Genomic DNA, 487,587 nt, shown 5'->3' on the forward strand with positions numbered 1-487,587 from the left:
TGGTGAGAAGACTGTGTGACATTAGGAAGGCTGAGAAGGAGTTAGATAGCTGGTTCCACAGACCACAACCGAGCAGCCAAAACATCCTGCACTGGCACACAAAGAAGGGAGGAGGGCCAGTGATGCAGAAGAATGGAAGCTTGCAACACCAAGGACCAGCAGGAGGAAGAGACTTCCCCCAGAGTCTCAGATGCCCCTGCAGAACCTCTTCACCACCCTGCAGACTGAAGAGGAAAGACTCGTCACATCAGGAGACACACTGGAGCTGAGTAAGGCAGCCTGATCTGCTCCACATATAACAACCAGCACAACTAAGAAAAGGCAAGGGGTGACAGTAGTAGGTGACTCCTCTGAGAGGCAAATACACATTTGCCAACTTGATGCACTCTCTAGAGAAGTGTGCTGCTTACCAGGAGCTCATATCAGATGTGTCACTGAGAGACAACCAAGCCTCATACAGTCTACTGACTATTTTCTGCTGCTGTTGTTTCACATGGACATCAGTGATACAGCCAGGAGCAGTCTGAGGAGTATCAAGAAGGATTACAGAGTTCTGGGAGCAATGGTAATGGGTTTGAAAGGGCCATTCATATCTGGTGAATCAACATATGGTTACAAGACTGATGTCGCAGCCAGGGGTTCGGCTACTTAGACCATGGGACCTGCTTTGAGAAATCTGGTCTCCTGGGGGTTGATGTGGTCCAAACGTCAGAGATGGGGAATAGCATCTTTGGTCATATTCTTGCAAAACTGGTGAAGAGGACTTTAAACTAAAATTGTCTGGGGAAGGGAATCTCTATCCATCCCACTCCTACCAGTTGGATGCCAGTGCCAGCAATAGATGCCCAGGGCCTGAAGAAGGGTCACAGGTCAGCAGGAGAGCACCTGAAGACCACCACAAAGGAATTCCAGCAACTTCAGCCAGGGAGTCAGCTTCATCAAGGACCCAATTTAAATGTCCCTATGCAAACACATGTAGCACAGGAAATGAACAAGAGGAGTTAGCGTTGTGAGCACTCCTGCAGGGCTATGATCTTATTGGAATCATGGAGACATGGTAGGATGACTCCTATGACTGGAATGTTGGAATGGAGGGATACGGGCTCTTTAGGAAGGACAGGCATGGAGATGAGAAGGGGATGTCACCCTCCATGTCGATGACCAGCTGGAGTGCATGAAACTCTGCCTGGGGCTGGATGAGGAGCTGACCAAGAGCTTATGAGTCAGGGCTAAAGCAAGGGCAGGACAGGTGACATTACAGTGGGGGTCTGCTACAGGCCACTTGACCAGAACAATCAAGTGTTTGAGGCCCTATATAGACAGATAGGAGCAGCCTCACATTCACAAGCCATGGTCCTCAGAGTGGACTTTAATCACCCCAGTATCTGTTGGACGGACAACAGAGCAAGGCATAAGCAATCCAGGACATTCCTGGAGTGAGTCAATGATAACTTCCTTCTCCAAGTAATAGAGGAGCCAACAAGGAGAGGTGCTATGCTGGGCCTTGTTCTCACCAGAAAGAAGGTGATGATGGGGAATGTGAAGCTCAAGGGCAGCTTTGGCTGCAGTGACCATGAAATGATGGAGTTCAAGATCCTTAGGGAAGCAAGGAGAGACCACAGCAAGCTCACTACCCTGGATTTCAGGAGAGCAGACTTTGGCCTCTTCAGGGATCTGCTTGGTAGAGTGCCATGGGATAAAGACATGGAGGGGAAAGGGTCCGATAAAGCTGATTGATATTCAAGGATCACCTCCTCCAAGCTCAAGAGCGATGCATCCCAACAAAGAGGAAGTCAGGCAAAAATGTCAGGAGACCTGAATGGATGAACAAGGAGGTCCTGGGCAAACTCAAAGACAAAAAGGAAGCCTACAGAGAGTGGACACAAGGACAGGTAGCCTGGGAGGCATACAGAGAAATTGTCCAAACAGTCAGGGATCAGCTAGGAAAACAAAGCCCTGATAGAATTAAATCTGGCCAAGGATATCAAGGGCAACAAGAAAATCTTCTATAGGTACATCAATGATAAAAGGAAGACTAGGGAAAATGTGGGCCCTCTCTGGAAGGAAACGGGAGACCTGGTTACCCAGGATATGGAGAATGTTGAGGTACTGAATTACTTTTTTGTGTCAGTCTTCAGCAGCAAATACTCCAACCACACCATCCAAACCACAGAAGGAAAGAATGAAGAATCTCCCATTGTAGAGAAGATCAGGTTTGAGATCATCTGAGGACCCTGAATGTGCACAAGTTCATGGGACCTGACAAGATGCATCCACAGGTCATGAGGGATGGTGGATGAAGTTGTTAAGCCACTAACCATCATACTTGAGAAGTCATGACAGTCTGATGAAGTTCCACTAACTGCGAAAGGAGATACAGCCCCCATTTTAAATAGGGAAAAAAAGAAGACCCGGGGAGCTACAGACGAGTCAGTTTGATTGTTGTGCCTGGAAAGATCATGGATTAGATCCTCCTGGACACTATGTGAAGGCACATGGAAAGTAAGGAGGCGATTGAATAGAGCAAACGTGGCTTCATTAAGGTCAAATCATGCCTGATAAATCTGGTGGCCTTCTTGGACAGGGTTACAGCAGTGGTGGATAAGGGAAGAGCAACTCGTGTCATCTACTTGGACTTGTGCAAAGCATTTGACACTGTCCTGTACAACATGTTTGTCTCTACATGGGGGAGATGGGGATTTGATGGATGGTCCACTTGATGGATAAGGCATTGGCTGGACGGTTGCACCCAAAGAGTTGTGGTCAACAGCTTGATGTCCAAGTGGAGACCAGTGACAAATCACATTTCTTAGGGGTTAGTAGTTGGACCAGCATTGTTTAACATCTCTGTTGGTGACATGGACAGTGGGATTTGAGCAACCTGGTCAAGTGGAAGGTGTCCCTGCCCATGCCAAGGGCTTTAGAACTAGATGATCTTTAAGGTTCCTTCCAACCCAAACCATTCTATGATTCTATGACTTGCTATGGTTTTGGGGCAGGGCGCTGGCATGCTGCAAGTCTGGGGCATAGTCTGCTGTGGCTGGAGTTGTTTTATATCCTCAAAGGTGTAAGGCCAGGCAGAACTATGAACAAAATGCTCTCCTCTTTTTAGACCTGCCTTTAAATGCCATTAACAAATAGTTCATTCTCCCTCTGGTTCATCCCTCAAGGCAATATTACACACAGGGCAGTTGTGATGCCCCTAAAATGGACTAAGCAAAGACGACACTGACAAACTGTCTTTAACACATGTCTTCAGTGATGTGAGAACACCTCATGAAATATGTTTCTCTGTCTGAATTAAACAAGCTTATCCTTTTGCAAACTGCTCTATAAAAAGTTATGTCTCTAAAACTGATATATCATTAAAGCTTCTACAACATTCCAGGCGTTGCCACTAGTAATTTTATGCATTAGGATTGATTGAGTCTCTATTCAAGAATAAAAAACTAATGTTGTGCCAAGAATGTTGATAAGGAGTGATATGAATCCAGTCTTATCTCAGTGTTATTGCTCTTGCCAGTCACTATCTTACTATTAAGATAAAGCAAGTTACCCTGCTGTGTAAGTTACTGATTGAAGGCTGGATAATGATTTCTGGATTTCTCACTATAGCTGTAATATTGGAGAGAGTCTGGAAGAAGATGGATTGGCAAATTGTAAAGTTACATTTTAGGATGTGCACATAAAAAGCAATTTAATGAATTCATATACCTGTTCACATATGTACTTCTCCCTGTCTTTCACTGGCATAAACAAATGACATCTCCTCTTCATAAATAGGGCTACATAAACATGCCATCTCTACTTGTTGGTATGGCATTTTAGGTGTGCAGAGATATTTAAATATAAAAAAGACATTACTTCTACTCCGAATCATCCCATTAGAGTGATATATATTTCAACAGTGTAGTATACATATTGTATATATATAAGCACTGCATACATATATGTGAAATTTATATGTGGACAATCCAATCCCATAAAATGTTTCATGCTTCTAAGTAACTTTTGGATCAGTCCCAGTGTATATTTCTTGTCTAGATGCAACAGAATTTAATACTTTTTTTTTTCTTGTTGACTGTCTGATAAATTATGGTTAAAACAAGCAGCAGCTGTGGGAAAGGAGGTTACAAAATTCCAGAAATTTGTGTTCCAAACAGAAATTGAACTGATGTTGTAAACTTTCAAAGAGATAGAGGCAGACCTCATAGTACAGTAATAGGGCATTACAGTAGGTTGCTAAAAGCAAATTCCTCCTATACATAATTCAGATTAGGAATCTGAACCTCAGTTTCCACATCTCAGGTTCACTCCCTAACTACCAAGTTATTAACAGTTTCGGAGTGACATTGGCTTTTACTTCTTTTGTGAGAGCTTCTTTCCTATCAAAACTGCTATGTGTTTTTAGAATTCTGTGGTTTTTCAGGAAAGCTTCTTTATTGGAAGTTCCTCGATGAACTCTACAAGACAGCTTTCAGTTTCAAAGTTGGATGTCTCTCAAGTTAACTCTGGCTGCATCCTCGAGGCTATTAATATCTGGCGAAGCAAGGAGGTTCTCAGGGTCCTATATGTCTCTGTAAAACATCTAACACAATAGAGCATGGGCTGACTTAGGCTTTCAGGTGTTAATATAACATTTAAAAACTTTCAGAGCTTGTAACTGTTGGGATTCCTTTGTGTTTAATGGACAGCAATAAGTACCTCAACAAAATAACTCATTTAAACTCTTGCATTGGGATGGGGTTAATCTCCTTCTAGAGATACTTTTTGGGGAAGACAGGACCATAGAAGCAATCTAGCCTACAATTCTTGCAGGCTTCTTAACCCATCAGAGCTATTTCTCCTGGGTTTTTTTCTCATTGTTCTAACCATTTTTATTTTGGGATATTTTTTAAACTTTACCAACCATACTACTGCAACATATTCACTTGGAGAAAAAGCCTACATATAAACATCTTAAATGTTAAGCATGTACTGAGTTAAGGAGCTGACAACAAATATGCTCAATTTATATCTTCATCAGATGTTTGCATCACACTCCTCTCTGTACGACTGGCTAAAAAACAGAAACACAGATGTTTTTCCTCCTATTGTACTATTTCAGGTAGAAATTGCTGGTTTTATTTTACAGTAAACAGATTTCTTTCTTCATTTTACTGTTTTCATGAGCTCAAAGCCTCAAATTCCACAAAAAATTAGTTTGGGATTTTTTTGTGTGTCTTTGTGTGTGTCTGTGTGTTAACTCATAGCTGTGAAATCAACACCAAGCTACTTATCAGTCTTGTACTCTGTAGTCAACAAGACTGTCCTTCAAACTTTGTCCAGTCTGCCCACAACAGGCTTTAATGCCAGTGTCCACTTCTTAAAACAGAGACAAAAAAGCAAATATACTGCATGGTATGAAATCAGAAATAGTTAGAAGATTACTGCCAACCTTGATCATTATGACAGCTTTTGGATTTATTTTATTAATTGATTGCATTAAAGGACTGTCCAGTCTAAGTCTTTTCCAGTTTTTAATTAGTGTTTAATGGATTTCAGGAAAAGAATATTTTAATCTGTATTGGCACCAATTATACGGTTTGGAGTGAAATACAGAAAAGGAAATGAAGACACTGTCTACCTACTGTGTGTAGGTCTAAGTGTTTCATAAAATCTTATATAGGCTCTGTTTACATTACATATATCATACTTCTATAAGCTACCATCCTCTACAGACCTCAAAATCCCTTGTAGACTCTAAGCAAGCAGTATTATCTCCATTTTTTACACCTGGAAATTTAAGCGTAGGGGCTAATCTGAAGTTCTGTTTAGCATAAAAGCTTTTCATCCAGGGTTTTATATTAGCTGCTTCTCTCTAGTGTGTTGGTATTTCTAAAGAATAATACATATATTATACAAGTTGAGGAATAAGAAAGAAAAGTGACTTTTCTAAAGCTGGGCAGATGATATGTGGCAGAACACACATCCCGCATGTTTTAAGTCTCCTTCTCACCTAGTGTAGAATCCTGGATTTATTCTTACCCTCCTGTTCTAACCAAGAGCTTCCTATGTACTTGTTAAATGCTGACAGTTGTCTTCAGATCTGAAGATCATTCTTGTTGTGAGGAGCTTTTTGTCTAAGCAGACATTGTGAAATGGAATGCCTAAATCTCTGTTCCACCTAAACTGGGACTAAGGCTTCAAAAACCTAAATCCCGCTCAATGATCCAGTCTGCCTCAGCTCCAGGGGAGTCTACCACTAAAGATACACATATTCATTAAGCATCTCCTTCTCAGTACATAACTTTGATCATCCAAATATGCTCAGAAATGCTTGCTGTGCAGAGCTGGAAAACATCTCTCACTGTAGTTTCTGGTTTAGTCAATCATGCCTACACACTCATGTGCCCAGAGAAGACCCAAAGCTGGAAATGGACAGGACCACAATAGCATGAGTGTTGCATGGATTTGCATAATATTAACATATGAAGTATTTTGGATGAGAATGCCTTCCTTTCCTCCATGTACATTACCATAAAAACAGAAGATGAGAACAAGAAGTCCCAAGGCAAGCTTGAAATCCTTTGGCTACTTACTTTCAGTTGGCTTTCCGAATAGCATAAACTTTTATTTCTGGTCCATGGTTTGCAATCTGGGCAATCTGGGGTTCATCTTCAAGGGATTCTCACTCAGAATGCTCCAAAACCTCAAAGTTGGTCATTGAAAGTTGGGCAGAACTCTGCATTTTGAGACACACTCATCTCTCACCATTAACCATGCATATTGGGTACAAAATAAGGTGGACTGATTTTCACCTCCACTTTCTTTTCTCCCCAGGTTTACGTCTTTAAAAGTTTAGTAAGACAATGCTAATACTCGACATTGAAATCCTCCCAGTTAATGTCCATCATGAGACTCCTAAGTCTCATGTTCCGTCATTTGTTATTTTTTTATTCTTTTGACACTTTTTAATTTAATGATTTGGAATAGCTGTTTTTAAAGATGAGCCTTGGGTAGGAATTTTGAAAGTGAGAATGTGGTTAAACATCCTCAGCCTGAGGGCCTTCAAACCTACACCACAGAACGTCTTAATTATTCATTTTGGAGCATTCTAAGGAATGAAATATCAGAACAAGAAGCGACGAGATAGCAAGGTCTTTTAGGCAGAGCAACAAAATGCTAATAAGAAAGGACAAGAGAGACACAGACAGCTCTGAATTCAAAAGGGAAGAGCCTAAATTTGAACCCAGGAGACACTCTGAAAGAAGGAAACTCCCTATTATCCAATCCAGATCTCATCGATGTTTTCTTATTTTTTGCTGCAGAAGTCAGAAGGAGGATAATATACCAATATCTCACAGCACTGCTAATTTTCTGTTCAAGCTACAACCTTCTCTTTACAGATGTGCCATAACTTAACTTGTAAACTACTGATTATGAAGTTATGCTAAACAACATGTTAATGCAGAATTTTATCTGTGCTTATTTTGATTAATCTGGCATGCACATGTGCCTATGCCAATTTATAAAAGACATCAGTTTTTTCATTGATTTACAGTATGAATTACACACTGCCAGAACTTAAATTACTTCAGGGTGTGCAACAGTGGTTAGACTCACAGTTTCATCATTCAGGATTAGTCATTAAGACAGTGAGATAATATTAAAGTTTCAATCCCCCATATGTGGTGAACAACTTCTATAGGGCAATGTGTCGTGTAAATGAGGTAAAACCAGAGCAAAGGCTGTAAATCTTCAGGAATTTAGTATGCAGTTAGTAGCATGTAGATCCATGAATGTGATTAACAATCTCATGCAAGTAAGACAGCTCCTCTAGCTGTCAAGATTTTCACAAAGCAAAACCCAATTACACATAAACAGATCTTGAATTCTCCCTCTGGGCTTGTGTTTCTCTTAGCTATAGATTTTCATTCTTTTTTTTTTTTTTTTTCCCCAAATGTAATATTAAATACATCTAAAGGTTGCCATTTTATTGAGGAATTTAGACAGTGTAATCCCCTGGGTGGCTTTCTTTGATCAGATGTGGTACATTTAAAATTTAATATATTGACAACCTATTATAACATGCTTTGTCTTGTAAATTAATTTTCAGTTAGTTTTTAATGTATGTCAGATATGGATTGTAATTGGTTCTTCTGTTTGTGTTTTAATAGCATGACCACTTCTTTCACAAAAGGACAAAAATCTTCTGTAAATGGCTTAGGGCTACTTTCTAGTAAAGCTCGTCATTTCATCTCAAAGGGCACGAGCAAAAGTCACTTGGGACAAGGTTCATGTGCCTTAACTTAGGCATCTAAAAATTGCTTCTCTAAATCTGAATGGCAAGTTCCCTGCATAGTCTACAGAAAGAAATAATTGCTTCTTAATAGTTATTCATTTTCTCCAAAATAGTCAATTTTGCTAGGTCAAATAAATTATCTCTGAAGGCACCTATTTCTCTCTAGTAACTCCAGAGACAGCCTATATTGTCTGTCTCAGACCTCAACAACACAATCTCTAGACACGTAGGGTTGCTTAAAATAGACACCCAGGGTCATTTGAGATGCCTTCTGGTATCTGAGACATGCACATGGGGTGGCAGATATGATGCAGGCCCTAGAGCAGGCAAAATAATCCACAACACATAATGAACACTAAATGTCTATTTGAGGCAGCTGAGGTCTAACTCTGATTTCAGGTGACATTTATTCCACCCTGAGCAACTCCAGCAAATGACTGAGGGGGTAGAGGATTGCGTTTGCTCCCTAGAGTGCTGGTTTAAGGCTGGGCAACTCACATTCAGTGTGTTTCAGGTTGAGATGCTGAAATTTAGATGTCAACATAGAGTTGTGTATCTGTGAGCTGGGTAGCTGAGGTCTCGTGACACCAGTTGCCCATAGGTATGGATCTTATGCAACCTGTGCTGCTTAAGTGTATCTTAGGCATTCACGCATATTGGTGGCTATGATACAGGACTTATCAGAGACCCATGCCCATCTGGACTGATAGCTGAAGAGAACACGAGGCATCAGTGGCATCTCCAGTAATGTCGATGCCAACGTGAGGGCAGACGGATCGAGTCCCTCTTGATACAGTCATTGGAGTCTAGAAATCATAGTGTAAATCCTACAAGAAATACTTGCATGTTGTCAGATGAATCACAGCTTAGATAACTGTTTTCATTAATTAGATCTCCATCAACTGTCTTGAAGTTACTAGTGCACATGTAAGTGCTTCATTCTGCAACTGGATCAATCCAGTATGAAAAAATGATTAAACTTCAGTTTGCGTGACAATAGCTGCTTCTCATCTAATCTTCTCTAAACAAGATCCACATTTCACAATGTATTTTCCTCTTTTTCATTATCAGTGTTAGAAGGGGGATAACACTGTACCACTGCTGTTGAAAGCTGTGGGACTAATCTGACTGTCTTTGAAAAGTTTGATAAATGGGGCAGTATCTTGTCCCCTAAAACAGTATTTTGTCTGTAAAATGCCTCAGAAAAATCACTTATCTCAATAGCACCAAAGAAACTGGTTCAATTCTGGCATTAACATTAAAGGAATCCTCTGTTTAGCTGCTCAAATGAACAGATTTAAAAGTAACTTAAGTCATAGTCTCTAGTTGTACAAATACTTATGCTGAGTCTGGAGAGGCCTTTAATCTAGCAGACAGAGGCAGGACAAGGCCTAATAGTTGCATGGTGAAATCAAAAAAGTTTAAACTAGAATTAAAGGGAGACATTTATTTTTTAACTGTATAATGTGTTAACTTACTGGGTCAAATTACTAAGTGTCATTGTGGTCTTTAAATCAAGATCAAATATACTTATAAAACATACATCTTAGTTTAACAACGTATGGCTGGGCTTGAGGCAGAATTCCCTGGATGAAGTATGGCCTGTGTTATACAGGAACTCAGACTAGACAGAGGTCAACCTAGTTCATCATGATGATCCTCTACAGCTTTAAAATCCACTAGTATTTTAATTTCAAGCAATAGGCAAGATATTTTCATGTAAAACTTAATTTGCTTAGGGTCTTTAAGCTCACTTTCTCCTTGGATACTGGTTTCTGCCCCTATCTGGGACTTGAGTCTGCTGCTGCTTTGTGAGAGACTGTAGTACTTCAACAAATAAAAACGAGGGTTTAACTTATCTCTCACTTAAGTGCCAGGATTTACATTTAGCTGAAACAGTAGCTGAGTGGAAGAGAGGACACGGCCACATTTGCTTTCCCTAATATTTCATGGCCCAAATCTGAGTTGTCATTTTTAGTGAAACTTCTTATGTTTTGGCCTAGCTAATGCCAGAGCAACATCATAGAAAGGAATCCTGTTTCAAATCATCAATAGGCTCCTGCTTCTGGAGGCTTAGGTGTTTATTTAGGAAGCTCTGGACATGTATAACTGCCCATCCCTCACTTTACAGACAACTATTATATTTATGGGACAGAAAGAGTACCAAAGACTCAACTAACCGTAGAAGAATTACACATTAAATGAGAATACCCTTTGAAATGCAAGTGGTTAGGCATCTTCTTAGCAGTTCCTGCCTTGCTAGTTGCTTTTCTTTCCAAGAGAGTGAATTAGCCTTTCAACAGGAGCATCCTACTGCCAGTGACCCGGTGGACACCTGTAAAATCCTACTAAAAAGCAACTGGAAAACAATAAGCTTTGCTAGTCCATGGATTCTAAAGAAGTTCACCAGCAACCAGCTTCAGCATTGACTCATGACAGGAGAACAGTGGCTTCTGAACTGCACAATGCAGAAAAATCGCATGAAAAGAACAGTAAACCTGGATAGTAGCCTATATACCTATTTTAATGCTAACTCTACCTTGGGAGACAACTATGCAGAAAATAGAGAGACACTGCTATTACCAACGTAAAAAGCTCTTACCAATGTATCAGCTGGGACAAGTTGTGCTCAGAAAGATCCAAATCATCAAATGTTGCTGCTATCAGGCACCTTACAGTCTGGTCCATTTCTATATGTGTAGTATTTTCTGGTAGAACCAGTAGACTGCATTTTGACGTGCGAATGCACTGGGAAATCACTATGCATTATATTCATGGTTTTGGATACAGAACTTTTGAATTTCATGACTCTTATGCTGCAGAATACTCAAGAATAATGCTCTTCTGTAATGGAAATGGGAAAGCAAAAGGAGGTCTTTTTCACTGCATGCCTTTGATCTTAAAAACACGTATGTGAAGGAGTAGGAGAGTGCATTTGTCACTGTAACCACTTGTTATTTTCTGGTGAGGACTCAGATGAAAAGACAACACTTCATTTCCTGTTAATGTCAGTGGTCATTCTAAGAATGTGGCACTTCACTTTTCACAGCACTAGACTGAGAAGACAGCAATTATAGCAGCTTCATTTTTAATATTTGATTTTTTACAAACCACAAAACCTCCAAAAAAAAACCAATGTTAACCTCAATGCCTTTACTTTCTTTCTGCAATTTCTGCCAGAAATGTTTATTTTTGTGTCTCACTGGACCTGATCCGCAGATTTCCTACTGAGTTCAGGACAATTGGTTACAAGCTTCTACAAGTAGAAATAGGCAGCATATAGGACTTTTGGGGCCAGTAATAAGGTGAACATTTCTTTGCACTTCTCAACTTCCTTCTGCCAAGTAACTCCTAGTTTTGTTTGGCTGGGTGAGAATTTTTATGGATTCTGTTCATCACAGGCACTACACAATCACCACTTTGCCACTTTGCTGATATTCTGAATCCAGTTCTGGCCACCTGCATATCTGCACGGTGGATATTTACACAAAATTGAATTTGTTCATGCACAGTGGGTTTAAAATGAGATGAGTCACATTTATCTGCTACAAACCTGCCTTTTCTGTCTGACCTCTTTATATTTTGTTGTTCTATGGATTTTTTCACATTATAAGTCCATTGTTAATAAACTACAAGGAGACTACAGACAAGTTTCACATCAGTTCCTTTGGGTTTACCGAAATACATATACCATGGAAGAACAAATAGGTACATTTAACCTTTCCTTTTGCAGCTATGTCCACGCATAACTTAGCACTTTATGGCAAGGATTTCAGAGAAGAGCTGGTAACTTAATGCTCAACTTCCTTTAAGGGTCAATGGGAATTAGACTCCAAAATCTCCCAGGCACAGATAAAAATTTCAGTTCTAGCCAACACATTTGTAACCTCAGATCTAGCAAAGTCTTCAAGCTGGAATCCGTACAGGTCTTTGAAGTCATAAGTTCCATGGAAATCAATGGGAACCACCTGTCTAAATGTCTCATGCATTTGGGCTGTATGAAAGTACAGCTTTCAGCTTGTTGGGTTTTCATTGACCATCATAGACCTTTTTTTTGTCCTTATAGCTGGGCAAATGGTTATATTCTTTGCCCTAGACTGGTATCTGTTTTTGTCTATTGCTTTTGAATTGTTCCCTGGTAGTTATCACTATCCTTAATTCAAATACAGGTTGAAAAATATTTATAAAGAACTCCATCCATCATCAGAAAGACAGTTTCTAAAGGTAAGTCCACATGGTTTGCTGTGATACAGACCTAATAACTAGCTTTTTAACGTGCAATAAATATTCTTTTTCCTGTCCTCTTCTGGTTGCTCCATAATTAATATTAGGGAGAAACAGATTTAACTATCTGACAGATATTTATTTAAAATACCTTCTGCTGCATATATTAACATTTCTGTATCTACTTTTTTAAAGCAGCTTTGAGTTCTGCAATAAAATCAGATCCAGAGTTTGGTTATGTTAATAGCCTTGCATGGCCGTGGTATAGATTAATTTTGAAAAAAAAGGGATGAATCAGTCATCTGCAATATAATTGTATGTGTTTACACTGTAGAACTGTTTTTAGCATAAAAACACAATAGAAACATATGACACACATCAATATCACTTAAGCTGGATAAATTCTGAAAGGAAGTTTTGTGGAAAGGATGATTTAATACTATCCACATACATGTACTGATAGCATATATTTACACATTAACTAAGTCTTGAACCTCTGCAAAAAGGCAGAATTGCAAATATCTGCTACCTATTCAACCCCCTGGCTAGTAAATACAGTTGTGCCACTCAAAAGGAAGGCCTTCTATGGGAAGCCATCTATGAGGTCAGTTTTATCACTAGCTCTAGCTATCTAATGCATCTGTCCACTAAAATCCTTCCCTTCCCTTCCCTTCCTTCCCTTCCCTTCCCTTCCTTTCCCTGATTGACAATGCACCTTACACCTGTAACATTAAGACCTGGCAAAGGTACCGAGTGCAAATAGAGCATGACCTTAACCACTGAGATTTTGGAAGCCAATTAGGGGACATCACACAACACTACTATTAATGTCAACAGTTTTGCAATAATATTCCCCAGGCAGCTCTGACCACTTCAGGATGTGGCTGCCTGAAGAATCCAGGGACCAGAAACCCACAGGGACAGTCACTGAGATCGTCACTCTTTATGTACACAGAGCTCAGGAAATAAAGGAAATATGTAAATGTTATCACAGTTAGTACATGCTAAAGGGTTTGATTCTGACAGGTCCAAGGCAGCGTAAACCCAGATGATGTGCAGCTATGTGAGCCATTACAAGATAGCACTACCTAAAAACTTTTGCTTTTGGATAGTGAATGATATCAGTACAATGTCCGTATTCTTTATTTTATGTCTATATTGTGATGAATCTGTTAGCGTGGCTGAACAAGCCAAAATCACTTTGGAACATAGATGAAAAAGAGATAAAACAGGTTGCTGATCTGTCAGGATGCACTAAATCCCATCCTGCTGATCCTGGTCATTTTGCTGCTATCTGTAGTGTAGTTCACTGGAAACTTAGTAATGGGTTTTACCTGTACTTCATGACAAAATCTTCCTGAGCAAACGAACCAGAAAGATGTCATTGGTAAAATACTTCTTTTGCTAGAAAAGTCTTTGTGTATATTCTTTGTGCACATATGCATGAAGATGCATCTAGAATAGAAGAATCTATTACAGATATGTTCTAATTCTATTGTCATCACAACAATATCTGGGTACTTTCATAACAAGCCTTAAGGTCCATAATTAAGATTTCCAATTTATAGCTCAACTTCTTCCAGAGAAGAACAAAGTATGAAATACGATGCATTGTTTTGAGAGGGTTTTATTTTGTTTGGGGTTTGTTTTCAACATATATGCAGAGGTCTGACAAGATGAACACTGTTTTCAAAAATAGCAAAGTTGCAGATGGAGGAAATTATTTGTTTATGGTATTCTCTATCAAAGAGGTGTCACAGATAGATGGGTTTTACTCAAATATTAGAGTTTGCAACCAGTTCTCTGATTTAGCTGGGTAATAAGTATATACTCAGGCCGCAAGACAGCTTGCTGTTGGCTGCATATATCCTACTCAAAAGTATAGAGGAATCTCAACAAAGCCACTTGTAATTTTCACTCACTAAATTGGATACAGATCCACCTTTTTTCTTCCAACAGTAGCCTAGAAATAACAAAGGTTTTGGGAAAAATGCCTGGTTTTGGTTGAACGTTTCTTCTCATTGGCTATCTGCCACCACAAACACAGAGGGGATATAATAACAGTCATTTGGAGTTCTGTAAACCTTGTCATCTGAGGACCTCAGAATGCTTTCCAAGTGTTAATTAAATCCTCACCACATCCATGTACCCATGCATAGCAGATTTCAGGTTGTTAGGCTCTCCCTGTGACCACAGCAGCTCACTAACTCTGTTGCCCTTGGGAGACTTCAGTCCCTTTCACATCAGGGACACGAGTTGCATTTCAGCCGTTGCACTACCAACCCAAACACCAGCACTGTGGTTTCTACCTAACCCTTTCAAAACAAAATTAGGAGTTTTTTTCAGAGAAACTGAAACTCAGGACTTAAATTACAGTGGAGGTTTTAAGCAGGTTAACCTGGTTTGGGGGGATAATGCTTTAGTAGCAGCATTAGAGGCTGCAGCTTAATAAAAATGCTCAGGACAGTACAGGAAGAAATCATTCCTTAGTTCTGAAAAAACACACAATGCCTCCCCATGTTGCTGACTCCAATCAATAAAAAATCATGAGTTCACTCCAAAAAGTTATTTTAATAGTCTTTTTGTCTGCAGGCTTTTTGCTTCCTGCCCAGTTCTTGAGACATTAGAGTTGTAAAGTTCTTTGGAGTGGGAAAAGATTTTCCCCACAACCATAAAGAAATGAAACCAGATATTCTTTTCAAGACACATGTGTCATTAAGCTAGAAAAAAAATCAAATATTGCAAGACCTGATATAGAACTATAGGAGTTAGCAGTGTCATTTGTTTACCTATTTAACATAGCATTATTTTCCTTAATAGTCAGCCCTGAAAAGATACTTAATCTCCAACTCTGTGTAGAAAGAGCTCTTTCTCTCTTATTGCACTCTAATAGGCATCTTGCAATATGTCTCTGAATGTGTCTGTCATGATGATGTCAAGCAAAATTCCATCTGAATGCTGTTTTCATTTTTTTTCCCTCCTATGCATAATTGTTTAATCTACTGAGTGCATGCAAATAAATCCTGCCCTAAGCTCTAGAGAGAGGCAAGAGCAAGGTTGTGGTACAGCACACACAGACTTTTGCTTTGTTACCTCCTGTCGGTGCAGCTTGTGTTCTGAGCTCTGAGCATCTTAGGTTCAAATCCCAATACGTCACCCATGGGGACAAGTATCACATACAGATATCAGTAAATATTCTCTAGGCAGCATTCTAGAAGTGCTTCTTTACCTTGAAATATCAATGTACGGTGCTTTATACCATCAGCTGCACTCTGGAAGGCCATTAACTCCTGCCTGCCTTGTGATCACAGAGGAAACGGCACAATGCTCTTAGTGACTACCTTATATACACAAGAGTTTTACGATGGATCGTTTGGATGCCATTACAGCCCCACTGTGCTAGCCTGGAGCTCATTTGTCCGTCAAGAGGCCTTTTCAGGCCATATTGCACATGCAAATCGTAATGATATTTCTTCTGTCTTCAGCGGAAGTCTGTGCGAACTAAAGGTGGTCTGAAATGTTTAGTTAGTTTACTTTATAACTCGAGGAATAGCAAATAGCAAACTAAATTTCCAGAAATTGCTTCCTCTGACATTGTTATGATGAATATACTTCAACAGTTCTACATACAGCATGCTTCTTGGTATATAATTAGTCATAAACCACTAAAAAATGTATTGTCTAGAGCCAATATTACTTACTTGTATTGTCTCTTGGTGACTGGCATGAAAGTTATGAAAATCTCACTGGGTAACAAAATATAATAACTAAATATCTTGATTTGTTTTTAAATAGCTAATATAATTTTCAATTCATGACATGCTATATTTTTAATTATGGCAAGGAGGAGACCTCCCAAAATGTCTTAGATAAAGTTGCAAAAAATTTTGGTTGTGATTTTTTTCCCAGGGAAGTTTTGTTTGGAAATGAGACATAAATAGTACTCCTGTTCAATACATTTGTTAAACCACATCTAACACTATAGTTAAGAGCCTTCCAGCCCTCTATGCAGTAATATCACTTTTTATGTATTTTTTGTGTTCAGCCCTCCCTCTGAATTAAAGGTATATGCAGCGGAATGTTTTGCAGTGTGCATGTATAGAAGATATGATGTATGTGATGTATTTGTTAGGGGAGGTAAGTTCAAAGAAACATACACTGCACATGGAATGGTCCTTGCTCCTGTGGGATTGTGATTCAAATATCAGATAGTAATCAAACTCTAGCTATGTAGCCACCAGCTCTAGCTTTTCAGACTTAATACATCACTGGTAATCACAATCTTTCTTTTAGCATTTTTTTTTTGGTCATTATCTTTCAAATAATATTCTTCAGAAAAACTAAGCAGCTCCTAATTTCTTCTCCTAAAGCATCCCCAGATGTGGGGGTTCCCTACCCAGTTTATGACAGGCCAGATGATAAATCCTGTTTTTCCCCGTCACCCTGCAGTGAGTGCTCTGACCTCACCCTTCCTATTTCTTTTCTCCTGGAAAGTCTGATAGAGCTCCAAGACCCAGCCGCTGAAGACGCCACCTACAATATTTCACACATCGTTATTCTCTACGAACTGTTTAATGCAAACACACTTACCAAGGTACTTACAAACGTCAGCATAAATTCACCAAGCACAAATTGTGTCAAAACAATCTAGATGCCACCCACTGGAATGGGAAGGTTTGGGGACAGAGGGGAAGCAGTTGAAAGTAGATAATTTGACTTTTTAGTACAGTTTTTTGACATTGCTTTATGTGATGTTCTCACAAGGAAAATCAGGAGAGGGAAGGTGCAAAATCATTTGAGTAATTCATCAAGAGTATCTTGTTATCATGTTACAGGGAGATATCAAGCAGAATTCCCAGGGAGTTCAGCTCTGCTTCAGATTTTATTGAGAGTCTCCATTAAAATCTCAGCTAGGGAGTAAAGACTATGTTCACTAAAACTGCAGATGACACAAATCCCAGAGGATCAGAGACCATTCTGAAGGACAATATAATACCCGTAAAAATCTAAATTGCAGTTCTTTGACCAGTTTTAGATCTTCTGGAAAGATCCCAAAGGATACTAATGGTAATGTCTAAATTTATTAGGGTTTATTTAACCTAAAGCCAAGAATTCCAAAGGGGATAAGTGTTAAAGATATGAAAGGCTATTAGAAGTAGAAGCTGATGCAAAGGACGGAACAGAGTATTGTAGACTTAGACTGTGAGAAAAAGAAAGATTCACATTAGACCTTACAAGCAGTTTCTAACAATGAAGACAGTAAATTTCTGAAATGTATTGACAAGGAAGGGGGTAGAATCACCATCAGATTATAGAAGTGTCTACCAGAAATTACATCAGGTGAATCTGGTCCCAGCTCAGAGGAAAGACATCTCCCACCCACATTTACATTTCTTTGTCTCCAGTACAGTAGAATTTAAGTGCCTACCCAACCACTACTGTATTTGTCCTCAAAGCAAGCTCGTTAGGTAGGGAAATAAATATTATTATTTAATTTTGGAATTAAATGAATGGATGGCACAAAGAAGCTGCTAAGGCCCAGATCCAAAAGGTACTCAGGAATTTCATGCCCATTGATGTGATGGTGATGCCCTGTAAGTCTAGATCAGTACTAGGGACTCACTTGACTCTCTTCTGTTCTTTATAGCATCTGAACTGCATCATTGTCCTTTGTTCTATTTCATGTTCCAAGAGAAAAAAAAAGACAGTTAATCTTTTTCTAACCGGTCACATGAGCATGCAGGCTAGAAACACCATGTATGAAATAATGAATATAGTAAGTGCAGTCTGTAAACCAATATATAGGTCTCTTGGCAACTTCACAGTGCATTTCAACTTTGATCATAATTTAAAAAGTGGCACTTAACTGTACCTTGACTGCTTTCCTTTCAAAGTCTTGTTTATCATGAAAAGTGGGATAAGATGTCTTTGAAGCTAACAGCCATCAGGATACTACATTAATACTATATTGACTCAGCCCTTCATCCTTCCAAGGTGTATAAATTGAGTACCATGCAGGCAGATATGTGATGAGACCTTTCAAAGGAGGCATCTGTGTGCTCATGATCATCACTATTACTCCATGTGTCCCAGAAAGGCATCATTGTGGGGCATAGTAAGTAAAGCACAGAAATATGGGACTTGGGAGATCAGACTGATGTTCCTGTCATGACCTTGGACAGGTAATTTCCCTTTCTGCTGCCTCAGTTTCTGCTTTTATAAATTGAAATAATGGTACTTTGCAGACTATATTAATTCCTGCAGATGAATAGCATTGCCTGAAAGACAGCTATTGCTACTATCTTTATCAGTGTTTTACTTGGGAAAAATACTTTCCACCCCTAACTGCCAAGAGCTTGCAGCTTAAACCAAGTAAGACATCAGAGGTAGGGAACAGAAAATTTTATCCTCACTCTAGAGAAAGAGAGACACACAAATCAAGCACATTTCCTTTGGTCACAGTGGAAATTTGTAGCTAAATCAGGGATCCAATTTGCAAGTCAGTGCCTTAAGTCTAGGCTTTTCCAGGTGTTCTCCCTGGCCATTAAAGATTTAGTGGGAGTTTTCATGAGAGACTGGATTTTTACCAATATCCATGACTGGGATTTTTCCTTTCATCTCAAGTTATGGAGAAAACTGTTTGCTGATAGTTTTCTGGCCTGCCTAACACCCTGGAGGTGACCATATAGCAGTAAAGCTGCACAGATTGTAAATTATACACATCCTCTCATCCTATGAAACAGCCATCAAAATCTTACACAGTTTTTCCTTCAGTTTTTCCAGCCATTTATTTGAACGGAGGGTGCAGCAGAAGGAAATTCAGTAGTTGCTGCAAGGTGCCAGCAGTTTGGAAAAGTTCCAGGGATGAAGCATGCCCATACAGAGGAGAAAGATGAATCAAATATTGAAACTAGATCAATGGACTGGCACATAAATTCTCCATGCGCTGCAAAGCAGCTTCATTTCATTGTCATTCTCTGCACAGAGACTAAGGGACAAATCTGGCATCATGCAATAGTTGTACGTTTAATCACTATTTCCTTGTTGCACACCAGGAGAATCTTTTCCTCTTGAGTGCTCTTTCTGCTCATCATCCCTTTCTTTCTACCTCCCTTGCTTCTGAATTTCTTTTCCTCAACATGTCACTCCGTGGCGTTGCTCTCTCTCTGCAACTTAGTGGGTTTCCTTACTACTGCCAAGCCCCATCACATTTACCAAAATTATCAGTGTCTAAATAGTATCATTGATACCGATGTATCATTATAGCTCCTTCACTTCCACAGATAAGCAACAACTACAGTGCTCAGACTTCTGATTCGCTGTTGATATATATGAAGCGCAACAGACTAAATATCATATACTTGCTTTGGACGGAAGGCTAGCTTTTTCTTTGAATGCTTAGATCTTGGAGTCCCTATAAACATAATATGTCACTGGATCTAGGCTGGGAACTTCAGGTGAGATCACCTGTGCTCACAAAACATTTTATGATTATTCATATTCAAAGAATTAAATTTTTAATGGCATTTTCTGAGTGCCTAGTCCATCAAAGTCTTTCTATCCCAGCTTCCATAGTAGTTGAAGTCCAGGTACCTCATCTGTTTCTACTATCTGATGACCAATGCCAAGGAAATACACCAATGGCTTCCTGGGATGAATTAAGCAGAGCGCTGCCTGGCTTCCTGGTACAAGACAGAGATGGGCACATTGGAATGTATGCAACAGCAGCCCATGAGGATGATTAAGGGACTGGAACATCTCTTGTATGAGGAGAGGCTGAGAGAGCCGAGACTGTTCAGTCTGGAGAAGGGAAGACTCAAGGGGATCTTATCAGTGTGTATAAATACTTGCTGGATGGCAGTAAAGGGAGACAGATTCTTCTCAGTGGTGCCCAGTGACAAGAGGCAATGGGCATGAACAAAAATACAAGAAATTCTATTTAAACATAAGACAAAAACTTTTTTGCTATGAGGGTGACTGAGCACTGGAACTGGATGCCCAGAGAGGTTTTGGTGTCTCCATCCTTGGAGATACTCAAAACCCAACTGGATATGGCCCTGGCTAACCAACCTGCTGTAGGTGATGCTGCCTTGAAGGTTAAACTAGACAATCTCCAGAGGTCCTTTCCAACCTTGGCCATCCTGTGAAACAAAACATGTTTTTGTGGAATAAAATATTTTAGTGTGAGGAAAATCAAATTTAATTTAACTGTCTCCCCCAGGAGCCATAGTACATTACCATGTCACACAGCAGTTGAGGAGGAATAGAGACTTGCAATTTCTGAACACCATAGGAAATTAATACTACAGGAACAGTGGTCTAAAGAGCACATAATGAACATCTGAGTTCAGTCTCCTGCTTTTGCATATCATAACAGATAATTCCTATTCTAAACTTCTTTGTTATAAATTAGGTCCAAGCACACCCAGGAAGACCATACATTTCCAAACTGAAAAAGGGAACCCAATGGAACACTTACAGAGAGACCGGCCACACTCTACCACACTCTAAAATGTCTCTGAAGCAGGATGGCTCACCACGAGGAAGGTGGCTGGAACATGGGCGAGAGGTGAAAGCCATGTTGGAGTTTGAGACTTTGTACTAGCAATATCATGTAAAATAAAGGAAGATGGAGAGCTGAGAAAAGGAGGTTCAGGTGCAATACCCTTCTCAGAGTGGGTGGGATTAGTTTTCAGGTTAGCTGCCTGAAATATGTATTATCATTTTACTGTTAAATGCTGTGTGGACATCCAGTATAAATCCAACCTTTAGGTACATCAAAAAAAGAAAAAAAGAAAAAAAAAAAAAGAGCGAGAATAAAAAAGAAAAAAAAACACAACAAGAAAGAAAAAACAAACAAACAAAAAAATCAGGAAAGAGTATTTATGGGCTGTTAATAACACAATGTTGCAATTTAGGCTTCCTTTACAAAACAGTGCCCAGTATCTACTATCTCATGATAAATAGAAGCTGTACCGCATGACACTTGTGAACAATGGGTGAAATGGATATTAGAAAAATCTCATTTATCTTCTGCTTTGTTTCTTGATAGAGGTCCTTGTCACCATGGCTATTATGTGACTAGCCCTAGAAAGGCCACCTCATTAGTTTTTCTTTATCAAGATAGCAAGGTCTCCTTTAAAGGGACAGTTCTTAGATTTTAGGTTCAAATAGAAAACAGACTGCATTTTGTGAATGTGTTGCTACTTCTGTTTTAACTGCTTAAATACATAGGTCATTTCCATGAATGTCAACGAGATGAAATTAACACTCCTGTGATGAAGAAGGTAGTCCTGGAACAGTAATATAAAAATAGAATTTAATGCATAGATTGCTTGTATTTTCTTCATGCATTTCGTTAATAAACAAACACACACTAAGGGGGGAAAAATTGAGAGCAACTTTCTGTAAATTCTGTATATCTATTCTCCCCTTTGTCTCTTCCACTCACAAATACATCTTCCTCTTGTCTGACAACCACTTTGAAAATTTTCCTGTGTTGTCACCAAAGCAATCATGTGAGTGTCAACAAATCAGTAATGATTTGGAATATGTCAAAGGAAATTCAACATTTTTGTCTCTTTTTAAAAATCTTAATGACAGGTAGATAAAGTTGGACAACACCATCTCTATTTGGCTTTCTCTGAGTTTTGATGGGTATTTTTCATAGAACAGACAAGCAGCAAACAAGGCAGGGGAAGAGTAAGTGTAAAATCTGGTATTGCCAAATATCTGTCTTAGCCATGTCTTGCTTTCCTTATAATTAATACTGTGTTCAGTTTTGGGCCCCTCATGACAAGAAAGCCCTTGAGGTGCTGGAGCGAGTTGGGAGAAGGGAACAGAGCTGGGGAAGGGGCTGGAGCACAAGTGTGATGGGAGCGGCTGAGGGAGCTGGGGGTTCAGCTGGAGAACAGGAGCTGAGGGGAGACCTTCTGATCTCTGAACTGCCTGAAAGGAGCTTGGAGCTGGAGGGGGTTGGTCTCTTCTCCCAAGTAAAAAGTGACTGGATGAGAGGAAGCGGCCCCAAGTTGCACCGGGGGAGGTTTAGATTGGACATAAGGAAAAATGTCTTCACAGAAATGGTTGTCAGGCATTGGAACAGGCTGCCCAGGGCAGTGGTGGAGTCTCCATCCCTGGAGGGGTTTAAAAGGCGTGTAGATGTGGTGCTTTGTGACATGGCGTAGTGGTGGACTTGACAGCATTAGGTTAACAGTTTGATGTGATGATCTTAAAGGTCTTTTCCAACAAAACGATTCCATGATTACAAAATATTTTTCTTGTTTGGTTGGTTTTTTCTCTGTTCTGAATTATGGTAAAATAGTAATTAACACTTAGAATAAACTGCTACCTTTAAATAGGTGATTAAAAGTACCCTCATTTGATAACTCAAGGGAGAAAAGCCTTGGAGGTCAAAGGACACTGAATGGATCTCACAATACTATTAGATTACTGTGTAAATCACTGTGACTTATTTGAATACATTTTAAATAAGGATAAAATATTAAAGTGCAAAAAAAATTGCATTAATACAACATTAAGATTAAGAACTTTAAGGCACAATATCAGAAAAAAAAAAAAGGCTCTTTTAGGAACAACCTATATCAGGTGTGTGTTTTCAATGAGTAACCTGAGTGATTAATGTATCTGAATGCACTGAAAATATCTTTAAAATAATAGGCAATCTACATTTGTTAGGAATAGATTAGGTACATGGAGCTTGAAATTCCTATTTATCTTGCATTCATACTTCTCAATATGAAAGAACAGAAATGACAGTGTGGGCTTTTCCTGCAAGTTGTTGCATGCCCTACTGCAGACCTTCTGGGAGCAGTTTCTCCATGTGTCATGTCCACTAAAGAAATGAAGTAGCCATATTCCAGAAGCTCAATATGAAAGTGCCACCAAGAAAGTACAGGAACAGCCTGCACTTCAAAAAATTTACGAGTTCCGTGTTAGAGTTCACAGATGCAAAAAGAGTTCAGAAAGAAAAGATAAAGTAGATCATCATGGTGGACAGACAATCATTGACACTATGAGTCTGTCTTGCTTGGATAAAAAAGCAGGAATAAACCACCAACGCAGTTTCTTGTTGAGTTGCTTATGTCTGAAGTGAACTTGTGCTAGCACTTCCTTTCTCAGTCTGTTCCTAACTTTCTAGTCATACAGATGTTTTCTCTAGGAGCTCCTTTTATATTAGGGCTCTTGAAAGTCACATTCCTATTCCATTGGAACACAATTGTTCTACTCGTGAATAAGTTTTGTGCCAGAAAATAACTCCGTCACATCACTAATACATATCACATAGGTTACTACATTGTGTAGATCAGCATGTCATTAGTAATGGATGCATATGAGCTGAAGAAATCAAAGAAGCTTCTAAACTTGCAATAATTTTTAGTTTCTAATGTCCTATCAGGACTTCGAACACTAGTGCTCAGGCCAAAGCCACAACAGCGTCTTTTGATGAGAGCTAGTGCTAACCTGTAGGAGCTTAGTCTAAACAGGCAAAGCAAAGTGGAGGAAAAAGCTGAGGAAATGGAATACAGATGTGGGAAGATGAGGTGAATAGCCTCATGAGCACACAGTGCAGCTAGATGATGACAAAGCTGGGAACAGAATCAGCTCCACAGATTCCCATTTCAAGGCACAACCTAGCAGCTTTGGTGGCTGGCCATACTGGGAACCTATTCAATTTGTTGATCTTTCACAAGCCACTCTAAATGGAAAAAAATAAGAAAAAAAATTAAAAAGAGTTTAAAAGCCACTTGTGTGAACTAAAAACGTCTGAGGGTCGGGGCGGGGGGAGAGATATATTTTAAATGTCAGTTGTACCCACCATTGCATATATTGATCATTTCCATGGTCTGGACGACCACCACACAGAGATAGACCAGCCAGTATAAATACCACAGGCATTCGTTACAAAACAAATCTTTATCTATTTACCTTTCAGAACATTAGATCGATCTGCTCTGAACTTTGGTCTCTTCACAATTGTAAGTATTATTGTTTCCTATTCATAGCAACTGCAGAAATAGTGGGGATACCACTGATGGAAAGACCATGACCTTACTTATTACACCACCTGTGTACTCTTGAGAACCCTATAATTGAAACATTACATGTTGACTCACCTTTTTCTTATGATGTATTGTAACTTCTCAAGGCTGGAGTTTTCAATCATGGATTTTCAGAGTTATATCAGTGGAACAGATTTTAAATCTATTCTACTCTGAGAGAAGCCGGTCATCCTCAAGAAACTCTCCATATTTCCCAGTTACTTTATTTCATTAAAAAGAATGTTCTAAACAATTCCTTTTTCTCTTATAGCCCAGTTTATTCTTGAATAACATTTTACTATAAGGTTTTCTATTAACTGGGAGGAATTCAAAGATGTAGTTGGGCCATTCAGGACTCCAGCATATAAGCACTGCACACCCTATTCCCCTCTCAAGGGCCCCTGTACCTTTCTTAGACCACATATAGAAATAAAAATATCCTCCCACTACTACTGCATCTTGAAGATGTTTTCCCCTATGTTTCACTTGCCCCCTGCAAAACCTCTTGTATAGATGCTACCTTCAGCTCGTCTCTGCTACTGTTCCCAAAATCAGGGAACCAGGAAAGTGTCTAAGATGTGCTCCTCTGTTATTGCAACGCCAGCCTGTGCCATTTGTCTCCCCAGGAGATACCTCCTGATGGGAAGCAGTCAGACCATCTGCAGATCCTCCTCCAGGACATTCAACCAATGATTTCATATGAATGGTGCATTGGTCTAATAAAACCTATTAGTCCTGTGAGGCAAAACTGCTATGGAGAGCAAATATGTTTCTAGCTTGACTAACATGCTTGCCTAAATATGTCTTTGAGGTTTGGCCCTTCTTCTGTTAGATGCTTGAAGGATGCCAATAGCCAGAAGACATTTCTCCCACTGAACTCCGTGAATGTTGCTCATCTCTTAGGGCTTGCTGCAGCCTCATGCACACAGCTGAGAGATGAAGGACCACAGATTATGTTTCATCCATCCATGGCAGCTTTCCACTCCCATGGGGGAAACCGGCTCCCTTTGCTAGCAGAAATCTCGGTGATCGATGCATTTTAGTCTGTAGCCAAAAAGGAGGTTCTTATAAGGAACACTGTTTCTACAGCTGTAGGAAATGTATTCCCTCTACACTGATACCTAAAATAATCCTAATGATAACCAAACAATGCTTTGTGGATTCTGATCACCTTGGCTGTTTTTTTTCCATATTTCATCACTTTATGGTAGTTACTAGTTAAAAACATTGCTGAGAAGCATATCACCTCCTGTAGGAATAGCTGAGGAGACTATATTACAAGAAGTTGTACAGAAAGCTACTTGCAGGTGAGAAAAGACAACTGAAATTTTCTCAGATTTTGGACTGCTCGCTCATCAGATAACTGAAGATCTGTTTACAAAAGCCATTTGAATCACTGATAATCAACTGTTTGGAAGCACTGATATTTCTAGGCTGATATTATAAATGCTCTATCCATCCTTAAACACCATCTCCCCATTGCAGGCAGTAGTATCTTCTGGATATTTTATGGTTCCATATTGTGGAAGGTTTCCAGAGATTTTCCAAAGAATGGTCAAGAGGACACTAGCTAATATAAAGTCCTATGGAAGAAACTAACTAAAATCTTGGCTTTGACAATTGCCTGACAGGTAAATGGGCAAAAGTTCTACTTCCACAAGTACAGTTAGGTATTAAGCATCTACCGATTCCACAGTGAGTTAGATGCCTGAATAAATTCTGGGATCCCAGTCTGTATCTCCTTATGACAGCTGGGATTCTGTTAAGGATCTTAAACACTTTGAAATCTACCAAGGTAGTAGTAAGAAATTATTATTGATAACAGGTTTTAGTGAAAATATTTAATTCCCTTAATTGTTTGAAAAATTCTCTTATTTTTGAGAAGGGGCATATCATTCCTCACCTAAAATTCCTGGCACCACTTTCAGCTTCTTTCATTTTAATAGAAAGATGTTCCAGAACACTGCTTCTGTATTTTACATATTTTAAATAAAGAAAGTCTTCTGAAATATTAAAATTATGCTTGGCTTTGGTTACTAGACGAGTTAACATAAGCTACTTAGATTACTATTATAAAAATGTTATTCAAATGTTTTTACTAATTTGAGCCCATATCGAGAACTTGACATGAGTGGCTTTTGTTCTTCAAGTTCTTCTTGACCTGCATAATCCTTTGGTTTAAATTCTTGAGGGAACATAAAAGCACATTAAAGAAACCATGCTCTGTATACAAATATTTTTCATTATTTGCATAACATATTCCTAGTATTCCTATCATGCATTGGTTTCTTCTTTCGCAAAAATATTTCTTCACATCCAAAAAATATATAGCCTCGAATCATGAAGGTCTAAAGTTTGACAATGTGTTAAAATACTTTCACAGCAGTAATTTAAAATAAGCTGTACCAGTTGCTACTTTTTCTGTCAACTGTAAGATTACAAAAGTTTTGCAAAGGGGAAAAAATACACCCTGCCTTTTTTGCTGGCCTATGTGCAATTTCCTAACTGCTTTCTACATAAAATTAAAAAAAAAAAAAAAATGAAAGGAAAATAAAAAAAAAACACCAAACAGAGTAAGAATAAGAGAAGTCTCAGAAGGTATCAGAGAAATCCAGAAATCCACATCTGATTGGAGACAAAGTACAAATTTTGAAGAATATTCTGCTACCAAAGTAGCAAAACCAGACTGAGGAAAGGGAGGAGACAATTAGCATATTCACAGAGCCATGAATATGCAAACAACACGGCTCCTTCCTCAACTAGAGTTTAACCCACATAACACTGTTTGCGAATATGTTGCTGCTATTGATGAAGTTAATGGCTCTGGAATTTTTAGTTAATCGGTAGAGATTCCCATTTTCAGATATCCTAGTATTCATTCTCATAGACAATTATCCTCAGGAGCATTATAATCGTTTGTAGTCATCAGTTGATGGTAATTATGGGTGAAAAATATTTCAGATGAAAGAGAGATGGAGAGTGAGTGGATTGAGCAAGGTCACTGAAGTGATCTAGGGATTACATTACCAGTCCAATTCCCACCTCATTGCAAAATATATTCATTTCTATAGGGTATTCTTCCCTTGAAAACACAAGCCAGAAATACTACTGTGCAACTTTTCCTGTACTGTGGGAGCGTGGTAATGTACTGCCACCCTCTGCTGGAATATACATGGACCAAACCATTACTCCACCTCCCCATGTCTATTTAGAAAGAACAGTATGGACTGCATTATATTTTTCTTGTCAGACACAGGAAAAAATTAAGGAAAGTGGAAGTTTAATTTGAAATCATGTTTAAAAAAAAATTTTTTTTGAAACTTTGTAATAAATTTTATTACAAGACTAATGTACACTAAGTATATAAAATTCAGTTCCTACAACTCTTCCAAAGCAATGGCAAGGAGAGTTTTTGTGGAGTTTGGTCAGGGAGCTTTGGTGTTACTAGTTGCAGAGCTGTTGACCTCTAGGGATTTCTTGGTTGCTTCAAACTTTACAAGCACTATGAAAGACCTTAAACAAGCTCCCAGTTATGACTTTTTGCAACTCTTCTAAACCTCACTAGAGAACAACTAAAAGCAGAAAGAGACACAAGTTCAGCTCCTGGCCTTTCTTTAAATGAACCAAGGTCTACTTGATATTATTCAGGTTATAAGCCAGAATTTTGTGCTTTGTTACAGTGGAACTGGAACAAGTCTTTTTGAGTTATAAAAGCAAATAATGGGTGTGATGAGATGGACAGCAATAAATTATTTAAATAAGACCAAGGGATCAACAACTTTACCTATATGTTTGTTCTAAAGAGGTATGATAAGGTGTATGTTTTTAAATGCAAGTGATGAAACTGGATACTTCCATTTTGTCCAGTTTAGTGGTTTAAAGACAGGTAAACTGTGCTCAGTCCTCTCTGAGTACCAGACTTCTCAAAAATATTTAAACCAAATACCAAGGGTATGAAAAGGACTAGTCCCCTCTGAAAGCTTAGGTTTATTTTTCCATCACCACTAAGGCAGAGGATGAGTTCAGTTTGTAAAAAAAAAAAAAAAAAAAGCTATTGAGATCAAATTCTGACCATATGGGAGTTACAAGAAGGTCTCAGTGCAGGAATATTCCATCATGTTAATTGATTACTGCAATATGTTGCACATGAGGAGAAGGAAGGAAAAAGAATGTTATGAAGATGTTCCAGCAGGTCTCGTCTGAGTAATGTGGATCACTGAGGATTTATTGCCCAAGAATTTACTGCTTTTATTCACAGTTGGCTCTGATTTAAATATCTGATCCAGATTCTTGAAACGAATGGTAGACAAAACCTTGACTGTACTTGAGCTAGGTTCTTTAGAAAATAAAGTTAGCTATTATAAACAATACTTGGCTTATCTAGGACAATCAGATCTTTACACCTAACAGTCCATAGCTGATTTACTATACTGATTTAAATGGTAGTCTGACATGCACTATGACAGTTTCATTATCATAGTTATGTATGACCACCTAAGATTTTTTCACTGGTAATATTTGATAACTTGGATTTATATTAGTTAAGCAAAAATAGAAGACGTTAGTTTGCGTAATCACCTACTCATAAAGTGTTGTTCACATTTATTTCTAACCCAGGTCACATTTGTTATTATTTCTGTCTAAAAATATATTCATTCTCTGTGTTTGAAGCTTAGATATATGCAGGGGAAAAAAAAAAAGAAAAACTGTAGTCTAAGCAAGGGAAAAACATTACGATTTGGGACGAAAAGTGTAGCATAAAGAGAAAGTTGGGTTAACATTAAAGCACAGTATTTCATTGTCTTCACTAATAATTTGGAATTTAAAATCAATTCAAATTACTAACACAAGAAAGCTTTCAATAAAATCAAAGTTGACTGGACTTATGAGTCATCTGTGCCATACACTGAAGCTTAACTGCATTACTGCGGTCAAAGTACTGAATTAAAGGGAGTCAGAAGAGGGACATGGGAGGAGACACAAGAGGTATAACCTCTAAAACCTCTATAAATCTAATGTCCCACCTTCCTACTGCCATCATTAGATTCCTACTCTGCCACAGAATAGCCTCAGATAAGGCTTTAGCATTTGACAGATGAAGGCAATTTGAGGATTTTATACTTGTGGATACATTGTTGGACTTACTGCGTGACTTAAAAGCATTTTTCTTGTAAATCAAATATTACCTTGGAAAATAACAATACTGGCAAATGAAACCAGTGAGGTGCCACACAAGTCTACAGTTCTGCTTTAATCATGTTGCTCTTTGAGAATTTTAAGCTTTTAATCATGCCAGGCTGCCACGTTTTGGGTTAAAATTCATGGGAATTTACAGATATTATTTTGGCCACTGGAGAGCTCACTTACTGATACAACAGGGACTCTATTGAAATCATGGAAACTTTTTGCATTATTATTTTTAAATGCACTACAATAATTGCAAAGCTCAAACCTACCTGAGTTCATATATGAAAAAGTTAATGAAAAATAGGCTTAATTAGCAATGATTTTGCTTCTTTTGCTCTTTTTTTTGGTCTATGCTATGCACCAGCAAGTAATTCAGTGTAAAACCAGCATATTTTTATTTCTTCATATCTTCATAGCAATAGCCTGTGTTGACTTTTGTATTAGTGCTTTAACCTTGAATTAATAAAGACATAAATGAGATTTCACATCTATGCTGTTTTCAGTATCCAGTCTAGGTCAATGTGGTCTTATGACAGGATACAGGGCAACAATTTACTGCTCAGAGTTTCAATCAATAAGGCAATTTTTTATCTTTCAGATGAATTATCAAATAACTACCTATGAGACACCAGTCTGAAATATAAAACCAAAGCCATTAGAAACTAGTCTTGGGGTTTTTTTCCTCCTAGGTTTAAGGAGAAACCTAAAGACTGGCAGCAAATATCAGGGGTTATTTATATTTTTCTCCCCCTACTCTGTATGTTTGCAGTTACATAGCACTGAGAAGCTTCAGAAACCAATAGGGGCAGATAATGTATATAGCACGCCATTACTGATACATAACCAAACAAAATTAGAAAATGGTACTGTTGTAGTTTAACCCCAGCAGGCAACTAAGCACCACACAGCCACACACTCACTCCCCCGCGGTGGGATGGGGGAGAGAATCGGAAGGGTGAGAGTGAGAAAACTCATGAGTTGAGATAAAGACAGTTTAATAAGTAAAGAAGAAGCTGCACACACTAGCAAAGCAAAACAAGGAATTAATTCACTACTTCCCATCAACAAGGAGGTGTTCAGCCATCTCCAGGAAGGCTGGGCTCCATAATCTGTAGCAGTTACTGGAGAAGACAAAACATCATTAACTCCCTTCCTTCTCCTTCGTCCAGATTTATATACTGAGCATGACATCATGTGGTATGGAATTTTCCTTTTGTAAGCTGGGATCAGCTGTCCCAGCTGTGTCCCCTCACAACTTCTTGTGCACCACCAGCCTACTCACTGGTGGGGTGGGGAGAGGAGCCAAAAACGCCTCAACTCTGTGTAAGCACCGCTCAGCAACAATGAAAAAAAAATCCCTATATTATCAGCACTGTTTCCAGCAGAAATCCAAAACATAGCCCCATAATAGCTACTATGAAGAAAATTAGCTCTATTTCAGTCAAAACCAGCACAGGTACCAACTAGCTAATAAACACTGGAAAGATGTGCTTTGGTTTTATGAGCATGTAAGTCTGATTTTACGGAATACACTTCATGAAAGTCTAAGCCTTTTGAATATTCCTTCAGCAGTTACATTCTTCCTATTGACAAATCTTTTAAACACATTATGCAAGCATCACTTCCTGCAAATCAGATTTTCAGAGGTGCCATGTGAGAACACATGCATTAGAACGAAATCCTCCAGAATGATGGGGATAAATGCGTGTTGCCAAATCATAGGAAAATCAGAACAGTTTTTAAAAGGCAGTCTTTCTAGAATGTAGATTCATTTCTTCGTAACACCATTTTCCAGATGGATTTATTTCTGAGTATCAGGTTTTGAGTTCATCTTAGTTTGTATTTCTGAACCCAAGACTGTCAGCCACATATTTGAAAAGCCATCTATTTCTCAGACATTTAAACTAACCAGTTCATGGATATGCATGGCTTGTAAACCTACTTCCATATACCAATCTTAATGAGATTTTGCTCTTCAGCCTTCTAGTTATGGGCAAAACAATCTAGTTTTGTGACTCCAGTGTATGTGCCTTGAATGTGAAATAAACTTGCATGTCTCTGTCCCTCACTTTTGTATTTGGGTGACAATTTATGTTATGCAGAGACACACAGTTTTAACGTGGTAATAAAAGCACTTTAAACCTACTTAATTTTCGGTATTTCATGTATTTTCCGTTGTGTGCAAGCATACAAAATGTACTGAAGTGTCAGTCTGGAAAACAGAGTTCTCAGAAAAATGCTATATAATTGTTAACGGCAGTTGTGTCCAAAATATACCATATTTAATATGGAATAGAGGATGTATAAGCCATTTCCAGTGCAAGTATAACATCAAACAGCACAGCAGATTTTATATTTCTCTCAAGGTGCTAAAATTGTTAATTAACCAAATTCAATTAGTTAAGTATAAAGGACCATATCACCATAATTCTTGTCCTTTAACCTTTAACAGCTATGAATTGTTAGCACTATGAAGTTGCTTATGTATTGCCTGAGAACTCATTTTCATACTCCCTAAGTGCTTCCTATGGACAGGTTTACGTGACTACCAGTGCCTGAGCAACTGCATTCAGCTGAACTATTCAGCGAGCTGACCCATATTCTCTCATCTTCCACATGCTCCACTTCTGAGCCATTTTTAAAACAAGGCAGATAATCTTAAATCACCACTGTGTTAATTCAACACATTTTAATTTGCATTTACAAGACGTGGTAAACGCAGTAGAAGTTTTTCAAAGAACCATCATTTGCAGTGAGCAACAACATTTGAGCACTGGTCTAGATGACTTCCACAGATTCCTTCCACCCTAATTTTTTTATCTGGGATTCTATGAATTACATAATTTAGTGACTAAATCACATAAAAAATTTGCAAACAGTGAACTCTGGTAACCAGAACATCTCAGTTGGAGCAATCATCGCTATGCTGATGTTATGATACATCTATTGTGAAGAAACCCTTACTTGAAAGGAAAGGGATTTCAATCACCAATTGATCAGGTGCCTACACAAAAGGGTTATAACGGAATATCTGTAGCCCAGACCAGCTAACCAGCTATTTCCCTGAACTGCATGTAGCTTTTAGTGCTGCCAAAGGATCTCTTAAAACTTCCCTGAAGCAAGAATAAACTGTTGAGGAAGGAGATGTGGGAATGGGAATATTAGAAAACTCACTGGTGAGGTAGAATCTATAGGGAGGTAGGTTATAACCCCAAGGTTTATAGGTTTAAAGCTCCGGATTTGCTATTGGACAATATATCTTTTATAATAACATTGCTTTTCCTTCATAGACTTGTGGCCTCAACCGGTTCTGAGCAAAAGCCTGACTCTGTCGGAACTATGAAGGCTGACCCAAAACCAGGAATTTTCCCGTCACAGATACACCGGGAAGCCCAAACTAGACAAACTGGGAAGTCAAATGACTCAGAGGACTTAGTCCCAGACCCGTAACACTGCCTTATCTCATGCTCATTGAGAATTAGAAATACACATGCTTTGCAAAGTTAAACTAGGTTAAAATGGGTTTGTTATTGATTTAAAAGATTCAAAAACTTCAGAATCACATGCAGAATGTTCACAGTGTGAGTCATAAATTGAATTCATTCTTTTCAAATAAAAGTCTCCATTCAGGGAAAGAAAATCAATTTTTTGAACATAGTCGGCAGGCAGATCAATCTGTAGTAGAGCTGTTGTTCAAGGAATGTCAGAGGCCCTTATTGCCCAGGTCTAAAAAAAAGTATGTTTGATTTAATTTTAAAAAGTTAAATAATGGAAATTACATTCTCATCTGATTTCTGGTGTGAGTCTGTCAAAGACTTGGACTGCACCAAAGGAATCAGTCCACAGTTGTTTTGTGGGGTGTTTATTTATTAATAGCTTGGTTTAACCTCTATTATGTTGTATTGAAGAACCCATTTGATAGTTTGGTTCTGTGTAGGCAGGCAATGAAGATGATAGATCTTGCATTAGGTGACAGGACATACTGGACAGAGAGGAGGCAAATGGGAAAGGCCAGAAATGGATATACATTGTGAACAACTAGAAGAAGAGGAAAAAGGACTTTTTTGGTCCATGGCTCGCTTAATTAAGAAAGGAGGAAACAACTCCACCACACCAGAAGTAGCTTGCCATCTCACTTCTTAGTAGTTTAGGTGGGATGAGTAAGAATTGTCTTCATAATATATCTTTTACCTAAATATTTACTGTGATAGCTAGGTGTATTGTACATATGTGGTCTCTGGACCAAACCTGAATGGAACTTGAGCCACAGCGGTAGAAGATGGAACACTGGTAGAGAGCTTGACAGAAGTATATTGTTATGAGGTCATAATCCTAGATACAAATCACGCTACTAAAAATCCAAGGGAATAAGCTGCTTGAGAACTTCAGTGTGGACGTATTTTATTTCATTTTGTGAGCCCTTCAAGCCACAAAACTGTGTACCCAGACACATACGCACACACCAAAACCAAACCAAAACAATGCCACACATGCACACACAAAACAAACAAACAAACGAAAAACAGTCTAAGAAATATTATATTGCGTTATATTAAAATTTTGAGGTTAATGTTTACTTATTCAGTATTTTTAGCTCAAGTCTTAGGTTTCAAATCAATGCAAAACTACTTTGAGTGCTTATATGGCCTTTTTCTTTCAGATTCAGGCTGCAAATGGAAGCAGGAGAAATAGCAGTGTTAGGCCAGCCTAACGTTATTTAATCCTCCAAAAAGAAGTATAGACTGCTAGAAATCTCTTGAGAAAATCCTTGGTACTTACACCTCTCTTTTTAGCATTTTCAGGTTGGATAACTTTAAGACAAACAGCAAAACTCCAAATATTTGTGACACGGGTCACAGTTTACCTTGTCTGCTTTTTGGGGCTTTGTATCACCAACATTTAGCTGAAGATTTTCACTGACTCCATATCCAAGTAGGATTATGCTCTCCCAAGTGTCCTGAATCAGAAACCCAGAGTTTATGACTGGGGCAGCCTGAGAGACTACATCATTATTAAACTTCTTTCTAATCTGATCTGAAGCTGGAGGCCAGATGCAATGCTAGTTTGTATTTAAGTTAGCAAAAAAGAAATAATCTGGTTTAAATATTTTGTTTTGACTGGACAACGGTGATTTTCTGTGTTGCTCCTATCCAAATATTATGCATTCCCTACCTTATGGACGTAATAATCTTCCTAAAGAGCCATTGGCTCAGGTTTAGTCGGAACTCCATTTCTCAGGTAGGATAATATCATTTTCAGCAATGAGACACCAACCCAATGACCACAGGATTAGTAACAGTACGTACCACTTGGTACATCAATAATTTTCTTTCCACGCAGCTTGGATGGTCAAAGCCTGCTTAGTACCTGGGTTACAGCTATGGTTCAGTAGCTACATACACACTAGTGATCGAAAGAAATAAAATTCGGTCCGGTCATTTTATAACGCCTTTTTGAGTCTCACGGTATTGACAACATGTTTAACTTCTGCTTCCTAAATTTAGAGTAGACACATCGAGTGACTATTAAGAAACTGCCTATTTTTTTTGTCTTGTTCACATATCCGCCTGATGTGGAGCATGCAAATAAACCTTTTGAAGTTGTAGAGAATTTGCATGTGACACTATACATATGCTTTACCACTGTGCTTTATGGAACTGCTAATGATTTTTGTCCTGACCATTTTAATGCCCATTTTAGCATCTGTCATGCATGAAATTCCTCTTACTGACAGACTTATGTGGATAATCTGTCATTTAACTCCTATCTTTGCTGAGTAAGGTACATTTTGCTTTCATCTCTATTCTAAGCCAATACGTGTTCAGTGATTACCTTTATCAATCTCCCTGCACTAAATCTGAGAATATTCACTGAGTAAACTGCACCATAAACAACCTGTTTGGCACATAGATAAGAGCTGAATCCTTTTAATCCCAACTTGTTATTACTTCAGGCCCCAAATATGTAATTTATGATCAAAGCCTGAATTATTATCATAAATGCAATTCAATAACAAGGAAAACCTGAATGATTTTCAGATAAACAAAATCAAGCTAAATCAATGTAAATCTATAACTATTTGTCTCACATCATTTAGTGTATTTAATTTCATTTTGTGTTTTTCTTTGTTAGGTCTACAAATAGAAAGAATTCAAGGTGTTAATCAGCTGAACAGGTAAGAGTCAAGTTTTCCCTAGGGCTTTAGAATTTTGTTTTAATTATTCTAATTTTCTACTATCTGCAATTTAAGTTTAAACCAAATTTATAATATAATATTATTATTTAGTTATCAGATCTTGCTTCCAGTTTCTGTAATCTTGTTTACATTAGTTTTTCATATTCATTTCTCTGCATTTTATTCTCTTTTAGGCAATTTTCATGCTGTCTTTCAGTTATTTCTTACACATTTAACACTTGGTGTTTTCCTTGTTTCAACTAAAAGAAATACCTCAGGATTATCAATAAAATGTTAGTTAATTGTTAAAAAAAAAAAAGTATGTTGCCCAGAGTTCAGAATACAATTTCTGCATTCTCTCTCCTTCACTTAAATATACACAGGTGTGCTTAAATATGCACAGCTGCATCTTTACTGTAGTCTGCCTGTGTTCATGTAAACTTTATCAACACTATTTGATTGATACCCGAAATAGAATAGTAAACTACCAACCTGTGGTTAAATTTTAATTTTTCTTTCTGTAATAAAAGTTTAATTACTATTTAAAAGGGCTGAAAAGCTAGAAGAAAAATGACATTAAACATAAATATTTACTTGACCATCATTTAGTAAATACATAAATCTTTTCTTCTTTCCTTAGATATTCATCTCTTTTCAACAGAATAACACGGAGTAGGTAAGTTACAATGATAAATTATTCTTTCCAGTTTCATATTCTATTTATAATCTTTTCATCCATTAGAGGTTTTAATTTGTTTTGGGTTTTTGGCTTTCATGCTCTCATGTATTTTTTAAGAAACAATTTATTACAATTCATATTTCTTTCTTTTCAAAATTATAATCCAATTACTTTCTCAGTAAACAAGAATTCCTCCTTTTTATGTGAAATGAACTACCAGCAAAAGTGGTTTCTGATTAGACAAGCTAATATAGAAAGGACAGAAAGAATCAAGCAATGAACTGGATAAAAATAATAATGGAACATACCTTGTTAGATAACAAATGGAATAGACTTTAGAGACAATTAATGCAGGAGGTACTTAATGCTGAGATATGTTAAACAAGCTTTGTCTTATGTATTTGCTGCTATAAATCATAGTTAATTTCCTTAAATAACATACTGTAACCATCTAGCTAAGAACATCGCATTTCTGTAAACACATGCTAGTGTAACTCTCTGTTCTCCCCTGCTTTGCATGGAAACCCTGGCACCCTTTGTAGGAAGGGGTGTGTGTATTTAAATATGTATAAGTAGATATAAAATAGATAGATAGATAGATAGATACATACATACATATGTACATAGGTACACAGATACATAGATATGTAGATAGATGGAAAGATCAACAGTTGTTCAGTTGATACAGTAAGGGAAAGTGGTCTGACAACATTCAGGATGAATACTGCAGGAAAATGTTTGGTAACTCCATCAAACAGATAAACGTGATTTCTTTTACAGTAGGTTTCCGAATGACTAAATTTAAAGACTGCAAGCTGTTACGTGCAGGGCTTGATTCGGTTTCAAGTCTTACGCTAAAGTAGCCATTTTTATTGGCTGTTGGAAAAATTGTATCGGTCACGGGGTTTGAGCGATCTTTTTTCCTACATTGTCTCTTTGCTGGATGTAGCAAACTTATGTTTTTAAGAAGTATAAAAAGGGACTTTTTTCAAGTAAAAACCCGGAGTGGTATACTTTTGAATAAAAATCAAACAAACAAACAAACAAACAAAACCCCCCAAACTATCACTTTTATCCTTTTATGTACTGTGTACGTATTTCTATAGAAAGAATCAAGTTAGTATTAAAAATATCTCTGGCCTATATTAATGACTTGGCCCTTCCAATGGAAGCAATTTTCCAAGTCCAAACTTTGTCAAACGCCAGAGGTCAAGAGTAAACAATTTCTGGTTTTAGGACTCTATGAATCTGCACAATATAATCAAAATAAAATTTCAAGTTTTTTAGTACAGATGGATGATCCTTACTCTGTCTGTTCAGCTTTTCATTCAGCAGTTAAACAGTTGGCAATTTAGTTAGGAAAGATAATTTGTAGGTGTATATCCCTCTGGTGCATGTCTGATGTTTTTTCTTTTCTTTGGAGCTGGAGAAATTTTACATAAGACCTGTTTGTTTCACCCTTAAGAAATAAATTTTCTTTATCTTTCCTTAGAAATAATACCTTTTTGGGCAATTTTCAAGACTGCTTTCAAAGAGTAGAGAAACACTATGTGCAACTATTAAGAAATCAGAGTTTGACATAATTCTCTGACTTTACATTATATGATTGCATTTGTATCAAACAGCAAAATTTACTGCTGTGAAAAATTCAGTTATAATGCTACTTCTTGAACAATTGCCTTCAACGAGAAGGCTGCTGAAACAAGCAGATGATACACAATGGTTTAAAAAGGAACTGGACAAGGTTATAGGAAGTCAAGATGTTCCTCAGCAACACTCAGCTATGAAGGGTTTAGAAAACATCATTTTCACTGGAAACACAAGGACCTCATATGATTTTTGGGACAAATGACACCAAGGAGTCAATGCAGGACTTCAGGAGCAGAAGCAGGCACCATGGATGATTAAGGATACTGTCCTCCAGGATAGCTATGGTCCCAACCCAATGTTTACTGCCAGATTGCTCCATCTTCCTCTTTCTCTGGCTTTATCTCATTAGTAAGAATTGTGTTGCTTCCTGTTTGTCTTGTGATCTGTGAATATCTCAGTGTCACACAGGAAAACAACACTATAAACAACTTTCAACAGTTCCACAGGGAGGTTTCAGTCCTCTCAGCACCTTTATGGGTTCTTTTTCTCTTCTATGAAACAAGTCGAAATGGAAACAGAGTCCTCCTCCATGTAGCCAGTCCTGGTTTTGGGCAGCCAGGTTCTTCCCCACAGTGAGGAACACCTATAGAGGAGTTGTTTTAGACAGAAATGTGTCAGGCGCTATGCCTCAGTGTCCTCCACTTAAATCAATCTTACCATCTCAAGTCTGACGAACAACTCTTTACACTTAAGTTGGAATGGTGTGTGATCACTCATAAATCTATAATAATATATAATAAGTATGTTCAACCACTAGCATAGTATCCAGCCCGTGTTGAAGAAAATATTTTATTTAAAAGGTCTGATGATTTTTAAAGATGTCAGTAGAAACGTAGCAAATACCACCAGTACCATAAACAGCCAACTTCTAGTACTGAAGAAGGGAAGAGAATCATAAGTCTTTGTCTCTTTCTAACAAATATTGTAGGTATGATTTTTTTAAACCAAGGACTGCAATCCCTGTGCAGGCCCACATGCTGTGACGGCATTCAGAATAAACTCTTCACCTGTGTTCTCACAAATTGTGTGAAACTAATCCTTCTACTTTTATTTGTGCGGCAAACTTCAGTTTGATATAATGTTTTAACATTAAAAACTTCAATAGTTTTATTTTCTTTTTCAGGACTCAGGCAACTTGTCATGTGGATGTTAGTTTTTCTTGGTGACTGTTAATCTGTTTCTAGGCATTACCTGTACTAAAACTTTTTTATTTACTTCCACGTACCTCCCCTTATTCACTTGCTTTCAAAGATTATATGATACCAACAAATCCCTCTTATCTCTCATGTCCGTATCTGGAAATAGCCTCTAACCACCTTCTCTCCTTCACTCAGCCAAATTGCACCTTAATACTGATCCACTGAAACAACTTCATAGCTTCAACACCTGAAATGCCTTTCTCTGGTTTGTGTCTTTCTCCAGCCACCAAATCCAGCATTTCCAGGTGTCTGTTATTCATGCTGTACTGCATGTCTAGAGTTACAGCCACTCTCATTTTTCTACTTGTTCCTTCCTCTACGACATCAGGTTGCCTTTTGTCATGGCTTTCTGGATGTGCACTGCCAGAAGAGCACAAGGTGTGCAAGGCTACACTGGGAGGCAGAGCCAAGCCCGGAGCAAAAACCTCTAGTACCTCGGCACAGGGCATGAAATTGGGTTTGCAAGATATGTGATGATAAGATTTTGGGCTATTGTTGAATAGCACTACCATTCTTTGCTTATGAACCCTTGCCTAATTTTGTACCATTTTTCATCTCTTCTGCTCTCATTTTTCCGTTGTGATTTCCCCTTGAGAGCTCCTTGCTTACAAGAAAGTTGTTTCCAGAATTATTTCCTTTCTGGCCTTGTGATTTCTCTTAGAGTATCCACTCCTATCCTGTGACTACCCTACTTATTAATAGAGCTTATTTTTATATGGGTTAGAGTCTTTCTGCATTTCAGAAATCCAAGAAACATCAGAGAACCACTCTGTCTGAGAATCACTGCGCAAATGCAGTTACAATTGAGTGCCGTATGTGCTAATAAATATGACTGAATCTCATCTTCCCTGCCTGATCCTGTTTACTCTCCTTACATATGTATTCAGTAAAGAACAAAAGTGAAAGACTAAATAGTCATATAGGTTTTTGGAAAGATGGGTTTTGGTCAAGATATTCATTGTATAATTCTGCATGTTTTATTTGTAAGTTATATTTTCATTTCTCATGGTAGGTGTTTCCAGGAAAAATACTTTTGCCTTCTCATGTCTGAATCAGACCCGCCAAGCAGCTCAAATGTGAACCAATTTAGTAGTTAATGTAATATTGCCTTTGATTTGATTTTTTTTTTTTTTGGCCTCAGGTTATGTGTAGGCCAGGGTTTCATGCTGCCACATAGCGAAAGATTTAACACATAGGCAGACTGTCCTTTAACTTTCAGCTGTCTTAGGACACGTGCAATGAAGTATTTGGGGAGAAGTGGAGACAAGCCTTGGAGCTCAACTGTATCCCTCCCATGGAAACACAAAGGGTGATGTGTTGCAGTTTTAGCCTGAATGGGTAGGAGAGACAAGGGTGGAAAGATATCTTAGTGCAGAAAACATGGCAATGGGAGAGTAAGAACCATTCTAGGAGGAGAAAAAGTGCTGAAGGCAGGTTGTAACATGAAACAGCTGTGATTTCAGACACTTAATGAATCAAACCCTGTCTAGCATAGCCCTGTGATGGAGCCTGGGGACCAGGATGGTGATGGTGAATGATCTAGCTAGGACACAATGAAGATTTTGAGGCTTGCCTGTATTTCCTTAGAAAGCTGAGCAAAATCAGCACATTTCCTGGGAAATGATTCTGTATTGATGAACCAGCATATCCTGTAAGAAGACAAATATTCTGTTGACAGTTTTGACCAGCTCTATTTTCAGCACCAAGGGATCCTATGTTACTTCTCTCTGTCATATCCACTCTGGTCCTTGATGCAGGAATTGTCATCTTTAGTTATATTTGCATGTTGCCTGCAACACTGGCTGGAAGCTGTAGACCACAGCACAAATAGGCATAGAAACTGAGAGACCTAAGGTGTTTTCCTTTCTGTGCCTATCTAATTGATGGCCCCTGTAATTAATGCTGCCAAAAATTGATATTGCCACCTCACAGATCAACCCCAAACAAGTGAACCATGTGCAACTTTCCAGGTTATCTTTGGTTTTGCTGGCACAGGAATATACTACAGCAAAACCTCAAGTTACCCAATGTGGATAGTTTGTACCCAAGCAAAGTATAATCACAAGTGATGAGACTGTTCTCCTCTCCTTTGTGGCAAAGCTGATTTAAATTTAAGTTTAGTTCACTCTTTTTAATTTATTTCTCCTTTTAATTTCCTCTTTTCATATAGGGGAAATTATGATCTTATGAAGCTGACAGTAAGTGATCAAACAATATTAAACAACCTAATGAAAATCTTAGGCAAAAGTCATTGTGAATTAGGTATTTGCTAAACTGAGAACACAAGCCTTTGTAAACCTGATATTGTTCTTATGTAAACTCATGAATGGAGACTTTCTCAAATAAATTACTTAATAGCATCAGAGAGTCATTGGCTGTGTAAATATATCCCAGGGGCGCATACTAAGATTCCTGAATTTAAATGTTCAATAGAACTTCATATTTGTCACCTTTACTAACGAGTTTTTCCTTATGAAATCATTATTAGCATGAAAAAGTTAAAATTTGTATCTAATTTCTTGAATTAATGCTGTTTGAAGACCCTAAGGGTTTGAAAGTTCTTTCACTAGAATTCATCATTTACATAATTTTCATAGCCCCAGTCCTTTGTTCTCAACTATGAATGCACATTGTGATTTTTTTACACATTAAGGCAGCAACTTCTATTTTTCTCTACACAAAACAATTAACAGAAGAATAACAGGTAATAAACATTTTTAATCTTTAATGTTACATTAACAGTGAAGTGCCATATTTCATACTTTCACAACACTGCCTGCTGAATGAAGCCTTACTGGTTCCTCGCTATGAAGATATTTGATTAGAAAAGGAAAAACAATCGAGTTATTTGAGATCAGTGGAGCTTTCTATCATTTCCTGCTTGAGATGCTTGTGAGTGCACAGCAGCACAGGCAGATTCTTAAGCAGACTAGACAGTATTTTATCAACTCTACATTATCATAGTTCGGTCATGATCTATGAATGAGATGTTAACTTGATATATTTCTTTTTGTTGTTAATATGGCTTATTAGACTGAAATTTTATTATTTTCATAAGCCTAAACTTTGGACACTAATGCGATACAGCTTTCGACCAAAATATCTCTTGACATTAACCCCTCCCTGGCGTATTGTTACTAATAATATTAGTACTGCAGGTCTTTGTGAACTCAGGGTCACAGACTTACAGCAGGCTTCAGACAAAGATGTAGGACAGAGCTAAACCTGGAAAACACTGTCAAAGTAGTGACAAAGATAGACCTAATATCTAGGTGGTTCAGATTTAGCATAATAATCGCAGTGGAATCACAACAATTCAGACAGTATTTGAAATGGAAAAGCTGAACTTAGCTCTGTGTTGAGGCTAAACTTGTTTGACAACAACTAGTTCTATCCAGTGATTTACTACAGACTACAAATCAATTTTACCTTGTAGACATATCCACTGTTCCTCAGTTTAACAATGTGGATAATTTTGCTTTTTTAATTTCTATTATTTTTCCTGTCTATGCATAGTGAAAAGACTGAGGCAAATGATGCAATCTGGTTTGTGACAAACTTTTGATTAGGATTCAATGTGAGATTAAGATTCTGCTTTTAAGTGTACACTTTTAATCCATTTATGGGTATCTAAAATGCTATGGTACCCACATAAGATACACTGACACTTCCCTGGCTGTGATAGGAACTTACACACCTAATGCACTAACTACTTCTGTATTTTTGACCTTTTCAGTCCAAATCTGGAGCTGAATGTGACCCTCTGAGTTTCATTAATTTCCCCATACCGTCATGCCTACTAGCATCTGAGAAACCATAAGTTACCTGAGAAGTCCTCATGGGATCAACATAGATTTTGTAGGGTGTACGGCAGTCCAGTGGCTTTCTGGCCACCAATTCAAAATGGAGAATCAGCTTCATAAGGTTTAAATTGAACACAACTTGCATTGCTAAATGACATGCAATACAGTGAACACTGATGAGTTTTTTAAGCCAAGCTATTTTGCCTCAGACTTCCTCCAATCTTTTTCAAAGTTTCTGTAAACACACACACTTGTTATTCTGTAGAATGAAAAAAAAAAATCCGTTTTTTTTCTCTCTAGACACAAAATATCTAGAAAGAGCTTCTAGGAGCATCATCTATCTTCTTATTTTCCAACAGAAGTTTAAAATGTCATGTTACATGTTAATGTTGCTGCTATTCCCACTCAGGGACAGTACCAAAGAGTCACAGGGATGGAAAAAAAGATAAACAATCTTGAAAATATTGTTAACAATTAAACACAGTGGTGATCAGTGCTTGATGTAGAAAAGGGCTTAAATCAAACGCTGAAAAAGTATTAACCCAATGAAACCCTATGAGTCTATGTTCTGAGCACCAGAAGCTTCCTTGCAAACCTTACCCCACATTTTCTCTCTAGACAAACCGCTCCACTTGCCATGATGGAGGAAGTCCAGTATGTGTGATCAGCTGTGTATGGTTTTAAATTTCCTACAAATCATGTTAGCTGCTTGACAATATGTGAAACTGTGGGAATTAGCCATACTGAAGTTATTCATTTTGGACTCCAAATGAACAACCTCAGAACAGCTTGTTGGAAGGCCTGGCCACTTAGTTACAATCAAATTCGATGTTGACTTGCAATGTGCATGTCAAAATGAGGTCAGCCGTTCGAGGCTGCTTACAACCAACCTTCCCTTTCCACGAGCCAAATCACTGCCCAGACACTCATAGAAGCTTATTATTACCATAATGCAAACATGTTATCCAGGTTAAAATGTGTTTTTGCTATTGATCCAAACATCCACTAAGCCACTGGAAAACTTTATCAAGGGGTGTTATGCCGCTCGTGAATGCCAGAATTCTACTGGCTCAGAATATTGACAGATTTTGAGCCATTTGCTGTGTCCTAACTCACCGTGTTGTAAATTCTGGTTTATAAGATCTGAGATCTTAAATTAACCCAGATGTTTGTGGGGTTTTGTTTTCGTTGTTGTTTTGTTGTTGTTTTGTTGTTTTGGTTTTTGTTTGGTTTTGGTTTTTCCATGCTTTTACACGACCATTTGCAATAGCCAAACCCCAAAAAGAGCACTTACCACAGAATCCCACAGATTTCTCTGTGTTCTGGATGTAGCTGTTGGAAAACCTGCACTTGACATCCATTGCCTTGCTGAGATTCCAGCCAATGTTCTCACCCTGTACTGATGTGGTCTTCAGATATAATTGTTTGTATCTGATTTGCAGTATCTCTTAGTAACCCAGGCACTCTCTGTGATTAATGCCAGTGACAACAGGCATAAATTGGAAAAAAAAGCACTCATAAAACTCAGATTAAAACATGTAACTCAAATCTTCATGTGGCAGCGAGTTTTAACTGGTTGTAAATAAAAACTATCTGGACTGATTTTAAGAAAATATATTGTTGTCCTTTAAACCAAAACTATGAAAAAATATGACTAATGATACCAAGACAACAGGAGATACATATTTCCATCTGTTTATCTCTTCTAGTTTTAATAACTCAGGGATACTTTCAATTTCATTCCTGTTAGAGCACTAATTTTACATTTGTAGACCTAAAATTTGTCTGTCTAAGCATCAGAAGATCTTGAAGGCATTCCGAACTAGTGTTCCACTGGGTCATTCCTCTATTTTCAGCATTTTTTTAAAGTGCATATTAGACACCAGATTGGAAAAAAAAAAAAAAGAAAAACAACTCTTTCATTAAAATTTCTCTCAATTTTGTAATTTTCTTCTTGGACACCAGTATCTTTCAATTTGACTTCTAAGAAATATACACTTTTGAGGAATATTTTACTCCTTGGCATAGGTTTGTGTCCTAAGTTAGAAGAGACTATTCATGAACCAAAACAATTTTGTTTTTTTTTTTTCTGTATTGTCTGCCCGTAACTTTGACTTTTCTTAGTTTGTGTACACAGTAAACTTTCCCATGTTATTTATTATCACCATAGTCATCTCTATTGTATGACATATATTTTCCCTTTCTGCTCTTCAGAAAAGAGAAGATGGACTGTCAGGAAAGATTCCTTTTATTCTTATCCTGCTTTATTTTGATCTATGCAAGTTCATAATGTTGGGATTTTTTGTTGATTTGAATTGCTGTAATTGGTACTTAGTGTATAGAATGAGCTTGTACATCAGTTAAAGAGAGAGAATCTTGAGCTGTTTAGCTTAATAAGGAGAAGTTAACTGACTTGATCAAAGTCTAATACTTGCAGAGGGAAGAATTTCTGATAATCGTTGACTCTTTAATTTAGCAGAAAAAGACATAACAAGATCCAGGCAGTGGTAGATGAAGCTTGACAAATTCAGAGGTAGAAAGAAGATACTCAGAGTGTAATTAAGCATCACAACTTCCCTACTGATTTATTAGATTTTTTGCTGCATGCAGTTTTGGAGTTGAAACTGTCTTCTGACAAAAGTTATATTCAAATAGAATTTACTGCCTGGTTGCCATGCTAGGCTGAAATTCCTAATGTGTACTGTGTAGAAGAGAAAGCAAGTAGTTTTATGACAAGCTTTTTTTGGATTTCACCTACATTTATAGCAGAATGCTTTCAATTTACTCAGTTGTCTCCATCGCATCTTCCAAACGTCAGGATGGCACTCTTCTGCTTTATGTGCAAGGTCTCCACTGAGTTCTGGTTTGCATCCATGCAGGATGCAAATGATACAGGACCTATAATAATTAATTTGTATTTGACTCCTAGATAGAAAGACCTTAGTAATAACAGCCTCTACTCATGGCAAAACCAGCGATATATTTGCACCATAGACTTCAGGAATGTGGTTCAGGTCAGCAAATTAGTCATCTAGTTTTAACCAGTTCTCAGGTTATGCCAAAATATTCTTCATACAGTCAGCAAGAAGGGCTTCCAGAGAGAGGTCTTGCCTATCGAAATTTAGGTTTTATATCGAAGTCCTGGGCCCAAATCAAATTCTGAAACAGCCTGTTTCTCTTCTTTAACTGTGTAATGATGCTAAGAGATTGAGCCCCTAAGATAGGTAACTACTTAGGTTTCAGGAAAACATTTTATAGTAAACCTCTGATGACTTTCAAAAATCACAACTTCCCATTTGCATTTTATTTACCCTATATATTTGTGAGTCCTGTCTAGCCACAACACCTGACAGACCTTCTCTTTTCCTGTTCGAACCCACATTCCTCTTAGATAAGGTGGTTCTTTTAAAAAGTTTTGGAAGGATTTGTCAGACTAAATGTAGGCCTCTTGGGACAATCATCCTCAATTGTCTTTATAGTAAAAAAAAAAAAAAAAAAAGATGATTCCTCTCCTGTATGTACTGTTATGTATAAATTGCATTCTAATGACACATATTTTTCCCTATAACTACAAAGTCAACCTAAGGAAATTAGTTAGGGTTTAGACACTGACACTGTATATGTCTGAAGTTAGGTCAGATGAACCTTCCAAATGTTGTCATGACAAGCTTCTTCAACTGGTCAAATTAACAAGGGTTGAACAGAACCAGATGTAACTCAACAACATTTCAGAAGACAGGTCAGAATACTGTATTGCACGTGTCATACATTTACTATTTCAATACAGGAAAAAAAGCTTGTGTTATACAATAGCAAAAAAAATAAATGGAAATTAATTTTGAACACATTGTACGGAACATTTCTCCTGAATAAACCTTTGTTATGAAAATAACACATCATATGTGAAGTGTTATCAATATTTTTGGTGCTCAGAACCAGACCGTGCTGATTATGCTTTGGAGTGCACACATGGCATTTGGGTACTTAGTTGACATTTTAAGTGATTGAATGTTAGGAACCTACATCCCATCCCTCTTGCTGAAAAGTGCTCCCAGGGTTCATATCCTAGAAAAGTCCTAGGTCATAGGTACAACAACAAATAGATGAGGAGAAAGGGAAATTATATCATCCATAAGGTCATGCAGCTCCTTTTCATTGTGAAAGAATAGGTTTTTAAAGTCAGCAAAGGATTTGGAAGAGAATGTCAAAGCCTCCAAGGCAGAGATTTTTTTTTCAATAGGGAGTTGGAGTTGGGGAAAGTAGAGGTACTGAAGAGTGTTATGTTTAGAGCGACAGGCATTGCGACTATCCTGATACAACCAGGAGAAAGAGAAGGATGCTGGAGGATTAAAAGGAATATAAACAAGTCCAAGGACAAACATGAGGAAACTCATTGTCCTTTACCATGAAAGAGGTTAGAATGAATGATAATCTCAAATGCTTCCAGCCTCTCATCAAAAGAAGAATGGAATTTTATACCTATTCTTATTTTAAACTACAGTTCTGTTCTTTTCCTGGACTGACATCAAACACTTCCCTCTATGTTCTACTTTGTTCCAAAAGTGAGCTTAAAGGGGTACAGGTGAAAGTGGTGTCATGTGTGATGAATATTGGGGTCTATATCTCAACAGCAGCTGTAGAGCATGCTTTTCCATTGTGAACCTATTATGCAAGTAGATAAAATTGCATCAAAGTATGACTGGCTCATCTTATAGCAACTTTAAGATCTTTCACTAGTTATGTCTTCAAAGCAAGAAAATTTAGTTCAAGAAAATGTAAACTCTTTGATTCTGAATGGGTTATCAGGAGTAAGTGGCTTTGAATTTTAGTCTTTATGCAGTTGCAGAGCAAAAATTTCCTAAGGGTTGGCTTTAGTAAGTAAACACAACATGAAATCCAGCTGTGAGTTTCTCCATAGATTTGGCTGTTTGTGGAAAATATCTTTTGAAGTTCTCGAAGTAATACCCTATCACACTAAAAAGCAATACCAGGTCATATCTCCTGGCAATGTTCGTGTGCTTGCTAATAAGGATTCCAATGTATTTGCTAATAAAGACTCCTGGAACCTGTAAAGTTGCTAGATACAATTCTCAAATAGTGGAACTGTATAAAGTAACTATTTGCATTTTATTTCCACCAATGTGAATTAAAATTTCACACTGTTCAGATAAGATTGCATTTGTATCCAATAAGATTGCATTTTTACCCAAAAACACAAAAAGAAAAAAGAACATTTCCTATTGTGAATCTTATCATGACAATTTGCAGTTGGCCCATTTCTACGTTTTATTTTCTTAGAATGCATCAGAGCTACCAGTCTGGGACATATGAAAATGTAATTGAGCTTGAAATGTCATCTTGATAGCAAGTGATACAGTTAATTCTGTTGGTAAATGTTGTGCAGTGCTAATTGCTAAGTCTAAATTTAACAATTCATTTAGAAAATCTGAAGTGTAATTTATAATGGGATTTAAGCTGCAGGCTTTAGCTTGTACTGACTTTTTTATTATTATTACTTGTACCAGTTTAGGAGGATGCAGCTGAAGAATTTTAACCAAGAATCAAGATGCATGCCTAATTTAACTTCAACCAAATTTGACTATACATCTAGTAAATTCGCTATGGCTTCGAAACATGTTCTAACGAATTAAACTTGTATCAAGTCTTTTGCTTTCTACAGTTTGTAATTATACATGAACTGATATTGTCATCCTAAACTTCATTAACTTCTTGAAAATTTTCATTGATGTTGTCTATCAGATAAGTTGTTTGGTACTGATCTCTGTGTTTTCTATCCTTTTAAAGAGGAATGTTGCTATGCATCAGCATCTGGGGTTTTGAAACTGTGTCACAGATTTTACGTTGGACATTCTGCAATACAAAAATCTTTGAGTTAATAAAACACTGGCAAGAAGGAAATAAACTGGAGATTATTAAATTAAAACTTATTTTCCTCACACAAAAATATTTTATATCGCAGAATCACTGGATAGCTGAAGTCGGAAGAGAGCTCTGAAGAACATCTTGTTCAAATACCCTGCTCAAAGCAGGGTCAATTAGTCAATTGGAGTCAATTAGATCATTCTCCAAGGACTGAGACTCCACAGTCTCTCTGGGCAACGTATTCCAGTGTTTGATGACCCTCACAGGGAAAGAGTTTGAATGGAATTTCTTGTACTTCAATGTAGGCTCATGACCTCTTGTTCTGTCACTGGGCACCACCGAGAAGAGTCTGGCTCCTCCCCGTTGGTTATTTATACACACTGATGGCATCCTCCTGAGCTGCCTTCTCTCCTGGCAAAACAAACCCGGCTGTTTTGGCCTCTCCACATTTAACAGGTGCTACAACCCCTTAAACATCTTCATGGCCCTTTGCTGGACTTGCTCCAGTATGTCCATGCCTGTCTTGTACTGGAAAACACAGAGCTGTGCATGGCACTGCAGAAGTGTCTCACCAGTGCTGAGCGGAGAGGAAGGATGGCCTCCCTTGACCTGGTGTACACGCTCTGCCTAATACAGCTGAGGATGCCATTGGCCTTGCTTGCCACAAGGGTGCATCACTGGCTCGTGGTCAACTTGGAGGCCCACAGAACCCCAAGTGTCACTTTCCAAGCTACCTTCCAACCATTTGCAGCCCGGCATGTACTGGTAGGTAGAATTGTTCCACCCCATGCTCAGGATTTTGCATTTCCCTTCTTTATCTTCATGATGTCCACGTTGGTCCATTTCTCCAGCCTGCTGAGGTTGCTTTTCTGTTCGGATCTTTAGCTACAGTAGCGTAAAAATACTTGAGTTTTGTCATTGTCAACAAAGCTGGATTTACTGAGTTACACTACCCTGAAAAGATTCACTTTTAAGAAAGGCAACACCCTCAGCTAATATAAACTGCCATGTTTCATTGAAGTGTGCCATGTCAGACTTGCACTGGCTGAATATTTGGCTCCAAAAGCTCCTTTTGAAGTCAGTCAACCACGTATTGTCATCTTTGTGGAATGTGGAACATGTCACCTGTGCCATAATCTTTCAGGTAGAACAGACAGAAGGATTTTCCTCCACCAAGAGAGTATTACAGAAGAGAAGATAACCGCTTTTTAAGCTGTACGATGTAATTACAGAACAGGCACTGCCTTGGTACGAGGAAAAATAATGACTGAAAGAATAGTCACACAGTAAATAATTTTCAGCCTACTGAAAGAGCATTTTTGCTCTCCCACAACAGTCCAAAGACAATACAAAAGCTTGAGACTGGTAATGATAGCTTGATATTCTTCTGCACTGCCCCAGCTCAGAAAGTGTAATTTTCCTGTCATATAAAAATATCTGAATGACAACAAGGCAATAATGTAGTGCAGCATCCTGCTTAGTATTGACCTTAGGCGTGAATTGACAGCTCACCACTATAAGGAGACAGTTACATGTCTCCTCTTCCGCTTAACCTTTCTTTATATGAAACAATTCAGATTCCCTGTGTCTTCCACCAGTCCTGAGCAGAGAAAGCAAAGCATCACAAAAACTCAAGTGACGTTATTGGCTGTTGCCCTGGGTTCTGGGGGAATAGGGAGGGGGATGATGAACTGAAATGTAGATCACACAACCACAATGGCAATGGCAGAAAAAACGAAGAGATTTCATCTTCTTTTTAGATGTAAGATGTACTTAGTGAAGTGAGCATTTTTTAAATCAACATGTACCGTGACTTGCCTAGGTCTGTGTCATTTAGGGTTTTTTTTTTTTCTCTCTGTAGGAGGTTTGCAGTCCAACATTCTTCTTTATGAATGAAAAGAAAAAACAGGTTAAATGGGGTCAAAATGTTACCCTGCTAAAGATGCAGAGACTTGCCTCTGTTACAGTACCTTTTTCATAGAAGTCTTGTGGGGGATTACTGTGGCATTCACATCACCAAACTGTAAGCAACACGCATCTTTTATGCTTTTGTCATAGAAGTAGTGACACCTTGCCAGACCTCTTTACTGAAAGCCAGGTGAATTAAGTGAGCCTAAAAGCAATAAAGTATATACTTTACCCTATAATCATTGAAACGAATAAGATTATATTTCCAGCAATTTTCAGAGATTAAGGTTAGCTCCAAGCATTAAATATGACTTTTACTGTTCTCTTCATACAGTACCAAAGGCACAATAAATTAAGTAAGTTACTACGGTTCATAAAATCATTGTAAATGTAATACATATTGGTTGATATAAATGAACTCAGTTAGGATTTTATATAACAAAGATGAGTCTTTAAATGATGAGTAATATTTCTGGCTTTTATTAGTTGAGCTAGAGAAGGTTTTTGTCTTGCATTTTTGAAGAGGCAGTTAAGATGTAACTTCCAAGATCTCATAAAATGGATTTAGAAGCTTTCACATTAACAAAGCAAGAAAGGCAGACGATCAACAGAGTTCAGCAGGTGAATTTTGAAGGGTTACGGAGAGGTAGCTTGGGTGTCAGTGAAGCTTTAGCACTGGGTATTAGAAACATAATAATTTTATCCACATTAAGCACACATCAACAATTTTAATGGTAGGCATTTAGAAAAAGGAACACAAAAATGATGATATAGATACAAACTGGGTAGGAGGCAAGGAGTTAAGGTGAATACAGCAGCCAGCTTCTGAGCAGTTCTTATGTAAAAGAACACATGAAAAATATTTTCCACATTTTATCCTTCAAAACCAATGCAATATTAAAAAGATGTGTTCAGTAAAACCAGAGAGAATTCACAACTAATAATGTACAGGTTGTCCAAGCCCTGGTATGAATCCTGTCACTGCTAGTTGCAAAACTCTTGTGCCTCTATGTATTCTCATTGCTTTTTAAAGCAATCTAGAGTTGAAAGCAATCCAAAGCTATATTGTTACATTGTAAATTGATGTACATCAGCCTTAAACCAGTCATTAGTGTGAAGGGAACCAGGAGAAGACCGGGAAGACATAAATTATTCAGTATACAGGGAGACCATTTTTCTATATGCTTCCATTTTTAATATAAAAAATAAATGTGTGCACACGTACACGCACCCACACATACAGACACTTTCTATGAACCCTTCAAGTCTGAGCATCCTTGAAAGCAATGCCATACAGATAGAATCCAAATGCTTAGTACAATTGTCTCCACAATGGCATTACTGTAAATAGACTCTCTTTTGTATTTGGTGACTAGACGACACAAAAGTTTGCTGTCTGGCTGTAATTAACAGGTACCCAGGGAGAGGTTTTCAAACCTCTCGGGTTTTGACCTGTTGATTTTATTAAGAACAAAAATTGTGTAAAATTAAGTACTTTTCACAATTTTAGCCATCCTATATTGTAGTAAGAACAATAGACGCCATTTGTGCTTGTGTCTTTTATGTCTTTAAATAATTATCTTAGATGCTGAGCAAATACTCAGTGACATTACAGACAAATTCATTCTGCAGCTGGTAAATAATCTTGATATAGCCTGGCATAGAACTGGAAAATATCAAAACTATATCTTTTAATAGGGATGTCTTCTAATCTTACACTGTATCAAAGGAAAAAAAAAAAAAGCCTCTTCTGTATTAAAGAAAGATAAATCATAATTTTTTAAAATCCAATTTTCTTTTACAATTTTATCTGCATTTAATGTACAAGCAGCACTTGGTAAAACTTAAGCTGAACCAGGTAATATAATTTCCAATTTATAATCAATAATAGAAAATATTAACATGTATTTCTGGTACCACAGTGGAACATTTATGAAGCTGTATCTGTCCAGTTCCATTTGCATGAAATATTTGTGGTCCTACCATGAGTCACAGACCTCAGAACTTAAATTTGGAACATATGCTTCCTAATAGCCTCTCGTTAATAATGTATCTGTGTTCCTAATCAATGTGAGTGAAATGTTTTCATAATTTAATAATAAAGTGGGTATATTCAGAATTTTGAACAGGTGAGGATAAATCATGTTTGCCTGTGAATAACAGCTTTTATCATTTACTCAGTGGGATCATAATGTATTCTTTCAATCTGCACCAAAGGTAGTAGCAGGAAGCTATTTTATAGATTTCTTGGTAATCTGAGCTGATGTTATACCTGTTACAGGACACTTCCAATAAAATAGAAACACAGCAGGATGAAAAAAGATACAAATGGTGTTTTTATACCAGTCAATAAAAGCATGACTCTGTAGTAATAGAAATTTTGTTCATGAATTGTGAAGTACCAGTGGCTCAGTCAGTAAAGTATTAAAATAATTCATGTCCTGCCACTGTAATTTTTTCTTGCAGTTGTACCTTTAATTTGCTGTCTCATTTTCATTGTCAGACAGAAAACGTAAGCTGAGTACATTTATGGACCATATCATTAAAGCAGTTTATTGGAATGACTTTTTATCTTATAGATCATTCTCTATAAGAAGGAAGTCTAGCACACGTGTACATATGAAGTTATTTCTAATGACTCAAGTTCGTGTCTTAGAAGTTGTACTTTAATGATGCAAAACTTATTTTATTTGAGATTTGTGGTCTGGTCAGCTAACATCACAAAACCACTTCCAAAAACAATAAAAAATCTAGGCTGCTATCTGCAAGCTAATGCATGCCAGCAAACACTTTTCTCTTCTTCACCAAAACTCTGCAGACTTCAGGGGTAGGCCTAAGTAGGCATAAAGGTTGCCAGTTGGGCTCAGTTTGCTGAATAGAGTCGGTAATTTTGGAAATGAGCATTACAGATATGAAAGTTAATTGGGTGCACCAGATTCTGACCCCAGTCACACTGCTTAAACTGGGAGTCATCCCAGAATTAGTAGAAATTTTTCTGCTTTCTGGTTATGGTCCATAAGCTGTGATTAGTGTGGGTCTTGCATTTCTTTTATACCAGGAAATGAAAATTAAATACATTGAAGAGAAATAGGAATAACCATTGTGCACCTGAAATGTAATTTCTCTGACTGGTTGGAGAAGATTTTTATAGCTGTTATTCTCTCAGTTTTGGTAAACAGAAGTTTTGGCACATTTAGGTTACCAGGCTCCATCTTTTTAACTGTGGATTCTGCATGTTGCTTGTTGGGGTTTTTTTAATGTCTGGATGGACATTGCTCTACTGCATTTGTTTCACCGCATGTGCATTTCTTATTTTTTTCCTGAATAGGAAATTCCGATTTTTAAAAACGTTACACTTTTAAAACATATGGTGCTAAGCACATTCAATCTATAAAGGAATGTTCTTTCAGCCTTCCATGGGAGAAAAGAAATCATGAGTGATATAAATTTTGCATCTTAGTTCTCATTTCCTCTTTATAATATAAATCTTGTGCAAAGGAAATGGGGTCTCTATTATCTCTTAAAGATGAAACAGCTTCTAATATGGATAGTCTGCATTCCCTCTGTCATGTTCCTGGGGGATAGGTTAATAAATAATGAACTAAATGTCATATTTTGAAGTCTCTTAGTTCGTGGTGATGCAGCTTTCTTAGAAGTTTATTAAATTTCAGTCTTCATTAGACAGGGTTAGTGGAGAAATTAGGTCCCTCTTGTATTGATTTAGTACTTCAGGGTTATAAAATAAATAAAAAGTAGATAGATTTTTTTTTTTTTTTTTTTACTATTTTTTTTCAATCATCTGTGGGTCTTTCCTTGATCCTGACTGTGCCAGGTACACTGACCATGACTGAATCAGCTGAAGCATTTGTCAAAATTCTTTCAACACCATCCATTGTAAAGGTGAAAAATGGAAAAGAAGATTTGAGACTATTTGTTATATTTGAACAACAGTGACCAGCCTGAGCAACTACTAACTAAATTTGGTAAAACTCTTTAAAAAATAGTAGAAATTTTATAAAAAAGCACAAATTACCCAGGACCTTCAGCTCTGTTCAGGTCCCAGGCATAGGAAAGTGTGCGAACACTGAACTTGTCACCACGTCTCTTCATCTCTACATTCAACTGAGTCATTGGGTTAATCTTTTTTAATTTCTCTTTAGCATCCAGGGACTAACCTAAGTTCAGGTGGAAGAACTCATGCTAACTTGATGTTTGCTTCTTACCTTTCCTGGAAACAGTTTAACAATCTAACATAAGCATAAAAGAAGTTGTTTAGGAATCCAGAAGTGATTTAGGGACTAGAAAATCCCACTCACTGGACATTGTGCAGGCTGGTGAATTTGAGCCAAAAGGCCAAATAGGCTGAGCATAGCTTGGGTTTCTAGGTATCATTTCCAAATGCAATGCCAAAAACTTTGCAGTTCAGCTCTCTGGGCACTGAGACTAATGTCTGTGATGGTCTTCACTTATTCTCTACTCTCCAAGAGTTTAAGCAAAACCTTTCATTTTGCTCCCATCTGTTGGAGCTCCCAATTGTAGTTCATCTCCCCAGGGTTATAAAAGAACTGATGGTCATAAACCACAAGAGCAAAAAAATGTAAATCCTACCTTCCTAGAATAATTCTGGTGGGTAAGGACCTCATAGGGTCTCTAGTCCAACTTCCCACTTAAAATAGGATTAGCCACAAGGTCAGACCAGGTTGCTCAGACCGTTGTACAGTCAGGTCTTTAGCCTGAATACAGGGGCAAAGAAAGGCTCACTAAGGGAAATGAGGATCTGAAAGTTAATAGTTGCAGCCTAAAGAGGTGAGAAATAAATCCCTGCCTGGGGGACCATTTGGTTAAAATTACTAACACACAACTCTTATAGTACCAACACGTACAATCAGGCATGAGAAACTTGCTAAGCCAGGTAAGTACTAAGTAACTAGAAACTAGCTATAATTAATCTTATAATTAAGAAATGGACCTTGGAAAACTACAAATTTGAAAGTATATAATACTTTAAAACTTATTTTGTAGAAAACAATAGTCATCTCTGAAAGAGCAGGAAAAGAAAAAATATACAAATACAGTATTATCAGTGGCAAAATAAATGTCTAGTTAAGAGAGACTTCAAATCTGCTAAAGTATTTCCTCTGCTAACATATTAAAAATCATTACTCCTGTTAGAAAAAGTGGGAATTAACACAGAAACTGTGAGAAAGGTCAGCTAAATGGAAATAAAGTGGATCTATGTGAACCTCATGAGGTTCAACAAGGCCAAGTGCAAGGTCCTGCACCTGGGTCGGGGCAACCCCTGGTATCAACCCAGGCTGGGGATGAAGGGACTGAGAGCAGCCCTGCCGAGAAGGGCTTGGGGGTGCTGGTGGATGAGAGATCGGCCATGAGCCGGCAATGTGCGCTTGCAGCCCCGAAGCCAATGGTATCCTGGGCTGCATCACAAGGAGCGTGGGCAGCAGGTCAGGGAGGTGATTCTGCCCCTCTGCTCCGCTCTGGTGAGACCCCCCTGCAGTGCTGGTCCAGCTCTGGGGTCCTCAGCACAGGACACACATGGACCTGCTGGAGAGGGGCCAGAGGAGCCCCAGAAATGACCCGAGGCTGGAACAGCTCTGCTGGGAGGACAGGCTGAGAGAGCTGGGGTGTTCAGCTGGAGAAGAGAAGCTCCGGGGAGACCTTATTGCGGCCTTTCGGTGCTTAAAAGGGGCCGATAAGAAAGATGGGGACAGACTTTTTAGCAGGGCCTGTTGCGATAGGACAATGGGTGATGGTTTTAAAATAAAAGAGGGAAGATTCAGGCTAGACAAGAGGAAGAAATTTATTACAATGAGGGTGGTGAAACACTGTTCCAGATTTCCCAGAGAGGTGGTGGATGCCCCATCCCTGGAGACATCCCAGGCCAGGCTGGACGGGGCTCTGAGCAACCTGAGCTGGTGCAGATGTCCCTGCTCATGGCAGAGGGGTTGAACCAGGTGATCTTTGAAGGTCCCTTCCAACCCTGACTATTCTATGAATACAGTGAAAAAAACAAGGGGATTGGAAAGAGGTTACAGATGGATCACAGGACTATTGGAGCGGTAGGATGCAACTGTGAAAAAGGATGTGACAAGTATTTCTGTTATTGTTGGCACTCTTGCCATGCTGTTGAGACTTCACTGGGAAAATAGCAGGCATTGCTGATCACTCTTATATAAGAAACATACTTTCAAACATTGACAGACACAAGCAAAGGCTGATAGGATGAGCACAGAGTGTTTCTTTCGCAGAAGGACACAAAGAGAGCTTGGCTTGTTTAGCCTCACAAAACACAGATGAAGACAGTATGAGATTGCTCTCTACAAACTTATCAGGTAGGTAAACACCAGGGAAAAGAACAGCTTAAACTAAAAAAACAATGTTGGTCAAAGAACAAATAGCTATAAATTGTCTATGAATAAATTTAGGCTGGAAATTAGATAAAGTTTTCTAATCCTCTGGTGAGTAAGGTTCTGAAACAGTTTTCCAGTAAGAATAATAGAGGAAATGGGACTCTAGTTGGTCTCGAGAAGGGCTATTAAATAGTTTTTGAAAGGGATTATATGGTGTGGGTACCTGTGATGAGCAGATTGGATTCAGTGGCCCAGTGGACTCTTCCCCATTTTATAAGTGGATATTCTGGTCAGACTGATTCCACAACATTATATCTAACTCTTTACTCATGGGTGTCCTGTTTGAGTGGATAGTGATACAAATGTAGGAGTCATCCCTGATGGCACTAAAACTGAATTAATAATTTACTTTTCTGGTGTGTTTTATGTGAACTTGAAGGTAAAAGGCATCAGAAAATGAAAACAAATAGAACATTCAAAGTAGGCTGCTTACTGTACAAAGGAAATCACAAGGAGAACAAAAAGACACTTGATGCCCCCGAGAAAACGTGCAATTTAAAAATAAGAAAATAGCCAACAGTTAGATAGCGGAATATGAGGAAATAATGAGGTAGTGTTGGCCAGCATGCTGAATAGCTGTGTTAGCACATGACAAGTATTTTGTAAATATGAGGAGAAAAATGAACTACATGTGTTTATGTGAATCTGCATTAAAGTTTGCATAGCAGTGGAAGTGGAAGGGCAGAAGAGGGTGCATACATGTGAGCAATGAAGTTGAAGGTTTACTCATAGCTTAACCAGAGACAAGAGTCCACGGCATGAGAGAAAGAGAGATGATAGACAGGCAAGGCTGCAGGTGGTGAAGAGCCATGAAAGTAAACGGAATGGTTCCCATTTGATCCATGGGAACACAGCAAGCGAGGAGAATAAAGTACTATCAAAATGAAAAAATCAGAAGGTGGTGTTTGTGGTGGCATTCCAAAGGGATACAAGCAAGTTAAAGTTGCATATGTCAAAAAAATAGTGTCACAGAAAGAGACAAATAAGAGATCAGATCTGTTGGTGGGAAATACACCATACATGTTATAAATGTTGAAAATCAACCTATAAAACTTGAGTGAAAGTGAAATTTGAGCCTGAAAATGACACTATAGCATGACAATAATGCACATATGGGGAATTCTGGAAGTCAGAAATTCAGACGGGATCTATAAATTGTCTAAAGATGGACATGACAGATGATTACAGATGCTCAAGTACCTTTGACTCCCAGCAGACAGCAGCTCTTCGACCCTTTGACTGATGTTGGCGTTGTTAAAAATGCTGTCTCTTAAACCCAGGTCTTGAAAAGGTAGGTCATTTCATGGTGTTAGTTTAGTTTTCTTCTACATTTACTATGGAAACAGATTAATGTCAGACCTAGCATTTAATTTTTCACTTTAAATCTTTGTATCCATTTGTAACTTTGCAGAATTATTTCACTTAATAGATATGCTCTGACTCTTGAGTATGGGCTTCATGTAGTCAATCTACCCTTTTTTTCTCCCAAGTGATATTTAGCAATTATTGTTATTTAATTCCTGGATGAAAAATTACAGGGCTCTGCTTTGTAATTATCAATGACCTTTCAGTGTAGAAAAATGCAGCCAATCAGATGAAATGGGACTGCCACAGGCAGCCTAAGTATTTGGACAGATATCTTAGGAAGAATGCTTTCCCTCGTCTGGATCTGTCTTTCATTGAAGGCCAGTGAAGCTGTAGAGTAGAGCTTTGGACAAACTTTTCTTACTGTTATTTGTCATTTTAGAATGAGTTATGTTAAAAAATGAACTAGGAATGAATCTATCTGGAAAATGACACAACACTCATTTATTTTGTTGCTTCAGACAACTCTGGTTTGTTAAGTTAATAAACACAATATTAACACTGGCAGTACCGCAAACTTGGTTGCATATATGATAGCAAGTACTATACTGACACATGGAAATTCATTCCTTCTGTAGAGATTTTATGGCATAGCTAGGAAAAGCGGTGAACAGGAGAACTTAAATTATCCTCATTTTAGAGAGAGAAATACAACGATGACGATCTGATTCAGCAAGCGAGTGACTTGAGACATGCTGGGTAGTCAGCTTCACATCCACAAAGGGCAAACCTCCTCAGTGTCTTCCTTCACCACATCCTAGAGTGGTCTGTCCCAGGTTACAGTAGTAGACTATGGTGATGAGAGAGGAATGGGCCTCTTGTACTTTGGTCTGGAGACAAAAAACACACCAAAAAAATCATTGGCATAAGCACACCTCTACTGGCTGCCCTGCCTGAAGCACAGTCAGGAGGCGACATGCAGTAAGTAGCAGCTATCCTCTATGAAAAAGCCTAGAAAAGAGTATAGCAAGGCCAAAAGCACTTAGGACCCTGATGGGTGCTTCCCTGTCTACTGTCTACTGTTTCTCCAGTGACTCCCCATGGAGTCACCTCTGCTGATTCACATTTGGTGCAATAACTAGACACAGCACAGAAAAAAGTATCTTCTAAGCATCTCATTGACTATTGCAACACAGGGAAGCATCCTTCCCTGGGTCAAGTCCTGCCTTCTGTTCATAGGGTGAGCACTACAGCACTTTTCTCAACTTTGAAACAGGAAAAAAGTGAGTTGGGCCATGTGCTTTTACGAAGTTATTATTCCTCAGTTCAATCATCCAAATTTCTAAATAGGGCACTTTCCACTTATCTCCATGACTGTTCCTGTATTCTAAGTGATACATCTGGTAAGAAGGCCTTAGGTCTCAAGATATTCTTCTTATTACCTTTGCATTTATTCTAATCTGATTGGAACTAAGCTTAAAAAAATGTTCACTTGTCTAGTTTCTATAAGGCTTTGCCCAGACTGTAGTTATACTAATGCACATAAGTCTGGAAATGCCCATCACTGCAATAGTAAATTAAAGCCATTTCTTTGGTGGTACACAATTGCCATGTCTTCATTGGTTACTTGGACCTTAACAGCTTTTCTTTCTGAATCATTTGCTGTCCTAGGTCCTGCACCCAGAAATATCTGTCAGCATTATTAATGGACATTGTGTTGCAGAACCACAGTGCCAAAGCATTAGCTATAACTATCTTCATGCATGTTTATGTGTACATAAATCCAGGGACATACGCAGGTAAGATTTTCATATCCATATGACACTCTGATAACCAATGGTGCTTTAAAACTAGACTGGATCAAGAAACTGTGAGGCATCCTCACAGAGCCATGCATTAGAAAGGGTTATATATTTAAGGAATCTTTTTCATCCACTGACCCAGAGTAAACTGTGGGAGCTGCTCAAACCACACAATTTAGGATGGGAAGTGAAGGCAACTTCTGTCTCAGTAGTAGGAATCTAATTAACATTTTGGAAAACAGCCAAGACCCTGGATCTATTATAGAAATAGTATTCCATACTAAATGGTACAGATTTTTAAGAACTGCACGTGGGCAACTTTCCATTCCACTTCCCTACTACAGACATTTTCAATGGCCTCTTGTCTCCTAATAGCATAGACATTACCTCAGGCTTGACACAGAGAAACAGACTGTCTACTAAATTCAGCCATTCTGGCTTTGTCTTAGAGAGAGGACGGCCATGCCCATATTCACCAAGCTATATACTCCATATATCCCACTAAGCCTGGAAGATCTGAGAAGATAACTCCTGAGGTTGAGTGACTGCACGTGGTAGGATACTGTTGAGTGTAAATTAGAAGATAAATTTGATCATCAGAATCTTAACTGTGAATCACCACCACATCCAACCATTATGATACATTAACTTATAATTAAATGTTGATTGTTTTCCCTAAAGATATTTTGGTTTCTGTACCAGCACAGTTCAATTGTTAGTGACTGTGGCTGATCCAGTTCTTGTCATGCCTTTGATCACTTTCCATCTAAATGAGCAAAGAGTAGATACCAAAACCCTTTGTGCTTCTTCATAACTGCAGGCAGAACATTTGCTTCCTATGGAAGGAAGAGCATTTTCTCAACCTCAGTCATTGCTTCTCATGACAGTCCTCTTATTTTGTTGAAAATGATGAAACTTTCTCAAAATCCATGTTTTGTATCAGGATGTTTCCTTTTCCTGGTGTCATGTACATCAGTGAGACAACCAGTGTTATTTTCATGGGACTGTCTAGTGATCCTTAAAATGAGTAATTCTTGCTAGCAGGGATAAAAAATGGTTTTAAGAAAATCTAGTTAAGTAACATCTATGCTATTGGTTCTCTAGGTCTAAAACTATTACAGACAATAATATATTTTTGCTTAAATGTAATGTACAATATAATTCCTGTTCTGAATCAGCCCTCAAAGGATGATGGTGTTTCTGCCTGTCAGAAAGTAAAGATGTAGAAAACATGAAGTTTATAAAAAGCTTGACTGAATTTAAGTATCTTATTTCCACTACAATTCCCTCTACCTTAGTTACTAATCGATTGAAGTTTCTTAGTCAAACAGTAGGAATTTTTATTCTTTAGAAGATATTTTCCTACTTAATTTTTTATAGATTTTTTTAAAGTCTAGTGAAAAAAAAACAACCAAACAAACAACAACAAAACCAAACAAATACAGAGCTGACAATACTTTTTAGTAACATTGTCAACACTGATGATTTGCAGATGACACCAGCTTGTTAAAATGCACCATCAACTTTAAAAACATCAATTTCTCTCTTATATTTCTCACAGCTTTTGCTATGCATAAAGACTCCAGTAACTGAAGGTTTAATGTATTTTTTAAACCAGCCTCTTTAATCTTTCAGTATTTCTTTGAGCATTTGTCAGAACTTTGTGCTTACACACCTTCATTAACTCCCTTGTATAGTCACTCAGTTAGAATTTGTTTAATGTAACTTCAACCATCTAGAAGTTAGTATGTGGAGTAAACGAGCAATCTGAGCTTTCTGCAGGGATAGCTGATCCCTTGCTAGGATACACGTCTGATATAGATGGAATTATTTTCTTCTGAAGTTGTTTATCTCAATCCACTGACTACAGGGGAAGCCTAAGCAATTACCTCAAACGAAACACCAAATATTTTAACAGCAAAGACGATTACATGAATTTCTTGGCCTTGTCTTTTGTTTATGTGGCTGAGCTATGGCAGAAGAAAACACACTTTTCATTTTTCAACGGGGTATCGTGACTGTGAATCTAGTAGCAGAGAAAAAATTGAAAACTATACTTTGGCTCATATTTTGAAATTAACAGTAGTGGAAATCGTGTCCCTTGTCAGTTCATGCATATCACTGGAAAATGTGTCTTAGCTACAACTGCTGTGTTACAGAGCTGAGAGGCAATCATGATATTTGCTCAGAGCTAACTTGACATGACTTGATATAATAACTAAGCCAGGGTTGTCACCAAAAGGGGGCATTCCTCTTTCGCCATCCCTAATCGTTCACATGCATTCCATCTTTCTTCCTTGACTAAAGCTTGCATGGAGAGGTGATTCAATGCAAAACTCTCTTTTTGACTTCAGTATTGTTTAAAATTCTCCCTCTGGACTTGCCCACTCAATGCCAGGTCAGCAGTGGGAACACACCAGTTGAGTTGGCGATGGCTGGAAGAGACGGACTGTCTCCATTTCTGGTCTTCAGTATTTCTAGATAAATGGTAAATCACACCCTAAATGACGTTGTTCTCATGGTAGGTATGGTTTTGAACTTGTATGCAAGATGTATATAGAAATGTAAGCACAAATATAAGATTTAGATAGACATTCTTTGTCTGACATCTTAAGAGTGATGAAATATTTTGCGTTTATTTATCATTATCCTAAAATATCCAGAGGTGTACACTGACCAAACTCCACACTCCCGAAAATAAATACTCTCTAGTCTGGACTGTGGTAACTGACAGTCGCAAATTGCATAACACACTGCTGTCCTGCCCTGAGTGTTACAACTCCACTAAGTCTAAGGGATAATAATCCCAATTTCTATTTATACAAACTGGAAGGACAGAAGGAGAGTGATGCAGAATCAAATCGTGGTCAGAAAATTTCTCAAAAGTACATCACTCCCGAAAAATCGTAGCCAAAGTTTCAAAACGTTGCCTTTCAAAACAGGTTTGTGTGGTGATTTGAAGTTATCTTTTGCTACTTATACAGGATTTTATATTATTAATGATCTATCTTCTTCTTATATTACTTTTATGGCTTCCATTCATTTCACATTGATTTTTTCCTGATTTATTAAGGGCCCAGTCTCAGACTCTAGACACTCTGCAAATGTAAATTGCTGTACAGAAAATAAAAATGCCAAAATCAGGCTGTACTTGCCAAGTCATAACTCAATATTATCTACCATCTATGAAAATAAAATCCATAAATAGTTCTTAATATCTACATTAGCTTCATAGAGCATAATCTGTAAATGCTGTAACCATTCCCTCCTCTGATGCATGAGGTTGCTTAATCCAGATGCTAAAAGTATTTCTTTTGCGAGCATTAGTATTAAAGTGCTGATCAAAGTGAACCTTCAAAGCTTCCACATGTCTAAGTATTTACAGGATCCCACACCATCTGCATATAGTCTTGCCACCATATTTCAGACTATTTATGTGCTAAACTTCACATTGAATATACAAACAATGCTGGATTGCACCAAGCATGCTGTTCAAACGCTGCAGTGTGGAGGGTGCGTTCCTTCCTGGGCTTCACAATACCAGGAAGATGCTGGGAAGCTCTTCATAAAAGCAGCAGGAATTATTAGAAGACTTACTGGTAGATTTAGGAAGATGGAAGAGAGTAAGAATGAATCTGAATAGTTTGACTAAATAGTGTCTCAGACTTATTAATAAATTGGTCTAGCAAATCACTTTTCAGTCTTTGTCCCTTATCAGCATGCACATAACCAATTTTCATTATGGGTCATAGGGCACCCACAGATAAAATTCATGCCATAGTGTCTTTCTACCTTATAGATATGCAGGTAAATATATCATTTATCATGTATGTCTTCCTATTCATTTGGAAGACAGTAAAGTATTTTGCAGCATATTCCACTGGGATATGTAGAAAATATTGATATCCTGGTGTGCAGTAGCCTTACATTGGTTTGAGAGTTTATGTTGCACAGTAATTATGAAGTATAATGTACATTAATTATAATGCAAAATGACTGTTTAATTCAAGACAGATCCAAGGATTTAGATTACTGCAGATATATACAATATGTATGAGGAATATAAGTATGTCCATATTTTGAGCAGGAGAACATGACATCTCCAGGGATTTCAGTATTACAAAGAATAACACTAGGTTTTCTTAGCATGTTCTACAAGTATAAATCCATCTTGATGTTCAAGACATCTTTTCAATTGACGCTAAAATTAAGGAAGTCAATTAGTTTAATAAATGAGCACTTTTATCTATAGAAAACTATTTAACTGTGTGTCTCAATTGATATTAAACAGGAGGAAAACAAGTTGAAAAAGCATAGGGTAGCATTTAAGCAAAAACTGGTAGGAGCAGGGCACTCATCTCACATCTACCATGTCCTCACCATTTCTTCATCTTTTCCACATGCCTTCAACCACGGAGGGGGCTGGGTGGCTCAGGGAAGGAATGCCCAGCTCAAGAGATGCTCTCTGCACAGCAGGATCCTCTCCCACATTTGACAATAATCTTCACAGGAACTGAAGGCTACATACAGTATTATTAATATTAACTTCCAGGGGGATGGTTTGCAGTTTGACTGGGGAGAACCCATATGCAGTGGGTGCATATTAGAAGCTCATATGTAACACACATGCAGTTTCCCTCACTTCACAGTGGGATCTTCTACATCCTCACAGCCCCCTCTTCCCTGAGGGATATTGCAGCTGGAAAGAGAAAAATGCCAAGAGTTTTCTTCTGTACGCTGTAGGAACAGAGCAACAAAGATGATTAAGGGAGTGGAGCGTCTCCCTTATGAGGAAAGGCTGAGGGAGCTGGGGCTCTTGAGCTTGGAGAAGGGGAGGCTGAGGGGTGACCTCATCGATGTTTATAGATATATAAAGGGTGGGTGTCATGAGGATGGAGCCAGGCTCTTCTGGGTGACAACCAATGATAGGACAAGGGGCAATGGGTGCAAACTAGGACACAAGAGGTTCCGCTTAAATATGAGAAGAAGCTTCTTCACAGTGAGGGTGACAGAGCCTGGACCAGGCTGCCCAGGGAGGTTGTGGAGTCTCCTTCTCTGCAGACATTCAAACCCGCCTGGACACCTTCCTGTGTAACCTCATCTGGGTGTTCCTGCTCCGGCGGGGGGATTGGACTGGATGAGCTTTCGAGGTCCCTTCCAATCCCTGACATTCTGTGATTCTGAGATTCTGTATGGATGCATATTGCGGTTTCTGCTCACATTCTGCTGCATGCATTGTGCTCCATGCTGCCCGTTAGTGAAGTACCTATATACCAAAAGCGGTATGTCATGATGCTGACGCAGTCAACTTTCTTTTCATCTCAGTGTTGATTTCAACAGTTCCTTTGACTGCGGTTGTTCCGCTGACAAAGTTTCCCTCCCATGAAAACCAGCAGACTCATCGCTATTTCTTCACCAGCTGGGAAAATAAAGCTGCCCTTGCTGCAGCGTTGTGCTCCAGCCAGAGCGGGGCTGAAGCTGAAACTGCAGAGAACATCACACTTTAATGCACAAAGCCAAAATTCCTGGGTGAAACAGCCTTTGACTGCATGTGGAAGAGACATGCAAAGGTATTATTTCTGTCCTGGCTGTGTAAGGAATTGAGGCATTTCATCTGAAACGCCTGGTTTTTTCTAGAAACTGGATTTAGGTGCACATAATGTGCTAATTAATGCAAGACAAACAAACGAGGTCTCACCTGGTCTTTATTGAACTTAGCAAGTGTTATTGTTGGAGACAGGATAGTTGAAATACTAGAACATTAATCTGGTCTGGTAAGGACACCCCTGTTGGATCTCGATTTGAAGTGTTTTGTAGTGTCTCAGAGAGCACAAGGGAAAAAGCTGAAAAAATCCCTTACTTGGAAGACTAACACACTTCACTTGGAAATGCTGTAAAATAAAGCTTACATTCAGAAGGACTGAGGCAGGCCTAGGCCAGTCTCAAATGTTCATAACTATTAAAATATTATTTATGTGTTGGCTTGTAGTTAATATGATTTGTTTGTGTTAATTTACATCAAAATAACTTGGAAGTTAAAAGTAGTCTATACACAAGAATCAAATACTCAGTAACTGTTTAGGGGAAAATATATGTGTATATATATAAAATATGCATATATTTATATATATGTACATACAGATGTATCTCAGAGCTGCTACTTGCAGGCTTTGATTGATGGTTTTGTGCCAAATTTTTGAAGTTAAACCAGTAACCCACAATGATTTTTTTTCTTCTTTTAAACACATATATTGGACAACTTCTTGATGCCTTTCAGGACTTTTTGATTGCCAGGAAAGGAATTCTTCCACCTTAGCAGGATAAAATATTACCTGGAAACGGGATGAGCAGGTAAATTAGTGGGATTCTGCTGCTACCATGAGAGTCTCATTGCAGCCAGACACAGGTTAACACAGCAGAGAGACTGTTCCAATTAACACCAGAGTATGAAGAGGCCAAAGGACTTGACAAGTGAAAAGCTATTTTTATATCCTTTGGAGCTAGGCACTGCTGGAAAGCAAGCAGATGCATCAAATGACCCTTATGGATATTTAAATAAAAACTTCTATGTAAGAGCTTGCAGTTTTATACAAGCCCCTAACCGCAGGCAGGACCAGGCACTGAATCTACTCCTCAAGCTGAAATGTCAGATGGATATTGAAACTCCATTTGTAGCTTCAAGTGACCTGTGGAAAAATTCCACATGCAAACGTAAGACTCAATCCTGCAATAGAAGGACTCAGTCAGACTTCCTCAGCTTGTATCATACTTCTTCACACCAGTCAGAAGTAAGGGATAAAATGTAATAATAACAAATACTGAAGCATCTACATATTTTTTCAATTATTTCATTTTTTTCTTAGTAGTCTCTTATCTAAATGTGATCTGGCCTCAAATGAATTCAACTGGAAAGACTTGGTAAATCAAAGTTCAAGTTGATCTGACTGCAGATTTCCAGTTACAAGCATACAGATTAGATGACTGGAACTAACCACTACAGAAGAATTTGGCTAAAATCTCAAGAAGATATGTTCTATTTTTTTAGTTACCCTTTTTAATGAAAACATTCTTTGTCTGAAATATTTTATGGAGGTTGTGTCTCTTCAAAAAATTCCAACCAATACACATTTTGCTGACAGTGCACCTTATTTGCCACAAGACCCATGGTTAAAAGTTATCTACACAGTTATTAATCTTTAGTATTCCCATTATACAACATACAAAAAATTGGCAAAGGTTTTGGAACTGGAAGAAACTTTGAACTACAATTATAATTCTATCACAGAAAAATTTTGAACAGCAGTAGTTTCTGTGGATTTACTGATAGTGCCAATGCTTTTAAAAGACTTTTACGCAAATATGCGCACACGCATACACACAATATCTCATAACTGAGATAGCCCTACGATGCCAATACAAGACTTGTCAGGCAGATTAAATCAATTCACATCAACTACGTCTATTTTGCACGTCAGTAAAACCTGTTGCTTAATTCACTTATGCACTTTGAAAATAAGGTAGGAAGTTAAATCCTTCATAGTGGTGTTGCTATTCTAAAGGCAACAAAAATTTGCTCTTCAGAAGTGTTTTTCAGAACCCCTAGGATAAGTCTTCTCTGGCAAAGAGTTAGCTATAGACAAAGAGGGGGTGGACTCCATCAGAGACAGAAAAAATCACACCTACTCTTGAGGTGGAGGAGGATTTCTTAAACTGGGGCTCCCAAAAGCCCCCTCTAGCACTCCATCATACAAATGTTTTGAAGATCTTTGATGGAGACTTGGAGCCATATTCTTCAAAGGGTAGTGAATAGATATCATTTTTAAGCAACTTCATCAAATAAACAGGAAATCCATTAAATATATTTTCTATGTACTGTGAAAGTTTAAACAAGGGGTTCCACTGACTGGCAATGGGGTTTGTGACTTTGACATCTAGCACTTGAAGAAGATGGATATTATCTCCTGTAGATAAGAGAAACAGTGAGCATAATATTCTGGAAAATTTTGAGTGCTCGGTAATACTTACACCTGATGAAAACCAGATTGTACTACATGAGGCATTCAGCCGTTTTATTTAAATGTGAACATTTATGGATATAGCTGTCCTTACACTTAATAATATATACATCCATGAGAAGACTCAGTATGTTTACAATTGTAAGATCACTATGGAGAGTTCTTAAAGCCAAAGGTGAGCATAAATATATCAGTTGACCAAAACAAAGATTGTCTCCTTCTGCATGCCTTGCCTCATTTATGTCTCCACATCCTCATGGCTGCAAAAACTTACTGATATTTCACAGGCCTGAACTAACAGATCACATCTTTGCATGAAAAACAGCTCAGTGCCTAGATAAGCTCGATTTTCTGCTTAGGTTGCAAATTATGATATTCTTGAAATGGGGAAAGTTGCCTGCTAAAACTCATATTGAGTGCACTCAACTTATTTTACACAGAACTCATTGACAGGTTTCAGGTGGAAATGCAACCTGTTCATTATCAAGCCAAGTTTTTAATCAGTAGTCTCGGGATAAAAGGCTTTGCTACAGCAACTATTGATCTGCCTCCCACTGCAGTGTCCGGTCTGCTGTACAAATCAAGGATATTCCAAGAGTTTCGTGCACCACAGATGGATTACTGTACTTGAAATAATGCCCTCAAAAATGACATGCTTTAACACACTTAGAACAACATGCTTTCGTACTTTTGTTGATATTCTAGCTGAAACAAGGAGAAAGGACTTTTCATTTGTCTTATACAAGCAGTAACATCCAGCTAGAGTTCCAGTTAAACAGAGACCTGCAGAAGAATGCCCACAAATCCCAAAGCTTTGTTAAATGGTACCCTATATCATGCAAAAAGAAGAAATCAAGGCAGTTTGCCCACTGTGACTCCACAGGCTTGGGGTTTTTTTCGTTGTAGAGTGCTATCCATTAAAACACAGTGTCATCAATTATATCCATCATCAGATTTGATAATGAGTAAAAATTCATCTTCTTCATCCTTACCTTTGACCCTTCAGATACATTTGAGTAATTAAACCACCAGTTTTTTCTCAGGTTGAAAGTTATATTTTAGAATCTTATTAATAAAGAATTATTGGTTCTATGTTAATGGGACAGTATGTATGATAATCTAAAGAAGACAATGTGAGTTCAACCTCTTGTATGGCAGGGTTTGAGAAAAATTCCAAACCACTGATAAATAAGAGCAATGCCACAGAAAATTACAAATATTATCAATGTAGACATGTTGCTAATACTGCAGCACACCATGCCTCAGGGAAAGACTTATTGGGGGCTAATATTTAAAACACATAGGAATGCAGATAGAAACAGTTTTCTTTTTCAGATAAGTCATTTTCTTCTTCTTCCTTGAGTTAAGTAAACTGAGAGAAAAATATTCTGCTCTCAAAGGCCTCCCTTTTACTGAGGAAAAATAGCTTCTTTACACAAATCTGCTAATGTGGTAACTGATTTGAGATGAATTTATGAAGAGAAAGGCTGCTCATCCACCTCCATGCAAGTTAGCAGACTGACATTTTCAGTGTGAATATCACTGGCTACCTTGTCTCCTCTGAGGTTTTTGCTTTGTTTTAGTTAACATAAAGTAAAATCACTTTTTTTTCCCCCTTAATGCTAACATAATGAAAGTCACTTATTTTCAGTGTGGAGAAATACTTTATTGTCTTCATTCTGGACTGACAAAACACTTATTTTCAGAAGTGCGAAAAAAAATTGCGATTTATTCTAGTATATGTAGATTTCTCTTCACAAAAACAGGTATAGTGTATATAAAGTTGGGACTCTTCTAGAGGAAAACAAACAAACAAACAAACAAACCACACCAAACTACATTTCTTTAGAAACGTTCTATTTAATTAAAAGAAAGACAAACAGGCAGAAAGACAGTAAAACAGAAAGACAGTGAACGAAATGAATTGAGAAAGACAAAAAAGCTTCAAAGTGCAGTGATCTGATGTATTTGAACATTCATTAGCAAAAATAAAGTTTCAAAAAGTGTATCTGGAGAAATATTTCCAAATATATGTGCTATTAATCCATTCAAATGCAATGTGAAAAGATCTGAAAATCTTAGAGGAAAACTTATGCTGCTACTCCAGATGGTGAATGAAGCATAGCCATGTCTATTCTACTTAATAAGAACTCACTTAAAGTGAGTTATATAGCCACACAGCAAAAGCTTTCATAAATATATAAAGAGATTTTCACCTATAGAGTATATGCCAAAATTGATCCTGACAAAATCGCTTGAAGGGAATTTGTATGTAGAAAATCAACTGATAATTTTTTTGTTGTGGCTATTTTTTTGGTACCTGTGACAGAGTGACTGGGATGGCCAAGAGGGGAATAGGAGTCTTAGCCATCCATTCTTGACCTGGGGATAAAAGTGATTTGCAGAGGACACGCATGTTCACAACATGCAGACAGTATCTGTTGAGGAGTTTCCTGACTGCTTCTCAGACCACTACACTGCAATAATTATTTTCTCAGGCTATTTTAAATGTGAATTCCCGTTTCAAAATCGAAGCAAGTTTAACTTCCTGTTTATTATTATTCCCTTTATATTCTTCAGAAGAGATCTGTGCCTTTTTTAGTAAATTGCATTATAGGCTTCAGTGGGTTATGTAGTGACTTGTAAAGTATTTCTAAAGTCTTTGCAAAAACTGAGCCGAGGTTCCAGTATAAAGTTTCAAACTAATCCTGAAACCACTAAACTCTGTTTTACTAGATGAAAATATAGTCACTTTTTAAACACTTTGGGGAAAGGCCCTGCACCAGTACAGATGGCAAAGTATTCAACTAGCTCTGGAGTCTATAAAAATAATTCCCTTTTATTACTCGGTTCTTTCACAAGTAATATGAAAAGAGGTCTGTTTCTTGATGATTATATTAAGGATAATTGGGAGAAAGTAATAGGGCATCTTCTCATTATTGTATATGGATTGATGTTCCTCAATTATGGTTTTTATGTGAAAGTCCTGTATTGTTTTCTTTTTTTTTTCTTTTTAAGGGAGCGATTTTGCCTTCCAAGTATCTTTTCCAAGGGAAATTAACACATATCATGCTTTTAGACTAAGTACTGCAGCATAATTCATCTCTGCACTGTCCTTTCCTAGCAACCCAAAGTAGGAAATATATGCAGCTAAAGTGTAAAGCTAAACAGCTAGCAGGTTTCTATATTTACAAGAATCAAAGCAGTTAAATGACTCAGCTGCCTCCTAATGTGGGTTATATTTGAATTTGGGGAGGGTGGAGGGAAGAATGGGACATTATTGCTTTAACAAGGTTTACTGCTAAACTGAACATATGTTGCTCATAATGTCACTTTCTAAATCAATGAAATTATCATTATAGAACATGTCGACAAATTAGACATGTAAAGTGCAGGCTGTATGTGGGAGAGATGTAATTTGGCTCTATAAAAAGAAATTAAACAATAAAATATCAATGACAGATGTAGTTAGCTAAAGGTTTTGAGGTTTAAATACCAATTTGTGAAAAAAAATTATGCAGACCCAATCAGGCTGTGAGATAAAAATACCAGCCTTCATACAACAAGATGATTAAGTATTTGGACCAGATGTTCGGAGACCTTAGCTGTGCCCTTTATTTAACTGGCAAGCATGCTGGCAAGTCCTTAAATTTGTAAAATCCAAGTAAGGAAGGGTAGCTCAGATGGAGGTAATAAAACAATCAAATATCAAGAGACGTTCATGTCTGTGCACAATAGATCATGCTACAGCTCTGAACCCCACGTTTTAATATACCAGCATAGGTTTTAAAGGAATAGGCCTTTTGCATTATTTTTTAGAGAAACTTACTGAAGTATTATTTTCTGTTCCAACTTTCAGTTCTCAAAGCAAATGCAGGAACTGGATGCCTTTGATATGTTTTAGATCTGTTTCCACATAGTTTTGCAGATTTTACAGCTCTCAAGTCTCAGCTAAAACTCTGTGTCATAACTCCTGGGTTATAGCTTTGTCTCACAGCTGCTATATCGTTGCGGGCAAGGTGTTTAAGACTAAACAACAAAACATCTGTACCTTCAAAGAAGAATGTCTTGCAGGTTAAGAGATGACTTCTGTTTCAGACTCTTTATCGACTTTGCAAGGTGATCAATCTCTTTGTGCCCTGTCTTTTCCTATTCACAAACAGCAGGGTGACATAATCTAATCTTTTAGCCTCATTCCAAACCACACAGGAGCTGCCGTGCACAGCCGTGCTGTGTCAGACCAAAGTTGTGCTCAGCAATCACGTATCTCGGAGTTCTGGCTGGGCCATGCTACAGCTCCTGTATGACCCATGCACCACATATATTTGTATCTTACCAGAGTGTTTATCCCAAGCTCCGAAATACTGGACCCCTGCCTTTGATGCAGCCGCTCTGCTTGGACAGTGACTAGCAGAGATGGCCCTGATCTTGTTTAAGCCTTCAAGACATTGCCATAATATAATCAGCAGCAATTCCGAGGGCATAAATAAAAGATAACATTCATGAGGTTTTCAGAGGGATGACATAGTGTGCATAAAACATCCGAATGCCACAGACAGAGCAGATGAAAAGGGATTGAGCTGTAAAGAAGAAATCATTCCTTGATGGGCTGATGTAGTTTGGCAGTAGAAGATAGGTTTCATCTGATCAATGTCAGCATCTACAGCTATTCACCCCCACTCTTTACCAACCTTATAGACAATGAAGAAAAAGATTCTTCTCAGGCACAATTTAACTCTTCTGAAAAAAAAAAAAAATAGATTCATTTTAACTACAGCCTAGAAACGCATGTTCCTCGCCATCAACTCTGGAGATAGTCTATGGTGACTAGCTCAGGTGTGGACATCTGCTGGATAAATAAGAAAAGGCAAATGAAATGTGTGCCAATGACAGTGACCATCAATTTGCAGCTTTTCAGCCTGCCTTGATACTGTAACCCCACCTTAAGAATCATTACGGCCAGTTAGAATGTTAAAGAAAATAAATGCATGAAAAATATAACACTATCATGAAAATTGTCCTGTGTCTTAGGAGAAGCTTGATTTGATATTCCCCACAATTTAGGAAAATGATTCCAGCCATATGTGTAGAAGAATATGCTCTTGTGTACTCTGTTGCTCTTGTGTAACATACTTTGAAATACGCATTTCAACTCTTCTGTTACCATGGTGTCACTTGCAAAACATTTGTAAGCCTGCTAAGGACATCACAACTTGATTAATTAATCTCTATAAAATGCTTTGAATTTCACTAGGTGAAAAGATATCCAGGGTTCGCTTCTTTAGCCCTCTCTCATGAGGAGCAGGACTTTCAAAAGATGAGTGAAGGTATGTGAAAATTATTTTTTGCCTGGAGGCAGATAAACTAGCCCTGAAAAATGAGGTTTTGTAAATTCATTTTGACCCTTCTTTTTTCCCTATTGCCCTTTAAAGGGCAAATCCCAGTCCTATTCAAATGCTACCTTTGGTGTACTGCCTACACTAAGTGTAAACTCTTAGTCCGGGCAAGCAAGGAAAAAGCTTTTGTTATTCAAAAGCACTTAAATGAAGTGAAATACCTTATTTTAAGTGATTGTCTGAGCACAGAAGAGAGATGGAACTTGCAGGAAGAAGTAATGTCTTTTCCGAGACAAACTGATAAAAGTGAAAAGAAACAGACAAGCTTTAAGGGGCTTTTGTCCTGGAAAGATTGTTTCTTTCCGACACTGTCAGTTATTGTAATAAAAGATATTACCTCTCCCTATAAACCTTGCCTCTCACCTCTTAATGTTTCTTATACTTCTTTTTATTCCTGTTTCCAAAGCCATATGGATTTAGCAAGAGTCTATATCCATCTTCTGAAGTTTCCAAGTGCTTGAAACACTCTGCCTGTAGAATTTATACTGTATATGGAGTGCTCTCAAAGAGCTGCACTTACATAACAGTGCTTGATTGAATGTCTTGTTTTCCACGTGCAAGTCCAACAGGCTGGAAATCAGGACTGCAGAGAAATACCTGCTCTCTGAAAATCATTAGTCTTTTTCCCCCTCCCTAATTAATTTTTTTGTACCGCTAGAGAGTTGCACTAGGGGCACCAAGTTTGCTGAATCTGGATCATGCTGCAGTGTAACCTGGGCTTGCCTAGGGGTCCACTAAGACCCCCTGCTTACTCCTAGAAGGGCTATTTGTGAGCTTGACATAACTTTATTCCCAGAATTTGTGCTGGAGTTATATTTAGCTGCTTTTGTTCTTCTCTGGACATGATTAGAGGGATGTTCACTTTGTCCCTAAGATGCTTCAAAAAAAAGAAAGCTTCTGGGTATTCATATTGAACTTCCCAATCACTCAATTTATCTTCACAAAATAAAAATTATCTACAGTTCTTCGGATGAAGGCAAAATTACCTTGCCTACTGAACTGATTGAAAATAGTATTCCCTTTGTGTTACCCCGCTTGGACAATTTTTTTCTACCTGTTAACTGAGGTTAGTTCTGTTGTGCCCCTTCTCAAACTGTCAGGTCACTGCTTCAGGAAACTGAGACAAAATTCTTCTGCAAGAGCTATTTTGACCAATATCCTACACAAAGATTATGCCCAGAAGGCAAATACCCCCAAAATTGACGGAGTCTGATAGTTTTAATTTAGAGAAAAAAATAACCAGAGAGATTATCATAGAATCATAGAGCCTTAGAATAGTTTGGGTTGGAAGGGACCTTCCAAGCTCACCCAGTGTCCCCCCTGCCATGAGCAGGGACATCTGCACCAGCTCAGGTTGCTCAGAGCCCTGTCCAGCCTGGCCTGGGATGTCTCCAGGGATGGGGCATCCACCACCTCTCTGGCCAACCTGGGCCAGGGTTTCACCACCCTCATTATAAAAAATTTCTTCCTCATGTCTGGCCTGGATCTCCCCACTATTAGTTTAAAACCATCACCCCTTGTCCTGTCACAACAGGCCCTGCTAAAAAGTCTGTATCCATCTTTCTTATAGGCCCCTTTTAAGTACTGAAAGCCCCAATAAGGTCTCAAAAAGGCCTCCCCTTCACTACTGGAGGGACAACACAGCAAGGCATAAACAATCCAGGAGGTTCCTGGAGTGTGTTCATGGTAACTTCCTCCTCCAAGTAACAGAGGACCCAACAAGGAGAGGTGCTCTGCTGGACCTCGTATGCACCAACAATGAGAGCCTTGTTGGGGTTGTGAAGGTCAAAGGTAGCCATGGATTTAGTGAGCATAAGATGGTGGAGTTCAGAATCCTGGGAGTAGGAAGGAGGGTGGAAAGCAAGCTCAAAATCCTGGACTTCAGGAGAACAGATTTTCACATCTTCAAAGATCTTCTCAGAAGAGTCATGTGAGCTAAGGTGCTGGAGGGAAAGAGGGCCCAAGAAACTTGTTGTATATTCAAAAATCACGTCCTCCAAGCTCAAGAGAGTTCCATTCCAACAAATACGAAGTCAGGTAAAAATGCCAGGAGGCCTGCATGGGTGAACAAGGAGCTCTTGGCCAAACTCAAAGAGAAAAAGAAGGCACATAAAGGGTGGAAGCAACAGATGGCCCTGCTTGAGCAGGAGAGTTGTACCAGATGACCTCCACAGGTCCCTTCCAAACGCATCCACTCTGTGATTCTGTGATATCTGCCATCATGTCTTGAAAGCTATCCAATTAGAGACATAATGTATTTTTCAAGCTATATAAAATACCGGGACATCACATCTGGCTCACTGCAAAACTAAATGCTGGAGCCTGGGTGGTGTTCTGGCATTGTATCATTTTCACCTCTGGACACTGACCACTGGGTGCTGGAGACCTTTACTTGGAGCCAGAATGTTTTTAACATCTGGCCAAACAAACCCAGAAATCAGTACTATCACCTAACTGCATTTCCATGGTATTTTTTTGCTGTCGGGGAATTAATTTTGTAGACATAAATGGCACAAATGACAAAATATAAACTTCGCCTCATTTCACTGAGGGTATATGAGGGTGTTTGAGAAGGACTATAGCATCCAAGTGTTCATTAATGTAGTTTTCTGCAGCTATAAGGCATACTTTTTAGAATAATTCCTAATGGAGTTGAATTAGAGATGTTAAAACTTTTTGTACTTTTTTTGATGGAAAGATATTTTCAGTGAAATGGAATGGAATTTGAAGGTTTGGGCTGGGGGGAAGAAAATCAGACAACAAATTTTTAGGTTTTGAGTCATAATCTGGAAAATATAGAAAACTTTCAAAAAGTACTTATTAATACTTACTAGGTAATAATTTCTGTGATTTTTTACTCAAGGTAAAATGAATTATTTTCTGGCTAGCTGTCTTTACACTATGCATTTTGCATAACAGGCTGTATCAGCCCTTTCTCTCATGAGCAATATAAGCAAATGTAAATCGCTGGCATGAGTCCAGACAGCTGGCCTCAGTGGGACATCTTCCTTGGCCATGCCTTTGAATCTAAAAACTGCAGACAAAAGGCGGCGGTGAATAAGTCACCCTTTTCACACTGGGCTCCAATTACATCTGTTGCTTTTTGAGGGAGGACGTTTGAATTTTGCAGACAGTCCTTGGGCAGCTGTTAAGTTTGCAGCCATATCTGAGTCTGAATTCTCATGAACTGGAAGTACTTAAACTCCACTGTGATTCCCATTTCCCACAACCATGGGAACCATGAGAAAACTTAGGCTGATTGATTAGACTTTCTGAGTCATCTAACTTGTGTCAGGGATGTGAATCTGGAAAGCCAAAATAAGCTTCCTTCAGATAGAGATTCACTGGAGATTTCTCTATGGTGTTTAATAATATTACTGTGCCCAAAAAAACCCTAAGAACTTGCATGTTTCCTCTCATCTGACATTAATAAAATCAATTCACATTCAGAGTAATAATGAAATGTTTCTCAAAGGAAACTTATTTTACATGGATTTTTATTTCTTCTTTTGAATTGGATATCTTCTATATATTCTGTTAATTATATTTATAAATGCTACACTATTTTGAAATATGAAATTAAAAGGTTTTCAAGCAAAAAAATGCAAAATCTGATAATAGCTTCTTGGTCCATTTTGTCTCCTTCAGCCTTAGTCCCATGAAACCAGAATATTAGGAGCTATTAATTCCCTGTTATTTTTTGGTTATCTAAAGACTTCATCCTTCTTGTGATATCTTAATATATTACATGTTTTCTGTGGAAATTATTAAGGTATTACAGGCAGAAGCCTGTAATATTGCTTGAGCGGTTTCAAAGCATGGGATCTCCAAGGAAACAGAGATCCTATTACCAGTCCCTTTCCTACAGAATTTATCAATGGTACAAGATGATGTGAGTCATGCCGTTGACTCCAGTAGGACTATTCGTAATGTGTGAAATTCAGTACGTGAAATCTACCTAATTGGGTTATTTTTAAAATAAATTAAACTGTACACAAATTTACTTCAATGACATGCTTCCCAGGCTTTTGAACTTATTTTGTACTCTTTCAAGAGGACTATCAGTATGAAAAAAAATAAAAACTTTACAGCACAAGTTCAGCTTTTCGTGCAAAAATACTCCATGGACTCTGAATATCATCTGTCCAGGCATCACAGGAGTTGGCCAGCTTTGGTTATCTTCAGAAGTTGGGTCCACCTTCATCCCTTCCAACCCAAACTATTCTACGATTCTGTGATCCCAAAGTAACATCAGAGCCTCTCTAGATCTGTAAGGCAATAAACACATTTCAGCATACACTTTTGCTACAAGGAGAAGGAAAATGCAAAGTAAATGAAGACTTTTACAACTCACTCTATTACCTCATGACCAGCCTTCCTAGTTAAATATGCAAAATTTTGTTCATATTTCTACTGGAGTACATAAAAGCTTCATTGCTGCTGTATCAGGGCCCCTCATCCCTTCACCGAGGAGGTCTGGGACAGCACAAGGATGTGCAGGCAGGTCCCCAAGGGCTAAAGTAGTGTTGTAGCCATAGGACAGCCTTGCAAATTTATTGGAAGCAGGAGGGGACATAATTTTCCAGTGCTTTGCTGAACTGGGATGTGTATAAGCTTGTTTCCAGGCGTTTTTTTCTTAGTTTCTCTCACACACTATTTTATATTGGCTTTACAAAATCCTGGTGTATTAGACGTATTGCAAATGATGTCTTAAATATCACTGATGGCTCCCTGAAGTACATTCTCTGTTAAAATGTTCAGTCTGATTTAAATGACCAAAGCTACAGAGCTCACATCAGTTCCCTGAGGAAGCTCTTGAGACTCTAACAGATCTCACCTTCCAGTCAGCAATACTCTCATATTTAATTTTGCCCATCTTTTACCTGCAGACACTTCTTGCACCCTAAGCATGCCGTTTGCACTTTCACTGTAATGTGTTACGGCTTAGGATACAAATGACTTAACTGTCTGTTGATTACGTCTAGCCTTTTGTTCAGAAAAAATGTGGATAGAAAACCACATAGAGGAAAAACTCTTAGACGCTTTATAGCTAAGCCTGAGAGGTTATTCCCTGGATTTTCTACCTTATACTATTTTTACTATTTCCTGTTTGAATTGTCTTAACATGGATACCTAGAAAAAAGTACTAATGCTATCAATTGCACTCTTTAAATCCCAGTGCTTTTGTTCAGGTCAAACTGGAAGTCTTCTTTAGAGACTGCATTTAAAGACCATCTTTAAAGACCTTTTCATGAACTATATCAAAGAGTAGAAGCTTTTAATTTCTGAAAGTTGAACTGGAAATGGAAAAAAATTCTAAAAGTTGCTGTTTCTGGGGTTTTTTTCAGGGGGGTTGTGGTTTTGTTTGTTTATTTATTGGGTTTGTTTCTGGTTTTGGTGGGGTTTTTGTGGGATTTTTTTTGGTGTTTGGTTTGGGGTTTTTTTGGTTTTGTTTGTTTGCTTGGTTGGTTGATTGGTTGTTTTTTTAAGGTAATGCATCTGGCACTGAAATTTTAAATATAGTGTGGGAGATTTAGCAACTTTATTTTCCATAAGTTTATAAAGGTAGCTTTACATTAAAATGAATTGGTTTGTTCTGGAACAAAAATGCAAGCCCTACGTCTCTTTTATGATATCTTAAGTGAAGCTAGTTTGATACTGTAGGCTTTGGATAGATTGGCATTAAAATGTAAGAAAGAAAATAGGAAAATTAGGTCTGCAGGTCACAAGAAGCCTAGGTGTGGGATTCTAGGCTAACTTAACATTGCAGAGGGCCTTTGCAGGGACAAATATGTGTGTGATAACAGCCTAATTGCCCTGTAAGTGCAACATGTCATCCTTATGTACAGTTTAGTTGTCTAAGATAACATTCAAGTTTGTCTCAAGTCACATTAAGATAAGGAACAAGGGATGGCCTTGTACTGAAGAAGACAATCTCCATCCAAAGATGCGCCATCAGCTCAAAGTGAGATTCACCCAATATTGAATTTATACATATATTTTTCTCCTAGATCTGATCTGTCTTTCCCATGTCAGTTGTAAACATCAATGAAAAGGCTCTATTTCAGTGTGTGTGCCAGGCATGAAGGATTTCTCATCTTGGACAGCACTTTTGGATGCCAACATAATGCAGTAATGACTTGCCTTCAAATGCAGAATGTTCTGCTCCAGAAATCACAGTTGATTATGACTTGTATTATACTGATGCAGGATGAGTCTTGCTTCTCACTAAGTAGGTTTCAGATAAAGATGAAAAATCCCACTGGTAGAGGAAGAAACCACATTTCAGGGAGAACATAAGGCATCTCTTGTACAGTGCCAACAATGACATGAAGCTAATAGAACTTTTTCTTTAATGTTTCTCAGCCCTAATATCTGTTCTTGCAGGAAGTTAATACCTTCTCTAATGTCCTTCAGTCTCATTGATTTTGATGGTGCTCAGTGCCTTAAAAGATGAGGTAAAACATTTGAATAAAATGTAAACACCTCTATAAAAAACAGGGTAATATAATAATCAAAAGTGAAAATCAGTCACGATAGATTTAAATGGAAATGATTTTTTCTTGTTACTTGCAGCTTTCATTCATTCAGTGGACATTTCCACTTTAGGTCTTTGAACCTTTAATTATTTCAGATATGAAATAGCTGCTGTTTCAAGAACATACGCTTCAGCAGAACATAACTTTCATGCAGCAAAGCCAATTTGACCTGCGAGGAACAGAAATGCAAATTGGTAATGGTAGCATTAGTCAGAAGGTTTCTCTGTGCATGACAGTGGCTTTGTAGACCCTGTGACAAAGTGAAAGAGCATGGCATTGTCACCTGCCTGTCTCTTCATCCATCATTAGTTAGGCTAGAATTGGTTAAAGTGTCACATATGCCGACTGATGTAGCAGGATGCTGTTCAACATTGGTTGCTATGGGTCCCGGAGTCACTAAATCCCTTTTATTCCCATTCAGACTCAGAGTCTATAAAAGGTGTCGTATCCCTTTGTTAAAAACTACAAGCTGGCACTGAAACCTACAGAAATGACAGACATCATTTCTCTGAATACCTGTAGGTATCTCAGACATGTTTTCTGCAGTATTAGGAAAAAAAAAATTATATATATATATATATAATGTAAATATTTTCCCTTCTTTTTTATAGAATCTAGAGGGATTAAGAACAGTTTGTCTGTGTGATATAGCTCAGTAGATTTGTTAGTGACTATGAGATTTCCATAATTTTTTCATACCTTCCTAGTACTCTAGAAAAGTTCTCAAAAATTGAAAGACATTTTTTGAGATTTCGGACTCTGGTTAGCCTAAAAAGGATAGTTTGGAAGAAGCATTTAAGTAACATATTGCAGGACCAAGATAAACTATTCCAATATAATAATCTAAATTGTAGGTGATTAGTGTTTATAGGAAAATAAAGCTGTTGGGTTTTGAGGCAGAGACAACAGTTTTTTCTCTAGATTTACATAACATCTACATAACTGTCTTGGGTTTGGGGTTTTTTTTGAACTTTCTCTATTTCCTTTGTTTCTGAAATTTGAGGGTGGAAAGCATATGTACATTTTTAGAAAGTAAAGAGCAATAAGTCTTATTTATTTTGTTTCTATCAGGCCATTCATACTATTTGCGTTGCCTGCTCTGGATTAAGATCAGAATTTTCAAGTATCATTAAAATCAATATGTACTTATACAAAGCATAGCGTGTGAATTAAAAAATCGAAGCAAATATAGTTATGCTAACTACTGTAAAGGCAATATTAACATGAGGAATTGCAAAGGTTTCTTACTAAAGAGCTGCATGATGTTAAAAGCACTTTACCACCTTAATTTCACACTATAATTTGTCCAGTGAAATGATCAAATTTCAATATTCTTCATAATCGCCACACTCGAATTATAAAAGTCATTTGGCTTGCTGTAGAGTGAGATGGAACCAAAGGGACAAGTATAAACCTGCAGACACAAGAAATTATTTGGTATTTTTTCCCTATTGAAAGCAATATTTTCAATATTGTTCCTGTTCTTATTGTTTTCATTACTATCTCAACATGTTCTGTAGGGCATTACAACAAATAATTTCATTCTATGTGTAACACTGGATCTGAAGTATTGCAGGTAAGAGTTATATGACATAAAATGATTCTATCTTACAGGCACCATCTTAAATTTATAGTTCCATTACTTCCAACTGGGTTTGTAGATTGAGTACTGGTTTATGAAGTATTAATTCCTGTTTTACTTTTAAAAATACTGCTTTCTCAGTTTAAAAAAATCAATATATACAATAGCAAACATTTTCCCACTGGGTTACAAGCAATTAGAATCCACCAAGAGAAAAGTCATCTGTCGATTGCAAATATTGTATTTAAAAACAAATCCTCATTGCTGTGTGACTAAGCCAATGCTTAAGCAAACAAATATATTCAAATATTCAAAGATATAGTTTAAGTACCAACACTTTCAGCTGAGCTTAATTCAAAAATCATTGCAGTAAACAGAACACCCCCTAAAACAGAGATTAAAACAAGTGATGATAGAACTGCATATAAATGACAAAATAACCACAGGTATATGAATCTTTATTGCTGAAAGAGACTCATATTTCACAGTAAACAAAAGAGGTAGAGGCGAGGTGATATAAAAAATAATGGTTTAAATAAAAAATAATAGGATGTTGTCAGTCTGTGGCACGGTCACTGTGTTTGGCAATGCTCAGATCATGCACCAGACTAACAATGTCTTGTTCTTATCGACATATATTATAAATATATGTTACATACACACGTAATATTATGCATTTGACTGCATCTTATTGATCATAAGACTTAACACATGAGATTTACTTTTTCACTGTTTTTCCAGTCTATAGGGCACACAGGCCACATTTTCATGCTTTTCTTCAAGGTCTTAAGTACCTGAAAACTCATAGTTTTAATAGTAGATAAGGGGGTTTTTCTGTTTTCATATGACTCACATTAAATCACAGGACTTGGTAATATTGCTATAAATTTATAGGCAGGCATAACAAAGATTAGAAGAAGGTACCTTGAATTTATTGTTTTTGAATACACCTTTGACTTTCAAGGTACATACTTTTATTTAGGGTTCTTTGCATTAAGCTTTGACTGCCTTTCTTATTTTTGTTTTTCTATCAAACTGTAAAACCCAAGGATCCTAGTCTCTGAACTGATGTTAATAGCCTGGCACTAAAGACGGTACAGAAGGGTCAGCAGCAAACCTGGTTCCCATGATTGGTATGCAAAGCTGCAGCTCGTTCAGCAGCAGCAACAAGAGGTTACAATTGCCCACTGCTTGGTTTAATTGGAGTTAAGTAGATCTATTATGTCAGTGTGCCCCCCACACTCCCTGTTTATTTTGATTAATGCATGCATTCCTGTGAGTGAAACGTGTGTGTGAGAGAAAAACTTTCAGAAGAAATACGTGAACAGCAGGAAGATGTTATATAAACTGATTTTACCAAGAGATAGGTGTATTTTTAATGTTTCCCCTGGCTGGGGTATCTGATTTCGGGCTCTTTGATAGATTTGCTGCTCAGGATGAGAAGTACTCAGCAATTGTTATCTTTCACAAGTTAGGACCTTAAGAACTTAGAACCTCAAAATCACCAGTCTTGCTTAGATTTTATTACTTCTGATTTGTGACAAAAATAATAGTGAGTGAACTATGAGAGGGGATCTGGCCAGAAGGAAAGCAGAGACTTCAAATGGTCAGTTTAAAAGAAGGAGATTTAAAATAAGACAGGGAAAAAAAGAAGCTAGGAAGAAATTTCTTAACTTTGCTGATAAGCAAAAAGATATAGAGCCTGCAAGGGTATTGTGGCAGGGGAAAGAACAAAAGTTAAGCTTAAGGAGGAGAAAGCCACTGTCTGTAGGTATCAGACTGGCACACAGTAATGTAGTTTCAGGGTTGTCATCTTCCTGGACTGTAACCAAAAAAAAAAAGTGGTTTTATTGTGATAGGCTCACAGGAGAGATGACTTGCCTGGAGAACATGAGGGATAGATGAACCTAACTGAAAAGAAAACGTGAGAACCAGGATAAAACCTTTCCAGACAAACTCCATCAAGGTCAGGTAAATTCAAATCCCTTCCAGCATCAGCTGAATTTTCCTGGTGGTTACAAAGGGAACCTAAATGACTCGTTTATGCTAAATGCCTAAAACTAAGGCATCGATCCTGTGCCATCTGTGAATGTTACCAGCCATGTGTGCTGCACGAAATAGCTGCAATGTGGCCTCAGACTGAAGGTTATCTAGAGAAAGTCCTTTCGCAATCTGATTTATTGCGCTGGAAAACTCAGGGAAATGTAGAGCCCTCAGCAGCCAGAACCTGCTCAGGACCTCATAGAGCCACACCAGTCACATCTTCTGGTGGGAAACAGGGACAGAGAGATTACCTGGGGGAGATTTTTCAGGAGGTTAGAACCAAAAGAGACAAGCACTTATCAGAAAACAGGAATAACAACCAGAGTTGGGATAATAGCACATAAGCTTTTAAAGTTTCTAGATGCTTATCCTAATGAAAATTGAACCTCTGAACTTTCTGAGGTTAACTTGTCCCCACTTATAACATCATTAGGAGATAATGTCAATGAAATGGAACATTGTCACAGGACAGCAGTTTCCCACTGCTAAATAAATGCTGAGCCAAAGCCAAGATATTTATTTTCGAAGTGGGAGATATTTACCCTGTAAACATGTTCTGTTCCAGTGACTTTATGTCTGTTACACCAAACTGCTAATGAGGTAGATGCTGCCTGGTGCATGTGGTTAAACTAATAAGAGTTGCTCTGTGTCGTCCTATTGAAAATATATCTTTTTATTGGATTAGAGAACAGATTAACTCAGCATTTCAGGTAGTCTGGAAAACAGTTGATTCATTCCAGGGCAGTTTTTGATACTTCGTACCATACTTCAGTGGCTTCTCAATGTAAACAGCTGGAAAGCCCTGTTATCACACCACAGCTGTAGAGCTGTAAATTAATTGTCTTGCTAAGCTAAAAATTTGACATATATGATGTGGCACTAGCACTGTAGACATCACAGGAACCAGAATTTCAGAATCCCATTAATTTCAACATGAATGGTACAAAGGAATAGCAACAGTTTCTGGAGATATGGAGGAGAAGGAGGATGTCTGGGCCAAGAATCTGTTCTTCACACGGACTCAAGAAATTCCAGGTCCAAGCCCAGATGCAGGAATTTGGAGGAAAGCATATTTGCCTAATCAAGCGGGAAAAGGGGATTGATACAGAGGCAGGAAGGATAGACAGCTTTAATAGCCACTTCTATTAAACCAAATCTGTATAAGGCTATAGACTGTTTACTCTCTTGCTTTGAGAAACTCAGTCCTTGATTGTTGACCGTCTAAGGGAAACAGAAAAACTGTTTACAAAAAATACCTTTACTTTTAGTTATTGCTTACATTAAAAGAAATCAAAGCTTAAATTAGAAGTTCTAAAATTTAAGAAATTCTTCCTTTCTCACCACATACATTGAGAAAAAGCCTAAAAGTATGACTTAAAAAATAAATTTCTAGAGAGAAAATAAAACTTTCCCAAGGGTATTAAGTACCTATGTCACACCCATGTTAGTAGGATATTTGTTATTTCAGGGGTTTAAGGCTCCTTTATTCTTCTGTGGATCTGGATCCTCATGCCTTAAATTTATCAAATCACAGTTTCTTCACTAATGAGAGCTGAATATTGCATATCGCATAGGCCTGAACTAGAAGTTGATACAAGTAGTAAAAAGCACTAACTGTTAAGGAATATAAGTATTCCTTGCAATGAAGCATCTCTTATTATTTACACCTATCCTCCTTACTGTTTTTACCATGTGGGCTTTTCCTTAGGCAAGGAATTTGGGTAGAATCACCAAATAAAACCATTAATCCATTGCCCAGTAGTTTGTAAGTAAGGTATTCCCAGTGCTTCCACTGAGTACTTTCTCTGCTCCTCAATGAGGCCAGGACATTGGCGTGCTTCCGAAATAAAGTGGCCTCAGACCATTAACCATAAGGGCACACCTGTATGACTTACTGTATTCCATTTTTTTGCTTTTGTTACAAACTTTCTCAGTCCTTTATTCTGTTCTGAAAAAGATTTTTTTAAAAAGGAATGTATTTTCCAGGAGCAATCCTAGGCAACACAGACTTGAGTTTGAGTTTGCATTTTGAAAAACTTTGCTTTTCATCATGTACTCAAAGCTCCGTAACAGTCCTTCCTTGGACTACATATGTCAGTGACGATAAGCTCTACAGCTTCCTCCATATTCAACCTGCCTCAACATGCTTTTTTCTGTAGGTTTATTTCAATTCATTTTAATATAGCCTCAGAGCAGATGTCATCAGGATCCAATAATCACAGTTTATTGGGTGAACAGAAAGCAGGCAGTGTTGTCTCTATTGGGATCTTCAGCATCAATTTATGAGGTGCATTGCAAAACTAAAATCCATCTGATTGCCATCAGCTTAGCTATAAATGTAGCCATAATGATTCTGTCCACTTATTTTCAAATCAATTTAACAGAACTATCTCCCAGAATTAGGAGACATGGATTGCTGCACAGTTTAGGCACTAATATAGTGGTTTCTACTCACCAATGTCCAATAGCACTGATTAGTTTAGCATCCCACTCCTGATTAGTTTAGCCTTCACTCCACATCATTAACAACTATTAGAAATTGTAGATTTGTCTTGGTTTGGCTTTGCTATGCAATCCATGCAACTTAGAGAGCAGAAAATGCAAAATGTTTTAATATCAACTGTTGCAATTGATAAGTGCTTAGCACATCAGAATGTTTAAAATGGTTTGGTGCTTTGGGAATAAAAACATCAATAACTTGAAATTTGGAAATTTAGACTGACATGTTCATAGAAAACTTGGACTGAATAAAAATGTCCATTTTAGAAGCAAGATTGAACTCTGTTTCATTTATGTTTTCTTCCAGTTTTCAGTTGTCTCATCAGCTTTACTAGAATACAAGTGGTTTACATCAGTGTAGTTATGCTGATGGCTGAAATGGGAGCATATCCCAAAATAGACCATGTATTAGTGGGATTTATATGAGTATGTAAATATGCATAGCCACATTTCAGTGTACACATTATTCCAGAGAAAAATTCAATTCACAACATGTAAAGAAAGAATTGAGACATTAAGATGGATGCATTTTAATGTGGAAGTTTAATTTATATCTTCAATGTTTATTTATAGGGAAGGTTTTATTATGAACAGGATGTTCATCTGATCAAATGCAATGATGCAATTAAATTGCTGCTTGTTGAAACAGGGTTTATGGTGCTTATTAAAAGTAAATATAAATAAATGTTTGAAGATCTGTGTCATCAGAAATGCCTTTTGGTCGTAGATGGAAATACATCAGTGCATGAAATGCCTTAATATTTTAAAAGCGGCAGATGTTTTTAACTTTACCACACCAGCTCACTGTAAACACAACTAACATAACTTATTTGTTAGTTTGGTTTTTTTTTTCAAAAGCTTTTGTTACAGAACTCATGGGGGCTATTAAAAACAAACAAACAAACAAAACCAACAAACCACAAACAAACAAAAAACCCCTACAACAACACAAAAAACCAAAGAAATAATGGGGTATATCAGAAATACCTCGGTCAAAGACAGAATCCAGTATGACAGTATAGTTAGAAAGTCAGTCAATGCAAGAGTAAGTGGAGTGGGAAATCTAGGGGCAGAAACACCTAAACAACCACAGTGTCTACTATTTCTTTTGCTTCTGCCTTCGCTGAAGATGTGATAAAATGGCTAAAGTAATTCAAGGCATGAACAAGAAAAACTGAGACTAAGTAAGATAAGTGCTTATATTAGTTATATATTGTCATGGTCACTGAGCCTCAGGATATCCATCCAAGGTGAACACTATCAGAGAAAAAGAGCTGTCAGGACAATCTCAGAGCTGTCATGGTTATCTTGGGAAGCTTACGGGGGTGTTCCAAAATACTGGAAAAGTGCAATTATTGAGTCTATCTTTTAAAAAAGGGAAAAGGAGGATAGATTTGTCAGCTTAACTTCAATTCCTAGAAAAATCCTGAAGCAAATAACCAAGCAAACGATTTGTAAGCCCCTAGAAGATAACAAAAAGATGAGTGACAGCCAACATGGATTTGTCAGAAACAAATCTTGTCAAACCAACTTCATTTCCTCCTCTGACAGGGTAACAGGCTTTGTAGATAGGGTAGAAGCAGTAGATGCTATATGTCTTGACTTCCGTGAGGTTTCTGACAATGTTGCACCTGACACTGTCATAGTAAGGAAGGGAAACATTGGCTAGATTAAACTACTATAAGATGAGCAGAGAAATGGCTAGAAATTTGTACTCAAAGCATACAGAAGAAAAGAAAGTGTATTTATTAGGACAGAAGATGCCAAGTAACTGAAAAGAGGTCCAACCACTTGGTAGGGTGAGAATTCAGAATAAGTTTGACAATCTGTAGAAAAAGTCTGAAAGATCTAAGATGACTTGAGGGGACAACTGGCTAATCAGCAGCTCTGCAGAAAAAGAACAATGATAGACAATAAGATGAGGATTCCTGAAATCTATATTATCAGCAAAATGACACTTTTGCAGCAAAGCTAAATGCTATGATGAGATGTACAAGTAGGAATAGTCTCCTTAAGATGCATGACATAATCTTTCTGCTCTATTTGGTATGGATGAGGCCATAGTTGAAGCATGGTGCTCCCTCTGCAGTTTGTGCTTCAAGAGATATTTGGGTCAGCTGAAGGCAGAGCAGGGTCATTAGGGGTGTAGAAACTTGACCTATTAGAAATCACAGAGTTCAAATTGCTTCTTCAAGAGAAAAAGACCCAGTAGAGACGGGATTAGTCTTCAAATAAATACATAAAATGTTGCTGAAAAGGGCAAAAGTTTGAATTGTTCCACATACACATTTTGTATGTGACAAGAAATAATGTGGTCTAAGTTGCAGAAAGTGATATTTATGTTAGTCACTGGAAGAACTTTTTAATGATAAGAATGATCAAGCACAGAAATATATTGCCTGAGAAGACTGTGAATTTCCATCACTGGACACCTTAAGAAAAGTCTAGATAAACATATGTTAGGAATAGTTCAGAAAGAACTGAACCTGCCTGGGGTAAAAGAATGACCCTTTGATGTTCCTTCCACCCATTATTTCTTTATTTCTCCAAAACATTCACAGGATGGCACACAAAGGTTCACCATTCAGAGCTGAATGCATTTGTTAGTGATGTGCACATTGGATAAGCAGAACATTGGCAGATGACAGAACATTCTCTCTAGTTAAAGTTTACTCAGAGGAACTTTTGACAGTAATAAATGGGAAAAATGATAGCAAGGATGGCTTGAAATCCTTATTCACAGCACTGGCTAGGCTAGCTTGCAAGCCAGAAGATATCTAGATGACTTTGTATATAAGGCACATGAAGGGCCTGTTCAGCCTCCTCTGATGGTGAAACTGAGCATAAAAGAAACGAGTCCACACTAACATTCACAATGTTGTTATGTAAAGTCAAAGGATTTTATTCGTTTTTAACCTAGATTATTATATGAATTTAGGTCATTCTTTAGCAGAAATGCGCAAGTCCAAATTTGTTTGTTTCCTTATCACAGAGGAACCGAATGACTGGATTGGGTGGAGATGAGTAGGGAATATAAAAACACTAATGAAAATAATGATATACTAAAGTGTATTGCATCTTATAATTCAAGATCATATGAGTGTGAAACATCATTTGTGCCATTCAAAGTGATGAGGGAAATTAAAATCTAGAATATCCCTAAGTGGAAATATTTTAGGTTATCTGTCATTTAGAGCAGCCTGGCTTGGAGAAAGGAGTGTATTCATCAGAAGAGCAATAGAGCAACATTCACAAATAAGTGGCACGTTTTGAACTCCACAAGACCGCTTCATCTCTCTGTACAATAGGGGCTTGTATTCTCGTAAAGGGTTTCCTTCTCCTCAGTTAGTAACTGTACACCGTTATTAGCCATCAGAGTCTACACTGGGCCATTCTTCCCTTGACGACATGTATTTAATTTACATCTTTGCAACTAGCAACCCTTTCTTGAAGCGTGATTATATAGGTAGGTTTCACCTAATGGCAGGATAGTCTACTTCTCAGAAAAATGCATTGCATCTGATATGAGTCTACTATATGTTTTGAATTAACCAAAGTGTTAACTGGAGTCTTTACCATGATGACAAGCCAAAGAAAACCCATGTGCATCAAGATGTCAGTGATTCTTCATAGGAAATGTTGTCTTCCAATCCATCAAAGATCAAATCCATTCTCTAAAATTCATAATACATAACACAACAGTGCTAGGTTTTCCTCGTTTTTTAAGATGAAGAAACAAGATCTTCCTACCTGCCTAGAGTGTCAAGGAGAGTAACCTCATCGTTTTTATTTCCTATCTGAATATATTTGTGTCATATGAATATAAAATTATTATTGTATTTTCCCCAGCTGCAGTTGTCTTTGCAAAGTGGATTACCGTGCCTCAAAGTCTCTAAACTGTGTTGGTGTTCCTCAGGATATAAACTGCTACACATATAACTAAAAAATCATCTACTTTCATGATCTAGGTTTGATCATAACGGAAAGAGAGTTCTTGCGCGACATTTAGAGGAGGAAAAGTTCTTAGCAGAGTTTAAAGGTGTTACTTGTTGGAATACAGCAATGCAGACTTGACAATTTGAAATTACTGTAGGTGTCACTAAATAAAGTAATGGGGTCAAATCTCATGTGTCTCTAAACTGGTACAGGTCCATGGAGTTTAACAACACTGAGCTAATTACAGCAGCAGAGAATTTGCCCTCTAGTTTCTTAAGGCCTGTCACAGACAAAAATGCTTTGCACACAGGCATTTATTCTCAATTTGATACTCTTGGATGTGCTTGCTTGTGTTTATATAGATGCAGAGACTGATGCAGGGATAGATCTGTGCAGTTTTCTGGCTCTGACATGGCTACCAGCAATCTGAGCATTTTCATTTTGAACTCTGGCACCTTGGAATAAGCTGGAGAAGAACTAATAACTCTGCCTGGTGTCTCCAGGTCTAGAGAGAGCTGAAATGCTTTTATTGATAGACGATGAACTCTGTTTGTGACTGAGGAGTATGGGGAGAGTTGGGGGAGTTCTGCTTCTGAAAAAATATAACTATTGAACTACTTTTACTGAGAAAGGGAAAAAAGCAAGCAAACAAAACAACTCTATGTGGTGTGTATTAGGCCTGAATTCACCTTAGGCCCTTTATCTACTTTTTTCATCCTGTTTTCTCTCTACTTTATTCCCTGCTCCAGCCTATAAGGATTTGTCAGCACTGCTGCCCTTTAGCAATGCTCGTTCTACATAGGAGGGCTGGGAAATATTAGCTATTTTAATGACACTCTCTGGGTCCCTAGAAGAGTAGCATTCATCATCATCACTTAAGAAAACACCTTATCTCAAGTAGACAAGCTCAAGCAGGTTATTGCATCCACATCTATTACAAGGTTGCAACATCTACACTGAGGTTAGCAGAGTCAACACAGGTTTTACTTCTGCTTCAGAGAGAATGAATATATTGAACCACAGTGCTAGCTAATTATCTGTATCATTGACCCTGTCACCTCGATGGAAAATATTGTTCGCCCATTGAACAGCAGCTCACACAGAATTAGTGTTGTATTGAACATTTTATAATTAGGGCCTGAAATAACATATATGGGTAGAAAGAGGAAAAGAGGCCACTCTCACTACCTTACTCCCTTGCTCCTGTTCTTCCTTCAAATGCAACTCTAAGTCAAATTTTAGCTCACTTATGTGTGTTGCAAACTTTTGTCACACCATGATGTCCAAGCTGGTTTTGTCTTGGGATCCTAAGATCATAGATTCATAGGTTAATGCAGTCTAGAAAGGACCTCATCTAGTCCAACCTTCTGCTCACAGCAGGGTCAGCAACAAGGTCAGACCAGGCTCCTCGGGGCTTCAATGGCTTTGGTTAACAGAAGCAATGCAGAGGTGTAAGCATAATGCTCCAACTCTTGACTGGATTGCTCCTGCTGATCGCTGAGGCCACCACACTGCTCTGAGTACCACAGGTAACCCTGCGTAGTACTAACTCCACTACGTAGAGCACTTGACTAGCTGTGTCTATTTCCTTTTAATGGTACCCCTGACTAACACCCTATCACTTTGTCAACACCCTTGTAACAGTGAGCTAGTAACGCTCAGAAAGGAATTCTAAATATATAATTTTCTGAGGTTTCCCAATCACTATCTATTTTCTTGTTTCTTTTCTGTTATTAATTTGCTTTCTCTTCTTTTGCTAGTCAATTGCTTAAATATTATTAAGTCTCCATAGTGTCCAATGGAAAGGAATTAGGCATCTGAGTGTGTTTTCAGACTTAATCTTGCAATTATCTATTTCATATTGTTCATCACTCTGTCCAGGCTCTCTCTTCAGGAAGATTATTTGGCCTGAATAAGTACTTTCAAGGTTTGAAGACTCAGTTTCAATAAAGTTTACACGGGCTTTCATCTTTATCAACATTACAAAAATCTGCAGTGTGATTTCTAAATTTAGTGGTATACTGTCTTCCTTTGAGCCATAATAATACTCTTGCCCAAGAGTATGGAACACTTTAGTAACCACCTTTTCAGTATTTTGACTCTTCCTTACTGGACTCAGAAACTGGATAAAGATATGGAAAATGTTAAGAACATGCGAAGAACAATGCATAGACTGAAAAGTGGAGAACCAAGGATTATGTAGCAGGTTTCAGATGACTATAGATCACTCACAAAAGATTTGTTGACCTGATTTTACGTTTTTGGTGTATTAACTGTACTAGCATTTCAGTCTTTACAAAAAGTAATTTCAGGCACCTATCAAACTTTCAGAAGTGTTCAAAATTTTTAAATCCTTAAAAACTGAGTTCCTCTGAAATGAGCAAAAGAACACATGCTCATGTCAAAACTTTTATGAAGCAGAGGCATGAAAATGGCTTCAGAAACTGAGATCCCTAAGGAAACACAAGATAATTTCAAAGTACCAGCGCACGGATTCCCTCAGGATGCAGCTGCCTGCCGAGAGCAAGAGCATTTTCCTAGTTTTGAACCTTTAATGAAATATCAGTGTGAAGATTCAGGCACCAAAACCAAGACATTGTCCATGAAAAAATAAGGCTGACCTTGACTGGGCAGGAGGTTGAACTTGATGACCTCCTTTAGTCCTTTCCAACTTGTGATCCTAGAAATCATGAATAATTATTTTTTAGGATATATTCTTACATATTTAATTGTCAGCTTTATTACTGTTGGTTTAAAACTGTGAATTTTCTGAAAAAATTAAATTTAAAAAGCCCTTCGACAATAGTAAGGAAGCTGTAAAATTAAATTAAACATCATTCTTTAATATCTAGGGCAGAAAATATGTTTGTAAAGCAGATACAGTAAATCTATGTACATATTTTAGTGGATTAGATGTACAATACACGCAGATGGCCGTCCTATGCTGTTTTATTTGCTACACTAAATGCATCATATCTTACAGACCACAGAGAATTGTGCTGCTGTATTAATTACATTTTTAAGTGATTTTCTAATCTTTGGACCATGTTAATATCTGACTGTTGCAGGGAGAGTATATTAGAATTTCACACAGCACTGCTATTTGAAAGAATTTAAATAGTAAGCAAAAGCTCTCAATTTTTTGTGTTCTTTCAGCCATTTATTTCTATTAGTATCAAAGTGGCTGCTTTACATTATGCAAACATTCATTGCAAAAGCAAGTTGGATAGTAGGTTAACTTGTAGAGAAGAAATATATGCTATGATAACATTACCCGATATGGTTGTGTTACACTTAAGACTTTAACTTCAGTATAAATCATTCTTCATTTGAAATAAAAGTGCTATATTGCATTATAGTAAGACCCTAAAACACAGTAGATAGATGTTGTAGGATGTATTCTGGGTGGTGCCCATCAATTGCTGCTCTTTTCAAAGTAAAGGATGGAATTGTAGACAATGATATCCAGAAGAACATAAAAATCTGATGTATACCCACAAAATCAATGACTATTTAGAATGAAGCCTGAAAACTTGGTATAAAGACTATCTTTATCTCATCAAGCTAGGCCTACATCTTGTCCCATTGAGGGGATTTATGGAGGCAGTACTGCAGTATCTTTAAATGAATGTGAATTCCCTTGCTCCTTCAGTTCTAAGACACACAGTGGAACATTATGACCTGTTGAGATTTTTCTGAGCAGCAGCAAAGGTAATAACAGCTTCACTTACAGGGATATGGGAAATCCATCAGTCTTTCCTTTTAAGATTCTCTTTGCTTGTGAATAATATAACCATAGCATAAAAGTATGTTTAGCAAAACAAGGAATTAATTTCTTTTCAGAGCTTGCTGGAAATTTTCCAACCATGTTCTTTCAGTAGAAAAAAAAAATGTTTTGTGAAAATAAAAGGTTCTTCTGGAAATGTCATTTTTCCGAGAAAGACTTTTTTTTTCTGTCTTAAAAACATGTAGTATGCATTTGTACTAAAAAGCATATTTTCTGTTCTTTTTTTTTTTCTCTTTTTTTTTCCACAAGAATTTCCTCTCTGTGTAACTAACTAATCCTTAAGCAGCAGTTTTCATCAGTAGCTTTCAAATCGGTACAAAGGAGAAAAATGTCATTGTTCCTGCCGAACCTAAGGCACAGCGAGGGGGAGGAAAGAGATGCTAAGTGGTTTGCATTAATCACCCAGCAAGCCAGAGTAGCAAACCCCACCTCCCAAACCCTAGGACAATTTACTTTTGCACATTCCCTGTATGCCCACTGAAATCACCCTCAGCCCAAAATACCTTTAAGTGTGGTGGAACATGGATTTAACCTTCATATTTGACCAGTTCATCTGCTGAAAGAGGAACGCAAGGTTCAATTAGAAAAAAAATCTTCCCTTCCTTCTCTTTTCATCAGCTTCTGAGCACTGGGAGCCAAATCACGTGATTTTTTGTGCCTTGAATGTTTATTGCTTTACTTTGTAGCTCAGCAGACAAAGAAGAAGAGAGCAGGTGTGGAAGGCAGGGAAGAACAGTGGGACTCCTTCAAGACAGGCAAAAATACTCTCAGGCTTGCAGAAGAAAATAAAGAATAAGTTGCTTTGTGCTGCCATTGCCTACAGTGGAGGAGCCAAACTACATTCCCAACAGCAGCTCTGCTACTTTCTCCATGCACCTCATTTTTTGCATAATAAGAGAAAATAATACTTTGTCATGCTGTATTCAAATAATTATCTCCTGCAGTCCTCGTGGTTTTCTACAGTTCTATAGTTAACCCAGTTACAGTCCTTGATATTTGCACAGCAACTTGTTGTTGCTGCCTAAAAATGGAAATTCTTTGTTTCCTCCTAAAGAATTCTTATTCAGTCCAGATGTTGACCTTGATTGCTGGTCACTCTGTCAGCAACTGCGTGGCCAAATTCAAGGAGAGTTGCGGTCAACTCTTTGACTAGTTTGCATTCTTGAGAGCTTCTGGAGAAGGTCCACATGGTTGTGACGCATCTGAGACCTATGTCCCTGTTAGAGAAAATGGTAGTGACCCACGTCATGAACCATCAGGGCACAAGAGGGAACAAATATCCACCGAACTTTTACTGATTTTTAATAGCTGTGGGGACAAAGCAAATGTTTGGATCTAGTGGTGCTTGATATACTGATGGTAGCTGCTCTTCTAGCAGAGGGCTTTTGTAGGAAAACCAGTCCCTGAAGGAGACATCCAGAGGACCTACTCTGGAGGTCCTGTAGGTCTGTACATTCATGAAGCCTGGAAATCTGCTCTGTCCTTGAGAATATCATGGTGCTCTTCATGTTCACTGATGCAGCTGAATGGATGGCTTACAGACAGATATAAGTCACATCTGTGAACAGACTCTGAATAGATGAAAACCAGACCAACAAAAGAGATTTCCTGAATGATGGCAGGAGATAGCTGTATATCTGTTACTGAATACAAGGTGCCTACCAGTGAATATCTTCAGAAAGCCTATAGGATGCAGCCAGTGTTGGAATACCGGAGACACACCAATGCATTAAAGGGCTTGCAGACTGGGAAATATAAACCCCCATGCTCCAGTATTCAAGCACACAAAGGCTTGGCTTTGCCTACAAGCCAGCACTGGAGTCCTCCTTGTCCCAGGACTTTCTCTCATGGACTTGCAGAAGGGCAGAATCACACATTGAAGCCACATACTCGGGTTCCTAATATGTATTTTTACCTTATGGTAATGCCTAAGTGCATAAGCTGAAATAACTGCACCGTGATGTACACTGTACCAGAACTATAAAAGACAGTAGGATTCTCAAGCCACCTATCATTTAAGTAGACAAAAAGAATGGGAGAATGTAAATATTATCATTCCCTTTGAGAAAACAGAGAGCTGGTATCACTCAGGGCAGGTCAGGCAGATTAAGGAAGAAAACCCAGATCTCACGACTGCCAGGCCAGCATCTGAACCACACAACCACAGCTCCGCTCTCTACAGAGCCGCTCTCTCTGGGTTTTGATCAGCACATACGGCTTCTGGCAGTTACCCTGTCTGATTTCCATATGCCTATTAAATTTTCTATTGATGATGTAAAAGGTCAGGGGAGAAAAAAAGAAAAAAGCACGTGCAAACGTTTCGAGAAAAATGCCATCCCTTTTCTGAAAGCTTATTGTAAAATAAATAAATAAAGTGGTATTAAAGAATGGAAAAATTACCAAGGGAGTCATAAAAAGTTAGCTTTAGGCCAGAGAAATGTTGCTTTTCATTTCTATATAGTACATGAGAATATTTTATGGACTAACAGTGCATGAATAATGTTTTATTAAAATGTATATCTTTACAGCTTTATTTTATCAGGTCCTTCAAGGCTTGGCATAAAAAAGGTTTAACAAGTCTGACACATGCTGATTTAGCATTTATACCACAAACTGAATCTGATGCTTTGTAAGAGAAAATAGGCCAGCTTTCAAAATACAAACACTGTGAAGTATTCAAAGTGAAACAAAACAAAAGTGAGAAGTGGGAAGAATAACAACAACAACAACAAAAAAAAAAAAAAAAAAAAAAAAAAAAAGAAGGAAAAAAATGCAAACCATGAACATTCCAACCCACTGTGGAAAGGTTTGGACTAATTTAGAAAATAAATTGCATTAAATGTTTCTGCACTGATGGTCTTAACATCCAAGTTTCTTAATATAATATGCAAGTCTGATCTGTGGGATTCAACTAAAAGTATTCAGTGAGCTTTTTTCTTTTTTCTTCTTTCAAATGAGCATTTGATCAGGCCCTTCCTGAGCAATCTTAACACTTTCAGCTACTAAACAAATTAGCCAAAAGAAACATTTCTAATAATGTAAAAGAGTTTGAAAATTTTAGATTAATGTTACATCATCAGTTACAGGAGGAGGTATTTTAGGAATCTCCTTGTTCAGCCTTAGTCTCCAACCCAGAAGAAAGGTGCCCTAATGTTTGTTGGGGCTGTTATTTTCAAGTTAGTTTATAAGGTAATAAATACGCACTGGTGTAAACCCCAACATTTAGGGGGAAAAAGAGCTCTTCCTGCACTATACTAAACTGTGACCCAGATTCCTGCAATACTGAAGTTAGCCAAACCTCAGATAAACTCTAAGCTAACCTGTCTTGTGCAGGAATTTTTTTAATGTTTTTAATCAGAATTTTTCTTTTTATATAAACCCTGCATAGCTGGCACGTTTTGTAACTTTGCATTTCCATTATTAAAAATGCCAGATGGAGACTGGTTAAAATTATTTTTATTTCTGTTACTTTGATATTTTTGTATTCTGCTTTTAAAGTAACCAGATGGGGGTTAGCTAAATCCTCTGAGCTACTTGTTTATACAAATGGGCTATAGAGACAAGTATTTAAATCTATATACTAAGCTTGCTGAAATTGCTACAGCACTGCAATAGGCAGACGATGGGTAACATGCCCTTTTTGTCAACAGGACATCATCTTTATAGAGCTAATCAATAAACTAATTAAGCTTTGGAGTTGTACCATTGCCCAGCTTCATGATGAGGCTTTTATGTTTTGTCTACATCTCTTCCACATTTCCTATATTTCTGCCAAATTAGAGATGACATAAATTTGCCTCTATCATGACGCATACTTGAACTTTTTTTCTTGGTATGTTGAACAGCAGAGACCCACTCTGCATCGTAACTTAACATGAATTTTAGAAGGAAAGCTCATATATGAAGCCCTTAATGTTTTCTCTGACAAACGCATTTTTATGACATTCATTTAATCTGAATATTATTTTCCTGACCTCTGTATTCTCTCTGTTTAAAAACTCCTAAGATTTCCAGTACCTTAAAATCCCTTTAGTAGAGATCATTCCAGAGCTAATTAAAATATTTTTTATTTGTATAGCAATTTTCCTAGCATTAATTTTTGAACTTCAAGAGATTCCAAAGCTACCTATATGGGTTAATTCATTTTTCAGCAGTATAAGGGGACACAGACACTTTCTGCAGCAATACAGAAGAAGGAAACAGTAACAGTTGTTGCATTCCATTGCAATTTCAAAAAAATGTACATATACCTTTTGTAAAACCTGAACGTCAAAAAGTAAAATTAACAGAGCTGGTCTCATTAAGTATACATCACAGTTTTTATGAAACCAGCTGTTCTTTACTTACATGCATCTACTTGAAACAAATGAATATGGGAAGTATATGTCAGAAATTCTCTAACTTATTAAGCTTTCTGGAACTGTCGTTTGTTCTTTTAGAAATAGAGTGCTTTGAGTTTTAGCCAGCAGTTTTCATCTTAACTGTGCCAACTACAATACCTCTTTCCCTAACAATCTTCACAGGCAATACAATACTGGGGGGGAAATATGCTGTTTCTTGTGGTAAGAGGTGTGGTAACATTAACAGGAATTTTAAATTAATTTTTGCCTTTTTAGGGTTTATTTAGTACAAGAAAGGCTTATGCTTTCCTTAATAAATAGTGTCACTCTGTACAACAATTGCCAGTTTCTTTCCATTGCATGTTTTATTGCTGGGTGACTCAAAACTGAAAAAAATGCTGAAATCATCCTAGGAAAAAAATAGATTGGGGAATGGGGCTAATGGGAAGTGATAATTGGGAAAGCTATGAAAGTTGGAGATTTTCTAATAATAAAGTAAAAAACATTAATTTGGACTGTTTTACAGTAATCTGCACAAGAGAAGATTTGTATAGCAATAGGAATATGATCAATGAAGAAATTGTCTTGGGATTCTCGTCCAGGTTTGCAAGCTAAGCAAATCTACATTTTCTGGTGACATATTATCCTGTTTGTTCAGTTGTCTCTCCTATGAATTTCCATTTCAAATTTAAGTTCTAAACCCTTTGTGAATATAGTAAGGTAGTGTGACAACAGTAGATCACTCTGAATCCTTATATTGCTTTCTAATCAGTGCTACATATTCTGTGGCAAACTTCAATGGCAATAGCTCTGAAACACTATCACAGATTTAATTTAATGTCATCCTCCTCATAATAGCTTCTTGTTCATAGTGCCTTCTCCTTCATAATATTTTATTCTTCTTCAGTTTAATCTTCTTTCCCATTTGGAGAGTGGAAATAAGGGTTAATCATTGCAAATGCTCACTGATATAAAATCAGCTGATAACTGTTGATGAGTATGTTTGAGGAAGGTTTACGGAGCAAGTTGTTTTGCTTTGTCTTCTGCTGAGCATTGCGGGTGACCCAATCCTCTCTGCAGGCTTCTGCTTCCACAGAGTTGTCCAGATGGTCTGGCTCTGACCTTCTTTCCTTTCATGTGAGGTGGGGAGATGGTGGGGAAAGTTTGTTTCTGGCTCAAATGACACATCCCCCACATCCCTGCACCTCAGCTGCTATGCAATCCTCAGAAGAGCCCAAACACGTGCTTTACACCGTTGCTTTTTTTTTTTTTTTTTAATAATCTCATCACCACCTCTTGCTCCTTGAGCCCTGGAAGGATACAGGGGAGCAGATGTTACCTCCCCGTTAGCTGTACGTTGGAAGGCAAACTGCAGAGTGAAAGACAGGGCATGTCAGGATGGCTCTGACTGGCTACAGCAAAAGTAGAGTGGAAATTTCTGTGCGTGTTGGAAAAAGACCAGTTTTCCAGGATTGTGGACTCCACAACCTGACAGAAACATATTGGAGATTGGTCTCACCCCATTCCCCACTAGACGACTGGTAATACCAGTGCTCAGGGCTGGGTGAAAACTGTCTGTCTGCTTAGCACAGCCTGACCCCCAGCTGATGAACCATATAGCACAATACTAACATTTCAGCTAAATAATAGCTGGAGCAGCCAAGAGGGCTTTAAATTAGCTTATTTAGTAGGGTACTGTGAAGGCCCAGGCAGTCCAAACTCAAAATTGAACCTATGTGGCTGTGAACATGAAAGAAATATGTTTTCTTGTTGCTTACATGTGAGTGCTAGTCCTACGAATCATACAGCAAGGGAACCAGGATTTTATGTAGAAAAATCTGATGCACTTATCTTGTTGACAGATTGCTGATTGGAATAAATAGATTTAGTATCTCTACCCATAACCAGTCTAAAATGGGTGGAGTGGGGGAAAAAAAAAAGTGATTGGAGAGGATTTGGGGACCATAAGGAGACCGGGGCTGGAAGCAACCTAAAAAGGTTTCCAATCAAACCTCATGCCGAAAGCTGCATCACACCAGGTTGCTTAGAGAGAAGGCTGCAAAAAATGAGTCTATGCAAACCACTAGATACACTTGCTAGAAAGAAAGTACTTGAAATTGAGATCATTGGTGGAATTAATGGATGGATGGAATAAGAAGTGACAAGAGCCTTAGTGTTGTGGAGCTCCATGCAGGTTCATAAGATCGTGGACCATAGAATCATAGAATCATTTCAGTTGGAAGAGACCCTCAAGATCATCAAGTACAACCATAATCTGACTCTAGCACTAAACCATGTCCCTAAGAACCTCGTCTAAACGCCTTTTAAACACCTCCAGGGATGATAACTCCACCACTCCCCTGGGCAGCCTGTTCCAACGCCTGACAACCCTTTCTGTGAAGAATTTTTTACTAATATCCAATCTAAACCTCCCCTGGTGCAACTATACTAAAACCACTACCTGTGTCTGTGTTAGCAGCACTGAGAGTACACATCAATCAGTGATGTAACTAATAGTGCTGTAAAGGTGTCTCCACTCAACTATTTCAAACAAGAGACACAAATCCAACCTCAGAATGTGTTATTCCATAAGCATCAGTCATTAATGCATGGAGGGGAATAGAGGTGTGATGAGAGACTTCAGTTCCTGAGACCTGGCTACGTAGCCATGCAGCTGGTGGCAAAATATCAAGGATGATCTGTTTGTACTTTTTATGTTTCAAACATAAATGATATTGTGCACAATGACAACAAAGTCTGTTCTGGACTTCATTATGTTGGATGAAGATGAATTTGTCTCTAGACAGGAAGTTAGTGATTGCCTAAGGATAAATGATGATGACATGATTACATTCAGTACAGCAAATTGAGTACAGCCCTGCTAGTCATACACATATTGGTGCTTTAAAAGAGATAGTTTTCCAAAGGAGAAAAATTCTGAATGAAACTGATTGGAAAATATTAAGTTCTTTGTTCATGGTTTATTAGATTATCATAATTCCACAGTGAGGAAAGAGAACACCTTTGTCTAAAAGCTTATGCTGTCTCAGTGGTACGGACAGCAATTATAGATAGATAGAGATACAGCAAGAGAAAATGAGGAAAAAAAGTGGAAATAGAGGTAAATCAAAAGTTATGAAATATGTAAGGTTCTACTAGAGAAGACAAAGGCATAATGGGAGGTGGGGGGTGTCTGTCAGTACTGAGACCAAGTGGGAGAAGCTGAAGGTGTACCAGGAGCAAACAGCCGTGCTATCGCTCAGAGGACTGTGAACATTTATTGCCACATACTGGTATTGTTGCTGGTAAGGCAGTAACAGTTTTTGGCTGTGGGACAGACTATTTACTTGAAAATGGCTGTTATATCACTCTTTAATTTGGGAATTCCTGCCTTTAGGAACCCTTTTCCTCTATTATTGAAAATGACATAATTTCTAAAAATCCAATGTATTTTTCATTCACTAGGTTATTTTCTTAATTATATTTGCTGGAGATAGTTTCAATTGCAGCTTTGTTCACCTTCAATTTATGTTCTTATTTCTAAAGCCTTTGGCAGTCTTTCAAAGAGTATCCATACACACTGAATTTTGTCTCTCAGCTTTACATGATAGCTCTCAATAAATCCACAAGCAGTGCTTCCAGAGGGGAGAGCACCTTCGCTTCTTTTCTCCCCCGAGCAGAGCTCCAGAATAAATCATGATCTGTAACACTTCATTGATCTCGGTAAAGCTTTTCTTGCTGCCAAATTCAATGGCTGATGAAGTTGCAGCTACTATTTCTCCAGTCTCATGCCAGGTTTTACAGCAGCTGGAGCAGAAATTAAAGAATCTGTAGTGTATTAATGTATTAAGTGTTGTTTTTCTATTCCAGGTATTAAAAGCTGTCCTTCTACCCAGGTCAAGACAGCTTTCTAGGACAGTTATTTTGCTCAGACATGAGTTTGAACTATGACAGACATATCAGTTCAGGTGGTTTCGCTAAAATGATTGTCACCTCTGACAGGGAGGGAGAGTGGCCAGGTGGGAGCTGGAAAGCAGGAATTTGCCTCAGCAAGAGCTGGCAAACTTTCAGCACATGCAGGTGGAGATAAACGTGGCATTGCTCCTCTATGCTGGCCTGTATACTCCTTTAAAAGATCCTTTAAAACAATTTCTTAACACTTTCTGTACATGAACTCTTGGTATTTAGATCATTACTAGCCAGAGAGTTGTTAATATCACTGTAGGAAAGACAGAGGTGGGCAATAGGTTTCTCTACATGCTGGGTGAAAAATATTTTCGTTATGGATTTGAAAAGTAGCAGGATGATTTATTCACATCACCTGACGATAATGGCATTTTTTTTCATACGTATAGAAAATTTAGATAACTAGAAACATCTCTTGGGAATGGATCATTTTAAATCTATAGGCTGGGTTAATCTGCACTGAAAGGGAAATTTGATTTGCCACACTATGGCCAGGTTACAGTTACACGGGTTCAAAAAGGGCAGGTGGGCTGCCCCACATACCCATAGGCTGTTCAATCTGTCAATAAAGGGAAAATACCAGAAAAGGCATAAAAGAGTTGGCTGAAAAATATTTGACTAATAGGAATGCAACTAACAAAAACCAGGAATTCCTTCAAAAATACCCATTTCATTCCTTTCTGACATTACTGTGGAAAAGTATTAGTACTCCTAGGTTCTTTACTTTGCATCCCTTGGCAGTCTAGGGAAGATTATGACTATTCATTATGAGGTTAACTGGACTGAAGGTTAATTGGATCAAAGACAAGCCATTTAACATCTCAAAGCAGGACTCAGCTGGATGATTGCATTTTGGGAGAAGTACTAGGCCCAGTTCTATCATCAATGTCAACATGAAGCCTGAACTCACTATTGACATCACGAAATGAACGTGAATTTTTGACGCAACATCCATAATTTGAAAATCAGTTTGTGTGAACACAACCTTTTTGTGGAGTACAGGACCTCGAGGGTAGGGAGGAGGGTGGAAAGCAAGCTCAAAACCCTGGGCTTCAGGAGAGCAGATTTTGGCATCTTCAAAGATGGGATAAGGCCCTGGAAGAAAGAATGGCCCAAGAAAGCTGGTTCATATTCAAAGATCACATGCTCCAAGCTCAAGAGAGTTCCATACCAACAAATTAGAAGCCAGGCAAAAACGTTGGGAGCTCCTAGCCAAAGTCAAACACAAAAAGGAAGCATACAGAGGGTGGAAGCATGGACAGGTAGCCTGGAGGAATACAGAAACATTGTCCAGGAATCCAGAGATGAGGTTAGGAAAGCTAGATCTCATATAGAATTGGGCCAGGGATGTCAAAGACAAGAAGGGCTGCTATAATTACACAGCTGATAAAAGGAAGGCTAGGGGAAATGTGGGCCCATTGCTCAGTGAGATGGGGAACCTCATTACACGGGACATAGAAACTGAATATCTTCTTTGCCTAAGCCTTGACTAGCAAGACTATCTCTAAGTAATCTAAGGAGTCAGAGACCAGGTGGAAAGGCTGGATCAAGGAAGCTCTACCATTGGTGGATGTGGATCAGGTCAGAGAATACTTAAGCAAACAGGACAGACATAAAAAACCCCATGAGCTATTGGCAACCAACCCAATCCAGATTTAGGATACTCAGCCCATATTAGGTCCTCCAGCTTCCAGAGAAGAATGGATTTGCTTGGGCTATAGCAATTAGATATCCAAATGAGAAAACAAGGATATTTTCCTTGCTCCTCTATGGGCCAAATTATACAATATGCAACTTTCCAGACATCCAGTGTATAGAGGGCAGTGTAACGTTCTACAAAGCTGATTCTCTTCATCTAACTCTTTTTGCAGTCTTTATTGCTTGGATTTTGTCAGATGAAGCAATGAATGTTTATGCCTGAGGTTTAGAAAGTAATAAAAATGTTTCATTTTCAACATAGGTACCTGTGCTTGTCTTTATTGGAATCACAGCATAGACCTTGTCTGGGAGAAAAAGCGCTAACATGCTTGGGCTTTTGTAAATGAGGTCACAAAGGAAGAAAACTGTGACATGAGATTTTGAATATTTTTGAATGAAAGGAAAATATCTCTTGTAAACAAACTGTATGTGTGAATATGACCCGTGTATATAAATAATGCAATCTGGGCCAGAGTAGCTATTAATGCTTTGAAAGATATAAAACTTTCATGAAGTTATGAAGGAAGTAATGGAACAGACAACATGGGAACGAATGAAAGTTTACGTGATGCTTTTTTTGAAATTGGTAGTCATCAGTAACAAAAAAACCACGGTACTGCTTTTTCACAAATAAAAGAAGCTACTTTAGATGATAAAGGCAAATAATTGTACTCAATAATTAAGCAAAAAAAAAAAAAGTCTTCTCCGATTTCCCCTGAATTAGAAAAAGGACTTTTTTAGTGAACTTTTTATATGGATAAATTGCATTTTAGAGTTCCATTTAATTCCAGACTACTACTGATGAAGTAATACTGTCACAAAACTGTCTCCTGTACTGTTTTCACAGGGGTAACATGGTTTTTCTTTTCTCAGGAGAGAAACAGATTCTTTCAGTATGCTCCATGGTGCTTTTGTTTAGATGTACACACACACTTGTACATGGATTTGTAGATGCTTGTGCCTATGCACGCAGATAAGCACTTCAAAACAAAAGCTTCAGGGGAGTTACATGCCCGGAATCAGGACACTTAATCGCTCTCTGTGCCTACAAAAATCTCCTGCCAGCTGTTAAGGCAAAAAGTAGTCTCCTCATTTTTTTCAGATCTCCCTGCCTTTCTAACAGGAAGGGAAAACGGAACAGTGTTATCTCTAGTGAGTGCAGCAAATCTTGAATCCTGACCAGTGTCAGACATAAACTCAGCCTGAGCTGCTGCAGTTCATACACAGGCTAAAAGGATGCTTCTCCGTGCCTTTATATGAAATATGTATGTGATTGCTCAGCCATCTAAAGATTTTTTCTCTTTCCCTACTTGCATGTCATCATCTTTAGGTCAATAGCAAAGCACACTGTCACGGGGGACCTTGTGTTTCTCTCTCTCTGTGTTTAAAGGACACAAACTCCATTTACAAAGTAGGTGTCTGTGGCTGGTACTTTGAAAATCATGTGCCTGAATGTAGTTTAATAAAGATGAATCTCAGAAATGGAAGACTTATGTCACCATTTTCTTAATTTCATAATTATTCCATCTTGATATTTTCCCCTTATTTTCTTCTAGGACTTCAGAGATTTAAATTATTTTCATTTCAAAGAGTATGGCATAGGTGGCCCTTTTTTAAAGCTTCAGGAGTTCCTTGCTTTGCTACGGCAACTCTTAAATTTTTGAAGCACTGGAAGCCATCTGTCTCAACAGATCATGTTCTTTTACACTGAATCACGAACCAGTATTTCAGTTGATTTAGACTTACAACAATCTTGGAAAGGAGGGAATTTCATAAAGCTGCCAATTTTTATGTCTTCTTCTAAAAGTTCCTAGTGTTCTGCTCCGTATATTGCTAGGGTGGTATCCACCCCTCCCAGATGGGAAAGTAGGGCACAGATAAAAAAATTGTTTTCTCAATATCAAGAAGAAAGACTAAGAGGAATTAACTGAATATCTCCTTTACTAATAATCATCCCATCCTCTGACTTCTGTGACCGATAGAAAACCAGAGGTAAATATATGACAAGTCTATTAAAGACACATATGTGTACAGAGCCACGAATTTTCCTTTGTCTCTTTGGATATAGCTTCCTAAATATTTTACATTATGCGTTCAGCATAATTTACTTACTTCAGATTTATGCTTCGAGCCTGCATGAGGCGGCATTCAGATTGTATAAATGCAGCTGTGGTTCATGTGAAAACAAGGCCTTCATAACAAAGCAGTTATTAAGGTCATTACCGAAGTTTTTGTTTTCTGGACTATGGAGGCAGCCTGAACAATAACCTTTTCATGAGGATTCATAAAGACCTCTTGGTGTTCACTGTATGACCTGACACCAAAAGAATGGAAATTAAAAGACAGTGTCAGCTTTGGCTTTTCAGTCTACTGTGGCGCTGGAACAGTTAATGGCTGCTATTTTCCTCTCTACCAAATTTGACCCATGACTCTCCCGAAAGGAATGAAAGAAGCAGATTGGGGTGTGCAAGAAGCTCTTTTTTAACATGTCTGGCAAATACAAGGAGCTTTTCTATTCTTTCTTTCCTTTGGGTTAGGAAGGGCAAGCCCTGCCTCGGACTACAGAAGTGCTTTCCTTCTGCCGATGTTGCTGAATGAAGAAACCCTCCTTCTATCCGATCAAGAGAAATTTAGCACAGGACATAAATGTTTGGCTCATACGCCGTTTGAAAAAAAAAAAAAAAAAAAAAACAAAAAACCCAAAAAAACCCAAACCCCAAAAAACTAGAAACGCCTCAAAAACTATTAGAACGCCGGGAGTTTGGGGAAGGCTGTCTCTTCAGAGAGGCAGGAAAGCATTTCTCCCATAATAAAATACGTTGTAATAGTCATTTTCTGCTAGGTGAATAGGCACAAAACACATCTTTGTTCATAAGGCTTTTTATTGTAGCAGTTGTCACGAGCAAAACCTGAAAGTACTTCAAAATCCATTAAAATCACAATCTGTATATAAAAAAATACCATCTCTTGAAAGTTTGTCTCTACAGACTTTGTAAAAGTGAAAAGTCGATAAGTATGAGACACATTTATATAATTTCAGACTAATGATTAACTGTTAAAGTGCAGTTTTTGTATAATGAGGCCTGCTGTTTAGCAAAGAAACAAAACTCTTAAATCTCTGCAGCTGCTGGATGAAGCCGGCTTCTAAGTTGTTCTGTGTGACAAGATGTGCCGAATCCCAGACTGGTTTGCCATTGACTGGCTGTGAATCAGCAATTGCTGACTGTCTCCGGGGCGTTTTGGTTACAGTACTCTTTCGCAAAGGGTTATTGTCATTTGGATTTATGCCTGCTTTTATCTGCTTTTTCTCTGCTTGTGCCCAAGCACTGCTGGACGACTTTATGCATTTCTTAAACTTAGGGCTTACAATTTCTTGTCTCCAACATCATGTATTTCACAACAAGAGAATGGACTTGCTTTAAAGATTTGTAATACTTGGATTTACTCGTATCGGTTCTAGAAGTGAGATTTCCATTTTTTTTTTCAACAGAACTATTGAATTTTTTGCCAGATTTTTTTCACACATCCAGGCCATGAACGAGTGCCCAAGTTCCCAAGTTAAAACAGCATCTTGCCAACTTTAAAACATTTGGCTGGTCAGCAGGAAAGGAAAAGCTGCTTGTAAAGCACTGGAATGCATTTTCAATTAGTCACTACACTGCTTACAAGGCGAGGTGTTAGGCACTGGGAGGAGAGGCATGGGGGTGGCAACTCTGGTGAAGAGGGACAGCATGAGACAGTCTGGAGAAGAGCCTTTATCAACCCACAGCAGCAGCCCTGAAGTTGGAGACCACTCTTTCATAGATAAGCTTTTGTTTAACAACAGGCTCCCTAGGGAGAGTGAGGTTTTCCTGGTAAAAGACCAGGATTTCTTTCAAATAACTTAATAACGCTTTGTACGAAAGAGTAATGGAAAATATGTGTTGGGAAGGCGCTAGAAGGTTATTTATTTCTCTACTATTGCCTGATAACCAGGCTGTTGGGCATCCTGACTGTTGTGCTTTGGTAGACCTTCCTTAGCTCCTAAAATATTTTGAATGAGATAACACCCTAGAAAGAAGATTAAATAACCAACCTAAACTGCTTACTTTCCTTGGTTTATTTTTCCTGCCCAACAGTATGAAGTCTTCAGTCCAAGAGGTTTCTTATAAAGAAACAGCTGAGGGAAAAAAAAAAAAAAATCTCATTACGTGAAATCATGTTTCTAGTGCGCAGTAGCCATCATTGCTTATGCTTTTTTAAATGCTTTGTCCTGTACTTGACCTTCAAATGTTTGTAGCTAGCTGATCTGGAACTTTTTTGACTCCACAGCTGTCTAAACTAAGGATGATGACATTGCCTAGAGATCCTTTTGTGTATGTGTGTGTACATATGAATACTGGTTTCAAAAGTATATATATATATTTACTTTAACGGGACTCAAAATCTTGGAAAGCTTGTACTTCTTTATCATATTAACTGAGAACTGCTAAGTTCTCACTAGTGGGACATGTTATGGCTTGAGAGATCCAAGTTATACAATAGGTTGGATTTCAGCAGATAGAGGAAACTTTCAGGGTTGTTGCCTTCTGGCTAACTGTAATAAGTTTGCTTAAGTAATATTTCACAGATGTGCTGGCTGTTTCTTGACAAACAAGCTGAAGATCATAGGAAATTTCTTCACTTAAAGCATAAAAATAAAGGTTTTGAAGACGAAGTCCTTAACCACAATAGAAAAAACATTTAGTTAAAAGACGAGCTGTAGTGCCACTATCCAAGCACAAGAGTTAAAATAATTTTACAGTGGGTTTGTTTCTGTTCTATTTGTTTTCTCCTACTATAGCTACATGCTGTATGAAATACGTAAGGCTGTTTTGGAAAATCCATTGCCTGTTGCAAGTTTCTCTGTGCTAAACTTAATCTTCTAGTTTTATTTTTAGAAAGCCTATAGTTGCTTTCTTCAATGTTGTAGGAAAAGCTGGCAAAATACCAGCCAGGTCCAGCAAAATGGAGACCTGGCCTTCGTTTCAGACATGAAGTTGAAGATGAAAACAATTAAAATAACCATAAAAAATTGCAAATGGGAAAGGAATAAGAATCTCTACTCTTCCAGTATAGTTTTTACGTGGATATGTTAGAGGAAATAATGAAGTGTTTTCTGTGGGAAGGCAGTGGAAAATGTGTCTATGGAAAGGATAAAATATACCTGTTAGAGATAAAATTATTGAAATGGAGATAGTTTGTGGAATTTCTGAATGAACAGAGTAAGAGACGCTCAGCATCTTGGTGCAGTGGAGCTCCGGGCAGGTTTGGCACTGACCTGAACTGGGATACAGGGGCTGAGTTGCTGCTCTTGGCTTTGGTTTCTCCATATACTCCAGGGGAAACTGCGATCCTCCACCTCCTGTGTCTCGTCTTTGAAGTCTAGAGATCCAGGAACATCCAACCTTATTGTAAAGGTTTCTTGCCCTTGTAGATCTCACCTACTCCTGACCAGAACAGAAAATGAAAACAGTTAGATCCTTAAGTGGGGTATAAAGGCAGAGCTTCATTGCTTCTTTCTCACCTTGATGTGCAACAGTGGACAGATAGGATGTGATAAGGACTCAAACTGGGCTTGGTGAGGAGACACAACAGGACAGGTATCTTTAATTTTCTTTTGTTTTCAGGCTAAGCTTGAAGCCTTTCTTAATTTGAGTTTGGTCATCAGTATGAAACATTCAGTGAGAAGTTCACATGGGAAAATACATTAATATGGCTCTAAAACCTGCAAATGTGACAGTAAAGTCGTGAGGAAAGAGAAAAGGCAGTGTGCTCTAACCACTTATGTCCTCCCCAGCCTCAAGTGATGCTTTAACATATAACAGTGGCTTACAAACTTTTGGGAAGAAAGGAAGAGACACTGACCAATCCCTTTTAAATTGCTTCCTGCACTGAAAATGAAAGTTTCCTCTGCTCCACAAAGAAACATACCACATGTGTCGATGGAATTTCATTTTCCACGGCAAGCATCTAACCCATCTCCTGTAGGTAAATAAACATATGACCCCAAAGTTTCCAGAGGTGGATACAACCTTTATCTCTGAAAAAGTGTTCAGAGATATGTGTGTATCAGGTAAAAAACGCTCTGTGCCATACTGGTGTTAAGAGGGAGGTGGGTTATCCATAAACCCCCAGCTGTCCTCCACCCTCCTCCCCCAGATCTGCACTTGCAATCTCACCATCACCAGTCTCTGATGTGTTTATCCTTGTTACATCCCTCGGAGACAAAGCAAAGCTGTTAGAGATGTTGCCCAGAGGAGAATGTAAAATCCAGAGGTCTGAAATTGAGGCCTGACTTGTTGAAATGTTCAACTGATGTGGCCCCACAAGCTGAGCCAGGAGCTCCACCACATTGAGGAGCGGAAAAGGAGGCATGAGAACAGAATCACAGAATCATAGAATTATTTCAGTTGGAAGAGACCCTCAGGATCATCGAGTCCAACCATAACCTAACCTAACTCTAGCGCTAAACCATGTACCTAAGAACCTCGTCTAAACGCCTTTTAAACCCCTCCAGGGATGGTGACTCCACCACTGCCCTGGGCAGCCTGTTCCAATGCCCGACAACCCTTTCTGTGAAGAATTTTTTCCTAATATCCAGTCTGAACCTCCCCTGGCGCAACTTGAGGCCATTTCCTCTTGTCCTATCACTTGCCACTTCGAAAAAGAGACCAACACCCTCGACGCTACAACCTCCTTTCAGGTAGTTGTAGAGAGAGAGAAGGTCTCCCTTCACCCTCCGGTTCTCCAGGCCGAACCCCCCAGCTCCCTCAGCCGCTCCTCATCAGACTTGTGCTCCAGCCCCTTCACCAGCTCCATCGCCTCCCCTGCACTCTCTCTAGTATTTCAATGTCCTTCTTATGATGAGGGGCCCAAAACCGAACACAGGATTCGAGGTGCGGCCTCACCAGCGCCGAGTGGAGAGGACTCAATGGACTTTTCTCCTAAATGACAGGTCGATGACATGCTGCTCTTTGAAAAAAGAAGGCATTTTGTGTCCGGGTAGTTTAAAACCAGTTGTTTCTATCTGACCACTCTCTCCTGGCTGCTGTCTGGCAGGGAAAATGGTCACAAAATCATTTTGGGGCAGTGGGAAACCTCATTGTCGCTTTCTGGCATGGGCAAGACTGTGCTGGCTTTGTTCTACAGGGACACCAGCAAAGGGAGGTTCTGGCTGCCCAAAACCAGCCCACGGCATACAAGGGAGCCCCGAAAACAGTTTAAACAAAGCTGGAGTTTTATCTCACCAAAGAAAGAGGTGATGGAAGACTCAAAGCAGCCTCAAAAGTTTATTGTGCCTTATTATATCCTTCATAATGTTTCCATGAGTGTGCGATGTCACACACTACCAGATGTCACATTACTGCTTCTTTCTAACATAAAAGGGCTGATCTTAACTTTTTTTTTTTTTTTCCCTCCCCCAGAACTGGTGGCAGAGGGAAACTCTGAGCACATGCCTATGGTATAAATAGGAAAGTGGAAGTATCTGCCATTTGGGGTAGTTTGCTTCCAACTGAACACTTCATAAGGTACAGTTTTGCTTTCTCCTCCCCTGAATTTTAATTTGGAAATTTGCAGAAATCCCAATAAATCAGTGGAGCTCAAAGAGAGGTTAGTCACCCACAGGACAAATGGAAAACATTTAGTGGGAAAAAAAAATGCAAAAGAGAAATATTTAAATGCAGGAAAATCAATGTCCAAAAGTGTTACAGAAACACAAAAGAAGCCAATCATCTAGATTTTCCTAAACAAACACACTAACAGTGGTTACACAACTTTTCAGATCACCATAGTAATCTGGAGGATGGCTTATTCATTATTTTTTTTAAGGAGCAAAAAAAAGAATAGATGGATTTAATAGATTTATATAGACACCCCTTTCCCTTTCAAACATGTAAAGGGTTACATCTTTCTTTGCTTTATTAGGCTTTTTATTATTCTACCATAATAGTAGTCCTGCTATAAATCAGCCTGCTTTCAGTCACAGCTTCAGCTTACAAGTCTAATAGCTTTAAAAAAAATAAAGGAGGGGAGAAAGATGATTCTGTATTCAAAAGGTTGTGAACTGTTTTTAAATGTGTGTATCTGTCTATACGAGGTCGAGGGGCAAGGAGAGGAGGGAAGGGTGGGAGAGGAGTTGCATTAGAAAGTCCCTCCTTTAAAAGTGTCAAACTCCAACCTGCACGGAATAGGGAAAGGGAGACCCCAGCAACCTTCAGAAAATAATATCAAAGTAAACCTCAGAGGCAGAAGGAAATGCCCAAAAGGAGAAGACTGCAGCTTGCAGTAATCTGTAAATGATTGCTGGCAAAGACTGGAGGCTTCAAGCTTGAGCTGTGTTTGTTCCAAAAGAAAGCCAAGAAGGACGGTGTTAATAAAGAGAGATTTAACTGAAGGCTGTGCTTGGAATAAAGTAGGCTACAAAAAGGTCAAATTTGATCAGTTGGAGCAGATTACAAGGGCTTTAAAAGGTAGTGGTGAAGAAATGAAACTGGGACTGTGAAGCAATATAGCACAAGATTGATTTTGGGGGTGGAGAGAAGCTGGGACAAGTGCTTATCAGCTTGAGAAGGAGGAAGAGCTGTGCTGGGTTTGTTGTCATTCCCACACTGAGTAGAGTACTTGCTGCTTTTGTGGTTAGGCTTCCCTGTCGTGTTTTGCTTTTTTTTTTTAAAATATATATATTTTATTGTTATTATTACTACAATGGTGTCTATAATCTCTGACTTGGATCCTCTGAAAAGCTGGAAAGTTTTAAGGTAGGCCTATGGGTTTTTTTTCTCTTTGGTACAGGCATTTTTGGTTTAGTCCTAAATTAACTGGAGCTTGAGTTATAATCGAAATGTGAGCCCTGGGCTTAAGTAAGAGAGGAGTTTCTGGTAATTAGAGCCCTTTTAAGATACGGCAAACCTTTAAGCAGATGTTTAGAGAGACCCGAGGGAGATTTTTAAAATATACTTCTCAGTGTTACAGTGCAGTGAGGAATTTTTTGTTTGTTTGTTTTCCTTTTTTTTTTTTTTTTTTAAGTAGAAACTGCTCTGTAAATTGAAGTTAATAGTAAAGGCTCACACCAGTTGAAACTGCAGGATTAACTCTCTGGTTTCCTCGCTGTGCTCTGCAGGGGAATGGGTGGGAAACTTCAGAGGAGAAAAAGAAAAAAAAGCATAAAAGTTGATCAAGAAAGGGAAAATAGTCTTGGGGGCAGGAAGGGGGAGAAATGTCCTTGTTCTGTTTTGTTGTTGAAACTTCCAGTTTGCTGTCCCACTAAGGCATGTGTTTGATACTTTAAAGTTGCTACTGATTTTTATCTTAAACATTGCTATTTGTTTCTTTGAACAGTGAAAAATGGTAACTTGAACTGCTAAAAGGAAGGATAAGGGGAAAAAAAAAATCACTTTTAATGCCTGCTGCAGATATTAAAACTCCACAGTGTTAAATGTCCATGTTTAATGCTGCTATAAGTGCCTAGTTTTGCCTATTGAGAATCCAGATGTGTAAAAAGTTTGCAGATGGTTTGCAGAAACTTCACTAAAACATTGGAACCATCTGGGAATGTAGATGGTGAAATTACACAATTAGTTAAATAGAAAGTTTATTTCCCTCAGCTCTTAAGCAAAACGTGAAGCTGCACCTAATACAGTATAATTTTGGGGAGAGGAGGGGTTGTATTTTTTGTTTGTTTGTGGGTTTGGTTTGTGTTTTGGTTTTGCTTAAGGGAATAAATCACATGGATTTTGAGGGGGTGTGTGAATTGTGATATTACTATGTATAGATATAGATATAATTAATAATAATATTTTTAAGTATTCTTGAACTTGTTGGTACAATATTTTAAAGGACTTAGTGTGTCCTGAGCTGAAAGATGAAAAAAACCCCTTCAAAAGTCAAACTATAAAGTCTACTTACATGACTCGTTTTTGGTTTGGTTTTGGTTTTTTCCTCATACTAGCAGAGTGTCAAACTTTCTTTTTTCAGAAGTTTAACTGTCTTTGGCCATCTTCAGAGCTTGGGTGTAGGAATGTGGACTAAGTTCCTTTATCCTTGTCTGTGGTATGAGACTTGGCAGAGCGGTCCTATTGCATTTTTTTTTTTAAGTCATTTAGGACTGTCAGCACAGGATGATGAGTTTCCACTTGACTTCCAAAACTTTGGTGTGGATGTTAGCTCACATGTAATGTGGTGAAGGATGGTGGAGTGCAGGGCTGTGATTGGCATCTGGGGCGAGCGGTCGCACTACGGACCAGAGCCAGGCTGACTTCTGTGAGTCTTCACTAATGAATGCCAGTAAAGTGCTTTTGCAGGGCTCCATATGTGTTGTCTTACAGTGTGTGTGCTCCAGAAAAGCTATTCTAGGAATTATTGTAAAAGTTTACCTAGCTCTATGAGACTACTTCTGATTCCTTGGCTAGTCAGGTCAGGTGATACCTAGGTTTTGCTGAGTTGAAGGATGGCACAAAGGACTTGAAAGATGGGAAGGTTTGAGAAGGGGAAACTTTTGCCCTCTTGAAGAATCCTGTTTTCTTAGAAAAATAATGTGTTTACATGACTCTGGAAGAAATATCTCCCTGGCACTCTTCCCCTACAGCATGACTGAAGTTTCCCAACTTTGTGTGTGAATCTGGAGGTTACAGCTGTGTGGAGACAGAGCAGGTCAAAGATGTGGTTAAGTCAATTTTACTGGACGTTTCTTTGTAGTTTCTGTGTATGATTACAGCAGCAACCCCATACAGATACGTCATTGTGTAGTTCAACTGCAGGATGCAGAGGGTTAAGAGATGGGAAAAGTCAGTATGTAATATAAGTTAAACGATCACTGACAGTCAAAAAAAAAAAAAAAAGAGCTGGAAGTCAACATGCAGCTCAAATGCCTCATGACTTATTAAATTGCAATGCCGCTTACTACTTTTTCTTAAAAATTTGAGTTCCTTTTCTGCAGGCAAATTTCCAGCCTGTTTGATGCCTCTGAGCTTACCATTTTTAGTATCTACCCTCCATGTACCAAGGGAGCCTACACCTAACAGTAACAAAAACTAGAGGAGTGTTTCTGTGTTTCTCTTAGGTGGCACAAAGCAATTCTTTAAGACCCAAATGAAATGCGGTAGCGAATGCTACGATCAGCTCGAGAGTAGTGTCCTGTGGTGACAAATTCTCAATTTTGTTTGCCTTGTGCACTTCCTGTAATTTATTCTGTGACACACTCACAGTCTGAGACCTGATCAGCTTGGGTAGAGCCTGAAGGATGCAGATCTTGTGGAGGTGGGGGTAGTAATTGCATTGAGGCTTAATAATTCCCAGGGGCTCAGACCAGACATGGGCTGCCTTGGTGCTGGCTACCCTCATCTCAGCTGAGCTCTGGCTCCTCTGCTCCCCAAATCCCCCTGAAGCATATTTGCTGCCCTCTGGGTACAAGTGATAATAGAAGAAAAGGTAAAACATAACAACACACAAGGTTCTGCCTTGTGGTGGAGCCCAAAGGATGGGAGAGGTGATGTTGGAGGCTGGCAGGGGATTCTGCTGGACTCTACCCAGCAGGGCTGGGAGAGGTAGCAGAGGAATTAAAATAAATAAATGGCAATATGGTGTGTGTATATAATATTACATCAGGCCTCCCTCTTTGTCTGTGGCTGTCCAGGGTAGGACAGTGAGAGCTGCAATACTTTCTGGCAAGTCTCAGCACCCGCTGGCTTCATGTTACTGCAAGGGGGGAGAAACTCGTGGGATCTAAACACTGTTTAATGTGCAGAACAAAACCCACTTCAGCAAATATTTTCTTTCTCTGGATTTCTTGATAGTGATCTGATTATTAAAGTTATGGGAAAGTAAATCTTGGAGTGTTCACGGATTTTATTTTTTTTTCCCTCTCCTGTTGTCTCTTTTCAGATAAGCTCCCAGCAGAAGATCTGTGCTTTGACATTAACACACTGCTGCCTGATCTTCCCTTAGAGATGCCTTCTCACTTTTCATAATGTAACTAGAATAAGTACTGTGTCTGTACTCCTTGCAGCCAGGAGGCACTGGCAAATCTTCGGGACATTTTAAAAATCCTTTAGAGCCTTACCAGTAAATGGTGTGTGCTTGAAGTCCCATTTACCTGTCTCCAAAATGATACAGGGAGTTGAGATCTCATGCCCTTAGTGCATAAGAGAGAGTGAGATCTGTTGCTGTGACTCCAGAGACATCTCTAATCTCTGTTCAAAACTTTTCCTGTACTTCTGTGACGTGGTTTTGTTGCTCATATGTGACAGGGACAGCTTTGGTTGCTGTTTCTGAAGCCAGAGCCTGTGTTCTTGGCCCCAAAACCAGTAGAAGTGGAGCAGTAGCCTGGAAAGGAGAGGCACAAAAAGGAGAACAAAAAAATATCTGTGGAGGCCACGTCTTCTCTGTCGGTTTTTTTTTCTCTTAATTTGTCTCCAAAAAGGCTAAATGCAGCTCTATAAATCACATGAGTTACCTATACAGGCAAGACCTTGTACCCCTTTGCATTCCTGTCCGAAGAAGTATGTGAACTTTCTATGGCCTGTTGCTAGGAAAAAAAAAATGGTTTTAACTTGACTTCACAACCTCAAGGTGAAATCCAAGCAAAGAGTAGGAGTTTTTGCTCAGATGAATGGTCAACTTACAGTCTGTGAAGCACCAAATCTTGCTGTTCTGCTCTGCATACAGAAGACCTGAATTTCACAAGTCCTATTGAAGTTGCCCATAAAACTTGGCTAGTAGAGCTGGGAACATCTTGTTTGGAACACGTCATGTGTCAGGCGGATGTACCGATTCAAATGTTCTCTCCAAAATGCCTTTTCCCAGTGTGCACACCATCCAAACAGTCTGTAAATGATTTGGCTTTTCAGGAAAAAAAAAAGTGGGTTTCATGCTTGGCAAGTCAGTCCAGAAGGAACAATTTCAGCTTTGTTGGTGTCTCTGTATTATGAGCTATTTTGGGCAAATAGTGCTACCCCCACACCCCGCTCCTATGACTGCCTGTGAATTAAAATGGGTTAAATAGATTCAAGGTTTTCAAATTGGGGAAGGGGGCCTGGGAGTGAGAGGAGAAGTACACACAACAGCTCAAATTTGATTGCTGGCACAGAATAAACTGAAACAACCATAGTGATAAGAGTCTTGTTCCTGATTCGGCTTTTGCCTTTCCATCTTAGCAAAGCTTAAGATAAGGCATCCTCTGTTGTATTCAGTATCTGAACAGACCAGTTTAGTGCGTGGACCCCCAACACAGAACTAGTGTCCAGAAAAGGGAGTAAAAAAAAGTTGTTTCACACGTGCTTTACTCTGAGGACCTGAACAATGTTGTCTCCGTGTGCTCCTCAAAGACGAAAGAAAACAAGCCCTGAAAGTTTGGCCCAGGGACATAGTACTGGACTCCATCACCACCATGAAATACAGATAATGGAATTTCAGATGTCAGTGGAGAATATAAATTCTCCCATAATTGCCACAGCGTGCTTGCTTAAAAAAAAAAAAACAAAAAAAGTGTGAGAGTGTATATATTTTGTAATAAGCAAAAACGCATTTGTGAAATGGTTTTCTGGTTAACCCCTCCAAAAATACAGATCATGTCAGAGATGACACTGAAAGGGATGTTAGTGAAGGTCATATAAGTCCCAAGTCGTGACACAGACAAGTATCACCAGAGGTATGATGATTGTTACTAAGCTCTGGTATGTGAAATACAAGCAGCAAAATGTAGTCTGAATTCCTCTGCTTTCAGTTTGAACATGTGGCTGTATAACCACTCAAATGAGTAACATGGGCGTGAAAAATTAGGGCCAGCTATGTTGAAGTATGAGGTTTTTAATCACTTTTTCGTCTTTTGTGTCTGTGCTTTCTCTGCACTTTTAGGGGACAATACTCTGAGGGGCTTTTTTGTTTGGCTTCTTTTCTTAAAAAGGCAGGATATATGGGGTGATTGAAATAGTAAAGATAACAAAAAATAGCAGATTACAATGTAAGACACTCCTGCATCTATTGTTGATGGCTGAGAAAGTCCTCTAGTCCTTCTCTAAGCCTGTGCAGATTTATTCTTGCATCTTTATTTTCCCCTGATTAAAATTCAATATCGCTCTTTTCAATAAGAGGTTATTCTCCACCGTTTTACTAAAAACAATCCACTTTTCATATCAAGCCTGTATACAAGCTTATTACATCTTGTTCATTTGGACATGAGTTGTTAAATCTTTCAAGTGCTTTATGGAGGATTTAACCATCCAATTCAAACGAAAGCTCTATCGCAAAGAGGTTTACTTACTGTTGCTGCTGTGTTCCTTTGCCTAATTGTTTAAATTGTCCTAACCCCTAAAACATAATAAAAAATTACTGCACCAGCAACACAGATGCCAAGCAAGAGTCTATGATGGTGTGTAGTAACATCCTCCCAGCCACCAATTATTTGCAGTTTGGGCTCTTCCAGCAGTGATGTGTCTCTTTTTTTTTTTTTTTTTTGACGAATGCTCCCTTCATGGGTTTATCTGACTAGTTTTGCAGATTTAACTTTGAGGCCACAACATCTTGCAGCAAAGAAATTCTGTGGATTGACACAGCGTTTGCATCTATGCTAACAAAACCTTGGACTGGAAGGGCTCTTTTACATGTAAACTTGCATCCATGTTTTGGGATATGTGGTAGCTGTTTGGAGTTGTTGACCTGCCAAGGCCTTGAGATGTTGAGTTCAGGTTCCCTTTATTTTAGAGGGGAGGAGGAGGTTGTGTTGTTTCTGCATGATTAGTGACATCCAGTTAAATGGATGCACACATTGCAGGATGCAGGTAAAAAGCAGATCATCCTTTTCTACACACATTATTTAATCATACTGACCTTCATCTACTATTTCATCATCTTTATTTCTTAAATCAATGTGAGTCCTAATGTACTTCTGCAGCTCTTTCATAACCAACCCATCGCAAATGTTAATCTTTGTCTAGTTGTGCACTCAGTGGAACTGAAATAAGAAGGAAATTGCCTGTAGAAAGGAAACGTAACTGGGCAGTGAGTTACTAAATCTCTGCATGCCTCGGTTCCCACCACTCACATGGAATTGGTAATAGCTGTCTTACCTACTTTGGCTATAAAATTTTCATGGCTATAGAGATGTACAACTCTGTCCGTATAAAGCCCACAGCAGTGAGGGCTAAGCCTGGGGCTGGGCTTTTCACCACTTGCCCTCATAAAAATAATTTATTAAATGAAACCAGAATTTAACTCTTTTCAAGACAAGCAATCCCTTGCTCATTTACTAAAACACTTTCTTTAGCATTTCTGCCTTGGCAAGGCAGCTCCACAGGTCAGCCACTCAAATTCCTCACAGGCACCAGTTTTTTTTTTTCCAAGAAGTTGTTAGGCTGAAGTTGGCTGGAGCCTGGAACACAGAGCTGAATGATCTGGCTGAGCTTTGCCTAATGGTAAATTACTTTGCTAGGGCATTTGGTTTTCTTATTTTTCCCCTTTAAGTTTTCTGTGTGTGTGATGCTTCTGTTTAGTAACCCTTTATAAAAACTTGTAAGCTCAGTTACCGTTCTGCTTTATTAAACTCCCCTCCAAGCTTAGTCTCTCCTTTGGTATGTAGTTCCTTCTCTGCTTAGCTCATCTTTTCATGTCTGATAGCAGCACATGTGAATAATTATTTTCATAGGCTCATTTCTTGCTCTCCTTCATTTTTCTAATCCCTTCCTCACTTGACATGCAACTTTACTTGCCTGCATTTCATCGCCATCCTTCACACATACCTGTACCACATGGGATTTTTGCGGCTATTGGTAGTGTGCCCCACTAGAGGCATTGGTGGTGTGCCCGATTAGAGGAATTAAAGTCATCTTGTAGTTATTATTCCAGCATTCATTATGACAGTATTGCCTATATAACAGGCTTTGTTTTGTTCAAGAGAGATTCATTAAAGATCTCTTGCACCCCTGCTAGTCTTAAGGTGCCATACCAAGGATGGAGCAAAGGAAGGTGAAACTGGAGATATTTGCAGTCTCTCTTCCTTGGGCCTTTACATCAAGATCTAAAGGATTTTCTTCTGCTTGACCTGAGCAGGAGCTAAATTTCTTATCTGTGAAGAAAATGCTCTATCAGCAAGTTGCCGATGACACCAAGCTGGGAGGAGTGGCTGACACACCAGAGGCTGTGCTGCCATCCAGCGAGATCTGGACAGGCTGGAGAGTTGGGCGGGGAAAAATTTAATGAAATATAACAAGGGCAAGTGCAGAGTCTTGCATCTGGGCAGGAACAACCCCAGGTTCCAGTACAGGTTGGGGAATGACCTATTGGAGAGCAGTGTAGGGGAAAGGGACCTGGGGGTCCTGGTGGACAGCAGGATGACCATAAGCCAGCACTGTGCCCTTGTGGCCAAGAAGGCCAATGGCATCCTGGGGTGTATTAGAAGGGGGGTGGTTAGTAGGTCAGAGAGGTTCTCCTTCCCCTCTCCTCTGCCCTGGTGAGACCTCATCTGGAATATTGTGTCCAGTTCTGGGCCCCTCAGTTCCAGAAGGACAGGGAACTGCTGGAGAGAGTCCAGCGCAGCCACGAAGATGCTGAAGGGAGTGGAGCATCTCCCGTGTGAGGAAAGGCTGAGGGAGCTGGGTCTCTTGAGCTTGGAGAAGAGGAGACTGAGGGGTGACCTCATCAATGTTTATAAATATATAAAGGGTGGGTGTCAGGAGGATGGAGCCAGGCTCTTCTCGGTGACAACCAACAGTAAGACAAGGGGTAATGGGTTCAAGCTGGAACACAAGAGGTTCCACTTAAATTTGAGAAGAAACTTCTTCACAGTGAGGGTGACGGACACTGGAACAGGCTGCCCAGGGAGGTTGTGGAGTCTCCTTCTCTGGAGACATTCAAAACCCACCTGGACACCTTCCTGTGTAACCTCATCTGGGTGTTCCTGCTCTGGCAGGGGGATTGGACTGGGTGATCTTTCGAGGTCCCTTCCAACCCCTGACATTCTTTGATTCTGTAATAGTTCCCTATGGGTGTTGTCTGGTGGGTATCCCTGTCTCCCAAGGAACCTGTTCACACTGCAAGAGCTCTAATTCTCCTGAAAAATGTTCTGTGGCACTAAAAAAATTCTTAAAATAACCTAAATGTTACCATCCAATTTCTTTTACGTGAGCAGCTGAACATGCTTCTACTGATTATACTCTAATTTTCCTTAATAAAAAAACCCCACACACCTCATATGAATTACATTTCTATGTAACTTCCTCAGATGCTTTTTATTTGCTTGTGTGTTTCCCCATGTTTCATCACAAGTGGAAGAGATTCCTCAGTTTTTTGTTTCTCACCTGGGAAAGTCCGTGCACCCTTTGCGTACAGAGTTCATTTTGATAATTCATTGTAGGATACTTGTTCTTGAGTTGGTCCCAAGCTGAGATTAGTGGACCACTTTATTACTGCAACTGAACTCCTGTTGATCTGCAGATACTGGCCTTTCGTTGTTGCTCGCTTGTTTTTTTTCCAATTGAATTTTAAAACAGAATATTTTCTAAAGGAAGAACTACTGGGAGACTCCAGTGATCATCACAATAATTGGACTGTCTCTCTCTTTTGTTGAACATGTGGATTTCAGATTACTGGAAAAATCTGCTGTGTTAGTTGTGCTGGATTTATCTCCTTTTCATTTTTTTTTTCTGTTGTTAAGTTAAGTTCTCTGTAGCCAGTTATCTTCAAGAAATACTTTATATAGAAAATTTATATCTGTTAAAAAATAATTTACTTGTTCAAGTAACTTTGCAAGAGTGTCCAGTAGTGGAAGACTGATTCTTAGTTTAACATACCTGAACTACAGACTACTTTTATGTATTAAATTAGTAGATCAATGGAGTCAGAACTTAGTTGGGGTTGGAAATCTTTGTACGAATTTTTAAGTGATTTGATTAAGTATATTCCATCTGAGAACTTGTAGGATAATATGGAAAGCTTTAAAGTAAAAGTGAGATTTTTATGTAGATTTAAGACTCTTAGTTTTAAGTATGTGTCTTGATTTCTAGGTCTCAAAGAAAACAGTGATGTATTATAAAAAGGACTTCAAGTGAGCGTTTGAAGTGGTGGGTGAAGTATGTGGACTTGATAATCTTTCTCTACAAAGAACAGGTTATAAGTATAAGTGAATTAATTTACTTGTGTCAACCCAGCACTACTCTTCCCGTTACACCCATCCTGAACCAGGAGGCACTGGCAGATTTCAACCTGACACTACTTAATTCTGCAAATAGTAACTAAATTCACCTTGAAGCAATTGTAGGATGAATTTCATTTCTTTTAGGCGGTAATTACTCTTTGCTTTAAGCAAGGGGTTACTATATATTAATCAGAGGTGGTTTCTCATCCCTGAGGGGTTTGCATGGATTTACATTTGACTTCCTTCAAGAAGTACTGTGTCCATCATCTATTTTATGTATTTGAGCCTAAATTTTTACGTGCCATGTTAGTAGAGCTGCTGGGCATGTTTGCTAACTTGGCACTTCAACTGGGCATCCTTTCTGCCCTAATGTGGTCTTAGGGAAGAATTTCAGTCCCACCAGTAGCTGGCACTGCTGAGGCTGGTGAGTGTCCCTGTAGCCCTTGGACTTCCCCCTTGTTGGAAAAACTGACCTTGCCAAGAGTTGCAAAATGTTGTTGACTGAGGTCAAGTTTCCGCTGGACATGCCAAAATAAAGGATTTATGTGGCCTGAGAAGAATTACAGGCTTGGGAGAGGAAAATAGGTATTAAAAGTCTCAAATGGGGTGTCGGGGAGAAAAGTATTTAAACACCGATGTAAACTTTCATTGACTCCAACAGGAATTAATTGGTAGGGTCTTTTATATGCCTTTTGGGGTTAGATTTCCAGCTGACACAAACTGACAAAGCTCCACTGAGGAAGATGTACTCTGAGTAATTGGGAGTTGGGCCCCATGTGTTTTGCAGAAAACTTGACATCTTTCTTTCTATAAATATAGATTTCTGTATCTAATAGGAGAAAAAATGTCTTAGTCAGAGCACTTACAATACTAATTAATTCCAGCCTCTTGATGCCCAGATTTACTCTGTCTGGAGTCTGGATTCTAAAAAGTTCTTGGGAATAATTTTACAATAACTTTTAGTTTCGTAGTTATTTTTCCATGTATTTAGAAGAAACAGATGACCTGGCTCTTGGCTCTTTAGTCAGCTTTCAAGTAGACTAATAGATTAACATAATCTATTAAAAAACCTAAACTTATGATATACTAGGTTGCAGACAAGCTGTGTAAACTAACTATAAAAGTTTCATACCAACTTTAAATCATTGGAAAGTGGTGATAGAAGGAACTGAACTTAAACTTGCTGTATTGTAAAGTGGCTTCTTTTTTTTTTTCCCCCTACTTATCTAAGCTGAAAGTTTCCTGATACTTTGAAAAAGGATTTTTTTTTTTTTAATTTGGTTTTTAGCAGAAAACTCGGAACAATGTGATTCCCACATACAGACCTGGGACTGTTCTTAGACTTAGTTTCAGATCTCCCTGCTGTTCACTGTGGGTTGCAGCCACTTCTGTTGCCAGTAAGTTGCTCTGTTTGCCATAAAATTCATTAAAATATACGGTTAATGAGAGCTTACATTGTGCACAGAGGCCTTACAAGTGCAACTGCAGGGTCTTGTTATGTGATTGTTCAAAGCCAGCTAGATCACTATTTTGTGTGGACTTTGAGGTCTTCTCTTACATCTTTATTCTCATTCTTCTCATAAGAATTTAAAAGCAGTATCAGTTCTCCACCCACACACCCCAGAGAAAAAACAAGTTACTCTCTCATTAAGAGGTCTCCTAATTTAAAAGTACCTTCTCTAGTAATATTTTCTGTAATAAGCTATAATCTGAATTTTTCTATTGATATGAGCCTGGGATGCAATCATTGCACTTTATATCCTTTCTTCTCTCTTATCTGCAGATACTGTAAAACCACGCATGGAAGGGCATCCAACAACAAAAATAGGCAATTATTTTACAGTGACAAAGTAGTACAAATACTTTGATCCACTGCAAAGAAAATTCATGTTGTTCACATTGATGTGGTTGAGTAAAGGCAATAAGAAGGAGCATGGATGAAGCTGCAGGTCCAATTCCAGGAGACATAACTTTATCCTATTTACATTCAGATAAGTTACCTTTGCCAGCATTATTTTTGCTACAATTAGAGATGTTTACTGGGCAGGCATCATAGCCGAAAACTCCTAGGAAAAGACTTCAGTTAATTTCCAGGAAAAAAAAATAGTCACTGTTTAAGAAAAATAAAACACCTTGAAAACAAAATGTCCTGTAATGTACAGAAACTTAGCTTGAATGTACCATGTACCTACATTATTCTGACTGTACTAATCATTGCTTTGTTTTCCTGTTAAAGTCTTTGTAAGTTATTAGAGAGTTGATTGTACTTCATGTATTGGGAATTATGAAAATACAGTATATACAACAGGGGGGAAACAAGCTCTATTGATGAAAATAAACCATGCATACAGTGAGCTTGTGATTTGAGCATGAAACACTGTTGGGCTCAAGGTTACAACATCACACAACATGACAGTTTTAGGAAAGAATGAGTTCTGCATTTAATTTTTTTTTTCCTCATTTGTTCTTATAATACCCAAGAGCAGTCAGACCACACAGGAAGTTTGCACAAATCTCCATGGCGAAAGTGGGATGGGAAAGCAGAACCAGTTCAGCAGCAAAGGGTTGGGCACTTTTATTTTTTTAGCAGCTGGAAGCTTCATGTGGCACTACTGAATGAAATTAGCTTTGCAGGGAAGAAGCCATGTAATCAGTATGTATGACCATTTCTTAAGATGTGATGATCTGGAACAGAGCAGTTACCTATATATGGTATCTTTGTATCTCCTCAGTAGTAGCAGCCAATTTTGAATTCCTTCAGGAAGATGATAAAAAAACATGTGCTTTAACTGAGGGGTTCCAGCAATAGTTATGTCAGACCTAGAAGGACTTCCTTATGAGGAGTGTTTACTTCGGAGGAAAAGAGTTGTATAAAATAACAAGCACTTCTCAGAAGTTGTGATTTAGCCTTTTGCTGTTTGAATTTTCTCATAATACAAATTAGGGGGGGAGGAACTTGTGAGAGATTTTTAAACCAATAACCCACATGACAATTACTTTGTGGGATATTGTGTAAGTAGGTACCATGGAGACTAAATTCTTAAAACTGGAAAAAAATATTTTCATGGATGATGAGAACATCTGCAACTAGGATTAAAATGGACGGGTAAGGCTATAAGTCCTCACGTTTTGGCCAACTACTGTCAAAGGTTGAGAAGGATCTTTCCTTATTTGGGAACATACCCCTATCCATGTAGGATTTCTGTACCTCTTAGGAATGGAAGTTCATATAAAACAAACTACTGTCTGATCCCATGAGACCATTCCTGTGTTATACAAGAGTGTTAAAATCCTACTAATTTAATTTTATTTCTTAATACTGACTTCCAACACCATTTACTTTATTGATGCAATGCATGAGTCAGAAGACAGAATAAGTCTTTCAAGCCTTGTCTTACTAAAGCATATACTTTTATTTAACAGTGTTATATATGGTATCTTAACCACTTTCTGGACCAATGAGTTCCACAGGGTAATTTTGCATTGCATTAAAATAATTATCCATCACCCTTTGAACTTCACATTCTCTCCAATAGGTAAATTGTATACTTTAGCAAGCCAGCATGCATTCTGAAATTGTTATGGGAAGGAATTGCATTAGAAAAATGTAGACTTCCTCCTCCTACTCTCCATGATAAAAATCTCCATTCACAATAGCTGTACTGCCACATGTCATGGGGACATTGTGTAAATTACAGAGTTACAAATTTGTCAGCCTAACCAAATGTCTGAAGGAATAATGTCATCTTAGTTATATTTCAGCTGTAAGCCTGGCCTGTTTTAACCTTGGTTTGTGTGGCAGCTAGCCATACCAACAGCTTGTGCATGGTTGATTATAAACAACTTTGGTTTAATGTCACAAGATTCTCATTTAATTCCTGTGAGCTTGATGCAATGGTGATCAAAGATAAATTCAGACACTTCCCTGAGGTAAAGGATTAGATTAGACTGACCAGAGAAGACAGAGTCTTGAAGATTTCAAGATCGTAAGATCTTTTGTATGTTGTAATTCAAACTTTCTGAAGTTGGATAGTGCACCTGAAAATATATAGATGGATAATTGCATTAGGTGCATAGCAAGCCTTGATATAACTTGGAATGGTTTTGATTTTAATTTAATTCTACTTTTGTGTAGAATGACCTATATGTTCAACCAAGTTTGTTTATTTATTTATAGAAAATCTTCATTAATTTACAGTTTTAAGTTATTTTTCCTCTGTATCATCTTTCCACATGGAGTATGAAAACATAATTCTGGAAGAGGCGGAACCCTTGAAATCTGTTTTCTTTGTTTGGGATTTGTGTGTATGTCTTCATTGTATCCTCTTGTGCTGAATCAGATGCAGATTCAGACTTGGGGAGAGGGTGATCATGCTTGGATTTTTTTTGATATTTCTGATGGTTTCAGTGTTGTTGGGTTTTTTGGTGGTGTTTTGGGGGGCAGCTTTGGTGACTTTTTAACGTTCTTTTTTGTGGGCTTTTTTTTTTCCTCTTATTATATAATTTGTTTTGGGCTGGGTTTCATATTGGTATTGTTTAAATTTGTTTTTTTTCATTTTGGTGAGGACTAATAATGTCCTCGTCTGAAGCAGTGTAGCTGAGAGGCTGTCTTTACTTGACTGCCTATTTTCAGGAGGCTTAAGGCAATATAATTTTTTTGAGATTACCACCGCTTTGCCAAGCACCTTAGAAGCCGGGCAAGAAGTTCAGAAAAGGTGGGAGGGATTAAGCTAACATTTGTATGTTCCTATACTTACAGATCTGCTTCCTAAAGAGGGAGGGAAGGAACTATAATGTTCACTCTATTTCAAAATCAGCAATAGTCAACTTAGGTCTGTAAATGTCAAATTTGAGGGGTTTGGTTACATGAGCATCAAAATCTGAGTTGAGTGGTTCTTAAGCCTGTGGTGAAATGAATCAAATTACAGGAATGATCCTTAACTTAATTACCCTGATAAACTCCTGCTACTTTTCAGCTTTACATTCTGTGTGAATAGCTGGTTTTGAATATGCCCTCTTTCCCTCCTGTAGAAAAAGTACAAGTCTTAACCTTCAAATAGAATCAAACCTTTACAGAAAGATGGTTGGGAAAAATTTAGCTGCTTCCTCTCAAGTCTTCAATTCCTGATTTTTATTTTATTTTGTTGTTGTTGTTGTTCGAGAGAGCACTAATTTAAATCATGAATTTTCATTTTCTGTGAGGTGTTGCCAATGACGGGGGGAAGAGAAGTAATAATCCAATGTCATTTGTTATGAGTTTGATATTTGTATCATAGGGCAATATGGCATTGCCCATCACCCGGTGTTGGGGAATCTTTAGGAGTAATCATAATTAATCCAGTGCTGCCAGTTTTCATAGTAACAAATTTTCTTGGCTCTGGGAAAGATGATTATATGAACAGGGATTTTAGTCTATAAACATAGAAGGATGCTCATGTATACAAAGACTTTTAAGGTCAATAACCTCCTGGTCAGTCAGAAGATAATGCGCAAATCTTCTGTGTATTAGTTTTGGGTTTGTTTTTTGTTGTTTTTGTTGGTTTGGTTTATATATATATATATATATGTAAAATTACTAAGGGGGTTTTTCTTTACATCTGTGCTAAGATTATTGCACAGTCTTAGGACTTGCTTTGAGACCTACCTTTCTGTTGTGGTGGCCAGTCCCAGAGTTTTTGAAACAGGAACCACACAAAGATTTCTGACCTCATAAGGTAACAGAAATTACTCTTCTAAATTCAACATGAACTTCCTACCAAATGTTCGCTTCTGCTTCAACTGTGGTATTTCTCACTCAGTCTGAACTACTTAGGATATAAATGTTGCTTGACTCCAAATGAAAGCATCAGTCCTCTTTCTGCACTAAATTTTCATAGTCCTTTCAAATGCATGTTGTAGAAACTAAGTAAAACTCCTGCCCAACATCCACGGAAGACATCAGCTTGCAAAGGTTTCTGACAGTGTGCTTGAGGGAAAGATTTCAAGTAATTTAAAATATTTTAACTCCATTTCCTTTATATGCTCATTTTTATGGCTTGCTGTTTTAAAGACCTGTTGTTTTTAAGACTTCATACTGGTACTAATGAAACTTAGCTACATGACCTCACCAGGTTATGCATGAAGACAATGTATATATGTTTTTATTTTTTAAAGAAGACTGTATACCAAACTAAAGGCTTAATAATCAGTCATTACTGGGTGGAGATCTTTTTTTGTTTAGTTGTGTTTGTCCTGGAGACTGTCAGGCTGAACTATTTAAGTCTATAGCCAAGTTTTCAAACCATCATCTTGTTCACTGGCACTCTCTGAGACAGGAGAAGTGATGGCTAGTGCTTCAAAAATCTTTTGTGCTCTCATTTTTTGGAATTTGATCTCCTAAGAGAGCCTGGCCTCTTGCCTACATCCTGAGATAAGCCTGAGCGCTGCGTTTTTTTCTGATCTACACAGTTCAAAATTAAGACAATTGTTGGGAAGTTAAGACCGTTCTTGTTAAGGTATCTCGTTTGAGGTACTAGCCACCTTTAACCATTATCAACTTCAACTGCTGTTGGTGATGGATTTCCATACTGGCTTATCACAACAGAAAAAAAACCCTAGTTTGAAGAGCCGTGCTTTCATTAGATTTTGAACCTCTCTTGCCATTTCTTCTCTGTGAATCTCAATTGTTTCTAATACTGTGTTTAACTTTGCTGTGAACTTTTGTTTGGCAAAGTAAGGCATTTGCTTGTTTGGGGCAGGCTGAGTTTTCTGCTTTGCTTGAATATCCTGGTGTTCTCCAAAGTCACAGTGGTTTACTTGGGAATCTTGCCAGTGTGTTAGACTTCAAATAGTGATAGTAAGATTTGTGGGCTCATTTGAGGCTTACATAAGGCTAAAGCTAATATTTGTGGGCATGATTAAATGTGTTTGGTATTTTGAGGGGGGAGCTTTTAAGTTATGCTTGCTGTCTTGTGAGGATTCTTATGAAATGCAGCAGCAGCTCAACAAGTTATCTAGCAGAGAGAGAGTGAATGCATAGTGCTGGTACTCATAAATCAGTAGGTTAGTGCCTGCCTTACACTTCTTAATAAAAATAGCAGAGAACAAACATCTTATCAACATAACATGTAATCTGTAAACAAGTATTCATACAACAAAATAGATTTTTATCATTCTTCTGCTTCAAAGGATGTGACTTTCCAGTGAAGCACTTGCAGGAGATGAGTTAATACATGTTTCGTGACAGCTGCAGCCAAAAAAAAAAAATCATGAATGCTAACATGAGGGAGATAATTGGAATAGGAGGGGGTGAATGTCCAGATTTGAACTTTTGAACTGTCGAGAATAAAAGCCTGCCGCTTTCTCTCAGCAACTGGTACAGGCTGGTTGTAGATTTTGTGAACACCTGGACTAAACAAAAGTGGCACATGCTAAATCTTCCAGTTAATGAAGAGAGATTGCACTGATACATCAATTAACAGGCTGATCACTTGTTGTCCTTCTGCACATAGACTGTTTTGATTATTGGTAAATGGGAAGCTTGGGGGAGGCTGAAAAGGGTTGTTCCTAGAATGAAGTGGTCCTGAAGAAGAGGAGGAGGAGATGAAGGGTTAGCAAGAAGATGAAGATCACAACTAGAGGAAAGATCTGGGAAATGAAGCAAGTCCTGGAGATGAGGAAGACAGGCAGAGGTGAATGTTGGGGGGTGCCTGGAGACCTTGGCCAGTGATGCCCAATATAGATAATTGCAAGTGGCAACACAGCACGGACCAACACAACATCCTGCCTGGCCTTCCCAGACCCAGGGAGGTTGAGACCTTCTGCATGTAGCATGGATGTAGTATGTGAGTTGATCAAGTAAGGTAAAACTGAAAGTCCTTGATTCCTAAATGATTCCTTGCACTGCCATGAATGGTCTGCTGAAGCATTAATGGATATTCAAGTTCGCATATATAAGGGAACTCCTTAGGTGGTGGTATATGGTACTTTTCAAAGCACAAAACAAATTCTGGCTCCCAGATTTAAACACATCGTGCGTACATATGCATGCACATGATACACAGGCTCAAAGATTACGTAGAATTCCAGTAATTCAATAAATAGTATTTATAGCAGGTTGTAGGACCATAAGCAGCAATATAACCTTAGGAGTTTTCCAGAGGAGATTGTGGTTGCTGTTTCAGTGCCAGTCCACTGCCAAAAAACACAGAGAAGCTGGAAACATTTGGAATTCAATGTTACTCTGTGAAGCCTACATAAGATTCATTACACACATTCCTAATTAGGTCTTTGAATATAAATTATTTTATATGGTATTAAATAACATATTTTGCTTTGACCTCTCAAACGTCACTCTAATTACCTTCTAGCTTTCTTTGGTACCCTTGGGAACAAACTAACCCTTCTTTTTTCCCACAAATAATCTATCAAGGGCTGTTAGCTGTGGGAAGAGTGTCCTTGGAGAAGGGAGTAAGTCAGTGACATAATTTGTTTCCCCTCAAAAATGTGTATGAATGAAGATAGTTGCATCTGTTAGTATAGAGATAAAATTCCTATGCTTCAATTAAGAGTCTTTTGATGAAAATTATTTGTGTATACATGGTTCAGCTAACCCATTTTAAGGAAAGATTTGAATAAACAGGGTATCTGTACTTCCTAAAAAACGAGCTCTTATTAAAAGTGAAGGAAATTATAACCTGGTTTAAATGGCTTAACTTCGCACAGGAAAGACAGAGAAAAGTAGGTGTAAAATCATGTTCTAGATCTTGAAGCTAGAATAAAGGATGACAGGCATAGTTACTATTTAAATATCTTCCTACATAAAAGTAATAAACCATTTACCACCTGTTTTTTCTCAGGGCTTCGAAACTCCTAGCACAGGTGCCTCTCCTGCCGCAGGTCCTCCGTATAGCCTGGTTTGGAAAATTAGAGGGGAAACCCCTATTCTCCTGCCCCCATCTCTTCACTATTCTTAGTTTATAATATTTTTCCAGACATTAATTGCAATTAATGTTAAGCCATGAATCTGAGCAGGTGTCAGGTCTCTAAATCTCATCCTTCAGGGCATCTTGAATATATAGTAGCTGTATTAGCTTAAGCAGAGGAGAGACACCAATCTTGTAGAGACTACTTAGGCACTAAGCAGTAACATTTGGTTTGTAGTCAAGCACAGGGAACTCTCAAACTACCATTTAAAGATAGTCACAAATTATTATAGCTTCAGGTAATTCTAGCTGGAGTTGAAAAGGTTTGGATCATCTGTAGTTAAATTCTAGTGGTGACTGAGACACCTAACTCCTAAACCTATTAAAAGCAGACCAACATTGGCTCTGAGCACAATCCTAGGTTAGATTTTTAAAGCACGTAGATATGTCTATCAACAAAGATGTTTTAAATTATGTTAAGTGAAGCTACTCCTTAGCTACAAGCATGGCTCTACTGCAATATTAGTTGGGTTTTGTTTTGTGGATTTTTCTTTACGCAAGTGTCTGTCTTAGAGATTCGTACTCATGTAATTGCTGGTCAAACACTGGCAATTTATTTCTGTGAAATGAAGACAAAAATACAAGAACAATTTAATTTTTTTTTCTTTGATTTACAGTGATTTTAGAGAGGTACCCAGCAGACAGTGGCCCCACAGTGTGGCTCTCAAAATCTGCCAGAAACCCTGGCAAATACTTGAGTAGTTTGTCAAGGCTCAGTTCTTCACTGCTTAAAAAATTACATAAATATATATTATCCGTTTTAAAGTAGGTTGGGTACATTCAGGTCTAAATGAGTTAGACTCAGCTCACAAAGGACTAAAGGATAGAGTGTATCTTTAGTATCTGTGCTGCAGCTATTTACATATAAGAAGAGTTTGACAGGGATGATATCCAGATAGATGCATTAATAAACTGGGGGGCCACAAGCATTTTCACCAAGGTAGACCACGCAGAGATGCATGTGTGAGAAACAATGTGCTGCCCACAAGGTTTTTTTCTACTAGTGTATGAAATTGGTGCAGACATGAAGTGTTTGAATCTTCTTATAATCATGTGGTGGTTGTACCACAACTCCTTTCCACTGATTGTTGGCTGGAAAAAAAAAATGTATATATTTGCTGTCTCAGCTGCTGGGTTCACAATATGCTTCACATGGTGAGTCACACCAAATGCATAGAATAGTTATTATCTGCTGGTGTTAATTGACAGAGGGATCTTCAGAAACAGAAATGGACTCTTAACTCTTCTGGATACTGTTTCTCCTTTGTACAGAGGTGACACAAAGGGAAGAAAACCTTTATGAAGAATCTTATTGAATTGGTAAGGTTATACAGGACAGTAACAGAGACAATGTATGGGTTAATGTGCTTAAAATGTGTTGTAAAACCCAGCAATTTACACATGCATGTTTGGGATACCCAACATATGTTCCAGAGGATACTTGTAAGAAAACCCCTATGCGCTTTCTCCCTAAACCCTTCCTCCCCTGGGCTACACCCTGCGGTTGAGTTGAAGCCTTTTTTCGTCACATCTTGATTAATACTAGGTGCTAAAAGCAAATTGGTGGTAAGTGCTGGTCGTGACAGCTATTGTGCAAGTTCTTGCTGATGGCAGTGCTAGTTTTTCCCTGTTCTTACCTGCAGCAGCCTTCGTATTTTAATCATGGGCCCCGAGCAGAAATTGTCAATTAGATTGAGCCTTGTGGTTGTCTTTGAATAAATGTTCTTTAGCAGATAGATTTAGTGCCTTGCTACTCTATTCCCCTGGTTTCTATGTGCAATATACCTTCCATATACACTAAAATGAAGTATCTTCCTGGGGAAAAAAATCTATCCAATCGCACACCAGATAAAGTGGCTACTCTGAGCTCAAGAAAGAAATGAGAGGGTGTGATGAATGCCTTGAGGCCAAAACAATGATTCTCTTGCTGCTTTCTCTTGGAAAAAAAAAAATGTAAGATGGAAAATCTGAGTTATTTCAATTTAAACAGTACAGAGGATTGTGATAAAAGAGGCAAAGTTGCTTCTTTTATCGCATCTACATTTGATCAGTGTTTCTTGAACTGTTTTGTCCCGAATGGGATAAGGGAAACCAGGATCTTCTGTGTAACTGGATACAAATTATTGATAAATAGGGTAGGATCTGTGAGGATGCAGGGTGGGTTTTTCTGCGGACTCATGAGAGTTCTGGGTGGTGCTGGATGCAAACGCAGCTCCGTTGTGCTTCAAAGGATGATTGCGTAGTCAGAGATTTGCCCATCTTAAAAGTCACAGACAATTTGCCTGTAATCTGTTGGATTTAAATGGGCTGTGAAAAGGAAAGAAGATAAGAGTCTGGAGTTTGGTTAAGTCTAAGAAAAGTCTAGCCCAAGACAGGGAGGGACAAGATGTCATCTTGCATCAAACTTACAATTTTTTGAGTTTCTGATTCTTTTTTTTTCAAAGAAGTTTCATAGTTATCTTTTATAGTGGAATTGACCATATGTGTAAGATGATCATACACTGCGGCAAGTGAATGAGGGAAAACATCCCACTTGAAGGGAGTTTGGTGAGTACAAGCAGGGCATTGAGATGAGTCCAGGATCACAGCACTCCATGATGCTGGGCTGGGATATGGTCTAATCAGCCATAGCAGATATAGAGAGGACTGAGGTTATATATATATATATGTGTGTATACATACATACATACATATATATATATATATATGTATATAGTAGAGTCCAGACCTGAGACTGGTGACTGGACACTGTGGCCGGAATTTTCAGAAGAATGGTTTGTTCCTTTTGGTTTTGTCTTTTTTTGTGGTTGCTTGGGTGGTGGTGGTGTTGTTGATTTTGTTTTAATTTGGTTTTATTTCTTCATTCCAACAAACTAGTTAAAAAAAAAAAAAGAAAAAAATAACACAGAATAAACCAAAAAAAAAAAAAAAAACCACAGGAAGGAGTTTATCTAGCACGTATTTCAGCAGTTGTCCTGACTAGCCCTGAGTGCACACACAGATGTGAGGTGCTGACCAAAAACATGACGTTGGAGTTGGGCAGCGGGATTTGTTGTGCTTGGTGCAGCTTACACACGTGCTCTAACATGTGCTTTTCTGTGAAAGCATTTGGCTGGAGGAGGCAAACGAGAAAGGGAATAGTTGTTGCCATTATATGGATGAGTGTAATTAGGTGCCTTGCCCAAGGTGACCTGGAAATCTTCTGTCAAAAATGAAAATGGTAATCCAGATCTGGTGGAGAAAAACCTGTTGCAATAAACACAAAGTTATCCTTCCTCTTCTATCTGCTGCTTTGCAGCTCAGCCCTCTCCTCTAGGGCTGTGGGCTTTGGTTTTACCTCTAGTAACATAACGATTGGAGAAAAAAAAAAAAAAAAAAAAAAAAAAAAGGAGGTGCTTGGGCAAAAAAGATTAGTAACTCTGAGCTTCCAACCATGGGCAGTGTGTAGAACTGGTGCCCCTTACTGGCATTTAGTTCAAAGGTCTATCTTAGGTTGCGAGATTTTTTTGGTGTTTTTACTGTAATTATTTTTTTTAATTATTATTTTAACTTGTTTAGAATGGAAAAGTCTCCTGCACAATGAAACTCCAGCAATTTTGCACTGAATAAAATGGAGGCAGCACTTGCCTGTGTTTCCCCTGCAATTACAAAGCAACTCTCTTGTTTTGTTTGAATTTCCTTTGTTGTTATGAAACGCAACAGGCTGACGGCTTGATATTAAAAGCAATTGTGTTTCCATTCATGCAGATGCCAGCCTGTTTAGGTGAATTTACTAAGTCCCTAGACGTACATTTTTATATTATTGCTGTCTCTGGGCCATGCTGAGCATTTTAATTCTCTGAAAATAACCTCTGTTTTCCTTTCATCTCTTCATTAGCTCTTTCATCATGAGGACATGAATTTGAAAAAATATACGTATCTCAAAATTGTATGTAATAAAGATGTTTTTATCATTCCAATTTGTTGAGCTGTGCTTTTAAAGTTGCATGGCTTTCACAACCATAAAATGGCACAATTATTTTTGTGTTGTATTGCTTTGTACCCTGAGGTTCCATTTAAAGCAAAGCAGAGAGACATGTTTATAGGCAGTATTGAAAGCAACGTATATGGATCTTGATGTCAAGCATATTTTATTGAAGTAAGATTAGAAGGGGATCTGATGACGAATTCTGCACTACTGAAGTGAAATCAGAATGAGGTTTTGTGCCAAGCCGCACATTGTTAAATCAAAATTAAAGTAATACCAAGCCATGTTGTTATTTTTGTGGCTTATTGGTGACATCTTTTAAAGATGAACTTTAGAGCCAATTATGAGTATTTTAAAGTAAACACTCTGGGCTTCTGGGACATGTTGATACATTGCAGCACTCACTCATGCTATCCCAACCATGCCTTTTGATTGGGGGGAATTTCTGTAGGTGTCTCGTATATCAGAAGATTGCGGTTTCTGGCTATATATTGTGCATATATGCTTGGATTAAATCCTTGTGGGTAAATCTAATTTCCTTTCTCTATAAAATTGCCCTGTTAAGTACATTTTAGGGGAAAAGCCCTTTTTTATTTGGTCTCTTCATCTATTTTGATAATGTTTTAAAAACAAGCTGAAAAGGTTTGGGTTTTTGTTTTGTTTTTCAAGAGGGATAGGCTTAAATTCATTCTGGATTTAAGTCAAGTGCCTGGGATTGGCTCTAGTTAATATCTGCAGTACAGTAAGGAAAACAGTACTAGAAAATTAGCTAAATTGTGGATTTTCTTTCTGTGTACAATTCTGTGTTGCGCTGGGAAGAGATCCCATAGGAAACGTAAGTTTACTTTCAAATTTGCATTTTAGATACTTAGAGAGGATACATTTCTGTTTAGTAGTGGGGTCACCAGAACTACAGGTTTTATTAGGTTCTGTTTCAGGATGTGGAGGATTAACCTCTTTAATGATGGTCAAATTAAATATCTTATTTCAATGTTCTATGACAAGTTACTCTGCAGGAACACCTTGTAGTTTGCACATACACTAAATTTTTTGTGATGCTACAGTAATAGTGTCTGGAAAATACAGTTACATGAGGCTTTTGAAGCTACGAAGTAGTATGACTCAAACTTCTTACTGTGCTATTGCAAGAATTTGAGGGTGTAAGGGAATGCCAGGTTCCTATTTTAACTGCCAGCTCTGCATGTTCAGCTTGGGCTCCGAATGTCAAGCTGGATTTTTTTTTTTAATCATCACTGGCATTACTGTGTCTCTCACCTCTTCTTCCCATGAGAAAGTAATCTTAGCAATATACGATCTAATAAATATAGACGATTTAAAATCCCAGCTGCTTTTACTCCATCTAGTCAGGGTTTAGCAACTGCCCGGTATGTGTCATGCAGTAACTGTCTTCACTTTTTTTTTTTTTTTTTTTGACCGTCCACGTTTTTGCTTCTTTTCCATTGAAATCACAAAGGATGGAAACACAACTGCGGTGTGTTTTATGCAGCATTCAACACAATCAGATCCCATTCCCATTTTAGACCTGTAGGTGTTGGCATCCCAAACATATTCCTGCTTGATGTTATTTCTCCAACACGTGGAATTTTATAGCTCTGTTCACCCTCAAGGGTGAATAACATGGAGCTACTGTGCAAAATATACTTCTTTGGTTAGGTTGGCTTTCTAGTTCCAAAACTCCTGTTTTAATAATTGAGTGATGATTCTATATAGCAACATATTATGCGATTTTATACACAGAATCACATATAATATAATCGTATATAATAACAAGATCTGTGGTACAGAAGTATGATTTTTTTGCCTATGCACTGAAAGACTCTGAATTTGGTTTTAGTTTTTCAATGTTAGCAAAATCTATCTACAGATTAAATCCTATCTGTAGGACTGCCAGTAGGTGAGGACTAGTAATCTTTAAAAGCTAGTTTTCTGAAAATGTGTTTATCCAGGGGAAGGAAGGAAGAAAAGTTGCTTTAACTCAGTTTTACATTTCCAGTAATTTGGGTGGCAGAATAAAAAGGTCTTTTGTCAAGCTCAAGGGAAAAAGATAGTAAATGATTTATTGTTGGTTCAAATTTTTGGCTGGTATAACTTGAGTATGCTAGGCCCATGGATTTTTAGTTAATTTTTGGAATTCTTCCTTCTGTTTCGTTTTTTATGGAGAAATTTGGAAAAATTGAAGAATTTACCACCCAGCAAAAAACCAAGCTGAATGTATTAGTTAACGCCAACCTGACAGTTGGCTTGTCCGTTTTTAAAGGGGTACATACTGTTTGGGCTTGAAGAATGAATCAAAATAAAAGACCACTATGATATATTTTGGGGTAAACTTTGCAAACAGTCATGTTTCTGCAAGTCTGCCCAAATGGGCAAAACTGGGTAATCCATAGCAATGACCTTCTCTGTCTAAAGGCAATGTTCTTGTCTTGTTCACTGTTAATAAATGCATAAGAGCCGGGTATTTGGGAAGCTACTGTCCTACAAACAATGAATGTTAGTAAATGACAGGGAAAATGCACGGGACACTCTCTGAGAACAACTTATTAGCCTTGGCAGAGTTGTCTGTCACCCACTGCAGGCAGTGCACAGAGAGGGATACCTCGAGGGAAATGATGTTATCCATTTTTGGTTGCTTTTCTTCTGACATTGCTATGAAAGCAAATTGGCTTCATAAGATCTGGCGGCTTTTGGCTTCTCATTTGTTCTTTTGGTGCCAGGTGACCTCTACATTTGACGGTGCCGTTCTCAGCCAGGCATGCGAGTGTGATACGTGTCAGCGGTTGCACTGCAGCTATATATTTTTTTTTATTTATCCTTGGGACACTCATGGTGAAAGACTTCTCGAGCCCCTGCTGTAATGCAGCATGTCAGTTTGGCAGACTCATTTATACAGGCCCTCGGCCTCTTCCTTTTCTCAGCTGTTTAAATGCTCTGGTTTGGCACGCATGTCAACAAGTGTGATCAGGTGTAAAGAGCCAAGTGGTGCAGAAGTGACGTGGCTGTCACACAGGATGGACTTCCCGCAGTTGAAACGGCACCTTCTGTGGTACAGCTCAGGATGTCTGTATGTAGCCCATTGGCACCCGTGCCACCGTGAGACCTGGCTCACCAGCAAGGAGGTAGTGTTCATGTCTCTTGGTAAATATTTGTGGTTTGACCCCAATGTTGCAGTGCCACTGCTGTGTTGGCTAAGTGATTCTCTTGCTTTACCCTCTTCTCGGCATGAGAATGCGCTGTCATTCATCCCACTCGTATTTTGGAACGACCTGGAAGCCAGCCAGCTGAAGGTGACTTGATTCCAGTTGTCAGCATCAGAATCCGCAGACAGCGAGACATTGCTGCTTTATTGGTTGCTGCCAGGAGATCATCCTGGTAGAACAGACCCTGAAAGTAATTTAATGGGACTGCTACGTTTCAGATTGCGCAGAGGGCTCCACAACAGGCAGGCTCTAGTTAATGAGAAACTTCACAAAACACTGTGCAAAGTTAAATGCAGTAAGTATTCTATGTTGAGTTGTCCTCCTCAGCATATGAGGAAACCGTACAAGTGCTAAATACTGGTGGAAGAAATTACCAGAGATGGATGAAAACAGAATTTGGTCAGTAGGAGCTATGAAACATTTGGTTTCAAACCGTTAACAGTCCAATAGTAACATTTTGAAAAATAGTGTAGAGTTGTATTTTGATGTTTGGGGAGAGTGATAGCAAAGGGTGTTTTAATTCAGCCTTCCTTTGCATCCAGCACAAGCCACACCAGGTGGAGAGATTTAACCATCAGAGGTTTCACAAGCTGACGGATCTGAGATAAACAAGGGAACAGGTTGCTCAGAGAGCTGGTAGATGCCTCATCCCTGGAAACATTCAAGGCCAGGCTTGATGGGGCTCTGAGCAACCTGATCTGGGTGAAGATGTCCCTGCTCACGGCAGGGGAATTGGACTAGATGAGCGTTAACGGCCTCATCCAGCCCAAACTACTCTATGATTTCCCATAGGCTGGGTGGTGACAGCTCAGGCTGGATGTAATGCCCTCGTGAAATATGTCACATCTCAGCCCTGTCCTGGGGTTTGATAATCACAAAAAAAGTTTCTCTGTCTCAGAAGAGAGACCAAAGATGAGTTACTCTGAAAGTCAGGGCTTTTAGCTGCTTGTCAAGAACGGGCATTTCTCTGCTGCTTGCCTGTGATGGACTCCATCAGGAACTTCCAGCTGTAGAGCTGTCAGTCTGACGATAGTTCAAATTCAGGTTTAAAATAAAGCCAGGCTTCTCCATAGCTATGTAGGCTATTTTTGATGGCTTCTACCACAGCTGAGAAGTGGGCAGATGTCTGTGCTGTTTTTCAGCGGTTGGGACAAAGCTTTGTGAGGGATGTGGAAGAAGGAAATGAAGAAGGGTCACAAACAGGGTCCCATTTTGCTGGGCTTGCCTGTCTGCTTTCAGAAGTTACCCTCCCTCTGCCAGACACAATTCTTTCTGACTTCCATGAAGTTATAAGTGATTAAGGGTAGGAATCCAGAAATCCCAGAGCATGAGTACTCAAAGCGTTCAGATCAAACAGGGCATGGTGACAAAAATGTAGGCAAAGGACATGGAGCAAAATTCCAACTGTAATTGCAGTTCTGCTGTATCAAGCAGTTATTCAGAAAATGAACAATTGAAAACCTATTCACATCACTTCACATTTGCTTAGCCTTGTGGCTAACATGTCATTTTGGCTATTGTCAGATGGCAAACAAAAGCAGTGAATAGTCTCTACCACTTAGGAAAGAATTTAAAAATATAAGTAAATGAACAGCTCTTTCTTGGATGCCTCTTATTGCCCTAAGTTAGACATGGAAGTGTTAGGTGAACTTGACCCATATTTTGCCAAGTGCCTTGGTCTGTCCATAGCATATATGGAGAGCCAGAGAAAATTGATGTATCTAGGATGTATCTAATTTTTGCAAGGTAAAAGCCAAGCAAAGCAAATTCAAGCATGATAAAAATAAGGTACAAGGAGACGTCTTGTGACGGTAGCCTGTGTCTACTTGCTTCGGAGATTTTCTCACAACATGAATAGAGTTCTTTTACTTCTGACTTTGGATGAAACTGAAAGAAAATGGAAAGGATGCCTTTGCAGTACCTATCTGGAGCCTGAATAAGAACTACATCAAACTTATTTAATCTAAAGAAAGAATCTGGTTCAAATATTAGCTTTCAAGTTGGCTGCTACTTCTTCTGTAGAAGCTATTAGTCTTTCCTCGGGTCTGACCTGGGGCTTCCAAAATCTGAGGGTTTTTCTTTTTCTTTGGATTGCTGGCAACAATTGCTCTTAACTGTTATATTTAGAATACAAATAAACAAAAAACCCTGCAATAACTAAAGCACAGCGATGTCTAATCTCTGTGCTGATTAGAGATGATGTATTATAGCTTTGTGAAGCAGTATAGGGGAAACCAGCTACACAGGAAAGACATTTGTTAGCCACTGAGATTTGCAAGGGTATCAGAATAAAACTGAAATTAATATTAATCAGGGTCAATGCTATTGTTTTGTTTTAGCATTTCACTCGATGCAAAACAAGCTCGGACAAATAAAAGAAACCTGTTCCTGACAGAGAAAACTCTCCCAAATGCTCTAGTCAAGAAGAATCAAGCCTGTTTGTAGAAATTCTTTTGATGCAGCATATTTGTTTGGGTTTTTTTTTTTAATTGATTTTTATGTTTCTACTGAGTGAAAATCAGTCAATGCCACACAATTTCTTCTTGTGTGGTCGCTAAGGGTTCCTTCTGTATGTGTTGATGTGCGGCCTGGCACAACATTTAACGTGAGAGAGAAGGGTTGTCCCAAAGCTTGCTTTTACAGTTTCCAGCTTTCATCAGTCCTCCAGAACAAGCATCAAAAGCAATAACCAAATAGGTTTGGCTGGTTTGATTGAGTTTGAACTGTATTCAGCTCCTTGCATTGTAAGGACCACAGCTTAATTGCTTATCTGCTTAATAAAAAGGCAAAGGTACATGGTTAACAAATAAATCAAAGAAAGTCAAGATGTAGGACTTGGAGTCCATAGAAATTGGGGATCCCATCCCAGGTTGACAGTAAATGTCTTACATGACCCTGGAGAAATTGTTTAAAATCTAGGCAACCTCTATTCAGTATTAGAAGTCCAGTTCTGTGTGCTTGAAGGATAAGAACAGATTAGGTGTGAGGGATTTGTTTGTTTATTTGTTTGTTTTCTACAGTTAAGACAGTTCTGTTGACAAGGTAGGAGCAAAAGGCTTTTGGAAATGAGAGATGCTGTACTTGGATTGAATGAAACAGTGTATCATGCGAGCTAAATTACTTTATACAAATAACTAACACGATTATGTTTCTATATTAAAAACAGTAATTCACAGTCACAAAAATCCGTTCCCTGAAGATAACTTAATACAAAGAGGCTGATTTGGCTGTTGTGTGTTCTGCCAAATGTTTTTTAAAATTATATATTTATTTTGTTGGTTGTTTTGTTGTGTGTGGTGTTTTTTGGTTTTGGGGTTTTTTTTTGCTTAAGGGTACTTCAGGAAAATGGTAGAGAGAAATATACATAGAGTGTCTCTTCTATAAATTTTTGTGTAAACTTCCTAGACTCAGAAAAGCCAGACAGACCTATCTGCCACTATGCTAGGCTCTGTGCAAAAGCAGCTAAATTCAGCCCATCTTACAATTTAATTAAAATAAACTACAGTGAGTATAAGGAAATAATTGAAAAGCAAAAGGCGAGAGTCTTTGGAGACTAATCATATTTGTAACTTAGAAGCACTTTCAGCACAAGTAGGGGGTTTCAGGTCTTTAAAATAAGTAAATATAAGTAGGTTAGGAAGCTGCTAACATCTTGCAAAGAAGAAGTGATAGTTCCCATATCAAAAGTGGTGTTTCAGGAGGGATTTTTTTAGCTGGAAGGAGTTTCCTAAGAATGTGAGCTGGGTATAAAAAGAGTCCAGTTAACCTGTTACAGGTAGTTACATCCCTTCCTGGAGGACTAATTTGAGGCAGATACTCAATTTTGAAGAAGCAAGATACTATAGTACCTATATGTAAAGTAAATGAGTGATGAACACCGCTTCTGACAGAGACTGTATATGATGCTTTAACATGAAAGCGAGGACTAGAGTTGGGCTTTAGTCATTAAGCAGCACAGGTGTTTTAATATTAAATATTATTTGCTCTCATTTCCTGAACTGAAGTATTCACACCTCACTTGTAAAAATCCACTAATTCATAATATTTTGTTCTTTATATACTTCAGGAAAAAGGGTTTTTTAGTACAAAACCTTATTCTTGGTGGGGAGAGAGGCTGCTAAAAGGGAGAGTACTTTCATGTAGCATTCATTAATAGCAAATCGTTTTTTACTTTTTACAGGCAGTTTGTTTTCTGTTCAGAAGGGGATTCATAGTTATGTATGTTTAAGGGAGGAAAACTAAATTCCTTATTAGATCATTTTTTTTTTTTTTCTTTTTGGTTTTAGGTCTACTTTAGTCAGTGTTGATATGTTGGAAAAGCAAAGTTAGAGCTATTTAAGTTGCTTGCAGAGACAGATATCAGCAGGCTTGCAGCCTCTGTTTATCAGGGCTGCCTTGTGCAGCTGCATTTATAACATCAAGCGTCTATGAACAGGCCACAGGGCAAATAGTTTAAAATGTGTTGCAGCTCGTGAAGCTGCTTCTTTTTTGTCCGCTCTCTAAAATGGAATTGTACTGGCGGGTCCCAAACAATCTGAAGACAAATGTTGTTTTATTCTTTTTCTCTAAACTCTTCTTTCCTGGACTCAATGTAAAGGTTCACTTTCAGTTCTGTGATGAATCTTAGAAACTCAAAGTAGCAAGTTCATCCTAGAAAAGAACATTATCACTGTTCTCTGTGCAAAAGAGAAGCTGAAGTGGAATCTAAGTCATCCAGACAATCTCAAGCCCTGAAACCTAATTTTAGTATTTCAGGGAGTGGAGAGGGATGCACAGATCTACTTACTCCAACATTAGACCAGCCAAAAAAGGCACATGTCATTTGAGACTTGAGCCCATGGAAACAATTTGGAATGAAAATGTAGGAGGAAAGCGCTTGCTTAATCATATCTTTCCACATCTTCACTGAAAAAGAAAAATAAAGTCAGATATATCCAATTTGCATGAGATTTTTTCATGAATGCATCTCCTGCTGTGAAGTCATAAAATATTTCCGCTGCATTTGGAGAAGGCGTGATAGCCTGCCAGTGGCTAGTTTAACACCTGTAAGCCAACCTGTCTCTTAACCAAGTCCTGTGAATCCAGGCAGATAAAGCTATCTTATTTCAAAAATAGTAAATTCTAATCTAGTGGCTGTGCATTGTCTTTTACCTTCCATGCCCAACCTATTACTGTGCTTTCAGCACTTATTTATCATATATTAATATCTTAGCCAAATAGTCTAGATTGAGATAATGTCTCACTGTAGAGGATCTTGCCTGAGTAGCAGGAACATCTTATTAAATAAAAGACATTATTTTTATCAGTGTAGAGGGTTGCTTAAATACCTTCAATTATGTTATGCCAAACGAAAAGGTATGATGATACCTGGTTTTAATTAATAATTTCACTAACCGTTGCATGATTTTTATAGTTTTTCCAAATAAAGCCCTTCAAGGGCTTTAGATGTTTTGACTTAACATTACAGTTTTGGAGAGGCAAAAGCGCAGAAGTGTGTGGTTTATGTTGAAGCCTTCACCATATCTTTTAGCTTTGCTTCCCTTTGTGATTAAGGTACATAAAATATCAGATAAAACTTTGGCTTTCTTTTTCTAGAGCTACAAAGTTTGAATTTATAACTCTATGGGTTGATTCAAAAAGAGTTGATTTAACCAAGGAGTGTTACTATAAACTCGAACAGCTGGAGTTGGGCAAAATTGCAATCAATTGGTCACGATGGGAGCTGCTAAATGAGTCTCAATTGCAGTTAGTTTTGAGCTACTGCACCAGGACAGTCATTAAAATATGTGTTCAGTTGTCAAAGCAAACACTGATCAGAAAGATTTTTCTGCTGAGGGGGGAGAGAGGTTTATATGATCTAAGGGGATGGTGCTTTTTTCCAAAGGGAAGGAAAATGTGTACTATTTAAAGTCCTTGAAATACTGCTTCAAATTCTGAAAAACAGCCTGGATGTCACTAATACATATAGAAAAGCCAAGCACATGAGTATTTAGGTGTGTAAAGCTGTGGTGCTGCAATAAGGGTGATGTTTCCTGTGTGGTCAGCAAGAGTAGAGAACCTATCCCACCCTGGAAACTCCTGTAACATTTTCCCAAAGAGAAAACGAACAGTTTCTTGCTAATGATAATTTTCTCTGAATGGCAAATTAACCTTCTCCAAGAAATGTAATATGGAAAAGCACAAGCCCTCCACACGACTTCATCTATCAATAAGAAAATGTTATTATCTGGAAGTGAAAAAATTGAACTTTGGGAACTTTGTTTAACAATCATTTCTCTTCCTGATTGAAATAAATGAGCCCAAAGATTTAGCCCCGTGTTCACTCTTCAGAGAAAGGGCTTTTACATTGATTTCTTTCAATGAGCATAATTTTTTATTTTGATGTGCAATTAGGGCAAATTCAACTTATTTTTTTCCAGCTTTTACTTTCACACAATGCTCCTTAATTAAACGCACTATGGAGCGATGGCAGGTGACTTGACGTGCAGGACTGAGACTCTGCTGTGATCAGAATTAGAGACACAGTTCACACCAGCCAGTGGCACTTTTAGGAATATAAAGCTACAAAATTGGAGGTAAGAAAGCCAAAGCCCATAATGGCTTACTACAGAGCTAGCTGGTGAAAGCCAAGCACAGGCTAACTCTCAGCTATATGCACAAGCTGGTCTGTATAGCATCGTGTTGACAAGCTAGTGGTCACATATAGCAAAGGGTACATCTAATTAGCAAAGTCCAAAGCCATGTCTGAACCCCTAATTTGTTTTCAACTTGCTGTTCAACAACAACTCCTAACAAGTAAAAGGAGCCCCTGCTTGTCAGTGAGGGCTGCACTAATTGTGTTTAATGTGATTCAGTCCCGTGCTTTGAATCCCGGGCTGAAAGCCAGCAGGGACCTTCGGCTCCTCCTCTGGCTTTGGGCTTTCTCAGTTTCCATTGCCCTAATATGTGAGTAATTCTTGCATCCCGTACCAGCGTGTCAATTCTTCAAAGCACTTTGCAGATCCCTGCATGACCACTTCCAGGTGGCCGCTGTAGAGACACCATGATTCAGATGTGTGCTTATGGACACCTCTCTGCCTCAGCAATGCTTGAATTTTTTCTGCAAACTGTATTGTGAAGTATCTTCCAATGATAAATACTATTTCAGAGCAAAGCAGGTGTGGGAGAGTATGGAAGGTACAAGGAAACAGTTGATTTATCGACTGTGGTCTAAGGAAGGTGGAGAATTGAGAAAGCAAGAGTATCCAAGGAGACTTCTCCAGGTGGCTAAAGGACAATCTGAAGTGACTTTCCTGCCAAATTCTTTCAGACTCTTAAATTCCTGACCTGGTCAGGATTTCAGTTTCTTTCTACTGTATACACCAATGCTTCTTGACACTTAAAACTAAGAATATATTCAATAGCTTAAAAAGGAAACTAGTGTTAGGTGGAGACAGGGTGGTAACCTGAGCTCTTGAAAATGGTCTTTGAGGAAGAAAACTGAGCAAACTTCAAATTCTGAGGTCAGTTGGTGTTCTGGCAATAACTTGTTTTCAGAAGCTACATATTTTGCTGAATATATGACAAGGATAGCTATAACACAGGGACTTGAGGAGCCCTGGAGAAATACATAGTTAGAAATACTTCTGGTTTGCAGGACTCTTATTTTTTTTTTCTCTTATTTTTAATATATCCTGGGTACCAGAGTCTATATTTTCTTTGTTCAAAACTGTACAGTAGCTGTCTACAAACTGCTGTAAAGTGCAGTTACCTGTTATTGCCCCGTAAATAATTGAATAACCTCTTCCAGGCAACATGGCCAAGATGCAGATTTAATTTACTTACAGGCCAGAAGTAAAGATGGTTGAATCCGTTCAGTTCACTGTCTGTGTCTGGAGGTGTTATGTGTGGGTACATAAATAGTTTACTGAACTTGTCAAATTCTCTGCCAGGAATGAGCATGCCCTCTGGTCTGCTACATGTGCTTATATGAAACAGTTCCCCTTCAGTTCTCGAGCAGTAGGGAGTAATATATTTTCCAATACTTTTGTGGAAGTAGGTAAAAGATGTAATGAATCATACATATAGCAGCAGAAATGGACCCAGGGTTTGAGTTTGAGTTTTTTGGTGGTGTTTCGGGGGTTTTTTTGTTTTGGTTTGGGGTTTTGTTTGTTTGTTTTCAGGGGGAAGCATGGTATGAGAAATTTTTTTTTGTCTCTGTGCTTTTGTGAAACAATATACCCTAATTGGAAAGGTGATGTGTGATTGCCTCTGCCAAAATTCTGAAGGTAGTAGACAATAGAGCTGAAATGCTCCCTAATGTAATGTTCAGGTTGTGAAATGAAGCGCAGGAAAATCAAAACTCAAAATAGTCACCATAAACATGCAATCAGATGTGTGTGGCGTGCAGCTTGCTGTGGCAGTGGCCTTTTGAGCTGAGATGCTGAGGACCAGCCGGTTGCTTCGTACCAAAGTTGGGCTTCCAGAAGTGCTCAAGGGGTTGCTCCCCATCGCCAAGGCATAGGTTTGTCACATCTTGAATGAGGATGTCACATAAAACCTTCTTTTTGGAGAATTAGTACTGTGATAAGGAGTGCGATTAAAACAAGAGACTAGCTCATATTTTACTTAAAGCCCAGATCCAAAGTCAGTCATATCCCTTGACTGGTTTCCCGAGCCTTTCAAAATCATTCATGTCTGATTTTCAAAGCTTTTATATTGCTTTCCGTTTAAAGAAAAACAAAATCTTTTGACTCTGATCTGCACTCATTAGATAAAACTTTAACTGATACTATTTCCTCCTCAGATTGGCATGTTTTGAATTCTTTAGTCTGTACCAAAAAAAAAAAAAAAAGACAAAAAGAATTTTTAGGGATGGGAGATATTAGAGGGGAGAGAAGAGAGAAACTTTCCTTTAGCAAAGAAAGTCTTACATGAGGTATCATCATCTGCAGATGTCCCATCTAAATTTCTTTTCCAGAATAATTAATAAAATCTGGACACCACTATTTCTCCATTAACACTACTCCTTTGGAACAGTAGATGCTAAAAATCATGTTGACAGCACAACTTTTCCAATAGATGACATTTAAAAAAGCTAAAATAATATAAGCAAGAACACTCCATTCAGCTGTAAATCTCCAAGATGTGAATGCTTTAAGGCCTGATCACATGTAATCAGTAAATTTTCTCTTTATTTTGGTAAGATGATGGATGTCTAACACACTGACACACAGGCACACACATGTGCTTGCAATGTCCTGGCAGTGTTCCAGAATGGATAATGATTTTTCTGTCTCAGTTCCCTTACAGTTTGGATTAGATACAGTGTTTTTCTACTCTTGCTGTTCTAAACTCTTATATCATGTGGTTGTGCACTGTTAAACAGCTGTCGCTGTCATCTCTAGAAGCAGATGCACTAAGCTGTGCTACTGGTTGCAAAAATACTTTGGGTGCTTTTTAATGAAAAATCTAGAGGTAGGAGCCACGCCACATTTTGTTGGAAATCGTCTCTCTTCAAAGGTCACTGAAGATACTCTACTGTTTTGAATGGGTGGTCTTGAGTCTTTCAGTGGTCCACGAGTCCGTTTGTGGTTGCCCTCCACCCAAGGACAGTGCAGTGCCTTCCTGCAAAGCGAGCAAAAGGCGACTGTCCCCAGGGTGTAACCAGATGTGTAGCCATCACACAAAATGGTTTTCCATAACCCTGACCAATAAAGACATAATCGTACCACACAAAACAAGCCAGAGATGTTATCCCAGAGGTGACGTACCTGGTGACAGTATCAGTGCCCAATGACTCCCTTATTTCATGACCTGAGAGTTTCAGGAGTTTCTATCACTACTGTTGCAAGGCAGCAATTCTTGACTTGGAGTCTGTTAGTTTTGAAAATAACCTTCTGGTACGGATAGATATAAGTAAAGGCATTATATCTGTATGTAATAATGTGTAGCTAATATTTATAGAAGTGCTCCATACTGCTTTATAGTTTGTCACTTTTGTTGCAAGCTTACATAAAATCTATGGCTGCTGTAGGGCAAAAGTATAAAACTTTCATGAGTAATATAAAATATACAAAATGTTGTTGTTAATATTTAATACAATTTGCAGCAGTCAATGAGCACAATCAATGTTTATTAATTAAGTAGTTCTGTTGCAATAGCATTTTCTTCTTTTTGGTGTATGTGTGTCTTCAGGGAGAATTTAGCAAGCTTTTTTGACCCTTTAAAAAAAAATTGGCGTGTTTAACAATAGTGTTGGCAACATCTTGCATTACTTGTTTGCCTTTTCTTCAGCAAGTAAACACAACTCTTTCAGTGACATCTTCTATTTAAACACTATATGATAAGAGAACTGGGATTTGGCCAGGGTGCTTAATAAGATGTGTTGCAATTCAGGCTGTTTGTAGCAGCCATACTGACGCACTGCAGATAATCTAACATTTGCAAGGGTGTTGGGGGTTTTTTTGTTGTTGTTTTAACCTGGTTTCCTACATGTTCATAGGGGTTGCAGACAACATGTGCAGGGCAAGAGCCGAATTTATTCAGCTGATACCTGTAAGACCGTAAGAACTTCAGTTAAATTGGCATGTTTCTCGGTGTACCTGTTGAATCAGGCCACGTACTGAATTGCCCCAAAGGGGCAGCGCTTTGGCCCCAGGCACAGATGCCCATGTTGGCGATGCTCTCCCTGAGGCCTACGGCACCATGTGGTGCTTCCTCTGAAATCACAGGAGGGAGGTAGTTCCCAGCCCCAAATGTTATTCGCAGGATTGAACTAGCTAGCAACAGGATTTTGAGTAAAACCTCTACAGCTCAGCTTGATCTCGAGTGTCAAGATTGAGTGAAAACCATTAGCTCGGAGGTCTTCGTAATACCCAAGGGGCTGGTTGTGGTGAAGACCTGCCAAGGGCCAGAGCCCGTTTCAGCAGCAGATGCAGTGTTTGATTCCAATGGATCCATGAGATTACTTCTATCACCTGAATTAGGTGGTTAATCTCTCACTGTGGTTTCAATCTGTGTTCTCCTTTTTTTTTTTTTTTTTCCATGTTCCTTCTCTCTTAAATAAAACTAAGTGGTTTTAAGATGACTCCTTCACACCATAAAAGAAAATACATCTGACTATCAAAAAAAGTTTTTGTAATAGCACTTAATGCCATATCCAATACAGTGTGTAGTCTGTAAACCCCATCCTTTCATTTTCATCCATGTGCTGTACCAGTTGAGAATTGCTCAAGGGTATTTTATTTCTGTTTTTCCCCCTAGACCATATTGAACTCTCCAACTGCATTAAAACTGGAGCACTTCATGGTTTAGTTGTTTGTGGGTTTTTTGGCTTCTTCAGAAATAAAACTATTTTACAAGACAGACCACAGCAAGAAGTGGTTCTGCTGCAGCTACGAAGTGGTTAAGTCATTAATTTATTTGTCTAAAATCATCCCTAAAGTAAACATAAGAGCCATGATACTTTATTTAATTTGTGCTCTGGGCTAAAAATGTCTTGAGATTACCAGTGATCTTAGTTGTAATAACTTTTATTACATATATATGTATATATAACTGTGCCACATTATTTTGAACTATAATGCTAGGGGTTTATTGAAATATATCAACCTTATTGCTAATATTTCACAGACGGTTCTTCATTTCAGCAATATAGAATTCAATTTAGCAGAAATGTGATATTCCTTCTGAAATTTTAAATTCCCAGCAGATGTATAATTCAATTAAGTCCAGAAGATTAAAAAAACTGAAGTCATTCTCTATACATACACTCTTTCTGCTCAGTTCCAAAATAATGAAAAACTACAGCTGTTCAGTTTTGGTTCATCTATCGCTTTGTACAATTTTTATGGGTTTTATGTGTAATCACATTTGCAGAGAGAATTTTTATACAGTCTGCTCCATTTTGCACAGTTATTATCTTTCAACATTAAAAACAGATTGTAAAAACTGATACACAAGCCTTGGGCCCACTCCTTAAGGAAAGGAAAGTAAAGCACTGTCATTAATCATGGCGGGGTGCAGGGGAAAAAAGAGCTTGTAAAACTTAATTGTTCTGTTTCCTTGTGCTACAGGATGACCTTTGTCTCTTCTTCCTTCCATCAACACATTTGTTTTTTTAATTTTAAACTCTTTGCAGTCTGTGTGTGGAACTAAAGGGGTCATTTATTTGTGCGTAACCGACTCCAGAAGAAATTGGACACACACATTACCGAAAACTGTAATTCTCCTCTGAAGGCGAAAAGGTCCTTTCATGTAAGAGCCTGCGTGCTAAGAACTTCACCAATCCCTTCTTACACTCTTGGCTTGTGTTCCCAGGCCAGCACTGGAGGTCAGGTTTCCATGTCAGGTGTCACAACAGTGCCAGCGACCTGTGCAGAATAATTTAATTTCCTTTGCCTCAATTTGTGCATTTTTGAATGCAGCTGCAACACAGACCTGTTTCAGAGGGTGCTACTTACACCTAAACATTTGCTTGGTTTATTAATCTGAGATGCCTACAACCTTGCTACTCTACAGGGATATAAGTGAGGTAAACCTTGACTATGTTCATATAACTTATGCCTCAGAGTTTGCCCATTTCTTTTTCTTCCAATCACATTGTTCTATTAAAATATTACATCTCTCTGTCTCTCTGAATTCCTGGTCCAGAGGCAAATTAAAATCTGTTTCATCTTGGCATTTCAAGCATAAAATATATAAAATATTTTTATTCAAATTTCAAGTGTAGGGCGTCAGAAGGATATTTTTAAAAAAATTTATGCTAGGATTCCTTCCAACAGGAAAGCACTTGCAAATCTCCCTAACCAGTCACTCAAAGGTAAATAGCTTAAGCATTAGTGATCACCACTGCATTTAATCAACTACCTGATTGCCTACACAAATCCTACACTGCTTGGTATTGACCTCCATGAAGAAAAAATTGATTCACTGACCTATCACTAGATTGTTTTCCAGAAAGTATAAGGGTCTTACCTATGCTTGTTGAAGGTGTTTCTTATCTGTAAGGTGTCTTGCCTTTAGCAGATAATGGCAGGTTTTTTTTCTCTCCTCCTTCCTAGGCAAAACTGCAATGTACAACTGTTGAAATAGAAGAAGCAGATTATTTCACTTTGATTCTGTTTTAGCTAAAGGATCTGACTTTGGGGTGAATAAACCAGCTGAGGAAAAATAACTAGCAAAAAATTAATGTTGGCAGGAGGGCAGTATTGAATGGAACTGTGAACAATCACGCTAGGTGAAATATGATGTATGTACTTGCCATAGCGTGTGCAATAACACAGCTGTCCTGTCCACGGTTACTACTTTAGCAGCCATGGAAAGCTTTTCAGATCAGACCCTGCATTTGTCTGAGGTACAAATTGATAATCAGAGCACCTTAATAATAAAGGAAGAAGAAAAACTTATTTATTGTTGACCTGTAATTTTAATGCCTTGTGTATCTGGCAGCATGTTAGGATCTCAGTCATCATTTGGGTACTATGCATTCCTCTTAGTACTACTTTTAATTTATATTGTGATCTTCGACGTTTGTAGACTGTTTGCAGCTTTGTAGAGATCCAGGTCCCAGGTTTGTTAGTTTTCTAATGGGAAAAAAGTCCATGCCCACATAAACCAAAAGGTATTAGTACCTACTGTCTCTTTTCACCTCCTTCTGAATCATGTCCTATAAAATATGAAAATCTTCGAGCTGCAGTTGAGTGATTACTTCTTCCCTTCCCCATGGAGTCTGCCTGTATCATAGATGTCTTCCTACATCTATGAAGCCATAAAATCCAGACACTACCTTCTTCCGATGGTGCTGTTCCTCTTTTATAGTACAGCAGCCTTTCCTTGGACTGTAGGATTTGACTTCACACTTCTACATATGAAGTAGAGCTACAGGAGACACTCTAAGTAAAGGACCATAAGGAAAGTCGGTGTTTACTGTGATCTGCCCTCTACGCTTACCTGTGACACTTGTAAAATGCAAGTCAGACATCTGCCATTAAATATGTCTGGTTATGTGAATTCTCCATTCCTCTCACTCCGGACATAGAGAACATATTGTTCTCCTCTTTTTGCAGCAACCTTTTCTGTATTTGAAGATGTTGAAGCTTCCCTCAGCCATCTACTCTCCAGATCACCCCAGCAACTCCAGTTCTTCTCCATTTTGCTACTTGTAGGTCATAGCATCTGGAACTTTGGCCACTCTTGCTACTCTCCTCTGGGCTCTTTCTGGTTGTCTCATATCTTTGTGGTAATACAGTGCCTGAAACCCCAGCAACACTGAGTGTGTTCTGCTAAAAGGTACTTTTGTGGAACAAAAATTCCTATTTCTCACTAGACTGTGTAAACGTGGTGACACTGACTTTGTGCTTATCTTTCCTGTAATCCAGGTGATTTCCCCATCCCTCCCTTCAAAACTTTGTGTATTCCTTTGAAGACAAAACATCAGAAAGAACTCCTTCAGCCTGGTCAGTCTAAGTTGTATCAAAACAAATAAATATTGTGCAGTTGGATGATAAATTATCTTTGTTTTCTTGTTGAATTTGCTGTATTGCAAAACTTCGAATCATGTGCCTGTAGCCTATGTTTTGGAAGCTGACCCTGTTGATGCAGGAAAGGCTCAAAATGAGTATCCAGAACAGGAAATGTTGGGAGATCTTGTACATCTGGCTGATTGATGAGACAATAAAAGAAGAGCGGTTTGAGTTTTTGAGTTCTTTTGCTGTTACCCAATCTGCACTCAGACATTATCTGCATATCCAGATGCACTGCCTTTTTCCCAAGAAATGTCCATGTGAGATTTTTCTCATAGTTCTGCCATTGCACTGAAAATTTATTGTCCGGTAAATGGGAGGGCAGTCTTGAGATACTGTATCTATATAAGATAAGCTGCTTGAACAAATAAATAATAAATAAATATTTCTGGGGTTTTGTGCAAAATCTGTATTTTTTTCATAAATGGGTTTCCTTCTCTCAGATTATGACATGAAACAGCCATTTAAATTTGCCGTTTAATTTGACTGGGCAATAGGTTATGTGACTGGTGCCAAGAAGGAAATGGAGCTGGGTTGCTCACCTTACCGTCTTGCTCTTTTTATTGCGAGGAGCATGCTTCATTGTCAGCTTATACAGGTTTTCATGGCTAATGCCCCACAACAGTCCCTGTAAAACTGAGAATTTATTAGGGCCTTAATGTAGTTTCCTTTGTAAAAATTTGATAAAAGTTTTGAAAAGCTTGTGTTCTTACCTTTTATCAGGTGCAGGCATGAGTCTCCTTAACCTGCCTGAGCTGCAAGTGAGCAAGAGTCTGAGTTGAGCGTTGAAGTATTTTTTTTGCAACTTGCCTACAGTTAAACATGTCTCTTGGTCTGAGAATGATGAATTTATTCAGAGAGATCCAAGAACATAATGCCAAATTGGTAACTGAGATCACCTCAATTTGTAAGAAAATTTCTCCTTTGTTTCAAAATGTTAAATCCTTTATCTCTAGTAACTGGAAAGTATAAGACTGGTTAAAGTGTGCTGCTACAGGGCTGGTCTTTTTTTTTTTAATGTTGGGTGCGCATTAGGTTTTCAATTACTTTCTTGTTTACATCAAGAGAGGAAAACAATGCTGATTGTACCCACAGGTGGTCAGCCTTTCGGTAATCAAATGAAAGCAATTAATTCCTTCCATGCACAGCAATTCACTTCCTCCTAATGGAAAATAAACACTGTCACTTCCCATAACGCAGCTGAACATGGGAGGAAGGACCCATGGACACTGACCTTTTTCAGCTGCCATACTGCTCCCCAGGGAGAGGTGAGGGGTTGGAGTGGGGCAAGAAGGATATTTTATTTCCCAGCTGCTGCCTTTTGGGGGAAATAGATCAAAACAAGCAAATCCCTGATGTGGAAAACATTGGAGCAATCCATATCCAGTAAACTCATAGGAATGAGTGTTTTAAGGGGCAGACTTGTGGTTTACTGCATTCCCAAACTCTTAAGCAAGCAGCAAACAGATGCTGGTAAAGAGATTGAATTCCTACAAGCAGTGCCTGTTATGCAGCAAGCCAGGACTCAGGTACCTCATGGCTCAGACCCAGGGTTGGTGGTTTGACAGCCATGGGTGGACCCAGGACACTGACACATTGGAAACCAGCTGCTGTCTTTCCTTCAATGTCCAAGAAAAGCATCTGTTTTTACAAAAGTGATGGCACAGCAAAAATGGAGATGAGTAAAACAGGCATTATCTGGATAAGGACAGGAATCAACTCATCCCAGCACTGCTAACAAGGTATTTCAGAGATGTTCATCAAAACATTATGGCATGGGCCCTCAGAAGAAACTAGGAAGATGGTGTTTCAAATGTTCAAAGGTATACAAAGCTCTGCAGTTGTTAGTTCATTGTGTTTTGTTTTCTCTCTATTAATGTGAGACCTAGAAACTTATTGTAAAACAACCAAACTACAAAAGCATCCTGCTAAGAAAAGTGCTACCGTGGGACTAGCAATAAAAGTGAAGGAGCTGATAATACTGTATCACATCTTTCCAAAACATACATTTGAGAATTTTATGACTTTGACTTGGGTAATCATGAAAACTTACTCAACCCTAGCTTGAAATTCTTACAGGTTTCGTCTTTTAAATTGCAGTATGGATGAGTTGACAGTTCAACTTTAGGTACATTTAATGTTTTGTTGTGTGGGGGTTATTCTACCATCTTGAAATGAGACTGTCTTCTTATATTTACCAAGATCATAAGAGTGTTTCCTTATAAACTGGGGAAAAAAAAAAAAAAAAAAAAAGTTCTGTGTATTGCATTCTTATTTTGGTCTATTTATGTGAATAAGTGGTCAGAGTGATACTTGTAAGAGACTTCAGCCTAAGTGTATCCTAACTCAAAATGAATTTGGAGAAAGTTCAGCAATGGACAGGGTAGGGTCTTGTTTTATTTGGAGCTTCTTTTTTCTTTTTCTTTTTTCTCTTTTTTTTTTTTTTTTTGTGTGATTGGTTTACGTTGGTTTAAGGCAGGACCAGTGATAGAAGGAAGACACTGCAAGGGACATGAATTTAATGTTATCCCCAGTTTAGCAGACAACAATGACTTAATGCATTTTTTTTTCTTTTAACTTTTTCCTTTTAACTTTTTTCTTTTTTTTTTTTTTTAATCTATTAACTCCTAAATAGTTGAGAGCAGTGACAAAAGACAAAAGAAAAGGCAGCAAGCACAGTCCTCTGAATCTATTCAGACCCACCTTTCCTGTGCTGTGGCAAGATCATTCCTATACAACTTCTTGTGCAACAAATAAGCTTGAGTAACATGAGCTTGATAATGCAAAAATATTAGTGCTAACAACTTGGAAAATGACATAGCTCTCTGTCGTGTTTGTCTTTGTCACAGATGTCAAAATGAAGTTTGTCTGTCTTTCCTTAATCTCTCAACGTTTAATCTCTGTGGTTGGACAACTCAGTCTCTGCTTCCACTGCCCCGCTGAGCTGTTGCACAATAACTAACATCTGCATTCAACAGCGTCCTCCTCCTATGGCGATCCACAACAACCTCAACAAAATATGCTTTATTTTCGTACAACTGTTAAGCCTCCAAACATCACCTTTTTTGTGTTCAGTTTTGCATGAAGGTGTAATTGTTCTTGTCTCTTAAGTGCCCATAGGAGTGACCCAAGCCTTGAAGTCCATTTTTCTCCTTAGCGGGAAGACCGCTGTGGTTTGTGCACGTCAGCTTGGCTACTGCTATCAAACATGTAAGTTGTAAATGTGAAGCGTCATGAATCCTTCGAGTGGCTCGAGTGCTGGGAAACTGCCTTGAAAGCTGTCAAACCAGCAAAAACGTTGCTTCTCAGACACGATCTGTCACTAAAATATCCTTTCAGCTAGAAGCTGCAAATAGCAAACCCGCTACCTGGGCTATCTGACCAATTTCTATTCATAGGGTGGGAGAAAAGGAATGTACAACACTGGGGAAAATTACTTGCTGGTAATTTTTTGTTGTTATCCTCTTCTTTTCCCAGACGACCTTCCTTCTTTCTCGCCTGTCTAGGATGTTGCTTGACAGATGTTTCCTTCTTATCTCACTCTTTCTTTATTGCTCTGCCAGTAGTATCTGATTGATAGAAAGTGGGCAGGCTGGTACTTACAATACCATCATTGGCTGATAACTCTTTTGCCACCTTTTTTAAGAGAGCTGGAGTCTGTTTTGACTGATTTCTGCTAATAGAGTGGGAAAAAGAAAGTAGGATAAATTGTCCTGTGGTAATTACTATTCTTATCGTGCATGGAATTTTAATAAAGTCTGAATAAATTTGAGCAAATGCTTGAGTTTTAAGGATCTGGGTGATCTATTTTACTTTAAACATTTAGCTGGGCTGGGACTTGGATTAAGCTCAGAGAACGATGTAAAAAGATTTTGAGCAAAAGTTTAAGACCTTTCATCATCTTTGTGTAAGCAAGCCCTACTGACCAAATTGCTGATCACATCTGAAGTGTCACCCTTTTGCCTGGCTTCTTGTTTCCACTCATGTGAGTGCTTATCCTGTTGCTGAATATCTTTGGTCCTAGTCTTAGTTCAGTAAAACATCATGCAAGTCGACAGCACAGTTTGCTTGAACGAGGAACATTATTGGGGGTGCAGAGGAGACCTAATGGTCCTTCTGGGTATAGGGGAAGCATATTTATTGTTTTCATTGTAATTTAGTAGATATTTTTTATCTTGATGACTCTTTAAACTACCTAGAACCTCTAAAACCACTTACGTGGGGAAATTTTGCCAAGTACGAAGTGGAGACTGGTCCAAATTGCCATAGTGCCTAATGCATCAGGAGTGATCTCTGTGAGGATTTTTGTCACTGTGTTTCTCTTTTATCACTTTATTTACTATATGTCATTGCCAGTAAACCCTGTTCATCTGTGATTAATAGGATAATTTCATTCTTGACTTAACTGGGACTCTGCATAGTAAGAAACATGTGGTGATTGTATCGCTTTATGCAGTGAGAGTTGTGTCATATAAACAATTGGGGAAACGTTCTGTTAGCATGTGTTTATTACAGTGTAGTACTTTGTAAAGTCCATTTGAATTGAACAAGGCTTTTGAACTATTGATTTAACTGGCATTTTGCACATTGAGAATAATAAGGAATTGTAATATGTAGGCAGAAGTCTATAAAGACATAGGAGTCTGTCTACTGGCACATGTAATGTGACAACCAATGTCAGCTGCATTGATGGGATGCAATAACGAATATGGTAAAGCATAAATTTAAAAAATTTTTTAAAAAAAGAGAGCTTAACTTCAAGTGTCTAAGCAGGGACACACAAGGCATTTTGTCCCGAGGCTGGATTTAGGTATACAGCAAATCCCGTAATACGTTTTGCAACAATGTATACCTTGGTGAAATATTTTAAACTGTTCAAACAGACTTAGAAATCACTCTAATCAGAGAATAGCATGTGTATTTATATTGGGTAGATATATGTTTGTATGGGCTAACCTTCTCCTTCTGAGAGATTTACCTGGAAATAAAGAAGAAAGAAATACATTGTCTGGAAGTTTTCTAGTGAGCTTAAGTATTTGTAAATTATTTATAAAGTATGCAGCAGGATGATAGAGCCACACATCTTAAATCTTTTGGTTTACAAATGTGTCTAAATTGACTTTTCCCCTTTATCAGTGAATGGAAGAGGGGGTTGCACCCACTAAGATGAACCAGACGTAAGAGCTCATGTCAAAATTGCTGCGCGGTAATGAGGATAATCTTTTTGTCTTTGGGAACTCTGGTGACTAATGAACACAGATCAAACCCTCAGCACCACATTCACTTAGTGTGTTTTCGTGGGGTTTTTTGGTGTGTTTTTTTTTTTTTTTTTCTTTTTACCTCAAATGCCTGCCTGAAATGACATCCATTAAAAGCGTAGGCACTAGCTTTGTAGAGGACGATGTGCCACATCACGCTGCCACTTTGGAGACAGAACTCCCACGGACTTCAGCAAACGCTGCTGGGGACCAGACGGCAAGTCTCGGCCCAGCCGAGGCGTGTGAAGCCGAGCCGAGGCACGACCAGCCTGTTTGGCAAATCTCTTTGAAACCGGGGTAAATTCTTGCAGCTTTCCGTGATCTAGCCTGTATTTCAAATAGTGGGATTTTTTTTGTGGTTGTTTTTGTCTTTTCTTGGGGTTTTTTTTTGTTGTATAACATCGGCAAAGGACTTTCACAGTCCTGCTGGTCCGCTGTGATCAAAAAATGGTGCTCAAGTCTTGCTGCTGGTGGGAAGTTTCATGTGTTACCTCTGTGCTCAGAGTGGATCCTCTGCTTAAATCTGTGGCAAGTGGAGGGAATAAAGCAATGTGCTCGCCTGCTGTATGTTTTACATATTTAACATAAGGTTTTATGACCAAATTCAAAGTAACCAGCTTTTATATTTGTACAGAAGCTCAGAATTAAAACTGGTGGGTTTTTTTCCCCTCAATTTTTTTTTCCCCTTCACAAAGGCCCAGAGGCAGCAGCAAGATTAACACATCATGAGGTTTTTAAGTGCATGAGCATTTTATTTTTCCCCCTTCATTTGCGTTCACCATGTGCTTAAACACATGCTTAAGAGCTTTGCTCAATCAGAGGTGAAATCCAGCAAGTCTGACTGTCATTTCCAGCACAAATGATCAGAAATTAAGGACTGTCAGCAAAGTTTCAGCAGCTGTAATTGTTTGGGGCTCTGGAGTCCCGGGGTAAAATTACTGGACCATATTGGGTGTGCAAAGTTCACAGCTGACCTGCAGTAGCTGCTTTAAATTTTTTTTATTTGATTATATACTCTGAATAGTCTTCCTGAAGCATTGATCATAGGCTGACTGGTGGCCATCTTGATCCAAAGCATGTTGGCTGTCAGCCACTGAAGAGTTTTGGGTTTTCCTGTGGCATTTGAAGTCCAGTTTCGGTTTATTTCGGCCCTACAGAATCACAGAATGTCAGGGATTGGAAGGGACCTCAAAAGATCATCCAGTCCAATCCCCCCGCCAGAGCAGGAACACCCAGATGAGGTTACACAGGAATGTGTCCAGGTGGGTTTGAATGTCTGCAGAGAAGGAGACTCCACAACCCCCCTGGGCAGCCTGTTCCAGTGTTCCGTCACCCTGACTGAGAAGAAGTTTCTTCTCAAATTTAAGTGGAACCTCTTGTGTTCCAGCTTGAACCCATTACCCCTTGTCTTACTGTTGGTTGTCACCGAGAAGAGCCTGGCTCCATCCTCGTGACACTTACCCTTTACATATTTATAAACATTAACGAGGTCACCCCTCAGTCTCCTCTTCTCCAAGCTCAAGAGCCCCAGCTCCCTCAGCCTTTCCTCACACGGGAGATGCTCCACTCCCTTCAGCATCTTCGTGGCTGCGCTGGACTCTCTCCAGCAGTTCCCTGTCCTTCTGGAACTGAGGGGCCCAGAACTGGACACAATATTCCAGATGAGGTCTCACCAGGGCAGAGTAGAGGGGAAGGAGAACCTCTCTCGACCTACTAACCACCTCCCTTCTAATACACCCCAGGATGCCATTGGCCTTCTTGGCCACAAGGGCCCAGTGCTGGCTCATGGTCACCCTGCTGTCCACCAGGACCCCCAGGTCCCTTTCCCCTACGCTGCTCTCTAATAGGTCATTCCCCAACCTGGGGAACCTTGCTGCTGTTGCTCCCTGTAAGATGTTCTGCATCCTTTGAGACTTGCAATGAAGTGTTTGCATGTAAATGACAAACCATGGGGAAAAATGTGGTGTGTGGTTATTCCTGCCATATTATGGGGGCTAAGTATGCGGCTCCTTTTTTTTTTTTCCTTTTTAACCTTTTTTCTTCCTCTCTGTTTCACTGACGAAGCAAGGATTATATAGTTGAATTGTCTGTCAGTCCCTATTTTTACTCCTCTTGTCGCTGTGGCATTTTACACCAGTGAATACATTTTAACCAAATTTGACAGGCGCAGAGGTCTCAGATATATTTAATTTCTTCCAGTTTTCATGAAAATAGCAGGCATTACAGAGGAGAAAAAGTAGTCTCTACAAGGTAAAGTCAGGAGATCAGCCTTCATTAGGTATTCAAAAATTCACGTGGGAGGGCAACTTTGAGACATAAATCAATAGACAACGAGGCCCCTTCAGTTCTGCCGCTCACCAAACCCCTTGTCCTCCTCCCACCTCTCCGTTTAGCCGAACCATTAGGAGCAGATACAGCATAATTCTCTGTCCAAGAACAGTGTGGGGTGACATAAGATGAATATGAGCTGTAATAGTGTTACATTGAATGCAAAAGGCAGTTGGGGAAACCAAATTCAGATTGACTTACTATTTCTGGATGGACTTCTGAACTGGGGAGGGCAAGGAAATAGCCCCACTTAAGTGATCTGTGCACTTAAGTGGTAGAGCACAAGAGTGGTTCAGGCAGGCTGGTGCTGCCTGTGTGTGTCTCTGTGCATTTGTGGTGCTGATTAATTACATTTTTTTGTAGTTTGGTAGCAATTTCATCCAGAGGAAATAAAAGGATGTGCAGTTAAATAACGCTCTGTGTGTATACGTAACTTCTGGAGCTGCCTGTAAATGTTAATGTTGTCATTTGATAAGTTATTTTTTTGGCTTTTGCAGCCTCCTGGCAAAGTGCAAGTGGAAGTTTTTGAACTTCTAGGGGATTTTGCCCAGTGAAAACACAGCAGGTTGCTGATGGTATGATCTGCTTTTGTGTCTCTTTTCAGTTCCTAATCTCTGGGTAAAAATCTCCATTTATTTTCAGGGAAATAATAGGCGGAAGAATGATCTACAGCTTGTTTTTAAAAAAAGGTCTCAGTTCTTTGAAGGTATAAATTCTTCATGTACATGAATTCAACCCAAAAAATGAACTTAAGCTAAGGAAATTTTTCAGTCTGAAATCTGTGGATTTGCTTTTTTGTTGTTCTCTACTTCTGGCTGCCATTCTGTGAGATGGTGCCTGCTCGGAGGTGTTAATCTATACATAATGAAAGTTCAGAGAACACATGTTCTATATCGGTAGTGCTCCAACTGTTCTTTGAGATCCCTGCGAATGCATCTCACATAATAACCAAAGAAAATAGCGGAAAGCCTACAATTAGAAACCTAACAAGTAGAGCTTATATAGCGATAGCTAAAAAAGCTACTATTCACGTGAGCTGGTTTTCTTTATACAGCTCGACAAGACAGATCTATGTCTTTGCTGGCATAGAAAACACTTTAAAGCAGAGCACAGGAATTTATTATTTCCATGGCTCACTTTGAAAATCAGTCTTTTTCCAACGTTTTTTCTTTTTTTTTCTACTGAAAGCTCTTTTGGAAGGTGCAAGACCCGTTTCATTAGCCAGCTTAACCTTTTTTCCCCACCCAATATAAGTCAGTATAGTGAGAACTTTTCAGGTAAACATCACTGAAAGGTTAGTACAATTAAAGGCATAGCTAACACCTGTATTAAGTCAATAACAAAGGCTATTACATAAAATTACCAACCAATCCTTATGTACCAACTTCATGCTTAGTCCTATTTTCTGGGACATTGTGTGTTTATCACTTGCTAAATAGGAGAGAAGGTGCTGTATAGATCAAAATAACTTATATCTAGGCAGTTTGTGGCACATAAACACAAACATGAATGTGGAAAGAAGTGACTGAAGAGGTAATTTGCTTTACCTGAATATTGCAATCTATAGGTAACTTATGCACTGAGTTGTTTTGTATATTCCAGGTTCACTATTCTACATGGTTTGGGGGGAAATTTGGCTTTATGAACAGGCCTGATGTACTAAAATTTTTTTGTGTAATAGATAAAATACTTGGTTTTGAATTTTATTGATTGATGGTAGCGGGGGTGAAATCAGAGGCTGTATTTCTGGTGGCAAGGCTATACAGACAGATCAGAATTTCTAGAATAAAGCAAGCTAAGGTAGAAGATGACGACGTAAAAGGGGAGTGAAAAGCAAGAGAAGGTGACTGTGAACTTAATACTGGGAGTAAACCAGTCTAGAAGAGTTCTAAAACCAGAAGAAGTTAAAAAGACACATTACTGGCAGTGAAATAAAGAAGAACCACTGAAACTTTTGCCAGGAACACACATGGAAGTATGGGCATAAACCTCAGCAGTGGAAGGGAAAAAGCAAGAACATCAATCATTTTGCTGGCTTTCGTCTTTTTTTTTTAAAAAAAAGATGGGTAAAATCTTGTGCATGTTAAAAGTATTGGAGTATGAGGGGAGAACTTCGGCAGCTGACAGATGATGTCACATGGGGGGAAATGTCCCCAGAGTTTTTAAAAGTCTTTCTAGTCCTGCCTATTTAAAACACAAAGCTTTTAGGAGCCCAATAGCACTAGCGCCACTGTGGGGCATGGATTTGGTGTTAACTCAAGGAGGGTTACCTGTGAGAGTCTCCACCAAGAACTTTCTGAAGCACCTGGGGTTCCCTGGGAGGTGTCTCCCACAGTCCCAGCCAGACCTGGCCCCGTTTCACTTATGAGATCTGACGAGATCATAGCCCGGGGTGGGAATGGCTTTTGCAAAGAGCTCCATGGGTTTGGGGAATAGGACGGATTGGGGTCAGGCTGACAAGATTTAAGTTGACACACACTCTGTGAAGTGAAAAGGTCGTATTTCAAAGAAAAAGAAGTGGGGTTTTTGTCTGTGGGATTTGTCTTCTGCCTTGAATTTCACTGTGGCAATCTGGTGTACAAACGTAAATGAATGTGGCCAACCCTTGAATATCGGGGCTTTTGTAAGGATTTCAGGTGGTTACAACTCATTCATCTGATATGTCCCAGTTGTATGAATATGCGAGTTCACTCCACACCTCCCACGCCCTTGGTATTTCAAAACCCTTGCCCATGGCTTCATAAACTAATAATATCCAAGAAAGCTTTGCACCTCTCAACAGGACAACAGAGCTGCTCCAATACCCCTCCTCGTCAAGGGATTCAGCTGGGGGAAAATGCTGAGATTCTGCCTGGTTGAGAAAACTCTTCTTTTGTCCCTGCTATAAAGTTTTAAACCTAAACGAGCAAGGATTTTAAATGGGCTAAAACGTCAATAAGGAAATTCTTTCTTGTACTGAAACATTCTTGTTTGGTTTTGGTTTTGGGGGTTTTTTTTGGTGTGTTTTATTTTTCGTTTGTTTGTTTGTTGGGGTTTTTTCCTATTTAAACACTTATGGCATCACCTCAGAGCCGTAGCTGTGCTCTGTGCTGTCTGGAAATGCAACAAAACAGTTGCTTCTGGCTCAAAGAGAATATACTATATATATTACAATGCAACTAGAGGGAGTTCTCACTAATACGGGCTCCCCAGCTAGAAATAAACTGTTGTAGGACAAGAGGATTCTCGGTGTTTTTTTCTACATTCGAGACTGCTTTTAAAGGACTTCTACTGATAGCTATTTTTATTCTTCTTCGTATTTTTCTCTTTGACATTGATTTGTTTACAGCTATTGTAGTTGCACTCAATTTCCATCTCTCGTGGAGGTGCGACGACTAAAGTTGGATCTCACACATAAGGAGCCTCTAACAGCAGTTTGAAATATAGTACCCCCTAAGGTGTATGTATTAAGACCCTTAACACTTTCATTCACTGGCCATACTTTTTCCCTTGTGCAGTGATACGGTTGCTCTGAGCAGTTGCTACAGAAAGATAAGTCTTCAATTTTCCTAAACGCACCTGCATTATGATGCTATTGGAAGCTGTTTGCCCAAACGGTATTATCGACTAGCATGACAATATGTTCTTCCACCTATACTGCAGCATTCCTTCCTAGAGGGGCAAACAGACACCTCCATTTTTGCCTTCTTTGATCGGAGCAATGAGCACACCCATAGCATCTGAAGATGAGTATTTCCCTACTCAAGCGAATGTGGTAGCAGCAAATTCCCACTCTCTGGGCAAATGAGTTGTGCCAGGCATTTTAATGATGAGGTAGGTCAGCCAGGTTATAATTGTCTTTAATTTGCACTTGCAGAAGCTGTAACATTTACCTGAATATGATTGGCACTGGGAGAAGTGGAAAATTCTGTCGCACTTCTGAAAAAAATCAAAGAAACTACTTCAGATCTCATATTTGAAAGAGAATATCCTGCTGATTGACCATGCACATTGGTATCAGTAGGATTTTTTGATCCATAGAGCTGAATGATCACTGCAAGTAGCGAACACAAAAAATCACTTCCATGGTGGAAAGCATGTAGTTTTGCTTTTATTTTATCTTTTTTTTTTTCTTTTCCAAGAGCATTTTGGAACACTCAGCCCTCTTCCCTGCTGAATGGCACGTTGAATTCTTGCTCTTCTCTCTGCTGTTCTCAGAGACTGAGAACATTTTTAAACCGAGGTTATCTAGGGTTTTGTCTAGTTTAGTTATTTTTAATAATGGAAAGAAGAGGCTGTCCTTCCCATCCCGCCCACTATGGCACCTCTTTACTGTAAAATATAATTTCCTTCATGAGTGAGAACTGAGTGATGAGCATAATAACTACTGCAGTCCTGTGCACCCATCCTGACACTTCTCATTAACTTGTAAACCAAGGCTGTGTATACTCATTCTGTTGTGTCCGGCAAACTTCGCCTCTTAAGTTGCAGAACTTCTTGCAGGAAATACCCATAGGTTTTAATTTCATACTTACTGCTGCATTTTCTCTTATTTTTCAACTTCTGAAGTGAATGGTTTTTGCTTTCTGTTCTGTGGGAGGGAACTGTGGGTGGTTACAGCTGTAACGTGTGCTCCATAATCTCTAAGCATTTGTTCAAAAATTTCCTGTTTGCTCTGTTTCAATTTTTAACCAGTTGAGTGGTGTATGCTGGTGCCCTGGGGGAGTCTTGCTGCTCCAGCCATTGCAAGCTGAATTGCATCCCACCAATACTTGGAGCGCTTGACAATTGCGAAAGGTCCTTAAAGGACTCACAGCTGCCAAAAAGAGGATAAGATGAGATGAGGAATGAAGGTTGCAGTGTAAGCCTAGAAATCACTGCAGGTAGGAATTGAGGGGAGCAGCTTCTGAAGATTTTATTTTGCATTTGGTTTAATTTTTTTCCCAGAAGCTTCTGGCCAGCCAATCCACAACCTGCATTTCTGCTGAAGCCCCTTTGGGAAGGCATGAAGGAGCATTAGGGAACAGTGGGGGTTCTCTTGCTGGTAGCCAACAGCAGAAGGGCCAAAGTATTGATTGGGAAAGGTGTGAGAAAAGGATCCTGCTTCCAAAGAGGAAGCAGAAGGCATGAACAGCAGGTGGTTTGGATGGGAAGAAGGATTTTGGCTTATGGACAAGGAGAGAAGAGACCATGGCTTGTCTTGGTTTTCATCCATCCTGACTATTTGGGAGCATGTGGATGTTATATCTCCATGCTAATACTCTCCACAAATCTTCTTCTTGTTTTTTTTTTTTTGTTTTGTTTTGTTTTTTTTTTTGTTCCTATTCCTTGTTCTGATGACGTGATATTTGCAACGCAAGTTTTCTTGATACTGCTATAAAGACATCTCTTCCCATGCCAACTATTAAGAGCCATCACGTGCAATAACATTTGCGCTTATTCTTCTCCTGGCATTAGCAGAGAGAGTTATTCTCTTTGTAAATGTTGAAATGTTTTACAGCTTAGTTAAAAATATAGCAAAATCATGTCACTTTAGTTCCAGCATCTGGTAGGATCAGTTTAAAATATAATTGAGTAAAAATTATAATTTAAACAGCAATTTTGTCCCTATTTTGCTACTTTAAAACAAAAAAAATCCAACTTTTTTGTCATGATATCTATAAACAAATATCTTCTTCCTTTCACGAAACTAAAAATAACTATAGATGCATGCTCTTTCCCAAATTGCTTGCAATTTACATTAGCAGTGGCTTCAAGATTCAAACTATGGATCTGCCTGTTGAACAATCCCTGAACTGATGGATATAAGATTGTGGGCTTTGTCAGGGACACAGCCAGACGTGAGCTCCTGGTTGCCTCCTGTTTACTATTACGAATGTTCATTTTTTTTAGATTTTGTAAAGAAATGAAAGCCAGATGAAATATCCATGAATCTCATTGCTGTGCACACAGGTTCCTGCAATGCAGGGTGTACGCCAGGGATACAGTTGTCTGCTCCCTGTGTTGCTAAAATGGGGTATTAAACCCCTCTCTTGGGGAAATACATGGCAAGTTCATAGTAGGGTCTAAAACTGAAATAAAGGATCTATTATATTTATTCTCTCCATACTTCTTTTTTCTTGTATTTTTTCCTATTGTGTGCTTTGGTTTGGTTTGGTTTGATTTTTGTCTCCTTTTTTCCTCCGTCTTGTTTTTTGGGATAGCCTTTGGACCAAAGGTGTTTGACATTCTGTCCCAGGTTTTGCCTTTTCGAGTCTGGTCTCAGTTTCAGTGCAGAAGTTTTGCTTCACCTTAATGGTAGGAACAAACTTGTTCTGGAGGGGAGGCTGCTTGGAAGCATGTTGTGAGCCTCAGATTTTTCAGAGCGCTTTTCTGAACTAATTGCGAGTTTAGTATCTTGGTCTAAACTTCTGAACAAATAGTGGCAAGTCATCTTCCCTTTTACAAGGTAATTCAAGCCTCTAAATTCCTCCTTTAGTTTAAATCAGTTGATGAAACTTCTGTGATTCTCTGCAAGGAAGAGTTTATACATACAGAGATCCCGCTGTTTCTCTACAGAGCTGGAAAAGAGAAATGCCTCTCTTTCTGTCTCAAAGCTCCTCATTCATTATGTTCATCTTTGCAAGAGTGAAATACCCTCATTAGCCGCGATTTGTACTTTATGTGTAAAAGTAGTAAGCCTATTGCTTGGCAAAATAGCTGAGCCTTGAGTAATTTCACTATTTTTTCTTCTGATGACTTGAAGAAGACTGAAGGCATACCTGGGAGATTCGTGACCATGTCTCGAAATGTTTCTCTAGTCCCTCTTGCTGGTTCAGCTGCTTTGGGGGAGGCTTTTGGTGTTCAGTGTCTGTGCTATAGAGATTTGTGGCTGTAGTTAAAAACCTGTTGCGTCTGTTTAAAACATGTAAAAGATGGGTCTTGCCACAAAAGCTTCTTCTAAACTTAATCAAAGGAGATAACGTGAGCAAAGGATGGATCAGGAAACAGTTCAGCTATGATGCTACTCCAAGTTTCCAAATTCTCATTATTTACATTATGCTGTTGTTAATCCATACAACAGCCTCACCCCTTGGAACACGTGACCGGTAGAAAAAGAAAATTTAATATGACTTTGTGGTTGCAGCTTCCTATCTTTTTACATCACAACACTTATTTTGCAGTGTTTGGAAAAGATGCATTACAGAGTGAGGGAATTTTACATACCATATCTTCATTTAAAAGCTGTGGCATGCATTAAATTTAATTACTCTCCTTCTATGGCTTAAATTGAGGGCAGCTTCAAAAATGAGGGTGGCTTCTATTAAGCTTAATTACTTTTCCCTTCAGTTTGTATGGTTAGTAATCACGGGCAGATTCTAAACAAAGATACAGTAGAGAGATTATTTGATGAGACTAAGGCTGGAAAACAGGCTATAAAATATAGAGAGATGCCAAATACCTTTAATATGCAGCTTTAATTTATTATTGTTATAGTTAGTATAATAATAATTTTTCAGTGTAATTAAGAAGGTATTGCTGGGGAAGGGGTGTTAGTTGAATTTGACCTTTATATGTTTAAGCAATGAATTCTTCAATTTCTTCAAGTTCTTTTGCAGATTTATGGAGTGAAAAAAGGTTAATGATTTTTATTTTTTTTTTCTACAGTGTGTTCTATTGACTATAGATGGCAGATCTGACAGTTAAAATGAAAATTGTACCAGAAGAAATTTGAGTCAAACTAATTACTGGAGATGTTATAAGGATGTATAATTATATCCACCTAAAAAAAAAAAAAAAAGGAAAGAGAGAGAGAGAGAGAAAGAGGGAGGGGAAAAAAGTTTTATTACAACTGTGCTTTTTAAAGAACAAGTGGAGAAATAAAAGCTGTAATTGTTCTTAATTATAGCTAACTGTAATTGCACACGACCACAATATGCAGCACATCAGCAGCAGATTAAGAGATCCTGGCAAATGTGTAATGTGCAGAGCAACTTTGAGAGGTGTAGTTTTATGAATATACTTATGTATAATTTAGGTCTCCTACTTTGGATTCCATCCGTGTTGATTTTATTTTATTTTTTATGGCTATTGTGGCAAGATAATTGTCAGTTGGAAAGTGCTGCTGCAGTGATTTATCTGCTCCAAACGAGTCAAAAACCTTCAAAAGGAAAACTTGTTTTCTTTTACACCGGGGATGTGATGTGATCAGGAGATTTTTTTCTCAAATGCCCTTGTGTATCTACTGATGCAGATAGATGGCTAGCAAGATTTTTTTAAGCGTCTCAATATGATCAATACTGAACTCCCAAGGATTTTACAGTGTGGTTGAAAATATTTGTTAACAATCTATCCACAAGTTGGTTTTTTAGATTGAAACTCCTCAGAAATGTAACCCATGAGTCTTTAGCCCATGTGAAAATGCTGCTTTGAACAAAATCTAGGGATGCGAATACCTAGAGGAAGACTCTGATTTCTTCTCTTTGCACCTGATTTCCAGTCTTTTTTTTTTTCAGCTGCGTGCACACAGCTCCTGTCTTCAAGTGCAATTTTACCTGTAAAACATGAAGCAGTTGTTACATAGTGAGCCAAAGAGGGAATGCAGATGCTTAAAGGAGGCTTTTGAGCTTCAGAACCACTGCTTGTATTTTCTACTGCAAAACAGACCTTTGCTGAAAGAGTTAGGGTCAGTGGGCACCATATTACTGATGAATATGTGCATCTTGTGATGGTAATTTCCGCATGTCTTGAGTACTTCAGATGCATTCAGACTTTGTCTTGATGCGCCAGGATCCTCCCCTGTGTTCCCAACCTGTTTTAAGCTGTTTCTTTTACCCAAAAATAAATAAAATCCATCTGTCGCTGAATGCCTTCCTTCCAAATCATAGTTTTACAAAATGTTTCAGTCTTGGGCCAGCAGCAGAGTTGATTCAGCCTAAGCTTTGCGGACCAGAAGCAATCGTTTAGACTTCTGGTATAGGGTTCGGTTTTTGCCCTGATTGCTGGCACAAACTGCAGTCTCAGTTGTAAGGAGATGTACTTCCAAGTTTGTTCGGCTTTGTAGTTTCGGAGAAGTGTGTATGCCTACTCCAAAACAGTAGAGAAGGCTTTACAAAAGAACCGTGTGGTTTAAAAAAGCGGGTTCACCAAGAAGGGCAGTGATGCACAAGAAGTGAGTGACAGATTTCTGAGAGTAAGAAGCAGCAGGAAGAAATTGTGAGAAATCACTTGCAGCAAAAAGAAGAGCTAAAATGGATGGCTAGTTACACAAGCAAGCATGCAAAGATGTAGATATAATAGAAGTTAAAGCTCATTCTTGCAGGTAGCCACGAGAAATCAAAACTTGTTGTTTCAAAAGATTTACTGCGTGGAGAATCTCCTGATAACTGGCATGTTCTAAACAAAGCATTTGCCTCAAATGGCAGCACCGTAGCAAAAAATCTATCTATTATAGAGCTGCTAATAAGCAAATGTGAGCAATATTTTTGACAGCAGGCTGTGGGTGTTTTTTAATAAATCCGTGTTAAGTGGAAAAAGAATAAAAGCTGAAACCCTAATAGCAATCTATTTTGGCTACCGTTTTCTTGCTCCGAGTATAGATGGAGACACTGACCCTGATCAGAAATTCGCGAAGGATGTTCTGGTTAGTAGAAGTTAATGGGGAATTAAATGTATATACATTTGTGTATCTTTTCCCAGAAAAGCTAATGATATGATTCCAAATGCTGAACATGTTCCCCGCTCCTCTTTGTTAATACAGTGTTGCTTATGCTTGGCAATAAACTATTATTTCTCTGCTACTTCTGTAATTACATTTAATAATCAGCTCTCACAGTCCAATAGTATTAAGCGTAGGAGTCTTTTCAACAAACTATGATAAATAGCTCCTTGCAGAACTGTTGTACTTGAGGAAGCTTTATGGCTCTCTTTGTTAGATTTGTCATTTTCTTAATGCAGCTTCAAAAAGCTTCTGAGCTTCGTTATGGACTGTCACTGTATTTCTTCCCTTCCCCCTCTGCCTATGAGTGTAGCTGGGTAAATGAAGCTTAATGTGCCATTTCCAAGCACTGTGACACTCCTCCAGGGCTGGTTACATTTACCATTGCTAAAGTCTAAATAAGTGAGTTTTAATGAGGAGGAATGCTTGCTAATAGCTGATTCAGGTACTTAGTAGTCCATGTTATTTAACTGTGGTAGAATTACAGAACATAAATGGTCTGATGATTAATAAATGTACCTGCTATCTACTGCAGCCTAATAGTTTTTGCTATTAAAGAACTATCTTAACATCTTCTGGTTTGAATGTGATTGGGGAGAAAAGGACTTGCTTGTAGATTTATATCACTGGTAATTTACACCTTAAAACGCTTTTTATAATAATTTCACAATGTCATCAATAAATTGTTTAGTAACACTAATGAACTTGTTAGACAATGGTGGTACTTGTGTATTTTGGCTTCCCGAGGTGGCTAGCTCAGCAGATTTAGTCTCTTTGCTTAGCGTTGTCAAAAACAAATTCAACCTATCCTTTTAAGGTCAGAAATAAGACAGTGAATTAGATCTTTATCTCCTTTCTTCTCTTGTCCTGTTAATTTTGGGCAGCAGTAGAGGGAGAAGTAAGAAAAGAGGTTGACCATAGCTTTTCTTTAAACACTTATGATTTGTAGACAAGCAGGTGGTAAGAGGAGAGAGGAAAAAAAAAAAAGGCAAAAAAAATAACAGATGAACAACATATGAACAAGAATGAAGAAATAAAAACATCTAACATCTGTTGTGGTTTGTGTTGAGATGCTCCAGAAGATACCAGAGTATTTATGGAAATATTCTAAGGGCTGTTTTGCTGTTTTGAGCCATGGCTAATGGCACACAGGCTGCTGGCTGGCAGGCTTGTTCACAGAGGCCTTTCTGCATTTTTCCTATTCCATCCCATGTTTTAACCTGACACTGTTGCTTTTTGGATCACAAGGAGGAGCTGTCAGGACAGAAAGGAGCTAAGCAGTGACTTTATCCTTGACTAAACAGTAGAGAAAGGCAGTAACTATTTCAGCAAGTAGATTAAAAGACAATAGGGGCAGATGCCTGAAGGAGCTGTTGGCAAAACTGGTGTTCCAGGGAGAGATGAGCTGTTTTCAGTTGTTCTTGTGTCCACCCAATTAATCCTCTGGTAAAGAAAAGCTTCCAAAATGTAGGCAGGCTTCTCCGAAGTCATCAGATGCTTCCTCAGCACTGGGTTAAGTAAGGTAGGTGCAGCATTTATTGAAGCTGGTTCATGTTTCCATAACTGGGAGTGTAAACAGAGGAGATTTCTGAGATTTCTCGTGTTTGCTGCCTTCTTCTGCGTGAAAAAAATACCGCGAGAGTTCACTCCTCTCAAAACTGGAAGTAGGAAGACCCCAAAGGGGTTTTCAAGGTTTGTTTGTTTTGGTGTTTTGGTTTGGTTTTGGTTTGTTTTCACCTGGTAGCCACCAGTACAGTTCCTGTAGAAAACCAGTTGTTTGCATATTGAACTGAGCAAGGAAGGCCATCTCCTTCCTAACTAATGTTAGTTCTTCTAAGGTGCCTATATTTTAGAATCTCACTTTGTTCCAGAAGTTCCTGAGCACCACAAAACTTCAGAGATTCCCAAATGCATGTCTCTGCCCAGTCTGCCTTGAGTAAGAAAATAATAAGTATTTGAATACATAATAGCTGGAGTACCCAAGTTCTGATTCAGCAAAGTATTTTGACAACAGGATGAGATGCCATTTTCAAGCTTAGCATTTCTTGGTGGAGAATAAAGAGTTACTCTGAAATAAGTTTAAATAAAGCCTCCAAATTCTCTGAGAAGCTTCAAGTCTGTCTATATTAGTGAAAACATCCAACACCAGGGAATACCAAAGTTTTCAACTGTTATGTGAAATCTGGGAGTAGGCTGGGAAGAGAGAGGTGTGGAGATTCAATGGAAAACAGTTGTTAGAGTGTTTTTTTTTTTTTTTTCTTTTTTGACATTCATTATTGAACTGAAGACATGAACTTTTGACCCAATCAACAACTGCTACATCATAAAAGATGCTTGTGTAGATGGTACATGTAACTGCTCCCCACACACCACATAAATATGAGAAAGTCTTAAATATCAGAAGATATTTACTGTAGCCCTGTACAACATCCTAGAAACTAAGCAAAGAATCTAGGCCATCACCATCTATAGTACTTGAACAATTTCTATGTTTTCATATATCTTATGCATCCATGTGATTATATGGCTGCTTCTGTGGAATTAACACATGACCCAGAGTTTTCCTTCAGTTCTACATTTGTACAAGTAAGTTTGACCTCAAATTTTTGCTGAGATGTCAGGCGTGATTCCCCTCCTTTCCTATGTAGAGAAGAGATGGTGAGCAGTTATAACACTGCAATCAATAGAAATGGTAGCACGAGCTACAGGTCAGTCAAACGCCATGTGCACCAAATTTTCTACCCAGGGCAGTTACAGTAGGTTTAATGAGCATATGGGGAGGAACATCTGCTCAGTTTTGGATTATCTTCTCATTTTGGAGAGAGACAGAGGGTATTTTCCTCCCACTGAGCTCATACAGCTCCTGGGGAAGGAGACTGTGCATCACTTCTTTCTCTCTCTATACTAATAGGTTGAGGATGTAGGAGTTGGTATCACAGTGGATTCTTCTACATGTTCTACCTGCTACTTGCTGTGCTCCAGAGAGTCAAATCCTCTACCCATAGCGCATCCTTCCTTCATTTCTGAGTCATTAGTTTTCAAAATACAGCACTTCCCTGAGAAAACACACAGCAAGAGCAGTCCCTGTGCTGCAACAGCCGTATTTGCACATCCACAATGGCAGGGAATGACCTTGGAGCAAAGCACCAAAGCAGGATGTTTCTTCATTTCTTTTCTATGCCCTGGCTTTTCCCCCTGATTAACCTGGCTAAATTGCATCCTATCTGTGCCCCCGTTACCAGTCTATAAAATGGACACATCGCTGTGTTTCTTCTACCTATTAATTTTTATCTTGCTCTTTAATACCAGAGCAAGAGGATGTAAGAGAGGAGCTGTCACCTGATGTCCTTGACAGTCACTTAGATAAGAGGCCAAGATCTTAGCTGGGATTTATAAGTAAATTGGAAGGTGTAAGGATTTGGCCTGAATTATGCTTTAACTTGTAATTTATAATATTACTGTCTTCAAAGATGTTGCGCAGGGGGTTAAAGCAAAACTTAAATTTTAGTGAAATATATAAAATAGTCACAATGAAGAGGGTATGTTTTATTTGGGATACTATTTGTATATTGGATGTGCACTGGACTTACACTGTTTCTGTGGCAAGCACTTATCACTGAATACACAGAGATTTATTTCCTCCTTACCTAAGGAGGAATAGAAAATTCAGAAGTAGCAAATTTAGAACAGTGAAAAATGCAGCTTTTAAAAATAATTATGGGAGAAAACAACAAGCATGTTTCCTCATGTCCTTTATCTCAGGCAGCTAATTTTGCAGAATGTCAGCTTGTATAGAAATAGATTTTTACATATGAACTTGTTACATCACTTCCTAAAAAAAGAGTATTTAGCTTGTACGTAAATAGCACATTCAGAGCCTGTTTATCCAGTTTCTCTGCTGCAAATGTATGATCCTTGTTAGGTAGCTAAGCTCTGTGTGAAGTTTTTAAACTGCAATGTATTTATTTGCATCTTACTGTGTGAAAGATAAAATACTTACAGAAGAATCAGTTTGAAATCTTTATTATTATTTTTTTTAATATCTTAATTTTCTTAAAAGGTTAAATTGGTTTTTTTACCATTTTGATCTTTAGTGGTGATAGGGCACAGTTCTTAAAAAACTATATGCTAAAAGCATGTGATATAGAGAAAACAAAAGCTTCTGTGGAATGTATCACATTAGCTTTAGCAAAACTGAATTCAAAATTTAAACTCCATATTTTACCCCAATGTAGCTTGTTTATTTTGTTGCACTCCAACGAATGAAGAAACTATCCAATTTAAGACCAGTGAAATATTTTGCATCTCACAATGGTATCTCAATACACACTATTAATCCTTCTAAGTCAACTCAGACATAATCCCCTATGTGATTTTAGGAAGAGCAGGAACAACAATGTATCTCTGGAGGTGCCATTTTTCAGCTGAAAAGTGAAATCAATGTCCTGACCATTTGTGGTCATTAAAAATCCCATGGCTCTTTTCTGCAAGAGTAGAGGCATTGACTCCCAAGTCTTGGTGAAATTCCAAGTAAGTAATTATATTCCTCCTGATACAACCTTCCTTTTAGAACTAATTCAATGTTCCTCTTCAGCTGTTCTCCCCTGCTTTAAGTGGAAAATCCTTCATTTCCCTTTGTAAACTTTTGTTTAGTTCTGCTTTATAGTGACAATTAGTAGCCGCCTTGTCTGTTGCCACATCACTGATGCATGTCTATGCAGCAAGCACATGTGCAAGCATGGACCTGAACAATTTAGAAAGCTGTTTATTGATGGTCTGGTTAAAAGCCACTGAAATTAATGGGACACATCCCTTTGAGTTGGTTGTCACAGGAGCCATTAACGCTGTAGCTGAGAGATGTTGCCCAGCTGGATGCTTTGAACCCTTCTCTACCCTGATTTTCTTGTGTTGCTGAAGTGCAGTGTGGAGACATTGGTGGTGGTTGGGTTTCTGCTCACCGTCAGGAAAGAGTGGTCGAAAGCATCAGGTGCACTGTTTGTTCTGGCAAGCCAGATTTGCCCATCGCGCAAAACAAAGAATAATGTCACAGTTATGCAGTATTTGGAAATATTTCAAAGTAGATCTTCCTAGTTATCAACATCACTGCAATTTGTTACACACACCTTATCAAAGCACACTTGACATATCCAGTTATGCCCACAGTGGATATTCCTGGAAAAATAGTTTTCAAGTGATTCTCTCAAACACCTCATTTCTCTTCGAATTGTAGTTATTCCTGTTCACAAATATATCCCTTCTGGTATGATTAATGCTTCTGCCAGGTGTAGAACCCTGCTTATTCAAGGATTGAACATTTCACCCAAACCAGAAATACCAGCTTAATCTTTGGGGGTTTTTTGTGGTTCATGGAAAATAAGCATAAATGATAGAACTGCTGCTACATGTCCCAGGGAATCAAATGGGTTGTGGTCACTTCTCCTGGAGAAGAGAGGACCTTCTAACCCTCCTGGTTGAAACAACAACTGCTGATCCTGATGCCTACAACCATGACCCCAGGGTTTGGATGCTTCTCTTCACCAGCTGGAAGACTCCCATATTCTGAATCTTGGGTATTTTTTGCTTGCATCTGTGCTGCTTTCTTAATAGCACACCATACAGACCCCTTCTTCAGCTTCACCCTTATCCTCATGTCCTTCTCCTCACGTGCCTTATCTACCATATGTGGGCTTTATCCTCTCCCCGAAGTGTGAGATAGAAAAAGGAAGAATGGTGACACAACAGCAGGAATGCGTTGCTGCCTTTCTTTTTGCATCTTCCCCAGCACCCCTATAGATTGCTTAGTGTGCATCCATATGCTTTTCTTTTCAGAACAAAAACTATTCTCGTTGGAGACCTGAGGTTTGTCAGATCACTGAAGGCCACGATCCTGCAGAAGTAAAAATTGTTTCTAAGCATAGTCCTGACTGTTCTGGCTAAGTTTTCTCTCATGCATCTAGCAGAGCATACACGAGTCTATCTCAGTCACCCTTTGAAACCCTGTCCTGCCTCTTGTACCTCAGTTTACGTCTCTGCAGCAGAGCATTAAACTGGATAAAAATATTGCACAGTTAAAACTCAGAGCTGTGTTGTGCCAAACCCTGCACGTAGGTGGGTACCAACAGCTGCCAGTCAGCCTCTGAGAGAAGAGCACCATCTGATTTCTGAGTGAACAAAACATTTAATACAAACACAACACTTTCCAAATATTCCGAAGAGTTTTCCTGAACAACTTTCTTTAAACAAAACTAATAGACAGTAAAGTCTGTTTGCTGATCTTTATGCAGATCTTCCCACTTCCACTTCACTATAAGGCTTTGACTAAAATATTTATACTTTTCTGCTTTGGTACACATCCTACTCTGATCCTACAGGGAGGATTCCTCAGCCTGTAGAGAGAAATGGCAAAATGTGTGTGTGATGCTTGGTTTGTCCACGCTAGCTGTCTGGGTTCTGAGAATAGTTATGTAGCCCTCTCTGGAGGGTGCAGAGCCTCTTCAGTAGGTCAAAGCTCCTCACAGGTCTAGCGAATGATTTGTAAACCCACATTTTGATCTTTTTGGAAGATGGGGCAGCATTTTGGGGTGCAGACCACCCACCCAGCACCCTCTTGTCTTCAAGAACACCTTCACTTTCCATATGTACAGATCTGCCCCAGATCCCTCCTGTGTGGCTGAACATAAAAAGCTTGGAAATTGTAAATGACCTTCCTGGAAATGCTGTGACTACGCTTCGTAATGTCACCATCCACCTAAAAGCTTTTTTTCAGGGTCTTTAGCCTTGTCCTCTTCTGTCCTTAGCACTGCTGTGCTGTAGCTTCTCCAATTTGCATTGGCACAGATTTTAGTGGAATTTGGGACAGCCCTGACAAAGCATTTAGGTTTCCATTCTCACTCTTTTTCAAGGTCATCCTTTCATATCATAGATGGGATGTGAAGACACATCGTCTTATATTCATTTTCCCTATAAGTATTATCCTTCTCTTGTTTTTTACCCAAGAAAAAAAATAATTTTTTTTTCTGTAGATACAGTAAATCATGAGTTATGTTTATTGTATGTCTCATTTGGGAGTACTAGGGATTGGAAAATTGGTTGTATAAGTCTAGCTTCAGTTTCTTGAAATACTGCAGAATGAGTATCCATTATCTTTAAATAAACTTTAAGGGTTTTCTTCATGAGTAATTTGCTCCATAAGATTTTCTTTTTTTAAACTCCCATGAAATGTATTTATAGAGCAGTGTTTCAATTCCTGATATTTATAGGACACTTACAGTGGACGTAAACCATCTTCGGCAGTCCTTGTACCATTTATTTCCAGTGACATTGCAGGGAGAATTGTGTTTGTTTTCTAGGAAAATAATATTTTTAGTTTAATAATCCAAAGGGGGGGTTAATTTTTTTTTTTATGGTTTAAATGTTTATTCAGTTCATGAGAAACCGTGATATTTTTGGATAGCTGGGAAGTAATCTGACTTCTCTTTTACTTGTGAGTCTGAGTTTTATTTGAGTTTGATCTGTATTTCAAAAATCATTACCTTACATATTTTTGTTTAAAATTGGCATTTCATCTGATCAAGCTTGAAAATGGCAACAGAATTAATTACATTAAATATGTATATGCTATAGGCCCACAGCATCTTTGTTTAAGATTCTGATCACATTCAGATTGTTTACCATTATATCAACTATTTAATAATTGTGTTCGTAAGGCCAGCATGTCTTGTAGAGAGGCTTATTTAATAAAAATTAAAATCTTTAGAAATTTAGATGCACCAATCCCTCACTGCTCTGCTCAGAAGCTGTGTTTCCAGCTTATCATCCTTTTTTAAACATAGCTTCTTATGCTTCTTCAGGCTTCCTGCAATATCCACCTGTGATTTGCCTTGTTGTCTCTTTAAGCTGGATGAGCAACTGCTATTTTATAAAGTGTGCTCCTATACCCCAAAGCAATAAGATTTGTGCTATTCTGTTATTAGAGTGATAATAGATAGCTAAAGGCTAGGGAGTGCCTGTAGAAGAAGAAACAAAGAAATGCCCAGTCTCACTTTGTCATCCAGGTTCGTTCCCAAAAAAAGCATTTAAATGAAAGTAGATGATGCCTGTGATTAGTGGTGGGAGGGAGACCATTGGAACCATTTAGTGTTCCAGTCCTTTGACAGGTTACGGGAAATATCACGTTAATTCTTTGAACTGTATAAGTTATGAGTAAGGCTTGGAAAATAAGGTGATATGATACCAATGTGAAGGAGTTTAATGAAAATAAAATATCTAAAATGTACAGCTGTATCAAATTACCTCATAGAAACCAAATCTGTATTGCTCCACTCTCATGTCATTTTCTTCTCTTTTTCCATTCTCTTCCTCTTGCTCCTGGCTCTCACCTTTGATGTCATTTATATTATGGACTTTGTTCATCGCAGGCACTTGTTAAATGCATACGCGTCTGCCTTTGCTGGAGCGGGAACTGCCTTTTCTGAGAAGGATTATATATCTGTTGGTCTGTCGTTGAATGGAGGGTGCAAGAAAAGAGTGTGAGCCATCTTTTTATTTTTTGCTTATTCCTCTTTGTGACCGCCAAACACACTTTTGCGCTGTGCCTTTTGAAGCAAAACACTGGGAGGTTTAAGGCAACCTTTTGTGACCGGCAAACTGCATAGTTTGAAGATAGAGACTCAGTGAAAATGCAAAGCCGTGCATGTTTAGCAGGACCATTTTATCTTCTCTGACACTGTAATGGAGTCTACAATTGCCAGTGTAACCATTAAGGAAAAAGCCTGGGTGGCACCATGGGGTGGTCGAAAAACCAACCAACCAAAACAACAATAACAAAAAACAAAACAAAACAAAAAGTTCCTTGTACCTGTTCATATTTCATATAGTGCCAAAAAGCATGGGGGATCTAAAATGATAAAGGAGCTCTGAATTATCGTGGTTTTAGTATAATAATTCTGTAGGTAGCCCATCAAAAAAAGTGGTTTCAGAACATGGTAAAGCTCTACAAGAACCTTCAAAAAGATCTATCTCTTTTTTTTTTTTTTTTTTTTTTTGTTAAATTCAGGAATAAATTAGGCTTCAAGGTTCAATATGTATTTGTAAGGTTTATACCCTCACAATAAAAAATGTGTAAGCTTGGTTCCATACTTAGACATCACTAGATTAATGGTTTTGAGAACTGTTAAGACAAGGAGGATTTCGAGACCTATCTTAATTACTACCACCCCCCAAAAAAATCAGATTTTTTTTTTCCCCTCCTTATGTAGAAGTGGAAGGAAGGTTTTTCTGTTCCTCGGCTGTAAAAAAGGAGAAGAGAATATTATGTTGAGAATTGTCCCATAGCACATGTTCAAAGCTACAGGTGTGAAATTTTGCAATTTGGATCTCAGCTGAAGCAAATAGGGTATGAATTAACCAGCTGTCTTTCGTGCAGTCAACTTAAACATAGGACAGAGTTTTCATAACTGGACAAGCAAAGTGTGGAATAAGATGGACCTCTGGTCAAGTCTAGGACAACAAGACCCCTTATGCCTCCTTGCTGTATTTTTAAGGTCTTATACATGAGAGAGAAAGGAGATATGGAGCTATCTAGATGTTTTCCTGATGTTTGGATAAGGTATAAGCAAATATGCTGGGGAGGGGAGCAAGGACATACAGTGGTGGTAGATCTGGGATGCGTTTCAAGGATTGTGTACCTAGCTAATGATAATATATTTAATCGTGCTTTAATGTGACATGCTGGTCACAGTAGCCCACTTCCACTGTCTCACACTCAGTTTCCCTCAAACAAATTGCTAACCCGCAGAACAGATTCAAACAAGTAAATTTGATCAAAAATTACATATCTGGAAAATAACTATTGCCTAAAACTCAATATAAGAAGATTTAACATTCACATGGTACCTTTTTTTTCAGTGTATGACATGGTTATAAATCTGTCTAATGTCTTGCTTTCGCTGCAGTACTGAAAAAAGGAACTTTTTCCACTGGAAAATTGGCCCAGTACTACGTTTTGGCTATGTAGGATCATGTAGTGCTGGCATTTGAAACAGTGATAATTTTATGCCTAAAAAATGAGTAATTGAACCATTGAGAACTTCATTCTGCTGAAATCCTTAGATCACATTCCATCATCTGTTCTTCACATTTTTGTGTATATGATCATGTGGACGTTGCATCCGCAAAGGACACATTTGCATATAAAGTTGTGTATGTGTGTCTGCACTCCTAAAAAATACAAGCAGGATAAAGGCATCTTCCAACTTTTACAGCTTCTTTAAACACAAGCTAATATTTCCTCGCTTTTGTGTCTTTCAGAGAGACTGCCACAGAGTTACCTGGAACATTACCAAGGTAAGCAAGTTGCTCTAAACTGCGTCTGTGTATCAGTGTCTCGAAGATGCTGAAAGAAGCACAACCTTTTGAGCCAGAACATGAGCTTTTTTCCTAAGGAAAACTGCTAGGATATTGAGAACTGAAGGCGTAGAGAGGAGAACACACACTGCATACCTCAGACAGACAAATAACTGTGAAATACTGGCACAATCAAAACTAAACAGCTCAAAGCGACACATTGAAGTTGCTTTGAGGCTTAGCACAGTTGTGCACCTGATGAGAAAAATCCCAGATGTGGCTTTCATCCAGCTGTGCAATTATACCCATTGCAGGTGGCTTGGCTTTTGCTTTAAATTTCACCTGAGGGGTGAGGGGAGGGAAACTTGGAGGTAGGAGGAAAAAAACACTGTGATCTTCAGGCATTTTCATTTGGAAAGCAGGAAAGCAGCTTAGACCAAATTCTTCTATGCTGAGAAAGCTTTTCATAAAATAATAGAACTAGACAAGACTCCCAAGGTGCAGTAGAGGTTTTTGAAGAAAGAGCTGCCTACATATTGTCAGAGAATAGAATAAAATTCTGTAATCATGCAGATAAAGTGTTGAGAGAAGGGAAACAAAAAAATCTGATATGGTAACCTGTTACTTAGCAGAGATGTCTGGTGAGCAAAGAAAAAGGTGCTCTCAGTCCTCTTGCATCTTCTGCCGCCAGTTTTGTTCTTCAAGGTGCAGAGGTTTTCACTGAGATTGTGGTTTGGGGGTTTGTTGTCCTCTGATTAATACCAGTGTTGTAGTTCATACAATATATAATGTTGAAAGGATATTTCAACAAAAAAAAAAAATCTGTTTTCTTTAGCCATGGTAATACATACAAGTTATTTCTGCTTCTGAGGCAGAGAAAAAATGTCTATCATTCTTTATGGTGCATGTGGTGCGTATCGGTTGGCTTGGCTGTGTTATAAAGTGGTAAAAATGTAGATTTTTCACTGTGTGGGATGTTTTTGTTTTTGTTTTTCCCTTTGCAGTGTATCACCTTGTTTTGTAGGTACAAACTTGTGTAATTTACATTAGATGTTCACTTAATAGATACCTTTCTTCCTACGACTTGCCGTCACTTGATATCCCCAGTTGTGGAAGCAAACATGCTGGTGAAATTTACCCAAGTGCTTCAAGTGCTGACCAGCGATCAGGCCTGCCTGACACATAAAAGATTTTAGTCATCTTCATTGCAAAGGAATTACAATTCTTTATACGTACAAAAACTCCATGATTAGGAATAACACTGCTTAGCTGTATCTTTCACTGGTTTTAGTGCTAAAATATTTCCAATTTTATTGCATTCCCCTAATTGGTTGGGTATTATATGACTAATATACTGGAAACATGAAGTCCTTGTACTGCAGAAATGAATTCCACTTTAATTTAAAGTTAAAATGAGAGATACAGGTGCTTGAATAAACATCCAGTTTCATACTTGCCATTAATGATTGCCTAAATGTGTTTTCTGAATTATTACCACAAGGCTTTAACTTCAACTGTGGCAAGATGTCACAAGTAAAAATCAGATTATACAATGTGCACAAGGCATTGTAATTGTGTTATAAATATTAAAACCAATGATCTTGTCTGGATTTAAAACAAACATATACAGCTGTGTGCAGGCTCTCTAGTCCTCCAGCCTTCTTGGGGATTCACCTGTTCCTGCATTTCTCTAAACAAGCAGTTCCTCGGGGTTCTTAATCTTAAGTGGTGATGTATTCATCTAATATTTTTGTTCCACTTTCAAACTTCAGGTGAACCCTTTTGCTATTATTAATTCATAACTGTGAAACAGTCTAATTTCCCCACCAACACCACATCTTCTTCCACCTTCACCCTGTAACTACTTTATAGCAAATAAAATTTTAGGTGTAGCACCTTGAAATGATGAAACTAATAACCACTTTCCCATAGTCACTGTGCCCTCTATAATGCTAGAAGTCTAATCCTCATTTGTGCAGGCAAACACAATGCCTTTTCTCATGGATATATTTGTAGCCAGGACTGATCAAATTCTTTTCAAGCATTTGTAAACCTGGTGAAAGGGTTTTCTTTGCAAGCGATGTGTGAGCAGATGTGTCTGTACTTGGAACATTTTGTCTGACTGTCAGAAGGTTTCAGGCACTGGTAGCACTAATTTTTTGTTGTCATTTAAAAAAAAAAAAAAATGAATAGGTAAAAAAGTTTCCCAAAAAACCCTTCTGAATTTTACATAGTTGAATTAAAGAAGAGAAATTAGGGGTTTATTCCCAGAAAGCCCTGTAAATAGTAAGAAGTTATGGAAAATAATATTATATTTTTCATATCTTCTCTGCTTCTATAGTAACCAAGAGAGGTTACTTGCATGCATTTTTAAAAAAGCAAACATAAAAAAGTGTCTTGATAAACGGTGACTTTTTAATGTAGTCATTTTCCAACAAATACTGCTGACTGATCTCTAATGATTATATTTAAGAGGAAGAAGAAATTACCCTACATTGTGCCACTGAAGAATATGTATGACTGATAGGTTAAAGTAGAAAAATCTGAATTGGTGCACGTCATTTAGAAGGAAACCTAATAGATTAACTTTGCCTGTAGAAAGATATAAAAATATTCAGCACTACTATATTGTGCCAGTTCTAATTTACCAGTTATTTCTGATGATTTTGGAAAGCTCAGGCTAGAGAAGGAATTGAAAATTTAAACTTAAAATATGATAAAGAAGCTTTACAATTTTTATATTAAATGACATTCTTATATCTATAAATGTATATTGTTTTTTTGAAGAAAGGCTTTCTGTGTGCAACAGCACATCAAAGAACAGATCTTCACAAGGAAAACTTTATAATAATATTAAGTTGTTCATTGCATGACCTATTTAGAGTACTCAGATACTTCTTGTTGTAGACTACATAATTAAATTTTAAATGGAACATGATAAAGAAATTATACTGGTGATCTCTAGAGATTTGAATACCCTATTTGGATCTTTCCAAGAGTGTAGCAAAGGCATACTTTAAAGTTTAATGACGGTCTGGCCTATTTTTTTTTTCCTTTTAGATGCTCTATAGCTGCTATGGCAGTCCTATTTCAAACCGTATTTGCTCTCAACATTACATAGACGGTACCTGTGATAACCAACCAAACTAAAAGTACTAGAAGAAATGTAGCTTAACCTGAGAAATCCACCATTTTAAGCATGATACAAAACAATTAATGAATGAAGATAAGCTCCTAAAATCTCGTGGTACCTAAGCCTGTAACCACCCCTTTCATAGACCAACATCTAAGCGGTCGAGAGGATGGTAAATTAGCGAGGTGGAGTGCTCAGAACAGTGCGAAGCCCCGTGGGCAAAACAGATGATATTTGGAGCTTAAATGAGAAAATACTCAGCTTCAATATCAAAGGAATGGTTTCAGTCTCTAGCCACTTCTGTTTGTTTCTGTGAAAGTTACTTTAAAGAAGAACAAATATTTTAAATATAGATTAACCACATGGATTATTTATTTGCTTAATACTAGGTTAGTAATGATAACAGAAGGAAAATTTAGGTTACTTTTTGACTTTTGTGTAGTGGCTCAATTTTACATTTCACTTGGTGGGGTACTAAAGTTTAAATGGTCACTTCCTCCTCGAAGCCATTCTTATTTACTGTCAAATAAATTCAAGGGAATAATTTGCATAGTTATTTTTCATAGAAAAAATTGTAGAAAGATCTGTGTAGCCCCTCCATAAATCTTCAACATAGTTCAGGAAAACTTGTGTTTTGAGGTAAAGGCCATCATTTAGAAGGTTTTTTAGATGTCTAGGAAGAAATATGCAATAAAACATAACAGCATGGATATATTGATGTGAAAACAATCAAGTATCTTCAGAATGGAAATTTAAATCTGTAGCTTTTCTTAGAATTGTAATAATTTGCAAATTTTATATATTTTAAACTAGTGGTCTGGAGTAGGTTACAAATTTTAAGCCCTTCTGACTGAGTTGGGGTTTTATTCTCCACCTTTCCATAAATTTCTGTAATAATGTCTCAGTTCCATTTACTGTAGAGACTTATGTTCTGGAATGTCTACAGCATTTTGAAAATAGAATTTAAGTACTGAAGTCACTTTGGTACTTTCGAAAAATGTTAACCTGCAACTTCACCATTATTTAAATCTAATGCAATGAAGCTTTTATCCAAAGGGAAAAGAAGAATTGACAACCCACCATATGACAAGCAAAATGAAATCTCTTGATCACTAACTGTCAGCAGTCTTTCTGATACCATTGTGTTAGGGAATGATATGTCTTCCAAGAAGCTAAGTACACAACGTTTTGAATCATTTCTGTCTTGACAGCCTAACCCAAGTAACTACTTGTAAGTGTGTGGATGAATTATAAAATCCATGTGGCTCTGTAGAGAGTTAATAAAACATCTATGAGCATTTTAATTACTATAAAATGAAAAGGATTTTTTCCTGACAGTAATAGGGGCATGGACTAAAGACCTACTTGACATCTCCATTGCTGTCTTCACTGGTTTTGCTGGGGCAGTGGGAGCTGGGATTAGCTCCTGTGTTTGTTCTTCTGGTTCACTTCCAGTTGAGGTCTTCTACCAAACAATTTCTCTCTCTGAGAAAACAGTTATACCTTTCCGCCCGCATATTTCGTATACCGTGGATGTCCTCTCACATCACTGATGCTGCTTTGCCAGTCATGTCTGGCTTGAACACCCATCCACCTACATCATACGTGTGTCTCTGACAATCTACTCCACAATTTTCCTTTCCTTGGTAAAATATTTACTGAAGTTTTATTTTCCCTTAAATAAAGCAGGGATTGGGCATATTCCATTTGTGACCCTCTCTTCTAACTGAGAAGTTCTCCTTGCCACCTCCAAATCCCTTCTCAAAACTCACTTTCATTTAGAGGCATATAAATAATAGGTCAAGAAAATGTTGTTCATCCCAGGTGGCAGGCAATGGTAGCTGATAACATCAAAATCTCTTGAATGTCAAACTATACGCAGCTAACCAGAGTCTCTGGAAATGATATCATCTTGTAATTTTTCTGAAACCACATCATTAAAAGGAAAATAAAAAGATTCCAGACCTCGATATTTAAATGTTCTCAAGTCAGCTGTCGTAAAGAGCAGGTTTTCCATAATTTGGATGCCTGCCATTTTCTGAAGAAAATCATTATTTTAAATTGAGACTTTAATTTAACTAATCGCTTAAAAAAATAATCTTGTTTGACCTTTTCTGTGTCTCAGATGCTTATTTCTAAATAATATTTTCTTTCATCTAACCTTTGAGCTGTTTTTCTGTACTGTAAGCAGGACTGCCTATTACCCATTGTATGTGCTGTATAGGAATGCCCTGATGTTGTTTGGTCTTTCTGAGGTTCCGTAGTGTAAATTACAGTAATTATTGGGATAGTAATGGGTTTGATGTTATTGTAAGTGAATCTGGGTTTCTGAGGAAATAATACATAAGTTGTCTCTTCACTATCCTGATTTTTTTTTTTTTTTTTTTCTAAGTAAAGCTTCAATATAATTAAAATGTGAGATGGACTTATTCCTTCTAGTAGCTGTCAGCATTTTGGGGGGATTTTTTACATCCATTTTGAAATATGTTTTTTACAGCTACTGTTAATCTTAAAACACACTTATGTGCAATCTGATCCCTTTCTGAAGAGATGTTTTTAAAATCTTAAGAGGAACCTAAGGAGCACAGAGGTGATTACCCATATGTGCTTACTGATGAATTGCATTCAAAAATTACCAAGATACCAATGGCAGGATTCACATTGCCTACATTTAGCCATCACAGAAGTCCTCAACCTAATGAACCAGGGGAGAAATGATGAGAAATTCCTTGGGGAATTGTTTTTCTTTCTTCACTGCCTGACAGTAAAGCCTGGGGGAATAGCATAGACTAGACGTTTCACCTGATGATTTCTATAATTTAAGGTGAGTTCTAGCAGCCTGTGTTTTATAAGTGTTAAAAGTGCCAAGTGACATCAGCCGATGCCTACTGGAGTTTTGAGGACATTAGCATCCTTAACCTCAAAAAAACCTTTCAATATTTGGTACTTAAGTCCTAAATATAGACCCTGGGAAGGAGGGGGGAAAGTCAGACAAAAATGACAGTTGGACTTGATATGGCTCTGACCCAGAAGGCAGTAACTCTTCTCAGAGTGAGAAGTTCGCCAAAATCACAGCTCGCAGTGTTGAAACAGCTCCTAATTACACATAGCATTTGAATCTTAAAATTATTGTCTGTGATTTTACGCAGTGGCCTGGGTTTTGAACCCACAACCATTTTTTCACCAGCAATTGTTAACACCTCTCACAAACGCTAATGAATTTGACAGCAGACATTTATCTTAAAAGTCTGGTAGGGCTTTTATTTTTATTTCCTATTGTAAACTCTAGAACTATAGACATATTCTCCTCTTTTTTTTTTTTCTCCTATTATTCACCTTTAACAGACTTCCAAGCATCTTTTTAACTTCTCTTACAAAGCATTGCCATCCAAAGGTGCCCAATGAGGATAACGTGCAGCAGAAATGAAAGGACTCAGATAATTTCCATTCCTGAAGGTGAATTCCAGGATCGTGATTATTTTTATTTATACAGTGCCTAAAGAGTGCTAAATACTTTATGGAACAAATAAAAGACCTCTTGTAAAATGCACGCATTCCTATAATCTAATTTTAGTCTTAAATCAGGCAGTCTGAATGCTAAGCAGCAGGGCTTGAAGAAAAACGGAAAGTATATGAGGGCTACACTAATAAGATTGAGCAGTTATTTAGGTTCATTATCTGTTCCACTTAATAGTGCTGCAATATTTTACTGATTTAAGTTAAATTTACAGTGGTCTGAGGATAACTTTTGACTGACACAGGAATGGCATTTCGTGGTTTTGTTCAAAAAATGAGTATTTGAACAGCAGTTTGAATGAAGATAAAGGGACCATTAGAGGTGGATTTTGAGAGGCCATTCTAGTTTATGAAACAGCAAAGGAAACCACCTTTAAATACAAAGCCTTTTTTACCCTACACACTTTGTTTCCCAGCTCAGTTGAAATACCTGTGCTCCAAGGTAGTAATTTGTGTGTGTCCTTTGTTTCAGTGTTGTTTTAGCACTTAAGATCATCAAAGCAATGTTCCTTAGAAAGTCAGTGCAAAGAATGAAACTTGTGGGAATAACTTCCGATGTAAAATATGCATTTGAGGAGGGAGGAAAAAGACATGTATGCACACGTGCTTCTAGAGAAAGAGACCAGCAACTGAGGTCAAGGAGAGCTTTGTTAACATGGCAGAGTTGAGAAGCTTTCTCTTTGTATCTTTGCTACAGCATAGGCAAGACGTATTGTGTGTTATGATATGTATATTGTAATATAATACAGAGTATTCTAGCATAAGCTTTATAAATATTAATAGTTAGAAATGAACTTCTGATATACAGGGGGTTTTTTTTGTGTGTCATGCTTACCATTGGTCCCAGAAAAACTGCGGTAAGATACATCGATGGGACAGTGTCAGGAAACCCACACTAGAACTCCTAGGACAGCAGAGACTCAGGTTTAGTGCTCGCTTCAATGTTGTCTGCCTTCTGACCATCACTCTTAATTATGAAATAATAGCTATTCTAACACTTACAAAAATTGCAACTATTTTAATGATTCCAAAAGATTTGCTACGAAATACAAGCAAGTCTTCAACAGCTCTTAGTAAATTATTTAAAGAGGTTAAAAAACCCCCAAGAACCTAACACATTCCCTGGTGTTCAAGGTTAACAGTTTATACTTCATCTACATTATATTAAAAACATTTTTACTGGAGTTCATAAATGTTACACATTTTTAAAAGGCAATGATCACAGTGGGACTAAATAACATTACATAAAGCCAGACACGAGACCTGCAAGCAGTAATTGGTGGCTGTTTTTTATTTTATGAGGGTGCTGACTTGAGATTCCTCCTGTGAGACGATGCAAGTTTTCTCGTCTACGCGTTGCCATTAGAAGCAGGGAGCCCTGAAAGTTTTTCTGTGGTCAGCAGAAGACAACTGTGAGGCCCAAAGTCAGATCAGTGTTCAGATCAGTGCCTTATAGCAGTGCTGTAACTCTCTGATTAGCGATGATGATTTGCCTGTTTGGAGCCACTGAGGACCTACCCCACTTTCTGTGTACGTTTTCCCAATGTATTTTGCAAGTTGTGCCCTACGCAGCACTTCTACAACAGCAAAGTGCCGGCGTGGCACTTCTCTTAGCTGGGCTATAATGGAAAATATTATTCATTCAGACCCTTGGAATTTTTAGAGCTTTCAAACCATTTTCTGCAGGGAACATTTAAGCCTCAGCAAAGTCATGATGTTGTACAGTGGATGGAAATCATGTCTTTTGCCATAATCTAACCTTAATGAATATCCATGGAGAAAGGAGGAGGGAAAACAAGATACCAGGCTTCACCTAACACATGCAAAACCAAAAAAATAGAGAACTGACTTTCAGCCCTTTCTGATTCTTTTGCTTCTGAACTTTTAGATACTCATCTCACAATGGTTCACGTGCTTAATTGTGGAGAATAGTCCTGCTGATATCAAAGTGATTGCATAAAGTGCAATTTTAGCATGAGTATTGCTGCTTACTCGTTGCTGTAAAATGAATATCATCTGATTTGATCCCGTCTTTGTCACTAAGTCTATAGACAGCTCTACTTGGTTAAGAAAGGAGAATATACACATAGAAACTTGGTTTTGGTGTTGACCTCTTGAAACATGAACGGAGAATCATGAAGTGGAAGCCTAAAATAAGGGCCTAAATGACATCTAATACCATTTAGATATATGGTTTAGTTTAATCAAAAGTATTGGCCAACCGCAGGTGCCATTGACTTTAGTTCAAAAGGCAAGTTCACTTTTCTGAATCAGGCTATTAATTCAAGTTCCTAAAAGGTGGCATGACATTTAGGAAATCTGCTGGGACTTGGAGCCCAACTTTGAACTAGACGTTCAAAAATTATTTTCTTTATTAAGGTTTTCCGTTGGGGGCACAGATGCACCTGCACCAGTATGCTCATGGGTGCCAAAGAGACTGTGGCTTGCCATGTCTCAGTCGCCGGAAGCTTTCATTGCAGGATCATATGGTGAAGTAAGCAGAAGTTCCTGCAACTGAAAAGTTTTATTTAACAGAAACGAAATATTATTATTCATGTCATGAGTAATTGAATCCCCAGATGTTCTCATTCTATATCAATGGCTGGGGACAATATGACTCTAGATAGGCTGTGACAACATGAATCGATTTATTCTTTCTCTTTATTCTTTTTTTCTTTTTTTAAACCTGCAAAGTGACTATAGTTTGGTTTTTGGTTTTTTATTTTTTTTTTTTAGCTCATTGCTTGGAGCTGACATTACAGGCTGTGCAGCTGTAAAAAAGACCTTCTCATTTTCATCGAAAGTAAATAAAATAAAATATTGCAGAAATAGTATTGCTTTTCCCTAGTCCTGCCCCTGAAGAAACAGACATACAAAATTTGGATAAAGCAATTCAATCTGGAAAGGCATTCACAAAAAGAGATGGTTGCTGCTAACACTGAATATTCAGAATGTAATAATAAAAGTAACCATGTTACTAAAAAAACACCTGTTACTTTCTTCAGGTTTTATCTAAAGCATGGGGTTCACTTTTTTGTTTCTGAATTTATAGCAGAGATGGAAAGTCCAGTCCTTTAGAAATCTTATTACATGCAAGGTAGTAATTCCTTAGTAAAGTTAAGTAGAAAAAGAAACCATGCTGCTAGCATTTCTAAAGATGTTAAAGACGGATGTTTCCATGAAGGAACAGAAGCAGAAAAACTTTAAGTGCTTGTTAAGGCATGCGCACACAGTGCATACAAGCAATAAGTCTGTTTTGCTGAACTGTGAAATTGCACTGGGTAATTTCTCTAATAACAGAATAGATATTGCGCCTCTGACCCCAGAGGAGCTCCGGGCTCGGTGCAGCCACCAGCCCTGGCATCAGCAGAAACTTGTGCAACCAAAGCATGGGCTGTGTGCTGAATGGTGGAAGGACGAGGAAAAAGGTGGCGACAAAAGAAACTTGACATACAACTTGTAAATGTTCCGGCTGATCTAAAAATTCAGAAAAAAGGTACTTTGATTCCCCCCGTGTGACCTGTACTTTAGACAAGCTGCACAACTGTGTCCAAAGCTGTGTTTGACAGCTGCCTCCTGCTTGCAGTGCAAGTATTCAATCCGCTATGAGTGTGCAGTAGCAGAAACTTTTAACCGGCATTTCATGTTAGCTTTCTCTTACAGAAGTGATGCAGTGGTGATGTTTTTCCTTTCTGTTATGGAGAATGCCTGTGGAAATAACAGTTCAGTAGCTGGAGCAAGAAAAAAAATGCAGTATCCCTCAAGATAACACTGCATATGCAGAAATGGGCAAAAAAATCATATAAGAAAAACCTTCAGTTAAAGCAGCAACTTATATCTCTATTTCAAAAGCTGTAAGGTGAAAAAGAGTGATGTGGTTTAAAGGATTGATTTGGCTGAGCTATGCATGAACTCATGCCACAACCCCAGTACTTCTCCAGTCTCTGAACCTCTTGGACTTAATGCAAAGAGTTTGGATTGATTGCTTGAAGTTTTGCCATAAAAACAGTGAGTCTGATGAATGGCAAGTACGTGAGGTGATTAAAAAATAAATAAATAAAAAGTTACTTTAAGGACTGAGCAAAATTTTGTCAGCTATACTTTCTTGTAGTGCTATATAGTCAGAGCAAGGCAGTGAGAGACTCTACCTCATTTCTTCTGCCTTCCATTTTGCCATGTGAGTGATTGACTTTCTTCAGCAGCTCCATCAGATAATGTAACATAAATGGGAAATAAACTCCCATCGTGAATTTGTCTTACAGTGCCAGAGACATAAGACATTTTTAGATATTCACCCATTTGAAAAAATTCAGAGCTCAGGCAGATGTTGAAAATCTGGCAGCCAAGTTTGGCTTGTTATTCTAATGCAGGTTTTCAAATTTTGATCTTAAGTAGGTGATATTTCATTAACTTGTGGAGTGCTGTGGGGCCTTGGTAGTGGGTGCTGGATAATAGAAAATGTGTCGCAGGAGCTGTCTATCTTTACAGCAGCATAAGAGTTGCTGTTCAGCAGAAGTCAGTGGTTCATCGGATTATTACCTAGTGCTGAAAGGCAGACTGGCAAAGTCAAGAAGAGGCAGCTATGGAAAGAAATATCTACAGGAAAACCTTCCCAGTCCCTAGCCAAACCTCTTTTCACAGCAATAAGAAGATGCTTATACCTTGCTTTCTATGGATTTTAGGACTTCTGTAACTTCTGATATTCTGCCTTTTCAAGACATACAGATATCTGGGGTTTTTTTTTTAATTTTCAGCTGTGATGCTTTCTTTGAATGAGCCAATAACATGTTTCCTTTTGTAAATTCAACTTTGGATTAGCTTCATTCTGTGAGACAAGGCACAGCTTTAAAGAATTATGGCTAGATTTTGCAAAAACAATAAATAAGGAAATAAGGATTACCAATAAATAAGGAAAAGCCCCACATCCTTTTTTTCCTTCACCCTCACCCCTTGTGTTCTTCTGACCTTCTGGAGGCTTATAAGATTTAGGTTCTCTGTAAATCTTATGGTGAAGCATCAAGTCTAATATAAGAAAAATCAAACTGTCCAAAGCAAAAAGACACACAAACAAAATTAAAACCCCAAAACCTCCACCAAGCACATATTTGCTATTAGTCTTCCTGTGTGATAACTTGTCAGAGTAACTAGAGGCAGTTGCGTGTGATTTTTCTGCACCCAGTACTGCCTTTGCAAGGTTCACCAGTGGGCTGCTGCGCTCAGGCGTGTGATGCATCAGTCATCTTCTGCTTCTCTCACCATGTTTTTTAGTCTTCCTTACTTTCAAAAATTCTCAAAATGTGCTTTCATAAAAAAAAAAAATCTTCTCCAACCACCAGACTCTCTTACTGGTATTTCCTGATTGAAAAAAAAAAAAAAAAGAGGGGGGGGGGGGGTTGGGAGGCGCTCTTATCACATATCCCATATGTGGTATATGGTGCTGAGACTTGATAACTGAGATGTGATTTTATAATGAAAAATCCCCCAGGGAAGCATGTAGACGTGCTGTGGAAAGATACTGGCACTCTGTGCTTTATTTGTTGGAAGGGTATAAGCCATTTCTCCCCTTCTTTCAAACAGAAAAGAATATTAAATAATAGTCTTGTGTCTCTTGTAAAACTCCTGAAGATATATCCAAGTGGTAGCTGAATGATGTACACACATTGATATGGTAGTCTGCAACGCATCAGGCTAAAATTTGGAAAAGATACCTGATCACCGATGATACCACTGTCTCCTTTCTTTCAACTAAATCTGTAGCCTTTTGAATTTGAAGTGAGTGCTGTAGCTAGGGAAATTCAGCAAGATGCTAATAGTAAAGGGGGCTGTTGATGGCATGCTCCATACTGGAAAGCTGTCTTGTTATTGAATGCAAATGTGACTTAGATATGGAAATTATATTCAAGATTTCATCAGTAAGTCTTTAACATATCTAGAAACTATCCTAAAGCATTTAAATAAAATGTTAATTGAAAGTATGGAATAGTGTTAGCAAGCTTTTTCAAAGAAAGCTTCAATTCCAGGCACGTAACAAGGAAGCAAGTGCTCTGATCTAGTCAAACAGAACCTCCCATGGTAAAAACCTATAATTGTTTTAAAGTTCTCTAAAAACCTACATCTCTGTTCTCATCTCAGCCCACACACTGTGATATTCCTTATGTTCCTCACTCCCCTCTCTCAGAGCTGACTTTCTTTGTAGCCTTCTCCCACTCCCAGCGTGCTGCCTTCTCTCACCTCCTACACACGAAGCTGCCTCCTGCTGCCCATACAACAAGCACTTTTCTACGCATCCCAGCCCTTTCCTTTCCTTGAGCTCGTCTGTGCCAAATTCCCCATGAAACCATCAGGATGTCTTGCCCTGCATCAAAACCCAGAGGGTGAACTCTGTTTCCAAACTCAGGAAAGCTCAGTAGTAAGCCAAGCAGTGAATTCAGATCTTCTGAGAGCTATGATCAGATGGAGCAGATGACTGATCTTTAGACTTAAAAATAAAACCAAACGTATTTTAAAGAATAAAGAGAGAGTAGTTGAGCTATACTACATCCCTCTAGTGCTTATGGAAATGCTTTTTCAAGTGGCAGGGCAGTTCTCAACAACGTTGACTTTAGTGGTTCAGTTTCAGCCAACCCAGGTCCAATTCATCAACAAAAACTTGAAACTAGTCCTAAGAGGTAGAAGTGTGGGAACATAGAAGCAACAACATCCCTTCCTGCAGGTCTGGTTTGGATTGTCACTCCTTACTCATTAAGCATAGGGATTTTGGAGATGTTTGCTAACCTACCTTCCTATCTGCAGATGGTCTGCAACAGTGACAGCAGCTGTTCCAAAAGTAAGCATGAAGGGAGGTATTATTGCTTCTTAGCTATGTTTACAAATTTACAACGAGACTACTATTTAAAGTATGTTCTTCTGTGACTGCATGCAGTACGTTATCATCTAAATGTTGCTGGATTGCTGGAGGTCATCAAAGGGATGTGGCACAGAGATTTTTCTCTGCTTTGAAGTGGTTTCTTTCTTCCAGAGCTTGTGTGGATGTCGTAGATTTGGGCAGAGGTTGCGTGGATTAATACTATAACCTGTGACTTGCATTCCCGTGATCAGGGTGAAACGAGAAGCAGGCATGTGATAGTGTTCAGCTGGCAGGAGTTTACTAAGGCTGGGGAAGTGCTTGAGTTCAGGAAAGGCATAGTTTTATGCTGAAAAGCAAAAAATAAGTAGAAATAAATTTTTGCATGTTGAATGCACTTTTGATGGCAGAGGAAAAGTGCCAGCTAGGAACGCAGGAATTATTTTTATGGTCTTTTTTCACAAATCACTGTATCCATAGGTTGAAGGAACCTAGCTGTGTGCTATGCCTCCGGGAGGCTGTTGGAGGGCCAGGATGCTCTTGTGTGGCTCCCAACCATCCCTTCAACCAGCAACAACTCAGGCAGGCTGTGCTGCTTTAGCTACAATGCCTCTTGGGTATGACCAAAGTGCACCCATGCAGGTGGGACCCAGATCTTGAAGCTGTCCAGATCAAATCAGCCCAAACTGTACAGGAGAGGTGAAATGGTCCTGTCCATGCTCTTCTAGTAGAAGTTTCTCTGTTTCAGTGTATACTTTTAGTTATGCCTTACAAAAAATAGTTGCCATTGAAGATGTTTTGTTTTTTTTCTTTGCAGAGCATCCATGAATGGAGGTTTCTGACTATGTATGTCTATGGGAGGTGTAACAGGAAAAAAAAAAAAAAAAAAGGTTGGGAAATGCATCTAACAAAAAATTTAAATAGAAATCTAAACTTTTTAGTAGGAAAGTGAAAATCCAAACTGCCTCTGCCTCATTTCCATTGGAGACATGTTGAGTTTCCATGTGGTTCCCCACTTGCATGACTCATTGCTGGTGTTTGTGTTATTCCCATTTGGCTTTGAAAAGGTTCCCCACCCTCTCAGGTGAAGGGATTCATCCCACAGTCCTTTACAGATCCATATTGGAGTGAGATGAATCATTTCTGCCTATTTTCACTGCTGACTTGAAGGACACCTACGCAACAGGTTCCCATGGAAAAGTCCATGTTGGAGACAGGTAAAGTTACAGGGGAAAAGCTTCACTGTGGTCTTTGCCATCATTTCAATGAGACTGGGGTTACAATTCTCATTTTGTTGAAATAACACATGGCGGGGGCGGGAACAGAAGTGATGTACATGTCCCACTGTGTGATACCATTTGGCAAACCACACCAGTTAGGCTGATGGATTAAAGACTATAGTAAATTGAGAATGTGTTTTGTGGTTTTGAGCATTAGATGTTAATTAATACATTTGAGCTAGAAAAATATACTTCATTATCTTTCCAGGAGTGACTGTCATTTCTTGATATTCCTTGCATGTTGGGAAGCAGAACTAGAAAAATGCCTTTAAAAATTGCACCTTGCTGAACCGATTTAATTAAAGTTCAGTAAAATCTCAATGGGAGAAAAAGAGCTGATGCAGATGTTTTGAGTTCATTTAAACTGGGTATGAATACAGAAAGTTCTATAATGTCTGGCTGAAGGTTATACTTGGTTTCACTCAAACGGAAAGGTGAGTGTACTGTGGTTGTTACCTGTTAGGGGAAGTAGAAGAAAATATCATCATTCTCTGAAAAGCCAAAAAAGCCAGTATTTGCAAGGCTGTTCATGCATGTATTGTAGCTTACAACAGCTCAGCGTAAGATTTCCTGTGTTCCAGTCTGCTGTCATCCCCCAACCTTTGAATACACCTGTGTAATCAAATCAGAAAGTAAAGACCTATCATTTACTTCTCTTAATACCCTTGGACAGATTGCCGTCTCATTAGAAAGACTCAGCAAAGTAATTCAAGAACTGTAAGGCGCTAATAAGGCATCGTCTTTAAAAATGGATTGGCTGAGTGGAAAGTCTGGCAGATCCCCAGAAAAAATATCTGGCCACAGGCTGGAATTATTTCTGTGCTAATCTGCTTGGTGTGTTCAGAGGATCTACTTGCATCCTGTGGAGCGGGAGGTTTGGAGGCTGCAGACCCATGAAGAGCTTCCATCTGTGGATCCACCTTGCTGCAATGGTGTCGGGTGGGTGACTGATGATTTTGCCATTTTCTGCAGCTAAAGTCCATGGGCCAGGGAATAGTCTATGAAAAGAGGCATGTTCTGAATATGCCCAGCCCTAAACTGTATTTGCCTTTCACTAGGGTGATGTATAGGCTTTATGTAGTTCTGTTTGCTGTGCTGAAGTGAGCTGTCGGATCTTATCACTGTAAATTTAGTTTTACTGTGCATCCTTGGGAGAGGAAGCTTTGGATTTTAGAAAAGAACTGGCAAAGAGAGAGCTGACAAAATCAGAAACTGCACACTTCACTGAAAAGTGACTGGGCACAGCTCTTTAAAATATGGAGTTTGCAGAATTGATCTGGAAGAGATGCAAATTCCATCCAGACTAAATTAGACTGAGATTTAAAATGCAAGCCGCATGGACACCATCTAATATACCAGCCAAATGCACTTCATTATTAAGTTAAGAGACTATCAGCTGACCCCCATGAAATATAATAGCATAATGTCAATAACGAGTCTTTTTATAGGAAGGTGCTGAGGAAATGCAAGCAGAGTTTGTGATATGGTACCACACTTCCAGCCTGGCTCGTTTCTCATTTCACAAAGCATTATGTGATGGATCCATCTGTTCCCGGGAGATGAGAGTGTGTTGATGCCATTTTCATGGGACACTCTGTTTCTAGTTTGAAGCTTTGTGAGTTCGCTGGAAGTAGCCTGAGACTCGATATTCGTTGCCTGTGGCTAATTACTGCCAAGACACTCAGCATAGCTAGCAGAGATTGTCTTCACACGCTGGGTGGGGCCTTTACTTAACTCGATCAAGGCTCATTAAAGCTTCAAATCTCTGAATGCACATTCAAAATTGAGTGACAGGAACTTCTGGAAAAGTTTTCTTGAAAAGCCTGGCATAACTGAGTAATTATAATACAGAAGTACTTCATATGCAACTTGATTGTCACAGCCTGTGTCAAGAGAACTCATAATTTTGGAAGGGTAAGACCATATGTTCCAATGAGATCTTTCAGAATGTGGGATACTTGTTTTGCAAGTTATTTTTTTCCTCTTCATAAAACACAAAGTGTTATGAAATGAGATTAAAAAATCCCCCACACTTAATTAAACTGATTCTCCAAGAAGAGGGCTTAAACCCATTGGATAAGCATGTTCTCATAGCTGTGGTTTCTAACTTACTTCTGTATGTAGCTGAAATAAAATTTTGCAAGGATAGTTGGAAGGACACGGTTTTTCCTAAATCTAAATATAAGAATATATAAGAATTTTTTTAAAAAAAAATGTTCTTCCATTTATACAGTCTAATGCACTAGCTGTGGACCTCTTTGTGTAAGATGAAAATCACCTTGCTGGTTGTAATTGGCCCCTGAAAGAAAGTATGGCCAAGAGAGTCCACCAAATGTCCGGACAGATTTGTATGTAGTATCTGGAAATGTTATATACTGTGGTTTACATCAGTATTGAATATAAATGTAGGTGACATAATTGTCTTCCATTTTAAGCTGTATCTAAATCACCTGTACTGTCCTGAAAACTTTTTGCATCTTGAATGTAATGTGAAAAGGTAACTTAGGCAACACCAGTGTTTAAAAGTCAGAACTGAACCTGAGCTGACATTTCTAGGGACATTAAGAATTATTCAGAATTCTGCTCCAACAGGAAGGAATAATATCGACTAACAAGATCTCAGTCTGCTTTTGGACAACTTGAATGTACACTGTGGTTTTATTTTTAGAATTTAGATTTTATTTTCATTAGCAATAATATTCCAGCAATAGGGTGGTGAAAATCAACTAGAGTCAGGCTGGCGGGTTGGAATATTTTTATTCCCAGTAAGGGACAAGCACACAGGGAGATGTCATTATTGCCCCAAGAGATTATAATATCCATAGTCACAAGCACAACTTTATCAACTAATTAAGGATATCCCTCTAAGATTTCCTAATAGATTTTTTTTTCTGCATTTCATATTGAAGAAAAGTGCCATACAACAACCAGTCTTTGCTTGCCTTGCTTATGTTGTTGTGAGAAAATGGGATAAAATTACCTAAATATTTTCTTGACCTAGCTGGGAAACAGACACGTCATCTCAGCTCTGCATGCTTGAGCTCTCCACTTTTATTGTTAGCTTCCTTTAAATGAGGATAGCTTCACATAGAGTCTTCCTGTAAATTTACCCACTTCAAATTATCAGAACTTTCTAAATGTTTGATGTGTGCTTAATTTTACCTGCTTTCTTAACATTTCTAATTTTGGATAACCTGTCATCACAAGATTCTTAGTGGATACTTACTGATGAAGAGATAGATACCTCCACTGGAAAGGATCTTTGCAGATTTGGCATTTGTTAGGCTTGTAACATTTGCTGATTTTTGTTCCCCATGGAGCATTGATTGAAATATTAGATGAATCCTAAACAAAACGTTTTTGGTATCTGCACACTCTGCAGGTGTCCTCATCTGGGCTGGCCATTCAATGCTTTCTTTATGGCCACTAGAGAAAAGCAGGTACTTTTCCAAACAACTTTTCCCAAGGTAGCTATTTAAAATAGGTTGTATGGATTTCTTCTTACTCAATGGGGAAAAACAGGCATTACTACACAGGGAATCTGAGTTAGTGGTTCAGGTGTGGACACCCTCTCTGAAGAGATCTAAAGTCGCGTGAAATGGTTTGTATCAACTTCTCCTCTGACTCTTTATGGGGAAGAAAAAAAAAATCCTTCCATAAATCCTTTCCATTATGCCGTCTCACCGAATAACTTCTAATGGACTGCCAGATGCAAAAAAAAAAATCAACCTTTTTCTATGATCTGTCAAGTTAATTATTTTTATGTTCCAAATCCCAGTGATTTGGTTGCCTGAGTTTTGGCTGGACAACTTGCAACGTCTGCAGCAAACCGTCTTGTCTGCAAAGGCTTCACTGACTGGTGTTAAGAATAAACTAATTCTGTGGAGTATAGCCTCCATCAGGCAGTTCTCTGGTAAATGCTAATGAGTAAGTAGCAAGAGGTGTTCCAGAAGTGATGTGAGCTGCCTCCGCTTAACGAAATACTCACCATTTTCCTAGTTTTAGCTTGTCCCAGTCCTTGGCTCCTAATCTAGGCAAACCACAAGAGAACTGTTTAGCTAATGAATGATTGAAAAGTATGAACACCAAATTCAATAAGTCAAGAAGAAAACAAACATAAAACCCCACAGAGATAACAAAATGTATGCTTAAATGCATCATTCAATTACTCTGCTCACTCTTCGCTTCCCATTACACTCTCCTTTGTCAGTACACAGTATATCTAAATGGCAATCTCTTTGTGACAAGAAACTTTTCTTCATGCCTTTACCTGCTGGTGCAGAACACTGTTGGTACTTTGCAAATATCAAACAATAAAAAGAAGTGATTTCAAGCAACATACGAATTGCATGATGGTTAGTGAAGCTTCTCAGAATTTTCCTTACCCAGTACGAAGTTAGCCACCAAAGTTTCCAGATTTGAACTGCACTTGTAGGGCAGTTTCAAGTCAACTACCATTAGATGATTTGATTTCCTTAAGTCACCAAGTGTCATACAAGCCACAGAAGGATTGCGATCGATACAACATTATTCTTTGGTTTTTCTTTCAAGAAAAGTCAGCCAGGAATCAAATTACCATTTCCTGCTTAAAACTTTTTGTCCCTGAGGATGAGAGTTGTATCAGGTGCCCTACTCAGGCTTTTCTTCCTTGAATGTTCCTAGAAAGTTGGCTGCTCAGAGGCCACACATACTGTAGAACAAAGAAGTTCCCTTGCCTCAAAGAACGGAGCCAACTGCTTTGTCTTGCACCATTCTTAGCAGGTCTTTTTAACTGATTGTAATGTGAATAAGTCAAAGGCAGAGCTAGTGTTTATATGATTCAGCTGCATTGCATTAATGCTTCTTGCGATCTCAAAATCCTCATTTTCAGTGTACTAGCATCTGAAAATGATTGTATGGTTCTCCAGAGACTTGCTTGGATATTGCAAGCAGATGTTAGAAAAAACCTGAAAATGGATAGAGGTATCGATGAGTCCCATCATAAAATGATAAAATAAAAATGTCATTACCTTTGCATTGCTGTGTAGCTTAAGATGATGAAATGCAGCAGTTATTGTGGAAGAAATGGTCTTTTTGCATCCTCCAGCTATAATCTACTGAACGTGATTAACACTGAGAGTTTTTACTAATTAGCTTTTATGGTCAAATGCTTTCATGAAGTTGATTTCAGAGAAATCAAAATTAAACTCCTTATAGTTCTGAAAGGTAGAATTATGGAATATGAAAGCATAGGTAATCTTTACAAGCTAGAGGAAAATGATCATTGAGCAACAAAAGCTACATAAAAAGACCAAATAACATCTCAGATATTGCAATATAGTGTGTATGGGTAAGTCATGATGCTGGGATTTTATAAATACAGTCTAAGTAGATTGGGGAATATATAAGGCTATCTTTTGTCTGATAGTGTGTATTAATGAAACTTTATGTATTGATGCTGTGAATGCAAGTGGTATAGAATTGATCTGAGCAGGATGCAAAACTTCACTCTTTACTCATCCCTGTAAAATTAAAAAATACAAGAATAGGATGTGGTCTACTGAATTTATCCCATCAGAAGTACTGCTGCAAATCAAAATGAACAATATCCCCCTCTGCTATTTTGGTCCTCAGTTTCTCTTTGCGTTACTTTGCCGTACCTTCAAAATAAAACACTATCTTGATGGAATTGATCCTGCAGTGCTGCACTGCATCTTCTATTTGTAAGTGTAATGACAAAAGAGCTTTTAAAAGATACTTACACTGAAATGCAGTGTTTCTTTTCCAGGTCAAACTGCCTTCATTTACCTATGTGTTTTGTGCAGATAAGCTTTACTAAACCGTGGCCCAGTAAATATCATCTCTTCAGTGAGCCTGTAGCAATTACATTTCACAGAAGGAAGAGAAAGCACTGGATTTAGTACAGTTTTCAAAACAACTTAGTTTTATAGCAGAAAAACGTTTCGGTGTTTAGGGGCTCATATCCCAGTCACTACCAATAAATTTCTAGGTCCCAGAAGATTTAGCAACCCAAGTGCTTTTGAAAAATCTATCTCTTGCTCACTGAATCTCATAGATGAATCACAAGCATTTAATTCTTTTACAGAATAAAGGCGAGATCTTACATTTCTTGGGGGCTACATTCTGGAATCGAGATCTCTGTAGCAGACAGTAGAGACAAAAACATAGAACTCCAAAAGATCTCATAATTAGTTTCATAAAATTTGCCCCATTTGTCTGTCATTGATCCCTTTGACAGGTGATAACTTTAGGTCAAAGAGATCCTTAAACACTTTTTAAACATTAGAGACATACACAAAAGAAGTCCTCACAGATAAGCTTTTATTCATGGTAGTTTCATAGGAAGGCTTTATTCTTCTAGTTGTATTGTGGAGCCCTGCAACAGACATTTTTGCAGTTGTGATATGGTTTACATATTTGAGATTCCCCAGGCACTGCTTTCTTTGGTCCCTTTGTTAATGTTTGCTTAATTAAATAACTGAGTGAAGTTGAGGATGATTCTGCCCTAGGCTAGATTACTCCAGCTCTGAGAGCCTGCAAAAATTCAGTGTTCTTCTGAAGTAGCACGAGATGACCACGAGATCCTTTCCTTTGAATTTTGTTCCCTTGTGTCAGGGCTTTTGGGGTTTTTCTTGGTTTTTTTTAATAAGGTTTGGGGTTTTGGGGGTGCCAGATGGGGAGGAGTTGTACCTAATCATACAAATTCCCAGTATCATTGTTAAAAAATAAACACGTATATAATGGTAGCATCTTACCCATTCAGAGAAACATCAGCGTGGAGGCATTGGAGGCAATTAGGTGTATATAGACAGTTCATGTTTTCACAGTGTCTTACAAACTCAATTTCAAAACAGGTGGATTGTCTCTCAGGACAAGGCAATCTCCACAGCCTGCTGAGATCTTGGCTTGTTTTTTGACATTGCCAATGTAGGCCAAGTAAACGCAAAACTCGATTTTGAGATACACCCTCTATCCTAAAGATACACTGATGACTGTATTTTCTATTCAAAACAGCACTATCCAGTAATAAACACATCTTCTACTGCACCAGATTAAAGGATGTGAAATCTTAGAAATGCAACAAGGGTTTAAATTATAAAGTGGCCCAGATGCTCTCCATTAATAAAAGGAAAAAATCCACCATTTCAGATGTTGGGAAAAGTTTCTTTAGTGGTTGTAAAACAGATTCCGTTGCTCAAGAGACTTAACACAAGACAAGCATCTGACCCCATTATATCATTAAGAGAATCCACTTCTTATTTACAAGTTAGGATTAATTTTTACTGAGGCTTAAATTCTGTAAACCCCTGTTGTGTGGCAGAGACTGTGACATTCTGTTACAGGTTAATTTCTTTCCTTGCAAATTAGAAAATAGTGTGACTTGCAAAACAGGGGAAGAGAAAGGGGAAATATGCCAGCAGCTGTGCTTAGACTTTTTTGCCTTTTGGCTTCTTCTTTCATTTTCTAGTCTGCTGCACTTCTTCTTTCAGTGATTTGGATGCTGGATGCCAATTTAAATTTCCAGTGCATTTAGCGTCCTACAACACCAGGGGTTTGAAAAGAGAATTAAGAATGTACACATCATCAAAAAAAAAAAAAAAAAATTTCTCCACAGTCCTTTTTCTCTTTTTAGCTCTTGTGATGGCAGTGATAACAGAATCCAGTAAACTAGAGCCACAAAAAGCCAGTAGCGTGTTTATTTTGCAAAGGTGTGTTTGTAAGGGGAACTAGACAGGGCTCGCTCATCGTTCACAATCTGTAGAGGGCTCTTTCACAGATCAACAGACTATAAGATTACTTTCCTGGCTATGAGCCACTGGTGGACCCATACAGGCTAGTAAGAGTCATGTAAGAGTCTTTTATCCTGTCTCAGCAGGGAGATCTTCCTCATGGGCTTCACAAGAGAGTGTTTTCCTAGCAGTGGATTTAACGGGGGGAGAGAGGGGATGGAAAGAAGATTAATGTTTCTGCCAGTTCCCCACAAGTTCACAGAAATATTGGCTAGAGCAGGAGTGGCCTGACTCAGTCATGCTCCAGCCTTTTCTGTGTACGTAGACTGGCATGTTTTTAATCAAATGTGAAATATAGCTTTAGCAGGTTGAATGGATTAGCTTTCCTTCTAAGTAACTCTGTCTGCTTCACTCAAGAGTGCAATCTTTTTTTTCTTTTTCTTTTTCTTTTTTTTTTTTTTTAATGTTTCACACTAAAGGTTGTCGTCTTTAACTTCATCTGTGTAATGGGTCTTTGGAGTTTTGACTGTTAAAGGTGTGAACTATTTAATAACCATATCTACGTGAGCTTCGAAGTATGTACAGTGAAGAGAGCAAGGTAAGAAACTTCTCAGCTGGTCTGTCATAACAGCTTGGAAATACTTTAGAAAAACAGGGAGTGATCTGTTCCTTTTTTTTAATACTATGGTATTAAAGATTACAGCACTTGTAAATATTTAAGTTTTCCTTGCTTGGGGCTTTCAAATCTGCGTACATTTAGCAAGTTAATATTCTTGTATTGAAAAGCTGGAAAATCTGTTCATGACAACGTACATAGCTGATTTCCTTCCTCTAACGCTGGTTGTTATTTATATCAGCATCTCATCAGTCTCCTCTTCTTATACAGCGTTGAAGTTATCAAAGAACTGGGGGGATTTTCAGCTGCCTTATTTCTGGGCCTCTGAATCAGCTAAGCCTCTAATAAAGTTAGGCTGTTCATATCAAACTATCCCTTATCAGTAATGCACTTTGAAAGCTGTTCTATCTGGTTAAATCCAAGTGAAATAATAGACCTCGTACCTGTCACATCCTCGGGCTGCTGTAAAGTGTTGCTGCTCCACTAAAATAAATAGTTTCAGTGATTTCTGTGTGCCAAGAAATTGATGTAAAAAATAGAAATAGTTTTTAATATAATTTGATTTTCAGAATAACTAAAAAGTTATTTTTATATATTAATTGCTGCCATATTTCAGTGCCAGACATGCTGTGAAATTGCTCTCAATTTTTGTTGTAACACAGACTTCGAAATTTTTAATTTTTCTTTTAGGCATTATTTATAATTACCTTTTACATTTCTGACCCGTGTTTTAATGTGTTGTTTAGACGAGTTTCTAGGGGCTTGTTCATTTTACTAAGTACAGTTATAAAAAAGCAAGATTTAAATAAAAACCAAACAAAACCAAACCTCAAAACTTGTAAAGCTGTCTTTGTAGGAATTAATGGAATTAGAAGACCAAGGAGAGACAGCAAAATAAAAATATATCCAAAGATTCATGGGCTGAACCAAGTCTCTGCAATAGTCTTAAGACAAGTTTAATTATGTTTGCATTGAAGTAGACAGGAAATGTTAACATTTTGTTTAGTAGAAACCAACACTGACTTCTCTGAAGACCCTGTCTTAGATGACTACCTTGTCATCATTGCTGTGATGTTGAAATTCCTCCTGCTATTCTGCAAGGGTCAGCAATGTAAGTGCAGACAGCAAGAAGTTCAGCAGTCAAGATATTCTGCAAAATTTCAGGCAATGGATAACATGATGGCTTGACCATATACAATTGGATTTAAACTGTAAGACATAGCCCTTTGATTTCTGTGAGGAGTCACTGCAGTGTGACAAAATTCATTACTTAACATAATAGATTTATATATTTTCTTTAAAAAAGTAGTGCAGTCCAGTAGCATTGCAAAAGTAGTTGGAACCAGATCTTCTTGTTCATATTCCCAATAATTTGCATGTTCCGATCTCTTCTATTCCTCTGCCTGTCTGTCCATTAAGTAGGAACAAAACTCAAAGGGTGCCTGGTGTCTTCTGCACTCTTTTTTTTCTTTTTTTAATTTGAATGTTGGTTCAAGGCCATGTTTCAGCAAAGCATGTCAGCGTTTAAGTCTCACTGACTTTAGAGATGAGCGCAGTGTTTTGAGAAACCGAGCCCTCTGAAGTGATGTGAAAACAGTACATCCTCAGTATAAATAATATATCTTGTTTTATCTGATTAGTGGTGGGGTATGTTGTTTTTTTTTTTTTTTCTTTTTAAAACAAGTGCTTTCATTTATCACCATCCAGGGACCTATTTGGATAGTCAGTGGACAGAAAACAAGGCATGAATCTGCTGGAAAAATCATTTGGCTCATGTAGTCCTTTCTAAATATAACTCCCTGATCAAAGCGCAGAGTGTCTTTTGTAAGTCCTATCCAAAACAGATATTAGATGAAGAATATACTGAAGCCTTCAGATTTTTGACGGTGCCTTTTCAAAGGCATGCCATCCTGAACGTAGCATCATGTGATGCTGTTTGAACTAAGCAAACATTTTGCCTTCAACTTCTTTTTCTTGCATTCATGCCACTCGACAGAGATAATTGTATATACAGCTTTAAAAAAACAGACAAAAAAGCATCTTCAATTAAAATGCTGGGGATTTTTGAAGGCTTCTGGAGAAAAGCAGTTGCAGTGTTATGTCTTAGAAGTAATTTTTTTATTCATAGCAACTTGTGGACATAAATAAGCATAAATTGTTTCAGGGTTTTGTAGTACATTCATAAACATAAGGGTCCTTGCAGCTGAAATGGTATCCTTCTGAAATGACAGTTAATAAAAGCTATTTTTGATTTAGCATCTAACCAGTTTACATTCTAACAGTGTCTTTCAGGTAACTCTTACTGTTTTGGGGATAGATGCAGGTGTAGGCATAAGAATAATGTGACTAAACCCTGGTGAATCTTTACCAATTATTAACGGAGCACTGAATTTCATTGTATTGCTTTTCCAATGCTGTGGTTTTCTAAAACAAAATTGTTAGCTGTTCTGAGGGTGCAATCACAGGACAGAGGGATGTGCAGAGACATGAGGTTTTCCTACTAGTACTTGTTATAAGAGAGGCCAGGGAGAAAAAGTTGTTGTTCCTGTAAAACTGCCACAAACATTGGTAATTAATACACTGTTTTTCCAAGCGATGTAGGGGAAGTTATAAAGACAGAATTAATTATTGAAATCTCTTTCTTCAAAACACTGTTTCTAAGGTGCTTTGCATGATTATAATATGAACCTGCCCTACAAACAAGTCACAGATCTAAGATCAGATTCAGACAACAGTCATGTACTTTATCAAGAGTTTGAAGACAAATGTATGCACAGATCTGGTAAAATTAGGGAGCCTGGTTCTGAGAAATGCTGTCAGGATCAAAGCCTGGGGAGTACAACATAGTAAGTGAAGTCAACACACATCAGGGGAAAGTAAGACTTTTCTAAGTCAGTCACAATACATGGGACTGCTCCCTCGCTTGCGACTTTTTAATGTATTAAGTTTTTTGATTTTGCAACTTTTAGGAACTTCTTTGTGTCATTTTCATCAGAATCCAAGGAGAGATGTAGTAAACAAATCCAGCTGTGATTATGCTGGAATTGCACTCTCTTGGTGCTGGATTTACTCCTAAACTACCTGCAATAATCTGCAGTAGCTGCAAAAAAAAAAAACCCAGCTCACTACAGAATAGCTATTTAATTGGGGTTCATGCTTCAGGGAACTATTTTGAGAGTTACAGCAAAAATCAGACCTTGCAGTAGAGAAGGGTTTGTAACAGACCAAAGACCAAATTGTTATTTCTAATGCTGGTTTTATTCTTAGCCCTGCATAGTGATGCTCCTCATGTCTGGAGCACAGATAAAAATGAGATATTGATGACTTTCAGACTCCAAAACCCTTTTGCTTGTCTAGAATGCAATTATATAAGTGGCAGTAAGTGATGCCTGAATGAGATTAATACAAGCTGCCTTGCTTCTCATTGCTACAGGTAAGAAGGAGAAGATCTAGGGAATGACTATTGAATGTATTAAGCAATTAAGACTGGTAGTGAAAAAGGGAGACTGACTGTTGTTTTTTTGGTGTGTTTCTTTTTTTTCTTTAACTGCATGAAAATCTGAAGTAATGAGTAACAGCATTATATAAACCATCAGGTGCGATGATGCATTACATATATTATTCTTATTTCATTTAAGAATAGCTTCAAAAGCTCTAATGCACCTTCTCAATCTGATTTTAAGCAATCAGAGAATATTTGATGATACATATCTTTTTTTACAGCCTAAATGTTTATATCAATCTAAATTAGCAAGATTAAAAATGAGTTTTGCAATTCGAAAGCAATTTAGTCTACCAAATACTAACAGTGTAAAGAAAGAGGCTCAGCCTTCACTGATAGTCAGGTTTTGTCCTAAATTTTGGGACAGAATCTGTTCTCAGTTTTGCACCTCTATAAGCTGACAGTGATTTCATTAGTGCCTTTATACTTAATCTGTGTAATTCAAGTAAGAATTGAGACCCTTGAGGTTGAAAAGCACAATGTCAAATTGCAATAACTGTGAAGTCAATCACTCTATAATTTCCCTTAGGTTTCATGGATAGTGAAGTCTCTGGATACCTGGGTAAAGTTTGAATAACTGGGGAAACCTAAATTCAGGGGTTTGTGTTGAGGAACTGAGCCTTCAGGAAGGCAGATGTTTACTTGGTTGCTTTTGGTTTGTTTTTTGTCTTTTTTTTTTTTTTTCCAGAGAAGGTGAAAAGATTACATTGGTTACATTGGTGTAACTGATGTGTGGCAGCCCATTTACTACAAAATAAAACACATCAGAAGAAAAAGACTAGCTCCTTTCCTTGAAAGTATAATATTAAAATCTATTGAACTTAAATAAATCCATTGAATTGCATTGCAGAAGAATCACTTGCTTGAAAAGTTACCTGAACTGACACTAACTGTGTGCTGGGAGATGAAGCAACAGAACTAAATTCTGATCTTATTTATACTGATATAATTAGGGAAGATTGTAGACCCTTTGGTCTTTGAGGTGATCTTTGTGCATGAGTAGGGCCAATGGAGGCTACAATAATAAATCTAATATATCTAAGAAAATCACTGATACTGGTGTGAAGCTGCTTTATGGGTAAGAGTAAAGCTGATCAACATCCACAACACATTTTTCTCAGGAGGTTGTTCACATAATAGGCATGCAAGTGTGGGAATGAGAAGGATGATTATCTTTTATATTAAAGCCTTTTTTATGTCTCTCTGGAATATAAAGCAGCTGTAGGAAAGAATTTACACCAATATTCAGTTCCCTGCATACACCTGGAACGTAGAGGGGATATGTGTGTAAGCGGGAACAAGGCTCATGTGTAACATTAATATATCTCAGTGCTGAAACACCCATAGGAAAGCTTACGCCCAGGATTTTGCCCATGCAACCCCCAAATTGCACTGCCGTCGTTGCTAGGAGCGAGTTTATTCAAGGCAACCTTGTCCCTACTGCAGACAGAGGAGGGAAGGTGGCCCCTCTTTCTTCTTGCAAGCTATTCAGCTCCGCAAAGAGAAATCTGGGGTGTTGAGCTACCAGCTGCTCCTGCCGCAGGTGCATCTGAGGATGCTGCGGGGGGCAGGACTCGGATCGGGACAAGGCAAAATATCTGCTGGGACCACTTGTGTGTGCCATGTAGGGCAGCTGGTGTCACTGGTCCCTCTTTTCTTTTATGCCTATGGGGGCTCTGTGGAAAATCCCATCTCTTTTGTTACCGAAAAATAGATCAGTATGTGTCTGCAGCTCTTATACCCAGGGCAGCGTTCTGATAGCCATTTCATCCCTCACTTCTCTAGTGTGGATAAAGCTGCTGTTTCTCCTTTAATAAAAGTAAAGAGCAAAAAAATATTTTTAATTTTTAGGTGTGGCAACTGTGCAGCACATGCTTCCTGTGAAACTCTTTTGAAATGCCCGATATTTCAGAAGTATCCACTAATCAGGGCTGCCCAATTGGGCCTGATTTTTCAGATCTTCTGAGTGATTGTTGCCTTCATTAATCTTTAACAGGAGTGGATGGTCAGGGCATCTGAAAATCTGTGAGGCAGGCGGATGAATGTTGATGAACCAGAGGGAGACTGTGGAAAGAAAATGCTTTGTTTGATATTGCTAATTGTTTTGTTTTGGCAATTAAGTATTTTTTGAATCAAGTGATTGATTTTGTGAGAGATGAAAAGGGATTAAGTGTGACCCACTGAAACTCATTTCTAGCCCTAGCTGCTTATTATGAAATTACGTTTTGTTTCAGAATAAAACACACAGACAGACTTGGTGGTATGGAAACTATCAATTAGCTGAATATACAGAGAAGTCCCTTTCTGCAAGATGTCATCTTCTTATGTGACAATCTTCTAAACATATTCTTTTGAGAGTTTTAATTATTTGTTGATGTTTTTAAAAGTAGCGGTGGTAAGGAAAATAAATACATTGTGATAGGAAACAACCGAAAATACTTGTTTACTTTTTTATTTCCCCAAACATGTCCAGAACAAATTATTTTGGCAGTTTTAAAATAATACTGCTGTTTTGGTCAAGGAGAGTATGGCCCTCTGTCAAGAATTATTTGAAACTGTTATCATGAAATATTGGTGTTAGTGCCTTTGAGTTAAAATGGTAATAATAATAATACCATGTTTGCTTCAGTTTTTCCTCAGCTGTGGAGCAATTGCTATGAAGTTAGGCGGTAGATGTAGATTCAGGCAGGAAAATGTTTGTCTTACTGTGATTGTCAGACACACAGATACTACACAGAATGAACTTGAGAAGACTCTAGTATTTTGATCATCTTCTTTCCAGATATTTTCTGCAGTAACTGCAGTAACTGTCTAGTTGAAATGCAATCTGCTGGACCTTCAAAGATTTGGGATTTAATTTTCCACACGAAACCAAAACTCAATGAAAAAAATCAATCTGATCTCAGAATCGCAGAATCATTTAGGTTGGAAAAGACATTTAAGATCATCAAGTTCAACTGTTAAGCCAATACTGGCAAGTCCACCACTAACTCTTCCAAAGTATTTATTTTAATCACAGAATCATAGAATGTCCTGAGTTGGAAGGGACCCACAAGGATCATCAAGTCCAACTCCTGTTCCTGCATATGACAACCCCACAGTTCACACCATACATCTGAGGGCCTTGTCTAGTGTTTTCTTGAATAATTAAAGGAATGATGGGGCTTTCCAAATACTTAAATCACTTTATAAAACATAGAAGAAAAAAAACCAAAAACAAACAAACAAAACACACACAAAAAACGAAAAATAAAAACAAACAAACAGAAAAACCAAAACCAAACAGCCAACCAATAACAAAAAAAAAAAAACCCAAACAAAACCCTCCACAAAAGAAAAACAAAGAAACCCACGCTAGGGTCCTAAACACTTTGGATCTGGTTTTAGGAACATGCATGAATTTCACAGAGGGTCCAGCATGCCTGGTGTAGCCCCTTCCACAAGGATGATCCTTGGGCATCCTTGTGTCCCCAGCCAGGCAGCCACCAACTCCATCTCGGTGGCTTTGTAGATGATCTGTCTTTGTAGCTGCAGCTGTCAATGCAGAGACAAGCAGCAGAAGAGCACATACAGAAGTAAGCAAAGAAAAAAGAATAGAGAAGAGAACGGGGCTCTTAACGACGCAGCTTGATTTGATGTTTTACCTGAATCTTCTCAAGTGTAAATATTTGACTGCAGTTTTGGTGGGGTTTTTATTTCCCTTCAGGTAGAGTATTTGTTTACATAGCATAAAATTTCTTTCTTCCTCTCTTCTGTTCTTTCACTCCACGAGTGAAAATCTACAGCTTTTTTTTTGGCAAGGGCTTAAAGGTAATAACACCAGTGATTTGAAATCCTGCTTTCTCTTCAGATTGTATAAATCACTCTTCTTTTACTAAAGGCTCCCACGGGAAGGGGGATTTGAGTTTTGACCCATTTTTTGCAGCCTCACCCCACTGAGAGTCCAAATGGACCTGGAAAGATTGGTTAACAAAATCATCAGATTTTTAACACAAACATCCAAGTTTCAAATTCCTGCTCAAGTGAGACCTTCTCTACAAAGCAGAGGGCAATCTAGGCGCTAATGTTGGAAGACTTGTGCTTGACTACTGTCTACTCCATTCATCTGAATGAATACTGGGCCTATATGTACTGGGAATATTGTCATATTTTACATGACAAGAATAGTCAGCACAAGAGTCTTATCCCGCCCCCTCAAAAAAGAAAAAAAACCAAACATGGATATGTCCCTACTTCTAAGAATCACATTCATTATTTACTGTTTTATTGCAGGCATCAATGCCTCCAGGATATGCATGTGGTAGGATTGTTCATGTTCAGGAGAGTTTAACTTCTTTTTGGAAGTTTTTTTGGAAAAATAATATGTTGTTTGTTTAGAGGGCAGAAACAAACAACTAAACATATGTTCTTTCAGATGTGTAGATGTAGAGACATTTGGTTATAAAGTTTATCTGGTGCTATATGAAGGTTGCTTTTAAACGCCATAAAAGAAAAAAAAAATTAGCCTTAAAAATCCATAAACAAGAACACGTGCTGACATTTGGCAGGTTCACACCCCATTTCTGGGATCCTGCGCAACAAAATAGTCACAAAGGAAATTTAACACTGTAGCATCTCTGGCATTAAAAAAAATCTCTCCCTTTCGAGTGACTTTGCTGAAGTACATAGTTGTAAGATTTAGAAGTAGCTTAATTTAAGTGTATTGAAACCTGATGATTGAGTGAAACAGCTTTTCCTAACGAGTACCTTGCTCCCAAGGCAGAGAAGATGACTTGCAATTTTTTTTCTTAATGAAAGTGGAATAGGAAAGAATTAGGTTTCATAGGCCTGTTTCAGAAGTGCTAATGCAAGAAGCAAATCAGTAATGAAAGTACAGATTTTTTTTTCTCGTGTAAAGGAAAGTTACTGAACCTGCAATGACAGACAAAGGCCGATTTTTCACATTACTATCAATTTTCTCTGTGCACTTTATTATAAAATTATTTGACACTTAAATACCTTAATGAAATTATCAGGTTTAAAAGACCAGCATGGGAGAGTGTGGAAGATATCACGCTGTCATCTGTGCTGTTTCCCATAAGAGTTTCAATCCTATTTATTTTGATTTATGAGTTAGGAATGGTCTTTTCTAGAATGACCTGCAAAAACACCTTGCAATTAGTAGTTCATATTCATGGCATCTCCAGGACAGGAGGTACCAATAGGTTAATGATTTTTCTATCTTAAATTAGTCACACTGCTTGATTTATGGGACAATAGATGAATCAAGGCTATAATATTCTTTTAAATCACAGAAGACTGGCAAAATCCACTCATTTGAATGGAGAGGGAACAGATATGTGTTGAAGAGTGTAGAAGAGCAATTGAAATAAATGAAAATTATTTGAGGATAAAATTTCTGTCACTCAAAAATATTTTCTTGAGATTAACTGTAGATGTTTTGAATGTTGTTAGAAATTTTTAACCTCTGTTTGGATTTGCGTCCATAGGATCGATGATCTACGAAACATTGTTCTCCACCTATGGAGACAGGAGCCTTTGAAAACCAGGTTTCATGTCTCCTTGATTTTTCATGTCATTTCCCTTCAGTTCAGCCATCTCAGTCTTTGGGAATTATTTAATACCATTTGAAAAACTGAATCCAACTTCTCTAACACTGACGTACTTGATACTGTGTGATCTTATATAAGTGCTGTCTGGAAAGTATAATAATATGTAGCTAGACTGAAATATGGACAGTGTGGGTTCCCATTAGCTGAAGTACCTAAAGAATTCGTTATATTTAGAATTTTGTTCACTTATGCTTAATGGAGCTCCACTTTAAGTTAGGGAAAATTGGTTTCATTTTCTCTTCCTACCATTAATAGCTATTAGAGTTGAAAATAAGGCTTTAAACATATCATTAAAGTACACTTAAGTAACTTACAATTGACAATTAACTCAGCATGGTAATACATTATCATAACATTTTCCTTTGATACATTTGTCTCTTAAAAGATACAAGGAAAGACAAAGGATGCCTTTGGAAGACTTATATTGAAGTTATTTCTGTTTCAGTTGTTCACATTTTGTGTATTTTATCAGTGAAATGTGTTTCATCGTATATGTTAACAAAATTTATTTGGTGTTTGGTAAGCAGTTTTAACAGACTGTGTTGAGGGGGTGTCTGGGTTTTGTTGATCTGTTTCTGTGGGTACAGTGGTCAGGTGGGATGGGTACAAAAGAAAACCTGCTACGCGCTTCATGGGTCTCCAAGTTTGGGAGATTACTTTAGCAGCTAAAGGAAGATACAGGCAGAATTCGGATCCACACCCAAGCATGTTTGGCTTTCAGGTTTTATTAAAATCCTCTTCAGCAGAAGGCGTGGTAAGGTCTAGGAACAAACACTCTGATTACCAACATCTCAGCATAACCTACCATGTGTTTTCCTTTTCGGGACAATAGTGAAATATAGTACTGCACTTAAACTGAGAGCACTGTTCGTCCTGTCTGTTAAGACACAGAGTTAACGGTCAGTGTGTGAGCTGCAGCTCCTCAGCGTGGTGACCAAGGACTGCCACCTCTCGAAGCTGAGTTTTGACGTTACTATGACAATGGCAACACCGATGACATTCTCCGTTCCTTGCACAGCCAATGGGCATTGACCTTGTCCTGTCAAAGCGTGTAAAAAGCGATGTGGGGAACACGGGCTTTGTGAAAATTGGACACATTTACCTAGGACGTTTCACCGCATTACCATATATTGAGTTTTAGAAGTGTAGCTAAAATAGCTGCTGTATTGTAAGGCTTTTTTTGTGGTGAAGCTAGAAATGCAACAAAGGCAACTGTAATCTGAGGTTTTTTCTAATGTTTTTTTCTAATGGTTTAAAAGCAAATCCACCAATGCCAGGCATGCAAAATTCTGTCATCTCTATGCCCCAGATTTTCTCCTCTCCTCTCCTGTTTTTTTTGCAAATCAGCTCTCAAACATATTGGTTTGGAAATTGTACATCTTAGGGCTCTGTAGTCTGGCAGTGTGAGTAGTTTGTTTTATTTTGAACCGTTTCACCACGCTTAAGTCTGCGGAACTTTAAGAAATCAAACTGTTTTCATACATCCTGCTGAAGTCAATAGCAGCACAGCATTCAAGCATAGTATTTCCTAGCTCACTCTCCTCCCTTTCCTCCTCAATCATTTCTTGAAAATGCCTTCATAATAACCTTATCCAAGCCATAAATATGAAAGTCAAATAAGCCCAAAGGAGATTTATCATCCTCTGACTCGGCACTCCTTTTATGATTAATAATGACATTGATTCCTTTAGAAATGAAACAAAAATTAATTTAAAGGTTCTGATTGGTTTTAGTATTAGGTAAACTTAACATATTGAATGAGCGTAAAACAATTATCAGTCTTATTAACAAAATTAGCTACAGCAAATTTACCAGAAGGAAACCGTTGCTATTTAGCTCCCTAATTATGTCGCTATTCTTTGTGACCAAATGATATAATGAAAATAATTTGATCTACTGGTGCTGCATGGAGAATTTTGTAGGAGCAGCTGAATATCATAATCTGTTTTGAACTTCTGTTTTCCTACTCTTCTTCTGTTTCAGAAAGTAGAGATCAAGGGCTTCAAAGAACTTTGCAGTGAAGTGAAGTTGAACTGTGCTGGGCAGAATATGGAATAGATTCTTTACTATTATAAAATGTTAGATAACCCTTTCCTTAAAGCCAGGACCCTAGACTTCTCCAACTGATTCATGGTGTATGAATTTCAGGCTCTGGAAAAGCATAGGATGTCTTTTATTCTGCCTGGCACGGAAGCCAAGAACTGGACTTTCTGTGCTGTGCTTTTGTCTACATATTTCCTTGCACGGTGCCTCAGTCCTGGCACTTGGCGAGATTTTCTTTTCAGCCCTGGGAGCTGATAGAGCAGGGAGCAGTTGGATACCCTCTAGCTGTAGACATTTCAACCCAGAAGTGTCACCTGGCCAAGTTTGAAGGCTACCCAAGCATTGGTGATAGGCAGAATTTGGTTTGAGGTGTCAGCTTTCATCTATTTTGTGTGAGTATCATGTGCTCATGGGTTAGCAGTGCAGTGGGGCAGAAGCAATGAGAGCTGAAGAAGCTAATGAGAGAAATCATCTAGGGTCTTGGAAAACTTCTTGCAAAATGTCTCTACTGGTACTGCTGTACTTTCACCCCAGTAAGCATCTAAGTGTTGGGGTCTCAGAGCGTTTCCTTCCTACCAGATCTGTCTGCTTTCCTTGGCTGCAACCTGGCTTTGTCAGAATATGACCAACATCGTATTTGTTCTCATTATTTTCTTCCATTTACAATCTGTCTTACGTGGATTGCCATCAGTGGGCAACTTGGGTTTAGGCACATTTCTGAGTGCAATACCTGTAACAGCTGCTTTAGGGAAATTTGTAAGCAGGATCTTTCCCATTCTCCCTCCCGGTGTAGCTTTTCGAAGTGGAAATAAGGAGATGGAGACACTTTGGTACAGTAAGAACTCTGCAGCTCATGAGTGATCTGCATATCGTAACACTGCCCTATATTGTAACGATGAGCTTCAACATGATCAGATGTAATATCAAACTACACTGAGGAAGTGAATGGGAAACTCTGTGGAATAGAAACCCCTTGAGTACATCCTCTGGCTTCTTGCTCAATGCTTATGAAGATGCTCTGAAGTACACAACTTGTTTTCTTGCCCATACTATGACTTTACATCTTTATGGTTTATGCCCTCTGGGAAACACTTTCATTTGTGTTTCATTATTTAAAGCAAACCTAATATTAATGATGGGGCTGCTGTGCATTAAAGCACTGTGCTACCAATGCACATCAGCGCCTAACTTTTGCTCAGGCTTTCTGCATAATTTATTTCCAAAGGAGAGGATGCTGACACAAAATTGAGGATTTAACCATGTTTACTGCTGCTTGCAATAATTAGATCATTTCATACCGGAACTCCTAAGCAAGTATAGCAAAGTGGGCTTCTGAGTAACTGTTAAATTTACAATCTTCTTTGAAACTGGTCAAACATAAAGAAATGTTTTGTAGCCTGCTCTTTATCTAGCACTATCAGAAAACCCAGGTGCTTTAAATAAGACACTTGGGTGCCATCAAATGGACCACTGTAAGAACTGGCAAGCAGAAATCATGTCCAAATCACAGGATTTGCCCCATCTTCCTTAAATTGCTTGGGTTTATGGTATTTCTTGAAATAATTGGGTAAGAGCTGTGTTATGTTCCAAATATCACAATTTGCTGATGGTTTCAACATTTCTAAACATGACTGGAACAGAAAAGGCTTTAAATGAGAAATCAAACCCACACGTGTGCTTCTGTTAACCTCTAGTCTGGCACACTTTAAATCCATATGCTCTCCATTCAGCCACGCTCTAGCATTTGGTTAAGATTGTGTACCAAGTCTAAGAAATAAATATATGATGTGTGCGGTGTCAATGTGAGAAACATCTAGAAGATGCAGTATAGAAAGATGATTTGAGGAAAAAAACCCCACAATTCACAATGTGTATTATTTTAAGTGGAAAACAAACATTTTTTTTTCCTACTGTGGATTATGATAGAATTGTAAGAAACATAAATTCAGTAAGAAACATAAATTCAGACTCATGCAGCCATCTAAAGAGAGTTATATGCAGCAGCACAAGAATCTTCACCATCTTGCATAGGGACATTATAGAAATACTTTGCTTTGAAATGCACTTTCCATTAACCACTCACTCCCGTGGCTCCTTCTCACCTTCATGTTCTGCCATCTGATGTTTGACATCTTGGTTGAAGGGAATGACTCATGTTCAGAGTGCTCCCCTCCATCCTTCGACAACACTGGAGGATTTAGGTAGCATAATATGACCCCTCATTTATTTTATATGCTGTTTTCTGTCTAATTGCTTCTGTAGCTGGAGCGTGTGGAGAAGGACAATCCAGCAAAGCAAAAACCTGTCTTCACGTGTTTAGAAGAGTCAGGCTGTATCAAACTGCTACATGTAATTGAGTCAGGCTGTTTTGAGAGGACAGGTGGTTGCTAAACTCTGCTTCATGGATGAGACTTTAAATTGTTAGACCCTACAGATCAGAGGGGAGAAGGAGGTTCTCATATATTTGAAGCATTAAGTTTGGGTGCTCCTTGCCACGTTCAAGAGAGCTCTTTTGATTTCAGGATGGTCACTTGTTTCTTTCCTGAGTCGGACAACGCCCATTCTTATTTTTTGCAGCTTTTATAGCAGCTCTTCTTGTTTCCCTTTGGATACCCTGAAGTGACATATGAGGGAGATGGACTCTTACCAGGGTGCCCTGTTACATGGGAATGTGTGTTGGGTTGTCCCTGAGATGACAAGAGGTGTAACCTTCCCTTAGACACCAACATGGTTAGTTTTGGATGCCTTTTTTGAAAGATATTTACTACCAATTTCAGAAAAGTTAACCAAACCCAATCTGCGGTATATATATATTAATGAATTTCCATCTCTCACTCACATCAGCATAAGGAGACTGCAACAGAAGTCATGACTTGTTTTTTCTGTGGGTTTAATACAAGCTCCCCCATTTGCATCCTTTTCTTGGAAACCAGAAACTGTTCTTCTCCAGCTCCAGATTCAGTTGGGCTGAGCTACATCTTTTTCAGTGGGTCGAAGTGTGCTGTGCTTCAATCTTAACACAGAAATTCCAGTCCCTGCTGCAAAGCGATTAAATAAAACAAAATTCCCCGCATATGTTACTCCTGCACTTTGTTTCTTCAGTCATATCTACGAGTGAAATGCATTCAAATGCCAAAAATACATAGCGCTTCTGAAGCTGATCGTTATTAATATTGTCCTATTTGGGGTTTTTTAGCTGTAAACCTTTTTGAAGTGCCTAGTGAACAGTGAGAGGAGCAGCTTTGGAGGGGGGAGACAACTTTGAAATCCACAGAGCAGAAGCTTTAATCTCCAGTTGTGACTGACATCAAACAAAAGTGCAAAAACTCCCTTTGTTCTTGAGCACAAAGGGTGTGTTTGTTGTTTGTTCAGGGTAAGTGAAAGGCCCCCATGAAGTCCCACTGAAGATGTTTAATGAATCTGGCAGCCTGCAAGCTGTCTCTTCTACAGAGTAATCCTAACGACAGACCCATCACACATAATTTAACAGAGTGTGACATGACAATCTCCACTCAGGAGATACTTCGGAGGGGAAATACTTTTATTACTCAACAGCACAGGCCCCTTAGGGTTGGTTTTGTGGAGCAGAACTCATGCTGGTGGTGGTCACACTTTCGTCTCTGAATTGAGGAGATTTATTCATTCAGCTATCAGTTATTAGGTTTCCTAACACCGACTTTGAACTCGTGTTTAAAACTGAGTGAATTGTACTATCTATAGTGTGGGAGGGGCTGGGATTTTGGCAGCTTCAACTTGCAGTAGAAGTCAAAGTCAAGAATATCTAAGAAAGAAGGTCTTCTGCCAAAATCAGGACAAACGAGGACATGCATATTAGGGAAGGGAGAAATTGCATCAATTAAGATTGGAGCAATAATGGAAAAGACTATTTAAAAAGCAAAACAAACCACAATGAACATTTCTCAGGCATTGAGTCAGATAAGGGCTACCATATACAATTCATCTTTTTATCAGTTCACCCTGCTTGATCAGTCTTTGGATGACTAGAATAGGAATGACCATGGCATGTGAATTCAACCTCCCTTGTCCTTGCTATGGTCTAATGTTTATAGCCTTTTGTATTGTGGAAGTTGGGCTGTTTGCTGTCAGGTCTTATGTTTTCTTGTTGGGATAAAGATGTTTTATGTGGTTGGGAGCATGTGGAGTAGCTGGTTCGTGCCTTTGGGTTTGGTCATCTATTGTCCACGACTGGGGCAGAAGGGACTCAGATCCTCTCTAGACTTGAGTGCTCAGGTGGGAGTAATATTTGAGCGTGCTGCTTTTCTCTCAGCAAAATCCGTTTTCAGCTCTACCTCATGCTGCATGTGTAAATTTGGTCAATTCACTTAACTTTTCTGTGCTGCTACATCTTCTATGAGATGGACATAATGTTGTTTACGTCCTTTGGAATAAAGTATGGAGTAGACTGTAACTACTTACTGCAGCAGAGCCTGTGAAGAAGAAACCACTGTTCTCTTGGAAAATACTGGGTTTGGGGTTCTTTTTTTTCCCTAGCTTTCTCATGACATAAATCAAATTTCATCCCCACTGCCGACCATAAATGCAAAATGCATTTGTACTGTAAATGTCAGCCACTCCAGGGACTGTTGAAGAGCTAAGCAGTACTTGCTGTTGCATTTGATCCTCATGCCAATCACCAACCAGAGCCCCAGCAAACCATCATATATCAGATCTAATGACTGGGATTCAGATTCAATGCCAAAACAATGCTGATATCCTGGAACACAATACACAGCCCCTAAGAGCTTCTCTGCTCAGTGTCACTGTTTGAATTAATTCCTTGTTCTCTCTTGAATTGCAAGAATTTTGTAGGATCTCTCTAAAAGAGCAGTCCCTGTTTCCCTCCCTTCTTCCCCCACCCCCTTATCAAATCAGACATGTGAAATCAAGTGCCTGTGTACTCTGCTGAGAAGCACAGGGGGATTAGGGAGTGACGGGTTTAACAAAACTGGCTCAAGGTTTTGTAAAATGCATCTTGGAGCTTGAGCTCTGAACGAGCCATAAAATTCCTCCCATGAGGTAGAAGTGAGGTTTCTGCAAGACTGGATCAGAACTTAATAGTGCTTTTTTAGTTTTTTTTTTTCTTGTTTTCTAAAAGGTGCTACAAAAACGCCTGATTTTTGAAGATGCTGCGAGACTAACAATATAACTTAATGTAACCATTGTGTAAAAAAATCACAAATGTGTTTTACACCAGCAAAAAGAACTGATTTCTGGGCTGCATGCAAACAATTTGGGGCAATTAGCATGTAATTTAATTTGCATTAATCAGCACAAGGTCAGCAAGAAATTAACTTCTCATGTAGATTTTGCACATAACAGTATCTGAGAAGAAAGGAGGAATTGTTTTTACAAGGTGTTAATTTGGAGTTAAGTGCATTCAGCAAGTTTCGCAGGGTTTGGCCTTGCAGAAGAAAGATGAATGATGTGGATTTGGGAACACAGAAAGCACAAAATGATGTGGCGATTTACCAAGCATTTAATGTTGCAATATGTAAATGCTTTAACAGACTTCTTGGCACTTGTAAAGAACGGGGCGCGGGTTTTACTGGAGCATCTAACACACGACTAGCACTGAAGGGCTGTGTCTGGATGAACATGGATGGGGTCCCACAAGGCTGTTGTGCACTGACCACATGTTGCGCCAAATGATTCAAGAGCACAGACAGATATCTCAAAAGCAGAGATCTCTGTGCAGCTCCATAGTATCACCTTACTGAGCTCTGAAGTTGGAAGAATTTAGGCAAATTTTACTCATTTTCTTGTGCACCCCTTTGTCCCTCCAGCCTTTTCCTCCCCTGCTATTTCATTTCAGAAAGTCTCCTGGGGCTCCACAAGCCTTTGGTGCTAGCAACATGGTAATTGTTGTGAGAAATCCACTGCTGAAAACAGAGAAATTGTTTTTGACAAGTGATGTCTGAACATCTGGTTATGGGAAATGAGATCTTGAGGAGTTCAGTGGTGTTTGACTATGGTAAGGAGGTAGAAGGTGATAGGGCAAGAGGAAATGGTCTCCAGTTGCGCCAGGGGAGGTTTAGATGGGATATTAGGAAAAAATTCTTCACAGAAAGGGTTGTCAGGCATTGGAACAGGCTGCCCAGGACAGTGGTGGAGTCACCATCCCTGGAGGGGTTTAAAAGGCATATAGATGAAGTTCTTACGGACATGGTTTAGTGCTAGCTTTAGGTTATGGTTGGACTTGATGGTCCTGAGGGTGTCTTCCAACCGAAATGATTCTATGATTCTATGGTTTTTATGACGTTTTCTTTAAACGAAAAGTGTTTATCTGTTGTGTGGTATGGAAGGTGTCTGAATATGTGTCTCTTACCTCTTTTTTTCCAAAAGATAATCTCAAGGCACTTTGGAGTTTCCATGGATACATTTGCAGTACACATACATCCTTGTTAACCAGGGTTAGAAAGAGCTGTGAGCACCATTGAACAGCCCATTTCAAGAGAGGATGTACTTGCCAGGTCTGCACACATTGCCTAAATATTCTTCCGCAAACAGCATTTGTGGACAAAGTAAACATGGAGACCTCTCATCCAGTTATCTATGCTTAACTGAGATGCTAAGGTTGACCCTAGTTCACCAATGCTTCTTGCCTAGTCAAAAGGAGATCCATGGTGTGTTGAACTAGAACTGAATTTGAAGCCAAAGGTGGTTAAAGGTGGTTCTGCTTTTGGACTTCTTTGTTAAGCACCCAAAGTTAAGTGACATTAATCAGGCCAAAGCATGTCTGAAGTAAATGGCAATACAAAGAGGTCAGTCATGCAAAGTGCAGTCACACTGGGACTCAGAATTAGGATCCAGTTTGTTCACAAACTTGGATCGTATCACATAGCTTATTTTTGCTTAAGCCTTCCTCTCTCTGTGGCTTAGAATATGCTGACATCATCCACGAAAACATGCAAGCTGGTAGAAGTAGTCTACCTGCCATGGCAAAAAAGCTATTTGCAAATGGACTTTACCTATTTCTTATGCTGCTTCCATTGCTTCAGTACAATTTCGGTATCTTGACACTCTGCCTTGTCAAGATATCCTTTTAAGATCATCAAGAGCAACCATTAACCTAACACTGCCAAGTCCATGATTAAACCCAGTCCTTAAGTGCTACATCTACATGTCTTTTAAACGCTTCCAGAGATGGTGACTCCACCACTTCCCTGAGCAGCCTGTTCCAATGCCTGACAACCCTTTCCAGGAAGAAATTTTTCCTAATATCCAATCTAAACTTCCCCTAGTGCAACTGGAGACCATTTCCTCTTGTCCTATCACTTCCCACTTGGGAGAAGAGACAGACCTCCACCTTGCTACAACCTGCTTTCAGGTAGTTATAGAGAGTGAGAAGGTCTTCCCTCAGCCTCCTTTTCTCCAGGCCAAACAGTCCCAGTTGTTTCAGCTGCTCCCCATCAGACTTGTGCTCCAGACCCCTCACCAGCTTCGTTGCCCTTCTCTGAACTTCCTCCAGCACCTCAGTGTCGTTCTTGTTTTGAGGGGCCCAAAACAGAACACAGTCTTCAAGGTGCAGCCACATCAGTGCTGAGTACAGAGGGACAAGCTCTGCCCTGGTCCTGCTGGCCACACTATTAATTATGCACGCCAGGATACTGTTGGCCTTCTTGGCCACCTGGGCACATGCTGGCTCATGTTCAGCCACTCTCGACCAACAGCCCCAGATCCTTTTCCACCAGGCAGCTTTCCAGTCACTCTTCCCCAAGCCTGTAACACTGCCTGAGGTTGTTGTGACCCAAGTGCAGGACCCAGCACTTGGCCCTCTTGAACCCCATGCAATTGGCCTCAGCCCAATGATCCAGCTCGTCGAGATCCATCTGTAGAACCTTCCTACCTTTGAGCAGATCAACACTACCACTCAACGTGGTGCTATCTGCAAACTTACTGAGGGTGCACTTGATCCCCTTGTCCAGATCGTTGCTAAAGACACCTTTCTCTTCAAAAATTGTGCTTTGACATTTTAAGGAATCCCATAGCCTAGAACCTCAGTTAAGCCAGATTTTTCATCAAGGATTTTCGAATGCATCCATCTTCTGGGTGATTTTACAGGGTCCAATTTATTTCTTCCTCCCCACAAATTAACATCCTAACTTGAACTACAGGCCCTATGAAACTCTTTGAGTTTTAGCACTAGAACTACCAAAAATCACTAGTCATTTTTTAACATCTTGCACAAAATTGTCCAGTGTCGAATGACATGAGAAAGGTCAAAGAATGATATATTGTGTAGTAAATCTAACTGAAGATTTATATCCGAGCTCTTTCTTTTTAATCAATGCTAATAGATTTTTAAAGACAAAAAAAGGGAAGAGAGAAAGAAAGAGCGTCCTTTGGAAAAGAAATGTTAAGTAGAGATTTTAAAGTACTAAACGAGTGACATGATTTTTTTTTTTTCTATGATGTAATGAAGTTGATTAGGGTGAGTAAATGCTGCTGAAACAAGTGTTTGTACTAATTCATTTATAAAATCATAAAAATTATTTTGTAGTTATTAGTTTTATTTTTATGGCAACTATATAGAAATTGACCAATTTCCTTCCCTCCAGAGCATATGTAAAAGGAAATATATATTCCGTAAAGAGTCCTTTCTTCAAAGTCTGACTTATTATCAGATCAAGAGTTCTCAACCAGCATTTGCAAATGAAGATCACTTCATCTAATTAGAATTATACGACTTTCGGTGTGTTTCCCTTGCATATAGGACAATGCTGTATTATCTACCTTTTCAGGCAACTTGATGGATGATGAGTTGTTCCAATAAGCCTATATCTCATGTCAGATAGTGTAGGAGTAAGGTCCACTTATCACGTCACATTCATTACTAAAGGTTCTCTTGGTAGATGCGTCCACTCATTTAGATCACAGATCAAAGAAAATAAACTTCTTCCTCATTTTCCCTTGTACATGAGTTTCTGTTGAACATCACTCTCTCTGGTGATATCTTGTTTTTAAATATCAACGTTCATCCCTAGTGCTGGACACGCTTCATGGACGTGTAAAATGAACCTTCTGCATAGAGCACCATAAGATCATTTTAAAATAGGCTCGATAGAACTGTTAAATGTGGTTCTATTTCTAATTTTAATTTAAGAGGATGAGTAGCTTTTAAATTCTCATCTGTAAGTAGTAACATTTTTCCCATTCATTCATATGTGTTAATATACGCAGTTTGTACATTTGTGTATGTTGTGCGTGTTCACTTTAGGCTGTGTTCACAAGAACATAAAGCCTTTGATATTCCACATGGCACATCAAAAGTTATGATCTTGGCATTACTCCAAGTCCAAAATAAAGATTTTCCTGTTTTAGAGCAGGTTCTACTTATACCTTAAAAAGACTTTAAATTAAAGCAGAACATAAATGATTCTATAACCAGCTGTTTGTTGTCTCTCTCCCTTCTTTTCTCTCTCTCTCTCTCAGATCTGGTGCTCTGTTGCCTCCTCTGTTTCTCTTTGCTCTTTTGATCAGCTTTCTCCTCCTTTTCTTTAGTCACAGGCCAGATGTTCTTATGACATGTAGATCTTTCCGAATAAATTATTTGCTTTGTAGAGTAGCCATGTCTGCAATCACAACCTGGCCAGTTGTAAGCAGTTTCAAGTGATGTATTGTCTTTAAAGAACACATTGATATGTGTTTACATGTCAGAATTTGTGATTTGCACAAGATGCAATTTTTACCCTTTCCCTATCAAGGGTGGAGGAAGCACCAGAGCACGTGTTTAAGTAAATAGGGGGGGGTTATTCCTTCTGGTGCCTCTGTCTTCCAGATGCTGAGATGCAGAGTCAGCGCTGTTGAATGCTAGAGGGAGGCAGTGCTTTCTAACAGAGAGAAGCAGCCGATACCAGTCGTGCTGTATGCTTTAAATATGAAACTTTTTATTCTCCTGCTGCCAAATATTAATCTTCAGCATTTATGTAAAGTTTTGTACTTCTTGTGTTTTCTGCCTGTGCTGTTAAGTTTTTATGGTGCTCCTTGGATGCCCCAGGTGGAAAAGCAAGGCTACAAAAGATGCCTTGCAACATCCAGACCTACCTGTAGGTCTGCAAGTGTTAATAATTCCTAGCCCCATGACTCAGATAGGAAAGCTAGGCATATAACCTGAAAGATATACCAAAACAGATGTGGGCAAATGTTAGACTGTTTTTGTTCTCTCTCAGACTGAAAACTATGATTTGTTGCCTCTCTACTGCAGGAGTTTGAAAATAATTTGCCTTTTCCTGCACAGAGAGATGAGACCCACAGATACTGTGGGTATGATTAACATACAACACATACAGAGTTAGTATCTGTCCTGAAGACAGCATGGTCTGCAAATGTGCACCTGCTTCTGCAGCTGATCAATATTACTTTCCCATGAAATTGTATTAAGATACTTAATGGTGAGGAGCTATGTCTCTGTATCTTGTGTTTTCATAGCCTGTAACAGTCAAGAAAATTCTCCACTTGTATGTACATGCATAATACAAATAGAAAACGCAGCACTGTCTGATACCATGTAGTTACTGCTTTTCTGATAAAAGTAGTATCTTAGATGTTAGAGTGCTGGAGTTGGGTATCAAATTTGATTTCCCATTTACAGTTATCTTAAAGGCTGCGTAAACAAAAAATAAATCAACAGGAGAAACAGAGATAAATATGTAATAACTTGTTTTAGATAAAAACAAACAAAAATCTCAATAAGAGCAGAGGTTAAACCTAATGAGGTACAGCCTTTTGAGTTATAGCCCATTTCTTGCTACTCACATTCACCAGTGAAGTGGTCCAGAGTACTCAGGTTCTAGCAACACTTGGTCTCATGTTCCACAGTTTCTAATAACATAAGAGCTCCAGGCAATAAGTTGCTCATTTTTTCTAGGAGAGGTTAGGAGGAGATACCTAAATGAACTGCCAGCTTTCTCAAAGCACGCCGGAAAGCCTTCACTTGCTCCGTTTCTGAAGCTGATTTCCTCTCTACTTCAAGCTTTGCATAGGTTGTATTGTATAGAACCATAGAATCATTTTGGTTGGAAAAGACTCTTGAGATCATCGAGTCCAAGCATTAACCTAACACTAGTACTAAACCATGTCCCTAGGAACTTCATCTATGTACCTTTTAAATACCTCCAGGGATGGTGACTCAACCACATTCCTGGGCAGCCTGTTTCAATGTCTGCCAACCCTTTCCATGAAGAAGTTTTTCCTAATATCCAATCTAAACCTCCCCTGGTGCAACTTGAGGCCATTTCCTCTTGTTCTATCTCTTGTTACTTGGAAGAAGAGACTGACCCCCACCTTGCTACAAGCTCCTTTCAGGTAGTTGTACAGAATGAGAAGGTCTCCCCTCAGCCTCTTTTTTTCCAGACTACACAACCCCAGCTCCCTCAGCTGCTCCTCATAAGACTTGTGCTCCAGCCCCTTCCCCAGCTCCGTTCCCTTCTCTGAACTTGCTCCAGCACCTCAAGGGCTTTCTTGGTGTGAGAGGCCCAAAAGTGGACACGGGATTTGAGGTGCAGTAGTCTGCTTCGGACCTGGAATTCTTGCCTAGCTACAACTTGATTGCTGTAGACATCCTGCAGGCAGGTTACAGCTACATCTGGAAGCGTCAGACGTGCCCAAGGTATCTGAGCTGCACTTGCACAGCGGTCCCAGCAGGCCAGCACGCTCAAAGTGCCGTGGAGCGCAGGGACGTGCACGGGCGATGAAGAAACAGAAACATGGGATTTCTCACCTTCGCTTTAGGCACGTAGGTGCGATACATCTTGCCTAATATACATATCTAAAAGTTAGGAATCTAATCCGTTTGTTGTCAATGGAGAGAGGTGGTAATGCTCTTTAGTATAACTAATGTCTCCACGCTGACAACAGAGAAACCCTAGATGACTAGCTTAGACTAATTGCTCGACTTCAAAGGTGGGATTTAGCCATCTAAAACAGTAAAACGTTATCAGATTAAAGAGTAGCTTTTCACACTTATATAAAACAAATGTGATTTCAGCTTAAATAACTACGCAGAACAGCAGATAACCAAGACTTCCACTGCAAGCCCCTCTTGCGAGAAGACGTATTTTAAATGTTTGTGTGATGCACAATAGTACTCTGTTTTATATAGCTTTTGGTGTTCTGTGTTATTGTCACACTGCTCTGGAGTTTATTGGGTTTTTCCATTTCATAGATGTAGATGTGAGCAAGAGGTTAATTGGCTTGCATAAGATCTGACATGGGGACATGTGGTAAAACAGGAAAATGAATCAAGACTTTCTGTTCCTCTCATGATTGCACTCATGATTTTTGGGCTGTTGTCCTGGCCACTCGTCCAACATTTCTCTGTCTTTAAATGTAGTTCATTCCTTGGCTGGTGGTATTGCTTCCTTAGTGTAGCAAAATGCCATTATGTTTTGGGCTTCTGAATATTCTGAATATACGGTAAGTAAATGCAATGCTCAAAGAATAACCTGAGGTAGAAGTAGAGAGCTGAAGGCATACTTTTAATTGCTGTAAATTACTCATTGTTGCAGTTTGCCACAGAAGCTTTGATCATTTTGCCTCTGTAAATGATTGGTAGTCCTGTGGTCTTTCAAGGATTTGCAACATCACCTAATCAGTTTAGCAAGCTCATAGACCATATGTAGAAGGTTTGGTTTACATTAAATACGGGGCAATTAAACTATTAGATTTCCACTGTATGTAATTTGTGCTGAACATTTTGCAATATATACATATCAGTTATGAATCTACAATCAATTTTCATGTTAAATGTTAAATTTAAACTCCAGAGCTGGACTTTCATCTTGAAAGAAGCCAGATAGCCCTGTGCATCTGGTTTAATCTTCCCTTTAGCCATATTCTTTTAAAAGCACTCCTGCTTAGTACATCTTACAATTGAAAAATAATACTCATATTCCCTCTCATCCTCAGCAGCTGTGATCCCTCTGCAGATGTTGTTCTGTCAGACATTTCATTATGTGTGATAGAAAGCGTAGGGTCTTTTTGTCTGTCTGCATTACCACTTTGTGGATTTTATTTTCTTTTTCTTTATTTATTCCTTTGGCTGTAGATGAGCCCTTCCATAATACTTCGCTTTATTTCCTGTTGCTGCTGCTTCGCCTTCTTTCTAAGTGCAGAAAATGATCAAGAACTTGCAACTGCGTGGAGCCGCCCAACAGAAGCCCATTGATTCCCCACCAAAGAGCTCTGTGTGATCCATTCTACTGCAGCCTGAAAAGAAAGCTTTGTTCCCTCAGCTGGTAGTGTCTTAAGATGCTGATCCTTGCCATATTTTTGGAAAACTGTAGCAGTTTATCAGAGTGTGTGACACTTCCCGTTCAGCTGTATATTCTGTATGCTCTGGTGTTTGCCTCTTCTCATACATCGGTCTCATGAGCGCCAGGCTGGTCTGGAGCAGCACAGGCATCACCGTGAGTTACGCCGGGCACAAGTCGTTTGGATGCAAACAGTGAAGGAGGAGGAATCTGGAGTGCTGGTGGCCATGCCTGATATGGTAGTAATGGATTTAGTATTTGGGGCAGGAGGTATGGGATTTGTCATGTTGGCTGAGTATTTTCCTGGCCACCTTCCATGACTGTTCAGATATTTTTAGCATGAAGTACAAGCTATGTTGTCTCAGTTGACCTTGGAGCATGACATTTTAACATGGAATTGGTTTGAATTGCTAATCATTAAAATGACTTATTATTTTTTATTACAAGAGCAACTAGAATCCCAGTCCTGTTTTGCAGATGAAAAGGGAAGCAAATTGAAACCTGTCTTCTCCTTACTTGCAGTCCTTCATGATATCCATGTTTCCTAAACTACCATCTTCAGCTCTTTCTCTACATCATTAAGAGGAGATTATGCCTTGGTTTTATTTTTTTAACTTGTCTTTTGGTCATTTGAAAAATATTATATCAGAATGACTGAAACTAATCCCAAGGTCTCACAGTGCTCAACGAGAAGTGTAGAACAAAGCATCGTTTCTGTTGCAAACAATTTATGACCTTAATAGGAGTTTAGAGCTGCTATCAGGAAGACAAGATCTTGCTATCAGTACATTTATCCTGGTCATTGCTCCTTCCTTCCCCTCATTCCCAGACTCAAGTTTACCGAAGTAATCAAGCCCCTAAATGCCAGCTCCTGTCTAGGAATTAGAAGCAGTAGCACTGCATCAGTATATTGTAGAAGTATATTTTCAGGAAGTAATATATAATGTAGGAAAAGAGGTTCAGATCAACCGCAGGTACAGCCGGAAATCTGCGGAAGTTTGAGTTCTAGTTTTGAGGTCCAGATCTGTTTCTACCTGAGTGTATTTGACTCCTTCTGGGCTTTTTGACTGGTTCAAAGTTTTGGACAACTCATGTTTACTGAACTTTGCATGTTCTTATGTTAATAGTACCTCAGAGGAAATTGCAATAATTTTTAAGATGCATTTTACTGCTGCAGTTCTGCAGAGAAGCCTTTGACTGAAAAAAGCATCAAGGTCTTGTTGACTTCTTCGGTCTACTAAATAAACACTTACTCAAATATCTGATGGAGATTAAAAAAAAAAGTAAAACAAAACAAACAAAATAACACAACCATTCTCCCGCTTCAAAAGTAGCTGCATGGTTTAAAGATTTACCCAGCAGAAATTGAAACCAAGTTGTGAAAATAAACCTCTCTTTGGCTAAATTGGCAACTGGGAAGACTACAACCTGTTTCTACAAATTACATGGCAGATCTCCCAAGTAGGGCCAAAGAGGCTGTTTGGCTGTTTCAGTGTCACACTGTAGTTCCTTTCATACGTAGGAAGTGAGTAAATCAGAGAATAATGCAACACCCTTTCCTGTCTGCAAGAACTCTGCCAAAGCCAAGCCTAAGGGTCTGGGTTAAAGCAAATTCAGGTGCTTGTTAACTGAGTTTTTTGGTGGGGTTAAAATTGAAGGGATTTTGGACTCGTCTTTTGGAGGGGTTACAATTGCCAAGAGAAAACAAAAATCTGCAGAAGATCCCCAGATGCCAGCATTAATACTCCCCAGTCTCTCTGATGCGAGCTGGCAGGTCCCATAAAGCCACTCAGCCTTGAACAGGGAAGGGAAGGAGGGAGAGAGCAAAAGCTCCAGCTGCGACTCCAGAGCCCCAGAAAGAGCCTCTAACCCAATTCCCTTAAAGTGCACAAGCCTCACCAGCCCCAGCATCCCTTTGCCACTGTATTCGCCGAGTTCGCAGGGCAAACAAAAGATCCATATCAAGCATGTATCCTTCCAGAGGGGGAAAGCCTTCCCTCATTCGCCCATAGGTTTTCCCTCTTTTTCTTTCAGTTATATATATTTTATTATTGTTTTTTCGGAAGTGTGGGGGGAGATGTTGCTAATTTTTTTTTTTTTTTTTGAATGGTAATTAAGAGAGCTAACACCAGCTAGGCTAGAGTGAACGCAAACAAGACCCCTATAGGCAGCACAGTGCATTAATGTAAAATATGCCCAGACAACATAACTTGTCAGAGAGGATTATTTCTGCTTAGTGAATCTGCAGGGGCCCCTTTGCTCCACCACTCAGCGTCTGACTAGAGAGAGAAAGAGAGAAAGAGTAGCCATTAGTGAGTAGCTACTGTGGCATTGATGTTTGAGCGCACTTCTGAACTGGCTTTTGTTGAGAATATCGGTGCAGAAAGCATGCGCTGTCCCAAATCCGCTGTTACTATGAGAAATGAGGAGCTGCTTTTAAGGTATGTTGTCTCCTTTGTTTTAACGCGTGCTTTCGAGTTGCCTGGGCCCGCTGCAACTATAACCGCGCTGTGTATTAAGTAGTTTCCTTATTTGAAGGAAAACACAGGCGTTGCCGTGTGCAAGTAGCGTTTTCCACGAGTTAAAATTGCACATTTCGTGTATGATGACAAATGTACGGCAAGGGCAAGGAGGGAAAAGAAAAAATTTCTCCCCCCCTAAATAAGAGCTGGTGTTTCTTTTATCACCCCCTTTGCAATATTTCTGCCTGATTCATTATTATGCACAGGACACGGAATAATAATGGAAAAAGCTCAGGGAGACTCCATATTAGAGCTAGTGCCCTAAATACCACTTTAATTTTCACTTAGCCTATGTAAATAGTTACTAATTCTCTACGTAGTCTTTACCACTTGAAGATGTTTTAAAAACATCTAAATACTCCCATATGTGGGATTACACATATATTCTTAATGTTCCAAGGTTTAGCGAGGGGCCAGCATCGACTACTCTTTTCAGACACACACACACAGACACACGCACATACACACAGAATTATGCTCGAATTGGCACCCCGCTTTGAAAAATGTAGTCTTTTGTTTATTTGCTAGCAGACATTGTAGCATTGAATACATCCTTTGGTCTGACAATGGGACAGCTGAACAATGGTGCTGTCAAAGTAGCTTAATGTATGTCTGGCAATGGGTGGTTTGTTGTTTTTTGGTTTTTTCTCTTTCCTTTTCTGAGCCCCTTTTTCATTTCCCTTAATCTTTTTGTATCTACGGTAGAATATGAAGTGCGTTGCCTATTTTGTGACAGTTGTTTCATTTTAATATCTGCTGCTAATAGTGCAGGGAGGGGGAGGTTTGCATCTTACAATTATTCCTATTGCATTAAGTTGGAGATTTATTACAAACCTCTCCTTTAACTGTGTCGAGAAAAGTTATTGATTCTGAAAGCTTACAATACCGCTGTCAATCTAGCAAATACATAGTTGCCAAATGTGCCCTTGCCTGATTTTACGCCTGATCATATAAACTTTAACTGCTGTTTTGAAGATACTGTTTCTAATTTTGTTTAGGTAATGAAAATGCAATTAAAATGATAAATCAGATCTCAAAGTGGGAGCAAATGCTACTTTCCATTTTTATAATCCAGCTATTAGCATACGTTAGAATTTTTAAGGTCAGGCAGAATAATTTACCTGGATGATTCCTATCCCAAAATCTAACAAATTATTCATATGACATTTCATGAATTATCTTTCTGTTTAGACAGCCATAGTTTAGCATTAAAGCAGCTAACAATTTTGAGTTTGAATTTGGCAAAATACTCATGTACCTTATGCATTATGAAAATAAATTGTTACAAAGCTTTTGAAAATTTTGGAGTTACTACTTGGACAGCAGCTTGTGTCTTAAATGAAATGAATTGTCATCAGTCTGTGGAGTTTCTGAAACTGTTCAAGTCTTTAAATACTTCACATGTTAAGTAAATATATTACTTTTAGTAATAATTGTAATAATTTTCTGAGAGAAAAGAGCGATACATATTACTGGCTTTTATTTTTTTGCCTAGATCAGTTAATTATAGGGGGGTTGTGACTTTTTTAAACTGGATTCTAGTGCATGATTTTATATGGGTTGAGTGGTCTCTAGGACCCCCTAATTAAAAAAAAAAAAATACAGCAACAACAAAAAAACCAACCAAACAAAACCACATTAAAGATTTATTGGTAGGGGTCAGAGCTCTCTAAAGCATGTAATTTCAACCAAAAAAAAATGTTTTATGGGGAGACTCTGACTACTTGCTCTGTTTTTTAATTTTTTTGGTTGTTGCTGTTGCATCTCCTTCCCTTGTGCGTTAAAATGGTATAAATCAATAGAGCTGACGTGAACAAAAAGGTAATATCACATAAAATACACTAGAAGCCTAGAGGTTATGGATTATCAGGTAGTGCCTGCATGCTGTATGTTATGCATAAACATGAAGAAAGCAAGGATGCTGCTTAATATAATGGGACCATGCTATAATTCACTTTCTTGGAAGAACTTCTTTCGAGACAAACATTAACTCGTTCACAACTGCTCTGCTCTGCCAGAACTGGACGGAGGGGGTATTTTTTAGTCAAGTTATCTTCCTTCAGCCTGGGCTTTCCAGCAGCTGCTGCCCTTTGTGAGTGGCAATAAAGTGAATCCCTTGCTCCCAGTTCCGTGGAAATGCCCCTGTAGTGACTGCCCATGGCAGGGTGAATGCTCTGTTGCAGCAGCCACCACCAGACACCTGGGCAGCAGACCCATCCACCGCTTTTAAGGACTATTCCATACTAAAACTGTTCCTAAGCGCTCTTCTCACAGGTGAGTTCATGCTAAACTTGCAGTTGTCCCTAATGTTTTCGAACAAAGTGCTGCATAAAATACTTACACTACAGGTTTTTGTCTTGCATTGCCAATTACTTTGTTCTTTTCTAAGGGTATTTTCTGACATTACATTCACATCAAAGACTAATTTTTGAATTGTTCTGTACGAACCCTAACCCAAAAAAAAAAAATGCTTTCTATGCATATTTACTGAAATATTGCTTTTTGAGCCACAACAGTTATTATTAACATCAAAGAAGGTTAGAAAATCTGTAACACAGATCACTTCTTAGCATGCTTTAACAAAAGTGTCAGGTTTTGAGACAGTATAGGTTTAGAGATCTTATGCATGAACATTGCAGGTGTCCTTTGAGTTACCTGTTTTGAATCTCACCCATTCACAAAGCAATGTGTGGTGCCTTGCAGTTGTCAAACTTGGCAACATCTGTTTCCACAACAGCGCTAAGAGAGCTAATTCAGACTCTGCATGAGTTGTTATTTGTTCTTGCAATGACCAAGTATAATGTCAAAAAGAAAGACAGACCATCCGTAGTCCTACCTGTCAGAGCAAGGGCTGGGTAGGTCTTAACCTGGGAACTGGCTTTCCATGCTGCCATAGGAAATGGAAGTCAATTATATTTATTTATTAGCCTGTAGTCTTTGTCTATTTATTTTTTTTTTCAGATTCATGAACCACAATCTCTAACATCAATATGTTAATATTCTCTTTGTTAAATGAGAATAAAACTGAAGTGTTGCTGTTATCAAATTTAAGTATATAAGATTGCAAACTATACCTTTGGGGCTGAAAAACAAAGGAGAGCATTCAATTAATATTCATATCTAGAAGTTTTACTGCAAGTGTAAATTGTGCTTGAATACTTCAGAAGTCATTCAGGAGTGAATCAATACTAATTATTGTAATCAGGAGGGTTAATTAGCTGAAGATGCTGCTGATGGAAAGTTCACTGCTTATAGCTCTGAAAACACCTAAGTTGATGAAATCTGAAAGCAAGACGTCTAAGAGGACTTTGTGTGGAGAGAAAAGCTTGGCTTTCCTTTGGTATTTCAAGAGCCAGTTGCTCCAAAGGGGAAACATAGCTTGTACTTTATGTTTTGCGTGATATTAATTCAGGAGGTATTAGAAGATGCAACTAAATCTGTCTTGAAGATATTTTGTGGTAGTTTCTCATTAAATGCAAGTACCATTTTGGATAACCTGTACAGCCCCTGCAGCATTCATTTGTAGATTACCATAAATTAATATGGATAATCTTATGCATTTGAAATCTTGTTCCAGCAGTGTTATTGGGAGCAGGTTTTTTGGGTTTTGTTTGTTTGTTTGTTTCTTGAGTTTATTTTACCATTTGTGTGCAGATACAGGATCTTTACATGATATACATACATAAATTACACGTGTTCTGTATCAAATACGCAGGTATACATGTGCATGTGTGCACATATACACATGTGCACATAAGTTTAAACATTTTTTCATTGTGGGTGTTTATTTCTTTAGTTCTGTGCCCTCAAAATTCCCACTCAGTTCCCATCTGCAAAAAAGTATTCAACTCCATATAATTCAGAGGACATTTATTGAACGAGTAGTTCATGACATTTAAGTTAGATGCTACAGAATAAAGACTGAAAAGACTGGAGAAAATCCTTTTCTTTTCCCTTAGTTACAGCAGTTGTGTTTCTGCAAGTGAGCATGACTGAATTCAAGCAAAATCTAGCTGTACAAAATCTTTTCTCACAAGTGAATTCAATAAGATTTTTTTCTTTAATGCTGGATGCGTTGTCGTTTGGTTGTGGTTTTGGTTGTTGTTTTTCTTTTTTCCCCCTCTTCCCATAGTTATATCTGTTAAGGTTATAACCATGATCAATGTCTGGATGTTTATTTGAGAAAAAAAACCAAAGCCAAAACCACAAACCCCCAGCTCTCAGCCACACACATACACCCGCGTAAACCCCCCCAAGTCAAGCGATGCTTTCAGAAGAAAGAAATTCTATTTCCAAACACATCCTTCTTTCCTCTCTAATGACATTAGAGATTATCACGTGCAGGTGCTATTTATCTTCGCAACTGCTTTCCTATGACTGTTTTACTGCTTCCAACACGTTTCCTTGTATGTCAGCCATAGAAAAGGTAACTGAAAATGGCAGCTGTTGAGAAAGCATGTCGCCATGCCTGGAATGACAGGCATTATCGGGGCAGCAGGAGTTGCTGGCTCTACAGCCCATTTCGACTTGACCTGCTGAATGATTGGCTGCCTGGGATGGTGATGAATCACTGGAGTTTATGAAACAGGACTGCTGGCATCCTCACAGAGGAAATAAAAACGGGATTTTTTTTTTTTTCCCTCTAACACTCTTGCCGTGGCAAAAAGCTGCTTTTTTTTTTTTAAGGTTTTGTTTTGCTTTTTTGTTATTTCACACTGCAGCAGAAGCAAATGTGTCAATTAAAGTCACTTTAATACTGTTCTTAGCAAGTTAATGATGCACTGAAGGTTAACTATCTTTACTGAATGGAAGGGGGCAGGAATTTTCCCAAATTTGGGGTAAATCCTGACCTGGACCCTAATTTTCTCATCTCTCACTCCAGTCTTGAGACTGAGATAGCATAACTGGTAATCAGCTCAAGCAGGATGTAAAAAGGATTTTAAGTGTTCTCACACACAACTTTATTTTCTCTGATATTCTAAGAATCACTGACCACTTTGCAGGCTAGTATCAGACAGATCCATCTTCAGGGTTTCTCAATGAATGGCTAAAATTATATTTCTGGAAAGCATCGACTCTCAAGTTTGCACTCAGTTTCTAGGTGGTTTGTGAAATTATATTACGCATTAAGCCCACATTACCGGATTAGGCTCTTATGAGTCGGTGCTTGTAGGAAAGTATCGTAGGTCTGTAAAGCTGCCAGTGCACTGACAAGACTGACATAGTGTGGATCACAAGCTGCCCTGCAAAACGCAGCCAAGTAAAAATGATCCTTTTATTTCAATTAAAACACCCCAAATTGTGTTTGGGGGTGGGGAAGGGAGATAATAACTCTCTTGTCTCTCCATGTAGCAGACTCGGTGGCTGATGTGTCAGGCCATTTCCCTTATTCAGATACAACAACCTAATTTTAAATTAACTCTCTCTGATTCAAAAGAATAGGGTTACCAATAAAATTGCTTAGGAAGTTTTAAATACGGCACTTACACGAAGATAACGCTTTCTGCCATTACATTAGAGAGGGTTTTTCTCAAGTCTTACACTTTGCTGCCTAAGCTTTTTCTCCGCTAGTTTTGAAAAGCAATTTGCGTGCTCACATATGCTATTAGATTTTTTTCACCTCCCTCCAAATTATTCAGCAGTGGCTGCTGCTGGGTGCTGGAGAGGCTGCAGCACTCTTGTTATTTAAGGCACAGCCTTCCAATGTCCCTGCAAGGCTTCTGAAATAAGAGGAGGGCAAACTTTTACTGGCGAGAGGGGTGGCATCGGGAACTGTTGCTTGTGCCCTTTGGTGTGCGAGGGGTAAATGCTGTCCTTGCCCCGGAGTTCCCATGGCAGCAAATCAGCAGGTCATCTTCAAGAGCAGCCTTTGAGGATGCCAGACAACAGTCTGGCGTTGGGAAGAGGATAGAGCAGAGGGTTGGGGGGGGGGGAAAAACGGATAGAAAATCAGAGATTGGATACAGGAATTTACCATCCCTTTTAGACAAATGGAGAAGTGAAGAGAAAAGCAAGGGCACCCGAACATAGATCTAGAAATAGAACCTTGCAAGTGTAGATAACTGTGGACGATGCGATAGCTGTGCTACAGAGTGAAATTTAGATTCAGATCCTGCACCTGCTATCCCTGGAAGCTGCAGGTCAGCATCTGAAGAATTGAGGCCCTCTAGAAAGGAAACGGTGAATTATCAGAAAACTTAACTTCTTAGAGACTCGATTTTTCAACCGTAACAACCTTTTGGTTTCATTTTCTTTCTCTTCTGCCTAAAAAACGGTCTATTTTCAGCTGAACTGCAAGGAAGAAGCTCACTGTAAAGCTTGAGAATTCGCCTGCATCATTTCAGCCCACATTTAATTTTAATGAGAGAGTTATATAACCCCCTTTAAAAATAACAAAACACTAACAGAACTGCATCGGCAACATCAGGTGTTCTGCAGTGCTGCTCCAATGAATCATACGGAGATTTGTCTATGCATGGCTGATGAACATACATTTAACTCAGTTAACCCCCACCGCCAATTATAGCGATCCAAAGTGACCAGAATTTTTCCTAAAGAGCCTTTCTCACAAAAGGATGCTGAACTAGCTGCCTGCTCTAGGAACCTCATGGTTTCAGGATTTTTCCTCTTAGAAAATTGTGTTATCAATGGGTTGGTTTTTTTAAAAAAGTTGCAGCTGAATTATTGTGACTCTGCTGAAGTGAAACATTTTATGTTAATCACCAAGTTGGTTTTAATGTTTTGTTTCTGAAAAGAAAGCCAGTGTTCCTATTGGTTGTACTGAGCCCCAAATCTCCAGAACTGTTTAGAACAGCCCATTTAACAGGCAGCTCTGGGACTAATAAACACATGACTTCATTAGTGTTCCTTTCAGAGAGAGACTTTGGGGAAAAAATTGAATCGGTGATTTTGAGCCTGCTAAATATCTTGGTTTGGACATAGTCCTTGACTCTAGGAAGTCCCTCAGCCGCTGGTGGCTAAAGGTGGGCAGGATCTCAACACACTTGTCTACTCATGCTCTTTCTCTTTGCATCCCTTACAAGCCATTATCAGAGGCAGGGTCATGGACTGGCTGGACCTTTTGGTCTGACCTATGTGGCAATTCTTACAACGTCCATTCAAGGGGAAATAATAACCCAGACCAGGCACAGTGCTGTTTTCTGCGTGTCCGAATGCCTTACAGTTACTGCAGGAGCCTTTTCTTTCTGTCCTTCGTGTCTAAGGTTTAATGGATTCTGTCTGCAGGAAACAACGATGCCAAACAAAGATAGTTACTTTACATATTATCAGGGTGACCGTTTATTAGTTTTGAGGACCAAGATGTACGCTAGGCACTTGATGAACAAGTGAAAAAGAGACTCGTGAAATTTCCTACCGTAAAGATGTTACAATTTTAGTGCAAGGTGAGATCCAATCTTTTGCAGTTAAAAGGAAAAAAAAAAAAAGCACATGGTAGAAGTGAATGAGAAGGGAAGACAGAGGTTAATCTTATGAAGGTCCTAACCTTATGAAGGTCCTGCTGTTAGAAGTGGAGTACAAGAGGATAATTAAGGTGTTGTAATAACCTTATCAGATTTCTTTACATTTTGTTTCTAAAAATAAGTGAACTTTTGGCTTCCTGCCCCTTTCGATTGTCCTTACCCAATGTCTTGCTTTGCTTATGCCACATTAGAACCCCACACTTGCCTTTGCCCATTGTTTTGGAGTTGGATCTGCCCTCCAGCGTTGGCTCTTGATCCAACTTTTTGCTCTATTCAGCCCATCTTCACCATCCGCTTCCCCGATCCTGTGCCTCTCACAATAACCGGTCTCCCTACTGGGCAAAAATCTTCAGAAATCTCAGGTTTATATAAAATGAGGGTGGTTTTTGTGTATACTAGTAGTTGGTCCTGTGGGTTTAGATGGAGGGGGAGGAGGTTTTTTTGTTACATTGGGGTTTTTCTCCTGCGCTGTGACAGCATTACTGGGGTTCTTGCACATTGTGAGGATGGAGCAACACAGATAAGAGCACCAGGTGTGTGATTCCTCCTATCCTGAGTAATACAAGATTATATTTTTTCACACGAAGATAATATAATAGCCAAATACAACAATATCAAGTTCCCTCTTCCAGGGTTATTTGGACAGGTGCCTTTTTTAACCATAAATAATATGCCTGCTCTCTAGTAGGAAATCAGATCTGCCCGGTGTGTGCAGTACCGCAGGTTGGGTAGTGGTTGTTGATGGAATCAGTCAGCAGGCGAGAAGATAAGGTGGTTCATAAAAAAAGATAGTTTGTTAAAAAAAGGAAAATATAAATGTAGAGAGGAAAAAAGGGAAAAACAATCAATGCCTGTTGTCGAGATAGGACTGGGTTGACAAAAGCCTTGGTCCTGTGTCTATATGCACAAGGTACCACATAAAGGCAACACCTACAGATCAATAGTGATGCTCTTCAGTAGGGTTGTAAATAAATAACGGGATGGTAAGACTTGGTCTGGCAAATATTTACCTGTTACTACTTCAGTATTTGCTAAATACAGTGCTGAGCGCTGTGGACAGACCAACTGGTGGAAATGGCACCGGCCAGATGATGCTCAGCACCAGCACTATGCAGGATGGGACCTGAGGGTCATGATTAACTAACCCAAGTATTTGCAGGCTCTTCACAAAGTAGAGTGTTCCTCAAAATTAAAGGCCTTTCGTGACAGCTCTCCATCACACATAGCATCTGCCTTGTGCCATAAAACCTTGCCTAATTGTTTTCGGAAAGATTGAGTTATTACCCACAAAATGGAACAAAGGCCTTATACCCACAGTGGGATGAAATCACCTCTTTAGTGGTATAAAATAGGAAGGAAAAAAAAATAGTAGTGAGTGGGAAGTTTTACTATAGCAACCAAGTTTATATAATATCAATGTGCTTCAAGTGAAAGCTCTAGAAATGCTTAATTTGAGGTAACTTTTCACAGGGCTAATTTTAAATGACGTTATTTCTGAAAATTACTGATCAGCTACAATAGCCTACAGAAGGTGGAGGGGGGACCATCACAAGCGGCTAGATTTCAATACCTAGAATTCATTCATCAGCTTTAATCAATAATTAAATTTGCTTTTTAAAAGGGTTTTGGCTATGTAAAATTCTTTTATTTCTCAAAATAAGATGAAGGAAAGACCGATGTGTTTGGTTTCAGAAATAAAAAAAATCCTTAATGAGAGGTTAAGGCTTCGTTGTGCAAAACTTTACTCCAATGTTAGATCTAACTGGCAAAGATGGATTTGTTACAAATAATCAAAATCTTCACAAATTGTAAAACAGTTCAGAATTGGGTCCATTATTATTTTCCACTCACATGCACTGCTTTTTGCTTTAATTGTTTGCGGCGCTTACACATTCTTTAGCTCTTCCTGAATGCTTTGTGTGACTTGCGCTCATGTGTTTTGCTTTCCTTTTTTATCTTTTTTTTTTTCCCTTGCCTTTCTTGTCCCTCCAGAAGTCTTCTAATAAAAGTTAAGCTGATGGGCTTCCTCTCTCCCTTATAGGCAGGTAGGCTCACGTCCCGCCGCACAAACCGAAATTCTCTTTTCTGCCCTTAGCCATGCTACTACTTTCAGGCTGATGGTTTGCCTGGAAGGTTATTTCTTTGTGACAGATAGTGAACACCTCATTTGCATTCATTAACACTATCTGGACCAGATTTTTTTTTCCCCTCGCATTAGTGGAAGCTCTCGAGTGATTCCACAGAAGTCATTTGAGCCCGCTCCAAATTTACACCGCCGTCGCTGAGCTCTGCCTCTGCCGCCTCTGTTAGAAACTTGCTTTGATGCCAGAGATAAGCTGAATCCCAAGCATGTTCATTGGCTTAGGGGGGAATAAAGAAGAGGATTTGAACTCTCTTCATACTGCCTTGCAGGCTTGGGAGAGAGTGAAGTCATTTGGAAACTTTCCCTTGAAGTGCTTCCAACAGTAGCATTTCCTTGGCCCAATACTGGGGGTGGGGGCAAGTTGATTAAAAGACTGGCAATTAAGGAAAGGGTGAGGAGGGGGCTGGAGAGGGGACATGATGTGCATTTGGCTATAGGATCTGGGAGGGAAGGGGGTGTCTGCTCTCTTTGTCACTCACTGAATGAAAACCACCAGCAGTGACATCAGAGTGAGATCATATGCTCGACAGCAATCCACCACTCAACCCCTGGCTTACTCCAGCTGAACGTTTTGCGTTTTTTTTTTTTTTTTTTCTTTCCTCTGAAGAGGTGTTTGGTTTTCAAAGGTTGAGTTATTTGGAGAAATTGCATATAGCTCTGCGTTTGAAAAGCTGCTTGAACTGTGACTAGTCTGCAAACGTGAGGTGGAATTGCTTCACCTGCGATGCTTTAACGTATGGAGAAACTGAGGCACAAAGAGTAAATGATGCAACTGCGGGGGCAAGCGGGGTCTGGGCCTCTGAAACGAGGGGAGGATGGATAGGAGGCAACATTCATAGCTGGAATAGGATTAAAGCCTGAGAATTGCTGATTCCAAATTCCAGGTTCCTTCCTCAAAACTACCATATGCTCCACCAGCTGAAAAAGCTTAATATCGGCGGGCAGTGATAGCACAGCAATAAAGCAGCTCCTCTAAGCCAGTGTTTACGTCTATGGTCTGATTTATGCTTTGAAAATTAATGCAGCTTCATTTGCCATTCCCCTTCCCCATTTGCTCCGTTCTATAGTAAAAGACCAAGTCTTCCATTTTTCCTGCATTTTTAATAAAAGTCGCTATTTAGCACACACGTGCAGGTCTAGAAAGTGGCATTAATGTCATAAATAACAGCCGAGCCTGTAACAGTGTGAAACATTCTTTTTTCACCACTTACCCTCTGCATTCAAGAGTTAATTCGTACGTAGACGCTACGTAATTTATGTTTGAGAAACAAATTATTCAAATGCAGTTTCTCCCTATAAGCTCTCCTTGAATCATATCTCGGTATCTTTTATAGAGAGGGTTTCTTTTGCATATGTCGCTGTTCCTGCCTCTAACTTTTAAATGGCAAAAGCAAATGTGCTTTGAAAAGTGTGTTACACTGTAGTTGTTAAATAAAGCAATAACCTATGCACTTGTAATGCTTTCTCTATGACCTACTTACATACTACTTCACCCTCCTTATAGTATGATTAAAAGCTGCTTTGAATCCACTATTCCCTCAAGGGATTTGAGGCTAGAATTTAACAAACTGCTGAGAAGGCTTAAGTCAGTAAGAGGGCTTCCCTACAGCTTCTTCCAGCTAATTCACATGTAATTAAAAGGAAAATAAATATTTCAAAAGAACATACGTTTTAATGAAGCATTTTTAAGCACTTACACCTTGTGAAATGGGGCAAATTTATGAAGATCTCACTCTTCCATATGCAGATTGTAAGCAAAATTATTTGTTACTCTCTCCTCCTCCCCCCTTTGCATCCTGTGCAAGGCGTGGATCTACTTTTCAGTCAGCAGCAGTGGGACTGTGGTCCTTAAGTGAGACTGAAGTCCCTTAGATTTAGCATGTACCAAAAAAAATTATGAATAAGAGGTACAGATCCAGCTGGACAGGGTGAAATGAGGGTAGAGACTTCTTACTTAAAAGAGTATCTCTATCCTCAGTGAGCTGCCTGTATTTCTCCTGAGCTAAAACCTGCCTCTTCTACAGTGGTAAGATTTTGAAATCGAAAGTTAATCCATCTCTGCTCTGGGCTGGATTAACCACCATGGAGGCCTCAGATCAAAACCCAGGTGGCTCCTTCCAGCTGGAGAAAGTTGTGCTGGTTCCGCCTTTTATTTCGACGTGGTACTTATTTGTCATCTGCTGTATAGTCCTACGCAGCAATGGATGGGTGACGTAGAGGAACTGCCATTAATTGAGTAAAAAGCCACAGCTTTGCTTTGTGCATGTCTACATAGATGTTTAGGTGCCATGGTGATGAGGACAGTATGCGAACATATAGAACAGAGCAGATTAATAACACTGTAGATATCTGTCCAGGATTGCAGCTGTCCTGCAAGGATTAAGCTGAGGGCCAAGTGAACTTCTTCTTTCTTTAGTCTTGCGAAGTAGGCAAAAAATTTAGCAGCCTGAGGGGTTTTTCTTCCTTTTAGCTGTTTTAAATGGAAAAGTCTCTTAGTGCAATAAACTGGACTCTGAAAACTTGCCTGGTCTGTATTTTTAGTACTAAATCGATGTTGATCAAGATTTAATAACACTTGGCTTGATCGATGGCATATTTATTTATTTATTGGTCAACTTCATTTTATTTTATAATACTCTTTGAAAACTTTAAGTGTAGTAGTTTTTAATTCGCATTTGTTACTTTGTTCAAGCATTGATTATGTAGAACAAATGAAATCATAAAACCTGGAGAGAGATTCAGAAGGAGAAGCACACGCAATGCAGAGAGACGTTTTGTCTGTCTAGACTGCTCAGATCATCCAGTAATCTTCGTAAATATGTTAATATTCTTTTGCCTGGAGCTGCTTTGTATTGAAGCAAGTAGGCTTTGGAGATGCAAAGGAAAATTTATACAGATTTTCAGGAGGCGGTAGCGTGGGGGGGGGTGGCTCCAGCTATTTGTATGTGTGGAATTTTGTGTGAGTCTTGGTGGTGTCGCTTCTGTGCGCTGGCTGTGGCCAACTCCGGGTGCAGCGGGGTTGGGAACGGGCTTTTGGCAGGTTACAGCCACGAGGAAGGAGTTGCCATCGCTACTCATTTAAATCCCTATTTTTGATCAGTGAGGACGGAGTTGCTACTTAGTCTCTTGCGAGCCAGTAGCATCACTTGGAGCGTTTTATGGGTGCCAAGGTCCGAATGGCAGGATTTCGAGTAGAGGGAGCGTGGACTGAGCAATCTGCCTGAATGTCCCCAGCGCTCCCAGTTTGGCAGTGGCGACTGTGCCTTCATACCATACTGGGAAGAACCGGCTCTGTGCAAAGCGCTCGCGTGTGCTGGTAGAAAATTGAAGCGGGGGGTGCCCGGCTGCTCGCTCCGCGGGGGCAGGGCTCCCCAATGATACCGCCGCGGGTGCACCCCCCGAAACGCGAGCGTGGGGCAGCGGGGAGCGCTGCTGAGGCCGCCGGGCGGGCGCTGCGGCTGGGCCGGCGCTGCCCTCCCTGCCACCCCGCCGCCCGCAAACTTTGGCCGGGCGCTGCCCGCGGGCGAAGCGGCGACCCGACCCCTCCACCGCGGGGAGCCCCGGGCGGCGCGTCCCCCATCCCCGGTGCCCGTGCTAGGCCTCTCCCCGGGGCGGCGGGCCCCGCCGGGGGCTCAGGGGTTAACGGGGAGCCGCAGCGGGGAGATGGCTCCGCCTCCCCGCTCAGCACCTGGCGCTCCACCGACAGTTGCCTCAGCAGTCGATTTCGGAGGGGATTGGCGGAAAAAACCAAAGAGGGGGAGAGAAATGTGACAACTGCCGGGGCTGGCGGCTGCCGCGGGGAGGCCTCCGCACCTGTGCCTGCCGCTCCGCCGCCCGGCGCAGTTGTGGGATCCGCCGAGCCCCGCCGCATCCTCCCTCCAGACCGCCGCGGCGCCCCCGGAGCCCAGCATGACTTCTTCGTTCAAGCTGGATTTCCTTCCGGAGATGATGGTCGACGGCCGCTTGCTGGTCTCTGATAGAATGTAAGTGGTGGCGGGGTTACCGCCGGCTACCCCCGTCCCCCGACACCGGGTACCCCCCGCCGCCGGGCGCCGGGCTTTGGTCGGGTCCCCTCCCGCACCCTCCGCCCCTTCGCGGGAGGAGAAGGGGAGGGGGGGTCTTCCCTCCCCTTTTATTTTCCCACCCCCTTCTCAAGTCACTTGGTGGTCTCCGTGTTGTGTCCCCCGCCTCTCCCGAAAGGGCGGCAGCTGGGTGTTTAGTATTCCGGCAGGTCGGTAAAGGCGGGCGAGGGGCGGCCGGGTGAGGGTTGGGGGGGTGTGTTGGGGGGGTGTTTATCCGCTGCTGATGCAACGTGGAGAAACGCGCAGCGGTCGCGCAGAGCTGCGTGCGCTCCCCTCCGTGCCCAGCGGGAATTCCTGCACAGCCACTTGTCCCCTGCACCCAGCCCGGACCCACCCGTGCTACCTCTGCCCTTCCCCAGCAGGATGAAAATCCGCTTGAAGCAGCCTCCTCAGTTTGTAAATTCGAATGACAATTCGAATGAGAATAAGATCAGGCAGAGAGCAAGGATTTTTCTCCTTTTTTTTTTTTTTTTTTTTTTTAATCCTGTTCTCGACAGCTTCCTGGTACGGAGCGTGTTAATTAGGGTGAGGATGGTTGTTTTACATGCAGTTGAACTGGGGATGAGGTTTATCGGAAGATGCTGAATGCCGGAATTTCAGAAAGAGAAGTATTCCCCTAGCCCAACTCTGCTCCATTAATCTCAATCTGAAAGTTTCTATTATCATCCTCTTGGGCATTGCCAATTGACAGGGATTTTCAGGTAACCTAAGCATTATATGCAAAAATAGAAGCTAGAAACAAGGAAACAGCCGCTTGCTGAAATATACGAAGGCTGAGGACTGTGCTGCGTTTTTACAGTATCCAAAATGTCTTTTATTTTGTTGCTTTTTCTTCTTTCATCAGCATGACAAATGTGATTTGAGTTACATTAGAATGAAGCGAGAAGCTTTGGCACTGACTCTGTACTGGAGCTATTCCGGTTGAGGCAGCACTTAAGTTACAAGTGTAAATAAACCCATGTGTGCAGCAGAGACTGTCACCTGTGATTTGCACAAATCAGGTTGCATACTGTGCCCCCATCTAAGACTATTCAGACTTTTATTACCTTCTTTACTGGCAACCAAACTTTCTCCTAAGTTGCAGTGCTTTCCCTTGCACCAGCAGTGTTCTGCGTGGAGATATTCAGTAGTGGCCAGTTGTTCAGGCAGCTGAGATTTAACAAGTGTGTGGGAGGGGGGAAGGAGGCAGGGGGAGAACCTACTTGGTGCGGATGACTTATAGTATTTTTATAGTCCTTGAAGGACAGCACAGTGTTTGCGTAAACGCTGCACGTTATCTCAGTTTCGTGATCTTAAATTCAAACGGGTTCTCTTCTGTGTTTTGTTTTCCCATTGTGAGATCCCTGTTTTCATTGGCACCAGTCAGTTGTGGAAAAGGTGCCGTATTTCTCCCCTTTTACATAAACCGCATAAATTTGACTATTAGGATATAAAGTCACAGCTGAACATTTGTATCGCTTCCTCTGTGGGGACTTGCCACAGCCGAGCTTTCCCTTGTTTTCATCATCTCAGCTTTGATTAGACTTTTTACCTGCTGTCCTTCCAGGCAGTCAGAAAAGATGCTGGTAACAAACCTCTCCAAGCTCAAAGGCACTATTAACTGTGGCTGATGATGCCCTGTTGTCACTTAGGCTTATATAACTTTATCTCCAACTTACCCCTTGAGGGGAGAGTTCCATGTCAAACTCTTCCTTCTGCATTGCTATCTTTATACTCCTCTTCTTTGGGAGGCATCCGTAATGTATTTTAACGCGGCTTGAAACACAGTCAGTGTTCATCAGACGCAGGTCATAATGTGTGTCCAAAGAAACAAAAATTACTCTAGAGATATGTCAGCTTCTAAGCGGATCTCAAAATGCAGAAGTTTAATAATGGAATTGTTAAATACACACATCCTTGTAGGATTTGGTGCTGGTTCCTCATATATTGGGGAGGGGACTTTCTAATCTCTTGAAGAAAGAAGTTTACCTCCTGCATCATCAGCGGTCGTGTTGTGATGTGCTTCCTTGTGTCAAACGAGCTTTGCTTTGCTGCTGCTCTAAGTTAATTGTGAAGAAGTAGGATTTCAAGGGATCATGTATCGTGCATACAAATTAATATCAAGGCTAAATTGCTATTAACTAAGGGAGCTTCTAGTCCTAAAAATAATAATAATAAAAAAAAGAAATCTTGAAAGTAAATGCTGTCTGTGGAAGCTTTGCTACCCTGCCTTTCACTATTGAAAACATCCTTATTTCCTTCTTCTAGCCAAGTGGTAACATACATTTATTTGCAAGTCCCCAGCTCTCTGGACTAATCAGTGCTGACGAGAATGCAGTTTGATTACGCGTAAGGGGTCATGGGCACGTATGCACCTCACCCTTGAGCTGGCTCACCCCAGCCGTGCAGCGAGAGGCCAGCAGCGTTCGGCGGGGTGGCACGGGGCATCGCAGAGCGTGCTCCGAGTGACGATGCCGCACGAAACTTCTAACCTCGCCATCTGGTCTAGCCATTGAGTATCGCTTAGTTCAGGCTTTGGCAGAAAGGAATTTCCTATTTTAGAGTGAGGCAATTAGCAAGATATATGTAAAACTCTTCTCTTTCACAGTGAAAATATGCAGAACTGGATTTTTTTTTTTTTTCTTTTTTTATGCCGGTGGCATATCAGACGTTTTAGGAAAACCATACTGTATCACTTACACTTCCCATTCTTTACACGTTTAAAAATTCTTTGTAAAGGGAATTCTTTTCAGAATCATCCATTCTTTCAACAGTGAAGGAGAATTGTCAAGGAATAACTCTTAGTGCCTACCTATAGTGAAGGTTAACTGCCAGTTTGATAATTATCAAAGTTAAAATGCTCTTACCTCTGTGACACTGTTAATTGCTCTTAAACGTTGCTTCCTCCCGATTTTTACTGCCAGTAAGTAAAATAGAATGTCAGATACTCTGAATATGATTATTTAGTATAATTAAACTGTACACATGGCATCAGCGTACCTGCTTAGTAACTGATTGGCAATTTTATTAATAAGAGTTAATTAATGAAATGGCATCGGAAAATAGATACTCCAGGATATGAAGCGTAAAGATGCAAGAGCTTTTGTTCTTGAGGGCAGATGGCAAGCTGGATGCTCTAGTCATCGTAAATGCTTGCAAAGAGACTGCTTGGTTAGTGCTCTAGCTAAAGGATCAGAAATTGTTTGACTGATGTTATGCGTGGCCTGTGTGTGTTAACTGTGTGGAAGAAGCAATTTTGAAGAAAAGATGTAGGCGGAAATCATGTGTGTATATTTGGGCAGGGTAGGAGAGGGTTAATGGTTACTAAGTGCGGTTATAAAATGTGAGTTCAATGTAATTCGCTTAGTAATTTCACTGACTTACATGACTTACACACCAACTGGATGGTTCTAAAGTGGTTGCTTCGAGGATTAAATACTCATCATAGTAACCCCCCACGTTGATTTCTGCAATACCACCAAAGATTTTGTGTTCCACGATACACATTCCGCTGCCTGGGATGACCTTTAATGTAAATGAGTAATAGTGTTTGTTGCTACCAAGACAAACTCAAATCTGACTTTAATTTTCGATAGCTCGGTACAATGCCAATAAAATACACGATGCTTAAAGCAGTCCACATACAACTGCACAGGTTCCATGGCACCTATGTGTAAAAGCATTTAGCCTTTGAATTCCTGCCTCTTTTAATCCAAGATGAGTCAAAATCAGATATATGTGCAATATACTAATTAGAAAGGCAGTGGAGATCAATTTTCAGTGCTGTTTGTTTGTTTGTATTTATTGTTTAATAAATAAGGGATGTCATCATTCACAGGCCGTGCTTATACTGGGAAAAAACAAACCTTCCCTTTCTGCACTACACCTGCAAAACAGGACTTTTTCCATCATAAGCTAGAGATAATAATTTTTTTAAAAAAACTTAACCACAGGGAAAATTCAACATACTGTCAAAAAAATTTTCAATTATTTGGGTGTTTTTATATGTAGAATATCAAACCATGAATGAAAATGGATAGCTGGGTATCAGCTGTTTAAGTCCATAGCCTCATCTTTATACTGGCATCTCATTCTTTTATCTAGTAATAGGTTCATTTTAAGTGTCATGACTTTTACTTCAGTTACTTGCTTGACAGATTCCTTGGGCTGCTACTGAGGGAAAGTGAAGCAAAAGAAGAAGAGAATTCTTGACTGTTGACAAAGAGCTTCAGAAAGGAAAATAAATCTTTTTATGTCAATTAAGTAATTATGATTTCATTATGTCCTTCTCCCCATCATCTTTTCTAGTGGCTGCCTAGAACCCCATTCGTATTAACCTACAATACTTCTCAGCACATTAATATTTAAATATATCCTCCACTTCCTATGACATGATCTTACAAGTTTTGAAGCCTCCTCCACATGTATTCATCATCCAAATTAATCATCGGTTATGATTGCTTTAAAAAACTTTGATAACTCTAAATATTTCATTGGCATTTTAGGGTGTTTGATATCTTATGAGCATTTGGACTTTTCACATTTCAGAAGTAATTCATAGGTTAATATAAAAATATTTGACCCAACCGATATGGAGGAATGGTGTACAAAATCTTTTCGTTTTTAAAAGCTCCTGGAATTAAGGTAATACACTTTGACAAGACAACCCTCTAGAGAAAAATAATTGTTTTGTAGTTAAGCACATAAAAACCTCTTTCCTTTGAAAGCAGAGAGGTGATTTTTTTTTCTCTTCATTTCTACAGACTGTGTATCTATAGCAGATTATTTCTTGTGTGTTCATATAATTGCCCAAGTATGTTGCATCTCCTGACATGATTTCCTTTGATTAATACAAACTGGTGACAGGGCAAGGTTAACCAGAGGCTAAAGTCACAAAACAGAGAATACACAGACAAAGTGAGGCTGAGCTTCGCTTGCCAAAGAAGTGGGAAAACAGGAAGAAACCTTCATAGGTGCAAGAAAAATGCAGGAACGAGAATGCCTATTTGGAAAATAAAAACTAATTAGAGCAATAAATGTAATGTTCTCAAGTAATTGTGAAATAATTATTCCCCTTTAGAATCATCATACTTTAATTGCTTTCCCCCGCATTCCCGCGTCCCGCATGCCTATGGAAAGGAAGAGAAGCACTTGTGTTCCCTCCAGGATTTCATTTTTCATTTGCACTAAGCTGCTGGCTTTCTCATAAAGGTTTTCAGAAATATATTGTCTTAAACACTATTGTGTTCTTCCATATGGTGTTAAAAAGAAAAGGTGAATGGCAGATGCTGAAACTATAAATTCTCTCCTATTGTCCAGGTAAAGCACCTTGAGATTTAGTTGTGCAGTTTATCCATCCTCTGTATCACAGATTTATAATCAATCTCTCATTTTCATTGACTGTGTTACATAAATAGGACACACTTCAGCAGTGTATTCTCTTTGCACACAGCTTGATCCTTGAAAAATCAGCTGACAATAGTTTAAAATTATAATATTAATAAAGAGGAGATCATCTGGCCTTCAGAATGACATCTGAAAGCAGCTCTGTTTTGTGTTAAATCTTAATTACTGTATTTAAATGAATGCCTAAATGAGCCAATTCGCGAAGGAGTTGCCTACTGTACCAATAGTGCTTGTTTGGTGGTTTTTTGGTTCTTTTTTTTTTTTTCCTGTGGGTTTACACAAGTATAAAAAGCAGTTCATATTGAAGAGGACAGCTATGTTCTCTGACCTTTTAGAACTCAACTGAGTCTGGTCTCTGCCTTGGGACAGCTTCTCCCTTGCCCATCAAACGGTGGCAATGCTTGAAGCCAAGTTCAAAAGCAATGCTCCAAAAGAAACATTGGCACAAGAGCAGCAGGAAAGACTCCGTGTCAGCCACCTGAGTGTTATTTTGTGAATTTACCTATCACTTACTATCAGGAGGAGGAAATTCTCACGCCTGAAGGAAGGAGTTGTGGCTTAGGACCGGGGTGCGACTTACACCCTGCCTGTAAATGCACCAGCCCTACTGCCTTCGATTAGTCTGGAAGGGATGTGATCATGTCTAGCTCTGCCCAAGTTAGTCTGGAAGAAGATAAATGTGTCCAGCTGTGCCCAGGTTACTCTGGAAGGGGGCAGTTGTGTCCAGCTGTGCCCAGTTCACCCCACCCCTCACTGCCACCAGGGCTGCACGCATCACAGGGCTGCACGCATCACAGTCAACATGGCTTCACCAAGGGGAAGTCGTGTTTGACCAACCTCATAGCCTTTTATGAAGACGTAACAAGGTGGATTGACGATGGCAGAGCAGTGGATGTGGTCTACCTCGACTTCAGCAAAGCATTTGACACCGTCTCCCACAGCATCCTCACGGCAAAACTGAGGAAGAGTGGACTGGATGATCGGGTAGTGAGGTGGACTGCAAACTGGCTGAAGGAGAGAAGCCAGAGAGTTGTGATCAATGGGGCGGAGTCTGGTTGGAGGCCTGTATCTAGTGGAGTGCCTCAAGGGTCAGTTCTGGGACCAATACTGTTCAATATATTCATCAATGACTTGGATGAGGGAATTGAGTGTACTATCAGCAAGTTTGCTGATGACACCAAGCTGGGAGGAGTGGCTGACACGCCAGAGGGCTGTGCTGCCATCCAGCGAGACCTGGACAGGCTAGAGAGTTGGGCGGGGAAAAATTTAATGAAATATAACAAGGGGAAATGTAGAGTCTTGCATCTGGGCAGGAACAACCCCAGGTTCCAGTACAGGTTGGGGAATGACCTATTAGAGAGCAGTGTAGGGGAAAGGGACCTGGGGGTCCTGGTGGACAGCAGGATGACCATGAGCCAGCACTGTGCCCTTGTGGCCAAGAAGGCCAATGGCATCCTGGGGTGTATTAGAAGGGGGGTGGTTAGTAGGTCCAGAGAGGTTCTCCTTCCCCTCTACTCTGCCCTGGTGAGACCTCATCTGGAATATTGTGTCCAGTTCTGGGCCCCTCAGTTCAAGAAGGACAGGGAACTGCTGGAGAGAGTCCAGCGCAGGGCCACAAAGATGATTAAGGGAGTGGAGCATCTCCCTTATGAGGAAAGGCTGAGGGAGCTGGGTCTCTTTAGCTTGGAGAAGAGGAGACTGAGGGGTGACCTCATTAATGTTTATAAATATATAAAGGGTGGGTGTCACGAGGATGGAGCTAGGCTCTTCTCGGTGACAACCAACAGTAAGACAAGGGGTAATGGGTCCAAGCTGGAACACAAGAGGTTCCACTTAAATGTGAGAAGAAACTTCTTCTCAGTGAGGGTGACGGAACACTGGAACAGGCTGCCCAGGGGGGTTGTGGATTCTCCTTCTCTGGAGACATTCAAAACCCGCCTGGACGCCTTCCTGTGTAACCTCACCTAAGTTTTCCTGCTCTGGCAGGGGGATTGGACTAGATGATCTTTTGAGGTCCCTTCCAATCCCTAACATTCTGTGATTCTGTGATTCTGTGATCCTCTCTGAAAGAATTTGCAGGGAATTAATCTCCGTCCTTTCCCCGTCAGCCTCTGCGAGTTGAGCCACTTCGGGTTTGCCAGGAAAACAACAGCAGCAACCTGAGTATTTTGTTTTATGATTTGCGCATCACTCTTAATTGCTTAGACCGTTCTGTGGATCTTACTCTGGGGTTTTAAAGTTTACAACTACTGTTATTTGAGAGATGCAGCCATTGATCCTTCATGAAAATGGCATTAGTGATCTACTGATTTATTTTTATTATTATTATTATTTTCCTTTTTCCATGCAAGTTAGCATCATAAAGCAAATATAGTCCTGACAGAAAGGCTTAATACTGACTTTCTCCCAGCAGTGGTGGAAATTCATTCCAATGCTGATTTACAACTTTTTCAGTTTCTTGTCATTCAAACGTACTGACCCTTAGGCACCAGTGGAGCTGACACGTGGGTCAGAGATGGGAGATGTCCAGCTACACCCCAACACTTTAGGTGGGTATCTCCTGGATAGGGGGACAGGCAGTTCCTGTGGAACCAACTATGACCCTTTCTGTCCCAGACTATATTGTGCTTTTTCTTGTGCTCCGCATCCTATATCCTTTGAAGCAGTTCCAGTCTGATTGCAAGTCGCAGCTGACAAGAGCTATTTTTTGTTTCATAACCTTAAAAAATAATGAAGATCCTTCATCCTCTTAATCCAAAGGCATGACGCTGTCTTCTCATTTGACACACACGCACTCCTCCCTATTCTTGGCTCTTGATGGCTTCACATCACTAACTTGCTCAGAGATGAGGGAAAAAAAAAAAAAAAGAAATCCACAGCTTGCTTGACCCACCTCTTGTTGTGTCTTTGACTCCAGACCTCGCTGGCACTTGGTCCAGTGGTCCTGACAGTGCCTGGCCTGGTGTGCCTGAAACAGACCCAAGTAATTGAAAGTTATTAACTTCTGGCAGAGGATAACTGTATTTGAAAATCTACAAAGTCAAGCCATCTATTCCCTTCCTGTCTTTTTTTTTTTTTTCCCTGGCTCACTCAATTGCTTAGATCTGTCAGCCTTCGCTTGCAATTCATTGCTGTTGAGAGAGACATCTGGCTATGCCCTTTATCAATAAATGCTTTTATTTTTTTTTAATATTTTACCACAGATGGATCATAGAACAAGCACTAAGAGTCTGAAATGTTGTCAAGCACACTCCATGCCCAGTGGCTATCTCTTAAAGAAAATCCTATTTTGTACCTGCTTTTCATACAAAACACTGTAGAAATTGCAAGATAGATGACTGCAGTTTTGCTTGATTTTTGCCATGCATTTTAGTAAACTTCATCCCCGTGTCACATCATTGAAGGGAAAAAAATAATCTATCATTTTATTTACGATGTTTTAGTATAAACATATAGAAAAGTTGATCATTTCATTAGTCAGTAAATAAACATTCATTCTTTAAGTTCAGTTTAAGTTCAGACTGTTACTTCAAGTATGAATTCTACTCTGAAAACTCCTAGTTCTTTTGGATTGTTTCGTTTTTAAAATTCATTCTTGAAAATATCCTGATTGGCGGCTGCTTCGGAGATTTTACTGCAAAAATATAAATGCCTCATTAAAGGGTAGCCACAAGTTGAGATGATCTCTCCAAGGGAAAAATTGCAAACATCGTTCCCCTTGTCTTAATCTGACCCATGTAATGCAACTTGTTTCTTGAAGGACTGAAATTTTAGGACTGCAAAGTGAGCACTGGCTTTCTCTGACAGGTTCAGAGTTGCCAAAGGGAGGAGAAGAGGAAGAAATAAAACTAGCATTTAATTCTGCAGGTTGCAGAAAAACAGATGACAAGTGAGGCAATTCATAGAAAAAGAGAACATCTCTGGACACGTAAAGCACTATTATCTGATATTTTTTTATCAACTATAGCCTGCAGTTCATGTTCAAGCCCAGCTTCCAATGGGTTTACAGGAGCTTGGCTTGAATGAGGAATGCATAATGCTGGGTTTTGTGTCCCATTCAAGGCTGTCCAACTCTGAACCATGAATTGCAATTGTATAAATGTTTTTTGCAGTCTTTTTTTGGTTGCTCTCTTCAGAGTGAGCTTCAACATGGAAACACGAGGCAACTAGCCTTTCAGATACTATTCTGCGTCCTAGCAGAGTGAGTTGCTAGTTTGATGATGGAGCGGAAGATAAGTTGATTTTAATCTGGCTTGTGTTCTTCTGAGGGACGTTCACTCACCTCATGTTGGGGCAGGGGGTTTCTTTTGTTCTTGAGGAACCTTTTCCCCTTTCCTAGAGAAGAGGATTCATGTCAATGCCTGAGGGCTCTCAGCTTTCACCAACATACATCTTTATCATTTGGCTACGGAAGACAGAGTACAACTTTTCCTTGTAAGTTGGTTTGCTGTCCGTGGAGAAAAGAGTAAATGCAGCAACTTCATAACAGAGCTCAGATATAGTCAAAGTCCAGCAGTATCTTACAGATTTTTAAAACAATTACGTTTGCCTGATTTCATTATTGTTTAAGTGTAGCCGTGTATCTCATGTGCTAGACCACATTTATTTATCTTCAAGACAAGTACAATGAAGAAAACCTCAGAGTTTTAATGTCTTCTTCTTACCATGCTCAGTGTCTGTGTTGTTCCTGGGGTATTTCACTGGAATGGAGCTTTGCATGCTTTATTATGTATTGTAGTGCGTAATGACTTCGGGGCAGACTGTGTATTTTTGAGCTTTTTTTTCTGCAACAGCCGTTACAACATGGCCCTGTTGATGTTGATGTAGGGTTCCTAGCTGTCACTGTAAAGTGAGACAGAAGCAACTCTTCAATGTCCTATGCAAACCCTTCTTTGGAACAAACATGCAGTAATTCATAGAGGAGTGAGATCTATTTTCCAGCCATCAATATTGTTCACCAGGCTTAGTTTGGCCCAAGCAGTCTTCATCAGCACTGCCTGATCCTTGTGTTTTTAAAGTATTATTCCAGGCTCCTTTAGGTCATTTCTTCTTCCTCCTGCGTGTACAGTTTATCGGATTTGGGAAAAGGTCCCGCGTTGTTGCCCGTGTGTCCTTGTCGAGGAACAGCAGGATACTCATAGCAGGAGATACACACCAGGATTCAGAAAGGAACAATTTTCAGCTTGCTAAGATGCCCATATTGCTACCTGGATGCTCTGCAGGAGCTAGAGAGTTTTTGACTGTTTCTGTGGCTCTTTGCTCTCTCTGTCCTCACCTCCACATCAGGGAACACTCGGACTTCTTTACTTCACTGGCCTGTAGAGGATTTGAAGGTCTCCGAGCTTCCCTAGGCTCTCTATTTCTACTCAAGTGGGAAAGGAAAAGGAGAGGACTGCTGCTGACTTGAGCCAGTCAGGTCTGATTTTTCCGTTTGGTTTGAAGCCAAAGATATGGAATGAATTTGGAGTTAAGAGACACCAGACCCCTGGGTAAGATGAATATTGTGGCAGGGAGATATGCAGAAGAAAACAGGAGGAGAAAGGTATTTCTTTAGGCAGGCTTTCATAAAAGATGCAAAATCAGGATTACTTAGCAGAGAAAATAACCATTTAAAATTAATGTTATGTTTAAAAAGTGGAGCATCATTTGTGTTAATAGGAATGAAGATTTCATTTTTAAGCCCAGCAAAGCCTCAAATCCCAGAAAATGCAAAATTACTGCTGATAATTTCTAGAGTGTGAACCTGGAAGGCTTCATGGAAACTTAGAAAGAAAGAAATCAAGTTCCCTCCCCTTCCCAAAAAATCTTTGGGAAAAAAAAAATCTGTAAATATTTAACGGCAAATAATTACATTGCCAAGAGCCAGCAAACAAAGCCCTTTTATCCAGTCCTATAATATGCTGTAAATAATGAAAACCCTCCTAGATCTAGCTGAAAAACTTTTTCTTTTTTTAATCAGTGAAGAAGCTTAGCATCTAGCACTTTAAAAATCCATCAACATAGCTAAAACTCATTTTCCAGTCTCTTACCACTTCATGTCACATTCTTCTCTGTCCTTGACATATACAATTTGCCCTGCTTATTTCTGTTTAAAATGCTGGGAGCCTTCAGTGTGCTTTGCTCCATGTTGTGTACCTGCAGGAACCTTCTCCCCCGTCCTGCCTCACAAGGTAGGAACTACCCTGCTCTGCTGTCTCCACTTGGCCACCGCTGAAAGGTTGTTTTGATTGTTGGGTCATCCCCTTATCACCGTCCATTCAATATTCAAACTTCTGTGATTCTTTCTCAGCTAATCTGGTGGAAGAAGTTCCTATAAATATCTGCAAACCATATATTTTATTTTCCTCCTTCCTTGGCAAGATATGTAAGAGAAACCTATCTGTGCTCACTGACCCAGCATACTGGAATTATCAGCCCTGCCTAAGACTTGTTAGGTCTTCTGGGGATCTGTTGTCTAATAAAAACGTTACTTGACAGAATATAGTAGGTTTTCTCACATCTTTGTAGCAAAGGCTTTATTAGGTTCTCTCATCTCCATTTTGTTAAATAGTCTCATACTACAGTTGTGAACCAAATATGATACTATCATGTATCATGTTTTGTTGTTTTTTGTTTTGTTTTTTTTCCCACAACCACAAGTTGCCCTACTTACTCAATGCAAATCACTGTGGATCTAGGTAATATGTCTTTCTCAAGGGCATCTGTTAATTCTGCGTGATAAGCTGGGAGTTTCAGCCAGGAATACTGAGCGTTGAAAGAAGACCTGGTTAAACTCAGTAGGACTTAAATTTAATCAAATTTTAAGCAATTCTCCCAAATTATAGCTTTGGCAGACTTTGTGTGTGAGCAGTTGCTTCAGTATTGGGGTGTTTAGGTGAAACTTCTATCATTAAGGGGAATGGCATTCCTCTATACAGTAGGTATATGCAGCTGCAAGTTAGATGATGCAGTAGGAAGACATACGTTCAGTACATTATGGCCCTGCTGCCCAGGGGGGTTGTGGAGTCTCCTTCTCTGGAGACATTCAAAACCCACCTGGACACCTTCCTGTGTAGCCTCATCTAGGGCATCATGGGGGATTGGACTAGATGATCTTTTGAGGTCCCTTCCAATCCCTAACATTCTGTGATTCTGTGATTCTTTGAGAGCTTGACTCTATGTCCAGTGTAACTGGTGGTAAAACTGAATTAACACAAATGGTTTAGAATCAGCTCAGATTCAGATTCCAGAAAGACTGGTTTTTATGAATAAATTAAGGACTGAATCCAAGGCTTGTTGAGTCAATGGGCAAAGTCCGTTTGATTTCAAAGCACTCTGTATCTGTGTTCCAAATGCACTGCAAACAGATAAAGACAAAGAATTTATGTTGATTGAACATATTCAGTGTGACAAGAGCTTGAGTCTGATTCTCCTCTTTGCTTATGAAACATAACTGTGTGCTTCTTCCCAGGGTTGCTGGAAGACAAGTATTTTGGTAGCTGCATACTAGGATTCCCAATTAGTGCAAATGCTGGCTCTCTGTGCCGAGAATCACAAAGGTCTATGAAATGGAGAGAAAATTATGGTTGATAACAATATATTTTGGGTTTATCCTGATTTGCCTTCAGAGATGTAAGGAATTTATCCTCTGTTTCTGGTTTCGTTTTGTTTTTCTTAAAACATAAAGTCATCTTCATCTTGCAGGGCAGTAAGATTAACGGTATCAAAATACTTGCAGTACAGCTCTGGGCTTTAATGAGACGAGGTTCTCTGCTTGCTGACTGCCCTGGGTTCTCACCCCTTTGTGCTGGTTGGGGAACACTTTGTGGCATCAAGCTCTGGGTCTGCCTGCCTCTCATGCCTAATTGCCTGTGAGATTTTGGGATGGTGCATGGTTCTTTGTTATGATATGCGAATATGCATCCTATTCTTTCTGTGTGTAAATCTCTGTTTTCTTTAGAAAGCAGGTTAATTTTCTTAGTCAAGGAGCTCAATGTGCTCTAAGGGATGGATATGTTGAAAGTAGCACCAAAGCAGCATCCAGATCAGTTGTGCCTCAGGCTGATTCTGGTTTACTACTGAGGTGGACGAGTAGTTACTACGAATATAGAAGCACAAATCGCTTTTACTTAGCATATGATTAACTTATATGAAGCAGAGCTTCTCTGATATAGATTAATTTTTCAATATCAGATACATACATTTTATTTCACCCTAAAATAATTTACTCTGGGCGGATCTTCTGGCGAAATTAAATGCTTGATTTCTCTTCCTGAAAGTCCTGATCATGTTAGCTTTGAAGCAGTCTTCAGTCTCGCTTCTAACCTGAACCTGATTAGTTTTTCTCAAAGTGATTTACCCCCTTGCAACATCGATACCTTTTCACTTTTCTGGTTTGATTTTGGTTTACTTTTGCAACTGCAAAATGGATGGCCGTTTGAGCAAGGTGTACTGATACACCTCTATATTTTTAGTTAATGTATTTTAAATATTGTATAGTCTTCAGACTTTCAAAGTAACTTCAGCTAATCTTCATTAAAGCAGAGTAAAAGCAGAATGTACGTATGGGTTAGTTTAAACCCCAATCCTTTTAATCGTGAACATTAGCTTGTTGAAGTGCCTCCACTCTTGGCAGAAGACAAGCTTCATAACCTAAGAGGATGTGATTTGAGTGGAGTTTTCATGCCCCATGTGCTCATTGTGTTCTTGCCACTGATGCAAACATTATCTATAATTACATTTTCAAGAGAATGAAAATTGCAGTCTTTGTGGAACAAAAATGCAGCTGAAGAATGGAATGTATATCTTCTCCACCCTCATTATAAGGCTTATAAAAATCGAACTATAAGGCCCAGTACCATAGCTTTCAGATACAGGAAACCAGCACCATTAGCTTGTGTTAGAGAATTTTTTGCTGAAAATTATGGCCTTTTGATGATCAAGCTATTGCTGTTATTTCCAGTAGTTTGCCATTGAAACTAATGGAACTAAAATTTGTTATTGAGATCAGTATAAATAAAAATCAGAGTAATTACTCTGTTTTTGCTTGTTTATGATATTATTTTCATGGATTTGAGATTTCATTCATGGTTGATGGTGACAGCTAATCCTGAACTTTTATAATATGCTTTTTGGAGTAAAAAGTTATAGAATCATAGTATATTACTCACCTGTTCATACCACCCATACGTTCTTTTCTTCTCATGAGCTTTCATTTTCAGTGGTTGTGTGTGTTTGTTTGTTTTGTTTCCCCAAAAGTGGGACATTTGAATACTTCGTGAAAGTGGAATTTGATCCTACAGGGATGTTCCTGGGGAGATAGCTGGTAGCTGTATTTGATGAGAAAGGCACATGTAGTTATTGGTTCTGTGATGTACTACAGTGAGGAGTGTGGGTAGAGGTGCTGAATGATCACGTGAATGCTAATAAATAAATGAGGGGTGGTTCTAAACGCCTAAACATCCATGAGCAATTAATAAGTGCATGTATGTAGGTCGATGAATTTATTGCTAGTGGCACAAATAGTCTGGACTGAAATTAGTGTGTCCACTGTTTTCCTTTCAATCTGGTTGTTTTTTCTTGTTCTAAAGAGAGAAATTACTTGTGAACCTATGAAGAGCATCTAAATTTTCTTAAAAGCAATTTTAAAAATCATTTGGATGGAATAATACGAGTCTTATTACGTATTTGTTTATGACCATCTAGCTTTCTGTGGAAGGGGCTCTGGGAAACTTCATATTGCAGTCAGGTGACAACAGGGGCAATTAGATCCATGTGCTTTATGCAATTGCTGCCCAAGTTGGTAATTCTGCCTCCAAGTTCTGCTGTCTGATTGCTGCAAGTTATGCACAGGAACACCATGGTGAATGAGTGCTGAAGTTCCCAGGACAGCATCTATTCTTAGTGGTCCAGCAAAACTTATTAAGAAAAGTAATTAGAACAAAGCTCAAGTACATTAGCCTCTTTAATGCCCCTGAATTCTCAGAGCTATCTTCAACATCGGCAGAGGCTGCATTTCCAGCAGAGAAACTGAAGAAACTTTCTTTGCAGAAGTTAAACCCACTTTGGTCTTAGCATAGTGGTAGAAATAGCTTCTTGTGTAACAGACAGACAGAAGGGCGGTGGTATGCCAATTAGTGAAGATAACCCACTTTTGATTTTATTTTTATGAATGAATTTCTGTCAAGATACAAGGTTCTGTGTTTCTGCCCGCTTCTTATGCGCGGTGTTCTATATGCTGTCCCGTTACATGTTTCTGTCAGCTCCTGAGGCCCCAGAACTATAAAATGGCTATATAGCTAACTGTTTCTCTTTCAAGAATCATTGTTTTCTTTCTTTCTTCCTCAACTGTTAACTCTGGCAGGCTAGAAATGTATTTTCTGCTTGCAACACCGCCCAGCATTACATTTGCTCAACAAATCTTCTCCACCGTCATCCTGAATATTTGTTTCTCCAGAGGAGTCCAAAAAAGCAATCGCAAGCCTGTTCTGTCTGTCTTGTTGGGTGAATCAAAACTCTTTCTCCTCAAGCCTTCAGGATGTTTTGGGGAGGTCTCTCTGGTCTTTAAGCTACTTCAGAAATGTGGGTGGCCATCTTATTGAGGCTGGAACCTTCAGTAGATTTGAAGACCTTCAATATGGGGAGATAGGGGCTCTATTGAGTAGACCACAAGATGAGTTGCTCTTCAGTTGTCTTATCATATACCCATATTCATTCAGCTTGTGTACTTATCTTCTTCCCCAGGCATCACTCTTCCAGCTAATTGTGGTATAGATGGATGAGAGTTAACAAAGTGTCCTTAGAACTGTAGGATGGCCAGTTAGGTAGGTATGTATGGAGAGTTCAAAGCAGATAGGAAAATGGTTTTCTAGGTTTTACAGGTCCAGACCACTCACGTTTACTTACTGAACAAACAATCTTTTTATAAAAGGAACTACAAGGTATTTTTTGTTCCCTTATGCCAATTAGTGAAGGTTTTTAGGTATTCTGCCACACTCAGTTTTTTTTTTTCTTTATTCTTCAGTTGGCTTAGAGAGGACTTCTGATGCTTTCCGTATTGTTGCTTCAAAGACCAGATAGTCATGTCTAGTGTCAGTCCCAGCAACATGCATTCTGTACAGTAAATTCAACAGAATAACACTCTTTTTTTCGTTCTTCTTAAAAAGAAATTCTTTGTTCAGCGGAAGCTGCTAAATTGCAAGGATTGCATGACAGGTTGTGTTTCCGTGAACACCCGAGAATGGCTGAGAAGCCCCATCACTGTGACCACACCAGTACTCTGGTATTTGTTTTTCCTTCGTGGCAACCTTTAGACCTGTGAGGGAGTGAAACAAAGTCTCATTTCAGATCTTTGTGTCTTAAATTTCCCGTGGCACTGAAAATGTCACCTTTGTTAATTTTATAAGATTTTCAGCATGTTCCCAAGGATGGAGGCAAAGTATGTCCCATAACTCCTGAGGCAGGCTACTGCGGATAGGATTGATGTTAGTTTCACAACCAACTTTTTAATAAAATACACTGTTTGAATATCAATATTACAGTAGTCAGAAAAGAGTCTGCTGCTACCTGCATTAAAGTCGCTGCTTCCCCACACTGAGGAGTTGAACGCCAATCCTCAGGCTATTTTATTCTGTAATGCTAATAGCGCTAATACAGTATCATTGTGTTTGAGGCTTCAAAGATACTATACAAGCATTTTCTTATGATTCCCCGATCTTTGCATTTATACCCAGCTGTTTGTTATTCAGTTCAGCCATCAGCATCTAGGTCTCAATGGACCATGTAATATGCAGCTGTAGCCAGATGTAACGCTTCCTATTCCTAAATGTTTCTGTTAGAAGCTAAGAGTGGCAGGCTAAAGACTACTGATAACAGTGTTGCTTGCATTAATTTAAACTCTAGAGCTACACTGATTCTGTTTGGCAAATTTATTCCATGGCCAACAAGCAGAGCAATATTTCCAATCTCCATCGTTGCTAGCAGTGTTGACATTAAATACATCGAGTATGTCGGCACTGATACGGAATGTACTTATAGTGCTAATTCAAATAGGAGAAGGGTGTCCAATTTGCATAAACAAATATATTTTCAGATACAGTTCTATTTAAGAGAGATAAAGACGGAAAGGAGCTTGTTCTAAACAATGACTCGCAATGATTTAGAACAGTTCAACAAATCTTCACCCTCTTTAATTTTTCGTTTTCTATGGGTAGCTGGGGAACCTTTACAATACCTTGTTCAAGCTGCAGGCGGGTCTTGCTCTGCTCAGCTTTCCTGGCTTGGCTGGTGGCACAAAGGGAATCTCAGCATTTGAGTTTTCTGTTGCAGATTGTTCTGAAGCACTTGGCAAATCACTTCAGCAGGTGACTGGGGTTATACAGATGCTTGTGGAGACTTGGTCAAGCCCATCACTAGAAGTCGATGTCAATGTGTCGTTAGAGACCTCTGAGAAACTTTGGGCAGTAGAGTTCTTCACAATTACGCAATGCCCCACCAGTGTGGACTCAGCGTGCATCAAAATCTTCACAAAAATGAACTTTTCTGTAGGGATTTTTGTTTTTCGTTGGCAATGCATCTTTAAAACACGTGCTTTAGGTTCTGCTTTGTCATTTACAGATGTATGGTTTAATTCAATGTAAGAATGAAAACAAAATTACATTTATAGTGGTGGCTCCTTGTTTCTTCCCTTGCTCAGCCCCTGCCCCTACCCCCAGCCTGTTTTGTTTTGTTGATTTTTTTGTTTGGTTGGGTTTTTTTTAATTACTCTGCACACTAAGTAATCCTAATCCAGGAAGGTTGTTCAGGTTGTGAGCAGTGCCTTGTTTTCAGCTCCTCCCTCTGTTCCGTGCACACCCGGGGTGGTTGGTGCTGCACAGCATCAGGATTCTGCCCCACGTGCCGGGCTATATGGGCTCGTGTTTCGATTCCAGAGCAAACAGCGTTACACAAAGGATTTGTTGTGATTGTAACGAATTGCACAGGGGAAGTGCCTGTTTGAAATCAACTCCATTAACTCAGAGCACAAGCCATCGCAAAGTCAACAGCTTTTATGAGTGGCCACCACCAGCCATCTCTTTTGAAAACACTAATGGGCTGTTTAATTAGGTGATGAAAATTGTTTACAGTTGGTGATCCCAAGTTTTGTCATTTTAATAATGGTTAAATTCAATCTCTTCTTTGATTCTTGGCAACTCCCTCATTGTTTCATAACCTGCTTACGTCTAGTTTAATTCATTTGCTCATATTAAAACTGAACGTCTCTCATGCAGCAGTGGCGTTTACTTAACTGCGCTGTGTCATTATAATAGGTGGCGAATGACTAATATACAGCAGTAGATGTTAAACAAGTATAGCATTGCAAGAGAGTATTTACATTTGTGGAAGATTTATTCCTTTTGAGCTGACTATGAATGAGACCTAAACATAATTCTGCTGATAGCATCTAAATTTCAACTGTTCCTGTGCATCTGTTACTCCTTGTGTTGTGCTAGCTTCTCTCTCTTTCAGTTTACTAATAGCTGTCACTTTGAGAATCTAAGAGACAACGTATAGAATTGTCCTTATATGCTTGTTTTTGGCTTCAATGATTGCTGTACAGCCATGGCCAAGAGCAGAAGTTTTCTTCTTTTAATTTTCTGATGCTTATCCTTACTTAGAGACGGTGGATTGGAATATTGGAAGGCACTGAATTGACTGATAATTTTTTTGAATGTCAGCAGGCACACGATGCCTATAAGCTCCTTTTCACCCTGTCCAAATGAACTACAGAGATGGAGAAGTCCCTGTCTTAACAAGCATACAGCCTAAGCAACAGGAAAAAAAATGGCTGGAATGTGAAAAACAAAATTGAAGCACACCTGAATTACAAGAGGTGTGTCCAGACTCATTGGATGTCTTTGGCAGTGGCCAGGAGATGCCTGGTTCCCTGTCCCCTGGTCCTGTGCCCTCTCAATGGTCTTGGATTTTGGTTTGTTTGTGATAGCATTAGCTATATGCCACATATTTTGCAGATACTTTCTGCCAAGGAGCTTAAGCACAGGCAGATAAACAAACTGGCAGATGCAGGGGAAGGGAATGTCTTTCGTGTTTTGTGTTTGGTTTTTTTTTTGTTTTTTTTTTTTTTATTTTCCCCTCCATTTCAAAAGTATGTCACATATAGGTCTGAGTTCAGAAAGGGTAGCAGCCTTTCAGATGAGTTTTGGATGCCACCAAGGAGTGTTTTTTTGAGGAGCTGGTGACTGTTCTGTTCAGAAATCAGTGTTGTCAGGTTGATACTGTGATATGAAATCCTACAGCATTTCTGAACCTCCCTGCACCTCCTATTTCTGCATTGCAGATGTAAAGGCATCATTAAGATAAGTGTGCAATATGCTACGTGGGTAATTAAAGCATTCTTGCATAGCTTCCCCTTGCAAAGTGGCACCGAAAGTAACAACTATATGTGACCAGTTAGGTAAAGGTTGTGCTTCCTGGAGCTCAGAAACCATGTAGGAGACCCAAGCCCATCTTCAAAAGATACTTGGTGGCTTCTAAGTCTTGGTTAATTTCAGCAAATCCTAGTTTTCTAAGACATTTTCGAAGAAAGTCCTCCTGCAGATCAGCTGCTCAAGAGTTTTTTAACCCTAAAGTCTACAAAAAAAGACAAAACCTTAGCTATACTTTTAGAACAGGTCTTACCACAGCAGTTGTACGTGTGGCCAGCTAAGCATATAAAAACCAGAGAGGTAAGAAGATTGTACGCAACAGGAGAGGTGTTTTCAAACACGACAGTACTCACGTAAGGCATTTTTCACTGCCATCATGGATATTTAGCTTTCTGAAATCAAAGTAAACAGGCAAGCGGTGGATTGTTGTACTCCTTTGTCTCTGACATTACTGGACTTCTGGAAAGTATTGTGATGCTGTTGTAGTAGAACAGGTGGTCTATTATGTAAATAAGAATGAGGGAAGAAGAAATGTTTATGTTCAAGGAGTAGAACTACATAAATAATTCAAAGGAAATATGTTTTCTCCCATTTTCAGGCGGCTGTTTTCTTGGGAAGTTCTCTAAATATGCATAGAAAGTGCAAGCAAAATAGGTTTTTAAAAATTTCTAATTGTGTGTGCCGTTTTCTCCCTAGGGAGTAAACAGATGAACTGAAATAAGTAAGGTTTATTCTACAGCTTTAGTAATAAAGATGATTGACCTGAATAATGGTGGAAAGTAATGAATGCAAATGTTTGCAAGAATCTGTCACATATCTTTATTATGTAATCAATAGAAAATAGTTGGCAACATGTTCATGTAGCAATGGCAGACCCTATTAAAATATGGTTCAGCATATATGCGATTTTAAGAGTACTATTCTTAAAATCGGCTATATATGTGGGATGTTCTTAACAAACTTTTCCTTCTTATCCTTGTTTCTTAGTTACACACTCAGAAAAGTCTCTGCTTAAAACTTTGCAAAGCAAACTGTGTTAGAAAGTGGTTTGAGGTTTGTTTGGGATTTTTTTAGTTGAAATTGTATTAGCTTGGCTATTTTCAAAGCTAGAAAGCAAACGGTTAAGAGGAGACTTTGTAATTCTCTATTCCCAAATCAACATTTAAATTGAAACATAATTTTATAAACATTACATCTGAATACCATTTCTCTTTACAGGATCTTTTACCTCTGGGACACTGGCTTGGATCAGGATTTTTTTTTTTCTTGCAACAGCTGTTCAGTACATGAAATAAGCCAGTGGAAGTGGTCCAGTTCGTAGTGGGAAAGTGTCCATCTCAAAACCACCATCTCAATTGGCACTGAGTAACATCCTTGTCTCAGCAAAATAGCCAGAAATTGAATGAGCGTGAATAATGAACCCTTTGCAATTGTCCAGGTCAGGTTGACAGCAATTTTGCCTCTGTGTATTGATAAACTTGGCAAAGGTTCTGTATTTCCAGGCGTGCAGAGGCCTTTCTTAATGGTTAATTCTTTAAAATAAAATGCACTGAGTTTAAAGTCGCTGTATTCCCTACTGCTGATTAATAGGGTGATGTAGTTTTGAGAACATTTTAATGCAAAAAAGATCTACTTCTTACCCTGAACAGTTTTCATTTTAAAATCACAACTAAATGAACAAGACAAGGTGGCTTCTTGATGCAGTAATCCAGGATATGAGATTTAAATAGTATAGATTGTCACATGACCTAAATCTTCAAATTTGGGTATCTAAAGTTAGACACTGAAAATCAGGTCAGTCATTTTAGTCTCCCTTCCCATTTTTGCAAGCACAGAAATGTATTGTAAAGCCTCATATTCATTCTCTATGGAAGTAATGTTGGTTTAGTTCTAACTTAGCGCTTTTTCTCTGAGGAGCTCTGAACGTTTTTATGAAGTATGTCAATGTCTTGGTAAAGAAAATTTGCTATTGAAACACAGGGAAGTTGAGTCTGTGTTCTCAGCTTAACGTACAACTTTCCTTTTAACCCAGCCTGGTGTCTTTGGAGGTATTTGTGAAGAGGATTATATTTCTCTGCTTCCTCCACAACCAGTGGAGAATGAGAGGCTCCAGTTCTGAAATGTTCTGTTGGAGCCAAATGTCGATGCTCTGCATCATCCATTTAAGGAGCTTCTCCTCTGGTGTCTGTAGAGGGAACCCAGGGCATTGGATTTCTATGTCTAAAACTAGCTTTGTGAGTACCTTCTCTTGTGGGATTAATGCCATATACAAGGATAGTGATTCTTCCATGGTTGTCACCTGGAGGACTTTCGTCCTTTCAGGTCCTTCTTTTTCTTATCCTTGGGACAGCCACAGGTCAAACTGTAGAAAATGCCCGAGCAGAGCCGATTAATCTCCATTTTCTTAAATATTTACTCAGGAGTAAGCCTTTTCCTTTGAAGGCCCTGATGGGAACACCCTTGTGTTGCACAAAAATGAGACCAGATTTTTCCAACAGGTTCATCTTTATGTGGTCCATCTTGATTTGAGACAAGACTGTCGTGTTAATTGGCTGGTCTCATATGACCTGTTTGTCCCGGCTGAGCCCTAGAGCTGCTTTCAGCAACTCCATGTAAGCCAACTAGAAAGCAGTAGGCTCAGGGAAAGCAAAAGAAGCAGCTCAAATGCAGGCTTGTCTCAGCAGTTCTTCATCAAATGCCAAAAGTGATGATGAAAATTTAGGTTTATGTGGTTTGGGAAACTTCCAGTGAAAATATTCTCTTTACAAAACGTCAAGTCTTTGTTATCGCAGTTGCTTTTGTAGAAGTACGCCAGCTTTCTGTCAACAAATAGTCCTTTCCTCAGGAGTGGAAGTGGATGAAAAAAAAGATTGATCTAGATGAGCTAGCAAGCTACCAAGTGGAGCGCTATCTAGACTGACCTGGTTTGAGTGAGAAACTTGAACCTCAGTGTCTTTATACCACCTGGGTTCCCTGCCTGCCAAGTCGTTTGGTGTTTTCCCATGTAACAGTGGACAGAATAAGGCCTTTTCATGCCTCCTGTTTGAAACCACTGAGCTCAGGACTCACAAGGATAGTGCAAGAGAAAACTGTTCTCCAAAACTGAATGTCTCCTGGCCTGTAGAGATCATAGCGATTCTCATGTGTAAGTGTCATCCCATGTCATCACTGCCCTCCTTCGCGAGACTGGCTGCCTTAGAACATCCGATTGATCTAATACAGACCTTTGCTAACCTTAAAGTAAATATCGTTCCTTTAAAGGAAGGCTTTAGATCCAGTTCTGCACTTTTCTGGTGATTAGTAATCTTACTATTTATTAATTTATTAAGTTCAAATGCTGCTTTGCAGTGCAAAAGCCATAGAAGATGGTCGGCAGACTGACCACGAACTGTCAAGAGCTCAGCTCTGTCCTGAACTCCTTTTACTGAATAAATTTGCTTCTCATTTCAGATTCATTTGAGACCTTGAGACTGTGTAAGGTCTTTAGAGAAACGACCATTTCCTTGTACTGTGTTTATACAAAACCTAATTCTGGAGACCCTGATCCATGAAAGATCTGAGCAGCTCCTACCGTGCAAAAAATCATTTGGGAAATGTAAGCTTAACCCCTGCAAAAACAAATGTATTTGTTGGTTGTTGAAGGGTAGAAGAAAAGAAAAAGTGTGCATAAAGAAAATTGCATCTGGTAGGCTGCTGGAAAATGGACCGGTCTATTAGGAATTAGTACTAACAGGCCTCTAAGTTTCTTTCATCAAAATAACTGCAGTCAAAAAAAAAAAAACCACTTCACATTTGTGCTTAATTTCACCTCTGTTTATTCTCCTCTCCTGCTCCCTGAAGAATGTAGATGAGGTTTAAGTTAGTCTTAATAGTAATAGGTTTGGAATCTAGCACACTTTCACAAAATTAACTTTGCTTCTGTTGATCTGGGAATTAAAATGCTTCATTAATTTAGCGAGTCCTGGTTTGACAGCCAAATAATGCATTTTGTGACTTGTACTCTTAAGTCTAAAATTCTTATCTGCAGTTCTCCCTGAATGTCTCTGACATTCAGGGCAGCTTGGAGATCTGCATGGCCTGGAAAGGAGGAAAATGTGCGTGAACATATGTAGGTATAAGTGTTATAACACAGTTTATATGAGTGAGTATTCTGTGTCCAAGCATGTCTCTAAACACTGTGTGAGTAGGTAACTATCAAGAATCCTCATTCTCCCCTCTCCTTTACAACATACACCTGTTTTTTCCTTTGTTTGTTTGGGGTTTTTTGGGGTTTTTTTTTGTTCATCGTATTTTGGTTTTTTCCTTTGCCAATGTAACTCAATACAAGCAAGGATGTCTTAGGTGAAGAGAAAAAGGCTTGGAGGTATAAAGGCATGATGGATTGCTGTGCTATATACTGGGGCTGGGGAAAGGAAACAAAAAAAACCCCAAATTGTCTGTATTAAAGGAAGAGATTTGTCATCTTCTTCACACTGGACACTATGAGGTACCAACTCCTGGGAAACCCAAGAGATGCCTGTACGTACTCTATAGTTGTATATTTGAGAACTTGGTGGCTATTCAGAGTGTTCTTATGGTGCTGGTTCCAGTCATGTTGCAAATGCTCTTTATTCTATAGAGATTTTGCACTAAAAACATCCAGGAGCGACACAGACCATGCTATGATAACGTAGCAGGCTTGCGGACTGTGCTGTGGCACGATAGACACCTGCAGAGGACTTGTATAATGCCTTTGGGGTTTTCCCCATCACAGAAAACAAATCTCTTCTTCACATCGGTTGTAAATGAATATGATGTCCCCAAATCATTTCTGTTTGTACCATGGTGTGTCTCAGGAATTACTTTGGTTCTGGGCTGTAGACTGTGCACTGACATTGCATGGGCACAACTCAGGCAAATGGCTACAAAACACAACTACAAAAAGACTCCAGGATCCTGAAGGCTTTATAAAACTAACTGTAAAGCACTGATTTAGAAAACGAGTTGAAATAGTTTTGCTTTTTTGGTGTCTAAGAATGCTTTCTCTCCTTTAGTGTCACCTCAGAGTGGTGCAGTCCAGCGATTTTGCAAGGAACCCATATAAAAGCATGTACAGATTCCCCAGCGTGAGACATCACTGGATTCTGGGTTACAAAGGCAGAGCGGTTCAGCCAACCCAGTAATTCCGCTGGATGAATACGCCTCCATGTACCATAGCACGCTAAAAACCAATGCAGTAGCTTCAGATTAACTTGCGCTTTGGGTTTTTTGCAAAGTCTAAGATTTATGTCGTACCCATGCTCACAAAAATGTCATGCGAAGATGATTAACTGCAAAATTCTATTTGTGCGTCCCACTGAAAAAGCAGGGATTTTTAACCCCTCTAGATGAGTGGATTTTTTAAAATTTCTTTTCTCTGTTTTAATTATCATAAGCAAAGATGAGTCTGTAGCTTTTGTAGCTGAGGCTAATTGTGTTTTGTTTGGAAAGGATGTGGACTGAAAGCCAAGGTATGTTTTCATGATGTAGCAACGTGACTTTTTTTTTTTTCCATGCATTGCTTTATAGCATCAGTCATTTTAGTGGTAGCTCTTCTTTACTATGCTTCAGATAGCAAAATTCAATATTTCTGCCTCTGTTTTGGGAGGGGCGGGGGAAGAGTTAATTTTGCTCTTCTGTTGTCTAGGAAACAGTGGTTGTACTTACTTCCCTTTTGAAAGTAGATAGTGAATTCCACATTCAGGGAGCAATGAATAAGATTAAAAAGCCACAGATTAGAAGCTCGAATTAGACACCGTTTGAGAAAGTAAAGATAAGTTCATGTGGGATGGAAACTTTTAGGTCGCACTGAAGTGAATAAGAGTGGGGCTTAGATATGTTTTTTAAGATGGTCTCAGGGCTTTAAGGCTCTAAGTGTGTTGGCACTGATTCAGAAAAGTGTCGAAGTGCCTAATTTTAATGATACAGGACCTCATTGAGTCCACAGTTAAGGACATTGTCCGGTTTTTGTTTTAAGGACTTTGTCTCCCACTTGGAAAATTCAACCCTGTGCATATAGTGCTAAAAAAGAGAAGAGTGAGAGACACCAACAATTGCAATTTAGGTGTCTGTGCTGAAAACAAGCTATCCATCCAATTTAAGGCTGTAAATACTAAAACTGAAGATGAAGTTAGTGACTGGGAGCAACAAAACAGGGAGCAGGATTTAAAAAAAAAAAAAAAAAGAAGAAGAAAAAGCCTTGAGAGCTGACACTGTGGGCATTAAATGACAAGTGCATTTCAGTGCAAGCATAAGATGATTATACTTGGAAGAAGGAACTAAAATATAAAGCAAGAGCTGTATGCAACACTGCACATTGAACTGGAAATGTAGGTTATACTTGGTACTAATTCATGTCCCAGCGAACAGAAAAAAAATTTTAAAATCTCTCCAGTTCAGATGGGACTCGAGCTGTAGATTTTTCTGACTAAAAAGCCCTGGATAATTCTTTTCTTACATATTATTAATAGGTCTATTACATTAAATCTTAGGTGCTCAGAATGATCCTCCAGAGGTGTTTCTGCCTCTCTCTCTCTCTCTCTCTGTTGTTCTCAGCTGAAGTCTGGGGTGACTGTGCTCCTGGGTAGGTGAATCTGGGCTTGGAGAACAGGCACGCAGATGCATATAAAGAGAGACACAATTTGCAGGACTAATTTCTTGCAAGCGACTCAGCAGATGTGTTTTCAGGAGAGATTTTAAGGCAGACGAGGAGGTGCTGCCCTCCAAAAGGGAGCAGTTTGAAAAATTGCAGAGTTCTGGGAAAGAAATACTAAAACAAATGAATGGGAGCGGGGTGGGACTGATAACAAAGAAGAACATGCTGTAAGTGGTGAAGCGGAAAGATCCTGGCAGGGACTGGAGAACGGGCCTTCTGGATGTGTTTTAGGGTGCAAAAAAGATAAGTGTCAGAGACAGTAATGCAGATAGTAGATGTCCTATCAGGGTTTGCAATTACTATGTCATGATTAACAAATGAAAAACAAAACAAAACCCCCCACAAACAAACAAAACCAAAACCAACCAACCAGAACAAAACACAAAACAAAACACAACAACAAAAAACAAACAAACAAACAAACCCCACTCAAACCCAAGACAAAAAAAGTCACATGGAGAATCCTCCTGACTCCTCTTTTGTATTGCTGATCACAAGCAGTCCCTTGTGAAAGCGGTCAGTATTACCATACAAATATGCATGCCATGCTTCTGCCTAGCAAATTCCATCCCTCCTTGAGGGGAGCTTTGAGAGACGTTTTGGAAATATAAATGCAAAATCCAAAAACTGAGAAGTAATACGAAAAATGGAGAATGCTCAAGAGGATTTGTGCTGGCTTTGCAGAGTGGAAGTAGAATGCAAACTCCTAAGCTGGGAGAGGTTTCTGAAATGGCAGTCAATTAAAATTATATGTGATAATGAGTTGACAGTCTACATGTTTCCAAATGACCCAACTATACCTAGGAGTGCGGTAGGTAAGGTGCAGCACTTAGCTGGATGTCCTCCTATGGCAGTCATTAGTCACCTTTTCCCTTCCTGTAGAGCAGTGAGATCCCTAATGACAGTGGAAATAACGATGCCTTCAGGGATGCTTAAGGAGTAACACGGCTCCTATAGCAAGGTGTAGCCTGATTCTCTTCATCTCCTCCGTTTAGCCAGCTTGCAGAGGAGCTGAGGACATGGCTCAGAGGGGTTGTCAGCCCCCTCGTTACCCGTCCTCCTCCTTGAACTTCCCAGAGCAGATAGACAATTAGCGGCTGCTTCCTGCGCATGGCCATGAGCCAAAAGGCAGCTCCATCTCCACGACCTTGCGTAGGGCCAACAGTCATTTGGCCTCCACTATACAGAACCAAGAAATATGAGTTACCACTCAGCCTGAGCTGTGCATTTCACCATAAAGGGCAACCTAGCAAGTCTTCTGCAAGAGGAATCCATGTCTTCTGTCGAGCTTTCCAGTGCTGCTCTTGCCTTGTCTCTCTAACGTCAGCTTTCCGGTGCTGCCGCAGCCTTGAGTAACTGCCCCAGCTCTCGTTTTTGGGGAAAACCTGCTGATTCACTCTCCACACAGGTGCTACAGCACAGGTTCAGTTGCAGCTCTTGGCTTGGGCAGCACCAGACTCCTCTCCTGAGCAGAGCTGGGGAGAAGAAAAGAGAGGCGAAAAAGTTGGAGCTTGAGGGAGGTCACACTGCAGCATCCGTGTTTCTACCTCTCCCTTAGGGATGCTTGTCTTTGCGAGAGGATGGAATACAAAGCGGGTGGTACTGGCACTTAGTAGACCTGGGAGTGTGTCTGTGCTCCTTTTGGTGGTACATCTCCAGCAGGCTCTAATCTTGGCTGCCGTGGGTTGTACTGACAAAAAAGACACGATGGCAGAAACCGCAGGATGAACCACCCGTGTGCCAGGGCCCTGCAGAGTGGTGCGTGATGCTGAATACTGGTATTGATGCCTCTTTGCAATCGCAGTTCATATCGTGACGATAACGAGCAGAACTCGGTGTACCATCGGTGTGTCCTGCCCAGCTGCAATGCTGTCTCCCTGCAGTGGTATCGGCATTCACCACGTGCGGTGCTCGGTTGTGCTACAGCAGTGGTTCCCCACCCTGAATAAGAGTGGGCCATAGACTACACTCAGGTTTTCTTGAAAGGGGATTAAAATAGGAATTACCAGCCCTAGCTCAAACAGCCAGCTCTGAAATCTAAGGCTGTAATCTCAGGTTTTTCTGTGCCCTTCGGCAGAGGAGAAACTGCACCCCAGGGATGTTCATCTCTTCCTGGGCCACAGGTGTACAACAGACCAAACAAATGGCCTTGGAGGGCCAGTTTTTGTCCATCCATGAGAGAGGGAGCCAATGGTGTGACCTACACAGCCTCAGACATCAGGGCTTCAGACATTTCAGATGGGACAAGGTGATATGCAGAGATATCCAGAGACATGAGTAGAAACGAGGAAAGGGAGGCGTTTTTAAAATGTGCTGTTTTAATGAACATTTTCAAAGCAAAGCAAAATTGAAGTCCTATCATAAGGCAGCCTACAAAGATGCCAGACTTCAAAAGCCAGAAAGGAGGAGATTTGTGGCTTTCAGTGTACAGAATATGCAGTATATAAAAATATATATTTTTGGAAGACTTTTGAAAATTCAAAAATCAGAGGCAAGAAGGAAAGGGAAGAAGAAAAGAAAAGGTGAGTTGAGAGGGAACAAAGAGAGGTTTCAAGGCTGGCTTTGTTGTTTCAGGTCTGTTTCTTTTACCATTTGTCAAAGCAGGAACTCTCCGTCAGTTGGCTCTAAGTAACTGTCCCAAGGAGTGTCTCATCCCACAGGGATCAGCCGCTTGTTGTGAATGTACTAATTTCCAATGATAGTTCTGAAAGTGTATTATGTTTCCTCACTGGTAGAGACCGTATTAGCCAATAAAAACAATTAAATTTATATTATCTAGATGTAATTAGTTCTTATGCCCTCTAGGTGGGAAAAAATGCTTTCAGATGAGCTGAAACCTATATCCTCAGTTCAAATGACTAAACTTCTTTAATTTCCACAGAAGTGGGCTGCGGGGAGAGTGGTATCCCCTGAGCCTGCACAGAGAGGGCATTAGCAGCCATTTCCTAAAGTAATTTATAGTATGGTTCACTGTATTATGCCAGCTCTAACAAACTCTATTCTCCTTTCCTGCTAGCATGGCTGTAATCCCAGTTACTCTACTGGGAATTTGGCTCTTGGAAAGCTAAGTGATTTATAAATTTTTAAGAAGTGATGCATACACCTAATCTAAAGGAAAATGGTCTCTTGCAGCCTGTGCACCTGCTGTCTGAGAGGGGAGAGGCTTTCTTACAGGATTCCTATGCCAAAATGGGAAAACCCTGACAATCTTTAGGGCAGCTTGTTTAAATTTAGTGTTGATGAAAAGCCCCCGGAGCCTAATGCCCTTATTTTACCTACAAATAGTTGAAGCAAAGGTTATGTTTTGTAGCAGTGCTTAGTCTTGGCTTGTAACTATGAATTTGCCAAATACTGGACACTTGGCTGCATATGTGGTGGTGCAGTTTGTTCTGAAATTGTGGTGGCGTTTAGTTCAGTCAAACTTGTCGGTCCTTTCTTTCATCTCCCCCCAACATGCTTTCAGCATGGAAAACAAAGTCTTTCTAGGATACAATCTCTGAACAGCCTCCTTCCTTCCAGCTGGGACTTATGGGCAGTGGAGAAATGTGGTCCCAGGAGGATTGCCAGGTGGGGAGCCTGGGGAGAAGTCCTCCTCAGTGAATTCACATGGTAGTGACTTGATATTTGATTTCTGGAAGGGTACAGTTACTCATGAAATTGTGGAAATGCTTCTGAAAGACATGGATGCCCATGACAAATGTACACTTCAAAATGTGGCTTAAAGAATAATACTAATCCATTTACCCTTAGTCCTTGGCAAGCCAGGTCAAAAGTTGCATGGTGTTCCTGTTCCCCTGACACAGATGGTACCTGACGCAGTAGAGATGGAGGAGAAGCTGCTCTCTGCCCTGCTTCAGTTGTTAGTGTGTCATTGTTGCTAGAGAAACACAAAACCTTGGACTGGGATTCTGGCAGAATAGAAGCCTTTCAGTTCATATTTCATCACATTTAAAGGAGGGGGAAGGAGGGACCTTGTAAAAACCCTGTTCCTCCACTAGAGAGCATATAGGCAGTGCTTCTCCTTGGAGAAAATAAAAATGTCAAGCTCTTATTACACACAATAATGCAATGCAGTTTAAATGTTTACTGCAATTCTACTTGTCATGGTTACATATGGAGAAGAGAGTACGTAAAAACTGGAAGAAGGCTTTGTAGATGTATAACTTTCGTGTTCAAAAGCCTCTTACCTCCGTGTTAGCATTTTATTTCTTCTTGTTCTTAAAGAGCGTTCGTATTCTCCCCATGGATATATTAAATTATTTACAAAGCTCCTGCAAAATCCAAGAGTGGACTCAAGAAGGTGCAGAGCAGATCTCTGCAAGGGCATTTTATGGCTTTTAGAGAATTCAAGAGTTTCATTTCTAGCCGATGTGGTCGAGAAGAAGTTTCTGCAAACAAACTGATGTGATACTGCTCATTCTGCAGATGATCAGTGCGAGAAGATGGTTCTGAGAAGGTGATGTCCTTTGAAGTCTAATGATATTATTGTTGAGTCTTAAATATTTCATAGCTGTCACTCTTTTGTAGTGATTTTAATGCTTGAGTTAAGGAGCAAACTGTTTTTTCCCAATCTAATTTCCATTTTTACCCTCTAAGTGATGCCTTCTGTCTGTAAACAATACATGTGTGTAACTTGAAATTTAAACCATAGGGTTTTACATACACTAAATGAGTGGTGGTAGACTCCGTTAATTGATTAAACTCCTCCCTCCCGCAATGAGTTTGAAATTTACTTTTTCCAAATGCAATTCTACTGTTTGTTAATGCAGTCAATAGTAGAGGCAGTTTCTTCCAGTGGAATAAGCTGCTGACTTTCTCTGCTGCCCTAGTTAACCTTATTCCCTCCATCTGTAGGTTACAGATCATTCCACTTACACTTGTAACCTGCTATGAGAGCTAGGCATGAAAAACAGTTTATAAAGCCCAGATAACTCTTTTAATAGGTATCTTTTCCTCCGATTTCTTTGTGCTTGTCTTTCTTTGTGGATGCAAAAATCCTTCATAGTGAATTTGCTACGTTCATATAGAGCAACATGGGTTTGTTGCAGGACAGATATAGAATCATTACATGTCCTTTCCTGGTATATTTTTACTTGTTGTGTGCCTGACTTAGTAGTTGGCAAAACATTTGTGTAGCACTTAGACACTGGATGGATTTCCACTGAGAATAACGGACGATATGGTCAGGATTTTATTTGCTCTCAGCATGAAGCAAAACTTTATTTTTGTTGCCTTTTGCAAGTGATCAATGAATCCACTTACATGATAACCTGGCGTTAGGAGCAGAATTGTATGTTAATATCTCTCATTGCAATAAAACGACTGTTAAAGTCCATTACTTTTCTGGGAAAAGATGGGAAGTATTTAATTTTAACTGCTTCAGTAGTGTACTAGTGTATATATAAATCCTGATGAATGAAATCAAGCAATTAGAATTAGAAATTAATAACACAAGGCATCTAGTCATTTTGACGAGTTTGGATTTTGACGCTGCTTGATTTTTCTAATGTTTGCTAAGTGCATCAGCAAAGGCTGTATATCCATATGTTGTATTAATATTTTTTAAATGCCATCATGTTGGCTTCTAGTATCTAGATCTGTTATCTGACAGCATATTGTGATTAAATTTCAGTTATCTGAAAAACTGCACCATTAAAATAGCTGTCGCAGAATTTAAGCACGTCTGTTCACTGTTCTTTTTTCAAGGTTTTTGAAAATTACACTTGAGCCTGACACTGCAGAGTCAGTTTACATTTCAGGCAAGGTTATTCTTCCTCTTTGAATGACAGCAAGTATTTCTGTGCATGTATACAAGTGCGACATGAAAATATGAATATATCTGCCTTATGGTTTTATATTTGCTTTTTAATTGATATTTGGATGATACAAAGCAAGCAACTGCCATATGACAATAAAGTGGACCAACTTGCCCAGCTGGATGTCATATTTTACAAAGTATGTAACCAGAGAAACTGTGAATTATCTAAAATGCTAAATAGGATTCTGGGTGTAACTTATTACCCTGCTGCCTGGAAGATACTGCTTGTTACTTACTTGCGCTTTCTGAAGCAACATGATTCTGGCTGTTTCTCAGAAGTGCTAAATTTTGTAATTGGGGGAAAAAAAAAAAAAATAAAAATTAAGAAGTGAGTGTTGTAGTTCTGGTTTCCTATGGCGAAGGAGTGGGAGGTTTTGGAAGGCTGGAAGTGAGTGGTGTTGAGTACGACTTGTGAAGAGCTGGCTGCCGTGCCTCGCGTGCGTCTGCTCCGCTGTCTCCAGGTAGGGACCGGGATGAGCCCGATTGCGCGATAGCTCCTGACAAGGACAGATGCTGCTGTCTGGGTCTGTTGAGATAAGCGTTCAGCAGGCCAGTTTGGGATGGTGGTTTTGTTTTATATTCCGGGTTACTTCACCAAGGAATATTTTATTTGCTTGTCTGTTGTGTCCCTGTGTTTTTGTGCCTACCTTTTTCAATTAAACCGAATCACGTATTTTATTTTTACATACAGTTCTTGAAATACCCTCTCCTGACGTCATAAATTTGTTTTGCTGGGTAAACTAAATGCAACTTCACTGAAACAGACATTTTAAATTTTGTCCTCAATATAAAACTTGCTACTTTTTTTTTCTGCTTTTCAACTTCATTGCTTTTCCTGCTGGGTTTGCTGTTCTTACTCAGAGTCCCTGGATTTGCTGTTGAGTCATGTGCAGCACATTCTTATTTATCAGCCACCATGAGTGTAGTCGGTGCTTTGCGTAGGTAGCCAGACTTTTTGCAGTAACATTCAAGTTGTGTCAGGAGGTTATATCTACGTGAGGGTGTGCAAGGTGGTTTAGTTTTAGGAGGAAAGACTCTTTGGAAGGACCAGATTTGGAGAAGAACTTTGCTCTTGCGCTAAAAATTGTTTTGCTCTACGATGCATTAGACTGGGCTTGTGCAAAAACTCGCTACTCAGAGCAGATAACTGGAGTCATAGTAAGTGTGAGCTTACTACTTGTGGAAGGTATGCATGTCAGAAAAATGTTCACGTAGTTGTGGTTTTTTGGGTTTTTTTAAGATGAGACAATATTAGCTGCTGACATGAGGTAGGTTTCCTATCCAAAGGCACCTTATGATTCAGGGCCACTTCTTGAGTGAAGAGGAGTCCAAAAGGACTGTGGGAAGAAGGGTAGGACATGGTGTTGAAGTTATTAGACCTGCTGTTTAGATATTGCTGTTAACTTTTTTACCATTAACTTTTTTACCCTCTCCAAAAGGCCTGGTCTGTCAGGCCTAAAGAAACGCTTCAATCAAGTTGCCCCCAGCTTCTTCTCCTGTTGACCTTGTTCTCAGTTGGAGCCCAGGCTACAGGCAAACTTGTGGTAATAGGCAGCCAGATCAGGCCCTGGGGCCAGGATCCTCTCTGTTGTCTCTGGCCCTGGAGGAGAGGGGACAGTCCAGGGGACTTGCTGGGTTTCCATCTGCAGGCAGAGGCAGAGGCAGCTCATCTTGCCTGTCTCGTCATTAACTGGAAGGGACAAAAGTTGGCAAGATGAGTGATACTTTAAGCCCCAATGCTTGAGTTTTAAAATAAATACTTTTTTTTTTTTTTTTTTCCCCCGTTTCCATCTATATTCTGGAGTTTTTAAGATGTCTTTTCTTTTTTTTTCATATTTTTTGAGGTGATGGTACCACGCAATGGAAGAGGTGACACTTGAAACCTTCACAGCATTTCTTTCTAGGACGTGGTTTCCCACACTTTTACCTGTGAACATTATGCAGGGTCAAGTACAGGGAAAGGCAGCAGCGTGGCTAGAAGAAGTAGCCTTGCTCTTGCCTTGACCTCAGTGAACTGCAAACTTCTTCTTTCCTAAAGACCTGGCCAGAGACTTTCTTGCTCTTGCAGCTAGCAAAAGGCACCCTCTCTTTCAAAGTCCAACTGAAATAACAGGAATATGCCAAGAACTAGAAAACACCTGCACTATTCCCTCTTACAAGACCTTCTCAACGTGTTGGCAGATGAAGGAAAGTCCTGCTGCATGCCTTCAGAAAGTTTTAGGTTACAACCGATGGGTGTTTTCCTGGGTAAAACCTTGCTCAAAATATGATGGATCAACTTATGGATTTGGCCAGTTGGGTACCATACATTGGGAACATTACGGCTCCTTCCCATGATGTGAAGGTTTCAGGGGGAAAAAGGAGAGTGTTGTTATGGTGGTGAGTCACAAGTGTCTCATGCTGCTGCGTGCCGTGACCTTCACACAGGAAGCTCCGTTACAGCACGGAAACGGTGCACAGGTGTTTGCAACCCTATGCATGTGCCTTCCTGGGTATTTGTTCTCATTTTGAACTTTAAGGTCTGCAGGGCTGGGCAAAAATTACAAGAGAAGATCTCTATAGTGGCGCGGGGGGAAGGTCTTGCAGAACCTCTGCAAAATGGCAAATTTTGCATCAATGCGTTGGGAATCCAATAACTTGTAAACAGCTCATCCTTTTCCAGCCTTCCCCGAAACACTTTAATTTTTACATAAATCCCATATTTTTGCTGTTAATACAACTATCTCTAATAACAATTCTATGATTTTTTCACTCCCACATGAACCTAAATCTCAGTTTGATATAGTAGCCCTTTGGCAATATGGCAATATGTAAAGTATTTGAAAACTCAGAAATTTAAAAATTAATGCTGAAACTAAGGTTCGTCTGTACCGACAGACGACCTGTATTCAGGCAATTCCTATTGTACCATGCAAAACTATCAGGCTTAGCAAGAAGGTATTAAAATGCAACAAAACTGAGTTTTCAGTTGCTTTCATGTTTTTAGCTTTTAGATTCAAACTACAGTACGAATGTAAAACTTCCTGTCTAAGTCTCATCATCTAAAACTTCTTTTTGTAAATCTGATACTGTATTTCTGCTTATTCATTTCACTGTAAGATAATAGGCTTTAAAAAAAAAAAAGAAAGAAAAAAGGTGTAACAATTGGGAGACTCAAGAGAAAAGTTTGTTTGAGATGTGCTGTGTATTTCGTATACATAAGCACCTTAATGAAAGAAATGTAATATAATGTTTCCCCCTTTTATTGACTCGCTTGAAAATCGGAAAATTTTATAGACTTCAATACTCTGTATACAAGTTCTGCTTGTAAAAGCTTAAGTAGGATTTTTTTTAAAATCAATTTGCTAATTTCCAGTGGGTTCCCAACCTCAAATATCCCTTTTCGTAAGGTGGATCTGTTCCTTTGATTGTAGTTGATCTTTGTGTTCTGTATGTAATTTGTCGGTTATGCGCAAGAATTATCAATACAATTCTCTACAAACTTCAGTAAAATCTTTGGCCTTCACAAAATAATGCAGAGAGCTTAAAAATATTGCGTATCATCTTTAAAGCCTACATAATTTTTTCAGTTTTCTTACAGGAGATAACCAATGCTCAGCCTTGTCTCAGGATGTTTTAAAATATCTGGTTCTGCAAATGGTTCCACTGCTGGCCGTGATAGGATATTCAATAATCTGATTTTTTACTAGAATTTTTTTTTTTTTGGTCTTGCAGTCCTCATGCAACCTCCTGCTTTCAGTTTGAATTCCAAGTCCAAGTGATTTTTTTACTTCTTTCCAGCATTTTGTCTGCACCAAAATTTTCAGCTTTGCCAAATTTATTTTCCCAACTGTGTTCTGCAGCGAGTTCAGTCCCACTTTTCTATATTAGTTAACCTTTTGCCCTGTAAATATTTGTTGATGGAAATTTTTCTCACTTTGCTTAGGTGTGTGATAGTCAGCCAGTCGAGGTTGATAACAAAACCCCGCTGCCAGCATGCCGAGGAAAGCATTAAACCACAGCTGCACTCCTTAGCGCTCCTGTCTTTACCTGCCCCTATCGCATAGCATTACACTTGATTTATCCAATGTAACATGATCCTTATTCAAAGCCAAGCTTGGTTGCCGTAAGACCTTCCATTTTCATGCCTTTCTTATCTCTTTTCCAGCTGCCTTTTCCCCAGTTGAACAAACAGCAAAACTTTCAGTGTAAAAGGAGCCAGGACTAAATTTGAGCGACTTGGATTTGGATGAGACTCAGGGGTGAATGTGTTTTTATTTTGGGTTTATTTTTTATTTGATTTTTTCATCCTCCTTCCTTTCAGCCTCTTATTTTCTGATTTCTTTTATGTGATATTAACTATCTTGGTTATCTCAATACCAGAGAAAGTCCGCAACGAGACGCAGTGCTGTGTAGCATATCCCGTTGTCTACATGTTGTCTTGATCCCCATTCAAATGCTTTGTGAGCCCAACAACAGCAATCTCAGGCTGGCTTTTGGGGGCATGCAGGGGGCAATTTGGCATTTCCTTGAAGCTGAGTCCTTAATAGCTAGACAAAGTAGTCTGGGCAAAGTACAAACAATTCTTCCATAGTAAGACCCGCTAGAACGCCTTCCTCTTCAGACTTTCACATGAAACAGTTCTTGGCGCTAATCTTTGCATTGAATCCAGTCTACAGTGAGTCAAGCAAAGAAAAATTTCATTCATATCTCTTTGTGAATTAAAATGGTCAAAGGCCTTAGAATAAGATAAAACAAGCTGCAAAATTGGAAGGTGCTGCTAAATTCAGGTCATTAAAAATAGTGTGATGCCTTTAGAAGTCTTTAAATTTATCAAAAAATGCAAGATTTCTGTGAAAAAACAGAATGTAAAAACCTAATCAGTTAGATATTTCTTTGTCTTGAGAACCATAAAGCTCTAGGATACTCTTGTTTCACATTTTAATTTTTTTTCTTTCTAGCCATGTGGACTGAAATCTTACTTTGTCCATTTTTTTGTAAAGTGAAACCTGAGGATCTGCTGTAATCTAACTGGTTCTGTTCTCTCAGTTTTGATTTGTACTTAGTTTTTGCATGCATCAAAAACATGACTTACAGTCAGAATATGAGTGTCCTTGTCAACATTTCAGTAGGCAGAGGTGAAACTGGAATATGAGAACATAACTTACATATTCATAATTGCATAAATTGTCCCAAAAGAAGGTCTTTTATTATACACTGTCCATTTGCATGCTTAGTTAATAGTTTAGTGGGCACCACGAAGATGTCAGCTACTCCTTTACTGATGTATTTTATTTTGCATAAGCCTACATACTTCTTCAGACAAGAGTATTAGTGTAATCTCTTTCTGTGTGATAGAGACATGGGTTCAATGCCTAAAAGAAAGGATGGTAGCATTGTATATCTGTTAAAAAAGAAGAAATCCTTGAAATAGTCCATTCATCTATGCAGATAAACTGACCAGAGATTCGAACATTCCTCAAAACACTGATGCAAATTCACTATATAAAATGTACCACACCTGGCAGAAAAGAGAAAGTTAGTAAGTATAAGAAGAGATTTGGAGGTATTTGAAAAGATGAAGCCAGTATAAACAGCTACTGTACTGGAGGTAAGGCAGATTTTTAACAGTACAGAGGAAGGAGATGGGACAGGCAAATCATGTAAAAGCTAATTTAAACTTTAATGTAAACTGATGTGTTTTCGCATGACCAGCTTTAAGGTTTTGGGAAAAATATATATATATATAGTGAAGCCACGAAAGAAAAAAAGATGATACTGTGGTCACTGGTGGTGAAGTCCATAGATGCAGCCAGCTGAAGATGAAGAAAACCATGTGTGATCTACTATTGCCTTGGTCCACTTTTTGGTGAGATCTTTGTCACTGATAATTGTGCTACAGGAATGTTTGAGAGTCTTGGCTGTAATCAAGTCTGTACCACTCTGAGCACAGTGGTAAAATGCTCAAACTGCTTAGTTCTAGGACAGCAAAGCCAAACTTGTCTTTGGTTGGGATAGCTGCAATGGTGAATCAGGTAAACACTTGAGGTGACACAGCTGCAGGGAAGACAAAATGTCAGGGGTGGAACAAAAAATCCACCTGATCACTAGTGAAAGCAAAGCCTGCAACTTGGTTTCCCCTTTTTCCCTAGGATGTGGTTTTGCAAAATTGCCACCATGTGCCTGCAGAGGTGATGAGCCCCAACCAAGACAGCAGGACTTGCAAACAGCCAAGCTGCACGGAGTGTGGTATCATCCGTGCAGCAGATGATGTGCCATAGCTCTGGGGGCAAAAAAGTAATCAATCCAAGAGGCAGCATGTAACTACTGAGAAACACAGAGTCTCCAACAAACCCCTGCACGGGTCAAATGTGAATGTGCTTGTAGGAAACGAGGATAGTCGAAACCAGAGCAAGGGCTGCGACAGAGCCCTGCGGTGCATTCTTCCTTGGGAAGCTCCGAATTTCCGATCCACTGCCCTGTGATGGTGCCTTCTCCCCAACCCTCCAGCACAACCTCTTGTCAAAGGGAACTGTAATTTTTATGGATGCCTTGAATTGCAGCCAGGTAATTACCTTCAGGAAATTTTCATTTTACTAAATGTTAATCTGTAGAGAGTGAATGAAGAAGAGGAAAAAAAACCCCCACTAATTTAATAGCACAATAAATAACCATCTTGATTTAGAAGCCTTATAAAGGAAGGTGTAGGTGTGATCTTCAAGGAAATATTCAATTTCTGTAAGTGCTAATCCTAGGACAATACTTTACCGTTGGTGAATATACACGACGTCCACATACTGGACCCAACACGCTGATTTCTGTTCCCGAACTACCCAAAATTATCTTTGAGCAGCATCAGGCTACTGTAGTACTGAGTGTCAGATGGTTGCTTGTGACTTTTCAAGAATCAAAAACTAACATCTCTGCTGAAGAGGCTGTTTTCTCAAGCTGACTTTCAGGTTGTTGGTTTGTTTGTTTTGTTTTGTTTTTTCCCCACTTCTATTAATTTATTTCCTGCATTCCATTAAAAATGGCATTTACAGGTCAAGGAGCATTAAAATGATTTTATTTGCAAAAAGATAACCCCTCAAAACAACAACAGCAAAAACCTCTCTGCCTTTGTTGATTGTGCACTTTAACAAAGATTTACATTTTTCACATCTGTTGACTTCCCATTATAGTTTTCTTCTTGCATGTAAAATTAATAGAGCAAGATAAACATTCTCCGAATGGCTGGAGTAGGGGAGCTTACTAATAGCTCTGATTATTTTTTTCCAAAATAACACTAAAACAGCCTTTATTTTTTATGATGTCACAACTAGTGGAGAGTTTGTCATTATCACATTAACTGCTAACATATAAATGCAACACTAATGTACTAGAATTAAAACATTGTATAATGACCTTCCCTTAGTTCAGCCATTAAAAATACATTAATACTCTTTCTTGCAAATTGGACCTGATGCAATTTATTCCTCCATAACTTGTTTGTGTTTTTTTGTATGAATATCTGCGTTTGTTTCCTGGAAAGTTATTCTGACTTTCTCTTTTGCAAAGTAAAAACTGTCAACATCTTGAGTGTGCTTATAGAGCCTTTATTTCATTTAGAAGAATAGTAACCAAAACAAGGAAACCCAGTCTCTGTGCTTCTAGCTGGTATTCAAGTACTTGTGTTGGCTAGCTCTATCCAGCATTCTGTGGTTTAACATACCCATTTGTAAAATTAGTATATTACCCATCTCACATGCAAATTGAGGCTTAATTAACAGATGTTTGTAACTGCTTTCACATCCTCCTAAGAATCACACTACGTGAGTGCAAAGCAGTTGTTGCTGGGAGATGAAAAGAACACTGGAGCAAAGGCTTTTTCGGAGATGGGGAGAGGTTTAGGCAGGGGGTTTTGGGAGGGTCATGTCATAGTTTTTGGGTTTGTTTATTTCCTCGTCTTAGAGCTACTTTTTGTGCCTCTTAAAAGCTCTCTGCTTTGAAGTAGGTGGGGCACAAGATGGCAAAAGATATTTCCCACATAATATGTGCTACTTTATGCTTACCCCTTCTACACCCCCCATGCATCAAGGTTTTAAAACTTTAAAAACCAAGCTCGGAGTCGAACAAGACGACTGCTAGAACAGCAATGGGAATGTCGCAGCACGCTTGAAGATAACAGCTGTCAGGACGGAGGAGGTGAAAATGCAACCAAGTATAGGGCCTGGAGGGGAAAACTTGGCCTTGGGCATTTTGCTTTCACTTCGGTAGTTTTAACCCTTTACACTTCAGAAACCATTTTTAAATTTGGGGGAGCGCAAAGGAGGAGAAAATCCTTTGTGAGTTGTTTCTGAAAACTGAAAGTACACAAGTAACTAGTAAATAGCTGCTGGGTCACAGTTATAAAGTACAGGCAATGCTGAATTTAGACAGCTTGGTTTTTATCTGATTGTGAGCCATGTGTTTCCTCACATGGGAACTGCCGCCGACCCAATTTTAATCAGTTGCAATTCTGCTTTTACATCTAAATTAGAATAGCTTGGATTGAACAGGAAGTGAAAAGAAATGTCTGATCAAAAGCATTTCTATAAAGCAATAACTCTCTTGCTTTAGTTTCATCAAGCATTTCCAGTCTGATATTCTTCATTTTACCCAAATATTACCCGGGCTATAATTCTAATGTGTTTTACATGAGCCTCCTGATTGGAAAGTTAAATAAACAGTTCATGAGCCACGTGGGGAAGTCTCCCTGAAGATCTTGCTCTTTAAAACGTGTAAGTACACATATGGCTCAGGAGATTGGCAATGAAGAATGGAAGCTTTTGGTTATGTTGTCTCAAATCCACCTCGATTTGGGAGCAACCAAAAATATTCCTTTGGGGACCATTTGGGGCCTACGTGAAGAGTCAGTGGTATCAGTTACTGCAAGTAAGCAGATGCATATTTGGCTCATGCCTCAGCAGAGACCAACATACCCCCCAGCCAAGCCAAGGTACGTTAGCAGGACAGCACTTGATTTATGGCTAAAACCTGATCTGTGACCCAGTAAATCCTCTCTCCACCGAGCCTGTTGCTCTTGCACTTTCCACCTGTATAAATCCAGTTAAAACGAAAACAGCTATATACAAGCTTATGCTAGCGTCTGTTTCCATGCTTGTTGTCTGAAAAAAAGCCTAATTATCACAGCCCCTTCTTCGATATTTTCTTTTGACTCACCCCATTGTCTACAGCCCTGATATCTAGAGCATAAATGCCAAGGCTGAAACATGCATTCAATTAGAAGATGACTCCTGACTGACCTACATAACAGTTCATTCATGAGATAATGTGACCTGGAGTCATGGAGATAGAAGTCAGTTGATTGAGCTGGGTTGGCCGTGTACACTGCAAACTCTCCAGTGATTGAGGAATCATCTAAAATTAGGTGTACGCCGTACGTTATCGAGAGCCTTTCAGATCCAACTCTGTTTCGGTAACATTTCTTTTATGAGATGGGCGTATAATTTGTCACATTGTAATCCTTTAATGCTGAACTTTATTAGCATGAAGTACTTGGGTATCAAATAAAACGAGCAATTAAGCGATTGGTGTTTAAGGTCTGCTCTCAGCTCAGGGCTTTGGTAGTCAGCCTCCGTGAAGCAGCGAGAGCGTGCGCCGTGTTTACCACTTCCTTCAGAGAGCTACAAAATGGTGCTTTTTGCAGATGAACCTAGTTGTGCATGCAAATCCCAACTGACTATCACTGCACCGCAAGTTAATATGTATATTTATTTTACGGGTTATTGTGTGTTTCTGGTGAACCACAGGATACTTTTCCTAGCTTTCGCCTACTAGATTTACAAAAGGGTGAACTTGCAGCATTCAGCTGCAAGGGGAAAAAAAAAAAAAAAAGTTAACCAGCGAGCGAATGGTTTAAGCGTAGCGATTAAGCGACACTTTTTGTATTACTAAGCCACAAAGGAAGCTCAGATAAAGGTTGTAGGTCAGAAAGAAACCTTCGGGAGCATGCTCGTGAAGTGAGGCGGTTCAAGAGAGGCTGCAGCTGTCTCTTCCAGATCTAAGGGGTGAGGTATTTCAACGATTTTCTTATCCTGTCTCGTCTTAGAGATTCATTAGCGGAATAATGTGAAATTATCTCGTGTCCTCTAGGGCATAAGCTCCTCTGTTTTATTTTTCCTCTCCTCCGTAAGCGTGGTGGAAGTCTGCACCCCGTCACATCGAGTTCCTCTCAGATGAAGCTGCTTCGGCGCTGACTGACGCGTGTCGACAGGAGGAAGGGGGGACATTTTGCGCAGGGAGCCTGTGCGCTCTTCAAAACACATTTGGGGCACGGCACGGCATTTTTCTAAGGTTTTCTCTATTAGTAGGTGCCTCTCGTGTATTTTATCTGCGCATTTAAAAAGCAGGGTGCGGGCCGCTTCCTCCTCTGCCTCTTCGGTGTGCGTGTTTGGTGTTTAACTCCGTGCTGGCACAGTTGTGGGCCTCTCTAGGAGAGCGTAAAGATTAATCAAGAAGCACAGGAGTTTGCTGCCAAGCTGTCCAGCAGGAGGGTTCTACTTTGTTCGGGAGGTGTTTTTTGCTTTATGTTGTATAAGAAATAGTAAGGAAGTGACTAGCTGGAGAGGAATAAAAAGGCATTGAATTTAATCTTTTACTTTGTTCGTTCTGCAGTGCTTTTGTACAATCCATTTTTTTAATGTTGCTCACACATCGTTCGGCTTTGAGTGAAGAAATTGTCGGGTAGGCTGGTAGAGAGGAGCAGGATAGAAACTTTTAATTTTGGGGGGAGTTTAGTGGTTTAGGTAGAGCACTGACTGCAAGCTGAGGCTGAAATTGCACAGGGCCCAATTAGTGCCTGTTACCTTTTCTGTTTGCTCTTGATTGGTTGCAGAGTCAGAGGTTTAATTAAGCAGAAATGGGGATGTAGAGTTAATGTTCGTTATAACTAAAATCGAAACAGCTGTTTACCTTGCCGAAGCCTTGTGTGTTAACGTCCATAAATCTCACCCCGAGGAGAGTTTGCAGGAACTATCCCTGGTAAAACATGCCTTTCTGAATATCATGGTATATCATTTTACATACTCGTTTTCGCAACATTTCCTAATCATATTAATTAACACATTAGGGTATAATTCTTATTGTCTACAGAAATTACTTCAATTAAAACTATTACCATATTATCATGATTGTTATATTCTTACAACTCGCTTTTGTTACTACTCAAAAACTACTCTAGCAAACCCAAATGTTTGAAATTAGCATTAAATTGTTGTGGATGCTTTTTTCCTCCTAACTGATGGATCAGGTCTCGGTGTAAACTTCCTGAATAATCTCTGTTTCTGTGCTGGCATTTCTATGGTGAGAAAAGACGTGAGGGGCAGTGACTGTCCCATAAGATGAGGCTAAAAAGGGTTTTTCTTGATTAGTCTCTGCAGTGCCTAACAGGAGTCTGAGCACTGTGCAGGAACGTATGGAAAGAGTAAATGGTACAGAGGAGCACAAGATAATAATGGGTATAAATTGGCCGTATTCATGCAAAAAAATGAGTAGCAGTTTATTTATTTGGGGTTTTTTTTTTGGTCAGATCTGTGAGTTTTGGGCCTGGCTGTCTTGTAGGAGAAATGAAGGTTAGAGGCATAACTAGCTTTAATATTGAGTGCTGTTACTACTAAAATCTGTGTATGGGCAAGACAAAATGTGCCCTCCGTGTAAACGCAAAAATTTATTGTTAGCGTAATTCAAATATTAATGGTCTAATCAAAGAATTATTATTAGTCCAGATCTACTTATTAAGAGAAAAAAAATAATATTGTTGAGAAAGCTTCAAAAATAATACATTTTAAGTGGATACACACATATTTCCAAGTATGTACCCATTTCTGTGGTGTTTTGCTCACCTCCGTGGCTCATGTAGCTGTTCACTTTAGTTTTTGGAGCTGGGGAGTGGTCATGGCAAGTTTTCAGGTATCAAGGGCTTCACTGCGAGGAGTATGTTTGTAGTGGGGCTTTCTTCCTCTTTGTCTTTGAGGACCATGGTGCTACTGCTGATGATCTCTTCCTTCTCACTCTGGGCTCTCCTTCTGGCTATTTTTATGTTTTCTAAAAAACTGTAGACCTTGTTCTTTATCCCTTGGATTGCAACACCACGTTACCCCTGAATTCAGTATGTATGCAATGTCTTACATATGTTGGATACTTCTTATCCCTAACCCCACAGGTTTGTGTTTCTTTAGCCAGCAATAGGTGATTTTTTTTTATAGCCCTGGGGTCTAATGTGCCACTCTGTGCCCTGCCTGATATTGGCTGGTGCCTCCACCCCCCTGCATCGCCTCTTCTGAGGCCTCCGCTGTGATACCACGTCCGTGTTCCTCTGCACTCTGTCATTATCCCGGGATCATAAATATTTCATCCTATGCAGCTTAACTACTTGTTACTACTGTCTGTATAAAAATTACACTTAAATCACATCATTATGCGAAGATAAGCAAAAGTAAAATAAATTAGGCAGTAGCCACCTGGTCATTAGGAAAATTGCTGCTGCAGCTAAAGCGAAGCCCCGGGCTGGGCAATGCAAGTGTAGGCAAGCCTGACGTGCCTGCGTCCCGAGGCCGTGCAGACTCAGCACAAAGTCTGCGGCTTATTACTGGCACCAGCAACACTGCGTTTACTGGGCTACAGTCCTTGAATGTGACGGATGAGATCGTTATTTGGGTTTACCCATATTGGCTGGGGACCAAGCTCGGTGACACTGGATGTCCTTTCTGGTCTGAGGTTCCTAGCAACACCTTAAACTGTTGAACTAGATAGGGAATACTTTGCTTTTTACAGGGCAGATGCATACTGGCGTATTATTAGCAGAGGCGTTGAATAGAAAACAAGAAAGTTGATCTAACTGAGGTAGATAATTGCTGTCATTGTTCTAAGCCGTACATATTCTATTCATCTTCATGATATTGCTGTGAAAAAAGCTGTTATCCTCCTTTACAGATAGACAGCATTTATCTATACTTTCCCAAGAATGCCTCAAGAGTCTATGGAAAGACATTGCTACCTCCATTTTAGTCCACCTGAAGTCTGATTTGCCCTCTAAAATGATTATTTCTCTTCACGGACTAAATAGGAAATCCTGCACACATAGATTTAATAAATCTGAGCCAAAGAGATTAGAGATTTGTCTGCAGCAGATGAGTTTCAGCGCCTGTGCTTTCACAGCTGTTACTAGTAACTAGCTTAGCTTAAATTTATTTTGTATATGGTCTATATAGGCGACTGCCATAGTTTAGACTGTACTGTTATTATACTCCAAATTAGACATGTCCCCAGAAAGTCTATGGCTGAGCGTGGAACTCTATTGTTACATTTCAGGTGAGAAGATAATGCCCTAATCAGTTCTCGTCTGTGTAATGCGGTCAGTGGCACCACTCAGTTCTTTTCAGTTTGGCTGCCACTCCAAACTGTTAAACCATCTGCTGGTGGCAGGCGAAAAGATGACAATTTAATAAATTACTAGAAAAAGTTAAGATGCCTAACATCTGCTCTCCACCAAGCTCGAGCATCTTCCCTGTATTGATGTTCTGTCAGGTCCTGACACAGTAAGAGAAGATGCTTGCTCTGAAGTTCTTGCAAATTTGAATCGTTTGCAGCTGGACCCACGTTCCAGTCATCCATCCTCTTGTGAATTTTAGGCCTAAATAGGAAATAACAATAGAGAAGGGAGAAGACAAGGGCAGCAGAACAAATAGTTTCTTAAAATACCTTAAGAATTCCTGGCCCAGGTAAAGGCCTGCATCTACCCATTCTTCTTTATGATTGATGAAGAAATACCCAATGATGGCAAGCAGAATTTTGCAAGACAGAAATAGAAACTGCTGCCTCTTTAGAGCCACATGACTGTGTGTCCTAGAGTTATGTTCTGCATAATGTTTTAATCAAATAACAGTTTCCTAAGTAGTATAGACCATGCTGGTTAGTGCAAACAGAATACAAAGATATTCTAGATAAGATTACGTAGCTCTAAAGGTGCTGGTAGGCAGACACTGTTGAGAAAATGTACACATAATATTTACTTAAACCATTCCTGGAGCCTCCTTTGCAGATTTTCATGACAGACTAATAACACCAAACACACACTTATCAAAGACTCACTGCAAAACATTAGACAGTTAGCAAGTCAAATATAGGGGGGTGGATGCCATAGCAGAGCACAGTTAATGGTTGAGCTGTGACTTAACTACATCCCAGTGCAAACATAATTAAATTAGAAAAAGTCCTGAACCAAACACAGGAGGGGTAGCCTGCTTGGAATGCGAAGATGAACCTGGATCCCATCCTACTGCTTCAGTCTTCTGAAGTAAAACTGTAGGAGACAGGAGTCCAGAGCTGAATCAAGGTTAAAAGGTGTAGTGAAGCAGCAGAGTAGTTGCCACAATGTTCTGCTCATTGTTGTGACACAAACTTGCACAAAATGCTGTGATCCAAGAGAAAAGACTTATGGAATGCAGGACCCATGGAGGTTGCTATGACATGGATTTTGTGGATTTTCCTTACGTTAAAGAAGTTGATTTCTATTTTCCTTTTCTAAGTTTGTTCAAGTCCAAAAACCTCCTCTTAAGGCATGGTTTCTCTAAGCATAATAGTTGATTTCGTGTATGTTCTTAATTTTTCTCACACACATGGCCCTAGCAGCTTATTATACTATGCACAGGTGAGGGAGGCTCACTCAGTGCAGATCCCTCCATGGCAGATCTCCTGTGATTTTAAACCAGCTCAGTGAAATACCACTGGATCTGAATTCACCTTAAGCAGAAGGATGATCCTTGTAAATCAATATGAAGTAATATAATGTCATTATAATTAATAAAAGAATACAAACATCATAATAGTGTAAATACCTAAATACTATTGTAGTCATCACTATATAGTAAACCAACTGGATTTGATCCTTGAGAGTATCCTATGATACTGTATTCCTATGAGTCCTGTTCTGCCACAGATCTCTCATCCATCTGTCCACGAAAATTTATTCTTGCATATCTAGAATTAGAAAATGTTTCCCCCTGTTGTTTTTCCTTGTACCAGTAGTGTTCATCATTCACTCTGCTGCTTCTCTGCACCACTTTCTGTCTCCTGAATAGACCTTGGGACTGCTGATTTGTGTTCTCTAAGACCAGCAAGTTTTTTCCTGAGCTAGACCCAGTAGAAGCTGCAAGCGAGCTATATTTTAGCTTATGTGATTTGGCAAGCACCAGCTATGACCTGGCGACAGCTGAAATAAGAAGCCCATAGGCTAGCAGCAGGAACCTAAGTAACAGAGAGCATCACGGTGATGGTTAAACTGAGATTTCTGCCATCGACGCTCCTGGACATCTGTCTAGGAAGAGATATTCAGATTTATGTCATACTCTACCAGGCTAGAGAAATCCTGAGGGGTTACTCAGATGAGCTGGTGTGTTTTGTATGGACCAGTGCTGTTTGAAAAAGGCTGGAAAGTAAAAGTCCATTTGCATTTTTTGTTCTTGACGGACACATTTAACCTTATGCAGGAAACAGAATTAAAACTGTAGCTGTCACGGTCTCATCCCAACATAATGACCAGATGTGGCTGACTGGTTATAACAAACTGGTTTCCTTTTTAAAGGTATTAGTTATAGTGTTATCTTTTAGAAGGGGGTGTGAGACTGGTGTATTCGGCTGGATGGCAATGTCAGTATGTTCGTCTACTATAGCGTAGGGGCGATGTCTCTAATCAAGCTGGGCCTGAACGGACTTTCCAAGAGGAGCGAGGTGAGATTTGTAAACAACTTAAAGGATTTGGTTGAGAACAGTCATTAATCAGTCATTAAAAAGCGATTGCAAATGCCATTACTTTCTGTCCAGCTCTAGCGTTTCTCAGGCTTGCCCCCAAAACCCAGTCTGCAGGTTTAGCAGTAATTTCAATGCAACGAATTGTACCTGCAAAGCACAGATGTTGAAAGCTGAAAAATCTGAAGGTGCCGTATGTTTCCTGTAATTGAAAGCAGGTGCCCTGAAGGAAGCAGAGATTGTTTCACTTTATGAAGTATCTAGTTGGCAGAGCAGGCAAAAAAATATCCTCTAAAGCTTCATTCACTAGGACTGGATGAAACAGATTAAAGCTGTTGTTTTATGATAGCTCTAAGGGGCTCCAACAAGGGGTTGAGGTCCTCTTCTGTTGGGCGCCATAGACGACAGGAATTAAGTCGCAGAGTTCAGAGTATTAAATGCATTGAACTGTATGTATTTAAAGGACGTGATGAGGAGAAAGACCATGATAATCCTGCTTTGTGGAGCACTGAAAACCAGGCCAAACATCTCCAGCACTTTGGGTCTATTCTACTCTGCCCTGGGATGGATGTGGCATCCCAGGTCCACATCTCCCAGTCGTCCCACTTCTGAACACTTCTTCTGTTGTTGCTCCAGTGAGTGCTCGATATGATAGGCTACCAAGCTATCTTTTGCCTTGGTCATTGTATACAAAGAATCCAGGCCTAAAAATGAATAAAAGCTGTGAAAATTCAGGTTTTCAAGGATGACTGTTTGGAAAACAGTCTGTAATGTGAAGCCTTCAGCATAATGAACAGGAGAGAAGTGCCTGGTGTGTCCTACCTGCAGCTCCACCTGCAGATTTCACAAGGCTTTTGGGAGGGCTTTTTTGTGTGTTTGTGCCTCAGTTTACTTACAGACAGTGGTAAAACCCCACAGATTCTCTGAGAATTATTCAATTGATGTTTGGGGGCGGAGGGTGGGTTGTGTGTTTTGTGGTACTTTTAAGACATACAAGAGCCAAATGTTATTACCCTACGGAGTTTAGCTGGATTACGTTCAAGCTGAGCACAGCCTGTGGATGTAGGTGGTATTTCATACTTAAAGACAGAAAAACAAAATAACAGAAAAGCACCCCAAAACATCAAAATTTATTAATGCTTCCGGCCAGCTTTGTAGTGCTGCAGGTTTGAGCAAGCCAGGACTATTTCCCTTTCTGTTCTGCGTTTTGGTAGCTAAAGCAAGTGTAGAAAGAGGAAACAACTTTGATCCAAACATTTTTTCAGCTCTTTCTCTAATTAAATAGATAGTGTCTGGCACAGTATCGTCGTACAGTTGTTTCATCTCCCCCCAAAATACTTGCGTCAAGTTCTGATAGTACTGACTGACCTGTGTGTACCAGACTCAAAGCTCTTGCTCTGAGTCTTCGACTGCCCTTTAAAGACTGGGCAGCAATTTGACGGTTCTCTCTGTCTCTTTGGATTGCCCACAACTGTTTTATTTCCTCCTTCAGTAGCAGGCAGACATTTTCAAGGAATTTTTCTTCTTTAGCCTGTTGAACCACCCAAAAGAAAGAAAGAAGAAATACCTTTTGTCCACATTGTGAAAGAGATCATAAATTTTGTTGAGCAAATTGAGAATTATGTTTACTGCCTTTAACTAACAGCCAACAGTAGATAGGAAAATGTGTGCTTCCAACAAGTAGAAGAAAAGGCCTGATTTTTCAATAAATATTAGTCAGGTTTTCATTCTTTTTGAGAATCCCATTTAACTGACTTAACACTGGATCTCAATTCTAGCCAAAATTTTAAAAAGTAGGAATTTAATTACTGTTCCCATCATTTCTCTCCGTATAGCTTCCTATACATGAAAGGTCAAAAATGTCAGTCAGACCACATTATTTGGCATGAAGATGAATAGAGAAGCTAAAGAGGATTTTAAAAATACATGATCTAGCATTTGAAACTGAAGGTTGGGCGTTGAGTCCTGCTTTTATTCCTGTATCTGCTAATGACCTAGGACTTTGTCACTTATGGGTTGTGTTTACAGATTCGCTAGTCTTTTTGTTCTAGTATATGCCAGTGGAGAAAGTCCTGCAGGGCCTGAGTCAGATTTTAGGTAGGTAGAAGTGTCTGGGTGATGCTGCCACTCTCCCTAGAGACATCTGTGTGCAGCAAGGACATAAAATAGGCTTAATGCTCTCCCCTCCTCACAGAACCTGAAAGAAGCCCGTGTACCCTAAAATTCCTGCTTATACCAAGGAAGAGGCAGGCATCCTTGGCAGGGCAGTCCGGTCCCCTTGTTTCTCATTGTTGACTGTAGATGTCTGGGTTACTGATGTGGTACTTACTGAGGCTTCTGTAGCTCAGTGAAATCACGGTAATGCCTTAATTTTCCCATCTGTGAAATGCAGGTTGTGTCTCACAGCGGACTTATGATCCTTACGACTTCTGTGTTCAAAGTGCCTGCAGAAAGAAGGCAAAGTTAAAAGACAAGGTGTTATTCTGGTCAGTGTGGTGTTTACTCTAAAAACTGCAAATGTACAACATGGAAGTGTAGCACAGAAAAATAAATTATCACTAGAAGTCTCATAGCCATATTTCTTTGTGCAGTGACATTTTTAGGTGTTATTCTGAGGCATCTCCAGAAAGCAGTTAAACATTTCCAGTCAGTCTTGGAAATATCCATTTTAAAGTACGCAGCAGAGGTGAGGGACCTTTATTTATGATTTGAATATCTGCAAGCATTTAGGTCTCTGTGCATAGTCACTATTCTCTATTGTTAGCTGCTGACTTTTGTTAATTGCATTACTGTGGAAAATAAAACATATATATATATATAATATATATATATATGTGACTTTATTTGGCATCATTAAACAGTCAGCAGTTAGCCAACCTGCTGAATTGACCACTAGTTATTCTTATAAAAGATTGGAACAAATAATACATTTCTGCACTTCAGAGCTTTGTATGACAGGAAGCCTGTCTGAATAAGCCACATCTTCATGTTATCCATTTGTCTTTCTCTGCAAGGACACAGAGTTCCCTTCCGACATGTATGGGTCCTCTGTGCTTCCCGTGCCACATGTTTCACATTTTCCTTTGTCCATCCTGGCAGCTATGTGGCCCCATAATTGGGTTTGAATTGTAGTGAAAGTATTAAAATCGTCAAAAAGATAGAGAGCATCATGGTGATTAGATTCTTTTGAGGGCCTTTCCAATCCCTAACATTCTGTGATTTTGTGTGTAACCTCATCTGGGTGTTCCTGCTCTGGCAGGGGGATCGGACTAGATGATCTTTTGAGGTCCCTTCCAATCCCTAACATTCTGTGATTCTGTGATTTTGGGGAAAATCTCGTTGAGGATATATTCTTTTTAAAAAATTCCTTTTTACCTTTTTACTCTATTGACTCATATAGCTTGGAGATGATTTGTAAGTTTGAGCTAAGGTAAGTCCACTGATGGTTTTTGGACTTTGAAGCGTATCATAGTACAGATAGTCTGGTGGTGCCTGACCATCTTATCTGCCTTTTAAGATGCTTAAAATGTGGAGTTAAACCTTTGGATTCAAACTGGCCAACAGACACAAGTTAGTAGCTTTTCTCTCGGGTTGTCTGTAATTTAGCCTCTGTCTTTCAAGTTGTTTGGGCAGGAACAAACTACACGTTTAGCATTCACTTGTGGGGTTTTTCTTTGCTTGTCTGCCATAACTTCTCCTACGGAAGCAGAATTAAAAGGTCTGTGAAAGGTCGACCTCATTGGTGCTCACAGATCCTACACTGAATACCGAATTACTCTAACAACGCTTCCTTAGTGGCTGCTAAAAGCTTTCTGTAACTTCAAGCACTGTATTGTGAGGTTCTGGATGACTTCTACTTTTACACCTGCGTATTTAATTACACGTCTTAGAGAGCAGAGGGTGCTACTGTGTAGGAGCTTTTCTCTTCAAATGCATGTCACCTTGTTTTGGTTTTCTCTTTTATGGTTTTGTCATATAAATATAATATCAACTGTTCTAGAAAACACAAGAGTAACTTTCCTGTGTTAAAGTACAAGCTGAGGTTGCAATTTGATATATAACCTACATAGACGTTTCTTTTCTGTTTTCGTATATAGAGAAATCAAGTATCTACTTTCTTAGGATGCCTAGGTTATCAGGCATTATAAAATATCCATCGCTCATTCCTACGTCCAGTATGTTGCCATATGCAGAGACCAAAAAACTCAATCCCCAAGTGCTGCAAATGACCATTTGTAGCAAAGTGGGACAGGTTTCCTGAGTGAAATCTCAGATGATCTGGTGATGTTTGGCCTCTGTAAGAAAGCTGCTCTCTGCTAGTAGGTGGTTTGTAATTTATCAAAACCAGAAGACTTTGACACTCTATCCTGTCACTTAAGACTGAGCTGCTGCTGTGGTGCATGAGATAAGGTTATGCTGCCTCTGGAAAAAAAGAATTCACTTTTTTCATACTCTGATATTTCAGTTTCATCCTTTCATGATGTGATGGCTTTCCATTGTCACTTCTCATCTTTGTAAAGCATTACTGTGTGCTCCTGCTGCTAGTAGTAACAGGCTCAGGTGCTAACTGAGGTTGGAAGGTCCCTCAGAAGGTCTCTAGTCCAACCTCCTCCTCAAAGCTGGATGAGCTGGGAGGTCAGACCGGGTTGCTCAGGGTTTGATACCATTGGGTCTTGAAAACCTCTCAACATGGAGATCGCATAGCGTTTCTGGGCAACCTGTGGGCAATCGTTGACTGTCCTCATGGGGAAGATATTTTTCCTTCTATCCAGTGAGATACTATGTTGCTTGTTGTCTTCCCACCATTGTGCCGTGCAAAGAATCTGGTCTCATTCAGCCTGGAGAGGAGAAGGCTTCAGAGGAACATTCACACACTCACGAGAGGCTACTGAGAGACAGGGCCAAGCTCTTCAGCTGATAAACACTCCTATACCGCTTTATCAATGAAGGCTGGTCTGGAGTTGTTCACTCTTCGAAAAGTCTTTGGAAGAAGATGTTTTTTAAAACCATGATATCGTTTCTGCCTATTGTGTGAATTTAAGGGATTCTGATGCTCCTTCTAGTCTTTCGCTTAGGGAGTCCATTCTGCATTGCGTGACATCTTGCCTGTCTCATAACTGAAGTTCCATGCATTGCCTTAGTCTTTTGAACATCCACAATCCACTGGCAGTCTGAAGTGAGATTTGTTCTGCTCCAGGTTTTCTAAGCAGATATAACAGGTTTTCCCCCTCAATTGCTAACACTTACATATGCAAAACCAAGAACGATTGTCTCAATTTTTGCATATGTCTGAGTTTTCTCTCCAGTAGCTGTCTCATGTTAACTTACTGCCTGAAGTTATACAAATTACTGCTACAAATGGTTAACACTTAAGGAAATGGGGAAATTGTTTGTCATTCAGACAGTACCTATCAGTCTGGGCAGCAAGTATACAAAGACTTGTTTCATTGTAAGGAAGAGTAGCAGCCAAAGGCAAAGAATTGCATCAGTGTTTTCTAACTATCCAATAACACTTTGCTTTTATTTTTTTTTTATCTGCCAATAAATACACATCTATTTGAGTTGACTTTTTTAAAAAATCATTTGGGTCTATGCTATTATTTCCCTACTGTATTTGTCCAGGTTTTTGCATTTTTTGATACTGTAAATAGAGAAAAAAAAAAAGCAGATTACTAGTCGGGGTGACTCTCTCATTTGTGTTTCTAAATCTTACACGATCCTGTTCCCCCAGCATGGCAAATTGTTTAGGTACTAGCTGCAGACCTAAATGCAACAAACTTTTGCTGTATTTTATTTCTGATCAAAAAAAAAAAAATGGGTGTATGTCATTACTTAATGAAAATAATACCTTTTCAAGTCCTTTGAAAAGACTTGCTATGCTTTTCATTTTTGGGTGTTACTATTGCTAATACTGCATTGCCTCCCAAGCACATACCTGCAGGTTTCACAAAAACAAAACAACCTCTTATCAAAAAAAACCCCTTTATCTTCTGAACCTGGAGAGTTATGCAAGTAAGGAGTTGGGAGCAGAGAAAAGGGAGGTTTGAGGTTTTGCGGAAAATTATTTTCCAGGTGAGAGACAGGGGACTTCTGTTCCTGGAGCAATGTGCAGTAGCCAGACTATGATCCTTTTTAACTTAAGGTATGACTAAAAATAAGAGGATAAAATCTTTTTGAAATCTATTTAAACTTCAGCGCTAGCTGTGTAAAAGCATGTGAAAAGCTTTACAGGATTAAGGTAAATGTCCACCTAACCTAGTAGCCTGCCTTCCACAGAAACTCATAGAAAATGTGTAAGTAAAAATAAACAAAATAATGGCGAAAGTGCTCAGGGATTACTTTTTTTCCTGTAAGCTCTCACAGATGTTTTCAAACGGTAACATGGTGACTTCCAAACCTGAAGTTGCACCTACAAATTGCACCTCAAACAGCTTTTGTTGGATTTCTTTTCCACCAGGGAAGAATTCAGTGGGTCCTTGCAGGTCCTCATATTCTGTGCTATTTTGAGAGTGAAGACGTATGTGTTTTTTTCATTATATCACTGTTTGCTGCTACCTTTTATTATACTCTCCTGTATATTAATGGTGCTGAGCTATTAGCATCATCCCACACATTCTGTGTTTATGCCAGCGTGGTGAATCAGAAAAAACATCTGCCTGGGAGGTAGAAATGTGATTTTTTTGTGTATGAATGCATAAACATGAAAACTCTACACTTTCTAATTTGAACTCACACCAGAGAGCAAAGGAGAGACCTGTGAATGTCTGCGGTTGGGAACTGGCCCTTGTGCAAATCCCGTGAGAGAAGGTTGGAAGGGATAAGGTGTCTGTCCACATCAGCGTTAACAAAGAAGAAAAATGGCAGAGTGACTGCTTCATCCAAGAGTAAAGCCAGAGACGTCGTGACACTGAGATACACAAGCTGTGTATTTCATTAGCATCCATGAGCTACTTGTCATTAATTTAGGTCAGTGTTGCATTGCTCGGACATAAGATTCAGCACAGGGAATATTTAATGTAACATTGATCCTTCCCTCCCCCACCTTTTTTTTTTTTTTTTTTTTTTCCCAATGACTTTTTTATTTTTTAAAAATTCTAATTTCATCCATTCAGGATGAATAGTGTATGTTAAGCATGGCGACTTCTGATCTGTACTCAGCTGAGCGGCATTGATGAGGAGATACTATTTAAAAAAAGATTGCTTAAAATAAACAAGGATCTCTTCTTGAACATTTTTACATTTAGAGAAGTACAGCTACCTATACTTCCCAGAACACACTGAGCTTTTAGTAAATAACTTAATAGGCTCAGGGTCACAGTGATCCTTCTGTTGATACCGTGGAGTTTGCTGGCAGCTGACACCTCTGCGGAAAAGCAGAAATGTCAGCCGATGAAAGCAGCATCAGCATCTTGACAGATTTGTGTTGTAATGGCATCTTTAGGCAGCTTTGAAAGCAAAACAGAGCTCATGTGCTTCTTAAAAAACTTATTTTATGCTACAGTTACTGGAGTTTTTAAAGTCTTGTTTCGAAAGGTACCTATGATAAAATCAGGTCTTCAAGAGTCAGCTGCACAGCCTTTCTGGAAAAGCCCAGGGCTCTGGTTTCGCCCAGAGGCTGCATTATTAAGAGTAAGACAGACACAGAATTCCCTTTCCTCTTTAATCCCTGCCCTCTTTTTAGGCATTTTTTTAAAAAATACATTTTGTACCAAAATACCATCAATACGACCTGGCAGATAAGAAATCTAACAGCCAGCAAAGATGCTGTACCAACGGCAGAGTTCTAAGTATTTAGCAACATCACCGTAGCCTTGTTCCACATTTGCAATTAATACACGTCTGTGTTTGCATTTGTTATAGGACTCTTGACAGCACCAACATAACAAGAAAAACGAACAACCTGAGTAATAAATCTCTGGAGGCATTCAGCAAGTGCCATAGGGCTCATTAATCTTGATTATTCCCCATAATAGATAACTTCACAAATCATCTATTCTCCCCAATCATGCACATAAGGATAATGTATATATAATAGCTTCCCGTACTGTATAACCCCAAATAGAATTTCATTTTTTAAATATAAGTCTTGACAAATGTAAGACAAATATTTATAGAAAAGGAATGAGTATGAATAACAATGAACTGGGCTGAAGCAAGTGGGGCAGATACTATTGTGAAAAGAAGGTGACATATTTTCTGGTTTTTGGGTTTGTTTCCCCGACCCCCCCACCTTCACACACACGCACTCTATGATGTCTCTATTTGAATCAAGGAATTCATTTATTTATAGCCTGAAGTAGATGGGATTTTCTTCCTGAGAGTTTTGGCCAGGGAGATAAAGGAGTCTGCAGCTGCAGCCTTCATGCACGCTCTTCAACAGGGGAAAATAGGGACCACTGAGAAATATCCTGGATTTCAAACAATTTAGTATTTATAATTTATGCTACTGATTCCTCCTTTTTCTTGTACTCTTCCTAAAGCCTTCCTTTGAAAAGCACCCAAGTTATCAGAGGAAACCACGATGCTGATTTGATTTGGTCTTTACCTGTTTATCAGGTTTCCTCAGCTGCAACTTAAATAACGTAAGAGATCTGCAAAAGACATCATATTTAGAGAAAGGGGGTATATGATCCTTTCAGTAAGAATAGCAGAGGTGCTTTAATACCCATAGTTGACACTGAACTGCAGGCTGTGCTTGAGCTCAGAAATACCGTGGTTATCTTAAAGATAATTGTGCAAAGAAAAGAAAATATAGGAGACAATAACTTTAAAAATATACAAAATATCCTGGTTTTAATGCAATTGGTATTGAAAAACGATAAGCAAATTGAGTGAAGAGGAAAACAGAAGTACTTTTTTTTTGCATAGAAGGAGACAGGTACCTTTTATATCTTCATAGCTGTGGTGACCTTAACCTGATGCTTGAGAGTAAGTTCTGCTGATTGAAGTTGCGGAAGCGTAAAGTTGTATTCACAGGTATCCTTCCTCTTATGCAGTATAAAGCATGAGATTTGATTGCCCTCATCTTTGCCATTTTTCCACCTTTCTTCTCCCTCCATGTGTCCAAATGCTCTCAAAACCCCAGGATTTTGCTCTGTGACCTGGGACACCAAAATAGCAGTTTTGTGTGAATGGAAAGGATTTAAAAGAGTAATAACTGAACTAATTTAAGGGAGGGTTTCCTCTTCTTTTTCACTGTCCCTCCTCCACCCTCTGTAACAAGTACTCAAGATTCATTTTCTGTAAAACTTAATAGAAAAGAGAATATATGTATCATCTTTCGGAGCTGAAACAAGAACAACCTGAGACTTGGATCCATTTCTTTCTCCAAGGTCTGCTGTGCACATCACTTGAGCAATTCTACTTCTTTAATTCTTTCATATGTGAATGCATCATAGTCCTTTAATAGACTACATTATTATGTCTCTGCTCCTAAATACATACACATTAATCATATCCATGGGCAAAATACCCTCTGGCACAGAGGTGAAGAATGGATCTTGCCTCTAAGAAGTTTTAAAAAAGGGAGAAAAAAATTGAAAATGTTCACCATCTTATGAGTTTGATTAGATGGGTTCAGGATCCTGTAGATTTGGCTTCTGTGTTTAGATTCATTTTTCCTGAGACCCCTGCAAAGAAATTTTTAAGATTGTGACAAACAGTAGTGCATTTTGCTTTGAAATTTTTCTTTGATATCAGCACAGTCTGGTAGTCTGAATCACAGTTTCAGAATCAGGATAAATGAGTTGTGTTCTTAGTTGTCTGAGAAAAATTCAAGTAACTCCCTTAATCTCTCTCGCTCCCTGTTTGTCCCTGTATAAAACTATATTAATAATACTTCACCATCTTTGTAAAATGTTCCACAGTCTTCTGATGAAAGGAATTATTTTAAGTTCAAAGCGTTACTCTTAATGAAAGAATGAACTTGCTTATTCTTTAAGAAATACATTATATAAACATCAAAGACCTGTTTGTACCAAGTGTTAGCCTGCTGTAGGGTGCTCTTGTGTCTCAGTTAGCAATATTTTCTCTTTCACTCCTCCGTGAAAAAGAATGTATTTGGTGATCTGGATGCCATGTGATACAATTCCATCAATGTCAATGTGTGCAGAAGAACTAAGTGCAGTGATTGGCATCAGCCATAATTTCCTATTCTGTCAAAAAATTAGCATGCCAATGGATGCAAAGTGATGTGCAGTCACTTGTAATCATTCTCTTTCCACTGCCCTGTCTGGCTGATTCCTCCAAAGATCCAAAAGTCACTGCAAGAGAGCAGCTTGAGTTTTGAAGTCCAGGTTGTGACCCAAAGGCTTACTGGCTAGTTTTCATGCTTGGACTCATCTTTAGATAATGCAACTTGCAAGCACCTCCAAAAATGGGAGTACTCTCATCTTTTGTTGGGGGAGATTATCAAACTGTAGGGATTGTTTCTTTAGAAGTTAATGCAAGAAGCCAGGTAATGATTGACACTAGTTGACCACCAACAAAAAGGGGTTAAGCAAGTGGAAAACATGATATGTTCTTAAATGGGTTAACACACGTTTTAACATTCTCCCTTTTTGTTAAATTTTTCTACCTCTGGCTAGTCTCAGCTCAGCCACATGAACTTGGTGACTTCTCTGGGTCTTCTCGCTTTGATAAAATGCAGAGTGGTAACAGACTGTCTGCTTTCTGCATTTACCCAGTGCAGCAAGTAATGAGTTCATGCCTCTTCTTGAAGAAGTCCTTTTATAGGTGGCAGTGGCAAGAAGAAGAGTCAGACGGGTAGTGAAGAGCTTCTCTGCATTTGGAAGCTAATGTGCAGTTGATGGAGGTGAGCTTACAAGACACTAGCAGCATGGCTGTAGATGTCCCCAGGGTTCTGTGATGGCCTCTGAGTGAGGAGTCTGCTCTGCTGTGAGAGTGGACTGTGCTACTTCCCCTGTAGCATCATAGAATCATTTAGGTTGGAATAGACCTTTAAGGTCATCAAGTCCAACCGTAAACCTAACGCTGCCAACTCCACTGCTAAACCACGTGCCTAAGCACCACATCTACACATCAACCACTTCCCTGGGCGGCCTGTTCCAATGCTTGATACCCCTTTCAGTGAAGAAATTTTTCCTAATATCTGATTTAAACCTCCCCTGGTGCAACTTGAGGCCATTTCCTCTCAATCTATCACCTGTTACCTGGGAGAAGAGACCAACCCCCGCCTCACTACAACCTCCTTTCAGGCAGTTGCAGAGAGTGAGGTCGTCTCCCCTCAGCCTCCTTTTCTCCAGGCTAAACCCCCAACAGATTCATTAGCAGCTCCCCATCAGACCGTTCCCCAGCTCCATTCCCTTCTCTGAACTCTCTCCAGCACCTCAATGTCTTTCTTGTAGCGAGGGGCCCAAAATTGAACACAGGATTCACAGTGCAGCCTCACCAGTGCCCAGTACAGGGGGATGGTCACTGCCCTGGTCCTGCTGGCCACACTATTTCTGATACAAGCCAGGATGCTCTTGGCCTTCTTGGCCACCTGGGCACGCTGCTGGCTCATATTCAGCCAGCTGTTGACCAACACCCATGCTCCAAGTGTGGAGCTTCTTCTGGAAGTATGGAAGAGGACAGCAACATTCAAGAAGATCAACACAGTACAGTAGAAGGTGGACCTGGTGTAACTTGCCCCTCATCTGGGTTGAAAAAGAATAAACACTAAGAGGGTTTATAGTAACCCTGAACAACGTCAGTCCTGAAGGACAACATTTGTATTGCTTGGACAGCAACAGGTCTGTCTCTGATACCTTTTCTTTCTGATGCCTTTTCTTTCTGCATATTGAAAAGGCATTAAAAAGCCTTTTCTGTTCTTTTTTTGTTATGCTGATGTAGCAGTACAAAAGAGGATACTGGCCCTTCTGGTTTAAACTGAGATTACTCGGTTTTAATGGGCAAAGAATAAAGTTAAGGAAGGCCAGAACATGAATACTGGGACTTCTTTGCATCTCTTTAACTGATGATGGAAAGAGAGGGAACAGAACTCTGTTACGACATTTGAGTTCAAGTACATAAAGAGTTAGTTACAGGAGAAACTGGTCCCTTTCCAGGCCTTGCTGAGATGGGACTATAAATACAACTAAATAAGTAGTCAACACAGTTGCTGGAAGGATCATTCCCATTTTCCAATATAAGATCTAGTATTGTGAGGAGGCAGCATTTGACTCTTCCAATGGTATCTCCTTTTACCTGGGAAAACATCTCCGTAAGAACTTTGCCAATAGTCCTGTGCTTTCTTTAGTGAGATCAAGTGAACAAAAAACTGTTCCCAGTGTAAACAGAAAAATATATTAGCTGGTTTATTTTTAAGTTATTCAGAAACTTGACAAGTGAAAGCAGCTCTAAATGACATCCAGATTCAAAAAAACGTTACTCGGAGTATCTGAAATAGAAGTTCTAGTTGTGACAGACTCTCAGTGCTCACATCTTCACAGCTTAAAAGATGAGAAACACGTGTTGAAACTCAGATGCCCAATTTAGAAATAAATTCATACAGGCTCTAAATCTCTAGACTAGGACCTGTGTTATGGAAAAAAAAGTTTATGTAACACTCTTTCCATTATAAATAGAGACTAATTTTCTCGAAAAGACTCTTAATACTGAGCAAACAAGTAAGTTTAGTACTAAAAACATTCTCAGTGCTTCATTGCCTTGGGTTTACAATATCATTTGCACGTCAAATTATATTTCATCTTATGATTTAGTAATGCCAGAAGAATAGATCTAATTCTGTGTCTCACGGTACCCTTAAAGATGGAAGATTGCTTTCCATGGAGTGTAAAACTCAATTTGTAGTCATGTGTATAAAACATGACTTTATGGCAGATTAGCTTGCTGTAGATTTAGTTCTCCCTGACAGTGAACTGAAAAATATTAGCATTTCACTGAACACAGTATTAATGGCAAGAAGAAAGTATTATTGTAATGTAGAAAGTAGAATGAGATTTTTGAAAGTAGAACCAGTAAGCAGAAGAAAATGTATTTAGAGATTTGCAAGGAGTTTAGACAGAGTTGGTTTAACTTTTTTCTTTTATCTTTCTGTTTTTTTCCCCTCTCTGTGAGTCATTTTAAGAAACAAAAGCATATTTGCAGTTCTCAGAGTGATCTCCCAATGATTTTAAAGAAAACAGCAGTTACAGTACTGGAAGAGGCCTTTGGACCATGTATGCCTCAGGTGACTATAGTAAATCTAATTTTTTTTATTTTTTTTAAAAGGATTCCTTTGTTTGATTTGCAAAATCTTGCTTAGCGGTCAGATGTGGGTTTTGCTTTTTCCGGTGCAAGGAGAAGGTATAAGCAGAAGATCAGAGTGAGTGTTTCTATGCAGTTCATTATTCATAATACTGTAGTGGTGTTGTCAGGTTGCTGAAGCAGGTGAACATCACCTCCTGGGTGTGACGAGACTGTCTCTTGGCGTGCTGAGTACTCGCATTAGAAAATGGGCCCGAGCCAATTAACGTGCTGCTAAAATCATTACATCCATGTGTTGCACTGAGGGTTTTAGAAGAGATGGAAGGAGGAAAGAAATTGAAAAGGAAACCAAATAGACGGTATAATTAAATGGCATTCAAGAGGAGAATGTTTTATGGAGGGTGCTTCGTACTATTCTGTATCCTGCACTTTAATTTTTGCAGAGTATCTTATATGTATCTGCCAGAGTGATCCAACATGTTTGTACAGAGTCTGCTTCTATAATGTGACTGATAATGATGCAATTCTTTATGCTTAACTCAAAGTTAATATATTCAAGATACAAATTATATATGAGGGCATAGAAAGCACTGCAACAATTTAGCTGCAGTTGTTGAAAGGTTCCCTGTGCTTCTATTTTAACTGGATACTTTTTGTTTATTCTGTTCATTTTAATTCCATAGAAAGTCAAATAATGATGTGTGAAAATGGCATTAATTATGCTTTGATATTTCTGCAAAAACAATAACTGAATTTGATCTGCTTTTAATCTTTCAAGCTATTCATTGTCTCTGTCCCTTATTCCTATAGATATCTTTTTCCTCATTCAGTTCCCTTTGTTTAACAGGCAACAGGGTCTACCTGCTTTCTTGGGTCAGGCGCAAGCTCTGCATTCTTTTAAAATAGCTTTCAACGTGATTGTTGTTCCTTTGTTTCTATTTAGGAAGGCATTTAAGATTGCAAACGATGTGCTAAATTGTCCCATTCTCTACAGAATATTTTCCACATGTTCCAAAGGTTGAAAATGATGACAGTATGCTTGTTCTTAATTATGCACGCTCATATTAATTAATATTTTCACTAGTTTTCTTTAATTTTTAGCTACAGCTACTACTGTGTGGGACCCAGTCGTACAAATATGCATGTGATTAATTTTTCTCACCAGAACTGGTTTTCGTACTATTGCTTTTTTGCAGTCTCCATAGAACCTTCTTTGCAGCATACACTACGTACAGCAATGTGTGCTCTTGCTGAGGGACACAGCTTGGTGTACAGTCAGAATAAGGCGTTAAAGGGTGGAAGGGGCAACTGGTTGCAGCCCCTTGACATTGACTGGTTTGTAATGGGTCAGTTGGGAAAAGCAGGGGGGTACTTAGCGACGCAAGGGCACGCACAGATGGCAAAGTACTCTCAGGAAGCTGAGATGCTTCTTTCCTCATCTGTGAGGAGCTGCTGAGCTCAGTTACCACAACAACATTGCTCACAATACCTGAGCCCCCCAGCAGAAACCAGCTGCCGTGGTGGTGGAGCCTCAGATGGACAAAGTGAGGTGCAGTAAGTCATAGGGAAAGACAAGGACACACAACTCCTGCTTCCCAAGCCATCCTGTTGCAATGCTTATTTTTACAAACTATTGTAAACGATATTTCTAAACTGTGGAAGATGGAGCATGGTGTTCTCTAATCACATGGGGGTCTTCTTGTCTTTGGTGGTAGCACAGGGAGTTAAGTGGCGTTGTCCAATCATAGCGTCATAGAATGTCCTGAGTTGGAAGGGACCCACAAGGATCATCGAGTCCAACTCCTGTCCCTGCACAGGACAGCCCCAAAGTTGACACCATGTGTCTGAGGGCGTTGGGGTTTACTCTTGGAGTTACAGTCTATCCAGACTGAGAATTGGGCTCTAGAATTTTTTTCTTTAAAATATTTGCCTCTTTGCCAAGAAGTAACAGACTTTTGCTTACCATTACAATGAGGCAGAAATTCAGGGAGAAGACACAGGGACCTGTCTAGTGTGACTTCCTTCCTCTGACCACACGTCCCCTGTCCCAGGCAGAGGTGGGGAGTGCACATAGCTTTTCCTTCTGAAAACCTCGCAAATAAAATAAACCTATTGTACACTCGGGCATGTGAGTTGTGCACAGTTGGGGGCATGCCCCACACGACCCGTCGATCAGGTTTGCGATGCACACGTGTGCGTCACGGGCCTGTGGTCGCTCCCCAGCTCCGTGACCCAAACACAGCCAATATCTCTATAACCTTCCAAACCAGCCTGCTTGATGGCATGTTTCCCAGCTGGAGTTTGTCACCTCCTTCCTCGTGCCCAGCACAGCCTTTCCCCTTACGTGTCCCCAACTATTTAAGCAGTGGTAAAAATGCATTTCAAGAACAAACAGGGCCAAAAAAAGATGCGGTTGCTACAAAAACGGTACAGAAGTAGAAACTTAATGACATTTTAGCCACAGTGGGACCATTGTGATAGCAGTTATTAACCCTCTCAAGCAAAGCATTTATTGAAATGTTGAAATTTATTTTAGGTTGAACATGCCAGAACAAATACTGAGCGTTGCCTGTGGTTTATCTGGCTTACTGACGTGCTAAAACTGTATCAGCCAAGCACAACCTAGGACTGTAAATAGGTAGGTAGTCTTCAAAAACACATCTTACTGCATTGCGATAGCAATGTCTTTATGCTTCAGCTTTTAGAAAATCCTTCGTCCCTAGGTATGCTGCTCTGTGTTGCATAGTTTACAAAAAGATGCCCAGAAAAGATGTCCTCAGTTTCTGGACTGTGCTCTGTGGTACAGGAAAAGAATATCAGAGATGGTTTGCCTGCCTACTCGGAGCACGGAAACCACCCTTAGCCACACAGTCTTATAAATAACAGTTTGGATGTTGTTCTCGTATGGTGCAACTTAGATGTTGTAGCACAACAGAAATATTTTCTTTGACAAAATTGATCCTTGCATGCACATATAAATATTTAGAAATACGCGCACGGATGCATTTCAAGGGCTCTTGCACACACCTGACACAAGCACCTTTTGTCCTAACACTTAATGAAATTTTTGTATTTTTCTTAAGCACCTACTGATCCCTTCAGCCTTTAAAAGTTATTTGTAGGAATTGCAAGATGCATTTCAAATACTTTATAAAAAAAATAAACACAGGCTTTAAATAGTTAATGAATGCACATCATTTACCTAAACAGTGTTTTTCTAGATCTTTGCAAATATGACATTAATTAAGGAGAGTAACTAAAGCTGAAGTGCCACAGAATGTTAATCCTCAGCATCAGTAATTAGCTGTGGATGAGAGTTTTTTTAAAATGTTTCGGTTTCTATCATTTTGTTTTGGAAGAAACACAAGTATGTGGCTTGAATTATTAAGAAAACAAATGAGCCCTGAAAAGAATAGAACAAGACTCTCAAATGTGGATGGCCGTATCTGTGCTACCGCAATGAGCCTTTGCCCATCCATGGCGTTACTGACTCCGTGATGGAAAATAAATCCATGATAACCCTGAGACATCTCCTCACGCGCTCTCCCCCGTATGCCCACACAGGGGGGGTCCTGTGTGTCCTTCGCTCCACGCTGGGAGAAGAAGGGGAGATCAGTCAGCCCGGCCCATTGCAGAAGATAACGTTGCATCCTTGTGTTTGCAAATGGCCAGTGAGGCCAAGTAGTGCAGACAGCTACTCGGTCATTAATTTGATTGTGTTTTTAACAAACTAGTAAAGGCAGCTCTTTGAATCTATCCCTCCTGCATGCCCTGATAATTGTTTTGTTTATCTGCACAATTTTACTCGCCGCAGCGGGCAGTGGAAGGGCTGTCTGTATTGTTTGTCTTCTTAAATTGTTAAATGAAATGACTCAGAAGATTCAGGAAATTAATTTTTGTAGTCTAGATACATGGCGAAAAAAGAAAGCTTTGAAGTGGTGATGACAGCGTAGCCACTCTGAAATTCATGAATCAGCCTTTGCAAGATTTTCAGAGGCTTAGAAAGTGAGAATTTTTTAAAATAGTGCATCCTTTTTAGTTCCCTATTGATATCTGAACTTTAACAATTCATGTCACTCTGAGCTTTATTCAAAGGGTGTTTTGTATGAAAATGAAAACCAAGATACCCATATAAATCGGACTTCAAGAAACAGAGCTTTTAAAATAAAGCATAGCATTATTATTAGACTCATATTAAAATTGTGATAATAGTCGATGTTACCTACTCTTTTCTCTATTTTTTTAGGATGATTGATTTAACAGCTACTGTTGAAATAGCCATAAACAATATCATAAACCCAGTAAAACTTCAGGTGCTTCTTTATTATGCATTCAAATAGGATTCTCGTCCTCTTGAGTCCTACTCTACACCCTTGAATGCTGCTAAGTAGTGCCATTAATACAGCAATACTAGGAGACCATTCGCATTTATGGCAATTGTAAAGCAAGGACTAGACACTGGTTTGGATTCAGTTTGAGAGATACGTTTCCACAATAAATGCTAAAAAAACTATAATGACTCTGGATACCAAAAGGTTCACTTTCCCTTGTTGACGTGTTAATAGTGTCTTTGACTTTCCTATGTTAAGCTTGAATGGGTGCTAGCAAATGATAAAAATGGATCTTCCTACCTTGAAAACAGTCAGAACTGTGGCTAAAGAACAGTTTTGCCTTAATGAAATATCATTAATTTTCTATAGGTTGATTTCTTTCAATGTTTAGTGGGTTTTATTAGTGGAGAATGTTTAAGGGGAAAAAGTTAATACAATAAAATATTTTTTATTGCAAGTTTATGAAGAAAAGCTTATTTGAAAACAGCTTTTTTGAGGTATTTGATAAAAACTTATACTTTGTCTAAGCTCTGAAACGCAGGCCTTAAAGACATTCCATTAGTTGAAACATGTTATGCAGGATCTTACATCTTTTGCCCTCTTTTTTCTGGTACATATTTACAGGTAGTAACTCAAGCTGCATGACAGCTAGGTGAAACGTGAGCCTGTGGTTTTCTCCCTAGGTGAAAAAAGGTGAAGCTGCGAGCCTTTGATTTCTTGGTTATTTGAATACACAGATAAAGGTATATCATTCAGAGTTACAGTCGAGAGTCATCTTTGCAGTCAAAGAGAGACGCAAGAATTGCACAGAAAATGTTCTGTCGCCTGAATTTGTAAGGGGTCTTCTCTGGGGAGTATGGGCAGAGATTAATGATGAAGTGGGCAATCTAGCACACTGCTTCTGCCTCCGAGGAGTCATCTTGCGATTCCTTTCTGACACCTATAGCGTTGCTTTACATTTTTCGGAGACTTTCTGCTTCAGTGACGCAGCTGGAAAACAGAGTTTGTAATCAGTGAGTGCAACAGAGCCTTTGCCTTTCTGCTTCTGAAGGAGAAGGTCAGGAGTTGCTGAGTCCTTCATCCATTTGGTTGAGAAAGTAGATTTTTGGAGAAGGCTGCAGAACAGTACTCATGTCTCTGATAGACCCTTCCTTTGCTTATGAAATTGGTTGTTTTGCACAGTGACAAGCTGATTAAGAGCAGTTTTCTAGAGAGGAAATAAAGCTGCCTACCTAGGAGCTGGAGAAGAGAAAAATATTGGGCTCCTGCGTGAACATCCTTATGTCAGTGGTTGTGCTCCAGTAATTAAATTCTGACAAACAAATGAACAAACAATCTCCAGGGGTAATGAGGCTCAGTCAATGAACCACAAGAGTTCACAAGTACTAACAATAAGAGAAAATACAATTCAAACCCTTGCGTATGTGTTACTCAAAAAGCAAGCTAAGAACTAATTAAAAGGATTTCTGTTTTCTTCTCCATGCTTTGCCTTTAGAAATAGATTTACAGAGTATCTTCTCCACATTCCAGTATTCTTATAAATAAGCATGAGAGTAGGTTTTAAACACGTTTTTTTATAAAGAAAATTTTGTAAATTCAGTGCCCCCTTGACCAAAAATTAGCATCAGCACTATGGACTTCTTTTTGGCAAACTTGAAAACCTGTAAAGAGAGAAGTGAAATCTTTCAAATGCAATGCGCTCACCCTCTGCTTAGGGTGCATGAAATGCAGAGTCATGAAAATGTGGTCGTAGAAATTGAATACGGTTCCTTCCAACGTGCTTGGTGATAGCGTATTTCACAGGCTGAAATGTAAGTATCTTTTCTGCTCTTTGGAAAAAATGATAACATATGCCATCACCTTAACTGTGCAATAAGGTAGCTCAAATTGGTCATGTCCGTATAAAAGTGCTTTGTGTCGTGTGATATAAATATCTAGATTTTTTTTAATATCCTTTTCTTATCACCTTTGACAGAGGCCTGTCCTTGCCACTGTCAGAATTGATTTTTTTCCCTTTGAAGTATTGTTTCTTAGTTCTTCAAAATATTTTTTTTTCCAGCAAAAAAAGATTGGCAAAATGACCATCTCATATGACAAGTACGGATGGGAAGTTGACAGTAAATAGAATACCAGCTTTCCCTTGTGCGGCTGCTGTTTGGCTGAGAGAGTTAATCTCATCAATAATGACAGTCACGTTAGTTTTATTGATATTTTGTAATCTGTCTTTCGTTATTCTCCCTGGTTCACTGCAATCTGCTCGTGGTTAGTGACCTGCCATACACTACTTGGTATCTAATTGCTGCATGTGCTTCTTTTTTTAATTTAAAATTGTGCTTTTAGGGATCACTGTCAAGTGGTTAGGTATAAAGTATTTTTTCCCTTCTCTCCCTCATTGGATCCCACATACAATCTCTATTTATCAAGGTGGTCTTTGACTGCTGTAAATGATGGAGATCACCAGTCGTCGGTGCTTTCAGCTGCTCCAGAGCAATGGACGGAGGACTTTTTGGAGAGATTTAGCGATGCATCTGTAGCTGTATGGAAGTCACAATGGTTTGGACTGGACCAACTGATAGTGTAGTACCAGGTCCATGGTGAGCCCTTTTAACCAACACGGAATCTGCTCCCCATTTATGGAGCTTACAGCTACAACGCATATCGTGGTGGTTTTTTATTATTATTTCTTTTTATGGCAGAGCCAGCAATAACAAGTACCAAGGTCTTAAGCACAGTAAGGGAAAGTCCTGATGACTCAAAAAGACAAGAGCTGAACTGAAGCTGATTTGCAAAATGTCGAATGTGGTTCTGACATCCTAGTCCAGAAAAAGATTTGTATCTGGGGTTTAGTTTCATACTTCTGTCTGTGAACAGGAACAATAATTTGAAAGGGAAGGGATGCTGCTTGAAGGTTAGTGTCATCATGCACAGTGACAGAGGAACTTGAACTGTACAGCATGACTGGGCACAACTGGGGTAAAGAAGGGTAAGAAATGTTTGGGTCTATTTTTTTTAATTTATTTTTTTAAAATCTATATCTGTGCCAAAACGAAATGTATGTCTTCCTCAGATGGAAGACAGAAGAGCTTCTGTGGTCCTCCTGAAGATGCAGCCACACTGTCCTTAACACCATGGGAGCTTTTGTATACTCCTGATTGGGGTGACACTGTCTTTGGCAGAAAGAGGGGGCTGAGGGACAGTATGGTCAAAACATTGATGGTTCCTCTACTGGCATCCAAAGATGGGCAACAGAATAGAAAAGAAAATTTAAGAGTTTCCTTCTCAAATGACATGGTTTTTCCTTCTCTCCATATTATGTATTTTTTATACAGAAGGGGAAGAAAAAAAAAAAGTAGACTAATGTTTATATCTAATCCATTTACACATTTAATTTTTACTATTTATGTAATACTTGCTGACATGATAGCCTGGTACACTGATGTGTCCACTGATGGTGATGTATTTTACATCTAGAATACAGTGCTATCCCTCTTCTTAGGTTTAAATCCTGTGTCTCCATCATGGGATATGAATACAGCAAAAGGACAGAGAGCCTGAATTGGTGAGGCATGGAGATTTCAGAACCGCAAAACACTTTTAAGAATCTAGTGTTCATTGATCCACTCAAAATTTCATTTTACCTTGAGGCTTTCTGCAGCCATAAACTGAATTTTTATATATAACTGGTAATAATGGCCTGAAATCTGGCAAATTTAATTAGTGTGTTTTAATAAAATCTTTCATTTTAAAAGAGTGAACTTAAGTAACTTGTAAACTTGGCTGTAGATATCTTTGGAATAAACTATAGCAAGTATAGTTGCATGAAGGTCATAATTCAGCCATATCAAAGTTGTTCTTTAATAATACCAGGTTTTTTTAATGCTACTGGTTGCTGTTATGGTGGTGTTCAGAGAAGAATCTCAAACCCTTCACCGAATGTTGAGTAGGCCTCAAAAGTTCCCTTATGCAGTTCTGTAGTCATTTTTCATATTCTTCTGTTGTGGCACAGGGAAGTGAAGTAATTTTCCTTCTACAAAAGCCAGAAATAGAACCTCGATTCTCCCAACCGGTGACTCCTTTAGTGACTTTCTTTGTGTTCATCAGTTAAAACACCGTCACTTATTGTCTTTGTATATTCAAAATGGTTCAAGATTCTTCTGAATTCTTTGCTGTCTAGGAATTATATGATCTGATGCATAGTATAGTTATGAGTGGGTATTTCATGGTCTGTAGAGTGCTTCATCCCCTTTTATTTATTTATATCTCCTTTTTACTTTGCTCACTTTTCTGCCCCTCCTCTCCCCAAAAGATGTTTCTAAGCATAAATAAGGTCTACGCATTTTGTGATCTTGATCTATATACAGGAGTGTTGTGGAGTCAGTATTCTAATTTTGCAGAATTAATTCAAAAATAAGTATTTTCCTGACTTCTTCCTCCTATGAAGGAAATCCCCTGACCTTATACCCTTTTAACTTCCCTCGGAGAAGGCGGCCCTGACATCTTACTACCTGAAATCTTTGCACTAATGCGAAATATACATTTTTTGGCAGCTAGAGAAAAATTTCAACTGTAACTGAGAGGTTATTTGTGCACAAACAGGTGCCTCCATCCTACCCGTCTGTGCATGCAGGCGCGTGGGCACGGACTCTGTTCCCCTCCCATCCTCCCACCGCATTCTTCCCTTGAAGAGCTCTCTGTATCTAAGAAATTAAGCCTCATTACATACTCTGCTCCAGTCAATCCCATTATCATTAAACTCTTGTTCTGGGATGCCTAAACGAACTAACTTGTGCATAGCCTGCTGTTTTCCCAGCATTGAGCAGTCCCCATTTGTGTGGGTTTTTTTCTGTTGTGGAGCCGTAGCCAAGAAAGACAAACTTCCCTCCCACAGCACAAGAACAAAGCATTGTTTCCTCATTGCCTGAAATTATATTTTCTTGAGATTGTCCTACAGGGACCAAAGCCATTTTGCCATTACCCCTTCGTGCTACTTTATGTGGGATTTATAATGAAATTGCTTTGACAATTTGGATAATGATGGAGCAATGCAATAATTGATGAAACATTTTAGGGTAGAACGATTTCCTTTGGGAGACATCAACTTTTGTATTCAAATTGTAGTCCTAGAGTAATACACTGAAACTTTAAATAATAATAATTAAAAAAATACTCTTTGACTGCATTACTTAGTGTCTCACTGATTCTTGTTTCTGATAGTTCTTAAAGCAAGATTGAAAAGGTTTCTTGATCAGCAAAAACCACATAGCTAAAGGATTCTACCTCTACTAATCAAATAATCAAGGAATTACCTTGTTTGTTTTAGTTCCAAGATGGACATTAATAACATGAGTAATAATATTCTCTAATATTCACTAAGCCAAGTGAATGAGCTCAGTGAGACAGCTTCACATTTTGCTAACACAGAGGGAGTTCTATTGTGTTTTTCAATAATTTCCTTGAAATTCTTTGTGTAAAACTTATTCCCTAAGACAGTAATATGTTTTACAACATCTCTATATTTTTTTATTGTCCATCTAATGCTTTTTTATTTAAAGATATCAGAACATTTAACTTCAGTTAGTTTGTTCATGGGTAGTTTCACAGAACACTTAATGTAGGTCAGAGAATTACATTTATTACTCCTGGAATATGGTTTTGTTCATCTGTAGATCCAAAGGACCTAATGAAAGCAGGTTGTCCTTCATATCTCCAGTTTGCAAACAGGAAAAGTGAAATTCAGAGAGCTGGAGTGCCTCAGCCACGACCATAAAGCAAGCCAGGAATCTGATCCATATAGGCTATATGCATTAAATTCTCTCTGAGTACTCGGATTTGTTTAGCAGAACAGCCAGTCTCTTTCCATTACAAGCGCAGGACTATTTGCACGGATGGATTTTTGTCATGACAATTTCCAACACTTAAGTTCTTTCAGGTAAAGCAATCAGATCAATTGGTAAAAAAAAAAGAAATTCTTCTCCTGAGAAAAATTTTTACAGCTGAGCTGTGTATTCCTGGAAAGGGAAACTGAATCCTCGAAAACCCAGCTCTGCAGCCCCGGAGAACTCCTCAAAAGAACTGCATCGCATAGATTTATCTACTAATCAGAGCAGTTTTGCAGTGAATGCTTGAAGAAGCCTGGACTTCAGCTGTAGTTCTGACACTTGTAAAAGAGATGTTGACTTAAAACATGTGACATTACACCAAACAGATATGTTAAAAATTGTACTTAAAGGTTAATATAATAAAAGTGTAGTTCATGTGAGAGTGATAGAAATATTGATCATAAAAATAAGCAGTGGCCCAGAAATTCAACTGAAAAGGGGGGGAAAAAACTAGTTGATATATGAAGAATTTGAGTTGTGACACCAAGATCAATGGCTGTATTTTCACCCAGTGAAGCATGAGAGCTTCAGATAAGGGCAGTTAGTCAGTGAAATACTGACTGACATACCCTTTTACTGTTGGCATTTGGTCTCCAATATTGATCTCGCCTGTCACTTCCAACAAAGTATACTGAAGCTATATTTATGTTCAGATAATGTCATGTTCAGTGTTTTATGAATGTCTAAAAACTTAAGGTGTACAAGCAGTTAATTCTAGCATCCACCCACATTTATTTGATTATATCTTTTGTATTCCTACGAGCCATTATAATCTTCTATCAAATGATCAGAAAACAGATAGGATGCTGTAATATGCACAGATTCTTAAAATCTGAAGATTTCCCATTCCTCTGCTGAGAAACAGTGTACTGTAAACAGCAATTATATAGCACAGTCATTCTTTGGCTGTCAATGGTGGGAACACAGTTCCTGAGTGTACAGAAGGTAGCAACTAAACAGGTTAAAGAATAAATCTTTAGGAGGAGGGCCATTATTTCTTCTGTCAGTCTGGTGGAGCTGGAAGACTTAAAGTTTTTGGAAATAGTAGTGATATTACAGCAAAACATGTTTACTGAGAGACATATATCAAAAAGTTTTGATGTGTTATTTTCCTTTACCTTTTTCTGCTGGCTGCAGCTGAAAATCATGTGTGAACAAGATTTTTGGTTCTGCTTTTGTAAAATTAGCAGTTTGAGCTTGAGTTAGAAAGTTAGAAAGAATTATGTCCTTGGTTGCCAAGTGTGGTGGCTTTCAGCTTTGCTTCAGCCACTTTGGCCAGACCAGGGATCAAGCTCTTGCTCCATTGCAATCAGGAGCTTTTGCATATAATGAATTAGTCATAGGCTGCCTCAATGAGACGGAAGGATTTATCCAGAGAAGAGTAGCTTAATTCAAATCAAACCGTTTTTCTGCTTTTCTCAGAATATCAGCCACAGAGTGTTAATTTCTGATTAATTTTTCTCATGTTTGGTCTTATCTACAGGATCCCCTATGGTTATCATAGCTAGCAGACCCAATGTGTTTTTTATTGTAGCCTGGCAAACTTTGAACTTCAAGAGAAGAGACAAGGAAAGAAAGTAGAGCCCAAGCACCAGGTTCCCTGACTGCTATGAGGGTTTGATGTGCCCTGCTCTAAGGTGCACTCAAGTGGATGAGGTTTCTCTATGCAATGGCTACTTATTTCTAGAGAAATAGTTAGATAAAGTTGAGATTTGTCATTTACCTGAGACAGTTTATGTCGGTCTTAGCCTTTGACCTCTCATTCAAGTTTATCTGCTTTCTTATAGCCAAATAACATTCTGGGATAATCCTAGCCACCAGAAGAAACACCACAAGAATCAGTTATGAACTTAGACGCTGGAGACATGGGAGTGATGTCAGGAACAAATTGGGAAATGGCATCAGGTTTTAAGAAGAATGAGTGGTTATCATAACAGTAATTTAAGAACGTGACAGTTAAGACAAAGTATTTGCATGCAAAATTCTGTAGCAGAATTAAATAGTACTGGCAAATCAATTAATCCAACTGCTGCATCCCATACTAGTAACGAAGCAGTGGTCAAACCAATGCAAACTGCCACCCAGCCAGTGTCACTTGCTTCTCCACGGCCAGTTAGAAAGAACCTGTAACACAAACATAGAAATTTGATATGCTTTCTACCTGGTTTTGCTTCAGATTTTGTTTTCTACACTCCGTAAAGTTTTGTACTGAATACCAGATAGTCCCATCATGGGTGGTGACTTTTATGATGAGGGTGTCTACCCAGTCAGCTGCATGCAAAGACTAGCTGGGCTTTGAGTTATGCCTGGATGTTTCTCTGATGGGATGTTTGAAGTTATGACAGTACTTCATCATCTTTAAAACTCTAGAGTTATACTTTACATGGCAATTCTAGAGATGCTAAAAGTGCTACAAGCATAGCAATATTTTTTTAATTTTTTTTTTAAAGTAATTCACATTTTGTTTAAGCAGACTAAGGAACCACAGTTGAGGTACAGATGTGCGGTGTTACTGGACTTCTCAGGCTGGATTGTAGTGGTGCCTGTCTTAATGTGGATCTTCCTAGGGTTACTGAGGGTAACCTTTTAGCTCAAAGATGGTGAATGAATATGGTCATGAAATGTAATACAGCATATTGTAGGGAAGAAGCATTCCTGGACATTAGATGAAGCCAGCTGATGTTCTTTTTGCATTCTTACCTCAGAGATGGGGAAAAGAAGGTTAAAATTAGAAATTACGATGCTTTACTCATTAAGGCTTTTACAGTTATGAGTATGGTGTTAGAAGGGATGTCTTCTAGACCATCAAAAGCAATTCTTAGCACTTTGAGATTTCACCTTTTCCTGAAACGGGAAAATCATTTATGCATATTACCAGTTGCTTCCTAAAAGACAAGACATTTTTCTGCAATAGGCTTGAAAAATGAGACCTTTTCAAACTTTTTGTTTCAGTCAATCAGCTTTGATTTTAAATCTTGAAATTGCTTAGATGTGGGTGAGCAAAACCAGACACCTGTGAAATGCATCTGCTGATGGCAGCCAATAGACACCTAGTGAGTTGAGAACGGAGCTAATGCCTCCCTGATGTCAGCCCAAGTCAATCAGGATCTGCTGGTTGTCCATGTAAAGCAAGCATTCCCAAAACTTTGTATTTGACATTCAAGGCCATACTTTCTAAGAATATACATGAAATGCCTTGTTTGTTTGGTTTTTTTAAATGGCATAAGCGAACAAGATGGACTGGAAACAAAAGGGGGATTTCTCGCCATGAGTCTTGCAGGTGGAGTCATTTCAGTCAACAGAGTAGCGCTCTGGGTTGCTGGAAAATTTACAGAAGCTCTTCGGTTCTCAGCGTGTCTGTCCTTCCATCATTTCTGCAGCCTGCTCTTCCCAGTGGTCCTCTGCTGTCCGTCGTGTCTCCTGCTGTGACTATCATCCTCTTGCCACCATGGCTGGAAGCATCTCTCCCAAACATGCTCTTTTTCACCCGGGGAGCTCCGTCTCCCTGTTAACAGGAGCAGCTTGAGAGCAGACATGTAGCCTGTTGCTGACGTTAACCACTCTCACGTGCCAGGAATTGCCTCCTTCACTCCTGAACGTGTCAGGGGCTCCTGCTCCAGCCACAGTGCAACATCCAGGTACTCTGTGGCCAGTGATCACCTTTTGACTTGATTCCTTTTCTTTCTTTTTGGGTGAGACTTGGAGCACTTGCAGCAGCCTGCAAAACTTGTCAATCATCGGGAATGCCATTACCAGAGATGAAAAAGTTTTTCAGGAAACACTTTCTGTTTTCAGAGACAAAAAAGGGGAACAAGGGGTGATTTATGGGGCTTTGGTGTATTCGGTTTTTTTTCCAGCTAAAGACCCTTTGCGAATATTCTCTTCAACACTCTTCGGAGATCCGATGCAGTAGGTGTGTCTTTGGACTTTGTTTCATTCTCCCTCACTTCATCTTTGTCATAATTTACTAAAAGAACAAAGGTGTTCAAAGGTGAATGAAACCAGACATCCAAAAAGAAAAAAGGTACAGCACACTTCAGCAGCATTTTACGATTATATGATCAAACAAGCTCATACACTACTACTGACATTAGTGTGATGACAATTTAAGAGCACTAATGATCTGTATCAGCATCTTCATCAGCATGCAGAAAAAAAAGGCAAAAGCAAACATTAACATGGCTTGTTACAGGCTGACTGCTTTTCCCATTTCACTTTATTTTGACATTCTATAATATGTATCCTGCTCACTATGACTGTTGGCCTTATCACCATCGTCTTACCAGCTCCACTTAAACTTCTTTATTAAATGTTGCACTAAAATGAATAATTGCTATTAAGTGTTTGAAGGGATCAAGGGCTGTTTTCAGTATCTAAGGTAGATTGAGCTAGCGCTGTAACCAAGTCTAATGACTTTTTTTTCCTTTCTTTTTCTTTTTTTTTTTTTAATATATCCCTCTGATATATTTTGATGAGTGTAATTTTAGAAGGTGATTATATTGTCCTAATTTAGAATCTGGGTCCTGATGTTAATATATATGCATACAGACTCATATGTAATATATGTGTGTTTATATATATATATACATTTATGCATGTACATAAACATAGAAATACACAGAGTACTCCATGTTGTCTCTTTTATGTGGGATCTGTGGATATATCCTTGAGTTAAGAAGCCATCATTTCTGTTCTGCTAGGCACTCTAAAATTCATTAAGCTAAGTAAAATGGCAAATTATTTGCTGCTGTTGAAGGACATAGAAGCGTGCTTGTTTGATTTTTGGACTCTTGTGTATGTTGCTTACCGAGCAACATTGCCTCGTATTAGAAGGGGCGTGATTTCAAAAGACTCTTATAAAGCAAGTCATATTATGTGTGTGTATTAGAGTGTAGCAAAAAGCCTTTGTTCATTTTGACTGCAATGGAGCTGACTTAATGCCCTGTTTTGCAGCTGTTTTCTAACTACTACTCACTCCAGTAGTTTTTCCTTGCTAAGACCAGTTTTGTTCATCCCATGGGTTTGTTTAAGAGTGTTTGCAGTAACATCTTTTGAGGTTTTGCTAGCCTGTGGTATGTCTAATGAAACAACTGGATATTTGCTGGTGTAGAAAGCTGAGGAATGTTTTCTCTCCACGAAGTTAAGAGAGCAGAAGTAGTTTTACACTGGGGCTGGATATGTTGGAGTGTTTGTGCAAATCAGTCCTCAAGGTGTTTAGAGTGCACAAGTGTTCACGAGTTTACTCTTTGCGTCTCTAATTCCCTTGTTACAACTAAAGATATGTCAAATCATTTCTTTATGGGTTTAGGGAATGAGACTCAAAGGACTCAACTTCAAAAGATGCTGTCATTTGATGGTTTGCATTTAGGCACCTAAGTAAGCAACCTAGTATTACAGATCATTTGTCATCCAGCAGAGTCGCTTGATCTTGTCGGGATTGTTTGCAGTGAACACTTCTGGTAACCTGACCGCATCTTTCAGATGGCTAACTGGGAGGTGAGCGCTTGGGATCCAGCCTGGGCTGGGTATGCTTGTCACCACTGAAATTCCATTCCAGGATCTCTTGTTTTCCAAGTGCAGCTGGTTGGTACACGTGCCAGTGTGCCAGGCAGGCTTCTAGGCTTTGCACGTCATCCTGTTCACCAGCAGCCCACTCAGCAGGTGGTCCTTGCTCGGTAGCTGATAGCAGAAGCTAAAGATGAAAATATGCCTAGACATTCTCCTCCTCCCTCCCCGTACGCTGAGCCATGCTAAGTATAAGCAGCTGGCATGGAATCTATCATTTGTCCTGGCTTTGAAACCTATAAATAGCCAGATCATTAAAGGTGTCACTTACAATAAGCCTTTGTCTCAGAAGCTATTTCTGGTGTGGGCTTTGGCTCTGCACAGTTTTCTAGGATTGCCAGAAGCAATGTTACTGTACCTGTGGCAGTGAGGCTGGCAGAGCTGGTAGCGATTAACACTTCTCCTTTGTGTACTGCTCGGTCTGGGCAAATTCTGAAACCTGCAGGGTTACTATAAATTCATCTGGATGTAATGAAGAACAAAATTTGACCGCATGTCTTTAGCATCAAATAGAAAAGAAAGCAAAATGATCCAATAGCTGGCAAAATTTTCATAAAAGTGTTTTAGATGGGGAAGTAAATATATTCCTCAATTCTTTATTGCTCTTTGACAGAAAGAAAATGCACTTTTTATTTTAAAGATTTCATTGGGTTCCTGTTTACTGCCTGGGAAACAGAGAATGCCGCAGTCCAGAGCTGAATACATGCACTTTAGATGAGTTGTAATGAAAACATATAGTAATAGAGTGTTCAGTGGTTATAAGGCTATTAAGAGACTCAGCAGACCCAGATTAATTTCCCTCCTCTGCCATGGACCTACGTTATTACCTTGGTCAGGTCACTCAGTCTGTAAAGGGAGAATTATGCTTGCCCGTCTCTAAGGGTAATGTCAAGATAAATGAATCAAGCTTATGAGTCACCCAAATACTGCTCTGACGAAGGTGGTTTACTATGGACGTGTGCAAATGTTTTGCGGATGTAAGCACCAAAGGAAATAGGAATAACATAAAAGAAAACTTGGGGCACGTATCTTTGAAAATGAGCACTGCAGTTTCTTAGGGATAGTGTTTCAGTTGGAGAAACTCCCAAATGTGCTAAAATCCTTCATTTGCACTAGGAGAATTAGGAGTTCGGTGCTGTTATTATTTCCCAGCTTTCTTCTGTAATTCCAGTGTTAACTGCAAACAATATGGTTTGATTTCACATCGGCGGGGGTCTTTTCCATTAGCCAAAGCCAGTTAAATCACGAAGATTTTCTCTTTTAAAATAACAGAAGCAAATGTCACTCAAATCAATGACCACCGAAAAATGCTGTGCTAATTGGGTTAGGAGAGACTCTGCCCATTCCATTGTTTCAGTGATTCTTTGAATATGACAGACTGGTTTGACTGAAGTCAGCCAGTGTATGTATATATAAATGTATGTGTGTGTGTAGGTGTGTGTGTGCGTGCATGCCTGCGTGGCACAGCTGATGCTCGCTGAAAGCTTCTGTGCAGTGAACCATGGCGTATTCATAGTGAAATCAAGGTTCGCTTGCTGACAGACATCAATTTGCCAGAGGCCATCCCTCTTCTCCACCCTCCCTGGCACATTTGTGCACTCGCACACAGACATATATATAATCTCGTCCGCGGTTTTCTGGCAAATCCTATGGAAACTTGGAATCTCTGTTCTGAAGAAATTTGCCAGCCAGCCTCTCATTCATAATGTCTTGTGTGTGTTCCTGCAGGCTGGAAAAAAAAAAAAAAAAAGTGAGAAGAATTACAGATGATTCAATTAAACTGATATTGTGCACAACAAAACTGAGAGCAAATGCAATTTGAGTCCTGTTCATGTGACTTAATTATCTCTTACCTCCCCACTCCACCCCCTTTTTTAGAATTTAAAAACAATTATGATATAATTGCCAATCTGGAGATCCCTAGATATGCAGTAAATACCCTTTGTCTCATCGAATGCTCTTTTCCTCGATTCAGAGATGGGACCTTATTAAAAATGCACACACACACACAAAAACCACAACAACAACACATAAAGTCATTAAATGACCTTCAGGAAATAAAATTCTGTCATGCTGTATACCCAGAAAAGACATACCCGCGTATTAAGTGAACACATCAGCTAAAGTCATTGAAGATAATTAGCTGTGTGCATTTATAAGATGCACACACTTTCAACACTCAAGGCAAATCCCTAGAAGTCAATTGAGACCTTCTCTGAGAGAGGCTTGGAGGTGCATTTGAAGACCAAACATGCCTTTTTTTTGCTTGAATTAGTAACATGTTTCAAAATTTACTAACAGCTTTTTAATGTGTAATCAACTTCACTTAATGGGGAAGAAAAAAATCGCAGTCATTAAGAAGCCCATACTGAGTGTATATATTGACACGGTGGGAAAGCGCCTCGCAGTATACAGTAGTTTGGAGTAAGTAGGATCCATTACCCATATCTGCTGAAGGGCTGTCAGATACGAAGTAAATTTAGAGACCTGCTTGTCCCTTTAGCTATTCATCACTGCTCAGTGGCTCCAGCAGCAGCCGGCGGTATTTTTAGCGAGGAGAATGATACGGAATTTCTCCATGTGCCGAACATTAGCTGATCCCATTACTCAGAGCTACTCAGAAAGTCACAGCTGACACTTCAGGTTGGTGGCAAAGAAGAGCAATTGGCTTCGAAGGGAAAACGCGGAGGAGACATCCAAGGAGGGTACATTTGTGGGGACACTGCCACGTTGGGACTTTGATCAACAATGGTCTTGTTTTACGTCGAGCCCGCAGCAAAATGCAAAAATAGTTTTTGAAACGTACACTTTCTCAGGATTCAGTGCAACGTGGGTCAGGCATGTTTTCACATAATATATGTAATAGTTAGAATAATAAGAATAAAGCTCTTTGTTAGCTCCATAAAGCATCTAGCAGTCAAAAAAAGGTTTGTCCTGAACTTCGGAAATTTTCAAAATAATGTGAGCAACTGACTATGGATAAGCTATTTTGCAAACAACCAAAGTCATCTGTGTTATTATTTATCATTACTTCATCAAAGAAAATCCATTTAGTTTAATGTTCATTTGAATTGCTTCTCTTTAAGACCTCCAAATCCTAATAATGCGTCGAACGCACTTCAGAATGTCAAAATAGTAAATTGTATGTAATTTTCTTTGACAGTAAATGGACGAGTCCTTGCCAGAATTGTTCCTCTTTACACCCGGTGTGAAGTCATTGCTTTTTTTTTTTCCCATCAAGTGATATTTGACTTTTTAAAACCCACTAACAAGAACACCGCTGAACTTCTTCTAACAGATTCAATCAGCGCTGAGTGGGGCTGGATAAGCGGGGAGCAGCGGGCAGCAAGCAGTTGTCTTCTGCCGGGTCTACCCAGTCGAAAACTGAGGGTGGGCATGTGTTCCACACATTTAAACACTGGACGATTCTTTTAAAAAATGTACTTTTTAAATTTTTTTTTTTTTTTTTTTTTAAATATCTCTAGTACTGACCCCCAAGCACTGCGATACTGAACTTCCAAAGCTTTAGGCTGACAATGAAAAGCATTCATCTTCACTTCTGGTTCTGATCTTGTAAAAGCTAACTCATGCATGCACAACATGATAGACCATGTTACGCCTCAGAGCCTCTTTCAGAGCTATCATCTAATACATTTTTTATAAGCCAGAGTGCATTCACAGAATTCTGCCTCAAAAGGCATTCCGCTTTAATGGCTGCACCAAAATGTCTAGTCTGGGTACTTGTGCTTTTTGGAACAAAAGCGTAATGAAAATGTTGAAAATGTTTATAGCAGTCTTTAAATTTCAAGGTGTTGGTTTTTTTCTTTTTTTTTATTATTAAAGGTATGTTGTTTAAAGGTGGAAGGATGTCTAGAGAAAAGCTGCTTTCTGCTGGTGCTAAATGAAAAGGGTCAGAATTTTGGCTGCCAGGAAGGCATATGCTCTTTGTGTAAGTGACTGTTTGTGTATGTTTTATAATATATACATGCACATGCATGTGTGCATCTGTGGACAGGCTGATCTTGAAACAAATTAGATTAGAAGTATTAGGAGTGGCTTTCTGATGTTAGTCCAGGTTAGTTCTGATGTTAGGCTGAGGTTAGATGCTAACAACGGAAGTGAAAAGCAGAAATGGTTCACAGATTTAGTTCCCTAAGGTGCATCAAAGTACTAAAAAAATAAATTTTAAAAAAAGTTTGAAACTTAACATTTCAATTGAGAAAGGAAAGATTCAAAATATATATTTACCCTTATTGGGTTCATTAGTAGATGAACAGTTTTGTATTCTCACTGAGAAATTAATTTTCTAAAGAAACTTAGTAATCTGAAGTAAATAATGGTGCTCTTGAATTTTTCTAGTGCTCCACAGGCAGGAGTCCATTCATTTGGCTCGCTTTGACACATTTTGAAGATTATTTTCCTATTGATCAGAAATTTGATTTAGCAACTAGAGTTATTCTTGGTTTTGTCTGTAACTAGAAAGCTTGTTTGTCTTTAAAATGGGAAAGAAATTCATCTGTAGCAGTGGAAAAATTGAGATTTTACATTATAAAGCTTTCTTGGACTCCCAAGATAAAAATTCTGTTGAAGTATTTTAGAAAACACTTTGTCTTTTTTTTAAGATGCTTTTGAAAGGCTTCAAGATAAAAATTCTGCGAACTGTTTACTGGATATGAGTGACTCATTGTAAAAGCTGATCTTGGCTCTCTGTTTGTACTTTGAAAATCTGCAAAGATGGAGAGCGTGTCAGAATCTGGGCCTTTGATTCACTTCTGTGTAGGAGATGGAGAGTGTCTTTTGTTTTGTCTTAAGAAAGAATAATTTGTCCTGATGCTATTGTCCTCAACTGAATTTGAAAAAATAGAGCTTAGGTATTTCTGAGTCAAATTAGAGTTGAAGACAAGATAATTGAATTGTGTCCTTTGCGTTGGAGGGTGGGGTATTTGGTGCAAAAATGGTCCAGATTTTTCTTTTAGATATTTTTTTTTAATAATCTAGAGACTTGGTACAGTTTGCCACACTTTGCTTTGGCTTGGCATCTTCTGCCCTTGGTTTCATCCTACAGCTTTTTAGCCACTGTGCTGGTAGGTTTATTTTGATTTTAGCAGTGGTTGCAAGCAGCCTAACCTTTTGCGCATATGTGCCTTTCCATGGGGCTTGAGTATCATTTGCTTGGCAGAAAAGGCCCTGGGGGAGGCTCTAGGTGGATAGCAAGTTGTACAGGAGTCAGCGTTGCACCTTTGCAGCACAGAAGGGCAACCTCTTCTTGGGGTGTTATAGCCAAAGCGTAGGCAACAGGCCATGAGAGGTGGTTATTTCTCCTTTTGGTACCTGTGTCCGCTTTTGGGCTCCCCAGTACAAGACATTGGCATACCTGGAGGAATTTTGGGGAGGGTCACAACGATAATCAGGGATCTGGAACATGTGATCATAGAATCATAGAATCATCTCGGTTGGAAGAGACCCTCAGGATCATCGAGTCCAGCCATAACCTAACCTAACTCTAGCACTAGATCATGTCCCTAAGAAGGTCATCTAAATGCCTTTTTAAACACCTCCAGGGTTGGTGACTCCACCACTTCCCTGGGCAGCCTGTTCCAATGCCTGACAACCCTTTCTGTGAAGAATTTTTTCCTAATATCCAATCTAAACCTCCCCTGGCACAACTTGAGGGTATTTCCTCTTGTCCTACCACTTGTTACTTGGGAGAAGAGACCAACACCCTCCATGCTACAACCGCCTTTCAGGTAGTTGTAGACAGCGATAAGGTCTCCCCTCAGCCCCCTTTTCTCCAGGATAAACAGCCCCAGCTCCCTCAACCACTCCTCATCACACTTGTCCTCCAGACCCCTCACCAGCTTCACCACCTCCTCTGCACTCTCTCTAATACCTCAGTGTCCTTCTTACGATGAGAGGCCCAAAACTGAACACAGTATTCAAGGTGGGGCAAATGTGGTGTACAAGGAGGGCATCAAAGAGCTGGTTTATTATCCTGGAAGAAAAAGGGAAGGGGAAATCTTGAGGCTGTTCTCAACTACTTATTGAGAAGTTACAAAGACAACAGACCAAGCCTTTTTATTTTTCCCAAAGTGCACAGAATACACAGGACAGGAGGCAATGGACACAAGTTGTTAAAATGAAAATGCAAATGTTGTAGATATAAAGAAAAATATTTTCACCATGGTAGTGGTCAGACACTATAAGAGACACCCAGAGGGACTGTCCTTGGAGATACTGAAATATCAGCACAGCCCTGAGCAACCCGATCAAGTTGGCCCTGCTCTGAGGATGGCTTGACCAGGTGACCTCAAGATGTCCCTTCCAACCAAAATTACCCTGTGAATCTATGCTGGCACAGGCTGTTTCTGTTTAACAATGTAGATATGAAATTTTAATGCTGAGAAAGGGGAAGAGGTCAATTCCTTCTGGTTTAACAACCATTTGTGTGAAGTTAAACCAAAAAAAAAAAAAAAACACACCCTTGTTTATCATTTGTGAGTTTTACACAACTTGTGACCAGAAACGAGCCAGTTATAACATTTTATGTTACATTCTGCAGAAGTAGAAACCACATGGCTGTGTTTCTGCAATGACTGCAGTAGTAATTCATGGTTCTTGCAGCAAATAAGTTATTTGTAGTCACCTCCATTGCACTCTAATTTCCTTGGAGAGTTGTTGGATATGGAGAAGAAAGAACTGCTTGCATCTTATAAGGAATGGGATGAACCAACGGTGAAGTATGACTTCAGAATCAATTAAATGCCCACCTTTCTTTCTGCTTTTAAAACTGTCAGGACATCTAGGAGCAGATTTAATATATCTAATCTTTAAAGCTATAATTAGCATTAATTTCTATTGCAGCAGTATTCAGAGAGCTCAATCAAGGTCACTTGCCAGATGAACATATAAGAGAGGCAGACTTTGCTTCACCCTCTCCCACAAAAGCAATTAATTTAAATGTTAAGCTACCTGTGCAACTCATGACAGGATCCACCCCACTTAGTTGTAGGTGCCTTAAGTGTTCATCCACTGTGGACCTTTTACAGCCTATGGAAAAGAGCAGGTCCTGCAGAAGACTGCCTCGAAAGTTTTAGATGTTACAAGGAAAACATATCTGAGATTTATCTCAACAAAAGGACTTGTCAAAACCCAAATTTCTAGTGCTGTACCAGGGCCTGGAATAAGACCCAGAATTTCTAAGTCATGGTCCAGTGCCTGTGTTATTTTTCTGCTCTGCCTACCGTGACCCTGAAGATACCCCTCTATCTGAAACACAATGTGCTATTTCATGCAATCTTATTTTGTCTGTTTTCTCCAGAAAAAGTGTGTTTTGCACACCTGTATCACTTCTGAAACAGACAGTCTATCATTCTAGACATTTTCAAAAGCACCCTCCAGCAGCCTTGCTCAACATTTCTGCAATAATCATGACAACCACTGGAATAATATAAACCACTTACTAATCAGTTTGCGAAGGCAGGACATCTGCTTTACACAATACAGAAGCAAATTAAGGAGGCTTTCACAGTAGTCTGAAATTGTGTGTTAGAGTTTAAAAAGAGAGGGAGAGAGAAAGAAACTAATGGTAAATAAATTGGAACATAGTGCTAGTGTTCATCCAGCTGTACACGGCTCTAAACCAGCTATCTCAGAAAGGTACCTATTATTTATTAATTCAAGATGACTCCAGAAAGCAATTCCTCCATAAATTTTGTTCCAACAACTTTCAGTATGCTGTTGCAGCAGTTGTACTGGGAGAATATATCCTCAATCACAGTCTTCACTATTATAAATCCAAATGGCACTTGCCTGTAGACACTTGGCTTTTTAAAGCCTGTGGTTTTGTGTGCAGGTTTATCATGTGTTTAGGTGCCGACTCCAAACTATTCAGTCCTACCCTGCTTTGCAGAAGAAGGAGAGGGAGCTTGGGATTCATGGCATCCCAGATTTGATGAGTTTGGTTTGGATGACTTTATCAAGGTTCCTATTCATATCTGCTTTTCCATCATCTTCCTGATAGCAGCTCCAAAGCCAGTTTTCACTGCCTCTAAAAAGCTCCATACATCATCTCCTGAGCTAAAATGTTTAATATTTTTCATGCATGGAAGGCTGTCAGCTTGTGTTCTGAGATGTACTATCTGGGCAATGGGGAGACTAACTCAGCTACCTTTGGGGATTAAGTGTCAGAGCCAGGAATAAGACAACTGGGCAAAACTCAGATATAGATTTGATTTAGGATAGGCACTGTGCTTCAGCTTGGAAGCAGATCTCTCTATTTGATTTCCTTTCTTGGATACATATTTCAATAGACAGCTATGTCTGGCAAGGTTTAGAATGAATCTGGACAGAAATCCTAAGATTAATTTTTATCACTGTCTGGTCCATGACAAGGATGCCAGTTTAACTTGTTCCTTATTTGCTCTGAAGACTAGTGGGCTTGGGATCCGAGGTTATGTTTCCAGCAGTTAGCCACATCAATACTGTTTGATTAAGCATAGTCATTAAGAATTGGGACAATATAAGTCTGAACTACATTTGATTGCATGGAGAACCCAGTGGTGGGATATACACACAACTGTGCTTTGAATGTTTTAGACGGCACAACATACAACCAAAATCTGACTCTCCAGAGAAAATTAGTCCTTTTGGGAAATGCAGATGTTAAAGAACTGAATGTGTGTAGCCTTTAACTAGGAGAAAAATACACTTTCAGTTCATCAATATTTCCTTTTTTCTTGGATTGAGAAATGTGCTGATTGACAGGATTTCTGTAGAACTTGCTAGTTTTTCTAATGTGAAGAGTAACACTTCCCCACTTAAAAGAAAATGAGACATTATTCCTTTTACTTTTTCCCGGATATGTAGTTCCTGCACTCCTCTTAGATTTGGAAAGTTTAAGAAATGAAGCAAAACATAATGCCATTAAAAAGATGTTTAAGGCTCTTCGGGAACTGTTTTTCATAGGTCCAAAGTATGATGTGCAGATTTTCTTTCATCTATTTATTTTTAAAGGTGATGAAATATTTAGTACACAGTGTTACACTTTTTCCCTTTCTAAATTAAATGCTACGGTTGGCCATCATCTTTCAAATGAAGTGGCGTGGCAAAGCAAGACTCTACTACAATCTTTTTCTGAACCAAAAATGTGAGAAACTACAGATCTTGGGGAGCTGCTCAGTGTTTCTCACAGCTGATCCTGTCATCAGGGATGACAGCAAAGACTGGTGGTCCTCTAAGAAACTGTGGTGTCCTCTGCTGTTCCTGGGTTTCATCTGTCTGCTGTTAGCCCCGATAATGAGCTTGTCTGAGATCAGAGCTCTTAGTACTGCTGCAGTGAAGCAAAAAATGGGGGGTTTCCTCTCTCGTTAATATAACAGCTCACTTCAGTGCTCTGTTGTTCCACGATTATCTTAGCATTCACTGAAAAGTGTGAATTCATTGGATCAGTTCAGACTTGTTACTAATATGAAATACCGCTGGTCTGCACCATGCTGGCTACAACAGCCTTAGGACCTGCTGCATAATTTAAGCTAATGATTCTTTTTATTTCATTTTATGCAGCCCTCTATTTCTGCCTGGAAGCAGAGATACTGCAACAGTGCAAGAACATCTCTGAGAATCAGCATAGCTCCAGACACTTGTAGCACCCCTGCTTTGTGAAGTCTTAGGTGCACACTACAAAATCAATAATTATTTTTGGACTAGAGGTTCAGAAAGAGCCCCTGGAATAATATTTTTGCAGTAATTCAGGACTGAACTCCCTGTGGCTGGGATATAGTAAGGCAGTCTAAGGATGGCAGCAATTTGTGCCTTCTGCACAATGTTTCTCAAACCTCAAAATGTCTTTCCTTCAGCAATTTAAAGGTTGCTGTTGGCTGTGACTGCAGGGGAAAAGGCATTACTGTTTCTGTGAAGAAGTGAGTTGTAAACATTAAAAGAGCTTCAGTAATTTCTCTACGGGGAAGCACCAAGCCTCATAAAAATACTGACTGAGCTTATGCGTAGCTTTTCTGCACCTTGTTGGTTATAACTAAAATCAAAGCACCCAGATTACATTTCGTAATAGAAAAGAGGTGACCTGAAAAATTTATAAAGGTGCGAGATAATTAGGAATGATAATTTTCAGTTAACATTTGAATGATATAGCTCCATTATAAACCATTTAACGCAAGATGCAAATGAGTGCATCTGAAAAGGGAGTGTTATATTTGTGGGTTTACTGTAATCGAGTGTAATATGTATTTGAAGGAGTTGTTAGTAGGAAAATTAAGGTTTAAGGCTAAATATGATTCGTCTGCTGAAAGGCCTGAAAATGTTTGAATCAAGTACGGAAAACAGGCCCCTAAACAAACAGAAATTACAGGAACATTGGGGTACTCTCTGGGGGCATGTGACGCCACAAGATTTTGAATAGCCAGGGGATTATAAGACAATGAGAAGAGCCTCTCAAATCATATTTGTGCTATTGATGTTTGCTGTAGAAAGTCTCAGTTCATCCCAGATCTGATATCCACAACACTCTCAGAGCAGCAGGTTTGCTCCTTCTTCAAGAAGTTTTGATGAAAAAGTGCCTTAGAAGCCATCAGCACCCATGGGAGAGGAGAAAAGCCACCACTGAGCGGTGCGGACAATGAAAGGCCAAAACCAGCCCCTTGGGTTGGCTTTTCCAAGGGTGGGTATGGCCCGTGTTTTGTCTGCTGAGAACAAATTAGGCGTGCTCGAGGGTCAGAACTGGCACCGAGTACATCTAGAGCTGCTGAGCTGGAGAAACCCAACCCCAAAACCCCACAGCAGCTGAAATCAAAAGGAGTGATGGGGTCAGGGGCATCTGGCAGGCCGGAGCAATGGGTGATAGGAAATTTTTTAATTAACCTGACAAGTGCTGTGCAAAGACAGAAACGGCAGTGTATGTCCTCCCAGGTAAATCTAAGAGATAAATATTGCTTTGTGATAAGTAAGTGAGGCTGTGTGAAAGCCTCTGCTGCCAGATCCAGCAACGGTGCTTCGAATAAAAACATTTGTGAGGATACCTTTAAATGCTGATGCTCTCCTCCTTTCTGGGAAAACACTGAAAATAGCATTTTCTAGCCCAGAGCCACTGAGCAGAAGTAAGTAGCTGCAATCTATTGACATTGGATGTTAAAAACCGCAATCTGTATGTGGCAGATGAGTAGAGATTTTGAAGCTGGAGATCATTGAACTAGCTGAGGTAAATATACAGGAAGGGGTGCTTTGGTCTTTAATTTGTATTCATTTTTAATATCATTTAATTGATTTTTGAAGTATTTTTAGAGCTTCCAAAGAATTTGTAATGGTCTTTCAGAGCTTTAGATATAGTGCATCATATTTTCAATTAAAGAATCATTATTTAATTAATGTGGCTCAGTCAAGTCCTGATAAATATGGGCACCATCAGAGCTATTTTTGTTTCCTGATTCATTTGTCCAGCAGGACTGAGGAAACATGGCCTTGAACCGTGTCTGTAATGGTGAACTCATTTCCTGCTGAATAAATACACTGAAGAATAGCATTATTTGCATGTATTCTACTAAGAATTCCACCACATAATACAAAGATTATTATTAATAATACCACTATACTTCTCCCACCCAAAACCACCTGACTTAACTTTACTAAGCCACACACTCTACAGTACAATGTGAAACACTGAACAGAAGTAGTAGCTAATATGTAAAAATATGAGGAAAAGAAGACTGTTTTTAGCTCAGTTTTGACTGTATTTGTGTTGCACCCCAGGACCAACCTCTGTTTCTAAATGATTTGTATGCTGTTTGGCTATTAGCATTGCTGCCATTTGAAGCTCTGTCCTTTTTTTTCTCTCTCCTCCCTCCCCCAGTATTTCATTTTTATACCTGTCATGAAATGGTCGAGGTCGAAAGTTAGTGCAGAGTGCATCATTTGTACATTGTGTCTCTTTTCTTCATGTGCCTCTGCTGCCAGAGAAATTGAACTTTCATCCATTAAAAATCCATTTATTGTGTCTTGACTTCACGGAACTAAGGAACAGGACATTTCATCAAACAGTACAGTTTAAAATCAAATTAAATTGTACTAGTGCCCAGAAAATGTGACAGGATAAAGACCCTAGTCATTTAAAAAATCTTTTTAAAGACCTTCCTGATTGCACTTATTGATACTTCCACATGTCCTTTAAGGTCAAAACTGGTCAGTGATGTGCAGACTCATCATGGACCACCTAAAAGGACACTTTTGGGTTTGTTTTTCCCTTCTTTCCATAAGATGGTAAGCACTTCTTCCAGATTCATGCTCTCTCAAGTTTGACACCTGCAAGCTGAGTTTCTGTGTAAGTGGTCCCCACTTTCGATGTCCTTCCCTGTCCTTGATGTTGGACATCAGTGCTCCAGGATGCTGGTAGTGCAGTACTGCCATCTACAGTGATCACTTGCATTGAGTTGCGTAGCATGTGTTTAAGTAACCTGGTAGCAAACCTCATGGAAATCAGCATACTTGTCCAGTGAACATGCCTGATGGCCTTTCAACTTGGTTAAACACAACTCAAAAAAATGGGCTTTGCATCGTATGCTCTTCTGTTGACAACCTGGTCCTTTTATTTCCATATGTAGCCACAACACATGGAGGAGAGCTTCATTAAGTATGTTTCTTATCCTAGTTATAGTTTCCATAATGTTGATAGGCCACTGAAGCTGGAGTTTCACGGATGGATTACAGAATTAAATTGCGTGACTTGCAGGATGACACATGTGCAGAATTTCTGGAATTCCGGAAATGAAACCAGGGGCTGAGAAAACACCCTTCTTACCAACCCCGTCACACAGGCAACAACTGGAATTTACATGGCTTCTTATTTGACTAATATTCAAAAGACACTACAACATTTTCTCAAGAGAAAAGGGAGAGTAAAAGCAAAGTGTGACATGTAACTCCACTGTTTGTCCTCCCCCTTACGCAACATTGGGTTGTTGGGTTGGTCGTTGGTAGTGTTTTGTTTCTTTTTTTAACCTCTTACAAATATGTGTTACATTTGGCAAAGGGGCAACTAGGGACAAGAGAACAGCAAAGTGGTGTTTCAGAAGCCAAGAGAGAAGCATGTTTACAAAGTGAATTGCACCAGCCTTTGGTCATATGGGAGATGCTTGTAGTGTTTTTGTTTGACTTGCTTCGGTGCATAGTAAGCTGCTGTTTACTTTATAGTTTAGATACTTAAGGTATGGTTTGGGTTTGTGGTCTAACCAATGACAAGGGGAAGGTTTAGTACAGTGTTAAGTATTTATTTGGATATCATGCTAACAAGGTTTCTAAAATATATGCAACAGATTAAATGCAAAAATGTTATTACTGCCTTTCATTTTCGAAAAAATTAGGTGTATCTTTTCACTTTTGAAGTGTAGTCTATATTCTAAGTGGAACCAGATTACCAAAAGATATTTGGAAAATGTTTTCTATAAACCCCCTTTTTAGTCATATATATACACACGAGGTGTCCATTTAATTTGTTTGCAGAAGGAATACAGCCAGTGTGATGGTTTTCTTGGCTCCCGAGCCGCTCGAATAGGCCAGGGGATGTATTCCCTTACGGTGCTGTTTCTGAACTGGGCTGGCCCATGAATTGCGTGTACTGCGCAAGCTCCAGAAGAGTCAGTTCTCGGGCAGTTGGCTTTTTTCCCTTGCTCAAGGCCAGTTCTGGAGAAAGGGAGGTGAAAGAGAGTTACTAAATTGCATACGTTGTTACTTTCTGGCTTCAGGGAATGGTTTCAGTCTAGAAATCGTTCATCATTTCTTGTGAAGTATTGACAAGTGACCAAAAGCTAAAAGGAGGCTGTGGAAGTTAAGTTTTTAGTTTGCAATCAAAATGAGAGGCTTTGGGGATCTGGATTCCTTCTTTTTCTGACCCACCAATTTCAAGGCAGTGAGAGCAAGAAGTGCTACAATATTTTTTCATATACTTGATTTTGTAATATGTTATCTCAAATACAAAATTTTAGTCATTCATTCCAACACAGACTGAGGAGATATAGATCAGCGGTCTTGACTTCGGTGTCTGGCTTTTTGATTTCAGGATTTCCATGTGCATCAGTTGCGTAATTTTAATAACAAACTACTTCTTTTTTGGTACATCATCGTAGTTTAAATAATTGATTGCGTTCAATTTGTACCTTTTTTCCATTTTGACAAATTACGATTATAGTGTACAGCTTGATCATTGTCTCATAAATGATATAACAACTGCTTGTGAATGCCCATAAGTTTTTATTGTTGTGTGTGCATGCTAATAACAACATTGTGGAATGGCACAGAGAAGTTTTTAGCAAAATAATGTTTGCATTTCCTCTCGTAAAACACAATACCATAGTACAATTCCCATATAATAAATTCATAGAATTTCTTCTCTATCTGTATCATGGTAATGATTCAAGTACAGAGCTTCTAAAGAGAAGGCATATGTTACATCTGTGATATGGATAGATAGTTCGAGAAACAGAAGGGTTATGATTCATCTAAAGTCTGAGAAAATTATTTCCATCCCCAGGAATTCCAAGTCTTACTTCCCATGACTGAAAGAGTATCATGGGCTCTCTTATCACTGGGCAAATTGCACTATGTGTGTACTGAGCAGTGGTCACAGAGCTGAAATGCAAAGTGCTGGAGGTTTGAAGCATTTTTGGAGATGGAGAGAACATTCTTTGTACCACCTTTTCTGGGTTGTAGAGTCAGGCTTCACTCATGTGTAATGCCACCTCTAGGGAATAAAGGATATTATATCAATTCCTATAAAAAAAAAAAAAATCCATTTCCTCCAAGGAAATACATAGAATAGAATAGAGTAGAATTTAGTTGAAGGGACTTACAATGATCATCTGTTCCAACTGCCTGATGAATTCAGGGTTGGCCAAGACAAAGCATGTTGCTAAGGGCAATGTCCAAACGCCTCTTAAACACTGACAGGCTTGGGGCATCGACCACCTCTCTAGGAAGCCTGTTCCAGTGTTTGACCACCCTTTTGGTAATGAAATGCCTCCTAATGTCCAGTCTAAACCTTCCCTGGTGCAGCTTTGGGCTATTCCCATGGCTCCTATCGCTGGATCCCAGGGAGAAGAGCTCAGCACCTCCCTCTCCATGTCCCCTCCTCAGGAAGCTGTAGAGAGCCGTGAGGTCATCCCTCAGCCTCCTTTTCTCCAAACTAGACAAGACCAAAGCCCTCAGCTGCTCCTCACAGGAGCTCTGTTCACCAACTTTGTTGCGCTCTTCTGGACTCATTCTAGGACCTCCACATCCTTCTTAAATTGTGAGACCCAGAACAGCAGACAGTCCTCAAGGTAAGACTGCTTTATTTCCTAAAGCATTTCCTCCAGTTCCAGTAAATTTTCTTCTGGGTGCTGATGTCCAGACCACAGAGTAATGTAAGTTTGGATCTCTGGGGTCATCTGCTTCAACCCCTAACTCTGAAGCAGATCTGATGAGGTCAGGTTGCTCAGAGGTTTGTCATGCTCTTGCACGCAAAAATGCTAAGAGTGAAACACCAGATTAATTATTTTAATTCCCTCTTCTTAGTAATCTGTTGTTGCCATACTTTGCTTCTTCATTTTAGTTTGAGAGGATACTAATATGTCTGAATGAGATTAAACGTATATAAGCCTTCTGTTGACTGGCGTTTTAGGAAATAGTTGTTTTCTTCAGCCATAAGGTTTTACTCCTGTGAAATGCTTCTAGTATTTTTTGAAAGCTTAGTCAAAAGCTTAGAGCTAAAATCAGGTAACGATATATGTTTTACTAAAAATTTAATCAAGTGCTTACTTCAGTCATTTTTTTAGAAGAACACAAAAACCACAATGAGACAGTTTATCAGGAATGAAATAACCAGTTCGGGCAGATAATGTGTTTAAATTTACTGCTTCTTTTTGCTGTGGGATGACAGGAATGTGGGACTAATGGAAAGCCTGGAGTCTGAACCAAACGTGACTCAGGAGATGGGCAAGATGTTAAGGCAGGAGTAAGACGTGGCAGGTTCTGCAAGCTCCACGTGGGGAACCAGGTGCAGCTCCTGCCCCTTTCCTCCTCCCTTCCCTAGAAAGCCAGCACGGTGATAACCCAACCTGAACCAGCACAGACATGGGCAATTGCACCCTGCCCCTCACCCCAGGACCTTTTTGTTTCTCTGGCCCCTTGCAGGTAGAGAAGAATTCAAGAATCCGCTATCCCTGTGGTTTTTGTCTCCTAGGAAATCTCAGTAGTCAGGCAAACAATCTTAGCACTGTTAACACTAATGAAAGTTGAAGGCGGTAAATAAAATCATGGACTAAATCATCTAGTGCTGACATGTCTTTTGGACAGCGAAGAGCCTGTCATTCGAAGATGTGAAATAACATTTCCATCGTGGTTTTGCTGGTCTGATAATTAGAAGTGATTTAGGATAGCAGTGAAGGTGCCTCTAATGGGCACCTCATAGAGGTTAATAAAAGGAAGAATACATTAAACATAGCGATTTGTGATTGGGCTGATGGGGTTAATATTTTCTTAGAATATAGCTGGCCGTTTTTCTTCGAAGTAACAGTGTAATGTAATTATAAGTACCTCAGTAGATGGACTCAATTGCTCCTATCATGAAAATTAATTTCAGGATCATGCTGAGGCTTTCTTTCCTTTCTTCTTTATTTTCCACACTGTGCAGGAGGGAGCAGGCACATACAAATGAAATTATGTTTGAACAGATCTGCTCAGAGAGGCCTATCTGATTCCTATGAACGACTTAAATTGAAATCTATGGGAAAGGAGTGCATTTCTTGCTATATTCCTTCACATTTTCTGTACCTGTATGACTCTCAGTTTTCTCGCAAGCTCTTTTAAACTATTTGACAAAGTTGGACGGATATCTCCAATTTATAGGAGGGAAAACTGAGATATGCTGAGTTTTCTCAAAATGATTCGCTGAAGTAACTGAGCTGTGATTACAATAAGTTTTGCCAAGCTTTCTAATCAAGCTTCTTCAGAACAGGTAAATTTTCTTCTTGTAGTATTTTTAGACACCCAAATAATAATAAAAAATTAATAAATTATTATTATAATCATCATCATTATCATTATTATCATCATTATCATTATTAAGCTTTTATGTTCTCAGTTATTTAATGCATGGCAAAATACAAAATCCTGCAAGTTATAGTCTCAAGATATACCTTTCTAAATTTTTGTAATAAGTAAAAATGTAATGTGCAGAGCAATTGCAAAGGTTTTCAAAGAATAAAATAGACCAAAATCTGACATGAAAAATCTGTGTTTAATGATATTTTGAACTCTTACCAGTAACTTTAGCCTTGAAGAACTGAATGGAATTCAATCAAATAGGACTCTCAGAAATTGTTCTGAAAACACACACATATTAGGAGAGAGATCAGCAACATGAAAGTGCTGGATTGCTGCTGTGTGGTTTGAAACCTTAATTACCAATGCTCATTAGCAGATATACATCTGACCTGTACTGATTTAAAACAGCTAAAAATAAGTCCTGAACACATGAAGGAAGAGGAATGTATAACAGAACAAAGTAGTGAGTCTTGGTCTGTTTGAAAGCAGTTTATTGCGTGTTTTTAAACCCAAAGCAGACACACTCAGGATTAGGATCTGTAGGTGTGAAATTGGGTCCTGATTTGAGCTGGTGATGTAAATCTGTATTTGGGTAGAATTTCAGTGGAAGATTGCGAAGCAATTGTGCCGACCTTGCATGCTCAGAGAATTGTCTGTTGTATGTGTCTGTGCTTCCTCACTTGCATAATATTAATATTTCTCGCTACTCTTAACACAGTCTATAAAGTGTTAATGAAAGTAAAAGAAAGGCTGGAAATTCCTTCCCAGAGAATCCTTTGCCAAGGAGGGAAGGAGAGACACAAATGTACTTGCAAGTCCAAGCAGAAATATGCTGGAGTTTATCACTCCCTTCCCTTCAGTTTTCTGGAGAGGTACTTAATGGCGTTTGAGTATGACTGTATAGTGCCATTAATGTAACAATTTTCATTCGTACAGTGCAACACCAGAAAGATAATCTCCGTGTTAAGTACTTTTCCTTTATAATCCCTGGAGAGTCAGAACTCTAAAGGCAAATATTGTATTTACCATAGACTGTAAAAGGGAAGAAATGAGGCTAAAATGCAAAGCAGCAAAGATAAAATAGAGCTCTTTTTGGATGTCTGCAGTGCTACTTTCAATATATACATACACACTGTTATGCTTTTTATATTATCTCTAATTTGAAATAAACAACATGATTACAGATTAGATCAATCATGGCTTCAGCATTTCTGGCCAAAGCAAGAAAAGACTTGATGTGCTAGCTAACCACATAATTGAAGCAGAAATTGTTTCACTGTTGGTGATTTGTTTAAGGATTTTAATTTACTGTAATGGGTATCCTTCATTGCATTGTAACCTGGCTCCCCATGTCTGCCTTTGGAAAACAGTCAGTGCTTGTATGTACCACTGGAATGATGATGCAAGGCACTAAACGCCAAAATGGAGGAGCTGAATGCTGCTGCCTGACATCCATCTTCCAGAATAGAAAAAAAGTGGGAAAACTGATGCCTCGCTGTCCTTCCTTTGATTTGCACAGGAGCTCTGGTGGGAGCTCAGCCACTGTTGGGGACTGGGGGATGTGGAAGTGGAGTGTCTTTCAGAATTCATCAAGTGAGCAGATAACCGGGGCACCCCTGAGGACAGCTCTGCCTTGGCCACTGGAAGGGCTGAAGGATAAGGTGACTTTTTCCTGCCTCTGACTTGTGTGTTTCTTGTTATGAAGTTAAGCAAAGGAGCAATAAACCATCGTAGCTGGAGAATCTCACAGGTGGTTGAAAGCAATTTGACAGAAACAGTAAAGGGAAAAAGAGATCAGCAGTGTACAGCACATTTTTTTTTCTGGAATAGTTATTCAGACAGGAAGAGGTTTGTTGGGAATCCAACCAATATTCAAAAACTATAAAATATGGTGCTAGGAGCCCTGTGTTCAAATGCTTTGAAGTCACTGTCACTATGCTTTTGGAATACTGTCCAGGAATGCAACAATGATGAGGGCCAGCTACCTTAGTTGCTTTCTTTATTTTTATGTTTGGTATAATTTTGGTGGAATAATGAGTTTAGTCAAGAGCAAATAAGCTAAACATAAAACAAGGGTGTGTTAAGGACAACAGAAAAGATGAGTGGTAGGAAAAACTGGGAATACAATAAGAAGTAGAGGAATTGGGGCTAGGGTAAAGAAGAAAATTCGGTCAAGCTTACAGAAAGTTATTTGAATGTTCAATAAAAAACAGGTTTGGTTGTCTGTTCCAGATGGACAAATAATGCCTTTTCCCTTTAATTCCCTCTAGAGACCCCATCCATACTTGTAGTGCCCCCCTAAGGAGCTCAGTGGATGTTCTCTTCAGGGTGTCTGGAAGCCTTGACCATATGTCAGGATCTTCTTTCTTGTGGGCAGCTCAGTCAATATTGAGAGTTAAAGTCTGCTTTTCAGTGAAAGCTAATGGCAAGTTCCTTTAATCCAAAATTATAGATTTTGTGTCTGAATTCAGGAACTCTTACAATCAGCAGGATTTTATTCTTTTTTTTTCACGAGACAGTTACTTAGACCGGCTCTGCTAGAAACTCATGCTTAGTTTACTCGTTGATAGTTCAACAGTAATTGTATTTACAGTTCATTTTGTTTGGATGCTGGTGACTCTAATCTTTTTGTAGTGCCAGTGGTGCAATTCAGCTCTGGTGTACAGGCTCACTGTCCTACTAACTGGAAAATCCCATTGCAGGTATGATTTCTGTCATCCATACAAGAGTTAGGAGAAAGTATGTTGTGGGTGTACTGTGAGAAAAGAATGGGTGCTATAAGGCAGAAATGCAGGTTGTGACCAAATCCTCAATCTTGTCCACTCTGTACCTGTAATTTAAAGGCGAATCTATATACATTAAACATTTAATCATATGGTGTTCTTCTAACTGCTAGAGGAACTGAAATATTGGTTGTAGGAAGCGACACCAAGTTGTTGCGCAATAGTACTGATACATGTAATAAATAACACAGAAAGCTGAAACAGTCAGGGAGAAATCCAAGTAGCTGCAGTGTTACATCCTCCTGTTTAATTTTTTAGTGAGACACTTGGAATGACATCTTTTCATTTGCAAATACCAAGAAGGTATTTTCATAGAAAGGATTGTGGAGTCTTCCATTTCCCAGGACTTTGCACCAAGTATGAATATTAGTAGGCCACTCAGAGGGAAGTAGGGCAGATGATTTAAATCTTCATTTTGTTTCTGTTGAGCCTCAGCAACTGAACTGTAATGCTTTTTAATCACATTCCTTACCTGTCTGGTGAGCGGGGATGTATTAAACCGCAAATACCTTAACATCTGGGGCTCATTTGTTCCAAAATGAACACCGTCTCCTTTAATTCCCTATTTGTCTCTCTCTGCTCTTACAATATTTGCCTTGTACTGATTCCCCTTGCTAATTGCAATACATCCAGTGCTGTATGTGAAAAAGCCATTTTAGTTGCATGATTTAATGCTTTTAAGTCATCTTGGCTCTGCTGACTCATTGGTCAACCTTGAAAAATCATAACAGTGCAAACATTGCAATGCCATCAGAGGACTAGCAGGTTGCGCAGGGGACTCTGTTACTGATTAGTGTCATTTTTTTTCTGAGTTGAAAGAGCTATTGTGTTTAAGGCCATGAGATTTAGAATTAGGAGTAATTAAAAACCAAGGCTGCTGCCTTTATATTTTTTTTAAATATGGAGGGCCCCAGGAGTCTCTGTAGTCATTAGAAAATCCTATTCTCGTGCTAAGCTTGTCCTTATAAGCAGTTCTGTTGTTGACTTTCCTGAATGTAAAGCAGGATCTTGTTCAGAGGAGATGCTGACAGAGGGGGGGAAATATTGTAAAAGCAGGGGAGAAGAAAAGTGTGTGCGTGTTTGGGGGGCAGATATTTCATGGTTGCTTTGTAATGTGTCCTTAGCAACTGGCTTTCTACTCTAATGGGAAAAATAGACAGTGGGAAAGCATTCGAGGAAAGTGGGTCACGTTTGATCCATGACCTAAAAGGAGAAGTAAGGGGAGGGAATAATCAGCTCAGATCATTAATGAGGTAAAAATTTATCTTTATAAGGCTTATTCATCAAACTGGGCAAAACTGCTATTCCAGTCTCTTGGTTATGTGATAGAAAACGTAGTTCCCATTCTCTCAAAACACTACAATTGCTCCACGGCTTTTTATTAAAAACAAAACAAAACAAAACAAGTTGTTTGTTTTAAACACACTGAAGCAACACAATGATTAGACATGACAGTTTGGCTGTGGGGCCTTCCTTTCAGTTCAGGAAAATATAGAACATAGCTGAGCAGTCCTTTCCTGGCAAAAATGAGGTCATTTGTAAAGCTTTGTGTACATTTCAGCAACACTCGTAAAACAGAGCTAGTGAAACAGTTCTCCTGAAGTTGCAATCCTACCTCCTCTGATATCCCCCTTTTTAAGAAATGCAGACCTATTGGCCATGCAAGATGAGAAATCACGAGCTGTGATTTACACTAAATGACTCCTTGAGGATGTATAGTTTTGATTCAACTGTCAGGGGCGCGTACAATACAGCTGTAAATGTGCTGCCATTGCAGACTCTGGGCTTCTTACAGCTCCATATGGCTAAGGGAAAGCTTCTTGTCATCTGGTTCCTTTTCCACGTGAGCTGTGTACATGTTCTGAAATAAGCAAAAGTATGCTGTCAGGCTTGATTTTTCTCTTTGTTACATACAAAAATGTATTGTATACTATTATATTTGTTAATCCCTGTTGTTCATAAAAATGCCCTAGGCAATTAGAATTTATTAAATAGTAATTTGTTTTATGTAAAGGCTAATACTAATTTTCATATCCCAACTGTTTCTCTTCTACCAATCAAATGTTATATAGCTGCTAATATTTCAAGGTAGTTTTAATTAGCATCTCAGCCTAATGCAACTCTGTCCCAGAATGCATTGTTAAATTAAATAAGAAAGGATAGCAGAGGATGTACTGAATAAGTGACTGGAAAATATGGAGTAATGCAAGATGGGGGCTGGTGCATCATATGTGCATTCCCTTCCACCTTGAAGCTTCAGGGAATATGCTCCCATTCTGTCCAGGAAACTCTTGATATTAACCCCTGGACTTTTCTTAGTAAAGCATTAACTGTTTCAGTCAACTGTGTTGACATTCAGTCCAATCACAGAAAGATGGGAGCACAGAGAAGTAAAGAAGCCATCCAAGAACTTGGATCCTTAATGAAGGTACTTGATAGAAAACTGTAGAATAAAAATTCCTGACCTCGTAGGTTAAGTGAACTTAGACCTGCTATGTCCTCTTCTCCCTTTTCTTCTTAACCACCTATTAAAATACTTCGAGAGTGTGTCGTGTTTCCTAACATATGAAACAAAAAAGGTAGGAAAACATCTGGGCTTACTAATAAAGCTAGGTCTGCTACTTAAAAGGCAGCCAGCATTGTCTGGGGCCTCAGCGATGCTCCCACAATGCAAATAATAGTAGTGGCTTTGGAAATTACTTTACTTCTGTATCTTCAATGACAAATTAGAATTGCGTGAAGTTAAAAGAAAAAGTGTATCATGAAAGCCATTTTTTTGTCTTTGATAACATAACAGTTCAACATTTATGTAGTGCTTTCCTCTGAGTGTTTCGAAGTACTTCATTGGGATGGGAATATAATGTACTAATTCAAAGGTAGGGAGATAAGCACAGCAAATGGAAGAGACTTATGATTGCATGGTCCTCTGCTCTTTACCATTAGAAACACTTCCCAGTTTTGTTCTTCTGTTGGGTTTCATCTTCTCTGAAGCGTGGTTATAGCAAGAAAACTCATGTGCCTTAAAATAATCTGTAAGTAATATCCCTCTTAATGAATCTGAAATTGCTTGAGTGAAGCTCCACGTTTGGTGTTCATAGCTGACCTACTGCCCAGCTGGTTGCTGTCTATCAGGAGTGATTGCATGGGCACGGTTTACAGATATCCTGCTTTCTCTGCATTAAAACAAAATGAGCACGAGTCTTCAGTTCTCTGGTGGTGGCAGTCAGAATAAAATTCAGGCTTCACATTTTTTCTCCATATCTCTTTCTTACAGTGACAAGCCCAGCAGGTTCAGCCTTCAAATCATTAAAATAAATGTTCATATTATTAAAATCCCATGTTTGATGCTTGTATTCCCCTCCGTTTCCTCTATCCAGCAGCTAAGACTTGTGAGCTTCAAGTCTATATTCTCCCACTGGCAGCATCCAGGTTCCTCCACCTGCCCTGGGGCTGTTTTCTTTGCTTTTTCCATCTGCTGAGTGAAGGTGCCGATGACCGTACAGAGAGGGGTTATATGGAAAAACAGTTGGAAGAGGGCTAGAGATCTTAGGGAACCACATGGTGTTACTAATCCTCCAGCTTTCCAAAGACTTGTCATCACAAATAAGAGTTTTCAACTTTCAAGGGGAGGAGGGAAAGAGAAAAAAGAAGGAAAGAAATTAACCCTGTGGTGTGATGACAGAGATTTCTATAAATCACACTGCATTTCACACTGCTGCTGACAGCCAGCCAAACCTGAGCTGGCCAAGTTTCCACAGGTCGAGTATGTTACAGGGAGCTTAAAAATACATCCACAAGTGTTTAACTACCTTTTCTGTTGCACGAGACTATTGAAGTTAAGAGGCTCTATATGTCATGAGATGGTCAAAGCGATGTGGATGTTATTCTGGTTTTTTTCCACCTCCTCCTTTCCCATTTCTTCTGTAAAAGTGCCTGCAAGTCCCCAAGACCTGGGCTTGTTTTCGCTTGTGAATAAAACCTCCACAGCAAAAATTAACCCATTAGGATAAGCTTTTGTCCAAAATGTACAAATAGGAAGTTAGCCTTTTAAATTTCTCCCGTTGCAAGTTTTTACCATGACCTTAAAAACATGGTTTTCGGCAACTTTCCAAGATATATTTTCATGTTGAGTTGGCAAACAAGTTCCAAATAGCAGGGCTCTGCTGTTCTCTCGATGCTCTGTTTGCACAGAGCACCTGGGAAACTCACAGCTAGAAGATGGAGGACTCTCTTTGGGGTCAGAAGTGTCCCCATAAATGACTGCCATATGACTGGGGAACTGGGTGTGTTAGGGTGTGGTTTTGTTGGGATTTTTCATGGTACATTTATTTGGAAAATTTAAAACGGCTTTTCTGAGGGGTTTTTTTTGTTGTTTCTTTGAATGATGCCATTAAAGGCAAGTTGTTTTTTTCCTAATGATTTGTAGTTGTTTATTTTCTCGTGAGCCTCAAAAGAACAATGTAAGCAGTGGAGCAAAATTACTTATTTGCAATATTATGGTAAAAATAAAAAACTAATTAAAATCTTTAACTATAATAAGAGTTTACCTTAAAGGCTCAGATTTGTTGTGGACTATTTGTTTGCTGGTACTACTCAGCCTTTTGTATAACTGCTCTCTCTTCAGATGTAGAAGTATAACTGTTGTTAACCCCCAAAAAACAAAGGAAAATGAATCTTTTGAAGAGCTTAGAAGACACATTGCAATGGGATTTAGAGGTTTCAACAAGTGCCAAATGGAGAGCGCATGGCCCATTTCTTCATGCATACAAGGCAATGCTTTCAATTTAGTACACATAGTGTCTTTTTCATTAAAAATTGCTTAGCATTCTGGTTTCACAGCCAGTTTCTCTTCCGTAACCTATGTATCATGATTGCATGTGTTGATAGTGGTACATCTGGTCGGACCTGGTTCTGCCACCATTTCACACCAGCAGTAGCGTCTAAGACTCGAGCAGCTGAACTTGAAGCTGGGCTCCAGCTTAACCCATTATTCTGTCCTCCATAAAGCTGGTAGGAGTACTTGTGCTGTAACATCGAATCGACTTGGAACTGGTGTAATATTAGGGTTTTGGTGTTTCCCTCCCCCCCTGAAAAAATGCACATAAGTGTTTTGTAAGTATGTTGAAAGTCACTGGGGAAAATCACTTTCTAACTATTGACATTTCGATGGCAATTTAGTGAGGTATTAGATTTTTCTAGTACGCTATGTTGAGGAGTAGTTAGAAAATATTCAAGAAAGGGAAACCTTTGGATTTCTTTAAGCTTCCCTGTAATACAACTTGAAAAAAGCAACTCTATTGATTTCATTGCTGTCGAGCGATCTGATGAGAGCTGAGTTCTGCTCCACAGAAAGACTGCGCACTTTTCTAGCTCCCCTTTCCTGCCCCCGAAAACCTGGCTGGACAAAGATGATTTCCATACTCCTCTCTGAAGAGCTAGGAAGTATTTCCCAGACAATATTCATGTTTTCCTCTACTAAACAGGCAGAATTTAGAAGAGGTGGGAGAAAGAGAGGTGTTCTGTGGAGAGATGGAGAAGAAGATCAAAAAATGTTGCCCTCGATCCCACACCCCTGCTATATTTTCCATTTAAATGGCAAAGTCAACTTGCCTCCTGCCCTGTGTGCAGATATTCAGTTGAGCTACAGCTTCATAAGGCTATTCATCCAAATAACATTTGAGAACTTTCCTACTCTTCACAAGGTTGTGCCTGCCCACGGACTTTACCCTTAAGCCTGGAAAGGGATAAAGATTTTCTTCCTTCTTTGCTTGTATATTTAAGACTTTGCCCTTCTCTGCCACTAAACCAAGCCTGGTGCTGATTTTCAATTTCATCATTTTATCTGTAGCCTCTCTAACACTCGGCTAATTCCAGAACACTGTTTTCCAAGACGCTGTACTGGAGGACTGACTCTACCTGAAAGAGTTACAAGGCACGAGGAGAGGCAGGCAAGGCACTAAAATTCCCAAGGGCAAGTAGTAGGGTGAGAAGAGATGGGAACAACCTCTAGCACCTCTTGGTTCTCCAGCCAGAGGCAATACCACCTAATGAATAGGCACTGAATATCTTAGCACATTTTGTCCACCTGCAAAAATTGCCCTGTAGTCCTCCAGGGTGGGATTGCCCCACTCCTGCCCTACTCCTTCTAGTTTCTGACAAATTGACAAAGTGAAACCTTGAGTACTGGAATAGCTGAACTCCCTCCTCTTCCCCTGGCCACTGGTGGAAGTCCACCCTGCCCAAACAAAATGCTTGATTCACTGAAATAAAGCATGATGGTCTGCATTTTCCTCTGTGCTGCAGAAATCAGCTTCATCACCTCTTTGACCTCTGGTTCACCAAAACCTTTCCATGCGTGGCAAGTAAAAAGTTGGCTATGGTCCTTCAAAGATGACTGGCAGCTGCTGTGTGGTTTCTACAGGCTTGGTGAGCGCAGAAGCAGGTCAAGACCACACCATGTTGTATGAATATGAAGTGTTCACGGTTGTTGCCACAGCAGTATCACGTTAAACCTATCGTATCCCAAGATGTGGTGGACCAGCCACCCTAATCTGAGCACGTACGATACCCGAGAGCTCTCACAGCATGTGCAGTGTTTGTGTATATGTTATTAGTCTTTCCACTGAGGTCTGCATCTTTCTAACAGCTCACTGCAGCTGTATTTGTGCATTATAAAATAGCATGCTTTAAAGTGCCTTGTGAAGCAGATCTTTCCAGCCTCGCGTTGTAAGGAACCAAGAGTCACACCATGCAAAAGTGTGCCTGTGCGTGTCAGCAAGGTGCTTTTTTGGAGTGGTAGCTGAGTGCAAAAATTTCAAAAGGAATCAGGCAATTAAATTTCAAACTCACATCTCTTCTGCTTGTTAGGAATTCATGGTTTCGCACAGATGCAATGCTTCCTTTTGTGTCACGTATCTTCTATATACACAAATTCATTTTAATTTTTTAATATTGTCTTTCCCTGTTTTGCAGAATTTTTTCTTTCTTTTTCTGCGCAGGTTATACATATGCTAATAGAAATATGCCTATTATTTGAAGCATAGTTCTGCTTGTCAATGAAGCTTCATTAACACCGTTATCACTGCCTGACATTTATCTTATAATTTTCCAGAGTTGACTGTTACATCTCCATGGAAACCTAAATTGCAATTGAAACAAGTGAGATAATAAAGGCATCCATAGAGGACTGACAGTATGCAAGCCCACAGCGTTTGCAGGCTACACTTGTTTATAGTTCCTTAGATAAATCCATTGCAGTGGAGATTTTTACTACCTGTCTCCTGTCTTTCTATGATTGCTGCTTATTGCAAGGTTTAGAACAACACGTTTTTTATTTTGCTTTTTAATTAGAGCAATAAATTTTAATGGACTCACCAAGGGAGGTATTGAAGTTATAAATTCTGGTGTGATTTTTCTGGGATGAAATGTTAAGTTTTTCATATATTATTTTACCCCTATATAGACTGATGAATTCTTAGGTTGGTTTGGGGGTTTGTTTGAAGCAGACAAAACTAACCGTGTGTTCTTTTGCTTTGCTGCCTCTTTCAGTATGCAAGAAGGATCTTTTTTTCCTATACCTAAGGACTTGAGCTCTCTAAGTTCGTGACTCTAAATCAATTTAGATGGTGCCTCAAAGCATAGAGTCATGAAACTGGAGTGGGTCCAGAGTGAATTAATCTGAAATTAATTTGATTTTGAAAGGCTCCATCTGCCTGTGTTTGGAAAAGGCATTTAGACAGATATATAAACAAATGATCATCTGTATTCTATATGCCAGATGCGGTGTCAAAAAAATAAAGAAATTGTTTAAAAAAAAATTAGCTGAGGGGGGTTTTGCTATAACGATGCGCAACTTGTTAAAATTACAATTGCATCACACTTTGGACAATAATCTTTTCTTATATTCAGATTTGTAAAAGGGGAGAGCACGGGAGAGCTTGGTAGGATATTTTGTTTTAAGTAAGAAAATTGAATGTCACAGCTTGCTTTAATTGTCTATTTGAGATCTCACATAAATAAGCGCAGCTAACCGAAATTGGCTGTGCCCTTAATCCAAGCAGCGCTGTGATCTCCCATTCCCTTTTTAAGGCAGCTATTTAGGTAAAGCAGCCATGCAGGCCATGAGCCGTTGGCCTCCCTCTCTTTGGGCAGACGTTTTTGGGCCCTATGAAAATTGCTACCCGTGCTTTGTGGAGCTCAGCTGGGAGTGGGTCTGAGCGTGTGTGCGCACACATGGGTGCCAGTCTCGAAATACGTTAGACTCTAAATTACTTCCTGCAATAATCTGTTGGCTTTAGTGCACAAAACCACCGCTGTGTTTCAAAACAAGTGTTTGGAGGACACTTTTCCCATGCCCTCCATCCCTGAGCCCCAACTCCAGGATGCAGTTTGCCATACACTAGACAAGTCCTTGCCAACCTCAGAAGAACTTGCAAATGACGGCCAGCCTGGACACAAAACTTGCTGAAATGGTCATGTCATTAATTATCAAGTAAAAAGCAATTTTTTTGAAGCCTCCATTACTGCCTTTGAAGTTTTTGAGGGGCAAAGGAAGAAGGGAATTGAGTAACAACTTCTTAAATTTGGAGCAGTAACTGTTCGAAATGTGGAGAGAGAGACTGAGGTTGTTGACAAGAAAACAGATGGTCCTACGTGTCCTGAATTTTAAAAGCCTGGTACTATTCTAATTCGATCGTTGACATATCACAAATACATAAGCATTTGGGTGTAATCAAATACTTTTTTTTTTTTTAAGTGATACCGATAAATGTTTCCTGCCACACAAAAAGAAGTATGCTTCATTGCAAATATGTGTAATCAGTAAAGCAAGGCATTAATAATCCACGCCATTAATATTGAGCAGTCAGCTGCTTTAGACTCAGCTTCACGTGAAAAATTATGTCAGTTGGTGCTCCAAAATTGTAATATAATTGTGCAAGTGCATGAGTGCTCTCTCCTGTTACTGTCCAATTTTGGTAATGTGGAGAGGGCCCCTTTGCAATTTGAGACCGTTTTATACATAGCACGGATATTTATGCAAAAGGGCAGATTCTGGCCAAAAAAATTACACTGGAGGAAGTTGGTGAGGAGCACAACAGGAGTGGAACAGTAAGTTGCAGGTGTTGCTCGTGAGCATCATAGTTGTGGTGACTTGCCAGGGTTCTCTTCCTGCCATAACAGAGATCAGTTTAGAGACAGAAAAATTATAATTATTTTGTTAATGCTAAGCTCTCCAGATCAAAAGCAGATGTGCACACACCCATTTGGGAGTTGGCCAACAGAAAAGAGATATTTTAAAATCATGACTTAGGTATTTATCAGTCATGCCTTAACTCTTGTGGCACTTTTCTCCTGCTGCGTAGAGTTAGAAATGCCGTTACCTTACACCTGATGGAGACAGACACAAGCTTTTTTGAGGATTTAATATAAAGAACAAATTCTGCCCACAAATACAGCAAAAATGACTTCTTGGGAGGTTGCCTAAGCTGAGGTCTATGCTGCACAACGTCGTTGCTTGGAGGACCTCATATGGCCTTGAACTAATTAATTCCTAAAACCCACAGGAAAGCCTGGAAGAACAAGGCCAGGGGTTATTACACAGCCTCTCAGTGTAGATTTCCAAACACATATTTTAGCGATTCTTATAATGTATCTTTAGAAATTTGTGATCCTCACCCATAACTGAACAAGAAGGGGAACAAACCCAAGAAAGTAAGGGTTGGGTTGGAGTGGGTTTGGCTTTCTTCAGCCACTAAAGGACTGTTATCTGTCACTGCTGAGCTTCCACTAGTTTCAGTGTAGTAAAATCTATGGGTCAGTGTATGCAAATCCTTAAAGATAACAAAACTAGACCATTGTAAGTTTTATCAGCATAAATAAAAAGATGCTCCCCAGTTCAGACCTGTACAGATGGTGTGTTCAACGGTTTCCTTCCACTATTGGATGAACTAGCAATGATTTTTTAATTGGTTTCCAAAATAGAGGACTTTAAAAAGAACCCAAACCCCTTCCTTTTCCTGCTTGCCTTCACTTCTACACTAATTTATTCTCTTGTTTACATATATATGAGTGTATATACAAAATATGTATTTTAACTTCTGTGAGTTCTCCACTTCCATCTGTATATAACATAAACACATCATTAAGCGCTCCTGCATGTCCTAAAAAATAATTTGCTTGATAAAAAATAGATCCGTATACCAGAGGTAAGATATGAGACCATCCAAAGCCACCACATAAAATATCTTTTTTAAAAAAGAGGTATCTGAATGCAAGGCTTTTTGGAAGATGTGATGTAGCATATGTACAAAGCTTTTGCAAACTTACCATTGCTTGCCTTTACAGTTCTAGCAAACATTACCAGAAGCAGGACATTAAAATAACACCATCTGGTACTTTTAGACACTCATACAAGGTGTATCCAGGGTTTTGGTTGAAAGACCAGCCTTAGATCAGACAGGTTTGAAATGGAGGTCGTGCAGCACCACGGAGGCTGAGCACCCAAACGACCACCGGCATGTCGAGGTCAATGTTCAGCCATGGGCACAGGGGAGGTTGCAGCCAGCTGGGGACAAACCCTCCCTAATTTGCTTTGGTGAGCAAAACTCTGAGGGCTAATTTTAGGAAGTCAAGAAGCCTTAGGACAAAGGAGTGTTTGTGCTCTAATGTTCTCCACGAGCTGAAAAGCTAATTGCATTTTAACGTAGCTCTTATTTCTATTTCCTTTTATATCCTTGATCTCTTCGTGTGATACTAATGAGGAATCTGCATCTATACCTCTAAAGAACTATGTGCTTTATCTCAGGTGCGCTCAGCTCCCTTCTGATGTTACTCGAGTGTGTATATTGTTCCATACTTTTCCCAACTCATACTGTTCTCAATATCACGCATTCTGACCTACCTGTTTGAAAGATGACTTCTCTCTGCTGCTACTTCTCCTAACCCAAATTTTTCCCATCAAAACATTTTTCAAGGCAGGAAAAGGTTTTTTGCCCAGATTTTCACATCTGTTTTCCTCTGTGATGGGGCAATACCTCCTTACCTTATCTAAAATCTATGCTTAAGGCATTAAAGTGATGACATGCACTTAATTTGGAATTGATCAGAAAGCAAGCATCCGGTATGGTAACAGTGGTTTGCCATGTTTTCTATGATGTGATATACGGAGAGAGTTAGCAAAGCTGAGCTGCAGCTAGTCACTGACTCCACCAGAAAAATGGCTGTGAATTTTAAGTAATCAGAGCAGTAAAAAGGACTTCATTGTCTTAGGCAACATTATGCCTTTACAGATAATTTCTGCCAATGTGAAGGCAACACAAGAAAGAAAAAACACCTTTGCATTTACCATTCTGTGCTTACACGAGCACTTGAGTATTATTAGCTATTGAGAAGAATAAAATCTGAGCATTAGATGTCAGGTATTAAAAGCCATAAGTATTGGTACGTAGTTAATGTGTGTGTATGAGTGCAAGTGCGGTTGCTCTCTGCTGGATGGACGAAGAATCGCTCAGCTCTTTGTGAAAGGCTTTATGGGCCTGTAAGATGGAGCAAGGGAGAATGTCTTGGGAGCTCAGATTTTCGGTATCCCTCCTGCAATTGCACTTGGCCTTCAAGTGTAGCAGAATGGCACCTTTGCCAGTCTTACAGCTGCTAAGATGTCAGTCCTGCCAATGGGTGCAGGGAAGCCCGGAGAAAATTATTTTGTAAACATAACTGCATGCATAGGGCAAAATGTCCTGGCATTTGCTGCTTTATTCATTGGATGTGATGTCAGGTTCATTTAACAACTGCTGTTACAGATATATGTTACTTAATAATAATTATTAGTATTATTAAGATTTGATGGTTCTGCCAAAAACTGTACAAGACACTACAACAGGAGCGGGTAATGGTTTTTGAAACATCACCTTTCCTCTGGGCTGCTTTTGAGCAACTGCGCTGTAAAAATGCTGATGGGCCAGAAAACTTCTGGAGATGACTTTTTTTTTGCCCCCAAAACACAGAGACCTGGTCATTTACAGCTCAAACACACGGGATGGCTTCTTATTTTGTTTGTCAGAGGTTCTGGCCCTTGTTTTGCTGGCCAAAATCCAATTTAGGTAATTACATTCTGTGTCTATAAATCACAACCCCCTGCAGTTTTCAATTGGGTATGGTATTGTTCTACCCTTCCTGGCTGAAACTGTTGTGCCATAATGCTCCATGTCATTAAACAGCTGCCGTCTGTCACCTTATGATGAAGTCATTTCTCTCTAAACAACGAGTTTATAAAGCCCTTTTGGGTCCTTCCAGATAAAATTGGCTCATAAACCAGCAATTATGATCTGTCGTGTACAGTAAGGTGATGCTTGTTCGTCTCTTTTGACAGCAGTTGGAGTCCTTCAAACGGGTGGTGTCCCTCTTGTCAGCTTGTGCGATACCGTAGCAGCGCCTCCGCAGCTTGGATGTAAATATTTATTACTGTAAAACTCTGATGCCTGTACCTACCTCTGTGCTGGGGTTGATTTAGTAGTCCTTGCACTTGGAACCTGTTTGTTATCATGTTCTTGGTGTTATGTTGGCTCTTAGAGGGAGTTTAGCGTTCTCCTACTGATGTCTCATATCATGGAACATGAAAAAGCAAATCCCCCGCAAAATGGTAAAGATACTAAAACAGGGTGAGGGTTGAGACATGAACTAACCAAAACGGAACAAGGAGAAGGGTTCTCGGTAGGTTTAAAAACAGATTTGAAAAATGGATCTCATGCAAACCTGTTTGGTGCCCGTTAACAGATGTTTTTCAGCACCTGGCTTGACATCTTGTTCATTAACGGAAATGGACGTGGATTAACGCCAAAGCTCTTAACAGTGATGAATTTAAGAGAGTCCCTTTTGATCCAGACTTTGTTTCTGAAGTCTGCCCCTCTCTCTCCTTAGTGGTCAGTTTGCTTTTAGCAGCCTTACAGTAATTACAGATATGAATGGGAGAGACGGAAAAGACGTCTACTGTTTTTTTTCTGGCACTCCTGCTTAAGCAGCAGTGATATTAAAACAGTCTCTGGCTCCTCAAAGAGTGGCCCTGTCAACTTGCTGAAATGATGGAATGGTAGTTAGGTTATTAGAAGGAAAATTGGCACAAATTGAGAGAGAGGATGCTCTGGCAGCAACCACAAGCAGCCAGAGACTCGGTGGCTTAATCTCTGCCCTCAGGCTGCTCTCTATGATACAGATGACACCTTGTCAATGAAGATGATGTGCTGGGTCACCCCCGAGTCCAATGGGCTAAATTGGCCATGGAGGGAAGGATTGCTGTGGTGTAGAGACAGCACGCCACATAATCTCTTTTTTTTTTTCTCTTTTTTTTTTTTTTTTTTTTTTTTTTTTAATGTATGTCGTCATTTGGGTACTGAGAGTAATTGTCAAGGGATCCCATTCTCATTAGTGTCCCCTAGACACAGCTATCTCTGTACGCTTGTGCTTTCAAGAAATAGTCCTAAGCTTTTGCAAGGATTGCTTTGCCTCCTCTTGGAAAGTTTCATGCATGGTTTCTCATTTGCCTTGTTATTTCTTGGGTACAGCACGAAGGGAAGATGAGGGAAGGAAAGAGCCGCTTCCTCTGAGAGCCAACGTGTGTTGGCAAAGAGAAGTAACAAAAAAACACAGCTGTTGGAGACTGAGAGGTCTTGGCAGAGAGCAGTAATGTCCATTGGTTGAAGACGAAGGTTGGGAGAGGATAAGGAAATTCATCTTTAGCAGAGATTATTTGCAAGGGATCAAGAATATTTCGCTGGATTTTGTTTTGACCCAAGAAGCTCTGTGACAACTGAACTGACAGGCAGGGGTGCTGTAAGGTTATGTTCCTCAGTGGAACCTTGAAGTTCCGTAGAATCTATAAATTTCGGGTTTTTTCCGTTGCTATCTTTATGTCGTTGTATTTACTCGTTCAGTTTGTCTGCACTGGCTGTAGTCTTGCAGCTACTGCTGGTGCTGGGTGAGGATGCTACTCAAAGTGCTGTTACTGCAACAGTGCTCATGCACTCCTCAAAACCCCAACAGTGAGAGTGGGATCCCTACTCCAAGATGCTGAAGTCAAAGGAAATGCGATTTAGAAGGGAGCCCATCTGTGCTTGCAGAAACGTGTGCCCTCTCTACGGACTGAACTTGCCTATCAACCCCCCAGCATGCTGGCAGCTCAGTGAAACCCCCTACTTTGTGGCAGAAAAGGATTATAAAGAAAATTCTTACTTATGCTTGGTTTTCTTCCCTAAATCTGCATGAGTTAGTGGATTGGCAGAGTTGTCCGTGGATGGTGGAATTTAGTTCAGAGAAGTTTTAAATTACTTGCCCAAGTTAATTTAGGCAGCAAGTAACAAAATCTATTCTCCAGACCCTGCATCACAGCGTACGGTAGCCAATGCGTGGAATCAGAATCTTTAGCCATCTTTATCCAATCAAGCATTTAAGGAATATGATCAATGTAATTCAGCTTCATTAACACCAAATTAAAGAAAGGGCTTAAGCACTTTGTGGAATTATAAGACATCCTGGCCTGTGCCTAAAACTTTAGCTCAAAAAAGGAACTTGATGCTAATGGGGTCATTAACCTGAGAAAACAGTTAGAAGTGTTTGGTTTTGTGGTTTCCTAAAAAATGGCTTATTAGCAATGGAAATTGTGATGTTCTTGGTGGTAAAGGTGGTTTGGGTAAAGGAAAAAAGCAATGGAATAAATTCTTTATTAAATATGACCTTTGCTGTAATTTTGGGCTGAAGTTGCAATTGTGTATGGATTTCTCGAAGAAGGGGTCCAAGAGAGAGAATAGATGAAGGGCCAAAATAGTGTGTAAGCATTTTCCTTAACTATCTTAAGCTACAGGTCAGGGATTTCCCTCCTTCTGCCCCACTACCTTACTAGGGTTTAACAGATTGGGTTTTACAGAAAGGAATAGAAATTAGAAAGAAATAATGCAGTAATTTTCTAGAGTTGTGAAAGTCACACAGGTGCCTACTGCTTTGTGAAAGTCTTGAAAGTCGTTCCCATGGGGTATCATTCAAGTAAGACAATGAAGGTTTTTCTGTTTCTTGGAGATTTTTGAGTGGTGGGTTGTTGGTTGGTTGGTTTGGTTTGGCTTAAGTGTTACGTATGTATGGAAAATGCCGTTTCTAAGGCCTGGAGAACTCATGATTGCTCCAGGTGTGCTTATGACTTGTAGAGCATCGTCAAAATGAAGGGCATGTGTAAAACAAGAGAGGATATTTGTGCATGAAACTTCATGTAAAAGGCTGGACTAAATCCTTCAGTCTCTTATTCAGGCAACGCTGTCACTACAATCAGTAGGAATTTTGTCTTATAAATGAGTGTGATAAATCTCATTGTCTGCTGATCCATGCTGAAGACACTTCGCAAGTGATGATCCAGCTTCTCGTTGTTGGTTTAAAATGTGCCTTTAACATAACTTTCTCCTTCCTGCAGTAAGCAGTGAAAGGGCTAAAATTAATATGGGCATATTAGTGTGTTCAGGTGAATTATGCTTTCCTTGGCGGAAAGATGGGGGGAATGTTCTAGAAGTCACATCTCATCTGTGTTCTTTCTTGAAACCGAAGCATCCAATAATTATCACTTACGGAATCTCTAGCCAAATAAGTACTTGAAATTATTGTCCTTAATTATCAATAATGGCATGAGGGTTTTTTTGTATTTTTTACTGCTGTTCAGTAGTTAAAATTATTTGTTTTCCTTATAAGAGTACAACTCTTCCTAAAACATAAAATGCTATTTGCCTGACAGAGCAGGTTGGGTTTCGCTGCTACATTCTTTTCCTCCGCAAAAGTATTTGGTTGTTTTGAACTTGATATACATCTTGAGATCAGATAGGGTAACAATTTAATTTACAGGGTGTGAAAAATGTCAAAAATGTAATGTCCATTTGCAGGGAGAAAAACTTTTTGAAGCAGCATTTTAATTTTTGCAACAATGTAGGCAATTTTGCCACTGCCTTGTCTTCTTGAATTGTGCTTTTTTTTTTTTCTTTTTTTTATGCCAGGATGCAATAAACAATGTGCTTTAAACTGGAGCTTTCCAGACTGTTTTTCATTTCTAAAGAGCGTAGGCAACTAATCGGCAGCAACCAGCCGCATAGCTGGAGTGTTTTCCATTCTGGGCAATATCATACTAATTTGATGCACACATGGATGCTTCACACAATCTGCAAATTCATCGCTGGCATCTTGCATTAGTCATCTGACAGATTGCCAAGTGTTTCATATTCCTTTCATGTGACTTTATTACAAAACACAGACACACACACACACACACACACACACTGCCTTATTTTTGCCAGTAGCCAGTTTATCGAGAATCCGCTGCAGTTCTGTTTACAACAGCCATGAGGAGAAATCGGCACTTATGTGCAACTATCCTCTGCTTCAAAATGCAAAAGTCCCGGTTTGCATTTGGCCGCTCTCTTCTTATATAATGACACTAAGCAGCAGCCTGCAGAGAAAACCAGACTCAATGAAAAATGTAATCGCATTGGTTTTTGTTCATAATACTTATGCTATTAATTAAATACCGGGGTTTTTTTTCTGCTTTGTGCCAATTGACATCATCTTCTGTATCCAGTGAACATGAAAACTGCGTAGTCTCCTAACTTGTCTTCTCTTTTTAATCTCCTTTTCCACTTTATAGTAACGGCACAGCTAACAAGATGAATGGAGCTTTGGATCATTCAGACCAACCAGACCCAGATGCCATTAAGATGTTTGTTGGACAGATTCCCCGTTCATGGTCGGAAAAAGAGTTAAAAGAACTTTTTGAGCCTTATGGAGCTGTCTACCAGATTAATGTTCTCCGAGACAGAAGTCAGAACCCTCCCCAAAGTAAAGGTACAGTAGTTGTGCTCTCTTTGCTTTCAGTTTTGGGGTTTTTTTCTTTTTTTTTTTTTTTTTTTCTGATGATCTTGTTTGCCTTCAGGATTTCCAAAGAGGTTTGCATCTAGGCTGTCTGTTTTGAAGCATACTGTGTTGAGCTATGCAGCAGCCCTAAAAAGACAGGACTCCTTAATATCTATCGATTACTGTCTTCCTCTTCTTCTTAAATTGCAGTTTAAACATCTGCTATCTGGAAGCGCGCATTCCAACTGTGCAAAAAATAACAAAAGATTGCTGTCCTTGTTTAAATTATTATCACCGAGAGACATGGAAACTTGAGTGGTCACTTTCTCAGGATTAGCTCATGAAAAATATAATTTTCTATTTCCTTTTGTTTCCTCTCTTTGCACCCCAGGTGGGAGTAATTTTCAGGATACAGAAGGGGAGAAAGGATAGCAGTGGGCTCTTCCTATGTCATTGCTCCAGAGACAAAAAAAAATAAAAAATAGAGTCACCCTGCCCTTTTTCCGAAATCTGATTTCTTTTTTGTAGTTATGTTAAAGGCTTGATTTTTGGCACTGGGATTTTTCCAAAAGAAAGCGTTCTTTTTCCTTCCTACATTTTTTTCCATATGCATGTAAAGTATTTGTCCTATGTTGCTGTCTTTAACTGTGCCCATTTAGTCATATGAGAATTCTGGGTATTATTGTTATGTATGGCTACGTGAGTATATACTTAGATATACATATATTATGTGAGTATATCATGTAGACTGAAAGTGAATATTTTGTTTCACAAAATACATTTTTCTCCCTAAATAGCTATATACTTTCATTTACACTTTGAGTTCTTCAGGGCTGGTACATAGAAGTGGTAACAGTACAAGTGATCAGTGCGGCTCAGAGGTGTAACTAGATATGCATGTGTGCCTGGCTGTGAGGTTACTAGATATTTATTCATTCTTACTGCACTCCTGCCACTGCGTCTGAAAACCTTTAAAGCACACATGCTATGGAGAATATTATAAAATTATTTTGTGGGCTAGCAGCTAACAGTGCAAAACAGCGCTCGCTTGAGATTTCCGGTTCAGTGAGGAGCGATTGCTATCGCGTGAGGCAGGCAGCACAACTTGGGTGCTCATGTGCTTCTGTGCAAAGTGCTGCCAAGGTTCAGCATTTCCTCCTTGCACCGGTATGGGGCAGAGGATCCCCTGAGTGGCCTCTTCTTTGCTGGCCCGATTTAAGTAGAATTGTCCTTTGAGCGATACTGGCTCATTTTGGGTCGCTTGCATACATCAGTTCTGGCTAAAAATCTGGCTCTTCTGCATCGGTGTCGCACCGATGGTGGGGTGGGGGTTCATCTCGCCGTACCTTGCTGCTAATCAAATCCCTGTAGTAGGATGGGGACAGACTTTTTAGCAGGGCCTGTTGTGGGAGGACAAGGGGTGATGGTTTTAAACTAAAAGAGCAGAAATTCAGGCTGGACATGAGGAAGAAATTGTTTACACTAAGGGTGGTGAAACACTGGCCCACTTTGCCCAGAGAGGTGGTGGATGAACCATCCCTGGAGACACCCCAGGCCAGGCTGGACGGGGCTCTGAGCAACCTGAGCTGGTGCAGATGTCCCTGCTCATGGCAGGGGGGGCACTGGGGGAGCTTTGGAGGTCCCTTCCAACCCAAACTGTTCTATGATTGCTCATTCCCACTTCCAAAGCAGAAGGTATTTTTCATTACAATGTTCCAGTGTAGTTCTGCTTCCAGCTCCCTCTATTCCCTAGAATTGATGTATTGTAGCATGTAGACCCCTGCTATGTTAGCACAGAGCCCTCACCAAGTGTCTTTTTCTTGTAATGCTGTATAGGATACAGCATTAAGAGGTCAAGCAACTGGATTTTCTGCAGTCCAGGCTGCTATGGATGAGCAAATTCCTACTTAGTTTAAAAAACCACTAAAATGCTGAACTCTGAGACTCGTCCATTTAGAAGGAGCTGATTCCTGGGCCACAGAAATGCCTTCTCACTAAGCCGTAAATGAAGTGAGAATGATATTGTGGTTAGACAGAAGAACTCCATTGATTCCCATTTCTGTAGTGTTTTCCATTATACTGAACCTGTCTGTCAGGCAGCTGGAAGGCACAGGGATTAAGCAAGGGTCATGCAAATCGTTGTAGACTAATTATGAAGGTTCATAGTCCCAATATTCAATATCCTTTTTCAAAGGTGGTTGGTTGGTTTCTTGTTGGTTTTGTTGAGATTTTTTGTTTCTGTTTTTTTTTGGTTGGTTGCTTGGTTTGCATTTTTTTTGCTTGGACTCTTTTCAGCCATGCAGAAATGATGCTTTTATGCCACTTCTGCCATTACATGTTTTAATGAGTAAATAAAATTAATCCTCAAGAAAGACAGAATAACCTTCAGACTTATATTTCCCTGACACAGCAGCAAGCTCCTCCGGTGGTCAGCTTTTCCCTTGGAAGCTTTGGAGGAATGTGTGTCCATGCTGGCTCTGTCCTTCCTCCTGGCTGAGTCTGCCAGCAAGGTTGCTAGATATAGAAACCTCTTGAGTTTCTGGTGGATATCTCTCAACTAGGAATGATCTTTATTTTCTTAATCCAGTAGCACAAAGGATTCTGTGTGAGAGTTTGCTGAGAATGTTAGAAACAAACAAAACCAAACAAAAAAAAAGCCCCGAAAGTTTTGTTGTCGTAGTCTCGTTGTCATCGTGATGCATGAGAAATACTTCGCCTGTGCTATCTAATTGGCATTTAATAATGAGGCTGAGTTTTGACTTTTTGTTCAGAGACATGGTCAACTTCCATGCTCCTTCTCTGTAAACACCCCCACAAAACATATTATTTTTATTTTATTTGACTTGAGTGGATTTGAGTAATGCAAGGCAGTTTCTTGCCCACACTTTCTCTGCATCACCTCCAGTTTTGCAGAACAGTAGGATCAAGGGGACTTTGTGGTCAGGTAATGCTGGAACAAGTCAATTTTTCATTTCATTGCATGGCCATGGTTGTGTGTTTTGCAGGACATTAACAGGCTAGTGTCACCTAGAAATTGTCTCTAAATATTTTGCAAGCCATGAATTGCATAACAAAAATGCAAGTTGGTGTTACTACACTGTGCAGGGGAGGGAGCGGTGGTTTAATTTCATTCTTTGAAGAAAGGCATTTTGATTTTTGAAAGATTTCTCTCTTACCAGACAAGGGCTGTGTATTTCTGTTAGCTTGGCCAAGAGGGCTTCTCCAAATTGGACAGAATTTTTTTTCTGATGATCTGTGTATGAAGCTGCAATCTGAGTCTCTCCCAATTCTGTCAAAAATAACCATAGGCTGCTTCTCTCTCCTGCTGTTATTAAGACTGTCTTTCATACCCTCCAACGACAGACGGCCTAGTTCATGTCTTTCCTTTTTTGTATTGCTTGCCAGCTCTGCAAAGCTGAAGGTGGAGGAAGAAGAGGAAGACAGGTAGAAAGCCAAGTTTTACTCTCTTTGCAAAACTAGAGAAAAACCACCTTAGTTCCACAGTTATACTGCTGCTGATGCAGATGCTGAAACTCTGCTTTATTAACTGGGAACTGCAGGAATGGCTGCATTTCCATGGGTGATGGCTGGAATATCCTCCGTCGATAGGAAACTCCTCATGCTTTCCAGAGTTTGCAGTTCTCCAGTTCTTTTTGGAGCTACGAAAGAGCTCGGCAAAGTAATTTGACTTTGTGCTTATCCCCTGTTGTTTTGTAAGGCTTTTTCCTCTTGCTGCAACAAGAGAAATCCTGGGGATTAAGTAAACTAAATACAAAAAAAAAAAAAAAAAGGCAGGAAATCCTGTAACACTGAAATAAATGGCACTTTTAGCTTCTAGGGGCAAAGGGGATTCAAAGTCTAGGCAAGTCAGCCCTCTCTGCTCCCAATCCAGCTTGCTCCCTTTTTGTAATTTATTCTGGGCGGATAGATGACTTTTTTTGCAGAATAATTGTTAAGGAGCGATTCTGTAATACCTCAAATATAGCAAGCTCTACACGAAGGCAGTACACACTGCCGCCGACATCTCTCTTCTCCCCCACTATTCTCCTAAGCCGGAAAGATTTCCTTGGCTGCTTTTTTTTCAGAATCCCAAGGGCTGAAGCAAACAGATGGCACAAGGCTACTTCTGCCCTCCGAAATGCAGCAGAAGGGTCTTGGGCCAGATCCACAACGTCCTTTTGGTACCTTGCCCCTGTTTTGATACCTGTTAATTCTTGCAGGGATCAAGGTCTTCTAAACCGGGTTTGTGAGCCTGAGCAGAAAGCAGGAGAGAGACACCCGTTTAACAACTAACTCTGCGTTTCATCGTAGCCTTTTACAGACCCTTTAGCAGATTAGAGGGAGGCTGCTGAGTGAACAAGGATGTGCTGTAGTTAGAGGCCAGTGTTTATTATTATCCTATTTAACATGGTAATTTAAGTCTACCGGGAAGCAAGCAGAGGAATCTGATAATGAGGCATTCATCTGCTGCATACAGGAGAGACCCGACGGGCAAGGTATATAGGAGGCAGAAGTTATGTGGCTTGTTTGGGTACCGTTTTGGCTACAGTTTAGCTCGTAAAAAAATATCTTGCAGGCAGGAGGGACCGTTCCTCCCTTCCAGCAGGTCCCTGCTCAGGGTGCCCCGCTTTCTGTGTGGTTACAGGAGAAAAGGGAACTCGGGCAGCCCTGCACAGGAACAGACCTGTGACACTCTGCTTGTCACACAAACCCGTCCTGACTGTCCTAATCAGTAGCAAAGACATTCACCAGCTGCTTCTTGCCTGTTCTTGCATCACCGCTCAGCCGATTGCACGCTCCTGCACCTTGAAGCAATTTCAATGCGTTGTGTTTTGCAAAACTACTTCAGTTGCTCTTTAAAAGCTCCCTTCAGTCAGAGCTCCAGGAGTCGGGGTTTCCGTACAAATTTTGACTTATTTTGTGTTTTCAGTGCACTCACAGGTCCACATGAATATTGTTTAGCTTTTGAGATCCGATGAGTTGCGTCATGAGCACACACGCTGTCGAAACTGCAAGACTCAGGACCACTGCCATAATGCATCCGTGGTTTAGACTAAATTTTAGTGGTTGTGGCTGAGAAATCTGTTATAATCACAGACTTGAAATCTTTTATGCACTGAATGAAAAAGTGCCTTGCGTATTATTTTTTTATTCGATTTTTAACAGGTGATTTGTGCACGATATGAAGTTTCACATGACAAAGACTGGCAAAAGCCAGATGTTGCTGCTAGGTACAGTGGGAAGGAAGAGTGAACGATAAAGCTGAGTTTTCAACTTCCAGTTTCTGGCTTTAGGATGTTTAAATTTAAACCTTAAAGAATCTTAATTCCATTATTTTATATGGGTTCAAAGTAACATTATAAAATATATTATAGATATGAGCTGATTTTTATAAAAAGTAATTCTTATGTGATGAATCTACTGGAGTTTTTCAAGGGGTTTCTCTGAAGGTGGACAGGTGTGAAATTGTGTATATATTCAAGCTGGATTTCCCAGGGGCATTTCACACAGCGTCACACAGGAGACTAATACATACGGTTGCTGGTGAAGCAGAGAAGGGCCCATTTTCAAATGGAGAAAGGAGCTGGTTAGATGATCAAGGGCAGATTAGAATGGGGAAAGGTGACGGGCCAGGGGAAGAGAGGGGATGATGATTGGAGAGCAACAGGGACTGCTATTGGAGATCGATACTTTTTCACTCTCTATGTAAATGGCTTTGACAGAATGAACCACCAACTTGTTATCCAACTTTTTGGATCGTGCGGAAGGGACTGGATGATGGGGTGAAGGCACCTGGTGACCTGGAGAAAACAATCCAATACAAAGAGATTCAGTTGGGTAAAACAAACCATGAGCAAGAAGAGTAAATTTGAGTTTTGAGTGAACACATATTGGATGACTGAATTTTTTGAAGATTCGAGAGCAGGAGAAGATTTGAAGAGTGCATATATCATAAAAGGACTGGCATGATGTTTTGTATCCATGTGGTCGAAAAGGCACAGAAAATATGAAGCTGTATAAATGGAAGCATTGAATATAGCTTTCAAGGAAATACTGTGCCACTTAAAGAAGGATTTTTTTGATCATGTTTAAGCTACAGTTACCAATATTTAGTACCATTCTACAGAAAAGGGCAGAGGTCCAGAGAAGAGCAGCATGATTTTGTATGAAGTCAGGAAGGGTTAAGCCACGGTGAAAGGTTCAAGAAGGTTAACTTGTAAAGGGCTTCAAGCATTGACTTACAAGAAAGCTAAAAGGGGAAAAGCTGAGGAAGAATACAGGACTGTACCTTGCATTGGAAAGAAAAAGTTATACAGGGATACGTTTGAAGTTTCTGCTGTATGTTGGAGTGCATACTGAAGGCAGGAATAGGTAAGCTCTTTCAATTAATATTAAACCCAGAGACTGCACAGCATAAACTTTTGATTGAGAAAAAGCAGGCCAACAGGAAAAAACCAAACAAACAAACAAACAAAACGTTCTTAAGTCAATTTTTTTTCCTCCACTTGCAGAGCAGAGAATGATTTTCCCGAAGCAGTGGTAAGAAAAGTTCCTGAAGAAACTTTTCTCTTGCTTGCTTCCATTTAGTATTTTGAAATAATAACATGTGACGTGACTCTTCCCCATGTCCCAGTACAGTTTCACACCGTAAGCAGGACCAGGTGCCAGGGCTTCAGTGTACACAGCTGACAGTGGCTTATCTATGTCCAGCGTGAAGACGGTCTGAGATTTCTGATGACCCCTGATATTTTTTCATTGCTCTGAAGAGAAGGAGCAGATCAGGATAACGTCCCGTTGCGTACTTGACTGCAAACCTGTTGCCCACATAAATCAGTCTCACTGTATATTCCCATCATTGACCATGGTGAAAAAGTCAGTCCTTTGAATACTGGAAACGATCACAGCAAACCCAACCCAATCAGTAGGTGCAGAAGTAGTGGAGGATCTTTGGGAAGACAGTGAAACAGGAGTGGGGGTTTGTGACAGCAAAACAAGAAGAGTGGAGGATGTTGGGAGGATTAGATAGAAAGCGTTTTTTGGTTGTGGTGTTTAAAGAGGGAGACAGCACATTAAACCTTCCTTAGCTTTGTTTCTGAAGTTCCTATATATAGCACGTGAATGACTGGAGCTGTAGCAGAATTAAGCTTTTTTTTTTAAGGCATCTTTTCACTCTACGTTTTTACTGTATTTATCACAGTGGGGGCTTGCTCCAGAAGTGAGGGCTCTGGGTGTTGCTGTAAGAAATTATTAAAAATAACACATCTCTAAGGGATTAAAGGAGATCGCTTTGGGGTTCATTGGTTGCACAGTTTTGTAGCAGCTTAACTATGATTTACAACTGTATATGAATTTTCAATATTAAACTAAGACTGTATAAGCACATTATAATTACATCTGTGCTGAAAAAATGCACAAACTCTAACTACATGAATTGGTTTAGTTAAATTGATAGAAAAAACAAAGGCAGACCAGCCATTAGAACAGTAGGACTTCATATTCCAATTGTGGTTTTATTAATAAATCTCTAATGTTCATATTTGATAAATGCTTGAGGAAAAGGCAAGTAAGGTAAAAGAATGCTTGAGCTTCAATTCAGGCGTGAAATAAATTCAAGCACTTTCCAGGTACATTCAAAAGCTCCAGGAATACAGGTGAAAATATGGGTTCAGTTTTCCGGACAGTTCAGGAAAAACAAGACAACAGAAAAGGAAAGGATATGTCTGTCTGACTTTTTTTTTCTAATTATATTTAAAAACAACTGAAGGCTAATGATTGAGAATTAGGGGGCTTAAACCAAAGTGGGTTTTTGTTAAGACAATGCTGGACAATAGTTAAAAACGGCAGGCAATTCTTTGCTATAATGTTGACTTCTTCAGCACACTATCCAGTATTTACCTATAGAATATTTTAGAACAACTTTACAAAAAAATGCCAAATGTTCTGAAAATTTAAATGGGCAGTATGTTTTTTGTAGTGCTAACATTACATCAGAAAAACCACATGGGCAGGCAGTTGAAACAGCTTGAACTTTCAATAAAATTGAAAAAAACCAGCTAATCAAATTTCATTGTTGAATTTGAATAATATGCCAAACCTCGGTCTCTCAAATAAACAATCTCAAAGGCAGAAATTGTAATGCATGGAAAAATCTAAGTCAAGTCATGCACGCACTTGCATGCAGGAATTAATCAATGGATATAATACTCAGACATAAAATCACATGCATGTTTAAGTATTTTGAAGATTGGTGCCTACATTTAAAGCATATACCTCTGTAATAGTGCCAGATACTGTCAGCTGGAGATTTATGGTACCCGATTTCTTCAGTTGCATATTAAAGCTCACATCAATGAGTTTCGATCTTTTTATGACATTGTTGTGGCACTGAAATTCTTTCCTCTTCCAATTTTCTATTAGGTGAATAACCATACAATATTTATCTGTTTGCCACATAAAAAATGACAGGTGCTTTTGTTAAAGAACAGTCACTTCAAAAAAAAAAAAAAAAACCAAAACACAACCCTTCTCTTACTAGAAAGTATTTCTAATTCTATCCAATTCTAATGTTGCTCATAACGTAGGAGGAGGGTTTGCAAAGGATTCGAGAATGGGTCTGAAATCTTCCCACACTGGCATGGATCTCAAAGGAAGAAAACGTTTGACAACTGAGCAATTTCAAAAATGAAGTGTAATTGGGGACTAGCCTTGTAAGCATGTATTTCAGCTGCACTGCAGCATCCAATTCTCTCATTTCTACCACAAGAACACATTTTATTGCTTTCATCTTCTGCTCCTGTCACCCCACTAAAATCACGCACAAGTGCACATGAACACCTGTGCACAAATAAATAAAAGCCTAAAATGAACACCCACAATGCAAAAAGTTTAGCTTATTAAAAGATAGGAGAAGAGACTCCAAGGGATTAAGAATTCCTCTTTCTCAGCTGAGATGATGTGAGACACACAGAAATATTACAATGATGGGTCACAGTAAAAAGTTAAAGACCATGTAAAACATTTTAGCATAAATATGTTTTCAGTTTTGCTAGTTATAAGATGAAATTTAAACCCCAGGAAGGCCTTGAAAAGATGTCTGCTGTTCTTTATCATTTTAAAATACATTACAAAATGGATCTATGTGTAGCATTTGCAGTATAGTTAACTACTAGCTCATTACTTCCATCTTCCCCAGACCATTGTCAGCCTGTATTTCTGCTGGAGGAGGGTAGCAAGAGTGATGCAAGTATTGGTGATGCTTTGGCTTTGGTAGGACCTACAACCTTCTCAGTGCCAGACCTCTGTGGTGAAGATGCCAGGAAAGGATGTGCCGTGCCAGTTGTGGTATTGCTGGTTTTCAGACATCGGTTCCATAATGTGCTGTAACCAGCAGCATATTTCAAAAGAACAACAAATATCTCCCTAAGTAGTGGCTTCTAAGCCTGGTTTGAGCTTGACTCACGCCAGAGAGCTATGGGTGGAAGGCTGTATATGCCATATAAATCTTCTGGTCCATCTATCTCAGGGAAGAAGGCGTTTTCAGAAATCTGTGTCTTTCTAATTGCTCATAAAAACACTCTGAGACAAGCTGGTGAATAAATTAAATTTGAACATTTCCAGTGGATCTTTCAGGTTTTCACTGAACCTAATTACTGTCTAATCTATGCCCATGAGTATGCAGTTTTAAGTGGGACGTTCGACTTTCACTCTGCAGATTAAACTCTGTGGTGCATAAATTCATTATTATTTGTGAAGGAAAAAACTTCGGTGTCTACTACCTCATGATTTTAGTTTAAAATAACTAATACAACTGAGTCATGCATTCTCTTAGAAGAACAAGACGAGCCGCGAAGAGGTGCAAGATGTTTTCTAATAAACCATGTCTCTTATTTGCCGAACTGAATTGGGAAAAGTTATTTTTCAAACAATAATTAAACTGTCCTGGTAGGCCAAGGTGTCACTATTTCAGTTGCAGTCTTCGGGACCTGTACTGCAACAGGGAGTAGATTAATATAATGTACTGCATGGAACTATTTAGCTGCAAGGATGAGCATGGCACCATAAGGAGAAGTGCTGCTGCTTCAGCCGTAGATTTCCAGGTGTTTTACAAAGGGGAACAAATATCATCAACCCAGTTTTTACCAGCTGGAAGAAATGAGATACAGAGGCCTGTGGGGAGTTTTCCCCAAATTTTTGAGTCACTTTGAGCAGGCAGAGGATAATGTCCTGCCCGCGCCATTGTGTCGCCTAGATCAAATCCGCTCCCTTCACTCTCAGTGCTTGAATCCCTGAGCTGGTTGACACAAAGATTTTGCCGTGTTAAGCCTGCCCAAGTGAGATCTGCAGTAGTTTATTTATGTGTTAGTCAGATCTGATGAGGATGGCAGTTAGAAAATGAGTGTGGAGCAGACCCATAGGCATTGGCTCCCACTCTTCCTATGCCCTCCCTAATTAAAACAATGAGTATTAAACAACAGGCTTCCTTTATTATTTGCCGATCATGGGATATAAAAATCATTGTAGATTTAAAATGGACTATATTAACCCGGGCAATTCCAATGGGGCTTCAGTTTCTATAGTGAAAAGTGTTGTGTTGTCTCTGGCTCAATTAGATTTTTCTCAGTGTCAATTTTAATTCACTTCACCGGAGCATGGGGGAACTCTCTGTGGAAGGGAAAATGTTACTTCTGAATGAGATCCTCCTGTAGCCTAAATTTATTTAAGAGTTTTAAAATTCTTCGTGGTCCCACGTTCTCACTTGAACGTCTGTGATTGTGTGCCATAAGAGCTCAACGAAATCGCTTGATGTTTCTTAATGTGACAGGCATTCTTGTTTGAGCAGGAGGATGGAAATGGGGAGAGTGGGATCCTTGGTTCTCTCTTTTTATTTAATACTGAAAAAACAAATGAAGCCTCAGCAAACCTTGATGGCCAAATAGACATAATTATGTTGAATGTTTCTGATCCTTGCGAACATCCACCCGGCCATGTGTACAGAGATGTAAAAACGAAGAAGCAGGTTTCCGTTTGCAATGCTGAGTCCAGGGCAGAAGCGGAGTGGCCTGAGAAGCCGTTTTTTCCCCTTTAGACTTGGCATTTCTCTCCTCTCATGGCCCTCGGCACTTAGTCGTGGATTGCTCGGTTATGTTGTGCTTGGTGCGCACTGCTGGACTAGCCCAAAATGTATTGTTGCTTCCCTGTGTTTAAAGGGCAAAATGGAGGAGATCTTCATTTTGATGGTGCTTCCTGTTGTTGTGAGAAAGAGAAGAAAATTAAAAGAGCCTACGATAGAAATGTGGGGGAAGGTCTGCCATAGACAAGGGCCTGAAATGCCCACTGTGTGTAGGTGGTGCTTTCCAAAATGCTTGTTTCCATCATGCTTAGCAGGTTTCTCTTCCTATCCCTATACCTGTCCTTCCAAAATTTCATTAAATCCTCAGTACAGTAGATGTATGGATATTTGTACACAATGAGGTTTTACTTTGTTTTTTTCATTTATTATGGGGTTTTTCACTGATACCTCCCAGTTTCCAGTTTTGCAAATGATTCAGGCTGCTTTCCAGTATATTACTGGTTTACCTATAGGAAAGCGCCTGGGAGTCTCACCAAAACCGGTCAACTGGGTCAATAGGTGTGAATCTCTTTTCTGCTTTAGACAGAAGATGATACCACAGCATGACACTGGAGTGCCCCATAGCTATTGATAATACCAGCTTGTGTATGAAAGGTAAATATGAAATTGTCTCAGAAGAGAGACAATTTTATGTTTTTTAGAAGAACTGAGCAAAATGGGCCACCAAAATTCTGGCTTCTGAGTGTGTCATCTCCCAGCCTTTCTATTTCCAACAGCATTAACTTGCCTTTCCAGTCCTGAGCTGTTAACATGCGACGCCTTTCTGTACTTTGTTGCTTGCTAATTCTTGCTTGGGTATATATTGAGTTAAAAGGTGCTGCATGGAAGTGGTGAATTATTATTCTTATTATTATTATCATCATTATTTAGATTCTGCAGCCTAAGTAGTTCAAAAAAATCTCACAACTAAAGGTCAGCATAGCTTGTAGGTTTACACATGCACAGTACAAATAACCTTCAGAAATTTCCTCATGACAAGATAAGTGCAGCAATTATATTTAAATGAGTCCTGGAGAAAATTTCACTGTAAACTACATTAGCAGGAGAGTGTATGCTATAAGAGGATTTAATTGAATTAATGCTACTTACTATCAAATGCTCCATCTAGTGTATTGCCAGGTCTCCTTATTACTAAGAATAATATTTGGTTCATAAAGACCCCTGTTCAACTAAGCACACAGTCCTGATGACTTCAGCAAGTGATTAAAGTTAAAGCCTGGTCTTCACTGCTTTGCTGAATAAGAATAGGCTTGAAGCTAAGAACAAGTATTGGTGTGTGTACATAACACATAATCACTGAACCCTTCAAGAAGGCTGCTTATGGAGAATCTGCTTAAAGATGGTTTTCCAAATGTCTAATAAAGGTGTGATCATAGAATCATAGAATGTCCTGAGTTGGAAGGGACCCACAAGGATCATTGAGTCCAACTCCTGTCCCTGCACAGGACAACCCCACAGTTCACACCGTGTGTCTGAGGGTGTTGTCCAGTCTCTTCTTGAACACTGTCAGGTTGGGGCCGGGACACCTCCCTGGGGAGCCTGTTCCAGTGTCCAGCACCCCCTGGGGGAAGAACCTTTTCCTAATATCCAAGCTATCCTTTCTAGTTTGAGCGTAACTGTCACAGATAAAGGTTGCACCAGCGATTAAAACCAGCAGCCCAAGCACAAGTCTGGGTGCACAGCAGGAGGGGTGTCAGGGTGATCCGTGCTGGGGCTTTGGAGCCCTCCGCTAATAAGGGCTGTAACTGATCATGATAGCAGAGGGATTTCATTGAATAATCCTGGTGATATTTTTAATGCTGTTATTAATGCAGGATTCTTATTCTCACGTTATGCAGAGATGCCACAATGAGATCCAGGAAGGTATTTTGTGTGACTTCCTACATAAAAGCAGAAATGCAAATAGGCTACGTTAACATATTCACATTATATAAATGTAAAACTCAAACGCATGGAAACATAGTGACAGAGCCAGAGATGTGTTTCAAGCCAGTGATAAAGATATCAACAGTTTTCCTACTCTGCTCTTATGTTTTAACCATTAAGGAGAAAATGTGATATATTGGATGTTTTTGCAGAATACTTTTGAATGTCAAAAATATCATTGAAGTATGTGTCTCCTTTATGTTTTATATTATTTATTTCCCTTTCAAATGCATTCTTTAAAAGAGAATACATGAAATCTAGCAAAAAATCCTTTTATTCTCCATTCATTCAGCACCTGAACAAAAAACAAAACAAACAACCAACCAAAAAAAAAAAAATTTTGAACCACTCTTTCATGGAAAGTGGGAAACAGTGGGATAGTTTCTAAAGTAACTTTATTGTCGGCCAAATCAAATGGCAAAAGTTTTTATTCACCTACGCATCTTACATTTTAATGATCCACATGTCAGTCCCAAACTTCACCCACCCATGTTTATGCATGCAGTTAACATTCCGGTACAATCAGCAAGGCACATGCCATTCAAAGGAGTTACAATCTCCTCTTTGTTTTTTGGGGAAAAAGAAAGAGTAATTGCCTGTGTCAACTGACGTTCATTACATGGAATTGTTTAGCTCTCTTAAAAAATCATTGATCTGCTTTTCCCCCGTGAAAATATTCAAGGTCTCTGTTCACAAAAGAGAAATCAGCATGTAGAGCAGCAGCCTGGCAATCTGTGCTGCAAGGAGTGAGCGTGCAATGTTCTGTGCAGCAAATGTCAGAAGTGCTTGCCGTCTTTAAAAAAAAAAAAAAAAAAGGTAAATATTTAGTAAGAATGAGAAACATTATTACTATTGCAGTCAGATGTGATTTGGGGGAACAAGGTGTTTAAAAGTAGAGATTTTTTTGTACATTTTTATGTAGCATTTATGATTGAACATGCGTTAGGCAGCATCTGCCATGAACTATTTCTTTCTCCCTAAATTTCATGGCTTTATTTTACCTTTAAGTAGGATATTACAAAAGGTAATTTGGTGTCTCGCTCCCATTGGTATGGTCATGGTTTTAACTTTTGAATGACTTCCTTGAAGCAGGAAGAAGGGGCGGGGGCGGGGGAAACTGTGGGGGTTTTGTTTTTTTCCTAGGGAATATACAGCGTTTACATTTCATGGGGAGTGCCCATGGTACATCGTGTGCACACAGCAAGTTAGAAGTGCGGCCGCCTTCGCTGTGGATCAGGGTCAGTGCGCCACCGATAACAAAGGCACCCAAAATCTGGGGCTCCGGTCTTGTCCACGTGCTCTTATTATCATTTGCTGTTTGTATTGCAGATGCACGTAACAGATTGTACAATATGCTGTACAAACAGATTGGTAAAATGATCTTTGTCCTGAAACACTGGCGGCATAGATGAACAAGAAGAATTGAAAGCACGCCTGCAGCAATAGCTGCACAGCACAGACGGCAGAGTTTTGGACCCATGTCCTCAACAAAAAGGGTTTTGTGCATCTTTAGTGAAGCAAAGATCTGTTCTTGCTGATCTTACTGTAATGGGCTGAAATTTTAAATAAGATTTAAAAGAAAGTAGCACAAAGATCGTTAGAGAGTGAGTAGGAGAGGGGAATGTGCCTACTTTTGCTTTTTTTTTTTTCTTCTCATCTAACAGCGTTTATCCTACCCTTGCCAAAGCAAGCGTGTCAAAGGAGCAAACTTTCAAACTTTGGGTAGTTGTTCATAGTATTGGAACAACGCCCTGAAAAAAAAAGGCCAGGATGTGCAGGGCTGGGGCTTCGCTGACCCAACTCGGGGGTGCTCAGCTCATGGAAACTCCGACGCTCTGGAAATGACAACAAGAGCGAGCCTGCAAACTTGGCTTGCTCTCACTGGGCTACTCAAACAGGAAAAATTTTAATACTTAATGTCTTTTTCATCATCCAGGCCATGTAAAGGGATCATCCACTTATGCCCTGTGTGATTAAGAAAACCAAGAATTGCTCATCTTATTTATTGAAGTAGCTCATGTGCGTTTCAAAGTGCCTGGGTGTTAGCTTGTGGGGGAAGGAGGAGTGGACATTAAGATTAACCTCAATGAAAATATTTTTGTGGGAATAGATTGCTCAGTGAATATATATCATCTGCAGCTGGTAGAATAATGATACGAGCCTGTTTATACATTTTATTAAATCAATAAACCATTTACATGAAAATAGAGGTGTCTGGATTGTGCAAGCAGCTCTTTCAGAGGATCTTTCCTTAGGGACGAGAAAAGATTTTGCCGTTTTGAAACACTTCTGTTTCTCTTTCACATGAAAGTGCTCTCTCACTAGAATTATTAAAGAAAATATTTTTCAACTCTGAAGTATTGCTGATTCTTTGCCAGTGGCTGTGGCCAGTAGTCTAAGTGATGGGAACTACTGAATGATCAGAATTCAAACAACTCGTGTTGACTTCATGGTAAAAGAAATGTTATGCCTGGACAGGATATAAAATTTGGACCCATGCGGTTTTCTGGGTTCGAGGTACGATGGTACCTGAACATGTCAAGATCCAGGGCTCAGCGTCCCTGGCTGCTCATGGCTGAGCCGCTATGGTCTTGGTCAAGAGAGGTGAATCTCTAGATCAGGCAAGAGATCTCATGTTCCAAGATGCAAAGGTCTCAGGTTTGGAAATGTAACTCAACTGAAAAAAGATCTGCTAGCTCATCCAGCCTGTTGTCTGCCAAATCCATGCTTGTTCTGTTTAGTGCATTCCTAAATATTTTGTCCAATTTTATTTGGAATTGGACTGTGGGATGCTGTTTCCAGCTCCTCCCCTCCTCCAAGATTAAATGTTTTATTATTGTACTGTAAACACACAGAGCCCGAACATTTTTTTGTGTTTTGTTCCCCCTACTTTATTTATTTTCTGTTGTATAATCTGTGTTCTGTGCTAATACTGATGAATGGGAGGGATGCATTTTCTGTCATGTAAAATAGTACTGGGGATAAACTCTGCCTAAGATTTTGGCTGACCTCCTCATCAGGCTTAGCTCAAAAATTAATTTGTCATTACCCAGGTGCTATGCACTAAGCTTTACTGGCATAGGGAAGAGCCACATACTCTATGTTCTTTGGAAGGAAAAAAAAGTGGTCATGTAATCACTGAGACAGTAAACAGTCATTTCCAATCTAGTAATATTTTATATGAACTGGCACTGTATGTTGTATATCATCCATCTTGCTAATCCTTGTTCCACATTGCCTCCCACTTGAGGCCAAGAACATTACGGCTGTGCCAGAGAGTGGGTGGAAAAATAGCCTTATTATTAACCTAAGTTGAAGACATAATGGCTTTTTGAATGTCTTCATTCACAGATGCAGTCGTACTAAAATATTAATACCCTTAAGTGTAGAGAAACAGAACTTTCATTTAAAATCCATTGTCCATGTGTGTTTCAAAAGCGAAAGCCTTAAAAAAGTGTTGTGAATACCCTGTACCTTTTGTTTTATGTTTAATCTTGTAAATTCAAGTATTCTGACAGAATATTCTTCAGAGTAGGTTTTGAGCAATGTTGCTGCCATCACTAGCATTGTCTTGTGGTAACCGAGTGTTTCTCCAGTCTTCTGTTTCTTTTTAAAGACAGGAAATAATTAAATGGATATTGAAACACAGATAATGACTTTTTAGTACCATGATCAAGCAGAATTGCGTTGCCAATGTCCGTGTTTGTTTAATTCTCAAGCTCGGTGGGTTCAGAGGTATTCAAGACGCCTGTGCTTTCTGGGAACAACCATCATGAGAAGTAGAGGAGAAAACTGCAAGCCTCACCTGATTAGTCTTCATAACACCCCAGAATCCTCGATTTACAAGCAGAAATGAAGGACCTAGCAACGAAAACTGAGTAAATCTGCAGTACAGAAAAAGGAGATGTTGCTGTTCTTCAGCCGTAGTCGTGGTTTCCCTTTTCTAGGTCTGTGAGTCACTTCTGGGTGTATCTTCCCAGGTAAAATATGAATCTTACACAAACATCTTTGGGAAGTGTAAGAATTGCTCTTGAGAATTCAGGGGAAAAAAAAAAATCTCGGTTGTACTAATTTATGACTAGCATGAACAATATGTGTCCCCTTTTAAAAAGAAAAAAATAAAAAATGATTCAAACCTATATCAGTCCATGTTGTAAATCAGCCTAATTGTTTTAGAATTCAGAAGTGTTTCATCATTTTAAATTGGGCTTGTCTTATATTTAGTTCCACATTTTTGATAACTCTGCAGGACTAATCTGAAGCCTGCTGTTGCACATGAAAAGCTTTTTTTCTCCTATCTTTTAAGACTGATGGAATGAGAGGAAGCTGACAAGTAATCGCAGTTATCTCTGTGTCAAAGCTTATGATATGTATTATAGTGAAAACGTGCAATATGCAGCTTCAGAAGTAGTTTTGCTATACATTAAGGTTTATCTTTCTTGCATACAAAATTCGAGAGTGAGTAATGCTCCAGTCTGATAGAGGATTTCAAATTGCTTGGAAATATCTTTAGATTTGCCCTAATAGGGCTTAGTGGAAGCCAAAATATTGTACAAGATATGGGTCTCAATCTTACCAGGACTTCCCTCCAAGCACATCCTTATTCCCCTGCCCCCCATCTCAAATGGGAAAAGAAATTTCACGTTTTCAGGACATCATTTTGCAGTTTCTCCGTTGACTCGTATTCTGTGGATAAATACAAGTCATCTGTGAGTAGAGTTTCTTTCTTTTTTTTTTTTTGTATGTGTGTGAAAATACCAAGAAATGCTTGTTGCCAGTAAGAACTGGTGGTTGCAAAGCTCATTTGACAATCTCACCTCTAACCCACCAGTCCTCAGTTGTCCTTCAGGAAAAGTTTGCATAGTTTTTCCTTAAACTAGGTATTTTAAGCAAGAATAATATGTTGAATAAAAGATGGGGGCACACTGTAACGTTATCTAAAGGATACTGCTACCAAAATATTACGATTGTTCAGGTTGGTCTTCATTCAAAATGAACACTGATTAAAAGAAAGAACCTTTTGTCAGAGAAGGAGCAGAGGCTGAAGATGAAATACTGTACAAGGACTCCTTGGGTTTTTTTCTTTATTTTATTTTGGGTTTTGTTGTTGGTTTTCTTTTTTAGCTTTCAGATAAGAGTGGGGACTTTGTTCTAAAGCTCTATGATTTCTTTGGTAGCAAAGCACCGTTAAGCTGCACATCCGTGATATTTTGTTGGACGTGTTCCTGTGGCTGCCATGGTGACCTGCGGAGAAAGCTGTACAGAATCATGCTACTCCAAACGTGATTAGATACATTCAGGCTCCGTATTCTATTGATGCCAAGGAACACTGAATAGTTTCATCTACTTTGCAGACAAGCTTCAGTGTAAGCCCTCCTGCCACTGCTTGCTCAAGGCCACCTTTGACAGCCGCAGGAGCCACCACATCGCTGTTTAGGCATTCATTTTGTTCCTTTTCTCTATTTTTCCTTCTCCCTCTGATTAAGTTGCCAATCATCCAGCTCCTTTCTCTTCTTGTCTTGATAAGTTGCCAATCATTTCATACAGCCTATCCCTCTCTAGCCAAGTATTTCTCTTGTCATAACTTGGAAACAGGCTGCTGGAGATTTATTTTAAATCTTGATCTGATTAAATGCCACATCTTGATCTTTGGAGAGCCCTACAGCCTATATATCATGGTACTATCTTGTTTGGACTGCTCTGAACTGGTATTAATTAGAAGTCTTCAGATGTGCCCTATGGGTTGTCCAACACACCCTCAATATTCCCTTCCCTTAATAGGTATTAAATATTGCTGAATAGACTTTTTAATCAGTTTTCCAAGTCATACATGGGTGATAGTATTGAGAAGGAAACAATCCGCCCTATGAAGACTTCTGGGGGGAGTAGCGTGTTTACTTGTATGATACATGGGTTTTTATTGTTTTGGTCTAGTTAGCAAATCATTTATATGAAGATTGCAAAGCAGTAGTGTTATTTAGGAAAGTTTTCAATAAATAAATATCAATGGGAAATGAAGAAAAGCTGAAAGTGTTTACCATGAAAAGCGTCTCTAAAATTAATGTTTATGAGATTGCAAAATCGTTTTCTGGGGAAATTATGGGAAGCCTTACTCTGGGAAATCTACAGATAGGAGCAGATAAAACTTTGGAAGAATCACATGTGGAAGCATAATGTTGTCCTCTCTGGGAGGGGAGCTTAGCTGAATTTTCCTGCCTGTAACAGTTTTATAATTCTGTTAAAACTGCTTTCCTAGATTTACAAGATAACTGTTTCCCCCAGTATTTATACTTCATTAGTTCATTTTCCAGTCACAAGGAGAAGACTGTATGAATCATCTTAGCTTCTCTCTCATTTTGGAAGTACATGTGTTACATGTCTATTCTGCATCTCCCTTCATTGATTTTATATTAATCATCAGACAAAAAGAATAATAATAATAGAGTGGGACAACAATCTCTTGCCATGAGCATTTTCCTGTGAGGCTGCCCATGCAAGGTGAAATGTTAGCTGTAATTCTTCATCTGACCACTTTTAATTTTCACACTATTAGTCTGTGCAAATCAAGACGCTGCCCGAGGGGCAAACGTGAGTCAGGGTGGGAGGCTGTTGTGAGATACTTCTCAAATATCTCTGAGCTTGAGCTTTCTGAGCATGGATCCCCCGCATGAAGTGCGTTCTTCGTTCTCATTGCTTGTGCTCATTAAGCACTGCCATTTATTTTTGTGTGTCTGCACAAATATATGGCTTTATTACTAAAGTGGTTTGTTTATCTTTGCTGCTGCTGCATTTATTTTAGCACTCATCTAAACAATTAATTAGGGAAACACTTGAGTGCTGAATACACTTCTTCAGATACCACTCAGTTGTGGTTTTTTATTTCCAGGAGCATCAAGCATTTAAAAAAAAAAATCTTTTCATTTTTTTTCTGACTGTGCCTTTTTCCCCCTTGTTTGAAGCTTCCACAGGCAGAGTATATTGCTTTGAAAGATCATGGGCCCCGTTGATAGTTCAAAGCCAAGTGAAGATGATGCTTAAAGTTCAAAGACTCTACAGAGTTCCATCTTCATCTGCATGAAATTGTTTCAACCATCTAGAAAGACAGAAGAGTTGCCAGGAATATCTCCTATTTCTTTTAGTATTATACTATTACTTTTATAAAAAGGCTTAATTGGAGAATGTGTCACTGCTAACAAGTTCAGGAAAAGTGAAGCTCTTTAGATGAAACGCTGCTTGAAGGTGTACAGAGTATAGGAAAGGCTTGACATGTGCTGTGACCCTGCAAGAGTGAAACTGTGAATGCCTAGAAATCAATACAAGATATGTAAGGGTTTATAATTTTGAAGTCAAGAAAGAATTGAAAGTGTTTGACCGAACCTTAGACAAATGGAGCAGGGAGTAGGACATATTCAGACAATGGATTTATACTTAAGTTTTAAAGATGGGAAAAAGTAACACATTTCTAAGAAGAAAAGTTTTCAAATAGAGGAAAATTTCGCTGAAATGGTGTGTATATTGTAACAAATCATGACACAGGGTGGAAGCTTTGTCAGGTCTTCCACTGGCAGAGGATGGAGCCCCTATTAGGTGGCTTGGCCAAAAGCAGTAAAATATGGGGTTGGGTGGCCTTGGGTGTTGGGGGAAAATAGGTATTCATTGACTGGAGCTCAAGGCAATTTGAGACAATATTTTACCTATGATGTCTTCCCGTGCTCCTTATGTGCCCCTTAAGCCAGCTTGAATGTCTTGTATTGATTCCTTCTGTTTCCTGTAAGCAAACTTTTGGAGGAAGCATTCCAGACTGTAGTTGGTTAGATGGAAGCAGCACTTGAAAGTAGTGCTCTGTTGTTACTTACATCACTATTATTGAAGTATCTTTTTACCTTTTTCTTTTTTTTTTTTTTTAATGGTTTCTTCACAGTATTCCTTTGAGCTCAGGACATTTCATTTTTTCCATTTTGCAAGGAGAAGCTGAGGCACAGGGAGATTAAAGGGCAGGTTGTTCAAAAGTGTTGAGGCATCTAAAGGTTCAGATGGGCATTGAACATTATTTTCAGAAGAATTTCAACACCCTATTCCTAGAAATTAATTATCCGAGGTCAGCTTTAGATTCTCTTTAAAAAAAAAGATATCCAAGTCTTCTAGAGCTAGACAAGTGTTGAAACCAACCTATACAGCATCTTAATAAACTGGGTAAAGGACAGGATTGAGATTTTGTTGGTCTTTTTTTAATGGATTTTCATTAAGTGTCAGCAATAGCAATCTTTCCACCCTGTGCCTTCTTTTATAACTGCTTCTCTCTGGACCTCTTCCTCTTTTGTCTCTTTGTAGTGCTAGATCTGTTTTTTTCTATACTGTCTTTAGAAGACTCAAGCTCAGAGTTTTAGAGCTGTCAGGCTTGCGAGTGGATAAATGTTCTTGCAATGCTGAAGGAACGTGTGGGATTGAAACAAAACTTCCTCATGATAGATGCAACAGGACTGGATAAACTGTAACTTAAAAAATGCATCATAGTATCAGTTTCTGAATTCATAAATTTATTGATCTATTTGTAAAAACAAGGTGTGACATGAGATATTTCCTTGCATTTCTGTGGCAACATGACCCATGCTGACATTTTAATGTCTCTGGTTCTGCTTCTATTAAAAAAATATTAACTCCTATGTTAATGCTGCCAAAGAACTCATCTTGTATGTGAGATTTGCTAGTGAATGACAGCTGGTTCCCAACTGATGAGTACAACAATAAAACAGTAATTAAACTGATGTTTTCTGTTAAAGTTAAATAAGCTTGCAATATTTTTCTGAGGAAGTTAAATTGTGCTAGTAGGGGGTTTGTGGAAAAGCCACTTAAAATCCTTCATTGCCATTTCACAGAATCGCAGGCTGGCTGAGGTTGGAAGGGACCTCTGGGGTTCATCTCATCCAACCCCTGCTCAAAGCAGAGTCACCTACAGCAAGTTGCTCAGGGTTGTGTCCAGGTAGGATTTGAATATCTCCAGGAACTGAGAGTCCACAACTTCTCTGGGCAAACCGTGCCAGCGTTTGATCACCCTTATAGTAAAAACATTTTTCCTTATGTTTAAATTTAATTGTATTTTAATTTGTGTTCATGGCCTCTAGTTCTGTTACTGGACACCACTGAGAAGGCTCCGTCTTCTTTACTTCCTCCCCATCAGGTATTTATACACACTGATAAGATTCCCTTGAGCCTTTTCTTCTCCAGGCCAAACAGTCTCACCTCTTTCAGTCTCTCCTCATATGAGAAATGTTCCACTCCCTTCATCGTCTTCATGGCCCTTCACTGGACTCCCTCCAGTATGTCCACGTCTCTTTTGTACTGTGGAGCCAAGAACAGGACCCAGCACCCCAGATGTGTCTCAGCAGGGCTAAGCAGAGAGCAAGGTTCACCTCCATTGACATGCTGGCAGCTCTCTGCCTGATGCAGGCAAGGATGCCATTGGCATTTAACCACTGAAAATAATTTCCGATACAGAACACAGGTTTTCCATAGTGACTGTAGGTTTATAAATTGCAGTTAACTCTGAAAGTCAAAGGTTTTAAGATTTTAAAGGGATAATTTTATGGGAAAACTATGCTATTCTGCGTATTTTTCACTACGGAGTTGCCTCCTGGTTGAACTAGGACTTCAGTGGCTTCTCAGGAGTTGCAGTGCAATTAGAGGTTTCATCAGAGCAGTGGCCTGGAAGTCTTTTTGGGGAAAACTAGTCGTTAGTGATCTTTCTGGAGCATTAAAGTGAAAGAAAACGTGGAAGGAAAACCAGGAGTGTAAGATGTGTGTGCTTGGAAGTTGGATTTGCTACTAGTGAATATCTGGGTAGGAGCCTGCAGGGCTTTTGAAACTTCATTAAAGAAAGACATATCCCTGCCTACATTAATTTATGTAAACATGATGTCTGTAGAGTCTTTTTGAATTTAAATACAGTGTCACACCAGTTTTCTGCTGTAAGAATGGAGGAGAGAGGACATCTTAATTTTTTATTTCCATTTTTTTTATCATGTGTGCTCCGAAACTTCATTATTTACAATATCCAAAGATGATTTAGCACTTGGACAAACTTAGGAGTTAGCTTCCACAGAGGACATGTTAATTCATTTCAAAGCTAGTAAACTCAAATCAGTAGTTTTTATCTGGCCAAAGAAAAAGGAAACAATGACCAGTTGCTAGGAAGGAAAGAGTAAGGATTTATATGAGGGGAAGAAAAAGTGTAAATATTAAGGAGAATTAGTGTGAGAATAAGAAGGCAAAGAGGAAAAGATAACGGGTAAATGAGAAGGCAGCATAAGAAATAAGTTATTAGTTTGTAGTTTCATTGAGACGTCCCCCCAGTTCAACATTTCTTTGTGATACAATGTATGCACATAATGACAGAAGTTGTTTAGAATTATTTCCAATTGAAAAATACATATTTCTCTTTTCTCCTGTATTTTGTTTATATGGTTTTCTATACTTTACAGGTGGAAAGTACAGTGACTTCCCATGGCTGACCCCTCACAGAGCTAGAAACAGGAATACCATATCCCCACCTTCTCCCTCTGCTGTCCTACGTACCCATTTTTTTTTTTCAAAAAGCTCTGACAGTCAGTTTTTGTTGTAAGCTGTATGGACTGATGTATAAGATCCCAATTATTCCTTGCCTCCAAGATCCAGAAAGATGAACACACCAAACATGAACTCAACTAGAGGCGCTGAGCAGCCACTTTGATGCTCTTGCTGGTGTTGACTGACTGACAGCCTTCCGTCTCACAGGGCTGGAAAAGCCAAGACTCCCCCAAGGGAGTTATGCTGGGTGAGTGCTTGGAGGGGCTGACAGAGGAACATCTCAGTGCAGGTCAGTGGTGTTTCCATCCACCTGCAGATCGGAGTGCTGACGCAGGACTGATGTGCGGGTCCAGTGCCACCAGCTGCTCATCAGTATCTCCGCAGCACTTTCTGTGTTTGCGTTTGGACGCCTCTCATCTGCCAGTCAGCCCAGACCATTACAGCTCAGCTCATGCAGTGATGCTTTCTTTAGAGATAGATTAGTTAGTAAGGACATAAAATTGCCTCAATGCTATAAACCTGATTTGTATGTATTTAGTTACCCTGCCACCACGTATGTAATCCAATTCTGCATCTATTTTCTTTTTCCTCCCTTTATCTTAGAATCATAGAATCATTTTGGTTGGAAGAGACCCTCAGGATCATTGAGTCCAACTATAACCTAACTCTAGCACTAAGCCATGTCCCTAAGGACCTCATCTAAACGCTTTTTAAACCCCTCCAGGGATGGTGACTCCACCACTTCCCTGGGCAGCCTGTTCCAATGCCTGACAATGAAGACAATGAAGAATTTTTCCCTAATATCCAATCTAAACCTCCCCTGGCACAACTTGAGGCCATTTCCTCTTGTCCTATCACTTGCTACTCAGGAGAAGAGACCAACCCCCTCCATGCTCCAAGCTCCTTTCAGGCAGTTGCAGAGAGCGAGAAGGTCTCCCCTCAGCCTCCTGTTCTCCAGGCAGAACAGCCCCAGTTCCCTCAACCGCTCCTCATCAGACTTATCACCACCTAGTGCAAATATTGAATGAGTGTTGTCGAGCTGCAGATGTGCAAGTTGGCCCCTTTCTTCAAAAGTGAACCAGACAGCCCCAACGAACCGTACCAGCGTGCTGCCCATTTGCTTCCCGGTCATTACCCAGGCAGTGGGAAGGTTCAGGAATTTTGCTAAAAGCTGTCATTGTCCTATATGAAAAAATGTACATTGAAATTCTTCAGATACTTTTACAGATATTAGCCATTTAAAACTGTTTAACATAAGTGGCTTATTTCAGAGAGCAAGAAAAGCATATTCTGGCAATTTCGCCCTTGATATCTTTACTATCTGTGTCGCACTTTAGTCAAAATTTACATAATAATGGGTAGGGAAGTGTTGTGGCACATGGACCGGTGCATATTAGTTCTTAGTTGCTTTCCCAAAAGGCTTGAAAATGCAGCAGATTTAATCTAGGTCAAAAAAAAAAAAAAAAAAAGAAAAAAAAGAAAAAAAGAAACACTTCCATTTTGCAGGCAGAGGACATTTATAGAGAGCATTTGTATTCACAAGGGTACAGGAATGACAGAGTGAGACTCCTCCAAAAGAGCTCCCTGGTGCAGCTGAAGGCTGACAGCAAACTAGGACTTGTGGCCAATTAACAGAAAGGCCGTCATAACTTGCAAGTCATGGAGAGAAAAAATTGAGCTCTGTGGGATCATTTTTCACCGGCCATTTACAGGGTTGTTACCGGCCTGGAGCATTTGTGTTTTAATGCGACAGGGGCGGTTTGGGGCACGCTGGGGCTGGGGCATTGCCACCCTGGATGTTATAACCGGGAGGAAAAATAGAGCACAGAGTGGAATTTGGCAGGTCCCGGTTGTGAATCCTTCTCGCATATGAGCCCCTGCCTACCTTCAGCTAATGTATTAATATTAGAAGTGGCATCGCTATAATATGTGCTGTCATTAGAGTAGTGATGTGGTTTCCTGGCTGGTGACGGGAGAATTGGTAATACGGTTTCCATCAGGGTGCCAATTATATCAAACTATTAGCAAACCTGAGCTAATTGGGAGGCGGCATCATTAGAGGCTGATTTCTGCAGTATATGGCAATTCTATCAGGGGCTGCTTCAGGATTGAATCATTGCCATCATAGTCTCGAGTGACTCTATATACAATAGAGCAAGAGAATGGTACAGGTAGGAATCAAAATGCATCCCTGCCTTATCCACCTTCTTTTTCTGTTCAGCAGAATTACAGAAATAGTTGGATTTCTATTTCTGGAAATGTTTTTTTGCTTCCCTTTGTCAAGAATGTCTGTATTTGCTATTTAGTCATTTCATGTTTTTCCCTGGTTTTGTATGGAATCACCCAACCAAAGTCTCTAAGACTTGAAACACTTCTAGTCTTCCATGCAGGTTAGCTAATTGCACTAAAATCTGTAATACAGAAGAAATGCCAGACAAGGCTGTACTGCACCAAATTGAATGTGAAAATGCTCATTGCCCAACCACGCACCTGAACTCCTGCAGCAACTGGCCTTTTCAGTGACTTTACTGGAAGATAGTTTTTGATGCTTTCATCGCCTTTTGGAAAATGACAGTGCAGGTTATGGTGGGTTTAGTTGCAAATCGCACTGTTCAGGCAGCTGTTTGTGATTTAGGGAGCACGTATTTCAGCATTTGGGTGAACAGCTGGAATGCAAGTGACCCTTTAAAAATGTAACCCTGTTAAATCACGGTCTAATGTTTAAATTTTGGTAGTGGAAGAGTGAATGTGGAAATTAGGAGACGATCATTTGGAGGGGTGCGGGGGGAAGGGGGGAAGAGATTCTCCTTAACTTAAACTAGCTTGAACTGTGCTGCATTGACAAGAAGCTACTTTCCCCATTGAGATTCCAAGCTTGTATGAAGCCAGCACCTGTTCTGCTTGCAAATGCACACACAAAAGTGAGCTTCATTCACAGAAAGAAAGAAACATAGCGGGACTTCACTCATTTAGCCTTCCCGGGCCTTCAGTCCCTTGATCTGTCAGCCCCTTAGAATTCAAACGCAGCCTTTAAAGGAATTTTCAATTCACAACATGATGACTTTGTTGATGTCCTGAATGTAAATGTATTTTGAATTGAATTTGTCTGCCAGGATTCCATTACTTGCTAAAAGAATACAGAGTTCAATCATCAGATAATCATTATAGCTGTTTTGAAGTGTTTATTTTATTAGTCTAGAAGGTAAAGCAAATTTCATACTTTTAAGTTGTTGCAGGCTTTGCAGGCGCGCTGATAAGCTCTTGTATTTCTATACCCTATGGTTAGGGTTCAGATACTGGCAGCAGGTGATAATATGCACAACGCAGTAGAGATCCAAACTGACAAATTTTGACAGTTGAAAACTATAGAAGCTTATAAATCAGACCAAAGAATATGACTCTTTTTTTTCTCGTGCATCTTTTCTATTTTAATTCCGAAAGTTAAATTTTCAGGCCTGGGAAACTGCAGCACATTTCTTCAAGTAAATCAAAACCTCAGATCACCTCGTGTTTTAATTCCTGTCCACATCCAAGGGCTGTTTTCTCAGATTAATGCACATGTGTAATTCCTGGTAGCTTTAACCTAGGAACCGTATATTCAGTTTAGGGAGCTGTAAGAGACGTTTTCACACTCGAAGCAAGATGGAGGTTGCCGTATTCATCCAAGCATGAAATCCTGCCTGAGAGATTAAGCCTCTTACACAGATCCCAGTGCCGTTAAATGCCAGCGAGGACCGTGTAAGCCACATCTCCGAGAGGAGGAGAGCTTCCTTTTGTTAGTTGTTCAAAATTAGGAACGTAAACAGCTCTCATGGAGTAATTAGTCTGTGCTTGAATTGGGAAATAGTGATAAAAATAATGACACGGCGGAGCTCGTAGCGATGTCGTACGGCTGAATCTCACAGCCTGACAAAGCCACGTCTGCTCTGCTGGGTGGATGGGGGTGAGGGTTTCACAGGTGGCTAATTTGGGTTGTAGAGCAGAAGTCACACGGGAGGGGAAGTCCCATTGCAGGAGGTCACTAACAGCTCTTTGAAAAAATCCTCTTGCCCACAAGAGGAGTGGCGGCATTGTTTGAAGTTTAATAGTGAAAACTCTGCGAATTGTAATTCCACAATGCACACGAATGTCCTCCAGAAATTCAGGTTTGCTGTCCGCAGAAGTTCATGGGTGCTGTGGTATGAGAGTTTTCATAATTTACTCTTTTTTTTTCCCCCATCCCTACCTTCTAAATGATTGCTTTGGTGAAGCTGTGCCTGCATGATCCCCATGTAATCCTGCTGCCATCTTTGACAGTGACTCAAGTAAAGCTGTTTCTAGCCATACACAAGGCTGTTTGCCCCTGTCGGTGTCTTGCTAAACAGGTTTCTGTGGAAATTAAATAAATAAAATCTCCACCACTGGTGCTAATTGGTACCTTTGGCAGCCTGAGCAGGGGCTTGTGAATTGAATGTGTCATGGAGAATTGAATGTGTCAACTCTCTCCCAATGGCTGGGACCTTGGGGTCTTTTTCTGGCACTAAATTTCCTTTGACAAAAGAAAGAGGGGAAGAGAAAAAAAAAAAAGAGAGAGAGAAAACAAGGTGAAATAAGAGATCTTTTCCCTTTTTTAATGAGGTGCTGAAGTTGAGCATTGTAGTTTACACACTGCAGCATTTTCTCGTCAGATGCTTTGAGAAGCAAGGCTGGTTTCTGCCTTTGTTTCTCAGGCAGCCCATTTGTTGCTACCAGACACGGTGCAGCGCGGGGTGGCAGGTTTTATTCAGTCTGTTCAAGCATCTGGCAGGATCGCCACGAAGTTGTTGCCGATGTCCTTAAGGGACTGGAGGGATCCGCATGATTCATTCAGTATTTTTTCTAGGTACAAAGAAGAAATGTCTTATGCTGTAGTAAATACAGTTCCAAATAGAGCACAACCAGTGTACCAAAACACAGGAGATTTGCTGCTTTGGAGGCACTGACTGGCAGCACAAATTCCTGTTCCTTTGGTCGAGAGGATACTAACCCACATGGAGTTAAACCAGGCTGTGTTTCAGGCTATTGAGGATCGACAGAACCATGTCCACAAAACAATTCACCTTTTAAGTTGTCCTGACTAGGAAGGGAGAAGGTTATCACTGTCAGGCTTTGAGTTATTTGGATGTCAGAAAAGTTTAGTTTTGGTTCAAGCTGCTGTCAAGTTTGTTGATGATGAAGCCAAGATTATGTGTGCCAGGGGCTGGGGAGAGCATGCTCTCCTTTTCTTTTCTTTTCATTTCTTTTCTTTTCTTTTCTTTTCTTTTATTTTATTTTATTTTATTTTATTTTTTCTTTTCTTTTCTTTTTTCTTTTCTTTTCTTTTCTCTTCTTTTCTTTGCTTTTCTTTTCTTTTCTCTTCTTTTCTCTTCTCTTCTCTTCTTCTCTCTTCTTTTCTTTTCTCTTTTCTCTTTTCTTTTCTTTTCTTGTTTTCTTTCTCTTCTCTTCTCTTCTCTTTTCTCTTCTCTCTCTTCTCTTTTCTCCCCTTCCCTTCCCTTCCCTTCCCTTCCCTTCCCTCTCTCCTCTCCTCTCCTCTCCTCTCCTCTCCTCTCACAGGCTTCTTCCTTGCAATATTTCTACAGATAGGGCTGAATTTAGTACTTTCTCCTATGGGACGTCATACTGAGCCAAAGGGTTGTTACACTGGAGTATGCACCCTGTGCACTTTTGGCTTTTCTGTCCTTCTGTGTTTTCACATTTTCTTTTCTTAGTCCAGCCCTGACCTCTTCAGCAGATAACTTCAAAATCAGGTGTCCACAACTGGTGCCCATGATCTCTTCAAACCAAAGCAAACCATCACTTGTTTTGTTGTGTTTTTTTAAAGAAGATACGAGCCAAATGAGTCCAGAGAAAGATTTTATCCGTGTGCATTTTCAGATGTGTCGGTCTGTGAGCTTAGAAGGCTCCGTTTTCGTCAGGGTCTGATGACCTGCCTGAAACATCTGCACGTTTCTCATTAAGCTACTGTTTTCTCCCAGTCCTCATTCACTGAGACATTTTTCTCTCCTGCACTATTACTTCCCAAAAATGACTAGTTAAAGGGTATTTCACAGCATATTCATCTTTCAAGTGCAGTTCTTTCAAGTAGTGCCAAGAATGATAAACCAATAGATTTCAAACTTCTCCTTATCGGAAAAAAACTCCACAGAGCTGAAATCTAAAATGAAACTCTTCAGACCCATGGTTAAAGGACATGGCAATTGCAAAGTCGTGACTACTGCTTGATATTTTCCCCTCTGAATCCTCTCTCCTGATTAAAAAGCTTTATATTAAAAAGCCAATAGACCAAATGAAGAAACAATAGATGATAGACTTTGGAGGTGGCTGGCAGGACAGAGAAATGTTGCAATGTTTTCTTGAAGTCACGCTAATAAATGTTACAAACTTGGAATTGTTTCCCATTTTATTTCTGGAGTAAAATAATTTAAATTTTCAGAATTTGCCAGTGAAACAGAAACTGGTGAAAGTGAAATTAGAAACACTCAAAGGAAGCACAAACCTTAATAGGCTGTGGCTGCCCATAATACTCCTCCGTGCCGAACAATGTTTGGTTCACTGAAATAATTACTAAATGGTCTCTATCATAAACTGTGACATTTTAAGGAACCTGTTGGCAGCACGAAAAATGTTTCTCTCAGCTGCGTTACATCTGCATTACCTGCCTGCTCGTGTATTATATTTCCTGCAAGTGCTTTTCTGCGTTAGGGATGAACTCGTTGTATTCCAGCTGGGATGTTGTAAAGGTGACGGTCGTCACTGGCCAGGCTGCAAAGCCAGAGGGAGGGTTCGCAGTGCAATGCACAGCTTGAGCCAAGCAACAGGCAGCAGAGGGGGAGCTCTGGGTTCAGCCCTTCCTTCCAAGGTGCGGTGCGGGCCACCTCCACATGGGTGCTTAAAATGTTTGCTGTCTGTGTTCTCCTGTGCACGCTTTCCCCTAGGTCTCCTTTGCTGTTATGGGGATGCTGCAAGGTCGAACATAAGCGGACATGTCGGGTGGGACGTGATGTTTCACCTGGGTCAACATTAGGGATCTGGTGCAAGCAAAATCTTTGCTCGCTGCCCGAAGTGTCATGTTCCAAGGGAACACCGAGGCTCGAGAGACAGGGTTTCTTCTATTTACAGTTTGGTTTTGACATTTCTCTGGAGTTGCCAAAAACCTCTGCTTATGATTAACAAAATAGGGTTGTTTTCTGGTTCATCAGTGAAATCTGCATCATCTTGTTTGATATAAAGTAAGTTTCTGCTTCAGTAGCCACTTCTGCCTGCTGACCAGCCTTAGCCAGCATGTTTTGCCTCTCCACGTAGCAGCTGGGTCACTGAGTGCCCAGTTTGCAGCCACAGAGCCCCATAGTTTTGGGATCTCTTCTTCATGTGACATGGCTCCAAAGCAGGGGCTGCCCATGTCCACAGGACAAGCGCTGCATCCAGCCCCCCCCGATTTCCCCCATGGACAGAGTAGCAACAGATTGTGTTCCAAGGGTGTGCCTACATCATCAATTTACTGTGCTGGGTGGGAGCTATTTAAGTGTGGATTTTCGTCGTGTCTATGCCTATAATCTGGTGTTACGCGCATAAGTGCATGAGTGATGCTTTTAGAATGGTTTCCCTCCTGCTGGAAGCAAAGTTGAAGTCACAAGCTGGGATATTGTGTTGAGCATCCCACCTGCAACGTGGATGCAAGGTCCTCCTGCAGAAAGCTCTCCGCATGTGCCCCTTACATCCATGCAAGCAAACTTCCTTACTGTGGAACATTACAGATTGCAGCAAGTCAAATCTTGGTCCATGTTTCATTGTCCCTTGCCTATCTTGTTATATCTGTCCCCTGAGGATCCACTTGTGAGCCCTGATCTCACCCTGGGGCACATGTTGAGCTGCCTGGGTTGCCTGTGCTGCAGAAAGAGTTCGTTTGCATGTTTGCAATGGAGAAAGTGGTAACAGCCTGTGTTTGGTCCTACATACCATGTAGTTGGACCATGCTGACAAAGGGATAAACAAAGGATTAAGGCAACTAAAACTGTCTGGTTTACTGAAGGTTAGATGAGTGCAGCCTCACTTAGTGCTGCCAGCCATCAGGAACCTCCCCCTATCCCACCAGCGGTGAATTGTCCTGTAGCTTATCTTCCTTTTTGCAACTGAGACGAGTGTCCTACCTCCCATCCTACCTGGTTTCAAATGGTCAGGAGCAAACCTTAGTTCTTACATATAAGGTCCTTTAAATAAGGTCCTGCTTTCACCTGGTTTTCTGCCTGGGATCCAACAATGGATTCCTGCTGTTTGAGCTTGCCATGTTACTTATATTCAAAGTATAATGGGGAGCCTTCTGAAAAATGTAACCTTATTTATACTGTACAAAGCCAATTGGATTTTGGTTAACTTAATTTCTAAGTGATTACAGTTCACTAACAATGTAGGTGCAATGCACAGGGGGTGACTTTTTATTTTAAACCATACAAGCTTTCTTTTATTCATGTCATTCAGGCAGCCTCATGATAATTCACATTTCCAGCTTTCGTAATGTGTTGTTCGACCACTGTTTTTTCTCTCTCCCTATTGTACTCTCACAAATCATACTCACTAATTTCTGAAAGCTTTTCATTTCTCTCTATAGGTTGTTGTTTCGTAACATTTTATACAAGAAAAGCTGCTCTTGAGGCACAGAATGCACTGCACAATATTAAAACTTTACCTGGGGTGAGTACATTTATCTTTTGATCCTAATTATTTTATCACCAGAAAAATAGACCTTTTGCTCAAGATGCGGTTTGGTGCCCCAGTGACCTTGATCTCTTCAAGGGAGGGTGGCTAACCTGATGGTCTGTCCTGTAACGGTGCCAGTCCTGTAGCAATGGCATCATCTCAAAAGGGAGTTGCTGTTGCGTAGAAAGTCCCTTGGCTGGAAACAGTGCTGATTCCTGCTGACTAGAGGCATTTGCTGAAATGCAAGGTAGATTCATTTTTTTTTTTTTTTATTTTAACAGGGAGGGAGGGGGAAAAACATGCTGCACCACTGGGGCTTCTAGTTTGAAAAGGGAGAGAAGAGGAAAAGACAAAATGCAGCCAACTTTGTTCTATGCAGCCTTTATCCCCATGGTTTCTACACAACCTGACTGCATTGGTGTGGTGGCTGCAAATCAGGGTACCGTAAGGTAGCTGCTTGCAAAGTGTCACCCTGTTCCCTGCCGCCACCTCTCCTCAGCAACGTATGCTCACTGATAACCTCACACCAGTGGCTGAAAAAGTTGTGGTTGTGTTGAGCAAACTGTAACTTGTGTTATCCTACGGTAGTTCAGATTTAAGTTACAGGGCTAGAGAGAAGTATATCACTGGTAATTGCATGACTTAACTCTGAATTCTTGTTTGAATGTTTTAATTTTTTCTGCTGGGTGCAGCCAAATACTTTGGGGATTGTAAAGGAAAAATATAGAGGATGGCGATGATGTAGGGGAAATGTTCAAGTATGTGGTTTCAGTGTATGGTTGCAGACACAAAAATAAATAAATGTATACAACACCATATAAATAAATACAACATTGACTGGACTGACAGTTATATGGCCAATATGCTTTAGTTCCTACATACTGTATGTGAAATTGGACACTGTATTTGAAAAATTCATATCTGGCCAGCTCACTTTATGCAACTCCTGTTAGGAAAGCCACCGCATCTATCACAGAAATGACCAATGTAGAGAAATATGTTGGACAGTCCTGCTAATTCATCGAGGTAAAATGGGAACCCTCTGTAATTTGCAAGTGAAAATGCAGGAAGAGGTGGTAGGAAATCTTCAGAGGCAAACCAGCTACAAGAAGATAAAAGAAAAATTGTGGCACTTCAGATTCAAGCGATGTTTTCCAGCAACTGGCCCATGGAAGTGTCAAGACCTTACAAGCCTCCCAGTGGCAGGCTTGGCTTTTGAGGGTGTAGAGGACGGATGTGCCATCCTCAGAGAGAAAAGAAGGCTCTGAGGGACAATTCCCTTTGAGATCCTTTTGGAGCTCAGGCTGAAATTCAGAATCCTCTGGCTCTGCAACCCCAGTTGTCAGTTCCCATCCCCACTGACAGAAAACGCTGAGGCCTTGGATGATGAATACTCTCTAACCCAATTCACCTAGTGTTGCGTAGTTGCTCTCCAACATGCTTTGAGTCAAGCGGCTGTGCTGAGTGCCTGGGTAGGATGGACATTCCAGTGGAGGTGGGTCCCCAGCTGCTGGAGCAGCACCCTGCGCAGCCAGCATCCCTGGGTCCAGGCAGGGTGTGGGACCCTACCCTGCAGCTCTGAGATCTAGACATCGGTCCCCTTAGAAGCAGAGAGGGTCCTTTTGTTTCCTCCTCTGTCCTTCCCTGAGCCCCAGGAGGTGGCTGCGGTGTTTTGAGAGATATTAGTTACCCCTGCGGATGACTTGGAGGGGCAAACTCCTTCCCTGACCTCCCCATGTACAGGAGGCAAAGCTGGCTCAGCTCTGTGTCACGTCTCACTGGAGCAGGGCATCATTTTCTCCTCTGCTTTTGTACAGATAACGAACATGTAGCAGTTAAAGAGACCACTGTACCTTTTGATTTTTTTTTAATAAAACTCAAAAATATATTTTTTTCTAGTGTTATCTCTAGCTCTTAGTCATTTAAAACTTGTCTTTTCAAGCTGTGTTTTTCTGTCTTGACTGCGAGGTTACAAACTTTTCTTTTAAGAAAATGTGAAAATTACATTCCCATGACTCTAGGGCCTGGGCTTTAAAAACACTCCTGATACTGCCAGAGATGTTAAGATTTTACTTTGAGATATGTTGTTATAACTGCTTCTTAAAGGGACACTTCTAATAAAGAGAAACAGCTCGAATACAGATCTGTTACTGGGAGAACCATTCAGCGTATATTATGTAACAAATTCTATATTTTGCACATGCTGTGTGCTGACATTCAGCATATATGGTGAGACTGTTATGCTGCATCTGTGTATTCCCAAAATAACTTCATTTAAGCACACTCTAAAGTTGTGCACACACGCTTAAGACATTTCACATTAGCAGGATTCTCCTTATTTGAATTTTAGCAATTTCCATGTTGTCAGCTCTGGCCCACTAAGCAGCTTTCACCGAACGAGCAGGAACCAGTAGTGGATGGGTCCATGTGCGAAACAGCCTCTTTCAGAGCAAATGGAAGCAATCTTCTGGCAGTTACAACAGGGACTGAATTTGGATCGGGTTCATTTGGGCATCAAGTGTCAGCTTGCTTCCAGTAAATAAGATGTGGTATGTAGGAGGTTCGGTAATAAGGTGTCTCTTGGAAAGAAAAGCCTTCCACTTTTTACTGTAATACCACCATGTGTGAGATAAGAGGCATCCTTAAATAGCCCAGGAAGAAAACTTGAGGCAAAGGCAGGTGATTTATTGGTGTAAGGTAAGGAATGATGGCAGATGCAGGAGCAGGGGCTGGCAGGGATGCTGAGGTGGTAGGAACTCACCTGCGTTTTACCTGCGCACAGGTATAACCCATCCTGCTGGGGACGCATGGAGAGGAATACCTCCTTGTGCATTAAATGATAGGGGCCAGATTAGTTTTGGGCTTAGTCTCTCCATTTCTCAAATGCAGACCTGCTCCACGTGGCTCCATAAGCAGGTTTTAGATCAGTGCTCACAAAGGCAAAAAAAGTGGGGTTTTCAGTGTGAAATTCATCCCCCTTTCAAGACTGCACATTCAGTTTAATTTAGGTAGGTGTTTGAGCAAAGCCTGCAGCGCTCTGTTTCGATATCTACTTTTCGCGTGGACCTCATCCTTAACAGAGACATGAAAACACTAACGCTTATCTGCTCCTTTGAGCTGCACCCTTTTAGTGGACATGAAGAAAGTAAGACCAGACATAAATGATTAATGCAGAATCTTGGAAGAAAATATTGCAGGGTGCCTTGCTGTTTGATTACAAGCCTTGGAATTAGTCAACATTTCCATAATTCTAAACCAATATACACCTGTTTTCCCACTGTGATGTGAAGGCACAACTTAATTTAACAGAAACCCTGCTGTGCTAAATCTCTCATTAAATACCAAGCTAGTTCTGTAATTTAAAGTTGCAGCACCACTATTTTAACTGAATTGCCTTTGTATTATAAAATTAATAAGAAGTTAATGATGCACTTTGCTGTATTCTCTCAGATTTTTTTTCACGGCAACAACAACAAAAAGAAAGATAAAGAAGAAAAACATGTCACCAGCTGACATCTCAAGGCTTTTCTGGTTTTAATCATTTTCCTGAGGATAAAATTAATTTAAAAGATTTCTTTTTAATTTTTAAAAACTTTCAGCATAAGTAGGATCAAACATCTTTTTACTCATGATTAGAATAATCTATCTGTTAGTCATAATATTCCTTGTCATATAATGGAGCTTTTATCTTTCCTTCGAAATGTATTTAGATATCAACTTGTTATGGTAGGATTGCTACTAGGCAGAGAAGATACAGAGTGTTTGAGAAATACAGGCATATTGATATATATGATACATATCAATGAAATAGGGGCAGTTCTCTCTGTTTACTTTGCACTGCCATCCTGAATAGCTTTTGTGTCTTGTAAATGAACAATATTAATTTCCAGATGTGTCTTTTAAAATATAACATATCAAGCTCGTAGCTCATATCCTAGCTCACAGGGATGCGGTTTGTATTATTCAGCTTACAGTCAGCGTTTTTTTGGAATGTCAGTTTGGATTTTGTTGTAAAGGGCAGAAGGGAGAAACGGGAAGAACTCAATTTGAATGTAATAATGATCTTAGAAATGGGCTTCTTTGGGGTGAGATGTAGAGCTGAGGCCTTAACTAGTCTCATCTTCATTAAGAATCTCATGGTTTTGTTAGAGGTGTTTAACTTCTATTCCCTAAACGCAATATACAAAATAAACAAAAATCCAATAAATTCCTCTCATCTAAATTTATTCCGTACCTTACATTAGCTGTGATAATCTTAGTCCCTGCCCTGAGCTCTAATTCGCCGCTTAATGAAAATTGGCTTTCGTACAGAGAGCAAACCTCTCTAAGAGCTGAATGTAGGGACCGCTTTAGCTGCCTTTGTGGCACTGGCATTTTTTGTTTGTTTTAGTTTTAAAGTGCATTAGTTTAAAAAGAGAATGTGCTCTGTTTTGCTAACTAGTGAATCTGGTAGGATATCCCGTCAAGAGCTAAGTGCAGACAGGTAACACAAGAGCATTATTTGTTGGTCTGATTCTTGGAGTTCAGTTGCTGAACAAATACACCTTTAATCTCATGCAGAAGCTATTTGAAGTCAGGAATCAATGGGAATTCATTTGTAAAATCTGCACCTGAAACTCTTTGGAGTCTTTGTTCTGTATTTGAAGTTAGATTTAGATTAGTTTAGTGTCAGACGTGGCAGTGTTAGGTTTACAGTTGGACTCAATCTTAAAGGTCTTTTCCAACCTAAATGATTCTATGATTCATCTGACATGGCCATGATTATCTGTTGCCTATATGTATATTTTTGCATATATCCTCATAGCTAACGTTATTGCAGAAACAAGTAACAGCCCACAGTGATTTAGGTCTCAGCGCTCCAGTGCGTTCAACAGCCTAATGGTTTACGTGGTTCGTATTTCAAGTGGGTTATACGTATTACAAGTAGCAGCAAACCCTTTGTATTAAAGTTCTGGCATGAAATTAGGACATTAGCTGTATGAATCTATTTAATTAAGGGTTTAATAATGGAGAAATACAGTTCTGAGAAAGCTCTTAAAATTTAAACAGCAAGGTGGAGTTTGTAGGAACTAACTGTCTTGTAAAATATTAACAGCTTCCTTTTTGCCAAATGTTGTCGAGGGAAAGATTTTTCAGTTTTTACATTAGAAGAATCACTACTGCTTGTATTAAATGCTGTTTACGTGACAAGGAAGCAGAAGTGTATTAGAGGGAACTTTTCTCTAAGTATTCTGCACTGGCTGTGAGGAAACCTCAGGGTCTATTTAGGAGTGTAGAGTATGAAAAACTGTTTTTTAAAGAGGAACTTAGATCATTCTTCTCTTCTGGTGCCCATTCACAGTAGGGTTTGTTCTGCCAGGCTGATGATCATCGTCACGAAGCCAAGTCTACTTTGAGCCTTCCTCTCACCCTGCAGACCCGCTCAGGTTTCACGCTGGGTGTAAAACACGCTTGGTCTTGCTACGTGTCACGGTGTCGGTATGGCGTGTATTGGCAAAGCAGCACCACGGCCCATCCGGGACACGGGGCTTAAGGGGTTGTAAGGTGGGAGAGAAATCTCAGCGCTGTGATGAATCAATTTAGCAGGTTATTTAACCTTCAGAATAATCTGTTTCAAAATGCAGGCATCCACGACGACTTACGATGAATCCATGTTCACTTTCTGATAAAATACCATTTGTCTAACAGAAGCAAAAAACCAAATATGTTTCTGATTTTCACTTTATATCATGGGCTCATTTCTAATTAATATCCTGGCACTGTCCTTTCTGGAGTGGCGTTTTAATATCCACTTCCCTTTTCTGCTTTAGGCCTTATGAGTTGTCAGTACTATATGAACATTATGTAAAAATTACCTGTAATAAAAAGGTAATCATCCAATATGACTTGAATAATAGCGTGAATATGAGATATCAGTGACTTTGAGAGATTTTGACAAACAGAAGGGGAATTCAAAGAGCAATTAAGTTAGTTAAGGGATTGGAGTTATTGATTTATGATGACAAATTAAACTAATTCATTACCCATATAGCATGGCCAAATGCTGTTTAATGAAGGATCTGAAAAATATAGAACTGTTTAAATGATGAAAATAACCAGATGGGAAAGTGGAGAATTCCCAGGGAGTGCCTATTCCTAGGAACTGAGCTGTAAGACGTTGAATGATGTTAGGAAAGTGAATCTGGCTCATTTCTTCCTTTAAAATACTACGCAAATAGAACCACAATGATACATCTCGTCCAGCTCAGAAGTGACTTTTTATTATCCAAATACTTCACTTCCACCTCTGCCCCTCAAAAAAAGTTGCACTGACTTTGCCACTTAAATGAAAAAGTCAATATTTGCACTAAATTCAGGTAGAAAGGTCAGGTTTGCATCTACCATTACTGTGAAACACAGAATGGATCACCAGCCCTAAATTCATAAAATGGTAAAAAGTGACTTAGGAGCCCAGTGAAATCCCTGTAAGTAGCTGAACTTGCAGCTGAATGGCAGAATGATGGGTATTGTGCAGGCACAAGGAGAGTGGAATATTGATTAACTGAAAAGAACTTCTCTAAATTGAACAAAACATTTAATTCCTAATCATATTGTCTCTTTTTTCATTGAGGGATGGCGGGCAAATTCACCTTCCCATACAGCCTGAGCATTAGGAGAGCTTTCTGGCATGCAGGGGAATGCAATTCATATCCCCTCTGGCTCGTTTGTCGTAAAGATTTAACTTGAACTGACCCAATGGAACCTTCACCACTGGACTTAGTTGAGATTGGAGGTCACCATTCCTCATCTTGAAGCTGTTCCACTCTGTATGAAAATATTAAACTATCATGGAATAAAGAGAAAACAAGAACTTGGTTGCCTAGTACTGAGGGCAGTGACTCAAGAATTGTGATATCAGAATATGAGTCCATGCTCTAAGTATTTTTAATATTTGGAAAAGCTTCCAAACATTTGAAGCATAGTCTCTAAGAATAGGGAAGTGCAGGAAGATCCATTGACCTGAAACACTGGGAGAAGGGAGCTAAACCTTGATCTGTGTTATCAGGGAGGTGGTATCCCAGCCTAATCCTTGGGGGATGTCACCTGGAGCACTGTGTGCAGTTCTGGATGCCACAGTATAAAAAGGATGTGAAGATACTGGAGAGTGTCCAGAGAAGGGCCACAAAGTTGGTGAAGGGTTTGGAGGGGAAGCCGTATGAGGAGCGGCTAAAGACACTTGTTTTGTTCAGCCTGGAGAAGAGGAGACTGAGGGGAGACCTCATGGCGGCTGCAGCTTCATCATAAGGGAGGAGGAGGGGCAGGGCTGAGCTCTTCTCTTTGGTGACCAGTGACAGAACCCAAGGGAACGGCAGGAAGATGTGCCAGGGGAGGTTCAGGTTGGACATGAGGAAAAGGTTCTTCCCCCAGAGGTGCTGGACACTGGAACAGGCTCCCCAGGGAGGTGTCACGGCCCCAACCTGACAGTGTTCAAGAAGAGACTGGACAACACCCTCAGACACACGGTGTGACCTGTGGGGTTGTCCTGTGCAGGGACAGGAGTTGGACTCGATGATCCCTGTGGGTCCTTCCAACTCAGGACATTCTGTGATTCTATGTATGACGGGAGAGTGCAGAACTGCACGGGGTGTGGGCGTCAGTGAGCTCTTTCAGATCCCTGACGTTCCTATCAGACTGTTGCCCTGGTGTAGCAGATCTGCTGAGAAGCAAGAGCATGTAAGCCCAGCTGAAAATGCAGTTAGGTGCACTTCTTTAGATAGCTGTTTTGGAGTAGTTCAGGAATTTTTGTGCAGCTTTGCAGTATAATAATATCAGGATGGAAAGTAAGTAACACTTAATACTGGCTTAATCTCAGAACAATTCCCTAATGTGAAGCCCATCCTCAAAAGGCCAAACTGTTCTGGTGTGTGACACTGGGCTGTACCTCTGATTTCCAAAACTCCGGACAGTTGAGGTCATCGCTTTGCAAAATGCCTCCAGAATTTAATGTGCAGCTTAGAACATCTTATTCAGTGGGGCTGGAGGGTCTGTTCACAGGATATCACTTTCAAGCTGGGTACCCAAAAATCACTGACTGGAGAACCTTTTGCTGTGCACTTCAGAATGGAAAACTCTGAACAAAATTGAGAGGTCATCACTGTGGTACTCTGAGGTATTGCAAAGATCACCAAGATTTAGGTGGGATGCTAAGCTAAGTATAATAGCCCAGGCACTCTCTTAAACAGCTATTTATCCTCCTGCTGGTGTTAGCTGTTTTCTGTTATCCAGAACAGAAAGTACAGGTGCTTCAGTCAGCCTCATTAGCACCATGACACAAGCTATTAAAACTGTCTTCATAATGAAAAACTAGTTCAGGGAGCCTTCCTAGCTGTCTGACTACTCCTACAATAGTGAAATTAGAAAGACAAATCATAAACAATGTTGCAGGCATCGGGACGTAACATCATTAGAGTTGCCCTCGGATGCCATTTACCTGCCTCGATAGCAATGTTTGGCACCCATGGATCTGAGCCTGGGCTTCATGGCATGTTTATAACAGAAATGTTGTTTGTTCAGCATCTTTCTGCCATTGTGTTCAACCCTGGGAGCTGTGCTGCTTCTTTCAAAGACCTCAGCCGTGTGGTCTGTGGCTATTGAAGGGATGCAATGTTCTCATTTAGTGTCAGTACTCCCGTGGTGGTGTGGGACGCTGAGGCATCCCTAGCTAGCTTTCTGCCATCTCAATTGGGTAATGATGTTTAGATGCACCATCCTGTTGTATGAGACAACATACATGATGAGAGAGAAAACATAAGTTCTGTCTTCTCTGTGGTCATTAGAAACCCCACAATACATCCTGGAAAATGAGGTGAAACTGGGTGGCTTGATTGAGCCTCCTGCTCTAATAACAGACTATGAGCAATTATATTCTGCTTAATTAAAAATATTCATTGCAGACCCAGAGAGATAATTGATTTTTTGCTCATTCTCTGGAAGAAATTATCATCTTCGTCAGCTTTAGTTGGAAGAGCCACTTCTTTGTCCGCTCTTCCCCTGGGGTGTGCAGAGCAATCATTTCTCCTCTAGCCAGCAGGGTCACTGGGACTGCTACAAATACTCAGACACTCATTTGGGTGCAGGCACCTCTTTGGGGTACAGATACCTTCATCTGATTGTCATGGTGGACATCCAAAACCTTCAGAAACACTAAAATGGGCTGTGAATTCCAGCCTGAAAAGTTAAGGAAGACCCCTAGTTGCAGAGCTTATATTTCAGGCTGTCAGGATGGAGCAAGTGATCAGAACCCTCTAACAGAGAGCAAATATCATTAAAGTGTTTAATACTTTTAAGGAGTGCTGGAGTGGGCAAGGCTAATGTTTGTCTTACGTTTGGAATTGCAGCTTTGCTGAAATCTGTAATGGCTTCGCTCCCAGAATGTAGCCTGAGCATCTCCAGGAGCAGAGAGAAGCAGCCACTGAAAAACATGCCACCATAACTCCACTTATTAGCAAAAGCCTACCTCTATTGCCTTGTGCCAGGGAAGTTAAAAAAGCAAAAACTGCAAAAGAAAAAAAAGATAAACAACACATTGAACTAAACAGAGTCTTAAGCAGTGGTAAACAAAATGTAGCTTCCTTTGTGGTTGATTTTTATCCAGCTGCAGCCAAATATCAAAGTGATATCAAAGGAAAGCTACCCATTAATTAATTCAGACTGGCTTCACAAAGCAAGCTGGAGCTTTTGCTGATATCTGATTCTGACAACTTCCTAATCTTCACAAGTTGTCATTAAGAGTGGCATTAAAGCAGTCTGCAGTCAATCCCAGCTCTCGCCCCATTGTAACTCAGAGATGGGCTATCTCCCATTGCAGGAGGCGGGGGAGATACACAAGCAGAGGTTAGAATAAGCAACTTTGCTTCTTTGCTAATGGAATTTGCAGTGTATCAAGGAATCTCATGAATACGTTGCCTCTGTCATTCATTCCAGTAACACTCACCCAATCCCACTTGCAACTATTACAAGTTGTGGAGAGTGGAAATTTTCTCTTCTGGAGGAGAAACACAGGGGGCAGGGCAGGGGGGGGGAAAGAGAAAGAGAGAAAGAGAGAGAGAGAGAGAAAGAGAGAGAAAGAGAGAAAGAGAGAAAGAAAAAGAAAGAAAGAAAGAAAGAAAGAAAGAAAGAAAGAAAGAAAGAAAGAAAGAAAGAAAGAAAGAAAGAAAGAAAGAAAGAAAGAAAGAAAGAAAGAAAGAAAAGAGAAAGAAAGAAAGGAAGGAAGAAAGGAAGAAAGGAAGAAAAAGAAAGAAAGAAAGAAAGAGAAAGAAAGAAAGAGAAAGGAAGGAAGGAAGGAAGGAAGGAGAAAGAAAAGTAGCTCATGTCTGAAAGAAATAATTGGAAGTTTGTAACAAGCTTTAAGAAAGTATGAATAGAGCCTTATCATTGTTTTCAAGACAGAGAACATAGGATTCTGGGTTGAAGAAAATAAGATTGTGGAAAATAAGATGTTAATCAGAGGATAAGATTAGTTTTAAACTAAGAACTGGAAGTCAGGTACCTCTGTAAGGGAAGCTTGTAATTCCGTCATGAGAATAAACAAAACACTGTAGCGTTCCTTGCTGCTGCCAGGATCTCTCAATGGGATTATAGCCTCATGCAGAGATGCAAGGTACGTGATACCTTTATATTTCCATTCAGCTGTGAATGGCTCAAATGATTGAAGGGAGTTTGTGTTCTAGACCATCATTTGAGCAAGTATCCGCCAGACAGCAACTAATATTATTTTGTGGCCAATTCATGACAATACCTTAGAGGAAAATGTGCTGGGTTATTATACACTATGTTCATTTCAAATATTGTGAGGAATACAGAGCGGATAAATGCTGTTGTGGGAGTACCTCACCAAGCATCCACAGCAGCATGGATGTAGACGGTGCATTTATTTCCTCCAGGAACAAGTACTGCCCAAATGCCAGTGACAAATAGGAATTCTTTTTGATTGTACACAGAACTGAGGATTTACCATCATAAGAGGTGAAATAAAACTTAAATCAAATATCAGGAAAAACACCGTATGTCCAATTAGGATAATCTTCTAAAAGAAACAGTTAAATCCCAGTCCTTACAGGCATTTGGGGTAGGAAAGAATTAGAAAATATATGATAGGTAGTAATCCTGTATTGGCATTAAGTCGTTTGAGATGAGCTACTGGATTTTTTTCACCTCTCATTTCTGCAATTGCTAAGAAGTGAAAGAAATTGCTATACTAGTCTGAACATAGAATCCTCCTATTTCTACAAAAATATATGATTAACCAAAAAGAAATATGCTGGTAAGTAAGAGCTACGGTCAGTTTAAATGCTGTGCTGACACGCTTGTGTTTGGAGGGCTCTGGAGGTTCCTCAGGCAGGCGTCCCCTTGCCTCTCATGGCCCTATTCATTTTGCAAAGAATGACATGGATTTATCCCAGTTTAAAAGTGGCCTGATAGCCAACAGCTCTCATGTCTGGCACTTGTCTTCCTCCCTGTTGACATGAGAGCCAAAAATAGAGGGTGTGACTTGGTGAAAATTTCTTTTTCCGCACCCATGTTGCCTTCCCCTGTGCTTTCATTGCCTTCTGCTAGTTTCAGTGAAGCTGCAACAGCCCTCAGGCTGCGTTAGCCTCGCTCAGAAAAAGTAGCATACGCCAAGAAGCCAGGAGTTCAGGAGTTCCCAGTAGCCCCAAATGCTACCTTTGGAGCAGGTGAGATGAATGACGTGGGAGCTTTTAGCTCAGTTGGTTTTATCAGAGGACATAGCTCTCCGTGGCCTCCAGCTGTTCCACCTGAAGCCATCTCTGCAAAGAGGTTTCTTTGACCTTTAGGCAAGTCACACATAAACACGTTACTCATGGGGTACAATGCAGAGAAAACTTCTAATTGAGTAGAATAGCAATACAAATAATAAGAGAAGACAGCTTTTCACTTACTGGCATTTATAGTCACTAAATTAAGCATGTCGTTGCTTTTTCAAGACAATGAAGGGGCCCAGTCTCTGGAAAAATGCATTAAGGTTCATATTTGGGGTCAGATATTAGTTCAGAGGTTTGCAGATGGGTGGGGGAAGGTTGATTTTGGCCTTACTGTTCCTGATACTGTCTCTTTTACTAGTGAAAGCTTAATCACAGCTCAGTCCACAACCGCAGCCAGCTGGAACTAACTCATTCTTCAAACATATATGTTTCTGCTCATGTTGGCCATTTATTTGTTTGTTTGTTTTACTTCCCAGGCACCTAGTGAGGGAATTTTTTAAATACATTAGAATTCCTTGAGATTAGCATTATCAATGTATACTGCTTGTTTAGTATGAACAAAATTATGCCAAAGAAAGCACTGGCAAAGTACATTAGCTACAGAGGTGCTAAAAAATTAAAGAGGATGAGTTCATACAAAGGGTGGTTAAAAATTACACGGTTACATGATGTGATTCTTACTGCTGTTTTTACTTCTATGTATACACAACTAGACATTCATATTTTTGTGCGGACTGTGTGTGTTGGTGTACACTTGTGGCTGGAGACTGCAGTGACATTCTATTTTTCATAGATGGATCAAATATCGAGCTATCTTTTTTCATTCTCTCGCCACAGCCAGATTATTTCGCCACTGCAGAGTATTGGCACACATTGAGAGCTTTTATTTGGATGCTGACACTGGATAGTTGTGGAAAATTCCTGTAACTTCAGCTCATGGAGAGCTTAAATAGAATTTATGAGCCATATCCACATTTGGCATAAAATATTATGGCTCTGCTGGTTAAACAATAAAACTGTGCTACTTACCCCAGCTGATCTCAGTCAGGAGAGCAGGATTTTTGACATCTTCATTCAAAAGCTCTTTTCTACCTGAACGCTTTGGCTATTTCCTGCAATATTTAAAGAAGCACGTGTGTTGACAAGTAGTTTGGGGCTCATATCTGACCTTTGAAGAAATCTGGATTAGTCCACATTTGATAACAGGGAGGAATTTGACTGCCTGACTGCTGGAGAGGTGGGAACTGTGAATCAAGACGTATTCTGGGCTCAGAACCTCTCTGCACCTTTGTTTAGTGAAAACAGCAGCAGCCCCACATCATCAGTGCCAACTGTTTCTATAAATGGTACCCTCTGCTCTAATTTAAAAGGTAGAAATCCAACAGAAGTTGTAATTTTGATGCTTTTGGGGCTTATTTTAGACTTACCTCAATCACACTGTTTAGCTATAAGATGTTCTCGCCGTTACATTGTAATGTAAATATGAGAGCTTTCCAACAAGAACTTTAAAAAAGCTTTACATTAAAAAAAAAAAAAATCCCATAGCCTAAGATTTGAGTTTTGGCCCAATCAAGAGACTCCAGTTTCTGTCAGAAGGGGAGACCAAGCGCATTGTTGGATCAAGGTGACCTTCTATGCTGCAGAGTCAGGCAGAAGATCTGCTTAGTAAATGAACAGAAAACTCTGATGTGAAACTGAGGGGAATGGTTGAGGCTGGTTTCTCTCATTGAATGAAAACCAAAAATGGAGAAGTGTAGATGAGATAAGATTGTGAAAGAAACAGAGGAACCCCTATCTATGCTTTCTTGCCTTTCTGAAATGTTGCTGTTGTATGTCCGTCCTTTTTAAAGGGTTATTTCCCGAATTTCAGCTCGGCAAAGGTAGAGGATATTGCTGAGCATAATCACATGGTGTTTTCTCAGAGCACAGTTCACAGAGGAGACAGTACATGCAAACACAGAACAGTGTAAATCTTAAAATAAAACTTCTGCAAAACAAGCATTTAATGTCCTAGTATCCATGCCCTCAGTCACAACCGAGTCTATGTTTTGCATTATAAAAGCCATTGCATGTAAAAACCTTTCATTTAAACTAAATTTCTTCACAGTCATCAGTAGCCTAAAAGAATTTATTGTATTTTTGGTTTTGTTTTATTTGTGTTTTTGGGGGACGAGAAAAAGGAATTAGAGGATTGCTTTGTTTTCTTCACAAGTTTCTAAAAATCGTCCTAGATGTCGATGTGGAATCAGAGGGATTTCTGTAGAAAGGGAGGGGCTTCATGTGGACCAGCCTCAAACATTAACACCCTAAAATGGTGCCCACAGCATGAGCTACTTGAATGTTTCCATTTGGCAGCAGGAGAGGGTTTTTTTTCAGATGGGAACGTCGTCTTGAGCCTTCACAGATTCTGAAGTCATAAATGAGAAGGGCAGACTCCCCTGAACATGCCCTCAGGAGTTAGTGCTTCCTAAGCAGGGGGTTTTACTTTCACTAGGAGAAGAAATGTGAAATATGCCTTTGCAGACCATTCAAGTAAGCACAAGCCTCTGCTTTGCTGCCTTCCCCTTCTGGAATTGTTAAGGGACATCTGTTTCATTCCTGGGAAGACATTTCATGGAAGATGAGATAATAGGTAGCGTGTTTTGGCTTTGCTCTGGCTCTGTTTTCCAAATATTCATATGATGGAGTGGAGAGGGGTGGTGTTCTGAGAGTTGAAGGAAAAGTCCTCCTTTTAAAATCTCAGCCTCCTGTTGACTTCTGGAAACCAACGCCCGACGAGGGAGATGGAAGAAAGTACGGCTTCAGAACACTTGAGTCATGTTCACTGGGACATTGACTGTAAGGCTTGTCTCATGCTGGGAATTGAGTCCTGGCATCTTAGGTCATGCTGGGCAAATCCACCCGCTGCAGCGTTAGTTATTAGCTGAGATCCCAAGCCCACAATAGCTTGGCTGGAATTTGGTTCTCCAGCTATCCTGGATCACTGCTCCAGGTTCTTACATTACCTCTTGAGTAGGGTATCTAGGGACTAATACTGTAAAAAAAAAAATCTGCTTGCGTGGAATACACCCGTTCATTAATGTCTCGCCTATACCTGGTGATAAAACTGTGCGATTTTGGCTTGAGAGACTTGGCTTTGGTTGTGGAATAACTCCAGATGAATCACGTATATCCTCTCTGTCTTTTTTTTCCCCCCATCTTCCTTTCTCCTAAAAGTAGAGAGCAGCGGTAAGCACCCGGCAATGCTTTTAGGAGGAGAAATCCATTCGAGCGTGAGGAGCTCGGGCTCTGCTGCGGTGGGGACAGCCCGGCTGGGCCGTGCGGTGCCTCCCTGCGCGACGCTGGGCACTTCCCGCGTCATCGCGCTTCGTTTGCCGCTCAGAAACATGGGCAGTAATTTTGGCTCCTCACAGTTACCTCGAATGGGTGTTAAAACTCAGCCAATTAGTGTCACAGAGAGACTTCTGTTATCTTTCTGTGCCTTATTGTTTTAACGCAAAGGGGAAAAAAAAAAACCAAACACGTCGGCATGCAAACTTCAATTGGGAAAATGTCAACAAAAGTTATTGCCGCTGCAGATGAGATGAATAACTCTTGCTGTTAAAGTAATATCTGGTGCTTTGCTCAGATGTCTAATGGGTTTGCTTTTTAAGCATGGATGATACAAAATATCCCCAAGGCATTATTCCCAACAAGATATAGAATCCCACTTAATGTCTATTTTTAGGATTGAATAGGTTCTGTAAAGGCTCATTTGTTTGAAGAAAAGATAGTTAATCACTTTGGTTTGCATGTGATTTTGAAGAAAGACATTTTGATCGTACCTCCCTTTCCTTATCTCTACTGCATTTGGCTCACATGTGTCCTGGAGTTGCTGCCATTTGTGTGGGTAGTAAGGAATGAAGGAATTAAATAAATGGAGTAGAACTGCTAACAGAGCAACAGTAGTTATTTGCACATTGGCACTTCTAAGACCACCAACTTTTTCATTTCTATATGAGGGTGCAACTTTTAAAGGAGACCGAGTGTTATAGCCTAATTAGTAAATACGCAGGAAGAACAGCAGGATGAGGGGGTGATTGTGGAAGGGATCGCTAAAATATTATTACTATTATTATTATTATTATTTTAAAGCACAGCATTGTTTTAGTTGCTCGAGCTAATGTTCAATTTAACTTGAATTTAAAACACAGAGTGCAGTGGATTGCAAATGACTGAGTTGGAAAGCTTCCAGAAGCCATTGAATTGCAGCAGTTTTAGTGTTCTCTGGTAAAAGAAACAACTTGTTTTAAGCAAGCTATGTGCTTGGTTCTATGCTCTAAATAGAAAATAATGATGTTATGCATTACTGCATGTACTATATTTGGCACTCACCAGCAGTATTCATTTTCTCCTGCTTCTCTCCCTTTCTCCCTCCCTCTCTCTCTCTCTCTCCAAAGTATGCATCTATATATATATGTCTGACAGTAATCTAGGAGGCCAAGCAACAGACCACATTCTTCTAATACTAAAATTGTATGAATACCTAACACAGTTTAAATCCCTTAAATTGGGATTTATGAAAGGATGACAGCAAACAATCTTCTGGCTATGCCATTGCTCAGGCAGTTACAGCTACTGCTTTGCATTTATTTGTGAGAGTCTATGTGATGGATGCACATCTGTGCTCCTTTTACCTATGAATAAACTAAGGTAAATGACTTAAACCAATACTGGGAATCCAAAGCTCTGCTTATGTTGGTAAAGCGAGCAGGACCACGGTGTTGGTCTTATTGCCACTTAACATTCCCGTCCAATGTGGAGGCATATTTGGGGGAATAACATGCGCTAGACACTGTTCCCACTAGGCAGTATGGACACAGGCATCCTCTTTTGAGACGAAGGAGAAGTGTAGCTGTGTAATGCAAGCTGTGCCATGCCACTTCTCCTAAAAGCCGGAGATCAGTCTCTTGCCTCTTTTATTCACTAGTATTTATTTGGCCTCAGAGACTGTTCCCGGTTCCCAGAGAAGTTCCCTGAAGCTGTAGCCAGATATTGACTGTATAATTCAAGTTAGTTTGACCCTAGAGAAGTCATTCTAAACAGTTCTCTTCGATAGGAAAATACACCTCTTTCGCTTCTGAGAAACTTGTATTACTTGTGAGTCACAAGGGTTTAAAAAGGCAAAACCAGTTGGCATTGAAGTGATGTGAGAAACATGTTCGAGAGCTCCTCCAAAAGGATGCTGCTGAAAAACTTGGCAGCTAAGAGCTGAAATGAGGGGCTGAGGGGGGATGTGTAGAGGTGTCTGCACATAATAATCCAGAAAAATGATGATCTCTGAAGATACTGAAAATCAATTAATTATCTGGTGTTTGTGGACTGTTTTCTTCCCCCAGTCATTTTGTAGGTCAATATGTTCCTTCCTGACTTCCAGGCTTGGCAAAGGTGTTCAGGAACCTGAAGGTAGAGATTTGCATTCTTCTTTTCCTTGGACTAGAGTTCTAATTAAGCTGCACTAACTGATTGTACCAGGAGCTTGGAGAAAACTTTAAATTCATTCCCAGACCAAAGCTAGGCAAAGAACATATTTTTTTTCCCCTTGTTTTTCATGCTAGTGCATCTTTACATGCTTTTCTTTCCCTGTGCCCTTAGCCTGCCCCTGCTGCTCCTTAATATTGTCTTCCTCTTTGGTTTTCCTATTGGTTCCAAAAAGTCTATGGATTTATAATCCTTCCCCCAAGAAGAAAATTAAGCTTTTATAAAGGTCTGACATCTTCTCTCTCCCACATTCTCTCCTGCCATTTTACAATGCCGAGATGTACAAAATGTACAAAAGTCCCTTTTGGCTTCAACAATGATTGATGCTAGCAAGAAGCCAGTCCCAAAGTGCTAGAAAAGACAAGATACATGCAAGGTGTAATTATTTATTCCTATTGCAGTTTGTTTGGTTTGGATGTTACCCAAGTAACCCAAGTTCTTCAAATTTACCCTTTGCCTGGGGGAAGGTTTATCTCAATTTTGTGTTGTGTTTCTTCACTATGTGGTCTGTGAAGGTGACAGGGGACAAACTGAGCTGGGGCATGGCTGGAAACTTATAGCCATGGCAGATGACAGGGAGGAGAGAAAGGGCACAGGTCTAAAGAAGGCTAAGAGCTCTAGAAATCTGATGATGGCTTTAAAAGGTTGTAGAAAGACGATGACAGGAATGGTAAGGAGTGAGGAGTCATGGATAACGTCCTGTACACCCATCCCCTAAACTTCCATGGTGTAAAGTCACACTTTGCTTGATTTTAGAGGACTTGTAGGAGGTGATCGTTGACCGACATACTGAGCTGGGCGAAGGCACGGCCAGGTTTATGTGCATTCAGGGTCCGTTCTTCACGAGTGGTTTTCTTTCCTCAAGGCACAAGGCATGATGGGAGCAAAGCATTTGCAGTCTGCACTGGCAGAAATGGAGAAGAAAAGCTGCTAATAGATATAGTAATCATGTGTGAAGGTGTTTTTGCAATGGACCATAAAAATAATGATTTTTCATAGTCTAATTACATGGCCAGAGTTTTGGAGGTGCTGAGGGCACCTGAATTTCACGGACTCAACACAGCTGCAGCAAATTGAGCCCATCAGCTCCTTCATCTTCACTGAAAGGCATTTCCTGCTTTTTAATCACCAAAGTCCTCTGTAAGACAAACATACTCTCATATATAACAAAATACCTCTTATTAAACCAACCGATACAGATCATTTAGAGCGTTGACTGCCTCAGCCTACAAACTTTGCTTCACTTGCAGAAATCACTGCTCGCAGGAAGTCTTTAGCGTACCTAGAACATCTGAGTGCCCATTTCTCTTCAGAAAATGATGGAAGGCAGGTGCCTGAAAGCTTTTCCACCAAATATGCTGACAACACTGAAATGAGATTTAAGCAATTGCTGGTGACGCGGTGGTGACTTAGAGCGTGCCAATCCCATGCTTGGCCATGCCTGGAGACAGTTCTTCCCCATTCGCCCGTAGCATTCTGGGCTTAAGTTTACACCTGATTTGAAGCATCCCCTGACTAAATAAAACAAGCCATAAGCTGATCGCGTCATGCAATGTGCAAGCACACAATAGTAATCACAGCTAATGACTCTGCTAAATGCTAGGCTGCACACACCTCCTTGTTTGGTGTTTGTTTTGTATACAGAAGGTAACATCGCCTGAATAACGAGCATGCCAAGTTACAGATGGGGTTGTGGAATCATATTTGACAGCCGATTAGAGTAATCTGACAGAAATGATGACTTAATCACCACGACAGACTCCAAATTCCCAGATAGAATTCCACCCAGGTTAATCTAATTTCCTTGCAATATTTTTGCCAGAAATAAGACTCTTAGCCGGCTTGTTTTCTCCCATGCAGATGTCACATGGCTTTGACAAGAATGTAAATAGATAGCATTACTATTGTCAAAAAGATGACTTTGAGGCTCTAAAGCTGGAGAGGATGCATGCCTTTGAGAGGTTTTTGCGTTGCTCTGCTGTGATTTTTTCTCTAATGAAGTTGTATTTACATGCGGTGTACTCAGGATGTACTCAGGAAAAAGAGGGTGAAAAAAAGATGTCACTAGTCAATCGTAATTCTAGGCTATGGCTTGGTCCTGCTGCTACCCTCGACATAGCCAGCGGCCAGATTCTCATCGGTTTCAGGGTGATTTTCAGGATTGCGTGTTTGACAGCTGTTTCTTCCCCTTGTTGGTTCCTGTGGATCACCTCAGCACCGCTGTTTGGGATGCACCCAAGGAGCAGTGGTGATGTGCCTGGCCTCGGGCTTTGCGTGGCCTCCGTGACAGCGCAGGCAGTGGATGGAGCCTCCACTTTGCTGCCAGCGCTGCCGCAAGGCACCGTGAAACCTTGGGCAAGAGGCATTTGCCTCCTCTTGGTTGTAAAACAGTGGTGATGGTGTTTTTGGAAACATACGGGTAGAGAGCGCTTATAGGAAAGGTAGCTCGTGCCATTACTGGCTGCACAACTGCATCTCATAGAGTTCTCTAAAATATTGTCAAGGAGAGGTTATTCCTTACAGCCTGTTCTCCAGCCTGGTTTCAATATCCCCATGCGCAGTGCTTGCTGGGGGAAGCTGCCCACACTCCAAAAGAACTTGCCTGAGCTGCATTGTTCTTTTTTACTATAACGTCTGTGCACAGGATGATGTTAATGTCTATATATTTCTACTGCAGTTACTTTTCTCTATCCTAACTATTTATTAATTACAACTGTGCATTCATAAATACTGTATTTTTCTAAGCAAAGCTTTCTTCAAGCACAGAAGAAAATGTTTCCTGTTTTTCTGTGTGACAACATGACATACTGAGAAATCACTTACCTTGAGATCCATAAGTGTATGGCTTTGTGATGTATAGCTACAATAACAGCTTTCTGATAACACATGAAATCCTTCATTTCGGTAGATGACATGATTCTAGTGGGTGGCATCTAATTTGAAACAGGTTTATATCATCTATAATCTTTTGGAGGGCCTCACAAAGCACAGCTATTTTATTATTTTATAGCCTGCAGTTATACAAGCAAGATATAAAACGCACAGATTATTTTCTCTTTTGCTCATCGTAGAGTGAAACGATAGTACCTATTTAGCCTTTCTCTCTGCCCCTTTAATTTTCTTATTCACTGCACACTTCTTTGAGATTCATTCTTTTCTTTTTTACACTTACTTTTAAATATTTTATGGGCAGAGAGCTTATAATATGTATTGTCACGGCAGTTGTCTCTAGAGGTCAGCAATGAGTTTAATAATGAGATGCGAACCAGTGACTCCGTAAAACCCATTTCAGGTTATAAATGGCATGTTTTATTGAATCTAGTGTTAAAGGTTGTTAACGTATCAATTGGTGATGGTCAGGGTTAAACAAGCTTCAACACGAGCCCTCTCATGTTAGGAAACTGTCAGTAATGTATTTTTCCACCTTCATCTTTGCCGAAGCCATGTTTGTGTATTGCATCCATTTTACCATGGGTATTCTGTGCTTTAAACCCTCTAGGCCCGATCTGAGTCTTTCATTAGTTTTGCACCGATAGAGTTTTGTCAAGCACGATGGCATCACTCCTGACTTTGGCTTGCTGGTGCGAAGAGAATTTGAATCATGTTTTTTTAGCTGGAACCTTTGAAATCAGGTCAAAACCCAAATGAAGCATCTCGTTAAATCTTGCCTCTTGCTTTGCCAACATATAAGATTACTGACTTAATGAACTTGGGGTAATTACGCATAACAAAAGAGGATGATTTCTGATGTGTAACTGTGTGTGTCGGGTAACACTGATCTTTATATTGTGACAGTGGGGCTGCAAAAATAACTTCTAATGAATCTGGTCTGAAGTCGTCTTCTCTGGTTCAGGCAGTTTGAAAAGAGAAAGGGTTTTAACATTGTTAGAATTGCCTTTATTCAAAATATCCCCGCTTAGGAACATAAAATGCAGCTAGACAGAACGATAGATTCTCTGTCTGCGTAAGGTCTGGATTTGGGTGGGGTTTCTATAACCTGCATATTCCAAAATTTACAATACTCAATTTTTTTTCCTCTGTTTTCTCGCCGATCTTGCTCTGCAGAGACATCGATACCTGCAATGGACTCATGGAGCAAGTTACATCTTTTTTCCTCTTTCACTTTTTGCTTGCTGAGTGGACATGCTGCATCACATTCCCATGAATTTAAAGTCTCCAGTAGTGCCCAATGTACTGTTGATGCCAGGATAAATGTTAAGCGCTCATTAAAGAACATAGAGTACAATAGAACTTCCCTTTTTTCTATAAATTAGATCGAATAAGAGTGGTGGCAGACAAGTGCTGGGCTATTAAAGTCCATTTGGGAAACAAATGATTCAAAGAGGACAGAATTGTTAAAACTGAAGCAAATTTATGCATCCTAGTGACTACATCCACCTTATGGCTTTGCCTTTTCCTTAGGGCACAGTGGGGAGCTTTGCAAGCCGTACAAGAAATGCATTGATTTGCAGGGCTGGAGAGAGTTCTGGACTAAGAGTAAATCTTAGGGAAAAATTCACTGCAATATTTTCTAAAGAATCTAGCAACTGTGTCCTCGGAGGTTAAGTGACTCCAAAAGCGATGCAGATTTGGTTTTCTGTGCTGCTTTGAAAGCACATTTGATAAGAGTACATGGATCTTCTCTCCTGCTCAGCTGTTTTTGTTTCCCAAAGTTTGCCATAATAGTCTTTTATAAAGAAACAGAGCTGCCTCTGACATTTTCAGGCAAGACTCAGTCCTGCTGCACTGAAAAATTATACAAAAGGAGCATAGATTTTTACGCGCTCATGTGAAATTGTGAGGAATTGCTGAGGAGAGAAAAGGCAGTGGCCTGTTTCTGCCGGAAGGTTTGTGCAGTCTAATCCCAGCAATTCTGCAGAGCCCTATGGAAGAAAATAAGAGTGGATGTTTTTCGGGGAGGTTAAATATCTCCCACATTGAATGGATGGAGGAAGAGGTTGAAAAGGAAAAAGTATTAGGAGTTTTATGGAAGCCAGGATTGTGCCGTGTTGTAATGGAAGTTTTATGAATGAATGTATAATGTATTTAAAGAAAAAAAAAAAAAGAAAGAAATGATGAAATACTAACCTGTTATAGGAAGCGCAAGCCTCTTCCTCTCCAGTCCTAAAAGAATCAGCACATGTTTTTTTAATTACAAGCAAAGTTCATTTGTCAAACTCAACTCCTCTAAGTATGCTTGAAATGCTTGCTAGCTCTTAAATTACTTGAAAATTCCATCTCAGTTTTGGTAGTGGTTGAGCTCAAGGAAAAAAAATGTTGGTAAAACAGAAACCAAGCACGCCATCAAATAATGAGGGCTGTAACTTTAGAGGTCTTCTGAAACTAGATACAGCAAATTAAAGTTTTATATGAGCCCTGTGGGCCCAATGCTCTATTTTTTTTTTATTTTCCTGGTTATAAAATGCTCCTTTACCATTTTATTTTTTCTTAAAAGCCTATAATATAGCATTATTTTGAATTTATATAATTTCAAGATATTTAATATTAATCATGTATCTTTTTAGGCCTTCATTAAAAACACGATTCTTGAGTTCTTATGACTGTCCAACCTGCCTTACTCTTTTTCATTTTTGTTTTTAGATGCATCATCCTATTCAGATGAAACCTGCAGATAGTGAAAAGTCAAATGGTATGTGTTTAATTTATTTTTACTTAATTGTGACACTGTCTAAACTAAAGCAAACACAACATTGCAAGGGTTTTTACTTTACTCCTTGTGTGGTGAAAATGATACGAGGCAGTTTCCCTCCACCTGACATGTTGGAGAAGATGTTGACCTGCTCTGAACTCCCGTTTATGCTCTGCTTTAAAGAAGGAAGGAAATGTTCTGAAAAACAGTCTTGCTGTATGTCACGGCCTGCTTCGTTACATACGTCTCTCCCTTGTGTTCTCCTAACAGTAAAGTGATGCAGGAGCGCCTGCAACTGATAAGATGGAGATGAAATTTTAATGGTGAAAAGAAAAAAAAAAAAAGAAAAACAAGACATAAAAAACATTCCCATGTTAGAAAACCGTGTAAGCAGCTGACGAGCCTTAAACATTTGCCTAAACTTCCTTTTTGTGGAATGATGCTGTTCTGAATCTGAGCCAAATTTAGGTTTAATCATGTGCTTGGTTCTGAACTGGGAAACCCACCTTGCAGCTCTCTGTATACTTATTCCTCTCTATGATTGTAGAATGAATGTTATAATGACAGTGATACCCACTCAGAATACTAGGGTACTGCCTAAGTGGATGTATATGACATGCAAAATAGACGGCATGCTAAATCTATTAAACATGCCAGGTTTGTATATTCAAGGAAATAAGATAATCGGATGGTAACGCAGCCTGGCTGTGTGTGATTCTTTAAAAATATATACATGTGTATATTTTGCCCTTTGATTTGTTCCTGTAATTTTCTAAAATATATGTTAAAGATATCATCTGCCTTCTTAGATTGCAAGAGCTTCATTTTCCCATAAGGCCCACATAATCAGAGCTGGTTCCTCCAACAGGCATCTTTGCACCTCATTAATTAGTAATCAGGGCAGAAGCCGTGCACTTAGAGATCTACATACCTGCAAATGTAAATTATGATTGGGCTCTAAATCTCTCCGCAAGGCTTTTTTAAGTCGTCTTTTTTTTTTTTTTTTTTTTTTGCTAATTGTAGTGCATCCCATTTTCAGGCTTCTCCAAGGATTATTAAGTTTGGAAGGAAATTAAAACTTCACATTGCGTTAGCTTTCCTATTATGAAAATTTTCAAAATAAAATTTGAGCCGTCACCCATTTGTAAGGGAGTGGCGTTCTCTCTCCTGGGTTGAGTTTTAGCGGTGATTTTTTGCCTTTTTTGAATGCTCAGAAGAGAGGCCAAGGCGCCTGCATGGGCAGGAGGACCAAACTTTTCAATCCAAACTCTACTTCTCAGTATTTATTGTGCTTGCAGTGGGCAAAATTTTCTCTTAGGTACAGGAATATTGGCCTGGACTCTCTGAACTAAGTATATCCTCTACGGGTTCTTCTTTCAAAGCTAAATTTTGCCTCAGGTTCCTTGACAAACTAGAAAAATAAGAGGCGATGGGCCAAAATATACTCCCAGTGAGTTACTTGTTCATTGCCAGAAGTTTTTTCTTCCTAAAGGAGATTGAACATATTGGCAAAGCGCTATGGGGAATTGTGCAAATTCCGTCTTGCTCTGCAAATAGCACCTGCTTGGAAATCAGGGTAGGTTAGCTCCTCACTGCTGCTGTTAGACCAGGGTTATCTGCATGATACTCATGTCTGCACCACCAGAACACTCGCTTATTTTCTTCCACCTATTCCTATCAGGAAAATCACAAGGGATTGTGGGGTTTTTTGCTTTTTTTTCCTTTCTTTTCTTTGCATTTTGATGAAAATGCATTGAAAGATCAGAGGTTGCAACTGGCAAATTAAAAACCTTTTTAAATTTAGACTCCTGGAGGCTGTAGGTACTTCTGGTAGGCATGATCTGGGGTTGGTGAACTCTTATTTTTTAAAGACTAGGGAAACAGAAGGCAAACTAATACCATGATGAGGGTACCAATGGTACAGTTCTTTGGAAAGATGGAGCGTAGGTGTGGAATCTATGGAGGAGGTGAGAGCTTGGAAGCAGCTTGGAGAGCCAAAAAGGGAAAGAACAGCAGCATGGGGGATGCGGAGGCCTGTTTGGCACATGTTTCCCATATGCTTCAGGCTATCCATCTGAGGAGGTATATTATCTATGCCAACAGCAAATTGCAAACTGTACCTCTTCAACCAGATTGGTAAGTTCAAAGGGGAAAAGAAAGCAAGCATGCCAACGCATCTTAGTTTTAATGATCCATGGTGTTTGAGCTTTTGAGGAATACTTGAAACCCTTTGATTTCTGAGTTGTGGGAGGATCCCACTCCATTTTATAGGTAAAGTGGTGTTTCTCAAGTTTCAAAGAGGTTAAAGAAGTTCTCTTGGTCAAAATTTCCAGATACCTTGTGGAAAGATACGTGTGAGAGGTTGAACACTCATTACATTCTTCCGAGCTTGCACGCATTTATGAAAGACTGAGACACCTGTTGAAATGACACAGGGAGGAAGGAGAGGTCCCCTCATTCATCTTATAGAGATTTTCAAAGAGCAGTATTTGCTGTGTAATAAGATGTCCCCTCCCCATCTTAAGTTCCTTGCAAAAGCTTTTGAATGAGCATCGAAGCCCAGGAGTACCAGGATGAAATGCTCCTCCTTCTCCATCACTGTTCCTGTCGTTAGATGTACACAGAACTTCAGAAACCTGTCCCTTGGCACAAAAGGCCAAGCTCGTCTCGTGGAAACTGGGAGACGGATACAGAAGAGGCACCTCCTGCACACATTTGACTAAGTGCCTGGGCACTTCTGCAGGATTAGAACTTTATTAGTAACCTGAAGTTCTCTTTTATTCTGGGTAGGAACTGGGTGGCTGATAGATCTATGCAATCATTTCTGTTCCTTCCCTGTGTACAACAGCTCATGTGTCTGAGTGATCCCTCTGCTCGTGCAGATGAAGCAAAGATTAATTTCTTCTACCAAGCTTCTAGCAGCTAGAGTTGATGGGGAAAGGCTTGCCTTTAGATATAATTAATTTGTCTACCTGGGAGGATTCTGAAAAGACTTTTTTTGTTGAGAAATATGACATCCCTGAAAGACTTTCAGATGATGAATTTCGTAGTGTGCCCTGGTCTGATCACCCATTAGGTCTCATCTGACCACCTTTATATTGCTAGGTGGTTATTTTAACCTATCTACAAAGTTTTGGTTAAGGAATACCTGCCAGAAAAGCATGGTTAAAGACTTTGAAAGCCCCACCATTCCTAGATTCATCTTGACTGTTAATCGCTCACAATATTTGTCTGTTTAAGAATATTTTCCCTTTTTCAAACAAAGGGAGTTCTTTCACTGTAATGCCAAAAAACACATAAACACACGCTTGACTCTAAGTTGTCTGTTGGCCATTAAGATGCTGCAGTTTAATAAGTACTTAAATGTGTCTTGGATCAGGATTTGAATACAGTCAATACTTTAAGGCACATATCCTGCATACAGTATGCTCTTAAATAGATCAAAGCATCACCACTTCAGGAAAAATGACAAAATTCTCTATTTTTAAAAAAAAAAAAAAGCTGTGGTAGCTGAGTTATCTTATAATTTTTATTTATCTATTTTATTGGTGAAAACTTGAAAAAATAATTTTGAAATTCTAAGTGGCACAACTTTGCTGATTTGGAGGGAGTAATTAAATGCCATATGTTAGCACTAACACATAGAAAAGTTGATAATTAATGCAGGCAGCTCCACATCCAGGTGTGACTTTGACAGATTGTATGCAAGAGTTTTTCACAGTCTTACAAATAGACATAAAAAGTCTGTTTTCCCCCTTTCCCTTCTGGATGAAAAAATAATAGACAGATAGATAGATAGATAGATAGATAGATAGATAGATACATACATACATACATACATACATACATACATACATAATCAACTATTTCTTGATTTGCTCAAAAGAGAAGGCAACTTCTGGATGGAAAATGCATTCTTTAACTGACTGGACTCCTCGAAAGTGTATAATAGCAGGAAATAATTTTGATTTTTCAGGACAATTTTTGGAGTCTAAAAGAGAGAAAAGGAAAGTTTGTTGAATCTTCAGGGAAATTTCCCATGATTATTACAGGGTTTAATTCTTTTGTAGCATACAGAAAATAATCTCTACTCCTTTATTCTCCTGGGTTAGCACAAGCAATCTAATACAGCCTCCAAGAAGTGCTCATTACTGAGGCAAATTGAGTAAAGCTAAAAAATTAGACCCTTCAGGATGTTATTCTGCAAGTTGGATGTAGTGCTGTCAGAGGCAGGAGACTCGATTTGAAAAAATCTTCCCCCAGCAGAGGCAGACTTCATCTCAGATAACTTTTGATGGCTAACGTAGCATTCTAGATTCCAACACAATACCTTGGCACCCATGATGGCAATTGTAGAGCTTGTCTTGATGGAGTTACAAAAACAAGGAGTCACATGGAAAAGATGAGGCATAATGGGTACAAGTTACTTCTGGGGAGATTCTGATTGGACACAAGAGGGAAAATTTTTCATTATGAGAACAATCAGCCATTGGAATAATCTCCCCAGGGAAGTGGCAGATTCCCCAACACTGGACACTTTTAAGATTAAGCTGGACAGGGTGCTGGGCTATTTGGTATAGACCGTGCTCTTGCCATGACAGGTTGGACCAGATGATCCATGTGGTCCCTTCCAAGCTGGTATTCTATGGTTCTGTGAACATCTTGTCCCATTTTAAAAGAGGTATCTGCACCTCGTCACAGAGGGTTCCTGCATTTGGACAAGATTTCCACCCCGAATCCAGCAGGCTTAGCACTGGATGTGCCACACTAACTACCCTGGCAGCAGAGCTAACCTGCATTTGTAACATGTTTGGATGGATTAGAGGTGAACCCTATAATTAATTAATCAAGATACTGTGCAGTTTCACACCTTCCTTCATGTAACTACAATTTCAGGCCTTGTTTGTTGTGACCTTCCAGCTGCTTCTGCTCCATCAATGAGGGCTACTCAGCTACCCCGTCCTACTAGCTGCTTATGAATGGTTGTATCTACTTCATGCCCCCAGAGTGGTGCAAAACAGCCAGAAAGTACAATTAGCCCTAGAATCGAGGTTCAGAAATGATGATATCTAATGCTTACCACAAAAAATTCATTCATTTTCTGGATTTTGAATGATTGAAACCTACCCCTAGTGTGGGAGAAAGAATTATCAAGCAGCAGTGAAATGCTTACGAGATATGTGCACACAGGTGCTGACCCTGTTGTCAATCCCCCAGCCTTCTCCTTTGCCTACTGTCATTGCCCGAAGCACTCATAGATCCCAAGCTTTGTCCAGTGCCTCAGAGCTCATTTATTCTTCCTGCCTCTGCAGCTGGAGCTCAGGACATCTACGTGGTATCATGATGACCAAGTTTTGGGAGTTGGCTGGAGGGTAACAGCCCTGTCTACTGTCAGTAGTGGGGGAGAGACTCCCATGAAACAAGCCATCCTGTCTTGCTGGGAGAGGTGAAATCAGTCACTCTTTGGAGGAGCTGGCCTCTTGGCATTGACAACAGCCAATCAATAATAGTTTAGCTGAGGCTAAAACTGGACACCTGTAGATGATTAAAGTTAGGCAAGATGGCTTTAGACTGCCACCCTTTCTCCGACCAGGTAGCACCTTTCCCAGTCTCAGTGCTTTGTTGAGTTACATGTTTTTAACGTTGGGCTCCTCATTTTACAGTCTTTGGGAGCAACCCAACGTGCACAGGCCAATCCTCAGGCTTGGCTCATCAAAAGGGAATTTTGCTAACCTCTATATATGTTTGACCCATACTTGCAGTCTGTTGTCTATTTGATTCTCCAAACGTGCCTCCATGGCAGGTAAGAATTCATTTCGGAAAGAAAGGAGAGAAGTGGCTGATCAAAAATGCAGAAACAAATCCAGACAGCCAGTCTTAAAGAGGTGAAAAAGCCTTCCTTTCTCTGCATGAGAATATATCGTTAAAAACTCTTTCAGGCTAATCATATCAGATGTTCTATCAGATGGATTGAAAACATGTCATTTTGATCCTGACAATTGGCCCTTTAAATGTTTTCTTAATGCTGGGCCCCTAGCCAAAAAAAAAGAATAACCATTTTCTTAAGCCTCAACACTGATCAGCACTGACTAATATCAGTGAATGCAGAGCACGTCATCATATCAATATGTTTTCTGTACTCTGAGCATTCTTTGTGAATTCTGCATTTTTAAGATGTACAGTACACAGGAGCTAGATGTTTAATTTACTATAAAATCACCCTCAAGCTGAAAACCTGCAAATCATGTTAGTTAAATGGCATATTTATAGGTTTACTAGCGAAACTGAAGGGGGCCGGTGGGGAGTTTGTCATCTGCTACTCTTTGGAAAATTAAAATAAAGCTTTCCTGTCGGCATCTCCTTTCTTTTGAATCTCTGTGTGAATCTCTTTGGTTTGGGTCTTTGTCCTTGCACCTAAGGAGGACCCGAGGGACTTCCTTTGGGATGGCATTACGGGCATTTGTATAATTCAGCCAGCAGCTGTTTTTAGGAGGCTTAGGATCCAGTCACCCTTAGGGTAGACCTGCACACTGTATTTCAAGCCTAAAATCAACCCAAATTTAAACTGGCTGGTACCAGCTGATGCACAGGCAGAAGTTAAGAGGTTTGTAACACAGAGCAGAAGGCAAAGCTTGAGCCCCTGCTTGGCATCAAGGCTTCCCCCAGCCTGACCTCGGTTTGTGCTACGGAGAAATTCATAAGCAGCAGCCTATGGTCCCTTTCCTGCACCCTGACCTTAGTGTGTGGCTATTGTTGAGAGGACAGGCTGGCCAGGGACCTTCCTCATAGAGATTACTCAAGGCAATACAGGAATTGTAAGCAGCCAAGTTACCAGCATCCTTCACCAGCAAAAGTCACTGCCTAGATTCTCCTTGTGGCTGTCAACAAGGCAATTCAGCTTTACCATCCTTAAAATAATTATTAGCAGCAAAAAGACCAAATATATATTACGAATCAGATGTAAAATTTAATCGTAAGACACAAATATATATATACACATATTATATATATATAAATCCCAACTTGCAAGTCTTATTTGCAGTCCTGCATGTTCAGCTCCTGATCTGCGTATAACCAGCTCATCCCATGCATTCATCATTTGTTAACCCTTTCCAGAGGGTTAACCTGCATGTGGAACCTCTTCAGTATAAAGTGTGAATGAAAAAAATGAGTTTTGAGGAATCTCTGCTGAGGAAAACTTCTCCTGGGTGTTAAATTCACACCAGTTTTCCTGCAAGCTTGTAGAGCGAGAAGCTGGGATTGTAGGGACGTGTCTCTGTTTTAGATTCTGAAAAATGCACTGTCTTGGTACTTGCTTGTATAAAAGCTACAAATACTTCTTAAAGTCAGCAATTCTAAAGAAAAAATTACTTCAAACACCTCTCATGATTGATAAACATGAACCTTCTCTTTTTATTGTTGGGATTATTAAATGCACTTAAAGTGTTGAAGCATAACACAAATAAAATCCTATGAAAATAGACACAGTTTCTTCTTCCTCAGCTGCAATTTATTCCATTTGACAAACTCGTATTAATACAGGAGAGAGAGTTGGGGAGCAAGTGAAGATTTTTTTTTTTTGTAAGCCCAGTAATGAAAATACTTCATTACAAAAATAATTTGCACAATAATAGAAATAAGTAAGTGCACTGCAGACTCTCTGGAGTAAAGCTTTCCTTCTCTCTTTGCTTCCCCACAAACTCTGACAGTCTGCTCATTAACAGTGAATTGGATTTACATGCCATTTCCAGAGAAGAAGAAAGCACTGGTGTATATACTGTATAATAAGCACTTAGATTTTGGTTTAATATAGATGGGAGGGTGCGTTCACATTTTTAAGTCTTTCCAGGGTGAATTAAGTTTTGATGATTTTTTTCATTTCTGACAAGGGTCCACAGCTTTAGACCTGTAAATCTGAGTTTGATTAACAGGACTGCATGTGTCTTGCTGCAGTAGTGTAGCTTTTGCTGATTTGGGTGACAATGCAGACAGGAAATATTCTCCCAGTAATTCAGGTAAAGCACCTTTTTCATGGTTTTTTGCAAACTCAGCATCATTACGAATCAAAAGGTTTGGCTCTGGGAAAGCATTATGCAGCCTCCTTGTTAAAGTGATGCCCTAGAAGATGCCTTGTGTCCTCTTGGAGGGGAGAGGGCTGTGGCAGTCTGAAAAAAAGCAGGAAAATTTAATGCATTCTTTTTCCAGAGCAGTTGTTACACATCTGCCTTTCGAGTGCCACGCATTAAGTTGGTTGAAATTGAAAGCTCAGATAGGAGCCGCTCTCTCAAAACATTTCTCGGGAATATTTTTCATTAACTCATATCATTACGTGCACAATCCCTTCTTCACCCTCAGCCCTGTCATGATTTCTTTCATACATTAGGGAGGTGAGGGAATTTATCGGAATTAAAATCTATGCACAAATATCTTTAAAAGTCTCTCTTAGAGGATGCTTTTCTTCTCATCCGCCATGATGGGGAGGCATATGCAGAATGACTAAGGCAGCCAATTAATATGTTATATAAACAGCAAGCACCACTAGAAAAAGGAGAGAGAAAAAGAAAAACGAGAGATTTGGGGTGGGGGGAGGAAGGGGGGGAAGGGAGGTTGTAAGTATAAAGTGTTTGCCTTAGGACTTGTCTTCAGTTACAGAGCCAGACTCACATGACTGGAGCTTGGTTTGATGTGGTAATGAAGCATTGATCACAGGAAAAAGATGAAATGGCCTTTGCTCATTCATTATTTTTATCTTCTAGCTGTGGAAGACAGAAAATTGTTCATAGGAATGGTTTCGAAGAAGTGTAATGAGAATGATATCAGGGTGATGTTTTCTCCGTTTGGCCAGATAGAAGAATGCCGAATCCTTCGGGGACCGGACGGGCTGAGCAGAGGTGAGTGTGCAGTCTGTAAAGTCTCTTTCCTTAAGTGCTAATTGGGAGCTATATGTCACAACCAAGGTAGGCATAGCCGCTGTCTGCAGCTAGAGGTTACGCTGTAATACGTCCCACGTGATGAAGGTGTCCACATGAACTTTTCACAGTGACTGAAATTATCACCTCTTATTTCCAGTGTCAGAAAGGTCTCGGCACCAACATATTAACTTGTGTTATCGCCCTGTTTGTCAGCTGGAAAGGTTCCTTTGCACCCTGAGAAAACACCCTCAGTTTTCTGCTCTCACAAAATCAAAGATCCTTCCTTGACCCCATTTCTGCTCTGTAGCACAAGGCCAAAAAAAAATAAAAAGAACTGTAAACGAGTGCTTGAAGGCATATAGGGTCACGGGAACTGGCCCACGTTGTAGCACGATCTCCTCCATTCCTGTGTTTTCTACAACTATATGCAAAACATAGCTCTGCTGTAACTCAGAAACAAAGAGATTAGCTTGAACCTGAGATGTTTGCCTGGACAAAACTTTGCAAAAAGAGCTTTTAAATCTTGTGCCTCTATCACAACCCAAAAAGCAGGGCAGAGTGTTAAGCAGCACCATCAAGAGTGGTCAAGCGGCTGAGCTGAACTTTGGAAATGAAGTGCAGCACAGACTTCAATAGCCAGTGATCCCTTTTGAGTGCAAAAGTGCCTTTTCGGTAAGGCCCTCTGAAAATGTATTGAAGAAAAATAAATGTATATTGATGACCCAGCCTGCAGACTAACTCCGTGGTATATGGACCTGAAATTATTCTCAGAGCATGAACTTTCTCAAAAAGTGAGTGCCAGGTGGTGCTGAGTGGAAAAGAAAATAATGTTAGTCCCGTCTGTCAGTGGGGAAGGATGCTGTGGTAGTAGCCATGGCCATTTAACAGCATGAGCAGTAATTTTAAGTGTGAAGCTGTGAAAACATCACTTCTGTTTCTATAGAAAAAAAAAAAGACATAGAAAGCACAGTTTATGCATTTTATTACATTTTCAAAAGGCACAGAAAAAATAATAGTACCCATTTTGCATTTAGATATAGGTATAGGTATAGATTTTTTCTTTACTTTTGGATCTACTTGTTTCCGGTAGGCTACAGGATCTGCAGTATTTTATGCAATAATTTGTACGTGGGAATTTTTGTTTTGTGTGCAACCCATCTTCTTTAAAATGCCTAAAAATTTCAGCAGTGCGAGTCGCAGGTATTCCTATATTTCATGGCGCTGCTTGAAAGCACTTACTATACTACTTCTGAATAATAAGGACTTGTTGAAAGACACACTGACAGTAAATAAGGAACCCCAAGAAAGTCACATTTATGCCTCCTTAGTCTGCAACCCTAAAACTTTTTGGACTGGGAGTGGACCCTTCAGGCAAGGAGAGCCTCAGGATCATGGCTTTTGCCTTGGGAAGACTAAGGGAAAGCTCTGAGGTTGGTTCCTGCAGCTCAGCAATGAATGTTAACTGATGGAGTTGAGTGCTGTCATTATTCGTCTAGACCCAACATTGCGGCAAAACAAATATTTCCGATTTTCACTTATTTCACTTTGTAAGTAGCACAGGGAAGGGGTGATGGAAGACACAAGTGGGAAAGGAACCAAGTAACTGCTGAAATAACAAGATCTGGGCTCAGATGTTTTGAGCCCCAAAAGGATTTAATTGACTCCTCAGCATCACTCAACAGAGAAATGGATCTTTCCTGAGATCCATAGAAATCCCACTGTGTACTTGCTTTTAGTCAACAGGCATTGGGCATAGTACAAGCATAGAAAAGATAATTATGAAATCCAACAGCGTAGGTAAGGGTGATGGGGTAGTTTTGTTCTGCCGTAAATAGCAATCTCACGATAATCAGAAGCTGAGGTTTTTAAGCCGTGTCACCAGGGTACCAGGCAGGGCAGTGCTGGCCAGCAGAGCCACAAAGTTAATGTGCTGCACTCTCCTCCTGGAGCCTGAAGATCTCAGCCCAGGTAGGTCACACACCAGTGGTTGTAGCAGAGCTGTATCCTTTCTGCCACTCGGGTTTATTTCGGTCACAATCACGACTGATATTCTATCATGCCCTCATGCATCATGCCTTGTTAGACTTGAATTGCTTTCTACACACCCGTGTTCACACTTGAAAATGAGTTCAGCTGTGCCAACCGGGTTTTCAGGCAGATGTTTATCAGCTTCACAAAACCACCACTCCATGAGAGAAGGCAAAGTGTTGGGAAAATGGTTGGTATTGCAGTTGAAATGAAAAGGGCTAAGGGAGATTTGCAGTGGAGAGAGCTTGGCTGAAAAAGCACAGGGTGAAAAGCTGCTACACTAAAGCAAGAGGGAGAATTTATACAGTTAAATGTTTGTAATGAGTTCCAATACTTAACAAGCTTTAATTCATGTTGCCATTTCCAAGATGTGAGTTCCCTTTACCACAAACAGTATTTGTTTTCCCAGCACCCGTCTGGATGTGCTCCCCTCCCAGACACAGAGGAGTGAATGAAAAATAGTCCCTGTCTTAGGAAAACGCTGTCCTCGCCATGCCAGAGCCTTCGGGAACTCACAGTGCTCACAGCAGTGAGCTGGAAATATGCTCCAATAAACTCTGTTTGGCATCTCTTTTCAATTGCATAACAAGTGCACATCATGGGATCTCAGGCAAAAGAGCTTGAAAAGTATGTTCATTGGTATTTATGCCAACTTTTGAGCTTTCTTGAAGAGTTCAGGCAAACAACCAGCAGATAGATGCAAGGAATAGCTCCAGGTTACACTGCTCAGTAGAACAGTTTTGGTTTGTGCTGCCTTTTTTTTTTTTTCCTTAATAAAGATTAAAAAGCTTTCAGTTGACTTTTAGGCCACGTCTATGCTACAACAGCAACCGCACCGCTAGTACGGTAGGAGTCTGTTGTCAGCCCATGGGCAGGGTGTAGAGCACCCCATGGCTCCCACTGCAAGGAGAAATCCCCTCCTGTGGCACCAAGGGGAAGCGAAACACTTTGTGATGAGTGTGATGTAGGTGCTAAGATAAATAGAGAGAGGGAGAGAGATTGAATTGGTTGTTTCTGTTGTGGTTTCTAGCCAAGAGTTAACAGAACTTTATTAAAGTCACACCCATTGCTGTCACTACTGATAATGGACCATCAGCATTTCCGCTCCAAATTCCTATTGTCAGCTGTTTGAAATTCACCTGTAAAACTAGACTGAAATAATGACAAAAAGCTCCAGTGGTGCAGCAGCATACTTTAAAGAAGCTAAGATTTTTTTTTTTCCTTGACTCTTTTTTTTTTCCCTACTATTATTCATTCCTGCATTGTTGTTTATATCTGTAACTTGTTATATTCTGGCCAGCTACAAGAAATAGTGAGCAACCAAAAGGCCTTCTGAAGGCTCTGGGATAGGCCCTGTGAAATTAGTTGGCTGGCAGAGAGTAATTCCTAGCTGTGAAAAGTATTGAAAAATAAAAATACCCTGTTGGCTGTAGAGATAAAGAAACCAGGGACTCAGCAGACGTGGAGGCTGGCCCTCACTTTAGCAGAGTTCATGGGACTATCTAAAGAAGCTTGCCACTGCCTGTACTATATTCATTATTCAAAGAGAAGGATTCAGCCTGCAGGGTTGTTTAATCCAGCAGTTTTTCTGAAGAGCTAAGTATGCTTTACAAAAATTCATGATTGTGATATCATGTGCTAAGCTTCATTATCATGAAAAAGCAGAAGCGAACTGCCTCAGATGATTAAGATTTTAAATCGCTTATTGTAAACGGCTTAAGGAAACTTTCAGACCTCCTGACTCCTAGCTCTGTGTAATGGCTACATGACCACAGGTACCAACACAGACGTCCATAGCCAGAGTGTGCAAAAATAGTCAGAAATACTTAATTTTGATTTGTAACTGTGCCACTGATGCGCTGTATTGACCATAGGTGAGTGGGTCTCTCATAATCTCTGTTATCCCCTTTCTTAAAATAAGGATAGTGATGGTCCTCTACCTTTGTAAAATGCTTTTTTTTTTGGATCAGTGGATCAATATCTCTGAATCACTCCAGGAATTATTACCATCCATAATGATGATTTTAAAAAATCCTCTTATCCTTATCACAGGAGCACCACACAGCAAATTATTCTGCTGTATTGCTAAGTGCAGATTTATATAATAGATATCAGAAAGAAGTCAACTGGCTTAATAGCATGGACTGAAAAAAACTGCTAATAATATGTACAGACAATTGGATATACCATGAAAATTGTGGAAAAGCTTGAAGTGTGTATTCCTACATCTTCTAGGCTCCTAATTGTATGATTTTTTAACAAAACATCAGCAGGCACATGGGACAAGTGAACCTTTCTACAGACATTGATTACAGGGATTTTTTCTTTCTTTCTTTGCTTTAGGAGCAGGTTAGAAATGTCATGGAGAGTTATACCATGGTCAGGCAATTTAATTTCATGAAAATCCATTCGTAACTTTTAGATTCAGGAGTCGATGAACGAGTAAAAGAAAATTAGTATTTGCATCGTAATTAATTGCAGTGAAGAGTAGGTGAGGAGGTTTTATGCCTATTTGTTTTTCGTTAAGGATATTTACTTCTCCTTTCTGAGCTAAAGTAACACGAAGTGCCAGTCGCGAGAACAGCCTGGATTAGGGGCCACCTTCTGACTCGCGTGTCAGTAAGTGATGGGAAATTAGGACGGTGGAAGTGCTGTGTTTTTAATTGCTCTCCAGAAGCACCTCCTTGCCTTCTTTATTTTGCTGTAATGTGGTAAGATTTTTCATTTTTTCCAATCATTATGGCACATTTAATTTTCTTTTTTTCCCTTACTGAAGCTCTATTGAAGCTGGTAAGAAACAAAGACATTTAATACAAGTGACCAGTGTCTCTGCTGGCCTTTGGCCAGTAACTCTACATCTCAGATCTCCATTATTGCATCTTCACAACAATCCCTCCCCAGAGGGAAGTCTGAGATTAAATCATTTGCAAGAGTTTTTATTCCAAGAAGAGGGTCATCAAGGCACTCTTAGAGAAAGTGGCCTTTGGTAGCCACTCAAGTCTGCACTTTGCAGGGTGGTTAATTGACTGTCCAATTAGAAATGCTTCAAGGGAACCACGAAATTTAAAATCTAGAATATTTCATCTGGTCAATAGTCAAGAGAAGTCAGTAAAGCCAAAGAGATGAGGCACGTTTACAAGACTTGCCTCTTCTTACCTTCATGTGCCTCGTATGTATAAACTAAGGAGCTTCACTGTGACTTTGTCAACACTTTACTCTAGGCTAGGTTGTTGGACCTGGTCTAAGACCTGCCATTTTGTGTCTTAAGCAATATTTAATGACCAAATGCTCGCACAATAAACAATTTGATGTCTTAATTTGTAGCCGAAATGTATTTTAACCGCTAAGACAGATTTTTGTGTGATGTCTTCATTAGAAGGCTGTTTCCCAGGCTGGTCCTTCCTTCAGACTGCTATATTAGCACAGTGCAGAAAAGAGAAAGCCTACTTTGCAATCTCAGCTAGAAATATTTTAACACAATTAGAGCTTATTTTTATCACACCTCAATTTCCATAGGTTTTTATTTGAGCCTTATCTTTTCCTTTAAGTAGAGTCTTTCATCTCAGAGGATCCCAAATTCTTCTTGCAGGAGTATTTTGGCAGCTTTTCACTGTTGTTTCTTCGCAGAAAGTGAAGAAAAACCTTGTTTATGGTGAGCCAGGAAGCTGTAGCTCAACCATTGCACCACCAGCTGCGCAGCCTCCATGCATAGTAGCGCGATTGCTTGGATGGCTTTGAAAATATCTTGAGCCGTCTTCTGTGTCAGAGAGGTCACTACACATATATATATGAGGTTTTTTAAAATCGATTACATCTGCCTTTCTTTCATTTCCAGAACCTTAAAGCCGTGGTTTTTAAACTGCTATTTTTAACTCTAGGCCTGATTCAAAAATACTAGGTGTTTTGCGTCTCCCTTTGGCTTCACTGAGGGTTCAGGGGCTTTAAAACCTCTGGTAGACCAGAGTAGTTTTGTGTAGGAGGTTTCTCTTGTAGGTACAAAATCAGACCCCTTACCTTGAGGCCTCCATACTTAAAAATGTTCTACTTCACTTACAGCTCGCAAATATTGATGTTACGTTAGACTGTGCGTGAACTGCTGACTGAACGTTTCGAAACAGTCCATGAAAGCCTGAGAGGAGAAGAATCGAGCGAAGCAGGAACTGAAATGGGGCAGTGCTGAGCTTTTTTAACTATTTTAAATAATCCAGTCACTCGAGCAGCGAGCCCTAGGTGTGGGGCAGCACGGTTCCAGGAGGACGCTTTTCTAATTTTGCAACCTCTTCAAAATTCTTTTTCAGTTTGGGATAGGAGGGGAGTAAGCAGCAGCCCTGTGAGTTTAGATGTTCTCTCAGCTGAGATGGCAAATGCAATAATGTGCTCCAAAATCTCCTCTGTGGCAGGGCTGGGTGCCTCCCTCTGAGTCTGCCTGCAAGAGGAAATTACTTTGAGCAGCCTTTCCCCAGTCAATCATTTATCTGGTGTAGGGGGTAAAAAGGCAGCCTTGGAGAAGGAACGAAGTGTCTTAGACTTCCTTCCTGCCTCCTTTTTTGTTTCTGTTAGTGATCCCTGACATCTTGAAACCAGAGGTGATAAATAATTGCGAGGTGACTTGCAGGTTGGCTGTATTTACAAAAGGGTATTTTGTGTGTGGTTAGGTAGCTGGTGGTACAAACCGAAGTAATTTCAAGGCATTAGATATAAAAATATCCCCATGTCCACGTTTTCTCTGCCACAGAGCTCCGCAGCCCCAGTAAAAAGGGAGTAATTAAAGTATCAGGACTCAGTGTGGCGGAAGAGAAATAGTTTGCTTGTAGCTATTGGTCCAGAAGACTTCAGCCCACAGCACTACAATCAATGCGATGTTTCATAGGATGGGCTAAGAGGCCATGGATATCTTTCTTGTTTCCTTGCACCACGAGGCATGAAATCTGATTAGTCGTGTCCTCTTATAATCGTGATTTACGGCCCTGAAGCCGACAGTATGTTCCCAAAAGACCACCTGGATCCGTGTGATACAGAGAGTGAGAGCATGCTGAAAAAGGGTTTCCCAACCCCTCAGAAACTGCTGCGGCAAGAGTACAGGTCCAGGCAGAGCTCATCTGGCTCAAACAAGTGAAATCCAGTGTGCTGGGACACCAACCTCTGATTTAATTCTAGGTGCCAAACACAACAATCCTCCTAATATGCGTACGTACCCCATACAGCAAAATTAAAGGCACTGCCATTGGCTGTGGCAGAGAACACAAGCATCTCGGAAGAACAGTTTTTCTGAATACCTAAATTATAGGTGGGAGTCCAATGATTGAGTTAATTGGATTGAATCCTATGATATAAGCTTGGTTCCCCTCCAGTGTGTCAGTCTGGTCATGAAGGAAAGGATCCCGTGGTTCACAGACAATAAAATGTATAGAAGCCCATGCTTCATACATAATAAAATGTATGTGCACACATAATAAATACACAAATTTTGTGTGTAAGTGTAGGTTTGGTAGCTGAAAAAATAATCCTTGAATGTGAATACATGTACCAATGTCTGGAAAGGTGGTTAAATTAGCTAGCATTTAATTGGGGTGCTCGATGGTAACAACTGAAGGTCTAGGTTATCAAATAATTTAGAGATAAGTTTGTCTACTGAATTTTTACCACGGTTATTGAGGCAAACTGGGTGTTTACTGTGCAAATGGCCACTGTCCATTGGTGGGAAATGGCCTGCCAATTGGAAATAACAAGGGGACCTAACCTTGTAGCCTCTGGCTGGCAAACCGTAATTAAAATGCTGCCCCATCTTCTGCCTGGAATGCTGTTTCCAAATGCTCATGTTGAAGCTGCATAACCTCATTCATCAGGCATTCCCCTTGCCCAGAGAACAAGTTTCTTTTAAATTGGTAGCTTGCTATACGGCATTTTACAGACATCTGCTACGAAGGTCTTTTCGCTCCACGACAAAGGCAACGGGATCCAAGCAAATGGATCTGGGCATTTAGGAACGAGGAGGGAGGTTTTGCAGTAGCGCTGGACACTGAAAGTCCCCAACAGCTGAGCTTTGCGGTTAAAAAGAGAAAAAGCTTGAGGGAGGGAAGAGAAAGTCTGCTTTATCTTGAGAGGAGCACAGCTTTATTTCTCTGCTGATTCACACGTTTCTTTTGAGACCTGCTAATTGCAACATCTCTCAGTAAGTTACTTACAGGAGTACTGCTGGGTAGAAATTGTGATAAATGCATAAACTGTGTCTTATTGATTTTTGTTGACATTTTGCATGCTTCTTATGCATTCTAAACCTCTATTCAGTAATTGTCACTATGGTACACACTCCTGGATAATGAGAGCGAAACAAGTGAATGAAGCAGTTTCTTGACCATTATAAACAATATTATTGAAGGCTCTGTATGGGGTTTCTTGCCTGCCCTCCAGTATATCTCTATTTGTGGTTATCCCCCACTGAAATTGCAAAATGAGAAATGAAAACCCTTGGTGTTATTTCCTCTGTTAATGATAATAAAAGTTTTAAAGAGACATTACTTTGAGACTGATGGTAAATTTGGGCCTCTTTAATTTTAGTGCACAGCAGCAATATGGAATCTAGCAGAGGTACTGTAGTTTATTCACCTGTCTACTGCACATTTTGCCTAGGTTGCCGTACAGAAAGTTGTTTTGTTACATCATTTGCTTTGACAGAAATTTGTTGCTGAATAAGAATAGTCCAGCAACACGTAGTGTGGCTAAACAGGAGTAAGACATCATCAGCTGTTACATTACTGAGAAATACGTAAAGAGTCACAATACTGCCATGAAGCTTGTGTAAAATAATTCAATTTTATGATGCTTGCTTATCAGTCTGAGGTACATAAACCAGCTTAGGTTTTTCTGCATCAAGGGCCTTTATATTAAAGAGGAAAAAAAATACTGCATGATGCAAAAATGCATTGACTTTATTTTCATGACTAGATGTAGTGCTTTTGGGTAATGATCAGGCATTGCTTTCTCTTACTGTTGTTTGATTAAAATGTGAATACAGTCTTGACTTGATAATCTTACCAGGTACACACAGAGCAAAAAAGAAAAGGTATTTTATGCCTCAAAACAATTTACATAAAGCAAACAATCTGTTGCTTGTTGGATTGCAAAATGGTTTATTTTGCCCATTGGCCACAGGGGCAACAACATTGTATTTTTGATGCCAGAATGTAGCTTTCATGCATTAGCTTTAAAATGACAATATGCTTCAGCCTCTCAGTGCTTAGATTTGCTTCATTTGGAAATCTTTTAAGTAGTAATAATAATAATGTTTTGAGGAAATTGAGTGGAACACTAAATTATTCTCTGAAACCTAAGTTCAAACTGTGCAAGGCTAAGGGAGCTGAAAATCAATGCACTTTTAAAGTCATTAGAGATCACAAGTGAAATAAGTCTGTGTTGCTTTAGCTAAGCTTTTAGTGTGCCATGGTATTATTACAAAATCAGCCTGAATCTGCATTAATTTCACAGTCTTTTTCTTTAAGATGCCCAAGGGTGCATGAAGAATAAAATGTAAATCTCAGAAGGCAATGTTTTTATTAGTCAAAAGGGCAGTGAGTCATGCACTGAGAAAGTTGACCTGTACCATGCCCAGTGTAGGTATGACTGACAATAGTAAAAGGGTGGAAAAATAGTCCAGGCATTAGCCTGTTGGCTTTTCGTGATGATTTAAAAGGCTGAGGAGGGAGAAAAGTGATTTTTTTGGTTATTCATGCACATGGCTTCAGAATTGCTCAAGCTGGTAGTAGCTTTCCTAGATCAAAGAACTATACTTGTACCTGGGACTCTGAGAAACAAAAATCATTAAGATTTTTATTTTTAATATGTTATTTTCTTAAATGTTGAGATTCCACGTACATTACTGAATTTTGTCTGAATCTTTTCACACTCAGTCAGGGGGTACACAGTGGAGTTTTTCTCATCCTTATTTGTATGGTTGTTCTTGGTGCATCACAAAAATATGTGACTTTATGGACTCCTTTAAATTCCCAGCTGCCAGGGATGCCAGTCACTTATTCACTATCCACAATTTACCTGCACAAAAGCCATAGTAAGTAATTGTTAATGCATGGCATGAATAGACTAAAGTATGCAATCCAAAGACTACATAAAAGCCTTACTTATTTCAAACCCTGTGGCAAAAAAAAAAAAAAAGGAAAACAAAACAGAAAAAACACCTTTCTCCTCACCCATCCCCACCTAATTTTTTTCTTTCATCTATGGTCAGATTAGCAAGTCAGCACTGTCGGTAAATAAACTAGAGAAGTTGTTTATTTTTATGTACTACTGAGAACAGTGTCGTCTTGTGGCCGTTCTCGTAGACTGTGTTGGTTTAACAAGCGTCCAACCCTTTTGTCTTGTTGTTTTTTGTCTTTCCTGCTCCCTGTCCCCTTGTTCCCACAGGCTGTGCGTTTGTCACATTTTCTACAAGGGCAATGGCACAGAATGCAATCAAAGCCATGCACCAGTCTCAGACCATGGAGGTACAGTACTGTATCATTTGCCCTTTCTTTGTTTTCTTTGTGCAAATGATTGCGAATGGTAAAGCCATGCTCTCCTGGACCAGATCAGACACATGACAATCACAGATTTAAACTTTTTACTGACTCACTCTACCTCTCTTTATGAAGTTTATTTTTCTTAATGACCGGAAAGCGCACAGTAAGGTTGCTGTGTGGTATCCAAACACGGCTCTGGATCCTGTTTCCAGTGGCATTCAGCAGAAAATAAAAAAGCTGTGAATACCACTCCTGAGTTATACTCAGAGTATATCTAATCAGTAAATTACCTTGAATTTTAAAACACACACACATCCAAAGAAATATCTTAGTTTTTTTTAAATAGATTTCTAAGTGTTGAGGTTTTCGCTGCTCTGAGAAAAAGCTCGAGAGATTTAACCTGGCCGCACTGAGTTACTAGTGCATGTGTTTTTTTGCAAATAGAATCTCTTTTAAGTTAATATAATTTCTCCTTCTTCATGTAGCCAATAAAAATGCTAATGATGACAGAGCATATCGAAGTGTGGCAGTTCCTACAGAGCAGCATTGTGGCTGGCCTCTCACAAGCAATGCTCTTTATTTCCTCCCAAACTGCCTTTACGGCCTCGTATTTTATCACGATGAGCAACACAAAACTTTAAACCTGCTCACTTAATGTAAATAGAGCTGCAGGCTAACAATGACTTCATTGGAGTGGTTATCGAATGCCACGGCTTATCTGACAATCTCAAAACTTTTTTCAGTCTGTGATTTTTGTCATGGTCTTTCAGAATTTTGCACAAAAATCCGCACAAGTATGAAGTCTTTACTTACTCTGGATCTTCTAGCTTATCATTGGAGAGTGCATGTTAAACTGTATTATGTACACTGTATCTTTGTGTAGTGATGATTTTTCTCAGAGGTGGCATTGATGTTATGTGCACTTGTTTCTTTTATTTTTCTTTCTTTTCCATCAGGACCTTTCAATTTTTCTATTATTTTTTTTTTTCTCAGTGATTTTTCTTTGCAATGCTCTAGTCTCCCAAAGCATGCTGGGTGCTAAACAATCATTATTGCGTCATGTCGTTGAGCTGCTTTGTGTAACGAGCCAAGCGGGGAGACCAGGGGTGGGAGGGTGGAGAGAAGAAGGAGGAGAAGATAAAATCAAGGCAGTGCATGAAAATGTCACTAACTGTTTCCTGTATAGCATAAGTAATGATATCAGCATTGCGAAGCTATTGTCTTTCCAAATATCACATTTGAATTTGGTTGAGCTTCTTTTATAATCGATGTGTTTTCTTTTCAGTGCAATGCATTTTTAGACCCTGAGTATAGAGTTTTAGATGAGAATCTGCCAATGAGATGAGAATAATTGAAATAATCATTACTAGAAAGCTGCTGTTATACAATATGTACAGTCTGACGTTATATTGTGAAAAAAACTGCGACTTTGATTCTCCAAAATAATACTTATATTTTATCTGCCATACACTGCTCCATTACTTCAGATCTGTATGTCTTTCTGGGTTTGATTCCAAGGAAATGTTTATTGGTAATACTGTATTTTGCCTACATTTTTCCATGTGTTTTAATGTATTTTTCTGTCTAGCAAAATGAATTTTACACAGCTCTACTTCAAAAACATGGTAAAATTAAATAGATAATACCTCCTATACAAATTCTGTTATGCAGTGCTCCAAAAGAGGCTGCATTTTGATGTGATAGTCCTGTTGACATTAGTTCCATAGAATAGTTACTGTTGGATCAAAATACTTCTCGACACCTTTAGAGACATCATCAATGAGATCCTCACACTGGCAAGGTGATTCCAAGTATTTTGCACTTGGAACATCTGGGTCTTTGTGCCAATTGATCTTAGGCTGAGAGTCCCTTCTTGGAGAGAAGCAGTAGACCCTCCAGCTCCGAGGGCGAGGGACTCAACGGAGTCTGTACCAACCGTCTTGACATCACAAAGAAAAATATGAATCAGCAACAGCTGCTGGGAAGAAAATGGCACTAAATGGGGTGGAGAGACCAAGCCATTGAATGAGGAGGGAACCTGCACCCTGCATATGTGCTGGGAGCTTCCTCTCGAGATAGATAATGGAAGAGCATAAACCACAAATCATTATTTAAGAAAAAAAAAATTTTTACTCGCTTTTGCCAATAGTCTTCTATTAAAAAATTAACCTGGCTTAGCTGGAGTTAAATCTCAACTCTCAGCCTGAAACACTGGTCCTTGGACACTTTTGTTTCGTGGGGTTTTTTGCAAACAAAAGTGAGCTGGAGTGCCAATATGTAGTACACAATTATGTTTCAATCAAATTACTGCAGGGTTTTTCTTTCTGATTTCATTATTTTCAATTCTTTGGCACACATCATTCACCAACATGAATTTCCAAAGTGGACCACGAAAGAACATTGAGGATGTTAATGTCCAGTTGCACACTTCTCATAGAATTCTCTTACTACTCTTTCCACCTGACTTTCTGACCTGGTTAAATCAACTGATTTTAAAAACATAATTGCTGCTCTTTTTTTGCTCTTCTGTCTCATTTCTGTGGAGTTTTTTTATTTGTTTGTTTAAGGCATTCAAATGCAGCACCAGTAGAAGACACTAATTTGTTATCGTGGAGTAAATTTGATGCAACAATAACAACCCGTTTCTCATATAGAGCCACGTGCTACATATAATTTCAGTTTTCAGAATGTTTGGTCTCTTGAAAATGATGAAGTGATGAAATATAGAGCAGACAGTGAAAAAATGAATTATAGATTCATAAATTGCAGAGATACTGTTTTTATACAATTTACTGACATTTAAGCATTCATAAATTTGATGTCAGCTGTAGTGTTGCGTGCTGAGCTGCTGAACTGAGAACTGAAATAGGATATAATATTTCTTCCTTTGAAATTCATTTCTGTTTCTTCGGAAATAGGCTGGATTCTCTTGGACATCTAGGTAGAAGGCAGTAAGTTCTTGTTGTTGTTAACCCAGTGCTGCCAAACCTCATATTAAATAGAAACTGCTTGCTTTTTTTATTAGCTAAACCAGAAGAAACTCTCTCAAACCCTCCACTCCCCAGCTCCTTTTTCTTTCTTTTCTTTTTTTATTTTTTTAAGGGCCTTGTTTTTAATATTAGCATAAAAATCACTAGAGAGGGGTAATTGTGTAACAAGCTGACTCCTTCGTAATCTTTATTTGATTGCTGGAGTGGTACATATCTCCTTTCTTCCTCACTGAAACACTGAAAGACATTTTTACAATGAAACACAGAGGAAAGGAGTTGGAGGTGGAATAATAAATCACAAGTGATGATTTTCTAAGATAATTCTAAAGGAACAGTATTGATGGGAGATCTTCATACAAGAGATATTATTGTGATTTATTTCATCATTTTGCCTGTTTGTTGCAAATGTTCTTATCATTTCTCTGGGTGTGAGGTTCTTCAGAGAAAAGGTACATGGCTGGTTTTTATAAATAAAAGAGGACAGGAACTTTTCTGAAGATATTCGCGGTGTTGAGAGAGCAGCCGTGGGAAGTGTTAGGTTAAGTAGAACCCTGCTCCCCATCCCACACGATACGTTTTGGCTAAAGTGCTGCTCTGGTTTTTGGACCTGAGTCATCTTTCACTCCTACCATTGTGTTCAGATTGAAGTTAGACAAGAAATTAGTATAACAAAGCATAGCATGTGGAGGGAAGTTATTCATTGGATCCTATGAAGCTGGAAAACAGTGCGCAATGGATTGACAGTTACTATGACTCACAAAATGCTTGAATTAATTTGAAGAACTGAATCATTGCAGTACATAGTTTGCTCCTTTGATTTGAAAAAATGAAGGCTTGAGAGGTTAAATTATGAAAAATATTTTTGTGTGTTAGCGGGCGAAAAAAAATAGAGCGAGAGCACCAGAGACATCTTTCATATTCATGTCTCATTCTTTCAGTGACTTTCCCCAGGAAAACCCAGCTTGAAGTCCAAGAGAAATATCCAGCTTACCTCTAAAGTCCATCTGGTCCATGACCTCCTACTTCTTCTCAATGGTCCTTAAGGCATGGGTGAGGAGTAGGCTGCAGACCAGATCTCTAGTTCTTTCTTACAGCCTCCCTGTTTCCTAAGGTGTCTTGCAGCCCTCTCATGTCATGTAACAAGAGGCTCATAGCAGCAATGAAGAAATGGGGGCAATCAGGAATGAGCTGCTGTCACCAGAACTAGTCGCTTTTGGTCTGCGTCCTGCCCTTTGTTCACATCTGAAGGGTGCTTGATACAAAGTGTGCCTGGGAGCAGACCAGAGGTGGGTGAATTCACCAGCAGCATCGCCCTTTGCGCTCACTTGGGACTGGAGGTCCTCGATACGGAAAGGACCAGTGACCCACTGATGATGGGCGCTGAAGTAAATCTGTTGCCCGCGGTCTACTTACGTCGGGCACACGAGCCAGCTGCAGCGAGCCTGACCGCACAGCCGGCCCGCGGTGGCAGGACGGTGTTGGCTGTGTGGTCCCTGGCAGCAGGGAGGTTGGACACCGCTCCCTTTGGCGATGCCTTGAAAACAGACTGCAGACAAAGCATCGCATCCATCTCATCAACTGTGAAGCTTAATTAAAGAGGACTGGTACAGTTCACTGTCGCTGGCAGCAGTTTTGATAGCTGGAAGGAAAAGAGAGCCTAAGGAAAGGTGCTTTATACAAAGAACTGGGGGATCAATAATTTCTCTGTAGTCTCTTTACCTAAGAAGCTGAAAATCTTAGTGTTTGCCATCCTACACATGCCAATCACAAAAAGAGGGTGAGCAACCACGTTGTGCCATTGCTGGTGGCCCTATGAGATGTGGCTGAGCTCACGATGCGAGCGTGACTCGGTGGGATTTAACCCTTCTGTCTTTCCCAATCTGTCTAACCACAGGGCTGCTCTTCGCCAATCGTGGTGAAGTTCGCCGATACCCAAAAGGACAAGGAGCAGCGGCGTTTGCAGCAGCAGTTGGCACAGCAGATGCAACAGCTCAATACTGCCACTTGGGGAAACCTCACAGGTCTTGGAGGACTCACACCACAATATCTAGCTGTAAGTGCGTTGCAGAGGCAGTGGATATATTATGCTGCATTTATTTTAGAACCATGGTAAATCAGCTATAGTAAACTCCCTGCAATAAATTGTTAAGTCCTCCAGGACAGGTAGCGTGTCATCTTCTATATAAAAAGCCTGCACGTTTATCACATGGTCTAAAATTAAATAACAAGGAATAGAACTTGAAGAAACATTTCAAGATGTGTCAGTGCTGTCCAGAGCAAGCATTTAAAGTTTACTTGTGCTGCAAAATAAAATTTGATTCCATTAGTTTTATTGTTCTTTTGAATGTTAGAGTCTGTTCTTTATAGCTGGAATAAAACTTAAGCTCTTTCTTAGGGGAGGACAGATAGGCGGCTGATAGGGGCCATATCTATATGATGCAGCCTCTAAATTAGAATGTTGTGGTTCTGTCCTCTGATTTTTCCACATTTTCATTTGGAAATGGCTTTCACTTTAATGCATGATTCTGCCAACGCTAAGCATGTGTGGTTCATGCTACCTGTTTGGTAGGTCGAACTACCTGTTTGGGTAGGTTTAGATTGGATATTAGGAAAAAATTCTTCACGGAAAGGGTTGTCAGGCATTGGAACAGGCTGCCCAGGGCAGTGGTGGAGTCACCATCCCTGGAGGGGTTTAAAAGGCGTTTAGACGAGGTTCTTAGGCACATGGTTTAGTGCTAGAGTTAGGTTAGGTTATGGTTGGACTCGATGATCCTGAGGGTCTCTTCCAACTGAAATGATTCTATGATTCTACCTTGTACAGAAAGTGAAGATGGCAGGGGAAAGCAATTTGTTTCTCATAAATTTAAAGTGGTATTTTCCTTGGTCCAATTGTAAGATGGAAACAAATTCGAGCTGCTGCTCCTGTTGGAGAAATCTGAAATCCGCAGTCACAAGTCTTGGGTCCTGCATGGCCAAGAGAGCCTCCCCTGCAGCACAGCTGAGAGGGAGCATCTGCCTTTGGTCACACGGAAACTGAGAGGTCTGGTTGAGCAGCCTTTGCATAACTTGGGGAGCTCCTGATGATTCCGAGTTAGACAAATAGATGCATCCATATAGATGTACCATGTAGGCATATGTATACACATAATATATATGCATACAATCCTTTGATAAAGTGATATCATTATAAACAGCTATTTACCCGGCAATTAAAAATATATATTAGTACTGAGGTAGGCTAATTAATACTGAGGCAGACTAAATTATTATATACAAATACCAGTCTAATGACTATCTGTGAGCTTGACTCATAGAGATAATAAAGAAAAAACTGAATTCAAGGGGGTGGGGGAGAATGGACTGTGATTGACAGAGATGAGTTATGGTAACTACTAGACTACAGAGGGTTGTAATTAGTCACGCTATGTTGGTTTAAATAGATTTAACACCTGGTTGTTAAAAAGAATAAATTGATTAATTGTTTTAAAGCAGCAATGTTATTGAGTTTCCCTTGTGTCTCTGTGTTTCTTAATAGAGATTAGACATTAATATGGATTTACAGCATTGACTCTGGGGATGTTCATTCCAACAATAGACAGAAGCAAGAGACTATATAAATGTAAAGGAACGCAGAAATACTCCAAATGTGAAATGATAGCTCATTTTAGTTTTATCTTCATTTGTTACATTAATGTCAGATAGATTGCCGTGTTGTGTTGTTAATTTGCAGCTCCTGCAGCAAGCAACTTCCTCCAGTAACTTGGGTGCCTTCAGCGGCATTCAGCAAATGGCCGGTAAGTTAAAAACCATTTCCTTCTGCTCCAGCTATGTTTTATATTCTTAAACTATTGAATCCCGTACCTCTAATAATCACATTGTCGGGGGCAGGGAGGGTGTTGTGTATTAAATGTGGCAGATGTATTGGCAGGGGACAGCTCGCGGTTCAGCGTCAATAGAAACACTTTCTCCCCTCTTTCAGAAACCGAAATTAAGCCCGGTGCTCCCAGGTTGTGCAAACAGTTTGTCTTGCATTAGTCACCTGCCATTTGTCCAAAGTAACCAATTGTAAATTGCAGGAGAGCTCTCAGTCCCTGCAGCCGTATCCTACCCTATGAAAAGTGTCAGTAAAGCAACAGCAGGATTGCATTCTAATTTCCAGTGAGATTTCTATGTCCTGAAAAATCAAATTAATGGCAGCCCTCAAATATTTTAATAATAGGTGGTGAGTAAAAATGTTCTGACCTTTTTAATGAAACCCAAGATTACAGGCCTACCTTCGGTATGAATTTTCAGGCTCCTTTTATAATCATGGAAAATTAACTGGGTGCCTTTTTGACTTTGGAACCCTAGTTGACAAAATTACACAACAGAAGCTTTTATGTAAAAGTATAATCTTTAGTCTGGGGGACAAAAAGAAAGAAAGAAAAGGAAGAAAAAAAAAAATCAAAGTGTGAGTGGATTTGAAAGCCAGCTAGTTGGAGGGTTTCTTAGTAATGAGCTGTGTGCCAGTAGTAACTGATGTGTAGTGATTAGCAAAAGGTCATTCCCACTGTGTGACCTACCATGCTGATACCCCAACTTAACATGATGCTAGAGAAGGCAGCATGTGCAGTAAATCAGAGCACAGATGCACATTATGCCTGCCGCGAGAAACTGTTAAAAAGCCTTTTTTTCTTGTTATAGGGAAAGAAAAAAAGGAAGCACAGCACAAAACCCCTAAATTGCTACATTAGTTTATTTTAATCATGAACCCACTGAATTAATGAAATACAACATCGTGCTTGCTTCATCATCACAAAATAAGGGCTAAAATATTCAGAAGTCTTTATGAACACCATTTTCTCACTCTTCTTTTAATCCTGGTCTTTTGCTTCTTCTGGTTCTGCTTTGAATGAATCCTGAAATACTTTAACAAGTAGAGATATACCGCACCATATAGCTATACCCCACAGGTATTCTTCACTCGATTGTTATATTATGCCATTATTGCAGTGACATCAGAGACTAATGTGAACCTGCTGTCTGACAATATAAATTGGCCTACAGATGACAATATCTCTGAATTATTCTCTTTTCCTCAGACCTGCTGGCAGTGCTTGCTGGTTCTATTATGTTACACTTGCAATCTAGCATTTTTTTCATCAAAAAATGTATCTTAATATGATAAACAGAACAGAGCGGCTCAGTAACAGTTTTATACTTGGCAGTTTTGGAAGTGGCTTTGAGCTCAGAGATTGTGTTTAATGTTTTCATATTTGGTTAGGTCTACAAAATGAAAGAATTGAGACCACGAGGAAAAATAATGTGATATCCATTGCATTATGTGCACCTTAGAAGTTTTGTTGCCTATTCCTCACTGCTGGTGTCGATTCAACTTGGTCTCCAAGAACTGTGTTGAAACCAAGAATTTTAGTCAAGTAGCTTCAGGATGGGCTCTCAGTCTGAGATGTGATTTATTCTCTGAAAATGATGTGGTCTAGTACAAAGTCATCTTAAGAAATCGTAGTGGCACATCACTGTTACTTGAGGGATATACCTTCTCGGCTACAGATTAGATTGCTAATGTGCTCATTTATGGGATAGTTTAATGACTGACTGCTTCTCCTGGAAAACATGGGGTTTTTTCTCTTATATTCATGTTATCAAAACAGCTTGAAGTTTACTCCTGTCTTTCCCCAAAACGTGTAACTCTTAAACCTTAGTGTTCAGGATCAAATTAGTGATATGAAATGCAGCTCTACATGCCAAAGACTAAGCACTATCTCATCATTAAGACTGAGAGTTCATGTTCTCTCCTCAGAAATCATGCAGAACTATGTTATGCTGTGCATCTAGTATTAAAGATTCGTCCACTATGTTTTGTGAAAGGAATAGAAAATACTCCTGTGTCTGCAGCAAGATCTTGCATTACCTGCTGACGCCATCCTTGAATGTTTTTAAAGGCCTAGAGTTTTTAACTTAAGCTATACACATTCATTTTACAAAAACTAATCTAACATGTATATCTGTATACATGTATAGCTTGCCAATTAATGTAATCTTTCAGGGTAAGGAATAAAATCTAGGCACAATTGAGTAAGGTGCTAAAGAAATCCGTCCTTGCAGCTTGCAAGTTCTTTGAACTTTGTGTCTGAGGGGTCCAACTTTTATCTTTGAAGTCAATGAGTGTGCTTACCATAGAATTCAGACACTAAAAGTTTGATCAAAGGCCACAGGAGCCATTGAAATTTCACTCTTACTTCCATGTCAGGGCTCTAGCATCTCTTTTGTGCTTAAGTCTCAAGGAAGTCATAGTTTGCTAAATTAGGACTTCTAATACAGTCACACCCTGACCAAAAATGGGGGCCGTTTGATCTAGAAGCATTTATTTGTACTGCCAAAGCTCATGTTATCTTCATACTTGTGCTGGTTTGACTGAAATCGAGTTAGTTTTCTTCACGCAGTTAAAAAATTTTCTTTTTTTTGTAGCTGGCACAGTCATTTGGATTTAGTTTGAGAACAAGAAGATAACACCCTGAGACAGAATTAATGTTTTTCTTCAAGTAACTTTCCAGTGGTTTTGAGTTGAAGAGGCGAGAATTTAAGAGGTTGCTGTTATCTTCATTGTTTGGGAGCCAGGGTCTGCAGCTGGGAAGGGGAGCATGGATGGGACAGACTTTGGCTGACGTCCAGACTGACCATTTTGCCATTTTGCAGAGGCTTCTGGGCCTTTCTGCCTTTTTGGTGTTTTTCTCTCACTTCCTGGGGTCGGCTGTTCAGGACCAGGGTTCTCTCTTCCCAGGGCTGGTTGCTCAGTGCAGAGGGAGTTTCTGAGGAATTGCACTGAGTAACAGTTATTTTATATTTTATTCTCATTATATATATATATATACAAAATTAGTTGTAGTATACTACTGCTATTTTGTTATTTTATTAAACTGGTTTTACCTTAGTCCATGGGTTTCTCTCTTCCCTTTCAATTCTCTCCCTTATTTGGGGGTGAGGTGAGGGAGTGAGTGAGCTGATATCACGGTTTTGATTGATTAGCTGAGTTAAACTTCAACAATAATGAACAGAAAGAATACAGCACATTCCCTGCTGCACGTATGAGGAAACATTTGCCATGCAGTCCTCAGCAATATTTTTTCTTAAAGAGCAAAGACTGATTTTCAGTGTGAAGTTTGAATATCATGCCTCAGTCTGGTTAAAGTAGTTTTCATGTGGCAAAAGCAGAGATTCTTTGATTTTTTTAAAAGGAGTGGGGGTTTTAGGCATTTCTGGTTGAAGAGAATTGGAGTTTGTTTGTTTGTTTGACAGCTGGGGATTCAATCCAAAGAAAAATGGGGATTTTTTTCTCAAGAACTCACCAACATACAGGCATTAAACACACAGAGGGCCAGCTCTAAAAGTGAATGCTGTTCTTACTGTAGCAGTTTACTGACCCTACTATATATTCACTACTGTCTTTACCCTATGTTCGTAAACCATGCTTGAAGTCCAACCAAATCATAAAAACTGGTTTAATTAAAATTTGGTAGACATTAAAATTCGAGACACAAAAAGTTGTAGTTTGCCATTTAGCTTTCTAAGCTTTAAGATTCCACACTTGATTCCCTAGTCTAGGTTTTTCTTGTATTTATTGAAAAATTACATTTTCATTAAATGGTTTTATTTCAGGTGCCAAGGCAAAGAAAATAATGTAATATGTTGAGACTGGTAACAAATTTGGGAGAGTTGCTAATACTGCCTTTGGTATTAGAGTAATCCCCTGGTGTTGATTACAGGAGCTGAGCCTACCTTGCCAAGCTCTGCTTCACTGTCCTTTGTAAAACATGCAAGCACAAACCACCGTCAAGTGTACATTTTGCAGTGAGCACTTCCTCACTTTTCCTCCCCTTCTCTGATATCTGCTAATGCTAATTTAAAGGCAATGCTTTCTCCCACATGCCTCTCAAGCCTCAGCGTCTAGCCTGAGCTTTGTCTTTGGGGAAGGCTAATAATGTAGATGAATTACATTATGTGATTTGATTGTATTACTTTAAAAAGACAATGCAAGCTACATTAAGCACTAGCAACCTTTCAAGCAAAAAAGATTGCTCTTTCAAATATATACAAATTACATGGAAATCTTAGTTCAAAGGAGATTGATGTCGCTTGAACGTTTGCATTGAATTTGGCTAGTGCTGGGTCAGGTCTTAAAAGCTGCAGTTGTTTAAGCCAACCTGCCTGTTTTAAGAAGAACCTGGAAAGCACTACAGACAGACAGTATAAACAGGGAGGTTTTATATGACATAGGGTGATCGCAGAAATTTGAAATGTTCAAAAATATAGGATCTATGAAGTTTTCCTATTTGTTAATGTAAAATGTTTTGGCAGGAATAAATATCTGCTCATATAGAAATATTTCTATATGTGTGACCATTCAGGACATGAAAACATGTATAGTTCTCATAAAAGACACAAAAGGACTCTCTTAATTTCATTGAACAGACAGCATATTTTGCTTTCTGAAGTCATGCAGGAGAAGAAACCATGCTTTTGTCTTTTCTGGCTTTCACTTTGAGATCCTTAAACCCTCTGCAGCTGGGACTTTTTATATTTTTCCAATGTATGTTTTTTTTCTAGTCCTTTCGAAACTCCCTCACAGTTTGGTTGCATTTTGGGTTGAACTTCTGGCCCTTTCTGAGCCCTGCTCCAGCCATTTCACCCTTCTTCTGTTACTCAAGCCAGATTTCCTCCTGTTGCAGAGTCTGTAGGAGCAGATGGGTGAGAGAAACATTGTGAGGTTCTGCTTTCTGAATATTTCCCTCTAACTGTTGGATTGGCTCGGTAGATCTGGAGGGACCGGTTGGAAGCCAGGACCATCTGCACAGGAGCTCTATACTTTTGCATTGGCCCAAGGATCCTTTATATCCTCTGACTCTTCGGTGGCCTCGTTCCAGCAGAGCCATACTGAAGGAGGGCTTCTCCTGCTATGACCCCTTTAGGGATATCACATTAAAAGTAAAGGTCACTGAGAAACTGTTTCCAGCTCAGGGGAGATAGCTGTTTCTTGAAGATAACTACCAGTTTTGAACGTGTTGACATCAGGGACTAAAAGCGTTGAGCTTTTGTAGTAGTAATTCCATTGAAAGTCCTACTTAATTGAACCCATACAATTAGGTTTGGTTGTTGGGGTTTTTTTGAGCTAATAAATTAAACAACTCCATTTAGCATTTCTTGGAGAGGCAGAGTTTGAAGCAAGTGAGGCTCCTCTCAATCCACACATTGCTCCTGCTCACAGGAGAAGGAGAGGCACCTTGAGAGGAAAAATAATGCTTGGCAGTTTATGAGACATGCTTATTCAGGTGGTAAAAGGGCACAACGTGGAATTTTGGCCAAGTCTGGGCACAAGATCTGTAGCCCTGGCTGGGCTTTCCATAAGCAGGGAAAGGAAGGAGAGGAGCTTTTTATTGCCTTGGTTCCTCTGGGGGTGGAATTCATCCCCCCGAACCCCAGCAGTTTGGAAATTAAGCGTCCAGTGCCCCTGCGATGTCAACGAGGAGTCACTCACAGGCTGCAATTCATCCTCCCAAGGGCTGTGGTTAATCTGTCTCTTTTAGGATCAGATGAATCATCCACTCACTCTCCTTTGACTATAGCAAGAGCCCGATTAAGTAACTTTTATTCAGATAAAGTTAGATCAGATGAATCCTTCGCACTAGGCCTGGGGAAGTTTCGATTGAGAAAAGTGCATTTCTTGCCAGGATGTGTTTAGAGCATGTATAACCTGAAAATGTGCTGAAATCCTACATGAATCAATTAGTAACTCCAACTTCCAGTTGGATTCAAGCACGTACTCTTAACAAACAGGGCGGAACCAAATGTGGGCTTAAAAGTTGTTTTAAGGGCTTTGCTAGATCAGACACTAAACAGTCAGAGTACCTTGAGCACTGATCAGATAAGCAGCTTTTCTAAAGGTAGGTGCAGACTATATGTGGTTTGATGGAAGTAATGCTCAGGTCTCCTGTCTATTTTGATTATTAAAATATTGCTGGAATAACATCACAGTCTTTCATAAAGAGGCCATAAAGCCTTTCCCCCATTTTGAACATCAGCATCTGGAATGGCTGCTGTCAGAGTTGCTTTTTGGCCTGGAGATGATAATTTTTACCTTAATCCACTAATTTTTAAGGTACAGTCAGGATTTAATTCAAAAGGAATAAATCCTAATAATTGGGAAGGGTAAAATTTTCAAAGAAAAAGAAGTCCATTTATTGGGAATTGCTTATGAACTATCCAGATTTGTCTCGGATAATCACCACTGACTTTGAAATTCTCCATGTCACTAAAATGTAGCTGGTGCCTTCTTTTATTAGGAATTTGTTCAGCAAGCAAATCACAACTATTTCCTAATATGATTTTATTATGGTTTTGGAAACCCAAGAGCTGATGGTGCCTAAGAAGTCTTCAGGAACAGCTCATGACTCTGTTGCCTCCTCTACATATAGCTAGTAATTCTGAATTTACAGTTACCACAGGAGAAAAACTGCGGTGACTGAAATGAAGCAAATTGCTTCATTGTATTAAAGTTCGCGATGGAGGCAGCACAAGAAGTTGTAAAATGTAAATCTCGTGCTCTCAAATTTCCCCATGTTTTCACAGAACTGCATCTGTGACTGTGCAGCGCTACAAAAATTTCCTGCGAATGTGCTAATAGGCCTTATGAGAATGTTCTATCACCACCCATCTGCCACTTTTTAACAGGCCTGATTGGCAAGCACTTGTAACAACTGACATCTGTTCTCGCTTATTGATATGTAGATTTATGGTAATTGCTGTGAACAATAAGACACAAAATTACCTAAGGTGAACGTTAAATTAAATTTTCATGCCCCTATCCTTATAAATAATTTTTTAAAAAATCTTAAGTTTCAAGCAAGACATACCGTGCATCTGTTTTGTACATAAATTAATTGGGTTTTTTTAATCTGCCAAATAACAAAATGAAAGTTGAATTTCCTTGCAATCTTGAATATTTGCCAAGCTGATAGCACATTGGTAAATACATGTTATTAAAAACGGAATCAAACTGTATTGTGATTCTGGGTTTTTTTAATCATTTCCCTTTAATTCCCAACATCGTCTCCATCATGAAGATCAAGAGTTATTCCTTACCCAGAAGTTTTTTTCCCCCTACAGGGGGATTTTCATTTTTCATGTGCAGCTCTGCCTGTGAGGCTGTTCTTCAACGTTAAGCAATTTGCATTTCTTCAGAGAGAGGCGCATTTGCTGAGTGAGCAGCGCTTTCAAATAAAAACGATCTACTCATTTGTGGTCCAGCTCTGTTGCGGGATTTGGGACTGTTTTGAAAAAGCTGCAGGATGTGAAATGTGTGAAGACAGTGTGTGAAAGGGGAGAGAATAAGAGAGGAGATTAGTCCCATAGAACTGTACCTTGGCTGAAGTTCAATTGAACCAAAAATATGCATTTGAAAGCAAAATACTCACTGGCTCTGCGACTTGAGAGCATTTGGTTTCCTCCTGCAAGTTTGTCCTAGCAAGTGAGACATTGGCGCCCTTGACAAGTTGATGGGAGAAACCAATAAAGAAGGAGCAAAGATGGTGAAATGCCTGGGGAGTGTGAAACAGTGATGACAGGATTTATATTTTTGTAAGTTTGAAAAGACAGTGGATCTTAAAGATAATTCCTATTAAGTGATAAACGTGTTGACACAACCAGGTCTGAACCGTGCTGGATGGCGATGTGTGCCATGAGCCCTTGGTGACAATCTCATTTGGGTGGTCAATTCAACGGAGCTCTTTGCCATCCTTCTCTTACGCATGTGTGACAGCGGCAAGCAGTGTTTTTTTGCTGAAATCACTGAAGCTGACACCCGGTAACATCTGCAGAGCTGGTTTGTGGCCAGTGTCTTTTAGTCACCTCTACAGTAAAACAGACTGGGTGGGGAGATGACTCCGTCACTGCCTAGCTCTTGTTTCTTAATCTTTTTTTTTTTTTTTTGGCATTCAAGCTCTTTCGTCAAGTTGATGGGTTCCTCTTGTGCTTCCACAGGAAATGTCCCACTATTAAAAAAATGTTTTTGTGGGATGAGGCGATGCTGGAATTATTTTGCATCCACACAGGCGCAACAGTGGTTCGTGAGCCCGGAGAGAGCAGTTGTTTGTTCCACTGTCTGGTGACCTTGTCTTGGCTGCTGCACTTTTCCTTGAGCGCGGAATAGTGTCTGTGCTGCCTTCCAGATGCACAGCCCGCTATGCTCACAGCCTTCTCCAGTATGCATAGGCAAAGCTGTGCACATCAAATGCAACAGAAAAAGCAGTATTAAATTGCTTCAAAATCCATTCGCGTCTAAACTGTTTGGAGAAAAGTCCATGCATTTTTCCAGAAGCATGTGGGATTTCCTTTAGGTTAAGCTATTTTGCAGTTTCTCCTCTAGTACCGTTCTGGGTTTTGCTGTTATTTAACCCTGCCATGTGTGCTGTTTAAAAGTCAAAAGTGGAAACCTCCTCATAGAGGACAGATAAGCTGATTATGACGATCCTTCTGATGAATAACTAACCAGTGGGTGACAGAAAACCATGCTGCCGTGGTGAAGAGCAACCTACTGCTTTCCCAAATCTCTCTTATAGAATGGCACGAAATATGGCCTCAGTGAAGAAGAGCAATGTTTGCTGGACATTCTTTGCTGATTTGCTTTTTATGAAAGAGGAAGGTAAACAATACTTGAGGACCAAATATCAGTTCAGGATGAAAATGGATTCCATATCTCATTTTGAGAACCACTGTCTACTTCGTTTGCAAAGAGCTGGACCCCGGCTTTAGTCTTCTCCATCCCTAAAACCTTGTTTGAAATAAACTGCACAATCCTACTACCAAAGAAAGAGGATTTTTTTAATGAAAAAAGATACATCTGAGGCAAGCAAGTAGGTCAAACAAGTAATTTTAAAAAATATATATGCTTGCATATCTGAATTTCTATCTGAATTGTACTTTTTGACTGAAAAGTTCTCAAGTTAAACCAGAGATAGGATTTGAAAACTGAGTTTCCTTGCCATCTCTGGTTTCAGAAATTTATTTGTTAATATGATGCCTTATTTCTTAAGGTGGTCATTAACCTTCAAAAGAAGCCTGAAAGATCTCTTTTGGTCATGTAATTCCTCCAAGTGTGTGGTGCAGATTCCAGACTACAAAGTGGTGCTTTCTTGGATCAACTGAAACCTTACTCTTAACATGTTGTCATATCACATTTTCAAAAGCACCAACATCTGAGCTGAATTTGGTCGTTTGACTAAGCCACAGAAGTCAGAACTTCAGCTAAGCTAGGTGGTCACCTGAGACCTGACCTGCCTGTTGGAACATGCTGTATTTAAATTTGAGGGTTTATTCACAAATAGATGCTTATATCAAGGTTGACCTCACAGTTCCTAGTGCTGGGACAGTAAGAATCTCTCTTTATGGGGCTCATTGATTGTACCAACCTCAGTCTGCAATATATGTGTTTGAAAGTAATATCACTCTCAGTTATTGTAGGAGTTCTCCATTCCTAGAAAATACTTCTCCTTCATTGCATTTTTTCCTTCTCAAACACACTTACAAAGCATTACATTTAACCTCCTTTTTTTTTTTTCATCTTCCTTAAGTTGATATTAAGTTCACCTCATTTGAGAAACAAAGTGTGCAGGGATAAGTCACAGAATCACAGAATGTTAGAGATTAGAAGGGACCTTGAAAGCTCATCTAGTCCAATCCCCCCGCCGGAGCAGGAAGTAATACCTCTTGTTAGACAAAGTAACGTTCAGAAAAAATTGGACAAGTTTCCAGGCATTCAAGCCCTTCTTTGGGTGTTCCCCAAAACTCATGAAGTCTTCCCAGTGCTATCACTTGGTCTAAAAAAGGTATTTCTCTTCCTACCACCTAATCTTTTGTGTGTACTTACATTATCAGGACCATGAGAACATAATAAAGCTCTTTTAGTATTTTGGTCTCATTCACTTTGTCAACTCTATTGAGGGCTCACGCAGCATACACAGATCACCCTTGTGTCCAGACTAAAAAGGATGATCCCTCACTGCCGTCCAAACAATCTCTCTCACATCTGTTCATAGGCGTTTAAGTCAAATGAATGCCATTTTCTGTTTCTTAATAATCTTTTTTTTTCTATTTCACATAAATTTTATTTATTGTTTGTCATTTTTTAACTGCCATCTTAATTAAAGCCTTTGCTATTTAAATGCATCCATTAGTTCAAAGTCCTCATTGAAATGCAAGTATATCTCCTGACATCTTCTAAAATTATGAAGTTACAGATGACTGAGTACACAGTCCAGTGCTTATGGCCCACAAGTCCCTCCCTCAGTGATGGTTCTGTGATCAGACTGATACTAATTTGATATTCTTAGTTCATATGTGGTTTTAGAAATGAAACATGAAAAGGAAGATCAGCACAATTATTGGCTACTGCACAGCGTAGCCTTAGTACCTACATTCAGAGGAGACACACAAAATAAATTGTATTCATCTCAATTATATGACCCTGTCCTGAATGTGTTTTAAACATTAGTTATCTTCTTTACACCCCCTGTTGTGTCAGGAAATAATATTGCACCTGGGCTTCACACAGCGTTTAAATGACTTTTAATTCTACACTTCCCTTATAGAAGAGGCACGAACCAGTTTTAATTTTCCTAAACTATAGGCTGGTGCCTTTGCTGTGTTCTCTCAGCTCCAAGGTAGAGCGGTGAGAGATGCTGTTCAGGGTGGTTAGCAGATTATAGATGTCTTGGGAAGGAAAAGAAGAATTGAATCTCTTGGCAAGGTACGTCCAAATCTCCATGTCTATTGAAAATACTTTTTCTCTAACACCGTCTTTTCATTAACCCAATTTCTTCTCCACGCAGGCATGAACGCTTTACAATTACAGAATTTGGCAACTTTAGCAGCCGCAGCAGCCGCCGCCCAAACCTCAGCTACCACCACCAATGCAAATCCTCTGTCCACAACGACCGGTGCTCTGGGAGCCCTCACAAGTCCTGGTAAGGGCAGAGTGCTTGCTTTCAAAATACAAAAATGAGAATAAATGGGAAGACAATAGTTAAAACAATGATTCCATGTGTCTGAGTTCTGTGGTCGTATAATTTTGAGAGACCCTTTTAATATTTTTGTTGCTGTTATTTTTAAGCCAATAGCTGATTTTTGAAGTGGTCCAATGTGGGCACATTCACCTTTCCAGGCTCATTTCAGGGGCCATTAAAACCTAACAGACCCATCTTACAAAACTCTACATGAAAAGTACAATTGCGTGGGAAACTTCAGCTAAATTATACTTTTCAAAAAGAACTCGGAACACGAGCCTTCTCATCCTACAGAAAGATCAACCGAGGTGGTTCTTTTTAATCCCTGAGAAGCAGATCTTTGATTCCCAGTACATCATGCACGTATTGCTTTCACCTATCATGAATTTTTGTGAAGGTCTTCTCCCTTTTTTTCCTTTCTCTTTTCCTTGTTGTAACCTCAGTGGAGCTTTCTTCTGCTCCTGAGAATACAGTTACAGAAGTGCTATCATATGCACAAAGAATACAGATTCTGACTTCATTACACTAAGCAGAAGACAGATTTATGGGGGGAATAAGGGACAGGATAAGAGGCACAGGTGCCTCCATGACCGTCATGTAGACTCTCAGTCATGCGTGTCTGATGTCTGCAAAACCCTGGAGAGAAATCAGGGCAAATCCTGAGTTCAGCAACACTCTAGCATCTCCAGAATCCATAGAGAGAGAGATGGTGATTCAGTTTACTTACTCCAGATTTAGAGTCAAGAATCTGGCCACTTATCTTACATGAAGGCTGCAGGGCGTGATTATTTGCATCGTGAAGTGTGTTTATTGCCGTTCTAAAAAACATTCATATTATTTTAGACACCACTAAAGAACATTTGTGTTTAATCTTGTTTAAGTGTGTATTTATTCCCCATGAAAAAGTAATTCATGGCAGACGGTTTGAGCTCATCGGTAGGGAAAACGCTCTTCTCTGCACAACAGAACTGGGACCAAGTGTGGTGCCGGGTCTTGAAGCTCGCCAGTGCTTCCCATTATATTACAGTTTTATTGTTTTTCTGGCAGAGAGGTTAAATGGAAGGCAGCTTGGTTTTGTGCAGCATTTTCCTGTTTATGGTGTAAGGTTCATCTTGACCTAAAAATCATATTAATTCACAACATCTCTGAGAAGCAGGTTGGGTGGAAATAATTTCAGTTTACTGATATATTTTTTTAAAACCTGAGCAACCTCTTTCCTCTATCCTGGAGCTGAGATTTAACACTTTGCAAAAGGCTAGTCTCGGTGTCAATGGTTCTGTGCTACTCATGTCAAAATGTCGCCCACTTCTAGAAGCAGACATGTTGCATTTCGGGCATACTCTGTAATATCTCTGCAGTTTAGCTGTTAAATGTCTGAGTAACCTGCCCTCCCAAAGCGTGCTCAGCATTTCTTGAGCCACACTGACAAGACTTCTCAGGACAACTCGACGTACTGAAATGAACTTTCTTTGTCCTGGCTGCTCTGCAGCAAAGTGGCACCAGAGCCTCAGGTGGCAGCATGTTTCTGCCATGATCTTTGTCTTGCTGTGTTAGCACAGGACTCAGGTTCATCCTTAAGGTCCATGTTTTCCTCTCTGCCTCTCCAACGCAATCTTCTTGTCCACTCTGGCTGACTGGCTGCTCCCTATTTGAAACTGGTCTCAAGGCTCCTCGGGTACCTGGAAGGTGGTTTCATCTTATGTCCAAGTCTGCAGAGGCACATGGTTAGAAAGGTTCTTCACCTGGCCTGGGCAGGTATTTCTTTGGGATAACTAGAGCTTAGTATTGCTCAGGGTGGTATCATAGAGCAGGTCCAAGGTTTTTTAACAGAGACTAATGATTTTGCCTAACACATTGAAGATGTATTATTTTCAAAAAAATCTGGGCATTTAGCCTTTGAAATAGTGTATTCAGAACAGCAATTGCTTTCAAAAGTCTTACAGATAGTAGCTGTATACAAGTGTTTCCAATATTTGGTGTGTCAAAGAGAAAGTCTGAACCTAATAGGTCCATTGACCTGTTTATGTCGCACAACCAACCTAAAATCAAGCCTTGTTAAAATGTCCTTCAGTTTAACCTTTCTTATCTGGTTCCACATTCTCCACCCTATTAAATATTTTGTAAACCTGAACAATATCTTCAATGATTCTTCTCTGCTCTATGGAAAATGAATTTACTTTGATAAAGCTTTTCAGAGTAGCTCAAAGTATTTCCATTAAAACTCGAAATATGTTGGCAGAAAACATTTAAATCTGCCTTTCAATGTGTGGATATTTCGAGGCCTTGAGGGTATTTTTTTGGTCTAGTTTTCTTTTAATAGAACACTTCGGTTTATTGTGTTTCATAAGTGTAAATTATTTCATCTGATTTCAAAGTCTACACTAAGCCCAGGAAGAAGTGTTTGTGTCTCTCCAGATAATGCATTAAATTAATATTTCTCAGTTCAGAAAACTGCCCAAATTTAGGAGAGTGCAAAGGTACATGCTTGAATTTAATCCTTTTCTTGATGTTGTTGAAGCCAAAATACTGCACGGAACAGGGATGGGTATAAGCATGTATTTCTAATAATGCCCTAAACCATGACAGCCACATAAATCATATCCATGTCCCTACCCATATATAACTATATCTCTCCTGAATATGTCTCCTGAATCGATCTTTGACCAAGAGCTCTTGTTCTGTCCCTTGTAGACATGTATTATAAGAGCCCCAAAAGGTGGTTACTTCAGTTAAAATTCATCTTGCAGCCTAATTTTACATAGATAAGATTTAGCAACCTTTAGTGCATCCAAGTATTATGGAGAGGATGGTGGTCAAGCCAACTTTGATGCATTGGCAACACAGAAAAACAGGCCAGGAAGTGAGGAACCAACAGGGCATTTGATATTTGAGGATGTCAAGTTTTGCTACTGGCTTCTAATTGCAATATATGCAAAAAGAGGAGAAAAATTTTCAGCATCTAATAGTGACTGTTTAATCTATATGAAACTCCTTCTTGAAGGTTCATACAATCACATATTTCCAAGCAAATTAAACTCCGGTGATCTTTCTCTCATACATGCTTACTAAATAGTTGTGACTGCAAGAGAGTCTAAGGACACTCATTCTCCTCCATGTGCTAAATACTTTCTCTTAAGCTTGAAATAGAGTTCATTCAGAAAGAACAGAGACAATGCAATCCCCCAAACTATTAATTTTTTTATAATTGTAAATTTATAATTTCAATTTTGCATACCCATGGAAGTCTCTCCCTACAGCATTGTAAGAAATGATTTTTTAAAAGCCTTTGCTTAAAAAAACATGAAAGATTAAGCTTTCATTTTAGTAAAAATCCCCTCAGGCAATAAATAGGTTCTTTCGTCTCTTGGCCCTAGAAAAAAAATTAAAATGGTTTAAATTGCCCATGGTTAAAGTAACTGTTTTTTGCAATTATCAGATGGTAGTGAATAAAAATGAAAATGAAATCATGAAAGAATAAAAACCAGGTAAATGCGTATTATGTCTTTTGTGAGTTTCTCACGGGTCTTTTGAAGACTCATTTAATCATCTTTCTTGTCTTTTATTTTGATATGATAATGGTTTCCTTTATTTACTTTAATCACCTCTATTTAGTTAATTAATTCTTCACTTTCTTTTCATTTCACTCGCTTGGAACACTTTCTTATTTTAATGGCAGGTACCTGTAGTATTTCATAACATAAGGATTTAGGCTGAGGTAGCTTTTACCTGACTCCAGGTTGTCCAAGACAGTTTTTCTCAACTTCCTTTTGGCTGGGCCCTGGAAGCTTGCATTTCCCATTACTTGTGAAGGGATTTTGGACTGACTACCTCAGGTATGGGTACTGACACCATACATTTCTCAGTTTAGGCAGGATGAATCTCAGCTGCTTGTCAGGAACCTTGTTTTGTCCTCCAGAGACTGTCCTTGCGATGTCCTGCAGATGGATCAACTAGAAAAGAGTTTGCAGGGAGGCTGCGACTCCAGAGCCTGCAGAGATTTATGGTTAATTCAGTGGGCAGTGGGCAGGCCTGGGGGTGGATGTGAAGGACAGACATACATGCTCAGGATCAGAGGATCTGCCTCTAATACTGTCTGACATTTAATTTGCCTCAGTTGACCTGCTACCCTAATTTTCCCAAGGACAATAATGTTCATTCTGACCGTCCTGAGTGCTACAAGGTTGATAGGGTACTGCAAAAAAATTCTTAATATCAGAAGCTATGAAGCTCCTGATCTTTTTGCAAACTGATGTTAAGCAACAGCAGAAAAAAGTTTTGTATTCACAGGAAGAATATGGAAGCTGGGTTTCAGACACCAGCTTATATTGTCATCTTGCCCTTCTCCATCACTGCAAGGATTTTTATTGTTTAATGCCATAACATTAGAGTCACAGAATTACGTAGATTGGTAGACACTTCCCAAGGTCTCTACTCCAGGCTCCTACTTGAAGCAGGACCACTCAGAGCAGGTTGGTAAAGGTCACGTCCAGTCGAGCTTTGAATATCTCCAAGGATGGAGATTCCACAGCTTCTGTGAGCTCATTTTAATTTTGTTTCTTAAAATTCATGCATAAACGCTTTTTTCAGTAGCCAGTAGGAAAACCCTTCTATGTGCAAATGAAGAGACAAAACATCTAGTTATAAATCCAAATTTATCTATATAAACATACACAAAATAACTCCTGAGCTGTGGGGGGGTAGAATTGCTAAACCAGAAGCTAATTCAGTTTTAGACTTCAGAGTCTTGATTTTCCACGACATTTTCATGATTATTTCATTCTCTAAACTATTATTTATTCACACAGCTGAACTAGCTATTCATGCTTTGGTAAAAAAGCTCCTCAGTTTTATCTGCTGTGTAAACCTAGGAAGAAATCTTTCTGCAAAGAAATACTGTCAGTGCAGAAAATAAGACATTTTTCTTTAACACCTCTTAAAATTCCAGCCCAGCTTTTGCCATATTATATCAGAATTCAGCCATTAACTCTTACATTGAAAAAAAAAAGCTCTCCTAAGCACTAAAGTCTAAAAATACTCATTTTCAGACAGATACTGACATTGAAGAATAGCAACCTCTAGAAAGAAAGCCTGTGAAGTATAGAATAAACTCAAAAAAAAAAAGATGAAAAAAAACCTGCTTACAGTGCCTGTCTTGTAAGAATTAATTCATTCTTTGCCCCTGCTAAAAGCAAAGGATTATAACTTATAGTTAGCATCCATGGTTCATTATTTTCTTTACCCCCTAATATAGCATAAAGATTGTCTTTGTTAGCTGAAGGTATTCATGTTGTGAACACAATTGTTGAAATGTTAGAGATTTTATAGAATATACAAGATGCTTCAGCTGAGAAGCAGTGAAAAATGTTCAAATAATAATTCTTAGAAAATTCTCTTTTTGTTCACTTCAGTACAATACGTTTTTCTCCAATCAGCAGTACAAGTCTGCCACCGTGACATTTTGTTAGAGGCCAGTACACCCACTGAGATAGCTGTGATTTGCTTCCAGGATGATCCAAAAATAACCTTACCAGTAGGTGTGTAGGAAGGTCTGACAGTTTGCTAAAGGATGAATTGAGGTAGATGTTTCATGTTGGAAAAGATCAGTTTAAAATGCAGAATGGCACTTTTCATGCTGTAGTACAAATTGATTATTTTTGTGCCATTTCATGTGGAATTAATGCAGGTTCCATTATTACAAGATCATTTAAAATAAGGTATACTGTTATTATAAAATCATTTAAAATAAGCTTTATTAGTTTTGCAGTACATAGAACACTTCCCTAGTATAATGTTCGTTATTTTGGGGATAAAAATACAGCTGATAAATATAACATATATCTGAAATAAAGGTTTATAGAGTACATACAGTACTGGATGGATGGGTAAACAATCCATGTATGACTTTCAATTTTATATTTAAATCTAGTTTCACTATTAGCACTATTATCTTAGTGCTCTGAGCACAGAGCAGTCCAATGCCTTAACCCTCATCACAGCACTAGTTTTTTAAAAGTATGCTTTTGCAAAGAAGCCATGGAAGAAAATCTTGCCTAGCGTGCCCACCACCCTGTCACTTGGTCATGTAGTTCAAGGAGATTTGTGATGGGAGAAGTATATTTCTGAACTGTTGTGTTTCAGCTGCACTTACCCACATAGTGTTAAGTTTCTGAGTCTGTGGTTAGTCCCCTAAATAAGTGAATTAATTCTGACTGCTCTTAGTGCCCAGAGACTATGCTACTTCTGGGGGGTGGGATGTATTGGTACTAAACCCATCTGATAATTAGGTCACCCTTAAGCAGGCATCCAAACACAAGTTGGAGCCAAAAATTGGAAACCAGGCGTGTGGTTTTGACCTATATTTGTATTTTTAATAATGCTTCCAAATGTCTGAAGTGACTAAAGAAGCAAAGGGTAGGAATTGTGGCTAAAAGTCTCCCAGAGACCCCATGCAGTGAAGGGAGAGGCGAAGGGTGATGAATTCCTGTGGAACCTCAGCAGTTTCTCTCCCTGGTCTCCTCATTGGAAAAATGAACTGGTGATAACCTGAAGGAAACCAGTGGCAGCAGACAATCCATCAATTCACCGGAAAGACCTGTTTGCAAATTTGTCCCTTAAAATTTAACAGGTCTTTGTATATTCTCCTGGCAAATTGGTTTTTGAACTGATGTGTGAACTAAAGGGTCTTAGGGAGGTTCGGTTACTAAACGGTTGGGTTTTGTGTGGGTAGAACCTGTCAGTGTGAAGATGCCCAACAACTGCAAGAAGAGGCATTTTGCAAAAGTTCCTTGTCTCTTTTTTGGAATCAACAGTGTTGATTTACGAATTTTTGGCACAGAAGAATCTCAGACTGTTTTCTCAGAATTGCATAAGTACCAAAGTGGTATGCTAAAGGACAGAAAATCGTGTGTATTTTTCAGTGAGGCATTGTGCTAGTTAATTCTTTGGGGTTTTCTTTAGGAAACTGTACAGTACTAAACATGGATTAGTAGGATCTAATTCAACAGGAGACATGTTTGTTTTTTAAGCATTAGTACATTATCATCTTCCTAAAGTATTAAATCCATTGCCTTAGCATATTTCAGGATTTACTTTGCTTGTGGTATACAAATAATGCTTTGTGATACATTATATTTTGAAAGTGTCTCTCTACGCCACTCTTAATCTCTGTTTCAAGCCACCAGAATCCCGTTTTGTAAAAAAGGCTATTTTTCTTTCTGTTGGAAGTACTATTTCAAGTTCATTCAGGGTTGTTTTTTACTAAAGAAACATGATACTATCAGCTTGGCTACACAGGTAAATATGTGAGCTTATACGCTATATATCTTATAAGAAGTTCCAAGCCCAGAAAATGCTGGAGTACGTAATATTCAGGAAATAATGTAAATCTTAGCAAAACTCATGCACTTGAAGAAGCTTTCAACTATTTAATATTTAGTACTACCAGTACTGCTCCTTCAACCCTAGTGAATTGTGTACATGTCCGTGGATACTCACGGTCTATTTTCCTAAGGCAGGATAAATTGAGGAACGTAAGAGAAATTAGAGTTTATTAGTGTCTTTAACCTAATTGTTTCAGCGTTGTCTGAAAAGAGGTAGTGGTTTCAATACGAGTTTGCTGATTTATTTTATACATTGGGCAAACAAAAATATCTCAAACAACTGCATGAGTCTAAAACCAAATAAAGTAAACCCTTGGCGGTCTTTGCTGTTCATGGAACAAAAATGTGCAATATAAATGATAAGAAGCAGTGACACATTAAACTATATATGACTTTACAAATGGTCTGCAAAGGACATGGCTGATTAATTTTAGATGAGACAAGATAATCCTCGAGTTCTGCAGCTTACAGAGTTGAATGACTGTATCTTTTGGTGTGCTGTTACAATGAGGTTGTGCTTGCACACCCTACAAAAAACCCTTCTTCCATGGAAATTCTTATTCATGCACTTTCTAGGCTCATATCTCCTGTATCTACAGACTCAAATTTTCAATATATAATTTATCTCTATTCTAAAATACCATGGATATGACTCCTAAGTGTCTGAAATAAACAAATCTTTTAGGCACATCTTGCAGCAATGGAAAGTCAAAACACCTCCTAAGGACTATTTACCTGATCTTAAGACAGATGTATTAGAGAGGTGAAAATGAAGATGAATCAGGCCATCTTCTCCCATGTACTAGAATCTGAATTTCCATAGATGCATGTGATTAGCACTCTTGGAACAAAAACATACCTTGAACTATAGGCTTGAACTCTACTGACACTCTTATTTTATGGAGACATGCTACTGCTTGTTATTTGTTACTACTTAGCGGTGAAAATATGCCAAAGATGTTGCAGGCACACGGGGCAGTGTGAAGGAACCCGTACTGCAGGTAGGAGACCCTCGCCTCAAGGAGAGCCTTGATGGTTCTAGATCAGAAATTCTTTGGAAAGTGATTTAGAAGTGGTTGTATGCTGAAGTGGCTCCATGTGGAGGTCATTTTGGCATTAGGGCATGAGTCTCTGAACAATAGCTCACTCCAAATAGTGTGAGATAGCAGTAATAAACATGAGATCACAGCTGGAAGTTCCCTGTAGAAATGCTAATGCTCTGGTTTTGATGTGAACTCAGTACTGCTTCGATGAACGCAGGCCGCAGCCCTTGGCCCTGCTGAGTAAAACAGTCGTAAATGCTCAGTAATTATTCTTTGTTTTCTTCATATCATGAGGTTTCGATGTGGTTTGATTTCAGTTTGAGTTACAGCTGGAAATATCTAATGGGCATCTATGACGTTTAACCCAAGCTGGTCTGCTGTGCCCTATCACTCTGTTCCCCAGCCTCTCTTTAATGTACTTCCTAGCCAAAACCAAAAGTGATTTATCATTGTGGTGTGCTGGGGAGAATGCACGATATTTTGCAGGCACAGTGGTGAAATAGGATATATGACTTGGAGTTTACACCAGAGGTGAATGGTCTTCACTGAGCAATACATTTCAACAACACAGAACCATCAGTGTGGAATTGATCCAGAATATTAACTTGCTTTTTACTCTCTCTCTCTCCACCTCCATAACCTCACAGGAAAATGTACCCTTAAACACAATAGCCTAGAATCACAAAGATATGCCCAATAAATAAATCCTTGTTTCCTAAAATACTTTCTGTTGGATAGATAGGTTGGAGGAAACTTAAGGAACGTAAGACGGGAAATCTACAAAAATAGCCAGCTGGTAGATTTGTCTGCCATACCTGTAGCACCTTTGTATGTTTTGTTTTCTCCTCCTCCTTTGCACTTCTGTGGAAGCTCCTCACACTGCAATTTCAAGACAATCAGAAATGTCAAGTTAGGCTTTAACATAAATGACAAAAGTGATTAAGATAAGTGACCCTGATTTACACTTGTCTCAAGCTCACAGAGCCTCCTTAGCTCTCAAAGAGTTGTTCACTAAAGAAGAGTATGGATTTATGTGTCTAAAGTTAGTCTCCAGTTCTTGAAGACCTTGGCTTCTTAATTTGCAAAGAATCCAAATGAATTGCTTCACCTCCCTGTTTTGTTTGGGTTTTTTTTTTGTGCACATGCATGCACACAGATACACAGAAGTGACAAGATCTTGAGTTTATGCCACTCTCTTTTTCTGCTTTCCTCACTGGTGCTTCTCTTTTCCTGTACCCTGAGAAGATATGGGTAATCTTTTATAGGAATTGTTCACCTGTGAGTAATGAAGAAGTAGAGGGACATTGACTTATTTGAGAAAGGCTGTGATATTACTAGATGTCTTTCTATATTGTCATTCTTGTTTCCCCCTGATTCTTTCTTGCTCTCATGCTTTTCTGGTGCTCTTTCCCTGGAGTGTGTCTGTCACTTTTATTTTATTCTATCCAAGCACAAGCAGAGCACTTAAACTTACCAGAATCTTCCTTTTTGACATGTCAGACAGCACTTCCAAGATACCAGAAAATGAGCAAGTTTTTGCTTCTCTCTCCACACCAATGGCAATGTGTTTATCAGATGACTTTATGGAAAATTAACCTCCTCAGACTAGGAAAATCCACCTCTCCTTTGCCAAAAATTGCCCCAAGAAACAGAACCTGTGCATGCTGGTGCTGTGTTAAGAGATTGGGAAACCACCAGTTTGCGCAAGGGTGAATATTCGGATTGGCTGGAGATCACTGTAAAGGGCAGACAATTTAATGCCAATCACACTGCTAGTTAGATTAGAATACCGATGAGCCCTTTTGAAAGGCCAACCGCATCTTCTTTCAGCAAAAATATTAAACTACCCCCTTTTCCCCCACCCTCCCCCCCAGATTCTCCACAAGAATAAATTAAAACTTGGAGGTGTGGTTATTATCACAGAATAATTAGACCCCATGGGATTAGAGACACTCAACATTTGTTAATGCCCCTGGGTTATGATTATCTAATAATGATGATGCCTCTGTCATTGCTTAATTATTCTTCCCCTTTAAAATGTTCCTTATGCAGTCAGAGCCTGTGGAGTGTGCTCATTTCAGACAGAAACGGAACTGCAAATTCCTGAGAGCACTGTCACATGGGCAGTGTGATTGACTTGCCCACTTCTCCCCCATTCCCGTGTTTATAATCCTCATTTCCTAAGCTCCATCATCACTATATTTGAATCGCTCTTCTTTTCCACAGGAGATATTTAATTCAGAGGTTTGGGGCCTCCTTCTCTTTATAACAACCAGTTGTCTTTAGTGCTGCATGAAGAGAATACACCTTGATCGATTGACATTAAACATGTAAGATCAGGTCTGGCCAGAATCACACATAACACCAGATCATTGATCCAGATTCCCCGCTACATAAGAATCTCCTACAGCTGAGTGCCTTTCTTCTCTGTTTAAGAGAGTACCACCACCAAAATAAGATGTTGTAGATCAGACCAAAGTTGGAAGCTTTGCACAGACTTTGTCCAACACGACTAAACTTTGGCCAATATCTTTTGTCTTTCGCTCAGGCCAGCAGGTGTTTGTCTTGTTTGGATGCAGTTTGCAAGATACCATTCAAAACATCGCTGGTTTTTGCAACTAAAGATTAGAAGGGAAACAGAGAATGCAGCTTTAATCTGATTATCCTTAAATCCAGTGTTGTCTCTTAGTTTTATTATCCCTCTTGTATTAACAAAGGGACAAAAGAATATTCTGTTTAACCAAGAGATTTTGGCTAATAAACAAAGATTTTAAATTCAACCTGCTAAAATTAGAGTTTTCTTCTTTGGGTTTAGTATTTCTTTTTCTTTTGTCCAAAACTCCTATGTTACTGACTGGGGACATGTTAGAAGTATTAAAATAATTTTTATTTTATTTTCTTACTGCATTTACCCTCTTTGCACAATTTCTTTCTCTTCATCTACTGCAATTTTATTATCTCTCTTGCACATTGCTAAAGCTAAAGGAAACTAAGAGGAATGTAAAATAACAAGGAATCATCCAAGGTCAGAACCTCCTTTACCTAGATGTAGATCTAGCCTTGGAAATTTTACACACAAAGTAATTGTGACAGACCAGAAACAGAAGCACAGACAAGAATTAAGTGGCATATTTGGTGTCAACCTTTATTCCTTTAAACAGACCCAAGAACAGAAGCCAGTTCAGTTTTCTGTCAACACATCTTCATTCTTCAGCTTTCTTTCATTCTGCCTCAGTGTTACCTGACTTTTTCTTCTTTTCTGCTACACTCTTTTACTTTTTATAGGTTCACAGAATAATCAAGATTTGAAGGGCTGTCAGGAGCTCTGTAGTCCAACCTCCTGCTCCAAGCAGGGTCAAGTGAGATCAGGTTGCTCAGGGCTTCATCCAGTCAAGCCTTGAAAACCTCCAAGGACATGGACAGGGCAATCTAGGTAATCTGTTCCAGTGCTTGACAATCCTCACGATACAAATATTTTTACTTATATCTGGACAGAACACTTCTTGTTTCAATTTACCTCTCCTCCTCCCACCATGCAGAGCTCTGTCTCGCCAATGACCTTCTCATAAGTGCTGGGAGGCTGCTTTAGGCCCACCTGAAGCCCTATCTTCTCCAGCCTGAACAAGCCAGGCTTGTTACAGGATGAGTGCTCCAGCCCCTGACCATCTCGCTGGCTTTCCACTTAAATCCGTCCAGCTGATCAGTGTTTTGCTTGCAATGAGGAGCCCAAATCTGGATGTAGTATTTAGATGTGATCTAACAAATGCTAAGCAAAGAGGAAAAATCACCTGGGTCTCCTGGCTCTTCTCCTGTTCCAACAGCCAAGGGTGCTGTTGGTTTTCTTTGCTGCCAGGGCATGCTGCTGGCGCATGGTCACCTCCTACCATGACTCTCTCAGATCCTTTTCTTCAGAGCTCCTCCCCAGCACATCCATCCATCCTTCCCCAGCCTGTGTTACTGAAAGGGACTATTCCTTCCCTGGTGCAGGACTTTGCATCTGTCCTTGTTAAACCAATACTGCACATCTGCATCCATCTGAATGGCAGCCATTTAGTCAGAAGCAGATTAAGTCAAATCTGTTTTATCTAGTCCTTGAAGTCAGTGAGCTCAGGAAAGCAACAGAAAATCAGAAATACACCCAAATTCAGAGGATTCTGGACTCAGACAACTGCCAGTACAGATTTGACAGGAATATCTCCCAAAAGACAACATGTTTTCTCTGCAACTTCTCATGCTTAAAGTCACAGAGATACTGAACCTTAAACTTGTGGTTAATATTGATCCCTGGTGCACTACTATATCATCTGAGCTGGAGCAAAATAAGTACTTTGAACACTGAGTTATTTAAACTCTCCATTAAGTAAAACAACAAGAACAAAGTTGTGGTTCGCAGGCGAGCGATGTGGTTTGCTTTCTAACTTACTCATGTCCTCCACAACTGACTAAGCAGGATGTGACCAGAACACAGATAAGCAGATGGCTGATATCAAAGTAAAACATTGAGCTTCCTGTTGTGCCGTGCCTTAGGTGGTGACAGCCAATTGTGGAGGGTAACCGAGAGCCGAGAGTGGCCTAAAGAAAAGCCGTCAGCACGGCTGACACAGTTACCATTGTGAATCTCTATGCAGAAAGCCCCAGCGTAGTTAAGCCAGCCTTGGAACTGCCCCGAAGCCCTGCAGCCCCAGAAAGCTGATTCTGCTCCACAGACATTAGCTGCTCTTCGCATAGATGGGGTAGATGAAGGTCTATGGCAACCCTCCATGTAGGCAAAGGTCTGAAGCTGCCCTTGCTTTGCCCATTGTCTCATTTGGTTCTGCCCAAAAACCAAAATAATGTTTCCAAAAAGAAACTACACTTAAAATCTTTGAAATGCCTCTTTGATGTTCTTAATACCTTAGTCCCAGGCCTGCAGTGTGACCGTGTACTATTTCCAGACAGTATGCCAGTGTTGGAAGAGGAGGAAGAGAACGGGACAAGGTGAAGGGGAATGGAGAGAGCACATGGCCTTCATATCACCACCCATAAAATGGTGCCAAGTTAGGATATACAGTATGGAATTTCCAAGAGAGCCCATGTTTCTGTGGTATATGACTTTGCTGAGAAGTCATTGGAGTTCTTCATTACTTAGACATTTACCAAACAAATAAAGGAAAGAATGGGGTTGACTACACACTGCAGACCATCACCCTGCTAAATCATAGGGGTACGTGTGTGATTTGAACAGGACATTTGATTCAGAGCAACCGTGAGAGGGAGTGTTTATCTCGTGCTTTATTTCATCACCAAATGGACAGGCAGCCTCCCTAGACCCTCCAGTTGACCTCCTCTGTTGGGAAAGAGGATTCATTTTATAAATTGGACCTGTGACGTGAGAGGGGTGGGATTTGCCCAAGGCTGTGCTACAGACAAACATAGGTCCGTGGTTTTCTTACTTTAGTATACCTACAAGCTCTATTAAGGGCACTCCTTGGTCTCAGGTGTAGGTAGTAAGTAAGTAATGTGCCTGTGCCTTAGAAAACCAAAGATATGGCTTTCTAAGAGACAAGCCAGCAACTGGGAAGGAGCAGAATTAGCCCTGTCTTGCAGCTGAAAAACATAGTGAGGGCTTTATACAGGGCAGCACAAGAAGTTTGAGACAGAACTGGGAGAGACATCAACAGCATCTAGTTTATCTCATCCTGCATGCCCTTGTGCAAGGCCATCCCACCTTGTACGACCTGTAGTGTAACACTATGTAAGTCCCTGCTGAGCGGGCTTTGCAGAAAACTGAACATCCTCTGCAGATTAACTCAGAATTGCCCAGCATCAGGCAATTCTCTGAGCCTGAGATTTGCTGGAGGTGATGACAGCTCCTGAGTTTGTGTGGTTTGGCACCAGTTCTGCAGGCAGGATGGAAGCAGATTCCTCGCTTTCAGATCACCGGCTTGTAACACAACGTGTGGCCAACAGGAGGGACAGGATCCATCCCACAACACATTTCCTCTCTGAATGGTCTTTGTCTACTTTGAATTCACCATCTCAATCAGGGGAAACAGGGTCAATTCCAGAGGGCAATTCAGCCCATCCTGAGATAGAATCTAAATGAACTGTGTTTGAGTTCGAGGTCTCTTAACCTCAAAGACACTCCAAAAGAATAGTTTTGACTAAACTAGCTTAAACTAATGATGAGGCTGCTAAATTTGAGGAAACTGAGCCCATCCGCAGCAAAGCCAAAGAACTATTTACACATCATTGCCTTTCCTAGATGCCAATACCCTGAATCTAGTTTTCCAGCTGATGTAAATCCAGATGATATAAATCATCATGACTCTATGGACATAAGCTGGCCAAAACAACGGCCAAAAGTTTCTATGTTAGTACAGGTTGTTTTTCTAGGTTGGCATAGTTTTTAGGAATTGTGTTGAAATGTAATTTAAATTAAAAGGGAAATGGCTCATTGCTAGTTTAGATTTCTATTAAAAAACCTCTGACCTAAAAGGTGCTATAACCTTTTATAGGCAGAAATAAATGTGTTGCAGAGAATAGTTGAAAATGCCAGCTTCTTGCAGCCTTAAAAATCTCTATGAATGCAACATTACTAGTTAAACACAAATATCTGTACTGTGTAGAGCAATGACTCCAAATGAAAATGTGTTCTCTGTATCAAAGAGAGATCTGTTAAAGAATATATTAACCAAAGGCCAAGCGTCTTTATTCATAATGAAGCTGATAGCAAAAATTTCATCAATTAAATGAAGGAAGCACAGTAAGATCAAATGGCTGAGGTTGGTGGTGTGTTGAGGGAAGGCTGCAGCCATGCCCTTCTCCATTTCACAGCTTCTTAATAATATTAATTGTATTACTTGGAGTTTTCTGGATGTTTATTAAAGTGGAGTTGAGTTTGGAAGAAAGAGGAGGAAGGTCGTGAGACTGACACAGAAATGTGGGAATATAGGGGTCAATGAAGAAGAAACAGTGAGGTCTGTAATAGTAAAATGAACATTTTTAACCTTGCCACCTTTCATGGTTGGAAATGCTGAAGTGTTCTGTAAAGTCTCTGTATGTGGCCTGGATGGAGAAGACAACAGGAGACCAGCATACAGCACACCTGCAGGAGACAGAGCAGATTGTTCTACAGGTTACAGGACAACTCTTTACTCTTACAAGTCTAAACTGACCTCTTTATCCAATGCTGTGATATTATTTTCACGTATTAATAGATTTTTAAGGTCAGTGGGGAATACAATGAACATCTTGTCTGAACTCTTGCAAAAACAGCCAAGGGATTCAACCCCGTAACTCCTGCCAATAGTCTTTGGTTGAGCAACAGCCTCTTTAAGAAAGCTGTCAGCTTATTCCAATGACTGATGTTAGAGAAGAAAAAGTTCCTTTGAATAGACAAAATCTTATCTATCATGTTCTGATGTTTATTCAGGGTTTAACATTATGAGGGAATGATCAGTGCAGCTGATAAAAAGTAGCTCAGTTCGTCACCAATTATTGTATATTCAACCAATATTCATCAGGCTGCAGCTCCAGTCTGCTGAATCTCTCCCCCTAGCTTCAGTATCAGCTGACTCAATGCTGTCCCAGGAACATATTGAGTCCTTGACATATACAGGTCTTAAGAAGTCAAAGACAAAATTCCCACTATAAGGAGAAAAATAATACCCCAAATATTATGGATACAGGGTGTGCCATAGCGTGTGACGCCAGAAACCCAAGTCGTTTGCACATTTTTGTGTTTTGCTTTTCCTCACTGTTGCATCAAGTGCTGGCGCACAAAGAGGGCAATTCCTAGTGGCGCTATGGCTCCGTACATCAAGCTGTCTAAGTACATGGAGACAGATGACTACTGCTTATTAAGCAGCACTATGAAGTGATTTGATTCAGAGCAGCAATGCTGTGGTGTAGAGGATGGAGAGAGTTGTGAAATGTTCTCTTTTAATTTGTTTAGTGGCAGGGGAACCTGGTAAAAACCAATTTATAAATTCAGTAGGTATCCAATCTATTTTTGTCAGCCGGACAGCTAAAACCCATAAATATAGAATAACACTATTCCGACAGTGAATTACACTTCTTTTGCCATTACTCTGAGCAGTTGTGGAGCCCAAGAGCTTTGCTGACACAAGAGAGTTATACAGATTCGCCCAAAGTAGTGCAGTCATCTACCGTTACCACAAGACGTGATTTTTCTTTTTTCCCCCTGGTTCGATATATGTTACAATTTCTTAGTTGAAAGAAACTAGAAAAGGGCAAAGGGCAGGAGAAGCATAGTCCTTGTCTTTAGGTGGATTTAAAAGTATTCTGGGACCACATGAGGTAAAATCTTTCAGCTGGCCTAAGCCTCAATACGTGTCTTATAGGAGCTTTTAACTGGTTTCATCTCCCTTTAAGTTTTTTAGGGACAAGGGACTTTGCTTCATCTGCTGGTTTTATCCAGCGTTTTGTGAGAAATTTTCACCTCTCTTAGTATCTTGGACCTTTTATGGCCCCTTTATGATAGTATTTTAGCTCATCACTGTCTTAATCATCATTTCATACATTCAGGTCTTAGTCAAAGAGAAGGAAATAGCTAGTGTGGAGTCTCTCAGAAAGCCTCACCCAGCAAGGTGCTGGATCTGTCCTTTACAAGTGCCCTAACGAAAGGAGCTCCCTTCATTTCTCTTCACCCCATGTTCAACAGGATAATGGAAACCACACAATTTGTTCGGCTTCTTTCTCCTCAAAGAAATAATAAGCCAAAGAAGAAAAGGCATTGTCCCAGTGGACCTGTGAGACAGATCACTGCTAAGCAGAAGAAATAGCCACAACAACAGAACACTGATTTCTGAGGTGCTTCAGTGCTCCAACTAGTATTCTACATTGATTACATGCCAAGTGTCTATTTAGGCAAACTAGATAATCTGCATTGCAGCTTCAAATGGGAGAATCATTGAGGCGCCTGCTCTGTGTTTGTTTGGTGAAACAGAGAAACTTCCTATGAATAGAAGAAGAAAAGAGGTGTTGACCTCAGATACTGGCCATCCCTGGAGCATGTGTTTGAGCAGTGAGACAGTGATAAGAGCTACCACCATGCGCTCTGTGGGCTGTGCAAGAGGGAAAGATTTAATCAGGTTTTTCTGCCTTCTCCAACAGATGTGTTGACAATCCATAAGCGTATGGCTCTCATTTGCAGGAGTTATTTGTCCCCAAGAGCTTTAATGTAATTTTTCAGGCAGTTTCCTAGCCCCCATTTCTCTCACTTCTCAAATATGTGTGTCTCCTCAAGAGAAAAGAGTAATAACCCTCTGAAACGTAAATGAATGGAATTGAGCCCAGTGAAAACCAATTAGATCCTTCAGATTTGAGGTTTATATACCTCTTTTAAATGATCTGCTAATGAACATGAACAGAAACACAGAGCAGTGTTGGTCACGGGGAATTCACTGACATTCATTTATTTTGATTTTTTCCTTTCTTCTCTGTTGGTGCTCGCATTATCTGACAAAAGTGGGTTTTTACTTGGCTTTTTTGATTACTTTTTTTTTTTTAACCAAAGACATTATTGACTTCTTATTGCTTTATGGAGAGATACTGAATAATCAAAGCTGCTTCTATCTGCAACATGTAAAATTATTCAAATTAACATTGCAGGTGCTAGGGAAGTGAGGATAAGGAACGCCTCACAGAGTCTGGAAATCTCTCCTCACCCACACCAGGAGAGTCTTCTGTACTTTGAAGCCCCATGAGTGTGAAGGCTTGGTTTTGGTGGGTCTTAGGGTTGTAAAGATGGGTTATTTGTAGGTCGAAGCTTTGAGGTTTACCCATGGAGTGAAAAAGATGCCTCCTACTTTCCTCACTGGATCCTGCCACCTGTAGAGATTTCACTTATCTTGAGGATTCACTGAGTAATCTGGTGTGTTTGACAGCTCAAAAGAGCATAGAGATAAAAGCAACCTTAACTGTTTCACAACTAGGTAATGAATGGGAGCTAAAAAGCATGGTGCAGGCATGATGTGCCTCTGGTAAATCATCAGCAGAACTCTAAATGTTCACTTTTCAGAAGATAATGCAACTTTTTAAAGGAAAAGAAAGTCTTTATGATTGATGCACTAAAGTAAGGCTCAAGAGACAAGCTAAAAACTTAATTGTTCCTGCAGCTTTTATGAGTGTGATTCATCTGGCATAACTTTATCTACCTCTAAGTCAAGTGTTTAGTCTACACTGGTTATTCAGGGCCTTTTTATGAGAGAGACACACATTTCTAGTTCAGCCAACTTATCCTAAATGATAGCTCTTTCTAAGGTGCTTTATTACATTCCTATGACAAGAAAGTAAGCCTGTAGTTTAGTTGGATTCATCTCATCCACCTTCGTCATCCCCTTGGCATTGCAGCAGCAAGGACCTTTTCTCCACCTAAACCTCAGCTTCCCCCTTCTGGCAGAGCTTTTGGGGATGCATATAGAATCATTTATGGGGTGCATATACATGACCAGTTATGTACAAAGACCAGGCTAAAAGCCTGCAATAAAATGGATAGTAGTTACATTTTTTACTTGGCTGGCCATTCTTCTTTTCATAAACTTCAAGGCTTTAAATGATGTTCATAAGGTGTCCTAGAGCACAGCCACAATGGCGTAGTGTCTCACTTAGAATAAGTAAAATTTCTCTTAGAATACTTGGGGCTCAGAACAGAAAGCTCTTGTATGACAAAATTACTATGAGTATTTCTATTTTTTTTTTTCAATGATGGAGTTTAAAATGTGGCAAAACCTCAATAGCCTGGTTAGCTAATTAGCCTGGAATGCTAGGTTGATTGACAAACTTTTGAGAAAGTGACTGATCCCATGCTTACTGTTTCTGCATTGTTTGCGAATAATAGCACTATGCTAAATTTTGTGATCCAGCTTTGCAGCTCAAGGCTTATCAACATGTTCCATGAACAAACATACTATTATTATCTTGATCAAGGTTAGTCTACTGGTCTCATTTTCTTTTTCTTTCAAGTAGCCCTGTTGTTCAGCTCAGCATTATTGTAAGCTGTTTTGTGATCAATTAAAATAAGCAAGATATGACCTTGATTTTGCTTTGCCTCTTTTTTTTTTCCTTTCAGTGGCTGCATCAACTGCTAATTCCACAGCTGGTGCGGCCATGAATTCTTTGACTTCTCTGGGTACTCTCCAAGGATTGGCTGGAGCCACTGTTGGACTGAATAATATTAATGCACTAGCAGGTACCGTAAACAGTGAGTATTTATTGCTGTGGTGGACAGCCTTCCCCAATTATCATGACACAAAAAACTACCAATTGTAAAGTGATTATTATGATTATTTTTAATCTGTATACAAAATAAGAGGGTCAAGTTGATCTAGTTCCATCTATGGTACATATGCAGTTCTGGAGTCCTTTAGTTTCACATAGTTAACTGCAAAGTGAAGTCCCTTGGGTCCCTGCATAGATTCCCCTTCTTGCAGGGCGTATGAAAGGTAAAAGAAATATCACCAGGGATTTGGGTTATATTGGTTATAGGAGAGGCTCCTTTTTTATTTAGGGAGTCTGACAACAGATGTATCATCCCAATGTACAAAATCTCACTCAGAAATGCAATGGTAAGAAAGATGTTTACCATGGAGGCAATCCTTTTAAAATGTCTATTGGAATCATCAAATTGACTTGAGAGCAACATACTTTGAAAATGAAGGCAAGTCTTTGGCTTTCAATTGGCAAGTATAAGAGAATGATGCAGTCAGTCACCTGTAATACCAGAGCATGCACATCATCCTGTAACATCTGAAACAAACCCTAGCATCTCCATCTAGGTAGATGCCAAGAGTTTTTAGAACATTCTTCCTTCTTTTTAGCCTTGGTCAAGATTTTCCTGAAAAACAAGGATTTTTTTTTTTATCGTTTCTACTATGATGACTTCACCTTTGCCTGCAATAGAAGAGATTTGTCCAGATGCATTTTCCCTCTCCTTTTTTTTAGCTGCTGTTGCTCCTTGCATTTCCTTTTGTAATGCAAGGAATCTGGTCATTGCCAGTCCATGACCCATCATAATGTACCCCCAGGAATGGATGTCCTCCTCAGTATCTCTTGCTCACTTTGATGCTCTGCATGATGTCCTTTTTGTCAGTGTTATTTGGCTGCTCACCCAGTTCTTTTGTTCTGTGATCTCTGGTTGTCATTGTTGGGAGTTGTGAAGGAAGGGGGCTAATGGATGTCCATGTAGCAATGTTGAGTGGTTGCATGGGGTCTTGTATAAAACAGGTCTTGCTTCTGGCAAGGACGTGTGTATTTTATAGTAAATATGACTCAAGAACAACTTAGGAGAAGTAAGTATTAGGTCCTAAAATAGCCAATCTTTGTTTCCTTTCTTGTTATTACATTAGTATTAAAGCAAGCCACTGAAAATGGCATGCATGAAAAGCTAATTTATTTCCTCTCATGAGCTCTCTTAGTAAGAGAGCTACCCTGTCATAAGTAAGAAATCATTAAATGCCCTTTCCCAATAAACACTTGTTGTGCTTTACCTGGTGTACAAGAGGTCACAATATCAAGAGCTGAGTATGGCATCCCACTCCTTCCCTCCCACAAGTACTACGGACCAAGGCACACTGGAGGACTCCCAAGATAATGTCCCCTTCAGTAAGACTGAGTAAGAATGAGTCACCTATGAGCTCTTGACTTTGTGTGGGAGCCCTTCCATTGCACTCTTTTTGACACTTCTTGCTAGGTCACAAGCAAAGAGTTTACATTTTCTCAGCAAGTATTTCAAGGTGATGTGTGTGCAAACTTATCTGCATGTGTCACTTGAAGTATTCATGACATATTCACAACCTAGTGCCAAATTTCAGCTTATTTTAAGCCACCATTGCTTCCATGGACTTACACCAAGACTGGCTTCAGTCCCAAATTTTCTTCATGGATGTTTTTATGGACACAGACATTGTAGGTGACTAGAATACCTGTATGTTTATAGCATTTACACAATGTATGTGGATATGTCTGTCTATGTATATACATATGTGAGAGAGATCTAAAGAGGGGAAACTGCTTCCTCACAACATAATGTTGTGGCACGGTTTTTCTCAAAAAGTTGACACTGATTATCAATTTTGGGTACTTGTGATGCTAATGATAGCAAAGCATTGTTCAAATTAAAACAACCTCCCCTGTCTATGTTAATGACAAGCCAGTGCTTTTCCTTGTGACCATGTCTGATCCAGTCATTCACACTCAAAACTGCCTAGGAGTTTGCCTTCAGAAAACTTCATGTTCAATGAGTCTGATGTTTCACACTATACCATGGTCATAGCGCTTTAGTATAAACGTTCAAGCATCATTTGGTCATGGAGGCTCCTGAAGTAGTTGTGCAGAGAAGTTGAAACTGAGTGACACTGGGGAATTAACTGGGGAATTAACAAGAGTGACCCAAAGCACAAGTCAAGAGTTTAACCCAAAAATTAATCAGCAGGTGGCACTGGGCTTGGGCATTGATTCACACAGAGGTGTTGGAGGAGGTACTCTTCTGTTGAAGCCATGTCCTGCTCTGTATGTGAGAACCATAAGGAGAATGTCTTCCAGGCTGAGCTCACTAGTAAACTTGTATTTGTTTTCTGAATCCTGGCTGGGTCCATGAAAAAGAAGCTGGGCTGTGGAGACTGATAGTGTTCTCATTGTAGAGAGAAGCATTGTAGAAAGATGTCTGGAGGCCTTAAAAATTAAAGAAAGTGAAGTATGGTAAGTTTAACTGTCTCCAAAGGTTTGGCGACAGTTGTACATACATATGGAGATTCACCCAGTCTTCCCTCAGTTGTGCTTGAAGCTTCTAAAACCTTAAATGACAAAACTTTAGAATGTCTCCTTTGGTCAAGTACACCTAAATAATGCAACTAACAAAAAGAATTATGAATAATGAGGAAAAATTAATAAAGAGGGAGGAAGAGATTATTTTGAATTAAGAAAGAATACTATGTATTCACGATATTGGACAGCTATGACACAATATTTGTGTGTGAACCCAGGGCAGTCACTTAGCCTTTCTGCCCCCATATTTACATCTGTAAAATGGAGATAAAACTATTCATGACAGATTTGAAGGTGCTTGGAAAACACTTTGAGAGACCTTTGGACTTGCCAAGCATTGTCACTTCTGTATTATGTAGAGTAACTCGAAAAAGTAGAAGGCCATAGATGAGAGACTCCAAAAGGTTATTTCACAGAGTGAGGAAGGGACCACAGTTCAATATCAGACTGAAGTGCATTGGTAGAGATAATAAAGAGATAGCAGAGATGTGTAATTGCACCTGGACCTTGCAGATTTCATAAAAATGTATAAAGGAAGAATAGGAAAAAAATGCCGAGAGCTTTCTGCAGGTCTGTTTTGCTCAGGAGGGCAGTGTATCTAGACACGTGCACTAGCGGTAGCAGTGCCCTTCCCAGGAGCAACGCGGTGAGCAGCGGCTGTCTGGCTGTTTGCTAATCTGAAATCTTTTGGTGGGAAGGGTCTATTGATTCTAAGTGAAAGAAGGGGGAGGATGCTGCCCATTGCAACACAAAGCCTGTTTATCTAATAGCCTGATGACTCACAAAAGATAACATGTTGTCCTAATGCTTCCTCTATTATCAAGTTATTTCAACACTATAATAAAAGGAGAGATACAAGCTGCTTTATCACGAGTGTTTAACCAGTACTGTGTGTACACCCATGCAAGCAACGACACAAACCTAAGTACAAAAACAGCAGAGCAGATTAAGGTCAGGCTCACGATGATATTAGTAGCAGTACTATTTTGGATCTTCATTTTCTTGTCTTTTAGATATAGGATACTTCACAAGCTGTCTTGCTTTGCAAGTTTTTGTTTTGTAACCGGAACCATTATACAACAAATGTCTAGCCCTTTTGTACTCAGCGATTTTTGTTCAAAGCAGTGGCAACAAGTACCTCCTATCAGGATACAGTGATGCTCTGAAGTGGAGGGGAAAGAGAAATCTTCAAAGTGCAAGACATTTTATTAAGGAAAGGCTAAGAATATCACATCCCTGTCAAGTGTTTAGTCACACAAATTATAGTAATATCAAAAGGTATAATTTATGCAGTACAATTCTCTTAATTGGCATAGACTCTGGTGGAGCCAAAAAGGTGCCACTTGAGCAATTGTCCTGATTATCAGAGACTCATAGGAATACACTTTTCAAATCTACATAAGAGATGGAAGAAAACTAGTAGGTCAGCATCTTTATCCTCCCCTGTCAATGCAGGATAATTCCCTGCAGTATTCTTTCTATCTCTAAATTACTCATGTGATGAGGTTTATGCCACTTCCTTGAAGATTGTTTCCCAGTCTATTAATAACAGATTTCATTGTTAACTCACTATAAAGTGTCCTCTGCTTAATTTCCTCACTTTTCTCCAATTTACATATCACCCCTTGTTATTGCTCTGAAATTAAGCCCTCTCTTTCTCTTCAACATTCCTATCTTTTGAGTCTTAATATGGCTTGACCAGCCACCTCTTCACCCATCATTTTGCCAACCTAAACACTAGACAGTCAATGTCTAAAAACTGGTCACTGGTGGTTCTGGATGTCCTATTTTTCTGATGACTGGTCTACTGTACCTTCAGGAGTCTGATTAAGCCCTTTTAAGTTGTTTGTGAGGTGTTCACCTAAAAACTGGGGAGCACGGGATAGCTAGTTGTGCAGAAAATGTGGCTTAACTCTTAGTCCTGATGAGAACTTACTGCTCTGGTTGACACAAGTCAGAGGCATGGGCAAAGAGCAGGGCCCTGAACTCTGCCACCCCTTCAGCTGCCGAAGAGTTTGTAGCTCTAACAGGAAAAAAAGCAGTTTTCTGGAATTTCTGAAAAAAATAAGTGTTGACATTGTCAAGTTTACCATGGCACATTGAGGAGCCATTATGATGAACAGAAGCAATGGAGAGAGGCTGTAGCCCAGGAGTTTGTCCACCAGAGAGTCAGAGTAGTAAAACTACTTTTGCAGACCACACTGTTTGCATGGATGAGGGATGCCATTTTCTGCACAGCTAGCAATCCAATCTGAAATTTCCTCTTTGGCAGTCATCCCAGTTAAATTAATGTTATCTATCAGCATGTAGAATCACTTTAAAGAAAAAAAAAAAGAAACAGCTCTGCTTCCAGTGAGAAGAAAGACATTGCTAGAACTGAATGCATTTGTTTCTTTGTGAAAGATGCCTGGTCTGGATGAAGGACTTTTAGTCACTCCAGATGCGATGCTGTTCATCTCTTCTGGAGTAACTGGAGGAGGCGGGTGAAAGTGCAGAGCATCACAGTCCATCGTCCTACCACAGACCTGAAGGATGAAGCCCGTGATTGTATGGAGGGTTGCTTCAAAATGCTGTTAATCAGGGTTCTGTGCTAATTCTGTATAAGCAAAACACTCCTGATACGGTGTAGTCATGACCCCGGTCAGAAAGTGTTGGTTTCCTCTCAGACTACTTTTTCCAGTTTTCCGAGTGACCACTTTTTAAGGATGCAGGTCAAATGTGTCCCACTCTCCCAGGTTCAGATACCCTCAGCAGCAGCACGGGTGCCAAGGAGGGCGGGCGGAGAGGCTTTCGGGAGCACCGAGCTGTGGTACTTGCCAGTAGCAGGCTGCATGCGAGTCCGTCTGACTGTGCAACCCTTGTGCTAAAAGTGATCCTGACGCCAAAGTCGTGTTTCTTTGTTTTCAGTCCCATTTGGTGAAGTGCCGAGCTGCATGCACCGCCGTCGTTGTCAGTGTCATATAATACCAACGCCTTTCGGAAAGCACTAATGAACAAGTGCAATTTCTTTTCTCTATTGTTGGGTTTTTTGTAAAGTTGCTCAAATGCTCTCAGGTATGGCGGCCCTGAACGGAGGACTCGGCGCAACAGGCTTGACGAACGGTACGGCCGGCACGATGGACGCGCTCACCCAGGCCTACTCAGGAATCCAGCAGTACGCGGCCGCCGCGCTGCCCACCCTGTACAGCCAGAGCTTGTTGCAGCAGCAAAGCGCCGCGGGCAGCCAGAAGGAAGGTAAGCACCGAGCAGACGGCGTTCGGCCAAGAGAAAGCAGTGTCGTGGCTTTGTTTCTCCACAGAGGCTTAACAAAGGACCTCGAGTAGCCTAATCTTGATTTTTTTTTTTCCTCAGTTTTCTGCTATTTAGTAATGTTACTATTTTATTTTTTAACCTCTAATGTAATTAATTTTTTCATCATCTGTCCTTTAAGTTATACTTTACTGGCTAGTGAAGTTCTTGAGTGTTGTGTACAGTTTCGGGCATAGAATCATAGAATGTCCCGAGTTGGAAGGGACCCACAGGGATCATCAAGTCCAACTCAGTATAAAAGGGATATAAAGATACTGGAGAGTGTCCAGAAGAGGGCTACGAAGTTGTTGAAGGGTTTGGAGGGGAAGCCATATGAGGAGCGGCTAAAGTCACTGGGTTTGTTCAGCCTGGAGAAGAGGAGACTGAGGGGAGACCTCATGGCGGCTACAGCTTCATCACAAGGGAGCAGGAGGGGCAGGGCTGAGCTCTTCTCTTTGGTGACCAGTGACAGAGCCCAAGGGAATGGCAGGAAGATGTGCCAGGGGAGGTTCAGGTTGGACATGAGGAAAAGGTTCTTCCCCCAGAGGGTGCTGGACACTGGAACAGGCTCCCCAGGGAGGTGTCACGGCCCCAACCTGACAGTGTTCAAGAAGAGACTGGACAACACCCTCAGACACACGGTGTGACCTGTGGGGTTGTCCTGTGCAGGGACAGGAGTTGGACTCGATGATCCCTGTGGGTCCCTTCCAACTCAGGACGTTCCATGATTCTATGATTCCATGACCATCCTTTCTTTTATAAAAGCATTTACTACCTACCGCGTAACAAGGCACATGTAACAAAAATCATCCCGTTATGGGTGCCATTCTCTCTTCTGGTTTCCATTATCTGTGATAATGGAGTTAATCAGATTAGGTTTAAGGTTTTGAGTTAATGACAAAATCCGTTCTTGCTTTGAGTGGTTCTTTGTTTAATTGTGGGTCTTGTGAGGAAGTAACTAAGTGAATGATTGCCCCCTCTCCCTGCGCCAACAGCAAATAAACCTCAGGAAGCAACTGCTAAGAATAAATGAATACTAATTACAAGATGTTTAGGAAAATGAGGTTACCCTTTTCCCCTCTTCCATTCCCCTGCACACTTCCCAGGCTTTTTTTTTTTCCTTTCTTCTGTTTTCGTTGCTTTCTCTTCTCTCATCCTAATTTCCAGCTAATTCCAGAAGGACAGGAAAATATTACATGCTTTCTGAGATTGTATCTATGTTGTCACTACTGTTTTTGCCAGGTCTAAGCTTTAAAAATAAACCTAGGAGAATATCCTCAGGAGAAATTTTTTTATCCTCTTTTAAAATAGTTTCTTGTACTGTTATGGGATGTGTTTCCTAGGAAGACAAATTGGACATTCCCCCAGCCGGCTATTGTAGAGGAACACTGGAGTTAAAATATGTTTTCTCTCAATTCTTTACTTCATTTACTGCTAACAGCTTGGATTATTTAAATGAAACAATATTTTTTAAAAATTTTTTTCCCTCTTTTTTGTGTGTATTCTCTGCTTTCATCTTTCATCTTGCACACTTTGGTCAGTGAGAACAGACTATTTAACATGAGAAAGAAATTGTTTATTTGGTGTCATTGTAAGATACATAGCAGAGGACAGTTTGATTTTTTTTCTAACTATTTTAATTTTTTTCTGTTTATGGACATTCATATCAAGTGTAAGCTTACTATGTATTTTTATGAACTGGCAGTGTCCCTTTTAAAATTTAGCCTTTTTTGTTGTATGTTTTGTTTCTGTTAGTGAGGGGTTAAGTTAAAGTGAGTAAATTCCATCACTGAGTACTGACAACTATGTTTTGACTCTTAACATGATTTTTGATGGAATGCTGAAGAGTCTGGAGCAGTTGAGGATAAACAAATACCAGAGAAAAAAGCTACATAAATATTAAATGTTGAAGCACAGTGAACTGGCTCATGCATATGCTCTAAACTATTGTTCAATAAGTTTTTTCTTACTATTTTTAAAAATATTATTTTCTGGAAAGGATAATTTACTTGGAGTACGAAGGAATATGTTCCAGGTGGCCAGTCTTTTTCCCTTTTTTTTTTTTTTACCCTGCAAAAGTGTTCTTCTTTTTAAAAACATTTTTTTTTCTAATCAATTATCCTCTCCTTTGGGGCAAATATTGCAACATTTTCCTTCAGGCTGAGAGCGAGCAGCCAGCCTGGTTCTTCAATATGAGAGGTGAGGCTTCATGACTGTGTGGAACATACTCCGTAAATCTGATGAGCACTTTTCTTCTAGAGAAAACCTCTGAGGCACACTTAGATTCCACTAAGCAAGGGAATACTTAAATAGGTTATTCCAGATGTGTTTTTATTAGGAATGTTTGTTCCTTTTTTGTACCCCTAATGCTACTGGTGTCTGCATGGGAAGGGCACGTCTGGCTCTGTCGTAGGTCATGTTCTTCCTGGCATCCATTGCTCATTTCCAGTATGTTATTGTAAAAAAGAACTTGCGTTGAGGAGAAAAATAACCTACTAGTGCTAGGAGGAGTGTTTAAACCAACAGCACTGATAATGTGTATCTTAAATTTTGGCTGTAAGAAAAATATTCAGAGAACCTTTGAGTTCGCACCTTTCTTTGCAAACTCAGCTTTGTCTAAAGCCACTTTTGTTTCAACCCAACTACTTCATTTTGAACTTTTTTAAAAGACTGACTTTATACAAAGTTTATTCCAGGAGACAGAGCTTCTTATGTGGAATTTGTATTTCAAAAAAAGAAAAAAAATAGAGAAGGGGGTGGCTGTCATTTTGAAATGAGCTAGTACAAATTCAGTTCTGAGTATCTTTCTCTCCCTGACTTCAGTGATTTCCAAGTCACAAGGTTTGCTTTCTCTTATCCTTTTCGTTCCCATCTCCATCAATTTCCTGCCCTTTGAGTTTAAATCTGTGATACTCAAATCTGAGCTCAGCTCATTGCATTTCCATAAGTTCCCGCAACTAGAATTAAACTGACAAACCCATACAGGTGTTTGAGGCAGCAGAGGACTCCTTGTGCAGTTTTTGGGGTATTGTGAGAGAGTAATACATTGTGTACCTGTTTTCCTAACCCTCATTATACTGAAAGACACTCATATAAATTGAAGAAAGAGGCGCTGCAGTTTAACTTCTGTAGTAAAGTTATCAGGTAAACACTTTTCAAGATAGGATGCTCTAAAGAGCTGCATTTCAGCTCTGTCCCTTTGATGATCCATTTGCTTTTGTTCCTTCAAAGTTGGAAAGCGAAATGCTTTCTGACGACCACCTTCAGTAAGTATTATGGAAAAACAGATGAAATAAAGCACTTGTAATAGCTGTTTTCATACTTTTTTTTTTAATTATTATTATTTTCCTAAAGGTCCAGAAGGGGCAAACCTCTTTATTTACCACCTCCCCCAGGAGTTTGGAGACCAGGACATTCTGCAGATGTTCATGCCTTTTGGAAATGTTATCTCTGCTAAAGTCTTCATTGACAAACAGACCAATCTGAGCAAGTGCTTTGGTACGTCAAATTTAATCAATCGAATAGTAAAAACCACATGCACTGTACTGAAAAGGGGCCAGGAAAGAAAATTAACAGCAATGTGAGAAATGTCATACTGGAATCTCATTCCAAAAATAATGGACTGTTAATCCTCAAATGAGCAGGAAGATGCACAGACGAACTAGTTCTAACTAAGAATTGGATATGAAAAAACAATCATAATCTTCCAGTCTGACATCTCACATGAATGTGTCAAGTACATGAAACTAATTACACCCTATGTGGGGGAATGTCATTTACTATACTATTAAACTGCCTTATTATGGGTACCTAATTACTCTCTATTGTATAGCTGAGCCACTTAAAAATGCTCTATGTTTAACCCATTACTTCTACATTACAGGAATTTCTTTCTTCTGAATTAAGTACAAGATTTTGCAATTAGTGGTTGAATGGTGTGTACATGTATTTCAGAACGCTTTGCAGACATTTGATGTATGGATATGCAGCTCCAGCTTTTGTGGGTGGGCTCCAATGTGTTACGGAAGGTGGCATCTCCCCTTACCTTAGGGCAGGGATGAAGGGAGCCTCACAAGATCAGTGTCAGGTTTCCCAGAGAACACTTTGCGCTGCCAGAAAATGAGATCACAACAGAGGAGATGATGATGTGTTGGCATAAAACAAGTCCTAGGGTTGATTAAGTGGGCTGATGTCTTTTGAACAGCAGAGATGCACCAGCTCAGTGCTTTGATGGAGTGGAATACACAATGTCAGCGAGTGGCAATCTATCAGAACATTGGTCTAATAATCGTGGTCCTATGCAAGACATGGGGAGGGTCTAGGAGGAGGAAGGAATCTCTTAAAGATAAGTTTTATAAGGTTCGACCTAAAATATTTGAGCTTCCATGAAGTGACAATTCTTTCCCAGATTAAATAAACGCAGCTGTTTGTATGACAAGAGTAACCAGTCCAGACAACTCTCTAGTTTCCAAAACCCCTTTGTACTGACAGTGTTGCCCTTTGCCCAGCCCCATCTCTTAATTCTGAAGTGTCCCCATTTGACGTATCCCCATTAACCACGACACGTGTTTCTTAGCTTGCATAGCGTTACTTTTTTTTTAAATCTAGGTTTTGTTAAAACGTGTTTGTCTAGGCATTTGTGTCCACCAGGACCATTCAAGGGCCCCACAGCTATTGGGCTTTAACCCATCTCGAAAGGGTTTGAGCTTATCTAAACAGATAGTATCCAAACATGAGATGGATACATCAAGTTACTCAGAAAAACCTAATGCACTGGAATTCAAGCCTTGCCACAATCTGAGTGTTTTTCACCCAAAAATAAGCCCTTAGTACACTTGGAAAGTTAATTCAGTTCAGAGAAAGGGTGTGACATTCTTTCTTCATTTTTCCTTAGTCTTTCAGTTCATTTTTGAAGCATTCACCTCTTTAAGCTTTACAAACTTGTTCATGTGTGGACTAATACACTCCAGCATGTTTTTGCAATGGGATAAAACAGTCCGGGAGGCTGTAGCAAATTTGAAAAGTGGAATTGAAATGGACTCTCTAGATCTGGAGGTAGTTCAGTTAGTACATTGGGGTGACAAAATTGTTGTTGAGGTCTCCAGGAATCTTGATGAAATGTCAAATCAAGCTACGTTAATCGAAATACAGCCATCGTGGTGACTGCTGAAAGAATGTAAATTAGTTTGGGCAGGCAGCTCAATTCATCGGCTCGCTTCCCACACTTGCTTTTCGTGGATTTCCTTTTACTCTTTGATTACCTACTTACACATTTGTCTGGATTCGTAGGACACAATTACCTAACACAGGGTGATGCACTGAGGTTACCTTATTTGAGGGAAATGGAGGAGTCAACACCCAACAGATGGAGGAGTCCTCGGTCCTTTTGGCGTTAGTCAGCTTTCACTAATATTTCAATTTCTCATTCTTCCTCCCCAGACATTCTGCCAGTGTGAGAGAGCTCTGCTTTAAAAACAAAAAGTACTGCAGTGGCAGAGGAACTTGAGGTTTTCTGATTCAGCAGGTGACCACCTGTGTGATGCTGCTAATTATAGGCACAGCCAGAATTAATCCTGCTAGTTTAACATACTAGTGTACTCTGTATGTACCTCCTCAGCTTTATTAGCAAGAATCTGCTATTTGTTGTTTTGGTCCCATATTTATGTTTTAAGAAGCTTTATTTTTTTCTTTGTCCTCCTACCCAAAAACTAGGATAACAGCGCATTTGAAGAACCCATTTCTTTCCTGTGTTGTTAATGGTTATTGCTCTTGGTACAGTTTGGGTTTTTGTTGGTTGGCTGGTTTGTTTGGAGGTTTTTTCCATAACAATAATAATAATGATGGTAATGATGTTTTGCACGTGCTTGGTGCTTTCTACTCTGGAGTTTCCAGTCTCCTGCCCAAAGGAGGAGGAAGTTAAATTACAGATGAGGACAGGTGAAACACCAGAAAGGTGAAAATGTTGTCCAAGGCAGGTTGTCCAAGAAGAACTGGGAAGGGAAGGCACGTTCTTAGTGAGTCACAGGGTAGTAATATACAGTGATGAACTTTTATGTGACACTGCTTCTCAAAATGAAAAATTGCTTTTCTTTGCAGAAAATGGACTTGGGCATTATTTGCTTTTTTGTCCACGTGGAAAGAATGCTCAAAAGATTAAATGGTGATAAGGATGACAGGACAGCCTGTTTATGCCTGGAGGTGCCCTTCCATGAACTCTCATGAGCTCTAGTTGATTCAGGAGACTCTTCCTTCACCCTTCAAGCTTATCTCTCACCTTTCATAAATCTTAGAATAACAGAAATGAGAGATGTAAAAGTAAGGCAGGGGAGGGGGGACCCAATGATATCGGTGCATAAATGCAGTCTGCCTCATAGCAAAACAGCTACTCGAATGATTAAAAATATTTATCTTGATTACAGAGATACCTAGAGTTTTAAAACAAAAATCAGAATTGTCATGACAGGGTCTTTGAAAATTCAGACAAAAAATGAGAAATGGGTGCAATCAGAAAAGGATAAATAAAGGGAGAGCCTGCCAGATTCCTCTGGAAGCTTTATAAATGAAGGTTCTTGATAAGGGAGAAGATGAAAGTGTAGCAGGCTAATGTAGATATAGTATTCTATGTAAAGAGACAAATTGTGAATAGAATAACAACTGGATGATAAAGGCTGATGCCACCGATACAGCAGTGAAGTTGTGTGTTTGAATTTGCGGCTGAGTCAAGGAAGCTAATAAAGAGACATAGAATGAGGTGACTTGTCTCACCCCCCTGCAAAATAATCATAACCTGATCTAATTGTTCTTTTGTCATCAGTGGAAGTATCTAAACTGGAGACATGAATGGTGGGTGGAAAAGCCACCTCTGGGTGCACTTGCTTGTTTTCATTCACCATTCACGGATGCCATCTAGGTGACTAGTTTAGGTGAGTTGCCTAACTTTCAGGTGGCTAAAACTAGCTAAGAAGAAAAGGAACTAAGGTGATGAGAAGTTCATAGCAGAAGACAGTTCCGAATGCACTTAAGAGAACAAAGTAAAGGACAGGAAAGCTGTAGAGGCAAATGCTGAATTGTCAAGGTTGGTAAGAGTAGCTACATCTCAGTTGTGGAGCACCTGCCTGGAAGGTGCTACAGCTGCCTTCCAACTCATCATAGACCTCTTTTCTATCCCTGAGGTGATCCTAGAGATCAAGGCTGAGATCTGTGAGCAGACGGGAGAAGACAGGAGTGCAGTGCTAAGACAGTGACTGGAATCATGTAAACAGATAAGATCTCCTACAAAAAAATAGGGGAAAGTAAGAGAGTGATGAAGCTACTCGGGATATGTCTGTAATATTACAGGAAAATGATCTAGTGGAAAAAGTGAGGAAGCGACAAGAGTTACTAAAACCAAGGAAGGTATGGAGGAATATTTATTATCCCTTAAGGAGGTAACAAATAATCAATCGCAGGACAACATGAACAGAGCATATTGTCTCTGGCCAGGAGAAGGTCTGGAGAGATTTAAGTGAGAGGTGTTTTTGCACAGAAGGAACAGAAGGGAGCCTGGATCATCAGAGAAGAGTCTTATGATTTAAAGTGAAACCATGGGGATGGTCTATGGAGGGGAGCAGCTGGACAAGGACCAGATGACTTAATAAGAGGGTTTTTTCTTTACAATGGGGAAGGGGTATCATTCTGACGCTGAAGATGGAAAAGGGCAGCAGTGCAAGGTAAGCAAGAGCCATGAAAGAACAGGTTAAAATGGTGGTAAAAAGAGGTTATGCATCGGAAAAATACACAGGCGCTAAGCACAAATGAAGAAAGCTGGTAGAAGAGAGGCATCCAGAAGCCTGTGTGTTAGGACTGAAAAACAAAGTGTGTGGGATCTATGCTTTAACAGAGGGAAGGGGTACATATCGAGGCAAATTCAAGTGGAAAGAAGAGGGAGCATTTCAAAGCAGATGCATAATAGTAGGCTGAGTACAGTAGTAATTAGGCAGAGCTGTAGGAGGCAGAGGCAGTTAGGAAAGCTTTGCAATTACAAGTGGGAGGCCCAGATATGAAAATGAATTTTGAGCTTCCAGAATCAGGGAGATTTGAGTCCATTATGAACAGAGCATTTTTAGTCTCCCGGGGAAAAGAAAGCTGAGCCAGGCCCAGACATTCTGAATCACCCGAGCAAGTATTATCCCCCTAGTTAGTGCTTGCAACCAAGGAGCAGAAGATCTGGAGTTCTCATCAAGCACTGCCGTTGTCTTTACAATGCTGCTTAATTTTGATGCTTGCATACCCCTTTGGGGACCAAGAGGCTGAATTAATTAACATTTAATGTACCTTGAGAGCTTGAACTTGAAGGAGCTGTAAAAATACAAAATATTAATATTGTAACTGTCCTGGGCTAAGCCCGAGGAGGTGAGTGTTTCAAAGCACACCGGACCAGTGCACATGAACTCATCTTCAGGTGTGCACATGGGTATAGGCATCTAAGTTTGGGGTTTGTTTTCATAACCAGACTTTCTGTTTCAGCTGCACATCTGCAGACTGGCCTAATAATACTTCCTGATAGACTGGGAGGTATTTAGATGTTACACTGAAAAGTTTCCCTCTAATGAATACCTTCAGTCTCTAAGGTAGGTAGATAAATAACAGATTGGAAACTGCGCTGCACCAAAACTGAGCAACTGCATCCCAGGTAGTAAAGGAATATTATGAAGGTAAAGGGGAAGGCGAAGAAAAAGGGTGAGGAAATGGGATGTGAATTGTGATCGAAGAACTAATTGAAAGTAAATGTTTCAAATAAATAGTAATAATAAAATCCAAACAAAATGCCTTCTGACATTTGTTCTAACCTACAGTTCGCTTTCTCTCCCGCCTCCGTTCTGTGTCTCATAGGTTTTGTTAGCTATGACAATCCAGTCTCTGCACAAGCTGCTATCCAGGCTATGAACGGCTTTCAGATTGGCATGAAACGCTTGAAGGTTCAGCTGAAACGCTCCAAAAATGACAGCAAACCTTACTGATCTTAACCCCAGATGCTTACTGCTCTTATTTTAGCTTTCTTAGGGTAAGTCCCATGAGCAAACCTGTCCTCTGCAGGGGGGTTGAGAGAGAACATATAGCCAACCTTCACCAAGAGACAGTTATTTTTACAGTTACCACTTCCATTTCCCCACTCGTCCTTATTGCACTTGGCTCCCATTTCCTTGCCAAGTAATTACTGAGTTGTGTTACTGTATTTTGTTTTGCAGCATAATTTATCTCCTTTTTTACGAAAAAAGAAATAAACGTCTTGAAATTCAAAGCAACACATACACACACACACACACAAAAAAAAATGTGCAATTTAACTCTGTGAACCCTGGTGCCATTAGCACACAATAAAAGTTGTTTTCTATGGATGGATCGTATTTTACCAGGGTGGCACCAGCAGTTTATAGGTTAAACAAAATGGCCTCATGCCAGTTGAAGCACTTATTTTGCAACAAAAATTGAAACAAGTCTTTCCGCTACATCAACTTGTTTTTTGAGAAGATTTGATTTTTTTGTTGTTGTTTGAATCAACGTATTGTTATATATTAGTCTGATTTTACACTGGTCGTCTTTATATTTCACTTTTTTTTTAAGTTCTTGTTTTTTTGGAGAGGATTAATGTAAAAAAGATTTAGAGATCTGTTTCTAAAGCTACAGGGTTTAAAATAAAAAAAAATAAAATGAGTGACAATACTTGATGTTTCTTGAGAGATAAATTTAATAATAATAATAAAAAAAAGAAAGCCACAGGCCTGTAAATTTTATTTGTAAAAAGCATTTCTATTTTTATACAAAATTTTTACTGCCTCAGAAATAATGGAAGTTATTTATTGCCTATTGTTAACTTATTGGGTACCTAAAGAGCAGCTCTCTATGCTAGCTAGATCCTTTGAAGTAGTCTCTAGAGTAATTGTGCCAAGAATGGGCGCTTTTTCACTGTTGAACCCTACACCCTTTACAGTTCATGCTTTTATCCTCTTGTTTGTATTTGTCTGGTTATTTTATTCGTAGTTTCCATTACCTAGTTTAAAGTTCAGTTGTCTGACCTTTTTTTTCCCCTCCCTCCCTCCCCATACTTTTCTGTTACATTTGTAGAAACTGGTTCTTTCCTCTCTTTTCTCCCCAAAGAGGAATCCATTCTCTCTGATTCCTTTCAGATGGATTCTTTTGGGGTTCCATTGTGCTCTTGTTGACAAGTATTGTAAGTTAATGCAAATTATGTGAACAGCTCATAGACTCTACTGATAAAAGATTTGCATTAGTTTTCTCCTGCACCCATAAAAGTGATTTTGTTTGTGCTGCATAGATTCTATGTAACTTTTTTTCCTCTTCCTTGTTTTTTCCCTAGACATCTCCATGCCCGTTAGCCCATCGTTTGCCTAGCATGTCCCTGTGGCGTCTCAAAAAAAAAAAAAAAGTTTCATCGTCCCGTCATTGTTTCTGATGTCTTTCTGACCTCACATCATATTTGGTTCTCCTACTGACCTTTGATCTAGTTTGACCTTTGAAATTTGCATGTGACCTCATCTAGCTATGAATTCTGGGAAGTCAATGTGAAAAAACATTGCTGCATTCATGCAAGACTGAAATTTATTATTAGATAAATTAATGATAGGATTTAAAAACAACCTGTGGCAAAATGTTTTTTCTTTCTTTCCTTTTTTTTCCTTGGTTTTTTTTTTTTTTCCTTTGTTGTTTTTTTGTTTGTTTGTTTGGGTTTTTGGTTTTGATTTTGATTTTATTTTTTCATTTCGTAAAAAAAAAAATAAAAATAAAAATAAAAAAAAAACCAGACTTGAAAGTATTATACAGGGATTGGCATTCTGCCTGGTCACTGGTGACAATAGCAATATGTGTCCAGAGGCACAGAATGTTGGTTTCTAACAGACTACTTCCAAAACAGTTTGAGAAATAAAACTGTCTGATTTTAAGTCTCTAGAGGTCTGTAATAGTTTTTACATTTTTCAGGCAGTGTAAAGTTTTTTGATAAGGCCATTTTAGGTGGCTCACTTTCT

The 487,587-nt window shown here is 39.4% G+C and overlaps 1 protein-coding gene across 10 annotated transcripts; it reads left to right on the forward strand.

The window, feature by feature from the left end:
• The first annotated feature begins 113,010 nt into the window (after positions 1-113,010).
• Positions 113,011-487,202, forward strand: CELF2 (CUGBP Elav-like family member 2). 10 transcript variants are annotated; one of them, XM_065626864.1, is made up of 15 exons: positions 113,011-113,167; positions 180,755-180,790; positions 358,121-358,317; positions 390,570-390,652; positions 413,542-413,590; positions 422,347-422,481; positions 432,949-433,028; positions 437,928-438,086; positions 439,764-439,827; positions 450,913-451,047; positions 470,583-470,714; positions 476,330-476,509; positions 479,918-480,061; positions 485,435-485,606; positions 486,921-487,202. In XM_065626864.1, exons 1-14 carry the CDS (start codon positions 113,115-113,117, stop codon positions 485,560-485,562), a joined length of 1,575 nt encoding a protein of 524 aa, XP_065482936.1. In that variant the 5' UTR covers positions 113,011-113,114; the 3' UTR covers positions 485,563-485,606; positions 486,921-487,202. The 10 variants fall into 10 exon arrangements, with proteins under 10 accessions (XP_065482936.1, XP_065482937.1, XP_065482945.1 ...); XM_065626865.1 differs by having other exon boundaries at positions 470,583-470,702; XM_065626873.1 differs by lacking the exon at positions 450,913-451,047.
• The last annotated feature ends 385 nt before the right edge of the window (positions 487,203-487,587 follow it).

This window comes from Caloenas nicobarica, chromosome 1 (genome assembly GCF_036013445.1).
Source record: "Caloenas nicobarica isolate bCalNic1 chromosome 1, bCalNic1.hap1, whole genome shotgun sequence".
Taxonomy (NCBI): domain Eukaryota; kingdom Metazoa; phylum Chordata; class Aves; order Columbiformes; family Columbidae; genus Caloenas; species Caloenas nicobarica.

Excerpts from the sequence above, each read along its gene's own strand:
- CELF2 (XM_065626864.1), top strand. The coding sequence starts at position 113,115 with ATGGTGTCTATAATCTCTGACTTGGATCCTCTGAAAAGCTGGAAAGTT. Across the intron at positions 390,653-413,541 it reads ATATTAAAACTTTACCTGGG|ATGCATCATCCTATTCAGAT; the intron begins GTGAGTACATTT and ends TTTTGTTTTTAG. Across the intron at positions 422,482-432,948 it reads ACCGGACGGGCTGAGCAGAG|GCTGTGCGTTTGTCACATTT; the intron begins GTGAGTGTGCAG and ends TTGTTCCCACAG.